General features: G+C 40.5%; 7 protein-coding genes and 5 long non-coding RNA genes across 25 annotated transcripts; 6 read left to right on the forward strand and 6 right to left on the reverse strand.

Moving 5' to 3' along the window:
- Positions 1-32,366: 32,366 nt before the first annotated feature.
- Positions 32,367-51,905, reverse strand: LOC142601248 (uncharacterized). Of its 2 annotated transcripts, none has more exons than XR_012834851.1 (3): positions 51,199-51,905; positions 33,536-33,585; positions 32,367-32,554 (listed from the first exon to the last, which is right to left on the reverse strand). It is a non-coding gene; the product is annotated as an uncharacterized LOC142601248 (long non-coding RNA). The 2 variants fall into 2 exon arrangements; XR_012834850.1 differs by having other exon boundaries at positions 33,536-33,611.
- Positions 51,906-72,950: 21,045 nt separating this feature from the next.
- YWHAQ (tyrosine 3-monooxygenase/tryptophan 5-monooxygenase activation protein theta) lies at positions 72,951-96,266 on the forward strand. Its single transcript, XM_075750646.1, has 6 exons — positions 72,951-73,107; positions 74,306-74,688; positions 90,841-90,964; positions 93,493-93,656; positions 94,034-94,129; positions 95,193-96,266. Exons 2-6 carry the CDS (start codon positions 74,395-74,397, stop codon positions 95,250-95,252), a joined length of 738 nt encoding a protein of 245 aa, XP_075606761.1. The 5' UTR covers positions 72,951-73,107; positions 74,306-74,394; the 3' UTR covers positions 95,253-96,266.
- Positions 77,822-78,601, forward strand: LOC142601441 (uncharacterized). The gene is made up of 2 exons (XR_012835003.1): positions 77,822-77,927; positions 78,036-78,601. It is a non-coding gene; the product is annotated as an uncharacterized LOC142601441 (long non-coding RNA).
- A 31,922-nt stretch (positions 96,267-128,188) lies between the features above and the next one.
- ADAM17 (ADAM metallopeptidase domain 17) lies at positions 128,189-165,572 on the forward strand. Of its 2 annotated transcripts, none has more exons than XM_075750650.1 (19): positions 128,189-128,411; positions 140,565-140,697; positions 142,064-142,197; positions 143,148-143,236; positions 145,244-145,412; positions 146,212-146,342; positions 148,081-148,170; positions 149,245-149,358; positions 149,881-150,025; positions 150,556-150,644; positions 152,751-152,903; positions 153,776-153,975; positions 154,984-155,087; positions 155,752-155,886; positions 156,805-156,935; positions 157,985-158,063; positions 159,243-159,331; positions 159,989-160,045; positions 163,539-165,572. In XM_075750650.1, the coding sequence occupies exons 1-19, from the start codon at positions 128,315-128,317 to the stop codon at positions 163,887-163,889; spliced, it is 2,490 nt and encodes an 829-aa protein (XP_075606765.1). In that variant the 5' UTR covers positions 128,189-128,314; the 3' UTR covers positions 163,890-165,572. The 2 variants fall into 2 exon arrangements, with proteins under 2 accessions (XP_075606765.1, XP_075606767.1); XM_075750652.1 differs by lacking the exon at positions 128,189-128,411 and adding an exon at positions 129,038-129,116.
- A 2,086-nt stretch (positions 165,573-167,658) lies between these two features.
- Positions 167,659-175,869, reverse strand: IAH1 (isoamyl acetate hydrolyzing esterase 1 (putative)). 2 transcript variants are annotated; one of them, XM_075750657.1, is made up of 6 exons: positions 175,746-175,869; positions 173,887-173,939; positions 173,275-173,423; positions 172,264-172,425; positions 168,744-168,862; positions 167,659-168,013 (listed from the first exon to the last, which is right to left on the reverse strand). In XM_075750657.1, exons 1-6 carry the CDS (start codon positions 175,812-175,814, stop codon positions 167,846-167,848), a joined length of 720 nt encoding a protein of 239 aa, XP_075606772.1. In that variant the 5' UTR covers positions 175,815-175,869; the 3' UTR covers positions 167,659-167,845. The 2 variants fall into 2 exon arrangements, with proteins under 2 accessions (XP_075606772.1, XP_075606771.1); XM_075750656.1 differs by lacking the exon at positions 175,746-175,869 and adding an exon at positions 175,488-175,642.
- On the forward strand, positions 173,889-175,805 carry LOC142601444 (uncharacterized). The gene is made up of 3 exons (XR_012835006.1): positions 173,889-173,993; positions 174,509-174,571; positions 175,737-175,805. It is a non-coding gene; the product is annotated as an uncharacterized LOC142601444 (long non-coding RNA).
- A 921-nt stretch (positions 175,870-176,790) lies between the features above and the next one.
- On the reverse strand, positions 176,791-198,414 carry CPSF3 (cleavage and polyadenylation specific factor 3). The gene is made up of 18 exons (XM_075750653.1): positions 198,280-198,414; positions 197,404-197,467; positions 196,651-196,748; positions 195,581-195,709; positions 194,515-194,692; positions 192,784-192,873; positions 191,565-191,715; positions 189,124-189,299; positions 188,591-188,749; positions 187,662-187,808; positions 186,492-186,644; positions 185,978-186,086; positions 185,126-185,224; positions 183,944-184,038; positions 183,280-183,367; positions 179,909-179,978; positions 179,185-179,281; positions 176,791-177,106 (listed from the first exon to the last, which is right to left on the reverse strand). The coding sequence occupies exons 1-18, from the start codon at positions 198,348-198,350 to the stop codon at positions 177,005-177,007; spliced, it is 2,076 nt and encodes a 691-aa protein (XP_075606768.1). The 5' UTR covers positions 198,351-198,414; the 3' UTR covers positions 176,791-177,004.
- ITGB1BP1 (integrin subunit beta 1 binding protein 1) lies at positions 198,377-206,916 on the forward strand. 7 transcript variants are annotated; one of them, XM_075750659.1, is made up of 7 exons: positions 198,377-198,497; positions 200,162-200,262; positions 201,119-201,197; positions 201,909-202,045; positions 203,202-203,318; positions 205,657-205,806; positions 206,533-206,916. In XM_075750659.1, the coding sequence occupies exons 2-7, from the start codon at positions 200,191-200,193 to the stop codon at positions 206,602-206,604; spliced, it is 627 nt and encodes a 208-aa protein (XP_075606774.1). In that variant the 5' UTR covers positions 198,377-198,497; positions 200,162-200,190; the 3' UTR covers positions 206,605-206,916. The 7 variants fall into 7 exon arrangements, with proteins under 7 accessions (XP_075606774.1, XP_075606773.1, XP_075606775.1 ...); XM_075750658.1 differs by having other exon boundaries at positions 198,444-198,539; XM_075750660.1 differs by having other exon boundaries at positions 198,444-198,539; positions 203,226-203,318.
- A 274-nt stretch (positions 206,917-207,190) lies between these two features.
- ASAP2 (ArfGAP with SH3 domain, ankyrin repeat and PH domain 2) lies at positions 207,191-300,074 on the reverse strand. 3 transcript variants are annotated; one of them, XM_075750648.1, is made up of 28 exons: positions 299,730-300,074; positions 277,144-277,216; positions 272,975-273,120; positions 263,001-263,075; positions 261,383-261,432; positions 251,118-251,247; positions 248,887-248,972; positions 247,523-247,598; positions 246,928-247,014; positions 241,141-241,244; positions 240,974-241,043; positions 235,485-235,572; positions 233,569-233,617; positions 233,289-233,455; positions 231,772-231,905; positions 230,941-231,035; positions 229,046-229,235; positions 228,523-228,608; positions 228,198-228,313; positions 227,669-227,736; positions 226,626-226,739; positions 222,699-222,954; positions 220,072-220,233; positions 219,002-219,170; positions 217,343-217,410; positions 215,658-215,761; positions 210,670-210,792; positions 207,191-209,838 (listed from the first exon to the last, which is right to left on the reverse strand). In XM_075750648.1, exons 1-28 carry the CDS (start codon positions 299,853-299,855, stop codon positions 209,764-209,766), a joined length of 3,087 nt encoding a protein of 1,028 aa, XP_075606763.1. In that variant the 5' UTR covers positions 299,856-300,074; the 3' UTR covers positions 207,191-209,763. The 3 variants fall into 3 exon arrangements, with proteins under 3 accessions (XP_075606763.1, XP_075606762.1, XP_075606764.1); XM_075750647.1 differs by having other exon boundaries at positions 215,658-215,764; positions 299,730-300,073; XM_075750649.1 differs by lacking the exon at positions 220,072-220,233 and having other exon boundaries at positions 215,658-215,764; positions 299,730-300,073.
- Positions 299,675-469,152, forward strand: MBOAT2 (membrane bound glycerophospholipid O-acyltransferase 2). Of its 2 annotated transcripts, XM_075750655.1 has the most exons (15): positions 299,675-299,790; positions 309,512-309,640; positions 393,561-393,706; positions 396,182-396,269; positions 397,322-397,399; positions 435,750-435,845; positions 440,238-440,293; positions 449,946-450,000; positions 450,822-451,005; positions 456,895-457,087; positions 460,053-460,156; positions 460,505-460,569; positions 465,471-465,603; positions 468,177-468,328; positions 468,921-469,152. In XM_075750655.1, exons 4-15 carry the CDS (start codon positions 396,220-396,222, stop codon positions 469,141-469,143), a joined length of 1,389 nt encoding a protein of 462 aa, XP_075606770.1. In that variant the 5' UTR covers positions 299,675-299,790; positions 309,512-309,640; positions 393,561-393,706; positions 396,182-396,219; the 3' UTR covers positions 469,144-469,152. The 2 variants fall into 2 exon arrangements, with proteins under 2 accessions (XP_075606770.1, XP_075606769.1); XM_075750654.1 differs by lacking the exons at positions 299,675-299,790; positions 309,512-309,640; positions 396,182-396,269 and adding an exon at positions 374,960-375,201.
- LOC142601249 (uncharacterized) lies at positions 339,520-347,552 on the reverse strand. Its single transcript, XR_012834852.1, has 3 exons — positions 347,381-347,552; positions 342,787-342,924; positions 339,520-341,973 (listed from the first exon to the last, which is right to left on the reverse strand). It is a non-coding gene; the product is annotated as an uncharacterized LOC142601249 (long non-coding RNA).
- LOC142601443 (uncharacterized) lies at positions 357,027-374,458 on the reverse strand. 2 transcript variants are annotated; one of them, XR_012835005.1, is made up of 4 exons: positions 374,369-374,458; positions 371,858-372,014; positions 357,636-357,709; positions 357,027-357,431 (listed from the first exon to the last, which is right to left on the reverse strand). It is a non-coding gene; the product is annotated as an uncharacterized LOC142601443 (long non-coding RNA). The 2 variants fall into 2 exon arrangements; XR_012835004.1 differs by having other exon boundaries at positions 357,550-357,709.
- Positions 469,153-480,626: the final 11,474 nt, after the last annotated feature.

Here is a 480,626-nt window from a genome sequence, read left to right on the forward strand (position 1 = left end):
AGATAAGAATTTGTGAGCATCACATAGCTAGTGATGCTCCCTCTGTTGCCAGCAACATAAATCTCTGGCCGTTAGACTGTGCGATCCATCACGGTGGCACCAGCCATGGTGAATGGCATCTCCCGTTACATTGCTGTAGGCACGACTGCGTGCCTTTGCTTCGCAACCCTGGTGCTGCTGCTGCAGCGGGCATGTGGGAAGTCAGACTGGCCCCAAAGCACTTGTGAGTGCCATGCAGCTCAACTCTGAGCTTCTCCTTCCACCAGAGACGCAAAAAATCAGCCTCCTTGCCCACTGGAAAGCATCAAGAAGATGCTCCATCTGCATTGCTCCAACCTTAATGCTGATGGGTACAGTGAAGAGAGGCTTGGCTATTTAATGCTTCAGGGTTCTCATGCAAACTCCATCTCAGAGATATTTCTTGCAGCAGTGTTGCAAACCATTTCCCAAACAGGCATGCCTCACTATTCACCAACACATCTCTCATGGAGGTGTTCTGAGAACCCGAGAAGTCCAGGTTTCCATTGTGCTGTCTGCTGTCCAGCACAGAGCTAAACCTGCTGCCACCCTGCTCTGAGCACACGCCACTGCCTTCCCAGTATTGCTGTGCCCTGTCTTGGTCATCTGTGATTTTATTTACAAAATAAAATGAGAAAAGATGGGGTATATTAATGTTAAAAAAGAGAGATGTGAATATTGATGCTACGAGAGCACTTCACTTGGAAGCAGCTGTTTTGCTGGGAGGAGCTTTGATTATTGTGGTGGATAGGAAGAAACTTTGCAAGGAGCTAGTAGGACCTGGTGGAGCTTGAGCCCCGGTTCAAGCCAAGGTTTCTGCTCCAAGCCTGGCAGCTCACCCTAGGGCTATGCAGTCTCAAAGCTTCTGTCTGGGGGTCTCTTGGGAAATGGGAAGCTCAGCAAGGACCAGACCCACAACACAACCACCACACCACTGCTTTACCCCAGCAGAGGATCTGGACCTGCAGGAGATGAAAACACTTAATGAGTAGAAGTCAGCACAAGGGAGGGAAACAGAGAGTTAACTAAATATTCAAGATAGCATCAACATAAAGTGTGGCTTGCCGAGATTTTCTTTCAATATTATCTAGTGTCATTTAGTAATTGTATGTACACACACGCACGCACGAAATACAAGGTGGTGGGATGCAAAGTTTTCCTGGCATGGGCTTCGACAGATGCATTACTCATGGAGGGGAGAGGCACAAGTAAGCTGTTTGGATCATCCCTCACGAGTGCCAATAAAATCTTTATACCATGCCATTAAGCATTCACGATCCACCATCTGGACTGCAGAAAAACTACTTTTGGAATGTTTTAAACACAGCAGTTTATAAACACCGGTGCATTAGCTACCTAGTTACCTGGAGGGCAGTTTTGCAGGATTCAGAGAGAAACAGTAAAACTCACATGGGTGGAGCGCTGCAAAACAAACGGCATCCACAACTGTGCGGTTTCCGAGTCCTTCGTCCCAGGCTCAGGCAAAGCCTCTAAGGGCTCTGTCATGTGCTGGAAACCTTCAGGTTGTCCTGTCCCTGGTGGATAAGTGCTACTTTTCCAGCCAAATACTGGAATTCTTTTTTTTTTTTTTTTATTTAGCTGATGTTAGTCAAATTTCCCTGACCAGGAGCGGCGAAGATGGAGGACAGCAGCTCCTGAACCCTGAGTGGCAGAGAGGAGGAGGAAGGGGAGGAAGCAGCCGGCAGGTGGACGGGGTTGTCGGTGGCTCTTGGTTTGGGGCTTGGCAGGCTCCGGTAAGTCACTGGCTGCCGGCCAGTGCTGTGGTCAGGGTTATTTATTCCTCCTCTGCCTTCGCAGTTGATTCTAATCAGCGTGTGTGCAGCCCGCGCTGCCCCACGCAGGCACCGTCCTTCGTCCTCAGCCAAAACTCAGGGCTGGAAGGAGACTTCCCAGACAAGTGAGCAACCCGTGTAAATGGGATGTATTCTTCAAACCAGAAAACAGGCATTTTCTTTTTCCCCCCTCTGAGCACAAGGGAACACTGCGAGGAGCCCCATCTCCGCTCCCCCCAGGGATGCTCAGCCCTGTGCCCACAGGCAGGTCCCCTCCAGCCCCTGCTCTGCTTTTCTAATCAGGAAAGCTTGTGTTAATCCACCCGATTTATCCCTGCTCCAACCAGGTAGCCTAATGCCTCCGTTAGGTCCTTGTCTGCAGCTGGTTTTAATACCTAAAGGCATTTGGCTGCTCTTTCTGCTGGCTTGGACCCATCGCTACCTTAATGAGACCTGTGATTTTATGGACCCTTCCCCTCCCAGTGATGGCCATTAACACCTGCAGAGCAATAACTGTGCACACACGCACTCGCACATCTTTTGGGGAAAAAAAACCCAACACTGAAAATATGGAATGCACACGTAAAATTGCCATGCCTCCAGAGAAAAAGTGTTTATTTTCAAATATTAAATCCAATACCATTTTGAAGAATCATTTCTTATATTTAAGTTTAGCAAAGTTTTCTATGTATTTTCATAGAAGTAAAAATATTTTAATGAAGTAGAAATAGTTGTCCAGCTAAAATGTTATGCCTTTCTCTTTTCCTAGCTTCTTTGCAGCAGTGTATTTGCCTTTTATACACTTCATACCTAAGGAAGCTCAACTCTGGCTTTAGCTTTTAGTTTTTAGCTTGAGGTTTTTATCCAGCTCTGAGCTGTTGTTTTATGCTGACTTGTTCTTGGAAAGGAAACCTCCCTTCCAGGGAAGAGACTTATTTCGTATTATAGGACTAGAAAAATGTTGTAAGGTGCAACACATGCACAGGTCGTGTCCTCCTCGGCACACTGGCTGGTGCAGAGGGCAGGTACATGATGGCATTGCCCCGTGGGAGGGCTGGAGGGTCTGGGGTCCAGGGCAGCATCCTGCAAATCCACATAGGACAGCCTACCCACCTTCCAGGATTTTGGAATGGTAGCTGCCATACCAAAAACTGGCTGGGATGCTACAGTGAGCTGAGTCTCCTGAGTGCGTACGTGTGGGTAAATATAAAAATAAACTGTCAGGAAAGATAGTTGCCCAAGGTGCGTAAGGAAGCAGCAATAGGAGAAAATAAGCTGTCTCTTATTAGATCTGTTCCCATCCTAGAGTTATGATTAAATCATGAATAAGTGAAAACCACCTCCTCATGAGACATAATGTCAGGCTTCGTCTGTGGATCCCTTTTTTGTCTGCACAGGCACTGATCCCCTTGGCTGGGTCCATGGTGTTGGAGGAGGATGCACGGCACCCTGACTCAGGCATGGAGAGGTCCATGTCCAGGCTGGAGAAGTCTGGGGGCAAGTCCTGTAGTGGGGGCTGGTTGGGAACACCACAAGAAACTTCTAACTCGACCAGCCAGAAATTTCATGGCAGCATCCAGGGTTTGAACTCGTGAGATGCTCTTCAAGAAAGAAGGTGCAGCTTTTTCATTTTAATGATGACAAAAATATTCCCCACTTTCCTCTTCCATAAACCCCCATAAGTCCCCTCAGCTCTTTTCCAAGTGCTCCAAAACACACTCACACACCCACTTGCTCCCTTCCCAGCACCAGTCGCAGCCCTGTCTGTGATTTCCAGATCTGAACATTTTTAAGGGTCTCCCTGGTGCTTCCCCTGCTTTTCCCTTCCTCTTGGAAATTGTGGAAGAGGAAGCAAAAGCAAGAAACTTGCAATTAGCATTGCTAAAATATACTCTAACAAGGATCATCAGCTGGAGAATGAGATGCTTCCCACACCAGTAGCTGCAGGCTCCTGGTGAGCAATCTTTCTATCAGTCTTCTCAATGGCAAATGATGCCAGTTCTCAGCCAGTGTGGGCCAAGGTGCAGGGTCTCCCCTGCCCTGAGACCTGCTGAAGCCCATGGCCATGGGATCCCCCATGGGCTCTTGTCCCCAAAGCCAAACAGCTGCAAATACCATCCAGCAGATGATAACCTCACAAGAAAAAGTGGGGAGAGATCACTCTCTCAGAAGGTTTGCCCAAAAGGGAAACCATGGGTGAGCGTAGGGAGGGTCTTTCTAACCAGCCTCAGTGCATTCTTTCCTGCACTGGCAAAAGGTGGGAAAAAAAATTCTCTTTCTCATTGTTTCGAGAAGTTCTACTTGTAGTTATTTTGTGATGTTCCTCCTCCCATCCAGACTCCATCTTTTGCTCAGTCAAGGTAGGTACAAATAGCTCTTCTGCAGCTGAAACTTCCCCGTGACACCCAGGGATGATCTAACCTTGCCCAGCCTGAGAAGGGCAGATCTGTGACTTCTCTGCATGAGGAACCACGCTGCCTTAACCACATCAGTGCAGTGAAAAGCATTCACCCTCCAAGCATGGACATGCTTCCCCGAGTGCAAAGCTGTTCAAATACCTAAAAAAGATGCAGAGTGGTGAATAGCTCTGCTGAAATAAATTACATCTGTGTTTTATGCCTCAGGTGAGTAGAGGAGCCCTCAGCATCTGTGATAGCTGATTGGGAATACTTGCAGATACAAAGTGGAACAGAGACCTGGGCCAGTTCATGGTGAGATCCCCATGCACCGACATCCCTTAGCCCATCTCTGCTTTTGAGCCATTGCCAGCAGCTGGGCACACACAGCCACTGTGCCTGCGCTCAGACTGAGCCCTGTCCTGGGAAGGGGAGGCTGCTTTCGTCACCTGGGACTGCATGTATTGGGGAGGCAGATGACATAGGTCTTCAGGATCGGGTAAATGGCTTAGGAGATGCTGGAGCAGCAGCTGACCAAAGCTGCAAGGTTCAGAGAGTGACCTTGCAAATCAAGGCATGACAATGGGTCAAAATTTCCAGTACAGAAAGGGCTTCCTCAGTTTGTGGTTTGTTGTTTTTGGTTTGTTTTTTTTTTTTTTTTTCTGGATGTGTAAATTCTGCCTAAGGAATGTGGAAGGTCTAGGGCAGAGCATTAGCACATTGTCAGCCTAATCGCACAATAAAACCTGCCACAGTGCAGCCAGAATAACCATTTATGGAGTGAGACAATGCTGAAAAAAATGTTGTTTACAGCTTAGCGTCTCCTCTGTCTGAAAATCACCCAAAGAGAGGAAGGAACTGGAAGAGAATTCATTTGGTGATTTAATGTTTAAATAAGAGTGTGAAATGGGTATTTCTGTCTCCACTCAAGAGGATTCAGGATTTGATTCCTCCAGTTCCCTATGGTCACTGCTGGGGGATGAGCACGTATGCTGCACCATGCCCTGGGTGTCCCCTGAAATGGGTGCCAGCAGGTGGGGAAAAGCCCATGGGGATGGGGTGCCATCACACTTGTAGCAGTAGTGGAGAGGGAGAGAGGGAAACCCACATTTTTAATAATTTATTTCAGCAGAACCATTTCATTAATGACTAGATAAGGGATGTGAGTCCATCCTGTTAATGGTTTTAGGAAGAGAAGGTACTGTGGAAGGAGCAGATCCTGATTTCCATCTCCATTTCCAGCCGTCTGTAAATCCATGGACTCCTGGTCTGGGGTATGGTGGTGGCAGGGTCACACCCGCACGGCTGTACAGCTCCAGTGGCAGTAACATCCTACCAGCCTGGATTTTACCTGGATTTTACCTGGATTTTATAGGTGGCAGTCTGAGCCACCTGTAGCTTAATCCGTGCAAAATCATGAGCTAAATCAATAGTCAAAGAAATAATCTCCTGTTTATTATGGTTAGTTGGAAGAAATTGTTACCTTCTTCCAATTACTAGAACTAATGATATTTAGCTCCTATGTGAAGAAACATTCCCCATTTCCCAAATAAATGACACAGTCGGATTAATTAACCCTCGCATCACCTTTGCAAGGTAAATAATTGTGATCACTGCAGAGTGACAGGGAGCACTTAAAGGCAAAATAAATTATAATTAGGAATCACAGTTGTTGAAATAAGACTGTCAGGGCTTCCCATGCCACCCGCAGCACCATGCCCTTCCTGGAAAAATCCCATATGGAGCCCAGCTCCGCTGTACGTGTATCTGCCCAAGCGCAAATGCTTGTTCCGCAGCAGGCTATTTACATTTAATGTGATTGTGCGCATCCTTGAGGCTGCATCTATACCAGGACCCCAGCAGCCCTGCGGACTGGTGGCCCCAGGAGGAATTAGGGCTATTGCAAAAAAGCATGCAGGACCAGGCCAGCATGGTGGTTCTCCAAAATGTTTGGCCATGCTGAGCCCGATTTTTGCCTGTCCAGTCACTATGTAGCAGTCTGCACAATATAAAATGAAATATTGTTGCTCTCATTAGCATATGCTTTTCACTTCTTTTAGACTGATAAAAAAAGTCGCTTGATAAATCTGGCCCCAGATTTATCTGCTTTCCTATTTATTGTGCAGCCTGCTGTGTCACTTCCCTTCCACGTTATGGTGGCTGGAATATATTATTTCAAAAGTATTTTTTCTTAAAGTGCTATTTTCAATGACACGGGCAAGAGCAAGAGCAAGCGTGGTCTTGGGAGCTTTCAGCCAGTGGCACGGCTGCTGAAATGCCAGCTTCCGATCTAGAGCCATTATGGTCATTCAAGTAATTTCACCTCAGAAATGTGATAAGGTTGTTATGGACAGAGTACAGCCTGTATCTACCATCTCCTATTCCCCATACTGGTGCCACCAGATGTCTGAGTCCATTTTCTCCACCCTGCTAGCTCCCGGCACGTACGTGGCGTGTTGCAAAGACTGCTGCTCGCTGAAGAGATGGCAGAAAGTGGACACAGCACATCATCAGCCATCACTTTCTGTTCTCCCTGCTGCTTTCCTCCTCGCCCTCCCGTTATACCTCCAGCACCAGGCTGGACGATGTCCACAGCCTTTGGCACCAGGGTGGAGTTGTTCTGGGCACCTCCTGAGACCACTTTCTGCAAAGATCAGTACCAACATTGAAACCTTCCCAGCTTTTCCCCATCTTCTTTAGAATAGAGCAGGGTTACTCAGATAACCTTATTCCAAAAGTCTGCAGAATGGCAGTATCATGTACATGAAGAAACGCATCGCTGTATAAGGAAGCACCAACGTAATGACGGAAGCTTTCTGACCTGCCCCACAGAATTCTTCAGTAGGGATTTTTAGTTTTTGCTAACTTTCTAAAGACTTTTCTACAGGGGACATCAGCAGGGTGTTTTGCTGGATTGTTATGCCAGTATGTAACAAAAATAACGAGAAGCAATTCAACATGACTCGCGCAGGGCTGAGTGCAGAAATGGGCATGATCCAGACCTCTGCACTGGGACAGCACTGGGATAAGAACATGTCTGGGGCAACATGTGTCAGTAAGAGGTTAAACAATGTGTGGGAGGAGATGACCTGAAGGCATGGTTGTTGCTCTGGGGTATGGGCAGGAGCACTTCCAGCAGAAGCCCTTTAATGTGGTAGGAGACAGGAGCAGGCCCAGGTCTCCCTCCACTTCTGCTGAGGAGAGATTAAAGTAGATATTAAAAAGAAGAGATTAAGTTAATTAACTCCAAAAAGTTAATTAACCCTCTGGCTTCCTTGGAGCTTTCTGGGAACACCAAAGCAGCCATGTGCTCCCTGCCATGCCACCATTCCTCCTTGGCAAGATGGCTTTTGCTGGCAACAGCATTCTTCGTGTCCACCAACAGCCTTGTCCTCAGAGATGCTTCCTGAGCTCAGAAAAGCATTGGCTGACATATGAACTTCAGCAGGCAATCTCCCAGACTATGGATGCTGCATTGAGCTGGACACACAAGCCTTCCCCATTCACCCATGTATGGACTCCCAGTGACTCCCCGCCATGTCATCTTTCCTACAAGTGAGACAGTTCTGCACATGATTGCTTTCAAAAGCTCTGTGCACATCTGATTGCAAGGACCAGCCTCATAGCAGCTCTGGAGAGGGTGATTTATGAAACCCCCATAGGGACAGAGAGTATTTGCGAAATAGAAAGCTAAAAGCCATTATCTACATGCCTAATGCCTTTACTTAGGATGCAGTTTCCCTTCTTCCGATGCTATTAGCTTCCAGGTAATGCTGGGAGGATGAGACCACTTTTCACATGGAGTAATTAATCAGAATACCCAAATAAGCATGTGAAAGCACAAAATAACCCCTCCTCCACATGCACCCTTGCTTTCTCCTTGCACAGGAGGAAATGCCACCTTGGATCAGAGGGCAGATTCAGTAGTTATAACTAGAAGTCTTTTCTTGCTGGGTAAACTATTTTTTCTGCTTCTGCTTTTATCTTTAATGATCCCTTTGCATTAACACAGAAACTACCTTTGCCAGCCTTTTCTTGGCAAGACATACAATGCAACGTATAGGAACACCCTAGAACTTGCAGGTTTGGGGGGAGAGGTGATATTTGAGTTAAATTAATAAAGATGAGTAAAAGGAGCATTGTAGTAGCTATTAGGTGGAACATCTTGAGCCATGACTGTTCTCTCAACAACGTTCATCTCTTCAGTCTTTGGTCTCCCCAATGAGTTCACCAGCAGTGAAGTTGTCTTAGGACACCCAACCCCAACACAGTGTATGTAGCCAGGGAAAAAATAGCTTTCCTTCAAAAAAACTAAATGTTTTGCTCTGAGGTTTCCACAAGTGATTTTCGGTGGCCATATTCGTGTGTCTTCTGCAGGCTCTGCAGTTCACCCATGGGGAAGTGTTTGCAGGGGTCGGTCCTGCACCATCCCAGCCCCAGGGCATGGTGCTTGGCTGCAGGTTGTGCTGCACATGGACGTGCCCAGAATTATCTGCTTTTGGTCCCAGGCAACAAATCCTAAAGTGCAACTAAGCCCTGCGAGATGAATAAAAACTGGTTGCAGGAAGATAGATAATTCACTAACCAGCATGGTGGTGGTTTTACATTAATAAGTAATAGTGCATTAGCTGGTGGAGGAACTCTCTTCTACTTTAATGGAATAATATTGGTATTTTAATAGGTAGAAAGCCCTTCTTACCCAGAGAGGCTGCAGATGGATGCTCCAGCTCCTTGCTTTCACTCAGCTCAGAGGTTGGTTCTCCCTGAGCTCCATGGGAAGACGTCATGACGGCATGAAAACATGAACACTGCTGAGATTGCACCAAGGAACTTGAACGTCCTTTTGGCTATCCTGTAGCTGTAACTTATTGAAAGACAAACTGGCACCATGTATGTGGGGGCAAGGGGATGCCAAAACTTCACCTGCATGATTTAGGGCTGTAATTGGAAAAGCGTGAGGAAACTGGAAGCTGGAATCATCTGACACAAGCAGTCCTGGCTAGAAAACTGCATTTGACACATAGCCTTGCCAAAGCACTTGCAAGCACTGTTTGGCATCCTCACAGGCAGTGATGAACATTTCTATGGGATGTGTGGCCAAAACTGTAAATGGAAGGACATTACCTGGGGTGGACAAAACTGGTTGCCCACACTGCTCTCTGTGGGGTTTGTGTTTCTGCCTACATCAGTGGCACCCACCAGGACAGGCAGCAGTGACTGTGCAAACATGCAGGTGCACCAACCTCATTATCTCAGCCCACAGAAACCACTAATAAAATAAAATAAATTTAAAATGGCTACCTGGGCCCTAATTTCTAAGAGGGAAAAATGCCACTTTTCATGCCAAAGGGCTTGAAAAATGAGGGTGGATTTATCCAGGCAGTCCTTTTCCACGAGGCTCCGAGGATAATTATAATCGTCTTAATTCTTAATTCATGTTTTAATAATCAGTATTTAATGATCACTGAGAGCAAAAGGCTAACTGAAAATGATATGAATTGTGGCTGAAAAGTTACAGTACAGTACAGGCTGAATGATCTGGTTCCACTGACTTGCACCGTTTCTTGGGAGAGCAGTAAATGCTAACACATTTGGTGGTTCAGTACAATTGTGTGTCTCAGACCAGACCATTAATTTTGATTTATACTTTTATAAAGATTGTATCCCCTAAATCAAATGTCTAAAAATAAAGAAATGGAAAACTAATGGAAGTTTAGTAAAAGCAAGGCTTTTAGGGGAAATTTCTTTTTTGAATGCTAAAACGTGTTATTGATGTTTCAACCACTGCTGGAAGAAGCTATGAAGGGGAGGCAGGAGGGAGCTGCTTCTTCCCCAGCTTACCCCCATGGTGTACCTGGGGTTTGCCAACGACAGACCTTACTTACACTGACACGGTTTTGTAACTTATGCAATGCACAATGGCAAAGAAAAATTGCACAGCTACTTGGTAAGCTGAGATTTATCCTCCCCTCTTAACATTTCATGTTAGCTCACAGGTACAGCAGCACTCCTGCAGTCGCCGTGCTGTGCGGTGCAGGGAGGACAGGCAGAGCCTGCTGAGGATAAATATTGTTAAAAATACATCTGACCTGCAATCTCTGCATCCAGAACTAAATCCAAACTTGCCAAAAGTTCAAGGATGCTCAGATCAGAGGTTTTGGTTCAGGCACGTCTCTGGAGACCCTAGAAACCCGTTTACTCTGTGAAGAGAAAAACAGGAAGCAGAGACCATGTCAGCCCCCGGGGCCTTTCCTCCAGCTGAGCTGGCATGGTCCGGGAGAGATTATTTCGGTTGCAGGCACAAAGAGTTGGAACTTTCCTCAGCTGTCTAGTTATAGCTTTGTCCGTGGAGTATTAACCCCCCGAGAGGAGTCAGCGCCTGCTAGCAGGCTGTTTTCTAGCCAAGCTGTGGAAACCAAGGGCTGGAACAATCTTGTCTTGGGCTCATTGGCACTTAGAGGCAGTTTGCTTGGGGCATCCTTTCTGCATTGAGCTTATCACCTGTGCTAAGCAAACAACTGAATATTTTTTAACAGAAGAACTGAGTCATGGCTTGCCCTATAGCTGGCTCTTGTGTCTTGGCTTCCAGGTGGCTTTCATGTTCAGGTGGTTGGGGTTTACCAGCAGAAAAATCACAAAATAGCAAAGTGCTTTTCAAAAGCAAATTTGTAAAATCCATATGTTTGTCAAAATTGCATGTGAAGTCTAGAAACCACAGCATGCAACCTGGGTTGCTAATCAGCAAAGCTGTAATTGCAAACCCTTGCATCAGGCAGCTGAGTCATGAGATAAAGTGGGAGAATTGGGGATGAACAGCAAGAAAATCCACATTCTTGGCTTGGAGAGACACAGAGCATTTCTGGTTCCCTCCCTGACTGCTGTCAAGGCTTTGCAAGTAAATAATCAGCGTGAATAATCTATGCATTTCATGTACACTACTCACGTAGAGTAGTTTTAATGTGGAGAGGGTTTAAGGGATTTGGAAAAAAACTGCTCAGAGCAGTTTCAAACAATTGCTAGGTATTAATGTCACATTTGCAAGTCCTGGTGTTTCCCTGATTTTAGCAGAACAACATTTTCTGCTTATTAAGGGTTTATCTTCTTGCTGTAGCTGTAAAAATACCAGGGACAGATGCTAAATTGCAGGTAAATATGCTGCTGTGCTAGGGAATGGCCTTGTACCACATGTAATTGAGGCAAACACTTTGGAAAGCCAGGAGGCTAAGAATTTGTCATTCATTCAATCTGCTTAACAAGGGTTGGTGAATACAATTAGGGAAAATCAGAGCTGATTCACAGGCTATATGCTGTCCAGAAGAGACGTAAATGTGTGCTGAATACATTTTATAATAAGTAGTTCAACCAAGCCTAATTTCAGAATTGTTCACACCACCATGGTGTGCTTTTATTCTTGCTCTGCTTTTTGAGATATCAGACAGAGGAATTTAGTTTTTCTCCCACCCTCTCCACATAATACGCCAGGCACTGCTCACAATAACACATCTGCTAAATCTCCAATGTGAACATCCCCACGTATGCAGAGCCCAGTGTGTCTTACAGTTTCACAATATCATGTTTCTGAGAAGCCTTTTTCAAACATGCAATTTCAAGTGATGGTTTTAACCATTATTCTGTATGTCTGAACTGGTTGGTGGCCTGCGCTCTCCTGACAAACAGGGAGACAACCTACTCAAAGAAAATTAAAACCTTGGTAGGGAAAGGAAGTTAAATTCTCTTTAAGAACTTCAGAAGGTAAGTCCAGAATAACTTTGGGCTGTGATCCGGTAAGCAGTGCAAGACAAGCACAGGTTTAAGTCCCATTTGTGTCTTCATTAGCACTGCTATGCTGGATCAGTGTAATTAAGGATTTTAGCCTCTCCAAAAGGCTTTTTTGTAGATCATCTGGCTTTATGGCATGAGGCAGAGAACATCTCTCTCTGATGCTCTCCAGAAACCAGTGAGAGAGCAGTCTGGCTTAAATGCAGCAATAAATGACCCCATGACAAGCCAAAATTGCAAGTTTAGAGAAGTTTGGCTAACGGCCTTTGAGATAGCTTCACAGCATCCTTCTGCTTTTTTTTTCAGTTTGAAAGGCCTCTTCTGTCTTCTGCTAGCAATGCTTGCCTGGGTTTGTGATGCAGCTGTGCTATGAAAATTGAAGGAAGGTGTTTATCACAGCTGAGACATGCAACGGCCAGCACCAGAGCGGGGCGCAGCCTGCCCTGACACCCCCTCACCTCCACCACCTCCACATGTGTGCACACACACTCATGTGCCCCAGGCAAGGGGTGGCATCATGAGACATGAGTGCAGAGCAAGCAGTGCAGCCACTTCCTGGAGAACGTTAGGTCCCAAAGAGGTGTCCTGTGTTCCCCTGCTGTGGACTCTCTGATGTCTCATATGGGAGAAGTTTGCATCACAGCCTCTTCCTCATGACAAGCATTCACTCCCATTTGACTGCCTTTATTTTTCGAGGTATCAAAGCTAATAGAAGCATGTAGAGCAGGTGGTTGCCAGGAAGATCCCAACAGATCGCAGCTGTCAGTACATGAGTGAGGTTTTAAGGCAGACTAACCCAGATGAGCGGTATCTCCTCTGTAAACCATCTTACCCCAGAATTCTTATCTGGGAATGTGGCCTCACCCCTTTTGGGCTTATTTGCCAGGAATTCCTGAGAAAAAGCGTTGTGTTGCTGAGACATGCCCAGAAAATCCCATATTTGTCCACACTAGGAAATCAGTTGCTGAAGTATGGGAAACTGAGCCCAAGTTATAAGTGTTTTTACAGTATGCTTAACTTTTTTTTTTTGAGAAGCAGCACAGCAGGGTCTTTACATGACCCTTCTACCTGGCACCTAAAGAATTTCTGATTATGGAACAGTTAATTTTTCATTTTCCAGGGGTTTTAAACTGCAAATCTCTTCCATTACTGAATGGACTGTGGTCTCCTCCAAGATCTTTCCAGAGTGATTATGGAGACCTTGTGATAGGGCTGTCAGCAGAATAATAGCCCGGACAATCTTTCCAATACAGACTTTCAGATTGGCTTCCCAGGGAATACCCTAGGCTAGCTTCTATGGTCACTTTATAGACATATTCTTTCAGATTTTTCCTCATTGCACTCAAATTGTGTGTGAATGATTGGATTTAAACTCACAGTAAAAGCCAAAAGCTATGGGGCCCTCAGCTTCAGCAGATTACTGTGATTTTCACCATAGAAAGATCTGCCTTTGACTTTGCAGTCCCTGTTAGCCACCTGAGAAGTGATTTTTCCTTAGCCATGTGCTCTGACCTATGACTTCAAGGTCCTGAGAACCTGTGGGTTGAGGTTACCTTAATATCCACAGATGTCCAGATAATTTCTGCATGAAGATACCAATTCATGTTTGTTCTTAAAAATGCAATGTGTAAATTTGCTGAAATGTCACAGGTTTAAACCAGTATAAACCTACTGAAATCAATGAGGTTATCTGGATTCATAGCATGAGGGCTGGCTCTGTCCTTGCTTGCTCTACAAAATTTCCCAGTTCAAGCAATGGGGCTTCTTGGAGGCAACTTATTTAATGTATTAAGGAATTACCTTGGCTTGAAATGCAAGAATGACATCACAGACAAGGCAGTGTCAGCCCAGTGGAGGGACAGACAGTCATACGGATGTTCAAAGTAGACCAGGCTCTAGGGATGATCGGGGGGAAAGCCTGGCCAACAAGAGGGAACTAAGCTTTCATTTAGCTTAGTAAATTGGGGAAGAATGGGGATGGTAGTGTGTTGGGTTTGCGTGGCAAGGTTTTGGTAGCAGGGAGGCTACAGGAGTAGCTTCTGCGAGAAGCTGCTAGAAACTTCCCCTGTGTCTGATAGAGCCAATGCCAGCCGGCTCCAAGACAGACCCGCCGCTGGCCAAGGCCAAGCCAATCAGTGATGGTGGTAGCGCCTTGGGGAAAATATAGTTAAGAAGAAAAAAAAAAAAAACCCCACACAAAACTAGCAGCAACCAGGGAGAGGAGTGAGAAGATATGAGAGGAACAACTGCAGACACCAAGGTCAGTGAAGAAGAAGGGGGAGGAGGTGCTTCAGGCACTGAAACAGAGATTCCCCTGCAGCCCATGGAGGTCCATGGTGGAGCAGACATCCACCTGCAGCCCATGGAGGACCCCATGCCGGAGCAGGTGAATGCCCGAAGGGGGCTGTGACCCTGTGGGAAGCCCACGGAATAGACTCCTGGCAGGACTTGTGACCCCAAGGGGGACCCACGCTGCAGCAGTTTGTGAAGAACTGCAGCCCATGGGAAGGACTCACGTTGGAGAAGTTGGTGGAGGACTGTCTCCCGTGGGAGGGACTCCACGCTGGAGCAGGGGCAGAGTGTGAGGAGTCCTGCCCCTGAGGAGGAAGGAACGGCAGAGCCAAGGTGTGATGAACTGACCACAACCCCCATTCCCCATCCCCCTGTGCCGCCAGGAGGGGGAGGAGGGAGAGAAATGGGGAGTGAAGTTGAGCCCAGGAAGAAGGGAGGGCTGGGGGAGGTGTTTTAAGATTTAGTTTTATTTCTCACTACTCGACTCTGATTTGATTGGTAACAAATTAGACTAATTTTCCTGAGTCAAGTCTGTGACAGTAACTGGTGAGCAATCTCTCCCTGTCCTTATCTCGACCCATGAGCCTTTCGTTATATTTTCTCTCCCCTGCCCAGCTGAGGAGGGCAGTGACAGGACAGCTTTGGGGGGCACCTGCGTCCAGCCAGGGTCAACTCACCACAGGCAGGGATCTCTATTAGTGCAGCAAACATGAGGAGGAGGGGATGGTGGAGCTAGGGGACGGCAGGGCTGGTGTCAGCAGTTGTGCTGCAGGAGCAAATGGGCTGCTCTGCTCAGGAACGGCTTCAGACTGAAAATCAAAAGGCAATTTTGGCCCGTTAGAGCATGGAGGGTCTGGAAACGCTCCCTCGGGGAGCAGAGTGGGGGAAAATGCCAGTGAGTTTGAAGACAGGATTGGATTTGACTGTGAGAGGGTGGGAGGGAGATGGCAAGTGGCAGTGAGGTCCCTGGCCATCCCCTGTGTCTCACATGCCCCCTTGAACCCGCCATCAGGGACTGCGCTGCCCGCGGGGCACTCGCAGCCCTTTCCACGTAGTGTTCAACTCTGCTAACAAAAATCCGGTCCCTTCTGCTGTTGCTCTGGCATTTAAACCCTCACCCAGCGACCGCAGGGCTGCACTGAGGAACCGCATCTCGAGGCGTGCAGCACAAACTGGGTTCAGACCAGTAGCACTGGAGTGAGGGGCCGTGCTGCAGTGCCAGTGCCCTGCACCATCCAGCTCCCACAAATCCACCTCCTTGATTGTTAGCGTGGGCCTAAGTCAGTACAGCTTTTGCATGAACAACCTCCTTTTTCCCTCTAGGTATACTGCCTTTTCATCTATTACTTTTAACTAATAAAAAATCTGAAGCTGTGTATTAAACAGCTGTGCATCTGAGCCAGCAACAACAGATTATTTTTATTTTTTTTCTTTCTTCAAATGAGAAAAGCCTCCTGTCAGTCCCTCCTAGAGCATAGGGAAGATAAGCTAAATAAAAGTTAAATCAATAGCAGGAAAACAAGCCTACAGATAATGGAGGCTACAGACAAAGAGGTCTTGGGGAGAGAGCAGCACTTACCTTGTAGGTCAGGTAGAGCCTGTGTTTCAACATTCAACCCTTAGCTGTATCAAAACCAACCCTTGTTTCCCCTGAAGTCATTACTAGCTATTCCCTTATTAAAATGAGATGCTATTAAAATTAGCTGCAGTAAAGCCCAAAGCACACAGATTTTCACTCAACAAATGCCTGGAAATATTTAGCATGTGTTTTTCTCTACTTAACTACTTATAAAATTTGGATGTGTTATGAAGCTTGTTTACACTTAACATGATGCCAGTATCATCTGATACAGTCCTTCTCTAAATGGACATTTACAACAGACTGGACAATCACTATGATGAGACATTAGATGAGCAATGGCTGCCCATGAGCAGCTACACAGTGTAAATCCAGGAGGATGAGCTGAACAGACTACTGTGGTGTGGTGAGCTGACCCTGGCTGGAGGCCAGGTGCCCACCAAAGCTGCTCTATCACTCCCCCTTCTCAACTTCACACGTTGTCTCTGCCGCTCCTTCCTCCTCAGGGGGAAGACTCCTCACACTCTGCCCCTGCTCCAGCCTGGGGTCCCTCCCACGGGAGACAGTCCTCCACCAACTTCTCCAACGTGGGTCCTTCCCACGGGCTGCAGTTCTTCATGAACTGCTTCAGCGTGGTCTCTTCCATGGGGTGCAGACCTTCAGGAGCAAACTGCTCCAGCGTGGGTCCCCCACAGGGTCACAAGTCCTGCCAGCAAACCTGCTCTGGCGTGGGCTCCTCTCTCCACGGATCCACAGGTCCTGCCAGGAGCTTGCTCCAGCGTGGGCTTCCCACGGGGTCACAGCCTCCTTCAGGTGCCTCCACCTGCTCCGGCGTGGGGTCCTCCACGGGCTGCAGGTGGAATCTCTACACCCCCTCATCCTCCCTCCATGGGCTGCAGGGGGACAGCCTGCTTCACCATGGTCTTCTCCATGGGCTGCAGGCTGCTCTGGCACCTAGAGCACCTCCTGCTCCTCCTTCTTCACTGATCTGGGTGTCTGCAAAGTTTCTTACATCTTCTCACTCTGGCTGCAAAAGCCACAGCTCTTTTTTGTTGTTGTTGTTGGTTTTGCGTCTCCCCCCCACCTTCTTAAATATGTTGTCACAGATGTGCTACCAACATCACAGCCTTGACCAGCAGTGGGTCCACCTTGGAGCTGGCTGGCATTGACTGGAGGGAGGCTGGTGTGTACCCTGGTCCCTGGGAGGATGCTGGAGGGGGGCTGGTGTGGTCAGCAAGCCAGCCAGCTCCCTGCCATCCAGCAGCTGCATGAGGGTTTTAGGTGAGGAGTCTCGCTTTCTCTTGTCTGTAGATCTTCTCCTTCCTTCCTCTCTCCCTTCCTGAGACAGACAAAAGTGGGTAAAATGCCAGGGCCTGTTCTCTGCATGGGGGATCATTTCTGACCTGCTTCTGCTTCTAGATTCCCATGCAAGTGACAGTCCTGGGTATTACTAGACTTCATTTTGTATAGGGTAATTAAACTGCCAGCTTGTTAATATGAAAATCTTGTTATCCTCTTTCTACAAAAAGAAGTCTGGATTTTAAAGGGATCTGTTTCTCTGCTTAACAAGCACACCCAATAGTTAAGATTTCACTTTAAACATGGTAGGGATTAATAGTTCAGAATAATATTTCTGTTATGCCCAGCACCACTTACAGAATCACAGAGGATGAAGAAGCCCTTCAGCAGCAATGCCACCACAGGAAAACTAAAGAACAGATGCTTGTTACTGGCATTTTCCAAAGAGTAACACAGACTGGAATATCTTGAGTTTGGTATAACCAGCCTAAACACCAGAAAGTGATTAGTAAGAACTACAACAATCTGAACACAAATGCATGTTAATCAACTTATTTTCAGAAAATGTAAGGAAACAGAAATTAACTCTTGGGAATAAATTCCTTCCTTGGGGTCACTTTGAATTGCCTATGGACCCAGTGGCATGGGTATTTTTAAAAGGCCAGATTAACACAGGCTCCAAAAATACAAACACAGGTCTGGTGGCATTCATTGCAGATGAGCAACCTGCTTGATGAATAAAGCGGAAAAGAAACTCGCAGATGAAACCCAACGTCTTCCTCAGGTGGACGATGCTCTCTGCGCAGCCGTATGTGCCTGTTTTCTGGCGCTGTTATTTTTGGATGCAGCTGCCCTTCTCCCCTGGAACTGACTCACCTCTGCAGGAAAGCCTCTTCCCCCCCGTGCAGTCGTCTGTGTTTTCCTTCCACGGCTCCTGATTTCCTTCTAGGGGTTTGCATCAAACCTCTCACACAAACAGTTTTAGAGCATGACCACTGTGACTGTTTGTACAGGGAGAAGCCTGAGCCAAAGAAAACAATAAATGCTTGAACTCTGTCCCGTTAATCAGATCTCAAACATGATTATAATGAATGTCATAAACCCCAACAAATTAATTCCTCTTATCCTCACTTTGCGTACATGGAAGGTCAGGCATAGACAATTCGAATTATATTGCCCAAATATAATTTGGGCTGTGTGGCAGGGTCAGGAATAGATTTTGGGCTGTGTGGCAGGGTCAGGAATAGATTTTAGATCTAGAGATTTGTAGGCAGCCCAAGCTGGAAAAGATGAGTTTTCAATCAATGTCAGATCAGAAGCTGGTCTGAGATGATGTTCCTTCTCAGGGCCGTTACTGAGATTGTACCAGGAGATAAAGCAGGGCAGGAACCCTCTGAGCACAAAGGAGACACAAACCTTTCTCTCAGAAACACCATAGTTACTCCTGCTCCCATGAAAAACTGTTCTTTCCAGTAGAAAACAAAACCTAGTGATTCAGGAAGCAAGCAGGCACCACGTTGCACAGCCCGATGGGACCAGGCGTCCATAAAGAGGGGAATGTTCAGAAACTCCAGGGACTTTTTGCAGCAAAAGATCCTCATGGTGAATCTTTCCTTCAAATTCCTACATAAATTTGTCTTAAAAATAACAGACAACTGAAAAAAAAAAGCAAACATTTCAGTATTTATTTAAAATCTTTAAAAAATAGGAGGAGGGTGAATTACAGCTTGGCAGTCTGGTGGACCTGCGGGCACCCAGGGTGTGTGTCTGGTGGCAAACTCTGCTGGGAATGGGAGATGCGGTCATGCCCTCTCCTGGATTTTTTTTTTTGTTTGATTTTTGCCTCTTTGCCTTCCTGTTGAGCTAACGTCATCTCAGGTGACAAACTTCTTGTACCTTGCAAAGGTCTACAGTGAACTGTCTTTTGCTAAACGCTTCATTTTAGCAGATCCATCTCCCTCAGCCCTGAGCATGCTGTAGCATCCAAGAGGAAGGCCAAGTGCTCAGCATCATTCCTCCCTGAGCAGCACCACCAGGTATCAGCTTACTGTGGCCAGAAAAGCCTTCCCTATTTGATCAGAAAACCGTAACATAAATGTGAAAACTACAATTTCCTGGCTAAAATCCCGATATGAAATTTGCATGTAAACGAGGCCTTGCAGGGTCATCTCACATCCTGGGCTGATCACGTTTCTCTGCCCACTCTCTCTCATCTGAAGTTTTTAATGGCTTAAATATGTAAGTGTTTGGAGCAGTCACAGTTTGCATCTGTGTTTTAGAATAAATAGGAAATGAGAAGACTTGAGCAGCAGCAAGGTTGCCATAGCAATTGTTTGTTGGAGAAGAGAAATCACAACTGATTTCCACAAAACCCTGGAGAACATGTCACTGTGCTTCTACCTTTTGCATCACACCCGCCTGGACCTCGGAGAGGACAAGTTGCATGGGAGATGAGAGCACCCTTGCCCTCCCTGCTGCTCTTCTGCTACCAATGCTGCTCCCAGCAGGCATTTTGGGCAACCTGCCTGGGGACACAGCCGAGGCAGCAAACTTGTAGGTTCAGCCTGAAGTTTTGCTGAGTGACACACATGGGAACTTTGCACACATCTTCAATCACGCATGAGTCATCGAGTGATCCCATCATTATATCAGTGCAAGTGCTTACTTATAAATCATAGATGAATCATAAGGCATTAGTTTGACTCTTTAAACGATGGAATATCAATCATATGTTTTGTCTCAGCTTTAAGCCTGCAATCACTTTGAAAACAAGCTGATCTCTGGTGTAGGAAGGTTATCTGTAGGGTGCTCTGGTGCTACTCAGCTGAACGTTGATGGGCCACTACCCGGAGAGGTAGCTACATGGAAAACAAATCCATGTGCAATTTGGGAGATTTACTTTCACTTACATGAGCATATCTCCGAGAACCAAACACCAGATACATCAGCGCAGTGATACTTGTACCGCTGTTATCTGAGCAATGCAATGATAAGTTGACAGCATTTTGTAGAGAGTTTTTCACTTTGGTGCTTTATGTATTTCATTTGCTTACACCTGGCACCAGCCTTTAATGGCTGACACGCATTATTATTCTCATCTTACAAAGGGAGGGAGACCGACAGAATGTAATTGGGGGCCAAGGTGAAATAGATAGATAGACACACAGAGCTGGAAATAGATCTTGTTTCCAGGCTCTGTTTGACACAGACCTTGCCTAATAGTATAAACTCACAGTCGTTTAGCTGCCATTACAGCAGATGCTGCTGGCACCTCCTGGATGCGAGGGTCATGCCATGTCTGAGCATCAGCGTTTCAGTGACAACGTTCAGAATCACCTGTGGGACATTTATATTCACGTGTCAACATCACTGGCACAGGAAAGAATGCTTGCATGAACAGTCTAAAAATGCTGCTTGGGAAATCTTTACCGTCATAGGACGCCCTTCTCCAAATCCAACAGCAAAGTGACCTTTGTGCCTTAGGAAGAGGGATGGGGTGGCAGAGCAGTATCTCGCCAGTCACTGGGCTGGACATGAGAGAGTGCTTGCAGAATGGCTCTGCCCTTCTCACCCACTGGCAGGACAGCTCAGACCAACGCAGCACTTCTAGAGGAAGGATTTAAAAGGTCACTCCATGACTGTGTCTGTACTAGACTATTCTGAAGCATGAGTGGCCAAGCTGTAGCCACAAAATATACACAGGTGGTGGAACATCCAAAACAGGTTTGATATTACCTCATTTGGCACAGTTGGCCCCAAATGATCTTTTCGTTTCAAATATTTGCCATCATTTTGTCAGGCAGAGCTGATCCCTATCTTGGAGCAGGAAGGTGGCCCAGAAAGCATCCTGAGATCCCTTCAAGCTGTATTTTCTCGTGGTCCTTTTTTTAAATAAAATCAAATCCATAGCATCATTTCTGATCCCTGCTTTGAACTATTAGAACTTATGAAGCAGAACAAACTGCTCTGATATTTCTTCAAGACAGCAAACTGCCAGAGATCCTGTTGTGTGAAGTATTTTTGCCAAAAGCTGCAGAAGAACACCAAAACTGCTTTCCTACAACAAACAAGTGAGCCATGCAATCTAGAATCTGGTGTCCAACAGCAGTCGGTAACACCGAAGTCAGATGGGGATGCAAAGCAGCACTTGGTGTAAATTCATTCCCAGCATATCACACAATGTTGACCGTGAGTTAATATCATTTACTTTCAGAAAAAAAAAGGCAGTTGTAGGATCATTCATACCTGCTTGCCCTATAGCTTTACATTGAACATAGCTTCCTCAGAACGGCCTGGTATTGGTAGTTGCTGAGCAAATTTTTCATGTGCAAAGATCTTCTTGCTGTTTAGAATAAAAAACAGCTTGTCATAAAGAAATGAAAATCTGGGACCTTTTAGAGATTCCCAAGGCAGTTTCCAAGACAGGATATGAAAAGCTAAGGCTGCACATAAGAGCCTGCATTAACTGGCTGCTTGTGTTCGCAATGGTTAGAGAGAGAATAAGCCACCTTGCCTTCAGAAAAGACAGGTGAAAGTTTTGAGGTGGGAATTTGTTTCATCTGCTTGGACCAGCTTCATGAGAAAACCACCGCACGCCGGGGAGGACTTAGCCCTGGCGCTTTCCCTGAGGCTGCTCCTTGGCACAGTATCTGTGGTGTTCTCCCTGTAGGGAAAAACAGTTCATCCTCTCACTGATACAAACTTTTGTGGTTACCAGGTGCACCAAGAAATGAAGGTCGGTGCAATAAATCCTACATGTTTGCCACCATTTGGAAACAAAACACCTCTCAGTCTGCAGAGCACATTTCTGTACAGTCTTCCTTCTGCAGCTTGAAAACATTATGTATGCTTCGCATCTTGCTACCTCGATACCGTAACAGTGTCATCAGACCAAGCTACCTCCCTTGAATAAGGTACTGAGTACCAAGGAACACAAACCATCCTACATGAGGAAATCTAGTTTGCTTTAAACGAGCTCAGCTACCAAATCCAAATTCTTTTTGCTATAGACATGTTTGATAAAAAAATATTTATATGATGTTACCCTTTGGAGGTTTTAAAGTGCAGGTTCAGCTTTCTCGCTGACTGTGCTTCAAGACACAAATGAAAGCTTTTTATTTCTCTGCGTTCCTGCCTTTTAGCTTGGTCGAAGATCACTGCACTGGCCTGACAGCAGAGCGCATCCTCTGAAGCCCAAGTCAGAGCCCATGCGTGCTGTCTCTGTCAGAGCTTGCACTGAAGCCCCGGCTTTTAGAGATGTAAATACTGACTTGGTATCAGCCAAGCACCATTTCTAGAGCAGTTTCCAAATTCTCCGTGCTAAGGACCTACTACCGTCTTATGAAAAGCTTTACCAGGTGGAGACTGGTCTGCTCACGGGTCAGTTCCTTCCTCTTGTTTTATTGCAGATATTTACCTGAGAATAAGACGCTTTGTTCATGAAAGATCATCTATTCCTTGATGTATTCCCCACTAAAATCCAGGTTATCTCAGTATCATGTGCAGTATTAGTAGGCTACATTAAGGGGATCAGAAAAAATACCTCATTTTTTGGAAGTCTTCAGTAAACAAGCTAAGAGTGGGGAGAAGCATAAGTTTATACTGCCTCAGCAGGGCTATTTTTTACTAGAAAGCTTTTAGATTTGTCAGCAGTAGATTACGAAATTAATTTCATTTCTTAGCATCCCACTTCAAGGTTATACATCCACTGGGACTTTAAAAATTAATTTTTCACCTACCCCTGGCAGAAGGACTACCAGTGACCAAAACAAACTTCTGTCCAGGCCCAGCCCTCTCCCGGATAGCAACCAGGCAGCAGCAGAGAGAAACTAGGACAAAATCTGTGCAACATATGGTCCGTGAGGCGACTTGCTCGGCCTCGCAGCTGCTGAGGAGGAGTGGGAGCCATGCGGCCCCTCCAGAGGCCATGAGGAGCAGCCAAGTGGTCCATCAGGCTGCGGGGACCTGAAGTCAGGCTCTTGGCCGATGATGATGTGCGTACCATTTGGCAGGCCAAGTGGCACATATGCACTGCTGGCCAGCGGCCAAGCTGCCTCCGTTTCATTTTGCCCAGCCCAAGGGACAAGTGAGTGGGAAGCTGGATGTTGTCTTGGCTGGAGAGTGATGGAGGGTGGCTATTGTAGTCATGGGAGGGTCGGGGACCTGGAGGGCTCCAAGGATGCAAATTCAGTGTCAAGTAGGAGGTGTTGAATTGTAGAAGTCTTAAGGCATTATGGATGGCAGCAGTAAGGAATGAGGAGGGACCTGGGATCTCGTGAAGAAGAGGGAAGGGAAACTGAGGGCTAAATATTGTGTGTGCAGGGAGTTAGTAGCCCAGTAGTGATGTTTGGTGGTCTCTAAAAGCCCAGGTGCCCACATGAGCTGGGTTGCTCTGGGTTGCCTCTCCAGGCTTCAGGAAACCAGCTTCGCCTCAGGGAGCACCTTCGTTGTTTGCATTTGTAAACACCATACCCACTGAACAGCAGGGTGTGGACCAGCACAACCTGCACAGCATACTTGTATCCTGTTCAGGCTGGGCAGCAGTTATGCTTTCCATCTTTTTCTTTTTTATGAGTGAGTTTTCTATTCCTTGTGGTTGCAGGCAGAATTGGGATTGGGTATCACAAGGCCCATCCAACCATGTAGCCTCAAGTTCTCACTTCACCACAGAGTATAACTAAAAGTGAAAGCCTTCTAAGCCTTCTCTTTCTTATGTGCATGCACCTCTTGTGAGCCACACCTGTTAGAAGTCTATATTCTCAAACACATTTGAGCAAGCCTACGGAAGGAAAGCGATGGTGATACTGATTTATGTAGCACCTCTCTTAGTTTTCACTGTGCTTGGGCTCCAGTTCTGCATTGGCAGATCAGCTCTGGAGCACAAAGTCCCTGACTCCATCGAGACTTGGCACAGCCATACGTGCCCACCAGATCAGACTGCCAGAGCAGAGACTTACCTACTAGATTACAGTATCAGTGCAGCAAAGCAATAACCCAATACTCACCACAGGAACAGCAGTCCTACAGATTGTCACCAAATGTAGCAGTCCATATTCATTGCATTATTATCTTCGTTAAAATAACGTTATTATTACAGAAATAATATCATGACCACTTTCTCTTAGCAATGATTGCTTAGTTTCTGTATTAGGGGTCATTAGCAAATTTCTTATATCAGAGTGTGATGCAGGCTGGAACATAAAGTGTTCCATAGGCAAATAGGATTTCCTAAGCAAGTATGATTCATTACCACCACCAGACAATGGAATTACCTATTCAAAGACCTCTGAACTGTTCACTGTTCACTGAAGGTGAACTATTATGTTTATTAACAAGAGGTATTTGTATGAAACAGCTTTCCATGTTCTCAAGAGGGCATAAAGGCACTAGAGTGTGCGTCAGCCTGTATAAAGAAAATTAGACACATCAAGAGAAAATTAAAGGACTTCTCTCCAATTTTGGCTCTGAAGGGAAACACAGTGAAAACTTTCTCTTCTCTGTACTGCTACTAGAAAGTCCAGAGGGGAACTTGCATCCACACTCAGGCTCCTGGGATGGGAGCGGTCCTGGGTGGATGCACGCTCCTCACTCAGCTTCAAGCAGCCATGGAGAAAAAAAACAGGAGCCTTGGCGATAAGTGCTTCTGTGTCTGTGAGTTAATGTTGCCTCACATCATTGCTGGCACATGTCAGCAAGGGCATGGGCACAGGTGGCACTGCCTGTTTCCTTTGCTCTTCTGGAAGCACTTCTGAGCTCCCCACAGCAGATCCATAACCTAGCACTATCTTCAACCTTTCCCAATGAAATTTTCCCCGTCTTATTGAAAAAGCAGTGTGGTGTGCAGCACAGCCAGAACTGGGAACATCAGTGTCCAGGGATTTCTCAGGCATCTGGCCCACCGTTGGTCAAATGCATACTCAGGAATCAGCCTGCAAGAGTTTAATGTACATTGAAATCTTCTTCTGCCAGGTGCCCTTAGATTAGGATAGGTCTTGAAGAACTGGGCGGCCAGAATAGCTCCAACAACCAGCCACAAACATCTCACGGTTATCCCTTTTTGTTCAAACAGTTAAATGCCAAATCTCCTGAGGTCTCCGGCTTCCTACACTTTGCTATTTCATCCCATGGTGATGTTCTGCTACAGGAAGCATGGCTTGTGTCATGCATGAGTAATATCCCATGTAGCTGACCTGTTTGTGTTCTCCTGTGGAGAGCAGACAAGGTGCATTTTGTCTCACGCTCACTAACAATCCTCGCTCTCCCTGAGTAAGTCTGCAAGCTAGTCTCCTCATAAACTTCCTGAGAAGGAAGGGCCTCGCATGAGCAAATCACCATTAAAAGACAGAAAAAACAAGGCAGGAGTAGGCAGGCAGTATTCTCTCACATAGATGATTACCAGTGAAGTCCCTACAAGATTCTATTCCAGAGCTTAGATCATATGAATCATATGGATCATCTGACAACATTTTCATTAAATGGTCTGCAAAAGTGAGGAACAGAGATTGCTGATGTGAACTGATTCAGAGCAATAATATCGAAAGCTGACTGCACAGAGTTGTAGGACAATATTGCAATAGTAAGTGGCTAGATGACAAACAGCCAGGTGAAATGTAATATTGATATATGTGGAATAATGCATACTGGAAAGATAATTGTAAGTCCATGTACACAGTGATGGGCTCTGACCTGGTTGTTACTACTCAGGAAAGAGATCTTAGCTAGGTCTGTTAAACTGTCTACTCAAAGTTCAGGAACAGTTTTAAAAGGCTAATTTTAATATTAGGAAATGTTAGAAAATAAATCAATAACAAAACAGAAATCATAATGATGGTGTGCCTTACCATACATGTCTACAGTGCTGAGCATTGACATCTCTTTCCTAAATAACATAGTAGTAGTAGAAAAGGCACAAAGACAGGAGGCAAGGGTGACCTTCCTATACAGAGAATGACCTGAGACATAAGGAATCTTCAGCCTAAGGAAGAGATGACCATGAGGAATATATATTAGGGTTTATAAAATTATGAGGCACATACATAGGAAAGGTTAACAGAGAATCATTATTCAATTTCTCATAATAAAAAAGGTAGGGGACCTCAACTAAAACTTTCTACTGGCAGGTTTGAAAACAAGAGATGTACACAGTGCGCTGTTAAACCAGGGAACCCACTGACACATGATATTAGTGGATGTCACTACTCCATGGGTTCAGACAGTGAATAGAAAAATTGATGGAAGAGAGAATATATCAAGGATTATTAATCACAAAGACATCATATGTGGCTCAGGAGTTCCTTGGCAAAGACTCCTGGGGAAGTTCTCCTACACTTTTCATACTTCTGTTCTCTTCCCTAAACGTCCACTATCAGTCACCTTATTTTTTGTATGCTTTAACTGCTTGATAGTTCTAAATATCATTCTGCAGTCCTGTCAGAGTGTGAGGATGCACCAATGAAAGCTAGTAGAACTGTAAGTCAAGCTCACAGGGCACTAAATGACACCAGGGTGTGCTAACCCCGGTCACAGAAGGAAGAGGTGCTTCTTAAAACAGAGGATTTCTATGGCAACAGTGAAAAATTATCTTGCTTGATCTTCTTGCTTGTCTTGACATATTTTGATCTGCAGTATCCTATGGCCTGCACAATGTTCATCTCTGCTTCTGGACATGGGCAGAGACAACCTGCTGATCAACGAACCATCCAGTCTCAGCAGTGCAGAGTTGGTCTTAATGCTTTCTGGCTGGCAGGCATCTTAATAAAAAAAGTTGGTAGTGTCTGTAGTGTGCTTAATGCAGTGGAGGATTAAGTGAAGAAAATCATACAAAAAAGAACAGCATAGATTATTAATTATGAAGATAATAAGAACAAGACAAGATTTGTTTGTTACACGTTGGAAAACAAACAAAAAAAAAAAGGCAGGGTTTGGTACTTAAAACTTGTACTTGAACTTGTAAAGAACTTAGCAACTTTCTCCTGGACATTCCTTCTCATTCTCGGCCAAATTGCCACATGCCAGCCTCTGTGTGCTTAGGCATCATCAGCAAAATCCCCGCTGAGGGCCTCTGTGCAAGACCTTTCCATAGGCTTCCTTTACGTTGTGATGCCCAGATTGGTGCAAAAGTGAGCTACGAGCCACAGTTCCTGGGATGGGTCTCGGCCACCCCTTCCGCTTGCCCAGGTTTGTCTGCAAGGTGCACAACACACACCTCTACAGAAGAAGGGCAGTTGCTCAGACCTCTCAGGGTCTGGGAAAAAAGACAGGTAGCCTTTATCTTCTGCAGGTACAAACACTTCATCCTGGCCACAGGTGTGTATAAAAATGAGAGACATTTCTTATTCTGTGGTGTGAAGAAACCGAACTGCTGCTGCCTCATCTGAGAATGGGTGAGCAGGTGTTAGGCATGGTTTTGGAGCCTCTGCAGTGTGTGAATGCAAGCTATGCATTAAGTAAGGTTACTCACTTTACATGGAAGTGATCAGCTAAGTATGGCTCTGGACAGACACATGTTAGTTTGGCTGTTAATCCCAGGGGAGCTGTGCTCAGGAGAGTCATACTTGGATGAATCAGCCAAAATGCAGCTGTCTTTCAACAAGTTTGAGAAGTATTGACTTGGGTGGGCCCTACTGATGGTAAAACCAGTGTGAGCAGGGTCTGGTCTATTGTGCTGGTGTGGGACAGTGCAGTGTTCCCAAGGACACTCTCCTGTCCCGTGGCTGCTAGTGCCAATGCTGGGTCACTACATGGAAACAGCTGAAATGCCCTTTAAATGTCAATAAACAATGTAAGGAAGACATCAATTGTATATTTACCCTGCCCTATTTTATGCCTTCTGTGGCATCAAAATCCAATATTATAAAATGTAGGAAATTTATAAAGAAAACTAAGTACCTAGAAGAAAAGGTCATAGCTGGCAGGACAGATGACACTAAAAAGGAGAGATGTCCATTTTGCTGGTGCTAACTGTTGGATAAACCTTGGTTTCCTGAGCAGGTCATGAAGTCTAGGAGAGGGATGTTGTAGTAGCAAATTCAAAAATAGCAGGTTAGCACTCCTCAGCAGTGGAAGGACAGTGAGTTGCAGTATTAGATGAAAAAGTAAAAAAGCTGATGGAGGACAAGAGTAGAAACATAATTATGGAAGATAAGACCTGCCAAAGACAAGATTTAATTCCTTGAGGAGATTATGTCTTTGATTTATAACTGCAAAGACATAATAGATTTTTGCAAGGTTTTTTTCTGAGCACCATATTGGCATTCTGATTAGAAATTATCAATATACAATATTAATAAAGCATTAACTGGATTAAGAAGTTACTAATAAACAGCTCAAGAAGTATTTTCTTCATCAAACAGATTTGTTACCTATGGGATCTTACGAAGATCAGCAGGAGCTTGGTACCTCTCCAAAATTTGTATCTATTATCCATAAGACACAAAATCACTGTTGGTAAAATTTCAAATGCAGCAAATGTTGGGGAGGACAGAAAGATCTGGATCACATAGCAAACTGAGACTTTTCAAAAGCAAGGCATTTAAAGGCAGCCAAATTCAAAGCTGGTCTGACCCAAGCAAGATAGGCCAGCCCTGAGAAGATCTGCATCTTCAAGTGACTCTGGAGAAACCAGTGCAATACATGATGAGCACTCAATATGGCTAAAAATGGCAAAAGAGTTGTCTACTGGGCAGAGAGGCAGTAAACATAACACACTATGTTAAGGAAAGCATAGAGAAGCAGAATCCATTTGTCTCAGCGTCTTCCAATGCCTCCAGACCCACAGAAACCATCAGCAGCCATTGCACTGTGCTTGGCACTGAGGATCTTCCCCACACTCCCCCCACCAAAGCCTGCATCCCTCTTACTCAATGCTGCTGCTTTCATTGGTTTTTACTCTCCCATTATTTAAAACTACAGTTTGCCCAATCCTTTGAGAAGCAGTCACCTTGACAGGGATACAAGCAACGCTAGAGAATGTGGGTCTCAAAACAAAGATTTTCCTGGCAGCTGGTAAGAGCAGAGAGAGGATGGAACCAGGGTCCCTCACTACAAGAAGGACATTCTGGTGCTGGAGTGTGTCTAAAGAAGAGAAACAAAGCTGGTGAAGGGTCTAGAGAATAAGTCTTGTGAGGAGCGGCTGAGGGAACTGTGGTTGTGTAGCCTGGAGAAAAGGAGGCTGAGGGGAGACCTTATCGCTCTCTACAACTACTTGAAAGGAGGTTGTTGGTCTCTTCTCCCAAGTAACAAGTGGTAGGACAAGAGGAAATGGCCTGAAGTTGTTCCAGGGGAGGTTTAGATTGGATATTAGGAAAAACTTCTTCACCAAAAGGGTTGTCAGTCATTGGAACAGGCTGCCCAGGGAAGTGGTTGAGTCACCATCCCTGGAGGTATTTAAAAGACGTGTAAATGTGGTCCTTAGGTACATGGTTTATCAGGTGGACTTGGCAGTGCTAGGTTAATGGTTGGACTTGATGATCTTAAAGGTCTTTTCCAACCAAAACAATTCTATGATTCTATAGTTCTATGCCACCACTAAGGAAGTGCCAGTGATCAAGGGTGCTTGTGCTGGGGCATGCATAAGAAACTGCAGTGCTTTGTCAAAGGGCTTCATTTCTCAATGGTTTTGAAGTACTTATGCTGTATGCATGTCACTTTCTAATTTATTTTTGGCTAATGAAATTTCTGAGAAGCAAATCAGATTGCTATTGACACTGAATCTAATGCAGCCCCTTCTTTGTCACAATCACTTTCTGAAATGAAGTTATAACAGTGCTGTAAAAAATACTTGTTGTGACAGGCCTGAAGATGAAATGGTTTGTTGATGTCAGTCGGTGGTAATGGAAGCTGAGCTGAATTGCTCAAGAGCAACAAATTATATAGATTTAGGGCACAGAGCAATTTCAGCTACATCACCTTAATGTCCTTTTTAATGGAAACAAATTGCTTTGTGCTATGTAAAATGGTGCCAGTGGGAGCTGGAAAGTTCAAAATGACACAAGGGCAATGGTAGGATCCTCATCCAGTTCAGCGGAAGCATGACAGAGTGAAAAACGAGGAAGGAACCAAGAATTTGGTCCCCAACACATACTCTGGAGCCTTTCTTTAGATCCTGTAGTAAGCCAAATATGAACAAGTATTCTTGTTTTATTCATAATAGTAACTGCTTATCATTTGACTTCATCAAAGTATCCATCAAACTTCACTTAAATTTGCAACACCACTGAAGCTTGGTCTAAGTTTCAAAGTGTTTAGTCATTTTAACTATGGTGATATAATTATAACAGAAGAAAAACAACCCCTAAAATAAGTGGCTGTACTAAGGAGCTGTTATCTCAATACAGTTTAAACTGTGCAGAGCAACATAAGCAGTACTCATGCACAGTCATTATTTGTACAGTGTGGCATCCCAGGCTCGCAGCGACACACCTGCATCACTCTGTACTCAGTGCTAGATGAATATACAAATATTAAGCCAATATTTTTGTACCAGGCTTTTAATATCCCCAATACATTTGCAAAAGATCAAGTCTTTAATTGACATAATGTAACCATATCTTCATTTTAAAGAAGAGGAAAACTTTAGTGAGTTGAATTCTTACTATCACAAAGGTTGAAATCAAGACATTTACAGATTTCCACAGAAGAGACTTGACAGGACATCTTCACCTGCAAAGATATTGGATTGTGTATTCCAGGTCATATAACAAAGTGGGACTGAGTCCTTACCTCCTTCCTTACCCTGACCACGGAGAAGCACTATCCTTTTTCTTTTGGAGAGGACTACGTTTTAGTGCCACTCTCCTGTATTGTAACAGTGATATTTTTCAGGAATAAACCTTCTCCTTTGTACACGTAAGTTCACAAATGCCTTGAGGCTACTCTTTAGATCCAAATAGTCTTACTAGGTGCAAACATTATCTGCTTTCTGTACTGGAAAAAAATGTTGGAATAAATATTGAAGCCATTATATCTGTGTTGTTATAAGGTGCCACCTAAAAGACTGACTTTGATCAGGTTGGCAAGCCCGATGAAAGAACTGCGGTGTCATTCAACAGGCAACAGCCCTGGTAGGGCTGAGCTCAGAGTAACCATACAGTCACTGATGCTTTGTTTTGCAATAAAAAAGAGCTCGTACAGCTTTGACGGGTATATAATGCTTAGATCATATCTCATTTCCACCTTTTGATGCTTAGATGACACACAAAACACTTTGTTCACTTTCAATTAATGTTTCTACAAACTAACTTTTTGCTAAAGCATCTGTAGGAAAAGCATCATAAATACTTCTGGAGATAGACATTGATCATATGGCTCGCTGGAAATTGCTGCTTTGCCAAATTGAAATGCATGAATGAAATGGCAGTCAGATGCTCAGAAAGCAAAAATCACATTGTATGAGCTGAGTGACTTTTCCTGCAGCATGACAATGGATTATCTTGGGGAACATGAGCAAATGCTAGGAGGAAATGTATTTACTCAACCACTGGCTAAATAATTTGAATATGAAGTACATTTGTAACAGATCAAAGTCTACTCAAGGATAACTAAAATGGGCTAGTGTGATGAAGCACATAGCCAGAGAAAAAATATTCTCTGCTCTATGCTCCATCAAAATTATACCGGTTTCCAGATGGTCTCCATTCCCTTGCACGCATTATTAGTGCTTTGGTTATTCGCGTACAGATGTGCAGTCAAAAAAAACATGAAGTCTCTATGTGACCCTGCATATCCCAGTGCTGCCGTCACCCAGACACCTTTCTGGTCCCACGTAGAAGTTAAATTTAAGCCTAAAATGGAAATAATTCCTGTGAAATAATTCCTTTCAAAAATTACAGTGTTGAGCAATGGCTATTCTATAAGTTGATACCATACAGAGGATTTGTGAGGCAAAAACCAGGCTGCTGTTACAGAACCTGGAAGGTGAGAGTCTCTCCAATACAAGGGAGATGTGGACATACTGGAGCAAGTCCAGTGAGGGCCATAAAGGCGATGAAGGAACTGGAGCACCTGCCATATGAGGAGAGGCTGAGAGGTGGGACTGTTCAGCCTGGAGAAGAGAAGGCTCAGCCAGATTGTATCAATATCTCTAAATACCTGATGGGGAGGGAGTAAAGATGGAGCCAGACGCTTCTCTGTGGTGCCCAGCGACAGAGGCAATGGGCACAAAATGAAACAAAACAGAAGAAATTCTGTTTAAACTTAAGAATTTTATTTTTTTTTTGCCGTAAGGATGGTTGAACACTGGAACAGGTTGCCCAGAGGGCTTGTGGAGTCTCCATCCTTGCAGATACTCAGAACCCAACTGGGCACAGTCCTAGGTGACCCTGCCCAAGCAGGGCTTGAACTCGATGTTCTGCAGAGGTCCCTCTCGCTGGTACCACAGCATCCTCACCGCACCTGAAGGCCTGGTAGAAAGCAGAAATCATTCTTGCAGTTTGCATTTCATGACTTAGTTTGCTTCTCTGCTTCTACCTCTTTTTTCTCATACCTGTAATTTATTTCTGATGAGTCTTTCTGACCTCTGAACTGCCGTTTTATGAGCCAGCTGGCTGAGCTTTGATATGGCTGGACTGTGTCTTCAGTGCCTAATGTTTTTTAATTGGGCTAAAAGAATTGGAAATGTTATAGTTGGACTGAGCTGGACAACGCTCACGTTGAAGTCACTGCATCAGGCTGCCGCAGGGAATGCCACTGCCCTTGTGTGGAACACTTCAGCAAGAACTAATATTTCAACTTTAAACTAGCTTTAAACATGGCTTTAGTTAGGCTTACTTTAGGGTAGCTGTTACAACTGCAATAACAGTAAAGACTCTGAGTAGAATTCTTTAGATGATTGATGCAATATCTTATGGGATGAGAGACATAAGACCAGGGTTCATCTACACGGTCAAGTTGGTAAGCTCCTGACTTTGCTGTCCTTCCCCACGACTGTGTGCCCCACGATGCTTCAGCGCAGGGGCAGTCTGCAGGGCTGTAAACACCCGTGGCGTCGGTGAGCCTGGGCGTAAGGACTTGGGTCACTGTCCCATCTCCCAGCAGGGCTGCCTTCCTGACCAGTCTCCTAGCACCACGTGCCTGCAAACAGCATGTATGGGCCTCAAGTATTCCTAACCATTCATTTTCACAAATAATGACATTGAAAATAAAAATAAAAAACCCTCACACCCTCCTTTTTTAATCATTACTGTCTTCTGACTTTTAGCCCACACAGTTGTTGCCTTTCCAGGAGGGACCACCTCGTTGTGGTAAGGGCCATCCTGATGCCAATGACATCTGTATTAGAGCAACTCCTAGTCTTCTATCTTAAAAACTGAAGGAAGATGAATAAAGTGTAAACCTGGCATGCTAAAATCAATCAACTCGATGGAATTAATTTTGAGCCGTACCTCTTAAATATCTGAGGAAGAAACCCTTTTTCTACAGGACTGGGGCAGTTCTGGAGAAGAGAAAAATCAGAAAAATCTGGGAAAAAAAAGAAATTTGAGGGTTGTGGTGTTTCTAGTTGTACATGTATATATATATAGGTGCAGTTTACAGTTCAGTTGTGGTAATAATAGCTTGCCTCATTTTGTGTGACAATAAGGATAGTGTATTGAGGTAGGAAAAAGAAATGAAGGGGATGTTCATAAAGATGTCAGCCAGCACAGTAAATCCTCAGGATCCAGGCAGGACAGGACACTCACAAATGCACCGCTGTCCCTGGCAGCCCTTCACCAGGGGTCTGTCATGGATGAGACAGCTCTTGGCCTGGAAGACTATCACGCCTTTCCTGCATGCACACGGGTTGATAACTGGTTTGCTTGGATGGGAAAAGAGAGAATTTTCATTAACTCTGCTGCCTGGGCAGGCAGCCTGCTGCCTGCTGAAACCTGACATATGCAACTGGCTCAGCCTCACAAGAGGCAGAGATGGAGGAAATCCAGGGTAAGGAATAACTCATACTACAAGCAGACGAAAAAAAAAAAAAGGAAAAAGATTTCTTAGGTGCAAACTCCTGCTAGGTATAAGACAGATGGTTTCCTAGGGCCCAGAGCCAAGATTTTTTTTGAATATTGGCCAGCAATTACATGAAATCTTATTTATTTATTTACTTTGTCTTCAATTAAAAATACCATAGAAATAAATCAACTATGTTCAAATTCAGCCTTATCATTTCATCTGCCAGTAGGTTCAAGTCCTTTTTGATCTTTGCTTTCAGGATGGTGAAGTTTAAAAACTGCTGTATCCAATTTTTATGAGGGCTGCTGACATTTTCACTCTGCATCAGCGCTCCCAAGACTTGCCAGCAGCAAACCCACTTGGGCGGGCACGGCACAAGCGAGCCTCGCTCTTCTTTCCCCTCTGCGCCAGCGACTCTCCTGGAAGATGATGTCATGGTGATTGCAGTGACATCATCCATATGCAGGGAGGGGGAAAAAACCCAGACCTGAATATCTCAGACCAGGGCAAGGGGAAGGGAAAACCAAAGCCTCTGTGCAAGGCAGGGTAGGTGCCAGCTTCCCATGCAGCGCTGTCACAGATCGGGAGCCTGCCTGCTGCAGAGACTGTGCCCCCTCCTCAGCACAGCTGCTTTATTTACCCTGGGGGAGGATCAAGCCGTCTGCGAGCACGTGCTAGGTGGAGGTAGTGATTGCATTTCTGCAACTGCACGGCACCAGACGCTCAGCGCAGGTTCGCAAGACAGTTAAGGTTGGAAGGGGCCTCTGGAAGTCATCTGGTCCAAAAGGGGTTGTCTGCACCCGCACAAATATTATTTGTGTTATTACATCCACTCCAAACTGTGCAAGGTATGCTGAGACCCTCAAGTCTAGGTTGCTTACCAGATATTTAGGATTTAAAAAATTGGGGTATGAAATCTGTTCATCTCTTTCGGGCAAAATTTTTCAAAGTGCACATGCATTTTGCAATGATGGTCTGGCACAGCATCATACCTAACCAAGTGTTGCTTAAGGTGAGTCGCGTCTGGGGGTAAGGTGATGAGGCAAGCAAGTGGACAGCAGAACAGTGCTTGGGGCAATAACACAGAGCATCAGAGAGACTGGCCTGCTCCGTGTGATGGGGTCTCCTACGTATGAGGAGGACCATCACAGCCAGTCTAACCTCACCTGAGATAATGAGGAAAAAACAGGGAATATCTAGCAAACATGAGACAGAAGGGAATAACCTACAGGAATGCCAAACTCCATGACAAGACCAAGGAAGAAGATGTCATGGCCACTGGGCAAGGGGCCAGCGGCAAGCGAGGCACAGTGCTGCCAGGCTTGGAGAGCTTCCACCTCCACCCCCCTCAGACACTGACTACAGCCGAACCAGGCTGGGAGGGGGACAGGAAGCACCTCACGGCGCTGATGGGATGTGACAGACGTGGTCTGGGAAAAACCCCAGTTCATTAGGTAAGTCTTTATCTCAGGGCTGGCTCTGAGATATCAGCAAATGAGAACAGTTTGTATCACATAATTATTTTTAAAAACAAAAGTGGTGGGATTTTTTTAAGTAAGGAAGATCTGGTTATGTGGTCCAGCTGGGGTTTCGTGTCATAACATTTCCTCAAAGTAAACTGCCCAAGGACTGAGTTAGGATAAGTCAGAGCGTTAAATCTGTTAGTTCACAAGGTTTTAATTTCCTGTTTGTTTAATTTAGTGAAAGTTCTTTTATAACACCCTAAAAGTGTTATTTAAGAGAAAAAAATTATTTTAGCAGTTAGAAACAGGAGACAAGGTGTCAGGGCTTATGAATCAGATTGTAAAGGGTAAAGCAATGAAGCTCCACTGATTTCCATGAAGCTAAAGCCATTTTACACCACCTGAGCATCCGGTCTTTCAGCTTCAACTCACCTCCACTGCCAAATCACTGTTGTGATAACGTCCTTCAATGGAGGACATCCATTAAAGAAAAAAACAACAACAATGTGATTTTTCTTCCCTTTCAATTTTTCCAAAGATAATTACATCTAGAGTCTCCAGAAAGGTTGTCTTTGCTTTCATTTTTGTACATGGACATTATTTTGCAGTGTCAGATGCAAGATTTAATCACAGTTTGCATCTCCTTAGATACCACTGCCAGTCACCCTGAAACACAAACACCGAGGGAATTCAGCCCCTTGAGCATCACCATGCAGGCTCGCACGTGTCCTGCCTTCCTCGGCCGGTGCCGTGCGGAGAGCCCATCTTCTCTGGGGTAGGGGTAGGAGGGCTCCCTGCTTTCAGACCGGCTGCCTGGTGCTCTGAGTCCAGCTCTCCCTACTCATGGTTGTCTGCATTTCATGGGCTCTGGGAAGGAGGGAGAGGCAGACATCACTTGCTCATTGAGCAGATAAAATAACTGAAATGCTAGAAAAGGGAGTCACGAGGAGACCAGCCCGCAGTCCCAGATGGAGCACAGGAACCAGTGGGGGAAGCTGCAGAGAGAAGGGCTTTACACCACTGTAGAGGAAACCACGGCTGCACAGAGAATTTATTAATGCTTTATGAGCCCTGTCAAGAGGTAAGACCACATGTAAGGGTCTCTGGGGATTTACTCCACCATTTACTCACAAGAAACTCCCAGATTTGCAGCCTGCAAGTGATCTGAACAACAGCATCTTTGCCCGTGGATGCATTTCACAAGAAGTCCCAGTGTCTGAGCAGAGGCAGAACCCAGCCGTCCCCACGCCTGGCATTCCTGTGCTGATTCACAACTACTCGTAAGCCTTTTTTAGGGTCTGCCCTTTGGGATAGGGTGAAAGCTGTGGATCTAATGCTTGCTTCTAAGCGTGCGATCTGCAGGAGACAACCCGTTATGTACTGAATGTGCCATACGAGAGATCTTCATAATCCCGGGAGTGGCAGCCTTTCTTCAGCTAAACCATGATCAGCTTTAGATTTAATACATTTCTTTTTCTAGGTAACAAGCTTCACTTTAGAAAGGGTAACACAGCACATAGCAAGGACCTGAACATCACAGCGTGGTGCAAACAAACCTCAGAGCCGCACCAATCCCAGCACATTCAGTCGGCGTTAACAATCTTTCCAGTCCACTGCCTGTGCAGTAAACCCGGGGTGAGATGAGACTGAGGAGTCCCACACTCTTCCCAAGTAACTTGGCCTCATACTTCAAAGGCAGTTCTCCTGCTGGCCAGAGATGAGGCAGGCTGCCAGCAGCGTGCGGGGAAGGTTTTTGCTGATCATTTCCTGAAGCAGGAGCAATAACTTCAGCAGCACAAAATTCATATTGTTTTTAAAGACAAACTGTTAGCAAGTCAGTTGCAAGTAAGCAAATTAGGTTATTAAAAAATTTGCATGAAAGAACGTGCCTTGAAACCACAGGAAACTGCACAACCGTCCATTTGTTAGTTTTCAGACCTGCTGTGTGATGCTTGCCAAGGATGCCCACATCCTCAGGGAGCATCCCTGGAGCGCCAGCGGGGCTCCACGTCCTGCCCCAGCCCTCCGCACCATCGCACTGCGGGTACCGATCCCTGCGGGGAAAGACGCCCACTGTTACCACAGATCTCCCAACTCAACCCAGTAGTTCCCATCTACAGCCTGGAAATGCAAATGGCAACAGGATCACGACTGCCATCCACAGAGACATATCATCGGCAGAGCAGTTTGGGGTATTGACCCGGCGGGCAGCTCCAACACCAAATCGAGCTGTGGGGTCGGGACTGCCTTCAAAAAATGTTGAATTTTGCAGTGAATAGCCTGTCACTTGGTCCAAAGCTCACTCGATGCAGAGGAAAAAGCTCTGCATTTCATGAGGTTTGGATTAGATCCCCCACCTTTAATACAGAATAATGTTCTCTTGACTTATTTTTCTTTCTGTTAATTAAAAAACCCCCACAAACACCCAGTAAAGGAACTGTTATTTGAACCTACAAGATAAGTTCCCGCAAATCCTTATCCTCGTGCATTCCAGGACATCTGTGCATATTAAGCAAAAGGAACTACTATCTGCTACAAGGCAGGTGTTTTAGCTGGACTGTGAGTTAAACATGAGACTCTCGCTAAAAACTAATTGATTCAATGGGAAGTTCTTTAATTTAACATACAAATTGATTTGTTTTGGTTGATCAGTAGTGATAAAAATAGAAAGACATGCTTCGAAATATTTAAAGGAACATTGGACTGGAATAAAATGGTGACTACCAATGCCTTCTGAACGAGTACAATTTTGACTTCAGTTTTCTGAGAAGAGATTTGGAGGTGACAATGATCTGGACCAGTTTTCTAGTGTTAGGGTCCTTGGCTGCTTGGTTGGCTGCTCTTCTGTTAAAGACTACAGAAGCCAGGTGCTACATTTGAGAGGAAACCTCTGACTTCAGTGTATGGCACTTAGACTGCTGCCATAATTTTTCAGCTGCAGCTACCTGCACATCTTGTTCAAATCCTTTTTCAGCAGGCAATTCAATGCTCTAAAAATTGAGCAAAAATACACGGTAAGGAAAATGATGGCTCTTAGTTTCTGCAGTTCCTTCTCATTTATTCCTCCCTGAAGTGCTCAGAAGCTGTAAAGATCCAGATAAATGCAGAAGCAGCCTCCTCTAATTTTTAGAGTTACACAGTGTTTTGCACTATAATAAAGAAAATGTCACATTGTGGAGTGGTTCTTCATCTCTGCAAAAAGTAAAGCATGACTTCTTTGCTCAGTACTTCTTGCTCTAAACCAAGGGCTAACTTGGGGCAATTAGCATGAGATGGAAATTAATTAATTTCCTAAGAAAAAGTGGTTTAGACAATATCCAAAAAGCTAGTACCTGTCCTATCAGGGTGAAAAGCTTGTAGTGGGAATCAAAGCAAAGGTGTTGGATGTTTTGGGTTTTGGGTTTTTTTAAAAAAAAAAGTTAATGAGCTTGGCAGATGTGGAGCCCTCCTTGACAGGCATTTGCATCATTTCCACTGGAGAACTTACCAGAAAATATTAATAAAAATAATTCAATAATATTTTCCAAGAAAAGGCAGCAGTAAGTTTTTTGGGGTTATTTTGTACTCACAAAGACAAACATGTAACATATCTTTATGTTCAAACAATATGGTGCAGTGGGCTTTGCTGATGCATACAGACGTCCTTCATATAGGGTCAGCCTTGTATTACAGTAGTTTGTGTGATTTTGTATACATTTGGAATTACATTAAGGATTTGTTTTTTAAATAGCTTGAAAAAGCTGTACAGAAGAAATAATTTGGACAAACCCTCTATATTTTTAATGTGTTACAATTGCTGTATGGAGTAAATGTCTGAGTATTGTAGTGGGAGACTGAGCAATGGAGTTGGTGCATGGGCTGAGTGTGGGACTGGAAAGCAGGACTGACCTCCGGGGTTGTCCTCCTGATTGTGCTACTAACCTGCAGGGTCATATTCTGCCAGATTTTCTGTAGTACTTAGCATCCTCAAGGTACCTAACCTTTAGGATGCTTGACCACCTCTGAAATTTTGCTGCTCAGAGCTTGGTGGGTTCAGGAGTGATGAGCAATCTCAGGTTTGGCTGAAGTCAATGAGTATCAACATATCTTGCAGCATGTATATCCAAACAGCTATGTTAAAATGGAAAATTACCAGGAGGCAAGATACAGGTCGCATTTACTTCTACGTAGCTGGAGAAGACCATTCCCATCACCAGCTTCCAGCAGGGATTTCCTTTCATTAACTACTCAGGGTGCGTAGAACCCTGCCTTATCGCCATTGGCATTTTACACGTGGGTGGCCAGCTTGAGTTCACTACGCAAGGTGATTTTTATTATCCAGTAAAGACAGTCTAAAAGCCAGGACATTACATTTGTACTTAATGTTTACAAGGTGCCCTACAACCCTGGGATCGCAACTGTATGCTGTGCAAGAGGAAAATACTGTCATAACCACTGAGAGCAAAGCATGATCACTCTTTTTCTCACCACCTATATTTTTCTAATTGTGCTTTCTAGTAAATCGTTTATAAATAGAACCATTGTGCAGTTAATCTAGTCTCTGAATGAAAAGTAAGCTCATGCTAGACACCTATACTAAGGAGGGAATAGAAATAACATTGTTGAATCTTCTAATCGAAGAAGAAAAGCTGCAGAAAGATAGTAGACTGTGCCAAGAAAGTCTCTGCCTGTATGAATGCAAGTGCTTTAATCTGCATGACAAAGACTCCCCTCCCCTTCCAAAGTGCTACTTCTTTCTGCTTTGTGAAACCAGGAGAAATAACACGGCATTCACTATTCATTTAATGCAGTCTTCATGCTGCAATGTAGAAAAAGAGGCTGGACCCGTGCAGGCAGTGCCCTGAGTATGTTTTGCAAGACACAGAACATTAAATTCTCATCAAAATGTGTGCATTCAATACTTTGCCCCTGTGCAGGGCAGGACTGTACTCTGTATTTCCTTTGTACAGCAGTCAGTCCCTTCACTACACCAGACATTTTGCAAGCCTGACTCTAATATACACTGCAGACATTCGATTGCTCATTCTGTATAAAGTTCTGCATGGTAATAAGATGTTCCTTAGATGCAACTGCTGTGCTGCGGTTGACACAACAGAAATAGCGCAGAAACGAAGGAGTGTGGATCACCAAAATCCACAGCAAAGCGAGTCTCTGGTCTGAAACATAGGTTGCCTGTTGATACTGACTTTTGGGGGGAGAACCAGCGAGACCCCATGGAGACCTGCAGGGTAGGCGATCCCACCGAGCGATCTACTGTCTGATGCCAGCCTCCAGACAGGACACCCTGCCCGGGGACGGTGCCAGGGCCAGGGCAGGGCAGCTCCCCGGTTGCCCGCTGGGTAAGCGCACAAGCCCGTCGGCCCTGCTGCCTCGCCCAATGGTGCTGCGGCAGGGCCTTTTAACCAGGCAGATTTCTTTTGTCATCAGGTGGTACGTGTCACTTTTGACTAACGCGTGCTTCTGCTCTCCTGATACACCAGTTCGGCTACCCCGTCTATTTATTGTAAACTCGAAGTAGACTAGAAAACCTCAGGCACTTGATCACGAAGCTCTGCTCTGAGCTACATGGTGAAAGCTAAATTAACTCCAGTGAAGACAAAGCTTCACACAGAGTAAATAAGCAGACGTTGGCCTTTTTTCCCTTTGCCACTGACTTTTTGCATTTTGTTCTAGCCAAATCTCTCCCATGTTTTTGGCAGGATTCTCTCTCTCTGATCAGACAGAACTCCTGATAAAGACAAGATGGATTTTGCTGAGCAGGATCCTGCTAAAGACAAGGAGGGATTTGTTCAGAACAGGGTTATTTTTTTTTATTTTGATCATGTGGCAACTGGTAGGAGAAGAAAACAACAGATTTAAGGACCCATTTTTTAAAAAGCATCTACTTGCTCTGCAGATCTGTGCCCAAAAAAATATTTGAGATGTTGAACTACAACAAATACCCATCTACTTGTTCGCTGGTACCGATAGTTCAGTAGGTTGGGATTGTAGAAACCTCTTATCATGGGGCACAGAGACACCGTGCCAGATTCTGATCTCACTGCACATGGCGTAATTTACCTTATGTTCGCATTTCACTAGAATAACTGAGATGGAAGCGTGCTTCACCCTTCCCATCTTTTTGTCTTTGGAGCTGAAGCAAAGGGAAGCTTTCCTTCAAAATGTAGGAACAGCGAAATGATTAACAAAAGCTAAATAGGGCAGTTTCAGGCTGAAAAATGTATGATTCATAGCAACTTGTTCAGACATACTCTTAAGTCATATACATTATGGCAATTTAATTATGTAATAGAAAGGATCATGTACTGTTGCATGCCCACAGTTCCCACTCATTCAACTAAATGCAGATGGGCTAGCACTACACAGAAAGTAACGTACAAAAGAGAGGGAGAAAGAGAAAAGTGGTGCCGGAATTTAAGAACAAACACGTAGCAAAAATAATATCCAAATGGCAAGTTTTGCATACCACAAAGTATTCATTTGTTCAGCTGTAGCAAACGGCTGGGCAGAAGAGCGTCCCAGCAACAAGCCAAGGCAATCCCGGCGTAGGATTAGTGCCATTAAATGGAAGGGAAATGTCACAGCATGCATAAGAAATCTGAAGACTTCAGACAAGCGAGTACCACTGCTCTCGAGTGAATGTGGGTGTTTCTATTATAAAGCTAGTTGGGGAATTTCGCAGCCTTTCCAGTGTGTTTCTCCACTTAAATCAGAGGTTTAAAGGTTAGCGAGTGTTGCTTCAGTTTCTTTAGCATTCTGATAAAATCTAGCAGGTGATTTCTGAACAGTTTGGGGAGGGTTGCAGGTATTTGTAGACCACTCTCACCCTGCGACTGCATGTTCTGTGAGCCCACGACACTACCTACTTCATTCAAAGAGGTCCCATGTTCAAAAAACTCCTGCCTTGTTTATGCGCTGGAAGACACGTCTATGGGAACAAGCATCCTCACGAATTTGTATCATCATATCAATCTTTTGAAAGTAGCAGCGGCAAACAGCAGCTGAACATGAGGGATGCAATGGTGACCACGCTCACAGAGATAAATTACTGTTCAGAGTGATGGGAAACTTCTGAAACACTCATTAAGCCTCTTGAGGTGCCAAAAGTGACATCCTTCTTTCAATTGACCTTCACATCACAAAACAGCACCGGCACCATCTCCTGTAGCCATCAGTCCTGATGAAGACCATTTCTTTATGAGAACTTGTGGCTACAGTTCTGCGAATGTCAATGTCAGATTTGTGCAATAAGAGATAAACTGCTGGTATGTATACAATCTAGATCAGACACCAACACATAATTACATTTATATAGAATTAGTAGGATCAGATAACACTGAGTTTATGCTCACTTTATAGCTTTATGCCTGCTTTGGTCAGCTTTGGAAAAGCAGATAAGAACAGATCAGCCATGATGTCCCCAACGTTCTCTGCGGTCCCTGGGACAGGGGTGTCCCTCTGCAGATCCTGCTGCTGGGGCCACATCCTGCCAGAGAGGATTGCTCCTAGCCAGAGAGGAGGAAGGCTGGGAGCAATCTAAAATATAAACACATTTTATAAAATATGTAATGTGATATGATATAAAATATACATTTAAAAATTAAAGAAAACTTAATGCTTCGGTGGTTGGTTTGAGCACCTAGGCATGCCCCCAGACAGATGCTCTCCATGCCAGCTCTAGCAGGGCTATGAGTACACTGCTGCACTGGGGGAAAACCTGCCCATTCCAGGTGAATGAATGGCACTTGATCCAAGGGCAATGTAATTAAAAAAAATATATAGGGCACACAGTACGAATGGCCTCTGAGCAAACAGAGCAGGCACAGCCTCCAGCAAGCCTTGCTTCCTCAGATTTGGCTACTTCCCATCGGGGGGGAGCAGGAGGAGGGGAAGGCTGCTCGCTGGCCTGACACCTCGCTCTGGCCATCCAGGTGCGCAGGGGCACGCAGAGGGAGGCAGAGGGATGCAGGCATAGGCAGGAGGAGGCGGGTGCTTACAGAAGCAGAGGCAGCATGAGCACCCCCAAGGGAGAAGGGGCACCCCGCTGGCACAGAGCAATGATGTGACACGTGGAGCTGCCACTGGCCAAAGCTTGCTGCTAGTGTGTGGTGGGAGCTTACCCATGCACAGAGGGCAGGGAGGACCTTTTGCACAGGGGAGATGCTCACATGCAGTGTTAGAAGGAAACCTTGATTTACTAATCTGTGCCCCGGTTAACCAGCACAGCCAGGCAGTGGCATTTGCTCACAGGACGTACAGGGAAGAAGGCATAAAGAAAGCCTGAAGAAATGGGGTTCATCAATTTAGTGAAGAATAGGAAAGTGTAGTAGCCTCCTGCAGGAGTGAGGTCTGGAAGTAGGAACAGCCCACCATGATCAGCTGCACCGTCTCTGGATCACCACTCCTATGGGGGAGAGCCGCCGCCGCCCCACTGCGTAGGGAAGTCATTAGCAACATTACCTCATTCCACAGGAGTGACTCAGATCAGCAGTATCACCTCTGCATGCCAAACATATCAGGTCAATAAAATGATTTAAAAGTATTGAGGAAGCGGGTCTAGTATGTAAGAATCCCTCAAGGGAAAAGGAATGGACAAAACTGCAGGAAAAGGCACATTATTGTACATTCCTGTACATCACCCATCCATGCAGTAACACGCGGAGGTGATCGACATCCATCACCTGTGATGCTCTTCCTTCTCTCCAGGAAAAGTGCTGCATATTCATGATTCAGATCTGTAACTTCCCCATCCCTGCTGTGCACTGTTATCAGCGAGACAGGGTCAAAGAAGTTCATCTCAGTTTGGAGCAGAAAGGGACACACTCTTAAGGACTTGTAGAGCTGGTTGCACAATGTTGAGCTAGTTCCTGAAAAATCGCAGCTAAAGAAAGAGCCTGTATTGCACCATAAATATTCATCATCACATTCACAGATCAGCTCTCACTCAGCAAGACCTTTGGGCTCTATTTGCAGAGTTCTGGGGTTTCAAGCTTGCTGGAGGTTGAAAAAGAGGAGCAAGTTAATCACAGAAACCACTCTGGTCTGGATGCAAGCTGGAATGGTATCGTCTTGTACGGGAAACTGCTCTGTAGCTATCACATGAAAATGTGGAGCTGTGCTTTGGGACTGATGCAAGTAATACGCTTCAGCTTGCCTTACCTTCTGCGGCTTCAGGTGAGAGAAAGCTGTGTCAGGAGAGAGACAAAACCCAAGCCTGATCCCACCCTGAATCATCCCTGAGCAGGTACTGTGTGTTGTCCTCTACCAAAGAAAGCAGAAGGGGATTCGAGTGCACCTTCTTATGGAGAAAGCAGGATTCAGGTTTTAATATTTTTTATGTATACTAAGGCACTGGTGAAAACTGGCTCAGTGACAGTATAATTTAACACACTTTTCCTTAAAAAAAAAAATATATATATAGCTGTCCTGTTCAATGATGGGAATCATCTTACCTCCCATTTAGACCTACCAGAACCCTAGGATGCAGAAGGCAGATTTCTGACCTCAGATTACAGCTATTGAATCTTCATATGACCAAGTTGGGAGGCAGATGCTATGTCTTGATTCATAAATCATAGAATCATAAAATTACACAATCAAAGAACCATAGAATCATAGCATGGTTTGGGCTGGAAAGGACCTTAAGGACCATCTAGTTCCAATCCCCCCGCCACAGGCAGGGACACCCTCCACTAGACCAGGTTGCCCAAAGCCCCATCCAACCTGGTCTTAAACACTTCCAGAGATGGGGCATCCACAACCTCTCTGAGCAACCAGTGCCTCACCACCCTCACAGTAAAGAATTTCTTCCTAATATCTCATCTAAATCTCTTCTCCTTCAGCTTAAGGCCATTGCCCTTTGTTCTATCACTACATGCCCATGTAAACAGTCCCTCTCCAGCTTTCCTGTAGGCCCCTTCAGGTACAGGAAGGCTGCTATAAGGTCTCCCCAGAGCCTTGTCTTCTCCAGGCTGCACAACTCCAACTCTCTCAGCCTGTCCTCACAGGAGAGGTGCTCCAGCCCTCTGATCATCTTCATGGCCTCCTCTGGACTCGCTCCAACAGCTCCATGTCCTTCTTATGTTGGGCCCCCCAGAGCTGGATGCAGTACTGCAGGTGGGGTCTCATGAGAGCAGAGCAGAGGGATAGAATCACCTCCCTTGACCTGCTGGTCACGCTTGTTTTGGTGCAGCCCAGGATACGGTTGGCTTTCTGGGCTATAAGCGCATGTTGCCAGTTTCTAATTCACCAGCCCGCCACCAAGTCCTTCTCCTCAGGGCTGCTCCCAATCCATTCTCTGCCCAGCCTGTAGTTGTGCTTGGGATCACCTCGACCCACGTGCAGGACCTTGCACTTGGCCTTGTTGAACTTCACACGGTTCACACGGGCCCACCTCTCCAGCCTGTCAAGGTCCTTCTGGATGGCATCCCTTCCCTCCAGCGTGTCGACCACACCACACAGCTTGGTATGGTTGGCACACTTGCTGAGAGTGCATTCAGTTCCACTGTCCCTGTCACTGACAAAGATATTAAATACCACCAGTCCGAATACCAACCGCTGAGGGACACCACTCATCACCGATCTCCACTTGGACATCAAGCCATTGACCACAACTCTTTGAGTGTGACCATCCAGCCAATTCCTTATCCACCGAGTGGTCCATCCATCAAATCCATGTCTCTCCAATTTAGACACAAGGATGTCGTGTGGGAGAGTGTCAAATGCCTTGCACAAGTCCAGGTAGATGATGTCAGTTGCCCTTCCCTTATCCACCAATGCTGTAACCCTATCATAGAAAGCCACCAAATTTGTCAGGCACGATTTGCCCTTAGTGAAGCCATGTTGGCTGTCACCAATCACCTCCTTATTTTCCATGTGCCTGAGCATAGTCTCCAGGAGGGTCTGTTCCCTAATCTTGCCAGGCATGGAGGTGAGACTGACCAGCCTGTAGTTCCCTGGGTCTTCCTTTTCTCCCTTCTTAAAAATGGAGGTTATGTTTCCCCTTTTCCAGTCAGTGGGAACTTCACCGGACTGCCACGACTTGTCAAATATGATGGAGAGTGGCTCAGCAACTTCACCTGCCAGTTCCCTCAGGACCCATGGGTGCATCTCATCAGGTCCCATGGACTTGTGCACCTTCAGGTTCCTTAGATATTCTCGAACCTGATCCTCTCCTATAGTGGGCAGTTCTGCATTCTCCCAGTCCCTGCCTTTGCCTTCTGAGGCTTGGGCAGTGTGGCTAGAGCACTTGCTGGTGAAGATGGAGGCAAAAAAGTCTTTGAGTACCTTAGCTTTCTCCAGGTAACCAGGTCTCCCATTTCCTTCTGGAGAGGGCCCACATTTTCTCTAGTCCTCCTTTCATCACTGACATACCTATAGAAGCTTTTCTTGTTGCCCTTGATGTCCCTGGCCAGATTTAATTCTATCAGGGCTTTGGCTTTCCTAACTTGATCCCTGGCTGCTTGGTCTTCCTGGTCGGCTGGCCTGTAGCACCTATTCCTGCCGTCCCTTTATTCCTGACCCACCACGTCTCCGTGATGCAAATACAATCATAGCCCTGCTGGCATGCGCACGTCTCTAACTCCTCTTGTTTATTCCCCATGCTACGTGTGTTTGATTGATAGAGGCATTTCAGCTGGTCCCCTGATGAAGCTGACGGACTGGCTGGAATTCCTTTGTGCTGCACTTGAGGTGCTCTCCTGCTGACCTGTGATCCTTCTCCAGGCTCTGGGCATCTATTGCTGGCACTGACATCAAACTGGTAGGAGTGGGATGGACTGAGGTTCAGCTCAATTCATCTTTACTCACAATGTTTTCAGCAGCTTTAAAAGACATTTTGCTCTTCTTTCTAGCCTGGGTTTTCCCAGGTTTGCATACACTAAAGCAAAACCACAGGATTTAATTTTCTTCTGGAATAAAACCAGGAACGCGTATATTTAATAATGACATGAAGAGTATCCATTTTATTTCGATTTGCCTTTAAACAGAATAAAAAGGTATCAACTCACCCAAAATGCAAGCACTACCAACAGCCAACAGCGGGCTCTCCACACCGCTCTGTCCCTGTGGCAGGTTGCTGACGATGGGACCGTGAGCAGCGTCCTGCCAGCCAAGGGGGGGTTTGCTGAAGAACAGCCCTTCTGGCACCAAGACCACTGACTACAAGAAATGGAATGGGCATCATTCTGGTTTCTAAGGTGTAGCAGGTCATGACAAACAACCAGGAAAAGTGGCCCCGGGGCTAAAAACCAGTCCTTATTACCAGCCTGAGCTCAGCCTTCATGCAGAGACTTGAGCAAGTTTCTGTGCATACAGTTACATCCTATAGAAATTGGAACTGATTAATAAAACTAACCTGTCTCATGAGAGAAGATTTACTGAATTAACTAATTCTTTTGCTTGATGGCGTGAGCCCAGGGCTGGGAACTGAGAGAAAGGTAACCCCTGGAGAACTGCTCTGCGGTCTCTGGGCAAAAACCTGTCCCGCTCCACCCCTCTTCGATGTCTGCCATTGGCATCAGTGGGGCCAAGATTTCATTTTTTATACCAAGCACAAATAAAAAATGATGTAAAACTGGGAACAGTAATGTTTACTGGACACTGTCCACTGCTTTGAGGTCTGAGGATTACACCAGCGACTTCTGGCTTTGCCCCTCGCTCCTCCGGTGCAGCAGCAGAAAGGACCTTCCTGTTAAAGTGCCAGAAATAAGGTTCTCCATTTGGACGGCTCATTAGCAGCAGATTAGCAGCAGACTCTCAACAGAAGTTTAAAAAGGCTGCAAGGAGGATTAACACTGCCTTGAACCTGACACTAACCATGGATAAGGGGAATTACGCCGGTATAAAGGAAGGTGTGAATTTAATTAATCATGCTGGCAACTTAATTCCCCATGTGAGCATTTCTCTTCCAATATGAACCGTGGCCATTTTCAGCACAGTTGATGTTTCTTAAGAGGTAGTTTAAACTAAGCTGAAAAAAAAGTCACTCTTTATCCTGTAATAAGAGGATCCACATGGGAGATTATATGGCATAACTCCAGCAATATATCTATAATTACAGTGGTCTGACTTCCCATGCAGATGAATCCTGACTCTGTAAAGTTATTGATTTGTGCTGCTGCATGTGAGAGGGGAACAAGCCCACTGTGTTTGAATTATCCTCTCTGAATGGCCAAGAGGAAGACAACAATTTTTGGTAAAGAAGAAAGAACAGAAATTTCCTTTCTCCCCTTTTTGCTTCACAACTTCTAACAAAATTATTTGTTGTCAAATCACTTACTCTATACGACTGTAATCTTCGCAAAATACCATTTGATTAATGGCTGAAACAGAATACAGAGACAGATTGCTTTTTATTTCTCGTTTTTTCAGGCACTAATGCAGTCGTTTCAGATACTAAACCACGGGAGAAGAGAGAACGTGTCCCCGCCTCTTTCCCCTGCAGCCAAAGGTTGGATGACCCGATACTGTAGGCTGAGCCTGGTTTCATGACATCTTCTCTGACAGCTCATTTTCAATCCCTGATTCAGCTGTCCCTGATCACAGGTACATTGCATCAGACCTACAAGCTCACTGGCAATTTATCAGACTACAAAGAGCATACTGTATTCCTATATACTGTACTCTATATGTAAACAGCATAACGTAATTCATATGTAAATGTATAAACACAGCCCAAACCACCATTAACTTCCATGTAGACGTATCAAATACAGGCACAATGAAGTCAGTGTATCAAACACAATTTACCCCAAATGAGAATCTAACCTCAAATGTTTGTGAAGTTCAGCGTTGCCTTTGTTAGGCCCAGGTTTCATTCCACATGCAGGGTACCGTCCATATGGCAGCTTTTAATTATTTGCATAAAAATTTGGCCAGGATATTAATATTAACAGCACAACTGCTGCAAAATAGTGCCATGCACAATCTTTAAAGTCTGCGGACTCTGGTCTGTCATCAGGCTGCTGATATAAAAGTCAATTTATGAACTGGTTCCACTATTCTTCTGATCAGGGTCACAGCCAAGTAAATTTAATGACTTGAGATGAGAGACAATTTGTCTTGGCATAAGAATATCACATTTCCCTCAAGCAACACTTTTCACCCAAGCTATCCTAAGTAAATAGCACATGAAAACAGGAGTGCCTGTTAAAACACTTTCCTCGATGAAATATTTAACATATTTGTTAATTAGCCACCTATATCCTCCTTATCTTCTCAAAAGAAAAAATGTTCTTCTCTGCACAATGAATGAAAATGAGAAAAGTCAAATGGTGAAGGATCTAAGATGCCCTTGTGAATGGGAAACACCTCACCCTTAATGGCTTTAGATATTTAAGAACAGGACTTCCACTTTCTGCATGAGGTGGAAATGCCTGCCCAAGGACTGCACCCCAGCAATGCAGGATGCTGTCTTTGGAGAAGACCTTTTCTCCCTGCCTGGCCTTACACAGCACGTGGGGCACACAGAGCATCCATGGAGGGCAAGGGGCAACAGGCAAAACCTGGGCCAGCTGAGCAGCCAGTGAGTCCCATTTCCACAGGCAATGTACAGGTGCCCTAGATCACATACGGAGACCTGAACGCTAGATGACCATGACAATGCCCTGCCCTGGAGTAGAAAACAGTATTAAGGGGAGGCGAGATCCTAAGGCAAAAGCACAGAAGGACTGAAACTCAACAGCAAAACACTTTTGGAACCGGGAAGAAGACGACCCAGGACAACCGGCATGTTGTGTAGATCACCTGGGCTGTGTTAGTACGTGAGGGCACAGGCAAACCCAAACAGAACCATGGGAGATGAGGACTGGTGTTGTGACTTACTGAGGGGCGAACACCACTCCTATCATGGCAGGGGGCACCCATGAAAAACTCACATAAGGAGAATCTTGAGAGGTTTTTCTCTCCTCATTTGATCCTCTCAGGCGTCTCCTGGGAGGATGTTCCTCCCTTTCTTGTTTGAGTGGGGTATGTTCCTGAAAGGAAAGTGCTGGCAGCAGAGATGGTGTCAAATAAGCTAGCTGCACCTGCGATGGCGGTGGGAAGGAGCATCAGTGCTGCAGGCTCTCCCTGTTGCGTAGGAGAGCACACGCTGTGCACAGAGGTGCTTCAGGGTCAGGTGAGGGCACAACCCTCGGTGTACTTGCTTTGCATGCACAGTTGTGTCAGTGACACAAAGCAGATCTGCAACTTGAGCTGGTCCACTGCCCTCCAAGGACCTCCCTCTGGGACCTCCTCTGAGTGGAGGATCCACAGCACAGAGAGAGATAACTCTGATGTGTTTGTACGATTTTTTAACTGAAGACTAATGACAGTAAGCAATAAATGAGAATTTGGTCCTGTTGTGACTGCTGGGCCACAGACACTGTCCTTCCTCCTGGAGTCTCAGCAGGAATGCTCAGTGAGCAGAGGGGCTCGTGTCCCTCCTCTCCTGGAGGGTTTGCCAAGGCTCACACTAAGCTGTGACCAACTACAGCTACTTCAGCTCTCCCGGTAAAAGGTTTGCTTTCCGCCAGTCAGTTGCTACCAATCTGCAACTTCCTCCCAGGAAACACTTTTTATTCATCCCCACCAAAAATCACCGTGACACATGGCCAAGGTATAACCCCCCCAGGCACACACATACTTCCCCCAGCATATTCCCTTACCTACATGTATCCTCTCTGTTCCCAGCCCAGGCAAGTCCCATTTACTCATCCTCGAGGATCGTAGCAGCAGCCGGCATTGCTCGCAGTCAGCTCCCTCCGTCTCCATCTCCATCTTCCTGCCGACACACCCCAGCAGCCCCAGCTCCCTCCCTTGCTGCGGGGCTCCAACGCTCGCAGTTCAGCTTGTCCCCCTTCCCGAGCTTCCCAAAGCAGCCTCACAGCCAGGGGCCAGAGCTCAGGGATCCCTCTTCATCCCTCCCAGCCTGGTTATCCGTTTCTGTCCAGGGGAATGGTTTTTATCCAAGCCATTGTTTTCTCTTTCCTGCCTGGCTTCTTTAGTAACTCCAGTACTGTCTCCTTTAACTCTCCATTTCCAGCTTGTAGCACAGAACTGAGCTGGGAAAGCAAGTTGTGAGGGATAATCACAAAAAAAAACCCAACCAACAACCCAAACCAAAACCCAACAAACATTTTGGGTGCTTTTCCCCCATTTGAAAAACTATGCAGAAATTGGTGTGCATAAAACCACAGGGATCGCCTGTCAAGGTGCTGAAGCCCCACGGGGAGAGCGGCGGAGGCTCCAGCACGGAGTCAGGCTGGCAGGCAGGGCGCTGGGGAAGGCAGCCTCCCCTGAGGTTTGGGCTTTCGTATGTTTTCTGAATAATCGGACATGTTGAATCCCACAAAGGGTTTAAGTTCAAGCCTTAAGTCAGTTGGCTCCAGTGGGAATGAGTCACAGGGTGTTTCACCATCCCTCTGCTCCTCCCTCGCAGCAAACTGGCAGACTGGTCAGGTTTTTCCCAGCAAACTGCCAAACCACTATTAAGCCTTAAACTCATGCCACTGGAGAGAAGAAACTATTTATAGGGGAAAAAAAAAAACAATGAATGAGTTTGCTGGACCTAGTTCATATTTGGTGACTTCAACAAGTTATATAAGGGCAGATTTCAAACCACCACCTTTGGAGACTCCTTCTCTGGCTTTTCCCAGTTTTTGTTGTTGTTCTGCTCACCTTCATGCTGATTAGAGCTGGGCACTATCTTGCAGGAGTATTTTAACTGGTATGTTTTTGATGTTTTCTGTAGGTGAGGGTTCTGTCGCTGTGGCCTGGCCTGGCCTGAGCATCTCTCTCAGAGCCTCGCTGCAGGTGGTGGGATCCAGCAGCCTCCAGAAGTCAAGGTGCAGGATTCCCCTGTAGTCTACTCATACACCTCACAGCGTGGCAATGATCTTGGAAGGGATGGAAAATGTTTCGTTCCTTCAAATTGTTTATCATTTATCAAAAGCATGTTCTGAATAAAATACTTGGTGTAGAATACGCTGCCGCTTAATTTGACCTATTCTTAACAAAAGACCTTTATTAAAAGATATTTCATGTCTTGCATAACAAATGAGGGATGAATATCATAGTTAAATACATAAATTGAAACTCAGAACTGAGCTGCCAGGAACCATGGATACTCAGCACTTCTTAAATATTAGTTGTCCTCAAAACTGAGATGCAGACAGCTACATTGATAAAATATTGACCTTTTCAGTAACATAACTCTGAATGTGGAGACCAACCTAAGGACACAATTTATAATCCAGAGGAACAGAGAGACCTGCTGTCCCATTGAAAACTGCTCCTGCAACCTTCTGAGAAGCCCTTCACAAGATTGTAACAGCCCCAGCTGCCACCGAAGCCCAAGTAGGGGGGCTTCGTAGGGAGCTTCAAGGGCTCGTAGCAGCATCTCCACGAAGCAGACCTCTAGTTTGCAACTGGTGGGAAAGGATCCACATTATAAATAGGGCAGCGTATCCACATCAGTGTGCAGCGCTGCTTTCAACTCGTCAGGAAGAAGGATTGCTTTTCTCATTTCAAGACACATCATAGCAATATGTGACCTTTGGATCGGACAAGGGGTCTGGTGGGATCTTCAAAAGCATTGCACTGCTTTGTTTTGCATCTCAGTGTCCGGGAACTCACATGCGTTAACAAATACTGCAGCTTTTTACAAGCTAGAGCAGCAGCCCGGGGATGGTTTTGGCACCTCTGCCTCCCGCAGATCCGTGTGGCACGTTAGAAAGCAGTTTCTCGGGTCACATGGAAGGCGTGTCTTATTTCCTCCGGTTAATGGAGACAGGGAAGAGCCCCCTGGGGACTGTGTTTTAGTTGTAATATTTCCTTTGTTGTAAACAAGTTGTGCCCTAGGAAAGGACCTGCTGAAAGGATCTGGAGGGTGAAATGTGCTCCGCTTGTGGCTTGGCTTGGCTTAGCTTGGCTTTCCCTCCTGGCGTCAGAGTCCATCAGCCAGTGCACCTGAGTAAGTGCCCACAGCTTTAATGATGCTTTTGAGGTATTTAACAAGGAATTAGGAGTCTAAACTACATGACATCTGTTAACACAATCTCCATTCTTTTCATAAATTGAGGCAGTTGTAACATTTAGGAACTTTAGATCCGTGGGTGAAAGCTGAACTTGTGAAACGTGAAAAGGCTCTGAGCAGTGTTTCAGGCCTAAGGCTCAACCAGTGCTTCAAGGTTCCTAATGATTTCAGCTAAAATTATGAGTTATAAACCAGTTCTTGGCTTGCATTTTAAATATTTTAAATATCTGTCACACAGCAATCTTAATCATTTAAATATTGTGTGGGCATACACCAAAAAACAGACGGGGAAGCGGACGTTAAACAAAAGCAAGATGCTGCATTAAGTGCAAAAGGAAAGAAATTAAATGAAGTGTTGGAATATAACTTAGATGTTTGATGTTCAGCTTTAACAAGCTCTCAAGCAGTGCTTGAAGCAGGGGTTAAATGTAATTCATGAATCAGGCATAGCTTGAAAACCTCCATGAGAGAAACATGATACTTCTTTGGGCTGGAGGTTATTAGCAGCACATAAGTGACATCTAGGCAGCAGAAGGTGATGAGAGCAGGGGCTGTGTCCAACAGCCTCCTGGATCTGCAGCTACTCAGGGTGAGCAAAGCTTTCCTGAGTGCGCAAATGAAGTGCTGTATTATGCTCCAAACATTTCTTCATTAGAAAGATCCTAACATCCTCCCCAGCTTCTGTCACTCTGGAAAGGGTTGAGATGGAGGCATGGAAGGGACTAAATGAACAAATACAGCAGTAACCGCATACCTACAGGGATACTCCCTCTGATGCGCCAAGTACAGTCACGATGACAAAGTGATAGGAGCTTCCCAAAGATACTATGGGCAGGGCATCGCTGCCTGTTGCACAGCAATGCTTGAAACCCCACATAACTGCACGTCACATTATTGCTTATCAACTGCTTATAGTCTCTTAACAGCTGACACATCTGGGTGAGGCAGGCACACTTTCACCACCGGACTGCAAGTTTTAACATGGCTCAGCCTCCTTCACGATCAGAATGAAGACAGAAGTAAGATTGCCAGGGTATTTTGTGGCAAAGGCAGCGCAAATTAGCATGCAAGTTCTGTTACCAGGATTATAATGCCTTTAACAGGCATGATGCACATCCCAGAAATGCTTTGACAGAGATTAGATTTCAGCTATAAAGTCCAGATTACTTGATGTTCTTAATTTTTCTATTCAATTAGGTTGATACAAAAGGTCATGAGGCTTCCGTTGAGCAGGAAAAAAGCGACATTCCCAACTTTATTTTCCCTAACAGTGGGATGGGGTGTTCTGGCCATATTCCTCCTTTCAGCTCAGAAGCTGGCTTGGAGCAGGTTGCTGTGGTTTCTCAAGCTGTCCTTTGCTGGGCATTACAAAGGAAGACAAATGTTTCAAAAGACAAATGCTTGGAGAAATCAAACATCATTCAAAGCAGATCCATCCCAGCATACATATACCTGCATTACCATAGGAACTAAGCTACTCCCAAATATTTGGCAGTGAAAACTTGCAATGAAAATGGGAATGAGCCCATTGCTGTACATACAAGGCACACTGCCTACAGTGTGCCTTAAAACGTGTGTCACATCTTCCTGGAAGTGTGGTAGGAAGCTTCTGCCCAGATTTGGGAGGAACGTGAACGGTAAAATTCACATGGGAAGGTAGATAATATGATATCCTGAGTTCAGGGACCAAATCTACTGCTGGTCCTGCATTTTTCATGGGAGAGAGGGAACCTTTCCTCTCCCCACTGTTGAAAGGGAATAGATTTGAACAGAAGGTATTTGTCCCCGATGCTCCCTCTCCTTTGCAGACACAGATCCCCAATCCTTCGGCGGAAAGAGTGAGATGCTCCACAAGGCACACTCCCCCTTCTCCTGCAGGTGACCATTCGCCAGGGTTCATCCTTGTGCCTCAGGCCCATGGTTTTGCAGGAGGCTCGTGGTCTGGCTGGTTCTCGCTCCAGACCCAGCTCCGACTGCAAAAGAATGCAAAGAATGTGGGGAAATGGAACAAAAGTGATCTCCTACAGCAAGAGATGAACCAGGAGAGAGCTTTTTGTCTTTCCCTTTTTATGCCCAACTCCAGCTGGATGGATGTCAGAGGGATAGGAGTTATGTATAGTGCATTTCACAAACTTTCTCTGAGTTTAACAGCATTGAGATGAACACTCAATACACAATAAACAATAATAACTGTGTCCAGCTGGGAATGGCAATTCCTTCTCCAGTGCACTCGGAGAGCTGCTTAAGCCTAAGGACTAGTACAACAGTGGAACTACAGCTTAAATACTAACACAGGAATGAAAAGGGGTAATACTGCACTCTGAGGTGTGGCTCAAGCCAAGGAGGCACAAGCTTTTCACCTCCTCCCTTCTGAACCGAGAGAGAGAGCAATTGAAGGAAGGACGCCATCCTTGTCTTCATCTGGGATCCTTGTAGGAGAGCTTGTATAGTAGTGTTAACTAGGCTTACTCCTACAACTAATGTTACTTATTGCAAACTGGCAAAGGTTTAAACTCAGTTTGGAGACAGATTCAGTAAGCTGTTGGAGGAGTCTAACCCTTTCACAATTACAGCAAGTGCATCCTTCTTCTGAAAATATCCCATCTGGCAAACAGCCCAGTGCTGGTCTTCAGTAGTCTAACTGGTGGCAAGTTGATTTACCACCACAATCCCATACTGAAGCCTGAAGCTTATGACCTTTTGAGAAGATTGCTTCTTGGGCACATAGCTAGCAAGCACTTAGTGCAGGAAAAAAGTAGATGAGGGATACAGCACTAGTTAGGACCCTCACTGTGATAAAAAGAAAGGAAATATACCTAGGCTGCAAGAATGGTACCAGCACATCAAGAAAATGTGATGTGGCCTAGTAGTGCACAGTATTACTGAAGACCTGACTGTTCTGGTTCTCTCTGAATCCCAGCTGGACCATCGCTCTACCTCATAGACTGCTGAAGGGACCATTCCAAAGGATATCAGATGATACATTACACTGCAAACGTTCACACAATAAAATACCTCTCTTCAAAACAAATAAGATTGCAGAGAACAAGAAATCCCAAACACCCTTCCACATCCATCACAAAGCTTGTTGCCTCCTCCTCCACTGAATTGATTTCCCAGATGATAGGGCATTACCTCAGTCCAAGAAATCCATAGGAAATCCACAGCAGTTGGAAGGAAAAGTTATTTTAACAGTGCTTACTGAACAAGGGGAAAAAACTTCTAGAGACATGTTGCTGGCTTACAGTTTAATTGATGCCCTTAGCTTTGAGCCAGCATAAATTATTATTATGAGGGAAATTGCTGAGCTCAGGCTATGCAGACACTTGCCAAAGGAAAGCAATTCTGACAGTTGCTATAGGGAATTCTCTGCAGCTTGCCTGTCATTTTGCAGTGCACTCCATGCTGACCTGCTGGAATTATATGAATTTATGCCAAAAGTAGTGCTCTCCCTTAGCATGGAGACTGTGCATCAACACAGCTCTGGTGCTGCTCATACTGGGAGCAAGTGTGCTTGTGCCCAGTCTGGGGCCAGTATTCTGGAGGAATAGGATGTATTTTTCCTCCTCTGTCCTTACTCTCATAAAAAAAAATTCTTATTTTGCCTGCTGGCAACAAGCTTGACAGTGATGTCCTTCAAAGTGAGGACAGCGCTAAAGGTGCCCACTTATTAATTTGCCTCTCATGAACTTTGCTACCCCATACCGAAAGCAGCCGTTCACCCTCCTAACGGAGACACACATACTCCCTGAAGCCTCTCTCCAGTTAATAGACTTCTATCCCCCTGCTCCTTCCTTGGATATCTAAAAATCCATGCCATGTTTAATAAATTTCTCCTTGAGTTACCAGAAAAGCACTGCCTTTATGCAACAGGCCCAGGGGACCAGCAAAAATTTGGGAAGATGAAATCCTCGTAACTTCAGATTTCTTTAGGTCTGGAAAGAGTCTACGAGAATGAAGACCCAAACCTGAGGAAAAGGCAAAAGGACATCTGCATCGGGTTAATGCCTATAAGTAACCTTCTTGTTCTCCTTTGGGTATTCCCAGAGCTTCAGTATAATAAAGAGAAGAGAGACAGAAGAGGGCAGGAAAAGGGCTGATACGCTACAGCACAACAGCTCTTGGGGATCACAGAGGGGCAGATAACTCTCCTGGAGCCCATGGGTTTTAATACTCCTAACTGCTTTTCAGATGCTTAATAATGGGGCTTTTTGCTCAATGTTTAGCTCTATGTACTCCTTGCTGTTTATTAAAAAAAATCACTGAAAGTATGTTCCCATTCCACAGAAAGTACAATTAATTCTGCACATAAAATAATGTAAAAGGTACTCAAGAATCATGACGATAGTATTCCATGCACAAGAAGACATGCAATAAGCTTGACTAATGCTTTATACAAAGACATATCTGTTTTTCAGAAGTGATCGTTTGAATCTTGCCAGGAGCACAATGCATTTCTGACTGTATGCCCCCGAGAACATACAGCATTTCTGTGAGGCGCCTTATCTGGCTGCTCAGGGCATTTGGCTCGTGTATCCACTGCCTCTCCCCACATCTGTACAAGATCCTCTCACTTTTTTTTTGTTCCTTACAAAGTTGCTGCAAAATGCACTCAGCGGTAAGACACTAGTATTTCTGTCCTGCCGCCACCTCAATGTCAGTGTTATCCATCCAGCCATGCTTCTTCCAAATCATATTTCTTTGTCCTTATAAAGCTACTCAGGTCATAGGACAAGGGACTGTTTTGCTCTCTGTGTACAGGACAAAAGACTGAAATGAGGCAGCATCCTCTGAATAACCAGAATAACTCTACAGAAATCACCAGGATTAGGCTGATTTGCTCCCATGAGGATCTGTGCTGTGTCCTTTGTTTATCTACAAAATGTACCCTGCACAACCAATTAAGGCTTCTTCAAGCTTGGGACCTTGGAACTGATCTTATTTAATACTTTCAGTAATGACCTTGGCACAAGAAAATGAAAACATGCTAATGAAACTAGAGCATATCACAAGATTTAAAGGCTGTGTCAGTGCAGAAGGAAGATCAGAGTATTCTACAGGTGGGCTAAGAGTAAAACAGAACAGATAAAACTGAAGATCATGGAGTATAAAATCATGTATTTAGGGATTAACACCAGAATTTCTGCTATAAGCTTAGAAACCCATAATTTAGTAGCAAAATAGGAGCACTCGATATTTCTAGCTAAGCACAATCTCATAACCCCTTGCTAATGTGATGCAGGGCTGAGAAACCAAAGTGTGATGCCAAGAGATACAAGAACGGTCATTTTCACCAGTAATAACGTGAATGTGCTAGCACCAAAAGTCCTACTGGGATCTCACTCGGATGCTCTAAGACACTGGGCTTTTTGGTTGAACAACAAATTCAGGCTCAAGAGGTGCTGGGGCTGCTTTGGTGGCTGGAGGGGAGGAGGGAGCTGCAAAGTGGCTAGCAGAAAGAAGGTTTAGGTGACACTTGTGTAGGCAGTATGTGTGAATCATAAGGTAGGATTGCAGCTTTTGAGGCAGACGCAGCCAAGCAGGCATGCTCCTGCCTTGAAACGTGCACAGAATTTGCTCTTGTGCTTCAGTGAACAAGCACAGAGCCTTCCAGCATCCCTCATATCGCCTTCCCAAAAGCACCCCCAGCATACTTCTACCATTCATAATTAAAGACAAACCTGAGAGGGGAGACAGGCCTGCAGGAACGACTCCCTCAGAAGCCGCCTTAGCAAAATGTTGAAAAGTAAGTGGATCTTCCTTGCCAAATTGGACTAGACGTAACCATCTCCTTCCAACTAATGAAACACTTCTTTTTGTTCAGATTTCTCAGCTGGGACTCCTATCCTGGTGGTTTGATATCTGATCCCATTTTTCCCCCATCTGGTCACACATTGTCTCCCCCCCACCCCAACCCATTCTCTCTGCAAGCTGGTTATGTGCATCTGAGGGATGAGATGAACTACAGAACGGAAAGTCTCACATTGGGCTCTTGTACTTAAACATGGGAATTAAGGAGCTCTTTTGCAATGAAGCAGCATCAATATTTCAGCAGCATGAGAAGAGTGGAAAGCCCATAGCTGACTAGGAGCCAGACAATCATTTGGGAATGTAAAAGATGCCAGGACTTAGTCATCCTATGTTGAAGCTCTGGGAATATAACATAGCAAAGAGAGACGAGTTTCGAGGGATTGTGGACTTCCATACTACCCCATGCTTGTTGAATGAGTCACAGTGATGACAAGCTAGGTGCAGAAATACCCATTTCTGGTAACGACTAGACAGACTGATGGAAGAAAGAGAAAAAAAGTTGCATCCCAGTGTGATTGAGGCTGCTGTGTACAATCTCCAGTGTACCAACCAAGTTTACGCATATTTTAGAGAGCAGAACATGCACCTATTACCTTAGCCCACACTTCACCTCCCATCCAAGTGGTCAGCTGCTGACCAGTGGCAGTCTGGGGTGGTTAGACTACAGGTAACAAGTGCACGGCCCTGCACACCGTAGGAAACACTCATCCATGGGCTTCACTCCTGCAACTCCAACAGGTTTCTTGGAACCACCCTGAGGTTCTGATGCCACCACAGCTGCTCACAGCACAATTTTTTATCCAAACTGCTTCAAACTTCAACCAGTGGTAAAGTCTACCGGGACAAGAAGATTTTTTTAGCCGCCTTCTCAGCTGCATCAAGTTCTGCTGTTGTCATCGATGCAGGCAAAAAAAGTGGGAATACAGGTTTTACTTTTCACTCAGGCCAAAGATTAACTGCATAGTGCCTAAAGAAGCAGGCTACTGCTCCATGTCTTGACTAATGAGCTGGAAAGGGAGTGAGCAAGGCAAGCTTACAAGCGACACGATGCTATTTGACAGTCAAAACAGAAGCCTGAGATAAGATTGTGAAAAAACTGCATCCAGACCTAACAAATGCTAGTTGAATGGACAACACAAAACAGAGGAAACTCCATGTTATCGAGTATAGTCCTGGAAGAAATCATTTGAGTATTGATGTGGTCAGCAAAATAAGAACATTTGCACAATATTCAGCATCCCTCTAAAAAGCTGACAGAATATGAGGGAGCACTGGACTGAGAAAAGTCCTGAAAGCATTAAAATGCTGTCTAAATCAATATAGTCTCACCTTGCAAGCAGTGTTCAGTTCCAAGTCTCCCATCACAAAGATATAATAGAAACAGAAAGTGTCCACAGAGGTATAATAGAAGAATTTCAGAAGCAAGGATGGACTAAATGAGATTGTACAAATCCTAAAATGGGCTTACAAGAAAAATCTTCAAGCAATTAATTAAATACAAAAGACACACATTCACAACAGGCAGCGTTTTTCTCTGATTTACACCAGACAAAAATCTGGCCTGATCCTTTTAACGTGAATCAAAGGGAGATTGTGCTCTGTGAAAGCAAAGAACTAAATGACTCTTGATGACAATCATCCTACTTATCAGGCCCTGCAACTACGGTTCGTTCAAACCAATTAAATGGTTGTGTGCCAAGAATAACAATAAAACCAATTGCATCAGCAATACCGAGTATTCCTCTCCACCTGAAAAAATGTATGACTTTGAATGTAAGTACATAAGTATGGTATAAAAGGGGAAAATCTTGAGAATTCAGCCCCCCAACAAATAACACTTTAAACAGTATGAAATTTAGCCCTACGTACAGACCTGATGACTGCTTATGTGCCTCCTGAGTGAACATAACCTGCACATAATTAGTATATAGTCTTTCTGTCAGTCCATTAGGAATAAATTTCAGCCATTATGAATATTCATCAAATTGCTCTCATATTTGTAGACTTTGGCTTATGTTCAACCTACTTCATTTTATTTAGTTGCTTAAGGATCTGGAAAGAGACACCTCCAGAGGCTCAGTGGGAAGAATTGTCCCCTGGAAATGGTTTCCACAGGCTACAAAGAGATGCTAGGGCTACTATGCTCAAAAATTCAGCAACTTGGAATTATGCCTACAAGCGAGAAATCCACGTCTGTCTGTCTGTGAAGCGTCCTAACAAAGTCTTGGGAAACAGACTTCACATTTCCAGGATATACTCTTACATTAATCCGTAAGGGAGACCTTACCACAGCCTTTCAATATATAAAGGGGGCTTATAAGAAAGATGGAGAAGGACTTTTTATCAGCACCTGTAGTGACAGGATAAGGGCCAATGGTTTTAAATTGAAACAGGGTAGATTTACATTGGACACAAGGAAGAAATTCTTTACTGTTGGAGTGGTGAGGCACTGGAACAGGTTGCCCAGAGAGGTTGTGGATGACCCCTCTCTGGAAGTGTTGAAAGCCAGGCTGGATGGGGCTTTGGGCAACCTGGTCTAGTGGAGGGTGTCCCTGCCCATGGCAGGGGGGTTGGAGCTAGATGGTCTTTGAGGTCCCTTCCAGCCCAAACCATTCTATGATTCTATAAGAATAAATACATATTCACTAAATAGACAATGAAGGATTTTTTCTTAAATAGTTCCATAAGACTCCAAAATGGGGTTCTTGATTCCCTTGTAAACTTAGGAAAAAGCTGGAGGACTAATTATTTCTCAAATGATTGCTCATTGTATAAAGTCTTTGTTATTTCACATCAGTACTATACAGACTATGCTTGTCCCCACCATGCCTAAATCTTACCTGGGCAGCTGCCTAGCCAAGAACACATCAGTTACAATATTCTTCTACAGACACAACTTATTTCATTTAAGATTTTTCTGCCCTCAGTAATAACTACCTGCGAATTCTAAAGAATCTCAAATCAAATCACTTTTACCAAAGGACCATTTTTGTACAAACATATTTGGAATCAAGACAAGCTAATTGAAATGGTAAAACTATCTTATAGTTCAAAAACCTCAACTCAACAGGGTGCTGGTCAAAAGAGAAAGTTGGCCCATTATGATACCAGCTCCGAAGCACAGCACTTTGCATGGTGTCCTACTCACACCATTTCAAGAAGAAATTTCAGGCTTGAGAGGTATAGTGATGGCCACTTTCTGTCTAAAAGAATTTTAAAAAAGAGAGAGAGAGAATGTATGGAGAAGGGCAGCAGAAATTGACTTTCATGAAGCAAGATCTGATACATTTGGCACACTGGACAAAATATAGCTGTGTTGGTTTTGTGTGGCAAGGTTTTGGTAGCGGGGGGGGCTACAGGGGTGGCTTCTGAGAGGAGCTGCTAGAAGCTTCCCCTGTGTCTGACAGAGCCAATGCCAGCCGGCTCCAAGACAGACCCACTGCTGGCCAAGGCCAAGCCAATCAGCGCCTCTAAGAAAGAGAAAAAAAACCAGTTAGAGAGCACTTTTGCAGCCAGAGAGAGGAGTGAGAAGATGTAAGAAACTCTGCAGACACCAAGGTCAGTGCAGAAGGAGGGGGAGGAGGTGTTCCAGGCGCCGGAGCAGAGATCTCCCTGCAGCCCGTGGAGAAGACCATGGTGAAGCAGGCTGTCCCCCTGCAGCCCATGGAGGGAGGATGAGGGGGTGTAACGATTCCACCTGCAGCCCATGGAGGACCCCATGCCGGAGCAGGTGGAGGCATCTGAAGGAGGCTGTGACCCCGTGGGAAGCCCACGCTGGAGCAAGCTCCTGGCAGGACCTGTGGATCCATGGAGAGAGGAGCCCACGCCAGAGCAGGTTTGCTGACAGGACTTGTGACCCCGTGGGGGACCCACGCTGGAGCAGTCTGCTCCTGAAGGTCTGCACCCCGTGGAGGAGACTCACGTTGGAGAAGGTCGTGAAGGACTGTCTCCCATGAGAGGGACCCCACGCTGGAGCGGGGGAACGATGAGAGGAGTCCTCCCCCTGAGGATGAAGAAGCGGCAGAAACACCGTGTGATGAACTGACCGTAACCCCCACTCCCCGTCCCCCTGTGCCGCTGGGGGGGGCGGAGGTTGAAGCTGGGAGTGAAGTTGAGCCCGGGAAGATGGGAGGGGTGGGGGGAGGTGTTTTAAGATTTGGTTTTATTTCTCATTCCTCTACTCTGTTTTGCTTAGTAATAAATAAGATGAATTCCCTCTCTAAGTTCGGTCTGTTTTGCTCGTGATGATAATTAGAGAATGATCTCTCCCTGTCCTTATCTTGACCCGTAAGTTTTTTTTTAGTTATACCTTTTCTCCCCTGTCTAGTGAATGAGGGGAGTGATAGAGCGGCTCTGGTGGGCACCTGGCCCCCAGCCAGGGTCAACCCACCACAATAGCATATTTGGGGAAACAATGTGCGCAAGTCAGATTTTTATGGTTCTTAAGAAGGAAGCATCGACTGTTGCCTTGAGAAGGATGAATTTTATTACTTTGTTCACAGAAAGTTTGCTTCTGATATGTTCTAGGAAAATGTCTTTCCAGGTTCTCTTCTCATGTAGCATTTTTTATGATTCTGATAGAGATTCCAGTATGGGATAGTACAACAGCCACAATAACAGCCACAACCTATTTTTTAAACTATGCATGCTAAGAAGAAAAACCTACTTACAATTAATATCAAAAGCTTAGCTTTCTGCATCTTATTATATAGCCAGATGTTTCTTCAGTATTATGCACATTGATTCCATAGCGTGAGAATGATGGAGGTTTTCTGTATTTATTTTCAGGGGAAATTTTGGACTGAAGCCAGGAAATAACAGCTGGTCCTGGTCCAGAGTTCTCTGCTGAAACATGAGGAAACTTCTACTTTGAAAAGTTTCTTGTGTTGGAGGTAAGGAAAAGACAGGAGACATCACTCTGCATTTAAAATAACCCAATGCATTTAAAATAACCCAATGAATTAAAAAATGGCAAAATGGGAACTTGAAAAGAGATCTCACATACCAGGTGAGTGTTTTCATTCATATTGTAGAAATGTGGTTTCTTTTTTCATGAGAAAAGTTCTGCAACCTTCTTCTGCAGGGTAAGAAGTCTGAATTCCTGAAGAGTTTGACAGAGCAGGACATTCATTTCCTACCCAGCTCTGATGACAGCAGCATGGGAAAAATAAAGCAAACTGGCCAACCAGTAATCCTCCAACATTGCATGCAAGAAATAAAAGGCACCATCTTTCCAGGAAAACATTTGAATAAAATACTAAAAAAGGTGGTAATCCGTGACACCAGAAAAACAGAGATTTATGAAATATTTGATACATTTAATGTAACATTTTATACTAAAGCTTTCCCCTTAATTATCTTATGATTTTAATGATCCATGCATAGCTTTTAAGCACAGGCAAAGATTTATAGAAACATTGTATTTAAACTTACATAAATTAGATCAAGTCATAGAATTGCTTGTTCTTAGGAAGGGGAGCAATACTAACTACATAACATCTACACTTTCAAAAACACTTTACTGAAGGTTACACAAACAAGAATAATTTGAGAAGAACAGTAACCATTTAGCTGCCCTCGGAGGAATCCCATAAAGAATGAAATAAATACTGGGATTTAATTACAGCTTTTCTGTGTGTTCTATTTGAAAGTTTCCAGTGTTCAAATACATGGAAATTAGATCTGAAAACTCCTCCCAGCATCATTATTTAACATCGTGAACATCTAGCACCCTCAGACTAAAATCCTCACATACTCATCCATGGATCAGGTCCACATTTGAATCTCTCTATTCAGAAGCATCTCCTACTACAGAAATGGCATTACCTACCAACCCAGCAAATGGCAGTGTGTTATCTTGCTCTTTTTTGGGCTATATGTTGTAAGCGTAGCTCTTTACCTCAACAGAAAGCTCTACTCTCTCAATAGCAGCAGAACATGAAAAGAGGGAAAGGGAGGATATCTCTCTCATTTAGGTTTCTCCAGAAGGCAAAACCTCCCATTGGTAAGCTCATCCCAGTAATGTAGGAGGCAATCCATTGCCTAGATACCTCTTTCACTAGTCTGAAGCTTTTTTTTCTTGCTTGTAGCTGCTCATCCTGTGTATCTGAGGCTTCCTACAACATTAATGCAAGTAATTAAGTCATACAATTTGCATTAGCACAGGCCGTCATTAAGCAGCTTGCTTATAATGGTGGCAGATAAGTACAATAGTGATAAAATATTTCAGTAAAGCAAAGATGCAGTACATTAACTGCCAAAATGAATTCAGTTACTAAAGATGCATGTATAGTGTCCTGTTCTTGGCTTGTCAAAGAGCATTTCAGCCTAAAATATCTATATATGCATATTTATAAATGTATATACGTATATATGTGCATATGCCATCCCCTTCTACTGAATTATTATTTCATTCTATATATAAATCATTATTAATGATGTACCAGGTACATAATCATAACTAGCTAGAGATCTAACGTGCCCTTTTCCTAGTCCTCAGATTTCTGATCTTTGTACAAGGAAGACAGTCCTGAGTCCTAATTAAACTCATAACCAAGAACCTTGTCATTACAAATGGTAAGGGAAAATTCAATATATACACATCCTACTGCCATGTTGAGCTGACAGAAAAGCAAGAACTCTTCAAAACTGAGTTTGAAAAAATGTCTTACCTTTAAACAAACTTCTGAGGCTTATTGCAAGGTTTATTTTAGCCCATAAAGTTCACATGAGAAAGGATAGTTATATCACATCTTCCCACAGGTATCTCTGGTTAACTGCTTGGTACCTTCTTTCCACCTCTGTCTTTTCTGTCCTCTCCCTTTACTTCCTTTATTCTTATGGTTTGCCTACACTGGGACTAATCTGATAATTATAGTTTGTTGTTATTGCTGCCTTAGCAGGCACTGTATTTCACACTAAAAGTGGCTTTCTTTCTAGAACGGTTTCCATGTGGGGAATTACCCTGTCTTACCTACTGTGTACAGGTATAACTACTCAGGATTCCTTTACCAGTAATTTTCCCTGTACAGATGAACACTTGACCTTCAAATATCCATCAGCCTGAATATTATATGGCATAGAACAAAAAAGTATGTTTAGCTTATATAGAAAAACTGCATTGGGTGCTTTCAGATCAAATGCTTGTCTATTTTTCCAACTGTTAATTGATCTAGCAAGTGATATAGCCTCCCTGCACCAACTTTGACTGCTGACATCCCTAGTCCATCACAGCTACACCAGTTTAGATAACCAAACTAATCATAGTGGCCTCTGGCAACCTGCCTGTGGGACCCAAGGCCTTCTCACAACCTTGCCATGCTCCTAACTACACCTCCAACGCCCCCTCTCCAGCCCCCATTTGTTACCTGGTTGACTGATCTCCCTTCTCCCATTTGGATAACATGCTCTTACAGCAGCTGCAGGGGAAGGAGAAGATGACAGAGATAAAAAGCAAGAAGTGCAGAGATCAAAGGCATAACAGACAGAGCTCTCCCTGAATTCATCAAACAACCAGCAGATGAACCCTTCCCAAGTACCAGCACACCTTTACCATTTTCTGTCATGTTCCCCAGTGCCTCCTACCCCTCCAATACTTCTCACTCCCTTAAAGACATGCTAAATGTGTGCAGGGTTTATGGTCTCTGCCTTCTGCATTTCATTTTTGCCTTGCACATCTATTCTTGCTACCTGCTCTCTCACTTGTCATGACCATTGGCAAAAGAGCAGAAGAGCCAAAAATCTATACATATCTATAGCAATATAGACATTTTCTGAAACCAGCAATCTCATAGCACCACAATAACTGTTCATGGATGAGTGAATTTAATGGTCCGCTCCCATAAATTGGGTAATTTTTCTTAGATAAAAGCAAGCTATGTAATTAGAAAAGGGAACTAGTTACTTGTAATGAAAGAATAATCAAATCACCATTAAAGGGAAATTAGCTGCATTTATCTTAATTCTAGGGGCCCTACTGTTGCATTCTGATAGGAGAAGCTTCAGGAGGATAAAATTTACTTGACAGTCTTGGTGACTTTTGCCACTCCTGTTTGTTCATGCAAAAGAGGGCCCTTCATCACGTTTTTGCAGAGCAAATTGCATTTAACTGAACAAAAGCCATTAAAAGACTATTTGTTTCATTTCCATTAAAAAAGATACACCTCAACTTTCAGGGATGCCATCGAGCTCCAGCTGGCTCCTCTGTCCTCCCACTTGCAAGTCACAATTGCTGGGACAGAGCCAGGGAAAACAAGAGAGAGGCCCAAGGGAGATCTGCAAAAGCTTTGTGTCTAACTTGTGGTATTCTTGGAGAGGAATCCCCTGTGGGACTCCTCCACGAGCCTCTCTTGGCAGCTGCAGCATAGTGGGGCCCCAGGGCTTTGAAGCCATTTCACAAGAGGTTCGCTGGACCAGCCTAGGACAAGGACCGACAAACCTGTATTTTTCATGCCAACAGCACAAAGAAGGGAACAGTTCTATTTAGCCAGCATCCTCCCTCACAGGCCAGCAGGAGGAAAGGAAAGCTGTCTGAGGGAGGGGTGAAAGCTCATCCAGGTAACATAGGTTTTACTCTGCTCCCCAGAGTCTTTTCCGCTCTTCAGTACCACACGCCACTGAAGGAAAGGATGCAGAGAAACACTGTTACGTGCTATGAGGTGATATATGTTGCACTCCCAGAAAGAGGAGCGGAATTTAACATCAACTATGGTAGTGGTAAAAGGGAAGAAAAAGTGTCAGACAAAGGCTGAAATTTTACTACCAACCATTATCAGTAGCTGCTTCAGTGTATCAGACTATAGCAGCATTTACCCTGCAGCAGGTATCAATATTCATCAATACTTTGCTTCATCAGCAAAGACCAAATTACTCCCAGCATGGAGATGAACTTATCCTGCAGCCAGTTTAACCAGACAAATGGCACCCAGCAGCAAAGCTGAGCTTCAGTACCATCCTCCCACACTGATGCTCTCCTTCCTAACCCAAGTATTCCTTGATTCCTCTTCTCCCAGCAGAAGAAATGGTTTGCATAAAACAGCACCCACCATTAGCTACACACTCAACAACTTCCTTCAGAGCCTTGTCCCCCCCAAAGCGATTAGTTTATCCCAGTAATGAACAAACCATGCAAGTATTTTGAAAATTTATGGAGCCCTGTGGCCTTCCTCACAGCGCAGTACAGATACAATACAGAATCAGGCTAAATAATGTTTAAAGAGCCTGATCCCACTAGCTCACAAATATTTGTTACTTACTGGATACCGATGATGCTTTAGCCTCTTACATGGGTGACTTTGTATTTTTAATGTAAGCAGAAGAGTACTTATGCCAACCTCTAGCACCTTTACAATATGAGCACAAAATACAATAGTGTAACAAAAGATCTTCTCCTATCCCTTCATTCCTGAGTCCTCAAACCAAGTGTGATGTAAACAAGTCTAAGTAATACCTTACTTTATCTAGAAAAGTTGTGACCATCATTTTAGTTCCTCTCCAAAGGCTTAAATACAAATCAGTCTGTACGAACACGCTTAGAATGTTATTCATGTTTCAGCTAGAATGGTTTAGCTCTTTCTCACAGAGAAAATCAGAGGCAATTTCAGTTTTGCTCAAACTAACAAACTTTTTTATTATTTTATTGAAGAACTCCAACATCTACAACCACTAGAGTGGCTCCTTTAAACACGTCGAGAAGTTGGCCACTTGGAGGTTAGGTCTTTCGTTGGTTTCATGGAAAACTACCCAAACATGGGAAACCTAATGAGAAAACTCAATTTTAGAGTGCTTGGTTGACATCTTAAAATTTGCTAGCAGAATTTTCTTCAGACTCCAGCTCTCACACAAGACAGCTAAACATCCAGTCCCCCAAAGCCAGTCCTCCCCTCTGCCCAGAAGTTTTACTGTAAGTTGGAACAAGAAAACAAGGACAGAGGGTACTACTACAGAAAGAATCATAGTGTGGAGAACAAGATAGGGAGCGTATGGGCAGGAGCTGAGCAGAGGGCAGGATGCAGTAGGGGAGGAGATTGGATAGTAATGTAAATTAGGGGGCAGATAACAAGGCAAAGGGGGGCAGGAAGCAGTTTGGGAACAAGAGAGAAAATTCCCGTAACCGCCAGAACACAGGGCTTTTAGAAACAATACATTCCCTCATCATTAAGCAAACAGACATGAGACTAGTTGTAAAGAATCTCCATCCCACTCAAGACAGGACACAAAATGAGTAAGTTTTTCTACCACTACCCACGACAGGGCTATTTCAGATAGTACAGGAGTATGCTGCAGATCCAAAGAGCTCAGTCATACTGATGCTCAGTGGCGGCCTATGTAAATCCTGTGACAGAAGTCTGCTTTTGTGGGTTCTCAGTTTCTGTGTTTACCTTGATTCACTGTGCTATGTGTCTACTTCTTTGTGAGATGCTACCTTCACCTGCCACGTACCCATTGTACAGACTGTAGGGAAGCTGCTGTCTGTACCATCTCTACCTCATTTGCTAGAGAGATGAAAAGCATCTGATGGAAGGGGCAGGTTCTGCTGGGAAAAAGAAAGGAAAGTCTTATAGTTATGGCAAACAACTGAGCCTCTAGAGCCTCTGGAAAACTGGATTCTAACTCTGTCCTAAAGTTCACATGTAAGCCTAAGGAATTTGCATTATTCCTCATTTTTCTCCCACATCCCGATTGAGTAATTTGTCGTGTGAGCTACTAAGATGCTGAATGTGAGTAGGTGCATTTAAAGTCAGTGGGAGGTGGACTTTCGGTACATGCTGAGCACCATAAAGCATTTACCGCCCTGGAAATGAAGGTCTTTGATTTAGTATTTACCACTCTGGAAATTAAGGTCTTACATTTCTCCACACAGGTATCCAGAAGTGTTGATATTTTTCATTTCCTGGACATAAGATAATGCCAACCATTTCATAATGGTGTGACAAGGGTAAAGTCATTAATGGTTAGTAGGATGACAGCACTCCTGAAATGCTCTAAAGGAAATGAATTTTTTTATATTCAATGAAGGATAATGTTATGCAGTAAACTGTACAATTAAGTATACATGGAATAAGCAATAAAAGAAACATTAAATCGAAACACAGAATTGGAAAGCTTCAGGAGTTTAGTCTCCTGCTATCTCAGGCAACTAGATCACATAAGCACTTTTATAAATTGATCAGGCTTCACTTTCAAAGCAGATGGGCTTCCTGCCCCTCAGCACAGGGAAGTTGTTCCATAGCCTCATTGCTCTGAAAATTCCAAATTTCCCATTTCACAGCCTAAATTCATTAATGTCCATTTTACACACATTTGTGTTCCATTAAATAACAATTCTACATCCACGTCATTTATTCTCCTTTCAAGACATCAAATCTCATCTTAACCTTAATTTTGCTAAACTAAACACAACAAATTCTTCCAGCCTCCTCTCATAAAAGCTCCCCAAAAAACATCATTCCTACTTAGCGACAGGGTTCCTCTGGGGAAACAAGCTTATGGCTATGTGATTAAAAAAACGTATCACAGTGCAATCTTAAGTCACAAAAGCCCACAGGACCCAAACCTGAAAAGCAAGCAGCACACAGTAGGTCTGAAGCCAGACACACAGGCCATGCAGCTGCTCTGCACATACATATCAGACTCTACATCACACGTGCAGTGAAGTCTGGATCCATCACACAGTTCCATGCACACAGACTTGCTATGTCCAGCACTTCCCAACTTTTATGATGGTTCTGCATTTCTTAATGCAACCTTTCAGTAGCTGGGAGAGACATGTAAACTAAATTGTTTAAGTTGGAAAAGGCCTTTAAGATCATCGAGTTCTCATCCACTGTATGAGGCTAATTCTACTATCTTGCCCATTTTTGATGGGAATCAGTGAAGGTTTGATTAGGTCAGCTGTCCTTCCTCAAACAAAATGCCCTCATCCGTGCCACTGAAATGGTTAGTTTTATCTCTGATGGAGGCATGATGTTAATCAAAACAAGGTTTTGTCGCACAATTGGTCAATTTTGATCTTTACTTCATGTGTAAATGAAGATAATCATTAAGGACTTTGGTAAAAATGATAGAGTATCCTACTGACAAGGAAGAATAAAAAAGCAACCTGAACTGTAGCAAGTTGCCAAGACAGTAATTTCTGGAGTAATACATTTCCATAATGCTTTCTGAAAGAGTTTCGTTAACTTTGAGAAGCGTGTTATCAATAGGTCCTTTTTTATAACGGAATAAATGCTTCCCAAACTCAAATGACAAAGAGAGTGGCTTGTTCACAGCACAGATCCAATTTCCACGTACATAATCTCAGTCCTAGTCCAAACAGATCAAGAGCTTTACGAGTTGAGACAATAACATCCTGGGGTTGATTCAGAGAATTCATCATCCCATCTGGATGCTGAAGTTCCTCAGTATGACTATATTTGGTGATGCTGAAACCAAAGGTGAGAAATCTCATCACTTCAGAGACTCCACACTGCACAAAGACATCGGTGAACTTGAACTAGCCTGAGCCCTGACATACCGGACAAAATCATGCAACCACTCAGCCAGTGTTTTGGACGTACATATGGCAGTGTGTGCCTCATGTTTATCCACTTACGGATAGATAACATTTTATTATTCTTATGTGATAGCATGGACCTAAAATTCCAGTCAATATCCATCACATCTCTCACTTCTTGAAAATTAAGATGAAAGCAAGAGGTGGAAAAAAAGTAAGTCTATTGATTGTTGTTTATGTGAAATCCTCACCTACCCCTGCGCAGGGCCTCGGACATAAACTCTTCAGAATCGCCCCGGGACCAGGGGCAGCGCCCACCCGCCTCACTTGAAAACGGCTTTTGAGAACCTGCCATTGAACAAAAACCGCGTCAGGAGCAGAGTCTCAGTGAAATTCCTGCAGAGAGGGGCACGGGCAGAGAGGGGCGAAAGGCCGCGCCGAGCCCCTCTCACCCCCCGGCCGCAGGAAGACGGCCTTCGGCCCAGCACAGCCGCTCCAGAAGAGCCCAACGTCGTCAGCCACACCGGCTCTTCCCGCCGCTGCTGCGGGCCCGGGCAGCCCCGCCTGAGCCACCTCAGGGGCGGCAGGCCTGGCGCGGCCCGGCTGCCCCACTCCTACAGGAGCTCCCGCCCGTCGGCGGCTGAGGGGAGAGGCGGGCCGAGGGCGCGGCCACCCGCAGGCGGAAGAGCGGCCGCTGCTCTTTCGGGCGCCTCGGACCCCCCCAAGCCCTTCCCGCCGCGGGCACCGCCTGTGCTGGCGCCTCCCACCCGGGAGCCGCCGCCGCCCCGGCGCGCCCCCGCACCGTCCCGTGCCGCGGCCGGGCCCCGGCTGCCGGGGAAGGGGGGAGGGGGTGGCGGGGGAGGGGAGGGGGGGTTGTAGCAGCATCACCATGGCGACAGTGACGTCATCTCACCCTGGATCTAATTGGAGGAAACCCCGTGGCCCCAGCCGCAGCCCACGGGCCAACCGAGCTTGTGCCCTGCCTGCGCTCGCCCCCGCGGCGGCGCGCTCTCCTCGGATTGGCTGTGGGGGCACGGGGGGCGGAGCCGGCCTCGCAGACCAGGCTGCGATTGGCCGTGTGGGCGCGGGCTGAGCAGCGGGTAGGCTTGCCTGTGCCAACGCCCTTTAGCGCTGGCTCTCGCCGGAGACGGGAGCGGCTCTTTCTCTCCGCCACAGCCCCGAGCGAGGCAGCCGATCGGGTGGCGCCCGCGGCCCGGCCTAGCGCAGCGGACTCAGGTGAGCGCGGTGCCCTGTCCCGGCGGCGGGCGCGGGCGCTGCTCCGCCGCCGCCTGCCGCCGCGTCCTCCATTTTGTGATCGCGGCGTGGAGCGCTCTGCGGCCCCGGGGAGCGGGAGGCGCAGCGAGCCAGCGCCGCCATTTCGCACCCGCCGGGGCCGCCGGCTTCCTCTTTCCGCCCTACCGCCGTGGGGGCAGCACTGGCCGCCTGCCCGCCTTCCCCGCCGCCCCCGCGCCCCCCGCTGCCGTCTTCGTCGTCCCTGGGGACGCGGCCGCCCCTGGCCCCCGCCGGAGCCGAGACCCCACCCACCGCCGTGCCACCACGCTCCCTCACCGGCAGTGCGGAGCCGCCGCGCCCCCCGCCGCGCCGAGGACCGCCGTCCCAGGGCCGGACTGCGGCCACTCCCGCCGTGGCCGCCGGGGGGAGGCGGGGAGGCCCGGGCCCCGCCGCGCTCCCCCGCCTGCCGCACCCCGCCGCCAGGAGGCGAAGCGGCCTAGGCCGCCGGCCTGGCCCCGGGCCGCCCCGCCCCGGCCACTCCGAGCTCCCGTGGCCTCGCTCGCCCCGCAGAGCGCGGGTGCCCGAGGGAGGCGGATCCCGGGCCCCCTCCGCCAGCCCGTTTGGTTTTAACCCTTTCCGTGCCTCCCCAGGGACGAGCTCGGCTTGCTCCTTTATTATTTTTTCCTGCTTGTCCCGGCTTTGGCATCTGCCTTTCTTGGGCTCTCACCTGCAGGGCTTGTGGCACACGGGGGGAGGGCTTTGGGCAAGATCCCCCAGGCTGGCTGGTAACTAGGTATCCTTCTCCAGGTCCCTGTTAAACAGCATGTCCATATGCTTACGTAAGGCACGGAAGGAAAGTGGTATGAGGACAAAAAGTCTGCATTGATGGAAAAATAGCTATTTCCAGTGGCTGGTCTTCAGACTGCTGTCCCTTGCCTAGTGCTGGGAGTGCCTTCCTCAGTTGGATTTCTAGGTCGTGGTTTCCCTAGGGGTGGTCCCTTGAGACAAGTGCCTATCGCCTTAGCCCTGTGTGGAAGGGCAGGATGCTGCAGTCCATCTCTCCACAAGAAGCTCCTGGAGATGGGGAAGGGAAGGGAAGGCTCACTGTGATCCTTGTCTTTTGGTGGGTCACGAGGGGTGGTGTAAGACTGTTTTGTAGTGTTTTATCCTAGCGTCATGGTTGCTGTCTTCTTTCTGGCAGGTTTGAGGTGCGTTCTCGTGTTGATAGTGTGACGTCCCCAGCTTCTCCTGCTTTTGTACCATACTGCCCTTGCCCCACTGCCAGCCACCATGGATAAGACCGAGTTGATCCAGAAAGCCAAGCTGGCTGAGCAAGCTGAGCGCTACGATGATATGGCCACCTGCATGAAGGCAGTAACTGAGCAAGGTGCCGAGCTGTCCAACGAGGAGCGCAACCTGCTCTCAGTGGCCTACAAGAACGTAGTGGGGGGGCGGCGCTCTGCCTGGAGGGTCATCTCTAGCATTGAGCAGAAGACAGACACCAGTGACAAGAAGATGCAGCTTATCAAGGACTATCGGGAGAAGGTGGAGTCTGAGCTCAGGTCCATCTGCACCACTGTGCTGGTGAGTGGGGATTTTCTTTTTTCTTCTGTTTTTTTTTATTTTTTAAGAGAAAGAACTTCTGTGTTCATGTGTGCTGCTGTCCTGGGGAATAAGACTGGGAATTTGGCTGGGGAATATCATGCAAAGTATTATGCTGGGGTAGAGGAAGTTAGCGCAGGAACTTCTGCAACCGTTATGTGGGTTCCTGCGAGGAGGAGGATTGTCTACACTCTATGGGCCCCATATGTGCAGAAGTATTTGACATACACTCAATTTTGAATGTATTTGAAGTACATTTTTTGGATGGAGTGATCTATATGCAATATTGCACTAGATAATTGCAGAGATGCAGAGAATTTAGTCTTGTGTCTGTTTGTGCTGTGGTTAGTAAGCTTATCTATTCATAAGATAAGCTGAAAAGAAAATGAGAAAACCCTTTTATTTTTTCAGATCAGAGCTAATAGCCTGTTAAAAGCATTTAAAGTAACTGGATGTGCATTTCATTTACTTCTCGTGAAGAAAATACTCTCTAGAGGTCTTTAAGAGACATTTTGAGGATTTTTTTAATATAAAATACGGTTTTGTAGAGTAAGATGTCTGTATTGAAGACAGGAAATAAAGACCTGTAGAAATTGGCTTTGTAAGGTTCAAGCTGCCCTCTCGGCGGAATCTTTAAGATGAACTTCCAGTAATTCTGGAATAATGTAAAACTAAGGTTCAAAGACTGGCATGATGCCCTGAGCATGCATCGAAGCCCAGGAATATGTTTCTGTACAAGCAGCAGAATTCCAGATGCTATCAACAGCAAAACTGTACTGCACTGTAGTGGGAGCTGAAGAGACACGTGTCAGCAGCGTGGAGGCTGCTGGACCCTGTTCTACATGACCAGGGAGTTGCAGCTGCAGGGAGCTGCATGTGTGTAATGCAATTGTAATTACGCGCAGATAATCTTCAGTGGTTTACTTGCTCCTTAGCTACTTTGTGTGTGTGTGTGTGTCTAGTATGGCAAACATGAGAACAGGAAGAAGCAAGTCTATAAGGAAATAAACAATTTTTGAGGTAGATGTATCCTCGATTGGTTTAAGAGACCTGACTTTAAAGCTGACTCGTTTGGAAGTAACTGAATTTGCTTCTTGATTAAGTGTTCTGGCTCACATACAAGGGAGTACTACTTTGGATTGTGCTGAAAATACCTATATGCTTCCATGCATGCTGCCACCTAGGTGTTTTGGGTTTTTTCCTAATCAGTCAAAATGAGTTAACTTTGCTTGAAAATCATTTGGAAATTTATTAGCCTAATGAATCAGTTTAGTTAATTCCTTAAGATATTTAAGAGTCCATGACTTCCAAAGAAGCTGTTTCTACAGTTATAAGCGTAGTTCAGTTGTAAAACTTTCACCTTTCTGAAAATGATGTGACTCACGTAGGGCACTGATTCCTGTTTCCTGTGACAAGAGTTTCACTAGAACCAGTGTGACGGGGTGCCAGCACTTGTGCTGTTGTCACTCCTCTCAATCTCCTCTCCTCAGTGTCCCATTTCAGGACTAACTTCTCAGGACCTCAACATAAAGCTCACTCTTCAGACTTCTTAATCTGCCTCTGTCCTTCTACCAAATCTAGTTTCTAAGAGAAAGTTATGCGTAAAGTCTCATACTGGGAGCTGTGCCATCTTAACAAGGAGCTCATGCTTCCATAGGGAGACTGTCTCTGATAAAGGTAGCAAGCCATTTCATGCAGTGTCTATACTGAAATTATTCCAGTCACATCAAATGGTGGACAGCAGGTAGTCTGGTAGCCATGCTAACACAAACCTCTGATGTAGGGAAAACAAGCTCTTCCTGTGCTAGCTGAATTTTTCCCTGCATTCTAGTCTTCTCTGTTCTCAGCAATGGCCTGGTTGGCAACTCTCTCCTTCCCTTCTTGCCTGGAAGGCTGCAGGAAGTAGTGAAGACCGAAACCTACAGCTGTGCGTGCTTTTCCTGTTCTGTCCTGCTGATAAAGATGCACCTTCCTTTGGCAGGAGATGTCACCTATCTACTGCAAGCCTTCCAATCTTTGAGTGCCATGTGCAGTTACGTTCTGTTCTGCTTTCCTCCTCTATCTACCACTGCTATGATCCATGAGTCAGCATCCGAGAGGTTGGAACTCACAATGTGCAGGCACTACAAAGGACGGGCTTCCTAAAGCTGAGCCGCAAAGTGGTTTTGACTCCTCTGTCTTTGAATGATAATTTCTTCTTTACTCATACTATAGTAATTGCTTGTAGCTTTTTTAGATCTCTTAAGCTGAATCTCAGAGATGCTTTTTTAATTCTAGGAAGGCGGCTAAACTGAAAGAACTGCTGGCAAGTAGTATGGAAAGGTTGCTTGTCATCTGGAGTATTTGGATTTAGCAAGGGTAGATGTGTTGGGTGGAGTGTGACTGCTGTTAGTCATACTACTAACAGTTTTTTTTCAAAAGGCTTTTTTTTTTTATTCCTGGTATGGCACACCTTTTCAAAATTAAGTATATCTGTGGTTGTAGAAACCTTCATTTAGAAATACTTGTGCTGGCATTACAAAATACTGCTAATTTTTGATTAAAAAGGCAGCAACACTGAATCTGCAATTACTTTTTTTTTTCCCCTGTAAAGAATGCCTCAAGCCAATTAGGTACGGCATTGTTTTAGGGCATGGTTTGATAAGGAATTTAAATTTCATCACCATTGGAATACAAACATCCAAAATTATGTTGATATCTATATATAGATATATAAATAAAACTTTTACTAATTTAATTAATGTACAATCACTGTCACTGGTCACAGTAAGATATTCCATCTCATGCCAAGCAGTGAAGACGTTTCTTTAACTGCCTGTCTTGCAAGTAGGGGTGGATGTGATCTGAGCTCTTTTTAACTGTTAATTTTATGACTGGTCTTTCAGGTGAGAGTGGCTCTTTAATGAAGATGTGGTATGACTTTGTCAAACAACTTCCACATATGTTTTATTTGGAAGGTACACTAGTAGGTTTTATTGAAGTCTCTGTATTGGTTGACTAATTCGTTGGTAATATAGAGAATTAATGTTGAATCATTCCTTACAAATCATCACCAAAGCTGTTCTTGAAACTCTTGACCCTGAATAAAGAAACAGGTTGGCAACTTTATTTTTTTTTTTCCGAGATAAAGTTGAGCTGTACTGTTTCATATACTCTCTGAGCACAAAGTTCGTGGGTTTTTTATATTCTCTGTGTGATTTCAAGGCAGAGATATAGGTAATGTAGAGATATAGGTAATGTAGAGATATAGGTAATGTAGAGATATAGGTAATGTAGAGATATAGGTAATGTAGAGATATAGGTAATGTAGAGATATAGGTAATGTAGAGATATAGGTAATGAGTGCAGTGGCAACTTTCACATAGTGAAACACATGAAACTTTGAGGATGGAATGTACAGTATAAGATAAAATTAATGCTTTGTTGTATGTGCACCCTGCTGTTTAGTGACTTCAGTTTTTCAAAAAGGGTAACTTTTGAATTGGAACCTCTCGCGGGGAGCAGATCATACTGCTGGATGTGCTGAGAGCCTCAGTCCTTTTGCATGGTGATAACCCACGTTGCATTCAGGCTCCTTCGTTTTTCAGAAACAACTAGTGTAATGGAAGGAAGGGCATCGACCCTTGCCTGCAAGCAGTTCACTCTCCACCTGTAAATTGAGGTTTTTCTTGTGTGTTTGATGGCACTCTGCCTATGTTTGATTTCTAGGTCCCAATGTTGGGGCTCTTTGTAGAGCAATAGAAATGAGATTTGATGACTATTTGTCCACTGGTTAAAACTTGATGAAGATGCAGTGGCTAAAATCATTAAAACTTGGAAACAGCTGTATCTTGGTGGTTATGTACTCTTCATGTCTCTAGCTGAAATTTAAAAGTTTGTTTTAATATGCTTCTAAGTTGTTTTTTTCATAGAAAATTTACAGATATGAGGCTTTTCGGTTGGTTCCAAACATCTGTTTTTACAATGTCCTTTGTAAACAGTTTTACATTGCACTGTGTCAGGCCCATGTAGGCCAGTTTTTCTAGAAATGAGCAAGGGCATTGTGAACTTTTAAAAATGACCCAACATTAGCATTACGTGCGCTCTTGGTTCTTTTCTGTACCTTGCAGCAGTGCCTGCAATGAAATAGTCTTGAGCTGTAATGTGTAGCTTATTTCAGATTTACTGTCTTAAGGTCGAGAGGATGCTTGTAAATGTTTGATCTTCTGTGAGATTGCACTGTTAATTGTTGAAAGCATGTATTAGTGTGGTGCTCTTGCCAGCTCCCCTTTCCTTCCTTCCTTCCTTTCTTCCTACCCCCCCCCAAGGTTGCAACGTTGTTACTACTTCTGCTTTGTGTAATTAAGAAACAATAAATGGTAATAAAAATAAGGGTAAAAATCTAGATCCACTTCCGATTTTTACCTATTTTGTAGATCTAATTCTAAAGTTAATCACTTAAAACAAAAATCCCCATACTAGATGGTAATGTTCAAAGCAGCTTTTTTCAACAGCAAAAGTTCAAAGCTTCATTGAAAATTAAGTTGGTATTTTCTTGCAGCAGCAAATGGATTCTTCATGTGATGAATAAACTTCAATGGATTCTTCAGATGATGAATAAACTTTGACCATAACCCTGTTCTTTTTTTTCCCTACTGTTACCTTTAGCCTACAGAAAAGTGAAATCTTCATTTCTATTATACATGGAGAAATCTGGCAGATTCATGAAGTATCAGCTTGATGCTGCTCTATGAACGATTTACTAGAGTTTCATTTCTTGTGAATCCTTTTTCTCTGCTTTCCTTTTTTCAGTGAACTGACAGAGTTTATACTGAAATACAGAATATTGTAGAGGTGAAACTGGCATCTGAGTAAAAGAATATCACAGTCTTGTAACACTGGGAACTATGTAGGATGCAGTTTTATTCTGAAGGTCAGGCATACTAATCACTTAAGTTAATACTAATTTTGGACTTGAATTAGTTGTCCTGATAGTGATCAGGACAGTGTTTCAAGTATTACTTTTTTTGCCTTTTGTAATTTAAAGCAAATGCTATTGACGCATCCTTTTTAAGTAACTGACTAAAAGGAGTAGCTACTTCATGACTTAAAGCCAGACTTTAGGTTGGGAATGTTACTTCTTGGCAAATCCAGAATTGTGGACTGAAAGTTAAATGAATGTTTTAATTTGGAATAACAGTCTTCTTTTTGTTGAAAGGTAATATATGCGGAAAGAGTTGATTCTCCTTTGTGTTCTTAGCATAGCTTCTAGCGAACATCAATACATTTGTGGTAAGAATTGTGGAGCTAAATACATTAATCTTTTCTAGTTTATTGTGCTTGAAACTTAAATTCATCATCTGAACTTCACTTAATCGTAGTTGTACCTTCTCTTATGTTAGTTTTTGCCCTTTGTTAGAATCCGCTGCTGGAATACTACTTTTGTGCAACAAAAACTGAATCCATTTCTAAGAAGGGACTGACGCTTGCAGAAACAAAGCCTAGAATGCACCGAGGTTCTTGAAGTGGCTGAAAACTGTTAAAGCCCAACTAAAAATAGTTCAAGGAATTTTGATGGTAGCTGAGGCCTCCATCCCATGCAGTCATTGCTCACTGCCCCCTCACCCTGCAACTGGATACTGAATTTCTAAAATGTACAAGCAAGCTAGTAAAGGATACAAGATAAATGGCAGCAAGGTATTTTGTCTGAGGTTCTGAAAACTTGTGCCGTTATGTTATTTGTGTGTGCAGTGTCGTTTCCTTTTTCAGAAGCTACTGGGGTGAGTTTAGATCACTGATTTGATTTGCTTGGATATCTTCATCTTGAGGTAATGCTGAGAATAGGGTTAACTTATGCCTGTTGAAAGTAGAAAAACCTGAAGATCAATGGCTTGTCTATTCTTAACAGTTTAAGAAATGACCACCAGAGAATTGCACTTCTGCAAGGTCATAGCTCCTAACAGCTCTGAAAGGCCTGTCCTGAATGTTAACATCCTGTGAGAAGCAGGATGTGGAGTAAGTGAAAATAGGAAATCGTAATACTGATGCAGGTGACCAGCTGTTGAGAATGGGGCAGCCAAAGCCTCATCTATCTCCAGTATCAAATCCATTTTTTTAATGAGGTTAAGCTGTAGGTTAACTAGTCTGCTTGTAGTCAAGGCTATCAAAGCTTTGTCTATACTGTAGTGCAGTCCACTTGTACATCTAGAATTATTAAATTTCCTCAAAGACGTTTACTGGTTTGGTGGCCTTGAGAAAGTAGGATGTGCTCACTAGGTAGAACTGGACAACAGAGACACAAATTCTATTTCTCTGCTAACTCAGTGAAGCTTTTAACAGAATTTGTAAATCACTGTCATGCTTACCTGCCAGACAGTTGTCTCGCAGGCATTTCTGCTACATTAGATACTAATATGATAGATGCCTTATTGAAGTAGAACATAGAAGGCTATATATCAGAGAGAGAGAACTTGGTGAGGAAAAAGCACACTCGAGCTTGAAGGTTATTAGCAGTTGATTTCTTTATGATAGCACAAATTGGGGTTGTTTAGCCCATTATTAAAGCAGTAGATTGTACCAATTTCTGTATGGGTGCGGAAGCTTGGTATTCTGTTTTGAGTAATGGGGGATACCTGACTTTCAGAGGAAAGTAGTGAGGAAAATGGCAGGGGAGGGCTGGTAAAAGTGCATTGGTACATTTTCTTTGTGAGTTTGGTAGGTGAAGATGTGTGCTTGATTATTCAATGTTTTCTTATTTGTGTAGATCTTGCCCCTTTTTTAGTCTTGGTCTTTGAGAATGATGGGCCTCATGCCCCTAGATGTTACTTGCTATTTGTGTTTAATTGATTTTGTACTTAATGATAAACTTGAAGCTAATTTTATCACAGACTAACTAGGTAAGGCTGTTCTTGAAAACTGCATTTGTGGTACTTATTCCATATAACTGTACCAAGTTCATTGCCTTGATTTTTAGAGGTTCCTCCTCATCCTTTCCGCTTCCCAGGATGCCCAAACCAGTATCGGAATGCTCCAGCTGAGCGTACAGCTGACTTGTAAACTTGTAATTTGCTAATTCACTCTGTACATATGAGTAACAGTTCATGTGAACTGGGCACTTAGACATAGCAGGCAGTAAAAATAATTTTAAAAGTTTCACGTTCTGTGCACCCACCAAAACATATCAGATGTCAAGACCTATGAACCAGAAAGTCCTGAATTAGCTGTGATTTTGCTTGTGCCTTTCTCTTAATTTGTTAAAGAAATCAAGTGTTTGATTTACCAGTTTCTAACATTGATAAAGGTTTATTCCTTGCTCTAGTAATCTTTATTCTGTCCTTTAATTTGTATGATCCATCCACTGAAGTAGTTGGATATAGGAGTCATGCTAGGCTCTGGAAACAGAACGCTTTCCGTTTGCTCTGATAGTAAGTTTTCTAAATACACTACATACACTCTTTATCAGACTGACAGCCTCAAATTTCCTGGAAAAAAACTCCTTCAGGAAGTTCTGTTCTGAAGTTGAACACATATTGTGAAATTCTTGTAAGCAGAAATTGTTTTAAATGGAAGTAGGTAGGCAGGGCATTAGCAAGAAAGTCAAGGTTCGCTTGCTATGAGAAATCGTTATAACAAGGTTATCTGAAATGTTGGCTTCTAGTTTTTGTGGCTTAAAGGTTAGACTTCGTTGTTGTAGGTTGTCTCATTTGGGGAATAACAAATGACTGGCACACTCCTAATACACTGAATTAAATAATGTATTGCTGGGTTTCCTCTAAGGTGAGGTTGGACGCTGCAAAAGGCTCTCCCAGCTGCACTAAGCAATGGGGAGATAGCGCATCTGTTTCATTATCTTTCTGGATTTCAATGAACACAAGCCTCTGATCTAGGGCTCCCAAGCAGAGAGCAGAACTGAAGCAAGTAAAACTTTTAGGGCCTCTAGATTTTAACATGAAAGGCTCACTTTAAAAATCATTTATCTGCACAAGGGCAACGTACCTTAAACCCATGTAACTCCCACATGCTGTTGTTCATTTTGAGTACTGTTAGTCTTAAGTATATCTTGGTCAATCATTTAGTCAGTGCTTCTGTACCTACAGAGGATAGAAATATTTTTAAATGCACATGTAGACTTTTTTGTTTGATTCTATCATGTTATGGAAGATCACAAATGAAGAATACTGGAAGAAACTTTTAGGTAGTCAGGATTCTGAAGGGAAGAATTTGATGTCAGTAATACATGTTTACTAAGGGCAAGATAACACTTGAAGTATTTTGAGGAATTAGAAATATGGAAAATGCAATCATGGAAGAATGTTAGAATCAATTTAAGATAAATCTGTCCAATACCAAGAAAAGTTTCCTGAGAGCTTTTGGCTGTGTTGTATGGCCATTACTTCAGCAAAAATTTATAATTATTGAAAAGGAAATGACATTTTTTTGAAGACTCATTTCTATATTTGGCAGGGGGAAACTGGAAAACTTTAGACTTCCATAAAAACTTGAATAATTCTTTGACTTTTACTGGATTGTTGGGTGTTTTTCTGATGAAAATCTATTGAAAGAACTTGCATTTCCACACGCTTCTGGTTACTTAGCTCTTTGGGGACCACAAACTTTCTAACTTCTTGTTTTAGGAGAAATGTAAGCAGTGAATGTAAACTCTAGATGAAATTAATCTCAGCCCCAGGTGGGAATAGTGTGGGCAGACGTGCTGCAGCTCAGGCTTCCAACTCATCTGTTAAGTGGGATTCCAGATACTTCACTCAGGGCCAATCCTAAATATTGACTGCCAGTTTTTAAAACTATGTAGACAAAGACTCAGAACCAAATGGAAAAGATGAATTAGGTCACCCTCTCCGTTTCCATGCCAGGTACGTTTGTCTCTGCTTTTGACAGAGCTTTGTCAGGTCATCGTAAGGCCATGCCATTACTGGAAAGGCATACGCATATTTTCCTCAATGTATAACCTGAAATAGTAATGATCTTAAGAGGTCTGCATGAAAACTATTTAATGTTCTCCCAGAAGGAGTTGATGCATAGAGCTTGAATCCAGAAGGATGAAGAACTTACTTCTGCTGAATTACACTTTTGAAAGTAAGATCACTTTACTGTTGCAGCAGGGGACTCTCCCTTTCCTGTCGAGAAAACAACTGCTGAATGTTAAAACACACCTAGGTTGCAGTGAGTCATACTGTGGACTTTGGAATGACTGATTATACTTGAAATAGTCAAGAAGTCTTAATACCAATTGACTAGATGATTAAAACAGGCAGCCATTTGTGAGTAGAAGCCTTCTTGAAAGGTCTGAGCCTACACCAGTCATCTGTGCTGTCAAACACTTTGGAACATTTAATGTGTTTAAATTCACATTTAACAGGTATATTAAGGGAATATATTGGTCTGAGCAGCATCACCATATTCTTAGCTTTACTTTTTGACTGCAGTTAGGGTGGAAACCATTTCCCTGTGTGCTGCTTGTAGGTGGTTTTTCTCGTATTGGAACTGGATGGATCTTCAGAAATACTTGAGACTGAAGAAGTTTCCCAAGCATTTTGCACACTTCAGCCCTGGCTGAATTTATGTAGTGTCACACACTTCGCATAGTGTGCCTGTTGGATGCAAGCTGCTCATCTTCTAGATAGGACTGTGAATTTGAATCCATGTTCAGGGCGGCGAGTTAACTTGCTAAAAAAAGTGGCTTTGACATGTACTCTGTGCATGTGTATTATTTTTAAGGAACCTTGTCTCAAAATAGGTATATTTCGAAACAGTTTCTTCACTAGCGTGTGACCATTTGGTTCTGTGGGGTTTGGCCAGTTACGGCTTCTTGCTGTTATGGGCAAGTACATTAAGTAATCAGAATTACTTGCTGTCAGCCATGTAACGTCTGGTCTGGTGGCTAGCTTCAGTACTCCTTAAAAAAAAAAAAAGCACTTAAAAGCTCAAAATAGGGAACATTCAGTGTTGGCTCAGGAAGGGAAGGAACACCTAGGAAACAGCAATAAACCTCAGTCTAGTCTCTGTAAGACCTGTGAAAATCAGTACCCTGCAGAATGGTAGCATCTCCACTGCTAGCAGGTCTGATGAGCGCTTGGACAGCAGAGAGCTTCTGAGCAGTTGAAGTTCAAGCTGGTCTTCCCTTTCCCCCCTCTCCCATATCATTGAACTTTTCCATCATGGAGTGAGGAGGAATACAATTTTTTATATATATATTATATGCATTGATTAGTTTGGTTTTGTATCAAAAAGAGTAATACTATTGGATTTTCTTTTCTCTAGATGCTTTTTGTGTCATAGGAATTAAAGCCCAGCAGAGGACTTTGTCTTAAATCACTAAAACCCGCAAATACAAATTACTTCCCACAAACTGTTATGATGTTTGTTTTTAAAGAATAGCATTTAAAATCATATGCCCAAAAGATGAAGATGATGTTGGAATGAGTTGTTCTAAACAACTTGAAGTAAGATATAGGGGCCTTAAGCTCAAGAATGTTACTGAAACAGTCTGACTTGAAAATCAAACTTTATATAGACTTTATTTACAAAACTATGCCAGCAATTTTGAACATCGGCACACTCCTTGCTAAAGATGCAGCAACATAACCAGTTTATATTTATGGGACAAACTTTTGGAGAGCATTGCTGCTTATGATGATTGCTTTTACATTGACTTTTTTCCCTTCTGGTGGAGTAAAAGCAACGATATATCGTACTAAGTTGGTGAGAAATGGGAATGGCAATGTAGATAAGGCTTTTCATAGCATAACATTAAATAACTTGGTGATGTGACCCAAACACGTCATAGGTGTTGACGTCTGAGTGATGGTGGCATTGTAAATATTGTGAGTTACTTCAGTTTACCACATTGAGAACTTGGGTCGGTACCTAGGCACATGATATCTTTAGCTTGCTTTCAAAATTGCTCTTAAACTACTTGTGATGGGTAGATAATCTCTTGGAGCTGACCTGGTTCACGTTCATCCTCTGGTATTGAACGGTTAAATGTGAATAATATATATATAAGCTGACGGTATTGGAATATATGCAGAGACTTATATACTCATGTATTTGCTTTTCTTCTTGAAGTCCAATTCTAGATGGCACAAGTACTGAAGGCAGCTCAGAACAAAAGTACAGAAAGTATTTAGTGTATGCTGTGGTTGAACTTGATGTCTCGATCAGGCTTGCCTTTTAAGATAGGCTTAGATGGGGGGAGGTTGGCGGGACTTTGTTTTGATGTCAGCTTTTAAAAGCAGGGCTTGTCCTGAAAACAGGTAACAGAAAGCATATGTGGAGTGGGACTGGTACGTGAATTGCAGGAGATGTGTGCATGGCGTATGTAAGGAGAGGCTGGCTGGATGCATGTACAACGAATAATTATGAAGGAGCTGTATCTTCGGGGAGCTGCTTTGTCTGTATCAGGCACTTCAAGTAAAGATACAGCCGGCATATTCCTTCAGGACTTGCTTTTCATAAAGCTGAAATAATGGGGAAGTCATGAGAGCAGATGAGTTAATATTTCTGGCTCAGGTTAATTGCAGTGGTCTGATACTACAACCACATGTTCAACCCTTGTTCCTGCTTAAGCAGAGGGGGAAAAGAGACGAAGAGAGGACAATTACTCAGCTGGGAAAGAACAAAAGTAGAACTGGAGAAGGATCCAAAAAGGCAATTGAAATATAACTTTCTCTTGGCATGTAAAGGAATAAGTCTGCCAATGGAGAGAAAAATAGAAAAAAATAAATTTCAGCTTTAAAGAGGGAAGAAGTGGATTGCTGCCAGGCTCCTAGCCTGCTCCGCATGGCTTCTTCAGGCAGCTGCAGATCTGTTCCAGGGCCTGGTAGCCCTTTGTTGCTGGCATCTCTTTAATAGATAAATAAATAAGCCTGCCTTCTGTAGGAGGGGAAAAGAATATCATATATGAGAATATGAAGCTATTAGGATGGCAAGAGTGTTAGCACACTGTGAAGGTAGAAATAAATTGAGATGTATGAGCAACACGAATGGGAAGTGGGCTGGGAAATCCTGTCACACTACAGGAGGACCAGTGTGCCACTTGAGAAAAATGTCTCAGTGTGGGGGAAGTAGGAGATACCAACCACGAACTGGCACAGTGCAAACCTGTTTTGCACCAGGACACAAAGGGTTTGGCTGGAGGACAGAGTTTTGATTCCTGCTTTGTACTGCTTGTAGTTCTGAGAGTCACCCACCAACAGGGCAGGCCAGCAGCTCAAACATCACGTGGCTTTTCAGGGCAGCATCTGAGACATGTTTGACGTTGTAGAGTGTGTAGTTGCTGGTTGTTCAGGTCTTGGTTTAGAAGGTGATAAGAACAGTCAGTTCTTAATGGTGGTGGCAACTGTATTTTGATACATAACTTTCTCTGACCAAAAAACCAAAGTGATGGGCATGTTTGCTGTATGTGAATGTGGATGGCAGTCTACTGTATTGGCTGCCTTCATCACAGAATCATACCTGTGGCAGTGCCTGTCTCTCTTTAGATAAAATTTATCATAATAAATTTTGAGTTTGGCTAAGGTCTACTTCATTGCTCAGCCTGCCTGTATTCATCTTACTTACTATCAACTGATGTTTAAAATAGGGATTCCTGGCTAATTGCTGTCTGATGGAAAGGTAGAAAAGCCCAAGTGAGGAAAGATAGAGAACAGATGTAGGAAATCTTGAGTTTTCCTGGCTATTACTGACTCAACAACAGTGTAAAGTAAACGATTTATTTTTTTGTGCTGTCTGCTCTCACTGCCCTGCCAACATTTTGTCTGTTAGAGGGAGGGTAAGATGCCTTCCAAGAAATGACGATGATGTCCTGAGATTAATGGCTCACAAAGTGCACCGAATACATTATTGATTTGAAAGATTGATAGATAAATAATTAGATTTATTGATAGATAAATTATTAGCTTTACTCAAAGTCTGTTTGTGTTCTGTTCTATCCTATGTGATTCATAAATGAGATCTTGTTCTATTTAAGGCTATTGAAAACTAAAACTAGATACATGAAATCCAGAATGAGGATGTTCTACCCTAGTTGATAGATGCACAGATCTCTCCCTTCCATGTGCTGTGGTAAGGATTGGGAAGCCCTTGACATGAACTGGGAGTGGGAGCTGCTGTCTGGGAAGCTCAGCTCCTCCAACTGAGGAGTGCCTAGGAAATAACATAGTGTATGTAACCTACTCTTTGCTGTCTGAAAAACTACAGTTCACTCCCACCATCCGCATTTTTCTCTTAAGTTTCTCAGAAATCTGCACAGAACCACTGCTTTTCAAACCTGCATAGTGGAGGCAGCACTTTCAGGATGCATTGACACACGGACCGCAGCGCTACATGCTTGTGGTGGCACTGGGGCCATGGCAAAATCCTTCTGTGCTTCTGGAAGAAGTGTGTGGCCTACCCCATCTGAAAAAAAAAGAAAAAAAAAGTGGGCATTAATGCTTAAGGGAATGTAGGTTTGAGCTCAGCTTAAATTAAGACATGCTAAAGCTCTGCTGTAAACATATTTAGATTCCAGGGTGTTAGTATTTTTAAGTCATAACCAAGCCAGATCAGTTACACACGGTACTCTACTGCTAGAGCTATCTCCAAAGACAGAATTTCGTAATAAATAAGTAAATTTTTTGTGTGTGCTAAGTTTACAATAAATCTTCAGGTTTTGGAAGGCATAAAATAAAAATGCCTGTTTCTTTGTAACATCTTGAAAAAGTTTTATTTCAGCATTTAAAAAAAGAATCAAAGATACAGTTTTGTCAAATACCTGGTTTAAAATCCCATACAACATCCTTCTCGGTTGTCTGGTCAGTGCTCCTTAGACTGTCATCGTTTTCCACATCCAGTCTGAGCACACGGATAAATCGCATCTCTGCTACTTAATGCAGTCCCAACCTGAGAACGGCCTTTAGAGGCTGCTAGTTACTCTCTGATCATCATTAAGGAACCTTTCTAAGCATAAGTGTATTACATGTCAGCTTTCTTGATTCTGGGCAGTTTCTTGTGAAAACAAACTTTGTGTTAAACTTGAGGTTACTGCATTGTCATCTCTGAGACTTTGAAACTGGTTTGTGCAGTGTTATGCTTTTATGGCTGGCATTGACATCTGTCATAGGAGAAAAGCACCAGGAAAACTTCAAGCCAAAATGTGAAGATTTTCTCATTGCAGAAATGTGTAAGTGGGAATAACTCATTCTAATGTGGGAATGACTCATGCAAAGTAACAGTGTTAATATGGGGTTGTGTTACCCATCTGCATGCTACGTCTTAACTCTTGTTCTGAAACATACCTCAGGTTTTGCTGCTTTTTCCATAATAACAATGAGGTGTACCATTCAATACGCTTGTGCAAGCCCTTGCATACTTCACCGTGTTAAACGGTTACATAAATTCCCCACTTATCCCTAGGCGATACTAGCCAGCATCTAGTCTTTGGCAGTGGTTTTGTAGCCTTACAGAAAGTCCTAAAAATGCCTGTTTCTGAATTGGTAAGTGGAGAGGTATGTCAGGCTTGGTTTCATCTTACCCTCCCGCTGTTTGCTCTAGGGTGGTGGTAAGAGTACTTGTAACTCTTTAGTGTTTCTTAATGCCCTCATAGGAGGATCTCTGAAGGAAGGTTGTCTGTGGACCTATATGCAATATTACATCCATGGTAAGCACGCTGTGTGGGCACAAAAGTGCTTTTTTCACCCAATTGGAAGTACCCTACTACAAGTAGCCGTTTAAAATAATTGCCAACACCTCAGATGGACTTGGAGTGAGTAAGTGCTTTCAGCTGGATTGCTCTTCTACCGTTTATTACTAAAGGAAATAATAATGGTGTGGCAATAGGCACAAAGAGTAGGTTTGTGTCCAAAACTAGATAGCTTTGATTATAGTGCTACAGTTGCTAATAAAAATGCTAAGGGTTTTGCCCTGGAAGCTTACAGTTCCTTAAACATTTCCTTTGTAGCTGCTTTATGAATTTGGATGCATGTTCCCGTAACAAAAATCTTATTTAACTAGGCACAGTTTGCAAGTTTTGTGGAATCTTTCTACTGCTTTTATGACCAGTTTATTTTCCAAGTAACTGAATGCAGATCATTATCACGTACATTCTTAGTGTAAAGCCGCTCTGAGTATTGCAGGGTTTTCTTGAGTCTGTTGGAGCTTGTTTGCATCTTTTGTCAGATGATTGCCAGAGAACATGGGTCAGTTGTGGTAATGAGTTGGGTAAACTCAACAGAGCTCAGGGACAAGGACGTCAGGCAGAAGCTGCTCTCCTCCTCGTCAGTTCTCTGAGGTACCCCCTTTGCTGGGGGAAAATCCTGTACCTCTTCTCTCCTTCGCCTTCACCCCTGTCTTGGAAGGGCTAGAAGGCCTTGCACCCTTGGAGAGAGACTTATCTCCTCTTGCTGGAGGCTTGTAAACCTTTCCCTGTCCCTCTGGTTATCAGGTAGGAGAGCTGTGAGTGAGGGGAGTGGTGTTAGCAGTAGCTCAGAGCGTGCTGGAGAGTACCGTATAGCTTTTCCTGTTCCTGGGAAGGGCAGGGTGGACATGAAGGATGCCTCCCCACTGCGCTGGAGCGGGTGTTACTTTGCAGCCTTGCAGAGAGCTGGTACGGGTTGGTGAGGCTGGCTACTGACTAGGCGGGTTCAAACCCTTGGCTCTCTGGTAGGTGGGCTGGAGATTCCTTAGCACAAGTCTAATGAATGCAGTTTGTACAAAAAATAGCAGAGTTGTTTTTCTTTTTTTTTTTCCCTGTGAAGTGGAAATAAGTTCTTTTTTATAAATAACTTTGAAACTTTCTTCATAATGTTTCATTTTTCCGGTAAAAGCTTACACATTTGCAATAATGTTTTTGAAATGAGAAGTGCATATCCTGAAACTAAACTTGGTCCTGAAACTATATGCCAGTAAACCTTTTCTTGTTACTTTTTCTGCAGTCTAATCTGATGGCTGACCATCTTAATGTCATCTCTAGCTTTTGTGCCTTTACACAGTTTGCTTAAATAAGTATGCATCTATCTAAAATGCCCTTTAAACTCCTTTTTTCCTTGTAGTAAACTTTTGAGTCCATCCAAACCTTCTGGAGAGAAGAAAAATAGATTGAACTTAGTTGCAATGGTGTACATAATATGCTGATGTCTCTTTTTGTTGTTGTTGTTTCAGGAGCTGTTGGACAAATATTTAATAGCTAATGCAACTAATCCAGAGAGCAAGGTATTCTACCTGAAGATGAAGGGAGACTACTTCCGATACCTTGCTGAAGTTGCCTGTGGTGATGACAGAAAACGTAAGTACCTTGTGGTCTTCGGGTCTTTGATAGCTACTGAACTTCAGTTTTGGGCCATGGGGGAGGGAACAGTAAATGAAGTACACGTGCCACTATCTTACTCTGAATTCATGTGAGTTAGCTGAGTGGGAACAACTATGCTTCAGTTGGAAATCTCCAGTGTTCATACAGATGGAGAGTAAAATTCTGAACAGACCTTAAGCATAGTACACCAGGGAATTTTAGCTGGTGTTCCCCTCATCTACCCTAAATTTCTGGATAGATGTTCCATAATGCTTACTCAGAGCTTCTGGAAAACAATGTAGGTAAAGGTCTGCTAACATTTAACGTAGTTTGTATTTCTTTACTAAAATAAAGTTGATGAGGAAGAGTACACAGATCTCTACAACATTTTTTACTCTGCGATGGAGTCCTGTTGATCTATAAATTTTAACCATTTCAGTGTGAAGCAGACTTCGTTGTAATCTCCTAAGTTTATAAAGAAGCAATAAAATTACTAGGTTAGTACACTATCGAAAAAAGTGAGCTGCACTCTGAAATCGTTGATGTTCATAGGGATAATACTGCCCCTGTAATTTTAGTTTGCCCTTTTGGATCCAGCAGAAAAGGCCTGGAAAACTTCACAGTTGGTACTGTCAGTTGATACTGGGCATTCTGAGAATGTAGAACATTCCTAGAAGTTAGAACATGTACATAGGTGGTTAAGAACTTCAGGAAGCTCTTCTGGGATGGGTTTTAACTCTGTTCAGAGGATGTGTTGAATTCAGTATTAGGACTGTCTCGCAAGGTGCGAGATACATACTGTTGTGATGTTAAAAACTCTTGGTATGGCATAAGGTACTGATACATTTTTACGTAACAAACTAAAATTAGTCCTGGAGTGATGCTGTGGCACAGAAAAGAGATGGACTGCTGAAGCTGGCAGAGCACTGAAGTGATTGTCCCTTTGGGTTGGGCATGGTAGGCATCTGACAGTGTTGGCTGGCTAAACTGGTTGAATTGCAAAGTGGGAGGACAGAGCTGGCTGTCACTTCGCTACAGGCTTTGTTAGTCTCCTTGTATTGTAAGAGTGTTTAAGTTGAAAGATGAAAATATACAAAATGGAGTAAAAGTCTGTGTGTTATTGAGTTAGATTCAGACATTCTTAACCCTTTGTCTGATTTGAATGACAACAGTAGGTCCAAGGGTAGCAGATACAACTTGTCTTTGGCTTTCACCAAGATAATCTGGTTTACATTTTGTCTGCAGCAGCAGTTACAAATCTGTGGGCTTCTCTGAGCAGAAGAATACCAGTTTATCGTGGCTAAAAAGACTGCTTTTAAAGTGATATGCATGTTGATATGGGTGCTTACTGTAGAAGAGGGACTGATTGATAAGCTTATTAGCAGATCTTAGTATTTTGTTGGGAAGTTACAGCTTATGTCTGTCACTGTGCATACATTTTATGCTTGACTTTTTGCAAAGTTCTAGTTTTACTTGAAGCTTTTCTCATGTTCCACCTCTAAGCATCTGTTTATTTTCTTTGCTTCAAATACATTTTATTTCCTGCATTTGCTAGGTTTTTTTGCCTTTTTTCACCTGTTCTGAAGAAATTAATAGTCCATTAACACTCATTACAGTGTGAATACTGAAAAACCCTAATGTATATTGTGGCTTCTTTAAATAACAGATTTTACTTACCAGACTTTTTTTCCCAGCACTTTGTAGAGCAATTATGGTATCAGCTCCCTCAGAGAGCTGGATTCTGAGCTCTGACAATGGCCTTTTCCTGCAGTCTCCTTCCATTCTGCAGGCATGTTTAGGGTGGCTCTTGGCCCTTTGGATGTCTATTGGAAGACAATCAGGGACAGACTATATGGACTATATGTAGCACTCTTAAAGTATCCACTCTGGCCTAGTAACCTCTTTTCTCTGTGGTGTTTTTCCCAGTTATTTTGGGCATGACCTTGTTTGGTTTGGGTTTTTGGGATGGTTGTTTTTGTTGGGGTTTTTCTGTCTTGATCTCTCTACACCCAGTTTTTGGGGGCAGACATTCAGTTTTTCAGGAACATGCAGTATGTGCCTTACAAACTTCCTCAAGGAGAGGTAGGACCGTACAGACAGTAGCTGCCTTTACTTTGCATGCCAGACTCAAATGCAAGCATGTCCATCCTGTGCAAGGAATGAAGCAGGAGTTCTGTAGCAAAAGTAATGCACAATATTTTTTTTGTAGCTAAAGTATCAAAGGCCATCGAGGTAATATAGTCATCCTGGATGTTTGTATTTACTAATTTCTGTGTGTTTATTTGTCTCTTCAATACCTTTGCTCTGTAGTAGCTTAATTTGCTCCCTATGTTTTGTCAGTGTGGCAGCAGTACTTAAAATGGGTTTAAAATCGTTGCCTTGATTAAAGTAAGTGCAGTGTTTTGCTAAGAGCAGGCTTAAGTAGAGGACTGTTTAGTCTCCTACTAATGGAGTACTTTAAATAGTCATATCTTTTAAAAAAACCTGAAAACTTACTGTTGAAATGTTTCTCATTCTTTTAACAGAAACAATAGAAAACTCACAGGGAGCTTATCAGGAGGCATTTGATATCAGCAAGAAGGAGATGCAGCCAACACATCCAATTCGCTTGGGTCTAGCTCTTAACTTCTCTGTATTTTATTATGAGATTCTCAACAATCCTGAGCTTGCCTGCACACTGGCAAAGACAGTAAGTTACTCTTTTCTTCTGTATGCGTGCAGGGACAGTACAAGAGAATTTAAGCTTAAAAAAAAAAGAATTATTATTTCCTAGAGTTTATGCAGGAAATTATACTATTTCATGGATCTGGTTTCCAAGCTCGTGTTGTTAGTGAGATCAAAGGAGTACAAGCAGGCTGTATTTACAATGGGACTTAAATTTTCAGCAACATGGCAAGCTTTTATTACGCCCTTATTATGGTTCTGTGTCAAATAGAACAATTCAGGTCATTAACTTCTAATGTTGGGGTTTGATTTTGTTTTAAAGCTACCTTTACTGATAGGTTTAGCTTATGGTTATTTAATGATCAGTTAATAGAAAGACTAAAGATGGTTTAATTATTCTAGGCGTTTGATGAGGCTATTGCAGAACTTGATACACTGAACGAAGACTCATACAAAGACAGTACTCTCATCATGCAGTTGCTTAGAGACAACCTAACAGTAAGTTGCCTCTTTATGTGCTATATTTGCTTAGCTGGACTGAATTGGTGATGAAACAAAACTATGATTTCATTCTAGCGCAAAATATAGCAGTGATTCGGGCTACTATACCTTTTTGTAACTTAGTTTGAATGTACTATAAATTGATGTTTGCAACTTCGTGCTGTGTAATCTAGAATAACAGCTTGGATAGCTTATATTCTTCATTGTTTGCTGGCCTTTTCAGTGGAGAGGGAGAAGGTGCATTCAGCGAACTTAACCTACAAGATTGGACAAGTAGTCAAAAAATAGTAGTCTGTGATCTGTCAGGGATTTTTATTCAAACTTTCTGATGTCTACCTCGGAAACAGAGTGTCTTTCCTGTTGTACATCCAGTGCAGCTTGCTTTATTCATTTTTCTGATTTTCATTTAAAAGAAAAAAATCCAGAATTTCAATGTTTTAAGAATAAAATTAGTTGATGTTTGAGTACGCATCATAATGATAAACCATTACAGAAAAGTGCCTAATGGAACCATTAAATTCTCTTAAAATATGTAACTAAGACAATTTTCTAGTAAATATCCTCTCTCCATTTTCACTGCATTTAAAATTACAGAAATGTGTATTATTTTGCAATGCTCCTTCAGTAGAAATGTCTTTTATTAGCACTGTAAAATGCTTAGCTTCAATAACCAAAATGGTAATCTTCACTTTCAGGTTTGACCACAGCTTTTGAAATTAATCTTACTCAGAAAGCTACTATTCAGACTTGTCGAATGATCTGGGATCGATGGCACAGCTTGCTATTAAGCATGAAAGTCTGGACCTGTTTAGAACACGGTCTACTCTGCCTTAATAGCTGAGGTGCAGAGGTAGTTGTGCCCTCTGCGTGGGGAGCTATGTCCAATTGCCTCTCTCTGAGCAAGTACTGGAAGCCAGGGGTGTACAGCTCCAGTGCACTGGTACTCTGTAGACATCCCTAAGTCTAATTCATTATCATTTCTGTACAGTCAATAGTTGTCTCTTTTTGGAAGTAAAGCTGCACTGCTGAAAGCTGACACTGTTTTTCCTCCTTTTTCTAGTTATGGACATCAGACAGTGCAGGAGAAGAATGTGATGCTGCAGAAGGTGCAGAAAACTAAACTGCACACGGGGCGTCATTCTCCCTTTCCTTCTCAAGAAACCTTTTTACACGTCTCCATTCCTTATAGCTCCACTTGGATTTCCTATAGCAAAGAAAACCCATCCATGTGTATGGAAATCAATTTATAGTCTTTTCACACTGCAGCTTTGGGAAAACTCCATTCCTTGATTTGTGTTTGTCCTGGCCTTCCTGGTGTGCGGTTACTGCTGTAGAAAAGTATTAATAGCTTCATTTCATATAAACATAAGTAACTTCCAAACACTTATGTAGCGGACTAAAGTGTACCTGGTATTTAAAAACAAATCTGAACCAGTTCCTGCCAGTTGACTGTGTTTTGTATTACAGTAAGATATGAAAATGTAGTTAATTGCAACTAAAGAGTGTTCCACATAGCTTTTAATTCTCCACATTCCCTTCTTATTCTGCAGGGTTTCCTTTCCGTAATTGACTTTCACATGCTACTGTGTATTCTTTTCAGTAGGAATATGGAAGTATTGGGCCAGATCAAGTTGAGCATTTCTAGTTTGGAAAACAACAAATTGAGTTGCTTCCTGTATCATGTAATACAGAAGCTTGTGTGTTTGAAAACAGGGGCTTCTCTTAATCTTCAGTTGCTGCTGTTTAAGTTGATATCCCTTCCCAATAAAAGTTCACTTACACTCCTGCCTTTGTAGTTCTGGTATTCACTTTACTATGTATTAGAAGCAGCATGTTACTGCCGGAGTACAGGCAGTGCTTTTTGGCAGACTAAAGTGCATGTCATTTCTTAATACACTGGAATGGGAAAACCAATTGAAGTTCACATGTCCAAGTATAAAATTTAGTACTTTTCCATGCAGGTTTGTGCACATGTGAGAAGGTGTCAAGTTTGTCCAGTGATTGTTATTTAGAGAGTTTGGACCACTATTGTGTGTTGCTAATCATTGATTGTAGTCCCAAAAAAGCCTTGTGAAAATGTTATGCCCTCTGTAACAGCAAAGTAACATTAAATAAAATTACATTTTATAAACCACTTACTGTTGACTTGTAACAATTCCATGTAATCGCTTAAGGGCTAAACTTCACTGTAAGTATCTCGTGCTAGAAATGTCTTTCTCAAATTTAGTGTATACTTTTAAAAAGTCTGCTCTTAAACGAACTCATTTCGTATTTGAACAATGTTCATTTTGTGAAAATAATCTGGATGATTCTCATAGTTAAGCTGACATGTGGACTTCTTTATAACTAAATCTGTTTGAGCTAACGGCTTCACCTTAATAATGACCTAAGAAAAAATAGCCGATTTCTTCATATTCTTCCATGGCTTGCAAATCCTCTCATCTAAATTATGCATTTTTTTGTAACCTCTTGAAATTCTCTGATCTGTCCTCCTGTTGTGTTTTTTGACTGATGATCATTATTATTACAGTATTTGAGCTACGCTTTGAGAAATTCAGAGGAATTTGTCCTGCTCTAGAACATTAGTTTGTGTGCTGCCACATCATAATCTGCTTTCTGTTGTGCTCAACTGCTTTTAGTGTTACTGTTTCCCCCAGTTTTTGGAGTTTTTTGTAATAATACATTGTTCTGCTTATTTTTTCTTTTTTTCTTTCTTTTCTTCCCTACATCACTGAAGAGTTGTGTTTTTTCCTAAACCTCTACCTCTTAGTTTCCCATGTTGGTGGGTTTTTGAAAATATTTAACTCCTATTAGTGTCCTGGCTAGACAGGATATGACATTATGAAAAAGGACATATTACTACTCCGTGCAGGCTTCTGATGGTACATGTTCCACCTTCCATGGTTTTGTTCATTCTTTGAGTGTGCACAGTGAGTGTTCCTACCATAAAACTGTTCAGATTATGTGCTTCAATTGACATGCATTGCTTTATAAAAAAAAAATAATTGTATCAGTTCCATTTTCTTCATGCGGTCACTTTGAATTGCTGTCAAAGTATTGTGTGGCAGGATTCTACATAAACTCATATGCTTCTTAATCGGTGTTTTGGTTTCATAATTTCTTCCCCTCCCCATTGCATTTCTTATTGATCCTTTGTTTCATAAAGGTTTTGAACTCCTAAGTGCTCTCATTCTCCCCAAAAAATGTTGGAGTGCTGACATGTTAGCAGTCAGCTCTAGCTGCTCATTTCAGAGTTTGCTTTCTTTGCTGTCTCCTGGAGCGGTTGTCTCAGCTTGCACTACGTTGTCAGCTAACTCCGTTCTCTTGTTTCCTTCCTTTTGCCACTTGTAGAGAGAGTTGTCTGTTTTCCTTCCAGGAACAGTACCTGGGCCTTGTATCTAGATTAAAGCTCAACTTAGTAAATGCTCTTTCTAATGTCTATCAAACTGGGTGAATCGTAGCGCGTTCTTCTTCGTTGCATCTATGTTTTGCGCAAAAAATGAGTCTTGAAACTGCAACATCAGCTCTTGAATGTTAGTAATACTGAATGCAGCAGCATCTGTTCTCATACTGGTACTGCCAGAATTTGGCCATTTATATGTATTGTTTTTGAGGGGAGAGGGAACGAAAGGTGTAGGGGAATGGGATGATGGTATAAAAAAGGAATAGACCGTAATTCCCTAAGTGACTTTGCCTAGTCCCCCCCTCCCAGGTAAACTTCATTATTACTGCAACACCCAGAGTAATTAGGTGCATTCATGTGGTATTATGGTTTCCAGTTCCAGGAGATAATTTGCATTTATATGCTGCCCCACCTCACAGAAGATGACATGCCCCACAGCTTAGGAAAAGCTGGACAGACTGAACACCTCAAGTCCCAAACCATGCTTATTCCTTGCAAGCCAGGTGTATAATTGACAATATGATCCAAGGCACCTTAGTAAAAGAATAGTATCTTGTTAGATTAAGGATGTCATATGCTGAATACGGTTGTGTACAGTAAATCCTGTGGGGTAGAGTTATTGTCTTCACCTCTACATTAGATTTCACGGTAGTGTATTAATCATTTCAACTTCCGTCTTACTATTTTCAGAATAATAAGAAAAAAGATCTCACTTTTCTGCCAGATGGGTGATAGTAGTAGAGATGGTACTTCATGCTAAGCCACTTCCTTTTGAGGTATTTGTGCTGTAACTCTGTTCAGTAGCAAAACAAGGAGGGTTTTGTGCTTAATTTCTCAGGATCTTTCTCGAAATGAATGTCATCAAAGACACTGTTTTCTTTTCCTCTTCGCTAAGTCCAGTTGCAGCATTCTTGGTGTGATAGCAGGCTACTTGTCATACCAGGAGACAAATTATTTTATGATTCTGCAAAACAAATAGAGCACTTGCTACTTTGCACCTCACTTTCTTTTGTGCAGTACAAAGCAGTGTAGGGAGACCAGAGTAAGTTTGGGGTTGTGAGGGTGTGGTTTTGGGTTTTGGGGTCTATTCTATTTGAAAGCTTTTGTCTTAGACACATACACCAAAAAAAAAAGGCAAAAAAAAACCCGCTAGTAGAAATACTGATTTGGGTAACCAGAATTCACGTGAGCATACAAAATACACTAATGTTTTAAATGTTAGTGTGGTTTTCAAAGTAACAGTAACATCCTATATGTCTGAGAAATTATCTAATGCCATCTAAAATTATCTTCCACATCAAACCAAGAGGGTAAATTAGGCAATAAATCATGATAGAAAGGAAAAGGACAAACTTTGAAATTTATTCCCAACGTTACTGGATGACTATAAATTTGAAATCCCAATTCTACAACTGAAATCCCAGACCTCTGTAACAAGAACTAACTGCCCTCTTTTGTTCAAGCATAGCTAGATGACACAACTGCTGAAAGCTCCGGCAATTACAGCTTGGCCAGCTTTCAGATGAATAAAATGCCAGTGTGGGAAGGGTGAAATGTTAGTACCAGTTCTGGATTGCTGCCATGATATTTTCCACTACGCTGCAAAGACTCTAACTTGCAAGAGGAATGCCTTTGTCGTCTTCTGCTGGAATCCTTACATCAATAAACAGACACGAGTACATCTCTGATAATAAAGTGTAGCCTCAAACTATGTGAGCAAGTATTTTAAAACTTACATTTCTGTATGTGCAAACTTGTTTAAGGCAAGTTTGTCTGTAGTGTAGGATCTGTGGGCTGACATTGGTGTAGGAATCCCTGAGATGAGATTCTGTAAATGCCATTAGAAGTGGCTCATAAGCTCTTTTATTGCAAATTATATTCTTAGTTGTCCAATCTCTTCATTTAGTTAAATCCCCATTCCTGCTGTTGTCATCATAATTGTAAAATCCCTCTACTTCTGGAAACACAAATACAGTTTGTAAAACCTGTTTGGGGGGAGAAGGTGAGATGGTTTGGGGTTTTGGTTTTTTTTTTAGGCTTTGGCTTCAAATTAATATACAGCTGCTGATCTTGTTATTGCTGAGCAGATGTTGGGTATTTCAGATTTGTTATAAATCTGTTGGAAACAATAAACGGGGCTCGTTACAGCCCTGTAAGAGGGAGAAAAAGGAGAGGGAGAAGAGATGTTTGTTTCTATGCTCTAAATTACTTAAATTGCACTCTCCAAGGAAAACTGATGTGTTACGGCCAGGGAGTGATAAAGTTTGGTCTCAGCAGTGACAGCAATAAATTCTAAAGAGATATTGTTTGTATGTTTATTACAGATACTATAGCGTCTGTAGTACAGGATGTGTGAATCAGCCCAGTTAAGATTAGATTAGAAAATCCTTGAGTTTCTACTCCCTGAACAAATTATGCCAATGTGAGCTGGGAGCACTTTGGGGCTATTTTATAGAATGGCACAATCAAGGTTTTTGCTGCTCTCTCATCCCTTTGAAAAATCTGGTCTGCCATAAAAAGCTGCTTTTGCTCTATTAGCATAATTTCCATTGCTTTCAATGTATAGGTGGTTTAAATTCCATTCATACGGCTAATTTGATAAGTCATATTCAGAATAAATGGTCTGAACCTGATTTAAAAGGTTTCAGTAGCTGGTGAATTTTATTCATCACTTAATTCACCTTTCATGTTAGAATTAATCAGTTTACATACAGCACCTTGAGAATACAACTCCAGTGTTATAGATCAGGATTTTATGAAAACACTTACTAGCATTAGTTTTAGAGGTACCCATACAAAATACATTTTTATTCTTAGGCTTCAAAGTATATGTATTTGTGAATATGTAGCCCTGCCAAAATGCATTAAATAAATGTTAGTGCCCAGTAAATATTGTGCCAAGTGGAAACTCTGTTACTTTCATGCCAGTTTGTTGCTGTTAAGCTTTGTGCTTGAGAGATGGTTGACATTTTTGTCAGTAGGAGGAACTTCTCAAGTGGTACCTAAGCATCACTAGAGAAGTTTGTGTACAGGAGTACTACAGCTAGAGGCAGTTTAATTGACGTTTTTGCTGTTCCATCTTGTCCTTCCCTCAATTTTTATCCCATTGGTGACAGTTTCAGTAATACTCAGAGACAAAATGATGGCTTTTGCTAGGTCCACTCTTTAATTACTTACCGCTTGAGTTCAAAACTACTCTGCTGTAAAACTTCTGTTACAAATGTGTTTTAAATGTTCTGGTTACTCTCCTGCTCTGCTCCAGCTCTCCTTGGCCTTGCCCTTCCTTTGATTCGCCAAGGGCAAATCATGCTTGACAAACCTGGTTGCCTTCTACAACAAACCAACTTGCTCAGTTGTTGTGGGGCGAGTGGTGGACATTGTCTACCTGGATTTCTGCAAGGCTTTTGATACAATTCCCCACAGCCTCCTCCTAGAGAACCTGATGTGTTACAGTCTAGACAAGTGGTCCATGTGGTGGGTGGGGAGCCACCCCTCAGAAAGACCTGGATAGGCTGGAAGAGGTAACCTTGTGCAGTTCAACAAGGACAAGTGTAAGGTCTTGCACCTGAGAAAACATAATCCAGGAGTTCAGCACAGGCTGGGATCCACCTGGCTGGAGAACAGCTCTCTGGAAAGGGACTTGGAGGTCCTGGTGGACAACAAGCTCAATATGAGTAAACAGCGTGCTGCAGCAGCAAAGAAAGCCAATGGGCTGCTGCATTACATCAACAAGGGCATCACCAGCAGAGATAAAGTCATTATCCCACTCTGCTCAGTGCTTGTCAGGCCACAGCTGGAATACTGTGTTCAGTTTTGGTCCTCACCATACAAAACAAGACATGGACAGGCTGGAGAGGGTCCAGAGGAGGGCCACCAGGATGATCAAAGGACTGGGAAGCCTGCCATATAAGGAAAGGCTGAAAGAATTGGGTTTGTTTGGCTTTGAGAAAAGAAGGCTTAGGGGTGACCTCATCACCATGTTCCAGTACTTAAAGGGTGGCTACAAAGAAGATGGAGACTCCCTTTTTACAAGGAGTCACATGGAAAAGATGAGGGGTAATGGGTGCAAATTATTCCTGGGGAGATTCCGATTGGACACAAGAGGAAATTTTTTCACAGTGAGAACAATCAGCCATTGGAATAATCTCCCCAGGAAGTGATGGGTTCCCCAACATTGAACGCTTTTAAGATTGGGCTGGAGAGGGTGCTGGGCCATCTTGTCTAGATGGTGCTTTTGTCTAGGTGGAGCTTTTGCCAAGAAAGGTTGGACCAGATGATCCTTGAGGTCCCTTCCAACCTGGTACTCTATGATTCTATGATTCCTTTCTACCTTGTCCTAAGGGTCTGGAATGAGAGCTGGTTACATTGTATGATTGGTGAAGAGATGATGTTCTTGAAGCTATGAGTGGTTCTAATCTCTTGTACCTTGAAAATGCTTGTAGGAGGGATTGGTCTCTGCACCCAGGTGCAAGGTATGTAGGACCCTGGAGGGGAGAAGATACAGCAAGATGATCACTACTGAAAGTGTGTTGTGAGGCAAGAGAATAAAAGAAGGAAGAGAACTCATAGATCAGAGTAGCACTGAATGCAAACACTACTGTCTCTTATTATTACCTCTAAAGTGGAAAGAACTTAAAATATCTTGTCACTTAAACCAGCAATGCGTGGGCATGCAGAGGCATGAAGGTCTTCTGTGGTCAAGGCTGAAAAGATGATTATAGCTCCATGTACGTGGTGCTCTACTCTTCTACAAGCAACAAGACAATACATTTATGTGTTGTTCTGTATCAAGAGCGCACAGTCACTTCTGGTGGAGCTGTGGAATGTGGTTCAAAACCAGCAGCTTTGATAAATAACAAAAAAATACTAATTTATAGAAATAATAATATGAATGGTTGCTATGGAGAAGAAAGCCTTACGTGTGCCAACCTAACCAATTAGAGACTTTTGCTTCAAAGTGGGACAAGGCATGCCATGGTTTATGTCCTTAAAAGGCTGGAGAAGACCCCCTAGATCATCACATCCCACTCAGTCCCATCACAGGCACTATGCGACACTTTTATCAAGCCTTATATTTAGATTCTTTTCCTCCTTTGCTACTGGAAGCCTGTTCCAGGTCCTCATCCTGCTGACAGCTAGAAATTCAAATAAAAAGCTTGCTCTTAGGCAGTTTATACTCACTTGTTTTTGTGTCAGTACTGCCTGTTGGCTCAAACCCAGTAAGCATTCAGCTATCAGGAGGGCTGCACAGAGAGAAGTCTTGGATCAGAGTGCTCCAGGAACCTTTTGTGGGGTGCAGGGATGGTAAGAATTGCAGAGCTTCAATGTATCTATAACAGTAATTGGGGTTTAGAGGCACATCCTAATGCTGCACTTCCTTTTGCTCAAACCTTTGCTGATTTTAGTGGGGATTCTGTTTCTAGATAGTCTGCAATAGTCAGATGTGCATTTGTCAATGATTATTTCGTCAGTAAGGAGGGCATTTTGTTTTGGTGTGCATGTGCACAGAATCTATATCACAAAGGGAAAAAAACAGCTGAAAAAGGAGGAATCTCTAAATTCTTATTTTGATTGCCTAATAGAATGATCTTTACCAGCATGGGCATTGGCATTTGAAAGAAATAAACATTTTATTTTCTTTTTTCAAATTGCTGCTCTTTATAAAGGCGGCTCACTTGTTACTTCACTGTCATAAGAGATAAAAGTTGTTAGTCATTGGCAGGAAATGTTGCTTATCTGTTTGTCTCAATTGATGGGTCAACTGCAAATACTATTTTTGTCCAATTGGAACCAGCCAAGAAAGGGTATATTGTTCTTGTCAAAGATGCTTCAATTTTTAAAAGATGCTCAAGCCTTCTAAATGTAACACAGCATTTTCTTTTTCAGTCAGATACAAATATGAGATCGATATCAGCATTCTGGAACTTAATACGTTATTCTTTGACTTTCCAAATTTCACTTCTTGAGACAACTAGGCAGGCCTCATTACTAATTCATAAATCACTAGAATTAAACAGGGCAGTAGGAAAAATAATGGGAAAGAAACCAAGTTGACTGTTCAGTGGATTTGTAATACTGGAATGTTTTTTGGTGTTCTCTAACAGTATGAAATTGCTACACCCACAAAAGCACTATAATTTAGTGCCTTCTCCTGTTAGTAATCACAACTTCCCTCATCAAGTGGAATCTAGAAACCTGTTACTTCATGAAAACCAATGAAAATTGTCATGTCAGAGTCAATCTAATCATTATTTTTATTACAGTAAAGCTTCACAACCATGCTGTGGAGAGCATTACATACACAAGCATCCAGAAAAGTCATGTCCCTAGGAACCCACACCTGATGTGCTAACCCTGCTTTCATGACTGATGACTTTTTGACAACCTTTGGTAACGAGCTGAGTGCTTCAATGACTACCTAAAACCATTGAGACCAATGGCCCTAAAGCCCATTTAAATTAACACAAGGTCAAGTATTATTTATGTAAAAGAATGAAATGCTGAGTGCTCTCATGCACTTTGAAAGGTAAGTAGCATGATAAGAGCTTGACAAGGACTTTTGGATTTATAGTAGAGATGGAATAATCCTGTCGTTTGTTTGTAGTTTTGAGTCTAATTTGCTGGAGACAAAAGGAAAAGCTACGTGGATTAATTTGTGGATTTAATAAGACAACTGTAGAGAGGAACCTGTTTAATTCCAGAACTCAGAAGCACCTGAGAGCACTCTTCTTCCTCTGTTGGAGAAGGGAAAAAGGCATCTTTCACCAAGCAAATCTTATGGTTCCTCTGGTGGGACTTAAAAAGCAACTGCATGCACTTGTATTTGAGGTTGCAGTTGTTGTGATCTTTTCAGAGAAGTTCTAAAGAAGAAATTACTTATTTTGTCATGATGAACTCATTTCTGAACTGCTGGGTTTCTGCTGAAGTTCCTTAAATGCTCTTGGATCCTCTCCAGTTAAAATGTTGCTGCAAGGTGCAGTGCAAACAAAATTCTCCAGTGAAGGATGATGGTTGAAAAACTACAAGAACTGATGCAGATAAGCACGTGAAGGCAAAGAAAGAGAATTTGGTGGCAAAAGGGAATGCTATAGCAAAGCTGAGTGGAGTTTGGAGAATCCCTGCCTAACTTAGCAAAGTGAATCCTTAACCCAAACTACACGGTGGCACCTCCTGGTAAAACCAAGCAAACAGGCCCTTTGGGAAAGGAGATCAACCCCTAAGGAAATATTTGGACTGCCACTTACTAATTCAAACCATTGGACTTACTCAATGAGTGTGGTGATGTAGTCAAGGGGTAGAAGATGGGGGTTATTCTCATCTGCAGGCAGGATGGAAGCTAGTAACGCTAAAGCTGTCGAAAGGGAAGTAGTCTGCCATTTCCTTATGTGTAAGTTCTAGCACTGTTTATCCATTTGCGTTTGTTCATTTTTTTCTTTAATAAAACAATCCTGCTCTGTACAGTCTGAGTGCTTGCATGTTGAGGTGTTCTGCTGAAGGATGGGGATCCAAGCACTTGGAGTAATTTATCAAGGCAACCTGGAGTACCTACAGTCAGCTAGCACTAGTGCCGAGTCTCCTGATGAGAGTCTGCTCAGAGCATCACGAGTACTGGCTGCTTCCTAAACTACTTAGTGAACTAGCTGCTTGATTCTTTAGCAGGAAACTTATTGTTTAATTTGTAGAATTGAGTCATAGAAACTATTTCCTGTCTGAATGAAAACAGTGTCCCCGATTATCCCAAATATTGCACAATTTTTCTATTAAAAAGTTTTTACTGAGAATCACCTTCTAAGATTTGCTTTATTTTCTTTGAAATGTATTTAAAAATTGTTAGCTCTGAGTCCCTCATTAAGCATTTTTGTCCAAATAAAAAGTCCTCAAAAGCTCTGGTAGCCATAGCCAAGTGGGGACGCTGAATTGCATTTCCATCTTACAAAAGACAGTTGGAAAGATAACTCTGTGGGAAGTGATACACTGCAGGGAACAGTCATGCCCTGGCAGGGAGGATGGACCAGATGACCTAATTTCTCTTTTCCATTAGATCTGTCTCTGATTCCCCAGCTAGTCATGCAAGCACATGACTGACAATAAGGATAAAAAAATATGGAAAACATATCTCACAGTGTAAAAAAGCAAGGCTGCTGTTCTTGATTCCATCACCTTGCGAGTGCTCATTGAACGCCATAGAGTCTGCTATCTTTATGCTGGTCTTTTAGGTGAAACCTTCAGAACTGACTTGCCATGTGCTCTGCCTGGAATTCAGAGCTGCTCTCTCATGAGAGAGACATCTGCTTAATGCAGCTGATGGGTGAATATAAGCAAGATTTGAGGAGAACAGCTCAAAGAAGTTGCAGGGGTAATACACTCTACACCCTGTTTTAATATTATCCCACGCAACTCATCCACAACAAGATTTTGGAAGTGCAGCACTGCACTGACTACTTTTACATCATCATGCCTTGTACACAAATGACATGGACTTGCTGTGTCAGCTCACACCAAGGTGTGGAATCACTGCCTGCATAGTTAGTTAAATTAAGACAGCTTTTTGCTGCTGTTCATAAATTGGCCGTGATCTGGCTGTCGTGATCCAAAGGATTTTTTTTTTTTTTTTTTTTTTTGGGGGGGCAAGTGTGGTGTATAGACCCTGGCTGGACGCAGGTGCCCACCAAAGCCACCCCTCCTTCTCAGCTGGACAAGGGACAGAAAATATAACGAAAGGCTCCTGGGTCAAGATAAAGACAGACAGATACTGTTCACCAAATACTGGCACGGGCAAAACAGACTCAACTTAGGAAAAAATTCATCTAATTTATTACCAAGCAGAGTAGAGTAATGAGAAATAAAACCAAATCTTAAAAACTGGAGCAGGTTTGCTGGCAGGACTTGTGACCCCATGGGGGACCCACGCTCGAGCAGTCTGCTCCTGAAGGACTGCACCCCGTGGAAAGGACCCACGCTGGAGCAGTTTGTGAAGAACTGCAGCCTGTGGGAAGGACTCACGTTGGAGAAGTTGGTGGAGGACTGTCTCCCGTGGGAGGGACCCCACGCTGGAGCAGGGGCAGAGTGCGAGGAGTCCTCCCGCTGAGGAGGAAAGAGTGGCAGAGACAACGTGTGATGAACTGACCGTAACCCCCATTCCCCGTCCCCCTGTGCTGCTGGGGGGGGTGGAGGAGGGAGAGAAATGGGGAGTGAAGTTGAGCCCAGGAAGAAGGGAGGGCTGGGGGAGGTGTTTTAAGATTTGGTTTTATTTCTCATTGCTTTACTGTATTTTCTCAGTAATAAATTAGATTATTTTTTTTTTTCGTAAGTTGAGTCTGTTTTGCCTGTGATGGTAATTGGTGAGTGATCTCTCTCTGTCCTTATCTCGACCCACAAGCCTTTCATTATACTTTTTCTCTCCCCTGTCCCGTTGAGGAGGGGAGTGACAGAGCAGCTCTGGTGGGCACCTGGCCTCCAGCCAGGCTCAATCCACCACAAAAGTTTCTCACATCTTCTCACTCTCGCTGCAAAAGCCACTCCTTCCCCCACCCCTTCTTAACTCTGTTATCCCAGAGGTGCTACCACTGTCACTGATGGGCTCGGCCTTGGCCAGCAGCGGGTCCGTCTTGGAGCCAGCTGGCATTGTCTCTGTCAGACATAAGGGAAGCTTCTAGCAGCTTCTCACAGAAGCCACCCCTGTAGCCCCCCACTACCAAAATCTTGCCATGCAAACCCGAAACAGCAAATAAAATCTTCCCTGACCATTTGCCAAATTTTACTTTCCCATCACTTCTTCCAACAGCTTCTTGCTGACTGACTGCTCTCCCTCAGCCAGGGAGCTTGTGGTTTTGCAGTGTCAGATCTTATCTGGGATATTATGAATTTGGGAATCAGCGCTTAGATAACACACAACATAATCATTGGACATGTCTTTGAAATATATGTTATTAACACCTACATGAAATTTTATTCCCATCATCTCATGTATTCCATCCGTATCATTCTCCATTAACATTATTCATGTAGTACCTAGAAACAAAATCACCTACCAAAGGCCAAAGAATCCTGAATGTAGCATTAAGATGAGAATGGATTACAAGAATGCACTGTACTGGGTTTGCGTGGCAAGGTTTTGGTAGCAGGGGGTGGGGTGGGGTAGGCTACAGGGGTGGCTTCTGAGAGAAGCTGCTAGAAGCTTCCCCTGTGTCTGACAGAGCCAATGCCAGCCGGCTCCAAGACAGACCCACCGCTGGCCAAGGCCAAGCCAATCAGCGCCTCTATGATAACATATTTAAAAAGGGAAAAAAACAAGTTAGGAAGAGCTTTTGCAGCCAGAGAGAGGAGTGAGAAGATGTAAGAAACTCTGCAGACACCAAGGTCAGTGCAGAAGGAGGGGAAGGAGGTGCTCCAGGCGCCGGAGCAGAGATCCCCCTGCAGCCCGTGGTGAAGACCATGGTGAAGCAGGCTGTCCCCCTGCAGCCCATGGAGGGGGGAGCAGCCCAAGGATGAGGGGGAGCAGAGATTTCACCTGCAGCCTGTGGAGGACCCCATGCTTGAGCAGGTGGAGGCACCTGAAGGAGGTTATGACCTCGTGGGAAGCCCACGCTGGAGCAAGCTCCTGGCAGGACCTGTGGACCCATGGAGAGAGGACCCCACGCTGGAACAGGTTTGCTGGCAGGACTTGTGACCCTGTGGGGGACCCACACTGGAGCAGTCTGCTCCTGAAGGTCTGCACCCCGTGGAAAGGACCCACGCTGGAGCAGTTTGTGAAGGACTGTAGCCCATGGGAAGCACTCACATTGGAGAAGTTGGTGGAGGACTGTCTCCCGTGGGAGGGACCCCACACTGGAGCAGGGGCAGAGTGTGAGGAGTCCTCCCCCTGAGGAGGAAGGAGCGGCAGAGACAAGGTGGGATGAACTGACCACAACCCCCACTCCCCGTCCCCCTGTGCTGCTGGGTGGGGAGGAGGTTGAAGCCGGGAGTGATGTTGAGCCCAGGAAGATGGGAGGGGTGGGGGGAGGTGTTTTAAGGTTTGATTTTATTTCTCATTCCTCTACTCTGTTTTGCTTGGTAATAAATTAGATTAATTTTCTCTCTAAGTTCAGTCTGTTTTGCTCGTGATGATAATTAGCGAGCGATCTTTCCCTGTCCTTATCTTGACCCACAAGCCTTTCATTATACTTTTTCTCCCCTGTCTAGTTAAGGAGGGGGAGTAAAAGAGCGGCTCTGGTGGGCATCTGGCCTCCAGCCAGGGTCAACCCACCACATGTATTTAGAAAGATTTGCATCTCAGTGAAGAGAGGGGACGGCATACGAGATAAAGAACTATAAAAAACAGAATACCCTGACCCATAAAACATCATTGTTGTTTTGATGGAAAACTACACAAAACTACCCTATTGTCTGAAAGTTGACATTTACTCTTGAGATTGCTCAGAACTCTGATCTGCAAATACTAGATGGACGCTCATCTAGCCAACTGAGACTCAGGAGGAATTTGCCTCTCAGATCCATTTTGGAAGAACAGTTGTAGGTTTTATTTCCTTCTCAGTGAGAGTGGAGTGCTTCTTGCTGGAACTTTATGTCATATACCTTCTACTACTGCAGAAACCTAGGGTCTCTGCAGTGCCCAATCTCTCCTGACCTCTTCTTGTGGCTTTTTAATAGTTGAGACTTTCAGTCTTTTTCTGTAGGTATTTTGTGTTACAGGATGTTGAAAACCTATTTTATAGCCCAGATTTATGGGATACATTTAAACGTTTTGTGGAGCCTTCTGAAGTAGATGTCTACTACATGCTTACTTACTTGGATATAAAAGGTTGGACCAGTCCTGTGTTCCTTTAGCACAGGTACTCAGCTCTTTTCTCCTCGTGTGGGCCAAAGGAAGAGCTCTCCCCATCTTGCCACCTGTGGAGCCAGAGACAAGGACAAGATACAGATATGTCGATTGTTTTCCATGCCCTGCATTCTTCTTCCTAAAGTATTTTCCTGTGCAGAGCAATCCCAATTTCTAAAACAGACAATGAGAAAAAAATGATCAAGCTCTTAAGAAATACAAATAAACATATGTGGATTATAAAAATCTTACTGGTTAATAAGAAAAATATTCTGATAATGAAGGAAGTTTAACTTTACATTTAGAAATGATGAATGTCTGACTACTGAGGGTCCTTTGTGGAAGAAATGACCAAAAATTCAAAATCTTACATTTAACAGCATATTTCCTGTCTGTTACCACTTGTTTTTTCCCTTGACTTGTGAAGTTTTATCATGTTTCCCTTTTCCAAATGGAATAGAGAGATTGTTGTTGTTGTTCAGGGAAACTGCCTCAGAGACCTACCTTATGGAGACAAAAGTGACTAGCAGATGTAGTTTGATATATTTTTCTTTGTTTCTCTTCCTTGTCACTCAGCTTTCATATTCATTTGCATCCACCCACTCCCAAAACTTATTTGCTATTAGTAATTTGTTTACTTGTTTTCTTATTTCAAAGATCCTTGAATTAAAAACACTCCGTGTTGCTTTTAAACCATGTTGCGGGATGAAATGTATCAGTCTGAGCCTTATAAATTAGGGCAACCCAAAGGCTATGCTGATTGATACTTGATGCCAGTGGTGTCTGAGGACTGTTTCATTAAATGGGAATTGCTGTGGTACAAAGCTCCCGTGGCAGCCTGTCTTCCTGGGCTATGCCTATGCTGACAACCAGTTCCTGCACTGGATATGTGCTCTGGAGGATCCCTCTGAGGCTGTAGTTATGTTGTCAATTTAGTTCAACATAAATCCATACTGCCTCCAAAACTCGCTGTCTCATCTGTGCCTGCCCTTAGTGCCTCCTTTAGGCTGGCATCAGGCAGCCTGAATGCAAAACTGAAGATGAAGATGGGCACTTTTCACTTCTCGCTTTCCCAACCACGTGCTGACCCACACAGAGCCTGGCTCTGCAACAAGAGAAATGTGTGGAAGGAGAGACCAGGAGGACAACCCCTCCCTGTGGCAATGCAGATTATGTTGGACTAATGTGGCTACATAAGAAAAACCTGAGTACAAGGACTTTTTGGACACCCCTACTTGTCACACTCAAGGTAGGTTTATTTGTCTGGTGTGCACTGGATTCTGGGTCTGCTCTTGTAATGTTTATGCTGGCTTAAAGAAAGTGATACCAGAATCACACTCATTAGGGCTGCATGATGAAGACTCTCTAGGAGTAATACTTTCCAGTAGTGGAAGCTCCCAAGACTCAAAAGTAAATTGCACAAAAAGAAGAGTTATACCTAAAAGACAAAAAATTATGATCTTCACCAAAGAAGGAACCTTGGTGTCCTTAGCAGAACCATCAAGCCAAATGACACCCCAGAAAAACACCAGCACGGTAAGCAAACACGTCTTACTACAATTTTCACGTATTCCGTACATTACAAATGTCTTCCTACCTTTTCATTTAGGTTTATGGTTAAAAAACAATTTTAAGCATCAAAAGACAAACCTTGTTTTCAGTCCTCCTGTGCTTTATTGTGTGGGAGGCTGTTTCTGTCATGTTCCAGAATGAAATGTCCTGGTACTGATGCCTGTAATCAAGGAAATGGGAGAATATGGGATTAAGACAATAAACAAGATGATCTGATAATTATCCACAGAAAATGAGTTCACTAAAAAAGTTTAGCTGATTAAAATGAAACAATCTAGGGCAAAACTCCTATTCATTTCAATTGAGAAGCCAAGAGTATTTGGAATCCACGCTTTAAACTTACAACCTAAAAGATGCACCACGTTCATGGAAAGTAAAAGGGTGGGAAAATAATAATTAGTATGCCAACTAGTTTCAGTTGTGCTGGTGTGTGTATACCAAAATACATATTTTTAAAATAAATATTATATTGTATATGTTTTATAGGTATTTGTGTGTATTTATTTATTTATGAGAAGTGACCGTGTCTGCTTGCAGAAGACTGACTCATTTCATTTTGGAAATTAGTTATAATCAGATGGTAACAACTTTTGGTTACTAAGGACCTAGGCTGAACCCGTGCCAGTAACTACACATCATCAGCTGTAAGTTTGCAGTGCTCTGAGCGGCTCATGCCTTTGCATAGCTCAGACTTCTGGACTCCAATGGGGACAGAAAAATGTTGTTAAAGTTAAAATTTTGCACCACATACACTACTTTGATTATGGCATCTTAGATGAAGACTATTTAGAAACTACATTTGACACAGTAATTACTGGTCATGTTGTCTGGAAAAACAGAAGTAAAAGTATAAATCCTTGTGGTGGATTGACCCTGGCTGAGGGCCAGGTGCCCACCAGAGCCACTCTATCACTCCCCTCCTTCTCTAGACAGGGGAGAAAAGGTATAACTAAAAAAAAACTTACGGGTCAAGATAAGGACAGGGAGAGATCATTCTCTAATTATCATCACGAGCAAAACAGACCGAACTTAGAGAGGGAATTCATCTTATTTATTACTAAGCAAAACAGAGTAGAGGAATGAGAAATAAAACCAAATCTTAAAACACCTCCCCCCACCCCTCCCATCTTCCCGGGCTCAACATCACTCCCGGCTTCAACCTCCGCCCCCCCCAGCGGCACAGGGGGACGGGGAGTGGGGGTTACGGTCAGTTCATCACGCAGTGTTTCTGCCGCTTCTTCATCCTCAGGGGGAGGACTCATCGTTCCCCTGCTCCAGCGTGGGGTCCCTCTCACAGGAGACAGTCCTTCACGAACTTCTCCCCGTGAGTCTCCTCCACGGGGTGCAGACCTTCAGGAGCAAACTGCTCCAGCGTGGGTCCCCCACGGGGTCACAAGTCCTGTCAGCAAACCTGCTCTGGCGTGGGCTCCTCTCTCCATGGATCCACAGGTCCTGCCAGGAGCTTGCTCCAGCGTGGGCTTCCCACGGGGTCACAGCCTCCTTCAGGTGCCTCTATCTGCTCTGGCATGGGGTCCTCCACGGGCTACAGGTGGAATCGTTACACCCCCTCATCCTCCCTCCATGGGCTGCAGGGGGACAGCCTGCTTCACCATGGTCTTCACCACGGGCTTCAGGGGGATCTCGGCTCCGGCGCCTGGAGCACCTCCTGCCCCTCCTTCTGCACTGACCTTGGTGTCTGCAGATGTTCTTACATCTTCTCACTCCTCTCTCTGGCTGCAAAAGCGCTCTCTAACTGTTTTTGTCTTTCTTAAATATGTTATCACAGAGGCGCTGATTGGCTTGGCCTTGGCCAGCGGCAGGTCCGTCTTGGAGCCGGCTGGCATTGGCTCTGTCAGACACAGGGGAAGCTTCTAGCAGCTTCTCACAGGAGCCACCCCTGTAGCCCCCCCACTACCAAAACCTTGCCACGCAAAACCAACACAATCCTTAAAGATAGAGACAAACTCCTATTTTTCTCTATGTTCTTGTAGACTTTTACATAAAAATAGCGTCGTGGTTTAACCCCAGCCAGAAACTAAGCACCGCGCAGCCACTCACTCACCCTTCCCAGTGGGATGGGGAGGACAATGGGAAAAAAGAACCCTCAAGGGTTGAGATAAAGACAGTTTAATAGGGTAACAAAGGAAGACAATAATAATGATACAATACAATATAATATAATATCAGCGATGCACAAATGCAATTGCTCACCACATGTGGGAAAACACCCCAATGCCCAGTCTGTTTCTGAGTAGCAATCCCACCTCCCGGCTGGCTTCCCCAGTTCTATGCTGAGCATGACGCTCTATGGCAGGGAACGTCCCTTTGGCCAGTCTGGGTCAGCTGTCCTGGCTGTGCTCTCCCAGCTTCTTGTGCACCTGGCAGGGCACAGTGAGAAGCTGAAAAGTCCTTGACTTCATGTAGACACTACAACTACCTAGCAACAACTAAAACCATCAGTGTGTCGTCAACATTACTCTCATACTAAATCCAAAACACAGCACTATACCAACTACTAGAAAGAAAATTAACTTTATCCTAGCTGAAACCTGGACAATAGCCAGATAAATATCTGTTCTTTAATTAAACTTAACTTTTCAAATTGGTCATTTGAACACTAAGTTATTACAGGAAATACTAGAGGCTTGCACATTAAAAACAACAATGTAGAAGTCTAATAAATTCATACAATATAAAAAACTATTCAGATTTACTTACTATCATATACACAGTATCTTTGCATTAATAGGAGCAAGTAATATACATTTAGAGATCTTAGAAACACATCTCATATTTAAACTGTTTCCTACATTGCAAAAAATGCACACACATTTATAAAATACAGCCATTAGTTTATGTTTTTATACTTTACTGATTATAACTTTTTATAGCTTAACATCACCCCTGTATTGCTCTTATCATTAGACAATGCTGTCAGACACTAACAGGGTAAATATTTTAATACAAGCAGTCTGGTTTCACTAATGCTTTAGAGTCATAAAATCATTAAGGCTGGAAGGGAACTCTGGAAATCACCTGGTTCAACTCTCCTCTCAGAGCAGGTCCAACTTCAAAGTTACATGTTCCTCAGGGCTTTGTCTTTGAAACACACTTAATGCTAAATAGTCCTAATACTCTATATAGCATTAAAAATATTAACACAGGCAGTTGTTTTGACTAATCCACTAACAAACAGATACATTAGACTCATCCTGTGTTAAAACTCAGCCACTATACTTATTTCATCTTACATAAACAGCAATATAGCTGTTTTCCTCTTAAGATCTTAACTGCTTTTACTTTTATACTATCTTATTTTTATTTTAGACCCCTGCAAAAAGCTGGTAAGTACAGATATGTTTGTATAGCCAGTGATGGTGGTTTTATTCTTGGTGAACTATCATTGCATTCTGAAGAGTGGGGCTTGGTGAATTACACTTTAGACTGCTATTACTCAGATACTAATAAAAGCCAATAATCTGTATTCTTAAGGGAAAAAGACCTGGATTTGTATCAGCTGTGGTAAATGAGAAAACATGTCCAACAGCAACACACTAAAATTCAACTGGTTTAATTTTGTTCTAATAAATTCAGTGTTTGTAAAAGGTCCTGGAAAGTGATGTTGTCTTTAATCTCAGTATCATTGCATCAAAAAAAGTAGCAACACATCTTGCTTACAGTGGTTCCAGCAATGTTTCTCATCAAAAGACACAGAAGAACTGGCTCTTGGACCAAAAGGATGGTTTAATTTGCAGGGGACAGTCTGCTTATCTTACTAATTCCTACTGGGAAAAGCCTCTGTAAGTACAGCTGGAAGATGCTGGCTGTACATCCAATCAGTCTGTAACTCTGCTGAAGATACCCAACAGGGATGACCATCATCACAGGAGCCTAGAGGCCTTGTGATGCAGACACTGCTGCCCAAGAAGTTGTGTTGAGAACACCAACTCCTATGTGAAAGGTAAGTGGAGGTCCATGGTATTCCATCACAAGTGTTACCACCCGTGCCAGATGTTTCTCAGTCAGCTCTCTTTGGGGAGTCTTCCAGACAACCCAGGAATCAGAACAACTGTAGACCTTCACTCTGTATAACTACTCACACCTTTCACTCCTTTTTGTTACACATATTTGTGTAACAAATTTGTCCTGAAACCAGGACAAGAATACAAATAAGTGAAGAAAAAACCCCAGCCAACGAAATAAACTATGGGTGTACCTTAGAGTTCAGTGCAGTTTAATTACAAATACGTACAAGGACAAACCATATTCAGCACTGTTTAACTGGTCAAACTGGAACAGTTTTTGTAAAGCTCAAAGGGAGCAGAGCACAATGAAGTATCAAGGGGACAACTGCAAGAGCAAAAGCTCTGACAGCACTACAGAGTTCAATTTTTTTTCTATTAAACTTTTTCTTGGTCACCTTGTTGACCTCCTCATCTTTCATGGCCTGTTTCAGAGTCCTTCTTCACCCTGGTCCCATTGGGACAGCTTTTCTCAGCATCCCAGAGAAAGCAGGAACAGTTACCCACTGCTGGTTTCTGACAGCAGAGTAAGTTTGATTCAGCTGAAGCCAGGTATACAGTATACAGTAGCATAAGATCAGAATCAGGCCTTCTGTGTGTGTCTTACAGATATGAACTGTGTCCTTTGAACTGCATTCTTGATGATATTTGTCACGCATTTCCTCAGCAACTTCAAAAGAATCTGACTCCTTTGATTACAGTGCTGTTTACCTACTATCTTAACTAGGCATTTGCTCGGAACAGACATTCACTCAAACACTCCCTTTATCATCTTTTCCCTCAAGTGCAAAAATACTTTCATTTACAAACAGCCATATTAACATCCCTGGTTAAATATAAAGCAGTATTCTTTTGAGATCAAAAGCATTTAAAGAGTGATAATCGAGTATGAGTTTCAGTCCCAGATTTGCAGTAAACTCTGTGCCTGTGCTTTCTCTTTAGGACCTTAGAAACTTCCTGCCTACCAGTTCTCCACCATTAACACTACGCTGTCACACACAAGAAACAGGAGCTCTTAATATCAAACTCACTTTTCATAAAGAAAATTGTCTCTTGTCTCTAAGATAATCACTTAAAAATGGGTCTAGCACTGTGCTTATTTTCAGGTTATTTCCTAGTTCTTTTAATTTGGTGCTTTTGGTCAGCAGGTGTATGATAACTATGAATACTTGGCACTTACATTACATATTTAATGTATAACAATCTCCATGCTTTACCACTGGAAAACTAATTCACAGAAAAATGAAGAGATTAGCCAAAGGTCTCCCCACTTCTGTAGAGGTACCTTGAGTTACTTACAGCTGAAGAAGTATTTTGGCCAGTAGTTTCCCTACTGTGCCACATAAGCCACTGCCAATATGGGCTCTGCAGAACCATATGAAAACATGTCTTCAAGTAGAATTTTAGTAACAGGGTACAATAAGTTTTGAGAGCTGACTACACTCTAGAGGTCCAAACTGTTTGGAGACTACTGACCTAATTCGACATTTGTGATTACAGAATCACCAAAGTGCTCCCAGGTGCCATTTGATGGCACAGCTGTGTTACCAGTGCAATCCAAGTCACAGCTTAATGAATAATAAGATAGCTCAGTGGCATATTTGCTAACCCAGAGGAAAGATCTCTCAAGGTTTTTTATTACCCCCACGCAGAGTATACTTCCAACCAAACCTCTCCAGGAAGGCCAGGAGAATGATGAGGTCCTGCCTAGGTGTAGCAAGGGAACCTGCCTTCTAGCAGCACTCTCCTGAGGCAGAAGTGTCCCTTGGAAGTACGCTTCTCTTTGACTTCCTGTTGTGTGCCCCACATCAGATGTAGCTGGTGAGGAAATCACAGAGGAGTGTAATCAGGTAGGGCTAAGGAGTGGCAATTGTATGAGTCACATTTTCAGCATACGGAACTGAAAGGCCTGCAGTGGGGGTAGAAATGAGGCACCATAAAAATCAGAGATCAAAGGCACAGAAATACAAAGACATATAAAAATAATGGTTGAAATTTCAGCTGATGGGCAGGTGACTCTCGAATCGCATATAGGTCTTAAGCAGTTCAAATGTGGCTCCTGCATCAAAGCTCCATCATGAGCATGGCCAGTATGGGTAACATGAACCCCAGCTGTTAGATGAAGTGAGCCAGCTGGTGTGGCCAAGCCTGACATCAGTAGCTTGTCTGCAAGTCAGACACGTGCAGTGGTGAATTGGTGTCCCTGATGTGGCCTGCTCACAGAGATTTCCTCTTCTCTTTGGAAATAAATGGCATGTGCAGATCGTGGTCACGTAAAGATTTTGGTATAGTGTTCATAGACCCAAAGCATTTGGTGAACTTTTCTTTGCAAAGAAGTGGCTCAAAAATAAACCCTCTTGGTCTCACTCACATAGTCAGCAGGACTATTTTGTCTGAGAAAACTGAAGAGTTGGATCCAGATTTCCTGCTCAGCGCAGTCACTTACACTTACTCAGAGAGTGAAGTACTTGCTCGCCTGGAGCAGTAATGCTTCACACTTACGCTCAGATACCAATGAGTTGACAGGGTCAAAAATAAGTAAGGAGAATGAAACCTCTGAACAGGTTGATAGCTTGTTGCCACTGAGGGCTGCACCAGCTCAGCAAAAAGCTGCCTGCATTCGTCCAGTTCTGGGGCAAATGGGTTCACTCGGCCAGTGGTGCAAGTTAGGGTAAATCTGCCCTGTCCTACTGCTGCAATGACCCAGGTCATTCCAGGAGAACAGAATTTCTTCTTCCTCTTGTCCTGGTCTTTTCCCTCCATCGAGGCTTTAAGATGGTACCCAGAGGAACATTAAGACAAACATGCAACTTCTGATTGTACAGGAGAATCACTGCAACATCCCAGCACAGCAGGTTTTTTTTCAAGAGCACCTGATTCTGCAAGAGGCTCTGTGCTCCTGTTTTCACTGTGGAACTCAAGGAAACACATGGTCTTACGTTCTTGGCTGAGGCATTTGTTTCTTTTCAAGCAACTCTCAGCGATGCCACATTCACAAATGTGGTCTACTACAGGTCTAATGAGAAATACCAAAGTCTAATGCTACATTCCATATATTCCATGAATTGCCCTCTATTTGAGATCTTGCCAAAAAACCTACAAGGCATGAATCCATTCCAGCACAGCCTCTTTCTAACCCACTCTTTTCCCATTTCTTTGCAAAGCAGATTGTACAACATTCAATACATTAATTTTTCATGGCATGTTAAGTAGACATGCTGGAGGGAAGGGATTACATTAACAATAATTCCTGGAGATATATGACTCTGATCAAAAATATTACCCAGAAGTACATTTTATCTTACTGAATACTTGGATTCTCTTCTATTCAAAGCTTTGCAAAGACATGACTTTAAAAGCTTTTTCTTAGGAGAAAAAAGAGAACCAATAAAAATATCTGATGTCCTCCAAATAATTTTTACCAGTGTCTATGACACTGTGACAGCTGTTCTGGGGGTAAGAGAAATCACAGAGATATATGTTAAATCACCAGGATGTATTTTAGAACCAGAACATAACAAAACCTAGCAATTTGAAATTAGGTCCGGTTTAGTTTTTTTGTTTGGTTGGTTGGTTGGTTTGGTTTGGTTTTGGTTTGCTTTTTTTTTTTACTGTAGCCATGAGTGTCACCAAACAATTCCACTGGTGAAAAGAAAACCTGGTACCAAACAAACAAAGCTAAAAAATGGATCCTTTGAGCTTAAAAGGAAGTGTATTGCTCCATGATATTTATACATATTTATAAATGTAACCCTAGTGCTGACAGTAGGTTAAAAATTATGAATAAGCTATCACAATGATCAAATGACTGGCATTCCTCAGGGGTCAGTATTGGGACTGGCACTGTTTAACATCTTTGTCGGTGACATGGACAGTGGGATTGAGTGCACCCTCAACAAGTTTACTGATGACACCAAGCTGTGTGGTGCGGTCAACACGCTGGAAGGAAGGGATGCCATCCAGAGGGACCTTGACAGGCTGGAGAGGTGGGCCCGTGCGAACCGTGTGAAGTTCAACAAGGCCAAGTGCAAGGTCCTGCACATGGGTTGAGGCAATCCCAAGCACAACTATAGGCTGGGCAGAGAATGGATTGGGAGTGGCCCTGAGGAGAAGGACATGGGGGTGTTGGTGGATGAGAAGCTCAACATGAGCCAGCAATGTGTGCTTGAAATCCAGAAAGCCAACCGTGTCCTGGGCTGCATCAACAGAAGTATGACCAGCAGGTTGAGGGAGGTGATTCTTCCCCTCTATACCACTCTCGTGAGACCCCACCTGGAGTACTGCATCCAGCTCCGGGGCCCCCAACATCAGGACATGGAGCTGTTGGAGTGAGTCCAGAGAAGGCCATGAAGATGATCAGAGGGCTGGAGCACCTCTGCTATCATAGAATCACAGAATGGTTTGGGTTGGAAGGGACCTTAAAGATCATCTAGTTCCAACCCCCCTGCCACAGGCAGGGACACCTTCCACTAGACCACATTGCCCAAAGCCCCATCCAGCCTGGCCTTGAACACTTCCAGGGATGGAGCCTCCACAACATCTCTGGGCAACCTGTTCCAGTGCCTCACCACCCTCATAGAGAAGAATTTCTTTCTAACATCTTACCTAAATCAACCCTCCTTCAGCTTAAACCCATTACCCCTGGTCCTAGCACTACACTCCCTCATAAACAGTCCCTCACCATCTTTCCTGTAGGCCCCCTTCAGGTACTGGAAGACCACAATTAGATCTCCCTGGAGCCGCCTTTTCTCCAGGCTGAACAACCCCAACTCTCTCAGCCTGTCCTCACAGGAGAGGTGCTCCATCCCTCTGATCAGCTTCGTGGCCCTCCTCTGGACTCGCTCCAACAGCTCCATGTCTCTCCTGTACTGGGGCCCCCAGAGCTGGATGCAGTACTGCAGGTGGGGTCTCACAAGAGCGGAGTAGAGGGGCAGGATCACCTCCCTCGACCTGCTGGTCACACTTCTTTTGATGAAGCCCAGGATATGGTTGGCTTTCTGGGCTGCAAGCGCACACTGCCGGCTCGTGTTGAGCTTTTCAGCAATCAAAACCCCCAAGTCTTTCTCCTCAGGGCTGCTTTCAATCCATTCCCCACGCAGCCTGTAGTTGTGCTTGGGATTGCACCGACCCATGTGCAGGACCTTGCACTTGGCCTTGCTGAACTTCATGCAATTCACACGGGCCCACCTCTCCAGCCTGTGAAGGTCCCTCTGGATGGCATCCCTTCCTTCCAGCGTGTCGACCACACCACACAGCTTGGTGTTGTTGGCAAACTTGCTGAGGGTACACTCGATCCCGCTGTCCATGTTGCCGACAAAGATGTTAAACAGTGCCAGTCCCAGTACCAATCCCTGAGGAACGCCACTGGTCACTGGTCTCCACGTGGACATTGAGCCGTTGACCACAACTCTTTGAGTGCGACCATCCAACCAATTCCTTATCCACCGAGTGATCCATCCATCGAATCCACATCTCTCCAATTTAGAGACAAGGATGTCATGCAGGACAGTGTCAAATGCTTTGCACAACGCCTTGCTATGAAGACAGTCTGAGACAGTTGGGGTTGTTCAGCCTGGAGAAGAGAAGACTCTGGGGAGACCTTATAGCAGCCTTCCAGTATGCAAAGGAGCCTACAAGAAAACTGGAGATGGACTGTTTACAAGAGCATGGAGTGATGGGACAAGGGGTAATGGCTTTAAACTGAAAGATGGTAGATTTAGATTAGAGATTAGGAAAAAAATTTTCTCTGTGAGGGTGGTGAGGCAATGGACCAGATTGCCCAGAGAAGTTGTGGAGGCCCCATCCCTGTTCAAGTGCTCAAGGCCAGGCTGGATGGGGCTTTGGGCAACCTGGTGTAGTGGAGGGTGTCCCTGTCCATGGCAGGTCATTGGAACTAGATGATCTTTGAGGTCCCTTCCAACCCAAACCATTCCATGATTCTATGAAGTCTCCATTTACACTGAATTCCCATATTGCCAGTGTAGCTTGTGAGGAAAAAACCCTCAAAACAGAAGCTCTCACTCATGAGAATAAACCTCACTTGTGAAGTAACTGAATACTCATTTCAGAGTTTACTCGAAAGAGTTTCACTTATCTCTTACAAAGCTTCCTATGCAGTTCTAAGCCTATACAGGGACTGTTCATATGCATATATAGACATAGATATGTATACATACACACAAATTTATGGCCAAAGCAGTCAGAATAAGGTAGATTTCCAGCAGATCTTTCCAAATCCAAATGTGTGCAAATTTAATCAGTTAAAATTTCTACTGACTTTTTTTTTGCAGTTCAGTAGATGTTCATTTGTCCAGCTGCCAGGTTTTGCTTGAGTTGCTGGAGTATACTGGCAGCCAGTTCCCTCTGTGTCTCATACACCAAAATAGCACAGCTGGAGACTAGCCCATATTTCATTACTTTCCAAAAGCTCCACATTAGCTGCCTTACATTAACAATAATTCCTGGAGATATATGACTCTGATCAAAAATATTACCCAGAAGTACATTTTATCTTACTGAATACTTGGATTCTCTTCTATTCAAAGCTTTGCAAAGACATGACTTTAAAAGCTTTTTCTTAGGAGAAAAAAGAGAACCAATAAAAATATCTGATGTCCTCCAAATAATTTTTACCAGTGTCTATGACACTATGACAGCTGTTCTGGGGGTAAGAGAAATCACAGAGATATATGTTAAATCACCAGGATGTATTTTAGAACCAGAACATAACAAAACCTAGCAATTTGAAATTAGGTCCGGTTTAGTTTTTTTGTTTGGTTGGTTGGTTGGTTTGGTTTGGTTTTGGTTTGCTTTTTTTTTTTACTGTAGCCATGAGTGTCACCAAACAATTCCACTGGTGAAAAGAAAACCTGGTACCAAACAAACAAAGCTAAAAAATGGATCCTTTGAGCTTAAAAGGAAGTGTATTGCTCCATGATATTTATACATATTTATAAATGTAACCCTAGTGCTGACAGTAGGTTAAAAATTATGAATAAGCTATCACAATGATCAAATGACTGGCATTCCTCAGGGGTCAGTATTGGGACTGGCACTGTTTAACATCTTTGTCGGTGACATGGACAGTGGGATTGAGTGCACCCTCAACAAGTTTACTGATGACACCAAGCTGTGTGGTGCGGTCAACACGCTGGAAGGAAGGGATGCCATCCAGAGGGACCTTGACAGGCTGGAGAGGTGGGCCGTGCGAACCGCATGAAGTTCAACAAGGCCAAGTGCAAGGTCCTGCACATGGTTTGGGACAACCCCAAGCACAACTATAGGCTGGGTGGAGAATGGATTGAGAACAGCCTTGAGAAGAAGGACTTGGGGTGTAGGTGGATGATAAACTAAACATGAGCTGGCAATATGTACTTATCACAGTGTTCAAGGCCAGTTTGGATGGGGCTTTGAGCAACCTGGTCTAGCAGAGGGGTTCCTGCCCATGGCAGGGGGGCTGGAACTAGATGATATTTAAGACCCCTTCTAACACAAACCATTCTGTGATTCTATGAAACAGAATAGAATGTGTCCCTCCACTACATATTCAAAGATCTTTTCAGGCCAGATTTTGTGAAGTGTGCACAGTGGAACCATGGGCCGCAGGACCTGTTCACATCAGCATTGATGCTAACAGAACTGCCTAAATTGCCTAAAGTAATTTAGGATGAGATTTAAAACCCCATCTTGCTTCCATTTTAAGCTGTGTCAAAGCTCTGTTTCTCTGAACAGGGCTGAGACGGCTGTGAAAGTATGAACCACCTTGCCAGGGTGCATCCAGAGATGTCTATAAGGGTAAGAAAAGCAGGTGTGAAACTACCCAGCAAATCATGAAGATGAGTGGTTTATATTTATCATCCTGTCATGGAACACTAGAAAACTCCTGAATGGCTTTGCCATTGGTATCTGATGGATCTTAAATATGTATGTCCAGTTCTAACACAGCAACAAGCTTTAAATATGGAAAGGTGTTTTCTGTTTCCCTTAAGATCCCTATTAGGACAAAAGTGCACCAGAAGGCAGAAGTATCTTCGTTATGTATACATGTAATTCTACATAAACGTGTCCCACCTTTCCTAAGAACTGGAAAGGAATAGACAGAAGACTGGCAGCACCATCTCCTGGCAGATATAAGCAATGGGGACCACTTTGTGTCAGAAAATAGGGACAAGTAATTTCTTTGTGAATTTTAAAAAGACTGCAACAGGAAGTAACTTCACAAGAGTATATTCCCTCCCTAGGAAGACTAACTTTGATACGCTTCAGGGAAGAAAAGCATTATGTGTTATTATAATTATGGAGAACACATACTCACAGTTATGAAGACCAAATTCAGATCGTTTCTGCCTTTAAAAAGCTCTCTCATGTTGGCCTCTCTGCTTTCTTTAATATCGCAGTAATAGCAGATTTCAAAACTAGCACAGCAGGTAAGTTAGGCCAGCTGCAGTGTATTAGTGTAGTCCTGGAAGACCACAGAAGACCATTGAAGTTTTCCGTAGTAAGAAAACAATGGAATATATAGATTTCAAGAGTTGTAGCCAAGTTTCTGTCTTGCTGAGTAGGTAGGGGAAATAGCGGGAAAGGACTATTAATACTGTAAACTGCTGGATCATTAATGTGGAATGCTATTATACATATTTAGAAGTGACAATGGCCCAAACAGCACTAAATGAGGGTGAGGCCTTGAGAGAAATGAAAGGCTGTGTGGGAAAAAAAAAAATATCTATGGAAATAAAAGAGAGGAGACTAAGTCAGATGACTTAGAGGACAGAGAACAAAGGAGAAAACAAAAAGGAAAAGGTGAGGAAGAGAGGAATTCTAGAAACTTCTACAGTTTATCCCTGAAGAGTACAGAACTGGTATGCCACAGGAGCCCAGATCTCATTAATCAGAACAGTCTCAATCAGCAAGAGGGAGAAGTCTTAACCTCAGCAAGAGCTAAGTATACCAGTTGTCTTGTCTGTCAACTCCTGCAGATCTGTTCTTGCTATTAGGTCCCATGTTTCCTGGTATTAAACAAACATAAAGCCCTCCTTGTGTTACACAAACATGGATGATGGTTTGCTGTTGGGTTTTTATCCATGTTTTGGAGTTATTTTACTTTGAGAAACTCCCAAGTGCTTTTAAGGAAATTTTTTGCAGATGATCATGAAAGTGGAAGAGACTTATGAACTCATTCATTCCATCCTCCTCCCAAAGGAAGAACACTCCTTATAAGACACTGTACTTCCCAGAACTTCATCCAACTTAGATTCAAAAGCCACAAGTAATAGGGGTTCCAATAATTCCCATGGGAAAATATGCAGCTTTATGCAGCCTACCGTCTCCCACATGGGTGGGGTGGGGCTCGTCTTATCTCTTTAGCTCAGAACCAAGATCAGGCCTTTTTCCTCAGGGCATCATTTACTATTCAACATTCACAAAACAAAGGTAATTCTCCATCCTCCTCCAGGGCCTGCCACAAAATCTACCTTCCTTTCTAAGCGAATTATTAAACTGTATATTTTAGGAATGACTCTGGTTAGTGGGATAACCTCTTTTATCAAGTACTTGTTCTTAAAGGAACTCTTCTTCTGAACAGGGCTAGCTGTCCAGTTAGCTGTCTCTGCACTTCTTTAGCCTTTATTACTAACACAGGAAAACACATTTTACTGGCTGTATGTATTCAAATTTTTTGTTTCTTTTTTTATTCAACGTGCTGTACTTGTCCTATTCCTCACCAAAACATACGACATGCTGTTTACCGTTCATTTCCAGTCATATGCTATGTATTTATCATATCCTTGTTTAGGCCCTAATAACATTAATAAAATGGCTCAAATTTCTTAATGGGGGAAGAGAAGAATACATTCCTACCAATACACACTCCTCAAATGCTCTCGTACTGGACACAAGATGATATATTTGTATAAATAAATTAAAAAAAAAATCACACCCAGACATGCCATCAAACTATCCTACTGCTACAAAATAAATTGTTATCCCATACAAAATAAATTATTGTTATTAATGAGGAATAAACAATATTGCTAAATCAATTACACTTTTCCTAATTACTATTTACTGTTTTGCTATTACATTGTCTACACACCTTAATCTAACAACTCCATTGTGATGGGCTCTGTCAAAACACAAATCACAGTCAATAACCCTAAAAATATTTACAAGCAAGCAACTTTTATTGTTAAGGTGTCCTTGTAAGAGAAGAAGTAAATGGAAGAAATAAACATATTCAGTGGGAAAATTCAAGTGATAACAGAAAAAGAAACCTTTTACCTGGCTTTCTGTATCTTGCTTTGACAAGTTACAAAATAGAGATAAGAAAGTCCACTCATCAATTAAAAAATGGATCTCTACTGGGATCTCTGCTGTTCAATACATGATCTGAAAATAGGGATAATTATCATAGAATCATTGAATCACAGAAAGGTTTAGATTGGAAGGGACCTTTCAAGGCCATCTAGTCCAACCCTCCTGCCATGAGTAGGGATATCTTTCACTAGACCAGGTTGCTCAGAGCCCTGTCCAACCTGACCTTGAAGGTTTCCATGGATAGGGCATCTACAACCTCTCTGGACAGCCTGTTCCAGTGCCTCATCACCCTCATTGTAAAAAATTTCTTCCTTATATCTAGTCTGAGATAGTTTGCAGATAAAAGAAAACTATTCCAAAAAGCTCCATCTAAGGTGGATTCTAAAAGTTGCAGAAAGACCCTGCAATATTAAATGAAATCTGATAAAACAGCAAATGAAAATTGACGTTTATAAATGCCATGTATAACCTTCATCAAATACAACGACAAGCACTTTTTTAGTTCTTATTACTCTGGAAAGAGATCTTGGAAAGCTGGTGGTGTATCAGTTCCCTGAAATCTCAACTCTCTAGTCAGTGGAGGTCAAAAAATAGGATCATCACTAGAATTAAGACATGAGCAGAGGAAAAGGTTATATTATATATTTCAGAGTGGATTGTATCAAATGTTACATTATTTTTTAGAAATGTCTCTTGGGGAAAGCTAAAGAACTACTGACCATTAAAACAGACAGCTGTTCTGCATAGGTTAGTAGCAACTACAATTAGTGCATACATGGACAGATACGATTTACTATGGAAAGGTCAACATGGGTTTTGTCAACACTGCTTTTGCAACGAGAAGCCTTGCCATGTGAAATTTTCTGAAGGTGTCAGCAAGCACTTGGGTAAGAGGGATTGGAGACATACAGTTTACTGACATTTCTGAAAGACTTTCAACACTTTTTTGCCAAAGGCTCTTAAGGCGACTAAGGAACCATGGGGTAAAACAGAAGATCCCTGTATGGATTAAAACGTAGTTAAAAGACTAAGAGTAACTGGTCGGTTTTCACAGTGAAAGGAAGTCACTAATGCACCATCGCATCTCTGTGCTTATTCATAAATAGTTTGAATAAGGAGGTGAGGAGTGATGAGACACTTGCCAATGATATCATGTTATTCATGGAAGGAAAGAAAAGGTGTGGCTGAGAACAACTGCAGAAAGACCTTTCAATACTCGGGGCTCAATTACCCACACACCTTGATGGTTCTGGCACAAGACCTAATGGAAACCCATGCTCTTCTGAAGTCTCAGTAAGACACTCTGGGTCATCTGAAATAAATACCAGACACCTACATATGGGCAACTGAATGGAGCCTTCAGTGACTGGCAGTAAAATGATAGATGATCGTGAATACGGATAGATGCAAAGCGATGCACATGGGAAAACACAGTTCAACGTTACATGTAGAATAATGGTGTCTGCACCGACCATTACACTTCAGGAGTGAGATCTCGTATACAAGAGCAAGATCACTGTATACAGTTCCAGTCCCACCACCACAAACAGAAACGGTAGAGTTGATAAAGTTCATCAAGCAGCAACAAACACCTTCCATCGAAAGAACAACTAAATTTCACTTGGACTTGTCAGTCTACAAAAGAAGCCTTGCCAGGCTGAAAGGGGATCTCATGGAGGCTATGAAGTGATGACTAGCATAGAGAAAGCAAAATTGCTTACTGGCCTTTCCAAAACAAGAAGTGGGGGTCATCAAATGGTGTCATGAAGTGTCAGGTTGAAAGCAGATAAAATTGTTCTTCATACATACAATTACACTGCGGAACTGACTGACACAGGATATTATGGATGCTACAAGTTTACAAGCACTGGAGGGTCAACTGGACAAATGCCTGGAGGAGCTACATTGAGACCTACTAAGGAAGAGGACATGACCGCTGATTTAGGGAGTCAGTAGATGCAAATTGTTGGAAATTCAGAACAGACCCACTGGAAGCTTCACCAGCAGTTTGGCCTCTTATAATTCTCATCTTTGGAGACAAGAAACTGGGAGACATACACTCTTGGTTTAAACAATATGTCTGTCCTTAAGTTCCTAGGAAAAATGGAGTAAGTAATGATTTTATTCATAACCATTTAAATATTTCAGGTTAACTAATGAGCAATGTGGCAAAAAGCAGGACGGGTGATGGTGAGGGTTTGTTTCCATTTTTGCAGAGCACATCACTTGCAATCATCTTTGCTAGAGGCATCTGCAAATAGGTGAGATCAAGCTAACTCCAGAAAACATAAAACAGGCGCACTACAGCAAACTGTAACCCACTTGGGATGTATGAGTTGTGTGCTGTCCTATGTTTTTATCACAGTAAGGTGTGCTTTTTGGAAACACTTGACTCATGGACCCACCACTCAATACTTGTACCGAGTGCCACAGTCCTCAGCTGTGCTAAGAAAACTACACAAACCGTAGTAAACTCATCTAGTAAAGCCATCTAGTAAAGTCACTTGCATGGACCAAGAGGAAACTTATCTTCTGCGAGTTGCAAACACAGCTGTAGGAGACATCGCATGGAGCCCCCCCGGGCGGACCTGCTCACCCAAGAGGGGCTGCAGAAACACGGAGCTCCATCCCTTTCCAGGGGGCAGAGGAAGGTCTGTGTTCCCTCCGGGGACCGGTAAGGTGGCGAGGATGCCCCGAGAGCGCGAGAGCCCTTAGGGGGAGGAACGCTGCGCTCAGCGCCTCATGCCCTCACAGCGCACTCACTGCTCGGGACAGCAGTGGTGACGACGGCTCCCAGGTCGCCCCGGGGCCGGGCTACCCCCGCAACCGCCCCACAGGAACCGGGCCCCCGGCCAGCACTCGCCTCCCCTCAGCGCCCGCCCCCGCTGCCTAAGATGGCGGCCCCGCCCGCACCCACAATGCTCCGCGGGCAGCCGCCGCGCTTCCGGGTGCGGGCCCAGGAGGGCGGCGGGTCCAGCACTGCGTGAGGGGCGAAGTTTCCCCGACCGGATGCGAACGAGCGGGTGGACGGAGCAGGAGAGAGCCGCGCCCGGACCATGAGGTTCCGACTGTGCTTGGTCCCTGCCCTGCTGTTGCTGTGGGAGCCGGGCGGGCTGGAGGCGTTGGGTCGCCGGCCGCGCCAGCAGCGCTACGGTAAGGGGCAGGGCGAGATCACGACAGCCGCGGGAGGGGGTGTGAGGGAGAGACCACTGCTGGGGGGACAGGGGCACGCTCACCTCCGCTGGGGGGTAGCGGTGGGCTGTGGGGTGGGGAGAGAGCACTGCCGAGGGGCGGGAGGCTGGGGAGAGAGCACCCCCGTGGGGAGACACACCCTCCTCCGCCTGGGGGTAGAGGGGGGAATGGAGGGAGCGGTGTGGGGCAGGAAGCGGTGTGAGACACGGGAAGGAGCTAGGGACCCTGTGGCCTAGCTGAGCACCCGCCTTGAAGGCCCGTGGTGGTGGGCAAGGCCGTGGCCTGCTCCCCTGCCTACCCCCGGGTGGGTGGGTGTGTGCTGGGGAGACCCGGGGCGCGGGCATCCCTGGACGCCGTCTAGGCCCCGTCCCTCCAGGTGTGGCGGTGGTCCCCTCTTTAGCTGAAGGCATCACTGATGGGCTGTGTTTGGGGATCATTGCTCTCTACGGGGGGTGATGAGACCACTCTATCTTCACACTGAAGGTCTGCTAAAGTGTTTTCCTCACAGGAGTTTGCATTGTGTTACGGCAGGATAATCATATAAATGGCTTCCCTTCATAGTTCTGGTTGGAGAGTCACCGTTGCAGAGAGCCTGAAGCTATTGGAGCTGAATGTGACTTCTAGAAAGCTTAACATGGAGGAGGACTGTTGTGTTATTTAACTTACGTAAACTTAGTTTTGCATCTAAACTTTTACTTCAGAGCAAAGAAGTTGCAAACTTCTGTTTGATAAGCAAAAGCTCATCACTGAAATGGCAGATGAGCTCTTGTGAGAGGCAATGATCATCTCTTCTTAACCCAGTCAGATGTTCTGTCTCCAGTTGGTGTGGCCAGTGGTAACTGCTTGAAGTCCCCTTTCTCTGCTTACATCTCTTGGCAGATTTCCCAACTGGTGTCCAGGCTGCGCTGTGTCCAGGCTGCGCCTCTGCCTCCCTCTCCCACACCTGAGGTGAACTTGTGGTTCTGTGCAGACCTCAGCAAATAGTGAGAGTAGTAAGCTGGGAAGGATAGGGTTCAGTGGTGGGTGCTCCAGGAAGCGTAACAGAAACAGAACAAACACAGCATGTCTTTTCAATGTCAGGCAGGTCAGGGAGCTCCTCAGACAGAGGTTGCATCTTGGGCAGTCAGATTTTTATGCCTTCTAAAGGACCTATCTGCTATGAATTTGTGTAATCTTTATCGGATACCTTTTGTATTCTCGGCCTCCGTACCACCATGCCTGGACTATGAGCCCTTCAATTTTATGAAATACTGCATGGAGGAAAAACTCCTTTTTTCTGTTTCTAAATTTTTACTATTTCTGTTGTCAGAAATGGTGAATATGGAAGAATTATTCATTTTGTCTCCTTTGTAATCGCTTTTTTTGAGTGGGAAAATCTTAGTCTACATAATAATTCTTAGTATGGAAAAAAAAAATCATGACTTTATTGGTCTATTTCTATTGGATTTTTATTTGAGGTGTATGACACCAGGACTGCAAGGCAGTATCTGTGATACAAAGGTACCAAAGATTTATAGTCATGAATGCTTTTGGGTTTGTTTTCTTTCTGAGTAGTTTTTTGGCCTTTTTTGCTGTTAGTCACTCCAAGATATCTTTTTTTTTTTTAGTATTTTTGAGTGGTAATAACTATGCTGAAATACTTCGTGTAGATATAGCAAGAATTTCTTTTCCTCATGTGTTATTTTACACTGAATTTCATCAAACATTTTCTTCTGTCATTCAGTAAACCAAATATAGAAAAGCATTTTGCGAGGGGAGCTTGAAAAATCCAGGTGTGCTCCATTAACTATGTTATGTTTATTCACATACTTCATTCTTTCAGAATGCTAGTATATGAGGCACTGCTTCCTTTGTATCTTATTTAGTCACAGGTGTAGTAATTCAGGCTTTGTTGTTATTATTACCTGTTTGTTGGGTAGGGACATAGAGTGTATTTGTTGATTAGGCCCCTGGATGATACCTGGAGTGGAAATTGGTGCTGCATTTACCACCTTTCAGGCCGCCTGCAGCAGGAGCAGTGGCACCATACTTGCATACCACAATTAGTAGTTGACCAGTTTAATTTTTTCAGTGCTTTATAACTCTTGGGTTAACACGTTAATGTCCTGTTGACTTATTGCTCATTTTCTTGGATTGTTCTAAAGCCCCATTTTTTGAGTCTTGGAGGCTGGTCTTTTGCGTCATCCTATTGGGACAAGCTTTTGGGGATATTTTTAGTCTCCTCTGCATTGAATGCTAAGGTCAGTTATTCTCTTAGGTACTGGCCTTTAGCATCCATTCTTGGGGTCATCTTTGTAGCTTACTTGTTTTACAAGCCCCTTTGATTATTTTCCAGCTGGTTTCTTTTGATATAATAAAAGCTATTTCAGGTATTAGCTTTATGTTTTTTACAAGCTGCTCTTCAAAATATTTTTGACTGCTTCACTGTAAGTTTATGTTCTTCTTTCGCTGGAGTTCTGTTGTCCTCATCTTACACACAGCTTGGTTTTCTGAAGTATCTTTTCCTTCTAATAACTTCAACTTTGCTATTTTGGGAGCTCTGTTTAACCACAGAGCTTGAGTTTTGTGAACCGAAATCAGATTTCTAATGAGCAGTATCTTTAAGGAAGTTTCAAGGATTGCCATTTTGTGACTTCTATTAAGAACTTTCTTGCTTGTTTCTCTAAAAGTTCACTTTTTCAGGAAGGAAAAAAATGGTTATATAGCGAAAAATAGCATTTGACAAAGAGTAAGTAGATAAAAAGACATGGGTCATTTCCCAGCATTTTTCAGCTGAAGTAATCTTAGGGTGTGGTGCTCCTGCAGTCTAAACTGATCTAAATTGGGACTGCCATAATCCTGGCCTCAGCTTTCTGATCCCTTCCCCATTCCTGTGAGCACATTCACAGAGCTAAGCTGCTTGGAAGCTAATCACTTTTTTTTTTTGGTAAGGGGTAGGGTGTCTGCATTTGGGTGTTTTGTGTTTGTGGAGTCCGCTCTCTGGACTAGCTCACAGCGTGACTGTCCAAGTACCTGCCCTGTGTGCTGGGGGGGTGGTGGGGCTTGTGCTTAAGGTGAGGGATGAAGGTGGGATGGTATCCACCTCAGTTTGTTGCCTTTAGATGATCTGGAAGTGATGTTGTTTTTAATGACATTGACAGCAGGGATTAATTTCTGGGAGAAGTGTGACTACTAGTCAATGCAATGACTGTTGTTATAATAATGTCTCTGAAAAATTAATGTCAACTCTTTTGAAACTTTTCTCTCCGTTGTCATTTATCTCTGAAGATAACCTTTTATGACTATTAAATATTAATGCTGTTTGTCTTGGAGCTCAGACGTATCTGAATGATAACAGGGCTTAATGTACTTAAAACAAATAGCAGTGCAAATACTCAGCTTCCATGCTGTTGAATATATCACTGAATATATCTAAAGAACTGCTTGAATCTGGTTTACAACACAGTGGTATTAGTAGTGCGCTACCACTGAGCTGCATGTATCCAGGATTGCCTGGAATAGAGTCTGTATGTAAAATGTGTCTTACTCTACTGTTTTCTGTTCTGAATGAGATCTTCTTATCACAAGCTAGGCAGGGAACTGAAAGAAATAAGATAGCTGTCACTATCCTGGGCAGATGCTGTTCTGTGAATCACGCACTGGTGGTCGTCTTCTACCTGCTATATTGCATTAATAAAATCTGAGGCAGGTAACCCGGCCTTGAATTGTTTTTTTCTTCACACTGCTCAAATACCACACAGAACTCAAAACAAACTGCATGAACTAAAGAAATGACCCATTATAAATGGTTCAGTATAAATCTACGTAATGCACATCAAAAGACTAGAATTTACAAGTTGTTGAGTGAAAAAAGCAAATAATGGTGTTGATGAATAAACTGGGGGAGCTGTGTGATACAGAGGGCAGCATAACAGCATTCGCAGCCAGTTTTGAATGCTCCTTCACACTTGGTGTGCCAAAGTGCAGGAAGTCCATAAGGCCAGGAGTGTAACTGGCTGCCAAAGAGTTAAGGGGTTGGAAGTTCAGCTCAGTGTCAAGAGTGCACAGTGAGATAATTAGTGGCAAAATCCTTATGCAAGATTAAAATTCTTCCTTCTGGACTGAAGCATCTGTTGGAGACTAAGACAAGACCTAGGTAAGGGCCAGATGATTAATTTCCCTACTGTAATCTACCATTTTTGTTACTGTTTCTTACCCCATTTTCGTCTCCTTTGGTGACTCTTTTGGATTGAGCTGGTTTTGCAGTTTGACTCCGGAAGCTGAAGGTTGGGTGTGTATTTCACCATGCACTACATGGAGGAGAATCCAAGAACACACAGCCTAATAGCAGCATGTTGCAGTGTGTTATACCAGCCTGGGATGCTGTGGGATTATTTAAAAATCGTTGCAGGAATTTGTAGATGTAGTGTTTCCGTGGTGTATAACAGGCTAAGTAATAACCATACAGTCCTTTGTACACTTTGTCTCTGTATAAGCAGCAAATGCTTCATGTAGATGTGGCCTTATTGAATGCAAGTTATCAGTGCGATTTTTGCGTTGTGGATTGGCAGTCTGTTCTGTGGAGGTACTTAATATCAAGGTTTTAAAGTACTTTTCTTGGGTTTGTTTTCTTTTTTCTTGTGAATCACTCAATGTTTCCATTTCTAACTGGAAAAAAAAAGAAAATGTGATAAAAGTGTAATTCCTGAGAGAAGTACTTAAAGTCAACAAAGTGAAGAATGTCAACACTAGATTAAATTCTAATTATTAAGAATTACCCTTAACTGTTGCAAGATTTTTGTAATGGGAACATAATCAAGTGCTCAGTGTGAGTTTGGTTTTCAGTAGTGCCAATTTGGTCTGACCTCTAAGCAGCCAAAAAGTAAAATTTTTGTTTGCATTTAAGATCTGGGGTGGTTTTATTTTCCTTTCCCCCCCACCCTAAAAAATGATAACTTTGCTGATAGCAGCAGTGACTCATCTCAGTTTCAAGTTTCTGCTACTCTGGAATTTTTTTGCGTGTGTGCAAAAGCCCCAGCACAGTTTTCTGCTCTGCGGCTGGAAGGGCCAAGCAAGGAAGTGCAGCCAGCCAGCTCTTAAGCGCAGGGTTCTCCTGATTGCACTCTAACGTTACACCAGGATTTAATTATGCCTTTAGTAGTCAGTAGAGATTTATCTTTGAGATAGAAGTTTATATTTAACTTGTATTGTAAACAGGTTGATTTCCCCCCCCCCCCCCCAGCTTTTTTTATAAACTGCAGGAGTCCGAGTTTGCCTGTTTCCCAGACTGACCGAGGGAAATCCTTTGCTGTGTGTAATAAAAGGTTAACCAAGAGCCAGGTTTCTTTAACAAAAAGCAGTCCATCCTGCTGTCCTGTTCTACAGATTTCATATGCCACCCTCCAACTTGTTTGTTTTGGGGCTATCCTGCAACCCTCTCAATGGTTCTGATGGTCTTCCAGATGTCTTTTTTATTTTTGCAGATGTGTGTGACTGTACTGCTTTCCAGCCTGCAACTTGCATGCTTTTTAGCCCATATTTGTCACTTGTGCCCTGCATCTCTTCACAATATCCATCCTTGTCTTCCTGTGCTGCTCTTAATATGCATTATTTGTACTTTTTTTTTTCCTCCTTGATATTGGCATTTTTAACCTACATGGGACGTGGACTAGGGAGTGGGAAGGGAAAGGGGCTGTGTTATTGAGGGAGGCACCTATAGTTGCCACCCACTCGATGCTGCTGATCTGTAATTACTGAGGTGTTGAACAAGAACATGGTATCCCTTGCATTCCTTGGTTTCCTTTCTCATCTTTTCAGATGGTTACTGAAATCGTAGAATTCTACCTGTGACGTGCCTTGAATTTTGGACAGTCATGTCTGAGCGAGTCCAAAGTCATATCCATGAGGAGAAGAGATGCTGTCAGATGGGGGTGGGAGGGGTTGATCTCAGAAGTGTAGCCCTGGCAGTAATTAGTCTCTACCTAGAATCGGTCCACTCAAACTTATTTTGTGACACAGCAGGATTTTGTGGTATCTAAGCGCAGTAGTGAGGCTGACAGTTTTTGGAGAGCCAGACAAATGATCTGTTTCCAGAGAAGACTACATCCTGTGACTTGGCTGTTCTTGTCTGCAGGATATATGAAAGCATGTGATTTTGGGTTTTTTAGGTTGGGTTTTTTTTGTTGTTTTGAGGGGTTTTTTTGAGCATTGACTCATATGATGCTATTCTGGTTTAAGATGAGACAGCTGTATTGCCCTTGTTTCACTTTGAGTATGAGAATGTTAATTCAGGGGGCTTCCTTATTTTTTATAAAGTCAATATTTGAGCAGGATATTGCATTCTTTTTTTCAAAAAGTGTTTTCTGCTTTCACTAATAGAACAGACTGAGCTGTTGAATAACATAGGTCCAACAGAATAAATGTTTTTGCTCACTGGTCCCTATTTAAGTTGTGTTTAGTGAAGGAGAAAATTTGCAAGGTTGAAAAGTGTATGAGGTAACATGTAGGAGCCATTGGGGGTATTCAAAACCACCAGAAATAGCAGTTTAATTATCTGTATGGCTTCTGTTAAACAGAATTTGCACCCTTAAGGAAATATTCACACTGTCCAGAAACAGATGTCTATTTTACTGTAGGGAAGAAACTTTGGAGTAGTATAAGGGTGCAGCTATATGAACAGGTTTTTCCTGAGATGAGCTAAAGAGTGTTTTGTAGGTTGTTAATTTTTCACGGTATCTATGACTGGGCACTTCTCCACATGTGGTAAGTACGGAGTAGTTTACCCTGTGTAACTGCAGGAAAAGTATACCATGGAGTAGCTGGTAGACAGTAAATCGGCAGCCTACCTTACCTCCCAGCGCGAAGTCTGTGTAACTGTACCCTGAGGCTTTGTGCTGTGCTGGTGACTAACTGGGTTCAGGCACCTTGTTTTCTCACGTGGTTTAGCAAGTTTGGTGCAGTTGAGATCGAGTCAAAAACATGCCTTTTAAAACATTCAGCAATGCTGATGTCGCTGGCCATTCTTACTAACAGGTTTGTCTAGAAATGTGCTTTAACAGGGTGTAAACCTTTATCCTGTTACAGTTTATAAGCAGGCTGACATACATTCGGTTTTTGTTTTGAACCAGTTTCTCGCGCAAGTTCTTCTGTCTACGTGTACTTGACGAGCAAAACAGCAGTCACTCTTTGGCGGAAATAGGTAAACATGATTTATCTAAACTGTTAAAAGCATGGGCTGTTTTGCATGGGACATTTCAATTCACTTTGTTTTCTGTCTTTGGCAATGGCTCTGTACCAGATGTACTGGAGAAAGATGTAACAGCACGTGTAATGAGCTGTTATGGAACAGCTTTCCCACAGATGGATCTTCTCAATGTGTCCTCTTCATCAACAGTCTCCTAAAAGCAATGTAAATTGTTAAGAGAAGGTATCCATAAACATTTAGGTATGATGGCATCACCTGCCTGGTGGAGAACGTTTGTGTGCCCAGTTGAGAAATTCATATACTGAGGTATGAATGTATTGGCCTTCTCCATTAGCACTCCCTGGAATGGTGCTCCAGTCAAATGATCCCGCTATATTGCAGCCGGTAACCAGCTGTTACCACAAACACGAGGGCAGCTGTTTTATGTTGGGTGATGGAGACTTGCTTTAGCTCATATGGTTAAAGTTGGAAAGACTTCAGTCTGTGCTTCCTGGTCCAAATTCTGACTGAGGCTGTGAATTATATTTGAAATGACTGTATTTGGTTACTTTAATTACATAATTTTTATGTATGAAGAGGAGCATTATTTGAAGAATAATAAAACAAGTAACAATAAAGAATATGAAGCCCCTCAACCATTCACTCCTCAGCTGAATCAGAAAAATTATTAGCTGCTTACAAGCTTTTTGTTAAGCATTTGATATCCATTGGAAATCAGCTCAAGATCAGTACTCAGGTGATAGTCAATGAGTGCTGCACAAAGACAGGCTGGAGCCCTTTTTTCAGACTTGGAGATGCCCATGATTTAACAGTCACAGCAAACTCCTCCCCAGGAGTGTTTGCTGTGCTTGTTCTAGGGCTGCTTCCTGTAGGCTTGTCATCCCATCCCAGTGCCTTTTGACTGGAGATTATTTCTGCTTTTATTCCCTTTGGGATGGTAGGAGAAAAAGCTGCAGTCATGCCTGCAAACCCCTCTGATCCTCATGTGGTCATTTTTAAATCCTGAAAGTAATATTTTTCAGTATTGTTGGATCTTGTGTTTATATCTTCTGGGTTAAAACAATGCTTCTAGATAAGCTTAACCTTTCTATAAGTAATGTGGTTCAAAAGAAAGCTTATGAAATGGCTGACTTACCACATTTACTTGTTGCTTTCTGGGCAATAGACTGGGCATGAGATCATGGGAATTTACTGTTCTGCTTATGAAGGCTGAGCTGGTTGGAGAAGGATGCCATTGGTATTTGAATTGGTAGCTGAGCACTTGAAGAGAAACCGCCTCGTTTAAAAAATATGCAGTGGCCTCCAACTCAGTAAGCTAAGCTGTTGCCCAGCACATTCTTGAGCTCTTGGCTGCTGGAGTAGCCTGCTGCAATGCATACTGGCCCATAAATTACTTAAAAGATACCTTCCTGTGTCTTCTAAGTTGCAAAGTCTAGTGGCAGTAGGCTTTTAGCCTTGAAATGAGTGGAAGAAAAGGAGGAAACAGTTGGGGAGTTCAGAGGCGGGGGCAGAGGTAAAGTCACTGCTGTGGATTTCTTCTTGAGGACTTTAGGGTATCATCTTTGTCACTGATGTTCCTTCCCTGTTTCTCTTACAAACCTGGGATGTGTACGTTCTGGTAAGGTCCCCCCCCTCAGTGGAGAAGGTGCGATGTAAGTGAAGGCTGGTGATCATAAATAAATATGTGGGATATCAGGATGAAATCAAGGTGTCCTTCTCCAAAAAGAGAGGAATGCAGAAATCTAGGGGGGGGCCAAAAGGGAAGGAACTGTAGGAAAGGGGTTTGGGAAAACCTGAGTCAGTTCGGTGCTGTTGAAGCCCAAGGGAAATGGCTCTTGGACCTTAGTGAAGATAATGAGGAAGGAATGCCAGAAAGATTATTAAACTTGAATAAAAAGTAGTCAAGTATGTGCTTGCTGTGGCTCCCATCCACAGACTGCTGTACAATTGGACTCTGTACAGTTCTGTATTTTGTTTAAAATAATGACACTTCATCTTTTATTTTCAATAAGCCATGACTATGGATTCATTTTTCACAGTATGAAAATTTTACAGAAAAATGTTGGTTTGAGTGTGTTACCAATATATTTTTCCACATCTGCCTGATACCTGAACTGGTTCACAGATTTATGTCTAACAGCAGCAACACATCTTAAGTCTTTACTTATGTCACAAGTAAAATTAAAAGCAAACAGATTTAGGAAGGGTAAGAGGAAGTATGAACAAGTGCATTCTTGTTTCAGGGTTACAGGAACTAGGAGTGTCCTGTGTTTCATTTGTTACTTTAACGGAATCATCTTACTCATCTTCATCAACTCTGTAGGTCTTGTTCTTACTACCCTTCCTATGTCTCTGTGAGGCATTTCAAGAAGAGTGTTTGTGTGTGTTGAGGTGGAGCAGAACTTCTGAAGTTCTCCTTGCTTCCAAATAAAAAACTCTAATTTCTTTAGCAGACTTCTTAGTTCTCTTGCGACGAAGCTGAGACATTTTGTCTAGCCGTAGTGGCAGATGCATCTTGCTCTTTGGCATGGCCTTCCCCTGGTTCTGGGCTGTACTTTGCAGGCAGAGGTGGAAAGGGGCAGAAGGAGTAGTGTTTGGCAGCTGGGGTTGTGCCTCTCAGGCAGACCTTGTGCTTGGCGAGTCCCTGAGTCGGTAAGTCCTCGAGCAGCGCAGCGGTGGTATCACATCTCTTGCTTCATGGCCAGTGTACCACACACTCTCTCTGTATCATAAACCAACGTTTGGTATCCCATATATCAATGTTCACTTTAATTGAGGGGTCTGCTCTAGCTGAGTGTGTTGAAAGAATCTCAGGTTTAATTACAAGAATTTTAGGTCTAGACAGTTTGATGAGGGTTTTTTTTGGAATTGATTTTTCTCTCCCTGTCCCTACCCTCCTCCCAGGTGTTTCCAGATGACAGCAGATACCAGACCATAAGCAATGATTTATAGTGGGCTTTTTAAAGGAAAGGGATATTTTAGGGGTTTTTAGATATTTGCTCACTGCATGCCTGTAGTGAGGCAGCTCGATAACATGCAGCAAGCTAACGATGAAGGTGCTGCCTGACACACAGCAACTGGGCATGTTAAGAGGGAGGAAAAAAACCCCACAACACGAAGGAAGGTGGTAGAAACTTGGCTTTGCATATAACCTGAAACGCATGGTAATCGATTGCAGGTGCTCTCAACCTGTGGGTTGTAAACAGAAATCAGGAAATTACAACTGCACTGCCCTTCCTGTGTTGCTCAACAGCAGGGGAGGGACAGCCGGGGAGGGAGAAGCCTGGGAACTGCTCGGTGGCTTCTGCTGCAGGAGAAGGCAGCTGTGTTGCCTATCCATCACTTTGCTAGTAGGTCTGGTGCCGGGCCAAGAGGGCTCATCTTTGTTTCTGCAGCTCTCTCGCTTCCAGTGCAGGCAAGCAGATGTGTGCACATACATTGGTGGTTAATTCTTCTCACCCGCCCTCTCGCAAAAGAAAAAGCGAGGTTCTTGCCTTGGACCAAACAGTACGCCTGTTCTTAAAGGCTTTCTTGGTCTTTAGAGGCATGTGTTTGGGGATAAATGATGGTACTGAGTGTCAGTTTAAAAAAAAAAACAACAAAACAACCAAGCTTCAGGAGCTATACCAATCTAGATTTCAAGTTGGCAATCTTGCTTGTTGCACAAGAGGCAGTAAAACTCAGCTTCCTAGTGATGCTGCTCATTTAAAAGTCAAATAAAATAAGATTACTTCACTAGGTGGTGTAAGCTAGTGATCAGGGGCTGTGAAGAAGTGGAAGGCCATTTTCGTTAATGAAAGCCCACTTTGGTATCTGCCATGTCTGGTTTTGTGGCACAACTGGAAATAGAGGAAAAAAGGGGAATTTCTTTAATAAAAAATGACTGGATGAGCACTTCTGCCTCTTGTAAAACACAGTGGACTTCTCATTTGGTGCAGTGAAAAGGGTGAACACCTCTGGCAGAGAAGGAAGATGGCACTGTGGGAATAAGGGCCTCTATTTAAGGCTGTAAATAGCAAATGAATCAATCAGTGCTCGTGGGAGCAAAAGTGGTTGTCAGGTGTCTCGCTGGGTGGTGGGTGCTCCAGAGAGGAGGAACGTGGGGGGGTGCTCCTGGCAACGGGATGCCTTACAAAGCAGCAGGACTCTTTATCAGCAAGAGTCAAACACTGTTGGCAGCTGGCACTGTGCACTTGTTAATGGTGGAAGCATCTGCAGAATATTGACCTGAACTTGTAATTTGTGTGCCGCTTTCCACAGAGGTTCAGGCCCTTGGTCTCCCTCCTCTGTACAAGCTTTCATGTTCTGAGTAGAGAAATCAAAGGTGTTTTGCATGATGATGAGATACTGAGAAACTGGAGTACCTGGAGATGCTTCATATGAGGTGCTTCATTAGTTATTTCTGATTGAGTAAGCTATGCAGCCATCTGTTTTCTGTCTGCTTTCAGACAGAAAGGTAATAAATGCAGTCCTGATCTGCAGTGAATTTGGTAGAAGTTTCCTCGGTTAAATTATTTTCTTCCTCAGACTCGGATGGGGACCAGCAGGTGAGGAGCAGAATGATTCACTCCAGAGGAGTGGGGATAGTCTCCCTGGTTTACTTTCCAGGGGGCAGCCAGGGAGGGCATTGGCTCAGCACAGCTGTGGCAGTAAAAGTGATGGCTTGGTCACTCTAAAATTGTGATAAGAAATGAGCTAAATTCTTTACCCCTCTCAGATCATGCCTTGTCTTGCACTACAACTTCTACTTGCCTACACACAATGCACCTTTACAGAAAGGTAATTGCACCTTCCTGTGCAATAATTATTCTAAAATTAGAGCAAACTGTGATATTGCTGTTGAAACGGGAGGCTCTGTTTTGCTGTGTTATGTGTGCATTTGTGAAAGAGAGAGTCTCTTGAAACTAAAACTTTCCTTGTGGTTCTTCCAGACACAGTTGAGTCCATGCTTTCAGACTACGACATCCTTTCTCAGTCTAGCATCCAGCAACACTCACTGAAGAAGAGGGACCTCCAGCCTGAAACACATGTAGAGAGGCTCTTAAGTTTTTCAGCCCTGCAAAGGTAATTAAACTGAAGGCAAATATTACACTGTTTCGTTGCTGATGATTTATGTGATGAACAATACCAAACCCAGAAATAGTTATCTTGTTTTCTGTCATGACTGGCCAGTTCTTCTAAGTTAGTGATCTGCATGGTTATATGGCTTCAGAGAGGTTTAGAGGAAACAGAAGAATAAGTTGAGTTGCATTATATTGCACTGTTTGCTAAAGTGGCAGTGATTTTAAGATTTCTTTTGCATCCCACTTCTATCTCATCTTGGCATCATAGTTATACTTATGGACTGTCCCCTGGTTCTTGAAAAATCTTTGCCTTCAGTTTGGGGAGTGCACGTGATCTGTTGCTCAAGAGTTTTTGTTGGTTTTTTTTTAATGGAGGTTTAATCATCTTCCTACTGAGTGTAGATTTCCCATTCAATAAACCACTTCTTTTAATAATTATTTTTTTACAAGACAGGAAATAGAAGGACAGGTGAAAGGGGAAGGTTGTAGGGATGCTATTCTGAGTGTCAGAAAAGTGCCTGACAGATTCTGAGTGCTGAAATTGTGAATCTGAAATGGGGGAGCAGGATGAGAATAACGCTTTGTGTTAACAAGTGTAGGTTGATTTTGTTCATATGACATCTGTGTCTATCGTGTTCTCATGTTCCCCATCTGTCATCTACAACTGTTATGCAAGTTGTGAATATGTTTTAAATCTCTAAATGTTTGGAGGGGGGTAGCAAGTATAAAAGGTGAATGGAATCCAATGTCTGGCTGTCCCTGTCTTGCACTCCCTTATGCACCCTTACTTCATGGTGAGGTTGCAATACTGCCAATGATAATTACAGAATAATTGCAGAGGGGGATAACAAAAATCTTTGACCCAAAGCCCACATAAACCAAGAGTCCATGTGGCTCCTTCCAGAGAAGGTTCTCCACTTAGTTCTTGGGATAGCCTTCAGTTTTTGTGACACTGTCATAAAAATCTGCAGAGTTCAGATTTCTGTTTATAGTCTTCTGACTATATTATTTCAGAAAATAAGAACTTTAAGATAATTTAACTTAAATTAGGTGAACAAATTCCTTGGTCTGATTTTCTTTAAATAGTTACCTGTAACTGGTTTTGCTTGACTGCGTATGGAGAAGGTACATCATGAGCAAACCGTGACTGTTTGTGTGTGGTTTTTTGTGGTTCTTTTTTTAAATTAAATACTCTTCATAACTGTAAACATTATTAAAGTGTCAATTACACAGTATATGTTTTTGTAGCCTGCTTATCAGAATTAATGCTTTCAAATTTCTTTGAGACCCTCAGTAAAATGTAGACTGGATATGTCTGTTCTGTGTATACTTTGCTTAAAAATAAATGGAAGTAAATTCTTTTACAGGCACTTTAAATTATACTTAACTGCAACTGCTGAACACTTTTCAGAAAAATTTGAAGCATTAATTGTGGATGGTGAAGGCAAGGAAAAGGACTATCGTGTTCAATGGCAAGACTTTTTCACCGGACATGTCGTTGGTTAGTATGGACTAGACTGTTTCAGTGCTTGAGAAAGAACAGATTTGTACGAGTCTCTTGGCCAAAGTAAATGGTGTGTTGCCCTCATTTTCATCAGATATGATTAGGATGAACAAGTAAACTTAATTCTCATGCCCCTCGGGTTTTCTGTTTTGTTTTTTTTTATGGGGTTTTTTGGTGGGTTTGGATTTTTCTGAGTTATTGTACCAAGGTTCTAAGATAAGACTCTTCTGTTTGGTTTGGCAGAACACAAAGGTATAATTTACTCAAGCAGCAGCTTGTGATTTTTTGAAAATTATAATAGTGGCTTTAATTGCAACTGGAACATAGGACTTAAGTGTTCCTTGTCCCAGAACAGCAGCCCAAGTAGTGATGATGCAGTGTTGCCCAGATTGTTACGTTAAAAGTCTTTAAGATGGTGCTTTTCAGACTACTTTTCTGTAGAGAAAGGTATTTTGCTTAAGTCCAGCACTCATGCTTCTGCTAAGTTGTTTTGGTTTTTATGTTGCCTTTGTGGCGTGGTGAAAGTCTTTTCCACTGGAATGCAGGCTGATGCCATGAAACTGCTGTCCGATAGTGGTAAGATGCAAGCTGCTTTTGTTGGCAGAAATATTCTGTGTCCCATTACTAATCCCCACAGCCATCTCAACACCTTCTGCAAAATTATCAGTTAAATTAAGTATTGATGACTATGACCACTGGGAAGTTATGGTTGGGGGGAGTGCTGGTTCATTTTTTCTTTTTTTCTTTTTTTTCTTTTTTCTTTTCTTTTTCTTTTCTCTCCCCCCCCCCCCCCCCCCCCGCCCTGTAAACTGGACAGTATAGTGTTCTTCAGAGACTGAGGAACATAATTTGACTTGAAGTTTATAGCCAATGAAAAAACCCCAAAACAGTGTCTGTGCAGGAGTGCATGCAAATAGAGCTGAATTAAATTTTTCTGTATGTTAAAGGAGAGCATAATTCCAAGGTTGTGGCCCATATTGGGGATGAAGATTTTACGGTGAGAATCAATACTGATGGAGAAGAATACAATATAGAGGTATGCTTTACTGTTGAAAGCAATATTCAAACAATCATCTCTTTTCCCTGTGGGTGCTTCTCTTTCTAGTTAGTCACATTGACACCTCTGTAGCTCTAAATAGTCTTGGTGGTGCTGTTTGGTTTGGGGTGAGTAGGGAGGAGGGAGAGAAATGTGAAACCAATTTGACTTTTGCAAGTGTTGAATTTTATTAGTGAGTGACATTCTCTGACATTTGCATGGTTTAGATACATCAGGGAGAAGGTATGTTTTAAACAGGAAAGGGTTTTAGAAACAGAAATAGATAACATCAGTAATTAGTGGTGATCATGTCCTCTAGAATAAGAAAAGAAACTATGCAGCCTTCAGAGTTGAGGTCTGTTGAGCTTTCTAAAATTTTGGCTTCGTTAAGTCTTGGAATTTTTCCCACTCTTAAGGCTTTATTTGAAAATCTGATATTTTTCCTTGCTTCCTTGTTTCTGTTTTTTCACCACTTTAATTGCTTGTGTTATTTTAAACTATTTGAAAAAATATTCAGCAAATAAATAATTAGAGACTGTCCTAATGAGTTGTTCAGTGCAGTATATTCCCAGACACAAGCTTTATTAGAATTGCTGAATAATAGTAATTATGGCTGAGTGTTGTATGGATATTGTAATTGTCTCCAGACTCAAGGATATGCAGAATTACAGGTCAACCTGAGAAATCCAGACGTGTTAAAGTATAAAAATGTGTTTAGAATACCCAAACCGCTGTACTTGCGTTTTGCATTAAGAACGTATAGTAGCTGTTTGATTGTGATTTAAAGCATTTTTTGTGTTTGTGGTCCAGAGCAATATAAGCATGTCTCAGTTCCCCATGCAGCCTCGCTGGCCGCATCTGTACAACTAAATAAAGGCAGGCAGCGGTGTGGAGGCTCCAGCTTGCCCACACTGCCTAGCTGTTGGCATCCCCAGGGCAACTTCAGCCCCTAACCAGCCTTGGATGAGATGATGGTGTGAGACCGTTTCCAAAAGGCAGCATGGACAAAGCCACTCTGCCCTTGTCTTCCTTTGCTTTCATAGCCTTCATGTAAATGCCTGGTGCCCTCGTACCTTGCCTTAGGATGCAAAATGTGTGCCCTCAGTTTCGCACTGTAGACAGATGGCTGCTGGGCCAGCACAGCCTTCGTGTTTCAGGACCTTTTTGCTATGAATTGAGAGCACAGTGTGCTCAGTAGCAGTTGTCTGAAGTTGAAAGACCACTGCCTAAGGGCCAGAGGAGACCCAGGCCCAAGCACTCTGCAGTGTGGACATGGGCGGTCTGTACTACTTGGCCTTGCCCAAAGAACAGATCCTGGCCGTGTTGTATTTGGTGGTGTTGTGTACAGATAATAATAGGGATATGTTAGTAAAAACAAAAAAAGAGATGGTCAGTATGCATCTGCTATGGGAATTAGGAAAACCATGGGATTTCAGTTTTCTTTTTTTCTTTGCTTTTGGAGAAATTTTCATGCTTAAGTGACTTGGGTAGCTATTGAACATTGAAGAGCCTGCCTTCTGCCGTGAAGACTGCGTTCTGCTATGCGCTTAGGTATTCTCTGATATCTGCCAGCTCCTGTGATTCTGGTCAGTGCGTTTGTTAGCATAGTCTAAGCATGGCTGCGCCAGACTCCATGCTGTTGCAGAGGGAGCAGAGAAGCCTGAGATGCCTCCTCAGCTTGCTCGCATTCTGGAAAGGGAAAAAAATTCTGTCTCTTCTGCAGCCTTATCAGGTGGCTGCTGCTGCTCTGTTGAGATGATCTTAGATTTTTGGATGCCTGTGTACCATAAAAGAATCGAATTCTGTTGGCTTTCTTGGGTTTGTCTTTTTATCAATAGACTTATTGCCATGGGTGAAATTATCGTAGTCCAATGTATTTGTGCGTGTGTACACATAAAGCTGTGGAGATTTGATGGAACATAAATACAATTTTTTACTTATATAGACTTAGTCTTTCATTCACTGTGTTCCTAACTAATTGGATTTCTGTTCTTCTTGTACTGTCAGCCACTGTGGAGATTTGTAGACAATGTGCAAGATGAAAGACTGCTGGTCTACAGATCTGAAGATATTAAAGATTTCTCACGATTGCAGTCCCCCAAAGTGTGTGGTTATTTAAAGCTGAACGAAGAAGAACTGTTGCCAAAAGGACTGGAAGACAGGAAGCAAAATGAAGGTGAGTGTCCGTACCCTGGGAGAGCAGCATCTTTGCTTGAATTCTGGCTGTGTAGGCAAGTAAGATCAAAACCTGGGCAATAATCTGTGTTGCTGTTCCTAGTTTAACTATTAACTCTTTAAATTCATTGTTGGGGGAAAAGAAGCTGCACTCTTCCTCATGCCTGCTTCCCATCCAAAAAAGCCCTAACAAGTGATAAAAGGAAGAAACTGTCACTCAGGGCATGTTTCTTCCTGGCTTGTTGGAAGGATGTTTGGCCCTACCAAAGCGTAGGCTAAGGAGAGGAAGCTATTTTATCAGGCCTAAGTAGTGGTTGTTGTGATAGCTGGCAGTGACGTAGGTACGCTTTCTAAGGAGAACATGAAAACAATGTTGTACTTCTGTGCACTGTGCAGCAGGACCTATTTGGCCTCAGTGGTCGCTCAAGAATCTGTCTTGAGCTATGATGGGTTTTTGAGTTTTCAGCTCCTCTTTCCTCTGTCCTCTGCATGTGTCAGCATGTGGGATAATGACTAGGAACAGGAGGAGGAGAGGTGTTAAGGCTGAGGTGATGACCATAAAAGCTCTGTAGGTAAATAGACTTCACTACTATACATTCCTTTCCTTACAACAAGTTTGAGGACTGTTATGAAGACAAAATTTAAGAATAGTTATTAAAAAACAAACCAAAACTAGACATCCCAGTCTCCCCCCCAAAACCCATCCAAACTCACAGTTGTGTCTTAAATGAGGATAATAGAGACAGCAGTGGCAGTTTTACTGAGTGTTTATTTAATTGTATTTAAAATGTTCACATTAGCAAGCATCCATCGGAAGAAAAGAACTGTTCCAGAGAGCTCCAAAAACACGTGCAAGATGTTGGTAGTGGCAGATCATCGTTTTTTCAAGTATATGGGCCGTGGGGAAGAGAGTACTACTATAAACTATTTGGTAGGTAAATATACTCTTACAATTTGCTAGAGTAATGGAGGAAAAAAAAATAGTGATTTGGTAGTTAAAACAACATACATGTTATACTGCTTTTCTACAACATACGTATTTATATCATGATTGTGCATGCTTTTTACCTGGAAAAGTGCTAAATCATACTTTTAAAATATTTTCTAATGGTGATACTGTAGTTAAATAGTCTTCAAGTTTCATTCATAAACAAATCCCTTCCCTTCATATACCTCCTGTGGCTATGCTGTTTTCTGCCTAAGAAATTTTCTTTTTCAGCCAGAGTTTTAGAATCTCCTGAAATCTGAATTCCACTGCAAGTGATCCAAGCATCTTTAAAGTTCAAGTGTGTTTAAAGCTCATATGAGAGGAAAAAAGGAACTTGTATAGTTTTGGGTTGTTGTTTTTTTTGTTGTTGTGGGGGTTTTGGGTTGTTTTTTCCAAATTCTTCCAGGATTCTCTGTCCAGAACAATGACACTGAAGCAGGCGCAGCAAACAATTTGGTCCTACAAGTGTTGTGGGTTAACCCTGGCAGGCAGCTCAGCCCCACCTAGCCACTCTGCTTGCTTACTCCTCCCTGGTGGGGTGGGCAAGAGAACAGGGAGGGTAAAGGTGAGACAACTCGTGGGTTGAGATAAAAACAGTTTAATAGGTAAATCAAAAGCTGGGCATACAAGCAAAGCAAAATAAGGAATTAATTCACTGCTTTCCATCAGCAGGCAGGTGTTTAGCCATCCTCAGGAAAGCAAGGCTCCATCACGGACTGGTTACCAAGTAACCCAGCCAAAACCAGTGCAGTGGTGGTGCCTGCCTGAGAAGTTTTGATAATGGAATGCCTGTCCACAGCCTTTCAGCAGCAGTGGGGAGTATGGGTTTGGGGACTTGACAAAAACAAATGAAACCACTTGTGGAGGCCTGCTGTTTAGAGTCTCTTTCTAAGCCTGAATCTTTGAAATGCTAATCACTCTGTTCCACCTATTCTGGCTTTTTGACCCTTCTGTCTCCAGAAATGTTTACATGTATTTGCAGAAGCGCTATTATCTCAGCATCTGACATATGGGTCTTCCAGGCTAACCTATTATTGTGTTTCCTGGGTAAAACAACACAGTGATTGGAAAACTAAAGTAAAAGTAAACTATTACTGAGTGGCTCTGAATGTCACTTTCCATTCTGAGCAAGTTTGATGGTTTATATTTAGTAGAAGGTGTTTTTTAAGGAGACAAGAACAGCTTGAAAAGGGAGGTATTGATAGTGAGCTCTGAAGAGAGATTTTCTGGAACCTTGTGCTTGAACCATAATGAGGCTGGGAGAAGGAAGCAGGCTTCAGGGGTCGGTTAAACTAGTTAAGCATCGTGCTAAAACAAAGCACTAAAAACAACTCCCTCCTCTGCCCTTCCCCTCCAAAAAACCTGGAAAACTAGTTTATGAACAAAGTGTTTCCCAAGATGTCTTGTTCTTTAATGTTATTGTTCTTCCACTACACAAATAGAAGTGATAAATGGGAAAGTTTGTACTGCTTTTTCATGATGGAAAATTTTAAAGGATATTTGATAATACTCTCTGGATCCAAGTGCTGTTGTTTTTGGATCAGTTAGTACATCTGTTATGAGGTTCAATTTTAATTTGAAGTGAGTGCCTCTAGATAAGTATATTGCAGTTTCTATGAGTGTCTTGAACTATATTACATGAAAGCTTGGAACTAAATCACTTTTTTTCTTTTCTACATAGATTGAACTGATAGACAGAGTAGATGACATCTACCGAAATACTTCCTGGGACAATGGAGCCTTCAATGGGTACGGCATACAGATAGAGCAGGTATTCACTGAACTATGCAAAGGGTTTCTAATTTGAAGGATAAGAACATGTTTTGGATATCGAGGTTTCTGATTATTTTATCTGGATTAGAGCTAAAATAATCAAATCCTACATTATTAACTCCAGTCAAGAGCACACTGAAATAGCATCTTGCCAGAGGTGGTGTTAATGATTTGACACAGCATGCCTGTTTTCAGTTCCTCACAGCTTCTGAGACAGAAGTTTTCAGGGAGAATCTTTCTATATTTAACCTCAATTTAAAGATGCTTTTTTCCAGAATATGAGCAATTCTTGTTTCTGTCAGGCACACTCTTATTCATCTATTTAATGTTCGAGTTGATGGCTAGTGCTTAGCTTACACAGCCCGAGTGAGCCCCAAATACAGATGGAAAAAACCCACAAATCCTGCCTGAAGAGCTTTAATAACTCCCCTTAGGCATTATGATATCATGATAGTGTAGAGGCTGGGCTATAATGTGTGCACAGGGGATGTAGTGACTACAATTTACATGATGGCTTCTGAAAGTTAGTGCCCAGAAATCTGGAAAAGGGTGTTAAAAAGAAGAGGAATCCTTTGGCTTGGAGTACTGCAAGAGCTGCAATGTGGAACAGGGGTACTCGGTACAAGCTAGCTGCCCCTTTGCTAGGAAAATTTGTTAATTGGGCAGGGAGGGGGAAGAGAACATGATGCGTTAATGCTAGTTTACTGGGAAAGTAGCAGTCCTTTAAAATATCTCCTGGTTAGCTAGAACTCTGAAATGGTTTGGGGTTATTTATGTAAATCCTGGTTGTATTTGGGTGGTCTTTTTTGGTAGAGTAACATGCATCTAAAAGCAGAACGTTACAGTGAAAACTGTTGATGTCACTCTATGAAATGACTCGTGTAGTTGCTTATGATGCGGTCAGCATATCTTAACTAGCAGAGGCTGAAAAGTTAATATTGGAAGCATGCTGAGTCTGAATTTTTCTTCTTGCAGATCTGTTGAGACATTTAAGATTACATTGAAAGCTTTTCTGTAGCTGTAAAATTGATCAAAATTCATCTACGTTGTTGTTGCCCTTTTTGAAATGTAGATTATCATCCACAATGAGCCAAATCTTGTAAAACCTGGAGAAAAGCATTACAATATGGCAAAAAGTTACCCAGATGATAAGAAAGATGCCTGGGATGTGAAAATGCTGCTAGAGGTAGGTGGTAACCCTTGAAAAATTGTGCCCCTTACAGAGAATTACTTGTTCGTACAGCTGCTCTGTATGAAACTTCTCTACTTCCTTCGCACGACATGTAGATGTTACATAAAGTCAAAGTAGCTGATGTAGCCCATGGTAAAGGGCTCTATTGCATAATTACAGACCACACACCAATTAGAATTATTAACATGTGGCCTGAGTCAGAAAGGCAGTCCTGATGTGTCTGGCCCAGAGACTGGCTGCCTTGTGACCTTCATCAAATAATTCTACTTGGTTTTCCCCTCTCTGTGAAAAGGGGAAATGAATAGACAAGTTATGTAAATTAATGTGTGCAAGGTACTTGGGTATTAATTTAATTTTCTGCAGCTCTGTAGGACAGCTAAACAGCTGCTTTTTTCTGACTTAACCAGATCTAGAAGGTGCTTGTTTGGCTCATTAGATAAATGTTCTTATCTATAGACTTCTAATATGCACAGTAATGTGTCTTACAAAAATTTGACTTTTTTTTTTTCTTTAAAGCAATTTAGCTTTGATATTGCTGAGAAAGCAGCTCACGTGTGTCTTGCCCATCTCTTCACATATCAAGATTTTGACATGGGAACACTTGGATTGGCTTATGTTGGCTCTCCCAGACCTAATAGCCATGGTGGCATTTGTCCTAAAGGCAAGGCTTCTTTTTTTTTCTGTCCCTCTTGTGGGTTCAAAACTATTTTTTGTTATTTGTGTTTAATCCTCTTCTCCAGCTTTCATGGAGCATGATGTGTTATTTGCCTAGACTCTAGTTGTTGTTTTTTGGATAGAATAGATGGCTGTTTTCTTGGCTGGAGCTGGAAAAGGAAGGGAGGGAAGGATAAAAGTCACTAAGCTATCTGGTGTGAACAAGCTGGCTAGAACAAACCCTAAGCCAAGGGCTGCTTTGTGTGGGTGCATCTTGCAGTGGTTCTGGAATGGCAGATGCTGTTGTCTTGGAAATGTCTTATATTTTCCCCTTTACTGCAATACATAAGCCGTTTGTGCTGTGCTTGAAAGATTCCCCACTCCAAAAACTGGCAAGAGGCAGGATCTCACTGGTGAGCCTGTGAGAACAGTAAAGCTGTTCATTTCGCCAAACAAGGATCCCCCTCTCCCGCAAAAAACCTGAAACCCCCCAAAAATGTTTGTCAATTTTTATTTGTTTCTTTCTCACTTCTATAGCTTATTACAGTCAAACTGCAAAGAAGGACATCTATCTGAACAGTGGCTTAACCAGCACCAAGAACTATGGGAAGACCATCCTCACAAAGGTAGAATATCCTCCACTGCAGAGCGAGAGCGTTCAGTGCACGGATGTGCGTGTTGGTGATGTGTGCCATGGGATTGGGACAAGCATCCATGCACTCTCAGAAACAAGCTGCTGGCTTTCTGATTGAGTCAGATCCCTGGGGACAAGGACGTAGCTCACAAAACGAAAATCACCAATTTTGTTCTTGCTGACAAGGGGAGTCAGGGCAGAATGGAATTGAAGATTGAATTCACTGCGGAACCGGAGTGAGGAAACATAGCCAGTGTCTAATAGGAGTTCTCATTGTCCAGATGTAAACTGAATTTTGATATCTAAAGGTGAATTTAGATGTATTTTGCTTAAGAAAAACCAAAAACAAGCTCTCAAACGGAACAAGCAGTATTATACAACAAGTAGCTCTACAGTAACAACAAAATTAGTCTGCTGACTCAAATAAGAAAAAACTTACATGTTTGCTATTATGTACACCTACAACGTGCAGATGGGCAATTGTGTACGCTTGGTCTGTTCCAGTTGCAAGGTAAAGCAGTGAAAGTAGTGCACGCAGAGTAGAGGGTTTAGTTTGAGCCTTTTAATGAGATTCCTCTACCTGATTTTTGTGTGTCCTGAATAAGTAGAGCAGAGAACAGTATAATAGACAGGGCTTATTAGTGCTAATGCTAAGCCTAATGTAAATTGATGCTGACTGGATTTTTTTTCCATACTTGATGAGATAGTAAATACATAAAGGCCTGAATATGAGCTTTGTCTCGCTTGTAAAGACACCTGAGCAGTGCCTGTGTTTGCATCTACCAAATCTTTGCAGTTGGGCATATTTCTCTTTTGCTGACTTCTGCTAACTTCTCAGCTGTGCTTTTCTATAGCCTGATTATAAAGGGGATTCATAATTGATGTGTGGGCTAGAACTTGGCACAGAAGTTGTCAAGAAGCTAGAAAAAAAAAAGACAGTGAAGCTTTGTGTTAGAGGGATGTTGACAAAGAGCTCTAGCCGTTGCCATGCTATTTGCATTTGTTGTTCAATCTCCAAGCTGGAGTTCTGCCTTGGATTACAAAGGAAATTGAATTTGCTGTCTTCCTAGTGGCAGGCACAAAGTTTGGGATGAGGCAGCAGGAGCATTACGGATTGGTTTCACTGGGAAAGTGCTGCATGGTGTCCACTTGGGTTTAAAAAAAGAAAAAAAGAAAAAAAAACCAAACCCCAAACCTGCTTAAAACCCTTCCCCAAGGAAGCATAGGAGTGATCTCTGGGCAGCTCTCCTGTGTCTGGCTCTCACATTACCTGTGCCTACACCAGGTACCAGGGCTGCTCCTTGCAGCACTTGGTCCTTCCTGTGCCTGCACAGCAGCAGAAATGCCGGTTAGCTCGTCAAACTTGCTTCTCTCAAGCTGCTCGGTTCCTTGTGGTTAATTTTTTCTTAGTTTTATTAGTGCTAGTTTTATAGTGGTAAAACCACAACATTGTGGTTGTCACCTTGTGAGTTTGACACCATCTGCTGGTGAAGGCACTACAGGGAGGGTGCAGCGAGGCAGAGCCAGTGTGGGATCCTCAGCAGAGGAAGCCCTGTCTTGCATAAATGATGTTGGAAATCCATCCCTGTTGGGCCACATCTGTGGATGTCTTTCATAGGAATCATGCAATAGAAGAGCTTATTCAGCGCTCCTAATGTCATCATCCATTTAGAAGAAATAATTCTAATGGCAAGATATGTTAAACAAGAGATTGACTAATCATAGTAGCTGCTATGTTGCTTGGATTGTTTTTTGTTTCAACTTTTTATGCCTTCTAGCTATTTAAAAGCAAATTTTTATATTTTCAGTATCTGCATTGCATAGAAAACAAGATTGAAGCGGTATTCTAGGACAACATTTTGCCTTTAACAGTGGTTTAGTATTCAAACCTAGTCCTGGAACTTGCCTTTGAAATGGACCATAATTTTACTTGCCTTCATTTCCCCACTTCTAAAGAAAAAAATAATGTCCGTAGGGAAATCCCTTTCCATCTTAGTGTATCTTGAAATTGCTGGTGGCCTGGAGGTAGCTGGGATCTTCTGTCCTGTCCTGTTTGGACTAATTTTTTTCAGCATTGCTTTTTTCATGTTCAAAAAAGGAGGCCGACCTGGTTACAACACATGAACTCGGACATAACTTTGGAGCAGAGCATGATCCTGATAGTCTGCCAGAATGTGCCCCCACCGAAGACCAGGGAGGGAAATATGTTATGTATCCAATTGCTGTCAGTGGAGATCATGAAAACAACAAGGTATAGTAGCGTAGTTTTGCTTCCATGTACAAGTTTCTGCTGTGGTCAGTGACCCTTTGCATGGAAAGTCTATTTAGTTAATGATTCCTGTAGCTTGAAACAGTCAGGAATGTGACAGGTTAGCCATAACAAGAAAACATACTTGCATGCCGTTGGGTTCTCAGCAAGATAAGCTCATCTTTGGATTCTGAATTTCACTGGAGTTCATAGCATGTCCAGGTGCTTTTTCAATTAGTTGTTTGTAATTAGCTGTGGCTGCACACTCCTAAAAGCGAGTCATCAGCAAGAGTCAAACACGGGAACTACAGCACCAAGTAGCGTTTGGGTGGGTGGCACATAGCTGCTGCTGTTGGAGGGGGACTGCCAGACACCACAGCCATGGCGCTCGCCAGTCTCAGAAGCTTGCGCTGGCAGTGGGAACTTGGTGTTCTGCCTGTTCTGCAGATGAGAAACCAAGATTATCGAGGGAACGATTAGTCTGCAGTCTAGTCTGACTTGTTGTGGTTCACACCTAGCCCTGCTGCCGGGAGGCAGCACAGTCTCTCCCCGTTGCTGCAACTTCGCAGCCCTTCCTGGGGATGGTTGCTAGTGCTCCTGAAGCCGTGGGAGAGCTGGAGTCGGCTTTGTGACCCTGAGCCAGACTGCATGCAGATGTTCCTGCATCATAACGTAGCACTGTCCTTTTATGGACCCAACCATTACTTTCTCATCTTAAAATTTTTCCACGGTATCAAACTGGCAGTATAGAGGGAATAACTGCTTTCTGAGACACGAGAATTTGGAGGCATAAGGAGGCTGAGGCTGTCTTAATGCCACTTGTTGACAGAAAGGTACGCTCCTCAGTGCTGCTTTTTCCCCTCGCGACTCTCTAGATGTTCTCAAGCTGCAGCAAAAAATCCATCCATAGGACCATAGAGATCAAGGCCCAGGAGTGCTTCAAAGAGCGCAACAACAAAGTGTGTGGGAACTCCCGGGTGGATGAAGGGGAGGAATGCGATCCTGGCCTCTTGTACCAACAGGCTGATCCCTGCTGCTCTGCAGACTGTAAACTGAAAGATGGTGCCAAATGCAGGTAAGGGAGAGAATGGTGGGCTGGGCTGAAAGTTCCTAAAGGCATCTGCAATGTCACAGACCTCTTTCCTGGCTTTAAGGCTAAACGTGGGAGCTGAAGGCAATAAAGGTTTTCAGGAAAGGCTGCTGTGTGCATGCATCGTTTGCATATAGCGATTTTTATAGCATTCTGTTACTTTTTCTGACAAGTGCCAAGAGCTACAGGCTTGAAGATGGTGGTGGTTGTTACATTAAAGAGCAAAATCAGACATTCAAAAATTAATACTAAAACCAAAAATTGATATGTGCAAACTTCCTGTGCAAGTACAATTTTTGCTTGTAATGCAAGGCAGCTTTGAACTGGGATCGCATACTGGTATTTTTAAGACTGCTGCAAAATGTTCTTGAGCAGACAACACGGTGACTGCACCGAATGAGTCCTCTTTCTGTTCTTCTTGCTCTTCAGGGTGTTCATGGCCCTGTTGCAATGCAATGTCCAGTCTAGTTTTTCAGAGTTCAGCTCTGCACCATGTAACAGTAGAGGTGTCGTGCAATTCTGAAGAAATTCCCTGAACTATAATGCCTCTGTGTGTACTCTAAGGGCCTTCTTGCATTAGATGCAGAACAAAGAGAATAAAGACAGCACAAGATAAAGAGTATTAAACCTTCAGGACAAACAGGAAAATTTGTGGGGAAGAAGACAATGGAAGATCTTGTCCAAAGTTGCACAGCAAGTGACAAGATGATCCAGGTGCCTTGAATAAATATAAGGATCCCTGTGTTTTCTTCTAATACATTGTACTTTCTACATCCTTTCACCTTTGGTAAATGAAGAGTGAGTGGGTGTGTAGAAAGGTGGTCATGGGAGGGGGCAGAGAGGGCAAGGGTTTTGAATCAGTGAGTCAATCTCCAAGAAGTAGCTGCTTCCCCCCCCCCCCCAACATCCTTTTTCCCCGGCTTTGTCATGCTTGTACTTCTTTTTTTAAAAGATTGCTTAATATTTCTTCCTTTCATTTTGATCTTTCCACAGTGATCGGAACAGTCCCTGCTGTAAAGGCTGCCAGTTTGAAAGCGCACAGAAGAAATGCCAAGAAGCCATAAATGCCACTTGTAAAGGAGAGTCTTTTTGCACTGGTAGGATGTGGTTCTGTCCCCTTTACGTCAGCTAGCCAAGCGCTCCAGGCTCAGTGTCCTGTTCGATCTGCTTTCAAACTAGTGCCCTTTATTCATCTGGTACATGTAATTTTGGAGACCAGTTAAGCATCACAAAATTGCCCTATAATGAGTTTCATTGTAGTTCAGGAGTCACTTAGTGATTTATTGTCCAGAAGAATGTGAAAAATGTTGATTTTTTTCTTTTCTTTTTTTCCTTCCTTCTTTCCCTTAAGAAAAAGCAAAACAGAGTGTGCCACTGGGATGGGACAAGAATGAGCTGAATCTTGCCATAGAATTACTGCAACTCTGCTTCACTTCCCCACTTGCTTACTTCCTCTTCATAATCTTTCCTAGAGACAAGGAGTGAAGTCAGAGTTCCTGCTTTGCTGATGGCACCTCAGGGTCCATTACTTACTCCTTGGTCGCTGGAGTGCCACAATGCCTGACTTGTTGAAAGCCTCCAAAGCTGCTGCTGCCTCTCAGAGCTGGCAGGCAGCCTGCGGATCAAAGCCAAGAACAAGTTATTGGGGTTCCCCCCCGGGATGAGTCTGGATTTCCTTTATTGTCTCTTTCTTCTGCACACCAAAGTGCTCTGCCCTTTACTCTAACACAGTCTTCCCCTACTGTCAACCTTCACCTTCAGGGAACAGCAGTGAGTGCCCCCCTCCAGGGAATGCCCCAGATGACACAGTCTGCGTGGACATGGGGAAGTGCAAGGACGGGGAGTGTGTCCCTTTCTGCGAGAGGGAGAAGAACCTACGGTCGTGTGCGTGCAATGGTGGGTGACGTGGGACTGAACTGGAATGCTTCAGCTCTGTGTCAGAGAGTGCTGGCTTCGCCATGGGCTTCCCTCTTGGAGGGCAGAGTTTATGGTTTCTGAAGAAGTTTAAACTGTTGTTTTTTCAGGGCTAGTGTTTTCCATTTGGAAAACAAATGTAAATGTCCCTTTGTCCTCTGGTGGTCTGGGTTTGAAGATGTTAAGATGAGACTTGTGGTCTGGCACCCCAGTTAAAGGAGAGGGCATTCTCCCACCCTCTGCTGCCTCCTCCACAGGCAGATTGTTGTCTGATTGTAAAGAGATCCCAACCAACCTCTGGACCAGACATCTGGCAGAGGAGTGGTGGCCTCCAACAAGTGGTTAAAGAAAGATTTCAGAGAGGTTAAAGTGCCATGAGAACATGGGATCCCTGAGCCCAGTCCCCTCCTACTGCAAACCTGCCCGTCCCATGCTTCTGTCGATAAGCTTTACTGTTTGCTTGCTCTCCATTTTGGCTCTTAAATCTGATAAAGCAGCTGGGAGCAGGAGGACAGCTTAACAGGAGCGGTGCAGGGAAGTGCTGGTAGCCCCACCATTTGAGGTGCATGGCATAGCCAAGGAGAAGGCTGCCTGGAGGACCCAAGGCCAAGAAATATTTAAATCTGTGTCTTGGATGTGTTTGGAACCTGCCTGTTGATTCCTGCAGTGTTGGGGTATCAGCTTGGAGAGCTGTGTCCCCTAAGATGTTGCGCAGGACACCTGGTTGAGTTTCAGGCTTGGTGATCGGAGCATCTGAAATTGGGTGACTTGCACAGCCCTGCCTTCCCTGTGGGGGAGCTGGGCGGGAGCGTGGTCAGCCAGGGGATGTGTGACGTTATGCATCTGTGTGGTTATGGGTTGCAGGTGATTCTTGGTGCTGAGTTTGTTGCTTTGTTACAGAAACGGATAACTCCTGCAAGGTGTGCTGCCGGGACGAGCAGGATAGGTGCATACCATACGTTGATGCTAACGACCAGTTTCTGTTCCTGCGCAAGGGGAAGCCTTGTACTGTGGGCTTCTGTGATACAAACGTAAGTTTTCCCAGATGTCAATGCACTGCATGCTCTGCTTCTGTGGCCGGGTGTTTGAGTCCTCTGTGCCAAGGACCGTGCTGGTAAAGAGAAGCCAAAGCTTGACATGCTGCTGAGCAGGGTGATAGTGTGTAAGTACCTCTCCACAGGGTCAATATTAAAGGGTGTCTGAGGCTGCAGGTGGAAGCTCATTCTGCAGAGACCTGTGCGAGGTGAAGCTGTTACCTTCCGCTATTCCTTATAGCCCCTTTTGCTGCTCCCCACAGCTCAGCCAGCTGGCAGTTTGTGTGAACGAGGTGAATGAGTGCTGCTGTAAGCTCGGCTAGGTCTGCCGTGCTTGCTATTTCAGCTGTTTGTGTTAGCCCAATTAATTTTGACTAAAATAATTCAGGTCAGGGAGCAATTGCATGAAAATCTGGCTGGCAGTATCTTGAAGGGGGCAGTGAGCCCGTGGCAGGGAGACTGGTGGGTTGCAGGCACTCAGGGACTGTTTCTGTGGTACAGCTGCACAGACAGTTGCATCACCTGCAGACCCCAACGGTTGAAGCTAAACTGGATGTTGGCAGAAGTGAATTTGGGAGGCCTTGTCCCAGCCCTTCCGCTGGCAGAACTGGAAGACTGATGGTTTACTGTGTTAAACCAGCATGGCCAGATCTGGGTTTGTAACCTTGGGCTCCTGAGAGCTGCAGCCTTCTCAGCGGGTAATGGGAACTGAGGCTTCTGGTGGTTAAACCTCTCCAGAAACTTTAGTTTTAAGTTCCCTAACATGGGGTGAGGGGGTGTAGGTTTTGCACATTTCAAGCATTAAAACTTCATCTGTTTCAGACAGCAATAGAATTGAAATTGGTTTGCCAAAAATAAAGGCAGTAAAACTGGACTGCTGCTACCAGGCAGAGGGTAAACCTATATTCAGAATGTGAGTCAAGTGCTGCTGTGTCTGTAGTTTTCATTTTGTTACCATCTTTGTATCTTCTGCCCTCTCCAAGAGGGCAGTAGTTAATGCTTAGATAGCATAAGATTATTTTGTAAATAAGTGTTTACTTTTGCAGGGCAAATGTGAGAAACAAGTACAGGATGTGATTGAACGATTTTGGGATTTCATAGATCAGCTCAGCATCAATACTTTTGGTAAGATATGTAACCATATCCTTTGGGGTTTTTTTTGTTCACGAACCTCTAAAGCCTCAGAGGGAGTTAGCTGGCTGGTTTTACTCACCCATATGCAGGGGTAGCTAGTAGCTGTGTTCTGATGTATGTAAATACACTTTTGCCTAAAGTTTGACAATATTGATCTTGCTTTTTAAAGCTGAAAAGATGGAGGATCATTTTGCATTTTTACACTCTATTATTTTCTAGACATCTTCCAAGCTTATAAAGGTGATGATAGCTGCTTGTCTGAATACCAAGAAGTAGGTCAATCAGAGAAAAGGAAATAAGTCAGTCTTTTTAGAGGTCAGCTAGATTCAGCGTAGTATAAAGTGGGCCTCTCAGTGGGATTTAAATGTCAACAGATCGGGAGAGGAAAACTTAATTTCTCTCTTATTTAAGAGCAACATTGAGGTCACACGCCTCAAGCTGTGTGCCTGTACTGAGTCGCTGCCCAGCAATTGTGAGCGGGCCTCCTGGGTTCTGATCCCCACCCTGCCATCCAAGCAGGCAGCCCCTGAGTGTAACCCCCCAGTGCAACCCCCAGCACCTCAGTTGGTGTTACTGCAACCATACAAACCCTGTTAATGAGCCGGTGCTGGGTAACGGCTGGGTAACTGCATGCACTCACGATAATCCTGTGCCTACACAGTGTAAGTATCTGGGTTTGGGGCTTTCAATCTTGAGTTCTAGGGTCAAAACATTCTTAGGTGGTAGTTAAAGCTATTTAGCCTGCTCAGGTAGAGGCAGTTTGTATAGCCTTGATGTTCAAATATTTTGTTTGTGGAAACAGGTAGTTATCACATGACTAAAATCAGAATTTGGTAACAGACTCGCAGTGTGTCTTGTATAATTGAGGGGAGCAGCTTGGCTAATGCAGCGTAGCCTGTTCCCAGTCAACTTACATTAAATGGTATGGCCTGTCAGCATTTCTCATCAGAAAGGGGGGGGGGGGGGGGAACCCGGTTCATGTTAATGTATGTTTACATTTTTCTAAAATTGTATAATTTCTTTTATCTTTGCCTAGTCCTGCAGCCTGTGCCTCTCTGAGCAATTCTGCGGCTTGGCTTGTATGAGCACTGGCTGCAGACTGGGGATAGATGTGTATGTTCATGAAATGGCGTTTGGGAGGTAATTAACAGATTGGAACTGATTCCACAGGAAAGTTCCTAGCGGATAATATAGTGGGCTCTGTGCTGGTCTTCTCCTTACTTTTTTGGATTCCTCTCAGCATCCTTGTGCATTGCGTGGTGAGTAAGCTGTCTTTGAGATGACTGCACTGTTGGATTGAGCTGTAAGAGAACACCCTTCATATATGAAATGGCAGATGTCTGTGGGAGAAGGTGATGGGATGCTTTTAGCAAACCCCAGGGGGGCAATCCAGCATCTGTAAGACTTACTGCTCCTTCAGCAGGCAAAACTGGCTATACTCTGCTGGGCTCTGGCAGACTCAGTGCTCCCGTGACTCTTCCCTGGAGCCCTTCCCATTCTTTCCTACGCATATTTTCCTCCTCTGCCTCCCAAATTCTACCCAAGTATAATTTTGGTAACTTCTATTGGAGTCAAAAGTTTTCTAAAGCCCTGCTAAGAAATAAACCACCCACATTTTGTGGGGAGACCCGGAGCGGGAAGTGGGCTTGGTTGAGCTTGAGTGGATGGCTAAAGAGAGCTCAGGGCACCTGAGACCGTGGGCAGGTGGGGTGATGCTGACAGCAGTGAGGGTTGCTGCACCCACGAGCACTCCTGAGGAGGACAAGAAGGCATCGAAAGTCGGGGAAGGGAAGAGACCCCCACGCTCTGCTGTGTCCCTGCAGGGAAAGGGGGGCAGGGACCTTTCAATTGGGAAACTAACTTTCGTATTTTGTGTGTGTGTGTGTTTTGGTTCACTTTTGTTTGTTTTCCAATAGGACAAGAAATTGGACAAGCAGTACGAGGAGAACACAAAGTCCCTGTTTTGCCCCAGTGTAAGTTGCTATCTGAATTGCCAGAAAGCTCTCCTATGTGTATTAGAAAATCAGAACCTAAGGTGTGTGCAGAGTATTTATCAAAGAAGTGGTAATAGCCAGACCTGAAGCCCTGTGCCTCACACTGCAGATGGATGAATTGATTTGAGGGGAAGCCATTTTCTTGAAGAAGCCTGTGTTTGATATATCGAGCACCGCAGCTTTACAGGGCCTGATTCTTCCTTCCTGTAAGAGCTGTGCCTTGACCTTGTTGACAAAGCAGCTCTCTTGCAGCAGCCGCAGCTCCCAGGGCCGGAAGCCTCTCTGCTCTGTGGAGTGCCACTTTGTGCAGCAGGCGCCTGTGTATGGGGGTCCCCTCAGCTTGGGTCGCTGGGCAGCTTCAACCACAGACCACTTGTTCCCAGTCAAGTGTTGTCAGCAAAGCACTAGGCTCAGCGGGGGTGACACTGCAAAAAAATCTCTGCAAAATGTGGCGTCTTTGCTGCAGGAGAGTTGTTTGCAGGAGTCAGCTTGTAGTGGCCAGCTAAAGCTTTCCAGTTGCTTGTGGGATAGCGGGCCTCACGGTGCTGGGACCCATCAGTGACACTTCTCAACTTGTAGATGCTGATTTGGGAGAGGGTGTGGTGGGTTGACCCTGGCTGGGGGCCAGGTGCCCACCAGAGCTGCTCTATCACTCCCCTCCTTCATTAGACAGGGGAGAAAAAGTGCAACAAAAAACTTACAGGTCGAGATAAGGACAGGGAGAGATCATTCTCTAATTATCATCACGAGCAAAACAGACCAAACTTAGAGAGGGAATTCATCTTATTTATTACTAAGCAAAACAGAGTAGAGGAATGAGAAATAAAACCAAATCTTAAAACACCTCCCCCCACCCCTCCCATCTTCCCGGGCTCAACATCACTCCCGGCTTCAACCTCCTTGCCCCTCAGCGGCACAGGAGGACGGGGAGTGGGGGTTACGGTCAGTTCATCACACGGTGTTTCTGCCGCTTCTTCATCCTCAGGGGGAGGACTCCTCTCATCCTTCCCCTGCTCCAGCGTGGGGTCCCTCTCACGGGAGACAGTCCTCCACCAACTTCTCCAATGTGAGTCCTTCCCATGGGCTGCAGTTCTTCATGAACTGCTCCAGCGTGGGTCCCCCATGGGGTCACAAGTCCTGCCAGCAAACCTGCTCCAGTGTGGGGTCCTCTCTCCATGGGTCCACAGGTCCTGCCAGGAGCTTGCTCCAGCGTGGGCTTCCCACAGGTCACAGCCTCCTTCAGGTGCCTCCACCTGCTCCGGCGTGGGGTCCTCCACGGGCTGCAGGTGGAATCGTTACACCCCCTCATCCTCCCTCCATGGGCTGCAGGGGGACAGCCTGCTTCACCATGGTCTTCACCACGGGCTGCAGGGGGATCTCTGCTCCGGCGCCTGGAGCACCTCCTGCCCCTCCTTCTGCACTGACCTTGGTGTCTGCAGATGTTCTTACATCTTCTCACTCCTCTCTCTGGCTGCAAAAGCACTCTCTAACTGGTTTTTCTCTTTCTTAAATATGTTATCACAGAGGCGCTGATTGGCTTGGCCTTGGCCAGCGGTGGGTCCGTCTTGGAGCCAGCTGGCATTGGCTCTATCAGACACAGGGGAAGCTTCTAGCAGCTTCTCACAGAAGCCACCCCTGTAGCCCCCCTGCTACCAAAACCTTGCCATGCAAAACTGACACAGAGGGGAAGAGCAAAAAAAAGTGCCTAGATAGATTTTAATTACAATCCAGCACAGCGCACCTTCTGACATAGATTTTTGGGTACCTGTCCAGTGCTTTGACAGCCCAATTCTTACTAATAACTGAAACAGTCAATTAAGGAAACATTGTTTTGTAACAAGAGGGGGAAAAAAAGCCTTGCAGAGCTCCGGTACAACCACTGGGGGAATCACACGGAAGTCAAAGACTGCTGAGGCAGATTGCCTCTGTCAGCTACTGTGATGTAACTGAAGGTGATCTTAGTTCAGGTCCCCCACAGCTGGTCTTGAATGCTGTAAGAAGTCACCTTAGACCTTTATACTTGAATTGAATCAAAGATCTCAGAAGCAGGTGTAGCAACAGAGCACCAGTATAGTTAATGGGCTCCTTGCACTAGCAACAGTTTAACAAACAAATCTCCTGTCTTTTGGATCTGCTGAGAATTGAGCAGTTGGGAAATGCGGTACTAGTAGCAGGTAAACATCTCATCCTGTGCAGTATTAGCATTTACTGTGGTGTGTGGGGATTTTTTTTATGCCCAGAAATCTGGATATTTTCCAAACTATGCTCAACTGGAAGCAGAAATCAATGGGATTCAACTGAATCTGGGTTGCAGAATTTAGGTGTGATCACAGTGGCTCCTCCACTCTTTGACCCTGCGTTCAGTGCAGCTTCTTGCACATGAAACAAGGAACTCCTCGGGTTGGGAGAGCGTAATGAGCTGTACCTTTGAGTGCCTCCCTGCACTGAGCTCTCAGTGTCGTCTGGCTTGACCCTGCATTTCCAGTCCTAGGTTTTGCCAAAGGTCCCGGGGAAAGCAGGGCTGAGCTCTGTCCCAGTGAGGCCATCACCTGTGGTGCTTTGCATGGATAAGAAACAAGCAGAGAGGAAACGGCCTTTAGTGCTTAGCCTAGCTGGATTTCTGGAGGAAAAAACGCCACAACAAATTCCTTATGTTGGATGTTCCCTTGCTCTTAAGTAAGCGTAAATCTCGTGTAAAATCCCGAAGTGTAGTGCAGTGGGTTCAGCACAGGGTAGCTGTGGCAGCATGAGGGGAGTGAGCATGTCTCTGCTGGGAGGAGAGGAGCTGGTGGCCTTTAAACTGCTCTGACAAGGGTGGGTGCTCCTCAGAAGGTGCCTGTTCCCCTTGAAAATGGTGCAAAATCACAGAATCATAGAATCAGAATCATAGAACAGGTGGGAAGGGATCTCAAAAGATCATCTGGCCCAACCTTTTGAGGGAAAGGGAGCCTAGATGAGATTATCTAGCATCCTGTCCAGTCACATATTGAAAGCCTCCAGTGATGGGGACTCTACCACCTCCCTGGGGACGTTGTTCCAGTAAATTACTGTTATCACTGTAAAAAAATTCTTTCTTATATCAAGATGAAACCTAACGGGCATGTTCAAGTGTGCATGTGACACTCACTGTGCCTGCCTGGGTCAACAACGTGTGAGCAGTGAGGTGCAGCAGGTGACTTAGGTGTCCTATCAGCCATGGCAGGGTAAGAGTCCTGCCTGGTGACCAGCAAGTCTAGGAGAAAGCTGTCTACTAAAACCCAAACTGCTCAGTTGCCTACCCACCACTTTTGCAGAGATTTTACCCGGGTTCATTATCTAAACAGGATAAAACTATCAGCAGAACCATTCAAGTCCTACTGGCAAGGTCTCATAGTTAAAGGTGCGTTGTAACAGTGGTAGACCAGCCAAAAGCTGTACTCTGGATTAGAACCTGGTTGCTTTTCCCAGTGACGTGGCTTCTTGTGTCTTGCAGAACGTGGAGATGCTCAGCAGCCTGGACTCTGCCTCCGTCCGAATCATCAAGCCCTTCCCCACGGCGCAGTCGACGAGCCGGCACCAGCCGCTGCAGCCCATCACAGCCGTACCTGCCGTCACCGCAGCGCCGAAACAGGACCACCAAAGAATGGACACTATTCAGGAGGACCCGAGCACCGACTCGCACATCGATGAGGACGGGTTTGAGAAGGACCCTTTCCCAAATAGCAGCTCGGCCGCCAAATCTTTTGAGGACTTGACGGACCACCCTGTCATAAGGAGTGAGAAAGCTTCATCCTTTAAACTCCAGCGCCAGAACCGGGTGGACAGCAAAGAAACAGAATGCTAGTGTCTTGCTGCCTTCTAAATGGATCACTTGTGTCTGCAAAATAAGGATCTAAAATCATTTCATTTATATAAATATAAATATATGTATATATATTTTTGTGAGGGAGTGGGAGAAATAAGGAAGTGACCTACTGCAGATGCTGGTCATGTGTATGACCTTCCTTAATGACATTTATTAGAGCATTATATCTTTTAAAAAGGAAAATCCAAACTAAAACTGGCTTGTTTTTGAAGCTTTTTGGATTTGTTTTTTCTGTTTCCTCGACCTTTAACATTTCCTTCAACCTGTGGTGCAAAACCAAATATCCTGCTGGATATTGGATTGTGTATATCAGCCTTTTTTAATAATTTAATATTTTGTAGTCTGACAGCACTGATGGACAAAATTAAGGGGCTTTTAAAAACAAAATGAAAACACTGCAGTATGTTCCATAGAGAGTAGATCACTTTTAGCAATTTAAGATACATGTAAGCAAAAGCCTAAACAGATGCCTTGAGAACAGAATTGCGAGTAATGAAACTTAAAAAGGTGGTCTCACAGCATTGAATGAAAATGCATAAGATGAATCAAGAAGCTTAAGATAATATACAGCTTCTAAATAAATAAAAATAAGTCACAGAGGCTGTTAAATCTCATATGATCCGTGGAAATGAAACTCTCTTGCCTCTAGCAGTGAGGTTGTCCTGTCTTTGTGTCAGAGGAAGGCTTTCCTTGCGTTTCCCACTCTGTGCCAAGAGGCTGGTGTGTCGCAGGTGTCTGGTAGGAGAAATCATTTCTGTGGATGGGGACTGTTCTAACCAGCTGTTTACAGCGGTTGTTTCAGTGCAGAAATGTTTCTCTGAATGTTATTTTGAAATAGGTGATGCTGTTGTTGAGCTGTTTGAAGAGCTGAGCCTCAGTTCTCAGGGTCCGTGTGGCCTTTGGAAGCTCATACTCCATAAATAAATTGGGGGGTGGAATTCACTCCATTGCGGGGGGGTGTTTGTTTAAAAAACAATTGTGAATTTAATCAAAAAAGAAATAAACCTTTGTTAAACTTACAGAACAGGTATAAGGAGGAGACTTCCTGAATTCAAATTCCTACAGAGGTAGTACGGTGCCATGTTAAAGGTTGGTAATTTATTGGTGGTGTGCAATGCAGCTGGGGCTCCGTAAAGTTAGTGGGGGCTGGCCCAGGAGCATTGGTGTAGCTCAGTGGCAGAGGGACTGACGCTCTGGGGTTGCAGAGCAACTGTCGTGATAGCAAAGCACGTCTTAATTCTGAATCTTTTCTCCCCTCATGATCTGACAAAACTGACATAAATTGTGACTAAGGGTTGAACCATTTTTAACTGTTACAAGCCTGCTGAGCTGCAGGGTAACTGCAGCTGCAGGAAGCCTCCATTTTTAAATGGGAGGGAAAGGAACCAAAGTGGTGCTGAAAGATGGTGGGAGTAACCCCCTCTCCTCCCCACCCAAGGACACTCATTACACTACTACTTGAATGGCTGCCTTATGGTATTCCTATCTGACTGGCTGTTGTGTTTTATATTATACTGGGTTTGAACTTTGTTTGGGTTGGGTTTTTTTGTTTTGTTTGGGTTTTCTTTTTTGATTCAGTGCAAAGTACATGTGTGAGGAGTTAATTTAATTCCCAATACAATAAAAGCTTTTTATATTAAAAAAAAAATACATTAAATCAGACCTGTTTCTGCGCAGTCCTTTTCTAAAAGATCTAAACTTGTTTGTTGTCAAACCCCACGTTAAAAGCCCAGCATGCAGCCAGTTACTTCTACCTGCTCCCCTCTGACAGGCTCTGGCAGAGGCCAGACCCCAAGCAGCAGGGTGCAGCTCTGCACCCTTAGGGCTGTCCTGCTGCCTGCTGGAGATGGAACTGGTCTCACTGTGTGTCCTGCAGCTTCTGGTCTGTTCTGATGGTGAAATTCCTAAGGAATGCTCAAATGCCTTTTCAGGTAGGAAGTCTGTATTCTCAGCATGAAGGTCTTCCCCAATGAAAAGCAGGCAGCAGCAGTGTTGTGTGAAGAGTGCAAGTCTGATGCAGGAGGGAGGCTGAGGGAGGCCCTCCTGTTGAGTTGCGAGGTTCAGAAAGGACTCCTTTGCTTTCTAAACTCCTTCCCAGAGAGGAGCCTAGGTGTGGCTAGGTCCAGTCTTAGTCCCAGACTTGGTCAGTGGTTTATGTGCTTTTAGCTCATTATCATACTCAGGGGGTGTCAACTTTAGTATCTACTTCAGGGACAATTAAGCAAAAGGTCTCACTCTGGGCACCGTGGCCTTCAAGATTCTCTGTAGAAACCATTTATCTGCTTACTCCACATTCCCTAGCCAAACCACGGCTGTCCTGCTGCTGTAACACTCCCTCCTTCGACTGCTTCTCATGCTGACCTTGCAGATCTCCATCCACAATGTTTGCACAAGAGAGAAGCAGACAGTGGCATTTTTAACCGCTATGTGCCATTCTCACAGGCAGGTGCTTGGGAGCACGAAAAGAGGTTTGGAGCAGGCCTCAAAGGCACAGAATCCATCCCCCAAACTGAGCCCCATTGCAGAAACTGCTGTACCTGCACACTTTCTTCATAATACCTAACAAGGGGAAGATCCACGGCTTCCACAGGCAGCCCCTTCTGCTGTTCAGCCAGTCTTTACTGTAAGCATTTATTACAGAAAGTACAGTCCAGTTTAATACTCATACATATTTATACATCAAACTAGCTTCTGGTCTAGTTCCAGGCACATGAAAAATAACTACTTACACTCCAGTTTATAACACTATTACGTATGAGATGATGACAGGTCTTGACCAACTTGTCTTAGTTATTTAACAGAGCAAAGGCAGCCTCATGGCACTAACAATGCAGGACATGTTGATGCTCTCTCATCAGTCTCTGTCTCACCCAATGCCTAATAAATCTCTTGGCCTCATATGTTTTGTGCCAGTGTACCTTAATACAGCCCAGAATTATGTGGGGGGTTGGTTTGCAGTGATGCACTATGTCTCTTTAATCCATGCTTGAGTAGTAGTCTTGTTTCTTCTGCTGACTGGCTAGCCAATTATGTCCCAAACTGCTTTTTTCCATGTTTGTTGAATTTCATCATGTTTTGGGCAGTTTTTTCCAAGTTTGAAAAGGTAGTTTTGTAGCTTATGTTTTCTTGGCTAAAAACTATACATAGACATCTGTTCCATCAGTTGTTAAATTATGGATGAAGGCTAAAGCACATTTGAACTGTCTCCTTAACCTGATGCGCAGCTTTGTCAGGAGGGGCACAGACCCTTTCTAGTAGTTTCTTCAAGATCCAAGCTTTTCAAAATGTGCATCACCAGTTTCATGCTACTGAAAACCACGCACTGTTTAGAAATCTGTATCTATATGCAAAAAGGTGCTGCTGGTGCCAAAGTAAGTTAAACTTTTAAAACCCCTGAACTACACCATACCACTATCAAAAGCCTCACTAAAGCTCAGACAACTGCTTTTACTGCTGTATTAAATCCACATTAATTACTCTGGACTGACATTAATGGCTCATGACAAACACCACACTGCTGCCTCTTATTAGCTTCTGGGTGTTTGAAGTTAGTAGATGGTATTAATCAAAACATAGTCCCCAAAGCTTAGCTAGGCCAGGAACTCCTTAGGGCAGCCTCTGGCCCTTGGTCACAGGACAACCGAGACTCTTTCTCCTCCAAGTCTTCCAAGGAAAGAGCTTCTCATCCCCACAGATGTTCAAACTACCGGCACAAGCAGCATGCAGACAAACCTCCCCGAAAACACCCTGAGTGGTCTCATCTTTATTCTCCCACAGACCAAGAAAAGGCAACATGGAAGATTATGGACAGGGGACCCCCCACTACCCCACTGCCCAAGTATGCAGCATTTGCAGCATGTTGCTGGCTACTGGCTGTTTGTCAACAGATTGGCTTTGTCAGGCTTGGCCGCTTTGGCTCCTTACCACGGGGGATCTCACAGAAGACTGGCCTCGGGGTTTGTATGGTCCACGTCACGCCAATAAGGAAGCAGTGAAGGAAGAGAAGACAGTTTTTTTTCCAGGCATGACCAAAGTTGTGCTGCTAGAAAGCTGTTGCCTTTTGTTGATAAATGGAGCCCGTCGGACAAATAGGAAGAGAAATCCTACAGGGGAGGTTAAACCCATGTATTAATGCATTTGCTAGTTGCAAATAAAAGGTCTTGAGTAATTTTTAAGTTCGTTCTTCAAAGCCAGCTGGCATATATACTACATAAAATATATAGTAACATAAAATATCAAAAGAACATTCTAATGGCCACAGTCACTGCTATTCATCAAGAAGTGATCACAAGATTAAGCGATGCAATCAAAACATTGACTCTACGGCACTACTGAACAGTCTACTGCATCAGGGAGTACTGGAGAAAGAAAAGCTTCAGTGTCCAAGCTCACCTTACCTGCTTACACAAAGTCTGCAATCATCGGTCACGTGGACGAATTTGGATATTTGGCCAGAAGCATCAGCAAGATACCCCTGCAACTTGATCTAACTTTGAAGTTAGCCCTACACTGTGCAGTGGGTTAGACTACATATCTCCAGAGGTTGTCCCTCCAACCTAAACTATTCCATGACTGGAAGTCCAAGGAAAAGGTTATTTATGTGTAGTGGACCCAGGGGGCCTTTGCTAAGCAAATATAATGGCCAGGTTGTATAAAGCTTTATTTCTCATAGCCCACTATGAAGCATTCTGGATTATTTTTTCCCTCCTCAAAGTATAATTTGGATATAGTTTGTATCATTTCAGGGATAATGCAGCACTACTGGTTCCTCCATGCTAAATGATAGATTTCACAATTCATGACAGTTTCAAAGTCTGTCTTATGACATCATACCTGATCTTTTTGCATCAGAGTCCAGAGGTCAAGTACATCCGTTCCACAGTCCCTAGCTACCTGAACACAGGCCTGGGCATATTCCCCAGTGGTGGCATTGTGGCGATTTAATTTATCACCTGTCAATCAGAAACAAAAAACATTGAGTGATCCTGACTGATACAGCTTGATTTGTCTTCTGTGGTACACATGATGCATACCAGTTCATTAAACCAGCAGACATGACCAATTACAAACTAAACCCGAAGCACCTCAATCGAAGTGGCTGGAAGCTATAATGCATTTACTGTCTTTCAGGGCATCTTTTGTTTTTGAGGCATTTGAAAAGCTGTTTCTCGTTAACAGATGCGCAACAGGGTGAGAGAGGGAACAGCAACAAGCACACAGCATAACACTTATTTCTGTGCTGCTCACAGGTTTCACCTTCTGTCAAACTTGAGGTGAAATCAGTGCATAGCTTTAAAACTCTTCATACACCTGCTGCTGGCATGTAGAATAGAGTTAAGTGAATGTAAATCTATTTACAAGCTTGCCTTCCACTTCCTGGATGACATGCAACATTTAACACCTCCTTGTGGCAGTCTTCTTTTGTTGTAACACGCAAACGAAGCCAGAGTACATTTAAGTGCAAAGCTTTATTAGCACTCACAACTGCTACATTTGTGCACGCAGTTACACTAGGAGCTGGATGTGTTCAGTGCCAGTGCTGTAAGCCAGCAGTTTTGCACAGATCACAGTGAAATTTTGGGGCAGGATATTATGTTGTTTGTTGTTGGGTTGGGTTCCTTTGGTTTGTTTTTTTTAATAGGACCTATAACGCAATTAATTCATCAACTCTTACTCTAATCCCTCCTTGCATCTGATGATTCCCTCTTCTTCACACTACCACCTCTTTCTTCCCATCATTTCTTTTCATCACAAAAATATCCTCTGCAGCCTCACCAGTCCTTCCGTGCTGTGGTATGTTTCCTAACTCTTGCTTTCTTCAACTTTCTTCCTGGTCCAACCCTCCCATAAACTGACTGGCTTCAGCTCATTCAGCCTCCACCACACAGAGCTCCCTTTGTCGCCAAGTTCCCTGTACTGATCACAACCTCACCTCCCCAGGTGAGGTCCTGCAGTCCTGTCCTTTTCGCTCTATACAACTTCTAACAGAGTTAATAATTTCTTATTCTCCCTTTGCTTTTTCTGTCATCGTTAGGATTACTTCTCAACTGTTTCATCTCCTCTTCCATTCTGGAAGCACATACACACCTGCTCTGAATGTGCAGCTCTGCAGGAGCATGTGCTGGGTCTATGGGCTAAGAGCAGCAGCCAAAAGAAGCTCAGGGAAGATGGGGATCCCCTGAGGGACTGAGGAGACAACCTAGTGATCTACCGCCACCTCTGCACGTACCCACCCAGCTTGGGAAGGAGGACAGCCAACAGAGGGAGCAATGGGTTAGGGGATACTCAGGGATGCCAGATGCAGCCGGGCGGGTGGGACTCACCTGAAGGAGCTGCCTGTTGCATTGGTGAGGCCAACGCCTAACAAACACCTACAAAAATTCATGGCTAACAGGAGACCCATGGTGAATGGAAGAAGGTTAACATTACACCCATTTTTAAGAAAGGCAAGAAAAAGGACCTAGGGAATTGTCGATCACTCAGTCCCACCTCAGTGCTGGGAAAGTTAGTGGGATTACCTTCTCTTGGGATTCATTTCCAAACACAGGAAGGACAAGAAGGAACTATCAACACAAATTCAGCAAAGCCAGATAGTGCTTGGCCAATCCAATCGCCTTCTGCGATGAAACGATGGCTACGCAGATGATGAACAGCAGCTCTGACGTTAGTCCTAAGGGCTTTGACTCTCTCCCACAGCACTCTTACTTGGGAGCTGAGTTTCTTTTCGCATCTCTTTTCACACCTGGATGAATGTTTCTGTGAACATCATCATCCTCATGTTTCACATCTCTCCTTTGGTCCGATATCTATCTGACAAAACTAGAAATAAGCAGAACACTTCTCCCGGATACTGACTGAGGGCAGATGATCTGATATTGCTGCTTACTGTGCCCACAATACTTTATTTGTCATCCACACTCTGAGATCGCCCCATCTTTTGTTCCATCCCTATAGAGCAATCTCTTTTAGACAGATGCTGGCAGATTCAACACTATAAATGCAAGTTTCCTCCCTCTCCACCCCATAAAAAAGACAGCTTTAAGACAAAAATGAACTAACACCATTTTAAAAGCGTTACTTGATAACCAGGAGCCAGATAAGCAGCATTCATGGTGTGCTCACCTAACACATCTTCAACAGACAACATGGGTGCATGTTTTGCAAACTACGGCTGTAGCACTTTGGTGAGAGCTGGGCACACGTGCCAGGAAAAGCTGCTCTGCGCCTGACCTATTCCTTACACCTGATCCAAGGATCTACTGCTGTCACGTATACACTGCTGACCATGCCGGATGCCTGATCTGACCTGCTACAGCTGCTACTGTCTTACACAATTTGTGAGTATTACTCTAGGACTTTCCTTTTCCAACTCAAACATAAAAACTACTCTGCTGGCTGAGAATGAACGTCCATATAGTCCAAAATCTGATTTGCACAGTGATCACTGCCACATACCAAAGACCACTAATGGAAAGTCATGCGATAAAATAGTCTTAATTTAATGCAGTTTAAACATGAGGTCATCTTCACAACGTTACTGCAGTGATTGAGTACACAACTCAGGATTCGCAATACCACATAAATATGAGAAAACCTTGCAAATACTAAGGTGACAGCTCTGTGTTTACCCAAATCTAACTCAAAAGTCTTTTATAAATGTGCAAGAACTGGACAAGCTGTCCAAACGGAAAAGAGGACACGCTCTCAGGAGGTATAAACTGTCGCTGCCAGAGTCAGTGGGATTGTAACAATTTCCACCTGCTGTGTAACACAAAGTAAGCAGTGCTGTTATGTCTCTATTTTTAGAGTTAGCTTCAACAATGTAAGGAGAAATTGTTTAATCACCCTTTGCTTCTTTTTCAGGTACTTTTATTAGCATCCCTAGAATATGATATTCTCTGTGGGTTTTTAAAATTTAAAATAAACCTAGCTAGGATATTACTGCTTATCCAAATAGATGTGAAATATTCTGTGACTATTATAAAATTTTCTAAGGCATGCGATGCCAAAATTTCTTCCATTATTCATGTTATTTTGGAAGTTGCTAGGACATGACGTAGTCTGCCAAGGACATCTCAGCAAAGCCTATGTTCTCAAAGGGCAGCCACTTCTGTCAATTTTATGCACGAACAGATCAACTTTCAAAAGGATGTTGCTAATTAGTTGGAAGTTACTCCACAAGCTTATCCAAAAGCTGTTTAGCAGAACAGCTAGCAGTCCTTTTCCATCAACTCAAAGAACACAACTGCAATCTGGTACAAGCATGAAGCTAATCATCTGTCAGCCTGGGATCAGCAACTTACACTCCGCTGGTAAAATGAGGAAATTCTGCCCATCCTTATCATTCATTTACCTTTGGCAAGACACTCCTTTTCCCAAGCTGATTCCTGAAGAGGTGGTGGTGTTATCAAAATAATCCTGTCTTCAGTAATGTCTACTGACTTCAGATACTGTATCATGCTCTTCAAGTTCGCAGCATATTCCTCCAAAGGAACGTGTTGCTTAGGGTTCAGATCTGTTAGGGGATGGAGCATGTGCATTAGTGACGTTAAACTGCTTACAGATTTATTACACAACGTAACATGCTTTTTACACAGTGTATGAATGCAGGCACTTGTTTTCAGTAAGGAGATCACCTCAGCCACTGATTCAGGAGGTATCATGGGAAAGTGCCATTCCTCAATATCCAAAGCAGACAAATCAAGAGTTTAAACATAGCGCTTCCAACTAATAAAAATGAGGGACAGGACAAAAGGAATCAACTTTTTTTTTTTTTTCTTTTTTTGCCAAAGCTGCTTTGCAACTCTGTATCTTACTATTAGGTCACATAATCACCTCAAACTTCACCTGAAACAAAAGCTACGATTTTTCACTCTCTTGGATACAGAGAAAAAAATTCAAAATTCCCATGGACAAAAAGACAGTCCTTTGTGCACCGAGTTTACAATTTTGATTAGAATAGCTCTGCGTGCTGCTATGCTTATCTTAAAGAGAATCCAAATGCTACCTTCCCTCATTTCCTCAACCCATCTGCCAAGAAGCCATCAGACTGCTTTAAAGGCAGAAAAATCAGCTAGATGCCCAACTCCAATTTTAGGTGAGGGATATATGTCTAATTCTTGAGCACCCTGAAATTTACTTTTAATATTAAAACTTGGTGAGAGAGAAATAGCAGGCACTGCATGGTTTAAGTACAAATAAAATGACTGAAAACAATCCACTGTAAAAATGAAAAAAGGGGAACTGCTTCATACAGAAGCACCAGGAAACGTCTATGTAATGTTCTGCCTTTTCTGCTAAACTGTAAAGCTGTCTTAAGAGAACAGGTCACAGAAAAAAAAAAAAAATCAGAAAGCTACTGTACCTTTCAAAGCACTGTCATTGGCTCCAAAGAAAATAGTAACTGCAACAGTACTCTCAGCACCAGTACTTTTACTGATCAGTCTTGGAAGGATCAGTTTAGCCCACCTGGTGTTGTAGCCCGAGAGCCCACGGTTCACAACATCACATTTTCTGAAACAAAGACACACATCAAAAAGTACATCTCTCCTCTGCCCACCAGAACAAAACTTGGGAAGTTTTGAACCGTTCTGTCAGGATACCTGCCTCCATCCCTCTTGGAAACAATGAGATGTCACAGGAGTTTTCAGTGGGGTTGTAACTTTATGTTTTGAAAGTGCACCCACAGATTGCACATGTAGTATTTACCTGTCGCTTAAACTATGAAACTAGAACAACAATCTTGACAATCACTAAGGATTTTTTTCCTTCCACTCAAAGCTTGAGTGGAAAGAAACACCCATTGAGTATCTCTACCAGTACCGAGCAGGTTACCACTAAGGCAGTTCCACTTCAGTAAATAAACAAATGTTAATAAATAAATATACATTAAATATTAACTTGTGTTTGTTTTCTTTTAGAAAAGCTGCACAACTTCTCACATGCTAGAAATTACTTTTGAAATTTAAGCTCTTACCTGACCAGTCTCTCAGCAAGGGATGCCCCCCAGCCATTTTCCTGGAAGGAGAACTGAAAGCAAGGAATACAGTTAGACCCTCACTGGAAGAACTCACTCCCCAGCAGGTCAGTCCCACCACTGGCACCTTCTCTCCTCAAAAGCTTTTCGAGCACAGTCTCTCGCACTGCTACAGCAGTGCTTCCTCCCTCCCAGCCCAACCTGCCAGGTCAAACAGCCCTGGTCTTACCTAGACACACAACTGGCATCAGAGGCAACGTGGGACTGTACCTATGGAGGGAGGGACTCTGCGGTCCCTTTGTAATCAAAACTGACTGCTGTCATTTTGGCTGGTGAAACTTTTTTTCCTTTTTCTACTTCATTTCTAAGATCCTTTCACTGTGCCTTCATTCTGGAGAGCACCTCTCAAAAATTCTCTCTCCACATGCTGCTTTGGAGTGCAGTTCAACATCTACCTCTTCTAGTAGTGGAATAATTAATCACTTCTCCTTATCCCCACTGCCGAGCCATCCTCTCTGTGACAATGCTCCGCCTGTTTACAGAGCTGCACACCGAGTCGGTTTATACAGCTGATCTCCCATTAAAGATAACCTTTGTCTTTGGCCAAATCTTTTTTCATCAGAGCAGCTCTGTGACCCACTCCATCATGCAACAGAAGGCAGGGACTCAAAGCAAGCACTAAAAAGTTGGTACTGCCTCAGAGGAGAGGTTCACCAAGCCACAGTCGAGTCGCGGTGATGAAGGTGTCTGCAGGGCGGTGAGCTCGCTGCAGGGAACTACACGGGGAGGGGGGGGGGGCTGCACCAGGAGCCGGGCACTGGGATGGCATGGATGGGAGTGCAGGGGTCAGTACAGACAACAGGCTGTCATTTCTGTCTGGAGAATGCCACTGCCACCACAATACCAGAAGCTACACTTTTACCAAATCATGATTCTAAATTAGAAAATTACAAATTTCTGTAAAAAGGCTCTAAATCTCATAAAACACCAGCAGGTGTGAAAGCTCCAGGAGCACCGTTGTGTGAGATCCAACAGGGACGTAACTATGCCGGGCCACACTCCCATTTCACCGCTCTCCTTCCCGCCTCATGGTGCTACAGCCGATCCCCGACACCGGCCAGGCCAGTCGGCCTCTGTCGAAGCGGGACGGCTTCACCCCGCTGCCCCACCGCAGGCTGCCCCTGAGGAGAGCGGCGCCCGGGGGTCACCGGATCCCGCCTGAGACGCTTCTCCGGCGCCAGCCGAGGCGAGGCTGGGGGCGACGCTGCCCCGCACTAGAACACACACATCCCCTCCCGCTGCAGCCGCCAGCTGCTCGTTTTGCCTTAAATATTAATAACAAGCAAAGCCCTATGCTTGGCACAGGCGCTCAGTCTAACGCCGGGCCGCTGCAGGCGCGGCGCCGAAGGAAAACTGAGGCGCAGCCCGCGGGCCGCCGCTCCCGGTAGGAGGAGCCGGAACGTTTGCGGGGCTCCGGAGCTCCCCGCGGGAACTGAGGGAGCCACCGGCCCCACGCGGGGCCTACGGCAGCGCAGACACCCCATCGTGCCCGCAGCCGGGGCGGCGGCGCGGCCCCAGAAGGGCTGCCACAGGGCCGCTACCTCAGTGATGGAGTCTCCGAAGAGGACGACGCGGGGCCAAAGCAGGAGCCGCCCGCGGGCGCCCACCTCCGCCAGCGCCATGGCCGCCGCCGGATGTCCGCCGGGAGGGGGGAGGAGACCGCGCCGCTTCCTCTGCGGCGGGAAAGGAAGTGGGCGCTGCTCTGGGGAGGCCCCCAGTTAGATTCACGTTAAAAAACAGCTTCGAGTCAGGCAGCACCAGCGCCTAATTGTGTCCCCCCTCTTTAAAAGGCCTATTACTGGAAGTGAAGTGCGTCCTCCTGGGGAGCCGGGGGGCTGGAGAAGAGGGCGCTCCCCGCGGGGCGGCATCCTCCTGCCCGGCGGCGGCTGTGGGCCCCCGGGGCAGACCGGCGGAGAGCCGGCCGGGACCGGCACCACGGAGAGGGGAGGACAGAACCCGCTGACACATTTACACACCTCCTCACCCTTACAGTTGCTGAAAGCAAATTTTAAAAAACATAAATTAAAAAAAAAAAAATTTATCTCTTCCAAAGAGAGACTTCCTTTTTTAAGTAAAGGCAATTATCTCCTTTAAAAAACCATACTCTTATTTCACTAATGACATACAATTTTGGGAGGAAAGCTGTCCCTAATTCTGCTAATACTGATAATACACTAATACTGCTATAAATATTATCAGGTGCCAAATTAACCAGCTGAGAGAAGGGGAAAAACAAAAGTTGTGCGTACAAGGGAAAAAATACTGTTCTTTTGCAGAAAGCTCACTTTCTGTGGACATTTTTCAGCACGATTTGCTGTTTGTCAACCCCCCCAGCTAACTCTGCGTACCACATCGGTATTTGCGGTCCTTCTCTGCATGCTGCAGTTCCCAATGCCCCACTCTGCCCGGGAAGAGCGTTTCACTGGCACCAAGGGAGGAACAGCGGGAGCACATGTGTGCCAACAGCCAGGAAACAGGGGCAGGATCTGTTTGCACACAGGTTACAGCACGGACTTTGCTTGGAGCTGATTTTGTTCATCCAGTCCAGTTAACAGCAATGCCTGCATGTATAGTTTTAAAGCTCAAATGCCCAGCATGCAAACATGGATCCCATTTTAAATGTGTTCAAGCCCCTTTGATTACAAGCAGATAGTCCCTGACAGGAATGAAATTATATACAAGCTTGATTCCGAGCATATACAAACCCAAAACATCCGGTTTATCCTCCAACTCGTCATTAATCTTCAAAAATATAAAACTCTCTCAACTTAATTTTTGTAATTCTATATTCTAAGAATTTTTTATTACTTCTTCTATGTGCACATAAGAAAAAAATAATATATGCACACTTTGCCTGATTTTATTATGATCTATAGCAACTATATGTGTGCATATAAGGTTGCTCATCCATTATTTGAAATAACTCTGCAGTTTCACAGTCACAGAATTGATACGTTTGACTTACGGAAGAAAAAAAATTTATTTACTCTTAAAAAATAGTCCAAATAAATTGAACATTTAAAAGTTCTTTTTGATGCGTCCCAGGTATCTACAGAGGTCAGTATACTGGGCTGAGGGCATCATAAAGCCTCTGTGCAGCCAGTTCCACCATTTCACGAAGGGATTCGTCATCTTCGCTTCCTGGCTCACAATCAACTGTCTGGGAACGAAAGAAAGAAGCATGTTAGAACAACTAGCACTTGGTATTTCTTTTCAGCATGTGAATAATGCTCGTAAGGGAAAAGGAAAAAGTAGTCATACAAATTGAAAAGAAAGTTATTAAGAGCAGCACTGTAGGTTTTTAAACGGTCTGCCAACATGTAGAGGAGTTCAAAGACTTAACGCAAGTCCTGCTGAGGAACAAGAATCTTGATCCCCAGTTTTATGTTTCATTAATAACTTGTCTCAAAACTATGTAAAATGTATTAAGTTCTGTAGATTACATTTAATTCAAAATCAAATAAAACCAGACAAACTTCAGTCCTTGGAAATTTAATTTTATCTGTGAATTCACCCGCATTGTATTAGGTTAATATTGTAAAACACATGCATTCATCACAGAGGTGATGAATCCCTGCACTCAGGGAGCCTCCACACTGATGTTCTCACACCCATAAACCAACATTTACATCAAACTAAAACCTCGAAGAGATTAATTTATCACTAAAACAATTAAAAATGTCTTCCTAGAGAAAGATGCCCACCCCAAACATGCAAGTTCATCAACAGTCCACCCAGTCCCCCGACTGCTCCATCTCAAAAACAAAGGGTAGCATTCCCATAGTAATATTATTCCTGATCTGGTGGACTTTGTAGGCTCTAAGACTGTACCTCTCCAACTCAGTATTAACTTGTTACTCTTCTGAACAAGTAACTCCTTTCAACCATAAAGGTTTCAGGGAAAGGAGAAAAAAAAAAAAAAAAAGCATTTGCAACAGCAAACATTAAATGTATGTCATCTACCAATGCTGTTAAAAGCACATAACTGTAAGCACTGTGTTAAAGAGTTAATGTGGAAAAAACATATCCATGTGTCCCACCATATAGTCAGATCTATATTGAACAGGTTTTTTTTATTTTAAAGCTATTAAAGTTTTATAAGAAGATATATATGCACATAAAGGTCAGATCTCTCTTGTAAAACTTGGTTCACAATGGCACAAGCTTGTCATTGCCAATACAGTAAGTAAAATAAGTATTATAAAGATACACACTGTTGCAGTTGAGTTGCCATTAGGGTTTCTGTCAGTCTTTTAACAATAATGACATCTATCAGTATAAGATTGTATGAAAATGAAACCTAACTTCTTGATTAAGCAGTGTGCATTTTTTTTCCAGTGTTGTTACTTTCTTCTCTATTGCAAGAGGTCTTTTAATCAGTCCTGTATTTTATAATTAACATGTACTTGTTTTGTTTCAATAGGTAACAAATTTTGGACAGGGACCAACCTTTTCTTCTGGGTTTGTAGAACACTGAAAACCATTTGTTGTGGTCCCTAAGGACAGCATCTGAGAGCTACTCCAGTGGAATATATTACTACTGTGGATAGTGCTAATATATTATGTACTTTTAATACATTATTAATAATGACAGAAAGTCAACACACATTAAAACGCTTAAGGACATGAAGGACATGGTTTTAACCATTCTTTACAGTTCCACATTGTTTGAAGAACTAGGTGTGATAGCTTCTTGAAGCAGCCTTCTGACATGCATGACATCCAATTCTGAAGCTACCTAGTAAATTAATAAACTACTTTTGTGAGTATTTCAGGCTTTCAATTTAGTTGCAGAAGGATCAAGATGATAAAAAAAAATTATTAGCATCATTCCTACTCTGTGATTGTTCAATTATCCACACCAGAGCCTATGTTTTAAGAGTATTAAAAAAAAATTTGTGGGTTAAATCAGTTTCTCCTCTACAATCTTTATTCAGTCTTACACAAGTAGAGAGCTGCTGAAAAATACTGGGTTGCCTTCCAAATTTACTGCATTTGTTACATTAAAATTGCTTGCATTTTTTTAATGATGAAAACTCTCTAGCAGATGCTTCTGTAACAAACTCAGCATGCAGACTGGAGCAGTATTTCTCTCCGAAAGGCTGGGTACCAACCAACTGGTGAGAATGCCAATGAAATTAATGGAAAGTGAAGAGGCTTAAGCTGTTTTGATACCAAATACAAAACCATTTCCTTTCCAAATGGATAAGGAAAAAGCAAGTGTTTAGCTGTACATACCCGAGTGTCCAGTGAAATGTTTGCAGTCTTTCCGTCAACCGTGATGCACAGGACAGAGCCATCTTTTGAACTCACACAGTCTTCTCCAAACATATCTCTAAAACAGAGACCTATGCGTGTAAGATGGAGCCAAAGAGCGAACTTATGTTTTTCTTTCTATCAGTCTTAGGCTTCCAAAGGCATTTTGTCAGCAGAGTATCTCCTCTCAGCAATTATTATTTGATCCACTCAGATATAATTAACAAATACAAATCTAAATCATTATGAGAGTGGGTATCACAAAACAGTAAGTATTTAAAAAAAAAGAAAAAAAAAATCTCATCGTAAATGAATGGAAGGTTTCCTTTGATTTCAAAAGAAGTAAGAGTTCTACCTAAGTAACAGAACATACATCAGAGTAACTTTTAAGAATAAAAAAATAAAAAAATGATCCAAACTGGTATTTTCATAAGCATTCACAACATAATTTTGGGAGACAACTAAAAAATTCACTTCTGGAAGAAATAACTGGGCCCTATATTCAAAATTTTAATGATTCTGAGAACTCTTTTTTACTGTACCTCTTTCTTTACTTAATTCCTAGCCTTCTCAGAAATTAGACTGAATTAAATTTGCATGATGTATTTTTAAGTAACTGTATCTTTAAACTGTATTATACCAAAATTATTGTATTTACATGACTAATAGTGATCACTTTCCTTTAGAAAAATATATGCCAACTTACTGAAGCATGATCTCCATTCTCTTCCTATACACATCCATGTCTACTTTTTTGGAAATTTTATGTACTGCCGCTGAAAAGAAAAAGTCATTTTACTTTCACAGACATTTGCTGGGAGGTAAAATTGGCTAATTGATACAGTCTGGTTCCTAATTTACTTTCACGATAAACAATCTAAAAGCTGTATAAGATATACATGTTTAAACATATTATAAAGAAAATGTTTTAAATAAAGACAGAAGAGTCAAGCAAGAACATACATTTAAAATTTAAGTTCCTTCTACTTATCAGATTTTAAAATAGATGGCTTTGCAAGTCTAATTCTCACTTCTCAATTCTCATTTTTATTGTTAACACCCATTACTTCTCACATTTCCTTTACTAAAAGAGAAAATAATCCACTTTCATAATTTTTTTAATAATCCCTTGATTTTCTATTGTTAAAGGAAAATACTGCATCATGGAGGCTAGGAGCACGCAGAGAATACATAAAGTAAAACTGGATAGCAGCAGTAGTAATGGGCACAGATATTCCTGGAATGTGTTTCAGGATACAGAATTTGAAATAAGCATAATGATACCACTTTTATACTTTGTTTCAATCAAGATATAGTTTTAAACAAGTAATTTTCTTTTGAAAATTTAAGTACTTGATCATTAAAGGAATAAGAAGTCTATAGGAAGAGCTAGTTGTGAAAATCACTACCCGTTTCACTCACGAATAAACAAATCAGATCTACAACTAAAGTTCATTTACAAGAAGGTTTTTTAAAAACTAGTTATCAAGATTTCTAAATCACCTGAAGAGTTCAGAGAACTAAACACAACGATAGTTAGAATAACTTAGAAATTCTTTGAAGAACTTCATAATTGCAAGAGTCCAAGCAAGCGCATCTTAAAAACTTCCCATCCCTTAGATAAGAAGCAGTAACTGAATGTACTAAGCAAAACAACTTTATCTTGGAAATGAGGTAAGAGTAGGCACATGCTCAACTGAGCAACAATAACTTGAGATATTTAAATTCAATCACTTGTGATCCTGTGAACATACTCTAAAATACACAAGTGCAAGAACTATTTGGAATGTGTTTTTAGCCCAAATAAGGGAAAAAATCCTGCAAGAAGCCACACCCGCGATGAACTGATAGAATCACCACCATGATGAAACAACATGAGAAATAATGCAAAAAGGCATATAAAAATAGAGGAATTAATTCTGGGGGAAAAAAGCTAAATATCGTCACTGGCAGATCATATAGATAAAGTGGGTACTACCAAAAGTCAGGGCAAGTCAGACATTACAGTAAGAATTAAAAAAAAAAAAAAAATCAGCAAAACAGTACAAGATTTTTTTCCAGCCATATAAAGAAAAATGGGAGAGGGAGGGGAGAGGTAGGTCAAAGTACCATCAAAAAATAAAATTTCTATTCTTGGTTAGTTTCAGAATAACAGAACATGAGGGCGTGGCTAGAAGGGCTGATATACACTGAAAATTATCACAACCAAGATGAGAAAACTACTCTCTGAACTTGCTTAGGTCAAGGGGACTGGAGAAGCTTCATCCCAAAACAAAGAAAGGACTGCTAAGTGAATTTATAAACTCAAGAGAAAGAATTTTTAACAGATTTCTTGGCTCGAATGTGAGACTAAGCACCTAAGGAACAGTGATTGCTATTTTATGTATAACTATACAAATAAATAATAGAAAGACAAGAGGAGTAATCCAGCGAAAATAAATGCCTATTTGTCCGTATAGTCTAGTGCTTTCCATGCTGGTTTGGAAAGTAAAATCTACTAGAAGTGTTACAAATAACCTGTCACGTGTTCATCAGAGACAGCTCAAGCCAGATTCCTATCAGTCTCTGGTAATTCAAAACCACCAGTTATTTTAAGGATACATTGTAGACCTTGACCATCAGACTTCAATACAGGATCTGACACAGAATAACATGAAAAACTCTTAGGTAAGAGGAGATGATGTGGAAGAGTACAGAATTTTTATCGCTGGAAGTGGTTAAAAAGAAGACGATCACAGAATGAGTTAACAGAGGCCAAAGGGATGATATGCATTGCACAGGATCTCAGACTGATTTGAAGGATTCCAGGTTCAAGTGCACACCTCAGATGTGTCCTGGGGTCATGTCAGAAGGACCTCTTCACCTCCTCCCCAGTACTCTTATTTTCCACACAAAGCAAAACCAGGCACTAAGGTCACACGTGCTACTGATCCCCTGTTTAAAGGCACAGAACATACCTGCCAGGCATTACAGACACAGCTCATGAGTTTTTAAGGTGTGACCTTGGGATTGATTTAATATGGTCACTACTCACACTGCCCTTTTGCTGAAAAACACCCAAAAAACCAAAATCAACCAACCAACAACCCCGAACAGTATTACTTTTATGTAACACCCAGATAATAGAATTTTGGGTTCTGCTTGCCTGACCACATCCAAACTGGAGATGACTGATGCTCTAAGATGGATACACAACTGTCACTTATTTCACTAAGTGAGCAAGGGTATACAAAGGCAGAATTTAATAAGTTCTTTGTAAGTAAAATAATAACAGATATTCCAAGAAATTATGCAGGTAGTGGCAAAAAAGTGATTTAAAATCCTAGAAAATAGAAAAAAAAAATTCCCTCATTTTATTTTGAGAAATGGATTATCATTAAATTATCTGTGCTACTGTGTTGCCAAACTGCAAACATTTATCCTTAGTGGCCAACCCAACGTTCGATACTTGCTCCAGATTCTTAGCACAGTGACATACACGTTGAAAAGCAAAACAGTGGAACAAAAAATAGAAACTATCACTAAGAGTAATCCCAACAAAATTGCTGTAATTCTTGAACGGCGACGTCAAACCCAGTTTCTGCTGATGCTATTGCTATCCAATATTACTTAGTTACGGGGTCTGCATAAGCGTAATTGTGAAATTAGTCTGACTTTTTTTTTCGGCATTGTCTACCTAACTCTTTCTGATGTACAGTCATAGGAATACCACACATGAACGTAATCACAACTTTCTAATAAGAAACTGAAATATTTAAATGAGAGATCATAAATTGTTTAAATATAAAAATCTAAAGTAACATTTAACTCATTTTAAATAAGGTCACGTTTTCCACAGTCAGCTACCAGTTGCCACATAAGAGAAAGTTTCAACAAATGAATGTGTTACAAATAATGAATACCAAGTTGTAAATCTGGTTTTGAGTAGCAAATCTTACTCCCTGAAAAGTTTCATAAGGAGAAGAAGTACAATAGGGGGATTGCAATCTATTGCAAGGCATTATATTCCTCTAAGCTTGATATAAATAAAATAAGAAGAAAAGCCTCAGCTAAATTAGCATACATTAAACTTACTACCTTTCTGTATTTTGGGATTTGACTGAACTTCCAGTATCACTGTTGTCACGGTGTCTGCATACATATCATTAGCAGGATTTGCCACCCACTGGAAGATAAACAAAAAAATTCATAATTTGAGCCCCATATTTGGGCTGAGTGAAAAATGCAACATAAAACCAATGTAACATTCATTGCATTCTCCTATTTGCTTTTCTCTGAATTCTAGCTTCAAATGACTGTCATACATTTTACACCAAATTATTAACTACTTTTAACTTGGTATATTCCAGTAACTTCCCATGAAAAATTCAAGCTGTTGAGTGTCTCTGAACACATTTATGAAATACTTATTAATTACCACAACTATTTGGGGGTGGGGGAGGAGAGAAGGAGGGAACACCATTTGACATTATTTCCAATTACTATTTGCCAAATAAAACAAAAGGGCACCGAATCTGCCATTATACTTGAGTCAAGGTAAAAAAGAAACTAGCAGTGCCTAAATGAAACAACGTGCATCAACACAGGACCACAGTTCAAGGGGGACTTTGTTCTAGCTTTCATTCTGCTTGTCATCCAACAGAAAACTACTTAAAACATTTAATTCTACGTGGCATCTATATGATACTATTTTGCAGAAACTGGAGAACAAAATACTTCTTTCTCCCTCACCGATGCCCACCTCAAGGACTACCATGCCTGGTTCCTGGATCACAGTAATATTTTTGAAAACCTTCAGGGCTGGTTTTTGTTGGATTTCTATTTCTTCTACGTCACCTAAGAAGTGACAACAAACAGTTGGTAAGAATAAAATTATACTGAAAGCAAGACTAACTTTATCTGTGTAAGAAAAACAGGTCATTTTAAAAAGTAGAGGGGTTGTCTCTTATTATCACAGCTGCTCAGAGCAGGTCACAAATGGAAGCACGTACTCTCTTCTCTTAAATGACAATATTATTTTGTTCTTGATTGTTTGGTAGTTCTTTGGGGTTTTTTTAGTATGTAATATTGGCCATTTTACTTCTTTTGAATTCTCATATTTGACTGGCTTAGTACACTGATGTGAGTACATCAATGAAAAAGAAAACAAACGAGAAATTTTCAGAATTAACCAGCTCCTCTTACATCCTTAAAGGATAACCCACTGCTTACACATGCATAGAGCTTAAAACAAAAGCGTTTGTGTGCCAGGAGACCTGAACATCAACTGAATACAGGTTCTCTCTTCACTGGTGGTATGAATTAGATTCTGACACTAGAGAAGAAAAAAAATTTCCTAAGCTTTACATCTGGGAAAGAATCCTGCAAAGTGTGTGTGCCTTTAATGAACTAGGACAGGAGCTGCCCCTAACCTTTAAGAAAACTAGACAGAGGCACCAGTGGTCACACTAGTAGCAGATTTAAATGGCTTCTGTCTCAGAAAAAGGCAATAGAGTTAGATTCTTGCCTTTCTCGACTCTTGGGGAGGGACAGAAGAGGCTCTGTCACAAAAGAGGACAGAGGTCTTGTTTTTATTAATTGAATGGCATTATCCATTCTATTTTGGGGCTCGAGATAAAAGATCAATTAATAAATTTTGCATCAGAGTGGCTATGGCACTCACTTTGGGGGCTGAAAGGAGACAAAAAACTGGCTCATGATTTTGTGATACAACTACAGTAGAATCCCCTCAAAAGGACGGGTCATACTCATGAACTGGATCTGGCAGAAGCTGCATAAGCTAATGGAAGCTGTAAAACAGGAAACAAACTGTGGCACTTCAGTTACTGGCAAAGAAGTTTCTGCTCAGAAGACCTCTGAAGACTGTAAGTTGTTTTAAAAGTTGATGACTATAAATCATGACCATGTCTTTCCAAATACTCACCAGTAAGTTTTTGTAGCTGATAATAAAGCAGATTAAAAGGGCCAGTATATGGAATGGCTTGTGTCTGTGTAACAGTGCTCATTGCCAAATCTGTATAATCTGAAAGAATTTTTTAAAGTATGTATTAAAAATTATCCCTTTGAATTTACTTCCTAAAAAAAATAAAATTGCCACTATAGATAAATAATTTAAGACAGAAGACAGAAGGTTAAAAGGACAATTTCTAAACAGGAGAGTGGAGCATCTATTGTAAGATAAATAATATATTTGTGGTTAAGAAACCAGCAAGAGTTGGTTATTTTATCATACACATTAGAGGCAAACAATGAACTAGGACAGCAGAATTGCTTGCCCCCAAGCTCTCATGACCTTACTACTCCATTCAGTTATTCTTCTATTTTGAGAACAGACCAATTTCTTTAGTAATAAATAGCATCGGAGCAATACACAAATATTTTCACTGTACTGTAGCTTTTTACACTAAAAACTAATGACATTTTAGATACTGGCAGGACAATTGATCAAGATGCTCTTTTGTTCTCACTGGCATGTTTTATTCATGCAGAGGAACATGTTTTAAGTAACCAGAAAGGAAATGGAATTTTGCTTTTCTCTTACAGAAAGAATAGAAAATATTTTAATCTTCAGTGGACAATGAATTTTAATGTCTGTCTTCTCACTACAACAGTTCAGAACTTTAGACAAAACTAAATCAAAATAAAACCAAGATGCTCACTAACTGCTTATCAAACACAAAATTACTGAAAAAAACCCTCAGTATTGTATGTGTTTTGATGACAAGGATGCAGTAAGTTTCAATTACCTACTGAGCACATCACTGTCTTTACTTACTGGAAAGGTCACATGGAGAAAGGATGTGATAGTTAAAATTTCTTTTAACTAGGATTCCAGAAATTCTCTGTCCTTGCTCTGGTTTCTTATCTGCTAAAGATCCCATTACCTGGGGAAAAAAAAATAAATCCCACACATAGTGCAACAAGGCCATCTGAAGTATTCATAGCTTAAAGTTAACTATGGAGATGAACTATAGTTTTCTCAGAAAAATCAAATGTAGTATAGCATTTGAAAACAAAACTATGAAAATAAAAGGTCAGAGTAACCAACAAATACTGATATGTAACACAACAAAAGGCTGGAAGAGTGAAAAGAAAAAACAAAACATGCCCAAAAAAAAAAAAATCAACCCCCCAATACAACACTAAACCCAAAACATTCACATACTTTGAGTTGCTGTAAAACGTACACAATCCAAAACCAATTAAAAATAGAAGCTTGGAAGAAAATGTGTAGTTTTTATCCCAGAGGAAAATACTGCTGAACAGGTAGGAAAATACTAATTTTATACCTTGGCAAGTTTTTCTCCTCTGAAGTTTAATGTCACAGCTTCAGTATTCCTAGGATTATGAACTTCTATATGAACTTCATCATTATCCTCATATTCCCGTATCAATGCTGCTTTCAATCTGGCCATTTCATTCTGCTCACCATGAACTAAAATCTATAGGAAAGACAGTTTTCTTTTTAGCAGAAGTTATTGGTCCAACCAGATATGGTTAGTAGAAATTATCCAACAAAACTTTCATCTTGTACCTCATCTTTATAAAAATGTAATTTCATGAGGTCACAATATATGAAACATTAGTTCAATTATATTACATGGTTATATACATGTCTCTGAACTCTGTGCATTATTCAAAGGCCTACATTTCACGACCCTAAGTACGAGTAGAAAAATAGATGCAAATAAGCAGAATGCATTACAGAGATTCCATTTACCTTTTCATACACAAACACATTGTTATATTACAAAAAGGAAGTATTAACTTAAGTTCAACAATAAAAGTTAGTTAGCTGTACGTTTCTGTGTCTGCATGTAGATAAACATATACGTAATAAACATGCACTTCAGAAAGGATGTTTATTAAGTTCACAGTTTTCTTTGCCTAGTTAAATCCTCTTTTCTTCTGCTATGATTTGTTTTATTTCTTATCTGTGCTCGCACACTGATCCTCCTCCAGTCTCAGGAAGTTTCAGATCCTAGTCCCCATTTTCATATTCTGGTCCTTACACCTCCTGCTTCCTGTGATTTGCTTGTGCTTTTGCCTGCAAGCATTGCCTTTGTCTTTTGCTGCCTGGCACATACTTTCTTTCAGACAGGCCTACTCTTTTCCAGTCAATGTTTTCTTGTTTATTTTGGGGAAGATTCCAGTGAATTACTCCAATACCAGTGCTCCCAACTTAATGTTGTCCTATACTATATCTTACTTGCGCAAAACACTGCTGAAACAGGTTATGGACCGTACCACTTTCAAGAAAGTCATCCCCAGCTATCCACATGCAGACTGAAGACAGCAAGTTCAGCTTTGTTTTGCTAAGGTAACATGATGAAAAATGGTTAAAATCTCCACCTTTTCTTATTCAAAGTATAGGGATGCTGGCTACTGCTAGATGACTCAAGGCTGTGAACTGGTTTGATGCATCCCACTCTGGAGAAATGCGCAGCATGTATACTAACCACATGTGGAGGTTTCAGGGCCCGGATAAATTCACTAGTTTGTTGATAATCGGTGTGAGCAGAGAAAGAAATGTAATCCACAGACATCTTCAGTGGCAGTTTTTGCCCTGACATAGTTGTGATCTCTTCAGGTTCAGACATTATGTGCTAGAAAAAAAAAAAGAACACTTTAAATAAAAACCTGAAAGCCTCATATAGACACCATAGAACGAATGCTTTACATTTCAAAAATCAATCAAATAATACTGGTAGCCAGGTTAAACGTGAAGAACTGAAAAAAACCCCAACCTCTCAAATTTCACGAAACATATACTCACAAATGAAAAAAAGCATGCACAACACACACCACTGCATCTTTTGCATCCCAAACAGATCTGGGAGTTAATTCTTCTTACAGATACATCCCTCTCATATTTGCATTGAACTCATAACAAGCATGTGATTTCTATCTCTAAAGGCAAAACTAGATGCTCTGGTTGCCCTTAGCTGGTGGAATTCGGAAGGATTTCATTCTCTACACTCAGTCAGTGGAACAACATGCAGAAAGTAGTATCATCTCTGACACAGAAGTAGTGTTAGATTTAATATCGACTCCTCTAGAATGAGGGCTAGGGCTCCCCTCTCAAAAAGTTAAATGGTGGAAGGGTCTATAGATGGAGAAGAGTACCAAACATTCTTTTTCAAGACAAGATAACCACTCCTAGAAAAGATTATTCTGTATAACATCACTGGAAATGGCTATATGCAAATTTTCTGTACTTTTCATCACCATTAGCCAAAAGCAATTAGTTTTGACTACATAATTATGCATACCTGACAACAATCTTCCCAATAAATCCAAATAAAGACACTTCCTACAAGCCAATTCCTTTCAAACATAACATGCACACTACTTTGTATTAACAACTTGTGGTGCATTAACAACTCACCTTAGCAAGCGTTCCTTCAACACAGTACCCTGCTATAATTACTCCATTTCTCTTATCTGTGCACCAGCTCTCAAACAACTCTCTGGATAAGCCACTCTGCATCATACCTGGAGAAGCCATCACAACACTCGGGCCAATATCATCAAAATGATCCATACTCTAAGTGGACAAACAGCAAGAGTATCAGTTACCATAGCTCACTTAAATGAAGGACAGCATAGCAGCACCCTTGAACAACGTACAAGTAGAGGCCTATGCTCACAGATTATACTCCATCCTCATAAAAAATGCCCTTTGCAGCAGAGTTCCTCCTACTGATGCCCATAAGGGGCAAATTAGAAGCACAGGGATCTATACTGGAAGAAAAGTTAGGGTGTAAGTTCCCTATAACCAACCCTTTAAATCCTGGGAGAGCAGATAACTCAAGATACAAACCTGTAACTAATCAATTAGGATAGTAAACACGTAAACTACTCAGCAAATACAAACTCTTGTGTTACCCTCTTTTGTAAGACAACCTTTCTCAAGCTTACCTTCAGATTACTAATATGCTTGAAAACAAATGGATTGTTGATGTTAATTTGCTTGCGGATTTTGTCATTCATGGCATTGACATATGTCTGATAAACTGCCATGCATTTTTTTGCCAAAGAGGAGGCATAGTATATAGGGATATCATGGAGTTCAGGATGATTCTGCCAGTATTCATCTAAAAAACAAACAAAAAAAACCAATAAAAAAGAACCACAAGAAAAAAAAATCCAACAAAAAACCCCCACAGCACTATCTCCAAAATGCATGCTTCTCAAAATGTTAATACTTTCTGGAAAAAAGATTTAACAGTGTGGTTTTTTTCATTTTTATTACAGAAAGTCACAGAGACTTCTTTTTTTTTCACCTGCTCTACTAAAGAAGAAAAAGCAATTACCAACTAAACATGTATACAATTAATACAAACAAACAGGCAAACAAACAAGAAAAATATGAACTTCAGATATTTTTGGCAGGTCAAACTCCAATCAGTCACAAACTTCAGCTACAAGATCTAAGTATACATAACATTACACAGCAAAAAATCTACGTTTACAATGCAAGTTTTACTACAGCACTGCAATAAAGCTTAAAATGTCTTGTCAAATATTAATTATATATCTAACAGCCAGGGACATCTGCACATAGATAGTGCAGATAGATAGGTTGGTGAGAATTCACAGTATCAAAGTTCTGGGAAACAAAACCATGGAGTTCAAGGTGTGAAGGGAATATCCAGTTATCAAGCCTGGCTTTCTGTGTATCACCAACAGTTATATTTTTACAAGCTTAACTGAAACAAAAACAGGAAAAAAGCCTCCACTAACCACAACTTATTTTATCACTGATGACAGTAGCCATGACCTTCACTAAACACAAAGAAGAGATCTGAATGCAGCTGTACAAACATAACTTATTTGTTTTCCCTCTTGGATACAGTTCTGCTAGTCTAAAACATATTTATATTGCATAACTGGGGAACAATCATCCAAGAAGAGCAGTATGCTCTTTTGGCTATATTTGTACATTGAAAATGATATGGCTTTAACCTAACAGCTTTGATCTGTAGACAAAGATTTTCAGAACATGTTAGAGAGGCTCACTGCCATAAATATCTTAATAAACTCAAGTGTGAGGTGGAAACAGCCAATAAAAGATAACTAATAGCAGGACTTACAGTAACATTAAAGACTGCACACATCATCATAATTTTCTATACCATAATCCAGTATTTTATTTGTCAGACACTTACGGAAAGAAGAAAAACAAACACAGAGGCCTGTGGGCTCAATAATGTAGGCATGTGAAATGCAATTGCATTTTCTACCTAATTAAGCATCCAATTGCATGTCCAGGTTTACTAGATGTATTTTCAAGCTTATCTTTAGAAACTCACTTTAGTATCTACAAACAGGAAGGAGTGGCCAACAAATTACAAACTAATGGCTACACAAGATTTAAAATGTTCAGATTTTATCTCCTCTATAAAATAAAAACCCCTCAATGATAGTCCTACAACATCAAATACTACCCCATAACTAGACCCAAATTTCTTACTAACATTTGAATAGACCAATAACACATTTTGAAAAAAACCTACTTTTTAATGTTGAGCTAAACTGAAATGGAAAGCGAGAAGAATTTCAAGTATTTTCGGTAACACTTAAGATTCGACACCCCTAAAAATGGCTATTTTAATTTTGAGATAGTTATCTTTTGATCCTGTCAGCATTTGCATGAGCAAAAAGAATAGTGAAAAATCACGTACCTAGTACAATGGGCTAAAAGGAAGCAAAGAAGCCTGGAAATAATTTATTTAAAAACTGTTTTATCTGAAGTACCTTGGAACAACTACCTATAGATTTTATGTGAAGTGGCTTGTTATGATCACTTCTAATTCCCCCCTCCCCTCCCATGTTTGCTCTTCTTAAGAAAGCCTAATTTGTTTTCCATTATCACTAGGACTTTAGAAATGCTAGAAGTGTCTGTTAGGGTCTTCTCAGCTTTTCCCATAAAGACTTCTTCATACAGGTTTGTGAATTAAAGGGCAAAAATAGTGAAACTTTGGAACAAAATACACCTTCTTTCAGCAGTACAGTTTAATCAGAACAGTTGCTGTAATTGCTTACTTTTCAATCTGTAATAATAGTCCCTATTTGCTGAAATCCTGGTTCAACAAGATTCAAAAGTCAAGCATATATTATCATGTCATTACCCTTTCCTTTCTAGGTCTTCATCCTACCTCACAAAGCAGAGCTGCCTTGGTTGGTTTATTGGATTTTCTGGATTTGAACAAACATGTATTATATATTCTCAGATAATTAACATGCTGGAAAATGGCTGATGAGTTGTTTAAAACATCATTATATCTGAAAGACCGCATATGAAAACATTCACATTTAACTTCATATGCCTTTTATTGAGAGGCTGGGAAGGTACGTACCTAAAATTAAAAGCAGTTCTTGAGCTCGACCCAGGGCAAACACAGGAATAAGACCTCTACCTCCTCTATTTACAATGTCATGAACAGTATTACAGAATCTTGCCTCTCGTTCTTCCCTTTTTTCGTGAATATGAGTACCATACGTTGATTCCTACGTATAGGGAAAACAAACATTAAAATTACTGACATAGAGACTAATTCCTGATCTTCTCTTCTGAATCCAACAAGAAAATGCAGAAAACCATACTGGTGTTAACCTGGCGAAGATGGAAAAATCAAACCCACCCCTGAATTCCCATAACCACCTCCACCAAGATAAAACACCAAAATTTTCCCTCCCCAAAACACCCCCCAGCAATATGGAAAGACAGATCCTGTTAGGGTTAAAAAAAAAAAAAAAAAAGGAAAGAAAAGAAAAGAAAAAAAAGTTAGAACTATAATGTTGATTCTTCTTTTAAGAGGTTTCAAATTTAACATCTTTTCCTAACTGGAAATGCTGCCACTGCTTTGATGACGGGGTTATCACATTCAGATGGCTCACTAGTGGTATGTGTGCCACAGTTTACAAACATCTAGTCTAAAGTATAGGAATTACACAAAATACAAGATTTTGATGTGACTTAAAATGAAATGATCAGTTACATAAAGTACATCAGGGACATCATAAATGAAATAATTTTAAGTGTTACTCTGAAAGATCCCGCTGTTTGTTTCCAGATAAAACCATTACTTCTAAAGTTTCCCCTGAGCTGCTGATTTTCCAAACATGGATTCAGAATAAAACCATTTTGGTCAGAAAACAAAACAAAAATACAGAATAACATGCAGGGCACCTCCACCTAGGACAAATTCTCAATGAACACAGTGGGAAATAGCTCAGGATTACTAAAGAAGGATATCTGTCTAAATTGGGGTTTGTAGGATACATCTAGCAAACACAAGTCGAAACCTAATAAATCTCCCATCTTGAAAAGGATTGTCTAGAGGCTTAAGGAACTTCATCAGAAGAATTATAAAACAAAAATTAGACTTTTTAATACAGTGAAAAGTAATGTTGCAGTGTTCTGAACACCGAAGCATTTGGATATTTAACAAAAAAAAATCACATACCACCATTAAATCTCCACTGTCTTTCTCATTCCATTTTAGCTTTAATTAATACCCCTATACATATTTATATTTAATTACTAATATAAAGAAAAAAGTTTATAAAGCTTACAATTATAAGAATATCGGGTTTAATATTGGGAATCTCGGCTGCCATCAGATGTCTGTCTTCCTGTCTTGAGAAATCACCTGTATAGAGAAGCTATTGGAGACAAAGAGAAGCAGTTATTCTGATTACAGGTTCTACAAGGTCAGCAGTCTTTAAAAAGCTGTTGTATAGGAGTGATATTTTTAAAGCAAAGATGGTTTTGTGGAATTTATGATAACAAGGTCACTTGTAATTTAACTAAAGACTCTTCTAATGTGGACAGTGCTTACAATATTAGGTCAGTAGTACTACAATACAAATATTTTAACCACAATAAGTAAAGGTATTTCAAGCAATACCGTAATTCCAACAGAACTAGGTAAACACTTTTTAAGATTTTGTTTTTCGTTTGAAATATAAAGGTGCCATTTTCAGCCTTTTGCATACATGCACTGCCCATTAAGAAGTAAAAATTGATATAACAAAATACATCAGGTCCTAGATGGAAGTAAAAAGTAGATAAAACTTCATTTACATATCAGAATGCAAATATAACAAATAATCCAATAAAATCACTTATTAAAGTCTTCTAACATTTTCTGATACTAAAAAAAAAAAAAAGCCTGTAATCTAGCACATTTTCCAAATGTTCATTTTCCCCATTACACCAAGAAGTAATTCGTAACTGTTAGTAATTTTTAATGGCTCCTTAACTGCAGGGTGGAACACAGCTCTGTATGCCCAAAATGATGGTTTCAAAACTGAACATTTTTTACTTAACAATTGATGAAAATGTGAATAATAACAAAACATGTAGTCAGCAACAACAGATAACTGGTCTACAGGGAATCCACTATCATATTCCTCATTTGCTTCACAGGGAATTAAAGAAAATAATGGATATTAAAACCTAACCCATTTGAGCCATGCATAGTAAGAGGGAATCTTTCTCCATCATGCCTTAATCAAAAAAAACCCCAAACCAAACAAACAAAAAAAACCAACCAAAAAAAAAAGGCAGTAATATATCTAAATTTTATTGTAATCATTGTAAATTCAGTTCTATTTCTATACATTTTTTAAACTTTAAACTTGTATAATTCTCAATCATTATAAACCATGAACACAGTCCTACTAGACAGCAAGCCTCAGGACCACCATCTCTCTTCCCTCTTCAAGGCTGTATGAAACTTTTCTTGGGTGGTGATTATCCTACTGAACTCCAATTCATGAGAATTTCAAGTATCTGGTTTTGACACAGTGCTGCCTGTGATTATATGATGAATTATTTAATCTTTGTGTGCCTAAAATTAATAATATCCTATTTATTTAGGTACGTTAGTATAAAAACATTATGAGAAAAGTATAATTTGCATACTTTGACAAATGCCATTTAAGCACTCGGACAGGCAGACATGATAAATCAGAATTACAAACCCAAATATCTGTTTACAGATTTTACTAAAACGCAGCTTTCATAAGACTGCCTCAGCTATCAGCTACCTCTGAGCGGACAAGCATGGAAAACTACATGTTTACTGGTTCCAAATCTGAGACATAAAATCCAAACATGTGTCACTTGCTAGTTCTCATCAATGAGAAAATACATGCTCTAAGTCAAGGCCTCCCACCCTGACTTGAGTCCAAGTGTATTTGACAACTCCAGCCACAGTGGTGGGGCTTAACAGACAATAATAAATTATTAATGACTCAGAATTCAGGCTTGATTCCAACTTTAAAATAAAAAGAAAATACCTTCACACCAGCTATTTCAATCATAAACATGGCTGCTCCCAGAACGTGGCCTGCGTGGTAACACCAGAATTTGATTCCTGCCACCTCTTTCACTTCATGGAAGTTGATGGTCTCAATCTTGTCCATGCTTTCTTCAAGGTCTGTTTCTGTATATAGCATGTCATCCGCTGATATATTACTGGATATAAGTGAAATGGCTAAATATCAGCTCATCTTACCAGCTTAGATTATATAACACTTGGAAAAAAAAAACCTCTTCCTGGACTTTTCCCCACTGACAGTAAGATTTCCATTCAGTAACGCTACATCTCCTACATGAGAAATCAAGGCACTCTAATGCAGTTCACCTAAGCAGAGTTAAAGAATCTTTCTTTTGAAAGGCCACACTAGAACAGTCTTTTCAGTTTAGGAGCTGCTCTGCATTTGTACCGACAGATTCCCAGACCCGGACAGAGATCTGCCACTTAACTTCTAACAGTCCTCAAAACCCAAACTAAACCACACTTTTCCTATTGGTGCAGAGCAAACAAATTACAAGAGGACTGTTTGTCAGGTTGCTGACCCAAGCCAGAACCTGCTGAGTTGAGAAAAAACCCCAACAACAGGTAAGTAACAGAGCACTCTCTGCATATTTAATATTTAATTTGCCCTTGTCCTGAAGAGTGATTCGTATCTGTAGGGTCTTAAAAATCACTACTTCTGTGAAGCTTAAGAAAAAACAGACATAAAAAAGCATGAGAACGAAAGAATGTCTTAAGAGAGACAGGATGGGGGGGGGCAGGAAAGGATGGTATTAAAGCTCTGAAAAAGGCAAATGAAAAGAATGAGAGAAAAGAAGGAAACATTTTTAAAATTTTTGTTTATTGATAGGAAATTATTTGAGAAACACATTATCCATGAGGCAGTAAGATGATTCATTACTTCTAACTCGGTTATAAGTTACTTGCTACTTGTGGCAGCATCCAGGTTCATCCAGCCACCTTTGGTGGCTTCATCTTAAGTTTCCTACTGGATATATAGGTGAAATAATTAAGGAGTTGAAGAGACAACCCACAGGTCAGCTTACCTGACTTTGACATAGTCTGAAAGAAGCCATCTATAAATAGCTTTTGTGGCATGAGTCATAAATGTCCTTCCTTTAAAACTTGTTTTCTGCAAAAACCATGGTAAAGCCCCACAGTGATCTAAATGGAAACTTAAAATAGACACACAAATCCAATTAATATGTTAACAATACACAACACTAATATATATTATATCTCATATATTTCACTACTTCACTGGATTAACAGAGCATCATGAAAATCCGGAAAGATAATTTTCAACCTTATTGTTAGCTATGCCAGTCTATATTCTGTACACTAGTGAGTAGAAACACAACCAAGAGAAATAAAAATAATACAGGAAATAAATAAAAGTAATACAGGAAATTCTCCATTAATCACAAAGGTTTTACCCATATAATTTCAGAATTAACTTTTTTTGCAATTTATGTATAAATTTAGAGAGAGAAAAGTAACAGGAACCAGGAACACAATAAACGTCAAAGATACAAGAAAACTAACAAAAGCGATGCTGAGCTTGCATGTTGGACACTATTGAATAAAACATGAACTACTAAAATAAAATTATTTGGCCACACTTCTAGTTTGACCTGTCTTAAGGAAATACAGGTAGAACAACCACATACCATGAAAACTCAGGATTTTATAAAAACCCAGTTATGACTGGTTAAATTATTTAGAAAGGGCTCGCCTTGTTTCTCAGCCACTAAGCAATACTTAAACAACATTCAAAGCTTGTGTCTCTGAGAACCTTTTTCATTCAAAGCCAACTGAGAAAAAAACCACAACCAATACTTTTCTGCAGTCTTTATGTAGAAAAATCATTCTAGAAGCTGTCACGATGGTGTTAAAAGCAGGCTAGGTTATAAAAAAGTAAGACATCACAGCGAGTTCAGAGGAGAGTTGTAACATCAAAAGTGACTGAACATCCTTAATTTAAGAAAAAGTGGAAACTAAAATTTTGCCATGCCATTACCATCTAACACCTATTCTCAGCCTCTCTTAATAACCTACAAGTGAACATAGCTCAGACCATGACCTCAGTATATTTTTTCTTTTAGGTGCAACTTACTGACTAATTAGGAGGAGATCAATCTCAGCGGGATCTATCAAATCAATGTATGGAAGAGCATCCATTCCTTCCAGGCCAGGATGGATTCCACAATCAAGCTGAAAAATGAAGGTAAGTTAATATATAAAAAACCTTCCTCCATTTTGGTCTAAAATATAGTTACTAGTGCCCGGTAACTTTTAGCATCATGCAAAAAACCTATTTTTTCTTTAAACATTGCTTTTAGCATGGGATTTCACATCTCAGGCTTCTGTCTAAATGACTTATGTCCACTGGGAAAGTGAACACCTTTCCAAAGATCCCAGTCTTTGTATATGATTTTTGTACCTATGCAAGCCTTCATTCACACTTTAACACCACTTGAATATACAGAACCAGCGTATGCTAGTTATTTCAGTCATCATCTGAGAAGACAGCTGGAAAAGGGAAAGAGAACATGTGTTTACAGGTGACTGTTTACACATAATAGCTGGTAAACATTAGCCTTAGGTTCTACTGAAACCTAGTATGTGTAAATTTTAGAATCCACACTTCAGACACACACATTCTGTTTGGGGATGTGGATTTATTTTACAGGACAGCCTCTACAACGCCTACTATCACATACGCTATATTGTTCCAGAAAACTACAAAACGTGCCTTTTCTAGCACAGTGGCTGACCAATGCAGAGACTGAATTTAACCTGTAACATCTTTTTGTGAGCTCAAGTATTGTAATGAGAGGACATACAAATACATTCATGCAATAATTACCATTATTTTTCTTCCTTTAAACTCCAGAATAATGCATGACCTTCCTACTTCTTGGCCAGCACCTCTGCAAAAGGATATCAAAGTCATCAAAATTAAAACAACTCACACTGTATAGGTGTAACTGTGTACTGGATACCTCTAGTGGGAATATTTTTCTGTGTAGAAATAATGACTGAACAGTGCTTTTAAGCAGATATTTAAAGTAACTGAACAGTTATATTTACCTCAATGGAAATGAGACCCTATTTAATGCAGAAATAAAAAGAATGTTTGGGGAAATTATTTTGGTCTCTTCTGGTTTTTATTGCATGCCTGCACACTCAAGTCTCAAAGTATTGAGACCTATAACGAATGGAAAGTTGATATTTCTATCAAATTTCCTTGGGCTGAATAAGCTTGAAGTAGCATCTTCAAGTCAGAAGATTTCTTCAAGACCACAAACACCCTCACTGGCGTCCTCACCAGAGAAAATAATTCAACTTAAAATACTACAAAACCCACAACGCTGTCGAGGTGCAAAATGGAAAAGAGACGTTTTTTGCTCAGACATCACTTCACTATTGCATAAGGCGCAATCCTTCTAACCGAGTACGACAGCTACTCCGGAGGCTCAGGCCGCCCAGTGCACGTTCCCGCCTCCCCTGTCGCGACAGCACAGCTGGTGCCTGGCGGAGGCGCCGGCCCACGACCGGGGGCACACACCCACCCCCGCGGGACGGGGCTTCTACCGAGGCTTCCACCCGCCTGCCCTGCCCTGCTCTGCCCGCCTGGCCTGCCGCCTGCCCTGCCCGCTTGCGGCCCAGCGACCCCCAGCCCCGCCGCCTCCCCTAGTCCTAACGCGCGGCTCCCGCCGCCGCGCCAGCCCCGGGCGCTCACAGGGGCCGGATGAGCAGCTGATCGCTCTCCTCCGCCGGGATCAGGGCCTCAGCTTTCCGCTTGGCCGACATGGTGGCGGTGCGAGCCCCGGCGGCGCCCGGCACTGTCCGTCGCCAGCACCTGTCCCCCCCGCCCGCCTTCCGCTTCCTACCCGGCGCGCATGCGCTTGAGGGGCTGAGCGACCCGGAAGGATTCGTGCGTGAGGGCCGCGGGCTGAGGTGAGGGGTCGGTGGCGCCGAGCGGGGTGCGGGCGTTCCCGGGTGAGGTTTTCTCCCGGGCGTGGAGCTCGTTGAGGTTCCCGGCAGCGGCGCTGGGAGGAAGGGGCTGATGCTAAGCGTCCTCGGGAAGCGGGGGTGGGCTGCGGAGGGAGCGCTTGGCCCTCGGCTGAGGGAAGCCAAACGGCCGCTTGGTGCTGCCTGCTGTAGCGGGGGCCGCGCTCTTGCCTTTCCCGGCGGCGGCCACCGGGGACTCCGCGTCTCGGCGTTCTGTAGGAAGCTGGTTTACCGTTTTATCATTTTTCACGTTGTCATTTGGGGCTGGAGATAGAAACAGGAAGAAAAGCAAGCCGCGGGGTGCGGTGCTACCCTGCTTGGCTTCTCCGCGCCTCAGCCCGCCGCAGAACCCGGAGTCTGAGGCAGGACTCGGTGCTTCCTGCACCCGCAGTGGAAAGCATGCACCGCAGAAAATGAGTGTGCTAAGCAAGGAGCTGCTGAGCGCTTCTTAATCGTCTAATGTATTAAGAAAGCTTGTGAAATGATGTATATTAAGTTGTGCCTTCCTCAGGGACTACGGGCAGAATCGGCAAAATTGGTTGTGTTCTGGCAGCTGCTGCACTGAAGGAGGGGTGCTGGTGGCTGGAGGGAGCCCAGAGGGGCGTGGGTGTGCTGGGTACCACGCTGCCTTGCTGCACCACTTGCCGCTGAGGGTGGTGGCTTTTGCTCTGCCAGGGACCAAGTGTTTGCTTAAAGACAAACGCAACAACAGCCTGGGGACTGTAATCCAGCACTGCATCGCAGATCAAAGCTCCTCCTTGTGCATCTTCCATTATTTTCTGCAGTGTGAGCTGTCTTCAATAGGCTGTCCTCCTCCTTTGTCCTCTATCTTCCACCTGCTCAAAATTTCTGAAGCTTTGTAATTAAAATATTCTTCTCTGAAGCTGAGAAATAGGGTTTTGGCACTCCCTGACTGGGAGCCAGCATCTTGCTTCGTGACATAGACCAGACAAATGTTACTTTATGTGAAGGAATTGAAGTAGTAGGGCAGATAGAGGAAAAATGCCTCTGGAATACTCTCAGAACTTCCAGTAACTCAGTTCTAAGGCAGTAAATGTAACATGCTTCTTGTTTTAATTTTCAGGAATATGTTAAGTAGTAATGGTTGCTCCTAGCAGTATTGCAATCACTAGTTCTGCAGAAGTAGGGTTAGTGTGGGAGGGCTGTTGGTTGGTTGGTTGGGTTTTTGAATGGGAGCATAATCTTTTGAGCAGGGATTGTATTGGATGGGCTTTGTAGGGCACTTACATTGTAGTTACAAATAAGAATCATTTAATGCTTTTAAGTGGGAATATAAATTTTAAATTTTGTCATTTCTAAATGTGTATCTTTATGTGCATTAGAAAGTGATCTTTGCAGCAGCCCTGTAAACTAGGTAGCAGCATTTTTTTGATGAATTAGAAGGGTAGGGAAGTTTTAGCAGAAAGCTTGAGGGACTTTCCCCCATTACACATGACGAGTAGCAGAGGAACATTCCCACTTCCATTCTGAAAGTCAGTAGCTTACTAGTTTCCAGTTTTTGTCCACTTTAGACACAGTTACTCTGATGTTTGCCAGGAGCTCCTTCTCTTGATGATATGAGAGCTTTAATTTTTATTTTTCTTAACTAGGAAATCTTCCTTGATCCAATTATGAAAAAATGTTTAGAAAAGGAAAAAAACGACACAGCAGCAGCAGCTCACAAAGCAGTGAAATCAGTACTAAAAGCAAGGTAAGCTGAATTTGGTATATACTCTGTTTATGGAAGCGCTTTTCATTTGTTAAAAGTTGACAGTTCAGTGGTTCCATACAATGCCATATTCCATAAGGAAAGCTTTCTACTATCATTCTTCAGATTGTGTTATGAGAGTTCAAAAAAACAATGAATTTTAAAGCCCTTGTGTTCTGAGATGACTGCTTGATTGCTTCCATAGTGAAGCCCACGAACACCAGAGCTTCTGGCAGCACGTATTAGGGTTTGGAGGAAAAAGCAGTACGTTTGTTCTGTAGTGATAAATACTGTATTTAAGAAGATGCCTGGTGCTAGGTAGCAAGAATGAGTTTATTCTTCAGTACTAGTTGGTTACTCAGTATCTCTGAAAAGTATTCTTCATTTTGAATAATGTGTCCATTTTGTCTGATAGGTTTTGGAATGATCAGTTGAATATTCTGGATTTTCCAAGGTGCCGTTTCACTTCCCTTGCACTGCTATGTTATTTCAAGCATTGGTGACAAGCATGTAGTTGTCAATTTCTTCAAGTTAAGATGCAGTACCAGAAAAGTCTGGACGTAATCTTAAGGTTCATTTTCTCTTTTTCTTTTATTTCCTCCTCCTTTCAAAATATCTGTGGACTTCTCAAGGGTTCCTGCTGCATTTATATCAGTCTAATCTACATTGAGGCAGAAAGATAACTTCAGGAAAGAAATAGGTGGTGGTATGGTTTTTTTCTCCCCATTTTGCAGTGCTGCTTAAGTAATTAGAACATCAACGCTAGTTTATTTCAATAAAGGAGTTGAGGCAGGGCATCTAAAAGTGAATTGTTCATATTTTCTCAGTAACTTTCTGATGATACTGCTTTTTTTCTTAGTCTGTAGATTCCAGTCTTGGAGGACTTTCCAGGTCTAGTACTGTGGCTAGTCTAGATACAGACTCCACGAAAAGTTCAGGTATGTAATCAGAGTGTGAGCAGATACGTATGGAGCAGGATTAACTTTAAGTGTGTTTGTATCAAAGAGCAGAAAATGGAAAAGGTTTTTAATTAACTTTTAATAATCATGAGTGAATCTGTTAGCCTGTTGACTAATGCGTGCTTAGCTCTAGGCTTCGATTAATGATTCATCTAGGCTTAAGTCACTGTTTTTGAAGTAAAGTGTCTGAGTAAGAAAGACTTAGGTGCATTACCAGTCTGTTACCCAGCATAAATCCAGTATAACTTTTTGGAAGCTCTGTTTCATGCTTTTATAAGTTTACATTTGCACTGAAATAAGGGAAATCAATTTGATTTTACTTGTTCTTGCTCAGCAGATCACAGTGCATCACTGTTGGACCAAACAGTTCATTTTAAAAAAAAATATATACATATATAAAAGCCAAATCAGCTTTTCTGTGTTTCCTGATTAAGGTTGTTAACTCCAAATTCGAATTAGTATAAACAGTGCTGTATCATGGATTCATATGAAACTGTTGCCTTTACCAAGGGCTGTTCTGAATCAACCCAGAACAGTTCATTAAAGACAGGAGTTAATATACTGCAGTAAGGGTGTTTGATGAAAGTCTGCAAAAATTACAGAATTTAATAAGTTAGTCCTGATAACACCAATTAGAATAGCACTACTGTTCTGCAATTCTTCAGAATCCCTTTTTTTATTTTATTGCAGGACAAAGCAATAGTAATTCTGATACATGTGCAGAATTCAGAGTTAAATATGTTGGTGCGATTGAAAAACTGAAATATAATGAGAGCAAAAATCTTGAAGGGCCATTGGACTTGATAAATTACATAGATGTTGCACAGGTAAGTGGGTTACAAAAGACAGTACCCACAATGTCAGAACATCTGACGCTTACGTGTATTTCTTTTCATACTATCACGTGATCTGACATCTTTCTTTGTACATTTTAGACTTACTAGAATGCAGTAGCTTACTTTAAAAAACCATGAAGCTATGAATCTCAAAAGCTGTCATACTCAAGTCCATCCTATCGAGTAACTGGAGAAGATGCACCCAAAAAGCCGTTCTGAAGAAACAGGCTCATGAGTCATTACTGAACAAGTATCCCAACTGACAGTTGTTATATAGTCCTCAGCACTGTTAGGATTAGTATCCAGGAACAAGTATCTCCTCCAGATTTCCTCAGTACTGTAGAAGTTTTCCCATAGAGGAAAATGTCAAGTTTCTGCTTATAAACACTTATAAACCTCAATAATATTTGGGTCATCCTTGCCAAACTGTGGTTGCTTGTACTTATTTTTGTACTGAAAGCTGTAACTGGCTATTCTCATTTGGTAGCTGATCATTTGTATCTTTAAAAGCACAGAATGTCTGTTTATCTTACAGCAACTTGACATGCCAGGTATCTGAATATATGCTAAAACTATATTTACAGTCACATAACAAAATTGCTGCCAGTGTGGAACATAGATCACCCAGGGTCAGTGCAGCATGACAGGGCGTGCATTATTTTTCAGCCCATTTGATTTAACCACAGGGCCAGATTTGCCCCGAGATGATAAATGCCTTTCTGGAATCACGTAATATTTAGAATAGAACAGAATACTTTCAATTGGGACCTACAACCATCATCTAGTCCAACTGCCTGACCGCTTCAGGGCTGATCAAAAGTTAAAGCATGTTATTAAAATAAGGGCATTGCCTAAATGCCTCTTAAACACCGACAGGCTCGGGGCATTGACCACCTCTCTGGGAAGCCTGTTCCACCGTTTGACCACCCTCTCAGTAACAAAATGCTTTGTAATGTCCAGTCTGAACGTCCCCTGAATATACTTCACGTAACGTTAAGAGATTGGACAAGCGTAAGAGTGGCAGGCAGACTGCACACAGCAAGGTATGAGCAGGGTTAGCCATGTTGCTGATCCAGTGGACTGAAGTACACAAACACATTTTCTATTATGTATCTTTGTTGTTTATGTTCTTCTGTCTGCACTAAAGGCTTTTGTTTGTTTCCCTCCAAAGCAAGATGGAAAGTTACCTTTTGTTCCAGGTGAAGAGGAGTTTATTATGGGAGTTTCCAAATACGGCATTAAAGTTTCAACATCTGATCAGTATGTAAGTGATTCACAGCAAACTGTCTTTTTGGTGAGAGCTGAAAAGTGTTTTCAGTTATTTGTCTGATAGATGATCTGTATGACCAAAATGTGACTTCTGGTTTTAAGCAAACAAACAAAAAAGGTCTCACAGCAGCAATGCTTCGTGTCATATCTCCTGAGGACTCTCTGTATTTTCCTGGTTGGATTTATGACAAAAATCCATTCCTTTTGAGATAGAGCACCAGACAAAAGGCAAGCAAGCCTTTATGCTCTTTGGGCACGTCTTCCTTTCTCTGTGGCTCTCCTGCCATCCTCTTACGTGGAAAAGTAGCATGACCGTGGTGGCCAAGACCATAGGTTCCTCAGCCTGAGTTAGTAATGCAATTCCTGTTGGTGTTATTGTGGAGAGGAAAAAACAAAGGATGGTTTTTTTTCCAAGAATACCTGAGTTGTCTTCCTCTTTGAAGTGCCAGCCTTGCACTCCTCATCCAAGAGTATGAGTTCACTCCAGCATCAAAGCCTCATGATTCCGCTTTATTGATCAAGCCTATTTTTTGTTTGCATCACTTCCTACATGTAGTTTATTTTCCTTTAGTGCACTTTGAGTAGCTTTTTTTGCTAAAAATAAAAATCCGGTCTCTTCCCCAGAGCCCTCCAGTTGCCTTTGCATAGCTTTGTATTGCAGCCATGTGGTTTCCTTCTGGTTGCCCTCAGAGCCCCAGATACCATAAATACTTGGCCTTATGAAGTCATGACCCATCAACAACCCAGCAATGCTTGTTCATAAAAGCCTCGAGTAGGAGGACAGTGAATAGCATTGCTCAATGGCTGAATACTCTGAAGAGAGCCAAAACATTTCCTTTGGTCCCTTCAGAAAATAAAACACTTGTTTCTAATGCCTAGGAGGAAGTGTAGTAGTTGTTACTCAGACTTTGAATTCTTTTGGGTTCTGTTTTTGCTGTCCTTCTAAATTCTTAATTCTCATTAAGAACATAGGTTACACTATTATCTAACTTCCTTTGTACTTTGATAAAGATCAAATAGGTAATTTTAAGGCTTTGATCCATCATTCTTCTGGCTTCAAGCTGAAAGCATGCACAAGCTGATAAAGCCTTCTGTGATTAAGCTAGCTTGCACTGGCATTTTATTGCATTGCATTCTATTTCCCAAATTCTGGCTTTTTGCATCTGTGTCACTGTTGACATTTGATTTTAGTGTGTTAGTAGTCCACCTAACTCTTTTCATAGAGTTCCAAGATGGAAAGGTTTTCTCTGCATTCATACAAAGAATTCAGTCTTTTATGACTTTGGGGGAAAGGTGAGAGTTCTGTGATTTGTAGATACTTTTTCAGGTGAACAGGCAGCTAGCTATTTCAGAGGTCCAAAAGAGAACTGACTGCAGGATACAACATTTTTCCTCATGGATTTCAGCCAACATTTGAGTAGAGGACTCTCCCTCAAGGGTTTCATAGCAGCATCAAGCTCACTGTCCACTTCACAGCTTCTGTATCAAAGTGGGTGTTTCTTTAGAGCCTTCAGCTACTGATGGGAACAAGGTGTTTGATCCTATGAACATAGAAAATAAAACTGTCTAGACCTAGAGGTTGTACAACTGGAATAAACCAGATGAGTATTAACAGTTGGGTAGGACGGCTTGAGAAGAAAGGCTTTGTGTAGGGTAGGTCCACAGAGACCTTGTACTGGACGGTATCAACCAGTCCCTTTTTGGAATGGCAAAGATCAGACCTGTAGGGACTGTGGTGAAACCCTGCAACTGCGGTGGAGAGAAGTCTCCCAGACTAGATCTCTGCAAGAGTCAAGCCCCATGCTGTGGCTCAGGCCACAGGTGGCCTGGCTGTATCCACATACCTAGTCCCCCTTCACCCCAAAGCAACTGACCTTGTCCATACCCTCTTCTGGAACAGTTTCTCACGTGTACCCTTCCCAGAACAGAGACAGGGGACTGAAGAAATACTGGAAAAATAAAAAGTTGTTTTAAGTTACCTCTGTGCCAGAGGTACAGAGTGTACCTACCACCTGTCCTACTCAGAGGGCGAGGGAGGACAGGTGGGAAATGAGCGTGTGCTTTTGTAGCATGGCTGGGAATGTAGTCCACATATGAATGCAATTCTAAAATAGAAGTAACAATTAAAGCTGAAATTGTGTTAAACTACCACTTAATTTTTTAAATCTTGACTAAACTCTCAATTAAAAAATTGTAATTTTTCTCAAGGAATACTTTTCTCCTGTAAATCAATCTGAAGTATTCTTTTGTAAGAGAGAGAATCAAAACATGCGGAAAACCGAAATAGCCGTTGCACTGTTCCAGAGTAACTTTTATTTGCCACATGGTTTCAGGATGTGTTACATAGGCATGCTCTCTATTTAATTGTACGGATGGTCTGCTATGATGACGGTCTGGGAGCAGGAAAAAGTTTACTGGCTTTGAAGACAACAGATGCAGCCTCTGAAGAATGCAGCCTTTGGGTATATCAGTGCAATAGTTTGGTAAGAGTTTATGTTTACAGTATTTAATTTAGGTATCAGTATTTTGATTTTAAAGGGAGATTCTAAAACCCAAGGCCCTTGTGAAGGCTTTTTGGCAGAAGGGGGATTGCTCAATTAAAAATAAGAGTATAAATGTGCCCTGGTTGAGGAGGGGAGAAAAGCCCTGCTGACTGCATTTGATCAGCTTTCAGGAAAAATACCTACATTCCCTAAATTGCCAGTGAAAATTGGCCTGAGAAAGCTCTTTGCAATCTAAAGAGTGCTATGGTAGCTACTAAGGACAATCCTCCATTTGTATTTTCAAAGACAAAAACCTCTTAAGATCAGACAGAGCAGGGAGGGATTGAGCAACAATTCTGGTAATAGAGTGTGCATTCATATTTATAAGCAAGGGAAGTGATCTCCTCTTAAGAGTAGGAGAATTCATTGTCAAGATACTACAGTATGACACGTGGGGGAACACATGAACTGACTTTCTGAATGCTAGTGTCATGCTATGATGAAAGCTAACAACTCTGACTTGTTTCAAAAGAGCTCATTTAAAACAGCTTCCCACATGTCATTGCAGACCACAGAAATCAAATTCAATCTCACTTGTGCTACTCCATTTTGCATGTCTGCCAAAAGAATGATAAAGGTCACATTCTGCTTTAAATGAGTTTTGAGATGTTTAGAAGTTCTTCAGAAAGTGTTAGTGTGTGTGTTTGTTTTTTTGGGTTTTTTTAGGAACAAGCACAAGCAATTTGCAAAGTGTTATCTACAGCCTTTGATTCAGTTTTGATGTCAGAGAAGTCCTGATTTTCTTCAGCAGCTCGTGACTGTAGCACAAGTGGCCTTTGTCTGGGGAGGAAACGGGGGTCCTTTGTGATACCACAGACTGGCTGCAGCTACACACAATCCTAGAAAAGACTTGCTGTGCAAAGAAGAGCCATGCAACCTTGCACACGGTACTTTGTCATTCCCAAACATGACTTGAAGAAATTATTCCATCTTCAGTTTCCAGGACAATACAGAATTTTATATTTAACATGATTTTTTTTTCCTAAATTGTGTTTTGTATCTTAATGTCAGTGTTGTGGCAATGTAAAATAAAACTGACACTTGCTTCTATCTCTTTGTCTGAAAAATAATTTGTTAATGTAGACTTCAGTTCTTAACATAGATACTAGACCAAAACAACAGGAGCAAAGTGATAATAAGTAGTCATTTGGTGCTTTACGCCTCTAATCTTAGGTGTGCCATCTACACCGTTTCTACATTAAAAAAATCCACAAGATGTACCATTTTTTGCTCAAGTGCTACTTGTTTGTATTTCTCGTTTTATACGTTGAAAAGAAGAATATCGCCAAAGCAATGCAGAGTAACAGAAGCGAAGTAGCTGAAGTGATTTTAAAAGTAGTTTTATTTTTCCAGACATTTGACTGGTTAACAAGAGTAAAATTTATTAATCATGCTCTAATTATAAATCACTGCATCCAGGACATTGAAAATAAGAGTTGATTTTAGGTTATACAATATATACAGTTGCTCTGCAACTAAACAAAATAAAAACAACTGAATTGAATATTATACATCTCATAGCATTCTAAGCTGCATTTTAAGTGTCACTTGCTCCTTTTTAAACAGTTAACACAGCAACCTAATAGTCTGTCTATTAACAGGTTTTTTTGAGTCATCATTTTAATCAGATTTGAAAAGTTGTATGAAATATGCCAAAATTTTGGACTTAAAATTCTTAATTTTATATTATAAATAGATATCTACAGGCTCTAGAATTTCTTCTTCCTCTGCCAGAGGAGCAAACTTTGAGAAACATTGAAAATCTAGGGATAAATTTTGCTTAGCTGCTCTTTATTGGTCCTCAAGATTTTATGTCTGCACGGTTAGTGCTAGCACATTGTATTCTACAAGTTTCCTAGTTTCTAAGTGACCAGTGAACAAGGTTGTGACATTTTAAAGTGTATTCCTCTTCTAGCAGAACTCAAGGAAAATTTGCATCATTCTTTAACTTTACGAGTTGTTACATACACTATAAGATTCTGTGTTAAAAATACTGTACATTAGGAGATCTGTGCAAAATAATATGCCCATTTACTCTCTAGACTCTATCAGGGATAGAAACATACAAAATAGTGTTGCAAACTGAATGTATCAGTAAGTGAATAAAACTAGTGCTAAACTATTCCTCTATCATTTTACTGGGAACTTTGAAAATACGGACTAATTTGCTTCAACTTGCAACAAAAATATCTTGAAACATTCCAGTTTGTTCCCCGTTTATACTGCAGCAACAGCATCTAGAAAATGAAAGTTAGGCATATGCTTGGCTGTGCCCGCATGTTCGAGAGGCTATCAACCAACTGTACCATTTAGGAGAGGCGGGACAACGTAGGATCAGTGTTGCTCTTCCAGCACTAATGCAATGTGTTTTTTCTCCAAAGAAGCGTACATGGTCGTGGCCTACTTTCCATTCCGTTCAATATGAGACGGCCGATTTAAACACCGTTTGTCAGAAATTCAAAGTTCTCTTGATAAATCTAGAGATATAATATTCACGAAACGTGATCAAAGCCAATGTGACCTAGACATTGATTTTTCTTACCCTATGCCATCAGTTGTTTCCTGTAGCATAAGCAAAAACCGGTACAATTTCACAATATACAAACATCAAAATGATGTCAGATTTGTACTGATGTTTTCTATTCCATCAACCAACTGGGAACCATCTGTGGCCTAGCCTTCCTTCACAAATTAGTAAATTTAACAACAGTGTAGCTACCATATATGGGGGTATATTATATAAATACAGAGTGAGTTAGCAAACTATTGTCATTTGCAAGGTAGTGGCACGCAAATTTTATAAACCAGAACGTAACGTAGTGTACTTGTGAGGTGTCGGATACCTTATTGACCAAGGATAATTAGGTAAGTGTTCCACCAAATATATTCTCCCTGCGAACACATTGCTGGATGATGTAAGAAAATTCAAGAATTTCAAATCAAAGTCTAAACACTATAATGAGACAAGTGTAAGAAATGCTCTGCAATCCATCATCATAGTTTAGGACATTTCAGGAAGTGCAGTTTTCATATCCTTGAGTTAATGTAGTAACTTCTTAATATTGCCATAGCATAGTTAACCAGCAGTAGTCACATTAAATGACCAAAATGGATGTAACGGACATAAAGAACATTCAAAAAACAGGTTCTACACACGTGCAGCATAGAAAAATGAAACAGTCTCAAGCTCACAAAAATAGAACTAGTAAGTTCAACGACTAACATAGATTTCAGATAACTTTAAGCAAATATCTACATCCAATCTGAAAGAAAGAAGTTTCTCCTGTGGTAAACCAAAATACTTTTTCACTTTTACCTGGCCAAAGACACCTGATTAAAGTAATTTCTTCCATAATAGTTGACATCCTGGATGACAGCCAGTATGGCAAGATGCTGAATGAGTCCAATTTAGAACTACACAGCAGCTTGCACGTTTTGGTTCCAACACTTCAAAAGGTATTGCGAATTGGATAAATTCACTGCCCTGTTAGATGCACACAATGTCTCTGACTGGGGAAGCAACACTGAACTGTGGTATTATGTTACAAAAGGGAAAAGAAAATTACAGTGAATTAATTGAAAAGAACATTCATCATGATGTGATGTTCACACACTTACATGGGCTTTGATTGTTAAAGCTTTTCAGTTCACCTTAAAAAATACGAGAAGAGTTGGGTTTTTTTAAAGTGTAAACTGCTCGTGAGAAGTTTTCACATAGAAAACAGTTTTCAAAGTCCCAACATCAGAATGATGGCAATAAAAAAGTAAGCTACAGTACCTAGGACTTGGGCAGTGCTCTGGCAAGGTGTCTGCAGATCGGTGGATGAAATGAAATAGAGCCAAACTTATTTCTGTGACTGCTGGAAATGAGAAATGTCTTCAGTTATCAGTAGCAATTTAGTCAACAATAAAGTGCACAAATGATACAGGGAAAGCTCCTTTCCGACTGGGATCTCCATCAATATGACCGATCTGAAAGAGGCCAGATATTTTTCACGTTAATCTCAAAAAGGCATTTCAGCATCACCAAAATGAGTATCAGTGACCTTCCTGTCTGTCGTACGATGAGCCTCTCCCTACATCTTTTCTGCAGTGGTGTTTTCTTTTGCAAATGGAAAACATTATCAGAAAATTCAGTCCAACAAGGTGCATGTTATTCAGCTGTAACTTTTTTTTTTTCCCAAATTCTGGTTAATGCAGTTCTTTGAAAGTAACACCTCTTAAGGCAGCACCACTGCTACGTCATTTCAGCGCACCCTGCAATGCCTGGCGGCCCATATTCTGCTTCCCCCTCTTAACAATCACTGAAAGGTAAAAGGATGGATCAAGCTTCAACAGTTTTGGGGTTTACATGAATCTATTTGTGTTTATACAGTACTGTTGTCAACGTAGACACAATTTGAAGTTCTATTATTCGCTAGCTAACAATCAAAGAGTAATGAGAGTGTTTTCATGCATAACAGTTTTTCAAGACTTTGCTTTAGCTGATGAGGCTCTGGAGTGTAAATACTTGAGATGGTTTCCCAGCTCACAGAACAAACCATTTCTCAATCATCTCAGTCAGCTGAAGAATTAGGACAATACAAAGCTGTCTTCTGAGGCCCACCACACAGCATCTTCAAGGAAGATGAAATAGCAACAGATTCCTAAACTGCTGACACCCCCCAAGAATTTCCTGACTCAAACAGACCAAGTCCCCTGTATATTGTGAACCCTATTAATAAGCTATTTTTTTTTAGTGTCAACTTCTAGATTTCATTTATTTCTTTCACAGTCTATTGATGGAAAATGCAAAATACTCACCCACCACTCCTGATCTTCTTCACCATCGACTACAATAATATCTCCCTCTGAAAAAGTTAGCTCATCTGGGTTATCTGCTACACAGTTGTAAATTGCTTTTACTCTCTTGGGTTTAGTTTTTGACTGAAATATAAAAATAAATAAATGTAAATAATACAGCATGGAATACAGAATAGAGCTGGAGCTGATCTAAAGAAACCTTCAGAACTGCTTCCAGCCATTACTTTTCATAGGTTAGAGTTCAGCTACATCTTTTATGCTGGGTGCTCATGCTCCAGGCTGAATTTGGCAGCATCCAAAGCCTTTCAGAACCACCACGCTGCCCATGTGGGCCAGGTTTCCCTTAGCAATCTTCTATGTGGGCTTATCCAAAAGTGTCTTCAGAGCTCTACATCACTGCAGCAAGTTATGACTTTATTCAGAAGATGGGGTGCTAACGATCAAGTGCTACGCAGCATGTGTAACAGCAGCACAGAAAGAGGCCTGAGCCACCTGCAAATACGTCCCTTATCTTAATTTGCTAAACCCATCTCGGCAGTGTACGAACCCGCTGAAATGTCCTCTGCCTCTCTGTAGTGGTTTGAGGATTGCAAGCCACAGGAGTGGTTTGTCAGCTCTTCCAACAGGAAAGTTTAGTGAGGAGTTGCAATATTCCTATATTGCAGTGGGCTCCAATCCTAGTTGTGTTCTAGCTGAAGTGATGGCGAAATTGTTTTGCTCTGGTATCACAGTATCCACCATCCTCATCTCACACCTCTCCCAGAGCAACCTGGCCTGCTGCTGCATTTGTTTTCAGCCTCCTCACTCTCTGCTGCAGACCAACAATAACCATAGAATTGTTTCGGTTGGAAAAGACCTTTAAGATCATCAAGTCCAACCATTAACCTAGCACTGCCAAGTCCAACCACTAAACCACATCCCAAAGCACTACATCTACACATCTTTTAAATACCTCCAGGGATGGTGACTCAACCACTTCCCTGGGCAGCCTGTTTCAATGCTTGACAACCCTTTCAATGAAGAAGTTTTTCCTAATATCCAATCTAAACCTCCCCTGGTGCCACTTGAGGTCATTTTCTCTTCTTCTATCACTTGTTACTTGGGAGAAGAGACCAGCACCCACCTCGCTACAACCTCCTTTCAGGTAGTTGTAGAATGCTACCTACATAGTGTTTCCATGCAAGGAGTGGAGAGGCACAGGTCCTGGAGGCAGAGCATAAGCTTTCTACCATGAAGCCACCCTTTTCCCCAGTTTGCCCAGCTATAACCAGCAAAAAAATCTCTCCTTTCTACCCTAAGATGCCAGAGCAGAGTTGTAAGTGACATTTAGGTCAAGAGACATCTGTTAATGTAGTGGGTGTTTGGGACAGAGGCTCTAGAGGGGATAAAGAAAAGGTCTTATCACCATCCTGGAGTCCCCCAGAGATTGGTCCCAGTCTCTAGTTAGGTCAGCCATGGAACAGGAAGCTTGTGAGGGCAGAAGAGACTCCATCCATAAGTCTACTTCTCTCCACCAGCAAAATGCTCTGCTGTGGACAGTAGTGCCCAACAGCCTATTAATGTGCCATTTTGTTAGAGGTGAGCGCCATGCAGAAAACAAGGGATGTGGATAGGGAAGAAGGGAGGTAGCCTCATCAGTATGCTCCTCTGCAAGCATCCATTTGCATTTTAGTATAAAAAACCTGACCTGCCCGGACAAGGCATACCCTTAGGCTCTGTGTGTGGGGCACACCCCCGTGAGTTGGCAGTCTTGCACTGCATCATAGCAATTTTGCCAGATGCTCCATCTCAAGTCAAGTTACAGTTCGAACCACAACCACCTTTTATGTCAAGAGGGAAAAACTTCACATCAGTACAACAGTGACATAATTACTAACTTCAAAGCACAGTAATTACAGGTATTTCTTGTTCTTTAGAAGGCAAATAAATTAAAATAGATCCCTTTCCCAGAAGACTAAAATCCTCTGGGAATGTTTCCCGTGCATCTACAATATGGTTTCAAAAATCTAAAATATACATTAAAAAAAAAAAAAAAAGATGCATCAGGAATTTCCATCTGAAAAATAGGCTGTTGGGCAAATGCACTGTGTGGGAGATAAGCCACTGGCTTCATGTGCATGCACAAGTAGACCTCTTTTTTCTTTACTCAAGGACTACTTCTGCAATCATTTCCTACATCTGGGCTGGCCTCTGGATTCTCTGGCAGGGTAAAGACTTAGCAAAAAAGGCTGGAGTATAAGGCTAAATGGAGTGATTTAGCCAAAGTACTTTAGCTGGACTGATCTAGCTAAAGCTCTTTAGCTGAGGGGCCCTTGACTAAATCTCAGCTAAGATGCTTTAGCTAGACTGATTTAGCTAAAGCACCTTAGCTAGCACACACTCCCCAAGCCAGGTTTCCCTTACTTCTCTGTCCTATGACAAGAAAATCATCCAGCTGATTGTCTCAGTCTCACAAAATTCACCCTACTGAAGCCCTAGAGACATCTGGAGAGTCAGATTTGTTCTTCGTATGACGTGCAATTAATATTAAATTGTGGAGACACTGTGACTGTTCCGAAAAACCAGCTGGGATACCCCATTCACTCATAAGTAAAGCAATTTGTCCCATAAAACAAAGAAGGAGAGAACAACATATAGAACTACTACAACCTTAATTTATAGAGAAAGCCAGGTAAGGAGCTGTTTCAGAACTGACAGATGTGGTGCTGTGGTTTAATCCCAGCTGGCAACTAAGCACCACACAGCCACTCACTCACTCCCCCACTCCCCAGTGGGATGGCGGAGAGAATCGGAAGGATAAAAGTGAGAAAACTTGTGGGTTGAGGTAAGAGCAGTTTAATAACAATAATAATAACAGCAACAATTAAGAAAATAACAAGAGAGAGAACTAAAACCCAAGAAAAACATGATGCAAATGAAAAACAATTGCTCACCACCTGACGCCCAGCCAGTCCCCAAGCAGGGATCGCTGCCCCCCAGCCAACTCCCCCCAGTTGATATGCTGAGCATGATGTCATATGGTATGGAATATCCCTTTGGCCAGTTTGGGTCACCTGTCCTGGCTGTGCCCTCTCCCAGCCTCTTGTGCACCTCCAACCTTTTCATTGGCTGTGAATGAAGGGCAGTATGAGAAGCTGAAAAGTCCCTGACTTCGTGTAAGCACTACTTAGCAACAACTAAAACCATCAGTGTGTTAAACATTATTCCCATCCTAAGTCCAAACCACACCACTATACTAGCTACTAGGAAGAAAATTAACTCTACCCCAGCTGAAACCAGGACATGTGTTCAAAGGATGTATCCAGCGCTCACACCTGAATCCCAGAACACACAGCAGAAACTGTGATCAGGGTCCAACAGCTTTGCAGAGTAAATACGGCAATTCCCCCAGTGCATGTAAGCAAAAGAGATAGATATTCCATTTTACACTAATCAGACCATTTACTATTACTGTGGCCTAAAATATGAAAGTTATTTTGATGCAAGACAGACAGTAACTTGGTTAAACAAGAGTGGGGGAGGCAAGAAAACAGAAGATTTTATACTCCCAACAAATGCAAGATGAACTCTAGATATCTCTGTGGCTTTTCAGCATTATCAGATGAGAAACAGCTAATAGGAGTTCTAAGAGCTCAAGAGAAACGTGCAAGGCCATGCACACAGATACACTGAAGTCTGTCCTGGAGAGTTACTATTTCAGTAGATGTGGTTAAGGGAAAACAGATGAAGGGAGAGAGGCAGAGACCTGAAGAAGGCAGGTCTTTTCGTTACAGCCCATTAATAAGACAATTGCAGATGCAGGAACAGCGCGTCTCCCACCTCTCAGTTTATTATTTACCTACTGAACCACACTCCTACAACAGAATGTAAAGCATGAAACAGCCCAGACCTAGTCACATACAGCATCTCAAGATGTATGGACTCTATATTGTGATTTGCTTACTGCAGAGAAATGCTGTCATGATCAAGCATATGGATGTTTTATGTCTATCACATAAAAGAGTAATACAAAGTCTAAGCAAGGACTAAAGACCCAGCTGAACTACACACATAACAGCTCAACTGACATCTGGAAATACATCCCTTTACCTACACCAGTATAAGATCACAAGTATTGACACTAATGTGTGTGTTACCATTCATGGTCCTAGATTATAAGTAAGAGTATAAAAAGACCACACAATGGGATCACGAGTCCGTGTAAAACCAGTATCTCTTTTCTAACAGTCACTGTAAGGCTGGAGGAGGGCGAAGAAGAAGAAAATACAGTACTTCCAGCCTGACACTTCCAGCCTTCCCCTTCATCCTTCAACCACCTTCTGGTTGGGGATGTCTCAAGTCGGATGTGGTTTCTATGTATTCACCAAGAGACTTCTCTCCTGTCATCCAGCGAATGCATGACAAAGAGACGCAAAGAGAAACAACTGCACAAAGAACCAATTTCTTTTGTTTTGAGCTTGACTCTTACTAGTCTTATTTGAAGCCATTTGATCTACCTATGTGAACAACTATGATTATATCTACTTCCATTGTAAAATTAAGCACAAAAGCTCCCTTATTACTTCACTGAAGTTTAAGAATGAAGTTACATAGGATCTACAAGTGATGCACTTACCAAACTCACCTACAAATGCCTCACTTATCAAGCTTACCTACCTACACTAAATCAAACCATACATTTTGTGGGTTGTGTTGGTCACATATGGACACAAGCAAAGAACCCATGCTTCTTATCTTTGGTGTCTCTTTGGTTTTTGTTGGGTTTTTTGTTTTGTTTGAATTTGAAAATCACATACTATCATATGCAAGAAAGAAAAGTTTTCATAAATACTTAGTACAAATCACACACATATTTAAAACAGGATACAGGCTTTGCATTTTTCATGATTTTCACACTTTCTTCATAACAGGATACACTATTATGTCAACAGCATGTTTGATAGAGTGCGGAAGATTTAAGAAAATCAAACCCCAGATTATCTACTTACTATTTGTGATTTCCTTGGCATTGGTGCTGGTGGCTGGATTTGTGCCAAAGTATTTGTTGTAGAACCAGTTTGTGTTACTGGAATTTCACATACAGCCTCTCCTGCTGCTGAGGTAAGTAAAACAAGTAAATTTTAGGCATGCTTTAAAAAAAGTAAGAGTGATGATACAAATTGAAACCAAATTAATTATTCTTTAAATTATATGATTTTTTAATATATATATATTTCATTTTTAATGGTTCTTTCTGAATAACTGAACAGAATTCTTCTACTCTTCTCCTTACCAAAAAGGCCTCTTTTCCCAAAGACAACTGCCTAAGACCTTTAATACTGCAGATATGCTAAAAGAGAAAAAAAGCCTATAAACCAGATGAGAGCAGAACCAAATATCCCATTTCCCCCTTCGTACACTGCAGACTGCTTTTAGAACCCTTCTTTCCTAGTAAAGACCATCATTATCAAGACACTCTCTCCTTCACAGGAGACTCCTGAGACCGATGGCAGGTAGTCATTAGCAAATTCCCCTTGAGTATCATGGTAAGAATGAACGAACATAACATATACGGTGGAAGGGGAAACTGGGTAGGAGAAATTCCACTACAATCACCGCAGAATCCGCACAAACTTTACTTTGGACATTTTATTGAGATGACATTATTGCAATGTCCCAAAGTAGTGGTTACTTTGAACAATGAAAAAGAGCAGAATGAATAATAAACTCTGTTCATTATCATGAAATTTATCATTATCAGTATCAATTTGCAATTTAATTAAAAATGAGCTTTAGATTTTAAAACTAGAAACATGTTTTTCTATTCTAAAGTGTGTTCTGTTACCTTGTTTATAACACATGCAAACAAGAAAGTAAAGTTTTGATAATGCATCCTTTGAGTGGGGTTTAGGTGAGGTTAGTTAAGCTAAAGCCCAACTGGAATTGAATCTGGCAAGGGATGTCAAAGACAACAAGAAGGACATCTGTAAATACACAGGTAAACAAAAGGAAAATTAAGGAAACGTGGGCCCATTGCCCAATGAGATGGGGGATCTGGTTACACAGGACTGAGGTACTGAATGCCGCCTTTGCTTCAGTAAAAGACCAGTCTGAAAATGTGGAGCAAGGAAGTGCAAAGTCCTGCACCTGGGGATGAACAAGTCCATGCACCAATATATGCTAGTGGCCACCCAGCTCAGCTGGAAGGCAGGCCCAGAGGCAACGGGCACAAACTGAAACACAGGAAGTGCCACCTGAACATCAGGAAACATTTTGTTACTGTGAGGGTGACTGAGTTGTGGCATAGGTTGCCCAGAGGGGCTGTGGGGTCTCCATCTTCGGAGATATTCAAAAGCTGTCCGGACACGGTCTTGGGCAACTGGCTCTGGGTGGTACTGTTTGAGGAGGGGGGTTGGACCAGATGATCTCCCGAGGTCCCTCCCAACCTCAACCATTCTGTGATTCTGTTTCTTATTACTTGACTCCATTATTTACATTAATTGGCCCATAACTCTGTTCATGCAGAAGAGCTTGAGGCATCAGGGCCTACACAATCAAGAAGAGAAACAACAAGAACGCTGGTGCTGACTGACATTTAAATGTGTAAGGCAAATTTAAAAAAAATCCCACTCTCCCTTAGGCTGTTAAAATGATACCTTAATTTCAATAAAACAAATCTCTAAACTACAATTACCAGTTTGTTGTAGAGACCCAAGTCCTCTGGACTGCCCTTTGTTACTTAAGCCAGATGACTTCTCAGTCCTGTGCAGAAAGTTAGAAATTCATCCATTTAAGAAACAAGCAAGAACTTGAACCACAACAATACAGAGTATTTTCCAAATTATAAAATTCTTGTCATGTCTTCAGTATATTCCAGTGCCAGCTATTTTGCTTTTAAAAATACTACTTTGCTTCCGTATTTTTGATTGCACCAATCATAAGCTGCACTTAATTTAAAAATGTAAGGCTGAAGAATAATATAGGTTCAATTACTGCAATTTGTGTAGAACAGATTTTCTTTTCCTAATCTGTACATTATAGCAAGCTTCAGCAAGTTGCTTCTCCCTCTTACTTAGTATGGTATATGCAACCAAAGGACTAGAAAGGGAGCTCCAAGGTTGTTTACCTCTTTCATTCACAATGGATCAACCATGTATATTATTTATCTCACGTATACACATACATGTCCCTGTATCTTATAAGTTTGTATAGGGTGTGCTCTGCCAAATTTTCAGTGTCAGAGAATCCAAAACCTTCCCAAACAAGTTACTACAATATTTCCCTGTGCTTAGTTTTGGAAAGCTTTCCCTAGTGTCTAACTAAATTATTCTTACCACAACTTCAACAAAAGTTGTCTTTTTTAGAGCCACCATGAGACGTAAAAAGGAATGGCATAATCCAACACTTTTTACATATTTGAAGGTGTGTAGCTGTGCTACAATTTCTTCTATAAAAAAGTATAAGAGAATCTTATTTTTTCCAAACTTTTCTCACAAGTCATTATTTTCTAGACCTCTCATTACATTATTGCTCTCCCCTGGTTTCTGCCTCACTACTGAATACAGTAGTCCAGCTGAGGCGTTACTCATCTTGAGTGAATTGGAAGGATTAATTCATATAGTTTGCAGGCTATAATCAAACAATACTATTTCTCTTTGATTCTTCCACAACAGCATGAGTTGTTTGACTTACTTTTATTTATGATTCACTATTTCTTTGTAGATCCCTCCCTTAAGGACTTTTGTTTAACCATACTCTGCTGTTCTCCATGCTTTGTTTTTGTAGCTGATTGTTCTTAGGTACTAAGTGTTGCTTGCGGAATGACACCCCTCTTCTCCCTTGACTACTACTACTCCAGTTTCTCAAGGCTGATTTGGATATAATCCTGTTTTCCAGTACACTTGTCCCTCCTAACTTTGTTTCAGGCAAATTTAAAAACGGTATTTTCTGTTCCGGGTCTCTCTACTCCTGCCATGAATGAAAAATATTGAATGGAACATTGAACCCACGCAAAGCATGTGAACATGCACAATCAGACATAAGATCCCATTATCTCTTCTGTGTTATTAGATGAGAATTGTTCTTTGTGGCTTCTTATTTCCACCACAGCTAAGCATTCTGTAGATATTCTGCAAGTCACATCATCTTAAATCACTAGGCTGTCTTGCTTTTACTGTGGGAATCCTTGTAATTTGCTCCCTTAGTGTCTGCCTTCTGCTCATTCCCATACTCTAGAACACATCATTGGCAAAAGTATGCATGCTTTATAGATGACTTGCGTGTTATATACCATAAAATTGAAAAGTTACAAATAATTATGAAGTATATGAAATACTAAAATGACATCAGTTACCCAGGAATAGGCTTTCTTTGAGAGATTCTACTAGGAGGTTGTGGGGGCAGTGGTGGTGGGGTTGGCTTAGTTTGTGGAGGAGCTGGTTGCTGTTTAGATTGCTGGTTCAGAGCTTCTATAATGCTGGCTGTCTTTGCCACTGGAGGCGGTGGTGCTGGAGAAAGCACATCTATAGAAGAAAATTAGACATTGAAATGGAATTAAATTTCTATTTACCATTTTGTTTCTTGGGTTCTCATCCACAGGTTTTCCTGCTACGTGATTTACCCCTATCCAAGAAAAATGCTTTACTACATGTAATCAATAACTTAAACAAAAAGCAATCCTTCTGTTGGCAGGACCACCTCTTTGGAAAGAGGTTTACCTTTTGTTTCACCTAGTCAAGGTCAGAGAGCTCACACTTCAATTCGTTCAAGCATTAAAGTATAAGCAAATAAAATTCTTACCAAAGTCAGTCATATTCTTGAAAATAGTAGATCAGAATATGTTTAATAAAGTGCTAATATTGTTTGCTCAATCTAGGCCTTCAGTTTGTGTTTTATGGAAAAGTAACTGAGTGAATAATATCTGAGAAATGTTATTTGGAAGAATGTCTTTTCTTAAAATCCCATTACGATTAACATATAACTAACTTTGCATTAGGTTTAGCAATTAATTAAAATTTCTGTTGAATTCTTGAAACCACCACAACAGCACCTGGCAATGCATTAAAATATCTTTTTGCATTCCTATGGTCTGCGAGAATCAAGCACAATGTGGAGACATAGCCCCAGGCCTACAGGTAACACTCATCTTTACAACTAGTGAGAAATGCAGCATTGAAACTATATGTAAAAGTGAAGAGCTCTTTAGCTCTAGTACTAGATAGATAGTTCCTGTTGACCCTGCACTGCTCCATACAGTCCTCACTGGAACATCAGAGAAGACGGTTCATACAAAGTTACTGGATGGGAACGATAGGCCAAAGCTACAGTCACCAAAAGAGGAAGTATGAGTTGTGGAAATGGAAAAATAAGCCAACTATGATTAGATAACAGCAGAAGGGAAAACAGGGGAAAGTGGAAACATACTTGTAGATGTTACACGCAATGGCGGCACAGGGGGATGAATAGCTGGTGGATCTGATGAAGACCTCTGCCTGCTTATACTTTCCACTCCTAAAGAATTTGTCTTCCACATTGCATTAGATGAAGAAATTGTCTGAATACCACTGCCAAGAACTGAAGGCTGAACTAAAAAGAGAGGAAAATACTGTATTATTATTATTGCTTACCCTAAGCACAAAGTGTTAATATTCACACCCATGCTGGGTGCAGCTAAACCATGGTATTCAGCAATAGGAACCCCTGCCATGCTGCTGGAATGGCGGAGCAGAAATCAGTCTGGTGCAAAAAATTACATAAAAGTTTCTGGGTGAAGTCTTAACTAACACTTTACCTAACTAAAATTTGTCTCCAGTCATTACTTCAAAATAGGTCAACACTTGAAAAAGCAGAAATTTCTCAACAGAAAGACAGAAGGCAAGTCTTGCTGCCTTCTTTAATCCCTGACTGACAGCTGTAATCTTCTCAGGGACTGCAAAAACAGGACCTCACTCTCCCATTAGCATTAGCAGACATTGCTGACTCAAAGCGAAACATCAGTTTTGACTTGGAATTGACATAAAACTGTAATTCTGAATTGCACCCAAACAAGAAGCTGTAATAACTAGTCATGAAACAGTTACAAAGTACGACTTCTTCAGGGCCTCCTAAATGACTCCATTCTTAGGCTGAAGAGCTGCCTCCCCATTTAATAAAAACACACTACAGGTTTTCTTCATAAAACCTGTATTTTGCACATATTCTGCCAGTTCTCCCTACTCAGCACATGAGCATCATATTAAGAAAAGATGAAACAGAGTAAGGTATGAATAAATATTAGGTTGCAGGGAAAAGCATAAAAAGCTCAGAAGACTCTGGAGAACAGCCTAAAGCTAAGAGGATAAAGGAGTAATAATACACCATAATATCAACAACATCAGCAATCAACAAGAACCTAAGATTGATGGCACTATTATAGCTTTTAACTAAGAATATAAAATAACAGGCTAATACATTGCTAGAGTAAAGTATATGAGCTAATAATCTAAGCCAGGCAGTGTGCTTTCTTGGCATGAGTTGCGTGATACTGGTGCCAAGAAGTTTGGGGTCAGGCATGAAATTAAAATGACACCCTTTGAAAAGTGTCATTTTAATCAAGGGCAAACAGTGGGTAAAATAGTATGGCTGGCCATGATTAAAATAAATCAAAGGGTAAACCAGTCTTTTTAACTATCCAATTGTATTATTAATTTAGAGATAGAGTCTAACAGTTAACCAGATGAAGCAAGCTCCTTGGGTGAATTTTCCTGTTTGGTGGAAGAAACATTCCTTTCCATCAAGTAAAAAAAGCATCTAGATATTAAGCTTAGACTTCATGCAAAAATGTTAGATGAAAGGAATCCCACCTTGGTTAAGTTTTTTTATGCTGCTAAACTTCCCCCAGTCTCATTTTACCCTTTTTAAGTAACCCAGTACCATGATGTTCTATTGCTTTCAAGTTTTTCTGCTGCCAAAACAACATATTTTAATCTGACTTTTATGCTGCAGCCATTTCTGTGAGACCAATAACTGACTTCATATTACACAGATGTTCAGTTTGCCATCTGAGACACAATCACTGGTGTACGGAGTCTTGCATTCTGACCTCTGCACAGTGCTCCCAAAGGCAGAGCCACTCACATATGCCTGGAACATTCTCCGCTCATATCTCCTCTTAAGAAGTCCAATTTACCACACCACAGAAAATCATGTGTTTACGTAGTCATTTTTCTTGAATGAAATTTTACATAAATCTAGCATCCATAAAAGCTGCTGGATTAATAAAGGTATTAAAACAATGAAAAGCACCCAATGTTTACTGTACAAAGAGGATCTATAGAGATTTTTCTACGCTTCAATATGATACAAACAGATTATACATGAAGATAAGAATGAAGTTCACAGCATCAGCTTTAACTGTAGATTTTGCAAGCACACAACCCTTCTGAACCACGATGAGATGTGCATTTTACATTGTTCTGCTGATGACAGTATAACCAGTAATTGGCAGTTCCATTTTCAGTCAGCTACCAAAATCATCCAGTTCTCCACATCATGACACTTACTCTTTTATTTCAACAACCTTGAATCATGCATTTATTAAGAGAAGACTTTGCAAGGTTAAAATCTCTCATGTTCTGCATACACTCTCCATTCTCCCAGGTCTTAAACAATTTTACACAGCAGCCAAATGCTATTGAAATGGTATGTTTAAATTGAACTCCGACAATGACATCTTCAAGAAACAGAAGTTTGAAAAAAAGTAATATAACAGAAAAAAAATTGCTGAACTAAAGGCAGACTGCAGTCCTCCTTTTAATAAATTGTTTAACTCTATTGAGGTTACCTGGGCATTGTTTTCCCAAACACTATTGTCTACTTTTTTGTAGGTATACTGAAAATCAAACTCAGAACAGGTTGTGTAGATTCACTTCAAGTAAGATGAAGTCATCAATAAACTGTTCCAATACTTACCTGTGCAAAAGAACTGTAAAAGAAAACCTAAAAATGTAATAATAAAAAAATGTCACGATCCCATTCTTCTAACATACAACGATATTTTCCGGTGTTAGTACCTTTGCCAATATTCCTTGGAGGTAGAGGAGGTGCACTACTTGTAACAGGTACTGTGGGCTGAATGGGAGGTGGACTGCCACTGAGTATTGCTCCATATGTCTCATTCTGTAATATACTTGGCATAAATCCTCTTTGCTTATCCTTAGCAATGTTCGCTGCATCTCTTGCCAAGGATGCTACATTAGGCTGAAGTTGGTTTGATCCCAGTTGATAGAAGCTGACAGGCCTGTCCTCCCTCCGATTGGGACTGGGTTGCTTAAACACAATAACAAAAGTACTCACTGATACCACATTAGCTGTACTCATTTTATTTATTATTTGATAGAAAGTTATTAGTTTCTAGAAAGAAAATATGGCTTCTAAAATGTATTTTTTGTTGCTTTTAATACATAATGTAAACCCTAGATTCTGCCCTCTTCAAGACAATGTAATTGTGCATATTAACAAAAAAAAAGATTAAATGTCAATTGCATTTTAAAACAATTTTCATTTTCTCATTTTCTCCTGTTGTATACTCTTATAGGATAATACTGCATCCTTATATACACAGGACTATCTATAGATAGTCAATATGGATATTCAGACTGGATCAAGTAAAGCTTCCCTGCATCAAAATACCAGGCAGTATTTTCCAAAGTAAATAAACCATTGAAGATCCTAAGCCTCATCTGAAGTTCAGCAGTATTAGATCCCAAATAGATGATCATGATCTCAAAACCAGACACAATTGCAACATAGTATTCTACCTGTACCTCAGCCTACAACAAATTAGGAGTCCAAACTTCTCATGAAGTCTTTCTAGCTCATTAACATTGCTGGACAAGTTCGGGAGATTACTTCAATTGGCAGCTGGGATGGAACATTGCTCATTCCATGCACATTATCAAATGAGATCTAATTAGTTGTCTTTGAGATTTACAGCAAATCATCTGCTTGCTATGCACACTTAGCATTATTTTTCCTATTTCAACAGCAAGCATAGTAATTATTGTTATCAAATTTTAATTAAAATAGCTTGAGTTGTAAATTCATGTGGCTAGAGCAGGAAGGGGTTATAACAATCCACAGCTCAGAGAGCATAAATATGCCTTTAGAAATAGCGTTAGATAAACATATCGCTGACGTACTATCTGTATGAAATTAAAATAACCACTTATAGTAATAGCATTTAGGCAGAATAAAGATTTACACCAACAGTATCACAAGCAAGCAATTGATTTTCCTTTGAATATATTCAATGCTTACGCTGGATTGATCATGTAGGCCCTTTAGACACATTATAGCACAGCATTATAGTTCAAAGATTTATCAGAATGACGTATGTGACAGTCAGACGCATTAATCCCTACCCTTAGTTTGGCTTAGCAGCCTCACTCCTCACTAGCTGACAGTCTCCATTCCCTGACCTCTCCACTGTCCTGGTTCTGGTATTTGTTTCAGCCCACACTTGCTTCTGCTGTCTAAACCAGCAGAAAATTCTTTTTTCGTTTTCTTGATTTAGCTTTTCACTGGTTTACCAAAGAGAAGCATCTCAATACAGGGACAAATGCGTGCCAGAACGGAGGCAAAAGATGAGGTAGGACCAGGCAGCCAGAGTGTGGAACATCACTAGAAACCAGTTGGATTGTGTTAGCCTTCTTTCAGGTTAGACTCTCTTTTATATGAAAAATTCTGGGCTAAAAGAACTTCAATTTTAGTCATGACCTTTACTGACAAAGATTACAAAATCTATTCAATTGCTTTGCCAGAAAGAGACAAGCCCAATAGCTTGCATCTATAAACACAACTCTGACGTGATCCTAAGCAACAGCAGTATTCACCAGTGCATTCGATGTAGTCACAGACACTAGTCTGTGATTAATAGTCCTTAATCTCCTTTCAAAAGTCCCTGTAGTATAAGCCTATTAATAGTGGGCAGTGAAATAGCAGTTTCATTACGTTAGCCTCATTGCTGAGTAGCAGATAACTTCCTATATGAGATGGAGCTCAGGGACTAGCCAAAAAGAGAACACTCAACTGCAGTAGGCAACTGGCAACAATGAAGGAAGCAAGGGAAAAAACAGATCAAAAAGACAAATTTAGAGTGTCCCAGAAAGGGATTTGCTAGATATGTAGTTGCAAAGTACCCAAAAGGTTTTACAGCTGGAAAAAATGAAATCTCTAAAACATAAAGTTTCAAGGTGCTTTGTCAAAAAGGTCATCATTACTGCTGTTATTATCTGGATGGTGATACCATATATAGGAATGCATAAATACTGGGATTTAATATGAAAGTTCACCCAGAAGAACTGGATTTAGCAGCTCACATTCCAGATTCTTGCACTGATACCAAAATTCTTACAAAAATTCTCAGAAGGTAGCAATTGTGCTTTGAACTGGGACTTGTTTGCTCTTTGTTGCTAACTGTAGTTCAAGTCAAGCACCAGGGGTAATAGCTATCTTGTACTAAAGAGACAGGACGTGGGGAGAAGAATCCTATGCAGACAAGACCTTGCAAAAATGGTATTTTGCAACAGAAGAAACTCATCGATATCAAAATCCGTCTCCAAAACATTATGCCAAATCAATGGTTTGATGGCCTAGCATTTTTGAAGTCATTCTGTGAAAGCAAACAAAATGAACCTGACTGTCACATTTTACTAAAATCTACACACAAGTTTTGGTTTTATGTTATTAATTATTCGCAATTCATGCCCTCGCTGAGATGGGGGATTTTGCAAGAGAATTATTAAAATGCTAAAACTTGTAGAAATAAAAAAAAAGTCAAATTTCATTATCCAGAGGAGAAAAAGGTTTTTGTTAGCTACTTTCAAGAGAAAAAAAAGGTTGTGCTAACATCTGAAGATTAACTAATATAAAGCCTATTGTGTATTCCTTGTACTTTACAAAGGAAGCAGAAAAGGCATAAGCTATTGTAACTCTACACACAAAAAAAGAACAAACTCATGTGTTCAATATTTACATGGAATACTTCAAATTATGAAAATTTCAGAATGTCATTAGTATTTAGGAGTCTATAAATCATTTCAAATTACTTGGCCCTTAGAAATCCAAGCTATTTTTAAGTGTTGTACAGGTATCAAAACATGGTAGTTTGTTTTCTGTCTGTTTCAGTGCTTAAATACTTTTTGAAGTTGGTCCCCAAATTGGGAAATTAAATTTTGAAAATGCAATGAAGTTCCTATGCTACTGGAATATTTTGTAATACTTGTACTATGACCATCCTTGGAGATATTCAAAAGCTGTCTGGACGTGGTCCTGGGCAGCTGGGTCCAGGTGACTCTGCTTTAGCAGGGGGGTTGGACCAGATCATGTCCAGAGGTCCCTTCCAACCCCAACTATTCTGTGATTCTGGATCAAAGAGCACCACACCACCACCATAAATTTCAGGTATGAAAAGGAAAAAAAGCCCAAAAATATTTTTACATGAAGATTCAGAATTAAGACCCTACTCTGTTATTAACGGATGTGGCTTGTTTAATGCACAGGTTTAGTTCCACTGAAGACAAGCCAATGCATAAACTGTTCCAAAATTAAAGCCATCGACTGGAGTGGAGTAGGAGACACTACAAGGTGCCTCTCTTTGTAAAGGCAATTTTCCCAGCTTATGTTAGTTCTACTTCACGATCAGCAGATCTAAATATGCCTGATGTATTGAAACAAACTATTGACTCCATTAAGAAAAAGATACCACATCTAGCTAATTGTAATTTGATCATCACCACATGGTCATATGTTTTATACCTTGAAGAGGAAAAAGAAAACAAACTATAAGGAATTAAAATTTAAGCTACTACATTTTACTACAGAACTTTATTTCACAGTGTCTTCATACCTATAGTAAAAAGTAGTGTTATTAAAATAATTATGAACAAAATGCTTACACAGTTACGTGTACAGAAAACCAATAATGTTTTGATACAAACCTGCAGCTTTTCATCCACATCATCATCACTTTCATCTAGATCTTCATGGAGTAACCGCCATTCATATTCTACATGAACATGAGAATTAAATCTTCCAGACAGTGCTTGAGTAAGCTAAGGAAAAAAAGATGACTGTTGACACGTATGTTATGTGCAGTACTTATTTTAAAACAACGTATTTAAAAACAGACAAAAAACACATATAGAAGGAACCTCGGTTTCTAAGTACAAGTATTACTTTTATTTTAAAAACAGATTTCAGTAATCTAGAAAGTTACTGCATTTGAGTAAGTTTAAAGAACTAAGCTCTGTGACAACACAAATAAATCAAAGGTAACGAGACTTTTATTAACCATTGTAGGTCCGTTCTCCATTTTCTGATGATAAGCACCACATCCTATTTGCTTTGATTTAGAAATTGCAAGTCAAAGAAATTAACTGCAATGACAGGTTTTTTAAATCAGACTCACTGATCAAGAAGCCTTGACCCCACTAATCCATTTTTCTTTCTTACTAAAAGTAGTGATGGTAGCCAACTTCTCTTCATAGAATCACAGAATGGTTTGGGTTGGAATGGACCATTAAAGACCATCTAGCTCCATCCCCCCTGCCATGGGCAGGGACACCCTCCACTGAACCAGGTTGCCCAAAGCCCCATCCAACCTGGCCTTCAACACTTCCAGGGATGGGGCATCCACAGCCTCTCTGGGCAACAAGAGAATGGCCTTTATCCATGGCCTTCACCCATAAAAAGTACTTTAGTGATTAGATTTCAACAGGATGTCAGACGGTTGTGGATCTGGGACTAATAGCTCAAACAGAATCATCCCCTGGCCCTAAGAAGTTTAGTATTTCCAAAGCATCTAAAAAGAAATATAGTTTTCTTCTTAAAAGCATATCACTTCAGATAAGCATATAACTATTTCTAAGCATACAACTATTCTGTCTGAAATATATTCGTTGAATATTCAACTGTAAACTGTTAAATATTCAGACATGATTCTGCTTATAAATGTGCAAACACAGACAGATGCAACACTTACCAACTCTTCACAGTGAGTATGTTTTAAGCGTTTAGCTATATCAAGTGGCGTCTCTCCTGATTCATTAGCTATATTACAGCAAGAAAAAAAAGTTATGATGATAGGTGTCACTATTAATATGTCCATTACTAAAGACAAACCTGCAGGTACATAGTGAAGACCAACACACTCTAAAATATCATCTTTCCTTCATTTGTATGTCCACCTCACACCAACCCTCTGAACATGACAAAGAGTAGCAACTCAACATGCCATATGTATGGAAAGACAGCCATGAAATGGCAGTATGTATCTCAGCAATCAGTTGAAAATCTTGGTACTCACTTATCTAAATTTGTTTAAAAACCAAGTGTAATGTATAAGTCAATTTTAAACTTGAAATAAACAGTGAATATTGATTTTTTTATAATGAAGACTATATTCATACAATTATGATAAACAATTGAGGAGAAAATGGACTTATTCCACCTTCACTGCTTCTTATCTGAAGCAGTGACAAACATGAAATTGAAGTACACATTACTTTTACCTATTTCAATAGAAGCCTTCCCTCTCAGCAGCAGTTTGAGGCACTCAACGTTGTCCGTCAAACAGCAGTAATGCAGGGCTGTGCTACCTTTAGATGTTTGCTTATCTAGATTGCCACTATTGGAGTACAAGAAAGAAGACGAAAGCTGATTAAACTTAGTTTCCCAGCTTATATTAATAAACCTCTCTCATTTTAAGATTTTCAAAGAATAAAATTACATTTAAAAATGCTAGAATTAGTTTTAGTATTTGTATTCATTTAGTATTTGTATTACTTGACATAAAAGCAGTATCAGTAACATTTTAATAGCTTTACATACACTTACCTGTTCTGCACTAAAAAGTCAACTATATGAAGGGATGTTCGATCAACTGACCTAACAGCAAGGTGAAGTGCTGTTTCGTCTTGCTCCTAAGAATAAAATAAAAGAACACATTTGTTTCTTCTGATCTACAGAGAAGCAGAAATTTTATTATGACATAAATTAGATCAATTAAAACATTTAATTCCAAAATATTCAGACATGCTACCATTAAAACATATCTTGTGAAGACTTCTATTGCTTCCCTTTTGTTCCTTTAATGTAAACAAACGAGTTGAAAACAAATAGATTACTGAATGATTTAATGCTTAACGTTTTCATACATTTAAAATATGACTGTATTTGGAAACAATTTTAGATTAAACTAATTAATATCTTTGTTATTGCTAATTACATCATCAAAAGGACAAGTGTTCAGAACAGTGTTTCAAATCTTATTTTCAAATAAGAAAAAAATAGTCCTTTTTCATTAATGAGAGCATATTGCACTTATAACAATTTGTCTAATAAAATTTACAACACTTACGTGGCCATTGGCCAGTGGAATTTTTTCTGTGAGATCCACACCATCAGCATATACTTGGACTAATCCAAGAATGTCTCTTGATTTGACTGCTTCACAAAGAGCATGTAATTTAGCTGCATTGTCAGCATGCTTTTTCCTTGCATATTTTCTCTCAATATACTTGGCAGTAATATAATCTTTTCTTGCATTCCTGAAATTGAATATAATTTACTTCTATAACTTTTAGCAGAAGATACACATTAGCATTACCATAAATACATGCAAGTCATTTGAAATAAAATCTGGGAAAGACTATTTCTCATTCATTATGATAATTTTTCTTTTTTAAATATGCATGTAAGACATGCAGTCTCGTATTTCCAGTATGAAATGTAGCTACAGAAGACGAATCAAATATCCAATATGAAGACAGACCGTGAATTTTCCCCTCTGAACTCTGGTGTGAAGTTGAGCTTGAGATTACCCAGTTCTACGTACAGAAGATACGTCGAAGCTTCAGAACGCTGCTTTGCTAACAGTAGCCTGGCAGGTCTATGTTTACCTGACTTGGACTCCTACACATGCTGGAAAGGGATGGAAGGCATGGGATACACAAATCAGTCTTATACCTCTGCACAGACTATCCAGGCCTTGGATCTGTACTCACAGCAGTGAGTATGTTCTGTACAGCAACTCTTCACCACAACATGGAGGATGCAGTGGAGTTTTTAGTTTTGCCTCTAAACTGAGCTGAGAACTTAGTACACTTGAATCAGCACATGAGTTATCACTTTTGCTGTTGATACCCAACTAACAAATGACTACTCCTCTTCCCATCACAGCAAGACAGGAGCTTGCATGCTTCTCAAAGCCGTAACTGCTTACCAGCTCTTCGGATGTACACAACATTTCAGAGAAGACACTTAGCAAAGCCATACTTTATCATCTAGATACCGTACAATGGGCAAAAAGAAAAAAATCCAAATAATAATAAATTGCATCAATGGGTAGCTCTTGTTCCTCAAGCATATGGCAGACAGTATTCCTTCATGGTTTTTAAAAAGTGTTTGTCTTCGGGTTCTCATTTAATTTAAAAAACCCTCCAAATTTGATATGTAGATGTATCAAACTAAATGACATTTTTAAAGTATCATTTTTAAGAAGTCGTCTTATGCTATTGATTTAGCAGTCAGTAAAATTATTACTAATTTTAAATAATTAATATTAATATTCTGTATTATTATTGATAGTGGTACTGAAAAATCATTTGAACTGCATGGTTTAACATCGATTCTGTCAGAATGGTACAAGTCCAGATAATGTAAAATCAGCTTCATCCAAAGCCAATTCTTCTGGGTTTGTTTATGTATCATTTACTAACTCTTTTATGATGGAGTAGTATCCAGCCAAGTAGGCAGCTGTCCTTACTGTGTCTCTGCCATCACAGTCCAGTGATTTCGAGGAATTCAGTTAAATGTTCTGTCTTTATTCCACAGAGTTAAGGACTTAAGTCCTAGGTGTAGTTTCTAAACACTAGGTGTTCAGTATCCTTCATGTAAAATGTGTATCTTATTCCAATTTCTATTTTGTGTTTAAATAGCACAAAATTAACAGCTTTGGTTTTAATCCTTACGCTTGTGTGTCTTTAAAATTCCCAATAAGCCATGTTTAATTTGTTTCTGTCCCACAAATCATGATTCAGAGAGTTGCTAAAATAATTCTTACTATTGGGGAAGGTACAATCAAATAAAGTTCAATAAGACAGACATGCAAAGCATCAGAAAAAAGGTTTACTTTTTGGCTATAAGACATTATATATCTTCCATGGCCTGCTGGTGCTACCCATAAAGGCACAAACCATTAGCAATACTAAATTAAATACCTGCCTTTTTCAGAAGTAGTGGATCTTTACTTACATATCACTGCTTGGATTAGGTTTGACCACCTCATCAACTGGCAGACAGAATTCCATAATCTCATTAAACCCAGCATTCCCAATATTCTTTGCAAGCTGGTAAAAAAAAAAAATAAATCCACAGCTCACTTAATCAACATGTTCAGTTATTGGCCACACACGTACTAGTGGGAGAACAAGGCAAAATGGGAGTTGGGACTTTTTGTTTCTGATTCCTAGTATTGCTACTATGTCAGAATCATGAACAGATTAGGTACCTTTTTGGATGTCAGCGCTCAGCTGCAATTTAATATACAAACAAGGAACTGCAGAATAATCCATCAAGATGCCAGTTCATAGAATAAATGCAAAATACTTTGTGCTGGGTAAGAACACACATATGAACTGTCACAGAGCAGCTGATATGCAGTAATGTCTTTGTGTAGCAAAGCTGAATACATTTTCTTCCTTTGAGGATTAAAGTTCTCTTGTAAAATAATGCTAAATAATTAATGGGATAAGTATTTGTGAAGTCCTTCAATTTTTAATCTGAGGCACATTTATATGTCAAACAGCTGTGTTCTTCTATAAAGCAACCAAGGCTAAAATGACTTGGAAATGCAAAAAATGGGAAGCCTCTACTAATATGAACTTCAAGATCAGGCAAAATTTACAGTAAGACACTATGTTCCAGGAGGTTCCCTTAAAAATGAAGAATTAAGCTTTCTTAAATTATGTTTATCCAGAAGCAACTTTCAAGATTGGAACAACTTCTTATTACAGTGATAAAAATACGCTGTGTTGTAAGTATTTTATAGTACTATTTTTAAGTTAATAAAAGCAATTTGATTACCAAAAGTTCAGATGTTCCCAGCACATCTAATGTAAGTGACTGCATTCTGGAATAGTGAACACCAAGTTCTCTATGGATTCCTGAGCATTCAATGCAAGTTAGAATTCCCAAATTTGTTGAAAGCCAGGTAGGATCTGAAACAGAAAGCACCCACAAAACTGAAATTTATTCAGGCAATTATTTAATTCTAGAAAATGTAATATACAGAAATGAAATTCTGTAAAATAAGATTCCAGTATGTGAATTATCAGGTATTTTAATTTATGTCTTTACATTTACTCTATTGGGAAACACAAATCAGGATTTTTTTTAATGACAAAAGAAGTGAAGATTTAATTTTTTTTTTTTTTTTTTTTTTTTTTTGGTAAAGGACAGGACCCTCCAAGGGAGCTGCTAAAACAGTCCAGCTTGTCATTCTCCACATGGCTTTCAGGAACTGCGTTTTCCCACAAATGCACACCAACTGGGGGTACAGGTGCAGTTCAAATCAAAATAACAATGCCTATAGGTGGTTGGGGGTTTTTCTGTATTTCAAGTACAGACATTAGGCTAGTGAAGCAGCAGTGATTCTGAAGTGCACATACAGCACCACACTACAATGGATTCTCACTCAATTATTTCAAAACTACGAACACTCATCCCTCTCCTTTCATTACCCTGGCTTGTCTTTTCACCTGGTATTTTGCATTCTTGCTATAACGTTCCCTTATCTTCCAGACAAATAATGAATTTCTGAAGATTTAGGCAGCTTAAAAATTAATTTATTTGATAAAGGATTGGTAGTAGCTATTTAGAATCTTCTCCTTTAAAGACAGCAGGATTGACTCTTCTCATAGTTTTATACAGTATCTATTGCTGGAAGCTACTATTGATTTATAAAGTGGATACAGCTTCAGATCTGATGTTTTCAGCTACAGTTTCAGATTAAAAAACCCTGAGTCCTGCAGTGCCTCTGTAACATACAAGAACACAGGAAACAGCAGGATTTAAAAAATAATTTGACGAGGATTAAAGTAGAAATTCATCGATCAAGAAACCAACACTGCAAACCAAAGTCAGCAGGTGCATTCTTTTCCAAATGAGCACAGTCTTAGACATATTCCCTGGCTCACTCTCAAAGTTAAAAATAAAGGGGGGGGGGGGAAGGAAATGAAAGGAAAAAAAAGAGAGCTGTATTAGGAAAATACTTGAACTATCTTATTTCTGTCCAGTTTTACCTGAATCTTAAGTAAAATATGGGCTAATAAAATAAGTTCAATTGATTTATATAAGCAAAAGTTAAAATTAGCAAAATATATTGGGGAAAAATAAGCTTCTTAGTATTTTTTCTCCCCACTGACAATATGTATATAGCAAATCAATCTTACTAAAGTAGGGCAATTAAATTGTTAGCATATTCTACAATGTGTATAATCTTTGTGAGATAAGGAGTAAAAGTGAAAGCATAAACCATCAGCTTAAATACTTTCATGACACACAGAATTTTTACCAATTAGAAATATGCTTAATTGAGTCACCTTGTGCTCCACAGTCACAACACACATCATTTCCAGTCATCCTCTGGACTTCAGATATAATTTCTTTTGTCAGTTCCTGGACAATATTATTTTCTCCTGTGTTATCATCTCCTTTGAATGCATTATTTAAAGCTTCCTCTTTGCTGTTTTGTAGCACAGATGTCCATCTAAAATGGCAGTAATATTTTGCTATTAAATGTTTCAGCACTTCTAAAGTTCAAGGTAACTTCTCAGTAGAAGATACACCAGTATCACAAATAAAATTAGCAAAGTAACTCACATTTGACATTCCTGTTCATCCTCTGCTTGAAAGTGGTACGTCCTGTCATCTGCACAATAAATAATTCATATACTGATTAAAAAAAAAAAAAAGATTGAAAAACTGATTTTGCAGAAATCTCTCAGAAAAATCTAAAATTAATTGATGTATGACTCCTGAGGTCTCTAGTCTCATCACTGGAGTGTGGACAGGCAAAAAGTCTATTTAGCAACTTTCGCTCATTCTACCAACAGTTCATCTATGTTTGTATCTATGTTTGCACAAGGTGACTTGCTGCTCTTTAAACAGAAACTCTTTTCATCAGTGCTGTGCTTCTGTCACATAAGCAGCAGGAGAGCATAGTAATTTTTCCATGTTCTAGATATAACTTCAGTAATCACAAGTCTAAAGTTCTGCTGGAAGTGGTGGTGTGTGTGCCTAAAATATAGAGTCCATATTTGAGTTTATCTGTGTATATAAGAAAGAATTAAAGTTTCCAAATGAGCCCTTAAAACCACAGTAATCAAAAATGGCAAAACAAATTTGCCAGACGCAAAGTTCAAACTACAATCAGAGTAAGTCCCGAGCTGTTTCAATTAAATCAAGCTCAAAATTTTCAATTTACTACTACTTTTGTAATTCTAAGCATTGTTATCACGGTATACTAATAAAGAAAAAAACATAATACATTTTAAGTCTATGAAACAAATGAGGTATGATACAGTTTGGTGATTGAGTTGGAGTTAAAATTAGAATAGTTGATGAGAAGAACAGAGGTAAAGCTACTGGCAGAAAGATATCCTAGGCTGAAAATTCCTAAAGGTTGAAACATATTCAGGCAAGAAAGTATTAAAAGATAGTTTCAAACATGAAAAATGTTGAGAGTTAGGATACATTAAAGGACAGAAACGGAAGTGCTAGATAAAGAATAAGAGATTTTATCTTGGCACGATACTGCAATTTGCAGTTTTTAAAAACGAGGAATGTTTTTAAACTCTATAGCAAAACAAAGTGAAAAAGTGATCTGCAGAAGGATAAGAGGCCGGTTATGCCTCGTCCTGTGTATGATGGGACAAATTATAATGTTGTGATAAACTGATATTGGGAAAAATGTGACACTGTAATCAACAAAGTAAGTGCCAAAGTAAACGGGAGACCATTTGTTTGCGCAGCAATGGAAAAGCTGTATATTGCATACACGAGTACTAGCCTATTAACATAAGTAGCATATCTTACATTTACAAAGAGAAAACAACTTTATGCTCTGACAAAGGAACAACTGAGGAATAGATTTATATTCTTCTTCCCAAATAATTTGAGATAAATATTTTAGTAATGTATTTTAATTGAGTCCATACATATAATACTAAAATGTCCCAGTGAGAAAAGAAAGAAGACATTCTATTGTACAATTTCATATCATCCCATTCAGTTCCTAAAATTATTCAGTTTTGGTGTTTTTAATATGTATACTCTTTATCTCACCTTTATCATTAGATAACAAAACTAAAAAAAGTTTTCAGTATTTTCTTCACAGTTACATAGCAACCACTATGCTTACATTTTAAGAAGTTTTGTTATGGTTTAAAAGCTTCTTTTGATCTTGTACAAAAGTCATAACTTTCCAAGATGATTCAACATTTTGAATATAAAGAAGGATGTCACAGAAAAAAAATGTTACTCTATTTTAAGGCAGCACAAAATTACATAGAATGAAGGAGTAAAACAGCTTTAAAAACAAGTGGTATTCCACAGAAACAGGTACAGTTAGTTGCTAAAATAAACGTAGTGGGAAATTCTCATCGGAAGGGCATTTTATAAAGGGAAGTATTCTACAATTGTGAAAATGTTTAAGTGGATCACTGATACATCTACAGAAATAATGGAAACCCCTTTGATATTGCCTGCAAGTAAAAAGATGTAAACAACAAACCTACGTGATATGAGGTCAAAACATTTTTTCTCCTCTGGGTTTGTTTTCACTTGGCATGTTAACAGATTGAGCTTTGCTGGAGGTCGGTTAGCCTATTCAAAGATAAAACATAGACATTTTAGTATATTGATACTGAGCCCTGCAGTCCAAAAACACAGGATAGCATCCCACTGGCGAAAAGACTTGACAAATGGCTGTTACTTTAATTTTTAAGGTACCCAGGTTTTGATTTGTTTTCTTCTGCATCATGGTTTGTAAACTACATTTTCTTGTAGTTGGCTATTTTGTTCAGTGATAATGGGATAAACACTAGAATTTGGAAAAGGGAGAGGGATAAAATCACTTTAATTACCACTATTCTGATCATCTTACCAGTAACACTTATCTGAAGGAATCAGATATAACAAAGAGACAGATTCATTTCAGGTAAGTTTAATCCTCTAATATTTAGGCATTTAGTTTAAAAAAAAAAAAAATTAGTTGTCTAGGTATAATCAAATAATTTGATTCCTGCTAATGTCTTTAAAGAGCCTAGATAACCAGTTTAGAACAAATGCCCAATTTTTACATCAGTAATGGCAGACTTTGAAGGAAAGTAAGAAGTTTGCACAGAAGTCTTGCAACAAACATATGTAAAACTAAACCGAGACAGTTCATTACCAAAAAATGTAGTGAAACAAAATATATTCTATAATGATACAAGTTTTCTAGTCAAGTTCCTCTCAGCTGTATGAGATTCTTATTGAATATCAGTTCCTTATTGAATAAAAAGTGTCAATGTTTTACTCTAAGCAAAATGCATAAGAAAACTTATTTTTTTAAAAGTTCCATAAAGGCTCCAAAGACTTTTCAAATAGCTTCTCTGCACTAATCTCTTCTTTCCCTTAAACTGCCTGTCCTACAGACCTGGGTTAGGACCTGGAAAGACATTATGTTTACAACCTTGACTTGAGGAATGGCTTTGCACTTGCTACAATGGATAACTAGTTTCACTCTCCTTTCAGAATAATTAAATTAGAAAGCCAATTTAACTAGAGAGGCTCTGGTCTAGACAGTAATATTTGGAAAATAATAATTTGTTTAAATCATTAGGAAAGTACTATTATAAAGATAGCAATATACATTAACACATTACCATACTTATTGTTGCATTCTAACAATGCATTGTAATCTATCAAGTTGCTAAAACAAGATTTAATCATCTAAACAAGAACTATTATCTAATGAAACTGAACTACCACATAATATAATTAACTTGCAATGAATTGTAAGAAACATAGATCTTCTCAATCTCCTCTAAATTTATTGATTTCATTCAATAAAGAAGGAAGAACAAGTCTGAAGAGTACAGATTTCCTTGAAACAGTCTGATAAAATGATGTAGCTGGCCAAAAAATGTGTTTCTTATATCTGAAGACCAGTAAAAAATCAAAACCGTGTAGAAACATAAGACAAGGAAAAACAGCATGCTCATGCTTTGCCCCACATAAGCAGCAGACATAAGGTCATGGATGCTCTGAAACAACAAACCTGCAGGTCACTTGCTGGGCAATGTAAAACAAATTGTACCCAAGAGAGGTTTTGGAAGCAGCAAGATGACAATTAATTGACAACCACATCGTATTCTCTCCCTAGTAAATAGTTTTTCAAATTCCAGACATTCCTTATAATAGTAAAAGCGCATACAGTTTTCATTATTACAGCCTATCAACAACAAGAGTTCTTTGTAACTAGGAGCATATGATAAAATATCTTGAAAATGCCAGCTTGGGCCCACTTTCTTGGTTATATTTAAAGGTATTTAATATCCATAGCACTGCAGTTTCCACTGTCTACATTTTTAATGTAAATGTTTGTCCAAGAAGTGTCCAGAAATCACCTATAATGAAAATACAAAATAAAGCAAACAAAAATTGAAATGTAAGTATTTGGTAAACAAGCCACTGGGCAACTCATATATACCTTTCTCACATGCTCTATGAGAATGTAAAAATGCAAGTAAATTCAGGTTAAGAAAGAATGCAACTTGCTCCAGGACTTTAGATCTGAAGCGGATTCAGGACTGAACTAGTTTTCTATAACTCAGGAAATTTGAAGCCGTAAATGGATGCACTAAAATGCTTCAGAGAGGTCTGAAGGACAAATATACTCATCTCTCTGGGTAGGAGAAAGCAGCCTAAAAACTCTGTATCAGGATCTGAGAACCCAAAGAAATGGCTGCAACAACCTAAACCACACCCTGAGCCAATGTGCTCATCTTGAAATCCAAACATATTCCAAAGCTTTTAACTGAGGACCTCCTAACCTGAAGTCAGCATTAACAAGGGTATTAAAACCCCTGACATCTTGGCCCACGGCTGATACCACCAGAGTCATGCGTCTATCCTGTGGCTGAATCATAGCCTCTCCCCACCCGCCTCCCCAGCACATGCCCATTACTTGGGGGGACAACATGCTTCCGTCATACGGCTGATGCTGCCTGGGGAGAAGTTAGAGCCTCAGACAAAGGGAGGCAAGGCTGCATAAATTCCTTAGCCACACTAGGCCACAGGTTGAACCAGGCTTTTGGCAGGATTAGGAGACACTAGAAGTAGAAAACGGTAACAAACAGGTAACTGCTATTACGCTATTTGTTTGAAACCTCTGGGTTTCATTTTCCTGCTTGAGTCTCTGATTAGACAATTAAATTTCAGACTACTAGTGAGTTTTTGGACAGCCATGTTAACACATCAACACCCTGAAATGATGTGCTGCAACCTCTCACACCATAGATGCAGACTTCAGCATCAACTTGTGTTCCTTCCTGGAGAAACTATAACCCTCCATCCACCAAAACTAACTTCTAACGTATTCTGGCAACAAACAGTAAGTGTAGGAACCAAAAAGTTATGCCTTTAAGATAATACCAAGGAGTTCCACGATTTTTACAAAAGGCACAAGCAAATGCATCCACTTCAACAGATTGGTTGGCTGATTTCATTGTGCATTTTTTCTAGGTATCACAGCAATTTGCTAAGAATCAGAAGATTAAATCTGAATCCTTTTGCATTCAGATTGTCCTATTAACTATAACGGTAGATTAAAGTTTCCAGCAGTAAGGAAAGAACAACAAAAAAAGATTCCTTGATAATTAATCTCTCTTATATTCCTTTTTTTGCAGACAACCAGCAAATTCCATTTAAGGTCTTTAAACACAAATCAACTTTGAGGAATCTGAGGTTCCTCAAATGTAAGTTTTCCCCTTGTGACTTCTTGATGCAGAAACCACTTAGGAATTCCTATTTACATGGTTCAATCTGCTTCTATCATTGTTTTTTTCATCCACGTGTGTTAAATTGCAGTCAGGTAGATGTCAGAAAATTTCCAACTGCTAATAATTACACAAAGGAGCACTGTATGTTTTTCAATCAACCATTACCTTGCACGATGCTGTATGAATGTTAATTTCTTTGAAGATTTTAGATGTCTAAAAGTCTAACTTCTGCACATATGCCAATGCAGACACATGTATGCAGCGTTACAGCTGGGTGACTGACAGAACCAACCGTATTCTCGCCATTTGTATCAGGAGGGCATTGGGCAGGCAAGTTTAAGTCAGAATACAGCATCTGCAACTGCCTGAAGATAGCGGTTCTAGAAACTAACTGAAAAAATAGTCCCTCATAGAACGAGAGGCTACATGACTAAAGAACAGAAATCCACGAAGAATTCTTAGCCTTTAAAGGAAAAGCATTTACAAATTTGTATTTGATAAAGCAAACAAAACTGACAACTGAATTTCTGAGAGATGGTTCATTTTGATGAACAGCTGGGAAGAGAGAATGACACATAATATTTTAGAGACCAGGAGATATAAACCCTGAGAAAGCTTGGAAATCAATGTTGTTGCTTCAGAAGTCTCAGAAGACATTCCAAGCAGCCCAGAAAAAACAGCAATCACTTCTACCCATTTCGATGTCTATGAAACAAGCATTAGGTTTTTTTTACACAAAACTGCCATCAATACATAAGGGGAAACTGAGCAAGTAAGTGAAAATACTTTTTAGGATTATATTTTAAAACAAGAAGGTGCTCTTTTGATTTTATAATATAAGAAGATCAAGACCAAACCTGTGAAACCCACGTATCTAAACTCACATTTTAAATATCTACTTTAGCAACTGATTTCCAGCTATAGCTCCACTGATTTCAGTGGGAACTTACTGCTTCTAAAAATGTTAGACCATCTGGTAGACAGCTTATAAAAAGAGAACAACAGTATCTTGATAGAATCAGTAACAGTACTTGAATGTGAAAGTTTTAAAATTCTGCTCCACAAATGGATTTTGTAGCCTCTGCCAGGTCTGAGCTGCCCTAGCTACACTCCTACTGGTACCACTACAGCATGTCCAATGCCAAGCACGTTTACAGTACATGGAGACACCAGTATAGGAACACTGATAGAGTTTTCTCTGACAAAGATGTGCTCATACGCACTCAAATGATAACAGAAATAAACTGGTGGACAATTCCAAAGCCATAGTAACAACTCTACTTTGCAGGCCTGTTTTTGCGCTCCTCCTTAACTCCTGGTTGACAATTCAGAAGGCAACAGCTTGTGGTTAGATGCACATATGAGAGATTGATTCATATTTGCTGCCAGGGTCAACTTGTAGTCATAGCAACAGGCATAACAGGATGAAGAACAGAACAGTTCATAACAGGATCAAGAAACAGGGCTGTTTATTAGACCAAGAATGGGAAATACTGTCACAGAGCTGATTTTTACCTTAAGAAACTTTCTTCGAAGTTTCGAGAAAGCAACATAAAAAGAGAAAAGTTATGGGAATGCAAAGCCAGCTGAGCTCAAAGCCAAGTGTAAAAGGTTCAAAATATTAAAGTATAAAGTTTTAAAACTTTAAGTATAAATATTTAAAGTTTGTTAATATGTTTCAAATGTTAGTAGCAAAGAAAGTGGGACTTCTAACTCTCTCTCTCTCTTGTCATTCTGGTAGAAGTTGCCTTCACAGCTGATTCTCACCAACAGCTACTCCCCAGGAAAACTACCTTCATAACAGATTACTATATAGCAGCAAATCTGGGGGAAGAGAAGAGATTCAGCATTCCCTCAGTTTGTTTTGTAAATATAAAAAGTTGTTTAACCCATATCTAAAAGATGGCTTAATGCCCAACCATATCTTTCTAAAAAAATGAAGTTAGAATGTATATTTTTAGATAGTCTGGTAAAATATGAACGGTTTACATGAACTGAGTCATTTAAAAACCCTTTTTTTCCCCATTAACAGTCATGAGCATTAAACCAGTTGTATTTTTAGATACTGTCTATGTCTTGACATATTTCTGAAAGACTGCCTTAAAAAAAAAAGAGTATCCATCATATTCAAAACGCTGCATCAGGAATCTAGCTAATTCCAAATTATAAATATAGACCAGCATAGCTTGTCTTTTTGCATTAGCAACCACGTACATAAAATACCATAAACAAATACTTACTGTACCATGGGAAATTGTAAGAAAACCATTTTTAACTGAGCACTTCCTTTTCTGCCACACTTTTCTGATTCTGATTTAAATGGAGAAAAAAAAAAAAGTGACTCAGTTTTTAATTGTTTCAGCTTTTAGGACCTATTTTTTCCCCAGCAGAATCCAGCAATACTTACCCATCACTTTTCTTGTACAGACTACCACTTCGTTCAGTGCCATGTTCCTTGTTTCCCTGAGGCTGATGTAAACTGTAAGCTGTACTCTGACGAATCTGAGAATCCTGAAATATACAGAACAACAATTTGTAATGCATTCCACACTTTCAATCAAAATATCCCCCCTAATAATGAGTTTCAGAGCCTTTCCTTCCTGCTCTAATCCTACAACAGGCCAAACAAAGCACATTTTTCCTCCTCAATGAGAGAGAACAAGATCCATTTCTTTTTTCAGAAGGCACAAAAACATTTAAGAAATAGCCATTATCAGCACCTGCAAAAATCCTCTCACTTGCTTTTATTTAGCTTTACTATTGGCTTTGATCGATTTTTTTTTTAACCCCCAAATTAATTGAGCAGTGGGCCTTCCAACTCATGCAAACACTGCAGTGCACAAACACTAAAGATTATTATTACCTGCAATTCCTCATGCACCCTTCCATTGTAAAAAAATATTACATAAATAAACTTGAAGAAGTGGTTTTCCTTGTGGAAACTGAGTCAAGTTATTACCTGAAAAGCAGAAGAGACCTCCTGGAAACATAGTTCAGGAGGTATACAGGAAAACTGAGAAGTTATTTTCATAACAAGAATAATTGAAACCAAAGTATCTCGAACAAAGTAGAATTCTGGGACAGAAAGTGACAAGGATTAACTAAGCCTTTCTCACTGCTCTCAGAACTACCCAGATGCAGGACCCACTGTTGCAAGAGTCCAACTTCTTAAAAAATAAGAACCTGATAACGAGGAATCTGATGTGTCCAACTGTATCATCAGCAACAACATGATGGGATGGACTTTTCGATGCATACAATGCATACAGTAACAATGACTAGTACTTAAACAATTTATTGTTTTCTCTTCTACGATCTTTGCTCTATGGACATAATACACCTCTGTTGTATATGGCAGATAATACAAGTACAGCAAAGAAAAAAACCCACAAAGGAAGTAGCTCGCTCAAATGACTATCATCTGAGCTATTCTAAACAAAAACCTAAGAAGAAAAAAAATCTCTTTTGCTAAGAAGATGAGATAGTGTGTCTCATATATACTAGCAGTACAATCACAGATACATCATTTTGGGTTTTCAGAGTGTACACATGATAAAATACAGTGATCTAAAAATATGAATCAAGAAGACAGTTTCTCTCTAATTACAATTAGCTTCGTACACTTTATTAAGACATCTCTGGATATAAGCAGGGGGAAAAGACCAACCAAAACAAAGAACACACTTGGACTGAGCTTTTCCCCAGGGAATGCCAGCTCAGATGGAGTGCTGCTGCTTTACAAGCTCCAGCAGCACAGTCTGCTACCAAAGCTGTTCAGGTTCCTCCTCAATAGTAGTGGCAACACATGACAGGTCCAAAATATGATGGCAGGGACAGAGCTACCACCTACACCCCTGTTCAGTGCACTTAGGACTCCACACCTCCAGGCTGTAGGATTTTTGGCTCATCCTGAATACAGTGCTGGAGCTCAGTGGTCCTGAGAACCACGAGCCGAGCTCAAGGCAGGCTGCAGCACTCTCCAGTGCTCCTTTTCAGCAGAACCAGCCTGCGCCCGCTTCCCTGACTCTCAGGTAGTAATCTAGGAAGCCGTATCAGGTAGCTACAACATTCACCTGCAGCTTTTAAAGGTACTACAAGACCACCACTTCAATGTCTGTGCCTGACAAAGCATCCCTTCAGATTTAAACCAGTCTGTTTATCATTCTTCTCCAGCCTGTTTACACAGAATTATTTCATTTTGCACTCTGGCAGCTCAACATGAAAACAGAACATTTAAAAAGAATTCTCATCACTGATTAAGAACCACTGCATGCATAGATTTACTGACTTCTGAAGAAAATCTGATCTGACACTGCTTATTGTGTCCTACCAATGCCTTGATCTCTGCCTCCCATTAGTCAGTAAAGGAAATTCATTCCCAAGAAGATTAGAGGCCTTACAGGAAATTAATTTCAGTTCTCTACATCCTCAATTACACAAAAATTTCAGATGACCTTCAGCACCTGCCCATAGCACCATTCCCATTACTTGAGACTGTGCTGCTACTTTTTGAGCATTATTTTCTGCCGCATTTCAGCTACCTCCTTCAGCTGTTGTTTATGCTCAGCTGCTGTGTTTGGCCAAACCGGCAAAGCAATAATACAAGCTTCCTGCCTTATTTCAACCAGAGAGGAAGCTGCTGTAGCTGACGTGTATTTCCACACATTCATTACTATGAACAGTGTCTTTAAAACATTTAATACTATTTCATGAAAAGAACTTAAGGACAAGACAAGGAGATTTGCAATTTTAAAACCTTGGTTCAGGCCATGTCCAAATCAATAGCGTTCAACGTGATTGCCAGATGATGGTTTTCCACAGACCTCTGACAAGGAAGTTCATGATTTTGATCTAGCTCCTAACAGACGGGGTGCCATACCACAAACCACCAGCATAATGAACATACTTCCAGGCAATTTCAGCACGCCTTTTCCATGTGCAGGCTCCCCAAAGGATCTTCCCTTATTTCTAGTTTGCATATTGCACATAACAGGAGTACAAATCACAGATAACAGGGTCAGACCCCATGGCCTCATCAGAAAAGCAGGAACAATGTACGTTACCTATGGGAGGAAACGGATCACCACAGGATATAATAGGACGTACCTAGCACAAAGTATTGTCATTTTAAATATCTCTTGAAGATAACGAGATCAGAACAGACTGAAGTACACAAGCCTAAGAAACTAAACTTTGTCCGTTTTATCAGCTTTGAAATGCAGATAGGCATACAAAAAAAAAAAAAAAAAAACCTAGTCATTTCACTGCAGCACGTTTATCATGAATCACTTCACTGACCATAAAGAGATTTGAAATTATTTCTTCCGAAGTCTCATAAAGACCATCTGACATCTAAATCAAGCTGAATAGCACAGCTAAAAATGAAAGAAATATGAAAATGGTATTCTGTAGAGATGGTCTGTGACTACTGAGAAGAGAGATTCTAAAAACCTACTTATCAATCCCACTATTTGAACACAACAGAACTTTCCATACAAGGTGCTTTAACTTATGCACAGCAAATTTTGCCTAGCCATTCCACAGCTCCCATGGAGCAGGATTTTAGACTGTCTGGATCACTCCTGTGTGAAAAGCTGCCAAAAAGCCCTTACAGCTCTCCAAGATCCTGAGCTTCCTTTCCTTTGCAGGATCATTGCCAAGAGGATGTTTCAGAGATCCATCCCTTATCTATTACAGCCCCACAGAGCCTCCAACAAATTTATCTGCCAGAACCCCCTGCAGGCAGCCTCTCCTACAGCACAGCTACCGTAATTTTTGTCAAGAAAAATAAAATTTATCCTATTTGGCAGTGGCCTAAATAGATTAGAAGTTCTACCAAACATGTAGAAGAAGCAGAAGCAAATCTAAACACTACAGTAAGGCTAACTTCAGAAAGGACATGGGAAAAAGTTGAAAAATTAAAAATTACGGAGGTGTACACGCAATGATGTTTTAAAAAGAAGTTTCAATATAAACCAGGTTTGAGGAAGTTCTACGCAGGAGGAAACTATGTATGCAGGCACAACAAAAGCAGCTCACGATGAGTGTTTGTGTCTTTTTTTTTTTTTAAACACAATAACAGTATTTGTCAACGTTCTACTATTTCATACATGAAGTCTATTTTAATTAAAAGTACATATAGCTTCAAAATCTTGCAAAAACATCAATCAAGCAACTGGATTTAATTCCCAAAAGAGAGTGAAAAGGAAATCACCAATTTGTCTTACAGTAATTTTCTTTCCCAAGAACAATCTGATAATGGTTTTGGGTTTTTTTGTAATACAACAAACAGAAGAGGAGAAAAAAGAACCAGTCTTTTCATACCAACAGAAAAAAGCTCAGAGGAAAAATCCAGTTTCTTGAAATCTGAATGGAAATCATGCCAACTATTTTCATTAAAACATAGTAACACTTACTCTCCTAGACTTCGGTCACAAAATGTAAATGCATTTCAGGAAGGAAAAAGAAATCAGTTATAGTAAAGGAAATTGCAGTGCAACAAGAATAATATTACTGGGTCGTGCAGTAAATTGTACCAGGATCGTTTGGCATCCCACTGGTTAATTGATATTTTCAAAAAAATTTATAAAAAATTATAGTACTTCTCATATGCTCTGCAGGTAAGCATCTATATCTAAATTTGCAAAATTAATGAACAATGAATATTGTATTTATAAATGCAACAAAAACAGTACAAATAATAAATTAATGTGTATTATTACATTTTTCAGTCTGTGAAAAGACGTGTGCTCACCACATCTTCCATATCCATTTACTATCAGTATCACTGATAAACAGGTAAACATAAAGAAGCAACGTTCCCAGCAACCACGAAACCCAACTGCTTCTATTATCTCTCTTGAACAAAGATCAGAACAAAATAGGAAGCCTGCTAACACACCCTAAACAGCAAAGACTTCTTATTGAGAGTGGGCAATCAATGGTGAATCCAAAGTAGTCACCATTTCCACTAGGATCACTAGTCTTTCGTTCCACAGAGCTCAAATTTGGACGTTTTTAGCAAATGCACCCCTCAGCGAGTCCTAAATGCCAGACAAAACCTAAGACGGTGCCTGCAAACTTTATAGGACTTCATAAGCAATGGGTATTATCACAAACTTCATGTGGCAACAAACAGCACCTCAAAGCGAAGAGCATTTAAGACTGAACGCCTGTCAGCAAGTCATAGAACAACAGAATGGTTTGGGTTGGAAGGGACCTTTAAAGATCATCTAGTCCAACCCCCGGGCCATGGGCAGGGACATCTTACTCTAGATTAGGTTGCTCAACAACCATCATCTGGGCACTGGTAAGAGCTAGGAGTCACCATAACTGTTATGGGAAGATGAAAGCAAGACCGGAAAAGATCAAGGAAGTCTGAACTCTACAGACTAAACTATTGCATTGTGATCCCTCTCTGAAAGAGAATCTGAAAAGGGAGGAGGGGGTTCATTCATCACTTACTCATGGCCCAGCAACAACACAAAGGAAGCTGGCTGGCATTTATTTATATGAAGAGGAAGCACTAGCAATCTGAACCAAAAGTAGGCCCAATATTTAGGATTAGATTACACAAAAGATGCTTGCTTCCAGATCAGAATTTGCCAAATAAAACTACTCTAGAATTCTTTAAATCTAACAACAATAATAACCGAAACTCAAAAAAATACTTATTTGTTAGATTGCTGAAGTGACCCAGCTCTTGCACGTTTGAAAACTGGCATCTTGCAGCAGAGTAGCAAACTTAATTGTCAGTTTTGCAGATGATGACAAGAAGTGTTTTGGGATTTAAAGTTCAGTTTTACATAATCTTTATACAGTTTGGAATATTGTTGTGAGATAAGATTGTGCTAATGGGGTCTCCTTGATACTGCCAAAGTTCCTCCGTTCTCAGTTTGAGCAAAATAGACACCATTGTTAGTTCACAGACAGTGCACCATCTTAAGTGTTTTGCAATATCGGTAACAAAAATAAATGATTTTGCAACAAGTCTCATATATTTTTAGTGGGAATTCATTTAAAAAAAACAACCCACCTTTGTCAGAAACATTCACTATCAGCATCAAACCAAAGATGAATAAACAAAAGAAATCAGATGGCTGATAAAAGTTAAATAATTCTATTTCAAATACTAACATTACATTAGAAGTAATTAAAATGGGTATTCCAAAGTTGAACCATCTTAAATGCTCACCTCTTTCTGATCAACCTGGAGTGCTGATTTTAAAATATCTCTAAGCTGTGTTAATTGTCGTCTTTCCTCATCTTGTGCTTGTTTAATCTTGAATGAAGAAGAACACAGGTTAAAAATAACATGATTGTTTCTTTTCAACACAGTTCTTCCAAACTTGCTACTTAATTGGTTCATTTTTCTGAGAAATGTTCAGCAAGAATAAAAACACAAAGAGAAAAGATAATGTGATCAGTTTATTTTCCTTTTTATCTTCAGAAAACTTGATAATGGCTAGGATGTTGCTGGGTTAAGACTTTGATATTGCCTCACACTGTTCTTGCTTCCTTGTGTTCAATTTGAAACCATATGTTATTTTCCACTTAGTCAGTAAACATTTTAGAGCAAAGGGTGATTTCCTAACATTTTACACAGTGGGATCCTGAACTGAAACTAAGGCTTCTGGATATGATATTAAAACAAAATTTTACTCAAAAATCTACATGAAACCTTAAAATGCTATTAAAGCAGTCAGCCAACCTGAACCAAAATGTTCAGTTTTACAGTTCTACTGTAAAAAACTAAGTTTACAACACAAATGTGAACAGTTGTTACTCACTGTATAAAGATCTGTCGAGAGTGTCTCAATTGAAGGCTTGAGACTTTCAACTGCTTTTAACCCATCCTGAAAGAAACTTAAAAAGAAAAACAAAAAGCAAATTGTTATTAAACTTTACTTTGTATTTTCTGTTTAAAAAGTTGCCAAAGGAAGATGTGCATATTATTATGCCATAAACTTCAAAACATTAAACATTTTTTTATGCATCTTTGACTGATCCACCTCTTTATTTCCATCATAGCTTATTCTAACATGCAAAATCCCCAATTAGATTCAGAACTGCCACAATCCACTGCCACATGTTTCCCTCATTCTCACCTCCAATACAGGTTCTCATCCCACTTTCTGGAGGCCCAGAACAAGCAAGATTCATTTGTAGAACAGCAAAAGCTCTAATAGATATAAAATAATTGTGACTTCTTGGAGCTCAATAATTTCATGTCTGATGCAATCTTCCTACTAAAGGAAAACCCCTTTGTTTCCCAAGCATTAATTATAGCCTACATGCAAACTGAATATGACACATCTTACTGTATCATATGTATTTTTGTATTTGCTCTTAAAAAGAAAAGTGAGATTTAAAAAATAAATTTAAAGAAACCACAACTACACACACATTTGATTAAAAATTGCTGCACCATTTGCAACAGAAAATATTTTCACTCTGGGAAGCAGACATGAAAGTGACAACACAGCACAGCATTTATGAAACTGATTTTAAAAGCAATATAGCTATAAAGGGAAAAATCCTACATAGATGCAGACTAGTCTTTTTGAAAACTTATTGATTTCAACAGGTTAACAGCGGCTCTTTCAAGTTTATAGCTATGACTTTATTGCTATACTATTGATCTGTACGACTACCATAAAAAAGTGCATCATTCTAACGACAGCTTTGTGTTTTATTACTGAGTCCTCCAACTAATTAGAAAAAGAGTGATTCTTTCAATGCCATTTTATCCTACTACTTATGCAATTTCTTTTTCTTGAGCACAGAATTAATTTAGATCATTGCTAGATACACTCAAAAAAGCCCGTCAAAACTAATGGACCGCTAATAGACCAAACTAATAACTCTGTTTAAACAGTAGTTTATGAAATATGCCAAATTACTGTGCAGCATTCCTTTGGAACAGACAATTATATTCTATGGGACTAGCTCAACCTCATTACATGTTTCAGAATACAGTAACAAAAGCAATGACTAATCTATGAGAGAAGCAACTTGTCAAAAGACATCAGCGAGAACAGTTGCATCTTAGATTTATTTTGAAAAATCTATAAAAGTGTTATGATGATGTCAAAAGTTTAAAACAAAACATGGCTCCAGTTATTGTGTAAATATAAACAAAACTAAAACATACTTGCACTGAGCATGAAAATACTTGATCAAGTTCTGAAGCAAGTCCACTCCTTTTTTAATCTTGATTTCATTGACTTTCAACAGGTACTGTTGAAACAATAATTCACAAAAGAAATAAATTATTACTGCTACAGTGTATATTTAACATTTTGTTTTCAGTTATATTTCAACAAGCTTTAACAGTTGCAGATTTAGAAGACCTAAAAGCGAATGCGTCAAACAGTGACTTCAAGGGTTAATCAAACAAAAGCAATTGTTGTAACCACTGATTTTTGATACCCTGCTGGGATACTTCACTGTGATTAGTTCAAATTGTCAAAACATCCTTCCTGGCTCCTAATGGAAGACTGCGTTCAAGGAGGCATAAACAGGTTTGTGTAGTAAATTTAGGAACCCATTCTTAAACTAGCAGCCCGTCTAGGTATCTGTCTCACTAGTTGTTAAATTCATTGCTAAATAGATGTCATTAAGGAAGAAAGCAGTTTACTAAAAAAAGTGAGGGATTATTTTAACCAGTTTTTAAACCTGCCTTCTGATTTTATAATTTTTTCTATCAATTCCTTATACACAGTAATTACAGCAAATTACAGTTTAGCAGAGATTTTTAAAATCTACTGTCAAGCTAAAAAAAGTCTAATCAGTGTCCTTTTCCATTAGGCACAATCAAAGTCCATATTAAGTGACAGCTCCTCCCCTGAATGCCATAGCACGAAAGATTATCAGCCATGCAAGCAGAAGTAAGATTGACCAAATATTTACAGTAGTCTTTAACTCTCCATTAAATGGTGACAATTTTTAACCTCTGCTTAGACAGTGACCTCCAAGCAAAGGAGTGAATGTCTTCTTAGCAATGCTCTAATGCATCTGGTTTTCCCTTATCTACAGTACACCCTAAATGTTTTAAACCCACTAAAATAAAGCGGTATCCAAATGTCAACTTTCCACGCTTTCAATGTTGCAGCTTTTTAAGCTGGTTCAGGTGAACAGATGATCAGCCTAAATGTAGACATGCGCACTGGATAGTATTTAGTTAGAAGAGTCACCTCGCTAGCTCCTGTTAATTTAAAATGGAGCTCTAGGCATCTGGTATTCAGTTCACTTTCACAATGTATAGAGAACTAGCCTGTACTTATGATACAACTTCAGTGTGTTCACACTTCTGATTTACTAACAAAGTCAAAACAAAGTCCCCTTTTATGGCTATTCAGAGGCAACTGAGTATAAACTTCTTTTCCCCAAAATCTGAAGAAATACAGGATACACTTCGGCTATTGCACATTTAAGGTAACTGGATTCAATTTCACAGACTTCACCCTGCATTTTATTATCACTACAACTGACTACAGTGAACTCCTCCTTTACTGTGACACAGGAAGAGAGAAGCATCTGTTCCTGGTTGTTTCTTAGGAAGGATACAGATGGGCAATTAGCTAGCAACATCCATATGTTTATTTGGTACTCAAATCCCTTAATGAGTTTCGAATATTTTAGTCTGACTCTGTATAGGAATGTGAAGTTTTTCTACTAAGTATCAGTGCATGCATTTACTAAAAGTAGTATTCAGGACAACTGCTGTTAAGCTATGTTGGCATATGAGTCAAATTAGCTCTAATCATCATAATAAAACCAGAAGAAACACTTATGGTATATTTTTGAGTTAACGCATAGAAGAACACACACAGGAACTTAAATTCCCAACCATGGAACCTGACATGCCCTTTAACGAATTGAACCAAAAATACTCACATCAGATTTAACACACTGCAAAATCACAAAGATTTCAAAGTAAAAACGTTCTGAAATGTCTTGAAAGACAACTGGATTCCATCCTTAGCACTTTTTTTTTCAGCACCAGCCCAACAGTGTGCTAGACTGGAGTCTTTCCTCATAACAACACAACAGCTGTCAGTGTAGGGAACAATTCAGAGAATGACCTAGGGCTTAAAATAACTTATACTGAAGTAGTAATGGCTTATATATTACCATCTCTTGGTGTTTAATTGAACTTTACATTACTTATTTATTCTACACTTTTCTTGTTAAGTGAAATTAGAAAATATCTAAATTCCCTGCAAAATAAAAAAAAAAAGATAAAAAAGTGGTTTAGCAAATAGAGTCCACTAATAACTTGGTATTTCCCTTCAACATCACAGTTGCCATTAAACAACTGTGGTTTTCAAAATTTTCCTAAAAATATTAGCAGAACAATATGCATTTCATGTTGAATCTTACCTCACACATCTGTAACTGGAAGAACCGTCTCTCCTTCTCCATCTCTTCTGCAATTTCAGCTCCACTTATTTCTGTACGGATCATCCCATGCAGCTTAGCATGCTCTTTTTTCTCCTTCTCTATTTTTGTACTATAAGGCAAAGAATCAGTCGATGAAGTGAGAAATCCACAGCCTCTCAGGAAATCTGATTATTCAGAAAGTCTACTGACAGATGCAGAACCAAACTCTTGTAGTGCTGCATATGACTTGCTTCCAGATGACATTTCATTTGAAATTTGACAACGACTAAAGATCAGCAATGACATACAGTAGCTGAAATCTAGTTCAATCATTTGTTAAAATAATGTCCTGACAGAGATTCCAAAAGAAGATACTAAAAGAGAGGAAGAGACTAAGTTCTTGCATTAAAGAAAAAAAATCCAGAAACAAAATAATTAATTTTAATTGAAAATGAGGGGGGATGTTTAATCCCAACTGACCAAACACTAGTTAACAGAGTTCAATTGTGTCACCAGATTTATTGAGTCTTGCCTGTCATCAAGTCATCTTCTATATATACAGGGTTTCCCAAGCCAAAATCACAGTTGCCATCTCTACTTGTGACTGAGCCAGTTGGCACTGGGAATGCTGGTCAGCCGGCTGTGTTGCAGACTTCAAAGTCTGCTAGACCAGCTGTCCCAATTCCCTAAAAGTTTCCATGAACATTTTCCAAGAGCTCTGAAAAAAAACAGGTTCTCCTGTAGAATATAAATGAATAACCAATGCCTGCCATACGGTATAATTCCCCTAAACACACTTGTGTATTTGTTACAGCTATTCTCCATATTATTCCTAAAGGCAGTAGCATAATTATACTACCCAGTTAGACAAGCCTGATATAAAAAAAAGATATTAATAAAAGAAAACACATGAGGGCGTTTACTTTTTAGAGAAAGACTTTTAGTCTGCCAATTGTACCATTTAGAAGCTGGAAATTCTGCAAAGAGCTTCCTTTTGAACAAGAGGAATCATTACACAGGGATACAGGAAGCAGATGAGAGGAACAAACAACACATGCACTGTCATACCTCCTCTTGGGCAGTCAAGTGTCTCTCAGCTCTCTCTCTGAAAAGATGACATGTCTCAAGTGCTCTCTTAACCTGATGTTAACATTACCCTAACAGCTTATAGGAAAACGTCCTAGAAGGTCTAAGGACTTCCAGTCAACAATATATTCTGTACTTATGCTTCTCAACAATGAGGAACTGCCTTCTCTTACACCTCAAGCAGCAAGGGAAAATGAGAATTAATCCCATTAATCCCATCCTGTAACATTCCCAGAGGGAAATATTTTGAACAGCAATTCAAAAAGCCCCACTGCGCTCTTGGTACTGGCAGGCACAGCAGAGCCAGCGCTGTGCAGTATTCCAGCAGCCAGCACTGCGCTCCTTCTCAGCCCGTGGAGTCCTGCCAGCAGCAGACGTTCAGAGGGAAGCTCCTCTCCTTTGAAATAGTTATTCTGAAAACCTTCACTCACCTGAATAAAAATTTGCTTCCAGAACATTGTTTTCATAAAAAGTAAGCCTGTGCTCTTACCCACTTACTGCCTATTATGCCTTTTTATTGCCACAGAATACAGAGTCCAAACACAAGAAATAAACAGACATCAACCGTGAACAAGGAAGATAAACCATTACAAAAAGATACACAGAAAATGACAAATACATAGCTCCTTTCTGGCACACACTCTATGAGAGTTTACATTACATCATACTTGATAGTTCTAAAAAAGTCAAACCTCACAGCAAAGATTATGGATGGTTTTAGTTCTCTCAATTTCCACATTAACAATTAATAAGGCGAGAGAATTCACTGAAATGTGAATCAAGTGGAATAACTATCAATTGCTATTGTATTTGCATTATTTACAGAGAACAATACTCGAACATAGGATGACATAACCACCTCTAAAATTTTATGAGCATATTAATGTGTTATAAGGTGTCTCTAAATGCCAGTTAAACCAAGACAACTAATACTGTCAAAGAGTTAAACATTATGCACAATACTACAGTATACATTGGTTTAAGAAACTGAATTCCTTTTAAAGAGCTAGAGTCACATCTACTCTTTAAACGATAAATCATACTCTAAGGCAACAAGTAGTTAAACCAAGACTAAAGCATACCGACAAGTATACTACCAAGTAATTCAGAGAAATAAGACATCCTTGAAGCCATTTGCTGGAGCTTTAGGCTCCATGGCTTTAAAAACTTCAGAGATTCTTTACAAAAAAACCAAACTATCTCTTGGTGACAAGTACCAGAGATACAGGATGGTGCATTTCACATTTGCATTTCCTTATTATTATGCTTTTAGTCTCTAACTACACTTTCAGCGTCATAATCCAGAAATCAACCTGTTGTTTTGCTATAGTAATAGGCTACCTCCTATCTGACTGATACTACAGGCACCTTATTTCTAGGGAAACAAGGAAACCACGTAAAGCAGTGTTGCATACAAATCTTCCGAGTGCTAAAGGCTGGCTGTGTTTCCTATCCAAATGCAAGGGTCAACTCAGCTTCAAGTGTCACTCTTTTGTGACATTAACCAAATCCTTTGGGCAAAGACAGTTCTGCAATGTACCACTGAGATTTCCAAATATTGTAGGGTATTCAGGTATTCCAGGCAGATCAATTAAGCAAAATTAATACGAAAATTGGGAAACTCTAGAAAAATCCTCTAGCAGCAATAAGAAGGAAGCAAATGTTTTGTAAAGCTGCTGTTCTTGAAGTTCATGCAGCACCTTTCACATATATAGATTTTGCTGACTAAGATTAAAATCTGAGCAGACGTCCATTTACAAAGCAGCTGCACATGACTAATATGCAGTGAGCTCAGATTTGTGTAATAGACAAGTAAAACTGAAATTCAAGATGAAGAACTACAGCAGAAAAGTCAATCAGATACAAAATAAATGGTCTTGTCTGTTCAGTTTCCACTATATGACTATTTCTACAGCTCCAATTCGAAAAGCAATTTTAATTTGTATTTGAAAGAAATCAAAATCAATTTTGCCATACAGACCATGGTATAAATACACATCAAAGTAGGCACTTCAATTTTTTTTAAATTTTAGAAAGGACAGGACCTATTTTACATGTTTAACATGCCAAATATTGGTATTGATTTTCAGCCAGTGAACAAGGGTAAAAAAACTAGAATACCCTGTGTTCATGCAGTAGTGAACTGGCTGGGTAGCAACTCTTGTCCTCCTATCCTTCCCCATAGAGCAGTAAGCCAGGCTGAGTCTGGATATGTACATAAGAAGGTGCAGAGACTGGGAATAGCACCTGGAAGGCACAGACCTGAAAGGGGAGCACTCTGGAAAATGGAGTGCTTCCAAGGGTTATTTTGTTTGACAAAATAATATTACACATTCCTTGGCGAGGAGGGTGCGCAGCAAGCTCACTATCCTGGACTTCAGGAAAGCAGACTTTGGCCTCTTCAGAGATCTGCTTGGTAGAATACCATGGGACAAAGCCCTGGAAGGAAGAGGGGCCCAAGACAGCTGGCTAATATTCAAGGGTCACCTCCTCCAAGCTCAGGAGCGATGCATCCCAACAAAGAGGAAGTCAAGCAAAAACACCAAGAGGCCCCCGTGGATGAACAAGGACAGTGGGATCGAGTGCACCCTCAGCAAGTTTGCCGATGACACCAAGCTGTGTGGTGGGGTCGATGTGCTGGAGGGAGATGATGCCATCCAGAGGGACCTTGAAAGGCTGGAGAGACGGGCCCGTGCGAACCGCATGAACTTCAACAAGGCCATGTCAACAAGGCCAACACTGTCCATGTCACCGACAAAGATGTTGAACAGTGCCGGTCCCAGTACCGACCCCTGAGAAACACCACTCACCGTTCTCCACTTGGACATTGAGCCATTGACCACAACTCTTTGAGTGCGACCATCCAGCCAATTCCTTATCCACCGAGTGGTCCACCCATCGACTCCGTGTCTCTCCAATTTAGAGACAAGGATGTCATGCAGGACAGTGTCAAATGCCTTGCGCAAGTCCAGGTAGATGATGTCCTTTCCTATCTGAAAGGAGGTTGTAGGCAGGTGGGTGTTGGTCTCTTCTCCCAAGTAACAAGTGAGAGGACAAAAGGAAATGGCCTCACGTGGCACCAGGGGAGGTTTAGATTAGATATTAGGAAAAACTTCTTCATTGAAAGGGTTGTCAATCACTGAACAGGCTGCCCAGGGAAGTGGTTGAGTCATCATCCCTGGAGGTATTTAAAAGATGTGTAGATGTGGTGCTTAGGGACATGGTTTAGTGGTGGACTTGGCAGTGTCAGGTTAATGGTTGGACTTGATGATCTTAAAGGACTTTTTCCAACCTAAATGATTCTATTATTCTATTCTATGACTCTATATTAAAGTTTCCTTGTTTAGCACTTTCATTCTATGCCACTGTTTTCAAGATGTGACCTCCACTTCGTCTTATGGACACACTTTAAAAGGAAATGTGGCAGAAATATCTACGATTTATGAATATCAATGATCTACTGAGTCAAGTTAGAGCTCTGGAGAAGTAATTTGAGAAAAGTTTGCTGAATTTTCAGGTAAATTTTTTAGATATTGTTTAAAAAATGCATTTACCAAACTGGAAACATCATCACTTAATCAAATAGCTATGCACACAGACATCTTTACAGGAGACTGTAATACAAATTTGTTCATTCTTCCATTGACTTCAAATGGTTCAGGAACAAATCATTAACGATAGTTACCCTAGATATGAGTGCCTGCATTTCTGTACAGTAACATGATGCACCTCAACCTACTGCCTTGATCTTCTAATGCCATAAGCCCATTCAAATAACTTGTTCTCTTCACTTAGCTGTGCATAACAGACCTCATGCCTGGCTTTTAAAAGGAGAATGGCAAAGTAGGAGAAGGAGTCAGTCTTCCCAGGAAAAGTTAGTTAGTTTTCATTAAGCATTTGTGTTTCATAGCATAAGCACAGCACTTATTAGCAGAGGACTTCTGAAAATAATATATATTTACAGGCTGAAAAAATAAGACACCTTTATTTAAAAAATGAACATTTCTTTCTTTTCAGAAAGACAGATTTATGTCTGGAATACAGACACTACTATTCAGCTAAAAAATGAGTAAATAATATGCTTCAGTAAGTTTATGCTTCTATTTCCTGTGCAAAATTGATACAATATCTTTACCTCAAAATCTACCACAACAGGACCAATTAAACTGAAGAATGTGGGTGAAATCTGGCTCGCTGCCTTGTTGAACGCAGCCTGCCTGCTGGGAGAATGAGCAGTTTTTATGACATGTGTACTCCTTCCCCATATGCTCCCCCGGTGCGTCTGCATTAGTGTTTAAGTACATGGGGGAAAGCAACTGCCTCATAACAAAAAAGAGCTCAGTTTGCACCAATTCTACCCAAAGGACACAAACAGACTAGACCCACTGCAGTGCTGTAGTGGCAGGCAGCATCGCCCAGCTCTTATATGGGAAACAAAGACTGTAACTGAGGTCCTAAGAAATGCACTGCTTTTAACTATTTTAAAGCTTTAAAAACATTTTAAAAATCTTTATGGATTCAGCTGAAGCATGTTAATGACTGATGGTAAGAAAAGATGGATTATTCATGAATGTCACCTCAGGATCTTCCAAATTTTTGATTGAGGTAGGCTGGCATAAAGCTATGGGTTACTTGCTCCTCTTACTCCCTGATTTGAGAACAGTCCCAAGGTATAAAGAAAAATGGATCCAGCCTCTCTCAGTTGCTTCAGCTAAGGTGATGTTTAGGAAAATACTTTGAGAAGTCAGGTAGCTACAGGGTGAAGAAGTTACATAATAATCAACGTTGATGGATGGTGATCCAAGAGCATAAGAATGGATCTTAACATCGCTCTCCCAAACAAGGCTAGATACATAGTAATTTTTAAACACACTTATTTAAATACAGAGCTTGAAGTAGCAGATTCAGAAATGGTTATGGGGAAAAAACAAAACAAATGCCATTTTTTAAATAATTGAATTTCTTTTCAAATAGGTCACGCTTGGGTATATTAGCACCTGATATGTCATCACAAAGGTGCAAATAACAGAGATGGGATATTGAGGCTAATAAGCTCCAATTCTTCCGTATAAAGACAGCCTATTGAGACAGAAATCAGGATGAAGACACTGTCACTTCTTCACAGACTACAAAAATACCACTTTGATACCTGGTGCTTAGCTTCACAGGTCTGTACTTGTGATTAGGAAATGCAGATGAAGGGTATGATTTTAAGTATATGATACAGAGGGATAGGCAAAGAGCAGCCTAGCAGCCTTGAACGATTTGTTAACCCAAAGGGAAAAGAAAGAGACGGGAAAAAAAATAAAAAGAGATATTCACATTTTTGAAGAAGTATCACTGGAAAAGATAGCCAACTAAGCATAAACCTAGGAGACTGCTTTTAGGCACAGTTCAAACGAGATGTCTAAGGCAACAGATTGAAGAAGGCTGAGCAAACCTCTGGCTATCAACACCTACATCCACCATCCCACTCTGGCAACACAAGCTGTAGGTGAGACTGAGGTTAGCTCTCCCAGTCCCTTTGCCCTTTTTGTTAAGGCAGAGACTCTGCAGATGTTAGAACAAAGAAATTCAATTAGTGATTAAGAATTCTTGAGATGACTCTGCATCTACCTGCTGCTGCCGATGACCAAAATGTACAGCTATAAGGACGTTCAGATCCATTTGGGACAGCCATAGAGTCACAACAGTTATTATCTCAAGAAACCTCAGTGCCATATATATAATAGCAACCCAGAAAAACCTCACTTTTTTTCCTATGTCCAAAATTTAGTAGGTGATAAAGCTGACTGAAACAGGTCGAGGTTGAAATTAATATTCTCACCCTAGCTTCGAAATCACATTGTTAAACTTTCCATCTCTGAAGACTAACACTCAATAGTAACAGCTGGCAACATCTCAACTTATCTGGGAACTGATCTTATCCACAAGAGGGTCTGACAAATTCTGCAGTCCTACTGCAGGGGCGAGGGTCTCGAGGAAGTTCCAGTCTGAATTTAACGCAACAGAACTATGGAAAATTGATCTGCTCCTTGGTAGAAGTGAGGCAGCTTGCACTGAAAAACAATATTCCCTGACTGCCAAACTTAAGCCACAATAATTAATTTCTACTATTGTAAAACAACCACACACACACAAAAAAAAAAGCTACTTGTTTGAAAGAATTTTCCCGTAGACAGAATTCCCAGGCTCCCTATCCCAAGCCTCAAGCAGATGATCCTTTGGTCTTGATCAAAGTGAAGGAGTCCAACAGGCTAGACTAAGAGCTTTAAACTCTAGAATACTGATGTGGAGCTTTCATCTAACCGCTTAAAAAAATGAGAGCGCATAGTAACTGTACCAGCCCACCACCTAGAAATATCACAGAAAATGGTAATGGATCTGAAAGAATTTCCTGATGAACATGTGCTACCTTCAGTTTTTGCATGTTGAATAACCTGACACATAAATGGCTTAGAAATAAGCATTGTCAAGGAGGTATGCTTTATTTGTTAAAAAATCTGGCAGAAACTACACTGGTAACTTGGAAAGAGGTATCTCCTTACAGTGGAAAAAAAGTAACCTGCTTCGGATCAAAAAACAAGTGTCTAACTTGAAAGCAAAGTCATAAAGCAGGCTTTCAAAAGGACTGTTGGTTTTAAAAAAACCAAACCACTCATGTTATCATACAAGCAGCACTGGATTTAATCCCACAGACAGAAAATAAACACAATGTCAACATCACATTTTCAAGTCCTGAATGAAATAACATACACAACAACATTTCCAGGTGTCTACTATCCTTAAACTCCAATGAGAATCACCAAATATACAGACTCAAATACATTTTCTATGGGCATTTTTACTTCTCAAGTACTTAACTAAATATAAAAACAAAGGAAAATATTTCTGGAGTACCTCACCGAAACAGACCACCTGCTATGACCAAATTGAGGATCAAAGTACAAATCTTTACATCACTGCAACATACCTTGGTGAATATTTTATCAGAAATTCTAAAAACATCAGAGATCTTGTCCCTGTAGTAACAGTGTTCTTGGTATATGTCCTGGCAGTGTGCAAATGTATTTTAAATTTTGCACGTAAACTTAGTGGGATGCCACTACGAGTAAGTTATACATAAACAAACAAGCTTTCAGATCCAGCATTCAAGCACAGGTAGACAACAGTAGACTAAACTACAGGACTGTTCTTTACGGCCCATCCTCAGAGATCAGCTACTGCCATGGGCAATGGTTAGAAATCTTAATTACTTCAACAGCTGATAACTGGCATGGCACCAAATGAGACTGTTCACTGGTATTAAGAACACGAAACACCGGAGCCATCACAACCTTCCAAGGATTCAGACTGTCAGACTGGAGGTTTATCTTAACATTTCAGAATGTCTTGTTATGAAAATCCAGCTATAGCTAGGCAGTTTCAGAAACCAAAGCCATTCAGGTCCTCCTCAGAAATTGAGCCTGGAAAGCAGTAATTAGACAGTTTTCATTGATATTCACAAAAGGAATAATGCGATTTAGCTAACTTGCTAAACTTGTTGCTTTCATGAGCAAACCACATACAGGAATAATTTCTGAAGCTGTTTGCACACAACTTCAGATGGGCCAACAGGACAGTATCCTTACACCTTTGTGCTATTAAAAAAAGAGAAAAAATGGTGCTAGATTCTCGGCCAGTCTAGGTAGTTGGGGATCTGCAAGCTATTTATGTTAAACAGTCTCATCACATGTGATTCTTCTGGACCTGTATCATCAAAACTGGTCTGATACGTGCACATTCAATCTCAGAAGATCAAAGGTGCTGGATATGTGATATGAAACTCAACCAATTGTGACAACTCAGGTAATATTGGAATAAAGAGTAACATTCATTATGAAATTCTAATTTAGAGACTGCGCTGATACAATTGACTTGGTCAACCCAGGAAACAACTATTCCTGATGTAGGGCACTAAACCACTTGAAGATTTACAAGGTGCCAGAATGAATTATGTTTCATTTTAGGTGCTGAGCTTTGTTGACTCATTTGATTAATTAAGCAGGATATAAAATTCTGTTATGAAAACTAATTTTATAGCTGTTTATACTGTGCCTCAGGCACTTTCAAACAAATGGCTTATAGTAAGTTAGGCTAAACACACAACATGAGACACAGCTGACGAGACTCATATAGGTATTCATATACAAGACACCTGGTGAGAGCATCCAACCTTGGCATGAAATGCAGAAAACATCCATATCTTTAAATAAACCACACTAATTAAATGTGGTTTACTAAGGTTACTGGATTCATCTGGAATCATGGGCAGTTTTGGTAACAGCAAACAAGTTCACACCTCACCAGCCTTGCCACCTTGTTGGTAAGTGCCGAAGGCTCAGTATCAAATAAGGTCTTCCTAGAGACCTCAGCATTGGGCACAGTCTCCTAACATGCAAAGGTTTTAGGCTAACAAATCCAGAACTAAATCTTGACTTGCATATTCTTGATATTTTTTGTTACGACACTTGAAAGCACTCAGGCATAAAGCAAATAATTTATTCTGTGCTCTTCTGACTAAGAAACTAGCTAATTATAGTCAATAATGTCTGATGAGGACAAGGGAAAAAACAACAACAACAAACGCTAAAAGGATATCAAGTACAATTATGTTCCTGCACTTTTGGTAGTTAGGGTGGCTAACTCTTCCTTTTATAGAGTAGTGTTGTCCAAAATAGAGGAAGGCAGAAAAGGAAGTGAACTTTCACATGTAGTACATTACAGGGTAGTAATATGGATACTATTAAAAATTTAAAATTTCTTTCCCAATTAAAGGAAAACTTTCTCAATTGAAGTGGAAGAACGTGCAGTGGAAAAACATGCACTAGGAGATTATGTTCATTACTTGGAACTTCATCAATCCAAGAGGTCTACCACAGACACTAACTGTCACGGCACACGAACACACACAAGACAATTTACTCATTAAATAAGTTGTATGTTACAGAATCTGAAATGATTGTGTCTATGCACTTGTATTTTCACATAGCTCCAGGTTTTAAGAAAAAAGAGAGAAAAAAAAAAAACCAGCTCAACTTCCCAGCTAGGACTTCTGGCTGGGACCTTAACATTGAATAATGACCTTCATAGACTTCAGTTATATTTCCTTTTTAAATAAAAGTTTAAAAGATACATACACTTTTGTTTCATAGTCCTTCCAAGCTTTATCAAAGGGTTTTTTCAGGTCCTGTCAAGAAAAAAAATACAGTTAGTCATTTACGTGAAAAATACTGTGGATCTAATGATGAAGACACACGTTGGCCATTTGCAGCAACTACTAGAATACGGGACTCCTCTCTTTCTTGAATAGTTCACCTAAGGATTGTGTAAAAGCAATCTTGCACGTAGGAAAAACAATCTTGTACACAGAATTAATGCACTCATGTTTTTAAAAGCATCTCTAGGAGGCTTTTTACAGCTCCATTTTACTCCTTAAAAGGTATAACCACGTGTTACCCCAAAGGTACACCGTGAAATTAATCAAATCAGCAATTTTCTCATCATTCCATCTCTGGCTCCACTGGAAAGAAGCGCCTATCTAAGGCTGTAGTATTACCTTAGCTAAAGACTTGATTCATCCCACTAAAGTTAAAGAACAATTTCCTACTGACTTAATGGGAACAGTATAGATCATACAGCTTGACATAACTAATTCTGTAAGAATTTTTAATTACTTATGTTCCAAATTCCTTTATTTTTTCCCCTCTGAAGAAGACAATTTGGATAAAATGATCTTAACACATTGCAAAATTATTTCACTGATGTCTAAAAATGCAGCAGTTGAAATTCTGCTGGAGTTCAAGAGATCAGCCAACTACAAAAAATTACTGTAAACTGGCAGACACTGGAAAAACTTTGGAACTACAGACTAGGAACTAATTCCTACATGTCAGCTAGTTATTTCAACAATCATGAAATTAATTAAAGCAGCATTTGATTATTTTCTTAAGACAGGAGCATGGGGCAACATTGAATTGTATCAAATGTATTTATTCTGACATAGAAAAAGATAAGAACGAAAAGAGTGAAATGTAATAAGCAAGCCGCACAAACATAACAAGCCTATCTTACTAAATAATCTCTTCATCCTCCAGTAATATACAGGGACCATTTTTAGTATATGTACATTTTTTCTTCTTCCTTCAGTGTCCTAGAACAATAGCTGCCAGTTGCTTCCTGTTTGCTCAGTAGTAAACGAAGTGTAAGCCAAATATGTTTGCTGGCTATAGGCTTTAAAATTTATTATAAACGTATCATTATTTGAGTCCTAAGTTGTTATTATTTCAAATAGGAAATATCCTCAGGGCACAAATAGATTTCAGCTTTGTTAAGAAAAATCCTATGCTTATGCAGTCTAATGCATCTTTCTTAAAAATGTATATAGTTCCAGGTAAATTGAGAATGCTAGATAAATATATTAATAATAAACCTTTTATTTAAAGTACTACTCACTCCCTCAACTAAGTAAATATCTTTAAATTAATAATTCTTTCACCTCTTTCTCTGCTTAGCTTCTGTAGCTCAGGGCTGCTTTTAAAGCTTCTCAAATGTTGTTTTGTATACGAAGTCAAGAGCATGTTGTATGTGAAACCACAGAGGGATAATTCAGTTCATAAAAAAAATATTTCTCTTGTTTATTAAGCTAGTAAGTTAATTTAGTATCCCACACCTTCCATCAAATAAGATTAATACACTAGCTAAATGTATTTATTGTACCAACAATAATTTTATATATAAGTAAGAAGAAAAACGTACCCCTTTTACTCCTTTCAGATCTCCCTTCAGCAAACTGTCCAATGGAAAAGTGATTATGTTGTTCATATTCTGAATCTGTAACAAAATTACATCAAAACATTAAATATGTTTTAATGCAGAGCATATACTCTCTCAATTCACACATTTCAGAAAGTTTCATAAGAACATCATATATGTTATTTTCCTAACCCTGCTTTATGAAGATGTTTATCGGTACAGCCAGTAATCAAAGATGGAAGCAACATGAGTTAATTAAACTTACTCTGGAAACACTATAACCCAAGCCAGCAGGAAACCTGCAGAAATATTGTGGATGATAAATATCTTATCCAACAGTGACTGCAAAGTAAGACCACTAATTTTTATGTTGCCTGATTTCACTGTTTAAATTATACGAAAATAATCATACAATTTTTCAGCACTTACATATTCTAAGTTCATCAGTATATTCTAAATTAATCTTGTTTACTTTCCAGTCTCTTCAGACCTATTCCATAAAAAACATCTGCTATTCTCACGTACATGGCATCTTACTCTGACAGAAGTTATAAAGACAAAGAATGCTGGCCTGTAAAAAAGCCCCTGTTCAAATATTTTCCATGTATTTTTAAAAAAAATAATACATCTGCCTTATTTATCTCATACAAACATTGAAATAAGGATTTTATGAGGTCTTGGGTATGCAAATAATTCAAGAGTAAACAATTCAAAAAGAAAAAAATAATTTCAAATGAAGACAACAGTAAGATAATAAGTATCTGTACAATAATACTTTGATAAGGAAAAAGACTGAAGAAAGATAGTAGGAATAAGACAGTAAGCAGCATACACCAGGAAAAGACAGACTTCATGTCCAATCCTTTATGATTCAGGGAAAATGTTCAAGGTATGGGCCATGATGTCTAGGCACAGAGCTTAAACTGTAACAATTCAAATGGATTGCACTGAAGAGTAAAAATCAGATCATTTTAGAACCACACAATGGAAAAAACTCAGAATAACTTTTGCAGTAGTTTGGTGAAGGTTGGCTTTGGATGGGTTTGTTTCTTTGATGTTATTGTTAGTTGTTATTTTAAAATGTGATTTTTTTTTTTTTCCAAGAAGCACAGAAATGTGTATCTGAAGATGGATTTCAGGTGTTCAAAGTACAGAAAGAAGTTTCCATCACAGAATCATAGAATCTTAAGGTTGGAAAAGATCTCTAAGATAATCAAATCCAACCATCAACCCAACACCACCATGTCTACTAAACCATGTCCTGAAGTGCCACGTCTACATGCTTTTTAAACACCTCCAGGGATTGTGACTCCACCACCTCTCTGGGCTGCCTGTTCCAATGCCTGACCACTCTTTTGGTGAACAATTTTTTTCCTAATATCCAAACTAAACCTCCCCTGATGCAACTTGAGGCCATTTCCTCTTGTCCTATCACTTGTTACTTGGGAGAAGAGACCAGCACCCACCTCACCACAACCTCCTTTCAGGTGGCTGTAGAGAGCAATAAGGTCTCCCCTCAGCCTCCTCTTCTCCAGGCTAAACAACCCCAGTTCCCTCAGCCACTCCTCATAAGACTTGTTCTCTAGACCCTTCACCAATTCCGTTGCCCTTCTTTAGACACACTCCAGCACCTCAATGTCCTTCCTGTACTGAGGGGCCCAAAACTGAACCCAGTACTCAAGGTGTGGCCTCACCAGTGCCAAGTACAGGGGGATGATCTCTTCCCTACTCCTGCTAGCCACACTATTCCTGAGACAAGCCAGGATGCTGTTGGCCTTCCTGGCCACCTGGGCACACTGCTGGCTCATGTTCAGCCAGTTGTCAATCAGCACACCCAGGTCCTTTTCCACCAGGCAGCTTTCCAGCTGCTCTGCCCCAAGCTTGTAGCATTGCCTGGGGTTGTTGGGACCCAAGTGCAGGACCCGACACTGAACCTCGTTGAACCTCATACAGTTGGCCTTGGCCCATCAATCCAGCCTGTCCAGGTCCTTCTGCAGAGCCTTCCTACCCTCCAGCAGATCAACACTCCCACACAACTTGGTGTCGCCTGCAAACTTACTGAGGGTGCACTCAATCCCCTCATCCAGATCATTGATAAAGACATTAAAGAAGACTGGCCCCATCATGTAGCAACAAACGCTTCTGTTTCTTGATGAACACTGTCAAGAACATCAAAGTCCCTTTTAGTGTAAGCCATTCAGAGAAGAAAGGACACCATCAGGAACTTCAAGAAAAAAATAGATCCAATTGTGATGCTTCAGCCTCCCCAGAATGTAAAAATACAAAACATTGTTACCGTATAGTTACTTGGTGGCCTCACTAGAACAGACTCAGAGGTCCCATCTCCAGTGGTACTAAACAGCTGCTATTAAAACAAAGCCCCCAAATCCCCATCCTTCTTCCTTCTTACTGTATTTGCTTGAAATTTCAGCCAGCAATCAAAGAGAAAGTGAACACGCATCAATTTTAAAGGTTTAACAGAGTTCCTCTGCATGGGAAGGTTGAAGAAATACAGAAAATCTGGCCTTTTAAACTCTTACTATAAATCAAATTTCCCCTCCTCTACCCTACTTTTCCTCCCCCCCAAAAAACTGCAGGATTCAACCACAGCCCTTTAGAATTACCAAGTTAAATTTCAACTGTGTTGTTTTTTTAAAAATAATCCCTATAAAAACTGAAAGAGCAACATCTACACATGCTTAGCTGGCAGTGCTGGAAATCATCCACCTCGTAAGTTCTCAGCAGTACTACAATATCTGCATATCAATATAACTATGCTAAAAGTTAATAATACTGTATCTTGTAGATACAGGAGATAAGTGAAAAGGTTTAAATCACACAAAACTTAGGTTCTTCTAGAAGAAGAACTTCTAGAAGAAGACAGATGGAACGCATAGACCTATGGACACGCACAGAATGGCTATCCAGGTGGAGACGCAGAAGAGGTGTCATCTAAGATATCATGCTACGCAAAGTTTTCTACTTTGTTACTCTGTTTTATTAGTATGATGCAGTCCAATCTCTAACCTAAAGATAAATACTTTCATAACCTCTGTTTGATTATTCTTCAAATCCAGATAAATAGGCACAAAGCAAGAATAAAGCACTTCTCAACAGCAGACTCAAGAAAACTGTTTTTTCCTTAAGTCAGAAAAGAAAAAAATGTCAGATCCTCAAGTATTATCCCAGACATATTCAGGTAAACATCAATCAAGCCTCTAAAACAGTTCTGGATGTTTCCTAGAATTTCAAGTCATGGGGCCCAAAGTCCAATGCAACTTCTAAAAAAGAATAGGAGAAAAACACCAACATTCTTTTAAAAAGTTTGGAGAATGTTTGTCTATTCAAATTAATTCCTCTGTGTGCTATCACCTGCATATTACTATCAGTCTATTGTACTCTCTATGCTCCTATTTTATTTGCAAGAAATATAAACATACATAATACATGAACTCGTGATTATTAACCTAGTTAGATGAATCATACTTGCTCATATTTATAAATCTACAAGCAATATACAGAAAAAGATCTTACATTTTTCTCCTCTTTCTTGAGAAGCTTCAGCTGAACTATTTAAAATTATAGACCCATTTTTGGCACGCGGAGAAGCATTAATATGCTGCAGCTCCTATTCTGTGTGTGTTCAGGGAGCTAAAATGTATACAACTGCCTCTACATTTTGATTATTTTATCTTTTAAAATATTCTTTAAAAAGAAATATGCACAAAGGTGTCATAATTAAAGTCATCCTGTGTCAGAGGAACACTAGCAAGTTCCACGTGTTTTAAAAAAAAAGAAAGAAAAAAAAAATGTTGACCTGGTTTCCACTTCCCAAACTGCTGCTTTGGCAGACTCAGTTTTCCTCTGACAGCTTCCAACAAGATAAGATGACAGAAACAGGGTAATAAATTAAAGCTTCCTAAGTTGGAGAAGGCTCAGAGGAGAAGAATAAATGTCAGGAGGGAGAATGTAAAAATAAACAAACATGTAGCTGCCAGAAGTGATGGTAGAGGCAACAGGCAAGCCAACATTTGCAAAGGGGAAAGACAATTTTCAAGTAGTTTAAGAGCCCATGGTTGAACACCGAAGTTCTTCATTTGCCAGCCCTCCTGATTACTTTAATGAGTCTTTTCCAGAACAGCTTTGGATACTGCTGTCTGCAGTACTTCAACAGGTTTTGCTTTCTAAATCCAAGCCAAATAAAGCCTTTTCACTACTTCAGAAGTTAAACGCTTTTCTTAACATGCAGATGAACAGAGCAGACCTTAAAACATTTTCAATTTGAACTAAAATTCAGACAGTTGAACAATGTATGATATGACTCCTACTGCCATTACTAAATTACAGATGCAAATCCACGTACTTGAATGGGGGCTTCTCAGCCACCAATGAACTCGGGTGTGCGCAAGTGACAGTTGTACTGCCTGCTGACAAATCATTCTTTAATTTATTTTCATTTTTTTATGGCAAGTACTACTGGACTAAATACTTTCCAAAAGTTTTCCCAGTTGTGTGAGCTTTAGTAGGGCAATACCAATCAACACAGCAGGAAGCAAGTGGAAATTAGGACATCTGCTATAGACAAGATGCTGTTTGTTTGTCTGAACTTGGAGCTTTTAGCATCTAACCCCAAGACTTCAGAAAATCACGTAATGTAAAGACTTGTAGCACAAACTTTGATCTTTGCACCATGTCTCCCTCTTGCACACAAGGACACAACACTGCCTTTTCGCTGTCCTCACCCCCTGCCCTGCCTGCAGCGCAGTGGTATGTCCCATAGCACAGACTGCATCCCACCGGGTGGGTGGCTGAGGTGGGACATCACCCGCGGCCCACGTATGCCACAGGACAAGTGACTCCAGTGAAGCAGAAGCTGAACACCACTAAGTGCCCATGTGCAGCTGATGGCTCTGCTCCCCAGAAAAATGCCTTCGCACAAGATATTGAATGTTGTTACCACGTACTACTTGGAAACAGCCCCTACACCACCACCAATACATGAACTACAGGCTGGGAACTTCTCTATTAGGAAGTGCAAGTGCAAAATGACAGGAAATACATTTTTTAAAGTATTCTTAAAAGCATAAAATGAAGACTTTTAAAGCAAAGGCAGAAAGAGCCTTGAGGTTATTCTAGCCCATCTTCCTTGCCAGTGGAGGGGAATTCCCAATTGCACATTTTCTAGCCTAGGTTAAAACACCTAAGTAGTAAGCTTCTATCACTTTCTCTGGGACACTTCATCTATTATTTTCACAGTGAGATCCCATTTATATGCAATTTATTATTTTCCTCTTTACAATCACAGTTATCTGTGAGGCAAACCATACATTCCAATTCTTCTAAGCTTTCTTCATAAATCAACCTATTCAATCCCTGATAATTTTTTGTTACTGTCCTCTGAATTTCTTCCAGTTGGATCAATATCTTTTTGGCAAAGAAATAAAGATAAGATTCCAGGTGGAGCTGAACCCATGCCACTAAGGAGGAATTATTACATCTTGGTTTATATCTTTACAAGCATAAATCAAACTGTACTCCTATCTTTTTCCTCTTACCATAAAGTCAATCTTTCTTCAAGCATACCAGTGAAAAACAGAAACACCACAACTTAAATCATTACGTTTCACATATAATACTCCAACCACAAATATGTGTATTTGTAGCTTTTTTTATGCACTTATCTTAGTTAAGTCCTTCTAAACAAAATATACTTGTGAAGGTTCAGGCACCAAGTTGTGGTTTTTTTTTTAAACCTTAGTCTGAACTATTACCCTGGAAAGAAAATTCTGGGCATAAATTTGGTCAGTTCATTATATAATACAGAAAAGGTACTTCCTTCAGTTTTTTTATCTTTTACTTTTAAGAAAATCTCCCTTCTTACATTTAAAAAAAAGAAGTAAAACGGGAACATACAGTCAGAAAAATATTATCACTGTTCTTCCATTTCTCCTGGCTAAAAATCCAAGGATTATTAATAGAAAAACTTCCTACATGGAATCTCTTCCTCCCAGCTACCTTCCACAGAGTGCAAATATCGGATTCCAGTCCTCTCAATGCAGCATGTTTCATCAGCTTTAAATCTAAATAAATGCAAAAGAAAGGACAAGAGTATGTAGAAGAACAACAAATAGAAAAAAAATGGAATTTGTTAAATAGCTACTTCATCTTCACAGATCAAATCCCTTTTCAAGGACTGCTGACAAAGATGACAGGCAACTACAGATGTTATTTCTTCTTGGTCTAGCAATCTAAGAATAGGATTTAAAGGAAAGTTATTTAAAGTGCAAACACGTTGCCATGAGCCTTTCCTTGTCCTAACATTTTTCGTATTAAGACTCACACCTTTCTCACTTGCACTGAATTTATTAGGAATACAGACTAATTAACACCATAAGCAAATGCCATACAGACCTAGCCCACCTGGGAACTGTGGGTGCTACCATTCCATCAGGAATTAGCACCGAGGTTACCATCAAGAAGCAATACTGTACATGCCACAAAATGTATTGTGTTACCTCTGAAAAGGTCTCTAGAATTTTCTGCTAGTTCATCACCAAAAAAGACATCCTGATCGCTCAATCTTCTTAGAAACATTTCTAGTCCAGAAGTTGAAGAAAAATTTGTAGCTTGATATTAGAGTGATGGCAAGAAAAAAAATGCACAGTGTATCGTAAACTGATCCAGACAATGCAAACAATGTATTAGAAAGGCTAAAGCGAGTAGTTACAAGGACCTGATATGCAATAATTACAGTATAAAGTAAATTTATTTCTTCTCTTGAAGATGTGTTTTACAAATCAATTTGAATATATTCCTCAAAGTTTGGGGTTTTTTTTGAGTTTTATGCACTATTTGAAAGTGCACATATAAAAGAAGTGTAGCAAAACATATATTAAAAACAACAAGACTTGAACTTTAAACGTGAATAGTTTACAGTTGAATAATTGAATTCCAACAAAAAAAAAACCTTTAGCTGTTAATGAAATATTTGAATACAATGATGTCTTGATAAGTCCATGAAAACATCAAATTCTTTTGGGAAACCTTTAAAAATATTAGAGAAAACACGAACCTAAAACCCCCATTAAAGTAGAACAACTTTGTAATGGCTTTCCTTTACCTTACTAAAGACAAGTTTAAGGAAAATCTTTTTTGCAGAAGCACTTTAGAGCTACAGCTCTAAATGCCACCCAGGCCAAGAGCTGACAGAACACATCAGATTCTAGAAACAAATGTAAAATATGTGACAAAGCAAAACTTGACAGTAGCCCTAAAGCTTTGCCAGTGTTAATAGCTTTGGCATCTGCTCCAGTCTGAACATGTCCTCTCACTTCCTTGCACATTCCCCACTCATTTCAGCTAAATCTTCAGTGGAAATTCAGTGCCCTATGAAACTCCAGGGATAGATCTATTCAAAAAGAGTACCTTTCAGAATGTTTTGGTTTTGTTTTTTTTTAACAGCAGCAAGTTGTACGGCCCTGGCTATATTTTAATGAAACTATTTACAACCAAAAGGTGTTGGGTGCTACAAGGAAACACCAGAGGAGAGGGATGTTTTTACTGCCAATGTTCTTAAAGCATTCAGAGTTGGATACTTCACCACACTGTGGGAATGCATGGAGCTTGTTTCACATGTGGCTGTGACTATAAAAACATAGCACCCCAAACTATTTCCAAGTATAGTCTACTGTATAGGACTTTTTACACTAGTCAATATCCTTATAACCTCTTAGAAAACTAGACCTCCATCAGTGAACTTTTGAACAGATTTTCAAAGTGACCAGTTACCAACAATTTATTCTAGTGGTGTTAACTTCTAATAGGCAAAGTTACACAAAACTATAATAAAATTAAACTACTATAAAATTATAACTTTATAATTATCTTATAATTCTAGAATTCTTGTTTCTAAATATGGTATTTTCACACAGTGATGAAGCTTACATCTTTTTTTATATTTTTTTTTTTCTGGAGGAAACTATTTTCCTAGAAAGACACCAAATTCAAGGACCAATAGGTTCCTCTATTTCTGCAGCTTTCCTTTGCTAGTCAGGAGAAAACAAAAAACTTCAAACCTCAACAATATGAAACATACTAGGAAAGAGCAAAACCTTACAGAGACATGTCCTTCACCAGACAGTATTAGAGAGAAGGTGTCTATACTATTGCAATGTTAAAAAAAAATAAAAATATTCATGTCTATGCAAAATTATTATTCGCTTCAAAAATAGAGAAAAGGAGAATCACAAACTGAGAAAAACTAAAGACTTAGCTACTATCTCATGACATATCCTCTTCTCATACAAACTGAAGCAAAAAAAAAAATATATAGTTGCTAGTGAAAAAGCAGTACACAGCAAAAACATGTAGAAATATTCCTTGGAGAAGACACACAAAATGCTTACATGTATAAGAAAAGGTAATAAAGGCATACATCCCACTTCCTATAGATATTTATTTTGTTTTTATTTTCCTTTCCAGTTTGTGGAAGAAATGTTATTCTTGTCAGAAACATTTTGCAAAGATAGTAATTACTATTTTTAAGAGAACAAATAGCTAAGATTTTTGTAAAACTACAACATTTTTTAGCTTTTAAAAGTCGTCTTGAAATCTGATACATTAAAAGGTTTTTCTGGGGAGGGGGTGCAGCTTTTAGTAGATGGCTTTTTAAAACCACCTAAACATGACATTTCCCAGATCCATTTGCCTAATGAAGTTACTATATTGCAATTAATATATGATAGAGAGAGGGTTTTAGTCAACAGAAGCTATCAATTAGAAGACCCATTTTATTTCCCCTTCCATATGAGCAGTCTGCCTCTGTATGGGAGACTCAGGATAAATGACTGACTCACACTCAAGAAGGATGCTCTTCTGATATGTAATCCCAGATAATATTTGTACATTCTGAGATATTGAAATCAATATGACCACTATGAAATACTTTTCACTGTTGATAAATACATTTGGGGCTAGATTCTCTCTTATCAATATCACAATTGGGTAAAAGGAGAGGACAGCATCAGGGAGTGAATGGGAGTGCCCTAAATCCCATTAGCTGGAAACATTCCCCAAAGAACTGATTATGACCAGCTGGCTGCAAACTACAGACATTTGGTCTAGACTCACAAAAGCATTTGATGTGTCTCCATCCCACTGATTTCAGCAGGCACAGACTTTTAAATGCTTGTAGGAATCTGGGTCATCTCCCCTTCCTAGCCCCTGGTTTAAGAGTTCTGTGGTTTCAAGTAAATTTGGGACTCACTAGACGTGGGAAAGCTCAAGCTAGTAGGATGTAGTCAGAATCTGCTCTTTTTGTGCCCTCTGATTAATGTGAAATTGAGGCTGAAAATTCTCCATTCATAATTAAAACTCCCACTCTTCCATTTGGCTCCATCCCATTTGGCTTCCTGAAGAGTGCTTTTAAGCCTTACCGGCTTCAGTCACACGACTGGTCCCCAGTGGACAGTACTGTCATTACAGCATTATGTTTGATTTTGTTTTCCTGACTCTCTTCCTGAGAAGCAGAAGACCCCCTCTTCCAGGGACACTAAAATCTCCCTTTATAAATACAAATGGAAAGTGTGAAAAAGTAAAGAAGAAGCAACATGAACACAGAGTAAATCAAGTTGAGTTTTGTTGGTTTCACAATTCTAATGCTGATATGTACATTTTATAAAAATGTTATAACTACTTTATTGTGGGAAGCTTATAGATGTAAGAATTGTTGGAAGAGGGATTTTTGTTGGGTTGTTTTCATTTTTGTGGTGCTTTGGTTTTGTTTTGGTTTTGGACTGTTTTGAGTTTTTCAAGGGGAAAGGCTAGGGCATGAGACATTTTCCTAAGCCGAGAATTTTTTAAGAACAGTGGCTGCTAAAACACAAATTGTCTTCAACGTGAAGAGCTGTTATAATTCAGAAATACAGTCTTTGCAATGGTCTTAAAATTTCAACATGTTTTTCTTAAGTAATTCTTACCAAATTTTTGAAGAGTGCAGTTAATTCCTTTGTAAACACAGAAAATTTTAGAAATGCTGTTCCCAAATCTGGGTCATCCCTGCAAACACAGTTGCCTCCAAATTTCTCCAGTGCTTGTGTATACTGTTCTTCATTTTCCACGTGAGCTTCAAAAAGAGCAAAACATGAAAATATCATCAGTAGGTAAAACGTTATTGAAATTACAATTGAGTCTTTTTAAAAAAAAAAAAACCCAACCACTTTTCAGATTTCTTGCTAAAAATGCTTACTTGATACAATAAACATTTATTATTTATATTTTAACACTGATACACCAGAAGTATGATGTATCTCACTAATTCTGGTTTACGACTATCTACCCACATGTTGTACAAAGGACAATGTGTCATCAAGGCAAGACAATCATCTGTCAGGTATCTGCTCTAGAAAGACCCATGATATTTCTGCACCATACTGGAGACTGCGTATTAATTTCCAACTCCTGTCATGAACTTTCAGGGTCTTTTATTAACACTCCCTAATTTTAACTGTATGCTGTTATGTCTAACTGTGTACTGAACAAAGACACAGAGGAGTTCAAGTATGTTGGCAGAGTCCTGGCAATAGATCAAATAAGACTCTCCACGTCATCTTAGGAAATGGGACTACAAACTACATTACAGAGGAGGACAAAACCCATTTCCACGTTAGCTCTCCGATTCAGAGCAGCAGTGGGGATCTGAAGCAAATCCTAACAGTCGGCATTTACCGTAGGCCAGTTCAGTTCTCAAAGCAGTTTTGGTTCACGACAACTAGATTCCTTTCTGACACAATGAAACCAGAAGCTCTGCCCCAGCAGTGGTCCAGTGCTTAACAGAGACAGCAGGTTCTGAATCACTGTGTGGGCTGCACCCATGCGAGTCATCCAGCACACACCTAACGCTTCTACCCTTCAGAAAGCTTTGAGCTGCACGTGTTGGGGGGATATTCAGCCCAGGGAATGAGATGAAATCTAGGCCTAAAGCAAGTTCCTCCGATTCAAATACAAAGGAAATCTGAGGGACCTCAGTCTTAACTACTCCAACCTACTGATTCACTCCTAGGACACCAGATTACTTGCTTGTGTAGACAGGCATAAAAAGTCCCTGTCAATTTGATCTGTGGAATAAAATAAAAAGTCTTTCTGAACCCAAGCTTAGTGACCATGTCAAGCTTGAGGACATGGACAAAGCACACCAAGTTGGCACCTGAGAAAGGTAATGTTGTGTATTTCTTATTCTAGCTGTGGCCAATTTCTTATTCTAGCTGTGGCCAATATCTAATGCTTCAACTGAAGCTGGAAAAAAACCACTCCCTAGAAAACGAATTATGCATTAGAAGGAACAAAGACCCTTTCTTGGTCATTACATGAGACCAGCATAAACACTGAAGATTATTTAGAGAGGATTAATCTGTTCAAACAAACAATGATCCAGTTTTATTTCAAGCCCATTTATATACACCAACACATTTAATATCCAAAGAATTCTTGATGCAATGTCCTTTCTCCAAACTTCTATGAATTAGTTATACCACCTGTTCAATAAACCTAGCATGCTCCAACTTAAAAACAAGCCGATCTGTTCACACTCCTATTTGGACAGCCATTCAAGAACTTTATTTCTCAAGTAGCTGCAAATTTTCTTTAATTTCCAATAAATGAAACTAAGCCCCTGTGGACTAGTGGTATAACGTTGTGTAATTAAAGATTGTCATAATGTACATGCAGAATTGAAGTTACATAAGTGGCATTAATTCTACAAGTTTCTACCTTGAGTGCTTGAATTTGCAGCCTGTAAAAGATAGTTTGTATATAGCCATTCAATTTAAAAAAACCTAAGTCCTAGCACTGAACTGTACTTATGTGTCCTCAGCATCAACAGCAAGGACTGAGCACTTATCAAACTTTTTGCTACTTGAGCTGTAGGATGAAGTAAGGGTGTTCAACTATTGTATGACGTACACACACCTGAACAAGCTTTGAATGAACTGGTACAGACAGCAAAAAACAGGATGTGGCAGGTCACAACTCCTCTAGTTCACACAGCTACCCAGTAAGGTGAACTATTTTCATGTTGCTTTCTGCATTCTTACTGCTTCTTGCATCCAGCTTAGCCTATTTGAACCCAGGTGAGGGTGGAGGTCAGGGTACAATTCATATAGCAAAAAGAGAAGGGTGCCACTGAATGAAAAAAAGGTGAAAAGACTGCTGCCATTACTTGTAGTTGGATGTGCAATCAGCAGCTGAACCACACTGACTTTATACCTCAGGAAACAAGAGCTTTCTATTCCACACAGCATCCCGAAGAGTCTTCTATTCCCCAGCACCCTAGGCACCATTCTTCTGGATCTACGTATCAGACTAAACAAAGCCAACAAACCAGCAGCTCAACAGCAGTTCTGAGACACTCTTCAGAATGCTGATGGTAGTTGTTGCAGCAATACTATTAGCTGAGCTGGTACTCCACAAGTGCTTCTGAAGAACACAAAATATTTTTTCATGGAATCCTCCAAAATACTCTCCCTGCCCTATGGTTTCTTCCTGATGGATTTTAAAAGTTTCTCTACAAACAGAAGATTTGGAATCTATCAAAAAAGGAAATCTGAGCCATGTTTGTTTGAAGGTTTAGAGGCTCTTTTAAGTAAAAACCTAAATTATTTACAAATTGGAGTCACAATCTAATCCTCCATAATGGTTTCTAAATTCACAATTAAAAAAGGAAGCCAAAACATGGACACTTAATACTCAGAGAACCTATATTAAAAATCCAGTAACTGTGTTCTTAGGAGTTCAGGGCCATAGTTGTTTTTTGGCAAAAGAAACCCCAAGGGCTGGCAAGTGGCTGGGTTAGTGATATTTCTGCTGGTGGAAGAGAAATGCGTCCAAACCTTTATTGCCAAGATTGGGCACCATGAATTTAAAAACTGGGCAAGGTACTGATTTTATGCAGAAACTGCAGTGATTTGCTACAATGCTCTAACAAGTACACTGATTATGAGACATAGTCAAGCACTCAAAAATAAAAACCAAACAAACAAAAAAACCACTAACCAACCAAACAACAACAACAAAAAAACCCCAGAAGAAAGGGTGCCAAATAAATATGTAACAGATGATACAGCTCCAGATGAATCTTAAACTGGACTCGCCATGATCCACAGACAACAGCTTCATTATGTTAGGCAAGAAGGAACTTCCTTTCAATTAGCTTATAAGAATTATACCACAACAGCAGTTCTTGCTATAACCTTGTATCTGAACATCAACATGCCCATAAGTTTTGTCAGATACTGGTGGCTCTCCGAGGTCGCCAGGCCTATCTGTTTTGCATATAATAGAGGTTTTGTTAGCTCTAATTGCTATGAACTGCAAAGCAAGGACAAAAGCCAACAAAATGCTGTTTCTTATCCACAAAAACAAATGCTGTTTCTTATTCACAAAATGCTGCTGATCCACAAAACCAAAAGCTTCAGTTATTTTTTTCAAAGATGATAAACACACAAAACTCCATGAGATTGACACACATATATAAATGCATGCAGCAATAGCTCTTTGTATTTTTATCAGCATTGTAAGAGGAATAGCTGATTTGGGGCATCATGACAATAAAAAATTGCAGCTCATCAGCTCTCTCTCGTCATGAATTCCTCAACATACGTGACTGGAAGCCACCAGGAAGGGTGAGGTTTCACAAAGCAGTAGAGCCAATGCAGCTTCTTATTGCTGCCAAAGAGAGTAACCTCACGACTCCCATGGTCTCAATGATACATATGCCTTACCATTTCAGGTGCTCATCTAATCCCAATTCAGTTGATTTCACTGCATATGCAGCTTTATATGAGCTAAAAATCTCATCTAGGGATATGCCAGAGGTGGTAGAAGGAGCAGGTAGCCCAGATCTGGTAGAAAGAGGAGAGCACGGCTTCCCTGCTTCATAGCAGTACAGCAGCTAGATAGGTTCAGCTACCTCACAAAATTTCATTCTTACTGAGCTCACGATCAAGCAGCTAGTTCAAGACTGCTATTTAAAATGTACATTTTTCTCTTCTCGGAATCACCCATATAACTCTTTCTGACTCAGTAAGACGACTGACTATTTAAATCCTCCAGTTTCACCAATATAAACTACCAGAAATTATTATGTACTTACCCAGACCAGATATGTTTATGGCTTTGACAGATTTCTTCATTTTATAGAGAACAGTTCGGTCGACATCCAGAGCCTAAAACAGAAGAGAAAAATGAAATGTGAAATACCAGATTGTCCTCTGGTAAACCTGTGCCCTAGAAGCCTTCTGTAATTATAACACTATTATGTTAATTAACTTTATTTCTGTAATTAATAAATTACTTGCCAGTTGCTCCCACCCCCATCCATACAACCTATTCTGTCCCCTTGTCCACAAAAATACATCCTCCCTCTTTTGCCGGTGACCAGCACCCCATATATCCAGCACAATCTAAAATGAAACTATTTACACAATATCTTCTTCCCATGTTAAATTATTAAAGAAGCTTAAAACAGTTTCAATCCACTGTATGTTCTGACACTTCTGAAGAAACAAGCAATATCACTTCCCCAGGCAGAATATTAAAAGTGGAATTTCATTTCAGTTTTCCTCGATAATTTAGTTAATTAATTGTACTCCCAACCATATGAACTTTCTCACTGCTATGCTGAACAAAATAAATTCCATATCTCTCAAATATCTTTCACACATTTTATCACTAGGCAAAGCTTTCACAAACACAACATAAAATTCAAGTTTAAATCCTGCCCAGAATACTTAAGCACTTAAAACCAATTTGTTTCAAAGAAAGAAGTGGAAGCAGGCAACCATTTTGCCTACTGAAGTGAAATATGTGCAGACCCAAAAACATACAATTGCTCCATAACGGAGAAACAGAATAATGGTAATACAAATGATTTATTAAAAAAACAACAAAAAACATTTGTGAAACTGCACGAAAATTTAAGTATGAGTTCCAGAGACGGCGATGTTTTTAGACCCAACTGAAGAATGATACTGAACACTATAAATTATATTACGCCAAGAGCTGTTTAGCATGATACATGCTAAAAAAAGCAAACAAAAAGCACCAAATTAATTCCAGTTTTCATTCAAAAGATTTCACTGAATTGCAGCAGCTACACATCTGACTTACCATTGTTTTATTGTTAATAATTTGTGTAAGAGAAATGATGCAGAAAAGTCAGTCGCTAGGATCCTATCCAATTATTTTAACATACTGAATGCAAAAAGAAATATTATCCCTCATATTTATGGAAGTATTCTTAAACAGAATCCATTCAGACCACAAATAGCTGGGCAAAATCTCTGCAACATTCCATGGAAACCAACAGATTTAAATGTTGCCTTAACGTTAATGTTATAGTGTCATAGTACTGCTATATCCATTGGAAGTTTTACCTCCAGCATCTTTATAGTCCACATCTGAAACATATTAGCAGAAGTGCAGAAGTGCAGAGGCGATTTCACCTGGGAATTCTGAAGTACAGAGGAAGGGAAAAAAACCCCTAAGAAAGCCTGTAAAAGTCACACGCAGCTCTATTTGCCCTCTTCAGCAATTTGAATTGCATCCACTATAACAAAGCTGTATACAGTGCCATCTCAAAGGTTAGATTAGTCACCTGTCTGGATGGGAGTACATGAGGTAAACTCCCTCATTGTGTATTCGGTGATTTCTAAATATAACCTCAGAAAAGCACCATCTGATCAGCTGACAACAGAGGAATGATAATTTCATCAAGGACTACATCAAAGGGCAATTACCCTCCTGGAGACAAAGCAAAAGGAATGTCTCCAACTACAAGCATTACAAGTAACAGTCCAAAGAGAAAGCTGATGGCCAGAGACTTAAAAGTTATAGATTCAGTTCCCCACTAAGTCTCAGATTTGTTTGTGCAGTTGATAAACTATTTAATTTCTGCACCTTAGTTTGGGGGGGAGGAGGAGAAGAGAGATAAACAAGACAGTACTTCTTAAAAAAGTGTTGGAAGGATCAACGCATTGGATGAATTATGAACCACTTGTACTACTGTGGTCAGGGATCTAGACTGACCTATAGATTCATAAAATGTTCTGCCTCAGTCAGAAAACACAGACTCTCAGTAAGTGAAAAAACCTGTAGTCCTCTTCCTCAACCAAAGTCATCATTTTGGTCTGCAGCTTCTCTCAACCAGCTTTCACAGGGATTAGGCGGTAGAAGAGCAAACCCGCAAGGCACAGCATCGCCAGGGCCCAACAGAAATGATAGCTAATGCCCCTAACACATCAGTAATGACAATTCAAGCATCTAGTTATCTCAGCCAGCCAGTTCACATAAAAATTCAAAACAAGAATGACGGGGGAGGGGGGAACAACACCCCACAGACACTACTGAGGGCAGCAGAACAAGCAAAACCTAACGACCTAATGTGGTGAAAATGTACAGGACTGCCAGGCCAGGTTTCCTTGGGTCCTCCCCTCTTCCCCTGCCTGCCTTTTCAGCTGTGCCAGTGCAAGTGCTTGTGGGGACATGTCATAAACCACAGGAGAGAAGAGATCCATGCTTTATTTAAATCATGCAAGGGGAGGAAGTTTGTTCAACTTTCCAACTCTGGCTATCAGGCAGCTCTTTGATACAACACAACGGAAACGACAATGGGAAAAACAGGAATGAGTAGGAGGACCAACATACCCAGGTGCTCCTGCTGAAGAATCCTCCAGGGATTTCTGAACAAGGTTTCAGTAGCTGCATGAGTGTGGCGAGCACTTTTACTATGCTATTATCTCTACCAGCTACTTTTTTTTTAACCTTTAGCATTACATTAGTCTCAACATCTCTTCACATATTCATTCCCCCAATAGAACAGGCTTTGTAAGTTCAGTTTGTCTGGAAACTGCTACCACATTGTTATGGTGATAGCAGACACTGAGTCTGTAGAACAATGCTGAAAGATCAGGGAACCAACATGACAGAAGCAGGCTAAATACTACCTTGACCAACACTGAGTTAACAGACTTTGCTAGCTGAGGACTCGGCTCAGCTTCTGTTCAGGTAGATGATCCACTCCAAAGCCATGAAAAACAGAGAAAAATTATCCCAGTAGGAAAGTATCCTACCTTTGTACCAAGGCAATTTGGACTCAAACTTGTTATTTTGTCCCTCTCTCAGTCAAAAAAAACCAAAAAAAAAACAACCAAAAGAGTGAGGAATTGAAGTAATTTGAGACAGTCAGTACACTGTGCAATTGTATTTGCATATAAAGCCTAAAAGAATATTGTAATTAGCAAAATGAACAAACTGTCACAAAAATAAACTGGTTTACTATTTAAAAATATGAGTGTTTTACTGCTGATTAAATTAATTAATGTGATTTATGAGAATGGGCAGAAATTCAACAGTGAAGACGGCAAGGGAAAAATACATACATGAACTGGGAGATCAGTCAGGAAAAAAAAAAAAAAGGAGAATAAAGGGGTTTGGCTTGCCAGATGATTGCAGAATTACCACAGGGGGTGCCAAAGTGATATAGCTATGAAAAACAAAACCATAAAGATACAGGTCTCCTTCCACCAAAGACAAGGAAAGAAACAAATAAAAAAAAGTCACTGAATACTACATACTCTTTGAAATTAAAAAAGCGTAGATCCAAAATGTTGGTTTTGACAGCTTACAGGTCTGTCTAAACCACTGGATTTTTTAATCTGATAAATGCTTACAGAAAAATTACACACACAAAATGGCAGGCAATGTAGGTGTTGCTTTCATCCACCAGTATGTGAAGTACAGAATGGAATAAAAAGTCTTTCTTGAACAACTCTGGTTTTATAATTAGTTGACAGGGAATAAACTGTAGCAAACTTAAAATTGGCTAGCTCAAACAAACAGCTAGAGGGAATTGGAATGTGCCCACTACACAAATATAAATAAGTAAAAAGCACAAAATGCTTGAATAAATAATAATAATAAAAAAAAGCATTAAATGTAAGAACAGGCTGCCTTCCTGAAATGATCCCCAGTCACCCAAGGGTGTTTGGGCTGTTATCTAGGCAACTAATGATCAATTTGATTTCGTTTGGATAGTATTGCACTGATTGCCCATACCTTGCACTTGTTCAGTTACACTGACAGGCTGTAGGTAGCCTCCTCTCTCCTGAATGGAAAAGGTCCTACCTAAATTCCTTACTGGTGGTAACGAAGAGGAAAAAGGGATTAACGTCGATAAACATTTAAGCTAAAAAATAATGTTAGTATAAGAACAGCTGAGTAAAAGCTCTACCTGAACACATTGTGCTTAGGAATTGGGAAAAGCAAATCCTGTTTGGAAAGCTTTCATTTTAAGGAAAAAGCAAATCCTGTTTGGAAAGCTTTCATTTAGACATTTTAAGAGGGACCTGAAGAAATTTATGAAGGATTATTATGTTGTTTCCTATTGTAGTAAGAAACTATTCTTGCTCCTATAGGAGGTTTCTTCTAGTCCTACATTCCTTTGTGAAATCTTTTGATAATGCTGTATTTAAGAGTGGCTATGTATGTCTACAGACTGATGGACAAAATACTGAAAAACTTTACATCTGTAATACTGTATTTCAGTCTTGCTTATAGACCAAAAAATGGGGAGGAAGACATTGCCTTTATTTAATTGAAAGACATCGGTGCTTATTCACAACTCACATTTCAAAGTAGTTATTTCAGCATAAAACTTGAAAATGTCAGCTGTCTTTAGTACTGTTCTTCATAGTTTCTCATTGTTTTCTTTGTCCAAATCTTAGCACTTAGAAGTCAGTTTAAATACAGCTGTAGCTTTATTATACTTTGAATTTCTTATCCTGTATTTGTTTCATAAATATACACACACTACACCGATGCACAGATACATGCCAAAATGCTACCCTCCCCTAATTCAACTGCTTTGTGCACTTTCAGTACAGTGTCAGCAGTGAAATTTAAAATGGCTTCTGAGGTTGCACATTCTAGCATTTCTTTTGACCCACTTAAAATGCCCAGTAAATTTCCAAACCAGAAGAAAAGTGACCATGTAATTCATATAGTGGGATCATTTTGTCCTCTCATGTAATGCTTCTAGTTTTGACTCAAAAAAACTCTTTTGCAAGACTGTTTATTTTGGCATCTGTTTATTTCAGCACAATGTAGTCAAAGACGCCATATAAATAATTTCACAGTCCCACTCAGTTTCTACTGATGAGTGCTCAGACTTCCCTCTTATTAAAAACAGTATATATAGATTTGATTTAGGGGGAAAAAAACAAATTCTACACAGTACATTAGAAAAGAAGTTACATTATTTTAAAAGTGGTCCTATGCAGCGTGAACTGAAACAAACTCAAAAGTGATCTTCTTGAGCATCCCCTTGTCAGAGCAATATTTTTCCGAACACAGTATTTATGTCCTCTGTTCATTTACTTTTATGTGACTTCTACTGTTAATCTTGTGAAATCATTTTTAGGGTAAATTACTTTTTACATCAGAACCTATGTGGTGTTGCTGTAGCATATCTACAGATCATAGAAATCACTTGTTTGACAAGTATAAAACACATATGCTATGATCAACCTGGTATTGATCTTGTTCTCTTGACATGACTTTCAAGGCTTCTAAATAAATGGCAATGTTGAATTAAAATACATTAATGTTAGGAAATTTATTATCAAACCTGGTGCTCCTGTCAGTATTCTTCTTCAAAATGCATAGCTAACCTCTTAAAATTGCATAGAAACAATTACAAATTTAGACATCTTTTATTTGCTACGCTTGAACAATATGTAATTTTTCTTTTTTTCCTGTATCTTCAATTAGTTTATCTCTCTATGCAGTTGCCACACGTGATCATATACACCATGAAAAAAACAAACCCTAAAATTACCTGCAATAGAATTGCAATTTATTTTTTTTAAATTGCAATGTTGTTTCTTTCCTAGCAAGTTAAGGCTAACATTTTGGCACCCATCACAAATATCCTTTGGACATACTGCTAATATATTTTTCCACAAGCTATTCAGTAATACAAGCATTAGGTATTTGGGGTGCCATAGGGTGAAAATTTCAAAATTACAATAATGAAGTAAATGCATTTCCGAGGCCCATATAGAGCATAGAAGCAGCCACACAATTCATTACACAAAATATTTTAAAGTTCTATATGCCTGACGAGAATTTAGCAACAAACATGTCTGTAATAAGCATACTAGAGAGAGAGACAAGCATACCAAAATACACAGAAAACACAGCTTTTCAAATGAGCACTAGAAAGAAGACTCAACTACCAGTGATCAGTAGCAAAGCTTTTTCACTCACGTAGGAACAAGGTCCAGTTTCACTTGCCAAAGGCCGACTTCCATTTTTACCACTTCAAAGCTTTCTACCTCTGAACAATAAAATGTGCCAACTAATTAGAACCAAACCCATCTTACAAGGAAGAAATCAGTCCAAAGTAACTGAAACCTCCTGAAATGTTATTCTACATCCTAGTTCATATGCCACAATCTGCCCTGACTCTTTAAAATAATAATAATACAGCTATTCAAGTCCATTGCACATTGCCTAGAAAGATTTAAGCCCACTGGGAAATACAATGTTCACACATTTCATTACTACTTAAAAAAAAAAAAACCACAAACCAAAAAACAAACCCAACCCACCTCAAAACTAGCACCAATCCATATTGTATATATATTGTCTAAATAGATTTGTGCAAAATACAGGCTTCTTTTTGAAGGGGTATTGGCTCAAATTAATAAATATATTCAATACATTTCAGGCTGGCACAAAACATGAATGTATTACTCTTTTCAGTGGAGCGGGGAGGGAGGGAGAGGAACAAACTGTTCTATATTTATCATATTTAATTGGGGGAGGAAAAAAAGCAGGAAGGGAGAAACTGAGTAATCAAACCTCCCAAAGATGATTTTGGCACCTTTTACAGAACCGAATGGTACGGGGCAGTAGCAGCATAAACGGAGAGTCTCCAGGCTCCAGTGGTTGGACGTTCATTAAACTTCTTTTATGCCAAACTTACAGCAGAAGTCTGGGTCTTTATCTAATGCAAGTGTCCTTACACCAGTGCCTCATTTTTTGGTGGCCCAGAAAATAATTATTTATCTGTAGAGGAACAGAAAAATAGCCATACTGCGTCAGATCAACACTCCATTTAACCTGATATCCTCTATTAGTAGCAGCAAACAGCAGATGTTTCGGGCAGCATGCAAAGAAAAGCATGTACACATCCTTCCCCAGGATAATCTCCCAGTTTCCAGCAATCAGTTTAAAAAGAAAAGACTGAGAGACTCACAACCAGAAACACTACATAGCCCAACAGGCTGTTCTCTAGAGCAACAAGAGCCCCAAGTTTTCTAACTCAAGACAAGGGAAAGTAAAAAAAACCTTAACTCAACTTCTTGCAGCTCAGTGCGAGTGCCTTCATCACTGCCGACGGCCTACTGTGGGAAGCAGTGAGGGAGGAAGGGGGAAGGAGGAGGCCGTATCATCTTTGCTCTATTTCTTACTTAAAACAGTCAAAAGTCTCTAATACATTCCTTTCTTCTTACCCACAGCAGCTTCATTGTAGAAAGGCTAAAATTAACTATTTCACATTTGGATGGGGATTTTGCTGAAAGTATTCACAGACCTGGATTTGAATTTATGAAGTCTCAAGGTAACCATTTTTATTTATTTATATTTTTAAAAAGAAATAAAGAATTCATTGGAACAACAACAACAAGCTTGGAAGTACTGCTAAAGCAGTAACAAAATTTGGGGAAATAAATCCTCAAGTAATTTGAAAAATAATCCTGGATGCAGGAACCCCATACTGCCCATCTAACTGACAAAGATACAAATCAAATATTAACATAGTGACTTTAGATCCACTATCAACAATTATCTTAACCATTGTATCTTTAAAACAAAATCTAATCTCATTCTCAATTTTAGCAATTTGCATTAAGATATTGGGCTACTCAATAGCCATAAATTATTCTGTACTTCACCCATTCCAGCATTTCAGAATAAGTAATAATGCCAGAGGTGCTGCAGACACTGAACACAAATAGGAATGTCCTTCTCAAAAACAAAAGGACACAGGAAGAAGCTCGGTCAGTTAGTAAGGAAAAGAGGTAATCAAATATTTACTATAAAGACAGCAGAACAAGACTCAGCTCTTGGGCCTTACTGGATTGGTCTTGTTTAAAAAGTAACAATAGCAAGTTTTGAATACTCATACCCAACAAGCACAATTGTTTCTCTTTTCTGGTGTATCTTTACAGGCAATCTGATGCTTGCTGTAATTAATCCTCTGACTCAAAAGATCAGAGATATCCACAGACATTCTATCTCAGCTTGTTATTTTTCTACTAGAAATGAACTGTCTACACTGCTGGCCTCAATCTACTTTCCTGTTACAGAAGGTGGTAAAAAACTTCCTAAGTTATGTTATTTCCCCCTCCAAAATCCTCTCTCCATTCTCCTACTGTTATGTCATTTCCTCCCTCCATGTATAAGTTTCTTTTCTAAATCCTCTCCAGTTTCCTTCCACTGATCACCTGGCACATTCAGGGAGGGAATGATACAAAGGGTGGAAAAAAACCTCAGAGGCATAGTCTGGTGCAAGGCATTCTAACCTCTGAACATATTCTAGAAGAATAATAATTTTTAAAACTTTATTTTTGCTAATTGCTTTATTTGGAGTGTGCCTGTGAAGAAATATTCCAGAACATTATCTTCTACAGTAGCTATGACAGTTAATGTGTATAAATAAGCTCCTAGGTGTGAGCCCTGTCTACTTAACAGACTGTGAAGGTACAGACACACAATAAAAAGGACAGGGTTTATGGCAGAATTGTCTCTGCAAAGTGTCTTTCCACAAAAGCATTATTTCTCTAGCATCTGGGTTTGTGGTTCTTGTGGGCCCCATGCCAAGGCAATCTGTTTGAATAAGCACTGGTCTATCCAGCAGAAAAACGTAGTAAACATTTTGGCTCTGACCTATTGTGCATACAGCTAAGGGTATGCATGGTGAAAAGAGATAATACCACTGCTTTGGGAAATTAATACTTGTAAGTAAAAGGTAATTTGGTTGCAAAGGTAAAAGATGGGAAAATTTGACACAGCTGTATGTTGTATATAAAACCACACTTGAGCATGATGACTTTGTACAATCACTTTATTTTGTATTACAACAAATTAGTGATGCCTGAAAATCAGAATTCTCTAACAAGCCACTTCTATCAGTAAAGAGAAATCCCAAATCAGAGGTTTGGAGCCTACAAAATGTTACATCATTAATACAAGTCACTACATGATACTGTTGCACACTGAACAAAAAAAAGGTACTGTATCTTTCTATTAATCATTCAATTTTCACAGGATTCCCTCGCTACATAAAGTTGGAAATGCAAGAGATAATTAAGCGGGAGCCGACACCAAGTGTTTTTGTATAATAAACCCTCTTGCCTAAGAGAAAAGAATGGAGGCTGCTTATGCCAACTATTCCTCCAGAACACATCCACCTCCTGTACTAACCATTTTTTATACTGAGAAATATATTTTACTTCTCTTTTCACAATTTCACCACCACCATCGCAGCTTTCTGCTGCAATCAAAGACAAGATGACTGGACTTTAAATACAGATCTCATAAGCAACGTAACAGTTGCACTTACTCTTTACAGTGGCTCATTTTTAAAACAAAGGGTGTGCAAATAAAACTCCCTTATTATTTAATTGTTGTTTAATTTTCCAGTTGCACTAGCCAATTCCTGATATCCATATCCATGTATTTAGTATTACATGCTTCAACATGCTAAGATATATCATTATGTAAAACAAAGTAACGTAGATAACAAGATAAAGTTCCAGTGACAACTGTCTTGAACAGCCAAGTAAACTTTACCATCTCTTTACCCACGTCAAAATTCTCTGGTCCTTAGCCTGCAAGAGACTTTTCTCTAGCTTCCTGTTTTTTCTGTTTGCTGTCAGCATTCATCAAAGCCCTTCATGGTTCGGAGCCCAGCTGTTGGAAGAGGCTCATCCTCACCCTGTATCGCTCAACAGCTTTTATGATGAGCTGGGCTGATGGGATTTTCCTTTTGCAGATTTCTCAATTCAGTACTCTTTTCCCTAGCATTAAATCTTTTTATACACCATCAGAGCCAACAAGAATTAATCTCTGCAGAACATAATGCCCTTTTATTCTCCATATGACAAGCTTTTTGAATAGAGAATTTTTAGTTATTTATGGGAGTAATCAACAAATGAAACGCTTTCCAGATACTCGAAAGTTCCCCTATCAATGGTCTGATTTGGTTTTAGTCGTCTTCGAACTCTCTGCTTGAACCAGGCAGACATCTCAGTTGCAATCTCTAGAAAATGATGAAGAACTAAATAGTAAGTTTTCCCTATATATGATGCACTTACTCTGTCCCAAAAATCAAAATCTTTGTGGTATGTGCACAGATCAACTGGACGCCACAAAATGACCTATCCCTCCCCATCCAGTGCTCCTTTGACTTTTTCTTTATCTTCTTTATTTATCCAGTAATTAACCAAGAAAAGAGTCTACAGCAACATAGCACAATCAAACTTCCGTCTTAACAGGCCTCCGAGAGCTTCTCATCAGAAATAATAAAATCTGTATTACAAACTTCCTTGGCAGACATATATATGAGGTGGCCATTCTGAAATGGCACACAAACTTTATCCAGTTCATGACAGACCTGGCACTTTTAGGACACCATACTCCCCCACAACAAAGAATGACAGGTAACTAGAGGAGACTCCAGAAGAGACAAAGACAAACCACCTTAAATGTACCAAGTATTCCTAGGGAAATACAGTCAAAATTAGGATAAGCAGAGGTAGAGCAATACATCGGACATCACCTCTCTGTTATTAGGGCAGAAATTTATGAAAGGCATCTACCTATAATACTGGTGGCACATTAATTACTACAACTTAGTTTTCTTTTACAACTTATGGCAATCAAACATTTGATAACATCAGTATCTTCCTCTTTTGGTCAAATGAAAAAAAGAAATTGCACTAATTTCATTTTGATGATGCTTTGTCATGCTGTAGTTATCAGTAAAGAGTTTGAGTTCTCTTATATAAATGCATAAACATAATATTCTATGAATTTCCATTTGGAAATTTGTTTTTAAGTGAAAGAATGCATCCAAACTGTCATATATTACCATTCATTTTAGGTACCCAACTGGAGAAATCTCAAGACACTATCACAGTCTTGAAAACAATGATCTTAAATTCTGCTAGAATTTCAACAGCTTTAAGTATAACTAAAATTAACAGTTCTGGCACTCATGTCACTAAGGACAGCTTCCTAGAAGTGTAAGTGAATCTTAAGTCACACAATTATTAGTGTACCAAACAGTAGATATAAACCACCCATTTACATTATATTTGATGTAAAAATAAAAGCTTTCCCCCAGGGTGACCTTTGCCAAAATAATTAGGGAGTTCGCATACATAGAAGATATCTATAAAATAGAGTAAACCACTGAGCATTACGAAGGTAAATTCAAACACAGCTGCTACATAAGACAAAACACTGAACAACTTCTGCATTTAAAATTGAAGCAGTTTAGAACAGAGAAGCAGATCCAGGCCTATCAGCAATTTTCTTGTGTTCTTTAAAAAAAAAAAAAAAAAAAAAGGAAACAGCTACTGAATCAACTGACTGAAACTGAAGGGACAAACACCCAAATCTTTATGTAACCAAGCACCATGTGCCCTTGTACCATCACCACATCCATATGGCTCGGGGGACAGGGAAGGCAGTGGCAACCACTACCAGTCCATCACTAGCACAGAGAAGACTGAAAATACTTATATGAAAAGCTTGTGATCCACAACCAGAGTAGTTAAGCAACAGAAGAGAATGAAATAAGCAAAAGAGCATATGAAACCAAACAAAAAAGCAGTTTACGAAAGATTTACTACTTCATTGTTTCTTCAATGCTACTCTCCAGTGCAGCTAGCATCTAGTCTACATGGAGTTCAAAGTGTAGGAGGACTCTGCTGGTATTTTTTCTGTTGTTGCATAACATACACCTACAGTTCTGGAAAACAAACAAATGATTAAAAACATGTGCTTTGTAAGACTCAATACTGCATGTTTTGCACGTAACAACAGAGCAGGGGGTCTGTGTTTGCATGTGCTAAGGAAGTTTCCACTCGTATGGCTATAGACAGTTTGATTAAAGGGCTTAAAATGATTAGTAAATGCATTTGTTTCTAAACTGACTTCCCTAGAATACAGTCTAGATTTCCTTGAAATTGCATATCCTAGGAAACAAATCTTTCACTAACAAAGAACAGAAACCATAAAACACAAGAAAATAATCTGTATGAATGTTCATATCACTATTTTTTCCCTTCCTATATACCTTCTAAACATAGACAAAGCTTTCAGCAACATAAAAGTAATTTGTTCAGCTCTAATCACTTCAGCTGTTTTGATGTATCTACACACATACTTAGCATAATGCCTAGACAGAATTATAGATTTCAGACTAGAACTAGATTGATAATCTGATCTTTAATCAGGGATAGCTAAGGGGTCCACAAACAGCAGATGGTTCTATACACCATACTGCTCTAAGACAATGAGGAGCAGTTTCAGCCTTCTCTCTCAATTCTCTATTTCTTCTTGGTTTAACAAGTCAGATGCCAGAATTTGTATTATAGGTTCTTTCACGTTAACTTTTACAGCCATCTCTTAAAGAATATACTCCAAAGAAATACACTTCACTGCACATGTCACTTCCATAGTAAATATTTTTATGAAATTGAGTTCACATATACGAAGAAGCAAATTTTTCAAACTCTGTCCCATACCTACTCACTTGAAAACAAAGCCTACTACTCTAGATGAAAAGTACTGAATCATACTACCCAACAGTATTTCCTGCAAAGCAGCATTGCTCACCAGAACAAAGACATTCAGTTACAGCACTGTATCTCAGTCCCTCAATCAATAAATTCTCCCCCATAAGGTAAATTATTTTCTCTTTCCAAATAAAATTGAGATATATGCAACAGTTAATAAAGTCTGCACAATACTTAGTACTATGTCCCATTTTCTAGATATATAACATGCAGAACTCTTCTTCCACTCTCCTAAACTATAGGGTAGGATGTAGCTATGATATCACTATTATCCACTTTCCTCCACCACTATTCCTGCCTCCTTACTATACTGATCTTTCTCACATTAGCCCTCCCTCCACATTCTGTGCCTGGTGTTTTCATCCTAATTCCTGTATAAACACTGCCACACTCCCCTTTCCTTTGCAGTTCCTGTCAATTTTGATTCCTCTGAACTTCCTTAGACTCTTGATACATTTCCTTATCCCCTCCTTAATGCTTCTGCCTATATGCCAATTCCTGACCAGCCACTCCTCAAATTACAGTGTTTCTGCCTCTGGATGACTCTCTTGATTCCCAGTTTTTCTTTAATTCAGATTCCATTTTCTTGCTCTTCACTTTTGACTGATCCTCATATTACGTCTTAGACATTTCAGCTATTACTTTCTGAGTTTTACTTTTTCTTGTGTTCCCATTTTTTGTTGTTTTTTAGCCAAATTTACTCCTCCACTTAATCCCTACATTGATGTAAACTTCATGAAAGAAGTTTGGATTTAGTACAAGTAAAAGAAGCTGGTGGTCATCTTAATCACAGAAAATCTCTTATCTAATACCAAAACTCTTCCTGCTTATGTCTCTGTCCCCACCGAGAGCAACTATATACAGTAAGCATTTTGCATACAGAAGAGCTTGAGCTTGGTGCTAACATAAGACTGTGTGGGGAAAAGGCTAGGAAAAAAAGAGAAATAATCCCACCATCAGCTTGCAATAGAATCAATAGTTACAAACACCAAACTTCTGTTTGTCCCATAACTTGATCTACATTTTCCAGCTGGGTTTAAGGCGGGGGGAAATCCGTCTCAGTTAAAATGGACCAAAGCAGAGATTTTAACTTTACAAGAAACCTGGGTGTAATCACCCTCTACAGCTTTACAAGTATGATTCTCAGTAATTCTGTTCTTCCACAAGAAATTGCCAGCACCGATGCAAGAGTAAACAAGGAGCCACAATTTTTCCTGATGTGAAGTTCTTGCACATCTGACTATGCTACAAATTAAAAAATGAAAGCAAATGTGAAAGTACCGTCGTCTTGCATATTAGTGGCAGTTGCTGTAAATACTTGTTTACGTTATTTTTCAAGCATTTCTGGAAGCAGAAAAGGGAACTGGTTGCTTTGCTAGCCTGCCACTCATCCAGGGATACTTACAATCTTTTAGTAAGAACATCTCTCCTCCTCAATTTAACAGTCACGGTCTGCATTTCTGCATCCATTGCAATCATTTTTACTAGCTGTAAATACTTCCCCTCTTCTCTCTATCCCTGCTTTTTTAACCCTCTCTGCTTAAATCAGATATCATCGTAGTCTTCAGAGGATTTGTTAGGAGCATTTGCTAGTTATCATCCTAGTTCTTCCAGAATTCTGGAAAACAAGTTAAACAGCCCCAACAAACTGATTGCTTTAAGCTCATGGCTTTGTTTATTGCTTTGCTTATTTGCATCTCTATTCCCACTATACATTCTACCTTCTTCCACACCTTGAGCTCAAAAACTGCAGCAGAGCACTCATTTAGATTTGGCAATACCTACGTTACCTTTAATACTACTACATTCTAACTGTATATTATCCTTTCTTTTTCTCCTTACAACTCTATGTGCTTAAACAATGGGTTTTTTTATTTTACTGCCTGCTGTCATTCCTAAAGACACTTGACTTTTGCAAATTTGTCTTTACACATACTCTTTAAAGCAAACCTTTCCCCTGACTACCTGGCTTTTTCTTCCCATTTCTGACAGGTTCTGCTCATTTGTGACATTCTTGGGGTGTTTCAAGTCTGTAGTTTTACTCAGAATTTTCCCCTTTCTTGGGATACTTTATAACAGTTTTCATGCTTTAGTACATAAACTCTTCAGTTCTACTGACCTCACCAGCTCTCAATTTAATGACTTTTTCCCTAAATACAATTTTTTGCTTGTTTTGCCTTGGTTTTGCTTTTCTTTGTTTTGCTTTTAGCACACAATGAATTGAGCCCCAACCATTCAACAAACACTTCACTTGTTTCCAGTCATCCACAACATCCACTTTATTTCTGCCTTTAAACCAACGATTCTCACATTTGGTGATTCTGCTTCTGTCTGTTTCCTTCCCTAAAAGTTATCACCTTGGCTTGTCATCACAGATGCCTGACCATAATGTGACCAAAATGCAGCTCTTATTTAGTCCTCTTGCGCTTTTCCTTCACGCTTGCAGTGTTAGCAGACAAAGCACGAGCAACCTAAAATACAGCCTTGCACTCTAAGCTAAGGGTTTTTATCCATGATCTCATAATTTAATTTGGATTATTTCAACATTGCGGCCTTGACAAATACAGTCTTCCTCAGTCACATCCACTCACGATACTAAATCTTTCAGTTTGTCTGCTATGACATGAATCCCCCTCCATACATGAAACAGCACTCTCCTTTGCATCAAATGTAAGACAGAGGTCTTTGATTCTAATACTTACTAGTAGGCAACACCAATCCTCTCTTGTTCATTCATGACTCCCCCCCTCTCTGATCAGACTAACTCCAGCCACGAACACTCATTTGTTTTTTTTTTTGAATCACACTTTCATGGTTTTCTACCAACATTCAGTTGGTATTTATCTTACCAACACTCACATTTTATAGCACCCACAAACTCTCCTGAGCTAAACAGATCACTACACATAGAATGGGGAGCAAGGACGGAAGATATTCCCACAGCTGGACAAGCTGCAGAAAGATTTCACCCAGAGAACATCTCTTCTTCCCTCTCTAGCAACTTCATGAAGAATATAACATTTATTTAGAGCCAGTGAGGACTGACGGCAAGTGAAGACTCTCACTGCTACCCCTTCCAGGAGAGACACCCCAGCTTAGCGTGAAGCCTATCTGAGCCCCAGCCATAGCTCCAGTACCATGGACAGGGCTGGGCCAACACTGCTGCAGGGGGGCAAGGCTCCGGAGCTCCACTGAGGGAGGGATAAGCACCAACAACCTCTGTAGGAAAGGAGTTTCAAGAAATGAAGAGAGATGAGACTGTAAACATCGAGGAAGTACAGAGAAGCTCAATACCCAAGACAATTGAGGGAAGAGATAACCTAAATAGGGCTAGGCCCAACTTTCCTGGACCTTCAGGTGCAAAGGTTGTTTCTGGGGAAAAGGGACAGACAGATTGCGTGGGTTGTTAAGAATGAGGCTCAGAAGCTGGGGTGCAGGAGTTTAGATAGGGAATGGTTGCATGTAATATATGTACATATATATACATACACATATGGAAGGTGCAAATTATAAAAAAAATAAAAGATTGAAGAGCTGAACTAAAATGTTTAAGAATCACTACTCTAATGCATATGAATAAAAGAAGAAAACACTTCAGAGCAGTTCAGCTACAAAGTACACTAGTCAGGTGCACCAAGTCTTCTTGGATTCCTCCACCTGTATTCATCAGCCATGTCCACTTGACATGTGGACTGTAAGTGCTCTGGAGTAGGGATTAGGCTTTTGTCCTGTGACTTTACAATGCCTTTCAGAATGAAGGCATCACCTTTACCTAGCATTGCTGGATATTACGGTACACAGAGAACATGAAGATGAGAAGAGGGAGTGAAGATGGGTTAAACCTAAGCAGAATTAGCCACTTTCCACGTCTACTTTCTTTTAGCATCAGCATGAAGTACACTAAATCCAGGTAAGATGGTTCTGAGAAATGCAGCGGCACCAGGGAAAAATCGAAAGACGAAAGCAACGGTTAGTAAAATACTTCAGAACTGTACATATTTTCCATTGATTTTCCTGTGGGGAACAGGGGCATTTGGTAACAGGAAGCAGAGGCATCATCGGATGCACCAAGGTAAGGTGCACAGCAATCTACTTATATAGCTTGACATTGTTTTAACTGACTGCACATTGTTTGTACTTTAAAGGTTTAAGGTTTAAATTCTGTATTTTAAAATATGCACAAAGCTCCAGCTGCAGACCTACAGTTTAGCTACTATATTTCTGCAACTTCCATCCTCCATATTCCTCTCAAAGAGAAAAAAATTCCCACACTCCTTTTGAAATCATCATGCCATTTGTGTCATAATGACTTTTCCAGAAACCTCTTTGGATGCTGATGACAGAGAATCATGATTCCAGAAAGGAAGCAGAAGTGGAACACAAAAAAAGCTTTTAAACAACATGTGTTTATAGAATTGTATTTATTAATGAGGTAAGAAAAGTGTGCAAATATGTTCTACCAAAGAGCACATTATAGCGGGCACAAAGATATATTTTATTAAAAGGAAAAATACTAATAAGAGTAGTAAATTTCTCAAAACACAGTACAATATGACATTTCCTACTGCTTCTCAAAGCATACAAAAAACACCTTCTTCACATAGCTTTCAAAAGCAAGTCACAATCATGTAGTATAAGAAGACAGAACTCCCGTCCTAAGGAGCAAAAAATACATGATGGGGAAAGTACAAATTTTAAAAACACACAGGTGTATGCATGTATCCAGTCTCACATTCACCCACCCTATCAAGCTGTTATTACCTCTCGCCCTTGTTAGCTTTGCAAAACCAAAATGGAGCAGAGAAAATTACAGAATTTTAACATACAAGACGGAATGAAATTCAATAAGCATCAATCCTTTATGACTCTCCAAGCCAGCTGAAAACTGTGGGATTGCCTTAGGTGGCAAGTAGTTGCTACCATTTCTGATACAAAAACTTGCATTATAAGTGACAGTAAGGAAGAAAAGGATTTGATACTGAAATGACATTCTGCATTCCTAGGACTGGAAATTAAAAAAAAAAAATCTTTTAAACTGTAAAATAATAGAATCATTGAGGTGCAATAACGATGGAATAGGATCTATAGAACAAAGGCAAGTAGAGACCTGAAATTACAAGTCATGGCTTTAACATTATTTTTACGGATTTTTCATAAATTCCCAGAGAGTGGCTTTTAAATAGACCCCAAACAATTAAAATCTATTTGTCTCTGGAGAACTAAGACCATCTTTGGTACTACTATACTTTTTCTTTTGGTTCTATGTTTTACATCTTCCCACCACACGTTCGTCCTGTTTGCAACACATTCATCCCAGTAGCAAGTGCTACTATGCTGGGGAGGGTGTTCCAGTAACCTGTTAAACTTCTCTCAGTGTTTCTATTCTGCTCTCTTTAGAAGGAAATCTGTGCATGCAGTGAAGTTTAAGTTGGTGGGGCAAACTTTGCACCATAAGTCCTTACTTACATGAAAACGTCTTCAGTACACAAACTGTCTGATACTCTTTGCCTGCACAATAGCCCCCCACCCTTCTTTCTTGGTCCACAAGCAGTGGACCATGATAAACAGGCAGAATACAAATAAATATGTATGATTTTTATGGGCTTCAAAGAAAAGTGGCACACTTCGATTCTAGTCATCAAATCACTCTATAAAATAATTTCTAAAAATCTTTAATGATCACAGCTATTAGGACCACTTTGCAGGCTTCATTACAGTTTAGGGACTATTTTATTTAACTTATAGCACTTAAAAGAGAGAAGTGTATGTTAAAAGTAATAGCAGTACTAAAATCTGATTTTTAAGCGTTCAGAGCTTAAGAATGGTCACCACACATTTTTAGATCCTGGAACCTTTAATAGAAACATTCAACTAAAAAGACTTCATTTGTCATATTAGATTAGTGATTTCAAGCAACCCCTCCCCCAATCATGTGACTGTGCTCTGCACTCTATCAATTAAAACTTGTTTAATCTTAGTCACTATCATACACGCAAAGATTAAACAGTAACCTGTAAGGGCCTGTGACATACACTGCTCACTTGTAATTTTGTTTTAGCAGAAGCTGAAGATTCCCAACATTTTGCTAAGCAACATCCTAATCTGAGGACAATGCAGAAATTATGAGATTCCTTTTCCTTTGAAATCGCGTTGTGTTCCACGAGCATGCCTTTCCTAATCCCTTTTCCACTACCGAGAGCAAAGGATTAGATTCTCTTTCTCCAAGTGTTTGAATAGGCACCAGTTCCCAAACTCCAATGCAGGCGCTTCTGGTGATCTCAAAGGCCACAATCAGGGGTCTGTAATCGGTGTATCACATAAATCACATAAAACAGTAAAACTCAAAGTATTTTCAACTGATACTAAAAATGAATAATATTCTGCAAGTGAGAGAGGTCAGTTAATCCAAGTTCAGAAAACACTGATTTAAGGCAATACCATTGGCCACAGAGACATAACCAGTAGATTATACACATATAATTGTCCAACATCTTATTGATTTCCTCACTTAACAAGCCTCTTCCACTCCATCACTGAAAGCAAGGTCTCATTAACTAAATTTTTAAGACACTATTAGATACCTGCTAATTAACTAAGACAGAACTACAAAACTGGTAGCCAGTAGTGTAAATGATAAGTGCAAAAGACTTCCCATTGGGATCCGGAAACAGATATCTGTGTTTGCACAGAGCTGAGCTCAGGCTAACAAGTCACACTAGCCCCACCTCCTGTGCTTTTGCACTGCCTCCCCCTATGCCTCTGCTTCCAAGGGAGCATGAGGCTTGGGAGACTCAAGCTGTCTTCATGCAGGCAGTTGCACAGTTCATTTCAGAACCAGATTTGCTTGGAAAAGCAGTTAAGAGACATCCTCAAAGTACCAGTATTAACCAGTTAATTTGTTGATTTAATACATGTATACAATATCCTGGAAAATTAAAACTGTCTTCAGTTAATAAACTAGCTCTTACAGTCACTTGTTAAAATCAATGCATACACAAAGCCAGCACGGTTCCAACATACCTATTAACTGTTCTGAGTAACACATTCCCTAAATCATACACAGCCACCCTACTGTCTACTGCAACACAGCAACACACACTGGAAACTGATGCTTCACAGTGCTTCTGACACTGGAAATGCACAGGTTCTTTGTATTACCTGTACATTTTTAGATGAAGTCTTAGTTCATAACAAGCTGTTGAACTGATTCTTGCCTAGCCTTTTAGAAAAAAGGTGCTGAGCACTGACTTCTCTATTACACAATTTATAGACAGCCTTTTATCAAAGGATCACATTTAACCTGAAAAACCAGGCACGTCATGCTAAAGCACCTGAGTATTTCCAAACCAAAGAAGGCCAAGTCTGAAGAAAAGATTTCACAGTTTTGAAACCATGAAAATTTGTTTGTTGTTCTTGGAAAAATCACAAAGAAAAAAATCAGTAGCATTTCAACACATGCTTTAGGACAGCAGCACAAACAGGCAGCAAACTGCTGATACCTTGCCAAAAGTACTAGATAGATCAATACTATTAAGAACAGCTATAGCCAGTGCAATCTCTCATCTCCTGCCTTGCAAACTTTACTTAGATCTGTAAGACACTAGGCACATTCTTTATCATCATTATCATAAAAGATAATTTTTGTACCTAAGCTAGCAGACAGTGTCCAATATCCGAAATATGCGGATACACAGAGATTTAACATACTGATTGAGTTTCTTTAAAAAAAAAAAATCAAACAGCAGCATATCAGAGATATGACACAAAAACAAATGCCAAGTAGACAGATTAAAAAAGGAATCCACCATATTCAAATTTTAAATACATATCATTCTCCTAACACAAAAAAAAGGTTTTTCAAGACACAACTTAGAGTTGAATGTTTGAGACCTTAATATACATGTTAAAAATTTCATGCCATCATAAATTTTGTATCATCAGCTGTGAAAATTAAAAACAAAAATAGTTTGCATGTTTTTTTCTGAGAAATGGTATGACGTTTTTCCAACCACACAGCTTTAGAAATTGAGGCTTAGAGAAAGACCAATTCTTGAGAGACTTGTAATAAAAATCTCTAAATCTAGCAAAACTGCTTTTGACCCAAATGCTTACACTAACTTCAATTTTGTTGTGTTAATCAATTATTAAGCAGCTCTACTTTACAACTAAAATTATTTGCTATTACAAATATTCTTTAAGAAAAAGCTGTCTTTGATACAGAATTGTTGATCTTAAGACTATCTATCAGGTTAATAAGGTATAATTAAATCCAGGCATTTAAGTGCAAGCTTGCAGGGAAGAAAATTACCTCAGGAACAAAACAGTAATCCCTTCTGCGCAGATTATTTTGAATTCAACCCCTTGCTTTAGTGGTTTTGGGAACTGGCAAAACAGGAAGATCTTGAAAAGGGTGTTTAAACACCTAACCTGGGTTTTGTTCACTTAAGACATGTTAATAATCCATTGCTAGTGGCAGTTCTTTTGTAAGAAGGGACATCAACTACTGACAAGATTCTTTTTGCTGAAGAGGCTCTTTTTAAAATATATGCTTACTGCAAAACGAATCAACTAAACTCACACTGTAAGAACCGATGTAACAGGTAGATGGAGCAAATTAATCTGCACCACAAGACTCCCCCCCCAAGTTACTTCAGAGAAGCTGCTAGAGGAATCAAGATACACAGACGCTTCTCATTTCATTGTGCACATATGACTGGGATGTGCTCTCACTGTGTTCAGACCTGTCCCAGATTTCCCTCCGATTTGAAACAGGAGGGAAAAGACTCTCTCCTCAGTGCTGGCAGCCACCCTTCGTGGTAGGGAGGGCTCTTACCATCAGGTTCAAACGCACGTTTCGAGTATCTTTAAAGAAAAAAAACCAAACAGCTCTCTTCGCTAGACAAAAGCGGCTCACACTAAGTATCCGCAGCCCAGGCAAAGAGGGGAAAAAAAAAGGGGGGGGGGGGCTCAGGCTCACGGGCACCGCGGGGAGGCTGAACTGGCGCCGCTTCGGGGGCGGCGTGTTCTCGCCTCCCCGGGAAGGGCAGGCATCGCCTCACAACCCTGGAGAAGCGGTTCCTGAGGGAAAGCTACCTTAAAGCATATGCCCGTGGGGAGGAGGGTGTTTAAATTTCTGTGTGCGAGGACTGGAAAGAAGATTAAATCCCACCTGTGCCGGGAGGCAGGCAGACACACACACACGGGAGAAAGGACACTCCAACCTCCCGTACCGCCGGGACTGCCAGGGCCCAAGCTCCACACGGCAGCTGGCGGGGCCGGAAGGAGGGGTGGCGGGGCCGAGACGGTTCAGGTGTCGCTGTGAAGGAAGGGCCAGAGGGGGGAGGCTGGAGAGTTAAGTCCCCCTCCAGGTAGGAGGGCAGACGGGCGGAACCGACCGGCTCAGGGTTCCTCGGGCGCCAGGAGGAAAGAGAAACGAGGGCTCGAACTCTCCCGCCACCAGGCTGAGAGAAGCGAGGTTGGGGGGTGGCCGGCGCCCCTGCCTCACCGTGCGCTGAGGGGCGAGCTCAGAGCGGGGAGGCGGGCGGAAGGCGAGCCCCGCGGGCCGGGGGGCAACAGCGCCTCAGCCCTTCCCCCCCCTCCTTTTCTTTCCCCTCTCCACCCGGGCGAGCCCCATTTCCTCTCAGCGGCAGCCGAGGGCGCTCCTCGGGGCCGGGCAGAGAGAGGGAGCGGCAGGAGCCAGCGCCGGTAGCGCCTTGTTCTCTGCTGCCGCCGCGGCGGGCAGCCAGGCCGGAGGGGGGGCTGCGCAGCCCGCTCCCCGCCCCGCCGCGCCTCCCCTCCCGGGGCTCACCTCTTCGATGGCCGCCACCGTGTTCCTGCACTGGGCCATCCGGGTGGTGAAGTTGGAGGCGGTAGGTGACTTGTAATCCTCATTGGTCTCGGACACGAATTCCGACACGGAGATCTGGTCCGGCATGGCGGGGCGGGGATGAGTGGGAAGAGGGGAGGGGAGAAGGGAGGGGGGGAAAGCAGGCGGCTCCGGGGGGAGGGGAGGGCCCGGGGGGGGCTCCCCCTCACATCGCTCAGCAACCGGCGGCAGCAGCGCCCTCCTCGCGGCCCCGCCGTCTGGAGTGGTGGTGTTCCTCCGCCGTCACACAAGGAAATTCCCCGCACCCACACTCCTCCTCCTCCCCCTCCCCGCGCGGTCACGCAGCACCGGGGGCCGGGCACACGCCCAGCGACGAGCGGCGGGAGGCGGCGGCGGGAGCTGCTTCCACACCCCGCCCTCCCTCTCGCTTTTTCCCTCACTCAACACACACAGAGGGCGGAGGCGGGGTTGCACGACCCCCTCCCTTCGGTCTCCGCACGCCCGAAGGAGACCTGCTGCCACACACTCGCCCCCCGGCGCCCGCCCTGAGAAGATGGCGGCTCCCTCCCGAGCCCCGCCGGGGAGAGAGAAGCAGGCAGATGTGTATGGGGGTCTAACGGCAGGCACCGGCTTCGTGATCTCAGGGACAAACAGGACAAACCCAGCCGTGTAATTAAGATCGTGTTTAACAACAATAACAAAAACCCGAGGGTAGGGGAAGGTGAGGTGCCATGCCTACCTGATGCAAGGGGGGGACAGGTGGAAGCCCACAGGGACAGGTCTCCGCACTGTCCTCTCTGTGGCTGCCCGGAGGTGGCAGGGACAGTCTCTTTCCTTACAGTTCATAATCTATATTTCGACAGTTAACCTGCTTTACGAGTTTGCTGCCTAGTTTTGAGGGAGCTAAAGTTGAGAAATACTGTTGTTCCCAAGAGATCTGTGTGAAAATACTTTTAGGCTAAGTAACGTTTGTATCTAAATTCTTAGAAAGCTTTTTCTGTACTCAAAGAGGAAGTATTGTTATGAGAGGAGGAGACACTTTGTTCTTTAATATAAAGCCACAAGGATTAATCGAGGCAGAAAGCGCAACAACTCAGCCCCAGCAGTGGCATTCGTGACTGACGCAGCAGAAGGCAAGGTGTCACTGGGCGGGCATGGTGCTTGTGTTACGAATATGGGGATGTGATCCATGGCGGTGGTTTCTTGTGGCCTCAAACCCCTTAGGACTTCCAGCCTGTTAGTGCAGAAAGCTTTAGAAGTCTGTGTTTTTTGGCCCAGAAACTCTCCCGTGGCTCTTTCACTCCCCGCTGGTGATACAGTTATTAGCTTTCTATAAGTGATTCTTTATTACTGTGATTTAAAACTCTCCAGGGAATTCAGATGAGTAAGCAGGTACTCTTTTACTGCAGTTTGCAGGATGTCCAAATAAATAACTGCAGGCCTACCCAGATGTTACTGCCCTTTGCAATCCTTGTTACTGTTACACAAAGTTTTCCTTTAACATAAATAATGAAGCTTGTCAACAATTTTCATTTTACTCGTTGTAGCAAAGCAGATGAATGAGCAGTGACTATCTGCATGTTCTTTCCTTATTCTAATTCTTACTAGGTTTTCCATTCTAATTGTTCTTTTTTTTCTCTCATAAAAAATCACCACCACTATTTTGCTTTTAACTTTTTTCTCCATATAATTTTATATTATAACCCCCTCTCCTCCTTAAGACCCGTTTTGGTTAATGGGGCACATACAGGTATAAATTGTTCCGGTCCTAATGCGTTAAACTTCTTGTCTGTATTTGTATGTCACATAATAAATGAGTATATTTGTGACCAGGTTGAGTATAAACATTCTTGCTAAAAATATGCAATGTTACATCTTTATTTTTGTATCAGCTGATGGTGATACCTTTAGAGCAACACTTATCACGCTATTACCCAAACTAGCATTCTTAAACTATCTATCATATCTTCCAATGTGGCATATTTGTTTAGAAATTTTGAAGGGGGTGAAAAACTTGGGGTCTGAAAGGCAATTAATACTAGACTTTGCAACAGCTCTTCTATCAGGTGTAGTCCGAATCTGCAGCATATCAATGTAGTATCTAGTGGTTATATCTTCAGTTTGATATTGGACTATGTATAACTAAGACAGTATCATCATGCAATGAATCTTTAAATTCTATAGACCATATTTACATGTCAGGTTAGGTTAGATGATTGCAGTGATATTTTCTGATCTTTTAACTTAATAGACTCAAAAATTTACCATCCCAGTGAAACTGCTAGGCCTTTTTTGCTTGACAGACTGTGCATTTCAGCTCTCCTTTTTCTGAAGCTAAAGACTTGTGCTTGGGTGAACCTTCTAGAAGACATCTAGTCTTGATATAAAGACTCAACAGTTTGGAGAATCCACTGCTTCTGTTAGTGTTTTATGACAATGGCTTGTCACAATTACTGCGTCTTCCAGCTATTGCTTATTACAATTTTTTAAGGAGCTTCAGTACTCAGACTTTTCTCTCTATGAGCTTTCTTGTAGACTGTAATGAAATCATTTCTCAGTTTTGTTTCTTGATAAACCAAGCTGATCAACTCCCCTGTTTTAAAGAGGGAGAACTAATTTGAATTGCTTTGCATTGGCTGCAAACCAAGATTGAGTACACAGATGGTGACTGTGGGTCAACTGACATGTGGCAACTCGTTACTCTGCAGTAACACTTTTATTAGTGTGTGTGAGTCCTGTGTCTCTCACTGAAAGGGTATTTTCTCAGCCCTTCCATCACTTTTATAGTTCTAACACCTCAATAAATTATTACCCTGGTTCACTACTCCCTCACTGTTACATTCGAGAGTGTCATTAGACTTTCTGATCCCAGTATCATACTGGTTCATCTACCTGTCTGCTCTGGCCTCTATGTATTTATGAGAGACACTTAATTTCAGCATCCAACTCCATTCTTTGAATCTCTCAGTGTTGCAGTGGAATGGCTCGATAATGAGACAGCTGTGAACAAGGCTTGCTTATGCGGGATTTTCCTGCTTGCTTGCTCACCATTGCTCCTTCTCCTCTAGCTTTGGACACTTTTCCCTTCCTCCCTTCCTCCCTTCCTCCCTTCCTCCCTTCCTCCCTTCCTCCCTTCCTCCCTTCCTCCCTTCCTCCCTTCCTCCCTTCCTCCCTTCCTCCCTTCCTCCCTTCCTCCCTTCTTTATACTAGATAAAATGTCACTGTCTACCTTCACCCAGCCATGCAGTTATAGGTCTTCTACTAAAGAGAAATAAATAAATAAAAAATTTTCCAAAGATCCAAGCTCTGCACATTGCTCTGCTGAAAAGCTTCTAGTCTTGTGGATATGCATAAACACCATAAAGTGCTGTGAAATACCAGGTTTTAGCTCTCTTTCCCTTGCAGAAAATATGAAAATCAGAATACTTGATTTGTACAAAGATTTCTTCCTATACTGACTTTAAACCAGCTTTAATGGTTTCATCAGTCAGTGTTGTTAAAAACATGTCAGACCTTCAAAATCCTAAGACAGATTTAAAAATAACTAATTTTCTCCTCTTTTTGTTTTTTTTAGCCTTTAGAAATCTTATCTGTATGTCAAAATATTTATTTGCATTACTGCCAGTATGTAAGAACCCAACCCAAGGACCAGGTGCTATACAAACACATAGCAATAAGGCAGCCTCTGGAGATCTGAACATCTAAAATTAGCTAATGAAAAGGCAATTGAGTGAATATGAGGAAATGCTCAACCATTATTGGTCTGTATGACAGTCTGTGATCTTCGCACACTGTTGCCCAAATGTTTCTTAAGGCAGGTTAAATAGGGTTTTCAAGAAGGATTATGAGATAGAGTGGAATGTTTAAGGGGGAATTATTACAATGACTGTCAGCATGAGAGAAGGTGCACAAGATCTCATGTCCTTGAAATTTAACAGTTCGGAGTTGGAGGTTAATGACATGGATCAAACAGAGGCAAAAGTTAATGTCTGTTTAATGAAAGGACATGCTAAAGGAGTTGTGAGAATAGCAGGGAGAGAACGTGATGATGTTCTGGTTAGCATATTTGATGATCCCTCAAGGAGCTGACTGGGATAGGACTCAAAATGTGTAAGCATTTTTATTTTTTTTTTCCCACAGAAGTCATGTCATTATTGCCCTTCACTGACTAGCTCAATAACAGATTGTTTCATAGTATTTGCTCTGTCTATCTTTATTTGATATCAATGTTTTTTTCCACAGAATTTCTTTCTTTAATAGCTTCAGGTAGTTTGAAGAAATATTTTTTCTTGGCCCTCTTTGTACGTACTCAGTATTTACAAGGATTTTGAGGTGTATTTGTTAATTCTATTAAAGGTGATTTGAGGGAACACGACAAGAAGATGGTTCACAGAAAATCTCATTACCCTTATTGCTTATCTTTGAACTTAAAAAATAAGCATGCGAATAAATGTAGTCTGTCAGCTGCTAATTACTAGATGATAGTTTTCAGGCAGGTAGATGTTAAACTCAGAAATGTATGTAGTGCATATAAGTCACAGCAGATAAGTAAAACACTGTGTGATAAGCCTAGTTACTGGATCCTGTTTTTTTTATCCCAAGTCTTACAGTATTTTTCTTAAAGTATCAATCCCTGGTGTTCAATGTTCAGATAACCACTTTGAAAACAGATTCCACTTTTGAAAATCAGGTCCTACAGTTTTGGAGAGAAGCTTCTTGTGATTTCTAAAGGTACAGACCCCCAAAACAGCAGATACTTGGTTATTTTTAAGTCTCTCCTATGATTTTGGAGGTCTAACTCATGTTTTAATGATACCAATTACAGCATGTAGCAGCTTTGGAATAACAAGTGTGTCTGCTGTTTAAGAATGAACTCATGGCATTATTCTGTTGAAAATAATTCCTACTTGAAAATATACTTGCTGTTATTTGTATATTTCTAGAGATTAATTTCTACAAGTAAATGCAAATTCTGCAAATTAAAAAAGTTAGTTCAGAAAAGTATATTTTTAAGGTCCTTTTTTCATTTGGAAGTGCCTACTTGGGAATCTCTGTTACAAGCACATGCTTTTCCTACTCTTACCATATAATCATGTTCCCTTGCATGTGGAGAATTTACAAAGATCTGTTTTCTCTAGTATTAATAGTAACAACACCACCTGCAACTGAAGTAGTAACATGTAGACAAAAGCAAGAAAGAAAACACAGAGAAGAGTGTTGGTATTTTCCCTCAAAACTCTCTAAAGGTATTATTTTAACCAGTAGCGGGGGAATATGCTACTTAAAGGGTGAAACTGGACAGGACTGAGTCTGTACAACTTTCAGTGTAATGGGAATTTTGCTTACTGAGGTTTGGTAGAACTACACCATTTTTTTAAATATGAAAAAAATATTGTGTGGTGACAGTATTGTAAGCTATGCCCTGGATGATTGTGTGCACTTCTGTGTGTTGTGTAAGAATGTTTTAGGTTTTTGGAATCCAGCATTCACTTCAGTGGGTCAGACTGAATATGTCTGCACAGCTCTTTCAAGATGCCTTCAAGTGGTGCCCCTCTCATGGCACCTCAGGCTGGATTGCGTTGTGTGGATCAAGCTGCAGGCCCCAGGGCCATCTCTAGAATGCACATCAGATGGGAAGCCCTCAGGGATGCTGACTGCTGAAGAGTTATCTTGCTACAGTCTCAGAAAGGTTCTTATGCTGTACAGATTGTGTTTCCCTTGGATGGCCTGCCACTTCACCCTTTGTCATTATCCCTAAACGCCACAACCTTTCAGGTAACATCAGGAGAGGGAAACTAAGTCTTCCTAGTATCTAGGCAATCATAAACACCACTGTGATCACAATATTCACAAGAACAAGCACATCATGGAGGGTCACTTCTCAAGCCTCACGTCACCCTGAACCACATCCTTCCTGTCTGCAGCTCATCTGTGCCTGAAGAAGATAACACAATGGAGGTAGACTGCCTTTCTGTAGCCATGCCTTTTTGATCTTACTCTGATCTTACAGTTCCAGATCACCAGTGAAAATCGTCAAGATCCACAGTCTCTGGGCCACTTCTGCACCAGACCATATTCAGTACACTGTGCTCTGTTGCATCAGCTCCCTGATGTGTAACTTGGGATAAGGTCATTTCTTTTCTGAGAAATTACAGAATTACAATTCAGTCCTAGAATCAGCAAAGTTTCAAGTGACAGGACTTACATGGAAGACAACTGAATCGTGTTTAGGAATGAAGAGACATTAGTTCCCATGGGCACAAAGTGAAGAGACAAGAATGTTCTCGGATTCAAGAAATTTTAGAAAGAGGGGGGAAAAAAAAAAGCCTGTATTGTTGTCAAACACAAAGGACCTTTATTTCTCTCCTAAATTTTCTGTCAAGGAGAGACTTCTGAAAGTCAGTTCAGAAAAGAACAGTGCTCCTTTGCCCCACTGGAATTTGGAATCTAAAAGGTGGTCTCTCTTCAAAAAGACACCTTAGAATACTATGAAACCCTAAGAAATTAAATGCAATTTAATCTGGCTAGGGCATGAGCAGGACAGAGAAAGACTGTCAAAAAGGGAACTAAGACTGAAGTTCACCTGGCTTTAACATGGAAAATAAACAGAAATTGAAAATTTCCCCATTGCAATGAAGCATGGCTCAAAAAAAAGGTAGAATTTTACAAAAGAGCATAACTCTATTTTCTCTCCTAGAGTCAGGCTTCCAATCAAGAGTGAAGCATATGTGATCATGTATTTCATGAATGTCTGTTAAAAAAAATATGATGACCTTTAAAGTGGAGAATACATGTAGAAACAAAAATAAGTCTTCTAGCCTGAAGTCTTCTATCCTTGTATGGTAAAGTCCTCACCTATTCAAACTTATGCCAGATGACCTGCCTTGAATGAGAATATCTGGCAGTGATGAACTAACTGCCTTGGATGTCTTTCATGGGCCATCCTTTGCTGCATTGGTTGCTTGCCTGCAGCTGATAATCTAGAATCCATGGAAATCCATGGGAAATGTTAGTTTACTCTGCAGGACAACTGCTTGGTGATGTGGGACGTGGCAGGCCCTAGGCAGTGCGGATAGAAACTCCCTTCAGAGATCACAGTTCTGCTCTTGAATTCTCCCTGAGCAAGGTCCTGCTCTGCAGGCACTCCTGTCACTTGTACTCAGATAGTTTGGCATTTCAGACCTACAAAGGGCCTGCATCCTCCTGGGGGAAGTACTTATAGCAGCTCTGAGTAGTAGGAAAAGAACCTACAGAATCTGTACAACTTGGGCCAACCCATGCCTCGGGAGACTCTCAAGTAGGGAGGATTCTGTGGAGAAGGTCATTCCCTCAGGTTATACCGAGAAGACATAGTTTGTGTAGCACAGCACTATGACTATATGAATGGAACAGAGTAGAATATTTCAGTTGGAAGGAACCTGCAACCATCATCTAGCCCAACTGCCTGACCGATTCAGGGCTGACCAAAGTTAAAGCATGTTATTAAGGGCATTGTCCAAATGACTCTTAAACACTGACAGGTTTGGGGCATCAACCACCTCTCTGGGAAGCCTGTTTCAGTGTTTGACCACACTCTCAGTAAAGAAATGCATCCTAATGTCCAGTCTGAACTTCCTCTGATGCAGCTTTGAACCATTCCCGTACATCCTATCATTGGATCCCAGGGAGAAGAGCTCAGCACCTCCCTCTCCACTTCCCCTCCTCAGGAAGCTGTAGAGAGCAATGAGGTCACCCCTCAGCCTCCTTTTCTCCAAACTAGACAAACCCAAGAGGGATAATCATGTCTTTTGACCAGCTGGTTATGCTGTGCTTCATGCACCCCAGGATGCCCTCTTGGCTGCCAGGGCACACTGCTGGGTCCTATTGAGACTGCTGTCAACAGCAAGTTCAATGGATATGGATAATGACAGAGAAAACACCTTGTAATCAAAACCTGTAAATTTTTCTTGGGGATTTCCAATATGTACCCAGACTGTTAGGGAAGAAATCTTACATAGTTTTCACGAATTTGTAAAAAATACTAGGACAGCTGTAGGTGAAAACTTTTGTAGGGTATGAGTGCGGTGCAAGCAGAGCTCTTCCTTTTATAGTCAGTGAGGAAGTACTTTCTAATTTAGGCAAGTTATCTTAGGAAAGCAACATAACACAAATGTCTGCTGGTTGCACACAGTCAAATTGACTGCTAACCTTTGTCAATGGAAAGCCCTGATTCTCACTTCTGAATCTAATTGCCACGAACTTTTTTTGGCTATCTTTTGAGGTTACTCATACTTTTAATAAATTTCCATCTATATTTGTTTTTTCTTAATGTTATCTTCTAGTACATGGTGACCTGAAATGTGGAAGAAGTTAGTATGAGGTGTCTTTGTGGCCTACAAACTTCAGCCCAGGAGTTAACTGCTGGAGAAAGGGTAACTGAGAGTGAAGGCTGGGAGTGGACAAAAAAATAGGATTAGGCTCTCTTTATGGATTAGCGCTGTCCGCACTGCTGCCGATATGGCCTACTCTCTGTGCTTCTGAGGCATCCCAGCAAGGAGATGCTTCACCAGGCATCACAGTGTCAGAATGGCAATGACACTTGGTTTATTGCACCATGATACCAAGAGATTGTGGAGTGGGAGACATCAACTTGAGGCAAATACCAAGGCTGCATCCTCTGCCTTGGCCAATTTCCCAAGGGTCTCATGGTGGCCCAAGCCTCAGGCCCCCACATGGAGTTCCAGCCTGACTGCCTGACTGGAAATGGACTTGTGTGATCTGAAGGACCTCACAGAACCTGTACCAGAGTTTGCAAGGTAATAGCCAATAGCATTGAATCATGTAATAGCAAGCAAGTGCTCTTTCAGAAAGGTCAGGAGATGAAAAAGAAGAGGAAATTGTGAGGGGAGAGAGAGTGAAGATGAAGGAGTAGTGTATCCTGTCTTGTCCATCCTACAGGATGAGTCATGCTAATGCAGGACTACCTGATGAACTGTATTTGCGACATCTGCTTAAAACTTCGAGCTGAGCTGTTCATAGAGTTTGGCAACTCTTCGGAGGACAAAGGAAAACTTCATCTCAACTCTAGACGATATTGCCAGTTCATCTCTGTGCTGGAGGGTGGCACACTGGAAAAGGCTCAGAAGGCAGATCAGCTCTAGGCCATGCAGTGCCTTCCCCTTGCAGTACAGAGAATGCTAAATCTCAAATTAGCGTCATATTTTTACTTGTGTACTCTTGTGTTTTGGCCACAGGCAGCAGTGATTATTCAAGAGTGCAATCACAGACAGGCTTCTCTAAAGCATGCTGTATAGAAGGCAGGTTTTGAGTGGCTAGCAACCTTGTGAGAGATGAGTGTGGGTCTAAGTGTCTGACATTTGATGTAGAGATGTAATCTCACTGGATTAATCAGAGTTGGTTGATTTGACCTTGATGCTGTGTCTGAAGGTAGTTTTACAGGCTAGTATTGGTGCAGCTATTCCATCTTCCATTTCAGACTGTGCTTTCTGTATCAGGATTTTAGTTACAAAACTTTGATTCAATTGTGGGTCTGATTTATGGAGTTATTAAATAGAAAGTGCTTCCAGACTGGTGGGTAGTGGATTTAGGATTGTGAATATGTCTGTCTTAGGTTTCTGTTAATAGCCACTTAACATCTGGAGAGTTGGGAAATTTTTCTTTTACATCAGGCAGTTTGTCTTGAGATACAGAAGTCAACAATTCAAATATATGGCTTTGGCGAGTTCTCTGCCTTCTAGACTTGAGACATTGTCCCTCTTTTTCAGAAAATGTTTGAGTAATTGATGCAACTGAACCTAATCAGCAGGCAAGACTGAGAACAGCCCACTGAAAAACAGAGCATGGTGCATCTCCGTTGAGGGACAGCTTTTCACATCCGAAGTGGCAAGTTAAAGGTACAAAAATACAGCATGGGTCCTGGAGTGCAATCAGCCATATTGCTAAGTTGTTAGAACAGTCCCTGGCATAGGCTTTGAATTCCTGAAGTCTTCCAGAAATTGTGTAAGCACACTTTGGGAGATAGGACAGTGTACTAATGTACAGTAATATACACTACTAAATGTACTCTGTGTTTTAAAATCCCTTAAGACAGACAGCAAGTTTGAGAATAACTATAGGAATGTTATGATCATTGGACTTTAGAAACAGCCGCATCTTCTGCACCAGTTCTATGAGTCTAACGTCCCTTTCTTGGTATTTAGCTTCTGAAAGTAAGGCATTCTGATTCCAATTTAAAACCAAAATTAATCTAAGAAAACATTTTTAATTTCCTTTGAGAAAAATTAAACAAAAAGTGCTTTGGTCAATACAGTCCCTGTTCTCATGTAGTTCAGTATAACTACTGATATGCTTACCCATCTCTTTATGTCTGATACCCATAAAGGGGCGAAACTGATAAGCAGAGACTGGTTCTTCATCCTTTCCCTGTTGGCATCATGTTCAGGAGCCTATTTTTGAATGTGGATCTCTCCCAAACTGTCGGGCTCATCCTAAATATGTTAACTAATGCTACAGCTAGCACCTCACTTTGCTAAATCTAGCTGCTTCAGTCACAGTGGCCCTGCACTCTGTAGGTTTGAATTTAGCCTTTTGTGGGTTTTAAGCACACCATTATATTTCCTATGCTGTCATCTAAGTAATTATGCAGTCTGCTCTCATTGCACTTATAGCACTACAGTCTTAACTTTGCTTGCATCTTACCTATTTATGCACAACCTATTACTGTGTCATTACCCTCCAACACTAGTAGCTATCCATTTTAAAATGCAATCTGAAGTATGGAATTGCTGCCAGGCACTTTTAGAATTCATGGGAGGGTCTGGCAGTGTTCCTGCAGTTGCAGGACAATGGATGCAGAGACTATACTTGGATAATGCTGTTCAGTGTTAAGTTAGACTTGATGTGATAATGGGAGTTTCTTAGAGTACAATTAGAATGTTTTGAAGTACATAATAAAATTATGTGGGAAATGGTAAACAGCTGAAAAAGCAAAGCGTAAGGATTTAAATCATCTCTGAGGCTGTTTCAAGAACAGCAGAGATGCTTAGGCAGTAGAAAGATGTGCATGCCAGAAATGAATAGATTAGATGGGACCTGAAGGCTTTATAGACTTCAGAGAGAAAACAGAATGAACTAAAACTAAATCAATACAGCAAGATGTATATTAATTTTCCAGTTTCTCTTATTACTTATTAAACAGAGTTTAAGGAAACAAAATAATTTCATTAAACAGGGAGGATTGGGATAACTAACTATACTTTAACTCTTTGGAGATAACATTTATAATGGTAGTAAGAAATCCACTACAGGCAAAACATTTCAGCTTTGAACTTTATCAATGCAATCATTATTTTGCCACTAAAAAGAAGGCCAAAAAAATCAAATGTTTATTTATGAGGCATTTATTGTGGATAGAGAACTAAATCATAAGCATAAATTGTAAATAAAAACATTTGATTAATGGAAATAACATGAGAAAAACAAAGTGAAAAATACAGATTTGTCTGAAGCACTAAATTATGTACACTGTTAATGTTTGGTAAGTAACAGACAATCTGAATAAGGCTTACAAGGTCTTCAATATGTACAAAAACCCAGGAGTGTTATAACAAAGACCCTCTTTCATTGGTGTTAGCAGCAGCTGATCCCTACCAAGCTTTGTAGGATTAGTGGCAGACAGTGACGAACTTCAGTAGAAATGTATGGAGTTGTGGATGTCGCAAAGTTCGGTCCTTTTACATCCGCTTTTTTTGTGTTTGAGCAGAGTTGCGCTAACTCTCTTTAGGTATCTGCCAGTCTTTCTTTTGGTGTCACTGTCTAATGACTAAAAGGTAGTGAAGAGTGGTAATGAGCACACAGTTCTCAGTGGCTAAAAGAGTATATCATCAGTACCCAGAGGAAAAAGAGAAAACAATCCATTGTTAAAGTCTAGATAGGAAGAAAAAGGGACACGATCATGCTGTGCCTTAAAATAACAAAAAAAAAAAAAAAAAAAAGAGATTGCTGCCTAGAAAAATTGGTTTAAATAGTCCATCAAGAAAGTATTGACACTTAGAATCCAAAGAGATGTAATACCCCTGTGCTATGAGTAATAAACTTTTCATGCCTTGGCACAAAATGCTACGAGCATATTACCAGTGAAGAGAAACACATCACATGCCAGCATGTTGCTTGGTATGTAGTAGCTAGCAAGTTTATCTGATTAAAAATAATAATTTTTAAAATCCTCCATTTATGTTAACATTAACATTTACAGTATCGTATGAAGGAAATAATAAGTACTAACAACTGACTTGCCATTAAGAATTCAAATGCAGTAGTGCTTGTATGCAGTGCAGTTGCTTACTGTGATGCATGTAAGGAGCCTAAGGCAGCCCCTTAATTCCTCTGCATTAGCATCCCAAGTAGCGGTGCACGAAGGAAATGTGGCTCCGCAGAACTAGACTGTCCGTATGGGTCAGAGTAAGCTGAGCATGAGAATTTGCCCCATACTTGTCATGTGCATGAATGGTGTGTCATGGAAAGTATCTTCACCAGATTGAGAGCTGATGCAATCCACTCCCTCCTGGGACCAACAGGGGAGCTGCCCAAGAGACTCAGGCTCTCTGAACTCAGCTTATTAATTGACTGTTAGCTTTTCCTAGCCTGAATTAAAAATATCTGAGCAGTATTTTTATTAAACTTACAGATCCAAATCTAAATCTTTCTTCCTTTGTTATCCATACGACCAGTCTCACTCATCTGAATTAGATTATCTTCATGAATTAAAAACATAAGATTTGATAATTTTTTCTGTGTGATTCATTGAGGTTTAGGTTAACAGTATCTATAAATAATGTAATACAGTCTGAAATTACTTTCAGAAAAACAGAGCCTCCACAGTTTCCACAGTTGTGAATGGAGTGTGTGGTTTCTGAACACCTCTGAAGCAAGGCTACGCTGGTGCAAACTGCAAGCAATCTAGTTTGACATTTATGGCTTTACAATCTAATTTTGTTCTGTAAGAGAATTATAGATTCTCCAAAAAACTTATAATGAATTCCAGTATATGCTTCAAAGCACATATGCCATTTTGAAAGCAGCTCAGACTTTTTCTGAAGCATTTTTTAAGTGTTGGAAAACTGATTGAGTAAATTCTACATTGTTTCATCTCTAACCAAGGGAAAAGAATTAGTGCAGTAATTTGAAAGCGATTTATGAGTCAATCAAGAGATTCACTGTAACATTCCAAGGAAGTCACATGATTTCCATTCACGTATTTGCATTATCTTTACACTAACAGACAACACAGCATTTTATTTCCAAAGCTATTGTCTTACGATAACTCTTAAAAGAGAGCCATTGCAGTGCACAGTTCTTTTTGGCTGAAGGTAGAGAAGATTTGCTTTATGATACCTATCTTTTTCAAAAATAAAAAAAAAATGGAGGAAGTTCTTTAGTGCAAGATGTCTGATTATTTGATCACAGTGGTCTGTGGTCCTTCTGGCTTGAGTAGCTCTCTGTTTACTTTTCCATATGTACAACTGCAAAATGAGAAAAGGATAGGCACACTCTACCAATGAAAATTCTTCATTTCCTGCACTTAATCAAAAAAACAGTCTAGGTATTGGCAGCTCCTTTTAAAAAAATGGAGAGATACCACTTTCCCAAGTAGGAAAAGGATAAACACAGCTGCAAGCAGTTTTAATGTACTAAAAAAAAAAAAGAAAAAGAAAAGAAAAATAAAAATACTTAGCCCGTATTTATAAACCAGTTATATACAACAATTTATGGAAACCCAGCAAGTGGACTTAACGTTCATATACATATATAATGAAATTCAAAGTGCATGTATGTTAAATATGTATCATACTGATGGATTCTTTATAAATGTGCAAGAGAGATATTTATTATTTATAGAGCTCCACGACTGTACTAGGTTCTTTTCAGTAGAAAGCAGGATGATGTGTTTCCTTCCTCAAAGAATATAAAAGTCCACCTAAGCGAAGGGATTGAATTCTGTACCTTTTAATTTGAAACAAGCTATTTTATGGGGTTGGGATAGTGTGCAAAATGAAATGTAGCTATAATTGTTAAGGTTTGTGACATACTGTGTATGGCTCAAGCTGTTATATCTATTCCTATATGCATTCAATTAGAGAACCCATCTTCAATGATGTATTCTAGCACACTCCTGGGAACTAATCCAATGTTTTTAGCTATCTGTTTTACATGAAACCAATTATTGTAATATCTCTAACGTCTAAATGGTATTGTCGTGAGTGCCATTTTAGCATGGTCCAAGGTATTTATTTCTATGAGATTATCTACTCTTCAAATTTATTATGCTTTCAAAAATACCAACAGAGTCACATTATCATTTTTGTATCCCACAGCCAAATGTTCAAGCAGAATTTAATACGAGATAAATAATCAGCTGCCTAAACTCAGTGCTTTCCACTTCTATTTACATAAAACAACCTCTTACTGGTGCTTAACATCTCTCTATCCTCATTCTAAGTTCCCAGTGACAGCCTATGTGCATTTTTTGTTATAATCCTCTGTTTTTCCCTGGTGCTGTATTATGCTAGCTCAGCTCTGCTATAGACTACAATCACTGTCTGGAAAACTCTGGGAGTGAGGATGGAAGCAGTGTTATAGGACTTTGCAGAAAAAGAGTTCTGTCTCATGTTACCACAAATTATCGTTATTTTACAGCAATAATAAAATGTACCCAGAAGCACTGAGGTCTCAGTTGTGCCACTATTTGACCATGTGTCTGAGCTACTGCAGTTCTCCTTTGTACAATTCTGCCTTTCCAGAAGTACAGTGGGGATAATTATCTAGTCCAAAAGAGTGTTTAGACTTTGTACATTAAGATAATGTTTGTTGCAAAACAGTATGTCATTTTCATAAATTATCATTAGCAGGTTCTGACTTCCTGTTTGCATGAAAAGTGCTGGTTTTGTGGAAGACTCCAAACAACTGTGAGGTAGCTAAGCATCATTATCATTACTATTGTCATTGTCATGGTTTGTTACTGGTAGCTCACTTTTACTAGTTGACATTGTATAACAAGCATTGTATGAGCTCTTCAGTGACCTAATATAGCAGTCCTTTAATGACCTCATTTTATAACAGAACTTTCATTTATGCCAAGAAGTTATAAAACCTATCATCAGAACAAGTGGAGAACTTTGGTTTGATGATGCTTTGGACTCACTTTAAACAAGGAAAATAGCTAAAATGTAATGGAGTGGCAAAACGCAGTACTTGCATCTGAAGCACAGGAATGGGAGGTATGCAATGATTCAGCGCAAGGTACAGTGGCATGATCTGTTTTTTTCATTTGAGTGAATTTACTAAATGTCTCATGAGGAACTTGCCAACAAAGGTTTAAAAAAAGACGATGTGTTAGGGTCTGTCTTGTTAAGGAGGTCCCAGGATGATTTAAAGCTTTTCAGATGAGACATGTACATGCAGCAAAGTGTGTTCTTCAAAGGAAAAAAATGTACTTACTGGTAGGACTATGGGGAGGCAGTAGCAAAACTGCATTGATGGATTGATGCCTGCATGAGTAGCATATTAAAGGTGGGCTATAGCAAGACTGGCTGGAAACTCATCTTCTCAGCTGCTCTTGTTACCTGCATGCCATAGTCATCCTAGTATAAAATCTCTCAAAGCACTTTTATTTTCAATCTGAGAAAATGAAAGAACAATTCTGCCCAATGAACACTAGGAAATCTGTCTTTTGAATGGGCAGGACACATTAATATTTTAAAGATCTCAAAAATTCTGAGATCTTGTCTGTTCTTTCTGAGGAGTCTTCTGTTGGAAAAACATGCAGTTAACTTTTCTTCCACTAGGACTGGAAGTCTATTGAGTCTGCAAACTGGAAATCAACCTTGAGCTGAATCAGACTTACTCAGTATCAACGGGAAATACACTTGTGTTGGCTCCTTCTGTTATATGCTTAGCAAAAATGCTATTACATTAAGAGTATTTTGATTCTATACGCAATGTGTGATATAAATAATAAATTCTTTGACTTTCTCTTCATGCCGGATTGTGTGAGTACTACATAGCTGAACTGTAGCCGTGTTTGCTTTCATTTCCTAATTTCTCTGAGTTAAATTCTTAATCACTAGCCTGCACTAACAACTTCTTGAATTAAGTTTCCTCAGGGTGGTGGTGATGGTGATTTTCAGCTAAAACAGTAGAAAACATGCATTGGAATAAACATTAGACAATGGTAGATTTTAGCAGAAAGGAAATGATTATTTATTGAGTGTTGATGGAGGGGCTAAAATAGTATAAATAAACAGTAAAGAAGACAAAGACCAAGGGAAGTACAGTCTACAAAGCTAGTTTAAGCATATTTGAAACCTCTGCAAAGTTTAGATGAAAAATGAAAGGATTGTTTTATGATATTCTTTGCCACTTGGCCCAAAGCCCTGTACTACAGTAAAAAATCAGGATTTATCAGCACATTCAGCACAAGTATGTTGTTATGTATAGAGCATTTTAGGATTCCTCATTTAAGATTAAGAAGTTACTAAACACTTTAATGGTAAAAAACAGCTGAAACAACAGCAGGCTGCACCCAAAAGAAGGCATATATCAGCAGAGAAATTTGTTGGGTATTGCTTTGTTCTTTTTTGCTTGTCTTTACAAAAGGAGAAACATCACTTGGATAAATAAATATGGAATACAACACACCCACAGAAGTTTGTTGCTGTGACCTGAGAAAAAGCTGAGAAAGCAAGAGAGATTTTCAATCAGGTTTCAGATGGGAGAGATTTGGGGAGGGGAACTGTAGAATTCTGTACTATTATTTTGATTTTTCTTGTATTTAGAGAAAGATAACTTGTTTGTAAATAAAGGAAGAAAACACAGTAATTGTGGTGTTGGAGCCTAAACATCAGCTCCCTCTTCTCCCTGGAACAACCCACCTAGAACCCTGAAAACTGGCTAACCTTTTGGATCAAAAGGTAATAAGAGTGTGTGTTTGGAAGCTGGGAATAGGAAATACAAATAGGATCCAGAATAAACCTGCAGTATGCCAGGATGTCTGTTCTCCCCGGATTCATTTTACCACCACAAAATATGGAATTGGATGATCATAACTTGTATTCTACATTGTCATTCAGCACTGGAGCATAAGCACTAAAAAACATTTCAGCCTGTCCTTTTGGGAGGCAAACCAGACTGCTTCTGGGCATCCTCCTCCTTGTAGCACTGTGCGAGCGCACCCAGACAGTTGAAACTGATTGAAGTACACAAGTGCAGCAGTAAAAGGAACAAATATCCGCTAAAGGAGCAGCAAAAAGAGAAGATTAACAAAATGAACATTTCCAGAGAGGGATTTAAGTGAGGAGTCAGGGATTGTTGAAGCAATTCCTGTGCTGATCTTCTGTTTCATTGTTATCATTACTTTGCATAGTCTAATCAGATTGTGAAGGTAGTTCAGTAAAATGGGTTTGATTGACAGAATAATTACTGGAACCATTCTGATATCTTAAAAGGCAGGGGGTGCCTCCGGAAACATTTCCCAGAGGGTGCTCGCTAGTGCAATATACTGAAGGACTTAAACTGGATGAAGAACTTAATGTGTTTTAGTAGTATTAAATCCACATAATAGTGCCCTAATAGCATATTCTATTTATACCAATACAAGTTATAAAATCCTTCTGGTTTTGGTAAATAAGAGTAATTATTTTTTTGAGTAAAATTAATTAAAACAAATTATAATAAAGGTAATTAAAAGAGTAATTGAGTAATAACTTGAAGGCTGAAGAGGAATGGCATTGGTAGTATGGCTTGCAGAGTTGTCTGGGCTTCAGATTTCTGAGCAAAGATCCTTTCAGTGTAATAAGAGGGGACTCTTGATTACAGCAATATTCCTAACTAAATCCCTGTAATCCTCTTCCATATCTAATGAATCTCTTTATTGGTTTGTCTGCTTTAGGATGCAAATGCAATGATGTGTATGAATTATAAAATCATAAAAAAGTAGAGGTGGCACAGCCCACCAATTCATCCCAAGATTGTACCACCACATTCCTCACAGGGCCTGGTCTGAGCATCGACTTAAGTGAGGGAGACTGTAATCACTGCACACGACTATTTCGGTGCTCTACTCCTCACTGTTAGAAAGTTTTGAAGACTATTATGAGGCTTTCCTTATTCTTTCATCCACAGAATAAATAGCCCTTGTTCTTCTGATTTTTCCATATGTTTCTACACCTCCAATTGCATCATGTCTTCTATGCTTTTGGTGAAGTGAGAGCAGGTGATGGAGTGTTAGTGCCAGTGGCCAAGAGACCGCTGCATTGCATGACACATTCTGCGCAGCTGCGGCTTCCTTCATGCCGGCTGCCCTCAGCATTTGTGCCCTAAATATGGCAGTTGATATATTTCCCCAGAAGAATAAGATTCCGTCTAATGATGAAAAACACCTTCTATTAAGGAACAGCAGATTGTAAGGGTCACTAGATGGGATGGATGCAGCAGGACATGATGCAACACTCTAAGTCTGGGATTTAAACCATTGCTGTTGCATGCACACCTTCTCTCTATCAGAACTGCAGTTGTCTTTGTGTAGCTCAGCCCTTTGTTACATTTTAACAAATTCTGTTACACTTTAACAGATTTTGGTTGTGTTTGCACTTTTGCCAAGCTTGCAATAGCAATTCTGGGGGCTATTAAGACAGTGTTGGGAATAATCAATGAAATAACAGCCCTGGGATATGGGCTGTGCCAGCCCTATGCTTGGTCTGGCGTAGGCTGGGGGTCTGGGATGCAAAGCAGGGCAAGCACCATTAACAAAAAAAGGAGCAAGATTTGCAGAAAACAATTGTTTATTGCTTTCACTCCAGCATATGCATAATTTCACAGCACAGCAAGCAGCAGTCAGGGATTTTGCATAAAATAGACAGTCAGGGCATTCTGCACAATTTGCCCCTCCTGTTTATCCTGGGTGAGTGAACAAGCTGTGGCAGGCACAGGTGGTGACCATGGCTCCATTTGGGCTTCTTATTCTCTGCCTTGTGCCATCTGCTCCTCTTTTCTTCTGCAAATACCATGTAGGGGACAGCAAAGAAGCAGAATCCTGTTAAGGTTAGTCTGATATCTGATTTTCTTTCTTTTAAGGGCTCTTCTCACCTTCAGGTGATCAAGCACATTTTCTATAGCCAATCCCCACCATATTTGGAGTTCATCTCATACCTATGAGACATCTCTTTTCTCATGGGACAAGACCGTTTTGGAGGGGGAGTCCCTTTATCTTCATGGCTAGAGTGAATTCTTCACAGAGAAGTCTTAGTTGAGTCTTCATTCTTTTTACAGTGCTATGGTACCTGAAGCTGATCGCATCTGGGCTGCTGTGGTCCTGCTGTCCCCTCTCAACGCCAGATGCATGTTCCTATCCCTTGCACTGCACAAACTCATACAGTTATGTCGTGAGCTGGCTCTGGGAGCTGCTCTGGCTGAGAAATAACAACTTTCTTGGTGGAGCCAGCTGTCACACACACACACACACACACCCCACCCGCCCTGAACTGTCTCAGCATGTGGTTGCATTAGAAACAGTGCTTGCAAAAAGAAAAGGATGGGAATGCGTTTGGGAAGTGAGGGTTGGCAGGACTAGAGCAGCCCAGATTTAGTGCCATTGACTGCCATACAATTGCACTGTCCCTTTCTGAATGTACTGACCTTGATGTGAGAGATGTACTTGGAATGGGTCCCTGCCTCATCACACAGCTCTCTGACCACTTCCATGGAGATACCCAGCCTGCTGCTGCTGCTTCTGCTGCTGCTTGAGGTAGAGGTGAAAGTGGTGTGTTGCTCATGCAGTAATAGGTTACAAAGGGTAAAATCTGCTACTGAGGTAAGTGGTAATGGTAGGTGATTTAGCAATGCACAGATCTCACACGATTGTGGAAACATGGCCTAAGTGTACAGCTTTGCATCACTTCCTCTGAATTCCCTTTCATACCTTCTTCTGCATATTTTTCCAATATTTCAAAATCACTTTGAATTCTAATACTGTCAGCCAATATCCTTTCAGTCCCTTGCAGTTTCATGTTATCTGCAAATTTCATAGAAATGTTCTTTACTCCATCGTCCAGGTTGCAAATGAAACTTGGAATTAAACTGGACCTGGGCCAGATTCCTATAGGCCCAAGCTTGATAGAAAAATGTCACTTGTTCCCTCAGTTTTTACAGTGGTCCATTAATAATTACTCTTAGCATATTGTTATCCAATTAGGTTTTGTACCTACCTTCCATTAGTTTCAGCTAAATGTCTTCTAAAATTCTTCCCTCCCAACTTCATCCCACCTTTGCTGTATTAATGAGTTCTCATATACCAAGATGACGGGCACTTTCAGGGACAGTTTAATTGACCTCTGAAGGCAGTTTATTTCTACATATAGAAACACTTGAACATATAGTATCTAATTCTCCCACAATGGTGAGAAATTAATATGGTGATTTCACAACAGAACGACAATAAATAAATTACCTGTCACTGGACTGCATTTTCTGTTAGCATTTGCAGAGCCTGGAAGTCAGCATCTTCCCTCACCCTTTCTTTTGTGCCTATGAAGGAAAAAGATCTGCTGGCTTTTTTCACAGAAAAGCAAAGCCTCATTATTGGTGACTGTTCTCCATAGTTTTGCAACCAGCAAGGCCACTTGTGCTTTTCTTCATGGAAGTGGAATACATATGTGGCATCCCTATGGCAATAAAGCTCACACACTGTTTAAAGCAATAGCTCCTTGCACACATCGATAGCAGTTGGGGCTGCAAACCCAGCTGCTCTCAAGTAAGCCTTTATATCTACATGCTATGATACAGCGTCTTCAGTGTTGGTCTTTAAAATAGTATGTGCTTTTATCTCGCTGTTTCACAGTTTCCCACTTGCTGCACGTAATTGTCACTAAAGTGAAGGAGATGGCAGGTGATCCCTGCCTCATGGGTACTCTCTGTTTAGCCGTTCCTTTTAGTGGTAAACTGAAAGCCAAGGAAAAGGTGCATGGCAGTGGAACTATAAGGAAGTAATGTCAATTAATAATAGCTAAAGAAAGAAAAGGCCATTCAATCTTTCTTTCCACAATTTTCAGAGGAGAGCTTAACTGAAGGCTTAAGACCAATACAATTCAATTCCATACATAAACCAGTTTCCACCTCCCTTTTTGCCCAGAGGCCAATGCTTGCAGTCTGGCTGCAATAGTTTGTGCCTAGAGGCAGCTTTGCATTTGCTTAGTGAAAAGGTATTATTTGAAGTGTGTACATGTGTGCTACCAACCTTGAAGACATGAAATCTCCTTTACACATAACTAGACAACCATCTAACAGAGTATAAAATACTTAATTAGCTTATCACAATCACTTTAAGGTGAGTGAGGAAATGTTTTCTGCCACTGGATAGCATTTGTATGGTGACATGAGTTCACTGTGGTGATGGTAGTCAGCTCAGAGATGTTATTTTCTCTTTTATTATACAACAGAGAAATTGTAGAAATCGTTATTTTTTTCCCATTGTAACTGAATCATTTTGCTGGTTGTGATAAAGAAGTCTCTGTAGTAAGTTGGATAGAATTAGGTCACGGCAACATGCAGTCAGTCTCTGAGTCTGCCAGATATTTCAGTTTTGACCTTTACTGTCCACAGTACTGGAGTTAATTATGACTAGAGAGTACTTACCATTTTTAGTCTTCACAGAAATCTCTTAGCCAAACTGCTAATGATAACGTAGCGTCTGTTGGTAGCTTCTTACATTTTCTTTTTAAGACTGTGTTGCATGTGATAATGACCTTCAGAACGGCATTATGTTTAGATGTTAAATCTGGAAATCACTTAGCACAATGATACTATGAGTGTACAGTATAGAGGACAGGAATTCCCTTTGCCCTGCACCTTGCTAGGTAATACATACTGCTATAAATTAAAGGTAAAGATAATACTGCTTTGATATTTACTATTTTATATTCACTTTCTGGGTTATAAATTGGTACCTGGTTCAGGGCAGTGATGAAAACATCTTCAGGCAGAAAGACATTAAGTCTGTATCTTCCCCTATGGCTGGCCGAAAATCTGTGGTGCGTTGTACTGCATGTCTAATTGTGACTTAGCACTTTTGGAATCTGCCGGAGAACTTCCAGAAAGATGTTGATCCTGTCCCACTACTTGGAAGTAGGAGGAAAAAAATAACAGGAAAGGCAGGAAACACCCAGTCGCCCACAGAAGACTGCTAGCTTGAAATAGAGAAACTTAATCTGATAGCACCAAATAGGAACAGGCCTTTCAGAAAAAGGCTCAAGGTCTCTTTCAAGGGGATGTCTACTGGATAAGCATCATGTTATTGTCCCCTGCAAGCAGGAAAAAGATCACAGTAACAATAAGAGCTGTGTGGGATGTCCTTCACAATATGCCTTGATTAAAGAAAGATGAGTATGTGTTTAATTCTAATTTTACTGTCTGAAAGAAGAAATAAAATGTTTAAGGAAAATATATTCCTAAACTCAATGAAATCAACTACAAAGTAATAGCTTTAATGCCAAGATATCTGTGAACAGTCTAATCAGAGACGTTTTATGAAGCAAACAGCTTCTGACACTACTACAGCAGTGTCAGCCAACTCTTGCTTGAATAAGCCTGTCATGACCTGTCAATGTGCGCTTGCAGCCCAGAAAGCCAACCATATCCAAGGCTGAATCACAAGAAGCATGACGAACCGAGGGAGGGGATTCTCCCCCTCTACTCCGCTCTCGTGAGACCCCACCTGGAGTACTGCATCCAGCTCTGGGAGTCCCCAACATAAGAAGGACATGGAGCTGTTGGAGCAAGTCCAAGAGGCCACGAAGATGATCAGAGGGCTGGAGCACCTCTCCTATGAAGACAGGCTGAGAGAGTTGGGGTTGTTCAGCCTGGAGAAGAGAAAGCACCAGGGAGACCTTACAGCAGCCTTCCAGTACCTGAAGGGGGCCTACAGGAAACATGTAGAGGGACTTTTTAGCAGGCCCTGTTGTGATAGGACAAGGGATAATGGCCTTAAGCTGAAGGAGGGGAGATTAAGAAGAAATTCTTTACTGTGAGGGTGGTGAGGCACTGGAACAGGTTGCCCAGAGAAGCTGTGGATGCCCCCTCCTTGGAAGTGTTCAAGGCCAGGCTGGATGAGGCTTTGGGCAACCTGGTCTAGTGGAGGGTGTCCCTGCCCATGGCAAGGAGGTTGGAACTAGATATGGTCCCTTCCAACCCAAACCATTCTATGATTCTATGGTAATAAAGCAGCCAATAAAGCTGCATGTAATTTAAGATTTTTCTAAGCTGCTGATTTCACAGCTATGGAGATATTTCTCCTTAAAGCAAAGTAAGTAGGACTACTAGTAACTGCATTTGTATCAGAAATAGTGTGGCCAGCAGGGCTAGGAAAGTGATTGTCCCTCTGTACTTGGCACTGGTGAGGCCGCACCTTGAGTACTCTGGTTCAGTTTTGGGCCCCTCACTACGAGAAAGACATTTGAGGTGCTGGAGTGTGTCCAAAGAAGGGCAATGAAGCTGGTGAAGGGTCTAGAGAACAAGTCTCTTGAGGAGTGGCTGAGGGAACTGGGGTTGTTTAGCCTGGAGAAGAGGAGGCTGAGGGGAGACCTTATTGCTCTCTACAACTACATGAAAGGAGGTTGTGGTGAGGTGGGGGTTGGTCTCTTCTCCCAAGCAACAAGTGAGAGGACAAGAGGAAATGGCCTCAAGTTGTGCCAGGGGAGGTTTAGTTTGGAATATTAGGAAAAACTTCTTCATTGAAAGGGTTGTCAATCACTGGAACAGGCTGCCCAGGGAAGTGGTTGAGTCACCATCCCTGGAGGTGTTTACAAGACATGTAGGTGTGGTGCTTAGGGACATGGTTTAGTGGTGGACTTGGCAGGGCTAGGTTGACCTGATGATCTTAAAGGTCTTTTCCAACATAAACAATTCTATGATTCTATGATTCTATGATTTGTAGGTTACTACTCTCCAGACTTTAATGAATAAGATCTAACATTTAAAGTTTTAAGCACTCATTATTTTTTTTTTTTAGCTCCCAGGAACTACAGTACCCATTTTATTAAAAACCTTTTCAAGCTTCTCAGCACGTTTCCTCATGAAATCCAGCTGGTTAATTCTGGTACAATTAATTCATATTCTTTTTTTCTTAAGGATTTATCCTTCTTTATCAGTTCAGATAAATATCTAATTGACCCAAAGTATCTCAATAAAGCAATGATGCATCCTGAATAAAAAAACAAAGTGTAGAGAAGGATTCCTATAAGGGGGGGTTAATTTTCACAGTCATAGTTTCCACCCTCCCCCATCCAATTCTTATTCTGTTTGTTTAAATATTTAAGGCATTCCTGTGTTTTGAAAATACTTTTTTTCCCCTAAAGTTCACTCTTTGAGATAATAAATCTACAAATTATGTCAAGGTAGCAAACATACTTTAGCTACAAGTTTCCAAGGATATATACAGTTGTCTGCAGAAATATTGTTTTAACACCTCTTCCTCATAGACATCCTGCATATTCATATCACATATTTATTGTCAATAAATGTTTGCAACAACTTGCAAAAAGATTTGGGCATTTGCCCACAGCCTAAATTTAATGCAACTCCAGATACAAACATCACTGGTTAAGCCTTTGCAGTATATTAGAGACAGCAACTAGTTTTTCAGTGTTTGCTTTTATATGGTTCCCTACAGAGACTGAAGAGACTAATTTCTTTCCCCAAACACAGAAGTAACAGATGGTGTCAGTCAGGTAGACCTGCCAGGGTGCATATGAACAGACAATCAAGAGATGAGAAGATTTACTTTGGAAACATAATAGAGAACAGCTGCCAAAACATCCCTTTTCATAATTGCTTGGGTGAGAAGCTTTGCCTTCCTTCTTCTCCTGAGCCCAGGACATCAGTAAGGGGATCAGCTCAGATGTATTCAGATGCAGCTTGAAATTTAAAAAGGGAGGTTGGGGCAGGGACTAGACTGAAGATCCTGCAGAAGGGGCTTGAATTCTGAACTGTTGAGCAAAATGGACTCTCACAAACTATGAAAACTTTGCTTTTCCATTTAAAGGCTTCTGATAGATGAGTAGTCAGAAGAACAGAGATAAGGCATTTCTGTCACTAAAATCTAAGAATATGTTCAAGTGCTGGCTTGCGAAAACACTTTTCTGTGTCGCAGCAAGCTTCTCTTGATTGTAGAGTTCATGGTAGTTTTGTGTCCAAGTGGGATTTGCAGTCCACCAAAGATGTCCCTGTGGGAGCTTTGGGTCAGGTAGAAGCCACTCACGAAGCCAGTCACTAGTTTCCAGGATGGGAGGGCTACGGTACAAAGTAGTGGCTCAGGGTCTCGTGCTCAGAAATAACAGTTCCAGAAAATATGTAAAAAAGGTGGAATAATCAACTGGAACTGAGGCAGCATCCTACGACATTTGAGGTTTTCTCACGTTCATGTGTCATTCTTCAGCGGATTCCTGACAGAAGAGGCTACATGAAAAAAACATGGTTTCGAACGCATTGGTTCATAGAAAGCCATAAAAAATTGGAATATGCAAATCATATGCATAGCTTTTCTCATGATGAAAGGTTTGGTGTATTTTGATTCATAGAGCGTTTTGAGTGAGAGCGTGATGCTGCTTGACCTGGTCTGTCAAAGCCCTTTCAAGCTTTTGGTCATAACTCTGCGCATTTCATATCTGTATGACCCATTCTTGATCGACAAAAAAGGTGTGATTTCCCACCATGGTAGCTCAAGGGGCATTTCTGTTTGTGCAGGTGTAGACCACAGTGATAGAAGATGCCTGAGAAAAGCCCAGTGTGGTGGCTGCATGGTGATGATGTTTGAAACAGGTTGCTTTGTTTCAATACCCTCTCTCTAAAATGGAGTAATGTCAGGTTTAAAAAAAGAGAAAATTATTTTTCAGTGGAAAATTAAAAGAAAAAAAATTCAAGTGAATATTGTTTTGTTCTGCCTCCTTAAAAGGTTAATGTGGTAAGGAAGGAAATGTTTCACTTCTATGTTATAGTGCCTTTTTATAACTTTTGTATTTCTAATTCAAATATTTTAGAATTTCTTGTTTTAGAAAAAGATGCTACTTTTTGTCCTGATTTAGGGCAAAATATTAAAAAAGTCTCAGTGGTTTTGCTTTTGACCAGCTTTAATTATTTATGACATTATCAACATCTATATAGAGGAAAAACTAATTTATTTTTAAGCAATCTTGTCAGCTCTTCAAAGGAACTGCGAAATGAGTGAGGAGGGCATAAGAGATATATATTTATAGAGCTTAGTTCCAAGTCGTCTTGAGCCTGTGACAGCAACACACAAGACAGCCTGGCCCTGAAATGCTTACACAGGACAGCTGGTTTGTTGTCCATCTGGAGCACTGTATTCTGACACTTGAGATTGTGGGATATTGAAAACAGAGTTTGCTGGATGTGGTTCCCCATGACCCGTGTGACAGTGGGTCTCTTCATGCAGCGACCGGCCTTGAAATTCCTGCCTCCCCAAATTTCCTTTCCCCAAAAAAAGAGCAAAGGCGCTTAGCCCCCATTTGATAGCCTGGGTAACTGCCAGGATGCTGGGAAAAGAGGGAGCTTGGGGCAGAAAGTCAGATGGTAAGTAGCCTTTGTGGCAGATCCATCACAGGAATTTGTCAAATACTGTTTGCTGCGGGGATTCCAGGGGGACTTAGATTGACGTTAACCAAGACCATTGACTGCAGTACAGCTTCATGCTAGGCTGGCTGCTGTTCTCGCCTTGCAGCTCTTCCCAGAGACCATAGTATCCTGTTTGTTATTACAATAAATTATATTCTAGTGTATACAGGCACATGTCTAGAAGTATAACTGCTTTTCAAGTAAATGTGAGAAAGACAGCCTATTCTGAGCAGGAACATTTCTCCCATTCACAGCTGTTCCTCTCCTTGGAGGTTTAGTCTGTTCCAGCTTACCCAGAAAATTTACTCAAACTCCTGAGCCAGCAAAAAAACCCCCAACCCAAAACAAAACAAAAAAAATCCCCAAAACTCCTGAGGGAAGCAAACTAGATTATTAATCTCACCTAACGCTTTGGTATTAAGTGGCGGTGTGCAGGAAGCAGGAGCTGAGGACCTTTCAGGGAGATGCCCACATACCTGGCCTCTGTTTCCGCTGCTTCCTGAGGACTCAGGCACTCATGGAGTCACAAAGAGCCCTGAAAACACCTGATACTTCACAGTTTATGTTCAAATTGTAGTTTCTTAGGAATAAAAATACATTTTTTTAGACCTTTATTGGCATGATGATTTGTAGCTCAGCCTGTAGCATTAGTCACAATATTTTGGAATTTATTTAAATAACTGTTGAGAGCTCTGCTTTCAGATGCAAAGTGCAGCTGAAAACCACACTAATGTAAGGAATGGTTTTAGCAATGGAAGAGCAGGGATTACCCGGGCTACTGGAAAAACTTACTCCATCCTGCAGTCAAATTCCTCATGCAGTCAAAGGGGAAAGCAGTGGCTTTTAGTGAGCATATATTAGTCTGGCAACAATAGCTTTAATTATGGTACAGTCACGAGAAAATTCTAAGTCCACTTCATCCTTCCTTTCCAAAAGTTAATTCTGCTTTCTTCTGAAAGACACATATGAAAGATTCTTTAAAAAAATTGTGTATCCCATTGCCTGCGTGGGACCTTAATCTTCTAAAAAATATTCATTGCACTCAAAGGTTATTTCTGTCTTGTTTTGACTCTACACATTTAAAGAATGAGATCATTTCTGTTGGATGCCCAGCTGTTTAAGAATCTGCATCTCTTTTTAAGAAGTGCAAGAGGAAAACACAGTGTCCTTGCCAGAAAAACAATCAGATAATAAGATTGCATTTTATTTAATTGGGAAAAGGAAGCAGACATGATGTGATGTGTGGATGAATCAGCACAGACAAGAGTGTCTGTGACCCAAAAAATGTTTAATCTTGAAGTGACTGCCATACTGTGTGTGGAATTACTTTTACCTCTTGCACTGTAGTTTTCCATCTTCACTGCATAATATTCCTAATATGCTAAATTTCCATGCTGTGCTAATTCTGCTGGTTTTAACACAAGTCTTAGGACCATTGTTTATCTTCTTAAGGCCCAGTTCTAGAAGTGATAGAGGAGAAATCTTGGATATCATTTTAGTTAAAGGTTAGTTTCTGATCACCCTGGCTACAGGAAAAAATTGCAAACATAATGAAGATCAATGTAGCATTTGTACAATATTTCTGTGCTGCCCATTGCTTGATTTTTTTTTTTTTTTTTTAACTGGGGACTAGCAGAAGAGCTTATGTGTTTTAGATCCTTACACAATTAAAACCATCAGTGGAAGTTAAGTAGGAGTTGCAAGATTATTCCAAATTTTATACCAGGGGAAAGTGAAAGAGAAAGGCTATGTAGTTTGCTCAGTCGTTAGCATACAGTCACTGCCTTGCTGTTGCTAGACATTTTGGATGGAATACAATATGGTCACTCCGTTTCCAGAAAAATGTTCTTTTTCCTTGCTTTACCATTCCTTTAGATTATTTCTTATTTAACCATTGTTAATGGCTTTGAATTTAAAGGACCATCATCAGAGTTTGAGATACAAGAATTATAGTCATTTGAACAAATTTTGGCAAGTTGATTGATTTATTATGATGTTTGCAGCACAGAGAGAGTCTTTAATTATAGCAGAAGGAACTTTTCCTTTACATGGAGTTGTTCAATTATGAATTCTATGGTGGCTCTAGAAATTGAAAGAATGAACAATAAAGCAAAAGACAGATGCTGCTAATGCTATGCTGGGATGAGGTTAAAGACAGAGCTCATGGGAAAGCAAAGTACTCACACAAATACAATCATCATGTCATCAATTAATTATTATTCAGGATGTTTTCTGCCAAACTCTTAATGCTGATGAATGAAAACAAATTCTGAAGCCATCCCTGCTGGTATACCTTTTTGAAGGGATATGCCACTTTATTACGACTGCTGAAGACAGACATACAGGAAAGGCTTACATTTGGTCTGCTTTGATGATGTCTTCATAATTTGCTACAGTGGCAAACAGTTATACAAGGATATATTGGAAATTAGGCAGAATTTCTAACAAACACCTTTAATAGTATTATAACTAAAATGCTGTTGAAATTAAGAAAAGGTAAAGTTCCAATGAATATTTTTATTATGTTCCTACTCTTTATGTTGACAATTATAAATCCTCCTCTACCTGAGGAGGCTGAGCCATTTTCCTGTTCAACTCTTCTCTATAGGTACTGAGTTTTGCATCTGGATTCTCCCACTGCCTCCTACTTACAAACTGTCACAACTGAGCTATCACTCTTAAACCAATAAAAGACATTTTTTTTGAACGACATTAAATAATGTCAGGAACTTTCAGCCACATGAGGCCAAAAGAACAGCAGGATTTTAAAAGGATAACAAAACCCTCTCACACAGGGATAATTGGAGCTTTCACAGACTTGGGATGTGAATGTTAAGAGGATATAAACCACCCTGCATTTTACCTTTGTATCCAAACACTTACAGAGCATGCAACGTGCTGAAGTGCCTTTCAACTCCCTGTTACCACACACTGCTGTATCATTACCATGTTACAGTCATACCTCACGTCTTCTAGACCTCTGGTCATGATGCCCTTTGCCTCTTTCATAACTCTTCTGCTTTTGGAAAGCAGAGAGTTTGCCAGAGGATGGTGAGCCTTTCATGAGAACCTGGGCATGGCCTGCTGAATCAGGCCCCTCTCCCTGCAGCAGCATCTCCAGCAGTGGCACTAGGAGGTGGGACAGGCATCTTGGTGGCACATCTTGGGACAAGTCTGAAGAGCAGGTGGAGAGAGTAACTCGGAAGTCAAACCAGTACCTGCCCTTGATCATTTGTGGGATGCTGATGTAGGAAAAGAACCGGGAAGGAGATGTATATGAAAATTCTCAAAGGTCTTTGATTCAAGCTCATTTTTTTCTTAAAGTTAGCTAGGAAAAAAATGACTTGGAAACAACAATAATGTTGCAATTGAAGATGGCTGAGTATAGCCAGATGTTATAATAGTTAATGTCTGCTTCATTTTGGGGGCATTTCAAAGACAATAGCTTTCCCAAAGGAGAAATTATAAATAAAATTTGGTAAGGAGAAAAAACTAAGAAATACTTTCAATACATCTGGAAGATCTTTTTGGTGAATTTATTAAATGCTAGAAAGTTATGACCTCACTTGAGAGAAAAGACATCCTTGACTAATATCCCATCCTGGTTCAGGGAAGACAAAAATTAAAAATAGAGGAATGGTTTATGAGAAATGTAAAAAAAATAGAAATGTGCAAAGTTGATGAAGGCATTAAAGAAAATCTATGGTCTGCAAGGCTTAAAACAGTGCTTCATTTTACCTGGGGAAAAGGTGGCTTGTGCTGACTGAAGAGGACCTTACTCATAGAGACAAAACCTTAAAAGACTGTTTATCCACAAGACAAAGGCTATGCAAAAATCAGTCATGAATGAGAAATAGAAGGCAGAAAGGGATAGTTTTCAATCTGATCATCCACGTAAGCCGAAGCAACAACTGCTGCCCAAATGGACACCCCTACTTGTTCCCATCCTTATGCTGCCGCCACCTGTTCCCATGCCCTCCCTTGCACTGGCATTTGTCTGACCACCTAGTGCATGAGCTAAAGGAGTTGAACTAGCAAAAATGTATTGACTTGCATTGTTTTAATTGGTGGCATGTTTAGGTTTTTTCAACGGGCATGTGATAGGATCAGGCAAGCATCAGCACAAGGGCTAAGGCAAAGGGTGGGGAAGGGGAGGGGGGCTGCATTTTAGCAGCAGCTTGCCATTGGAATGGCTTTGCTGTGTCTAAAACCATGGCCTTAAACTCACCTCATTGGAAAGTGTTTTGCTTTATAGTTCCAACTTCACCCATCACAAAAGAAGAACATCCCTCCTCTAATTTAATTGTTAAATAACGTGCAAGGAGTGGGAAGCAGTAAACATTGTTGTGGTTGCAACTACTGCTTTCTCCTGTGTTATTTTGCTTTGTTTCTTCCTGGAGCAAATGATGTGAAGAACCTATAGCTACAAGAGCCTTTACAAATGCATTTTATCTCATTTTTCTGTCTTATGGTTTGTGCTTTTTTTAAATAATGGAACAAAACCAGTTTCAAAAGACACAGCTGTCGTTAGCTTTTAACAGAAGAATGGTATACAAAGCAATTGTGACAAACTGTAAATTGATTTAATTCAGGTTGTCATATTTTTACATGTCATACACTTTTTTTAGAGAAATGGATAGTTTCTTGCTTAGATCACTACTTACAGCCATAAATTTTTCTTCCCAGTTCTTCAAGAAATGAAGTACTACTTGTCTCTGTGTTGAGGTGGGTGTTGGTCTCTTCTCCCAAGCAACAAGTGGTAGGACAAGAAGAAACAGCCTCAGATTGCTCCAGGGGAGGTTTTAGGAAAAAATTCTTCACTGAAAGGGTGGTCAGACATTAGAACAGGCTCCCCAGAGAGGTGGTGGAGTCACCGTCTCTGGAGGTGTTCAAAAAGCGTGTAGACATGGCTCTTTGGGACATGGTCTAGTAGACATGATGCTATTGGGTTGACAGTTAGACTTGATGATCCTAGAGGTCTTTTCCAACCTTAAAGATTCTATGATTCTATGATCTATGATTCTTAAAAACCATCTTAGAATCACAAGATCATCAAGTCCAACCATTAACTTAGCACTGCCAGTCCACCACTAAACCATGTTCCTAAGCACCACACCTACATTTTTTTCAAATCCCTCCAGGGATGGTGACTCAACCACTTCCCTGGGCAGCCTATTCCAGTGATTGACAACCCCTTCAATGAAGAAGTTTTTCCTAATATCCAAACTAAACCTCCCCTGGTGCCACTTGAGGCCATTTCCTCTTGTCCTATCACTTGTTGCTTGGGAAAGGAGACCAGCACCCACCTCGCTACAACCTCCTTTCAGGTAGTTGTAGAGAGCAATAAGGTCTCCCCTCAGCCTCCTTTTCTCCAGGCTAAACAACCTCATTCTTGCAAGAGCCATAAGGACCACTTATCATCTTAAATCTAATACTTTCATCTTTGGGATTTCCAGAGTGTCCCCAACAAGGATAGAAAGAGCAAAACCAAATCAAGGATACTAAGCCCAACCTGTACTTTCCAGATGATGCCTGGCTGGCTGCACCCTGGAGCTATATGGTGATTCCAACATCTTTGGAAAAGTATGTGAAAAGTCTGTGCTGGCAAATATACTATAGAGACTGATAGAGAATATACCATGGGTGTACTGCCCAGTCATGTGTATATGCAATAGTGCCAGGGCTTTGAGCAAGAATAAAGCTATTATACATGCAGAAATCACAGAAAAGACCATGGACAAAAAGGAAAGTAACACAGTAGTACTGGTACATACAAGTAGTAGCACTTGTAGAATCATAGAATCATAGAATGGTTTGGGTTGGAAGGGACCTTAAAGATCATCCAGTTTCAACCCCCCTGCCATGAGAAGGGACACCCTCCACTAGACCAGGTTGCCCAAAGCCCCATCCAACAGGGCCTTGAACACTTCCAGGGATGGGGCATCCACAACCTCTCTGGGCAACCTGTTCCAGTGCCTCACCACCCTCATCATAAAAAATTCTGTCTTTTAGTTGGGGTTTCCTGTAGCAATCAATGGCTTCAGAAATACTCAGCTAAGGTGAGTTTTACTGGACACAAAGCCTCAGAACTGCCCTCCTAATGGATATTATGGTATGAGCACCATTCCTGCTTCCCATTTACGATCCAGTTCTCTTGACCAGTTCTCTTAATCACCAAATGACATCTCTCTGGAAATTAGGGTGGCGTTTTAATTTGTAAAAAGTTGCTTAGGAATGTTATTTGTCTTCTAATGATGTTAATCCCAGCTGGGGGAAAAAAAAAAGTAAAGTACAGTTGGGCCAAGGTTAGGTCCCTCTTCTTTTTCTACCTGCTATTGATTTAATTTTATTTTTTTTCAAAAGAGACTGCTGGTCTGTTAAAAACAGATTGAAGAGAAGGGTCTTGAAATTTAGTGAAAAGGCAGTAAAGCTGTGGTCATTCTAGTTTTGAACTGAAAATTAGTTTACAGTTCACCCTCCTCAAGATTCTTACCCTGCTCCATCCCAGTCCACATCCAGCTTGCTATGGACTCTGCTGAGAAACCTCCTTGCCAAATTAGAACAAGTTGTACCAGCTGGTAACAGTTACCTGACCTGTATAAACAAGTCTAACAATATTTATGCGTTTTTCTGACTTAGCTATGCCCCTTCCTGAAACTCCATCTTTACAAATACAGGAGTAAAGTATTGGTTGACATCCTCTGTGTATCATAGTGTAAAAGCACTGTGAGCCTGTCCTTAGTTCCTCTCATGAAAACGGAGTTGATTGTCTAGGTCTGAAATTCCTTTTAGTGTAAATTACCAGCCTCAGACACAAAGAATTTGCTGTCCATATCATCATAACTTTCAGAACAATTTCTGAAATCGCAAGTCCAGCACTAAACCTTCCATAACTGGATGAAAATATAGGACATTTCTGAAGAAAGGTACAGGAACCATGCAGGAAAATGTCTTTTTTAAGGTGAAACATTTTTTGTTTGTTGAAAGAACAATATTAATTCACACACATATATAGAGAGAGATAGATAATACATAGACCTTCCAGCATAAAAAAGCAACATCTGTGTATTGCAGGTATTTAGTCTTGGCTACACCTCTCAGTGTGGTGAGCAAGAGTAGCCCATGGACCTTATGCAGCAGCGCCTCTTAGTGATAGAAGTAAATTCTGCGTTTAGTTAGTAAGGAGAAGAAATATTTTTGCTTGCCTTTCCTTTAACTTGATTCCAAAGTCACTACCACAGCAGACAAACATTTTAACTTCCAATAACTTATGTCTGAGAATTAGTATTACTATTCAAGCCATAGTTCTTGTTACTATGTTATTTATGGCCATGCATGGACTTGCACTGCAATGTCCCCTTCAGAACATGGGGTGACATTTATCATATTTTTTTAAGTTTAGATATACTTTTACACTCTGAGAAAAATAGATTATGTTATTTTAAAATTTTCTCATCTTCAATACATTAAAGATACTTTTTTATTACAAGATGTTCAAATGGCTGACCATTAGAATTTCAAAAGACATTGCAGTCTGAATTCTTTAGTCTGGAATGTTATACCAACTAAACTAACTGAAATTCAATGGCAGCCTTTTATTTATTCACAGGTATTGATATTATGGTATAACTTTTCAAACAACTTTTGCAGCTCACTGGGTATCAGCCTGATGATATCCTTTGAAAGTGTAACAGAGGCCAGCTTATTAGTGGGATACCTGATAAACATGAGTTCAAAAGACTCAGACAATAACAGTGGAAGGTAATAAGCAATACTCATTTCATCGTAGAATCATAGAATGGTTTGGGTTGGAAGGGACCTTAAAGATCATCCAGTTTCAACCCCCCTGCCATGAGAAGGGACACCCTCCACTAGACCAGGTTGCCCAAAGCCCATCCAGCCTGGCCTTGAATACTTCCAGGGATGGAGCGTCCACAGCTTCTCTGGGCAACCTGTCCCAGTGCCTCACCACCCTCATAGTGAAGAAGTTCTTTGTAATATCTAATCTAAAACTACACTTTTTCAGTTTGAAGCCATTACCCCTTGCCCTATCACTACATGCCCTTGTAAACAGTCCCTCACCAGCTTTCCTGCAGGCCCCTTTAGGTACTGGAAGGCTGCAATAAGGTCTCCCTGGAGCTTTCTCTTCTCCAGGCTGAACAACCCCAACTCTCTCAGCCTGTCTTCACAAGGGGAGGTGCTCCAGCCCTCTGATAATCTTCATGGCCCTCCTCTGGACTTGCTCCAACAGCTCCATGTCCTTCTTATGTTGGGGACCTCAGAGCTGGATGCAGTACTCTAGGTTGGATCTCACGAGAGCAGATTACAGGGGCAGAATCCCCTCCCTCCACTGGTCACACTGTTCTTGATGCAACCCAGGACATGGTTGGCTTTCTGGGCTGCAAGCGCACATTGCCAGCTCATGTTGAGCTTCTTGTCCACCAACACCTCCAAGTCCTTCTCCTCAGGGCTGCTCTCAATCCATTCTCTGCCCAGCCTGTAGTTGTGCTTGGGAGTGCCCCAACCTGTGTGCAGGACTTTGCACTTGGCCTTGCTGAACTTCATGAGGTTTGCACGGTCCCACTTCTCAAGCCTGTTGAGGTAGTCGCACAGTGTCTAGAATAAAGGTGGATTCTAAGTTCTCAATACAGATTACTCCAGTTAACAGAAAAAAGGCATGTTAATTATTTTTGAACTCACAACTGTAAACGTTTTGTAACATCCAGAATATTTGGGGAAAAACTGGTAGCCTGTGTATCTTTCTTCCTATGCTCAGAAATACTTTATTGTATGCCAAGTATAGTTGGGAAAAAAAAAAAAGAAAAAGGGATTCAACACTTGAGATGGGGTACTATGATAATGAAGTAAGTGTATAATTCTGTAATATATGTGGCACTAATCCTTGAACATGTCTAAAGACCTAAGTAGTTAATTCTTTCATGCTTTTCAAACATTCGCATTAGAAGCTTCATTATGGGTTGATTTAGAGTTTCCTCTGGTTCCTTATCTTCTTTGTGAGACTCAGTTTCTATCAGACTTCTTTATGCCCAGTCTAACCTTGGTGTTACTTGTCGGATAAGCTGGAGTTGTGTCCTTTTGAGCAGAACCGAGGGAGGAGCCCCCACTGCTGCTGGGCACTGCTTGCTTGTCAGCCCCTGGCCTGATGTCCAGCACACAATACCAGCCCCATCTCTTCTCCCTGCTTTTCCATTTGGGGTGGAGCGGGGGGAGAGGTGTCTGTCCATGAGCTTTTGAAGCTGCTGGCCAATTGCAGCCACATTTGGCAGAAGGATTGGGGTTGTAAGGCAAATCAGAAAGCAAGGACATCTGGTCAAGGGTGAGGTATCTGATTTGCAGAAGCATTTTGGCTCTACCAAAGCTCTTCTCCCACAGGTCTCTGTGAAACCAAGGGAGAGAAGCAGTTGCTGTTGAAGGCCTCCAGAGGGAGATCCTGCCCATCTAAACCCGAGTGCCTAAATGCAGCTCCTTAATTCCACCCTGAATTCCTGAAAGTTTCATGAAACTAGATGGCCAGGGCGTGGAGAGGGAAGCTATAAATACCGTGGCTGAAGGAGCAGCTGCAGCATGAGTTCACCTGTAATCGGTGGTGAGAGAGAATCTGAACTGGAAAAAAACATCCTAATCCCTCCGGTTGTGGGAAAAGCTGTAACCAGAGTTCACAGAGCCCATAACCCCGGTCATCTGGAGAACCCTTCATTAGCTCCAGTAATCATTCATTACATGAGAAAGCAATATTGAATTATCGGGCTGGCTGTGTAGACCTTACTGAGTGTTAGGAATTCTTTACATAGTTGAAAGCAGCGTACAGAGACATGGAGGAACAGCTGTGGTCACGAAGAGATCGTACAAACCAGAAGCAAATCCCTGGCAAAACCAGAAATAGATGTGTTTTGAATTCAGGGAGTTAAATTCACAGGAGTGTGGTTATACTTATTTAAATTAAAATATAACAATGTTTTTGAGATGCCGTTGCCCTGGGGTGAGCTCTGGTAAGCATCTTTACCAGAATGTTACTTGTACTGAACTGGCTTAACAAAGGCATAAATTGCAGCAGTTTGAAGACAAGAAGTAGGAGGGGATGTTGAGGAGGGTTGTCTGCCCATGGCAGGTGTGATGAAGCCCCTGACTGGGCAGAACCATAGTTCTGCATAACACCTCAGTGATTATGGAGAGCAGAAAACATCAGAAAAGATGGTCCTGACCAAACATCCTCAAGGATGACAGAAAACATAACCAACAACCATTCTATATCAAAGAGCAGTACCAGAAACAAAGAGCCAACACAAAAACTCAGACTCCCTTAGAGATGTGCAAGAGCTGATCAAATCTCAACAGCAGCTACATTTTTCTGTAGTAGACAGAGTTAATTTAATGTATTTGGTAGTTGTTCACTTTTGTCACTGATAAGGTGTCTTGAGGGGGTTGTCCAGGTAGGATGGATGCTGAGAAAAGGGAGGGGAGGGTGCCAGGATTGGTGGAGGTCTAGAGCATATGGCCTGCAAGGAAGAGTTAAGGGAGCTGCCATATTTCACCCAGTGAGAGGAGGCTAAGGAGTGACCTGTGGAAAAGAATGCATAGAAGGGTAAGCTCAGTGGGAAAGCAACAGAATGAATATCCCATGAAATCCCAGACACACCCACAGAGTGTAGCCACACGTGCATGTGAAATAAATCCTCCATGGTCACTGAGCCAATGCAGTAGGTCTAGCATCAGATAGCCAGCCGTAACGCGCTTAAATGGGAAGACCAGCACATCCCCATGGTTACAGCATACACAGAACAATTTTGTCCAATTTCAGACCAACTTCTGTTTGAGATTTCTGTAGAAAAAATATGTCTAATATATATAACTATGCAAGTACACCAATAGCATATTGCTCAGTCATAAGGAGCTTGAGATTTCGTATGGCTACACTGATTCAATTAAAAATGTTTTTCATTTATCTAATAACACAACACATAAGGCAGTATATGGCATTTCAGAGAGAAATAGAATTTTTAATTATCAAGTCAAAAAAGCATAGAAAACCTGCTACATTCACCAAAAAAAAGGTAGAATGCAAAGTTTGGTAAATAATTCTGAAGTTGGAATTGAAAATAGAAAATTAAAAGTATTGATTAAAAACTTGTAAATGTTTCAAGAAAGTCCTGCTTCATGAAAATATTTATTTTTCAATAGTTTTTACCATGAAAAATATTTTATATGGATATTACCCTGCAAATCACAGCTATGCTCCTGTAGTGGAAACACCCAACCTCAAAATGAGGCTTTTCTGATCTCTGCAAAGATTGAACGCATCAGATATGTTCCTCATGAATTATTCTGGTTTATTGGTTTATATCTCTGATCATCTGGTTTAAGGCAAAGTCAGGTTATGTAAACTCCATAATTAGTCCTCCATCTAACATTCGTCATTATCTTTATTTTTCCTTTTAATTGGCAACCACCATCCTTATGTCAGACAGGTTGCCGCTGGGTTTTGCTCATCAGCAGCTTCCTGTACCAGAGAATAGTTACATTGCTTTGGCTTCTTGCTTTGATACTTCTTTTTTTTTTCTGAGCATTTGATCCCTTACTCATGCTGACAGTCGAGGCCGGTTTGAGTCACACTCTTGTAAGAATCTTTCCTGAAGATTTTAGTATTACTACAAGATCTGTCACAGTGTGAAGCATAGTGTCTCCTGTTCCTGTCTAGAAATGACTTCCCAGAGACCTGTATATACTTCCCTGATCCTGCATATACAGACACACATGAGGACATCGATACTTGAATAACCCCCAAACCCACTGTAAATATCTCAAGCATAAAGCTATTTATATAAGCATACATTTGTAAGTTGCTGACTACTGCAGACACATGTACTAAGATGATTATAATACAATTGAATACATAATTTAATGCAATCTGGCTTTGGTTTAAGAAGGTGAAAACAAATAGATGAACAAGGGGGTTTTTTTATTCATGAGCTCTTGAAAACTGTCCTCAGTGTGTATGAATCCTTCCCTGGAGGGGAACTGTTTACAAGGGCATGTCGTGATACGACGAGGGGTAATGGCTTTAAACTGAAAGAGGGTAGATTTAGATTAGATATTAGGAGTACATAGAAGAGTGGAAGGTAATAAGTGAAACTCATTTCATCATAGAATCATAGAATCATAGAATCATAGAATGGTTTGGGCTGGAAGGGACCTCAAAGATCATCTAGTTCCAACCCCGCTGCCATGAGAAGGGACACCCTCCACTAGACCAGGTTGCCCAAAGCCCATCCAACCTGGCCTTGAACACTTCCAGGGATGGGGCATCCACAGCTTCTCTGGGCAACCTGTTCCAGTGCCTCACCACCCTCACAGGGAAGGATTGCTTCTTTTTATCTAATCTAAATCTACCCTCTTTAAACCCATTACCCCTTGTCCTGTCACTACACTCCCTGATAAACTGTCCTTCTTCATCTTTCCTGTAGGCCCCTTTAGGTACTGGAAGGCTGCTATAAGATCTCCCTGGAGCCTTCTCCAGGCTGAACAACCCCAACTGTCTCAGCCTGTCTTCATAGGAGAGGTGCTCCAGCCCTCTGATCATCTTCGTGGCCTCCTCCTGACTTGCTCCAACAGCTCCATGTCCTTATGTTGGGGACTCCAGAGCTGGATGCAGTACTCCAGGTGGGGTCTCACGAGAGCAGAGCAGAGGGGGAGAATCACCTCCCTCAACTGGTCACACTTCTTTTGATGCAGCCCCAAGTCCTTCTCCTCAGGGCTGCTCTCAGTCTGTTCTCTGCCCAGCCTGTAGTTGTGCTTGGGAGTGCCCCAACCCATGTGCAGGACCTTGAGTTTGGCCTTGTTGAAATATAGTCAGAGGCTACATCCGACTGGTAAGGACTGTAAATAGCAATGCCTTGCTTGTGACAGAGGTCCATTTTGCCAGGTGCTAATGAATCAAGCTGAAGGTTGACTGGTTTGGACAATTTTTCTCCCAGTAGCAAGTGGTGTATATGAAGTGTTTGGGCTTAATATTTCTAAATAAATCACTGTATTTAAGCTTACAGGAACAATTGAGTGTTGTAAAATGTCATTTATTTTTTAAACTTCAGTAGTCTGATTTTTTTTTAATTAGTCTACTGAGGAAAATAAAAAATATTAATTCCAATATTGAATTTCACTTCCTTGAACTAAATAAATATAGTTTTCTATTAAGTGATAAGAAAACAGAGATCTGAAACCCATTCTGGTTTGTGTCCATGAGTCTCCGTCAACTGTCTCACCTTCTTCTGACACAAGTACAGTCACTAAGCTCAGGGCACTTACCCTCAGTTACCTTGTGCCAGGAATGATACAAGCCAAGCGTCACCGTTGAGTGAAAGAGAAAAAGAAGAAACTGGGGAAAGGGGAATCTGTGCATGGGAAAATACAACCCTGCAACTGTAATGGCCTGAAAGTGCAAGTTTCAGTTAGTGAAGCCTCAAGCCAGTGACCTGGAGCTCATTCTGATGAACTTCATGCTGGGAAAACATGACTCCTCTGCAGCTTAAAGCAGTGTTGCACTGCAGGAGGCTGATGTTTTGCTCGTAAGGAGCACTGTCCTGGTCCCTGGTAAGCAGGGCGTCCTGCTAGCACAGGCGCCAATGGAGCTGAACTATGCTTGCTGCTTCCAGCTCCTCGCCAGCACCACCCCGCAGCTCTGCAGGCAGCGCCTCATCGTCACCGGGCCTCGCGTGGGTCCCCGTAAGTGCAGTCAGTGCTACTTGATTTCCTAGTTCACGCAGCTTCTCACTGAACCTGTGCATAGATGTTTTATCATCTGTCATGAGACTTTCACTTATGTATGTTGTGTAAAGAGCAAAATCCGAGTGACACTTCTGCTTTTGTGCAACTCGCCCACTCCTGCCCTCTTACCCACACAAGCACGCCCCTCGAGCACCTCTTTCTGACACTCCTTTCCGAGGCTGTCAGGCTATACCTTTATCAGTCCAGAAGTGCTACTCTGCACTGTTGACCTCCATCCCAGCAACATTATGATGAATATAGCAATTTGTTTTCTTGGCACAGTTTCCGTGTGATGCAGTAGATAAATTAAATCAATCAAACAAGCAACCCACCCATCCCAAATGGATAATAAAAAAATGTAAGAACTGATGCATTGAATCAGGCCAGAGGTCCATCTCATTCATTAGTCTTTCTTTGAAAGCGGCTGACACAAGATCCTTGGGAAGCAGCAGATGAGCAAGAAAAGCATGTGGTCTCTTCCTGTGTTCACCGCCCATCCTTCAGTGATCTGCCACTGACTTTCTGAGAGGTGACATCTTTCTGTTTTACAGCACTTGAAGTGTTTTTCTTTCATGAATCTAATTACTTCCTGCATATGTATAAAATTCTACTGTCTATAACATCCTCTGGAGGTGTTCCACAGCTTTTTGCTTTGGAGGCTTGCTTAATTTCCATTTTTTCCTTAATCTTACTAGCATTATTTTCTTAAATGTAAGCCTCATGTTTTTATTACTTTCCAACTAGTGAGTTGATAAATCAAAAAGTTATGGTGTGGAATTTAAGGAAGGTAAAGAGAGTACTGAGGGATTTAACAAGCAAGTAAGATCTCTTCTCCTTAGTATCTAGTGACAGGATGCGTGGGAATGGTTCAAAGCTGCATCAAGGGAGGTTCAGACTGGACTTCTTTACCTAGAGGGTGGTCAAACACTGGAACAGGCTTCCCAGAGAGGTGGCTGGTGCCCAAAGCCTGTCAGTGTTTAAGAGGCATTTGGACAATGCCCTTAATAACATGCTTTAACTTTGGTCAGCCCTGAAATGGTCAGGGCTAGATGATGGTTGTAGGTTCCTTCCAACTGAAATAGTCTAGTCTATTCTGAGTATTAGAAAAGGTGTAAACACCCATGATGCTGAAAAATTTTGTGCAGTAATAGGAAAAGACATGAAGGGAGTAAACTGAGGAGAACTCTGTTTTGACTGTGAAGGAAAATATTTTCCATCAGTGCAATGTATTCCTATCTGAAATATCTAGGAAGAGATTGGTTGTGCCTAAAAATGGACTGGACCTGAACCCCTATGAAAGAATAAGGATACTTCTGCATCGGCATTGAAAAGGTTTGTCTCTCTGCAGTGAGTTTCTTTACTTTCTTCAGTACCTGGGAACCAAACTGTATATCTCCTGTTTGTGTCACTGCTCTTTGTGCTTTGGCATCTGACCTAGTTTGGATTTTGCTCCACCAGTTTCAGACCAGGGTTATGAATGGATCATACAAAGTTTTTAGCTAATCATCATTATATGTTAGAGGAGGAAGTTATAAATCCATTTATCTCCCAGTATCTAATAAAGATACCGCTAATTTACAAAATAGTAGGAGTACAATTCTCTGGTCAATAGCTGCAGAGCATTAGCTGAATCTGCTCCAGGTGCCTCCCGTCAATTGTTCTTCCTTGTGTCCCCTGGTCCTTCTAGCCCCTGGACATGCACATGGCAGTGGTCTGGAAGTAATGTTTGCGGAGCTTCCCGTGCTGTAGGATTTTTGCATCTCCTCCATGGTCTCTAAGAACGCACAAACATGAGAGAAAATAGTCAGGCTTTCCATCTGTGTGGATTTACTGCTCGTTATAACACCGGCATTTCTGGAGCTTGGATGCCCAGACTGGAAACCTAAATAAGTAAGTTGGTAAAAATAAACAGGGCAGACAGAACTCAATGCATTAGGTCTAATCCCGACGATAGCATGGTGTGGCCTCATTTAATGCTGGGAACTGGCAGAGGTAGCAGATAAGGAGCGAATGGTGACAGATGCCAGTTGGCACCAGATAAGGAAGCTTGGGTTTGTAGCCCACACTGGGAGTTAATAATGGCTACAAAAGAGGACACACAGACCAAATTGTATGCAGTGGTGAAAAAGCTTCTTAAAAGTCAGACTCGACAAATGAAAGCTGGATTTTTGTATGCGCCAACATAATGACCACACTGAACAGAATTCATGTGCCACTGCGGAAGTAATTGCCAAAAACTTTTTTTCAAGGTTCCTTTAAACTTTCTCTTCTTTAAAAAAGCGAAATAAACCAGAGCTGACCAAAAAAGAAACATGAACTCTCTGAATGACTGTGGCTTATGAGCGCAACTTTTGAGTCCTTCATTGTAGCAAAGAGGGGACACTGGACAGAAAACTGGGTTGGGATTCATCAGCCACAGACTGTCTTTTTAAAATTACTTAACCTCTCTGTGCATTACTTTATATTTGATCTGAGAAGTGGTGTAGTTACAAATAACTGACTGGGAGAAATTAAGTTTCTGTTGGGTTTTTCCCCCCCCTGGATTATCAGAGTAAAAAGGGAAAATTTCAAAGTTTTCATTACTCACCTTGCAGAGGATGAGGTGTCCCATGGGGCAGATTGCTTCACTGCTGTTGCTGTGTGGCTGTGCCTCTCACCCTCTGCAGCAACTCGTCTGGTGCGAGGTGGGCAGAAGTCTAGCATGGAGTTTACTTGAAAATAAATGCTTAAAAGTGAGATGTGGGGCACAGTTAGTATGTGGAACTAACTGCAACAAGATATTACTAAAAGGAATATATTAGTAGGATTTTCATAGACATAAAAGCATATATATAAATGACTGGGGTGAGATGTTGAGCAAATTGTTTCATCTTCTTATGATGGTTCAAAATGAGGATAATTATACTTACCCTATTGAGTAAACTAATTAGAGACCTAAACATAGAAAGCACAGTATGTTCCTAATGTGATTATCCTCAGCTCAAGGAAGGAGCATAGCAGAGAGCTAACAGGAAAGGGAGACAAAGGGAACGTCAACCCTTGCTTTGGTGCCGGAGTGGCAGAAATGCGTCAGGCACCTTCACAGCTCTCTTGCTCCTTCATCAGCATAGATTTGTGTCTCGGTGGTTGTTCAGGTGTCAGTTAACTAAAGAGAAATGGTATCTTCTTCATTTCGACCACTTGCTAACTCCAGGATATGTCGAGCAATTTCATCTTTTCATCTTCTGTTCTTCAATGGACAACACACGGTGCTGTGAAGACACAGTTTATCACTGGCATCAGATATAAGATGGGAGGGAGATATTTGATATATTTTATATATTTGATACCAGTGGTAAATCCAAGGACTATCTGGGGAGAAAGCTGAAGATTAAGTTCATGGTTTGGTTTTTGAATAGCCTTCAAAATACAATACAATACCGATACAGTAAAGAGTCTGTGTTAAATGAATACGCTGGTACCTAATTAGTGCCTGCAGTTGACACTGATCAGGTATCCAACAGGGACAAATCAGTGCCCTTCAGATACTGAACACTGAATTTAACCCAATGAGACCTCATAGTAGAGCTCAAACAGAAAAGCAGGGATCAAAAGAAAGCCAAACCCTTTCGCAAACGCGGGCTGAAGCGCAATACCCTCCATGTTATTCTTTGTTTCATTGCTCCAGATTGAAACAGATTTAATCAAAGTCTCTATTACTTCTCCATGCAGTCTGCAGCATACTAATCTCAAAACCTCTAAAAAGGAGAGTGGCTTCATATCCTACTGGTGTGGCTCTGCCTGACCTAACCTTTTCAATTCCTTTTCTGACGTACCACATTTAGGGGAGAAAGCCTGAGGCAAGGCCTTAACTCGGAAGGGATTACCAGCACAACCATGCTGGTAGCCCCTGTCAGTAGAGGGCTTGTGATATGTTCTTGGCTTATGCAGATAAAATTCTGTTTATTAACAGGGCAGAATTTCATCTCTTCTCATAATTTTAGTGAAATAAGTGATTTGGGCATTTCTGTGTTATATAACTGGATCTAGACCCAAGTCTTCAGTCAGTACAAATTTATCTGCTGCAGTTCATATTGTCACTTCGGTCTGGCAAAGTTCTGACAATAATATAGGGCTTGGGTCAAGTAAACTGGGCTCCATCCCACTGACTCCTTGCTGGTAATACTTGGCATTGCCTCTGCAGCTGTCTCCAGAAAAGGAGAGAAACCTCCATGAAAGGAGATTGTCTCCACCTCTGCTCACTCCTCCAAAGGGCACCTTGAGGTCTGTTCCTCATGAGATTCATGGTCTTTGTCAGAATACACAGAGAACGGTCCTAACATTAAACCATTGCTTGTATCATTTGGTGGTTTCAAGGTGAAAATCACTGTGCGATGTGTTATGAGAAATAAATACAGTATTCTGGGCAGATTTTTCCGAGAGGTGATAAATATCCTCAGACTGCAAATGCAAGACCAATCTATTTTCTTTTCCACTTCCTTAAAACTCCATTAGTTTCTTTTGCTTCAACAAGATGGAGAGGAGATTTGTTTTCAGAGGTTTCTTGGTAGATGAAATGCCTTGCTTTTTATTTTATGTTTTATTAAAGGCATGCAATAATCCCCTTACAATGCACTGCCTGTCATCTTCAATTGCTTCATTAAGTTACTGTGGTGAACTCATTAGCACTATAACAGTTTAAATCCATTTTCCATAGCCAGCCCAACATTAGCAATAAAATGTTAATTTCTTATTTTGGAGTCTGGATGCTACCTTTCTGCTAGAGGGGAGAAATAGTAAACTGACCATATAATTGAAAACGTTGGCTCCTCCTTACAGCCCAGAGCCAGTCTCCTCTCAGTGTCCACATATGTATGTCCTTGCTTAACTGTTTAACAGTAAACTGATTAAAAATAAACTAAGAAATAGTAAACTGTTAAGCAATAAACTGCATAACGTGGTGAATAACAGAACGTTGGTGAATCACAAATAGTGCACCCATATGAGTGCCAAACTAGGCATGATTTGAAATGAATATGCATATCCACACAAACCCCAACATTTGCTAAGTATTGTTCCAAGCTTGATTATGTCTGTATGGCTTCATGCGGGATTGTAGCTAATTTTGAAATGAGCAAAGAAAGAACAAAGGTTCACATAAAAAATCTTGATAGGCACATCATTAATCAGATCATTAGTACTAGAACAAGAATGATGCAGGTCAAGGGCTTTTAAGAGCTCAAGGAAACAAAACTTGAGCATTGAAACTAATAATTCAGTTCAACTGTGGGAGAGGTGTCCAAATCCAGAAAAAAACCCAAGATTTACTGTTTTCCATGGTGGCCACATCAGACCCTGCCCACCGCGGTTGAGGCACAGGGGATTCTCTCAACAAGTTGGAGCTGTTGTTCAGTAGCAAGAGGGGCTTCAGGATCAGGAAGAGAATATTCAGCATTTGGGTGGACTTTAAATATATTTAGGACACTTATTAAAATTAAGACAAATAACAGCCTGTATAGGTAGACAGTCCCATTAGTAAATCAGCTCTAACAAGTTAGATGACACCTATCTAATGTTCTGGGCAGCTCTTTGTGTTTCTTGTTATAGTGCAAAACTTCTTGTGCTCAATATAAGGACTCTCATTGCTACAACGTTATTTGATTAGATTATACCAAATATAAAAAAAGAATTTCCTGAAGGTTCTGAGAAGGCATAAAACAGACCTGCAGCTTTCTGTATTGTGCAATAAGCTGCTATCTTTGTGCTGGTCTATAGTCTACTTTTCTTGCTTCAGTTCATGGGTATAATCATTTGAAGAGGAAACCCAAGTTGTTAAATGACAAGTCCACGTAGTTTTTCAAGTATGAAATCAGTGACCTTGTTCTACAGCGCACACCACTTAGTCAACAATTGTCCACTCTTGTGAAGCACTGTAGAGAAGCAGCAGCTATGTAATTGGGAATGCATCTTATTCCAAAAACTAAAGAAAAATGCACTAAAAGTGGATGATCCAAATGTGATTGTAGAAGCATTTTACAGGGTAGATTACATTAGCAGAGTCTCTGAGGCTAACTCCATTTGCTTCCGTGGAGCTCCACAAGGGATGACTGTGGCTGGTAGCTTCCAGGCAGGACTGGGTCTGCCTTGATAAATGTCTATGCTAAGAACAGGGGATTCCACATTACATGCAAGTGACTCTGATGCTAGCTATATTCTGGCTATAAACAAGGAACAATTTTGATCACTCTGAGCAATGAAAGGTTGCAGTTCCTTGCCCATTTCTGTCAATTTTAACATCAAGATAGGATACCTGTGCTCCAGTTTAGACAACAGCTAACAGTGGGCAGTCCTGGGGCAATTTATGCAGCAGGCCATACTACAGTGACAAAATGGCTCTCTCCAGTCTTGTGAACAAGGAATATACATATCTATAAATGAGAGATGCTAGAGGTGGGTAGGAAGAATGGAGCCAGCGCTCCTTGACATCCAGAACTGAGGGAACTGCTTCCCCTGTGTTCTCTCTGCAAAACAGAAGCCCCATCTGAAGGACCTTCAGGTTCAATGTGTTATATATCAGGCACTGCCTATCATTGACCTTATCACTTAATCAACACATTTTTAACAAGGAACCTATCTGCAACATTTCTCTCTAAACTTCAGTGTAAAGCTTTTATTGGCATAAAATACTGAGTTGGCTGAATTTGAATAGAGGTGGGGTAGAGAAAATACCCATCCTTATTACTCAGTTTGACAATTTAACTCCACTACAGAATTGAAATTATTTAAGCAACTGTATGTTAAACTAAATTTTTAATCAGTCACCTTGAGGACTGTATAAAATAGTTGCTCATAAGCTTTAGAGAGAGGAGAAAGATTATGTCCTCATAGTGCTATGAAGTTTTGTAAGAAGCTTCCCAACCTCTCTGACTCAGCTGGTTCAGCTAACCCAGAGAGCAGCATTAGCATGTGTTGTGGTTTAACTGTTGTGCCTGTAACTGAGCACCATGCAGCTGCTCGCTCGCCCCTCCCCTGCCAAGGGGATGGGGACGAGAATGGAAAAAAACTTGTAGGTTGAGATAAAGACAGTTTGATAGGATAGCAAGGGAAGAGAATAATAGTAGTAACAATAATAACAGTAATAATAACAATAAAACAAGTGATGCACAAATGCAGGTGCTCACCACATGCAGAAAAAAACCAACCTGATGCCCAGTCTGCTTCTGAGCAGCGATCCCGCCTCCCAGCTGGCTTCCCCAGTTACATATGGAGCATGATGGTCTATGGTACGGAATGTGCCTTTGCCCAATCTGTGCCAGCTGTCCTGGCTGTGCTCTCCCAGCTTCTTGTGCACCTGGCAGGGCACAGTGAGAAGCTGAAAAGCCTTTGACTTAGGGTAGACACTACAACTACCTAGCAACAACTGAAAACATCAGTGTGTTATCAACATTATTCTCATCCTAACTCCAAAACACAAAACTATACTGGCTACTAGAAAGAAAATTAACTCTGTTCCAGTTGAAACCAGGACAGCATGCCACTTCTGTGGTTATGACTGGCAAACTGCAGACAAATTCCACTTCCCTATCCAGATCTGCTCCTCACCAGTCATTGAACTGGCTGAGAGATGGTATGCACTTCAGCGCTGGTACATGGCTGAATGGAACTGGTGAGGCCTGGAGACAGCTGGGACACGGGTTTGTTCAGCAACACGAGTCTGTAGTGAGCTCATTCAGAGCTGTCTTTAATGTCCCTGTGCAGCACAAAGACTGATTAAGAAATTAAGAATGCAAACCTAACTTTTATAGGAAAAGATCTGTATCACTTGGTGGACAGAGTGCGAAGAAGCATCCGGCATTTTAATATTGAGAAATAATTTAAGAGAATGAAAGGTCATACTTGTATAGAAGGGAACAGCAGCCTTGAAAATGAAAGTGCCTGCAAAGCAGCAGTTATAGTGAGTAACAATTGAACGTCCTCTTCTGTAGAGATGCTGTGACTCAAAGTGTTCAGACACCAAATATATCAGTAGATGCATGAACTAGCATTACATTTGCTAGGCCATGACTGGAATATTGGGCTAAATACTTCATATCACACTCCAAGTGTCTCACATCATATGTAAGAAATGAAAAGCTCAGATCAGTTGCGCTGCTTGCAAATATTTGCCGTAACTATCCATGTACCTCAGGTTCTCCATCAGCTAAAGACTAGTAAAACACCTGTCTGTGTCAAGAATTGCTTTCTTTGTGTACTTGACATGAAAGAACTGTGGGGATACAAGTGATGAATATTTGATTTGACCAGGTGCATTATATTTTCCCCTTCAAATACACAGTAGGTTTCCTCTGTAGTCTCTATATTTTTATTTTATCATTGAAGTCATGTTAATTTTTGCAAGATTGCTCTTCAAGCATACTATCCATGGATGATCTGCAAATCCCATTGGTTATGATCTCAACCAAGTAAACTAGTATCTGAAATGGTAAATATATGGCCACGTTAATAATTTACATCACATCATTGTTTTTATTAAGGTTAACCGAATTGATTAATCCTTGCAGCACATGACAACAAAGTGCTTACAATACACAAAGGAGCTACTATAAAATATTCATTTTAGGCTCTGAGCAACAGAAATACATAAAGAATGTTGATAGAGAATTGCAGGGTGTGATACAAAAGGGGAATTTTACATTTTATTAGAAAACCTATCAAAAGGCTTTTGATACTGGATTTTATCTTGTGGATTGAATTTTTGGAAACGGGTCAATGGTTGTCGGAACATAATTAAATCAATCAGTTAATGCATATTATAGCTTTCATAATGGATGATCGCTGTGCTCATACAACATAAAGCGTACGTCATGTAGTTGACTTGTCTACACAGGACAGGGATTTGTGTGTGTTACTCCCTTCCAGCCACTGGATTTCTCTGTCTGGCCCATCACCATTGCTGGTGCAATGAGCCGTCACTCATACAAAATCTGCCTCCTTCTACCAGCTCTCTGCCAGCGATCCTTCTCAGGTGAGTGCATTGCACCCGCCCTTCATACCTGCACTGGCTGCTGTTATGTATCAATAGGTGATTTCAGGGACTTGCATTCATCTAAGTGCCTTTCCAGGAATCTAACTTCTTTTTCAAATCTCTGGCTGTAGCGGCCTCAAGCTGGTAGAGTCCAGTGATATTGCCTAAAGTTAAATTGAAGATTCCTGTTTGAAATCACTGAGAAATGCCCGTAGAATTTGAAATGTCAGTGTAAATTCTGTAAAACAGTAAAGAAATAACTTTGTTCTCATGGGATGTGCAAGTAAAAAACTACACCGAAGTATTAATGTAACCTATATAACCGTTGTGGTTTAACCCCAGCCGGCAGCTAAGCGCCACACAGCAGCTCACTCACTCCCCCCTGGTGGGAGAGAATTGGAAGAGTGAAAGTGAGAAAACTTGTGGGCTGAGATAAAGACAGTTTAATAGGTAAAGGAAAAGCCGCACACGCAAGCAAAGCAAAACAAGGAGTTCATTCACCACTTCCCATGGGCAGGCAGATGTTCAGCCATCTCCAGGAAAGCAGGGCTCCATCACGCGTAACAGTTACTTGGGAAGACAAACGCCATCACTCCAAAAGCCGCCACACCCCCGCCCTTCCTCTTCCTCAAGCCCCTTATATGCGGAGCATGACGTCATATGGTATGGGATATCCCTTTGGTCAGTTGGGGTCAGCTGTCCCAGCTGTGTCCCCTCCCAACTCCTTGTGCACCCCCAGCCTACTCGCTGGTGGCGTGGTGTGAGGAGCAGAAAAGGCCTTGGCTCTGTGTGAGCACTGCTCAGCAGTAACAAAAACATCTCTGTATTATCAACACTGTTTGGACCACTAATCCAAAACACAGCCCCGTACTAGCTACTATGAAGAAAATCAACTCTACCTCAGCTGAAACCAGGACAATAACTCATCAGTGTTAGTGGACTTGTCTGTATCACTGGAAGATATAGCTAAATTTTGACAATTAACTGGAAAAAGCTAACGTGAACCGTTGAATGATCAGTATTAAATAGTATTTGCCTTCTGTATCTATTATTATATTGCTATCCTGTGGACATCTGTGATGATTCAAGCATACAACATCAAAACAGTTACTTTTTATAATTGTACCAGAAATAAAGAGCTTGTGTTAATATATACTTCTAAAAGAGTTTTCACACAAACAGAAAAACACAAACAAGAGTTTTCCTTATTTAGGAGACTGAGGTAGAAGCTTTATTTATGTAGATGAATGGTTGCATTGAATTTGGAAAGATTATTCATCTGCATTTAACTAAACCCTAATCCTGCAAACACACAGCGCTTAAGTGTGAATTAAGATGCCTGCTGACCGAGTTGCAGTATGGCGTTGCAGTATTGATAGCGAAGTTACAATATTAATTGCATTTATGTAACATCTGTTGCCTAAGTACCTCCAAGCGCTTTACGAATGTTAACTAACAAGAAGCGTGCCCATGCTCTTTTTTAAGTCAATGGCAGCATTCCAGTTGTCCTCAAAGGGAGCAGGCACAGGCTCTGAGCCTCATAATAACGTAAAAGTAGGTTAAGGATCTCTGTGTTCACTGGAGAAGGGATGGATAGCAGAGCTGAGGAACAGGACCCAAAAGGCTTTTCTCTAACTGTAGGGCTGCCTTTCCCTGGAAGAAAAAGTAATATAATTTACTGGTGAGACCACAAAATGGACGATAAAGAAGGAGCTGCTCACAAAGGCTTCAACTATTGTTGCCTCAGAATTTGACCTTTTTCTTATTCCAAAAACAACAACCAGAGACAAAGCTGGGCTTCCTGGGATCTTCCTCTGCAGTGGCTGCAACGGCCCTACAAATAGCTGCTCCTTGGAAAGGCATGTTTCTTTCTCTCTGAGACTTTCTCTACAGAGGCATATGACATTTCTAGAAGTCTAGCTACTTTGCCTCTAAGTTTTCTGTGTCCAGGACTGATGTGTTTTTCAATCAATGCTCTTGGCTTCTTGAGCCACAGTAAGTACCCTTATGAGGAACAGAAGTCAATATATATTTGCACATTCACTCTTAAGCACTTTCCTGGTAGCTGTCCTTAGCACTGACTCCCATTTCAATCAAGGGCTCTGGCATCTCGTCTTCATTCAAATTCTCACAGGCAGCCAGTGGTGCGTCTTCTGTAGCAGGTACCTCCACACAGAGGTCCACGTGGAGGCACAAGGGTCGCAACTCTGTCAGAAGCTGTAGGCTTAACTGCCCCTTGTGCAAAGATAAATAGCATTGAGTTAAAGAGCACCGTTTCAACAGGGACTGGAACAGAGTTGTACAGAGGATATTATCAGAGCCAGTAAATGAAAGGCGGGGGGCTTTCACAGCTGATGTCAGTGTTGTTTCAAAACAAAAAAGCCCTAACAATGTATCTGACAAGAAGGAACCAGCCTGTAGTAATTTTCCTCTAGTCTGCCTATACTTTAGAAGATTGAATTAATTTTTTGTGAACGACGCCACCAGGGAGCGTACGGCCTATTTCCATCAAACACCTGTGACACAGGAAATGTAGTTGAAGCCCCTGGAAGTTCCTGTGATGCCACGTGTGTCACATTGTCCATGTTGTTCAGTGAGGAGAACTGCTGTAGCCGGTAGGACCAATATCGATTAGATTATCTGGACTTTACAGGAGACATCCTCACAGAAACTTGTTCCTGCTCAGCAGTGCTGTGGAGGGAAGCAATACTCCTAAGTATTAAGCTCCGTATTATGATTCATCTGCACAAGAGGATTTAAATGGGCATTTTTTGTGGGCACAGACAGGACCATCTCCCTGCCTCACCAGCCACATCATTCCTTTTCTTTTAATATACTCTAAACGGCATCAGCTTTAGAGATGTAAAAGTATTATTTATCTCTGCAGTATGAACAACCCCCACCGACTTCTGGCCACATTTGCTGCCTGCCTCCCAGTTTGCATTCTGCTCACCATCCATCTTCATTGACTTTTCCCCCACACCAACGCGAGATTAGAACACCATGGGAAATTAAACACAGTGCATATAAATCATGTTTATTGTTGCCTCGGCTACAGAAAGATAACAAGAATCAATAAGAAAGGCACGATGACTCACAGTTTTATTAGTATGCTCAGTTTTTCATGAGCTGCATCTTCATAAAGAAAATGGTTTAATTGGACCACTGAGATCTTAAAGAATTCATATATTCCTGGCTATTTATCTTCTGAAACCTCAGTTTCTGATTTTCCATAGCACTTACAATCATGAGGGAAAGAACTTTACTTCTCTCAGAGAGCCTGACAAATTTCTAAATGCTAGAGAGGTTTGTGAAGGCAGAATTCATCTTGGCTGCAGTACCTGAAGCAGAGAGGTGGTGCTCAGGTCTCTGAGCTTCCTCTGGGGAGGAAGCAGACTGCCAGAACAACAAACAGAACTGGTGGTTTGGATGACTGAAGTGTCCTGCCTTCTACCATCACGAAGCATACAAAAACCCCCATCATTAACGGAACTACAATTTCTCTCTGCCTAATTACAGGATCAATGGATCAGGAGACCCTGATTTTCACCATTCCTTGTGATCATTGGTCTCTTATCAGAATCTTTGATAACTTTATTTCTATGAAAGATTCATTGTCTTATTTAAATTTGTTGCTACTATTTTTCTGGAAAATGTTACTCAAATACAGTTTAACCTATGCATATCAGAATATGGAGTCCATACAATTATCCCTAATAAAAACAGATTCCAACATGTTTCCTTGCTTACGGTGTAGTCCTTAACCATGGTTTTCTTTTCGCAACAAATGGAAGGATTTGTTTCCTTGACCGCTTCATACAGTTCACCTGCATCCTTTTGAGTTGCTCAGACTGTACCTGGCTTTTATGCCCCTCCCAGAAGAAATCCTTTGCTCTCCCCAGTGCTGTGCAATAGCAGGCGTTTCTCTCCGGAGCACGTAATGATGCAAAGGCAAAGGCCAACCTCCTGCCTTGCCATAAAAGACATCATTTCTCTTTCAGCTTTTCAAAGGAGCATCCCACATTCAACAGTCCCTTAGGTTATGACTAAACTCTTTTCTCATGGGCTAACAACTGAACAATGGAAGCAAAATCTCCCCAAATAAGAGAACATTTCACTAACATCCCCAGTAGCCTAAGAACCAGGTAATTCTTTCCTTGCTCATTTGGGCAAATGGGCCCATGTTTCCACATAACTTGTTACCAGGGATCTTTATCATTCCCACCTGAGTATTGGGTCTGTCTTCCAGACAGACAATCATGAGCTCCCTGCCCTGCATTTCCCAGTTCGGTGGCAGGCAAACTGTGCTGCAAAACCTCTACCGTACTGCCCTGGCAGTTGATTTACCACGACTGAACTTACGTGCTAACAGAAGTGGTCAACAGCGACAGGTGTGAGTGCTTGGGTCGTGCTGTCAGTGTGCCTTTCCACGGGGTTGGTCTGTCACTGCATTTCTCTACTTATTTCTGGGATCCATCCAAACTTCCTGGTTGTCTCTTTGCTCCCTCATTCATTGCCTTCGCCTGCTGACCACTGCAGGCTGGCTAGCATTAAGGATGATAATCAACAAGATAAAGATGCTCTTTCCAGAAGCAACTCCTTCGTTACCTTCTTCTGTTCCTTGTAGAAGCTGCAGGGGCAAATCTGTCTGTGTCCAGAGGTTCTTAATCCATAACTGATCACGTTAACAAAGGTTAATGACTTTAAAAGCTACTAAAACAAGTTTTAAAAAGAATATATACTCTTTTTTTGTATGAAACCAGTAGTCATTTCCTAGCACCTGAGTGTCGTGCTAGGACATAAAATTATACAACTATTATTTTTTCACTGAAATTTGTTATTTGCTGAATTTAGAAAACAGTAATATATTTTGAAATCATAATGGAGGTTCACACTAGTTCTGCTGAAGAATCTAATTTTCATGACAACCAAGCAATACAAAGAAGTAACATTCAAACACTGGATCACTCAGGAGCCTCAGTCTTAACTCACAGCTGGAGGCTTCCTTGTTCAATCCATGGTTTATTTGTCTTTTTACCTGACATGAAGGGGAACTTATCACGCTGATCAAGAAAAATACCTGCTAGATGCCTGTGGGTATTTTATTAAGGCGGGGAAAGGTGGTGCAGCACTAATTTACCAGCCATAAAGAGCTCAGCTTTCTGGGTCAAACATCACAACTGCTCATGTTGGAGCACTTCCAGCAAACGTCAGAACAGTGGCAAAACTGGCCAAAAATATGTGTTTCTTCAGTAAGTCAGAATTTCTTCAGAACCTCAAAATGAAGCCTCAGTTTCAATTGTCATGATGGTGCAAGGCTCTACTGATCACAGGAGAAAACACATTATCAACATGAGGTTTTGCAGCTGATGCTTTTACCTGGCTGGCAGTGCTCCCTGAACCAGAGTTTGGCTCTCCGTGACGAAAGGTGATGGTGACAAGGCTGCTGACATGTCACAGTCCAAGGCAGCACTGACAAGCAAGGATAAGCAATGTTTTGTAAGGCACTGAATGGGCACTGGAAGTGGGATGGCTCATAGTTCTTACTCTGCACAATGCAAATGTCACTGGAAATGAAGAAGGCCCCAAACCAGACATGAAAGGAGCACACTGGCAGCTTCTGGAAAGCCTGCTGTCCATGCTAAAACTGGTCCAAGCTATCAGTATTTGTCAACTGAAGCTGCAACAACATCATTCAATGTCTATCTCAACAGGGCTTCTCAGTAGACATTTGATTGCAAAAGACAACAATATCCCAGCAGTATGTAAGTTTAAAACAAAATTAGCTACAGAACAACTTTTGACTCAACATAAATGCTACAAGCTGCCAACTTCATATGATCTTTCAAGCTATTATGCTGGACCTACTCCACAAACATAACCTTGTTTTCTATCAGCTCGAGAAAAAAAGTTGTACAGCTTCATCCTCAAGAAGTTCAAAGATGAGAAACAGCAGCTGGTCAGTTAGGAGAGAATGTGCCGGAAAACAGCAGTCAGTGACAGAATACAAACATAAGAACTTGGAGGCATTAACTTTTACTCTATAGTAAAGAGCTTTGAAGATTTTGACCGATACCTCACACAACAAATTATTAAAGTGCTCTGTAGTGGTGGGCTGAAAATGGCCAAAATGGTGGCTAGTGTCTTGCTGTTCTGGGGAGAAATGTTGCATACAACAGTGTTTTCCACTGCTGTAACAAGGTCATAAGCAAACTATATTATCTGCTATCACAAACCTCTTTTGCTTGAAATGATTCATCTTTAATGGCACTCAGGAAGAAGAAAATCTTGATAAAATCACAACTGACTTACAGTTCAAGTATTTTTCAACTACAAATTCTTAAATATTTTAGCCAATTCTTTCTACCAACAGAGTTTTTCCACAACAGAGTTTGGTGAGTGCAGCTAAAAGCAATTTGTTACTAGATTAATTACTGACTTGCAGTGCATTTTATTCAGAACAATTTGTCATAAGTATATCAACAGCCTAAGAAGGGCCCACCATGCTGCATGGAAAAAACTGCCTATCACACAACATGCACTCTTGCTTAACAAATACTAGAATAAAATCATTCTAGTATTGGAGTTATATTAGACGATATTAATAGTAGAAAATGTTAAAAAACATGCACGGCATGCGTTGGAGTCTGTTAAGCGTAGGACTTATCTGCCTAGTGGCATGGAGTTGGTCAGTGGCTGGAGACAGGTTGTGATTTATATCATGTAGCGCTGGAAACTCTTGGCTCATTTTTCAGTCACATTATATATTTGATTTTTAGCTGTACGTAGAAAGCAAAATTAATAAGGTATTCCAAATGCAAGTGCAACATTTTCTTCTTATGAATAGCAGAGCTCAGCAGTAGATTCCCCCGGCTGTCTGATGGAGGTTTGAGAATGGCTTAAAATGAATTGAATGGCTGAAATGACTCAAAATGTACAGCATTTTTTTAATCCCAGGAAAGGAAGTGTACAGCTTTGTTAATTTGATCTCCATTCCTTCTGCTAAGAATCCATGAACATTCCCAATGGAATAGAAAAAAATCCCGTAATGCAGGGCAGGACAAGTGAACACTGAATTCTGGATGTCAGTCCAATCCAGCATGCTGAGTGGCTAATTCAAAATAATGCAGAAATGTATGAACGGAGTAATTAAGGAAAACATCTTAAACACCATAGCAAAGCAATAGCAAATGCAATTCAGTGTAGTAAAATTGTTGCACTCAGAGCAAATTAATTATACTGATTGCTTTAGGGCACTGGCAATGAGTGAAGAAATCAACCCACGGATGACTTAGAATACTAGAAACAGCAACAATGCCAGGTGCTCTGTAAGGGCACCTCCCAGTGCAGGACCATCAGTGGGAATGGGACTTTAAAGTAAATTTTGAGCTAAAGAAGCACATGAAAGGAAGCGTGCTCTTTAAATTAAAGCACACAGTGGGTATCAAGGTACCAAAAGTGATTTTTACTGACATTAGAACAAACTAGTGAGTTTCTGAAAAAACTTTCCAATGGGAGTTATAAGGGCAAACAATGTAAAGGTGCTTATAAATCAATTTGGTTAATTTATAAAAGGAAATGTATGAGGTGCTTGTCCAATAAAGCCAGAGGCTGGCTTTGCTGAGGCAATACTTGCTGCTCCAGCATTCCTCTTACACTTTCTTCTTCAAATTTCCCATCTCAAAGCAGATGCAGTTCTAATATGAACAGATGTTGAGCCCAACCTGCTCAACGACACATTCAATGTAACTCATCCCTATCTGGAATTTGACAACCATAAAAAAAGAAATAAAGTAAGGAAATAAATATCAATTCAAGCTTTCTGCCTTGTGTTTACAGTGTCCCGCCCTTGCAAGCCCTTCCAGGCTGTACAGTCCTTGCCCCTTGTTCTACACAGCCACACCCCACTTCCTTTAACCGGGTTTTGGTTACATAGTGAGTCAATGGGCTTAGTAAATGAGCATAAAACATTACACACTTTCATTACACACATGTATTACCAGATTTGTTTCATGCTGAGTGCCCAAATTTATGCTTGCTTGCATTTTCTTGGCACTACAAGACTGACTCCATCAATATTTGTGAAGTGCTATGCACTTGCTGGGTAAGAAGAACTGTACACATGCAATTAGTAGTAATTACTATTGTTTATCTTTAAACAAAAATTAGCATTTAAATCTGAACTCCTGAGTAATCTTGTGTTCAGTCTAGAGGTTCACATCAGAACACTGAAAAGAAAAGAAAAAATAATACTAAGGACAATGGTTTTATGGTAGTGTCAAAAGTATATAATTAGATCATATGTTAAATTAAGAAATCTCAAGCTTAAAATCCATAGTCACATACTGAAAACATGCGCTGGGTGAATCAAGATGACGTAGGTACCTGGTTCCCCTCTGGCATGCATTTGCTAGTCGCCCTCTCAGCCATACCTTGGGAAGGTAGCTGGGCTGCTCCACAAACGCCCACTCGGGGTAGTGCCTCTCTTCCTGGGACACTGCAGAAGCTTTACAAATGAAGAAAATATGTGTTCAGTTTTGTTACCTTTAAAATCTTGTTTATGGGCACAAAAGAAGCATTCCTTATATATGTAAGTAAAGACACGAATTTATTGTTAGTATAAAGCAAATGTTCACAGTTTAATACAGGAATCACTATTAGTCTAGATCTAATTATTACAGAAAAACAAAGAATAATAATGCAGCTAGGATATTTATATATGGAAAAAGTTACAGTAATAATAATCTTCCTTCTACTTAGGGTCATATATGTATGTTTGCTAACACATATTTACACCTTTGTCTTTCTTAATTGGTCTGCAGGTCCAGGTAACATTTGAATTTACTATACATGATCTCATTTACATATATTAGATACTATTTCTTTGTTTTCTTTGTCACTCCTAAAACCAGCTTTGTCCAGCTCCAGGTCTGCAGGTTCTTTTAACTGACCATTATGGAGCTGTTTATGGCTGTGGGGTCTCCAGTGCCAGCCTGTGCCCCATCTCGTACCACCCACTCCACCCTGCATGCCTCTACACCACATGCCACATCTCCACTTCTCCATGCCTCTGCCACCATATCACCCCTGTATTGCTCGACGTGACATCATGGTGTCAAGAGTTATAAACATCTCTTTTTACCCAGAACAACTGCTTGCTTCTCCTGTCTATATAAAACTATTGGTCTACCACACAAAGATATACTAAAGTAAAACACATTAGATGAGGACACCTGGTCAATGACAGAAATTGCGACCATGGCTAATCCAAGTAAAAGAAAGCTGCAGGGAGGTCAAGACAAGCTCAGGCAGAGCCCGAGGTCTTGCAGACTTGGGACAAAGCTTATGGCCTGTCACTGGCCATGGCAATGCTGAGTTGCAGGGCTGCACAGTCACACATCTGCCTGACAGTGCTCCAGCAGCTCTGCAAGCATTGCTGTGGCTGCTCCTCCTCAAGTACACGCTGGACTGCGTGCCTGGCTGGGCTTGGCTGTGAGCTCCTTCCTGCTCACGCTTCTATCCAGACCACACGAGAAGCAGCCCTCTATGCTCCCATATTTGCTCCGTGGCGTAAGAGCAGCCTGACTCGGGGAGCTCAGATTTCACTCCTACACCTGCTTCAGCTGCTGTCCCCACTTTATCCTGCTCATTTGCACCATGGCTGCAGCAGAACCACAAACCGCTGGGATTTAAGCCAGTCCATCCTTCACTCGCCATCCCCAAATCTCCTGCTCTTCTGCCTTTTGAACGAGCTTTCCCATTTCACTGCTTTACCGAGGCAGTATTGTACAACTCTCTGTTTGGCCTTCAGCCTCTCATTACTGCGGGCTGCTCCAGGCTGCCAGCCCAAGTCAGACACGTTCCTGACATACAGCTGATTGGTAGGAAAAGCGCAGTCAAATCCCGCTCGGAGCCCGGCAGGGACGCAACAGGCCTCATGACTTCAGCTGATATATTAAGCAGATGGCAGCAATGCCATTTTGAGGGAGGTTGCACATAGCAATCCTAGGACAGCATCAGACACGTGACGCTAACTTCCTGAAAGGCAACGGGTCTGAACTGTGCCTGGACATGCCCTGGCTTCAAGTCTTTGCTACGTAGAGCCCAGTATGGGCTTCAGCACAGAACTTTCTGCAATCCTATTTTTTTTCACAAGTCGCTTTTTCAGAGGAGAAAAAAAGAGAGGAGAGTAGAAGGGCATGCCATGAAGTGTAAACACAACACAAATGTGGCCAAATGAGACCCCCAAAATAGCAAGCACTGATTTTGTTACTGTTTGAGGAAAATTTCGGTACAATGGGGAGGAGATTTCTGGATAGAAGGCTACAGGGAGCCTCACCATTAGAAACAATTCTGTCCTCCTCCAAGATTGACTGGGTTTGATCTATGGAAGAAACCAAGTAATGGGTTTATGCATGGTGCTTGCATGGATGACTGCCAACAGGAGGTGTTTTTATATACATAAACTGAGCAATTGGTATCACTTTGAATCACCATAGTGTTGTGGGGTTTTTTAAATTATGCAATAAAATACATCTCAGCCACAAAAGGTTAAAATAGTTTTAAATACGCAATTATGTACATAAATATTCAAACAGCAAAAAAGGCTGGTTTTGTCATGGTTGCAGCACTTGCAGACAAGTACAGTCAACTCACATGGAGAATAACTTTCAGAAGCATTTGACAGCTTGTGCTGCATTACTTGGTTTGACTGCTGCCTTCCATATAGTCATCTGCAAAGGAAACAATCTAATCCAGTATTTTTCCCCTAAAAGAATCTGCCTTGGATACTTGTTGGCCAATTTCTTCACAGTGAGACATCTTTGATGGATCTGCTGTTTCAGAACCCATTGAAAATGGTAAAGCAGCTTCTCCAACATTGTCTGAGTGACCCAACCCAAAGTCATGTAACAGCACCAATGCTGCAGAACTGTTAAGTCAACCATCTCCTTAAACTTTTTTCTCCTGGGTTAATTTATACTAACGATACCTGTTTTAATAGAGAGTTGTCCCCTAAATGAAGACAGTTTGTGGTCTGTGGGAAATGCTGCAACCTGTACTCCTAATAACAATCCTCATCATCTGCGTAAGTGTAGTGCTTGTGAATTAGTCTGAGGAAAAGCTCTAGCAAAGTTAAGTTGTGGTTTAGCTTTTCAGTTGTGAAGCTGCTTTAGTGGGTGACATTTGTTAATGTTAAAAGTCATCAGAGGTCTGTACTGCTGGTCTGTTTTAGGTGGAAGCTGTCCCAGGCAGTGCAGCAGCCAGAGCTTTTTGGCAACGGTTCCTTTGAGGATCCACAGTTGTAGAGCTGTATCAGGGATATATCAGAGATTCTGGTGATAAACTGCATACCACTCGCTTCTCCCTCTGCTGTGGGAGATAAGCTGTCCTTGTGGGAAGGCTGGTTGGCGGGCATGATTCAAAAAGTCACTTCAGAGCAGCGCTCTTCCAGATCCAGATATAAAGTAGTAATCGACAACATTTGAAGGAGAAAGCATTTTAGACATTTGGTCAATTAATAGTGCAATTTGTGTTCAAGCTCTTGTAGTTCAGAATATTTCCCATTTTACTTACTCATTATGTGTTCATAAGGCTATCAAAAAACTTTAGAGCCTGAAGAGAATGCTCAGGCCATGCTCTCTTCCCCATTCAGGGATCTCCAAGATATTTACATCACCAGTGGGTTGCTCAGGCTCTGAGAAAGTCAAACAGGCCCAAGGCTGAGGCTCTAATTATCTATTTAGCCACATTAATGCTGAGAGGCAAATCACTTTCCATTGGAAGTCAGTACGCTTGTACAAGTGATTTAAACAAAGCAACAAATAAAAATCACCTTCTCATAATACAGTCTGTTGTCACCTTGATACGTTTTACCAGAAACCTCTGAGGACTGCTGAGCTCAAAGGTGAAATGACACAAAATAATAAAATTAAATCTGTGATCCTGTAATGTAGAAGTAATTAATTCTCACATTGAAAATCCATGTCTTGCTATCTGAAAAAGAATACTGAAGGGACTGTTTTTTCCTATTGCAGACACTGTAAAAACAGTGGAGCATAAGCGCATGGTCACCATAGCATGAGGTCAGGAGAAAATGTACCTCTATACCCAAATTAAGAGGCAAAAAATCAAGAAAGTTATTGCAGGCATGTGGGAACTGCAAACCCTGGCAGGGTTCTTGACAGACAAATCCTTTGGTGGAGGTAGAGCAGAAACACTTTGAGCATTGATTCAGCCATGAAGGTCCATAAACACTCATGCAGGAACAAGAGCATGTGTAAGTCCGAGCACTGGCACTTTTGCCAGGGCTCTGAGAAACAGCTCCTACAGGCACAAAGACACACGATCCTTATCTCACAAGTTCCCCTCCAGGTTCAAAGGCAGGCACTCCAAACTCCTCTGAATCTTTGGTCTGTTGATTCTCAGAGAATTAAAAAGGCAAAAATGACCATTTTGTGAGACACTTGTGTGGTCCCACATCGTGGTCAGGCAATCTCTTTAGTCCATGCCAAATAAAGAGGTGCAGGGAAAAACAAAACCCTCAAATGCCAAAGAAATCACAACTCACGCCCCTCCTAGCATTTCAGAAGTTGAATTTTGGCTTGTTTGCATACATTCCCATAGTTAAAAAGTACATTTACTTTTTCTTAGCAATCTGACGGGACTCCTTAAATATTTTCTTGTACACTTTGTGAATTTAGTACAGTTCTCTGTTTAAACATGTCATATTGTTCTCCACAGTAATTAAATGCTTGCCTAATGAAGTCCAAAAATTAATCTGTGACAAAACACCTCGGGCTGAAGAACAGCCCCAGACACTAGAAGCAAATATAGACCACATGGCCTGCAAGAAATGAGGACAATGTGTTGCAGGGTATTTTGCAACTTAACACTTTACATGGTTGCAGGCAATTACTTATTAAAGTACCTGTAAAAAGCAGGGAAGTAAACATGTTCAACATATTATTTTCACTAGGCTCTCTTTGGCTTAGGTCAGCATTGCTTACGTGACAGCTTTATGGCTGTGGAACTCTGCTACCTTTGAGCAACTAAGAAGAAAATGTTCTGCATGGCCCATATTGTGGGAGGCTGCTTTCAGGCCATGTCAGAAGACGACAGGCTCAGTTCCCCCTAAACTGTGACAGAGAGCTATACCTGTGGCAGTAGTTTTGGCTGTCCAAGGAGATGAGTGCTCACTTAGTTCAAAGCCTTCATCTAAACAGGTGATTATGAATGTTCCCCAACAGACTCATCCTACAGGACAAAGGAATACTACTTTCTGAGGTTAACTTGGCTCTTTCAAGGGATGCAATCAAGTGGACATTTGTGTCCTATAACTAGAACGTTCTAAAAACTAGCTAGTATTTCAGGTGTGTTCCTGGTAACATGGTTTATCTATTGAATCTGATAGCTGACTTGCAACGCTAGACCAGGGTAGCCAATCTCTACCATTTCTTGACTGAGACACCAGAGATTTGAGGCAGGTTCCTCAGGCAAAGGTTCTGGAATCATTGGTATTGTTCTGTCTGCTGGGAGAGGTATGATCAATGTAGGCAATGAGAATTATCCTGCCCTGAAAAGCCCACTCTACAGCCATGGATTAGATCTTCCACATCTGTACTGCCTCCTTCCTTCCTGCTTTATCTCCTCCTTAGTGCTGTAATGCCTCTGTACAATGTCTGTCCGTTGTTCCTCAAAAAGAAAACATGACTTGCAGACATAAAGAAGATCCATGCTTTTTTTTTTTTCTCCACAGCAGTAAGCATGAAAATCTGAGTCTACATCAGTAACATGCCGACTTTGAAGGATTAAAACACCCTCTGGCTTTGGGCTAATAAGGGAACACAAATCACTTTCCCAAAGGGAAAAAGCTGTTTTATTGGGTCCTGTAGGAAAACAGCAATGCTCCTCCATGATAATACAGCTGAAAGTTCCAAGCAGCACAGCATGCACACGGTTATAATGACCTCGCCTAAGTTTCAGAAAGCAACATGGGATGCTAAAAAAAAAAAAAAAAAAAAGCACTTAGCACTTCCCAACTTGCAGGACAAACCCAAGTATATACATAAGCAAGTGGGAGAATGATGCAATTAAGCAGCATAGACCTTGTAATCCCTTCAACACAAGCACATCTGTCAACAAACCTTTTCAAGTCAGGTGTAAAACACATGCTTCTATTCCACAGCACTGCAAAATTTAATATAGGAAATTTTGGCAGGTTTTTTTAGGATCTATGGGTGGAATTGTATACATGAGATAATTATGTACTGCAAAGATTGAATTGATGAATATTTTCTAATTTACGTGATGCAGCTTTATCCCTGTTAAACATAATGTACCTGTGTCAAGCCTCAATGATTTAACTAATTTTCATGGCATCTCTTTTTACTGTAAAATTTTAGAGCAAGAACCATGCTTTTTTATTTATGCAGAACCATCATGCTGGAGACCCTACTAGTCCTCTTCCATAACACAGTTTAAAGAAAGAGGTCATCAAGGAAGCAGATAGCTGAGAAATACAGGTCCAGCCTTTATCTTCTTCCCCAAAGATGCAAGCACCCATCTGCTACTGAAGAGAAAAGGGAAAGCCTTTGCAGTTGTTCTGGACAGACTAATTGCATGTTGGCCAAAAAAGAGACTCTTGGAGCCTATCATGAAAGAAAAGGGAAGTTGTTGAATCTTTGCTAAGGCTTGCACAGTTGATAACACGGATCCAAAAGAAATGTCTGAATTGTTGAAGAATGGCTGTAGAATCTCTCATCAAAGGGAGAACCTGAAGCTTAAGTGTGCAGTGCCTCCAGGTATGTGCCATGCCATGCCCCACAAGGAGATGGAGGTGAAATAAAGGACACCAAAAAAAAAAAAAGTAAAAAAGGGAAAAGAACTTAATCCAGAGTAGGTATGAATACAGCTAGGAATAAACTGCAGGAGAAGGAGTGATTTACCTGAGTACTACCCCTAACACTGTCCAAAACATGGCATCAGCCCAGACAATTGCAAAAGCCAGAATGTGTACACGAGCTACTAAACAAAGATTCATAAAAGGGTGGTGAGAAACATCTTTATGCTATTTCCCCTTTATTTAGTGACATTGTTGCACATATACGTAAAAGCCACAACTTGCAATTTCTTGAAGTTGGAAGTTTGAGTTCTTCAAACACACATTAAAAATACAAGTCTGTGCATAGTTGAATCATAGGGTTTCCCAGCAGGTTCCTTGAATTAACAGATTTCAACAGAAATTGAAAAGGATTTTAAATGACTTTTTCAGTCAAAGGTCTCTCTACAATTGGAAATTCCAGTCTGGAGGAAGTCTATTAGCAACTTAGCATAGCGTGCCAAAAGGAACTGTTAAAGTCTGTTCTGCAAGCATTTGTCTGTTTGTATGTATTTCACTCCAGATAAGCACAAATCCTGCATTCCTGAATAGAAACTCCTGGCCAACAATGCACTTTGAGGATCTACCTGGGTCCTTTATGCTCTTATGCTCCATTTGTAAATGATGGGGTTTATCTCAAATCTTTCTGGCTGACCAAATTTGAAAGACTCACAGAATAGTAATAATTGAGGCATGAAGGGACCTCATCAGATTGTCCAGTTCAGGCCCCACTCTGCTCAAAGATAGATCAACTACAGCAGGTTGCTCAGGACCTTATCCAGTTGGGTTTCGAGGGCCTCCAAGGCAGAAGACTCCACAACTCCTCTGGGAAATCTGTTTCAGTGTTTGACCACCCTCATTGTAAAGAAGTTATTTCTTATATTTAAGTGGAATTTCCTGTCTTTCAATTTGTGCCCACTGCTGCTTGTCCTTTCTGGACAGCAGTGACAAGATGTTGGTTCTGTTGTCTTTTACTACCTCCCTTTTGGTATTTACACACACTGATAAGATCTCTCGGAGCCTTCTCTCCTCCAGGCTAAACAATTCCAGCTCTCTCAGCCTCTCCTTGTATGACACATGCTCCCTTCTCTTAATTATCTTTGTGACCCTTCACTGAACTTGCTCCACTATGTGTGTCTCTCTTGTGCGGGAAGCCCAGAACTCGGCACAGCACTTGAGGTGCAGTCTTACCAGTGAGGAACGATGACTTCCCTCGATCTGCTGACAACGCCCAGGATGTTGTTGGCATTCTTTGCTGTAAAGAAAAGCCAGCTGCACATTGCTGGCTCACAGAGCCCTACATCCTTTTCTGCAAAGCTGCTTTGCAGCCTTCAATGCATACTAGTGCATGGGGTTAATCCTCACTCGCTGCAGGCCTTGGCATTTCCCTTTGTTGAACTTTATGAGGTTCATGAACAGGAGCTGGCCTATTTCTCCAGTCTGTTGAGGTTCCTCTGAATCACAGCACGTCCATTTGGTCTATCAACCACTCCTCTCAACTTTGTGTTGTCTGCAAACTTGCTGAGGGTGCACTCTGTCCCCATCATCCAGGTCCTTAATGAAGAGGTTAAACAGTACTGGCCCCAGTGTCAACCCCTGTGGTACTGCACTAGTGACTGGCCTCCAGCTGGACTTCGTGCCCAGCCCAACCCTCTGAGCCCAACAGTTCAGCCAGTTTTCAGTTCACCTCACTGTTCATTTATCTAGTCTGTACCTCATCACTGTGTCTGTGTGGATGTTGTGGGAGACAATGTCAAAAGCCTTGCTAAAGTCAACATAAACAACATGCACTGCTCTCCCCTCATCGGCAAAGCCAGTTGTTTCATCACAGAAGGCTATCAGATTGGTCAGGCACAACTTCCCCCACATACGTCCATGCTGACAATTCCTAATCATCTTGTCCATGATATATTTGAAAATAGCTTCCATGAGGATTTGCTCTATTACCCTCCTAGGGACTGAGGTGAGACTGACAGGCTTGTAATTCCCTGGATTCTCCTTCTTGCCCTTCTGGGAGACAGGTATGATATTTGCTTTCTTACAGTCCCCAGAATCTCCTCTGATTGCCATGACATTCGAGATAAAATTGAGAGCAGCCCTGCATGCATGCATGGATGAATCCCACCAAATCCTAGACTTGTATATGCTCTATTTGTTTAAATGTTTCCTAACTCAATCCTCCTCAACCGATGTTAAGTCTTCAGAGCTCTAGACTTTTCCACTGATCTCCATGGCCTGGGATCCCTGAAAGCAAATCTTACCAGTAAAAAAGGGAAATAATTTAGTTCTGCAGTATAAATCATTCAGTTTTATTTAGCTGTGATATTTCTTGTATCTGTATTAGAAGTAGCAAATAAATACAGGCAATGACTGAGGGTTGTCTCTTGAGCAACCTGCACCTGAACAATATCTGTCTAAAGCTACTGTTCTTATTGGTGAACCACATATGGATATTAAAAGATGAAAAACCATTAGAAGTAGCTGAGGGCATTTTCCTGCAGAATCATATTGTGATATTGGCAACATAAATCTAGTCTAGAGAAAGAAAGAAGAATGACAAATCTCACAAAACTGGAACAATATTTTAACAATCATAAAAAAGCCAGACTCCTCCTTGTGAAAAAAATATGAGGAAAGCATATTTTTCCAAACAAAAAGCATAACTTTTATACCTAAACACTGGAGATAATGCAAGAATGAAAGCAATCATCTTCATGCCTTTGAGAACTGAATTTTGAAGTTTCTGATCAAATTCCTGTTATTGTATTGTTACGGAAGCGGCCTTGTTCGCTGAACTGAAGCGATACTGGAAGAGTTTCCTGTTTAAAACAGCAGGGAGTGCAGCCCCAAGAACATCAATCATACAGTTCACGATATTAACTTGACTGGAGCATTGCAGGAACAGGGCTCCATTCAGCTTCAAGGGTCCCCTGCAATGTTATATACTGCAAGATCCCAAAGTTAGTATTTCTTCACTGTGACAGAATAACTCTAACAGAAATGGGTATAGCTAGGAAGAGATGGAACAACTTTAAGGTGCCAGGAAATCAGATCAGTGGTCTAGCATCCTCTCTCTCTCTGGCATCTTTCAAAAAAGGTGCAAAAAATCTGAGAATTACATAACAACCCACACATCAGTTTGTTCCACAGAACAGGTAACAATTGCTTAGCTTAATAACTAAAAGTCTAAGGCTTAAAGATTTATATCCCTTGTAATTTTAAACTATGTCTACCATTGCTGGTATTTTTTTAAATGCCTTTAAAATGGCTTTTATTTTCTGGTAGTGATTGCCACAGAATAACTACATATTTTTTAAATTTGTTGTCTGTTCTACATTCTTTATGGAATTTTGCTTTAATATGTTTTTTTTAGAAGAAAAACAAGAACAGTTAAGCTCTTCATTGTTCTCTCAATTTTGCAATAATTGTACTTAGCATTTAAACAAGACAAGGAAATATAGCCAGTGCTCCTATGAAATCTTTAGTACTCACAATTCCTTATTAAAAGTAAATGTACTCATAATTTGTCAATAAAAATGTCAAAACTAAGAGCAGGATGAAACACAACAAGCAGCAACATGTCAGACAGATTTGCTCTCTACAAAAAAGTTATGTGGACAAGTTGTTATGAAATGGATTATTCTGATCTCTGTAACAGAGTACAGCAAGTTGATGTTATGAAGTTTTTGCTATACACAGACATGTATCTTAATCTTCACAGAAGTGATGAAGGTGCTACCAACTTAAAACAAGAGATGGAATACTGCCTATTCATTCAGGCTGTTTAATCTTTCACAGCCCTAAATATCCCCCCCCAATTAAAGTACAGTTTAGAAACATGTTAAATTTACTACCATCATAAATATCAATTTCAAAAATCATGGAGGACATAACAGCCAAACTCTGCTCTTACATTTTTTTGGGGTCAAAAGAATGAAGCATTGTATGAAATACAGCAGGATAAATATATCTAATGTGATAATTTAACTGAACTGATAAGGAAAAAAAAAAAATTTACATATATAGATTAGTATACTCAATTCACTAAAATGCTTCTTCAGTTTCCTAGGTAGGTTTTCTGAAAAAAATATATATCCTGGAGTGTTTCAGGTTTACATAATGCCTTTAGAGAGACTGTGTTTGACTGAATGTTTGAACAAACTCATGGCTTTACTTATGCAAGTAACACCACTTATATAAACAGAACATATATCTGAGCTTCTATATGTCTTGAAGTAACTCTCAGAAACTTGAATACTAACATGCATCTTTGGCTACTGTTCCCAGAACGTTACTCATTAAAGCTCTCGGCATATTGTGGGGAGGACTGCATTATTACGACTGTATCTCACAAATTTGTGTTTGGACAAGGCCCACATGCTTGCAGAGGGACACTTAGCAGATGGGACATCAAGCAAAGATGCAACAAACAAAATTAAATCTCAATGAAGTATTTTTATGCTCAGTGGCCGACCAGTGAGAGGCTCTAGGTCCATTTCCTCTCAGGTCTCTAGATCTCAGAGTTGAGCAAAGCTTCCCCTATCGTGCTGCTCTGAAAAACGAAGGCTTACCCACCAGAACAGATGACAACAGTTTCCTGCTTGTTGTACACAGCAAGAGAAAGGCATTGGGGAAGCTGGCGGGTCCTGGAACAACTGCAGAAAACATTCAGGCTCTGACTCCGTGACAAGTTCAACTGCACCAGGCTGCTCCAGGCTGCGGCTGACAGGTCTAACATCCCGAGTACCATTACCTGACACTCACCCTGATGCCGACACACACCACCAGTGTTTGGCCACTAAACAGGCCGGCATGACTTACTGGCTGCAAACAGGAGGTACCTCAAACTGTGCTGGCTGATGCTGTTAGAGGCAGAAGTAGCAAGGGAGGAATTTTAAAAGCAGGAGCCTCCAGACTGTGTGGGGACAAGGAGATAGTGGGAATGATGAGAGGAGTGGGAATGAAATGTTGTATGACCAAGCCTATCCTTTCTAGTGTTGGTATGTGCAATTTTTATAAAGAATTTTAAATGATTGGCAGACAGAAAGATAATAAGATGCATGGACACTGAAAATGCCTTATGACAAATAACTTACAAAATGTACCAAAAATAGGAGGGTAATTTAAGCTCAAATGAACGCACAAGGATTAACCCCAGAAACCCCTCAAAGAAAAATTCCTACTTCTTACTGAATAGAAATACGATCAGGGTTGAACATGATAATTCGTAAGAACAAGGAGAACCATCCCGAACTAAGTTCCATTGACCATATGGACTGAGAATGCTATTTAGGGCGAGCCATTCCTGGGGTACAGAAAAAGAAAATTCCACAGTCCTCCCTTTCTCTCCCTTAACTGTGAACCTGAAGCAACTGAAAGGAAAACTTATTTGGTAAGCTTAATTTTAAATTGCATTTTTGTTATTTACTTTGCACCCCTCCTACACATCAACCTTTGCTCTTAGAATAAACTCACTTTACTCTGGAAGCTTATCTTGGCATTAAAATCAAGTCTTAAGCAACTCTGGGATGAATAAGGCATATTATTATTTCAGAAACAATTAATCCAAATAAAGAAGAGTCTTAGTCCTATCTTGTTGCACTCACCTAGGGCAAGTGGGAAGAACCTTGGGAACTGAGCTCTCTAAGCAGCAAGGATCAGTTTGAGAACCTGTAACATCAGATATCGAGAAAAGTCAGGTCTCCCCTTTCAGCCAAGAAGACACAATACAAAGACAGCCCAGAAACCTGAGAAACTTGTTAAAACCAGTTATTTCCATGCCCTGCTGTTACAGTGTGACAGGAAATTAAACTAAACGATGTAGTCACTGTAGATTTATTCATGTGTTTAATATGAACATGCTTTTTTTATTGTTAAATTAATAAAATAGGTAGACTTGTCAGTTCTTTAATAGTGTTTTACAGTAGTAGCTTCCTTGCAGGGTTATCACCAGCCTCTCCCATCCACTGTATTTCTCATGGTCTGGTAAATACCTAATTAAGCTCAAAACAACTGTTCTTAAACCCATAACTTAGTTTGCAGTTCATTGCTTTTACTTCAGTTCTGAAAAAAAGGGCTTCTATTCCCCAATTTTTCAATCATCAGAACAACAACAATACCCCAATTGCACGTGGCACTAGTTATCATGCTTTGAAGTACTGTACCCTCTCTGTACTGTTTTTCCATAAAGAATTTGAGTAGGAATCACATTGAAAAGGCAACTCACTCATTTTCTTGTTGAAGTCAGTTCGTTTGTCCTTGTCATGAAAGCAGGAAGTTCCGTGAGTGAGGAAATTATGATTGCTAAGATCTGTACCTGAGAGTTGGTATTGTGAACTTTCACTCCTTCTTTACAAAGCTCTGCCCGATTTTGTTAACAGACTTAGAGTTATAATTGAAAACCAAAATGGTGTGAGCTGAACATGAGTCTGTTTTTGAGAGACACCGATGGATTTCGCCATCACAGAATTTACAAAACTTAAGGACTTAGAAGAAAGTTAGTCCAAATCAGTTTTATGATAGAAACTGATTGCTGCCTTAAAAACAGAGAAGTTTGCTAGCTCTCAGAGCAGCTCTAAGACTGAAACAAAAGAACAAGTCAAAAATCTAAAGCGAAGGTGTTCTGCTAAAAGAGCCAAAGGGAGATTTTAGCTATCCTGTAGCTAGACTGTAGAAAGGTATTTATATTTTTCCTAATAAATACAGAGCCAAACAAATCTTACTTGAGTTGGCAATCACAGTATCATCATGAATAATTCCTACTAATATTAACAGGAATCACAGTGGGTACTAAATTACTAATGTAGCAGAACTGGCTAATTAAAGATTATATTAGTTCAGAAAACAGCTGATGCATGTGAGGCTTATTGTGCTGTACAGAGTATTTGAAGAGATGGCAAAAGACTGCTTAGGAGGAAGGGTGAGACAAAGATACGAACAAATGCTAAAATGTCAACAGTAGATTTTTTATGAAGAATAATTCAGTTTGACTGGCATCAGCTTTTGCAGAAATACTCTTCTCTTCGGAATGAAGTCTCAAATACTTTAGGCTAAGCAAAGCCAGATAGGTAAGGCTCAAGTAAAACTTTCCTGTGGAAAAATGATTGCCTCTCTATAGCCAATACCGAAACCCATTTTCCTTTTCATCTATTTTGCCTCAAGGAGTTTCAGAAATTGTTCCTATTTTCTAATTGTGAATGCGTTCCCAGAATGACCTTATCAAACAAATAGAAGAACAAGAACTGAACACAATGGTGCATGTAGTAACTCTGTCCCATTGCCCCTTCCTGTCCTCTGCCACAGCTCTTCTGTTTTTGTTCTTTATTATATAATGTCATATGGGAAGACTAGTATCGTAAACATCTGAGTATCTTAAATTGCCATTGAAGTAAACAAAGTTTACAGGAAACCTCTAGTGTTTGTTACATCAATGTCACATCATTCTGACAGATTAAGTAATCTCTGTAGGGCTGAGAGATACTTTTGTGATTATTTTTTACCTAAGAACTACGGCCACTTATGGGACCATAAAAACTTAATCACAGAACATCAGAAGAAGTTCACGCTATGCCAAGCCACTCTCCAGAGACTATTTAAATCAACACATCCTCCTGCATTTTGACTGACAGCCTTTGGTGGAAAGAATTTCCTTGTGGAAGTACCACTTTGTGTTCACTTAAATGCAAAATTTAAAACAGTACAAAAGTAAGTAATGTTTATTGAAAACTGTCCGACTTACATGACATTTTTATAGATTCACCACTCTGGGTACGTTACCTTCTTTGTATCACTCGCCAGCCTTCTTTTTCACAGCATCATTTAACTTTCAGGACTAATTGCACTGTGTCAATGTGATGTGGAACGCTACCTGTCGCTAGCAAATGCTTCATCTTCCCACACACAACATAGTATTCTCACACAGGCAGGATGTTCACTGAAAACATATGTAATGAAATCTTCTTTAAAAAAAAAAAAAGAAAAAAAGAAAGCAGAAGACCTAGTTTTACTGCAATGCCCATGAAAGCTCTTACCATACATTTTACAGCAGACATCAAAGACAGGCTACTTTTCTCTGGCAGAAATTGCTTTTTTTCCTGTTACTTTCTTCTCAATCAACATTTGTATGCTTCACTTTTAATTGTGAACATAGATTTTAAGCTTTGTGGGGCAGGACCCCTTTTGTTCTTTCATGTAACCAATCTCCCCTGTCACTACAAAGGGACTATTACTTTGGGACTATTTCCAAGATGTATTTCTTTGATGTCTTCCCCAATGCACACCTTCTTAAATAAGGGCCCAAGAACACCTTTGCAAAACACCGCATTTCTCCAGTGGAAACTTGTAAAAGATGTAATTATGTAACTTAATGCCATAACTATTTATAATGATACTGTGATTTACAGTATAGATAAATGTATCTTTCAAGTATGAACTCCTAAGATCCCCAAAGTCATGCGGGGAAGAATATTTTTGTATTTTCTCAGCACTGCATGAACACATACATTGAAAAAAGAATTAAAATTACCACAAAATCAAGGGCTGTGTTTGAAAACCAACTGACATTTATGCTGTGATATCATGAGCTTGTTCTCAGGCATTTTGTTAATTGAAAGTAAGGAGTTCATTCAGTGGGTCAATTATTTGCTACGAATATTTCATGAAAGTCTCAGTAACACCACCTCCATGGATTTATATAGATGCACTAGAATCATTTCTTGTGACTAGACTATGATTCAGAATTAGCTATCATCCTTTTCTAAAGCAGCTCTTTTGTGGCTTCATTTGAAAATGTTTAGGTTAAGATTTCCAAAGACTTGTGCGTAGGTATATGTCTCCTTACTAAAAGAAAATCAGATAAATTGAGCTTAGTCTTTATGTACATATATATAATGCATAGTGTAATGCAGACTGCACTGAGCCTAGTGGCACTGCACTCCTATGAAGTTACTCACATGTATATATAATTTACAGGTTTAAAGGTACTGATTCAGAATTATTTGGGAAAAGGGTGGGGTTTTTTTCCCCTTTCTAAAAGCAGCTCTCATTGCTTTACTACAAAAACATCATGCTATCACTTCTGAAGCTGCAGATGCTACCACAATTGTAATTGCCTGTCACACAGTGAAGAAATCTAATTAAAACCACTTACTAGTACCTATTAACCAGTCTCTTTAAATGCAGACAAAAGACCTTACCACAAGCTAAAACATAAGTACAGAGTGCAGTCTGCAATTCAGTAAGAAAAACAACGGATGTTTTCAGATAATTACACTTACCTCCATTTTCCTGCTATTCCCAATTAGCATTAACCGTGAACTTCAACAGCCATGTCAATCACTATACCTAGCCACTACTCCAGACACGGTTCAGACTGTTAGCATGATATTGGACAAGGCATTTAACCTTTCACATACTTAAAATGGTGAAATTTTTGTGCTGAGGGTAAATTACTGATCGCAGCATGGACTACAGGTATAACATACAATAATTATAAAAAACATTTACTAAAGTGCAAGGAATAACCTGCAGTTTTCTCTCAAGAGACCCAAGATTCTCAAGAATTTTTATACATAAGAACAGTATATTCCTTTGGAGGCTCCTTCACCACATCATTTAAAACGATTAAACAATTATTTCCCAAGAAAAAACACAACACAAACCCAACAGAAAGCTCTAACGTGAAAGAGGCAGGTGGGGCCCTAAATTGGAATGATTTAATAAATAGTTTACTGCACAAGCTCATCTGGTAGAGTTTGCTGCACTTCCTAATGTGAAACTTGCACTGAAGACATCACTCTGTTTCACACTGGATAGTGGTAACTGGGAAGACCTGTGCTGTGTACCAATTTATTACCATTGGCATCACCACATCGCTTCTTAAGGAACCTGCACTGCTAAGCTGAACCTACTGAAAAAGTACTCGCGCTTTTACCATTTCAGGTGTCTGTATTTAAGAAACAGGCCATTAATAAACTAAAACTGGTGGCTTATAGCCATGACAGACAGACGGATTCCAAGTCAATGGGTGGTTGTAGGAACAGCAGTTTTTACCGATTTTTGTGACTTTTTCAGGTGCCAGGCCACCCTTACACCCTGTGTTTTTCCATCACTCATCCACTGTTGCGTACGCAGCTACTGAGCACTGAGCTGCCCGTGTCCCCGATCTGGCAAAGGGGACGCGGTTAGGAGCAGAACACGGGCTGATCGTTACCTCAACATACACCTCACCTCAACATACACCTCACCCTCACGAAACGAGGGTTTCGTGCTACCCTCAGCCACAGATACCTCCACAGCTGCCGCCTGGGCCGACCGCCGCCTGGCACCGACCCCGCCAGAGCTGCCAGCACGTGCTTCCTCGGGGAGCTCCCGCCAGGCTGCCCCTGCTTGCCCACCCCGCGCGGGAAGGTGCCATTTCCCCTCAAGGGCCCCCGTCCGTTTCCCCCCACGCCCTCGGCGAACACCTCAGCGCAGGTCAGAGCTCCGCACGCCGCGGAAGCGAGGCGAGGCGCGGCCGGGCCCCTGCCCCGCACAGCTCCGCAGCGCCGCCTGGCGCAGAGCGAGGCCGCACCAAGCCCTGCGCGATACCTGCGCGATGCGCGCAGCTTCTGCCCGCCCTCAGCGCGGAATGGCCGCCGCGGGGCCGCCTCCTTCCTTCCTTCCTTCCCCCCCCCAGCCCACCCCAAGATTTACCTCACCGACCCCCGCCCGCCCGGACACCATCTTCCCCCTCCCGCCCCCCACACCGGGCCACGGCCGCTGGCGGCCGCCGGAGGGGAGGTGCCTCGTCCCGCCCACCCCCACCGGGGGGCGGGGATTGGGCGAGCCCGCTTGTCACTCCGCGGAGGTGCCGCGCGTGGGTTGGCCGCTGGCGCTGTCAGTCAGCGGCGAAGCCGCGCCGGCCCCTTGTTGTCACGGCGCCGTGCTGGGCTGGGGCTCTTCGCGCCGCCACCGCTGTTGTTGCCGCCGCCGCCGCGGGAGCCCGGGAGGGGAGCGGTTCCGCCGGTCTCGTCGCCTGCTCACCGGGCGCGGGAGGAGGCGCCCTCGCCATGGCCACCAGCACCACGGGCTCCACGCTGCTGCAGCCCCTCAGCAACGCCGTGCGGCTGCCCGTCGACCAGGTGAGGATGGGGAGGCGCCTACCCCGCCGCTGCCTCCCGGGGGCTCGCCGGGGAGGGGCGGTGCCGCGCCGGGCGAGCGCCCCCCGCGCCACTCCGCACAGTCCCGCCCCGCCCCATCCCCCCGCGGCCCCTCCATCCTTCCCGCCTCCGCCGGGCGAGGGGCCGGGGGGAGGGTGGGCAGCGCCCGGTGGGGCGGCGGCCGTTCCCCTCACGCCCTCGGGGGGAGGGGGGGGGACGGGACGCGGACGCGGCCCGCGGGGGGGCGCCGGGGCGGGGAGCTCCGGCCGCGCTCCGCGTGCAGGTGCGCTCGAGCCGCCGCCCGCCCCGCGCCCGCCGCCGGCTGGTCCAGCAGCGCGGCCGCATCCCGGGCCCGGCCCGCCTCGGGCCGCCGGTGCGCGTCTGCGGGCTGCCGGGGTCAGGCTGCGGGGGCTGCGATCGCGGCCGGGCTGGCCAACTTGTTGGCATCCCCCTTCGGCCAGATGTGGCTCCGCAGCTGGGAACGGGGCCGGTATCGGCTCGGCAATGCAAGTGTTGGGTAATAATTGCAAATGCAAAGCAGTGTGCGGTGCCTACATGCGTCTGACAGTGATATTTAAATGCAGCGTTAAATAATAACGTGTACTGCACGTAATGGAAATTCATATGGACTTCGTAGGCAGAGCGTTTCTGTGGTATCTTTTGTCTGAGTGATATAAAAATTCCTGAAGGTTGTTAATCCTGTCGTCTGCACAGAACATCAGAAGATTACAAAATAAGATTGAGAAACTGACGTTTGCAGAGTTTAATGACTGAAGTTGTACAGAATGTTTGTTTATGGGGGAAGTCACCTAGACCTCCTAAACCTGCAGAATATTTATGTGTTTATGAATACATAAGTAAAGTAACCTTAAGTAATTCCTCCTGTAAATTTTGTAGCACCGGGAAAATCCACGTGAGGAATTATTAAAAACCAATAATCTCCATTAACGTATGAGTGAATGAAACACATCAAGGAAAACAGTCTGTGTTCATGCAGAGGGAGATTTTGATGGTTTGGTTTTACAAAATACACCTAATAAGTGAGAAAAGTAACTGGAAACAAAATACAGAGGAAGTCAAGAGTTTTGGAATTGAATGAACTATGTGCTCTTTCTTTTTTCTTGCCTCCTTCCTCCAGCCATTTGTTTGAATTGAGGGGAGAGAACCTTGGGTTAAGGATACACATGAAAAAGTATCTTCTAGAAAACTGACAAAAGTGGGCAAGTTCAAATTGAGCTTGCTGTGATGGAATAGATACTGTGCACAACTTGCAATAATACCTGTGTCTGGGATCAATGGCACCACGTGGCTCAGTGCCTCATACGCCCAGGCTGTAAGCTCTTCTTGGCAGGTGCTCTGTATTTATTTCCATAAAGCATATAGCTTCTATAGTGTACTGTAAAACAAATAAGAGATGACCATTTTCTTGTGGCATGATGCTGGTGTCATGTAATTATCTATTCATCATAGTCATAAATTTAATTGCTTCATGACATAGTGTAGCTTCTACCAAATTTCTTTTAAATGTTGTGGATATGGTATTTTGATGATGATAAAGTTAGGGTTTTTATCAAAGCCTGGAAAACTTCCCCGTATTGAATGTTTAGCAACAGATGCGCCTGTAAAGCCAAGATGTCTTTATAAAATACTATTTGAGCTCTGTTTAAGCTTTTGGGGACAATTATAATGGAGAATGGCTAAACACATGGTTTAAAAGATTTGTCATAAGCGGTTAAAAATCATACACACTTTAGGTTTAGATATCAGTGGACCGTACATAATATAGGTGCAGTTGTGTATGAAGAGCACTGATTATGACTGGAGCATGAATTGAAGAGTTACAAAATTGTGCTGCACTGAGGAGAATGCATCTATAACCACTTAAAAAAAAAAAAAAGGCAAAGTTAGATTTTTGTAACTTAGCTTGAGAGTCTATCTTGATAGTAAGTGTGTAATACAGAAAGAATGTGAAATGTGTTCAGTGTAATCAAATCAAAGGTAGTAAAGGAGAGAATGAGGACAGAGAAGAAAAAGAAAGTGCTGATACTCTTTGTTGTGTGTGCTCGCAGATTATGCATGACATTCGGTGATACTATACGCATAACAGTATGTAAATGTAGCAGTACTTTGAAAAAAAAATAATAAAATGATAAAGGTTTTCTGATTAGTAGATTGTTTCTGCTACTCAATCCAAATCTGTACTGTGACTATGGTCATACCAGTACAGTCATTTCACATACAGCAGGTACTTGAAATGGGCGCTCCAGAATAATACCAGCACTCAGAACTGATGGGGATGAATGGGTTTTGTTTCTCCACTTCTATGTTTCAGTTTTGACCACAAGTAGATACTGATCTTTATATCCAAAATGTGATTGTTGTTTAAGTTTAAGCCATTACTCTCATTATCCTGCTATAAAGTTTTACTGAAGGCAAAGACATGTAATTCTGGGAGGACAAATCCAGTTACTCTACTGTCTGGGTGTCTCAGGAAACGGATGGAGGAACCTTGCCTATTTGGCAGTGAATGGAAGTAGAAATTTCAGTTGAAGGTGAAACTGCTGTCTCTAAGATTGAACTAACTAGTCAGATCCACATCTGTGTGTGGATTAAGTGTGAGAAATTGATTATTTTTTTGAGTTAATGCTTGGTAGAACTAGAGGCACAGATTTGTTCAAGAGTGGTGTTGGTTATGTGCTAGTTGGAGCTCAGTGTAAAGATGGAGGATGACAGCTCCACCAGAGCTGTTTGACACACTTGTAAGAAGAACAGTCTTCTTGATGTGCCCAACTGTGTTACAAGTGAAAGGCTTTGCTTTAACAGATTGCTGTTCCTAGACCTTTCTTCTAGAGTACTAGTTAGCTATAGGAATGGAGAAGAACTTGTTTTCTGCTTTTGCGTGTATCCCATACAAGGTATTATGTGATAACTTGTCGCTATGTTAACCCTTCCTTTGGCTCTTATTTTGTCTTGCCCCAAGTTAACTGAAATGGCTACTTGGAAAAGCAAAACTAATGCACATTTGATAGGCTTCTTGTTCCAATTTTTCTATTGTTATTTTCAGTCATTTGGTGCAAGGGAAGATGCTTGGTGTGAACAAGAACCTACAATTATCTCTGTGGATTTGGGAAGGCAAACTTGCATGACTTTCTCTTGTATTTTGTTATAGGGGAAAAAACCCAACCCACTCCTTGGGGGTGAAGAGCCCTTTAAGAACTGTATGTTTTCACTTCTTGGAGAACCTAAGTTTGCTACTTGGCAAAGGAAGCATCCTGTTGACAACTCTGTCACCTTGAGTCCTTAAAGTCAATGAATGTTAACGTACCACAGTATTCCTTCTGTCCTGTTAGGGGAGAGAGTGAATAGAAGTAGTTATGTCCTTCCCACCCCTGACAGCTAAAGAGAAATATGGGAAGGATTATCATAAAAACTTGGCTGCTACAGAATCATGTGTTGCATAATGCATCAAGGTTGCAACTTGAATGATTTTATTACAGTTATGTCTCTCACCTAACCTTCTATTTTTCCTGTTTGTACTCCTGCCATATTTGTGTCTCTGCCACTTTCTTCTTTCTTGGAGGTGAAGCCTGACAAATAGTGCATTGGACCTTGGTCCGTTTCTGGTTCTGGTGTTGTCTTGTTTGTCTATTGACAAATGATTTCTCTTGATGACATGTCAGCTTACCTGTCATCAGATTGGAGATACTGAAATTTGCTGTGAGACGAGAATGGCTCTAAGAGAACAAAGCTTTCTTCTTGGCTTTAGGTCTCTGGGGTAAGCTGAGTTCAGAGAACAATCTTTGCTTTCACCGCTTCCACCAGAGGGAGCAAAATTTTTATCTGAAAGTCAGCAAAAATTATGAAGGTTATTACTGCCCTTCATTTGCCATAGAAACAGATAACTGTAGTGGAGGAATAGCTGAGCAGGGGAGATAGGAGATAGACAACCCATGCAAAAAGTTGATGCTCACATACTGTCATAGTCAAAGAGCTTAATCTTGAGATCCTGAAATATGATGAACAACTGGATCAACTCGGCTAACTTCAGTGATTATCTTCTAGATAAGTAAAGAAAGAGTATGGCTCTGACTGCTTAACAGTATAGCTAGGTGAAGATGTGTGGACTGAATAAAGTGTCACGCTTATGATTATGCACTTCACTTAAAATCCAGGATGTAAAGACAAACAGTGGGGTTTTTTCAACAGAAGTAAAAAAATTCCTTGATATTTCCACATTTTCTCTTGTTTGGGGTTTTGTTTTTTCACAGTCTGATTTTAGCTTTTATTTGAATAAATTTGCTCATTTGTGTAGAATAAATATAATTTTCTACATGAGCACCATCAGCCTTCTAAACTGACCTTTTTTTAAATGAGAATAGGCATAAAAATCCAAGTCCTCCTGAATGTGAACTGTGTAAACCTTATGAACTTCCTTAATTTAGTGATCACAGGCCAGTCTGCTGCATCTACATCTTCGCAGAATTTTCTGCGTATGCTTCCTTGTGCAGAGGGCTACCAGAGTTGCTTTCAACATGCCCTTAATGCACTCAGTTTCACGTAAAATCAATTATCATTGGCGTATGTTAAGCCTTCGTGTTTCACCTTCAAGGAGAGTGGGTGGTATTGTTTTTCCTCATACATATGTATGAAATGCTTATTTCTTATACACATGTGATTGGCAAGATGTATCTGCAATTTTTTTTTTTACTTTATTTTAATGCTTTGGAGATGAGCCATAGCTGGAGTTTAGGTAATAGACCAGGCTTGGAGCTGATGTGTGGAATCATTTTGTTGAGAAGCAGTATGCACCTGATTTGCCTGCAGGGAACATCTGGATGAGTCTCCTAGTTAGCTCTCTGTTATTTCACAAAACTTTGGGCATTAGTGATGCCTTAGCCTCCCTTGTTTTCTGTCAAGGCAACCTAACATAGCCTCCTGAGGACTGAAATGTTTGTCTGATAAAAACCTTTTTGTCTAAACCTGGAGTGGAAATCAAAGTTTGTCCCTGTCCCTGTCCAGAATTTACATGGCCTAATATTTGTCTTAAGCATTATGAAACTATAAACAAGAACAAAGTGAAGAGTGTCCCAAGTTTTATTCTCTTCCCTATTCATTCTTAGACCCTTGTGTGCAGCTGTGAAATAACATTATTGATTCTTCTGATGTTACCCAGGAAACTTAGGAGTAATAGAAGTGAATAAAAGTAGCATTCATAGGTGTATAAAATCCAAACACTGAAGATAAGGGAGTGGTAGGATAAGAAAATTGTGCCCCTACTTTGCCCTGTACTTTCCTTATCTGCTATTAGCAGCAGTGAGAAAAATGAAGCGTGGATACCAAAGCACGATCTCTCATGACAATAATGAAGACTGTAGTGGGTGAAAAGAAGTTGGGGGGGGAAAAAGTCCTGTTCTCCATTCTATATGTGCTGTTCTCAGTGATTGGATGTTCTGAATTGTTTGGATTTGCTAGCAAAGTCCAGGGACGGTGTTTTTACTGGTTTCTTAACTTCGTTTTGGAAACAGTGGAAGGGAGGGAATATGTCATGAGAAGGGTCCTGGTCTCTCTGTGGTAACACCTTTCCCAGATTTTAGTATTAGTGTTTAGATGTTAAGTCTCCAGATATTGTTGGTTGAAATTACTCTGTAATGAAAAATGTGTAAAGAAGGGTCAAACTGTGGGGTTATGAGAAAAAATTGGCAAGAGAAAGCAACTATCTTGAAAGAAGGAGTGGAAGCTGTAATGAACAGAATTGGAAAAGAAAAGAAAGCAGACACTGGATACAGTGTTGGAAAAGATGAACCATCTATTAAGGGGTAGAAAGATTTAGTGCAAGAAAGAAATACCTTTATATAGTCCAGGTCCATGAATATAGTTGTGAAGATGTAAAGTATAGAGCTACTTTAATTTAATTTTCAGGGAGGCAGCAGGGAATTTTCACTTTGATATGCTCTTGCTTACTTTCATACGGGGCATGTTTTCTCCAGGTTTTTATGAAGCAGTGGAAAAACTCAAATATAATTACGGCCCAAGGTTTCTACAGTAAACATCTGAAATAAACAGTCTTTACCTGAACAGCCTATAGTCATCTGCTTTATTTTGTCAAATTGTTTTTCCCATCCTTAGGCAATTCATTTAGGTGGCGTAAGTGTGAACACTTACTGACCTGTGTTCACCACAGTACAAGCAATTTCTGAATTCAAAATGCGGTTCAGAAATTACTACAAAAATACTGCAGTCCTGGGATGTTGAAAAGAAATACTGGAGTGCCCAAAGAACAGGCTAATAAAGAAAAAACAGTAAGGCAGAGGGAAGATGACAAGAGTCACTTATTTACTGAGTACATGGTTACCACTGTGTTAGTTTCTGTTTGTTTTTGAAGTGTTACTGCAGTAAATCTATTGTGCACAGCTATGTAAATCTTTTCCCTCTGTGGGCTTTTTCTTGGGTGCAGTGCTGAGTTAAAACAAGAGTTATGAAAACTGAAATAAATGACTCATCTTTGTAATTCATTAGCCCTCATATTTATTGACTTTAACTTCTGTTTACCTGTTCCTGTGTTAACCTAATGAAGCACTGTGATACATCGTTTGCAACCTTGATTGTGACATCATCTTTGCATTTATTATTTTGACTAACGTGCACTTTTCCTGAGTAACAGTTGCCCAGGTTTTTTTTCTTGTTTTCCAAGCCTTTGAATGAGGGAGTCTAGACTGTGGGGTTTTATTTTTTCCTGGAAAAACTACACCTAGCCAGGTAAAGACCTGTTTACTCAATGTATGCATCTTTATTTATTTTACAAAGAATGTTGATGCAGTTCTTCAGTATGGATAGTTCATGTTCCTTCTTTCCAAAGGAAAGTACTTTACATTCAACATTATTTACTATTATTAGTCTTTTAGTGCTCGTTCAAGTGAACAGAGCTGTTTTGCAATTTCAATTTGTCTGCAAATTTGGATAAATGCTAGTTATGCCTGCTTGTTTTAAAGTGATGCTTTCAGCAGCTAAGCCATCTTTTGCAAAGGAAAACATCCATAGCTCTGCCTTTTATTCTGGAATAATATATCCAAAGGTGAAGAAAGAAGCTATTTTGGTTTGGCTGTAATGATATAATTTGCTGTAGCTAGGATTTTGGTATTTTTTTTTACTTCTAGTTGAAGTGGCCTAAACTGAAGATGATGATACCGTTACTCTGAAACATGACTTGTGAGCACCTTGGTTGTATAACTACAGTGATATATTCTATACTGGTAATGCTATCTGTATAGATCATTCCTAATCTTTCTGACCTGCCTTCTGGGTGAGCAATGCTCTTGATTCTACTGCTTCCTGTCAATCGTTCATATAGACATGTGAATGTCAATCATATATATATATACAAAAAATAATTCACCGAAGACTAAGCATGTCATTCAAATTGGAGTGACAGTCCAGAGTATAATAAATGGGTTTTTATTCTTCACAGTGGGAAAGTTACAAAGCAGGTGAGGCCACCATGGATCTGCGGGAATTTATTAGAAGCCCAGTGACGACTACCAGATTTGTAGGTCTAGCCTTAGAATACGTTAATGATTCATTATCTGTAATGGATTGAATGTAAGAAGTTAAGATAAAATGTTTTAATGTGGAAGCATAATTCTAAATGTTACTAAAATACTGTAACAGAAAATTGAATTAATTTGAAAAGCTGTAACAGCTTGAAGTGGTGTCCATTACTTCTGCAGGTTGCTGTGTATTGCAAATGTTTACAGGGCTGCTGTTGTGGTGCTTGGAGAGTTTGTAGGTGGCTGATTCTATGCAGATGATTCCTGAATTGAGAAGAGCAGGAGGATAATAGACATGGAGGAGTAGAGTCTGTCTGAGTTGAACAGTAGTTCATTCAAGGGAGAATGTGGTGAAGTCCTTTCCTTTCTCTTTTTTTCTCCCTTCCCTTCCCCCCCCCCCCCCCCCCCCCCCCCCGCCATGGAGAGTACCGAGCAGCTGACCATTTTAAAGATGGGCAATATTTATTTTACTTGTTAATTAAATTGACTGCTGCTGTTACTGGATTTCTGCAGGCTGTATGGACAACAGAGTGTTACTTTCTATGTTTTGTTGCTTATTTTAAGATGGATTTCAGTTTCTCACGTGTCAGCAGAATGTGATAGTACTGAGATCTTAATGGAGAAAGTGTCTGTTTCTGGTTGCGTTTGAGAAGGATACCCCCATAGGTGTTAGTTATTTTGCTTTATTTTTAAATGGCTAGGAAAGTGTAACTTGTAAAAATTTTACAAAATTTCAGACACTGTAGGGGCTCTCTGACCATTAAATAAAACCTTGTCATTCCAATACACCTTTTATATCTCGTATACTGCTGATACTGATGTGATGAAGAGTAGAGATTTTGAGGTCAATCACTATGTGCGCATGCACCACGTGCGTGTGATAAAAAGCCATGCTTCTGAAAACGCTGTATCTGAGTTGGTCTTTGTTTGGAACTGTGTTTTGCCAACATGATGCCAGGCTGTTGTGTTTTGATGTTGTAAATCCTTTTTCCCTGGTAGTCCGAGTTCTGCAACCCTTAACTGGCCAAACCAGTTTTTGCTCCACAGAAGCAACTGGTTCAGGTCCTTATTGTTTTTGAGGGGAGAAGAAAACAAAACACACAAGCAAAAACCCCAGGCCAACATTCTTAGTCCAATTTCCCCTTTAACTCAAACTTGCTTCCTAGATTTTGGTTATTCCTGTGAATAAATAGCTGCTACATGTGACAGCTCAGTATCTGTAATGCTGAATCCTTAAAAGCTGACCAGAGGGAAAACCCTTCTGCTGACATCTTCCTATCCTTAATAAATTAGCATTGGTTGTTTTCACTATAAAATGTGTACGTTGATGTTTCACTTTACACCTTTAGTCATACAGTTTTTCTTAGAGTAATTCTGAGTAATGATGTAGTAAGCCCTGTTTGAAAAAGCTTATTGGATTTGATGCTCATTCATCGCACAAAACAGATTACTAGTGCCTACATCGTGTTCTTCATGATGTTCTTCACTCTCTCCCGCATACTTAAGAATTACAAGCTAGAAATTGGAAGTTAATACTGGAAATAGAAATACTATTATTAACGTATGTCATGACTGTCTTTGATGTTTTGGACTGAAATAAGCTTGGAAAGAAAGCATTCAGAATCTGATGAGTAAGTCCTTACAGCTGCCAGTAAATTCATATGAAGATGAAGTATATTCGTGCAACATTAAAAAGCTTTTGCTAATGTTGTTTAGTTGACTGACACAAATGGTTAAAGTATGGACTGCAAGGAAGTAGCGGCTATTAGAGGGACTGTGCTCAGAAGCCTCATCTGAAAATGAGTGTCCCCTCACATTGGGTACTGTATAAATATGCAGTAACACAGTCTTTGCTACAAAGAACACACTGCCTTAACATAAACATCTCCCATACTGATACTGCCCCAAAATAACCACTGCGGCTTATCCTCCATCTCTTCATATTTCACCCATAAAGTGAAGTTGAGACTTCAGGGCAGGAGTGTTAATTAGTTACACTTTCATCATGGAAGATGCTTGTTATTTTTTGAACCAAAAATGCATTTGAAAGCATTGTCACAAGATTTATGATCTTTGGTTTGAAAGAGAAATACCTGTTTCTTCCTATCAGTTAGAGAAGAGGCATTCTCTGAATTAATCTTTCAAGTGTCCTTCAGCTTCACCAGATACCTGTGCCAGTGTCTCTGGCCTTCTCTTTTTGACATTTCCCAATAAATTGAAGAAAAGTACCAACCACTTTGATTTTGATTCTTGTCATGGAATTGCTTTTTTTCAGCTTTACTGTGGAAACTGTTCCTCTTTTTTTCCTTTTTTTTTTTTTTTTTTTTTTTTTAATATGAGTGCAGCAATTTTCAGGAAATAGTTGGAAAACTGATTGTTGGTTTCAAATAATAGTTATTCTCTTCAGATTTTAGTGGTTTGGCAGTAGGCAATTATTGGATAATTGTACAAGCTGTTTGTTCTTTTTATACTGGATGAAGGTTAGAAATTGGACAGAAGAAGATCCATCTGTACTGTTATCTGGTTGCTGTGGAGAAGCATCAGCTCTCCTGTGTTATAAGTAGCTTTTTGTGAACATCTGTAGATGTTTTTAATTCCTCAGCTGACTGTTTTGGTGGAAAAGGGAAATGGTTCTGACCTAACTGGCAGTGAGAACAAGAAAATAGTGACATTTGAGAAACAAGGCACAACTGCAGCTTCATTAATGGTAATAAGGTTTGACAATTTTTGACAAGTATGTGTCAACAAATATGATGCTTGGAGAGGTATGTGTTTTTACAGTGTTACTTCTAATAATATAGCCCTATAGAGTTAGAAAAAAATCGAAACCTCAGCTTTAAGATCAGTGCTTATTTTTAAAGCAAATATACGTTATTCTGTCTTGATGTCCTACCTCTTGCAAGAGCTCTTTTCAAAGTGTTTTTGTAGTTCATATTCTAAAATGTTTTTTTAAAATGTCTTCTCCCATTTTCAACTGTAGGTATTAGAGAGAAAACAGGAATGATGCTGAATACACCTTGCTCACTAGCCCTGTCAGACAAAGCAGGAAGCACATGCGGTAACTTTGTTTCTGTGGTGGACCAAAAAATGGCTGTAGGTAGGGAAACAAATAATGCTAGCCTCTTGCAGCTCAGACAAACTGAATTCCATGGAGGAAACATACCACAGTGTGGCAAAATGGGAGAAAAAAACCCCTAAACCTCTGGCTGCAGAATCATTGTCTCCACAAGTTCCTGACTGTTACCTATGAAGCATCTTGCATCTTAAAACTGTTGTTTGAGGCTCTGTGCATGATCAGGTAGGCTTCAGTCCTTCTGCTTATATTTGGATGACCTTTTTCCAAAGCCTATTTCATCATCAATAAGAACTACACTGCTGTCTTGTGTTTTTTTTTTTTAATGAACCACTTAAAATCAACAAAAAACCCCACACAAAATCAAACAAACAAAAAACATCTGCTTTAATTCATCTGAAGCATGTTATTGAGGCCACAGGCATTCATTGCAGTTCACAGGTTTGAATACTTTTTTCTTCTGATCAGAGAAGATTTGTTAAAAATGAGAAAACAAAGAAGCACAAAGATGAAGTAGCTTCCAAAGAGTTTGTGGGGGTCATTGGCGGAAGAGAAAGTAAAATGCAATATTCCTGAATCTTACTTGGTGCTCCACCCACTAGACCACTTTTTCTCTTGTGAGGTACTTCACAGTCCATGTTCTTCTTCTGAGTGCCTATCAGTACCTTGCTAGAGCTAGTAGGCAGAACTTTATACCATCATGTTGCTACCTGTCAGTGGACTGTAGGCTGTGTGGGGCTGCATGATTAATTTATGCCATCCAGTTAGGAATTATCTGTAGCAGTTAAATTCTCTTGCTGCTTTTCTAAATGAGGCAAATGCCTTCTGTGCTGTGAAGTAGCAGGATTCTGGAGGGCTTGGTTGCAGTGATTGGCTTTTGATATTAAAATATAGATTATAGGAATAGGAAGCTTAGCTTAAAGTCTGAATTGGTGGATAAAAATGGCACAGCAGTATATTAAAAATTAGTTTCATAGGAGAAATAATATTTTCTTCTGTATTTCTTTTTAACATGGACTTAAATTCTTCAATGATTTATTAAAGATGCTGCCTATGTCAGAAGGTTGGAGATTTCTAGCTGTTCAAATCAAATGTTTTGCCAAAACTTCCTCTTGATGATGAAAATCCTTGTAATAGTCAGTGACCTTTTTCTCCTTTTCTTTTGCTTTATGTAAAGAATTGATCCCTCAAACAGTTTTTTTCTTAAGAAATAACTTGGTTTTTATAATTGCATGGCATAAATTACATTCAAATTTTTAGAAGACTAGAATAAATGTCTTTTAAAAGTTTATAATATAAACTTTCTATTGACTTTTGCACAGGTCATGCAGATGGAAAACTTATTCTGTAGATAGCTTAATGTGGTTAATGATATAATGGATTTGCATTTTATGTAGCTACTCCAAACATTGAAACTGTGGATTTGTGCCTATGCTTTACTGTAAATTTGGCACAAAGTGTGCCTGTAAACTGCACTGGCTGTAGGATTGGTCTTGCACTAAAATAGCAGATTTAATTTTTAAATGGCTAGAATACATACAAGCAGGTTTTGTGATAGCTTAGTATGTCTAAGTGGTATTTAACACACACCTACATTAATCATTGCTGAATGACCAGTGCTGATAATTTGTATTGTCATTGCAGGGGGTTTTTTTTGTTCTTATGTGCACATAACTTTCCATTACACATTGCTCTCTACATGGGACTTTTAGGTGTTGCTGTCATTATAAGCTGAGCTGTTGGTATGACCTGCACCTGAGGAGGTAAAAAATTCTGTGTTTGTTGTCTTAGACAGTTGGTAAATTATAACTATTCAGGGTGAAACTGGCCATTCCATGCATCTGCATCAGAACTTTTTTCCCCTAGGAAGTCTCAGCTTTAAGTGGATCAGGGTTTTTATTTCTTCTTTAAAACTAGACCTGCTGATTGGATCAGATTTTATGACTTCGGGGAGACAAGTTAGAATTTGGTTTGAAGAATGAATCACGCTGCTTTCAGGAATGTGTCGTCTTTGTTCTTTGTGGGTGTTCTGCTTGCATCTGGCCAGGTCATGAGGGGTCTAAAAGTTGTGTTTTGCCCATATTCACAATGTTATAGGAGCTTGACAAAGTTTTCCAAAGGTACGCAAGTATACCACTCCCAGATACTGAGATTACCGTATATAACATTTGCCAACAAAATAACTGCTTGGTTAAGTGCCTGGGTTTTGTGGAAGCTTTCATGATGGTGATGTCCAGCTCTGTCTTTGTTCCTGCTCGCATGCTATCTGAATGACTGTTGTGTTTGTCTTCTAGGAAGCCAGATAATTTTTTGTGCTTTATTTCAAAAGTCCTTAATGTATCTCAGTGTGTGGATACAGTGGAGTTGTATGTCAGCTCCATACTGGACAGTTTGGATGAAAATGGGAGATGTAATTAGGAAAAGGCTGAATGTTAAATTTTGGTTTTGTCTACTTCAGCAAGTAGTGCAGTACAGGAGTGTTTCTGTGGAATGATGTGGTTGGCATTGAGGATCCAGCATTGATGCTATAATAATTTTGGGAAATACTGCTTTTGCCTAGGTCGGTCCATGGGCTAAATGTCCACTTATCTTTGGAGCAGATCTTCTAGTTCTGTTTAGCTTAAAAAAAAAAAAAAGAGAGGTTTGTATATTTGGACACCACTGTACAATGTATACCAAAGCATCTGTGTGCTGGTTTTGGCTGGGATAGAGTTAATTTTTTTCACAGAAGCTAGTATGGGGCTGTGTTTTGGATTGGTGCTGAGAGCAGTGTTCATAACACAGGGATGTTTTTGTTACTGCTGAGCAGTGCTCACACAGAGCCAAGGCCTCTTCTGCTTCTCAGCAAGTAGGCTGGGGGTGCTCAAGGAGTTGGGAGGGGACACAGCCGGGACAGCTGACCCCAGCTAACCAAAGGGATATCCCATACCATATGACGTCATGCTCAGCATATAAGGGGCTTGGGGAGAAGAGGAAGGGCGGGGGTGTGGCGGCTTTTGGAGTGATGGTGTTTGTCTTCCCAAGTAACTGTTACGCGTCATGGAGCCCTGCTTTCCTGGAGATGGCTGAACATCTGCCTGCCCATGGGAAGTGGTGAATGAATTCCTTGCTTTGCTTTGCTTGCGTGTGCGGCTTGTCCTTTACCTATTAAACTGTCTTTATCTCAACCTGTGAGTTTTCTCACTTTTACCCTTCTGATTCTCTCTCCCATCCCGTCGTGGGGGGAGTGATCGAGCAGCTGCATGGTACTTTTCTGGAGGCTGGGGTTAAACCAGGACTATCTGAAGTGAGAACAACTGGGAGGCTTGCTTCAGAAGCCTTCTCCTGATCTGAACTAAAATGGTGTCTGGATGTATGCATTGTCTCGCTGCTGGAAACAGAAGCGAATGGGATAGAATTTGGGACCTCAAAGAGTCTGTTTCTCTTTTTATCCACCATAGTATTGACGAGGGATTAATCTTACTTCTGTGAGGAAATAAGTACGCATTCCTGATACCTGAAGTAGTAGAAATCTGTGCTTTGGACTGAAGCAGCCACAGGTAATGGTAGAGCTTTGACTTTGTGGTAGAAATGCTGTGCTTTCCATTTCTTTTTAAAATGTAAGAAATCAGATAGTCAAAATGTTTACCAAGTGACTATGTAGACTGTGATAGTTGATACTCAAAAGTCATAAAGTGTCAGATGAAGATTGCATATGTGACTGTTACACAGCCCAGTAGTGGTCACGAACTCTTGCATATGAGCTCCCTCCTTTGTTTGGAATACAAATCACTAGTAAACCACAGAGTTTTAGTGACCTGGAGAAAGAATATAATAAAAATATGTTGTAGTGATGATTTTCAATTTTGCTTGCATGTTGAGATACTTTGGGCCTGATTTATAGGCATGCTCGATAATCAAAATAGCAGCTGAAGTTGTATTTTCAAAGCACAGCTCCAGTTAAAGTTCTGTTAAAAGTACTGACTGAAGAACAAGGGACTGTCTCAGATTGGGCAACTAAAGTTAGTGGGCATTTATTTTACCCTTTGGGCTTTCATCATTGTGTGCCAAGTCACCCACCTTTAGAACAGGAATAGGAATAGTGATCTCACAAAGTTACTGCAAAGTTTACATTTATGTAGTCTTCCAACATTACGGACAGATCTGCATAAATGTGTCTATGGGGAAAAACAAGGTTTTTCTGTTCAGCGTAGGATGCAGATGGTAAGCATTTAATGGGTCATAGGATGAGGGCAAGAACTGGGCAATTGTCCATTTGCTGAATGAAGCAGAAATCCTGCTGAGGAACATGGAATAAAGCAGCAGAAAGATTATCAGAAGTAGTTACGTATAAAGGCTAAACTGAGGTTGCATGGCTTTCAAATCTTAACTGCTGCATAGCTTGGTTTTACAAATATGTATTTAAAGCTTTGGAAGGATTTGATGTAATGCAAGTCTGCAAAATCATTGGTGCTTTGTAATCTGCATTTTGGTGCACTGCGAGCCAAGTGTAAGGATTGGATTGGTAAGAGTGGAGAAGGAATACAGAGTGCTGTGTGAGCATTGCAGTGTTGTCTCTTATGTATCCAAGTATGCATATGTCTGTGCGCTTTCGGGGAAGAGCAGTTTAAAAATGCCCGCTGGTAGTTTTGGAGTCACTTGAGAGAAAGGCTTTCAGAAGTAATTTAGTTATGTGTTCAAGTTATGTGAAAGACTTTTTTGAGTCATTTAGTTATGTGTTCAAAACACCCACATAATAAATTGACATCCCTGGAAGTTTTACTTGTGAGGTTGGTCTAAAGGTAAGATATGCTGCATTTTATTGCATTTCTCAAAATATTCTTATTGGAGAAGGTGGTTTATTTTTTGTGTTTTGGGTGTGGTTGGTTGTTTGGGGTTTTTTTGTTTAGTGGGATACGGGTTTTAGATGTGGATTTGGTCATTAGAATGAACAGCTAAAGCAAGAGCAAGTGCCCAGGAAAGGAGTCAGCAGGCAGAGCGCAAAGAAGGGGCACCTTTCTCAGATTCTCTTTGCAGGTTTTGTATGAGGATTTTCCACATTTCTAAACCTGCAAGCTCACCCCAATTTGTGAAATTCAAGGTTTGTTGTTCTGCTTGTCTACTGCTATAGAGATGATACAGGTCAGAGACATAAAACACTTCTGCTCTTTGCCATGATAATATTAGGAGCCAGGTGATGACTTTTCTTCATCCCCAAGTCTTGCTAGCTTGCTTTGAGGGGTAGCCTGAAAAAGAAGGGCATCATGAGACACCAATTGGCAAATCATTTGTAATGCAGCCAAAGCAGTGATTTCTGTGTATTCGGTAAAAACAGCAATGATAACTTGTCCACTGTGCTATCACTTACGGACAGATATTCATGCCCGTTTCTTCCCTCTGTCTCTTCACCTCAGCTTCACTGCATATCTGTCCCAATTTTCTCCTCTGTCTCCTTCTCCTTCTAGTCTGTGTAGGGTGTGAGTTCCTTGCATCAGAAACATGCTCTGTGGTATACATAGTGTAATTTCTGTAATAAATATCCAAAACAAATGTCGGTACTGAATTCATACTTAATTACTTTGGCTTCAATTTTTATTTGTTGCCCTCCTTTTTAATATATTATCAGTTTGTTTCCCTTTCAGTGGTTCATTAAACTTGGCTGTTTTGTATGAAACTTTTCCACTGAATCCGCAGACTCATCCTGAGTTATAAACCTTGCTTCATTTCATTTGCATCATTGCTTATAAAGGAGAGAAAACAGGTCAAGTTATGCCTGGAAAGAATATCTCTTCATTTATTTAGGATTTTTCAAATACTTTAAAAACATAATGTAAATGTGGGAGTAAGAGAATGGATGGCAAAGTGTATATGACAGTTTAGTTTAGGGAACTGCTCCTGCTAAAAAGAGCAGCTCTGTCTTCTGAGCCTCTTTTCCTACTAGCACTTAATGCTTGTGTAACTTGGTATTACAGAAGGTTTTAGAGTGGTTCAGAAAAAGGGGAATTATCCTTGCATTTGCAAATGGGGAATCTATGCAATTCTTACGAAGATGAGGTTTTTTTGAAGGTAGGTAGTGTTATTTTGCTTCTATTTTAAATATAGTCATGTTTCCATATTCTCACACCCTTACCTGTTACTGCCTGAAGCTGGGCTGAAAAATGATGAAGGAAGGGACTAGCTGAATTATAGTACTAGTAGCGTGCACTGTGTTGCTGCAAACATCGATATTAGGCTTGCTGTCATGAATATAAAAATAGTGTTGTCATTGTACCCTGTGGTATTAAGTATATATTTCAGCTAAGTGACATCAAACAGGCTAAACTACTGTTGTATTAAGGACAAGTCAAGCATGCAGTATGTGCAAGTTTCTTGTATTGAAGTGCTTATGACCTGAAGGAGCAGTCCCCAAGCTGTTAGTTGTGATGACTTGGGATGCTGCTATTAGACACAGAAAATTGTTAGGCAGCTTTCTATGGAAGAAATAAATCCATGGAGTGGGAAATGTTCTTTTCTGAATAAAGGAATGTGTCTGGCTTTTTGTAGCTTAAGCCAGTTTTGGTAGCGGTTGCTGTATTTGAGGAAATTATTTCTTTATCATGCCCTTACTGTTACATTTTTTTCAGGCCACAGAATGATTTTTTTCTTTTCCTTGTTTTTTTTTTTTTTTTTATTCACTAGTTTGGTTTTTTAATTTTACTTTTGCTTTCAGTGCCCTAATATCTTTAAATATTTAATGTCCAAGAGATTTTCTATCTTCTAGAATAAATGGCCTGAAGGGAGAAGGAATTTATGAAACTATCCTACTTGAATGTACAAGAAGAAAATCTAATGTGCAACCAAGCACATTACGTACCACAATTATCTGATTACGTACCATTGAAGTGCACTTCGTTGAGCCTTGCTTCTGCACAGGCCACTGAAGTGATCTGCCAGTGATTTGTGTAGCTGATACGTATTTCCAAGTCATGCTCGCTTAAAAACCAGGACAGTTGGTTTTGGGGTTGGTTGGGTTTTTTTGGCTGGGATAGTTAATTTTCACAAGAATCTGGGAAGGGACGCAGCCAGGATTGCTGACCCAAACTGACCAAAGGGATCTTCCATACCATATGATGTCATGCTTAGTTTATAAGGGGGAAGCTGGCCAGGGAGGAGGGATTGCTGCTCAGGGCTGGGCTGGGAATCAGGTTCTGAGTGGTGAGCAAATTGCATTATGCATCACCTGCTTTGTATATTTATTTATTTTTTTTAGTGGTGGTGTTGCTTTTCTCTCCCTTTCCTGTCCTAGTAAACTGTCCTTATCCCAACCCACGAGTTTTACCTTTTTCTTCTGATTCTCTGCTCCATCCCACGGGGAGGGGAGGACTGAATGAGCAGCTGAGTGGTGCTTAGTTGCCAGCTGGGGCTAAACCATGACACCAACCAAGTTCTTCATGTTATTGGGAGCGTATGAATGATTCCGTGGTTGATAGAATGATTTGGTATATAGAAAATTTACAGGAAGATAGGTAATTTTTTTTTTATTGATTCATGCATAGATTGCCTCTACAGGTTTGATGTATCTTCTTAGTGCTCAGGGAAGCACTGGTTTGTGCTTTATGGAGGGAGGGTTCTTGGGAGGAGCTCTTTGAGACTGACAGGGTGTAGTAAGAGCTGTGGCAGGGCCAAAGGTTCTGCAAATTGCTAATAGTGCTAACATTTTTAATGCACAAATGTGTGAAAACTTTTTTCTTTTCTTTTTTATGCAGGTCAACTTTGTAGTGTGCCAACTGTTTGCCTTGCTTGCAGCTATTTGGTTTCGAACATACCTTCATTCAAGCAAAACTAGCCCATTTATAAGACATGTTGTTGCAACCCTCCTGGGCCTTTATCTTGCACTTTTTTGTTTTGGATGGTAAGTTGCACTTAAATTCACTTTTCAGGGATTTGCAGATTTTCTTTTCTTGTTTGCAGTAAAACAAAGGGGGGTTTTATGAAGAACCTTATTATCTAATTCTGTGGGTTTTAGCTGCTGCAAATATATAGAAATTAGCTTAAACTTTCTGAAGCGGTGCAAAAATTTTGAAAGATCTTCCATTTGCAAACTGGTAACTAACATAGTGTCTTCCTGTGGTTTTGGAAGCATGGAGCACGTGCAGTTTAAGCTGTATCAGTTTTTCTGTAAACTTGCTTGAAATACACTTGTGCTGTGCTTCAAGAGAATGTGATGTTAGAGATAATTCCTCTTAAATATTCACTTCATGCAATAACTTGCTGTGTCTTTTTTTTCTGAATTTTGAATATAATCTGACTTTTTGTAGGAAGAGTGGCTGGAACTGCAGTACTGATGATGCTTCTAGTAGTATGAAACACCTGGAAAGGAGCTGGCCTTGATTTGAGAGTTTTTTTGTGTGTGTGTATTTTCTTTCATGTTTTGGAGGGAGGGTGTGGTGTGGTGGTTTTTTTAAAAAAAAAAAAAAAAAAGGCACCCAAATTTTATGTGACTGCTGTTTTCACATCTTGATCTTTTCATAGTGTAGCAAGCCAGATTGTTAGTAGGGCTAGTAAAGGGCGTGCATTTAGTTTGGTGATCCCCCCCCCCCCCCCCCCCCCCCTTCAAAATTAGCTTACTAAATGGCTTTCATCTTCCCAAGCTGGCTTAAGATTAATTAAATGCCAGTTTCATTTTATTGCACTCTAAACAAAGTGCTTGCTCAGCTTTAAGTGTACAGAAGACTTACTTATACTGACTATTGTAGAGTGCTACTGAACTGAGGGGAATGAATCAAGCTGTTGTGCAGGTGGGAAGATGCACGCAGTGCATGCACACACGTGTCTGTGCATGTGCAGTGTGTGTGTATAAATAAATCTTGGAATTCCAAACCACAGATTTGGCCTCTGCATTAGCATGTTGAAGAGGCTCCTCAACATTAGTTGATATGTATTATTTTTAAATTTAAGAAAAGAAAAATCGGTAAGTTTTATTCTCTGGATTTACATGTGCAATTTACTTGTATATACAATTCCATAACTCCCATGCATTTCTCAAACTCTTGGCGATGGTATTCTGCTTTGAGAGAATGATCTGATGTCAAAGGCTTCCAGTCTTAGCACTAAATGAGGAGGATGGTATGGGAGATAGGTGCTACTATGTGTGGGTTTTGAGACCTGTGTAAGCCTTAGAACACATTTTGTATCCAGTGCCTTGGAAACAGAAATAATTAATTGTATCTTGTAATTAGACAGTGTTAACAACTTATTCCTTTCTGAAATTTGGGGATGGGAGACTTTAGAAAGAAACAACTTCCACACAGACCCAACAGACATAAGTAAAGATTTGTGGAAGCCTCTCATTGGCAATATGCCCTGGAAAAGAAATCTGAGAGAAATTCTATGCCATAGTAGAAATCCAGATTATTGTAGTTTGCTTTGGATCATACTTAAAGCAATTATTTTAGCAATGAATTTCTGTTTTACTAAAAGATTTTTTTTCCTTACAATCATGGAACTAAAAAAATTTTTAAAATCCCAAAAAGAAAGAAGATAATTTGAGATATTAAAAGTATACTTTCTTTTGAAGGCTGATACTTTTGTTGCACTTATGTCAACATTTTTCCTATTGCTTAAGTATGTATTATACAAGCGTGTTTTTTGAGGGTTTTGTTTGGTTTGGTTTAGTTCCCCTCACCTCTTCCCAAGGAATCAAGTATACATACAGGTTACAATCCCATGGTACACGTTCAATGACTCTTCAACTGTGTTATAACCTGTGTGTACAAGAGGGAAACTGTTACTTTTTTCTATTATAGTGTTTATAGTAAATTTGCCAATAATCTCATGTGAACCTAAATGTGTGAAACAGTTTGGAATCTGCACTGGTTTAAGACTATTTTTTAGTTGTTATGTTGTCCCTTCAATTTCAGATGTGTTAGTGTTCAGTCAACTTGTGATGGTGATGTGGGACAGGAAGAAAAGGCACAATTCCCTTGGCACAATAGTGAATAGCATTAAAGGCCTAGAATACCCTTTGTATGTAGCTAAAATTTACTACTTCATGTTGTGTTTAAATGCATCCCTTTTAATTTTTGAATCTCTGATCAATCATATTGCTACTGTTAACAACTCTGAAAAAGAAATACTTTCAGAGACTGTAGTCTTGATATGGTACTCTATGTCAACCCACATTTTTCCAGGCTTTGATATCTTATGTGCCTTTCCCTGTTTAAGAAGCAAACCTCTTAAACTTAAATTTTTGTCGTTTTACTAATGCCTGTCTTTGCTACACAGTGTTGCTAATATGTGGCTGATATGAAAAGAACAAGTGATTTTTTTTTTTTTTTTTTTTTTTGAATTGGCAATTGCTTATGTTAAATGTGCATTTGAATTTTAGGTAGTCATATCTTAGATGAGACTAGCTAGTAGTGAAGCATGGGAGCATGTGCAGATTGGATCATCCATAAAAAATCAAGATTTTCAAGGTCAGTTAATATCCAAGTGAATTGTTTTCCCTCAGTTCATCATTTTGTGGGATTTTAGCTGGATAGAACTGGGTTTCTTGTTGAAAGTCTTTGAGGTCATTTCCTTATGAATAGATGAGGAGTGAAATTAGGAGATTGCTGATGATAAGCTGAAAGAAAGCAGTATAACAAAATAGTAGCTGCTTTTTATGGGAAAATTCCAGAACTAAATCGATGTGTCACTTGAGCACATGCAGGTATGCTACTGAGGCACTTAAAGTACCAGAGTGAAAGAGAATCAACTTACTGAAGATCAGATGCTTTTGCCCACTCACTGGCAGTGGTTTGCCACCAATGCTCTGCTAGCTTACTGAAATAGAACTCCTTTAAAAACCAAAACGAGGCAAACCCCAAAATAATGGTGGTGTGGTAACTTTGGTGATAAGCTGTGGAAAACAATTAAGGAGAAGAGGTTAGAGCACCTTTATGAAATAAATCTGTGGGTTGTCAGTGTGTAGGTTTTTTTGTTTGATTGTGGTTTTGAGACCATCATCACCACTGTCCCTTTATCAGTTATTGACGACCTTGGGCAAAGAGACTGGCTGGATAGAGTTGCCATGTCTATTGGCTGGGAAATCTTCCCATATACTGATATTGTGGATACTAAGGTATTATTTGCCTTATCTGAGAGATCTAGTGTTGCAACAGGTAAAAAGAAGAGTATGGACATTGAACCACAAAACATTCGTGTTATTTACACAAGTGGAGGTATTATGAGACATATTCTTCATATTTTAAGGATTATCAGTATTTACTATATTCTTGCTTATGAGCTGGAGACTTCTAGCTAAGTCTGTAAGTTTTGTTCATTACTGCTGTCTTTGCTATGCTAAAGGGGGAAACTCTCAATGGAAGGAACAAAATGGAAATAGAACAAAAAGGTTTTTTGGAAGCAGTGATGGAGTTAAAATTTGACAAACCTCTTTAATTTCATGTTGAATTAATAAATGCATACAGTTTATTGTCATTAATGAAAATGCCGTGGGGGTTTACTGTTTTATTTTTTTTCCTAGGTATGCCTTACATTTTGTTATACAAAGTGGAATTTCCTACTATATCATGATCATAATAGGAGTGGAAAATATGCACAAGTAAGTTTCCATTCTAATTTTGTTTTTTTTGCTTTTACAAGAATGCTGTTGTTCAGGTTTTTTTGGAATTGTGCACATATATCATACTTCTGTCTGTATCGTAATATTTCAGTATTTGAATTCTGCTAACCATGATTATATTTCCCAGAGAGAAAATGGCTTATTTGCGTATTTTTGCCAGCTTTTTGGAAAAGCTTGTTAAAACTGGCAATATTCCCCTGAGACTTCTTTTTGTGTCTTCAGCATTCTGATTTTTTTGGTCATTACTTAATAATAAATAATTCTAGGTGTCTCATAAATGAGTTGACTATACAAATGTAATCTGATAACAGCCAGTGCTAGTAGAAAGAAGATGTCTGAAGGGAACAGAATTTGTGTGAGAAAAATTTTTAGGTACTAAGTTTGTCACTTCCTTTTTTTTTTTTTTTTTGGTGTGTGTTTGTTTTATAAGAATAGTGCAGTGTTGAATACTGTCTTATGTTAAGAATACTATTGTAAATTTACCTATGTAGGGTATTATTATTTGAGGTTTGCTTGAATGCATGATTAGATCAGCAGTATCTGAATCCATATAGAATGGCACTTGTTTCTCTTTTTCAATCATTCTTACAAGCAGGAAAGGCATTTATCTTATTACTGTATGCATATGTTTTACTATTCCACTAGTCTAGAGATCAGAACCAAATTAGGTTCCCACTGTGTTAACTCCTGCATAAATGTTTAGTAAAATAGCAAATCCTTACTTGAATAGGTTCCTGAAGTATGTGAGGCTGTCAAGAAAGATGCTGGTAAAAGAACCAAAAAGGAAAATTGCTTTACACAGAAAGTGCAAAACCAGGGTGACCTTAGTTCATGATCCCGCCCATTAGAACACTCTGCTTCTTTATAGTCTACTATTCAATATAATTCTATTGTCTTTTGAAATATGCCATATTAGGCTCTTATTTTCAGGATTTTCTACAAAGCCTGATGTATTCAAACCACTGCAGATGTGAGAGAACTTAATTTGGTTGGATGGCTGGTTTATATTCTAAGGGTTTATTTCATTAGAAGTTGTTTTAAAGCAACTTGTTCATATCAATTTCTATTTAGACATGTAACAATAAGTTATAACTTATGTAGCTTAATATTTTAAAATAAATTATTAATGTGGTTAAATGCTGCAAAGTGAGGTACCAGGAAGGAATACTTTGGTCTTAGCATAACAAATCACATAGGTTTCTCGTGAAAGGAAATCTAGCAGTGGTTTACTTCCCTAATAGTGAGAGGCAGGTAGGCATGTGTGTTTTTAACATTCCTACATTGGAACAAGGGAACTCACCAGTTCCTTATCCTCCCAGTTCACACCAGCTGGTTTAACAGCATGGCCTGATTTGCTGAAATATTTTCTGTGCTATATATGATGGTGTACATATGTTCTCTGTTTCTCTTACACTGCTCAGGTGGGAGGGTAAAACCTAGATTTGACTACTGGGCTTATGTTTCTCTATCATAGTATAAATTAACATATCCATTGGATAAAACTGGAAAGCTCTTTTGGTGGAGGGAAAAAATGTTGCAAATCAAGTAATTTGTTACTTCAAGTTGTAGACAATGCTTGGATGCTGTATGGGAAGCTCCAGGAGCCATTCCTAATAGATAATACGGGCAAGACAGTATGAGATTTGCTTCCTCCATTACCACCGTATCCCAGGAGGGGTGATGCCTCTTGGTGTCCCTAAATGTCTGTACCTCTTATTGAAGGAATGCACCATTTACTCGTAATTTTCTGCTATGAAAATGCCACTTACAGCTTGGCAGTCTGAACAGAAACTAATGTGAATGATTCCCTTTCCCATCTAAATGTTTCTCTTCAGGCTACAAACGGGTCTTATGGAGCCCAGAGGAGATTTAAGGTTAAGTGCTGTATAGTAGGATTCAGCTGGTACCACTTGGCCTCAGGACTGGAGAAGGGCCCTGTAAGTGTTTTACTGGCGTGTGTGAATATATACAGCTAATATGAATACTTACATACAACTGCATAGCCCAAGTTTTGGGATTTGCTTTGTATGTTGTGGAGGGGCCCGTTGGCTGGCAGTCCTAGGTTAGAGATTACCTGTGTTGTTCATAAGCTTCTTAAACTTAGAGACTATAGAATGTTAAATACTGATACATGATGTAAATATCCAAGTGATTCAAGTGATATGTGTATTGGAAAAACACTTGGGTATTGTACAAAATATTTTTGTCTATTACCTAAATTCATTCACTGAAGTAAGTTTCCCTCTTCTTTTCCCTGCCCTGCTTGCTGTACTGCAGGCTTCATGAGTGTATGGATTAGGAAAACCATTATCCCTCTCCTTCCTTCTTCCCCCCACACCTTAGTACAGTTCCTCAGTGTCTTTAAACAAATAAGAGGCAACTCGAGTTCTTAGCAGCTGAATTGATAAGCAGCCCATGTGCTGGGTATACCATCTCTCCTTACCATCCGAAGCATGGAAAGATTTTAGATAAAATTCTCCATTCTCCAAAGCAGACTTTCAAGTCTGATACTCTTCTAAACCTCTGTTGCTTTCTTAATGTCCTTCCATTGGATCCTAAAACTCTCTGCTCAACAAGACTCCTACCTTTGCGATTTTCCTGAGGGAACTGAACCTTGTGCAGCTATAGCTTCTAGGTTGGTCTTGACAATACATGGTATATTAAAGAGGAAAGCCTTACTTGAACAACAGAAAGTGGAGGGGGGAGTTAAGAAAGAAAAAGGTAAAACCCCTGGAGGGGGAGGGGGGCAAACCAAAACAAAAAAACCAATCTGACCATATTAAAAAGGAAGTAAAAAAGGAAGGAAACCTTACCTTTATATTTTAGCAGCTTTTAGAATAAAGTTGATTAGCAGAAAATGCGTTACCTGAGACTTAGATTTAACTAAAATTGATAAATTATTTTTATACTTAAGTCTTACTTAAATAGTGGTACTTTAAATGAAAGATGGAGTGGTAACACTGGCTCTCCTGAGTGGTTCAAAAGCTCTTATCTTTTAATTTGTGACTAAATATCTTAATATTTATTTGGTGCTTTCATGGCTCAGTCAATTGTAAAACTGAAAAATGTGTTTAAACAAGTTCTCAATTCCAATGAATTTGCATTTGGTAATGGTGCATTTGCATGTGGTGCTAGTATTTTTTTTTCCTTAGAAATTCTTCTGCTTCTTCTATGGTTGTGAAATTGGTACTTGTCTTAAAAGACAAAACCCCAAATGCCGCAAGGCGTTTTCCTTAAAGCTACTATTAGCTAAGAGCTATGTAGGCAGTGCTTCCGCAGGTGATTTGATGACAAGGTTTTTAAAATTTTTAGGTAACTCCTTCTCTTTTGACTTGATTGTTCATTTTATGGTCAGTATATAATGTCCCTCATCCTGTGGAAAATAAATCTGTTTATTTAAAGTAATTCCTGTTAAACTGTTCACTTTACGTTAGCACATTTAAAAAATTAAAATCAAGTGATAGACATGCCATTCATGTCTGGTATCTTCTGTGTTATGCTTAAAGTTGCAGGATTATGCTTTTCTTGTTCCAGAAGTCTAGAATTGAACTACTAAGACTTAAGGAGGTTATTTCTGGCTTTAGAAAAGGGAAGAAAAAAAAAAAAATCACTTAACTGTTCTCTGGCATATTTAAGTTATAAAAAGTAAGTTAATGAAGGACCCGCAGACCTGAGATAACTAATAGCAGCAAATACATAATGAGCTGACGTGTGTGTGTGTGCCATAAGGGCCACAAAGATGATGAAGGGACTGGAAGATCTCGCCTGTGAGGAAAGGCTGAGAGAGCTGGGACTGGTCAGCCTGGAGAAGAGCAGGCTCAGAGGGATCTCATCAATGTGTATGAATACCTGGAGGGAGGGAGCCAGGCTGTCAGTGCTGCCCAGTGACAGGCCCAGAGGCCATGGGCACAAACTGAAACACAGGAGGTGCCATCTGAACAGCAGGAAACACTTTTTTACTGTGAGAGAGGTTGTGGAGTCTCCCTCCTTAGAGATGTTGAGAAGCCATCTGGACGTGGTCCTGGGCAGCTGGCTCTGGGTGGCCCTGCTTGAGCAGAGGGCTTGGACCGGATGACCTCCGGAGGTCCCTCCCAACCTCAGCCATTCTGTGGTTCTGTTTTATTTTGCTGCACATACAATTCGTTGTATGTGAGCTGTTTGAACATGATAATGTAAAGAGATACTTGAATTGGAGTAAACAAACGGTGGTGGTAACTGGTCCGGCCTCTGTGTAGGTGCTTCCTGGTCATCCCTTTACTTGGGATTTGGGAATGTTAGTCCTTGTTGAGTTCCCTTCCCTCTCCCAGCCAGAGCCAGGACTGAGCAATGCCTTGCACCTCTTTTCTTCACTCCTTGCTCTGGCTTTGACAAACAGTGGGAGATTTGGCAAAGGGGGGGTGGATGGTTTGATCTTAGAAATCTCAGATTAAAAGACGAGTAAGTCTTGTTCATCTGAGTGAACTAATTCACTCAGCATGTTAATTGAGGCACTTAATTTGTCAATTAGATGTCTATCATTCAGCATTATTAAACAAGTTTACGAGTTACCCTACAACTTAGATTGCTGTGAAAATCATTAGTTATTGTTTAAAAGTTATTGTTTCAATGAAATCCAAAACGGATCAAGCAAACTACTCTTATCCTGTGAGTTATTGGCAAGGTTTTTCTAAGCATCTTTGTATCTCCAGAAGCGAGAGCATTCATAAGCTGAAATTATTTTTGGAGAGGGGAGTTACGCTGCTTTTTGAACTTCTGTCTTTTCCAAAGGCCCTTGATCGAGGTAAATGTAAGTTTGTTGTGGTTTGGGGTTTTTTTATCGCTGTCTGCCTTTGATTTGATCACAGGTGTCTTAATCTATGAAGAACATACATGATGTGGATAAAGATATTTTATTTATCTGCAAAAGACGATCTGAAGCAACATCGAAAATTAGTCATCATCAAATCAACAGACTGAAATAACAATATCTAACAATCGTTAAGGGTTGGACTAAGAAATGCTATCAATTTCTAATAATTTTTAGCAAATCTAGGACTGGAAGTCTGCCAGTATAATTACAGTTCTTTGAAGGTGCAAAGGCATCCAGACAAACTGTAAGCTATCTGGTATAACTTCTCAGTTACAAATTTGTAATTTATTTATGTAACTTGAATAAAAATGTCTGGTACATAGGTAGCTGCCAAATGACAGTGGGCAAAGTGCTGAGAATATCTGAATTCAGAATTGGAAGTATTAGTAGCTGTGAACTGTTCTGCATATGCAAACACAATTTTTTCTGCATTTCTGCTTCTACAGTTAGTGCAAATAAGATAAACTTATTTGAAGTTAAACTAATTGAGAGTTGAAAAATATTAGGTATGATCTTATCATTCAGTCAAGGATAAATGCAAGATGGAGGAAGATGAGATCTACTGGTTCTGTAGCCTTAATTAACACAAAGACTGAAAAAACACATACTGTTCTGTCACTTCGAGCCATTTTTTATTGTCTTATCAGATCTATATTAAATGCAAAAAAACCCTTAAAATTTTAGAAAGTGTGTATTTGATTAAAAAGCAATTAAAAAGTAATTTTTGTATAGATGAGAATCAAATACATATTAAACAGTATAATTTCTACAGTATGCATAGAAATCTTATCCTCTCTTGTTAGAAATAAACATCAAAGCTAATGAATGGCTGTGTGTAGAAGCATATTTCAATAGTTATCAACTAAAAAGAGTCGGTTTTCCATTTTGAAGTGGTATGTCTTTTCCTGAAGAAAAAGGATTGCACTTGTTGATTTCCCTCTAAGAAAGGGTAGATGGTCATTATATGTATCTGTCTCAGCAGGAGCAGTGTTGTAGCTGAAATAGCTAATGCAAATCTTCAATATATAAAAAAGATCATCAGGGGTTTTTTCTGTCCAAAAGTAGCAGGGAGATTGCAGAATTTTGTCCTGTTCTAGTAGCCAAGATTAAGGAATTACTTGGAAATACTGAATCTCATGTGAAGAGCTGTAGCAGTGATTTGGGGGACCGAAACCAAGTCAAGGAACTACAAGACAGTAAAGTATTTATATTGGAGATAAAAATGCAGAGAACTTCTATTTTTAGCAGACAAAGCATTACAAAAAGTTAGATTAATGGTACTAGAAAGTAAGATTGCTGTTTTCCTTTAGATGGAAACTTTTTTCTGCTATCAGAAATACTAGTATGGCTCTATACAGAATGATGCTTCACCTCTCTGGTTGAATTGGTTAGTTTCTTTTTTTTTCTTTTTTTTTTTTTTTCTTTTTTTGAATAGCAAAGCATATGGTCTGGCTGCTAGATGGTCTTCCTAGTTAGATAAAATCTTTGAGGTTTTTCTTGTGTAATGGCAAAGGCTTTCCTTGTTTGTTTGCAAAGGTGAATGCTAATTTTTTTCTTCAAGAATGTAGCTTATCTTATATATTAAAAAAGGTAAAATCAGAGTTAAAATATAGAGCCATCACAGATAACCGAAGCTTGTGATCTGAAATAGGCTTCATGTTTTCATTAAAATTTCTCACGGCTGTTAGTTTTGTCCTTAGCTGCCAAGTTTCTTCTTGATATGGCTTAATCAGATGATCTACTTGAGAATGTCTTAACTTGAGTTAACTGTGCAGGTGAGAGCTCTGCACAACTCAAATTCTTGTATCCTGCTGCTGCTACCTTGGTAATGTGTGGCGATAGGACTTGGATGGACCATATCTTATAGTTCTTTGAAGTTTAATAGCTGCCTCCCACATGTTCTTTGCATCACTTCTACATCAAGTTGATCATCAAAACCCATACAGTTTAAAACTGACCTACCAAATTTTAAACCCAAAACAACACAAACCCCCTATATCCCTGTTTACTTTTATGGGTCTTGGAAATTGAGATTAATAGTGCTAGAGTGTGCTTTATTGACTTATTTACCTTCATAATTTGTTACAGATTTGTTTTTTCTGATGCTTACCTAGAGATAAGATACTTGTATTCTGAAGAGTGTGAATGGAAACACAGACTAGCATCAGGCAGTGATTCTCTGTGTGCTGAAGGTTTGACCATTACAAAAATAGTCATGTAAATGGATGTCTGTGTTCAATGACTTGAAAAGTGAGCTCTTGTTGAAATAAACAGTTGTAAAGGAATTTCCTAGTAATCTATATGAATGTCTTTTGAAAGTATTTGTTTTAAGTAGCCATTACAAGTTTATCCACTTTGATAACTTCCTGTAACTCTCTTGGCTGTGTTTGGATAGAACTCAATGCATTCCTTAAAACAAACATAGAATCACAGAATGGTTTGTGTTGGAAGGGACCTTTAAAGATCATCTAGTCCAACGCCCCTGCCATGGGCAGGGATATCTTCAACTAGACTAGGTTGCTCAGACCCATGTCCAATCTAACCTTGAATGTTTCTAGGGAGAGGGCATCTACAACCTCTGTGGGCAACCTGTTCCAGTGTTTCACCACTTAATTTCTTCCTTTTATCTAGTCTAAATCTATGCTCTTTTAGTTTAAAACCATTACCCCTTGTCCTATCACAAGAGTCCCTGTTAAAAAGTTTGTCCCCATCTTTCTATAAGCCCCCTTTAGGTACTGGAAGGCTGCTATAAGGTCTCCCTGGAGCCTTCTCTTCTCCAGGCTGAACAACCCCAACTCTCTCAGCCTGTCTTCATAGGAGAGGTGCTCCAGCCCTCTGATCATCTTCATGGCCTCCTCTGGACTCGCTCCATGTCTGTCTTGTACTGAGGACCCCAGAGCTGGATGCAGTACTCCAGGTGGGGTCTCACAAGAGCAGAGTAGAGGGGGAGAATCACCTCCTTTGACTTGCTGGTCATGCTTCTTGTGATGCAGCCCAGCATACAGTTGGCTTTCTGGGCTGCAAACACACATCGCCAGCTCATGTCTGGCTTTTCATCCACCAGTACTCTCAGGTCCTTCTCCTCAGGACTGCTTTCAATCCCTTCATCTCCCACCCTGTATTGATACTGGGGATTGCCCCTAGCTGAGTGCAGGACCTTGCACTTGGCCTTGTTGAACCTTATGGGGTTCACATGGGCCCACTTCTCAAGCTTGTCCAGGTCCCTCTGGATGGCATTCCATCTCCCTCAGGCATGTCAACTGCACCACTTAGCTTGGAGTTATCTGCAAACTTGCTGAGGGTGCACTTGATCCCTCCTGTGTATGTGTCATTTATGAAGATATTAAATAGTACTGGTCCCAGTATGGACCCCTGAAGGACACCACTCATCACTGATCTCCATGTGGACATTGAGCCATTGACCACTACCTTCTGGATGCAATCATCCAGTCCATCCATCAAATCCATCTCTCTCTAATTTAGAAAGAAGGATGTTGTGAGGGACTGTGTCAAAGGCCTTACAGGAGTCCAGATAGATGACATCCATACCTCTTCCCTTGTCCACTGATGTAGTCACTCCATCACAGAAGGCCACTAGGTTGGTCAGGCAGGACTTGCCCTTGATGAAGGGAAAAAAAGGTGTAAGTTGAAAAACAACTTCATATATTACCCTTCTTAGAATTGGACTGTTTGAATTGAAAGGCCTGCATTGATCATAATTTTTGTAATTAGAGAAATGGAGTGAAAATAGAACTTGAATTTTCTTATCTTTAGTGCCAGTCACTTTTTCCTTATTTTTAAATAAAGATTAAATATGTTTATTTAATCTTTGTTCGACCCTCCCTGTATATATAAGGAGAAAGAAGGAAGGACAGGAATCATGTCATGTCTGCAGCTTTGTGACAGCTGGCACTTAAGTAGGGAAGCTGATAAAGATAATAAACAACAGTGCAAAATAAGGCATTTCTGAAGTGGTGTAGCCACTTTGGTTGCTTTGGTACGAGAAGGGTATATGCTGTCTTAATGCAACTAGAAAATATTCTGATTGTATACTTCGTATTTTCAGGGAGAAGAATCTAAATTAGTATGGTTTTCAAATTATTTTATTTTAGTCTTGGTTGCTGATGTTATTCAAAGAATGGAGTTTGCAGAAGAACAGGCATTTTAACAGTATAAAACCTCTCATAGCACTTGAGAAAACTCGGGTGAAAAAAATTCAGGACTTCTGTTTTATGAAGTAGCTATACATTATTGAATGTTGTTTAGCTGAAAGAGGGTTCTCTTAAAGTTTAAATTTATAGGTAGTTTGTAGTTTTTTCACACTGTGTACTTGGTTTCTATAAGCATATAGAGGACAGCCTTTTCTTGGAGAGAAGCAGTAGTGTAAAATGGCTGGGTGTGCTAGATTTCTGTTGGGAATGAGTAGCTATTGCTTTTTGGCTTGCATAGATCTCAATTTTTTAAAATCTTTGTGCTCAAAGTGAAGCTGAGCACAATCAATCAAGCCAAAGAAAATTGATAGTGAGAGTAAAGTCATGTTTTCTGGGGTCTGTGTTTGGTAATCTCTGAAAGCTGTAGCAGCTATATAGATACTTCTTCAAGGCGCATTACTCTGCCTGTCATGCTGCCAAGTAACTTGACTGCTAGCAAATGAGCTCTGAGTCATGGTATCATTGCTGCATGGTTTATTACCTCAGCAAACTATTGATGTCAAATAAATCAGGCTTCCTACAAAATGAAGTGGCAGAATAAATTGTACCTATAAGAGTTCAGTGAAAGCTGTGTTCTTCTTCAGCTCCTGGCAAAGACTGCCACTAGTAAGAGTTGATTAAAAATTCTGGTTGCATGGCATTGACTGAATTGAACCAGTGGTGTTTATGACAGATTAGATGCAAGGATTCTGTACATTATGGTCAACTTTCTTCTCTAAGTGCATGCTTCTGCATAGTTTTTTATTCTTTGGTGAAATACCTTGTATTTGAGATGAATTTCACTTGAGTAATTATGACAAGCTCAGCAGACAGTAACTTCATTGTCCTTAATGGAACTGTTGACTGTAAATTACACAAGCCAGTTTTGCCTGCAGAACTGCAAGTGGTGGCGTACAGAGTGTCTGGGTTGGAACTAAAAGATGTTCGAAGAAGTAAAAGATGATGACCTTTTTTGTTACAGATGCACAACAAAACACAAAAAACCCTCTTTGTTTTATTTCCTTTAAGGGAAGGTGGATGTAAATAAAAAGCATTGATATTTTAAAAACACAAATGTCTTAATTTTAAAATCCAGTGCCTCAGTTAAACGTGTTAATGGGTTTCGTGTAGCTTCTAAAGCTGATTGGTTTTGCAGGTCAAATGCCTTTACTGGAAGTCAAGGATGAGATCACAGAATCATAGAATAGCTGAGGAGGGAAGTGTTTCTGAATCCAACCCCCCTGTTCAAAGCAGGATCAACGACAGCAGGTTGCTCTATGAAACCCAAGTCTTCCTTAATACAAACATGATCCTGGATAGCTCCAGTTGTCATAAGCATGCTAGACATTTCCTTTTGGTGTCTTGCTTCAATGTCTAGTATAGCTTAAAATTTATTTGAGGTGACTTCATGCAGCTTAGTTTTCTGATCTGATCTGGACTTGCAACAAAAGCTTTTTTTATTCTTTAATTTCCCCCCACCCAATAATTGCACAATATTATCAAATTTCAAGGAAATTGCACAGATTTAGTGTAGTTAACTTAGTGTAGTTAGGTTCCTTTCAATTTAAAGTGAAATAAAACAACTGCAATTGAAACAGTATTTTGGTAGGAGGACACCATATTAATCAAGTAGTAGTAGTCTGACTTCCTATCCTTTTTTATAAGACGGAGTATCAATAGTAAAAAGGAGGATAGGAGTGAAACACGCAAACCAAAGACTATGCAAAGAGAAAATAGGTAACTTTTGTGTCTTTAAGTCAGCAGAAACAGGTGGAAGCCAGGCTGATGAATAAAGAAATATCAGAGAGAGTGTTTGATATTTCACGTTTGGTTTTACTTTCAATTCACTTTTCCAATGTGTTTGAAGGCAAATGTGTTTCCAGTACTCAAACAAGAAATCCATTCTTTTCTTCTAGCCATGAGAAGATATGTAAGGTATTTACTTATACTGTCTTCAGTCTGGATGAATTGCCTGGAAGTTTTAAGAGCACTACGTGCAAGAAGTCCTATTTCCTTGTATATCAGTTGGCATAGTTTTCAGCTGTTTTATAACAGTAAATTTCTAACTTCGCTGTTTCAACATAATCAAGTACAACTTTTAAAGATAAGTGAGTAAATAAAAAAAAAGATACTGTAAATAATTCTGTGATTCCTATCTTAAATCTCACTTAAGTGATAGTGGAGCTTTTGGTGTTCTATTTCTTGGAAATTTGGGCTGTACGGTACTGAAGCCGGTTTGCTGTGTGTCTGCATCTCCTAAGAAGTTGCAAGTACCTTGGACAATGTAGCATGGTGTTAATCTTCAAAACTGGGGATGAAATAAAAAGTACTTAGTATAGCCAAGTGCTAAGCAGTTCGCACAGCCATTACTAATTACAAGCACAGCAGCAACTGTGAAGTCAGTAGGCTTGCAAAAGGAGGCTCTGGGTATTTCGGTGTATGATTACTTAGAGTGAATAATCTGTTTTATTAATAGATCATATCACATCGAAATGTACAATGCATACAAGTAATGCACAATTTTAAACAACAGTGTGTTGGTTTTGTGTGGCAAGGTTTTGGTAGTGGGGGGGCTACAGGGATGGCTTCTGTGAGAAGCTGCTAGAAGCTTCCTCTGTGTCTGACAGAGCCAATGCCAGCCGGCTCCAAGACGGACCCGCCGCTGGCCAAGGCCAAGCCAATCAGCGCCTCTGTGATAACATATTTAAGAAAGACAAAAACAGAGAGCGCTTTTGCAGCCAGAGAGAGGAGTGAGAAGATGTAAGAAACTCTGCAGACACCAAGGTCAGTGCAGAAGGAGGGGCAGGAGGTGCTCCAGGCGCCGGAGCAGAGATCCCCCTGCAGCCCGTGGAGAAGACCATGGTGAAGCAGGCTGTCCCCCTGCAGCCCATGGAGGGAGGATGAGGGGGTGTAGAGATTCCACCTGCAGCCCGTGGAGGACCCCACGCCGGAGCAGATGGAGGCACCTGAAGGAGGCTGTGACCCCGTGGGAAGCCCACGCTGGAGCAAGCTCCTGGCAGGACCTGTGGATCCGTGGAGAGAGGAGCCCATGCCAGAGCAGGTTTGCTGACAGGACTTGTGACCCCATGGAGGACCCACGCTGGAGCAGTTTGCTCCTGAAGGTCTGCACCCCGTGGAGGAGACTCACGTTGGAGAAGGTCGTGAAGGACTGTCTCCCGTGAGAGGGACCCCACGCTGGAGCGGGGCAACGATGAGAGGAGTCCTCCCCCTGAGGATGAAGAAGCGGCAGAAACAATGTGTGATGAACTGACCGTAACCCCCATTCCCCGTCCCCCTGTGCCGCTGAGGGGGGCGGAGGTTGAAGCCGGGAGTGAAATTGAGCCCGGGAAGATGGGAGGGGTGGGGGGAGGTGTTTTTAAGATTTGGTTTTATTTCTCATTCCTCTACTCTGTTTTGCTTAGTAATAAATAAGATGAATTCCCTCTCTAAGTTTGGTCTGTTTTGCTCGTGATGATAATTAGAGAATGACCTCTCCCTGTCCTTATCTCGACCCATAAGGTTTTTTTTCAGTTATACCTTTTCTCCCCTGTCTAGAGAAGGAGGGGAGTGACAGAGCGGCTCTGGTGGACACCTGGCCCCCAGCCAGGGTCGACCCACTACAAACAGTCATGTAACTGCCTTTTTTTTCTTGGTATTCTGCCCTTTCTAGGAGTGTCTGTGATGTTTTAAATATCATATCCTGGAAACTCCTTACTAAGTCTCAGGCTTGTTGGTTCATCAGGTGTTCCTCTTCTGCTTACCTCCACCATGGTATTCATTTGCCATACCACATTTAACGTATGCTGTGGCAACGTCCATGTGTCTCATCACTGTCTTCTGGCTTCGATATCAAGTACTAATTTTTTGTGATGGGTATTACTGCTTCTGTAGAGAGCTTTTTGTCTTCAAAGCAGCTCACAATGTATTGAATGCTTTAAGGACATCTTGTGAGGTATGAATGAGGTGGTATGTGTATAATGAGAAGTAGTAAGATTCTGCCATTTCCCTATGTAAGGTATACAGATGTCAGTGGAAACTTAGTAAATGTATTTTAATAAATTGAAAGAAAAACGTGTAAAGCCGCCTTTTTTTTTTTTTCCCCACTATGAGATGAAGGTAGATCTTATTGGTCAGCAGTATTCGCTTTTTGTCTCCAATTATAATGAAACAAAGTCCAGGCTCCTCTGGTGCTCTTTCTCTGTGTGACCATGGTGCTATGGAAGGCTGACCACTAAATGCCGTGGGCACATTCTTCTGCAGGCAGAGGATGTTCATGTAAAACTGTGGTCTTGGGGGTGTTGGTTTTGAGTTGTCTTTACTGCAGCAGTTTCACTGGAAGGTTTGCTTCAGAAATTTATGTAAACAGTATGATTGTGATTTCTTAAGAATTGTCCCCACAGTAACTTCTTGCCACTTTATATGGTAACAGAATTACAATCAGTCTGTGTGAACATGATGTGCTATGTTACATCACTGGGCCTGAGGGAGCTTTCCAGAAGAACAGGAGGGCCTTGCTACTGAGCTGCTATCAGAGCTGCAGTCAGAAGCCAGTGGTTTCTTCGTTGCTCGTAGCTGCTGGGGAGCAGAATAACAGATTTTGCTGTGTTTTATATAAATGTCTGGAGTGATAACGTTCATATGCAAGTAGGATGTCTCCAAACTGAAATAGCTAAGGTTTTCTAAACCTTTTAAAAAGAATGTGAAAGCAAAACTTGGTTCACAGGTGGCTTCTGAAAAGTGGGTTGAAATAAAGCTTTATTCTGATGGTGGTTTGATATAAAGTATGTGGCTTTGGAAGCTGGTTAGTTTCTCTGGCATTTTTCCACACTTCATGTTTGAGCAATTAGTGTTTGTGACACAACCTGTGTAAACAATAGAAGGGTCTAAATAAAGAAGCCTAAGGCACCTGGAAGCAGATTGTTTAGTTGTTCGTGCCAGCTATGCTTTGCTCTTCATATAACTACTCAGTACATTTTTCATAGATCCTGCAACAGTATTCCCTTTGCAGTGTAGGAGTGCAAGTATCTCAGGACAATGAAATAATATCTGCTTCTAAATGCTATCCTCTTACAAAAGAGGATTGAGATACAAAATACAACATAAATCATCTAAAATGCACACAAAAATCAGGTGCAGTCCCCGTCCAGGTCTTATGGTCGAAGAGATCCTTTTGCTGGAAGTAGTAAACCCCATGTATTTTAACAGTTAATATAATGTATTGGGTTATGAGGCAAGCGATACTTTCTAAAATTAATAAAATGGGCAATGGTAGAAGTAATGTCAGTGTTAGCTAATACATCCATTCCTCACAAGCATCACCTTCTTGTGCCTGTGAGCAGAGTCAAAGAAGTAGTAAAATAATTCTTAATCTTTTGAGTCTTCTGCTATAGGTGTTAACTAGATGTAAGAACATCTATTACTCAAGATATTTCTTGGAAACTTACTCTTCAGATCAGCACTGGGAGCCAGTTGTTTATCTTTTATCAGAACAGTAATGACCTGCTGTGTACTTGCGTTTATTGTGAAATGAAACCATTATCTGATTATCCATAGTGTATTTCTCCAGTGTTTCATAATCACATATTTGATTTTCTTTCCTTATTTTTTTCATACCAAGAGTGAAAATATGTGAGCGATCAGCACATGGTTTCTGTGTCTTAATTGTTTTTTTTTCTCCTTCACCATCTGCAAACACACAGGAGGAACACTGTGGCAGACTGTCTGGTTTGTTCTGAATACACTGCCTCAGTTCAGTTTCCATGTCGCAGGACATTAACAGTGATGACATATGTTTGAAATGGCATTTGATCAAGTCACTGAGCAGATACCTGACCAACTTGTATAGGTCACTTTTCTTTGCTCTCTTTGGCAGTGAGAATTCTTGCAGTGTTCCTGTCCCTTTGTGCAGGTATGTTTAAAAATTGTAGTAGGTAGTGATTAACAGGTAACTCTTGCAACTTGTGGTTCATGTGGCAGTTGAGTGAAGATGGGATGGGAAAGACGAGACCAAACAACCGGAACAGAATAATTAGTACTTGAATTATGAACTTTGTGTATTTATTGTTGTCCTGACCTGTTGGTCTCTTATCTTTGACTAATCAGGCTTTGTCATTGGGTAACTTCAGCAGACAATCCTTGAACTATCAGTGTGGTCAGTTAAGGATTCTCTGTCAAAGGGAATCTTTTGCAAATGGAAATATTGATTAGTTCTGCCAGAGAAGTTCAGAGTGCCCCATCTCTTAGAGGGAGACTGCAGGATTCCAGAATGGGACTCCTGCCAGATGGATTCTGGTTGCTGGATGCCTTATATGTCCAGAGATCTGAGGAGGCTGAAGGAGAAAATAGATGGTAGCCTCAACATAAGCCAGACAGTTCTTGTTAAAGGCTTAACAGTGAGCCTTCCCCTGCAGCAACTGGTTGCTTTGTCTGTTCTGCCAGCATCTTATTTTTTAACAGCAAAATTTTGGGGTTGGGGGTCCAGGATTGACTGATACAGGAGCAAGTACTAGTTTTCTGATCCTTACCTGAAATAAACTGTTAATTGTAATAAGCTGAAAACTCTTTGCAGAATCAGAGAACCGTTGAGGTTGGAAGGCACCTCCAGAGCTCACGCCCCTGCTCAAGCAGGTCCACCTAGAGCCAGTTGTCCAGGACCATGGCTTTTGAATATCTATAAGGAGGGAGACTCCACAACATCCCTGGGCAACCTGTGCCAGTGCTTGGCAAACAGTGTTCCCTGCTGTTTGGACAGCACCTCCTGCATTTCAGTTTGTGCCCATTGCCTCTGGGCCTGTCACTGGGCACCACTGAAAAGAGGATGGAGCCAAGGCTCTTTGAACCCTCCTTTCAGGTATTTACATACATTGATGAGATTCCCTCCTGCCCACCACCCCCGGGCCTTCTCTTTTTCCAGTCCCAACTCTCTCAGCCTTTCATCGTAAGAGGGATGCTCCAGTCCCTTATCCTGGTGCTTTTTGTTGGACTCTTGAGAATGTCTGTTTCCCTTGTACTAGAAGGCCCAGCACTGGACCCAGCACTCCCAGGTGTGGCCTCACCAGTGCTGAGTAGAGGGGATGGGTCACCTCCCTTGGCCTGCTGGCAATAGTTTACCTGATGCAGCCTGGGATACCATTAGCCTTCTTTGTAGTAAGGACATGCTGCTGGCCCCTGTCTGAAGTGGGCTGTTACCTAAGTACAAGGAACTTTTGGAAAACAAACACCTGAGTGTTTTTCCTTAAGAAAACCTGTTAAGATATCTAAGGCTACCAGCTTTGAAACAATCCCAATTTTCTCTTGTACAGCTCTTTCTAGCCACAGTATTTATTTGCCTATTTCCTGTATCTGAGGACATACTGATTTATTTTATTGCATGTTTGATTTTGCTTTTTAACTTCTAGAGTGATACCTTAAGACACTTACAGATTGCCAAAGATCAGGTCCTCTTTTAGTATGAATGGGATAAATTGTTTCTCCACAGTTCAATCCATTTCTGGTCCCCTTTCTTAAAAATGGAAGTGCACAATGGGCTTCGTGTGATTGGTTTCTTTTTTTTTGCTTGAGTTTCTTAGTGAAAGGAAGCTAATACTATGCTTGTGCATTTGAAATTGGCCAACTGGTTCTATCAGCTTGGGCATAAATTTTATTTTTTTCAAGGTAATTTCCTTTGCATGTCATGAAAATTGAATGCTGAGTGGAGAAGAGAGTACTGACCATCCTAAGTCTGTGATGCTTTCAAAACCATCACCTATCTCTTGCGGGCTTGCTTTGTCCTGTAGGCTGAAGTTAGCCATCGTCTTGTACACACATTCCCCTTCACTAGTTTGACCTTCTGTTTCCATTCTGCGCACCTCCTAATGGTTGCATCCCTGTGAACCTGGGCAACTCCTTGCTGTTTTCCTTTCACCTACTGCCTGCCTCTCCTGTCTTTCTGTAGAACACTGTGTGGTGCCTCAACTTTCTGTCTGTGAACTCCCATGCCTTTCCATGCTCTCCAGTTCATGGGTGGAGTGTTCGTTTTTCTTTAATTTGAACTGGTGATAGTTTCTGACTGTTACATACTTAGTGCTCTTGTGTTTTCCTGTATCCATGCCTGTTACAAACATTTTCTGCAGGTCAGCCTCTGACCTCAGTTTGGGCAGAGGAAGGCCCTTTTGGCTTCACGCAGGAAATAAGTTGTTGCATGTCTTTTCCAGGCTTTTGTGTTAATAAGTGTTGGATGGTATTAGAGAGCCAACTACTTCCAAATAGTTCTAACGCTCCTGTTCTTCTTTTCGAAGGGATTAACTACTCTCCCAAATACACGATGCTGTCAGAGGGTGTACCAGCATCTCATTTCCTTTAGGGTTCTTTTAAATGAACATTTTGTGATAATTTTCCATGCTAGGGTGACTTAGCTGTAAAAAAAAAAAAAACCAAACAAAAACCAACCCAAAACACCAACCAAGGCAAACAAACCAACGCCAGCCCCTAAAACTCAAACCAAATAATCCCAACCAAAAAACCCCTCCAAAACCAAACAAACCAAAAACCTAACCCTCAAAAACCAACTGAAAAACCTCCCAAAACAACAACAAAAATAAACCCCCACAAATCCTTGGGTGTTTGCTGTCATTTTATAGTCTGACATAGTTCTGCATAGCAAAAGCTAAGAAGAGGGAAGCACAACATGAAAGACATAGTTGGGAGGGGGTCCTCTGGCTTAATTCGTTTACTTATGGACTTTGATAGCTGTTACTTTTTTCTACAAATATAGTTTGTGGGTTTTTTAAAAAGATAATCTTTACATCATGCTTTCCAGCTAAACCTTGGGAGGGGATGACTTAATTTCTAAAGGGAGACTAGCAGCTTTACCCTTTAAATGTCATAGGTTATTTTGGAGATTATTTGGCTGCGGTAAGGAAAGATACTATATCATTCATGAAACTTCATATCTCCCTGCTACTTGAACTAGATAAATACAATGAAGTGAAATTTCCAGAGGTTGCATAAATAGAGCTCCAAATCCATAGGAAACATTTCTAGATAGTAAGAGAGCATTTCTGGACTTTCTTGATGACATAGAAATTAATTCAGACATCTGGGTGTCCTGTTCCCAGGTATTCCACTGGGACACAAAGCTGTCTAAAATACAGGGTGCAGAAAGTCAACCAACCAACTACTAGTGTGGAGGTCACCGTCTAATGAAGCAAGTATAAACCTTCCTTTTAGATGAGCTTAGACTTTTAGAAAGAGATCAATTCTTGATGATTTGTTACTATTAAAATGTTAATTGGAAATTGAAGGCTTTTTCTGAGCTGAAGAATATTAGAAGTACTTTCAATTTAGTTGTTTTGGGTTTTTTTTTCTTAAAAGCAAAGAAAGCTTCTGTATCTAAATGCATTCTTTTTGGTTTTGATTTTTATATCCTTTGGCTAAGTAGACAATGAGGAGACCAGCAGAAATAAGCAGGAGTAGACCAGAAGCAATATTCCATTTCTTCCTACACTATCTTCTCCCAGTTGCTGAACAAAAAGACTTATGTCAACAGATTAACACTCCTGGCAGTGCCTTTTTGAAAGAAGAAGCCTTCATCTTTCTTCATACTTCTCTGCCTGCTTTTTTCTTCTGCTGATCAGGGGCATGTCTTGTGAGAATAGATGTGTGGGTGCAGATCCAAGATCACTCCTCAAGGAGGAGGAGCAAAGCTTTTGTTGGAATGTAACTTTCAGGTTGTTAATCCACAACTTCTTTACATCTGTTTCTGAGGTAAATATGCATGTTTGGGGGGTTTTAATGAAAGTTTTAGGAATAACTTGCCTCACGGAGGACTGCTGTCAGTGTTGCTTTGGTCACAAACTTTGTATCCTCATTTAGGACGGTGCTGACTGGAATGGCAGGGTTCTATTACCTGGTTTGTATATTGTTCAATGTGTTCTCCCCTTTTATGGAAATTAAGGAATCCAATATTCTAAGCATAGAATTTGGATTTCTTAATTTCTTCAGAGATTCTCTCCTCTTTCTTGCAGTCCCTGCTTTCCCAACGGCATTAACAAGAAGTGTTCCATCTGGCTTTTCCAGGAGAAAAGCATGTAGAGTATATGAGAGATACATGTAGAAGGAAAAAAGTGTGTGAGAATTTCAGCTCAGTTCAATTTTCTACTTTGCTTGCACTTTATTTTTACACATCATGATGTGTTCTGTGGCTTATTGCAAAGAAATTTGATACACAAAGTATTTTAACAATCTGAAATTAGAAGATAGAAAAAAGATTGTGGGTTACCTCCCTCTTAACAAACAAAAGTTTCTGAAATTACTGGTGCTATAGCCTCATTCTCACTTGAAAATATTTGTTTGCATTGATCAGGAGATAAGAGAGGGGTAGACTATCCACCTTCACAGCATATCTGAACTCCTTAATCAAATAATGTTTAGCGTATGGAATATGTGTTCTAAATCAGGTATGTGACCATATAATGCAAAATGTGAAATCTTTGCAGCAAATGTAACCTTGGTTTGACAAAGTTGGAAACATCTAAAAGAAATCTGAGTGGTAGTAAAATGTTACAGCAAAAAAACAACTCTGTGGGTGTGTCTCTGTTATTCCTGTTCTTGAGTTTGTCTTGCCAGATCATCAGCATCTTGACTAGCTCCCACAGCTGTTTTTCCTCTCTATTGCGTCTGAGCTCTTAACAGACTCTAAATTATAAATACTTTAAATACAGATGTCTTTTCATCTACGTACTGGAGAATTTTTTTAGGCAGATTCCTTTTCTCTCATTTCTGAAAATATTTATTTGGGAAACAAAACCTGATAGTAGAATTCTGGAAAAGGAGGCTGGAAGGGATCTGAGAGTTTATTTGGACCTCTAATCAAAGGGAGTTTGAGAAAATTTAAAAATAATAATAATTAAAAAATCCACAAAGAGCTTCCAATCTTGTTAGGCAATTTGTATAGGTGCTTAACTATGCTTGCAGTTAGGTTCTCTTAGAAATTAGCCTAAGTTTAGCCTAAATCTTCTGTAGTTTGCACCTCTTCATGTGTGTAGGTAAGCGTATTTCCTTGCTGTTTGCAGCAGTCTTCTATTTATATTGTCTCCTTTCAGTCCAGTAAAGCCCGAACAAGCCCATTTAAATCTCTCCTCAGGTTGTGTTTTCAAGGCCTCTTTCCATTTTTGTGTAGCTGCTTTTGGACTTTCAGTTGTTCTATGTCATTTGGAGATGTGCTTTTCAAACCAGGTTGAGGTATTTGTAATGCTAAGCAGAGTAAAAAGCTTATTCTGTCTGGTTTGCAATGCTGTAACTTTCCACAGATCCTTTTCTGCTCTAATGCTACCTAATAGTTGGTTTCCATTACAGATTTGTATGGTTGATTATTTACAGCCAAAGTTGTGCTTTGCACACAATTTAATTCAATTCTATCTGATGCTTTTAAGCCTTACTTCATTTTTCTTTTTTTTTTTTTTCCAAGGTAGCTTGGTTTTCTGATTGACTGGTTTTTTTCAGTTTTTATAATTTAATGTCCACCTGCAGATTTAATTAGCATACTTACTGTTACCAAAATACTTAATAAATGTTTCCTGTTGTTTTAGTGTGTTAGTAGAATTATATCTGATACATCCTTATGACTTGATGGTTTCATTAATACCTTTTTTTGGTGCAATTTGGATATTGGCAGGTAGTCTCCAGCAACTCAAACATTAAGTTTAAGACAGAGTAACTGGCTGTATGCATAGCTCTACCTCACGTTGGCTGTGCTAATAGGGTAGGTTTGATCATGACTGTCACTAGGCTTTGGGTGTGCGTGGTGTGGCTCATGTGGCAAACCATGTCTGTTTAGTTGCAGTCATCTAACCAAATCATTACAAATAGGCTATTTTCTAGCCTATTTCTATTGTCCTTGTTCTGGACAAGCCTTTGAACCAGTTGTATTGCACTGTTTACCTTCCAGGTGTTTAGAAATATATACTGGGTAAAAAAAACCCAAAACAACAAAACCTTTATAGTATTTGATATCAAGTTTACACGTCTATGATTTTCTGAGTTCCTACTGAGTTTCTACTTTTAAAGATAAGGTTCTAAAGAACCTTAGCCCTTTTTCCCAGTTTTGAGGAAATCTTACCCATGCTAAATTTTTCTCAGTGGATAATTATCAAATATGACTAATTAAGCTGCATTTAACTTAATGTCTTTTAGATTTTACTTGCATTTTGATTTGTCAACTTTTATCTCTCCATGTTGTCTCTGAATCTTCGAATTTATTTTCTGAAATTGGCAATAATGTCTTTATGATTTACAGGCTATTTGATTTGTATGTTTTTGAATGAGTTGTAACTATTAGAAGGAAAGATGGATCAAAAGCAGCTTCTTGTGAGTTGCTTTTAAGGATTGTTTGTTAGAGGCAAAGGGCTGCTGTCTATTAAGTATCATCTACTAATAGGAAGCTAGTAGAAATAGATTTTTTTTTTTTTTTTTTTTTCTGGTTAGCGACCACACAACTCAGAATTAGATGTATTAAGGATCTGGAAAAGACATTAAAAATCACAGAATGGTCAAGGTTGGAAGCGACCTCTGGAAGTCATCTGGTCCAGCCCCCCTGCTCAAGCAGGGCCACTCAGAGCATGTTGCCCAGATCCACATACAAACAGCTTTTGAGCATCTCTGAAGAAGACGACTCCATGACCTCTCTGTGCAACCTGTTCCAGTGCTCCGTCACTCTCAAAGTCAAAAAAGTCTTTCCTGCTGTTCAGACAGCACATTCCATGTTCAGTTTGTGCCTGTTGCCTCTGGTCTGCTCACTAGGCACTACTGAAAAGAGCCTGGCTCTGTCCTCTTTGCACTTTCCCTTCAGGTATTTATATACATTGATGAGATCCCCCTGAGCCTGCTCTTCTCTAGGCTGACCAGTCCCAGCTCTCTCAGCCTGTTCTCATAGGAGAGATGTTCCAGTCCCTTCATCATCTTTGTTGCCCTTTGTTGGACTCACACTAGTATGTCCATGTCTCCCTTGTGCTGAGGAGCCCAGAACTGGATGTACTACTCCCAGGTGCGGCCTCACCAGTGCTGAGTAGACAAGAAGAATCACCTCCCTCGACCTGCTGGCAACAGTTTGCTTAGTTCAGCAAACAATTGCAGGTAATAATGTTTTCTGCAGACAAAGGAAGACTTTGAGTAACTTTAGAACTAATAGAAGACAATAAATGGACAAAAAATGACAGGTTTAGTTCAACACTGACAAAGCAAACAATACTTACTTGAGTTGAGGCTGTTCAACTGTGCATACAACATAGTTGTCTTGAAATTAGAAATGAGATCTGTATATCATGGAGGATCTCCAAGAGAAGCTTCATGAAGTAAGCTATGTGGAATAATAGGGAAGACATAGTGTCCTTACATGGATAGGTGATGTGGTGCCATACAGAGCCCTGTGTCAAGGACTTTATTTCACATAGAGTACTGCACAGTAACTGGGGATTTGGAGAAGGTTAGTAAAAAAAACCAAGATAGATGGAAAACTTGGATGAGAAACTGAGGACGTTTGAGTTGGTTATCTTGAAAAGCACGTTAATTAGGCAGGTTCTGATCCTATATCCCTTCTAAAGCTGTTTGTTTGCATAGGAGAAATTGCACTTCCATTGTGGGACAGTGGGGAGGAGACTGAGAAAGGATCTGGGGTGGAGAGCTGGATTTGATGTTCCTGTTGCTGCTAGGAAAATACAAGAAGCAGGAGTTACAACTGTCCTGTCCAATAGCGATACCCATTTCTAAAAATAAGTATTTTTGTTCCTGGCAATCTATTGCCCTAAGTTGGTACCTACTTTTAATGATATACCTAGTTTGGGCTATTCATAGTAGTAGTGTATGAACAGGATAGGCAAGACAGCTCAACTTGTTAACCTGTCTCTCATGAAGAATGTAAAACCAAGTTGCTTTTAAAATTCCACTTTCGAAAAGTGCAAGGGTTTGTTTCTATCTCAGTTCATAGTGGAAATCTAAATTTTAATTTTCTAGGATGTTCCTGGGGCCAAGATCATAGGAAAATGTCAAGAAGGGCTTCAATATCCTTACTAGAGAGAAAAGATTCTGAAAGGTTTATAAATATAGGCATCAAAATCTAAAATGGTTTCCATCTGTAAGGAATTAAGATAAAGCCTTCGTGAGGTAAACTTCTAAAGGGAGAGATTTAAATTCATTTTACCTAGCACAAACATAGTATTTTGCACAGTTAAACCAATAACTTGTTTAATTAAATATATTTCAAAATCAAGATTGGGCACTTTTGCGGAAGATTCTCAGAGTCAGAAAATGTTTTTCATTAAAAACTGATTTCCGTAATCACTTTTATTGGTTCTAGTCTGACTGGTTTTGCACTATATTTCTGGCATTATTTCTTGTTAGGCCCACCTGTTTTTTGCCTTTTTAATAAGTTTCCTAATGGAGCTCCCATTCTTTCACTATGAAAGTAATGTTTGTCTTCTAACCAGGTATTTTCTAGTCTGAGCTACTGTCCCATGTGGCTCTCACAACTGCTTCTGATTTATCTGCTCCTGACAAGGATATGGAGTTAACTGACCCATTGGTTTGATCCTTTATGTAAAACAAAAATTGCTGAATTTGCACCAAAATAAATTGCAGTGAAGAAACTGCATCATGACTTGTTTCTTCCTTTTAAGACAGCGATAGGTGGATCTTTTGTATGGAGGAGGAAACTGCCTCTTCCTTTGAGAGCTTGCTTAGGGATTAAGGGACTGAGAAATTGGTGAATTGTGGCAGAGAGAGAGTTGCCGAGGGAGTTGCTGATGCTCCTGCCTCATCTGGAGGCTGTGAGGCTTCGGTGAGGGGCCAGGAGCAGGTGGCCGGGCCTTGGCGGGGACAGGGAGAGCTTCTGAGGGACTGGGGGTAATTGAGCAGAATCCGCCACTGTTCAGAAAATAGTAGAGCTGGCTGGAAGTACGGGCCTGTCTGCCAAGGACACAATGAACAGAGGGAGGAATATGCTTTTTGTTCTGTCTGCCCTACTTGCTCTCAGATTTTTCTGTTCAAAATTTAAGCTTCCAGTTCTTGTTCTACTAATGCTTGTGTGTGTGCAGTGGTTTGGTTTTGTTGTGTGTCATGTTCCCCCTGCCCCAAATAAAAAGCCTTCATAACACTTCTGGAAAGCTTTCTGTAAGGGAAGGATCCAGACATGTAACTTTAAAATTGTGGCTAACCTGCATAACTCCTGTCCTTCTCTAAGTGGTTTGGGTCATGCACGTGGGGAGATTTCTTTAATGATGGTTTCCCACAGCAAATCGTAGTGACTGGTGGAGCATATGCTTGTTAAAGTAAATAATCTTTTTGATTCCCTTCCTCTCAGATGCTCCCCTGTCACTTTCTCAGTTGTTTTTTTTCAAAGTATCTTTACAAATGTTTGGCATATTTAATAAAAATGCAGATTTTTCTACAATCTCTGCTACCTATACTAAGAGCTGAGAGGATACATTTGCTCTCATAATTACAGGCTTCTGCAACTTAAAAATGTATATTGAAGCAAATAGTTTTGTAGATAGAGCAGTAAGAGAAATCTGAGATTGAACTGTGATGCTTACACTGCAATAGTATCTTCTATTTAAATTCATGTTTTAGGAATTGACGAGTTTGTATAGGATGTACATATTTCTGCTATTAGATAAATTAAAATACTGGGATTTTAAAGCATGGTGCTTTTAGTACAATTCCATAAATAGAGCAATATTTTATAACTTACTATATGGTGATGTACAGATACTATACAGATGAAGCAATGTGAAAAAGTATCGTTGCATTTATTGCATGTGGCAACATGCTGGTTGTGCTCCAGGATTGGTCACTGCAGCGTAACTTATTTCAGTAAGGTCAGCTTCACCCTGCATCCTGTGGTGCTGCTCTTGCACAACTCTCCTCTCTCACAAGTGGTGGGAAGTATTTTGATTATTTGAGGAAGATTAACTTGTTTTGGGGCAAAAAGCTGTTAGATGCTATTTTATGCTTGGAATGCAGCTATGTTACTATTTGATGGCAAACTTTAGTAGAAAAAAGTTGCTCACTTTCTTCACCCTGTTTTATCTTAGAAAATTAACAGTTAAATAAACCAAATAAATTCATAGAATGAAAGGTTTCAAGTGGAAGGGACCTCAGGGTCTCTGATCCAGCCTCCTGCTCAAAGCAAGGTAAGCGATGGGGTCAGATGAGGTTACTCAGGAATTTATCCTGTTGAGTCTGGATAACCATCACCATCCTATGCTCTTCTCCTTCAAGCTGATCATCAGCTAGGAGTAGATCTGTAAAAGATCAAAGTGAACCTTGAGAACAAAGGTTCATCATCCACAATAATTGTGGTCAATTTTAATTCAATGTATTTTATTACCACTTAATAAAACATACCTTAGGCTAACAAGCTGTGGGTTTCTTAACAGCATTCCGATAGTCTGAGGTTTCCCTCTCTTCCTTGCAAATCCGGTCTCCTGGTTTTACAGCGGTGCAGTATGATTTGGGCACTGATGAATACTCCTCAGGATTAAGATCTTTGTCCCTTTATTCTTGCAGTCATAGATGTCATAAAAGACATATGGTTGTACTTTTTTTCTACGACATTACATTCACAGGTTTTACTGTTGAAATAACGAGAAATTTGATGGAGTCATTGCAGAGGTGTAGTACATCTCTATCTAGTGGCAAAAATGAGTTTAGGCTAGATGTGTGCTAATATGTTTGTGATCTCCAAAAAGTGCCTTCTCTGGCAAAGGTACAAATAACTTAAGGGAATGCTGTTGACTTTTTTGGCTCTGTCACTGATTCTAATTTACTAATAGCTGAAGGCTAACCTACATGCTACTTTCAGTTATAATAGAAATACCTAATCCATGTGGTAGATCCTTCATACAGGCTGAAAATACTTCAGTAAACCAACAACTGCAAAGTTTCAGACTATTGTCTTTAGTGATTAAGTAATTAATTCACTATGAATTGTGACACGACTGAAGCTCCCTCTTCCAAGTGTTGTTTACAGTTGATACTGCCTGAAGTAGAATGCTTTTTTCTCCTGACAACTTCTGTTGATTCTTTTATCCCCATCCTTTGTCACTCTATGCTTTTCTTGTTATCTTTGCATCTCCAGAGACAAAGTGTGACAAGGTTTTGGCATTCAGCTGAACTCACCAAAGCAAAATATGAATCTTACAATCTGTTTGCTTGTTTTTAATTCTGTGTTCTCACAAGACTGCCACCAACTTTTTTCTTCCTCTTGCCTCTTTCTAATTTGAATGCGTCTGCCGGTGTAAGGCTGTGTGCAGTGGTGTTGCAGCAAACAATATTTGTCCCTAACACCTAGCAGAAGTTTGAAAAGCATTCCATCTTGATGTTTTTTCAAACTAATGCCATTTAATTTTTTTCTTCTAAGTAACAAAAAGGCCTAAACAGAATATGTTTTCAGACTAATACTGTCTTTACAGAATGCTTTCTCAGCTATTCTAACAACTAAAGGTGGGAGGAGAGTGGTTACTAGTAGAGCATGAGCATTATAAATGGTTGCAGAACTAGGACTGTGAGTATTGAATAGTAATTTAAATTTAGCCCTGGCTGGAAGGATACCCAGTAGTCTGAAGATCAAGCAATGAGATTTATTCACATTTTGCAAACATAACTGATAATCAAATAACTAAGGCAAAAAATAGGAATATAAACACATGTTTGTTTCAGATGAATAGAATATAACTGATTCAAACCCCTCATGGCAGAGTTCTCATTACTCCGGTCTGTGACTATATAGATACCTATGGATTTCGGTGGCCAAAACAATATGAAATTCCATTTGCTTAAAAGATACATTCCACTTCCCCTCACATTTTTGAGTCACTAATAAGTGTCATAAACCCCAAACATGTTAAACTGTGGGGGGTTTTTTAAGGCATGTGGAACAGGGCGTGCACATTTAGCTGAAACTTTTCTTCAAATTTGGTTTATAATGAAAACTCAGAAGGAAGCTCAACTGCAGTGACACTGCTGGGCATCAGTAACGAATAATCAGAAAGTGCACGCTGTGTGCTTGTGTTACCAATTAGTTTGTCTTGACTGTTACACTATATGTGATTTTTCAAAGTCTTGACATTCCTGGCAAGTGCAGCGTAGGAGCTTCTGGATGCATGCTAAATTTCTGGCTGACTGGCAATCACGCTATTTTTAGGCTTGGAGGGTTACAGTGTGGTGTTTTAACATGATTAGAATGAAATGAAAAGTTCTCTTCTATCTGAAAATGAGTAATTTTAAATTGAACACAATTCATACATGGCTATGTGTCAAACGCTTTCTAACAAAACTTGTTTTGGAGAGTGGACGCGCTTAGCGTTTAGGTGTTCCTGTAATAGTGACCATAAAGCAGTTAGTGAATTGTAATCTTTAATGCCCTTACCCATAGAATGCTCTTGCGAACTAGGTAAGTGTTTCTATTTGTGTTTTATGGAAGGGGCAGTCAAAGGGATTGAAATAGCACTGTAAATTTAGCTCCTCAATACCAAGGTTCTGTGTATTTATACGATGGTAATTTGAATGCCTAAAGAACAACTATATAAATAGGAACATTTGTATTTGTGGATCTTGGTCATAATCTTACAGTGAGTCTGTGATGGGTCTCCCAGGCTGCTGGCGTTCAGTTGTCTTCCTTGACTGTTCTGCGTGGCTGTTGAGTGGTGTATGGTGAACTGTCTACTGCGCAGTGGGACCTTTTGCCATTGTAACAACAGTAATCCAGTTCTGTATGTATGTAATACATATTTCCAATAAATATGGAAATTACCTGTGAACAAATAGGTACAAACTAGCTCATGTAAATTACTTTTTTGCTGCTTCTCTAAGTTTAACATTCTAAGTGAGAATATTTGGCTTCTAATAGTCTAAATACAGAGGTTTTCACTGCATACTGTCTAGAATTATGATTAAAAAGAAATTTGAGCATATTTCCTAATTCAGCCTAGTACCAGTCATGAAAAATACAAATCCAGACAAACTCTTTTCTCCATCTCTTTTTTTTGTAGTTCAGGTTTAAAAGTTGTAAATGTCTCGTTAGAATTCTCTTGTGACTTTTGTGGTACCTGTAGATAAAGGAATTTTAATGAAAGTTTTCACGAAAGAAGCTTTGAGCTGGCAGAATGAATGCAGATACCTTCCTTGTGCGCAACTTGCAGCTTCCAGGCAGTCCTGCTAGCTGCAGAAGATTTTGTTCATTGATAAGTCAGTGTTAAAAAAAATTGGGGAGAGAGAAGTTCATTTGCTTGGACACCCTGTTTGTGATGACAAAAATAACTGCTCTTAGCTTGCATAAAGAATGGCTCATTGTGTTTGGTCATATCCCTACCTGTACAAAACAGAATAAACCAGTAGTATGAGGAAATTTCCAGATACTCAGTGAGTATGAAAAGTGCTTGAATGCTGGGAGAAAGAAATTGCTGAAGTAAGATTAATTATTATTTGTTTCCTTGAGAGAATTTTAAGTGACTTTTCTCAATTATATAAATTCAGTGAATTGAAAGCTGAGGTCTGTAGTGAATTTTTGGGAAATGTAAGGGATAGAATAATTCTGGAAGGTAATGGAACACCTTGAGGAGTGATAGGCAAATGGCACTAATATGGGTGTGCATATAGCTGAATAATTCATTATTTTGATTTCATATCTCAAAGGATAATTGATGAACAACCTGGTATTCCTTATCCTTCTTAGCATTGACACGAAAGCTGCATTTATACAGAAGTGTAGCCTCTTCCACTAGCATATATTGTGATTAAATCTATCCAAAAGTTTCTGCTAGTTGACTTTATACAATATGTTGTTAGGGACAGGTCATACAATTCTTTTGGCTGGAATAAACTGAGCAATTCTGGGTTTTTTTGTTCTGTGGGTTGTTTGGTTGTGGGGTTTTTTTTAGGTAATTGTGAGATAATTTGATTGCTCTAAACATTTAGAGAGAAAACTTCCTAACTTAGAGATCATAAATGTAGCTTTGAATAACTATTGTTTGCTTGGGGTTAATGTATGACGCTTCTGTGAGTGATTGCGCCATGACTTGAACTGTCATTGAGTAGTTAAATTTCTTTTTTTGGTTTCCCATTGTTAACTGGGAGTAGAAAAAATGTTCCAAAAAAAAAAAAAAAGCAAGGCTTTTTTCATAATGGGTTCCTTGTGCACTTGAATGCAGTAATCTACAGGTACCAAATCTTCCCAGCCATCAAACTGAAGTATTTCCTTGTGAGTGTACAGTAAGACTACTGTATGCCACAAATTACCATCATGCATAGAGCTCACTTTTGCCGAGGATTGGTTTCTTGCCACGCCATTTCTATTGCATATCACTCTTTTTGTGGAGTATCTCAAATTCACCCCTGGAAATAGTCAATAGTGTTTCTGTCGTGTGGGAGAAAAGAAATCTGCATGAAAATAGAAGTTGCCATCCTGTATTCAGGAGTCATCTGTGTCTGGCTTCACCGCTGAGCAAAGAAAATGGAGCTACGGCCAGGTTTTCTGCAGGCTGGGAGCAGGAGACAGCTGACTTAGATCTCTGCATGTGATTCTGCAGGAGCATGTGACAAGTACTGTGACAGTGGTGAAGCTGATGCATCATGTGAATGTTATATACATTGCCATGCATTCATTAAAGGATGTAGAAGATACGAAATTGTGTGATTGTGGTGCTTTAACTTAGCTTGGGGCGGGGGGGGAGTGCGCAGAAAATTCAACAGAAATTAAACAAGTCATCTGAAGGAACAGGTCTTTCCAGGTTAAGAGAATGTTAAGCAGGCGCTTCATTGAAGCTATATTTTAAGTAAATCGGATTTTTCAGGAAAGCTTTTATTCTAAATAACTGTGCTGCTTGAGATGTGTGTCTGATTGCAAGACAATGGAAATAGCTGAGGAAGGAATAAGGTTGCAGCTTTCGTGCAGGTCAGACCTGCTGTGGGGCTTGCAGGCAACTCAGTGGCCTCAATGAAATGAAGGAACTGAGGAACTGTTTGATTCCTTCCTGAAGGCAAAGCAAGAAATAGGGTGGGAAATAGAGTACTATCATCTCCTCTGATAAGTACCTCTGTAAAAGAGGGCATTTTGTTTTGAGAAATGGCTTAAAAGGAAATGCAGCTGTGTTAGGTTGTTAACCCAGACTCCTGGCTTTCCTTTGAAATTGGAATCATTCAAATATTCTGTTCCAGTAACTAAATTTGATTCCTGGGGCCTTTCACTTTGCATACTGCACCTTGCAGGGATCTGGGTTGTTCATTAATCTGCTAGCTGCCCTGCGTACTGATTCTCACTGCATAACCACCTTCTCAGCAAATCACATCCCATGTATTTCCCAGCTGCTGCCATCCTTAACACATGCAGAAAATGTCTCCTGGCTGACTGAACACAAATTCCAGCTGGCATCACCTCATGACTGAGCAAAACTCCCCCCTCTCTTCCGGCGGTGTTGCAGTTGTGCTATTTCTCTGTCTCAGGTGTTGCGTCTCCAGGCAAGGACGTGGGGGGTCACAGCAGAGCTTGGAGGGCTGAGACAGCTGGGAATCTGTTCTGCTCTGCAGCCAGGAAGGAGCAACAGCTGTGGCACGTGGGGATGTGCATGGGGTACGAGGGGGGTGTGTAGCTAGAGCAGGGTGATGAGTGGGTGAATGAAAATAACAGCTCGCGCTTATCTTTATCCAGGATGATACTTGCCAAGTACCGAGTTTATGGCAGTAACAGGTTTAATGATTGACCTCACTGTGGTTTTGCCAGCAGAGAACTTGTTCTGTCTCGCTGGCTGTGAGTTCTTGTATGAAGCTTTATGGTCCACTGAAACAAAATGATTTAGTCTTGCAAAATATTTTGTATTTAGCAGTTCTAGTTTGCAGCTGCTAAACCATTATGGCTAGTAGGGCTGTACTTCAAAATAGTACTTTCAATAGTCCTGTTGTTGTCAATGTTCTGTAATAACATCTTTATTTCCTTAAAAATATTATACAGGATTGCTGCCCATCTCCTAAAACGAGACTGTTTTCTGGCTATGTGCTCCATGGGTCTCTGCTGGTTTGCAAAAGTAAAGATAGTGGGCATGGTTCTGATGTTTCCAAGAAGGTTACTTATGTATCACATGGGAGAAAGACAATAAAATCACCTGCATGCTGTGATGCTGAAACATCATATAGCGAGACAAAACATCATATAGCTAAGCAAATATTATATAGAAAAATGCGTAGATAAATGGGTGAACAGATGAAAAGTCACAGCACCAGCATAGACATGTTTGTGGAACTTAGCAGCTCTTTTATTTTTGGGTTATGAGTACTCGTTGTCAGAAGATGTGTCAAGAACCTCCTTCCTTCATCTGGGCTTTGTAAGGCGGATGCCAGCATCAGGGAGTTCTGCCTTTACATATTTTGTGTTGGAAGCTTTCTTCTTAGTGCGTGTTTTTAAGTGCTGTTTACTATTGTCGACTCTTTAAAATATGAAGGTCAGATCTGGTGCTGTTATCTGGGTTGTTTACTGTTATACTTTCAAGTGATTGCAGAAATAGGGGTTGATATGACACACTATGGTTTTTCAAGTGGGAGAGAACTTAGGTGACCTCTCATGTTTCATTTCAGTTTAACATTAAGATTTTGGACAGAGTCAACTTCAGCTCTCAGCTTTCTGTCTGATAAGGGATAAAATCAATTTTTCTACTCCCACACTTCCTGGTTCCATGTTCCTTTGGAGACTTACAGCAAGAATGAAGCGCAGAACATGTTTCTTCCATCTCAGGGAAGAAATTAAAGCATGCTCTGTCCTGCCCTCCCTTTAGTTGTAGATGATGTTTCTCCCATGTATGAGAGCCTGAAGCTTATCTCCTTGTCCTTGGGATGTTCCAGATTTGGAGGGAGCGATCGAGAGGTCAAAAAGGAAGAGAATGTAAACTTAGGGAGCACGTGGAAAATACCAAGTATGCATTTTTAACAAGAATATCTGTGTTGTATTTGTCATATATTAATGTTGCACTTGGAATATAGCCTGTAGCTATAAATGGGAAGATTGTTTAATTTAGCTTGGTTCAGAATTTACTTTACTAAGCCATTATGTTGCCATTATGTAGTCAAACATCAAAATACATTAGGCAAGTGATAATGTCTACAATTAATCTGTAGTAAACAAAACTAACAAAATCATGGCGATGGTTCTGGGTGCTGTTGAGTTAATGAAGCCTCATGTCCCACGGCTTTGTGTGTCTGGTTGATGCACGAAACCGATGGGCCTGGATAGCTTTTTCTCTATGGGCTGAGCAAAACCCAATGTAGACAGTAGCCAGTCCGGAGATGAGGGCCTGATGCGTGGCCAGCACATGCTGACCAGCTCAGCAAGCCACTGTGCCGAAGTGACAGGCAGACCAAACAAGTGGCATCAGAGGCCACATGCAGCCGTTGTGCCATGTGTTGGGTAGGACTGTTGTTGCATCTATATGTTGGAGAACTCTTTCCACTTGTTAAATTTGCTTTGAAATGGCTATCAGACCCCAAAATCTTCAACTGAGGGTTGAAGAGGGATGCGGTGGGATAGCCAGATTGCTCGTTATCAAAGCGTGATGGTATGAACGCTTCCTTCTCTGGAAATGGGCTCATAAGCAGTCTGTTTTTGTCTTTTTTTTGTTTTTTTTCCAAAGCGTTTTGGATCTCTGCTTGAAGTAATCAGAAGGGACAGACTAGTGTGTGGATCGGAAGGCTTCCAACTGGCTCAAAAGGATTAACATTGCTCACGTTCTAGAGAATGGTTTCTTGAGATACTGAGAGGATTGGGACTTGGTTAAGGCTACACACTCTGAGTCAGTAACTGATTACATCATAAAACTGATCCATATTCTAAGTAATACCAATGACGTATGTCAACAGTGCATCCATAGTTAGAACAGGAATTGTGTAAATAGGAATCTCTTCTTGGTGTAACAGCGGGTTGGGGCAGGCTAGCTTACCTTGTGACTCTTTGCTTAAAACTAAGCTATTTCTAATCAATATTTTTATTGGCTTGTACTTGATGATTACAGAATTAGATAGATGTTTAGCTTTGGTACTTTGGACCTTTTTTGCTTGACGTATATTTTTCCCCCAGAAGTTTTGTGAACAAATACTGTACGTTCTAACTGCAGAGAGTTGAATTTCTATGTGTGAACAATGGAAACTAATTATGCTCATTAGAATTAAAACAGTTAATATAGCTGCATTTTTATAAGAATTCAGTTGTGACCCTAGAGACAAGAATTTAATTTCTTAAGTTTTTTTTATGTTGGCACAAACAGTAGGGAAAACAAACAAACCAACCTATGCAGCAGCTTTCGGCACAGGGCATGGGAAAACTCAGAGGCTATTCTGTCACCTTTTCTAAAAAATCAAAGCAGCATATTGTTACATGGTGGTCATGTCTGCCTTTTGAAACTGAATGATTATACTTTTTTTAAAAAAAAAAGTTTTATTTTCTAACATAATGGAAGGAGTGGATCTTGACTGAACATGAAACCTTTATTTCAAGGCTAAATCTGTAGTATGTGCCAACTAACTGGTGCAAAAGTGCTCTGCGTTGATTGGTTTATTTAACTTTCTTCCAGCAAAATAGCACACTGTGCTGTTGTCCTTCCACTGCATGGGAAGAGCCTAAAATAACAGAAGCTGTTATGGCATCTCCCAAAGCGTGCCTTTGTCAAGGTCACGGTTCTATTTTTGCTGCATTTTGTGCAAACAGAGATAGATATGGCAGGTACTTGACCAAATATTTTATAACTAAGATGCTGAATCCCCCAAAAGTGTGAAATCAAAGAAGAATGCAACTCCCACCCCTGGTTATGCAAATACAATCAGCTAATGTATGTTATGGTTAGCCTGGGCCTGTGTGCAGCCCGGCTTGCCCATGAGCGGATACAGAGCTCTAGAATTAACCTACAGATGTTCTTGCTCTTTCTTAGCCAGTAACCCAAAATTTTTGAGGGGCACAGGTAAAAGCTGGAGGTTCTGCTGTTAAGCCATAGAATATAAAGCTATGGAAGCTTTACATAAGCAGGTTCTGCTGGATCATTCTGTGCTATCGAATTTGTACATAGTTATGCTGAAAATGTAGGAATTAACAGATCGTTCTCAAGTGTATTTGGAACAACAGAGGCTGGTAAAGATGAGAGTTTTCTTTAGAGCAAGGCATAGATAGAGAAGTAGTATGCTGAGGGTTCTTAAATGTGTGGATGCCATCTTTGAATCCACGTCTTTAAGGTGCTGATGGTTTGAGTCTGGGAGAGTGTTGGGAAGTAGTTTCTGTGTTTGTTCTGCTTATCTGCTTTCCTGGGCATCTGTGTTTTAACTACTGCTTTGGGGAGGACACAATCCTGGATCCTGGGCTAAATGGAGACTTCACCTGACCTAGTACTGCCACTCGTGTGGGGCCTTTATGTCCTTCTCTGTTATAGATGATGTGGTGGGCAGGATAGTAGGTGTATCACGTGGAATGCATTTATAAGGCAACACTGGATAACAAAGCATTGCCTCTAGGAAAAAAAAAAATAAAAATCAACCATTCAAACAAAATCAGACCACTTTGCACTGAAATAGATGTGCAGCTCTGATGTGAATGTTCTGTTGGCTCTGCTAAACTTGTGAGGACGATAAAATAAGAGGGGTAGCACAGGGGTGAGATTGAGGTTTTCTGCATTAGCAGAAATGGTGCTTCAGAAGTCTGTTTAATGTAGCTACTCCAGTTTAGCAATAGAAAGTAGAATAGAAAATGTATATTTAGTTCCATCAAGATACTTGGAAACTAAAAGAAGATTCATGTAGTGTGAAAGAACTGAAGCCTGTATATCTGTGTGTGTGTGTGTATATGTGTACATACAGATATAAGGAAGCTTTTTGGCTTTATATATATAAAGGTAAAAACTCTAACATTTATGTTGATTAATGTTACTTAACAAAAAATGACTGGACAAGAAATAATGATATAGGGCAATATATTTTCTTTGCTGATAAGAGATTAATTTGCTTTTATTTTTTAACAGAATTAAACAGAAGTTCTCTTGATGAGCACCTTCTGTAGACTACTACATGGATAGGCTGTTTACTTAGTATTTTCTATATATTTATACTATATATGTGTATAGTGTGTTATAAGTTATATTTTATGTATGTTAGAATATACATTTTAAAAACTTGATTATCAAGTTTACTTGATATGTTCCTTTTCAAAGGAATGATAGAATTTGATGGATACAACATATTAAATACTGGGTTTAGTACTCTGGGAAGTTCAAAATAGTAAGGAATTAAAACGTAATATGGCAGACATGTGCAACAAGAACCCTCCTGTGTAGTGGGTTATCCAGTATTGGTTACTTAAAATCTTTTTTTTTTTTTTTTTTAATAAACTTTAAATCAGAAGTTAGACATATCAGACAATCTGTTCTGCTTTCTGCTACTTGATTACTGCAGTGTCCCCCCAGACATGTCTGACTTTGCATCTGTCGTTTTGACAAAGATTCCGCGAATTAGTCTCAAACATACTCTAAATGAATGTCTTTGTGTCCTTTTATTATATATAGTACAATATTCATTAGAGGTCAGTTTGTCTTAATTATTTGTAACAATAACAATATTGTGACTTGATTCTAGTTGTTCATGCCAGTGTGAATTACTTCTGCTATTCTGCTCTCAAGAACATTATTCACTGAGTAGCAAGTATAGAGCAACATTGACTTTTAAGAACAATTGCTTTTCTACTGGAGGAGAAAACTTTACCTTGGGTAAAACCGTTGCATTCATGTACAGCCTGTAATTAGTTTTCTTGTAGTTTGGTAAAACTTCATGTGGTTGAGCTCTGCAAAATCTTACTCAATTTTCTTATCCAAGGGGTGGTTTTGGTGAATGAGTCTTTGGAGAGGGTAGGAAACATGCAGTAAGAGTACTTTAGAAAGTTTTCAAAGCATTCTCAGATCTGTTTTGAAATTTTTTAAAGCAAAGCTTAATTTCTATGGTATTTAAGATGATCAGCAAGTTGCACCACAAACCTGCAGGAGAAACAACAGGAATGACGCAAGCTGTCGTAAATCTTTTAAATCTCCTTTAGGGAAAACATGTTGCCGTACTTACCCTGGTTAAATGATATTTCTCATCAACAAGGGATGTGATGTGACATGGCTAATGTGCCGAGATGCACTCGGAAGGTGAAAAGCATTGTATGGGTTGCAAGTTCCTGTGTTTTCCTAATCGGTTAAAAATTTGAAGTCTTCTAAGCTGTGTGTAACTTGGAGCTGGTAGCTGACATAGTTAGAAAATAGTTAAAATTCATAGTTGTGTTTGGTGAATGCAACATAGCAGCAAGTTTCACTGCTCTGTGGGAAGACAGCTTTTGTTTTAGATTGTAAAATGGAATCTGGAATCTCAGCAAGAAGCTTAAGGGGTGGGGTTTTTTTCCATTCTTCCATTTCTGCACTATAACTTCAGTGTGGATATTAGCTGAATGTTGTGAGAAATCCCACCATATCAGTCATGGCTAACATCTATTTCAAAGGATATCTGGAAGTACCCAGGTGGCTGACATTTTGGTCAACAGATAAGAAAACCAGAGAAATGCTGTATAAACATGAAGGCAAGAAAGGATGCACTCATTTTGTTGCTGTTCTTTCTAACTGGACTTTACTATGAAAAGTTAGGTTTGGTTTGGAAGAGGGTGTTGGGAAGGATAGCAGATGCTAGATCCAATAGATGTTTCTGGCTTTCCTCAAGGTAAGGTGCCAGTTGAACTTCTGCTCAAGTGTCATAGCAAATGATGTTTTGTTCTTTAAAGATGTTGGGAAAGCTGTGTCACTCACATACTACTTAATTGTGTTAAATTGTTTTTCTTGCTGAAATAATTCAATATAATTATGAGCCAATTATTGTGTAATTTTATTGGATTCTTTTTATAAACACTTTGGTACCAATTAGCCATCCAATATAATATTCCTGGATTATTAATATTCATGAAAACAGGAAATAAACTATTGCTAAAACAGGCACTCTAAGCCTTTTTTTTTAAAAAAAAAAAGCAAGTTAGTCTAGTGTAGCTACTGATATATAAGATAATCTGTAATTTGAAAGGTGGATGTTTTAAAATTTTAAATGGTTTATATCTAGTATAATTCTTAATTAAAGGTTAAACTGCAAGTGTTTTGTGTGGTAAAAATGAATGTCACTTTCAGATTGAAGAATAATTTCTGAGACTTTAGAAGTCATTAACACTTTTTTTGCAAAAATATGTATTTGGAAAAGAAAGGAAAAGCATGTTCCAAACTTTTCCTCTAGCGTCCCTCACTATTTCACGTAATTCCAGTCCTAATTATGATTTTGCATTTGACGTATGAATATTTTCATTCTAATTAGATTTTGAATGTATAATACGGTCTGCTGTAGGGGTTGCATGCTAGTCTTGTGAACGTGAAACAAGTGCTTGATTTCATTACCATGAATGTTTCCCAAGTTATGTGTAAATGCTCAAGCCTGTAAAGTTCATACATAAAGTCTTAAAGGATTAGTTAAGTTCTTGCTGGCATTCACCATCCTTTTTGATTGCAAAGAATATCTGGCAGGTTTTGTGAGGTGTATTGGCAAGTCAGTTCTCACAGTATACTGTTGTACATCTTAAAAAGGAGGGGAAGGAACCCCAACCCTGCTCTGAAAAAAATATGTGAAATTAAATTTATAATACTTATATAAAGTGATTCTTATCTGTGTTTTTCTTAGATTTGCTGAGAATCAGCTTTAACAGGAGCATAAAGGCATCCTGTTCCTTTTTCACTCAGATACTTTTTAACATGCGTTAAATTAATTGCTTTTTCCAGTTCCTTTGAAAACAGCAGCAGTGGGATTTGTGGTGCTGAATTTTGAACGTATAGAAAAACATTCAATGGAAATTGTTTTATGTATAATTTGCCAAATTTCTATACTCATATAGACAAAAATTAACTTTGAACTAAGAAAAGCGCTTAACACATTCATTTTCTCTTTACAGTAGTGCTTGCAATTATAAATCCTATGCTTTATTTATGTGAATAAATATTTTGGCTAATGACAATAGAATTTGTAAGTTAGTTTTTTTAAAAACAAAAAAGTCTATGTGCTTGTATAGAATAAATATTACCAAAAAAACCCCAGACAGAATGAAAGTGTAATTACACAATCCAATTATGTAATATTCACTATAGATAATTGGAGACTAAACTCTGCTTAAAAGGTAGTTTATTCAGTGGAGAAATGTTTATGGTTTTTAACTGAAAAGCTTTTTTTTCTATTTTCCTTCTAGGTATTGCTTTGTTTTTGCTTTGGGATACCTCACTGTGTGCCAAATTACTAGAGTCTATATCTTTGATTATGGACAGTATTCTGCTGATTTTTCTGGGTAAGGAGAAAATAATCTTTCCATGTTGTCCTCCTAAGTGATACTGTTAGTGGTTTGTTGTTTTTTTCCCCAAGTGTTTCAACCTTTTAGACTTTGGGGGAAGAGCTGGGTGTGTGTGTGCGTATTGGCACACATACAAATATATATGTACCTATGCTTTAATCATGCAAACTGAGAATTTCGGGAACAGTTGTGTCTGTTAGAACCACGAATGCATTTTCTGCTGCCTCCTGTCCTGTCTGAAGGGCGTAAAGGACTTGGTGGCTGTGGGACTTTTCTTGGTTTTGCCTTTTTCTCCCTAAAATCTCCATTGCCACCCATGACAACATGATGAAACTTGAATTGTATCTGACATACTTGCATGCCTGCCACAGTCTGATACCTGTTTGTGAGGAAAATCTGAATTTAGCTTTTAGCTTCTTTCTTTTTTGGTTTTATGTTAGATGTTCCAGATGCAGAAAGCTAAGGAGAGAGCCACCTGTGTGGTGGACTAGTCACACAGCCCTTTGAAATAGAAAGTTTTGTCTATATATGTTCTCATTTTATATAATGAACTAAACCTATATTTGACTTGAGCTGTATAGGAACAAAACAGAATTAAATAGGCAAGGTAGAAATAAACCACATTGGTGATTCTTGTTTGTACTGCAAACACAGAGAAGTGAAACACAGCATTTCCTATCAATAAGTTTGCTACTGATGGTGCTTTTGTTGATTTAAAGGAGAGCATATATTTTGGAAAAAAAGAGCAGTGTTTGGTAGTCTGTTTAAAAAATGCATCAAAAACTTTTCAGGAATACTATGAATGGCAGTGGTCTTTGTAGTTTACTATTCCCTGTGTTGTGTAGCAGAGTTGTTCTTAGCCTTGTTGCTTCTCAGTCTTCATTGGTAACAGGCATGTAGTCCAGAAACTTAACTTGTAGGTTGAAGCCAAAAACTTTTACATATATATATATATATATATATAATTTTTTTTTTTAAAGTTCATCCTTTCTGTCACTTTTAGCTGGGTCTTAGCCTCTGAAACAACTACTACATTTATGCCTGCCTTCAAGCCAGATATCCAAGTTCCAATTGTAGTCAGTGGAGATCCAATTGATGTAGACAGTAGAGCCTGGAGGGTGTTCCAGCCCACCCACCGCTAATTATCTACCTTAGCAGGAACTGGCTCGCTTGCCAGATGCCCCTGACTCTATTCGCTAGATCTCCACTGGTTATAATGAAAGCTTACAGCATAGGCATGCATAAAGAGACTTTAAATTTACTGATGTTGAATTAAATTTCATCATTAGAAGTGGAGCTGTAACACAAATACTGTCCCTTCAGTTCACTGTACGGCCAAAGTGTACAGCATTGGTGGTGATCAAAGCCCTGAGCTGACTCTGGAAACAGTATTATTGTGCTTGTTTGTTGCTGCTCTCAAACTATTAATAGAGCTTGAGCACACCATTGCTTAAATGCAACTGTACTGCTTTCTGATAGCAGCTGTCTTTGTGGCTCTGTTGGTTTGGTGTTAGTTCAGAGATTTCTGCTAGGTCTAAACATGCCCAAAGATTTATGAGATCTGTGCTCTGGATAGAACTGCTCTGAAGCCTGGATCCAACTCTGTTATGTTTGAGCTGCCTGATTGAAACCATCCTTTCATGCTCAGGTTTGGGAGTTTGATGTATGCATATCACATTAAATCTCTGGCATCTACTGCATCTGCTCCCTTGAGGTCTGAGAGAGAGGTTACTTCCAGATCAGGAGGAGAAAGAGAATGAACCACAGGGGGCCATTTTCTGACAATTTTCTCTAATTCCAGGGTAAGAGAGTAAGCTCAAGAAAATAACAAAAGTTGCCTAACCAGCTGTTAAACCCCCGTACCAGCAAGTTTTTCCAAAGATGTTGGCATAGATTCACATAGTGGTCAGCCCCAAAAGAGCTTTGAATGTCTGTTTACCTAGATATTTCTCCTAGCACACCATGCCAGTCTAAAGTGTCCAAGCCCAGAGAATCTGCAAAAAGTTTGAAGGAAGGTATCAATGCACTGACAGCAGAGAAAGCTGAGGAGACCTTGTGCTGGAGGTGCAATTGCTTGTGCAGAGCTGTGTGGTCCTGGCTTCAGTACTAACAGATCCCAGCTGCCCGTGAGCCTTCCACCGCCTCCTTTGCCTTTCTGCCAGCACCTAAAAGGGACTGTTAAAGTCCTGGTTCACAGCCTCACTGTTCCAGGAAGGACTCTTCCCCTTTTAGTCTCTAGATTGTTGCTCCTCAGCCAAATCTCTGAAGATACTGGAATAGCCACTTAAGAAGTAAAAAAAAAAAAAAAAAAAAAAAAAAAAAAAACGGGATCTGCTATGATAAAAATGACAGCTGTATCAGCTAGAATTAATGTGAGGTCTGACCAAGTTCCTCCTGGGCTCCATCCTTCCACCAGGTAGAATCCATGCTGCCACATGTCCACCTACAGAACGAAAACCTATTCTGTTCAGAATCAATTGGGGATTTCTGCCAGCAGCAGGCAGGTCTGCAGCTTAAATGCTAGAAAGAGATAGGAGGGATTTTCCCAGACTGTCTGTTCTTGGTTAGATTTCTTCCTTGCTGACCCTTGCCTGTCACTCTAGTTTTGATATCAGGATTTTGGGGCACTGATAATACGGTGGAAAAAACTTTTTTCCACAATTGCATTTTGAAGACTGGAAATATTGTGTGCTTTGAAATAACCGTAACATTAAAAAAAAATTAATTTGACAGACTGAGCCATCTGGCAAAATACTGGTGTAGCCCTGTCAATGAAGGAGGACTTGGTGGGTCTTGGATTTGTTTTTCTGTGCCAACTTAAATATGTTATAAAAAGGCCAAGCGCAGTCAAAAGACTTGAACAAAACTATGTGCCCATCCTACAGTATGTTTATTTTGTTGTGGTAGGGTTTTTTGTTTGTTTGTTTACTTGTTTTTTCACCTCCAGCTCAGATACTCTAGCTAAATACAGTTCCTGATACATTTTCAAGATCTGATTTCAAAGTGAAATGTCTAAATTCTGGTTGCCTACTTTATTCTTTCCTCCGTTCCCTCCTTCCCCCTAGTTGGGGGTTAGCAATGCTGGGACTTAGATCAGTCAAAAACTCTTAGATACTACAAAGATGGTATAATTTCTCAGGATAAAACAGACTTTCTTAGTCAGGGAAGAATCTCTTGGGCAGTCTGAGATCCACTCAAGTGTACCAAATTCAAAACAAACTAAACTCTGTTGGAACCAACATAATTATGCTCGGTTTTTGTTTTGCCAGATAGGTTTACTTGAGGCAAATAATAATTCTAGATGGAAAACTTAAGCATAGGACTAGGTGTTAGTAGAAACAGTGGAAGTGGAGTGCGTATCTAAATAAATGATAGTAATGTTCAACTTATTTTTATTGTCCTTTGCTTACTGCTGCTTGTCGTGGTTTTACCCCAGCCAGCAGCTGAGCACCACGCAGCTGCTCGTTCACTCCCCCCTCATCAGGATGGGGGAGAGAATTGGAAAAGTTACAGTGAGAAAACTCGTGGGTTGAGATAAAGACAGTTTAATAGGTAAAGGACAAGCCGCACACGCAAGCAAAGCAAAGTAAGGAATTCATTCACCACTTCCCATGGGCAGGCAGGTGTTCAGCCATCTCCAGGAAAGCAGGGCTCTGTCACGCGTAACGGTTACTTGGGAAGACAAATGCCATTGCCCCAAATGCCGCCGCCCCCCCTTCCCCCAAGCTCCTTATAAACTGAGCATGACGTCATATGGTATGGAATATCCCTTTGGTCAGTTTGGGTCACCTGTCCTGTCTGTGTCTCCTCCCAACTTCTTGTGCACCCCCAGCCATCCCGCTGGCAGGGCAGTGCAAGAAGCAGAAAAGGCCTTGGCCCCGTGTAAACACTGCTCAAGGATAAGTCCATAGAACAAAAACATCTCTATATTATCAATGCTGTCTCCAGCACAAATCCAAAACATATCCCCACACTAGCTACTATGAAGAAAAATCAATCCTCTCAGCTGAAACCAGGACACTGCTATAATTTACAATGCATATATTTGTTCTTACTGCCCCTTTTTCTTTACTCTTCCCACTATAGAAAAGAAACTATGTTAGTAGAAAATAAATGTTGACACGCTTTGGCTGTGTTTGTGGAACCTAATGCAGCAATGAAAGGCACGGGTTATCAAATGCTATATCTGAGGATTAAATTCTTTTCATTGCATTGAAAATTCTGTAATGGTTTGAGCTTCAAAAACTAATCACTTTGTCCTTGCATTGAAAGTCTTCCAGTTGAGAATAATTAACCCAGACTATTAGTTTAAGCTTTTGCTGATACTTACCTGTGAAAGGAAATCCTGAACTTTTTTCTAAATTATTCTTTCTTCTTTTTTTGCATCAGCCCAATGATGATAATTACACAGAAGATCACTAGTTTGGCATTTGAGATTCATGATGGTAAGCTTTCTTTAAACTGTGTTTTATTTTGTATGGAAAATTAATTTAAGGAAAGTTAGTCATGAGTCAATGAGTTACTTTAGTTCAGTTTGTGTTTTAGGAGAAAATATATTTTTGTGTCTCGATTGATTTTTTTTTTTTTTTTTTTTTTTTTAATGCTTACTAATGGAAGTACCAGGAAGTGTCGCTCAGATGCTACAAAAGCTCTGAAAATACTTACATTGTGCAGAACATACTACTTATCAGAAGACCAATTACATTTCTGAGGCCAGTGACTGACACAACTGACCTTTTTTTTGGGCTGGGATGTTGATCCTGAGAGTTGGCTAAATAATGTCCAAATTCAGAGATCACTATTGGTGACAGATGGTAGAGCAAGTACATGTAATTCCAGTTGTTGAGGACCTCTTGTTTTAAAACGCTAACTGTTAATCTCCCCCAAATTTGTCATGTATACTGATTTTTATAAAACCTTTGTATAAGTTTCATTTCGTTTATTATCATGACTGTACTCGCTGTGCTAACATATCAGTCTGAACAGGGAGATTACCTAACTATGTTTCTGTCTTTTCTCCTGTCAGATTTATCCATCAGCTATGTGAGCCCTAGTTGTGACAAAAATGAATTCTAACGTTGGCACTTGTGGGTAGGGTATCTAGATTTTTAGTTACCTTTAAATTCAAAGGAGTAATTTTCATTTTAAAGTTTGAAAATACCATACAATAAACCTAGCCAATTAGCTTGAATCACTTGGAGCTACAGCTGTCAATTTAAGATTTGGGAGTATAAGCCCAGGCACCTGGATAAAACCACCAGTTTTTCTGAAATTCCTTTAGTAACATTATGTATGGAGTTTAATATGGTTTCGTCTCATATGCGTCCTAGCTTTAGTGCTGTTGGTACTTCATGGTTTGGGGTTTTTTTTGTTTTGTTTTGTTTTTGTTATTTTTCTCCATTCTCACTAAGAGAAGCCTGTAGGCAACAACACTCATGAATATGAAAAGTTAGGAAAACACATTTTTGTAAGAATTCTTGTATGAATAAAAATAAAGAAATAATGCTGGGTATATCTAGTCAGTCAAAGAAGTTGATTTCTAACTTCCAGAGAAAATACATTCAGAAGTATTAGTCTTGCAAGCTATTATCAATTAGAATATAAAGTACACAAGTTAAAGGAAACAGCTTATTATAAGGAAGTAATAATTATAGTATCAAAGATAAATGTTTCCTCATGCTATTATTTTGCTAGGGAAGAGAGCTAATCTCAATTTGCCACCATCATGCACAAATAGTGGAGTTGTAGTATGAGACAAGCATGTGAGTGTTCCTGGTAATCTTCAATGTTTCATTTAGTCAGCTCTGTTCTTTCATCGCAAACTAAACTACACTTTTTTTCCTACTTAATTCAAATAATTTGTATTTTCCTCATAAACCCAGCTTATTTTCTCTCTGAATTTCTTATAGATATCCTTGAATTCTGAGTATTGATTTTCAAATTGTGTTCCTTGTTGGCCTCATATCAGAGACCCTCTGGAGTCTTTGTCAGCCTGTGAGGAGTAGCTGATAATATATTGGAAGACTTTCTGGGTGCGTTTGAATCTAGCAGAGTCCTTCACTTGAGTTGGATGATCACTGTTGCTGGGAGCACAGTGTGAATATGACTTTCAAAAGTTTGTGTGACCAATGTGAATTCAAGAGCAACTTCGAGTCTGATGTCAGGAGATGCTAAGAAGAGATGTACAGAGGAAACTGAGATTGTATGAAAGCAATGATTTTTAATCATAGACAACTTAAAAGGGGTCCATCATGAGAAATTAATCAAAAGAAGCCTGCTGTCAATGGGTTTTTCTTCACTGTACAAAAGTCCATGCTTCCACTGGAAAATACTTTGATATACTGACGAAGGAGAAGATAATGTTGAAAATCGTTATACTATGTGATTAGTCACACTCTGGGCCTCTGGGCACATAAACTTGGCTATATTAATTGCCAGTTACTTTATTTTTCTTCCTCAATTTTCACCAGTATGTCCAAGGAGAGGTAATGAAAATAAACAGCTGAAAGAAAGGCATTGGTGTGTTGGAAGATCTTTGTAAGCTTCAGGGCTCTAGTTGTAGCTAGGTTGGTTTTGTGGTAAAGGCAAGTCTTCTGGACTTGATCTTTTCCTGGCAGGCTGTTTGGTGTGTTCAGCTGGTTTCAGTGTTACATTTGAAGGTCCTGGAGAGAATTGGATGTAATCATGAAGGCCACTTACTCATGATTCCAAGTTGAACACGAGTATGGAATCCCATAAATAACTAACTACACCTGTAACTGTTAAAACCCTGTGCACTTACTGTGGGCTTTTTTTAAGCAGGAAAATTCTATGCAAGTTGCATAGGATTAATTTAAGTTTGCTGTATAATAGTGACTTTTCATAAGGTTGCATGGATCACAAATTTGCACCTGAGAAATTTTAGAGTATGCCTTTGGTGTACTCTGATTTATATTTTGAACTTAAACCCTTGATAGTTCTTTCCTTCTTACAGTTTCTTGTTACTTAAATGAGCACTATCAAAAATAAGTAGTCAGTATGTTAAGATTTGCTTTATATTCCTTGCTGATTATCTTTGGTAACACACATGTGTGCTCTAAAGGCAGAAACATTTTTGCATGATTTGGAGACTGCTTATATGTCCATATCCATTCTTTATTGCAAGAATTAGATATATTTATGCACCACTTTAGGCTAATGACAGAGTTAAGGGAGATAAGGAATCTTCTGTTCTTCAGATCCTATATTCTGGAGTACCTTTTTTTCATCACATAAAACTAGCAGATTTTAGAGGAGGAAAGGTGCATTGCAGTTATTCTAAAAGCAGGGGTTTTGTCTACAGGTGCAGTTTAGAAAGGCTATAAAATGGAGGATTTTACTTGCACGAGAAATTTCTATGATTCTATGATCTCTTAGCTAGAATGGTTTGGGTAGGAAGGGACCTCAAAGATCACCTAGTTCCAACTCCCCTGCCATGGGCAGGGTCACCTTCTGCTAGACCATGTTTCCCAAAGCCCCATCCAACCTGGCCTTGAACACTTCTGGAGATGGGACCTCCACAACCTCTCTGGGCAACCTGTTCCAGTGCCTCACCACCCTCATAGTGAGGAATTTCTTCCTAATATCTAATCTAAATCTCCCCTCCTTCAGCTTAAGGCCATTCCCCCTCGTCCTATCACTCCATGCCCTTGTAAACAGTCCCTCACCATCTTTCCTGTAGGCCCCTTTAGGTACCGGAACGCCGCAATAAGGTCTCCCCGGAGCCGCCTTTTCTCCAGGCTGAACAAGCCCAACTCTCTCAGCCTGTCCTCACAGAAGAGGTGCTCCAGCCCTCTGATCAACTTCGTGGCCCTCCTCTGGTCTTGCTTCAACAGGTCCATGTCTTTCTTGCACTGGGGGCCCCAGAGCTGGATGCAGTACTGCAGGTGGGGTCTCACAAGAGCAGAGTAGAGAAGCTTTTGCAATTATAAAATACTAAAAGTTAGAGAGAGGAGAGGACGAGAGATTCTGTCACTGTTTAACTCTATCTTGCAATGGGTTCATATGGCATTTTCCCTCTTTTGCTTATAACCTGCTCATCTCCGCAGAGCCTCACTCATTTTACTGCAATTCTGTAAGAGCTCAGGATCTTTACAGGAAGGACCCTATCCAAATCTGCTCTCACTGATCTGTATGCACTTTGGCAGCTTGGTTTTAATTCTAGTGCTTAATGAATCTTAAACAAAGAGTCTCTTCAAATGTTTATATTCATAATCCATTGAAGTTCCAGAGCTCACAATGTGGTTATTTTTAAATCTCCAAAGATTCAGCCAGCAAAACTAGGGAATGTTAAACCTGATATTTAATATTTTAAAGGGGAAAAAAAAATCCCAGCTTCTTCCAACCTTGGTCTTATTTCTTTTCTCTAATTTAAAGTAAACAATACATAAAACTTCAAAGAAAAAAAAAAAGTATTTTTTTAATATAACGCCCATCTTCTAAACATGAAATCTAATTCTTCTAAATTATTTCTTTATATTACTCTGTTGTACTTGTCCATAAAAATGTGTGGCTAGATACAGGTAAGAAACCAGAACCATAACACTCTTCTGTCAGCTGCTTCTTAGTTCCCAGGGCCTAATCTCACATGCTTTCTGACCTCAAAAAACCCTCTTCGTTCCTGTGTGTACCCTTCTCTCATCCCTCATAGCTTAGGTTTCAGCTCTGTAGTTGCTAATTTTTAAATGTGCTTTTCCTGGAATGCTGCTTGTTTTTTGTTTTTTGTTTTTTTTTTTTTTCTAATTATTATTTCCTCCTATTTATCTGGTGCTCTTCATTTTTAAATGCAATAGAGTAGACATTGAAGTTGATCTGGTAAGGCACTGCATTTACTGTGAGAACTAAAAGGAGATAAAGAGTACAATGAATAAGCAACTCAAAGGATTATTTTTTTATATTTTTTTTTTACCTCTGCCTTTTTGTTTGAGTGATATAGTTGCGAAATACAGTTAAAGGCTAGTCTTACACCAGTATTTTAGGTCTCATTTACTTTGCTCCAACAGCATGTTATTAGGATAATTGCTGGATTATTTTATGCTGTTTTTCCTCATATTGCTATTGTACTATTACAAAGTTGTAAGATTTCCAAATAGGCTATTAGAGCCTATTCCCCCTGCAAAATAATGTAAATATAGTCTCAGTCCAGAGGAGAGAGATATTTCAATAGATAGATGCAGCACATGAAAAATGGGAAGGAAATGAGGAAACAGAAACAAAGGTGATGTTGGAGAAACTTATGCGCAAACGCGGCGTTAGTTGCCATGGTCTTAATTATCTGTTGCTATCTGCATTGTCAGGTTGTGGTACTACACCATACACTTGGGATATTTTTCAGACAATACCTTTTTTTTTTTTTTTTTTTTTTAAATTACAAAGTACATTTCATGTTGGTTTGCAGCTAGTAAGATGAGCAGTCCCATCCAAACTGCAGTGGATATAGTGGTTTTGTTAGCTGTTCTTGAACAATGTAGTAGTGTCAGGAGTATTGAAGAATGTTTCTTGATATAAACATACCTTATTTTAAGTTAACTGGGTTCTTTGCCTTTTACTTTTCTCAAAGGCCAATACTTCCCCATATTCAGACACTACATCTTTCTAAAGGCTTACAAACAGCTTTAGTATTGGCCTGCTCTGGCTTAAAGGGTAGAAGTGGGGATGTACAGCTTATGTATTTCTATACACTAGATGTTTGTTGAACAGATTCTATATTTCTGTATTTAGATGATTTTAAATACATACAAAACCAGAACAGGATCACCAGGCTGAATTGCTGATTGTCACACTGTGACCCCATGGTAAAAGAGAACATAGTGTGTTTTGGCCAACTTACTTTTGCAAGTAAGTGGATTTTGTTGTTGTTGTAGTGAGAGGCAGTCAGTTAAGAATGTTGTTGTTTATGAAAATAAAGGTCTCATAAACTGTCAGCGTGCTCTTCTGATTTCAAATAGGTCTTTTGTTGTTGTTGTTGTTACTTCTTTTAAAAAGTGTATTTGGATGGGTGGTGATGTGAAAGTATAAGCAAGAGAAAATTGAACAACTCCTGAGATAGAGAAATGTGCACTTAGGTATGCAGAAACACGTACTTTTAAGGGGTTTTGATCGGTCATCATGACCCAGTTCCACTGTATCAGTGCTGGTATTACAGCAAAAAAGTTGCAGCTGTTTAACCAAGAATGTTGTTTTCTAATTTGTCTGTTAATTATGTCAGTGAAACTGCCATGGTGTGGTGGTGTGTGGGTGTGTTTTTATGTTTTATTTTTTTAGTACCTTGATGCTGTCTTGTTATGTCTGTGAGTTTCTTTTAATACTCTCTCTCCAGTTTTCTCTTGATCTATATTTAATTTATTTAAAATGTTTCCTCTTGTGTTAGTAATGACATGGTCATTATTGTTTGAGTATCGGTTACCAAATCACTTTGATTACAGTACATGTCATTAGTGTTTAAAGGAATTGTATTTCTCCCCTCCTGCATCTTCAAGTGTTGTTTTGGGCCTGCATTTACTTGCACAGCTCTCTGGATGTCAAGACTTCTGATTTTTCTTGCTTTTTGTAGTTTCTTTACAGTTTTACTCAGCTGGCATCTGTGTCTGTTTGCCTTTGTTGCTGCCAATGTGCTAGTAACAACTAAAACTGTTGTTGTCTGTCTGTCTGTCTTCTTCGGGTCTTAAAATATTTTAATAACAGCATGCATTTGGGCTCAACTAGTGATCCATTTCAGAACCTCAGATTAACATTTGCTCTAATTACAACAGAGCCTGTGATATGATCTTCATGTTTAAGTATTATTAATGTAATAGAATCTTATGTCTAAGCATTATTAATGAGTTACTTGATTAGCTAGATTTCATGCAAATACAAAGGTGGATATTTTCAAGCAGATTAACCACAAAGCTGCAGTAGTACTATGATATGATTGTAAACATTGTACTACTGTAGTGAGAGCATGGTAGTAGTCATAATATACTTTAATAAAGCCTGTATGGCAAGATATTGGTGTGTACCTGAAGATGTTGATTTTGTTACCGTTAGGATATGGCCTCCTGAGGAGGAACGAAAAGGTGCAACTTCCTCATGATCTAGACCACTGGGGATAAATTTTGTTACTGATGATTTACAAAATTCTTTTACCGAAGAAGGAATGTAGGAGTATTTCCTACTTTACAGATGAGGAAACTAAGTTATAGTTGCTGAGTGACCAAATCATTTCATCTCTCTAACAGATGTTCGATAAAACCCATTTTCTCTAATCCCCTCTGTGTGATTTGGTAGCAACTGAAAGCTGCAGCCATTGCAGTAGTCTCCTGCTTTAGGACACGAGAAAACAATTCTCTCAATCCCCAGAGAAAGGTTACAAAACTTCATGAGTGTCCTAGCAGTGATGTGCTGCTGCAAGGGGACTTCTTAATCTCCAACATGTAGTATGCAGGGAATAGCTATGATTTATGAGGCCTCTGTTCCCATGGGCAGATACATTGCCTGGGAAATATTGAATTTATATATTAATTCATCTCAGATTAGCATCAATGAAAGAGCACCTTTTCCATATGTATTTTCTCTGAATTAAAAAATGTTAACTAGCTCTCTGAAAGCTTTCAAGAGTGTGACACAGGCAGAGATCAATGGTTTCCTTGTTCTTGCATGCTATGCAAAGATGATAAGTGGGCCTTCAAGGCACTGAGAAGACTTTTTAGAAAAAATTACAGGGAAAGCTGCTGAACTGACCTCGAAGAAGCTGCTGGCTGGAGGAAAATCTTAGTGAAATAGGGGAATGAAAAATTAATGGAGGCTTACTTGTATGCAGTATGTTTGAGACAGCAAGTGCTCACCAGGTTATTTAGGCCTCAAGTGACTTCTCACGTATGTATGTATATAACTTGAACCAATTTAAAATATTCCAATTCTTTCTTCCTCACCCCTCCAAAAGTATAGGTCATATTTCAGTGGTGAGATTCTTCTATTTTAGGTTTGAGGGTTTTTTCCCTCCTTTTTAATACCACATAAATGATGTGAAATCTTTCATTTGACTAATTACCTTTATTTAGTAGTTAGTCTGGCTTTATGCGAGTTCATTTGGACACACCTGGTGACTGCTTCCTCTTTCTAACGTAAGGGTAAAATACTCATATGGAATATAATGGTGAAGGATGCTCCTGCTCCAGTCAGTTTGCATTGTGTATGCTGTGAGAGACAAGGCTCTGTAGGGGCTACTTCCCTATGCTAGTCATGTGGTGTGATTTACATCTATCTATAGCAGTCTTTGTGTTAAACTTCTGTTTAAGTTTGTGTTAAATTCAAAGATTCACTATCTGAGAACCGTAATCTTATGGCCTTAAAGGTTAAAGGACATTTCAAAATGCTTCTCCCACATTTTTTATTCAGTCCAGTTATCAGCATAGAAATCTTGGCTGTAGCACCAAGGAGATAATGTGAAAATGTAATCATAGGAAAGAGAAAGTGCCTGCATGAAGTTAGAGGTGATGCTTTGTCCTTCAGGTTCTTTCCTTGAGTGGGTATGAATGGGGGTGACTTTCCAGTGCAAAGCATCAAGACCGAGGAAGGTATTTTTCCAGGTTGTATTGGAAGAGAGAAGTTGGCAAGTTGCTAACCCCTCTGTGTTCTCATGAAGACTAGAAATGCAGTTTTCAAGTCATAAGTGCATATAGGTCACAGTTCCTGGAGCCACATAAAGACAAGAGAGTTATCTTCTCTTCAGATAACGTGCATTTCCATGAGTCATAGAATTAAACAAGTTTGCCCTCCCCTCCCATCTTTTTTTGTCTTAAGCCTGACTGATTTTGATATGTAAAAAAAAAAATTGGCTCCAATTGAAACTTTCTTTATGCCTGGATCAAGTATAAGGGCTCCTCTCTGTGGATTTACTGGCATCAAGGGATGGGATTGAAGGCAACCTTTCTGTCAGTGGAGGAGGATTGTTCTATAGAAGCACCTATTTTCACAAAGCATACTGGGATTTCATATCTCTGTTACCTCTACTCTTTCATCAGTCTTGGTTAGAAATTGGCTTTTGGGTTTAGGTACTGCTAGCAAGGAAGATAATTGAAGTGAGATTCCATAAACTTCATTTCCTTTGGGAAGCTGTGTTCACACAAATAAAATTTTTTTTAGTGCTTGTGGTGGCAAAGAAAACTTGCAAATGTGACTAGGAGGGAATGGATGCATGTGCGAATGTCTGAACTAGTGGAGAGGCTGCAGAAGGAGCTGGAGCAGTCATTTTGGCTGGTATAAACCAGAGCTGTCTGAAGGAAGGAGCTCTGCTGCTTCTGTGCCCCTGAATTAATATATTTTGTAATAATTTAAAGCGTTGAGGGTCATATTTTTTACTTTTCTCTTTTATGGGAGTACAAATTTTGAAGCCTTCAAGGGTAGGGCACCAGCATTTCAGAAAGCGCTGCGTATTGCAAGAAGGTAAACTCAGTCTTGCTGCTGTACTTAGACCTGGCCTGCCCCCTTCTGCTAGCAGAGGTTAGGGCTTCTTAGTGCTCACGAAGAAGACTCGAGCACCTTTTGCTGTTGTGCCTGCTTCCCTGGACCTCGTTTACAGTCTTTACTTGCAGCTCTTGAGGTCTGCCTTGAGTTTTGAATTGCTTAAATCTATCTTGGACTGTGTTTATACTATACATCAAAAGTGCAATGGCTAGTGTAATGTCTCTGGGTTACTGCAGTGTTGAAAGGAGTTTGGGGCTTGTCCAGTTTCCAGGACTGGGAATAAAGAGTTTTAAAACATGCAGACTTCAAAATCTTCCACCAATGTAGGGGAGTTGTATTTGTCAACACTTATTATAAGTCGCCTTAATGCTTTCCTGAAATGCATATGATTTCAGGTTTAGGCACTGTTGGATATAACTGAGGATACAAGAGTTTGTAATTTTGTCAACATTAAGAATTGTTTGATCGAACTCCAGCAAAAATGTTATGTGACATAATACCTCTGAAATTACTTGAGGGCTTAAGAAATTACATTGCAGCATGAGGCTTGCTCTGCTGAGTAAAAAGCCTGCTAATTAATGTGAGGTGGTTTAGCTTTTCTTTATTTTTTCTTTTTCCTGTCCTTTTCCCTAGGAATGTTTCGGAAAAATGAAGATTTGACCCCATCACAGAGGTGCTTGGCTGTAAGGTAGGCTTTCAGACATCTCTGAGAGTCCAGTTTTGGGGGTGGCGAGAAGCTGGTGTTTTCTGGGCTTTATTAATGCTCTGTGGAGTTGCTGCAGTTCACATTCAAGACAGAGAGTTTACAAACCCATGTAAAACAGATCCATGCTTTTTTGTATTTGTAGCTTAATTCATACATCTGTTCTCCTGGAAAATACCACTAGAAGTAGGTTTTATACTTATTTAAGAAAAACATTCTACGTTCTATGCAGTTTATGCAAATTAATGCCATATCAGACAGGAGACTAGTTAACATTTAGTACACATATAAAGTAGCTGGTGAAGGAACATGTTCGTTTAATTCTGGTTTTCAGTATTTAACTTACCTTTTCTCCTTTCTTCATTCAGGAGACTTGAAAATAATATGTTGTCCTGGGCAAAACAGTCTTGACTTGAGGCATTTTCTTTAATTGAAATTATTGCCAGTTAACACAAACCTTTGTTTACTGATTCAGCTGGGGGGGTGGGGAGAAGAAACAAAAACAGTTGAACAAACACTTAGGGAAACACCATTCCTCCTCCTTCCCCAGGCTTAGCTTCAGTCAAAAGCCTCTACTGGGCAAGGAGAAAGTCACCAGAGTTAAGGAGATCTGTCTGAAAATGCTCAGTGTGGATTGGAAAGAAATGCTATGTAGAATCTTTAAGTTGTAAATTACAAAAGACGCACAACATTTGTTTTTTACTGCAGTTAGAGTAAGCAATAACATGGAGTATGACTTTTCCTACTGTGGACGCTCTGTAGAACTACACATTCCATCTCACGAGTTGCTTGTCTTTGAATTACAGACGCATGCCAAGTCTACTGGAGTATTTAAGTTACAACTGTAATTTCATGGGTATCCTGGCAGGCCCGTTATGCTCTTACAAAGACTATATTACTTTCATTGAAGGCAGATCATACCAACTGCAACAGTCTGAAGCAAATGGGAAGGAAGATACAAAATATGAACAAACGGATCCTTCTCCAAATGTAAGATGTATGACTCTTGCAGTGCCGATGCTTACATAATCATTGCATGAAAAGCTCGGTTTGCACTGTTCATTTACAGGCATAACTTCTGAGCTGTATCTGGAGTTCATTCATCAACAGTATACTTCTCTGTATAAAAAGTTAAATACTTATTTTTTTAAGGCAGGTTTTCTCCATGGTTGCCAGTTTGGATCTTGTGGACAAAAGCAAATTAAATTGGAACTTCCTAACAAGCTTATATGGTAAAAAGCTGTCTTTAGATGAAACAGTTCATGCATGTTTCCTTCAAAGCATATACTCTGCACACAAAAAGTCCTGGTAAGGACAAAGCACGCATTTTGTCATTTGAAGGCTGATGAGACTTCAAAATTCCAGCAAGGTTTCATGAAAATTCTCAAATTCTACTATTCTTTAATGTCTGCTTGCAGCATGTAGAAAACATTCATATGTAACAAGTTGAAAAATACTCATAGAAATGGTTTTATTCTTCTTGCTTTCATTAATGTAGAGAGGTACTAAAGATGGATATTTTGATCTGAAGGTGTAGTAAAAGTTGTGGTAGCCATAACCCTATGGCTAGTAATCCATACAACGTATTTATTTTTTTCTCTTTGTTCCTTTATTGGAAAAGAGACCAAATACAGAAGAAAATCCAGTTGATCGTACCTTACAAGAGATATTGTATGGTCTGAATTAAAATCAAAAGCTCTTGAAGCTTGTTACTTTTCAAATTTAATCCAGTTAGTTTTAATGCTCAGGGTACTGAATATTATCTTTTAATTCTTTTTATATTCTTTTAAATAGGAGCATATCAGACTTTTAAATTTGTGTGTGCCTAAGATAATTATTACCACATATAAAAACCAGAATTATCATGGAGTTGTCTGGAACACTTCAGCTAAATGGCTTTTGCCAATTCCAGCATCAATTACCTGTTTTCTGCTTACCTTGTGGACCACCAACTGTTGCTGGAGCAGTTGAAGGCATTCCCACGCATAGCTGCTTGTCTCGTCCTGTCATCCAGAGGTTACCATCCCCACAGCTGGGCTAACGGGGAGTGCTTCCCAATCAGTTGTGTCATCTCCAGCCACTTCCATCCTTTGAATGTGGAGGAGGACCCTTTGCACATTCCATTCTCCCTGTCTGTAGTTGCAGTTACTTGCAGCACAGGATTGTAAACTAGTGGCTGGAGGATGATAACACTTCTGACTGCTCCACATGTTGACAAAGCACCTAAGCTCATCTCTTGAGCAAGTATTTAGGAAAAGCAAAAGACACAGGAGAATTCATTGCATCAACTGGCACCTCAGAGTCTGTAGTCTGCATCGATGCATTGTATTGGCAAAGTTACAGCTGCTTCTTTTGTTTTGAAACGTTTTGGCTCAATAAAGGCTCATCACATGTTCTGTACTAAAATCCTATTTCTGCAGAAAAATATTGTCTAGTAAAATTATTGCAAATAAATGTAGTCCATCTGCCAGTATCAGTACTTCTGGACATGCATCTACTGATTGCCCGGTAGGACTTCCTAGCTTTTTACCACATAATCTTGCTGGCAATCTGAACAAAGGCAATAAATGTAAACCTATGATGAATTCTTCTTCCAGGTAAGCAGTTTTCCTTAAAATGAATTGCTCTTAAGATGCTTGAAACTTTTTGCAATTTATGCTGCATTAACTTTTGACGTAAAAATAAAGAGAAGCTATCTATGCTGTTGATATTTCATGTCCCAACCGGTGTTAGAGAAATCTGGCTACCAGCAAGTATTGTGTGCTTTTGGAGAAATATGGATGATATAATTTTACTGCATTTGCTGTATCAGTTAAAATAGTCATTGTCTTGTTCTAGAAAAATGTTTAAATACCATTAACTTCATATTAATACTTTAATTTGTTTCCTTGATTCTCATGTTATTATTTCAAGAAGAATAAATTGTTAGGTAAATCAAAAATTAAATGTAATGGGGATCAGCAAATGTTAATGTAGTAAATGAAAAAAAAAAATCCTTCAGCTGAGTTACAGTAAGTTTCATTTCTTGTTAAACAAAATTCCATAACCAAAGTAGTTCATGCCAGCCTCCTCCTCTATACTGTGTGTTGACTGCATGATGTTAACTTGGTTTAATATTTTTTGCTGTGTTCGTTGCATGTTAAATGAATCAAGTCAACATATTAAAACTTATTTCTTATGTCCCTCCTATTGTGCCTTTTTGCAAGCTATCAATTGTTGGTGCTCAAAGTGGTGTCAACTCTCAGAAATTAATATCTGTCTTTGTAAGTTTCTTTTTATTATGGCTACCCTTAAAATACAAGATTCCTGTCAGCAGATACCTACTTTCTTGCTTATTATGCAGATTCTTCCTACAAGTTATAAAGTTCTTGCTTAATTACCTGTAATTTTTAACTGAGGTGCTAACCTCCCCCAAATAATATGTTCTAATATAGTTCAGTATTATATTGAGTTCCTTATTGATTCTTTATCAACCAAGAACAAGTTCATTCAAACAAAAGTTTTAAAGATCATTTTCTTGTTTTCTGTATATAGTTTTATATATTATACTTGTTTATACAGTGATATATTTATAAATTTCCTGAGGTCAGTGAGTGTTTTACCTTCAATTGCTTCAGTTAGTAAGCTGTTCCTGAACTCCTTTCTCTGATTAGGTATCTAGGTTTCAACCTAATTATATTCCTATCTAATTTATGCAGGTTTGGTTTTGTCCTGGCAGTCTCTTTTAGCTTAAGTACCTTTTTTTCCTTCCCAGTGTTGACCATATTTGATATTTTTATACAGGTATGCCCAGATTTTGTTCATCAAAACTAAATGAGCTTTCTACCTTTTTTGTTGTAAAATAAATTGTATGTTCTACTTTGTATGATGTCAAAGATACCTTGCAACTTAGGGTCTTTTAATTCCTTAACGGTTATTTTGATATGTTGAAAACTTTAAAGAGTGAATGATATTAAACTTCAAACTTTTCCATTAGTTACTTCATCCTTGTGAAAACTGCCCAATCCAGTGATTACCTATTTATGCCTTGGCAAAGATAAGGTAGTTAATTAAGCAATAGGAAGTGAATTAATGCTTTACCAAATGCATTTCTATAGGAAATTGAACCACAGATTATTTTAGTGTCAGATGAGGACTTTTATTTCTGTGTGAATGTGTTCTAAACTTGCATGCTATAAAGAAACCTCAGGCTGTAGTTTAATCATGTATTTATGCCAACGGATGTATAAACTCTTGCTGAATACGGCAGGTCCTAGCCACGGGTTCTGGGTCTTTTGCTTGTCCCGGCAGCACTAATAACATGCATTGCACTGCACTGTGGTCTGATTCAGATCATTTGAGGAGACGAGGCAAGACTGCTTCTTTGCATTGCAGCCTGTACTTGGATTGCCCCTCAGAAACTCTGCTTAAACCAGTCCTGAAGCTGCAGCTCCCAGTCTTTGTAGAGGCAGGAGATTATCTCCATCACTGCTTGTGAAGGACACCAATATACCTGATACTAATCTCTGAAAGTGGAAAAAAAAGAATTTATGCTGTTTCTGGATGTAGTTGTGCTTGTCCCTACACTTAAATGTTGCTGCTAAAAAACCTGGAGAAATACATCACTTAAATACTTAACAAATAAATAAAAGCATATTCCTCCTACAGTATTTTTTCTACAACTACAGTTTGAAAACCGCAGTTTATTTTTTAAAAGTACGATTTATGCAGAGCTCTGTATGAGTTCATTATTTTTCCTTAAGTTAAATTTTGTTGAAACTCTGATGCTTTTCCTTAAAAGAAGGGCTTTCACCTCCACAATTTAGTTAAAATCCTTCAAAGAGGTACTAAGCATATTTTGGGTTGAATAGGCAGATTAATGATAGTGCATAGAAAAACTGGTAGTGACAGTGGCAGAAAGCTGGCCTTTCAGCAGAGATCAAATTGCTTATAAGTTGTCAAAACATTGCTTATTTGGAGACTTTGTAGAGATCTTCAGATGGAAAACACTTATTTTTATCTGTTTATGCTTATATTTTAACTTGCATGTTAATGTACCAGCCTATAAATACTGTTTCTCATGCTAAATTGGACATGACTTTTAATTATGGCTTAGACTTTGATGCTAAATCCTTGCCACTGTCTTCAGAACTTTGGGGTTACAAATATTTACAAATATCCAACTCTTGCGTGTATTAGATAATGCATGCCAAAATTAAAGATTCATTAGCGTTAATAATGGCTTTTCTGAACACTCATTTCTATTTAACTTCCTGAAGAAGTTAAGCCAGCTGAACTTTCCCTCTGCTTTGGCAAAGAGATGGATTAAGAGTTACTAGAAAAACAAAGGAACACTTTTAGAAAGTTAGTACCCTTTACTGTGAAGTCCTATAATAGAGTAAAATATTTAAACGAAGATTATTAGAAAGCTAGTAAAAACAAATAATTAAACACCAGCTGTTAATAGGTCATTGCCTCCCGAATTATCCAGCTGGGTCTTCTAATCTGAAAATATTTCTGAAATACCTTCTGAGATGAGCCACATGAAATATGTGCAATATCTGAAGTGTTACCCTCACCATTTTTCAGCTTTCCCAAGTCTAATTTTTGATCAGGTTGTACCGCTTTTACATCTGTGTGACTGGGTGAATCTTTGATACTGTGTGTCTTGCAGAAATCTGTCTTTTCAGTTGGGTGCTTAATGCTCCATTCTGTATCATGGAACAGAATTATTTGTTTTATTTTGGAACTAGATATGTGTAGCTGCGCTCTAACTGAAGCAGGACATTGTCTTTAAAAGTTTGGGCAGGTACACTGGAAGCAGGATGGACAGGAAAAGGGTTCTGGTTGTCTTTTTTGTTCTGATTTTTTCAAAGAAAAATAGCTAGATTGATTGTTTTCTCACCAAGTTTAGTGTTTGTAGAATTGTAATGGTTAAATTTAAATTGTAATGTTTAAATACTGAATTTACATACAATCAGAATTTGAAAATTACATTTAAATGAACCAGCTCTCAAACTTCTCTTTTGTAGGTGCTTGGTTAGTGTGGTACTTTTATGAGCCTGCACAGAACATGTTATCTGCCCTTGGGATGTGGATCAGACTAGTGACTTAAAGCAGTCAATGTCATGCAGTATTGCTCTCTGTTTTATAACAGAACCTTAGAAATGTTTTCCTAAAAATATATACTCTTCAGTGTGGTGGTTATAGCAAAACTGAATTTTGGGGAAATCTGAGTCCAGATCCTACCTGAATAACGTATTTACATGTCTGTGAGCGCATTATTTGACCCCTTATAGTTTGATCGCTCTAGTTGGGAAAACAGGTCTATATAGAACTGAGGTATTTTGCCTCTAGATTCATACATTATTTCAGTATTTCAGTTGGTTTAGAATTTAGTTATTCTAATCTAACAGAGATGATTGATACATTGAGTTGGGCAGCCATTGAACACCTGCGTTATGCCAAAGATTACTGAAAATGAACTGAAACTTTGCCATTGTTTTTGGAATCTCTGCAATAACTGTACTCATCTTGTCCTAGATTATATGCTTTGTGTTATGATGTCTTAACAACTTACTTGCTTTAGTAGTTTGACAATGAAATAAGAAAAAAAACCCTGGAGTTGCAAACGGTGTTCCCATTATTGAAAGGGTTTTTAGAGGCTCGCTGTAGTCAGATTGGATTGTCTGTGTTTGCCAGAAGAAGTGGTGCTTACAACTTAATCAAGATAACTATATTCCTTGAGTCTCTATAAAATGTTGGTAGTATATATTACTGCAAAATTGACATATATATACACACACATCTGTTTAGGGAAGGAAGATTGTAACTTGCCTTTGTTTGCAGAAGATTAACAAAAAATGAAGCTTACAAAGTCTCCCATCTTAAACTTTTCAGATAGCTGTGGCACAGAAACTCTTAATCTGTGGACTGTCCTTACTCTTCCACATGACTATTACAAAAACTTTACCTGTGGAATACAACATTGATGATGACTTCAGAGCTACAGCATCATGGCCTGTAAGGTTTTTCTACCTATATGTGTCTCTTATGGCTGCCAGACCCAAGTATTATTTTGCATGGACTTTAGGTAAGTGTGTGTGTGTGTGTGTGTATATATATAAAAAAAAAAAAAAAGTGTACGTAGTGAGTTTCATTTGAGATGCTGCACACTAAGCATGTATTAAAAAGTGACAGTGCCCTCTTGAGGCCTTAGGAAAACATTATTGCATTTAGGTATTAAGAGGCGGTGTGAAAGTTTATTGAATGGTGTGTCTCTTTTTGAGAAACAAAACTTACCATAAATCTAAGCACAGTGTTGTGACAGTGTTGCAAATGAGATCATTGTCTCCTGAACAAATTTGAGTGAAACATAAGGGGTTTTTGGAGAGCGATAGTGTTTTAATGACCAATGACTTTTTTGGTTTTTAAACATTGTAGTAAATCTAGTCTGATGCACAATCCCTGATTATTTTTTTTTTTTAAATACCTTGATTTTAACATATCTGAAAAGTTATTCTAAGCCTCTTCCTGTTGTTAGTTATCAGTAATTTACTTCATGTTATTCAAGCATGAAGGAAAAATGAATATACTGAAATTCAGATATAACACAGTGTTGTTAATAGTAGATGGCATTTGCAGTAGTATTTTTCAGAATTAGATAGGTGACACTTCAGTTTTAGCCTTTGCTTACTGAAAGTTCTAATTGATTGATGGCGTAACACCCGTTGTCACTGATTTAAGACACTGAATAGATAATATAGTTTAAAGAACGCTTTGCTTTTCACTTCACATTATTTGAAAAAAACAACACATAAACCAGCAAAATGCTGTATTTATGTAAGCTGACATCTTGGAAGTGGCTCACCAAACAGATTTCATCAGCTTCCTCTTCTTCTCCAGTTTTACATATTTGTTTCATAATTCTTTTGAGAGAGAATCTGTGGGAAACAATGTAATAAAGCAAGCTTTAGTGTAGCAGAGCAGCATGACTCATTTACAGCTGCTGGTTTCATTCCTGGTCAATGAATGGAGTGCTTTCAGCTTGTCTGGATATAGCAATTCTGGGGCTTGTTGTGGAATGAATAATTTTGAATATTGTCCTCTTATGCACCAGTATCATTGTCGGTAAAGAGAAGGAGTCATCTGAAAAATGAATAATCTTCGTTGTTTTTTTTTCCCTGTAATACTTCAGGTGGATTTCTCCTTATGTACTTGCTAGTAGTGTAGAGCTAGCATTCCTTTGGTGAAATACTGAAGAAAATAAACTATATGAACTGTGTACTTTTAGTTTGCTAAATAGCTTTTTTTTTTTTGCCTTCTTCCCTCCACTTTACCTCATCTAAACTTCTAGTGGTATGAATAGAATGTGAGAGGGCCTTAACAGTTTTACTGGATGTTGGGCTTTTGAGTTGTACATTACTGTTCTTTGCACTTAAGAAAAAAATAATCTGTTAATAAAATGAATTACTTAACATGAATACTAGTAAATAAAATGAGTACTTAAGCTAGCCGTAGTCTTTGTACTCTAGCTAGCAAGAGATGATGGAGTTCATGTCTTCAGCTCTTTCTAATTGAGCATAAAATGGTTGTCTAATGTTTGAAGTCGACATCAATGATATCAGATGTATAGCAGCAAATTTTGTGGCTTTCAAAGATGTTTCTTTAAAATTGTTTATGATGAGGAACTAAAAATATTATAAATTATCCTATATGAAATCAAATGTCACAAAGCTCTCTTCCAGACTGGTAGATAACTGGAGAAACCGAACTTCAGGAAAGGAATTGTTGGAGTGTTTGAGTCAATTGTGTCTTCTACTTTCGAAATACACTGGATTAATACCTTGAAAAAGTTGTTTGAGAAGACAGGAAAATGCAAAAGATATGATTTTCTCTTACATGTCACTATTGTATAAAGCAAATTATTTTTAATATGGTAATACAAACTGAGCAATTTCTCTTGCCTTGCTAGCTGTAATTTAAAAGGTGACTATCTAGTTACAGTGCTTGAGATGAATTCTGAGCTAACAGAGAGGGCTCATGGCCTGTAACTAGAGGACTAGATCTGTATTGCTTCTGCAGAGCCTTTTGCCTGCCTTGCTTCCAGTTCCTTAGGACTCCTCTGAACTGGGAGAGGAGCTAACATTCTTCTCCCCATGGTCACTTACCCGCGTAAGTGGATACATGGCTGGGTTCATGCCTCGTGGATGTGTGACCATGTTTGGGTGCATGCAACCAAGTGCCTGGCTCCACAAAAGCAGTATTGGGGGAAAAAAGACTCGTTTCCTTCTAAGTGGCCACCCTAATTGGAGAAGTGTAGCTGAGGAAATTTTAGTGTCTGAGCTAACAAAGCTGAGGCAAAGGTAATGACTGAAAGCGAGAGGCGGTATTCAGACTGAGATCCCTTGTATTTTCCTGCATGGTCCAGAGGATGGTAGCAGCTTTTTCTCCTAGGGAAAAATACTGTTTGCTTTGAACTATTTGACCTTTGACACGTATCGTAAACACGTCTCATTCAGAAGCATTGTACCAGCGGCCTTGTGCCCTAGTAAAATCCCTGTTTCCTTCTGTTAGGTTTGCACTGCGCTGTGACTGTGCGCCTGCTTGAAGCGACTCGTATAATGTTATCTTTATGCTTTAAACATCACGGTTGCTACATAATGAAGACCAAAGATATGCTTCTGAGTGTTGAGCTGGTACCTCAAATCATTACAACCAGCCACTGTTCCATAGTCATGATGCATCTCATTGTTTCTGTCAAATTGCTCAAGCAAGTCTAAGGAGGTGATAGAGAGAGGAGGTGTCTCTACTGTGAAGCAGATAGCGCTACCTTTCACTCTTTCTGCTTTTGTACAAGTTTTTGTATTGAAAGCCAGTGCATTGCTTGGATTATTTTCTGTTTGTTCAAGTGTCAAATACAGTGATCCTCCGTATTTAAAAAAAAAAAAAATGTAGCCTTTAAAATGTGATATTTTGAACAAACTACACATTGTGTGATGCACAATTTGTAATACAGGCAGTTGATAATTAATTTGTTTCTTTTTGTTTCATTGCAGCAGATGCAATTAATAATGCAGCAGGGTTTGGTTTTAGAGGCTATGATAAAAATGGAGTTACACGTTGGGATCTAGTATCAAATCTGAGAATCCAGCAAATAGAGGTTTGTTTCTGGCTCTTTCAAATAAAATATGTGCCCATGTAGGTAGGTGCTTGTAATTTCAGTAACTTTTCCTACGCGTTTTTTTCCTCAAGATAGTGAATATGTTCCAAGTCAAAAATTACATGTTCACATCCTTAGGAAAGGATGGAAAATAAAGTCTGTTTTGAATATGTTCTATTTGTCAGTTGACTTCCAAAATATTTTGCGGTTATAAGTAATTGAGTATATACCTTATTCAACTCATCATAAATTTGTTTGGTATTTTTTTATAATTTATGTGTCAGAATTTTGAAATATTTTCTAACACTTGACAATTAGGGAAATAATTAATTTGTTCTTACTTTACAGTTTTCCACAAGTTTCAAGATGTTTCTTGATAACTGGAATATCCAAACAGCTCTTTGGCTTAAAAGGTATTTATTTCTTAAAGGAAAGCTTTTCTCCACTGAAGTTTCTTCGATAAATATTTCTTTGAAGATAATTTAACATTTAAAGCTAAACCCCACAAAACATCAGTTGTTTAGCAACTGCACAGGACATTCTTCTTGTGATATTTGAATTAAAACCCTGACTTTAGGGCTTCTCTCTTAGTCTGAACTACCAGGTTATGATAGAAACTGATTTTCTTCACTGGTCATAGGGAACCTAGACCCATTAATCTGTGGAGACGTCTCTTTTCTGTTTTTCCTCTCTTACCATTCGAAGCATTGCATGTTGCTAAGAGCAGCAGGCAAAATGTACATCTTAGCCTGTGGAAGCTCTGTATTATTTTTAGCCAAACAGTGATACAGGAGCTTCCATACATTCTGGGAGAGAACTTTCTGTGCTCCTTCCATAATGAGTGTGTGGCAAATGTCACCCCCTGCGATATGCTATTAACAGAAATTGCAAATGAGTATCCTGCAGGTGCACTTTTTTCCTTGTCTGGGAAACAGGTATAGTGCTCTGTGAACTACGTCACTCTGCTTTTACTACTACTTTGTGGTAACTAGAAAGTTTAAAAAAGTGTTCCTGAGCAGTGTGTGGGTGTTGTTTCCCTTCTCCCAGTCTCTGCTTAGTTGACCTTTATCAATAGGTGCAAGTTTAACTGAGACCCACATCTTGGGAACACTCAGAGGACTTTATCTCTTATTCTAGGATGGCTGGACACAGAATGTTTCTTCCATCAAATTTCTTTATAGTGTATTCTCTTTCTTCCATAATTTCTTCCTTAAATATTTTTCTGACCCAATTAAAAACAGAAATTGAATTTTATGTGATTATTCTGGTTGGCTCAACAGGCAATGGAATCTATTGCTAGGACAGTCAGCAAGGAAGAATTACATCCTTGCAGGTATTGAAATGTATCATTTAATAAAGCAAAGCTAGTTACCTATCTTCAAATGCATGTTAATTTAGTTGGAGAACAGAAGTTTACCTGTATTAAAACTTAATAGGAAAAGGTTGTGTTTCAGCAGACTTTCAGATCTCCTAAATGGAGTGATTCTAAACAAAAACTCGTTTTACTGGAGAAGAGCAACATTTCTGTTAAGAATTGAAAGAAAAAAAACTGCAATCAGTTGCTCAGGGTGACATTAAAAGAAGATGTAAAGAAAAACTAAACAATTTCCTTTAATAAATATTTTTAAGAACAATTGTAGAAGAATCTTCGAGCATAGTCTAAATCAATACTGATTCTGCCACAGTGAAAGGGAGAAGGGTGGATTTTTTCTTAAAGTTTTGTCGCAAGTAAAAGATTGTTTTAATGATTATATATGAGGACCATAAATAGTGGTACAGAGTATATATCATATTACCAATCGTAGTTAGTTGCAATACTACAGCAGTTTGAATAGAGGACAAGCTTATGTGTTACTTTAAACATCCACTTTAATACCTTACTTACCACTTACAGAAGTACCTAAAATCTTAAGCACTTATCTCACATGAAATACCAGACATCAGCATTTGTTCTGTTTTTTTCTGATACTCTCTAAAGAGAAACTGAACCATCAGAATTACAGGACTTAAACCCTGATTATGTGTAAAAACAAACTCTTTGTAAAAACACAGTTAATGGATCTAGAGATCACAAAGAAGTTTAAGAAACATTTAATGTAGATCACAAAATGCAGCAGTTCAAAGGTATTACTGTTACAAGCATGCAAGTTAAAATAGATATTTATATAGCAGCATATTTCAACAATATATATCATGATCATGTTTCCTGACTGGGGAAGCTGTTACGTTCTCCCTCAGCCTGTTCATTCTTTTTTTTCCAAAGAAAACATATAATTCCATTTGTCTTTGGTCACAGTTGCAAAACCTCTGTGGTTCCTGTTGCTCGCTTCTGGCATCTTTCCAAACTTTCCATCTTCTTACAGTGGATGTAGTACTTCTGATAAGACCGCCAGGGTCTTTCCCTGGCTTGTCACAGGCAGAGTTGAATGATTTGAGTGGATTAGTTACCTTTTCTTAGATAACACTCTAATACATGACAGTATTATGTCTGTCTTTTCTGCAGCGGCAATGTAGTGTTGATTCATGCTCAGCTGATGCTCAGTGTTTCATCAGCTCGGTGAATGGAACTGTTCATTCCTGTTCATACTCAGCTACACTTTCTCAGTAATGTTACAGGGGTGGGTACTGCTCTGTATTTTCCACTTTTCATATTAGATGTTCTATACTTTGGACTTCATCTTGTTCATTTCGGAACATCATTCAAGTCTCTCAAGGTCATTTCGGATTCTGGTGCTCTGTCTGCTAAGAAAACAATGCCGATCTTGTCCGTCTGCCACCCACCCCAAAAAAGAAAGGGAAGGCAGGGTGGAACAATATACTTCTCAGTCTAGCACCGAAGCTAGTATTAAAAGTATAGAATCAGACCAAAGGCAGCACCTTGCTGAACAGTTGATGCATCTTCCCACTTCTAGAGCAAATGGCAGATAACATAACATAACCTAACCACCTGTATTTTAATTTTCTCAACCACCTTCAGTGGTTGTGATGACCATATTTCCTTGGTTTGCTTTTAGGAATATCAAGTGAATATCAATATCACTTCCACACAATTTATTATTGACAAATCCATGGAGGAGTTTAAGCTTACTTTTTATTCTTTGAAATTGAAGCCTGATGATTTTTTCTAGTAGATATCTTATCTGACTTGCATTGATGTAGCTGAAATTTGGTTAGTTAATTTAGTTCTGTTAGCTCCTGAACGCTTTGCAGGGGAAGATTTGCTTAGAGTATTTTAAACCAAATAAAGATTGAAGCCATTTATCAATTTCTTAATGAGACATAATTAACCACCAGTCAGTGAAATATACACTCAGAATTAATTAATATCAGTACTAGAACAGAAAACACTTTGTATGCATTTAGTGTTCTGGTTGAATAAACATTTCTAAACACTCTTCTGTAACTAATCCCAAGGAGTTTAAAAAGCGCACATGTTCACACACAGTTCTGTGCAAACTGCACCTCCGCTCCCAAAGACGTGTGGGATACAAAACCCCACCTCCTTCTGGAAGCGTGGGCCCCCTGCTTGTATGCACTGTGGGAGACGTGGGTGCTCCAGCTCTACGTGACCGCGCTGTTCGCGTGCTGGTTACAAAAGCGTGCCACAAGTTCATATCGGTGCAGCCGAGGGGAGTGAGACATCGCTGTCTGTGTACTGCATGCTGCACTGACTGTCCCCTGGCTGGATGCAGGCTACTCCCAGACTACTCTACCAGGGCAGATGCTCTGTCTTGGCTGAGACAGAGGTCATGATGCCAGTGGGGCAACTTCTGGCAGCATCAGATCAGGTTTTGATGACTAGTATTTTGCTCCAAGATGTCTCCCTGACCTGTTACGATTTTTGTTAATGCTTTTGTACTTTCTAGGCTGACAGATTCTTTGTCTCTAAAAGTCTTTCTGAAATTCCTCAGCTACTGCTTAGTCTGCCCCATGTTGCTTTCCTCTTTAAGGTGGCCTATTTTGGGCAGAGATCCTCAGGTGGTTTTGTCCTACGCATGTGTGCACCTACACCCAATGTTCTCATCTTAATGGCTATTGTTAGGGAAGCCCTTTGGCAAGGGGAGGGGGCTGTGCTGGTACCTCGCGCTGAAGACCTCATAAGATAAAACTTACCACATCTGTTTGACTGGAATAAACTAAATTAGCAAAATATACTTTTGATCTTTCCCTATTCAGATCCTGTCTTTTTACCTTCTGCTCTTTAACAGTGACTGTACCATTTGGTCTCAGCAATCTTTTGCATATACGGAAGTCGTAGTAAAGTAGTTATATTAGTAGTGAATGTTTCGGCCCTCTGTATCATTAGCTTGTCTTCTTTGAATGATAGACGTGCGTTCTCTTCTCTCTCTGTTACCTGCTATGTGTTTACAAAACCTTTTTACATATAGGTGTCTGTGGAATTTTTTAGTTAAAACTCACTTTTGTATGTTAGCCTTAGATTTGTGTTCATGCATGCTTGTGCTGTTTATTTTTGCTTCATGGTAGAGCGCATCTGTTTCCATATTTTGCTTTTTGGTTTTCAGATCATTAAAGACATTAAAGAACTCTTGATGAAGCCATATCAGGACCTTACCATGCTTCCTATCATTCTTCCACATCATGATGGTTTGTCATTGTGTCATGTAATGTTGTCTCCTAGAAACTACCTTTTCTTGGATTCCTTTTTCCCTTCTTCCTTCTAGAATTCCTTACTGTAGGACCTTGCCTAATAATTCAGAGTCTCAATTTTTAAATAGCAGAGTTCAGCATTCTCCTTATTTGATATTCTCACATCAATAGAGTCATTAATTATAATTTCATCGTCATGCTCATGTAATTGCCCTACACAGACACATTTTCAACTGTAGTCTCTCTATTCAAAATTGAAGATAGTTATTACTTTTCCCCTTCTCCTGTAAGCTGCTTTCAGTTTATGAAAAATACGTATCTGACTCATCACAAGAGTTTGCAGGATAGTCTGTGCTTTCCAGCGTAGCATTTCAAACATGTTCTTGGATGGCTCAAGATCCCTTGTTAACACCAACACCTGACTTTGGATGCTTGTTTACCACTTCATTGTAAATAAGTACTATGTGTGATGGCACTGAGCACAGGTTAGCACTGAGGGGTTAAATTGGGACCTGTGAATAGCTTTAAGTATTTTCTGTAAGTCATAATACAGTGGCAACATTATTAAATAATAGTAAACTGCAATTGCACTGCAAATGATGTGTTGGAGATGAAACTGCTAAAAGTAGAAATGTCTAAATGATAACTGGGAAGATTGTTGGTGATTTGTCTTGTTATTTATTTTGAATTGTCTTTGACTTGCCAGAGTGTGCTATGAGCGAGCCACCTTCAGCCCAACCATCCAAACCTTCATCCTTTCGGCCATCTGGCATGGGGTTTACCCAGGATATTATTTAACATTTTTAACGGGCGTACTAATGACACTAGCAGCGCGAGCTGTAAGTATCAACCAAGTATCTTCTTAAATAATACTAAGTTTTGTAAAAGAAAATTTATCATGTTCTGCAGTCCAAAGATGTGCTTTACAGTTGATACCCAGTCTGTCTGATAGCGTTGTTTACTTTTTAGTTGTGAGAGCAGTAGGAATGATTAATTATAAGGAGCAGTAGATCGGTGGAAACAAGCGAGACTGTACACAGCCTATAACATCTTTGTGGCACATCTTTTGTGGAATCTCTTCCTCTGTATTAACTGATCATGTATTACTATGCCATGCTGAACAGGATGATGTTATCTAAGATCATTTTGAAAAAAGTTTCTGATGATGAAAAAAATCACTGATGATGAGTAGCTTAAAATTTGGGAGTCAATGCTATATATTTATAGAGGTGTCCCCCCCTAATTTCTGTTCAGTACTGTTGTAAAGATGGTAACTGAAGAATGCTCCTCCCCAGCCAGCCAGCAGATGAAAATCTCTAGTGCAGTTACTATTCAAAGTTGGCCAGCCAGCGGTGCAGTCACACTAACAAGCTTTCGCAGCTGCTATTCAGAACCGTATGGAACCAGCAAATCTGTCAAGTCATCTCTCACAGTTCTTCTTGAGAAAGCTGAGTAAGAATAGAGGCAGGTTTATCAGTTACTCAGTGGGAAAGAGGAACAAACAAATTAGATATCAGTTCAGAGCAACATAACAGACCGCTCTTCTGCCAAAAGAACCAGGAGAATGAGAAATGAAGCAGGCTTCTCTTTGTTGCCCTAATAGCTAGGGGAAGGTGGTACTTCAGACTTAGATTGTTACTAACAGTAATAAAACACAGGCTCCTCCTCTTGCTTCACAGAGGTGTGGGTATAGTCCTTGTGTGACAGAATTGACTCCTTTCTTTACAATAAGTATAGCTGCCTTCTTTCCAGCCTCCATTGCAGTGAACTTTTGACATTTATCAGTCAGGGGCTGGTGCAAAAGCCAAGGTTCAGGGACAGTTCACAGGCAAAAGTTGTTGTGTTCTCTCAGTAAGATGAGTCCAGTAAATCTGAGTGCTCACTGTACTTTGTCCTGGGCTTTGCTAGTAAGCTGCATTGTATTCACATTTCATAGGTATTAATCAATAGGCTTTTAAACAAAAATATTTTGAGTTTCTGTCTTAACAAGTACTGATACTATATTAACTGATAGATGTGTTAGAGGTACTTCAGCATGTTTATTATTTAACTCTACTAGGCTTTATTAACTGCAAAGCTTGGCAGCTCTGATCCACATTCTTCTGTCATGCCTAAGCATGTATTCAACTAGTTTTGCTCCCTTTAATTATTATGCATTTCATAATTGGGTCTTTACTAGGGGCAGTTATACATTTATCTTAAAAGTTGTCCTTCAAGTCCTAAAATATTAATTTTTTTTTACAAGGAAAAAAAATTTTGTGAAACTTCATCCAAGTTTTACAGAACTCAGGAACAAGTCATTGCACGCGACCATAGGAGAAAACGGGGGGGGGGAGATAGCAGGTGGCAAGATGAAGAGTATGGGGCTAGAATGGCTTGTTTTATTTAGCTTAAGTAAACAAAGGCTGAGTGGGAATGTGATACCTGCAGGGGAATTTGGCTAAGAAGGACAATGAGGGTAAAAAAGGTTTTTAATGTAAAGAATGAAATCAGCATGAGCCAGCCTTCCGTATGTTCTTTAGAACCAGGAGTTGAAGGATGAAGAGGCTAAACTGTGTGTTGGTGTGCAGCTGGTGAGAGAGGACTTCCTCAGTGCAGATGGTTTGAAGGTGGCAGCTGTGATACCAAGCTGCACAAAGGCTGAGTTGAGCCCATCTTGGCTTGTCAGAAAATAAGAATGTGAGCAAGGATGACAGTTCAGTCGAAGGACGGGCCAACATCTACTGATATCTTTTTAACTGTACACTTAAATAAAACTGAACCCAAACCTGTGTGGGTTTTGGATTTTTTGAAATAGCTCTGGTACTCCGTTGTTTGAACAGAATTTTACAAACAAAAGAAGTAGGAAATTAAGTCCTTTTATAACAGTATAGGAAATTAAGTCCTTTTATAATAGTGCCACTTGATAGTAGTTGTTATTAAGACTCCGGAAGTAAGTCATTGCAACTGATATTTTGTACGTTCTGTTTTATACTCTACTTGTCCTAAAATATATCTTACTAGCAAGTATATGAAAATGGCTTTCCATAATAGAAGCTTTTATCAGAAGTATTCTGGCTTTCATTTACTCCAAAACTCAATATTTACAGATATTGATAGAATAGAATGTCTCCCTCATTCAGACAAGTAGTCCAAAGTGACATTTGATTTAGGGGGGGATTCATTTACTTAAATTCTACATAAATTCATGAATATTTAAATTGCTGGATGAAGGGCACTAGCCTAAAAGGCAGGGAATTTGAACTGATTCCTATTGAAGCTGATGGGTGTTTTGAATGGTTCAAAGATACTTGACCAAACCATAGCATTTCAATTCATCCTATGAATTCTGCAGAGGTGCAACAAACCCTGTACAGTAAGATAGCTTTCAAAGTTTATTCCTAATCTAACTTACTATTATCTGCTTTTTCAGATAAGAAACAATATCAGACACTATTTTGTTGAATCTCCTGCTGTTAAACTATGTTACGATATTATAACATGGATGGCAACTCAAGTAGCAATAAGTTACACAGTTGTGCCATTTGTACTGCTCTCTGTAAAACCCTCTTTCACCTTTTACAGGTAAGCACATTCTACCTGCTTCCTTTTTTTTTTTTCTTTAACTCAAAATAGAAGTATTTTCTGTGGCACAAGATTTCTGAAGCTATTTTAGTGATAATTGTAAGATTGAATTGTTAGCTGAGCAAATTGTATTTCTATTCTAATGATCATAGTTTGTGTTCTGTATGAGAAATCATAAAGTGGTCTTGTTTTTCCCTCATAATAGACTTACTTTTTTCTAGGACTGGAGAAAAACAAAACCAAGTAAACCAAAAACAAAACCAAAGGGTACCTCTGAGATTACTATATACACTTGAACTGTTTTATAGTAAGACTAGATAATGACTCCTAAAAGTAACTTTTGTGAAAAAGTAAATAGTTCAAAGCAGACTTCACTTGATGTCTCTGTTATAGCACTGAATACTGGGGGAAGAATTAATTTCTGATTTCCCCCTTAATACTTTTTTTTAAAAAGGAAATATTAATGTTTTCCTGACTTAAATGTCTTATGTGCAAAGTACTGTATGCAAGTAGGTTTTGACAGTTTATTCCTTAAGCATCCTGTAAGAGTGGTCAGAGTTTTATTGAATTATTATTTTTGTTTGTTTTTTAGCTCCTGCTATTTCTGTCTTCATATTGCCAGCATCCTGGTGTTGTTGGTATTTCCATTGAAAAGAACTCAAAAAGGAAGTAAAAAGCATGAAAGCATCCAGCCCATGTGGTCCAAAAAACTAGAAGAAGAAAATCTTTTGCAAAAGAACAGTTATTCCACAACAAATAATAGTTTCAGTCAGAAAGAAGAAATAACCTGCAGATATCAAGCATTAAAACAGTGATTGAGGAAATACTATGATGAATATATTTTGTATGTTTTCAGAAACCCATTTTTAGCACCTTTTAAAGGGGTTTGTATTTGTTTGCAAAGATGTTTAGTAAGAAAAGAATGCATTACCTAGGAAAATCACATACAATAGCAAGACTGGAAACAAAACAAATTAACCCCTCCCATGCCATGTCCCTGTGGGTCACGCCTTATATGAAGATATTACCATTATTTCAATGGGCACTCAGGACTTGCAACGTATGTCCATAGGGTCATATGTGTGCCCTTTGCTGAATGTACGTTGTATATCCCAAGGCACTGATGGGGTGGAATAAAATTGTGTCAATCTAGGATTAACAAATGGAAATGAATTTTTCCAAATTAATGACTTGCCTTAAACCCTCTATTTACTGAAATATTATTTCTAAGTGGGTATTTTCAAGTTTGGTTTTATATGGAAAGCATATTTCAATTATATAATACCATATGCTATAAAGAAGATAAAAATAGGAAACGCAAAGTCATTAGAAGGCTTTTGAATCTTTAAAAGGGAATTGCAATAAGCATCTCAGTATTTGGAGGGTTTTCTTAAAGTATCTCAAACTATTACAGTACATTATGGAACTGTAAACATTACTGATGCCAAATTATAGCTAGGTTTCTTTGATAAAGAGTATAATTACACATAGCCCTTCTGAATGGATTTAAAAAGAAATAAAACACCTGAAGGTTCACCTTTTCCAGGGCTTGATAGCTCTAATCTAGGTTTCTTTTACTTTAAAGTACCTAAAACAAATTTAAAAAAAAAGCACTGCTAAGTGGGCTTTGCAGCTAGAGAAGGAGAGCCAGCCATAGGACACAGAAGAAAACATGCAAGCACTAAGATTTCAATGAAAGTGTGTTTTTTACCCTTAAATACCAGAAATATTTGTTCTAGAATAGAACTGTTTTATAAAAAATGATTTTTAATACTCAAAGTTGTTTTAAATTTTCAGGCATACAGTAGTTAGTTGATGATACTTTCAGTATAAAAATAGCAAAATTACCTTGAGCTGTAGTGCACAGGTAGTCAAATGTGAAATTACTATTGTAACCAATTTCTGTGTGCTTGGTAACAGATGGCCCTTTATCCAAAGTAGTATATGAATTTGAGGAAAAGCTTTTTCTTTAAATTAGAATTTTAGATGCAAAGTTCACATCAAATTCTGGGTAACATAATGAAAGAAAGAAATCCTTCAGAATATCTGACTGACTGAGTTACGGAAGTGTGTCAAGGGAACAATGCAGTGGTTCTATCTATTCCAGACTATTTATTGTGATGGTGGTCCCTGCTGGAGTACTATTGTTAAAGGGCTACATTTTAATTGCTTATATTCTGTATTTTCATATAATTTTAAGTAAACACAAACCATTTATCCACATGGGGGTTTTTTTAGCTTTAAAACTGACACAAAATACTACCGGAGAAAAATAATGCAGCTTGTTGATTAATAACCTACAAATGAATGACTAAAACTTCATCATAATATTTTGAACCTTAAATTTTTGATCAAATATCTGGCACTAGTGGGGTGAATATTCTTAGTACCAGAAGTGCCATGATAGTCCTCAGCTTTGGGGATACTACCGTGCAAAAGTAGTCACCGTACTTCTGGCTTACAGATTCTGAGTCAGGTCAGAGTTGTTCCCTTGCTGTGACAGTTCATGTCTGGCCTTTGGCTCCTTGCCTAAGACTCCAGGAGGATGACATAAATTTTCCATATATGGAGATTAGCACTAATTAACCTACACAGTTGGAAGGGGGGAACTAAATATGAAATGAGTGGATGAGTCTGTTTAGATGAGTAGGGATGTTTGTTGTTTCAGTGACAGCTGTATTATCCTTAAAATAATCTGACTTCTAAATCCTTTCTTTGATTACCCAAGTAAATCTCCCCCTCCAAGGGATTGTGGTTGTCTCGTGCCTCTCTGAAATGGCATTTTGTTTTTTTCTGTTGTTTGTAAGTAAGGGCACACTAGTTTCTTTGTATTTGATTATCTGTAGTAGATACAGAATCAGGAAAGACATTTTTCCACTTTCAGTTCTTGAAGGGACGCTTACATAAAATAACAAATTAGAATTGCACGTTTCTGGATGGGTGAGTAGAATTAGGGTTGATTCTTTCAGTAATTGTTGCTGTCGGTGCAGTCTACATATCTACCCAAACAAGTGCTTTTTGTATGTCAGCACAACATCTAATGTGCCATTTTTCCCATTAAAGTTGTGGTACTCTTCTTTCCTTGTTTTGGCATGTGTGCCCATATGTGCGATGGAGGCTTACTAGTTCTTCATTATGAAATATGAAAACAGTTGTAAGCACTCCCAGAAAATAAGCGTGTTTAGGATAGTGAAGACTGGTACTTCAGTGTGAGTGAATTCACAGGTACAGTTTTGTTCAGAACTTTTGTAGATGGGGAAGTTGAAACAGCTAAGAAAATATGTACAGGTTTTATTGGGCACAAGTGGCAAGATACGGATTTCAAAATTGGATGTGACTGGTGTCCGCGTGCAATACAATACTTTTTTCATCATGATTTGAACCCGTTGAATAGTTACAAGAAAATGATGACAATTAGTTCTGCACAGAAATTATTTTTAAGTGTAGGGTTCTAGAATTTGCCCTTTAAATGTCATTGCAGAATATAAAAGTACTTTGAACCAAAATCTGCTGTTCATGCAAATGAATTCTCTTGGGGACTACGGAAAGAGGGTTTTTTTTGGTTTAATGGCAGCACTCTGATTTTAGTCAAACTGGGGTTTTGTTGTTGCTTTCCCTCTGCTTCACTAGTTTTCTGCCTTGCTATCGCACTGGATCTTTTTTATCCATTCAGTCAGAAAGTCAAGAGCAGCCAGCCCCGATGCTTTAGATAATTTTTAGGCTTTACACACATCATTTTGTAATACTGAATTTGAAAGGATGGTGGTGATTTATTATTGTTTTTGCTGAGAAAAATAGTAAAAAGTAAATTTCCTAGAAATGTTTTGGGCATGAAGGAAACATGGATTTAAGTATTCTTTCACTTATTAACTAATGTATATCCAAAAAGTAAAAGTGTTTTCTGTATTGCAGATCAGCACACTATGAAAAGTAAATACAACATATCATTCATGATTTTATGGTGCTTTGCAGATATTTGCCTATTGTGAACAACTCATTCAGGCACTTAATGAGTTAATGTTAGTTAGTAAATGTAGTCACCCTGATAGTAACTATTTGCTTGCTTAACCTTTTTTTTAACCTTTATGATTCTGTATTAATGAGAGAGATATATATTATATATTTAAATAATACTTTCAGTGGTGCCTACTACTGTTGTAATTGGGAAGGCTTTGCTAGCTTTACAGTTACAGATATGCCCTTCTTATTCAGGAAACTTACTCTTCTGTGGCCATTCCTTAAGTTGACATGTAGACAAGATTTCAGTAATAGGTGACATTTTAAAGTATATTACCATGTAAAAATAGCGGTATGCATTTCAATATGCTCTTGATAACAAATCATGCTTTAGCGAAAAGACTTTACAAAGAGATCTTCGTATATTCCCCGCTCTACACTGGCTTGTGGTATGAGTTTTTCCAGTATAGTATATTATTTATTAGAAGAATTTTACACTTAAATAACTTGTTCTGTTTCCCTTATGGGAATAAGTAATATGAATATAAATGCTATGCTTGTATGACAGGATGCACAGTAGGTAGTTGGGCCTCTTTTGATGGCATTGATTTGGTTAGTGGTAAAATGTCCTCTGATGCAGAGGAGACCTTTATGGGATCCTCACCTCCTGTCATATTCATATCAAAAGTAACTTTAACTAAGTCTGGATTTGTGTCTCAGAAGTTTTGCAAGCAAATTGTAAACAATTTGTTTAAATCCGTGGTCAAATGTGTCCTCATGTTTGCCTGCAAATGTGTCACTGTTGCTTACATGTAAACTTTCACATGCTCAACTTTATAAGTTGGCCCGGAATGATAAATTTAAAAGCACAAGTTACACTAATTTAGGCTTTCATTTCCCTTACCCTTAAGTCTTTCACTTTGTAATTCTCATTGAACTCTGAAGTCAGGTTTGAGAATTTTTCATTTTCAATGAAAATTTGGAAATGTTGCCACTTATGTTGAAAAGTGATCAGTGTTAGAAAAACAGATGGAAATAAATAAGGATTTGAATATGATGCAGACTCTATGTATAAAAAAAAAAAATACATTGATTCTGTGCTGATTCATCACAGTATTTCACTACATGATTAGCCCTTATGTATTTATTTAGGTCCAGTAATAATCTGAACAGCACTTGGGAGTATTTTTAAATTTCCTGTTAAATCCATTGACTATAAGTACTTAAACAAGTATTTAATTGCTGTGCTGAATAAGTATCTAAGCAGATACTCTCATTAATCGACCCTACTCTCATTAGATTATCAGATTTGTCTGGATCTAAGCTAGTTTGCTCTGTCGGGCTTGATCTTCTTCACAGTCCTGGTAGAAAAGCTGGCTGGGAAGAAGTTTCTGGTAAGAACTTGTCCTGTCAGTGGCCAGGAGGGTTTGCCACAGAGTTCCTGAGGGGAGCTAACCCGACATGCAGAGCTTGACAGAGGATCTACTTGCTTGTGACCCAGGTTGCAGCTGCTCTATGTTACATCTGCCTGGATTTTTGATGTGTTTACTGTCTTAACCTAGGCATTTTGCAAACACCATGAAGTGCAGGCATCCACAAAGTCACCCTGCAATGTTATGACTGGAAATATTGGAACAGTTGCTTGTTATGGTCAAAACTAAATGAAAAAAAAAAATTAATTTCTTAAAAACTTGTTTTGAGATGAGGTTTTTGTATGTTTTTTCAAAACTTAACCATCAACTGTATCAATTTTCATCCCATTAAATATTTAAAACACAATTTTGCTCACTTGAGGTATATACAAATGTGCAAAAGCAAATTTTGCCACTTTATGATCTTTTGTGCATTAGCTGTGTGTCCGGTGACTTAGGCCTGGTTTTGGTTTTAGACATTTTTAGATTGTCTAAATCCATGTGCATATCCATATAAACATTGTGTAAACTTTAGGAATTGACAAACTAGTTACATATAATATGCATAAATGTACTTAAAATAGTCCATATCAGTATTTACATGAGACTAGTGTTGAGCCCTCCAGTTGTACGCTACATCAGGTGAAGGCTGTTGGGCTCTGTTATGAGTACTGAGCTTTCTGTTTCCTAAAGTGAGAACAGAATCTGTTGGTTACACTTTAAGTGGAAAGTGAAGGGCTTCTTTCACTCTGTTGCAAACCAAACCCTTACAGTATCTTCTGCTGCAGGCTATGAACACAAAATTTGACTTCAGATACATGACTGAAATCTGAGTGAGGGCCACTTCGGGAGGAAACTCTTTATATTAATAGTGACTCAGTCCAGCACCTTATTCCAAACGAACCTCTTGGCAAGAGAGACCTCTGCACAATCTTCTTCATTTCTTTCACGCTCTGAGGGAGGAATACCCCAAGCTGGATTTTCATTTAGGCTTCACTACAATGTCATATGAACAGATAGCTGTAGTCCATGTTGTAGTCAGATTAGGCTTCCAAACTGAGACGATGTAATCTGAAACAAAAAATAGAGAAACAGGGTGCCTAGAGACCAGTAATCGGAATAGTGCAACACTACATATTAAAGGTGCAACAATCTTTTGTCACAATAAGTTATGGAGTATTTGCCTACGCATATTTTGCCTTTCTATGTGTTTATCAGTTCTCTTTACATCTTTTATTTTTACCTTCTTCTGTCCAGTGGTGTTGACTATTTCTATGAAGAATCTTCTGATGTGTCTTACTGTGACAAAGGTGTCAAAATGATACAATAGTAATTAGGTAGTTACTCTTAAATCCCAGACCTCAGATGTGTTCTAGATCAGTTAGAAGAGAACATTCAAAATGTATTGAATGAAAAATAGTGTAAGATGGGTAAATATATCATTATTCAAAGATGTTGTAATAAGTTATTTGATTTAAGAATTTAAAATATAGAACTTTGTTCTTTCCTGCCTTGGTTACACATTCAAGGGAATAGTTTTACCTCAATGCAGAAGTAGTTATGCCTCCAACTACCCATATGTTAAGGTGCGAAAACACCCCTAAAAGTGGATAGCTACAGTATTCCTAAATTTGCCTTTCCTGGTTCAGATTATAATGCATTGTTGGTGAATTTCATTTTTATTATTCCAAAATATATATATTTTTAAAAAGTGTTATTTTTCAACAGATCCATAAACTAAGTGTTGGTGTATGGTAAAATTAAAATACCACTGTTAGTTACACTGTGATTGTGATATTTTAATAATTACTTATTTCTAATTTGTCTCAGCTGTGCTGCAGAAGCAGCATGCTGTTATGTTTTAAAGGTGTTTTTAACTTGCCTATAAATGTTTTTTTCTAATTTGTGTCTTTAAATCTGATTAAACTGTAGTTTAAAAAAAGTGAACTTGTTTTTCAAAATTCTTCAGTGTCTGTCTTTATTGAGTGCTAAAGAACAAAAGTATTTTGATGCAGTTTCTTCTTTTAGATTACTAAACATTACAGTGCGTGCATTTATACTTTTTTGGAGTGTTCTGCTTCAAAATTGCTTTTATTTGTTTTCTAGAGCTTATATACAAATATATGTATATAGATATTTTCTAGTAGAGCAAAGCATATTGCTACCTCATGCGCACTACTGAATATGACAATGCAAGTATTTTTAGCTTGAGAAATGGAAACCTCATAACTAACAAATCAAAATCAATGTTTTGAACAAGCTGCTGCTTTAATTGATGATTCTAAAGAAGCAGGACTAAATGTGCATGGTATGTATGCATTTTATTTTTTTTTTGCTTTATGAAACTTGACTGCTAGGACTCCACTAGGATGGTTTCTGTTGGCTGGTGGCAGTATGTTAAAGGAGGCTGAGACTCCTTGACCTACAAGTTCTTTACCATGTGCCTTCAGATTGTTATAGAAAAGAAGGGATATTATATGTCACAACTACACAAGGGCTGTTTCCATCACTTCCTGTCTCATACTGAATCATTTTCTCTCTTCTTTTGATCTGGTGTTAATTCTGTTTCAGTACGAACCGTGTAAAGCTGATAGAACTTTGTGACAACATCTTTACAAAGATCTGTTTCCGCAAATGGTCCCACCCTTGAGGAATGCTGGAACGTGTGTGCTGGTCTCTTGAAAGGCCCTGCTGCAGTGATGAGGTTTTTAAGCCTTGCGTGTTTAGAATTCTCTTTTACCACACTGTATTGTGGAAGATAAAAATACTTGTCGTTTCAACGCAAAGGACCACAGATGCAATTTTAGAAGCTGGTGATTTTTGTCATTTCAAAGAGAAGTTAGACACTGTAATGGAGATTGCCTGCTCAAATATGCATTCACGGTGGCATGGGTCAGTAGCATGAAAAGTAACTTCATGAACTAAACACTTATCACTGTATTTAGTGAAAAACTCCTTTGAACAGATTAAGATAAAACACAGCTTTCTGCTACTACTTCAGGATGTGAAGACTTGCTGGTGAATCTGATTATTATTCTGACAGAAATTTTTAACTCTGCTCTTTTAAGGTAGTGCACAGAAAGAGTCCTGATTAAGAACATCCCAGAGCCAGCAGTTATTTTCCTGTGCCTATAATTAACTTAATTCCATCCGAGTAAATTCCCGCTAACAAACATGCGGGATGTTTCGGTATAGAACACAGAAGTAGTTCTAGAGGAAGATGTCTTCAGCCGACTTATTGGATTAGAGGTGGAGACCTGTGCCCTCAGCAAAGTTTGCCAGTACGTCTTGCAGATCTTCCTAGGATGCTTGTATATAGTAGCAAAAGAGTTATTTCTCTGTGGGGGTTATTCATTATCTTTCAAAATTAGATAAACTATAGCAGTAGAAGGACTCTCTGCACTTTTGTTATAGTTATTCTGCTGTCATAACAAATCCATTTAAATACAAATCAATCATGAGATGAAAACCAGAACACTCTTGTATTACACATGCTTAAAGCAATGTTTTCCCAGTGATTTCCTGATGGGATACCTAAATTCTTTGCTTGGTAATTAATAACTTATCTCATGGCAGAGAATTCCATGCCAGCTTTCCTTTTGTTTGAAATATGTTGGTCTTTGTGTCGAATCCTCTTGATTTGTCCTCAATTGCCTACTTTACCATTTGGGTTGTTAAACAATAAATAAAATATCTGCCCATGTACTCTACCCATAACAGCCTCTTCCCATATTAATGCTTTTTTGTCAGATGACCAAAATATGCATGATATAGGGTCATGATTTTTATCAATTTAAGTTGAGGAAATTGGAGGAAGGAAAGAACAGATACAAGTGTTATTCTACTGATTATAATTACTATAATAAGCTTCATAATTAAAGCACAGCAATAATTTTAAATTTGCAGTGGGTAGATGTTGAAATCTGAAATAGGTGGGCAATTTTGTGTCTGAGAAGCTTGGTTACTGTGACAGACTTTTCAGTTGTTTAAAAATTAAAAGATTAAAAATCATGCATGTATTATGAGGGAGGCTAACAAAAAGGTTAAGAATTACTTGAAAAATGCATTTAATGGTTGTTGTTGTTTGTGTGGGGTTTTTTTGTCAGTCTTGCTAATTTTTATCCTTGATTCTGGAGTACTTAATTATCAACTAATCCTGGAAACAATTTCCAGGCACTTAAAGCATAAGAAGGTGATTGGAAATAAGTCAGCATGGATTCACCAAGGGGAAGTCATACTTGAGCAACTTGATAAACTGCTATGATGAAATGACTGTCTTGGTAGACAAGGGGAGAGCAGTGAATATTGTCTGCCTGGACGTCAGCAAGGCTTTTGACACTGCCTCCTCTAAGATCCTCATAGAGAACCTGTTGAAGTATGGGCTGGATGGGCAGGCAGCCAGGTGGGTGGCCGGGCCCAGAGGGTGGTGACCAGTGGCACAAAGTTGAGTTGGAGGCCAGTAACTAGCAGCATAGCTCAGGGGTTGATACTGGGTCTGATCCTCTTTAACATCTTTGTCAACAGACTGGAGAAACGGGCTGACAGGAACTTCATGAAGTTGAACATGGAGAAGTGCAAAGTCCTGCACCTGGGGAAGGGTAACTCCCTAAGCCAGTATGTGCTGGTGGCCACCCAGCTGGAAAGCAGCTTGGCAGAGAAGGATGCAGAGATCCTGGTGGTCACTAAGTTGAACATGAGCCAGCAATGTGCCCTTGCTGCAAAGGGACCTTCAGATGTCTCTTCCAACCTTGGCTATTCTGTGAAACCCTGTAGGAGGTGGAAAAGCTGGAAAGAGGAAATGGCTTGGAAGAATTTTTTTATTTTGTAGGATTATATGCTCTACTGCAGCAGCTAACAAACATCAACATTTAGTACCTTTTTAAAAAGCACCATAAAAATGAAGTATTTCTACACTTTACAGACTCGGAAATTTCTACTCTGTCACTTAAACTATATTAATGATATGACAAAAGTTTTTGGGGACAACTCTTAAGAAATTATTTATAATCCTTACCAACAAAAAAAAAGTATTTGATAAGTGGAATACTTTGTGTAAAATTCTAACTTTACTAGATCCCAGTTTTTACATTTCAGTGGGACTGTGTTTCAGTGTCTGTGTGAATCACTTGTGGAAAAATGTTGTTCCTAATGTAAGTGTAGGGGTAGAAGAGCACAAGACAGTCCTGCCTTTCGCCAGCTGAGATCAGGTGGCACAAGGATGTCAGGAGTTGGATTGATCTGTAGCAAAAGGGGAAGAAACCATGCAGAAAAATGTGCTTTCCCTGCCCCCATGTTCCAAATGTGCGTACAGTTCCCTTGCACACAGGAGGGAAGAAGCTACTGTCACTGCCTGATAACTTTGTAGGCGCAGGGTGAGAACACAGCTAAGGCCTGATGGGTGGAAAGCTTTGATACTGGAAAAAGGATTTGGGTGATGAGGAGATCATGAAGTGAGAGATTAATATGCAGTTTGGTATAAGCTCTGAAAAAATAATATTTTGAAAACATTTGAAAACCCATACATCTCAGGAGGCTAACATAAACAGTGTCTCCTCAGACTACAGTTTCTCTTATGTACTTAAGATTACGGATGCTGGAAACATCAGACCACTCATCCTTGAGACATGGTCTGTATGCATACATTCAGGTAGCACCGAGTGAGTGCTTTTCAGCTCAGCAGTAACTGCAGGGATTCATTCATCCTCCCATCTGTTCATGTTGCACTTCTATTGTGTAAATAAGAATGTGCTTTATGCCCTTAATTTCTCCCAGTCTTTCAGGTGAATTGGTGTTTTGGTGCAAGGTCGAAGCGGATTTAGCTTTTGATTTTCATAGCTTGCTCTTTTGCCTTGTATTAACAATTTTTATGCATGTAAGGAAGTTGTTTATTTTATCTGGATGGGAAGAATTTCTTAAGGTAGTAGGAGAAATCATGCTTAAAAAGTGAGCAAAAGCACTTGCAGCACACTTTCTGGTTGTAAATATTTGGGATATACAGGAAACACTGTCAGATGTTTCTTTAGGAAACTATCAGTGATGGCTCTTTGAAGAGATGGAAGATCTTGGTGGTGTAAAGATTTTAAAATCAATGCTTTGACCCTTGAGAATCAGTAACCTTAGAAATAAGCAGGAGTACAGGGGCTATACTCCTTTCCCTTATGGCTTGTTGCCATCCTGGGTTTACGCTAGGTTTCATGATTTGTCGAATAGCATTGTTCAGCCTGGGGAAAAGAAGGCTCTGGGGAGATCTAATTGCAGCTTACCAATACCTGAAGGGGCCTACAGGAAAGATGGTGAGGGACTGTTTATCAGGGAGTGTAGTAACAGGACAAGGGGTAACGGGTTTAAGCTGAAGGAGGGTTGATTTAGATTAGATGTTAGGAAGAAATTCTTTACTGTGGGGGTGGTGAGGCACTGGAACAGGTTGCCCAGAGAAGCTGTGGATGCCCCATCCCTGGAAGTGTTCAAGGCCAGGTTGGATGGGGCTTTGGGCAACGTGATCTAGTGGAGGGTGTCCCTGCCCACAGCAGGGTGGGTGGAACTAGATGATCTTTGGGGTCCCTTCCACCTCAAACCATTCTATGATTCTATGTTATTACTGTAGTCATTAAGGATGATCATCTCAGTTGTTCAAATGAATTCAACAAAGAAGCATCCCTTATCGCAGATTTGGCCTGTGCTGAAAATGGGAGTGGCCTTTTACAGTCGCTGCATGCATTTTATCATCATAGAAAGTCCAAACCGAATAACTGTCATTATCATGGTTGTAAACACTTCGGAAATGGCCTAGGGAGGCCACAGCCACCGGTGGGCCTGCCAGCCCGGGCCGTGGGGTGGACATTTAAAATACCCACCAAGCTGCTCGGGCTGGGGGTATGTGTGTTTGGGAGAAGCTAGTCAACATCAAGGTCTGTGGTGGGGTGAGTTTG

This window comes from Balearica regulorum, chromosome 3 (genome assembly GCF_011004875.1).
Source record: "Balearica regulorum gibbericeps isolate bBalReg1 chromosome 3, bBalReg1.pri, whole genome shotgun sequence".
In the NCBI taxonomy this organism is placed as follows: Eukaryota; Metazoa; Chordata; class Aves; order Gruiformes; family Gruidae; genus Balearica; species Balearica regulorum.

Excerpts from the sequence above, each read along its gene's own strand:
- IAH1 (XM_075750656.1), bottom strand. The coding sequence starts at position 175,568 with ATGGCGCTGGCGGAGGTGGGCGCCCGCGGGCGGCTCCTGCTTTGGCCC. Across the intron at positions 168,863-172,263 it reads AAAGGAGTGTCTTGCCAAAG|GTGATAAATTAAATCGCCAC; the intron begins GTAAATGAATGA and ends TCTGATTGACAG. Across the intron at positions 168,014-168,743 it reads CTCTGATGCAAAAAGATCAG|GATTTCTCTTCCTATTTGTC; the intron begins GTATGATGTCAT and ends CCTCCCCTGTAG.
- YWHAQ (XM_075750646.1), top strand. The coding sequence starts at position 74,395 with ATGGATAAGACCGAGTTGATCCAGAAAGCCAAGCTGGCTGAGCAAGCT. Across the intron at positions 74,689-90,840 it reads CCATCTGCACCACTGTGCTG|GAGCTGTTGGACAAATATTT; the intron begins GTGAGTGGGGAT and ends TTGTTGTTTCAG. Across the intron at positions 90,965-93,492 it reads CTGTGGTGATGACAGAAAAC|AAACAATAGAAAACTCACAG; the intron begins GTAAGTACCTTG and ends TTCTTTTAACAG.
- MBOAT2 (XM_075750654.1), top strand. The coding sequence starts at position 375,130 with ATGGCCACCAGCACCACGGGCTCCACGCTGCTGCAGCCCCTCAGCAAC. Across the intron at positions 460,157-460,504 it reads TGAGAATCCAGCAAATAGAG|TTTTCCACAAGTTTCAAGAT; the intron begins GTTTGTTTCTGG and ends CTTACTTTACAG. Across the intron at positions 468,329-468,920 it reads CCCTCTTTCACCTTTTACAG|CTCCTGCTATTTCTGTCTTC; the intron begins GTAAGCACATTC and ends TTTGTTTTTTAG.
- ASAP2 (XM_075750647.1), bottom strand. The coding sequence starts at position 299,855 with ATGCCGGACCAGATCTCCGTGTCGGAATTCGTGTCCGAGACCAATGAG. Across the intron at positions 263,076-272,974 it reads CTGCACTCTTCAAAAATTTG|ATTCAGAATATGAACAACAT; the intron begins GTAAGAATTACT and ends ATTTTGTTACAG. Across the intron at positions 222,955-226,625 it reads ATGTGGATGAAAAGCTGCAG|CAACCCAGTCCCAATCGGAG; the intron begins GTTTGTATCAAA and ends ATTGTGTTTAAG.
- CPSF3 (XM_075750653.1), bottom strand. The coding sequence starts at position 198,350 with ATGTCGGCCAAGCGGAAAGCTGAGGCCCTGATCCCGGCGGAGGAGAGC. Across the intron at positions 194,693-195,580 it reads TCAGACTATGTCAAAGTCAG|TAATATATCAGCGGATGACA; the intron begins GTAAGCTGACCT and ends ACTTATATCCAG. Across the intron at positions 186,645-187,661 it reads CCCTGAAACCTCCACATGTG|ATTTTAGTTCATGGTGAGCA; the intron begins GTTAGTATACAT and ends TCTTTCCTATAG.
- ITGB1BP1 (XM_075750659.1), top strand. The coding sequence starts at position 200,191 with ATGTTTAGAAAAGGAAAAAAACGACACAGCAGCAGCAGCTCACAAAGC. Across the intron at positions 201,198-201,908 it reads AGACTCCACGAAAAGTTCAG|GACAAAGCAATAGTAATTCT; the intron begins GTATGTAATCAG and ends ATTTTATTGCAG. Across the intron at positions 205,807-206,532 it reads TATATCAGTGCAATAGTTTG|GAACAAGCACAAGCAATTTG; the intron begins GTAAGAGTTTAT and ends GGGTTTTTTTAG.
- ADAM17 (XM_075750650.1), top strand. The coding sequence starts at position 128,315 with ATGAGGTTCCGACTGTGCTTGGTCCCTGCCCTGCTGTTGCTGTGGGAG. Across the intron at positions 143,237-145,243 it reads GAGAAGAATACAATATAGAG|CCACTGTGGAGATTTGTAGA; the intron begins GTATGCTTTACT and ends TTGTACTGTCAG. Across the intron at positions 149,359-149,880 it reads ATGTGAAAATGCTGCTAGAG|CAATTTAGCTTTGATATTGC; the intron begins GTAGGTGGTAAC and ends TTTTCTTTAAAG.